At 40.7% G+C, this 548523-nt stretch overlaps 14 protein-coding genes and 1 long non-coding RNA gene across 37 annotated transcripts; 6 read left to right on the plus strand and 9 right to left on the minus strand.

The window, feature by feature from the left end:
* Positions 1–845: 845 nt before the first annotated feature.
* On the minus strand, positions 846–12070 carry LOC101167184 (paraspeckle component 1). 2 transcript variants are annotated; one of them, XM_004066570.3, is made up of 10 exons: positions 11554–12070; positions 10674–10823; positions 10438–10589; positions 10268–10363; positions 9985–10181; positions 9816–9900; positions 9650–9734; positions 7892–7949; positions 4901–5037; positions 2577–4648 (listed from the first exon to the last, which is right to left on the minus strand). In XM_004066570.3, the coding sequence occupies exons 1-10, from the start codon at positions 11938–11940 to the stop codon at positions 4475–4477; spliced, it is 1521 nt and encodes a 506-aa protein (XP_004066618.1). In that variant the 5' UTR covers positions 11941–12070; the 3' UTR covers positions 2577–4474. The 2 variants fall into 2 exon arrangements, with proteins under 2 accessions (XP_020566028.1, XP_004066618.1); XM_020710369.2 differs by lacking the exons at positions 2577–4648; positions 4901–5037; positions 7892–7949 and adding an exon at positions 846–1491.
* A 6511-nt stretch (positions 12071–18581) lies between these two features.
* lypd6 (LY6/PLAUR domain containing 6) lies at positions 18582–23947 on the plus strand. The gene is made up of 4 exons (XM_004066691.4): positions 18582–19311; positions 22066–22164; positions 22234–22364; positions 22543–23947. The coding sequence occupies exons 1-4, from the start codon at positions 19200–19202 to the stop codon at positions 22705–22707; spliced, it is 507 nt and encodes a 168-aa protein (XP_004066739.1). The 5' UTR covers positions 18582–19199; the 3' UTR covers positions 22708–23947.
* Positions 23948–25642: 1695 nt separating this feature from the next.
* On the minus strand, positions 25643–28910 carry mmadhc (methylmalonic aciduria and homocystinuria, cblD type). The gene is made up of 7 exons (XM_004066571.4): positions 28845–28910; positions 28319–28364; positions 27168–27309; positions 26725–27048; positions 26527–26648; positions 26368–26454; positions 25643–26274 (listed from the first exon to the last, which is right to left on the minus strand). The coding sequence occupies exons 2-7, from the start codon at positions 28328–28330 to the stop codon at positions 26056–26058; spliced, it is 906 nt and encodes a 301-aa protein (XP_004066619.1). The 5' UTR covers positions 28331–28364; positions 28845–28910; the 3' UTR covers positions 25643–26055.
* A 48085-nt stretch (positions 28911–76995) lies between these two features.
* rnd3 (Rho family GTPase 3) lies at positions 76996–88264 on the minus strand. Its single transcript, XM_023965423.1, has 5 exons — positions 87993–88264; positions 87822–87909; positions 80507–80616; positions 79108–79242; positions 76996–79032 (listed from the first exon to the last, which is right to left on the minus strand). Exons 1-5 carry the CDS (start codon positions 88140–88142, stop codon positions 78784–78786), a joined length of 732 nt encoding a protein of 243 aa, XP_023821191.1. The 5' UTR covers positions 88143–88264; the 3' UTR covers positions 76996–78783.
* A 29800-nt stretch (positions 88265–118064) lies between these two features.
* On the minus strand, positions 118065–124568 carry rbm43 (RNA binding motif protein 43). Its single transcript, XM_011484628.3, has 3 exons — positions 124101–124568; positions 122974–123068; positions 118065–122903 (listed from the first exon to the last, which is right to left on the minus strand). Exons 1-3 carry the CDS (start codon positions 124303–124305, stop codon positions 121899–121901), a joined length of 1305 nt encoding a protein of 434 aa, XP_011482930.1. The 5' UTR covers positions 124306–124568; the 3' UTR covers positions 118065–121898.
* Positions 124569–124702: 134 nt separating this feature from the next.
* LOC101156720 (R3H domain-containing protein 1) lies at positions 124703–167513 on the minus strand. 12 transcript variants are annotated; one of them, XR_002875142.1, is made up of 27 exons: positions 161128–161303; positions 157993–158134; positions 150960–151152; positions 148836–148853; positions 148379–148468; positions 144654–144762; positions 143074–143152; positions 141562–141621; positions 141286–141426; positions 141027–141135; positions 140755–140850; positions 140522–140547; positions 140377–140430; positions 139255–139487; positions 137495–137761; positions 137020–137162; positions 136621–136749; positions 135429–135749; positions 135207–135336; positions 133473–133630; positions 133244–133347; positions 130429–130532; positions 127634–127815; positions 127104–127213; positions 126080–126177; positions 125929–126000; positions 124703–125470 (listed from the first exon to the last, which is right to left on the minus strand). XR_002875142.1 is itself a non-coding variant. In XM_023965450.1 (27 exons), exons 3-27 carry the CDS (start codon positions 151110–151112, stop codon positions 125468–125470), a joined length of 2994 nt encoding a protein of 997 aa, XP_023821218.1. In that variant the 5' UTR covers positions 151113–151152; positions 157993–158134; positions 161128–161302; the 3' UTR covers positions 124703–125467. The 12 variants fall into 12 exon arrangements, 11 of the variants coding, with proteins under 11 accessions (XP_023821218.1, XP_023821205.1, XP_023821210.1 ...); XM_023965450.1 differs by having other exon boundaries at positions 127104–127218; positions 161128–161302; XM_023965437.1 differs by lacking the exons at positions 124703–125470; positions 161128–161303 and adding an exon at positions 167398–167513 and having other exon boundaries at positions 125477–126000; positions 127104–127218.
* Positions 166712–341931, plus strand: zranb3 (zinc finger RANBP2-type containing 3). Of its 3 annotated transcripts, none has more exons than XM_020708646.2 (22): positions 166712–167311; positions 170140–170312; positions 195817–195835; positions 196118–196296; positions 220817–221048; positions 227327–227412; positions 229421–229592; positions 238503–238631; positions 248182–248301; positions 257885–258004; positions 258260–258439; positions 258650–258823; positions 262554–262938; positions 277325–277543; positions 287005–287159; positions 298980–299084; positions 304257–304399; positions 324033–324173; positions 329808–329969; positions 330076–330268; positions 337336–337467; positions 338114–341931. In XM_020708646.2, exons 2-22 carry the CDS (start codon positions 170173–170175, stop codon positions 338210–338212), a joined length of 3285 nt encoding a protein of 1094 aa, XP_020564305.1. In that variant the 5' UTR covers positions 166712–167311; positions 170140–170172; the 3' UTR covers positions 338213–341931. The 3 variants fall into 3 exon arrangements, with proteins under 3 accessions (XP_020564305.1, XP_020564310.1, XP_020564302.1); XM_020708643.2 differs by lacking the exon at positions 166712–167311 and adding an exon at positions 167474–167734; XM_020708651.2 differs by lacking the exons at positions 166712–167311; positions 277325–277543 and adding an exon at positions 167471–167734.
* Positions 205576–218485, plus strand: LOC105355818. 5 transcript variants are annotated; one of them, XR_002291636.2, is made up of 11 exons: positions 205576–207896; positions 209239–209344; positions 209648–209749; positions 211232–213218; positions 213301–213372; positions 213444–213515; positions 214306–214365; positions 215223–215285; positions 215601–215654; positions 215951–216859; positions 217037–218485. XR_002291636.2 is itself a non-coding variant. In XM_011484647.2 (11 exons), the coding sequence occupies exons 1-11, from the start codon at positions 207886–207888 to the stop codon at positions 216169–216171; spliced, it is 2652 nt and encodes an 883-aa protein (XP_011482949.2). In that variant the 5' UTR covers positions 205576–207885; the 3' UTR covers positions 216172–218485. The 5 variants fall into 5 exon arrangements, 4 of the variants coding, with proteins under 4 accessions (XP_011482949.2, XP_023821248.1, XP_023821252.1 ...); XM_011484647.2 differs by having other exon boundaries at positions 211232–212768; positions 212865–213218; positions 215951–218485; XM_023965480.1 differs by having other exon boundaries at positions 215951–218485.
* Positions 341932–366229: 24298 nt separating the features above from the next.
* Positions 366230–375503, minus strand: LOC101157196 (cyclin-T2). 2 transcript variants are annotated; one of them, XM_023965499.1, is made up of 10 exons: positions 375255–375503; positions 374782–374863; positions 374548–374676; positions 372092–372152; positions 371935–371997; positions 371583–371628; positions 368886–369049; positions 367914–367984; positions 366910–367829; positions 366230–366876 (listed from the first exon to the last, which is right to left on the minus strand). In XM_023965499.1, the coding sequence occupies exons 1-9, from the start codon at positions 375410–375412 to the stop codon at positions 366915–366917; spliced, it is 1689 nt and encodes a 562-aa protein (XP_023821267.1). In that variant the 5' UTR covers positions 375413–375503; the 3' UTR covers positions 366230–366876; positions 366910–366914. The 2 variants fall into 2 exon arrangements, with proteins under 2 accessions (XP_023821267.1, XP_023821262.1); XM_023965494.1 differs by having other exon boundaries at positions 366230–367829; positions 375255–375502.
* Positions 375504–377959: 2456 nt separating this feature from the next.
* Positions 377960–412202, plus strand: tmem163 (transmembrane protein 163). Its single transcript, XM_004066573.4, has 8 exons — positions 377960–378306; positions 379361–379480; positions 392439–392482; positions 392576–392667; positions 397375–397471; positions 406615–406726; positions 406804–406945; positions 411025–412202. The coding sequence occupies exons 1-8, from the start codon at positions 378132–378134 to the stop codon at positions 411083–411085; spliced, it is 843 nt and encodes a 280-aa protein (XP_004066621.1). The 5' UTR covers positions 377960–378131; the 3' UTR covers positions 411086–412202.
* Positions 412203–414423: 2221 nt separating this feature from the next.
* On the minus strand, positions 414424–498409 carry mgat5 (mannosyl (alpha-1,6-)-glycoprotein beta-1,6-N-acetyl-glucosaminyltransferase). The gene is made up of 16 exons (XM_004066574.4): positions 498279–498409; positions 480190–480680; positions 473440–473604; positions 459034–459110; positions 454640–454729; positions 450968–451039; positions 447992–448153; positions 446946–447115; positions 445821–445955; positions 440396–440529; positions 435494–435627; positions 420644–420793; positions 416565–416828; positions 416421–416495; positions 415804–415961; positions 414424–415732 (listed from the first exon to the last, which is right to left on the minus strand). Exons 2-16 carry the CDS (start codon positions 480428–480430, stop codon positions 415534–415536), a joined length of 2226 nt encoding a protein of 741 aa, XP_004066622.1. The 5' UTR covers positions 480431–480680; positions 498279–498409; the 3' UTR covers positions 414424–415533.
* A 1057-nt stretch (positions 498410–499466) lies between these two features.
* Positions 499467–514582, minus strand: LOC101168438 (chloride intracellular channel protein 5). 2 transcript variants are annotated; one of them, XM_011484691.3, is made up of 6 exons: positions 513909–514582; positions 504124–504233; positions 502892–503017; positions 501946–502052; positions 501684–501862; positions 499467–501595 (listed from the first exon to the last, which is right to left on the minus strand). In XM_011484691.3, exons 1-6 carry the CDS (start codon positions 514485–514487, stop codon positions 501431–501433), a joined length of 1266 nt encoding a protein of 421 aa, XP_011482993.1. In that variant the 5' UTR covers positions 514488–514582; the 3' UTR covers positions 499467–501430. The 2 variants fall into 2 exon arrangements, with proteins under 2 accessions (XP_011482993.1, XP_004066623.1); XM_004066575.4 differs by lacking the exon at positions 513909–514582 and adding an exon at positions 506214–506415 and having other exon boundaries at positions 499538–501595.
* LOC110016364 lies at positions 506446–514088 on the plus strand. The gene is made up of 3 exons (XR_002291645.2): positions 506446–506638; positions 508484–508563; positions 513983–514088. It is a non-coding gene; the product is annotated as an uncharacterized LOC110016364 (long non-coding RNA).
* Positions 514583–515419: 837 nt separating the features above from the next.
* enpp4 (ectonucleotide pyrophosphatase/phosphodiesterase 4) lies at positions 515420–523860 on the plus strand. 3 transcript variants are annotated; one of them, XM_004066576.4, is made up of 9 exons: positions 515420–515694; positions 516746–516971; positions 517055–517348; positions 517435–517539; positions 518511–518709; positions 518824–518997; positions 519087–519356; positions 522057–522184; positions 523542–523748. In XM_004066576.4, the coding sequence occupies exons 1-8, from the start codon at positions 515504–515506 to the stop codon at positions 522158–522160; spliced, it is 1563 nt and encodes a 520-aa protein (XP_004066624.2). In that variant the 5' UTR covers positions 515420–515503; the 3' UTR covers positions 522161–522184; positions 523542–523748. The 3 variants fall into 3 exon arrangements, 2 of the variants coding, with proteins under 2 accessions (XP_004066624.2, XP_011483003.1); XR_910160.3 differs by having other exon boundaries at positions 515421–515694; positions 522057–522256; positions 523542–523860; XM_011484701.3 differs by having other exon boundaries at positions 515421–515694; positions 522057–523860.
* Positions 523861–526958: 3098 nt separating this feature from the next.
* Positions 526959–540503, minus strand: LOC101168926 (XK-related protein 6). Its single transcript, XM_004066577.4, has 4 exons — positions 539434–540503; positions 533950–534146; positions 532347–532764; positions 526959–531971 (listed from the first exon to the last, which is right to left on the minus strand). The coding sequence occupies exons 1-4, from the start codon at positions 540009–540011 to the stop codon at positions 531467–531469; spliced, it is 1698 nt and encodes a 565-aa protein (XP_004066625.1). The 5' UTR covers positions 540012–540503; the 3' UTR covers positions 526959–531466.
* Between the last annotated feature and the right edge of the window lie 8020 nt (positions 540504–548523).

Raw genomic sequence — 548523 nt, forward strand, 5'->3', positions numbered from 1 at the left:
ATTTAAGGTGAAGACGTTCTTCACTCTGAAGAAAACTACAAACACTCTAAGTGGGATTTGAACCCTCAACCTTGTGTCCATGAGTTCAAGTCATTTCCACTGAACTGCTTTGGAGCTGCAGCTCATCTCTGATTTAACAGGAAGATGATCTACACTCTGAAATAACTGTTTAATTCTACGATACCTTGTAGGATTTGAACTGTTATTTAGAGGTCAGACATTCCACCACAGAGCCGCCCTGTCTGCATCAGATCAGCAGACCATCGTTCTAATGAGGTGAAGATGTTCCACACACTAATTTATTTGGTAAAAAGCTTAACGGGATTTGAACCCTCACATTTGTCCTTCAGGGAGGGACGTGCTACCACTGAGCCACTCTGCCTGCATCACAGCAGCAGATCGACTCCTATTTCTAGAAAATGAGAGAAACAAAATCTAAACAGAAACTTTCAGTAGAAGATAGAAGTCTGTGATCCATCAGTGACATCAGCAGCTGAATGGAGGAATGAACGACTCCAGACTGAGAGGTTGTGGGTTCAAGTCCACATAATAACATGTCATTGTGCTTCCCTTAGAGGGAGGGGCTAAATGTGAGGAAGACATCTGGTATCATGGAGGCATTTCATCTGTTATGCAGACATAAGATCAACTCTTCTGAGGAAAATGTCATTGAAATCCTCCTTTAGTTCAGTTTTGAATGAGAGAAATTCCTCATTTTTATTTGTGTCTCATTGAAATCTGCAGTTTTGTAGAAACTTTAGAACCAAACTGGCTAAATGAGATTGAATGGATGCAGTCATGGAGCTGTGAGGAACACTACTGCTGTTCTGGGATGCTTGGTTGTGGGTTTCAATCCTTTCACTGACACTGTGTGCTTGAATTCCAAAAAGTGTGTCTGAGTTCACTCACTGTTTAGTGCCATAAAAGGGGAGGAGCTCCAATCTACTAGAGCCCTGGAAATTTCCCATAAGTCTCTGCCAAAAACCCTACTGCTCACTAGATTGGCAGATATAGACAACAACATTCTGCGTTCTCACTTCAACTACTGGGTGACATCATGATTTTGATCAGAACTGCTTTTAGTTTCTGATCCTCCAAGAATCCATCACTGTGAGTCTCAGCTGTGGAACGGCCTGGAAGAAAACCTTCTACCTTTAAGTCATTCTAGCTCTTCGTCTTCTGGCGCAGGTCGTGAAGGTGAGTCATAGCCGTGATGACGCCGTTTGAGCCGAGCAGAAACCAGAACTGTGTCCGGCCCTGGTTCTTCACACGACCTGAACCTCAGCCGGACGTCCATCAGCGAGGAGGAGGAGGGAGGCACCATGGTTGCCATGTTGGATCGAAGAGATTCCAGACCTGGAAAGGGGCCGACTGTAGGAGTAGCTGCTGGAAGGTCACCAGGCTCAGAAAGAGATCGCCTCTCGGTTTTCCCATAATGCCTCGCTCAGGTGCTCACCAGCTCATCTGCAGTTGGAGGTGAAGGTCAAACATCTGCAACATGAAACGCTCTTTACTTCTTACAAGAAGCAAACCACACCAGAGGTTTCTTCATTTAATCCAAATAATTCCATGAAAGCGCCAGATCACGCATAACGTTACACCAATGGCCAACAGATCAAAGAGTTGTGATATAATCTGTGACCAACAAAGCAAATGAAAGCTTTCTGCAGGTTAAAAAGGAGGAACGTAACTAACTGCAACGGTGAGAGAACACATAGAAGACAAAGTTCATCTTTGGATCAGTGAGACCTTCTTCAGACAAAACCAATGTCAGCCAAGATCTGAACTAGGCCCTTCCCACCCCCCAGGGTGCTCCAGGCCCACGACCGCACTAGACCTACACAGGTGTCCAGATGGCACGTCACCCCCTGGAAGTCCTGAGCTCCCACCCGACTGGGGAGGCAAACACAGGCGACGGTGAGCCTGAGGATCAGGCTCCAGTTGCTGAGCAACTAGGAAAAATACCCGGGTTGGTGCCCTGGTATGCCCAAAAAAAAGGGACCCTGCCAGCTCCTAGGGGGATCCAGTCCACCCAGCTCAGATGTTAAGGACTCCCTCACAAAGAGCTGCAAGGTCAGGGGTGCCTTTGCACCACCAATGGTGCCTTTGCAGGAGACAGGGAACAACATGGCCCTCCCCCTCTTGGAATGGGCCAATACAGACTCCTCCATTCTTTAACAGTGGAATCTGAACGATGGACAACTTGTTGTGTGGGAGGAGACAACATGCAATAAAACCAGCTGGGATTTGACCCAGGACCTTCTCCATTAGATGTTAAGCGTGCTAACCACTACACCACCGTGTCAGCTATATGAACAGGTCTAGAATCTGCCTTTGTGACTTTCAACATATCTGATTCTAACTAACAGACAATAAAGCCTTCAAGCTCAGAAAACTGGAATATTGCTGAAAAAGTCGATGTTGCAAACTTCTGGCAACCCTTCAACGGTCTCTGAGGGGACATCAGTGGATGATGTCATCACAGGGAAGACCGCCGTCTGCTGGTGTTCCTGCTGCACCTGATCATCCAGCAACACTTCCTGATGAGCCACAAAAATGCAGATATATTGGTCCCATTCAGTGTTAAAAACTGTATTTTATTTTGAAGGGCAGAAGTAATAGAGATCACAAAAGTAAAAGTACAGGTAAACGTGTAAAATATGTCATCTTTATGGTTCAGATGACTGAAGCTGGCCTTTTCTTTTTTAAGCTTTTCAAATAAAACCTTTTTTGAAATAAATATAACATTTCAACAAAGTGACAGAACTTTGTTTTTAAATACTTTCTCTAAATGTAACGATATTTTATTTTAAAAAATTATGACGATCTTGTTTTTTTAAATCATTAAGACCTTAAAAGCTTTTACTTCTTTCGCTGTGACTTGTAATAAAGAACTTAGAAAAATTCTTTATTATTCCACAATGGGCAGTAAATTCAGCAAACTACTCTATGACTATTTTAAAATTGTTCCAATGTGTCCAAATACAAGCCCATATCACTACCCCTCCACCACCATGCTTGGCAGTTTTCATTAACTGAAAATTGTAAAGCATTGTGGGTTAAAAGGTGTTTATGTCCCTCATAGGTTTGTTCATGAAGCGTTTCACAAACAAAACGTGGATATTAAAAAAAAAAAAAGTCAACAAAAACACAAACCCATAAAAGTCCTGGAGGTTATTAAATTAAATACAAGTTACTATTTGATAAAAATATAAACCAAATGATTGAATAGAAATTCACACAACCTCGCAGTATTTAGTGTCAAATATTTAAAATTCCAAACACAAATTTCACAGCTTATCACACAAACTAAAAGGAAAACAAATCTAATTGATTTTGAAAGGGTCTCAACCAGGAAGTGACCAGCTTCTATTTACTGATCAAACCAGAGATTAAAAATGCATTATAAATCAGAACAATAAAGGTAAAAAGACTATTTAAAAATGTTTAAGATGTTCCTGAGTGAATGAATGAATCTGATAAAAACAAAACTTTCAAAATGACATGTCTTTAAAAGATTTACGACAACAAAAAAAGGTTATTTAAATGAAAACAAAAGTTTAAAGCAAAATGAATCTAAAGAAAGTGGATTGTATTTTTGTTTTGTTTTTAGCATGCACAGTTCACACACGACCATATTTTATTAAAACCAAACTGTTCTTCCATACAAAAAAAGCGTGGGAGTGGCTTCCAACACATCAGTTTACACATTTACACATCAAACCCACCGGATCCGTCAAGCACGACTTCAAGAGCATGAAGTAAATGTTTCAAGTTCATGTTTTCCTAACTTGTAAAGCAAAGAAAAACGCTTCCAATGTTTGTTTTAATAGAAGAAGCTACAGAGACGTTCACTAAATATCTGTCACAACACACAGAGGAAAGGTCGGGTATGGAGGGGTCACAGTCAAACAAAGGACCAAAGAAGAGTTACACACGTTTTTATGTTTCAAGGGTTAGAGATGAGGTCAAATACTTAAAAAACTTTTTTTTTTTAAACTGCAGGTAGATCAGTTACCTGGAATGTCAGCTGCGCTTATGAGGACGAAGACTTTTCACACAGCTGCTTCAGCTTGTAGCTTCAGAAAATAGATGCGCTAAGAGCCGCTGCAGGTTTTCGTTTCACAGGTTTCTTGAAAGCTTAAGTAGTGTTTCCTGAATATTTGAACAGTTTCGTAACATCCTCCGTATTTCAGTTCTGACATTTTTTCAAAATAAGAGTCAGTTGAAAGAAAGAAAGAACAAAAAAACCATCACAAGCGGTAGTCCGTCCCTTTAAAGTCACATTTTTTTAGCAAAATTATAACAACCGTTTCTGTCAAACAGTCATTTTAAAAACAAACGCCACCTTCCGAAGACTCAAGGTCGCATTTTTGTTTCAGTAGATGCGACTTCTGGACTTGGTGGGTTGTTGTAGAGCAAAAGAAGGAGGGGCTTCTGGCGGAGTGGAGCAAAGTCCCAACGGCGGGAACCGTTAGTATCTGCGGCGTTTGCTGTTGGGGCCGTCAAAGAGACCTGCCGCGGGGCCGCCCCTCCCGAATCCAGTGGACGGTCCGACCTGAGAGCTCAGAGGCTGCTGGTGCTGCTTTGGAGACTCCACCTCCGGCCGGCCGGCGGCCGCTCCGCCCTGTGGGTACCGGTCACTCCTCTGAGGTTCGAGCGGGAGAGATGGTTTGTGGGTAAAGGATAAAAGGGGTTTTGGAAAGCAGCGGATCGTCGCAAGATCAAGAACATTTGGGTTCCGGTTTGGTTCCGGGTGTCGCCGTCCCAGAGCAAACGAGAAAGAGGTGAACCACCGAGACAAAGGGAGAGAAGGGAACAGGACCGTTAGTCACCGTCACCGCCAGCGACCTCCAACCATTTCCTGAAGAGCCCTTTCAAATCCTCCCAGATACATTACCATGGGTCCGTTCTCTGACATCAGCGGCGTCCCCATATTTGCCGTCCCCTCCGCGCCAACGGCGGCTCCCCTTCCACTCATGCCCATCATCGGACCCTGGTTACCAGCGGGCCCCGAGGAGGCGGGGTTATAGCCATCTACACGCAGGACAACGCAAGGTCACTCAGCAGCTAGACGCTGCGTTCACCACGTTCATTAAAGACCCACTGAGGATTTTTCTGACGATGGAGGACAAAGACTTCTGAGTTTTCCTTTATTCAAATCGTTGAGAATCAGGAGCAGAGGAAAAAATGCAGTTTGAAACGGATCATATTTCTGGAAGATACGCCGGGCGGGGCCACTTAGCCATCCGCACCGAGTTCTCGTTCAAGGGGAAGGGGGGGGAAGGCTAAAAAACCCCCAGCATAATTGTAATTAAAAGACCACCTTTGAAATAAATGGATGTACTTTACGTCATTCTCTGACAGATCAACAATGGATCCCAGTGAGAATTTGACAGGATCGGAAAATTCAAAGAAGAAACTGATGGACAGGTTTTATTTTTTAAATCTTCCTAAGAGGCTTTTAGAATTTTTTTTATATCTGGAGTAACAACTGTACAGTTAAGATAAAAAAAAAAAGGGCTTGAACCAAAATGTCTAAATAGATGAAATATTCTTCCATCTTTTAACATAAACTAAGAAAAGCAATAGTTATTACAGAGTGGAAAAAAGTGGATTTTAGCAGAATAAACATAAATAAGGCTCAGAAGTAGACAGAAATTTTATCTTTTGATTCATTTCCACCTTTTATACTCAACATTCATTCCAATATTTATATACATATAAATAAATAAATTTAAACAACAGATCTATGCATCCATGAAGGCTGCTTAATTTGTAAGAAAAGAAATCAAATGTATATACGACATTTGCTGTGAAATAGCTTTGTCCTAAAAATACCCAGATTTTAGTCAAGTTTCCTCTTCGTGTTATTTAAATGGCGTATATACTTATATTTAAAAATAAATACACTTAAGAAAAAATTAAGAAAGTAGCCTTAAGTTTAAATGGAAAGGAAAGAGGGGGAAGAAGATGGAGAAAAAGAAAAGATTGCACATCACCTTCAAGGAAACAAACGGGCTAAAGTTCTGGCCCGGCACATTCAAAGGCTCCACATCATGCAAAATCATTGGGATGAGCTTTTAAGTGTAAAATAATGTTCATTCCTCACAAAAAGAACCCCCAAATGGATATATTGATCCATTCATGAATGCTCTCTGAGCACCAGCCCCTCCCAATCCACAAAAACCAGCGGGTTGTCTTATTGTGACATCACAAAGTGAGGGACCGCCCCTTCCAGGAAGAGTCTGCGCTGCCAGCTCCGCCCCCAGGCTAACACACACGCCCACTTTCTCCATGGAGCTAGCGGTTCACCTAATCACTCATGTTTTTAAGCACATCCATCTTTGCAAAAGTTTGTTAGACACATGGATGACGTCATGAAATGGGCGGCACCCACACGGAGCGAAAGGCGGAGCCTCAGAGATCAAGTCATCTTACTTCTGGGTTGGAAAAGAACTCAGGGCAATAACTAATATTTACAACCAAAAAAAGGGTTTTTTATTGTACCAAAGTTAAAATATTATACGTAAGGGTTAATAGCCGTCGAGGTCTGCATTATCAGAAATCAACACACGCCGTGGAAGCCTGAACAGTCCTCTGCGTCGGACGGTTGCTTCTGCAAAGTGCGATAATTCTGATGATGCACACTTCGTAGGCCATGGTCACTTAAAAAAATAAATATTCAGCCAGTTTTTAAGTACTCTACTCTTGTAACTTTTTCGGTTTGGATCGCTTTTTTCGCAAAAGGCGGACTATTTGATGTAGCACGTTGTCATGTTACCGTTACATGACGCCCCTTAGCCGCTGCGGACCTGGAGTGCAGCGGCAAAGGAAAGCGATATATATATGCTGGTCGTCATGATGGGCTGAATAAAGCATCAGTTCAGAGAGAAAGTTCCCCTCTTACCGCTTGTTTTTGTCCAGATGATGAAGCTCAAGTAGCCGGCGCAGTGATACAGACATTTAAGCTATGTGACCGGAACTTCTTTTTTAAGGTGTGCGGTTATCACTGTGGTATAGCACTTATCCCAGCAGCCAATCAGAATCGAGAATTCACCCAGACCCTGGTATAAATGGATATGGTTTACTCTGAAAGGCTTAAGACTATCATGACATGCATAGAACAGAACAGCTATAACTCTAAACTGTAGCCACATCCATCAATCATGGAGCTGATTTACGACAAGGTCATGTCTTCCTGCTCTAACATTTAGTGAACTCCTACAGTCTGATCCAGATGCTTCCTTTAGAAAAGGGAGAAAACTCTTCCATGTTCAAAACTGTACGAGCAAAGTTTATTGAGAAAAAGAGAAGAAACCAAATGAAACCAAATCCTGGCATCTTCAGGGGACATTAGAAGGAAGCAGCTTTGCTGCCATCTTGTGGTGGGATTTGGTAATGCAGCGAAAATCACGGGATTTAAGATGCTCAAGAAATGACAGTTCAATCAGATTTTAGACGAGGGAAAAAAAACGATTTGAGGTCATTTAAAGGAAAACATTGAGGATCAAAGATGTAAAACAAATACAGTGAACTATACTACTAAATACACGTTTGTCAATAAGATGATGTGCAATCCTGGGTGATCGTTTTAATATCCAAAAGAGGTTTTTAAGCCCGAATGAGTTATGTATGACTTAGTCCCCGCCCCCCCACATCCATCAACTGACATGAATAAAAACCTGAAAAACAAAAACTGAAGTTGGACACCTTTCACTGATTAGGTTAAAAAGGAACAAAAAGTTTCATTTCAAAACGCCTATAAATTCGTCCTAAATATTTCCTGTTATTCTCTGTCTTCATTGATCGCTTTACACTACAAAAGACGTACCCCCCCCACACACACACACACACAAATAAAGATTTCCCTTTAGAATGACAGCCGTACCTCCTATATTAACAGCTCCACGAGGGCCCAGCTCCCCCACTCTCATTTCCTGTTCCCTCTGGAAGAAAAACAGCTTTTCACCGCTAAAGACAAACCAGCAGTCAGCTTTCATAGAACAGATTTTCATCAGGGAGGGGTTAATGATAAAACACAAGAGAACTGCGGTCAATGTGGGAAACCTGCAAACACACCAGGTTCTGCCGTTTCCTGCTTAAAAAAAAACCATAAAAAAATCCAGAGACTGTAGAAATGAGAGGAGATGTAGATGAGCAGCTTTGAACAAAATAATTAACAATAACTCTGAAATGTGTATATTTTGTTCATGAAAATGGACTAAATTTATGGGATTATTGAGACACAAGAACAAATGAATATAATTAAAAAAAATAACTGAACAAAAAGATAAACTATTGAGAATATTAACTAAAATATTAACGAACATAAATTGTAATTAAAATGAGACCAAATCCAATTTTAAAATGTTTTACAGACAGTTCACCTCACACACATTGCACAAAAGAATAAGAAACTAAATAAATAAATAAACTCAAATCTTTTAAATCCCAATAGAGCTTATAACTCTGACATCTATGATATGTCATTTCTGCTGACACAGTTTGAACATAATGTCCTTGAACGCATCAGCAACTCAAAAAAATAGACTTCCTGAACTGAATTAAAGTGAATTCAAAACCTGATTCCTTTTTAGTTTCAACTTAAATATATTCTTATTTTTGTTTTTTATTTTTCTGGGTAAAACCTTAAGTTGATGGGGTTTTTTTTTGTTGTTTTGACTTTTTTTTCCTTCAACAAATTACCTTTTCCGTTTTCTGTATCCTCCAATATTGGTTGTAAGGAAAAATCCACAAATTGGACATCAGCAAAAAGTCTGATATTTATTAAATTAAAAAAAAAAACATTTTAAAAACCAATTCTCCTGAAGGAAGAAGAAGCAGAGAAACCTCATTTGGTTTTGGTCGATACCAATAAATGTAGTCTGAATCTTGACAGCAACAGACACAAAACCGCTTTACAGACAGTTTGTGTGTTTTTGGTCGGAAGTGTGCGTGTGTGTGTGTTTGTGTGTGTGTGTGTGTGCGTGTGCGTGCGTGTGTGTGTTTGTGTGTGCTTCAAGCAGTTCTGAGGGTTTATATCACAGTACAGATCCAGAACTGTCCCTTTATTCAAGTTTGTTGTACTGGATGTTAATCTGTTCATGAACATGCAAATATACTTTTATTTTTTTAAATCAAAAGAAGAAGAAATCCATTTAACAACAAACAAATTTGTAATTTATTTTTATTTAAATAAAAAAGAACAGATTTGTTCGGTCATGGAGAAATGTAATATTTTTAGGAATCACAGCTGTTCAAAAGAGTCGTTCAGTTTAGAAAAGTGCAGCCAGAAAATGTTTCGTCTTCAGAACAATCATGGATTATTTAATCGTCTATGAAGCAATTAGGGTGTAATTAATTATCAATATATATTATAATTAAATTATAATTGAAAAAGAAGAACATTTATATTTCTTTGCACAATCAGAAGGTTAAGAAAATGTTTAATATTAATTCTTAAGTCTTTAGTCGTGATAATGAGAGCTGGATGTAAAGAACGACAGTTGAGCTTAAAGAAATGGAAAACCAAAACAGTAAAAAAAAGTTGATAAAATGAAGAAAATGTTGGCAGTTTTTCCTGATACAGAAAGCAGAGATCAAAGCCTTTTCTGGATAAACAGCTACAGTTTTCACTCATACTCACGTTTTCTATGTAGTTTGGCTTAAAGACGTCCTGCTCCCTGTGCTTCATCATCTCCTCCTCTCTCCTCCTCCTCTCCTCCTCATGCCTAAAGGAGGAAAAAGTTTCAGTGTAGACAACTTTGGATTGAAATCCCCGTCTGTACGCTCAGAAGCAGCAAAAGCCGAACCTCATCTCGATCTGTTTCCTTCTCTGCAGCTCCTGGTTCCGGAGCTCCTCCAGCCTCCTCAGCTCCTCCTGACGCCTCATCAGATCTGAAGTGGGAAACGACGGTTCAAATCAGGGTGAGGGTCTGCGCTGGTGACCGTTTCCTGATCGAAGTCGGACATGAGGCCTACCCTGTCGCATCAACATGAGCTGGTGTTCATGCCTGGCTGATTCCAGCTCCGCCTCCAGCTTCTCTTTGGCCTCCTTGATGTTTCTGTCCACCTGCTCCCTTTGCTGCTTCTCCATCTCGTCCAGAGCTTTCCAGCGGGACGAGTACTCAAACTCGAAGGTGCCGGGCTGGGCGAAGCGCGGCGGCTGCTCTCGCTCCCTGAAAGAGAAGCGTCAAAGTGTTCACTGCTTCTTTACTGCTTCTTTTACGCCTAAATGTGGGTAAAACGTAGCTGCCAGACTCACTTGTGGTACTTTGGAGTTTTCTGCAGTAGTTTTTCCGGCAGCCCGTCTTCATCATCCAAGTGCTCCAGAGGCTCGACGATGACGGGACACGGAGTTCTGCAAACAGAAGGACCGGGTGGGTGGGTCAGGAGACGTCGGGTTGAAAAGAAAAGCAGAATTTCTTTACGCACGTGGTCAGCAGCAGAGCTCCCTCGCTGCAGCGCTCCAGAGCCTTCCGAGCCACCACCTTGTTCCCAAATTCCACAATCCCTTTCCCGGTGGGACGACCGCGATCGTCCGTCACTACGATGGCTCGCTCGACTGGACCGAACTGGGAAAAGGCCTGCAGAGAGACGACATTTCTGTCAGCGCTGTACGGAGGGGTTATTTCATCGAGAATCCGTTTGGGGAAATCCCATCACTCCACCTGCTCCAGCAGTTCATTGGTCACCGTCGGCAGCAGATTGCGGACGGTGAGCGCCGCACCGTGAGTCGCGAAGCGGATCTTCAGCTGTCGATTATTTAAAACTGTGCCGTCCAACTCAGCTTTAGCGATCTCTGCTAGCGTGCGGGTTTCCTAGAAAACAAGTCACCTAGCATCAAGGGCCCGCAATCATTTGAGAAACAAAGGGCCACAATGTTTCCTGTTAGCACAAAAGAGTTAATTCATAAAAACACTGATGATTTCTGATTCAATTTAAATACATTTTAATCTATATAATCACATTTCTATTGTTTTTATTAAAAAAGAAAGTCATCACAAAATTAGATTTGCAATTTTCCTTAAAAGCTTATTAAAAAATGTATCAGTTTTCTTGTAAAAAGAAAAACAAATGTATAAAAAAAAAAACATTTGAATTTTATGATGTTGAATCAATCCTAAATAGCTTATTTTTTAATGTTCAATATGCACTTTTGTGCTAAAACGTGCGAAAATACGGATATATTAGCTACTCACCCCTTTGTGGAATCAATAAAGTTTTATTCTATTGAATTAGCATCACATTTTGACAGTACTTGTTTTTTTGTGGCAACTTTATGTCAAAGACAAAACATTTTCGTGCGTGTTAATATTAAAAATGGAAATATAGAGATATGACCATAAGGACTGCAGAAATTAGATGCAACTTTATGTCAAAACAAGCCTTAAAATGTGCCGAAAATTGTTTCGCTCTGTTCCACCGAAGTGCGCCTGCGCCTTAATGGTGCGTTCATGGACATCATTCTTTGCTAAAGCTGCTTATAGCAAAATAAACGTCATTTCGGTGTAAAATTAAGTTCTTTTTTCTACTTATAAGTCTGCGTACCAGACGGATGAAGCCAAAGCCTCGCTCTCTGTTGATGAACATCTCGCCAATGTTTCCATATTTTGCAAACATGTTTTTGAAGTCCTCTTCCGAAATATCCTGCGGCAGGCTGCCCACAAAGAGGCGCGAGCGCTGGGTGAAACTCTTCTCCCCCGGCTTCCTGAAGCTCGAGATGTCAAAAGTCATTTCTGAATGGCTTTTGCCGCTCCCCTCCGCATCCGCTGCTTCTGCCGGCTCTTCCGCGGGGGAGTGTTGAGGCGGCGGGGCTGGACTGTGTTTGCTTGCCGGCCTCTGCTGCTCCGCCACCGGGGAGTCTGTCCCGCGTCTCGCCGACTGCGGAGAATTCATGGCGAACACGCGCCCTTGTGACATGTTCCGGTTTGCCATGGTTCTCCGTTTAAAGAAGCGTAAATTCCACTTACTCCGCGGAAAATGCTGGAACAGCAACCGCTTAGACGCACCGCTTCTCTACCCCCTCTTCCGAAATTCAAAGATGGCGAGGAGTGCGCGCGCAGGTGCAGTCAGTTCTTCAATTAACAGCAGATTTGTAACGCAAAGCTGAGCTGCTGCCCCCTACAGGTGGCTAAAGGTACTTTAATACTTATTTCCTTGCAGAACACTGATGTTTATTTTTCTGGCGACTAGGCAGATAGATTACAAAGATTATGAAATACTACACATAAGCAATTTTAGTTTTACAGGGGTTTAATGTCTACGGCAGTTAAACAATTAATTAATTCACTTTATTTCAGACTCAGATAAATGAAGACAGACAGAACGTACAAAAAAAAGTTTAAAAAAAAAACAACTACAATATACAACCATTTAAACAGAGTATAATCTCCAGTGCTTCCTCAAGGCGGAGGTGTAGCGGCATGAGCTTCTTCAGGGATCAGTCAGAGACATTGTAAGTGTCTCTGACAATCAACACGCCCAAATATTATTCCTCAATTCTTCTGAAATATTTGTTTAACTATTATTTTATGATATTATCCTTAATTTACATCAAGTTTTTCGTGCACTGGTTTAAAAGTAAGGGTTTAAATTAACCTCTCACCTATGAAGAGTGTCAATTCCAAACACCTTTTAAAAAAATAAAAAAGTAAATTCCAGCAGCAATGCCTGAACAGTAGCTTCTGTAACCGGACAAGCCCCCGACTGAACGAAAGCAGTGTGCGTTCAAGCAACCACTTTCAATGAAAAGTCTATGTAAAACGCGCGTCCAAAACTCTTGCATTCACACGTAGCTTTGACAGGTTTCTGTACATGTTTTCGTACAAAAATGGGGTCCATTGAACGAGCATTGAAAGTTAAACCAGGCCAAACTCTCACCAACCAGGGACTCGAATTTGGTGGCGACGGATGGATGGCATCATTTTTTATTCACGGAAGTGCCAGCCGTTTGAGAACTGACCATGGAGGAGAAATTAACATCTGCGATTTGTGCTTAGAGGGGATTGTGTGACACCAAGTCTTTCGAATATCGGAATAGAGCTGTGAAAGAAAACGCCTGGAGCAAGATTAGCACAGGCGTTTAGCGCCTTCTTGAACGCGCCTCAAATGCCCGACTTTCCAGTTGCATTTGTCTCCCTCTTTTGCAGTCATTCCTCTGCAAAGTCACCTCATTGTGTGAAACAGTTTTCCAGGGGAAACCCCCTTTTCCCTGCCTCCAGATATAACGGCGCATCTTTGCACACATGCTGCTGACATTCCACCGTTTGACGGGGCCCTGGTGGGCCTCTGTCTGCTTCTCTGCCTCTCCAGCGAGAGATCACATGTCGAGTCGGGTCAGAGGGCCGCTGCCTGTCACTGATGGAGCCTCTTTCAGACATGCACTCTTTACCATTTATCTGATGGCGGCTGAACAAGAAGCCACCGTGTCTTTCATTAAAGGAATGTGATGGAGCTGGCGGGGAAGGAAGGATGCGTCTTCCCCCAATTTGTCCTGAGACATGATGTGAAGGTTTTTTTTTTTGTGCTTACATCCACCTGAGAAGCTGCTCTTATCATTTCCTGCTTTCTTTTTGTTTTTTACTGATTTCAACTCAAAGTATATGTTTTTTTTAAAATCTCTTCAAAGCAAAAGTTTTTTTAATATAATAATAATAAACTGTTTAACAAAAAAAACAAAAAAAAGTTTGTTTTAAAGAGTAAACAGTAAATTCAATCAAAGAAAATAAAAAGCTTGACCAAAACATAAACCACATAATTGCTTAAGCGAAATTTACTCAAATAAAAATGAAGTGTATGTAATTCAGGAGACATCACATAAAAATATAATGTTGATTAATTTAAAAGTTAAACCATGCTTTTCATTTTTATACATAATCCTTAATATTTATTATGTATTAGTCAATTATAAATAATAAATACAAGAGCTTTGTTTTCAACATTTTTTATTTTAAAGGAGATTCTTAACCTTTCACTTTGATTTACAGTTTATAGTGAGCTAATTTTATTTAAACAAACAAAAAAATCCATGAAATCGCCTAAGTGGACCCATGCAGATACAGGAACTGACCTGAAAAAATAAATAAAACCAGCAGTAAAAGTTTATAAGAAACTCCCAAAAAATTAGAGAAACATTCATGTAAATACCTTTAAAGTTTGAAAAGCATAAAAATTCACATAACCCTTGTGCTATCCTAGGTACTTTAAAATTGGGAGTTGGGTCATTTAGACCCACTAGACAGTGCGCTGAACCTTTTTTCTTCAATGATTTGTGATCCTCACTGGTGTCCATGGATTACATGAAATCTTTCCACCTTTATCCACCTTTGTCATGGTAGGAATAACATGTCAATGTAAGGGGGGGGTCATCTAAGATAGCACAAGGGTTAAAGGCAAATATTTAGGTGGTTCAAGGCACTCTGGTGGAGACTATAGGACATGAACAACCAGAGATCCACAAACGGCCTACGGTCATGCAAAAATAAATTACTTAAAGATGCAAAATAATGTGTTTTTTTCCAGTGTCGGGGTTTTAAAAGAGTTCATAGTTAAATCATACTTAGTTTTAGAGTTTTGTTTTGGAGTATTTGAAATGTAAATCTTTTCAAGGAGGAAAGGGGAGCAAAAGCAATTTCACAATAAAAGTACATAAAAAAAATAAAATAAACCTACATAATGACATCAGATATTTTAGTCTAACTAGATAAATAATAAAACATTAAAAAAGGGAATAGCTGCATTGTACCTTGTAAAAGTCATATTTATTTTATTATTATTTGTTTCTTTACTTAAAAGATCATTGATCTTAATACAATGTTTTCTAATGAAAGATATTATTTTTGTTCTAATGCTAATTTTAAAATCTCACATGTCATATTTATTCCTATATTCTTTTTTTATTTCTACTTAAAAAAATCATATTTTTTTAATATAAATGTAAAAAAAAAATGAGATTTTTATGCTTAAAGACAATGTTTAAATAAATAAAAATTCCTTTTCAAGAAAGGTTTGAATGGTAGAAAATTGACGGAGATGTGGATGACGCTCTGTGACGTCACAGTCGTGCCCCTCCCCCTCCCGCAGCTTTTTTTTTCATTCTCCTCCGCCTGGAGAGAAGTCTGCTGCAGCTTGACGGAGGACCTGGAGCAGGTACCTTCAAGCCTCTATTGTTGTCTTCTCAGGCAAGTTCGAGTGACTTCTCATCTTTGATGGTGAGTTTAACTGCTCTGCAATGAAAAACTGATTGTTTTGGTCTGGTTTTAGATAATATTATGGGCTGAAAAGAAGAAATATCTTTTTTTGATTATGTTCATCACCAAAATGCAAGGATCTATGCATACATGCCTGTTTTTTTTTAGAAAAATGATAACTGATCATGTGAAATATAGTATTTGTATTAAAATAGGCATTTTTACTTTTAGATTTGATGTAAAATTAGCAGTTAAACTTTAAAACATCACATAAATTGAGTGAAATATAAAATGACAAAAGTTTTTTTTCTTTTTGCGACACATTTTTATAGTTTTGGTTTAAAAAGTCTCATAGAATAACATATTGTTTTGTGCTCACACCCCTAAATTCAGTTTTTCACCAAAGCTGGACTGAAAAACTCCCAAAAACCTCAAGCGTTGGAGGCTAAAATCCAGTTCCATGGACTGGAGCCGCTTATCCGGAGCCAAACCGCGCAGGACGTGATGTTTCCACTGGTTTGCTGTGACCTTTTTAAGACATTTCACAAGGTTGCTGGGATGGCGAAGACTTTACGAGACACCCAGAGCTTCATAAAAGTCGCAGATTGACTCATGCAGGAGGAAAAGTTTGCTGGATTTTTTGGGGGGGGTTGTTGTTGTGCAGTTTTCTAAATCTCCTGTCCTGAGCGGAGAAAGTCGGAGGTGGGGGGGGGGCAAAAAGCAGCAGTTAAGCCCCTGCTGTTTGTGTCTGGTTAACCAAGTCAAGCTGCTTTACTTCAAAGGCAGTGGTGGTGGTCTGCGTTTTGATTTAACTCACTTTTGACACACATGACCACTGTGGAGCCGTTCATTTCAGCAATTTACTCATTTGTAGTTGATTCTGTGTCAGCTGTAGGGAGCCACTTTGGCCGTTTTGGCTGTAAACTGTGGCTGCAATACGTCCCTTTTTGGGGGTGATATTGAGCTGGGTGACTCGTCAAAGGAAATCTCACCGTCAAATCAGTTCAAAATTATTTCAGCAGCCCAACTGTAGGACTTCTGAGAGACTGAGAGAAAAACGAGTTTGCTGCACCAGTTTATGCAAATGTTTGACTCATTCAAGCAGGTTAAAGGCTCATAACATGACCTATCATCTAAGCAAGTTGGGAATATAAAAAAAAATAGTTAACTCAACATATTTGCATCCAAGAAATAATCAAACATGATTTACAAATAAAGTTTTTTTTTAACCTATAAATGTGTGTGTTTTTTTAAGCTGTTGTGTGCAGAACGCCCTTAAAAAAGACACAACACACCCAAAAACTAAGTTATGTCAACACTTCACCCCTTAAGTCAGGTAAATGATTCATAGGTTAGCATGAAGCGGCTGAAGAAACAGAAAGAGAACCCACTTAAATAAAAAAAAAATACAATAAGTGGACAGAAATGGCATGAAAACCGCTATCATCCATGAAGAAATTCTCAAAACTACTTAACATCACAAGAAAGGCTGGTTAATTTAAGGTCAAATCTGAACATTTTTTAGCAAACTTGATTTAAAAAAGCAGAATCTCTCCATCCTCAGCCCCCTCTGTTTGTATCAGCCATCTATTCTTCCAAATCCCTGCTCCTCTGAAGCCCATTTCTCTGTGGACAGAAACCGGGCATCCATCAGAAACCCAAGAGCTGGAGACCTCATCAACTTCTCCTTTGAGCGGTACAGCATATCATTATGAGCTCTACAGTAGCACCGTGCTCTGAGAGGTTCCATGGATGAATGGAGGCACTTGAACTGAGAGGAGGAGGGGGGGGGGGGGTCTGAAGCCTTTCTAATAATCTTCTAATGAATCCTCGCTTCCAGAGCTAAACTCCACACTTTTAGCAGATGCTGATGGCTAACCGAACTGTCTAACGCTAGGAATATGGGTTTAGGATCTGATACTTTTAACTTTTTCTTGATATCATTGAGTAGAAGCTCTTAATTGCTTTGTTGATTGTAAATCATTTCAATCAAGAAGAATTTTGTTGCATTTGAACATGTAATTGTTTTTTATATAATGATGTTAGCAAAGAAGTAAAGAAAGTAAGTGAAGATAAATTATTTAATTTTTTTTACTTTCAGCACAACTTTTAGTTTATTTAACCACTGAAGGTAATGCATCGCTGAAGTTTTGTCCAAGATTAAACACATAAAAGTGGCCTAGTACACTTTCACACTGCACTGTTTGGTCCACACCATGGTGTCTTCTTGAATGATTGTTAAACTGACCTGAACATCTAACGTGAGGGACTCAGTTGTCTTGCAAAAGAACTCGGGTGCGGTTTACCACAGTGTGAATGCAAACAGATTTAAGCGAATTAAAGAGGGAAATCACAAAAGGGCAAAAAAAAAAACTTTCAAGCTATTGTAAAGGCCTAATCACAGCTCAATCGCACCCTCGTACTAAAGGCCGTGTTACACAGCCACTACGTACATTTTGCACATATACAAATAACAATGGGTCATACGTGAATATACGTGGAAAAGGTGAGAAAAGTTGAGGTCTTTTGTGGGAAATTTTCAGATGTATCACAAATGAACCACGTTAAAAACCACAAAATAAGTAAGAATATACCACACAGAAAACACGTAAATCAACGGAGAACATGAACCGTGTGCGATTATCGTGCTGTCAATACACAATTCATTAGTTATTTGTGCGTCAATAATGTAATTTATGCGCGGTGCTTCATGCGTGAAAAGTCCATTAGAAATTCGTGGAACTGTCTTGGAAAGCCACATATCTGTGTATGCGTCACGGAAAAATCAATTACGTGAGATTTGCGTGAAAATTGCGTACTAACTACGTAAAATATGCATAAACTGCGTAATTTAGCAGCTCAAAACCTAATTCAAAGCTCGTCAGCCGATACCTTCGACGGAAATCTGCGCACATTGAACGCAAGACACACTTATGAATTATGCAAATCACGCATGTATCACGAAATACCAAAATTTCATACGTGGAAAATGCGCTAAATGTGGCTGTGTGACACGGTCTTAAAGTAGCGTGAAAGCCTAGTCGGCAAAAGTTTTTTTCTCATCTGTCATTCGGTATTTTAATGATATTTATAATCAGAACTTGGCTTTGAAGGGAAAAAGTCTGCGTTTTGCAGAAAGTTTATAACAACATTGCAAAAACTTTTAAAATCTCAAGACCAAAACTGGTCAAGTTTGGGTACTTTTGCGTAAGAATGTTTTGTTTTTAAATGTACAAAAATATTACATTTTTAAAAATCATATAGTAAGCAAACAAAACAATTTATTAATGTTGTAGAAAGAATATTGTTCCCCACTTTGGTCTTAAAATAGGTAATCTGCTTTTGACAGAGTGAACATGAGCTCATGTGTGCTCTAGTTGCGGCGCAGATCTCATGTGGGGTTTCGCTCCGTGGATCTGCTTTACTGGGGCACGCATAATGCAAAGAAAACAACCATTTACAAGCACGCAGGCTGCCACGTTCCCCCGGGCAAAAAGAGAGTAGTGCCAAAGACATCTGAAGACCGAGTGGATTTCCACAAGTCTCTAGAAAAAACAGGTCATCTGGTGTCTAATTCACTGAGTGATGTCTAAGACGATCATCACAAAAGCCATGTATTGACTCAAATCTTTGATTTCTATGCTATAGCTATTCAACTGTGTCCATGGCAGGACATTGGGGATGTTAGAATGTTACAGAATTTAGCTTCTTAGTAGCATCGAATCTCAGCTTGGAGCTTATCTTCAGGGGCTCCCTTGGCATTTTCTTAATGGAGCAGACTCACAGCATGGCATAATATAGATTATTTTCTTCTATTATTAGTCTCAGAAAGCCTCTTTTTTAATAATACATTCACTGCTGCCGTTTTATTGGATCATACGTTGCAAACTTGCAGATGACGAGTACTTTGAGGGTTTTGCTTCTTGACATTCTGCTGAAATTCTGACCTCTGGCTGCCTGCGTTTGGCAGGTCTGAAGGTGGATGAGCATATTTGGGGGCAAAGGATGAAGGCCTGGCCAACAGTGGCCGGGATCTTCCTGCTGGTCTGTGGACAGCTGAAAACCGTTCAGCCGCGGGACTTCTCCATGAAAGACATCATTCTGCTGCATCCTTCAAGTAGGTCCATCAATCAACTTTAGTTCACACCCATCATGTGATGCGCGTTCAAGACCGCCCACAGTGTTCACACTGGACTGTCGCTACCCGCTACTAGCGCCTGTCTGCCACCTATAGTTGGAAAATGTTTTGGTGGGAAATCTTTTGTCTTTCACATCTCTATTCTGATAAATGAAAGACTTATTTCTCCTCACGATTCATTTTCAAACGGTTGGCACTTCAGTGAATAAACAGGGACGCCACCCATACCTCACTACCAAATCCAAGTCACCGATTGGTCAAAGTTCAACTGGTTTGACTTTCAACGCGTGTTCAATGGCAGTCCGTTTTGTATGTGTCTTAAAAACTTGTGTAGCTATGCGTGTTTACTTTTCATTGAAAGTGGTCGCTTAAATGCGCGCTAAATTTGAATACTTACTGGTTTGTGTCATGCTTTGGTATGGACTGTGGAGGCCTAGTTTTATTTAAAGCCAAACATTTGGACAAATTCCCACTAGAAGTCTATGGGATTTTGGCTTCTTGCAGCCTGTTTGGAACCCGAAGAGGGAGGGATCACTAAGTCCAGTTTTCTTATATAGTCCTTTTTTTCCAGAGCTAATTTACGCTTTTTATTATTATTATTTTTTTCTAAACTGTTGTCATTGTGTCAAAATATCAAATAAAGAGAGGAATTCAAAATAACCCACTATCTAGTAACTAGAACAGTGTTTTTCAACCGTTTTTGAGCCACGGCACACTTTAACCTTGACAAAGACCCCGCGGCAAACCAGCATCCAAAAAAAAAAAAACTCAGTCTGTATTGATCGACAGCCCCCCCCCGCAATCTCACGTGCATTTTTGTGATAATTGTGGCAGAAAAAGCAGGAAGTTGCAGCTGTTTTTTCTAAAAGATGAAATAAAGGTTAAGTTAGAAAATTCAAAAACGGTTTGATATGCGTTTGTTGTGGTTTCAAGACGTTTAAGGACGACTACGCTAAGACGCTGTCCCTTTAACCCAATGCATCATGGGAGATGTAGTGTGAAAACTGCCGCAAAAGGGCAGAAAGACTAGCGTCTCTGAGCTTCAATGTTTTGTTCACTTGTTCCACGGTCTAATACTGGATTCTGTGGAAAGATACACCGCTAAAGACGAGCTTTGGCTGTTTTTTTTTTTTTTTTTAGAACGGAGAGACTTTTTGAGCTAAATTGGAACAAGGAAGTGAAGACTTTGACCACTTCTGATTGGTCAGACTGATGACATGTGATTAAGCCTTCAAGAATGATTGGCGGAGACAGTTAAAGGGGCGGGGCTTTGTCGCAAACAGCTTTAGCTGCAGCCAAATCGCAGTACTGTCATTCTTATCAAAATGTCTTTAATAGAATCAAATAAACACAAAGAAAAAATAATTTTATGATCTTTCATATTCCTAACTACTCAGTGTTCTCAGGGCCTGTTTGGATGAACAAAGAGCTGATTTCCTGGAGATGGGAAATGTTTTTAGATCAGTTAATGAGGGCAATTTCCCACGGCACACTTGACCATCTCCCACGGCACACTAGTGTGCCGCGGCACACTGGTTGAAAAACACTGAACTAGAAGGAGCTGCATTTCAAGAAGAAAATGCAGGAGTGAAGGCTACATTGCTGAATGAAAATGAAACTTAAAGGGTAATGATTGGCAAAAATAAATGATCAAAGTGGACGATAAATAAAGTGAAAACGGCACAATAACAAAAAAGAAGCCTATTTTTTTGGCTTACGTTCAATCCAGTTTGAAGGATTGAAGGTAACAGGGACCGACCTGCTCATATCAAAGCCCCACAGGTTCCATCCTGAACGGAATTTGGCTTCAAATAGTTTAAATAGCTTCAATCTAGACATACAAGAAAATTAAAAGATTATGGACCATGAAAAAAAAAACATATTTTTTATTTAAATCATATGAATTTTGAATGTCATTAGAGAGAATGTACAAAGAAATTGAGAAACTTTAAAATTAAATTGATTATTCTGCATTTATTGGTAGTTTTGTGGATATTTATCTTCCCATTGTTGCATAATCTATTTTATTAATACTACCAAATTGTTTTTCTTTGTTTCCCTCAACAGTTTGCACCATAATATTTTTTGTTAAACGCCCCCGACTAAGAGGGGGCCTTTAGATTCTGTGCTCCTGTACCTGACCGTGTACCTCGTCTCTTATACTGCTCCTACACCCGGCTGTGGATCTTGCCTCCGCCTCGTCTCGCGGCCCCAGCCGTCCCCCAACTCCATCTGGATGAAGCTCATCTGCTGGACTATTTAAACATGTAGTTGTAGAGTTACTGTAGATAAGCCAATTCTTCTCTAAGAGTTCTGGTACATAGCCTGTCCGCCCTTGGGGTGGATCCCTCCTTCATGGGGACACCCCTGAGGATTCTCCTTTTTTTCTGGAATAGATTTTTGGGGGTTTTTTTCTTACTGCCAAGGATGATCTAAAGGCAAGGATGCCCAGTTTAGTTTAGTCTGTTTATTTTAGCCATCACCTATTGATTTCTATGGCTTTATGTTCTTTATGATTCATGTTTATTACACAATTGCCGATTTGAAAATATTAAAAACTATACCTCTGAGGAGGTTTTTCCAGGGCCTGCTACACTTAAAGTCCTCAGGCCAAAAAGTACTTTGAGAAGAAAACAGCCGTATCAGGACAAAATGAGAGTTTTATTATCCCTAGAAGGGCTGCTTTTTGTTTTTTAAGGGTTCTGGGTCATTGTATCCGTCTGTCCCCCACAGCCACGCCCCACCCTGGTGGCTTCAAGTGCTTCACCTGTGAAGATGCACCAGACAACTACCAGTGCAACCGATGGGCTCCAGATGTTTTCTGTCCCAAAGGTAAACGATGACGCATGTTCCAAAGGGGGGCTTTTCTTCTTATCATCTTCATAAGAGTCTTCATTTTAGGCACAAAGTACTGCTACACGCTCCACATGATGGACGACAATGGAAGTAGTGTGTCTGTAACCAAGCGCTGTGCCACCTTGGAGAACTGTCAGCTCACCGGTTGTGTAAACGTCACCCGTACTGGTTACCAGGTAAACGTCAATCTTTCCTTTTTCTGTATTGTTACTAATTGGTTGGGTAGAAAAAACCTCAGGAGATCCAACAACCCCCTCAATTCCAAACCTAACAACCATCCGCTTGCTGGATCTGTCGTGTTCGTACGATTCCAACCTGGTATCACCAGTTCAATATTTTCCTTTCATCCGTTAGATGTGCACGTCCTGCTGCGAGGGGAATATCTGCAACATAATGGTGCCGAGAAATGACAGCAGCGCCATTTTCTCCTCCACCTCTCCGCTGGTCAGCTCAGGCAGAGGCCTTCATCCTGCAGGACTGATCTTCTTCATCATCGTCGCCTGGACCTGTCTCCACTAGACGTGCTTGACTGGATCTACAATTCAGCGTTCAGGGAAATAGACACATGGATGGACAAAGCCTTCAGTCTGCTTTCTTTGTGGAAAACCAGAAAACAAGATCAGAGGTTCAGAAATTTGCAGATGGAACTCCTTCATGTCTGCAGCACTTTGGAGTCTCTACCCAAAAGCTCTCAGTCACAGGGACACTCTACCACTTGGCCACCAAGTCAGTAATGTCCAGATAAAGACGTCTTGGAGTCCAAAACTTTGCCTTGCACGTGTATTCAGCCCTGTGTTTCCAATTTTTAGGAATCTTCAGCAGCACTTTCTCGGTTTCAGCAAAGAAAAAAAAAAGTTCTTTCACACTTTGCTCCAGTAGTTTGGGACATTTCATCTTAAATCTCCCTTTTAAAATGTGGTTTTCTCTTGTATCAACACCAAAAAGGCTGAAGGTGAGATATATATACCTGTAGAAATCTCCATTCCGACATGAAAAATGTTCGTTTCCTTAAGGAGAACAGCTACATTTAGAGTTTACCTTCGAATTAACCAGAGCAGCACTCGTGGGAGCGGGTCGCTGGGAGACACGCCCACATAAGGAGAGATCAAACCACTGGAAGTCCCTCCTAGAAACAGCATATGAAACCACTGAACTCATACTGAAAGATATGTTATGAACTCTCATTTGTCAAATTTCCATCCATCTTCAGAGCCTGGTGAACCCCTTTTGGAGTTACCGGAGCCTATCCCAGCCCCAAAGCGGGCTATACCCTGAACAGGTCACCAGGTTAAATTTAGGGTCACCAATTAACCTATGAAGCATTTTTCCTCACTGGAATGGAACCAGTGAGAGCGCTGTCAAATTTCACTCTAAAATCAAATTTGTCCCTTTTTTTTTTTTTACTGAAGTCAACATGGGTGGGGCTTTCCATTTTCACATTTACGATTTGTTTTTTGTACAATAAAAACTAGCAGGACTTGTGTTTTCTATGTTAAAAACCATAAGAAATTACTTTAAATTTTATTTTTTTGGTTACATGAATATTGTGCTTCAAATTCTGTTTGCTTAACAGAAAAATAAGACTTATTTCAGAATTTTTCTAAGATGTTCTCCTGTATGTTCTAAAACTACTGCTAATCAAATATAAATACGATGATGTTTCTACCCAAAACTCACTTGGATATGATCTGTAACCCTTGTGCTATCCTAGGCACTTTACCATTGGGAGTTGGGTCATCTAGACCCACTAGACAGTGCTCTGAACCTTTTTTCCACAATGATTTGTGATCTTCACTGGTGTCCATGGATTACATGAAATCTTTCCACCTTTGTCCACCTTTGTCATGGTAGGAGGAACACGTCAATGTAAGGGTGGGGTCATCTAAGATAGCACAAGGGTTAAAAAGTGTTAAAATTGGTAATAAAAGTGTTATTAATAATAACCTAAATGTACATAAATATGTTTGTATAAAGGTTTTCTAACAGTTGGTGAATCAGAGCCGATGGTGCTTTTGCTTATTTATTTTTACATTTTTATTTTAAGTTTATTGTAAAACTAGTTTTTTTTTATTTAATTAAAATGTACTATGGTAAATTGTGAAATAAAATGTGCTTATTTTTAGTTTTGAATGGGCTTTCATAGGGAAAGAAATGTAGATATTAAAACTACTTATTTTCTATTCTTTATATCAAATTTAACAGGTTTTACCACAATAATACCGCAAGCAGGAAATGATCTCAGAGGACAAAAGGGTTTAAGTTTGCTGGGTTTTTGTGTCGTTTAAGTACAGAAAGATTAATATTACTAAAAAAGAATGTGAAAACAAAAAAGGGGTTTCAAATGCTGGAAGTAGTAGATGTGTAAAAAGCATGACGGAGTTGTTAAAACCCCAAATCTTTGATTTTTATGCAAAATCACCAAATTGAAACTGAAGCTCAGTTTGTTGTACCTAAAAGCTGCAGTTGAATGATTCCACCAAAACCCACTTCATTTTGGAATACTTAATATTTTTGCTACTAAAGTTTTATTCATTAAGACGATGTGAATTTCTTTCCCCTGTTGCTCACATGTAATCTATGATAAAGTATGAGGACCAACATAAAAAAAGAAATTTAAACAAATATAGGTGAATAAAGTTTTACAAAAAAAAGGCAAAAGTTTACGAGAATAAAGTGGTCAAAATTATTAGAAAAAAATGTACAATAAAGTTGTCCAATGTGAGAAAAAGAGCACAAAAACTGAAGAAAGTCCAAATTTTACTAAATTAAAGTCATCAGAGATAAGAATGCAAATTATTATTAGAATAGAATTGTGCAATTATAAGAGAAAAAGTCCAAATTGTACTAAATTTAAGTTTTTAAATGATTAAAAAAGTCTACATTTTACAAAAATGAAAGTTGTAAACTTATTAGAAAAAGCTCAAACTTTTATGAGAATAAAATTTATAAAATTATGAGGTCAAATTATTTATTTGTAAAGTAGTCCTTAAAATTAGGAGGAAAAAGTCTTTTTTTTATGAGAATAGCACTATTGGGAGAATAGGTTTAATGCTTCAAAAGTTGTAATTTTACAAAGAAAAGTCCTTCTTTCTCATGTATAAAATCCTACAATCAGCTTTAAATGTTTTAAAAAGACAATCTTAACTGTTTAACATTGCAGACATTTCATAAAAATCGGACAGACATTAAACCGCTCAAGAATCTGTTGTCAAACAGACAAAAAAAAACTACCCGTCTTGTAAAATACAACTTTTTAAATAAACCATAAACTTGATCTTTTGTTTTCCCAAAGTCTTGACTTTTAATTATTTAACTGAGTGAATTTATTTTTCTTATATCTTATGATTTTATTCTCAGATTTATTTTGTCTTTAGTGGCCCTTATATTCCATTGCAGCAATCAATGTTTTGGGCAAACACTGACCCCTTCAGGAAGAATATGGTCACTGCAGCTTCATAAGAAATCGCTTTATTTGGACTGTGGTGATTATTTGGAAACAGTTTTTTTTATTCCTGACATCCAGTCAGTCCAGCAGGTTGAAGGGATTAAAAAGCAACAACATTGTGTTTGTTAAAGTGTGCACCCTGAAATTTATTTTGTGTTAAAACCACCTGCAGAAGGTCATGTGACGTCTTCGCCTTTCATAAACAAGTCTTTTTTTTTTCTGGAGCGTCGCCGGTGCTGAAATTCACACGAGTTGCTCCCAGAATGCAGTGCAGGAAAAATTACTCTCAAGTGGGGGTTGTGAGTCTTTCAGTTTTTCTGACACAAACAGACCAACCTTCCATACGGATCACGCTCCAAACGGTCAGATAAATTCTGCTCACATTTCCTGTAGTTTCATTTAATATATATAAAAATAAAAGCCTATTCCTCCTCGTCGAGAACGTTAGAAAGTCCTTGTAGTCTGGCGATAGCAGCACTGTTGGTGGGCGCGCTGGTGAAAACAGTCCCCACAAACAAAGGCGAGCCGTTCAGCACGTGGCGAATGACGGTGCACGAGCCCGACACCTCGATACGGAAGCCCAGGTGTCTCAGCTGCTCGTCGGGCCGCAGGGTGCTGGTGCTCGACGGGGACGCAAAGAACTGAGGGGGGAACGTGACGAGAAACAAGACAATCTGCCGTGAGAAGACATGTCACACCCGACCGGGAATGTGCCACTTCAAAGACAAACTCACAGCTGCTCCGGTCGTCGGGTTAATGAAATCTGCCCAGTAACCCGCCGTCCACAGAGCGAAGCACATCTCCTTAGCGCCGCTCACAAACTGCAGGTGGGGAACAGTCAGTCAGCAGCTGCTTTGACTTCTTCTCATCTCAGAGCAAACCAGCGGACTCACCTTATGAAGGACGTGCTCTTGGTCCAGATCCGGCGTCTCAGCGAATCGCCGGCTGTCCTTCTGCGCCACAGTCACCACGGTGATGGAGGCGGCAGGTGCCGATGGGAACAACTGCTCCAGTTCTGCGTTATGACATCATCACTGATGCTTCTGCCTTACACAGCTCTGAATGACAAAAACCCCTCCACACCCCCTTACCTTTTCTTAAAAGTTCAGGACAGGAATTAATGGAACAATCGGCGTCTGCTTGGTTGAAATACTGCTCTGCTTTGTGGACTCTGCCCGAAATCGGACCCAGTTTTCCCTGGAACTCATTGACAAACTGGGCGAGTATGAACTGCTGTCTCTCTGCGCTGCTAGGAGCCGTCAGAATGTCCGGAACCGTCTTGTGGACTGGAGTCTTGGGCCGGTTCCCCATGCCCTCCAGGTGGCAGTCAAACCCCACGTTACCAGGCAGCTGAAAGCGCTGGTCCTGAGGTCCGAACGGGCCCATGCTGTCATCTGGCCACACGGTCCTTGGACCTGGAGAGTCAAGAAAAGTGTAGGACATTTTCTGAAACTGCAGCTGTAAATCAGAATTGGTCATTTTAAAAGATTCAACAAAAACAAAAATGATCCATGAGTGGATAATTCTGTCACACCAGAGTCTGCAGGTGACACGGCGATGTACGGCTCGTCTGAGCTGGCAGCAGAGAAGGGTCTGACTGTGGCGGGCCTCAGGGCGGCCAGCGCCCGACGGCCAGCAGCCTGCGACAGGATGAACTTGCTCCGGCCGCAGAGCACCTACACACCCAAGAGCTCTGTTAGCAACAGCACACAATCACAACAAACGCACAAAGACTGATGGAGTAGAGAACATCTGTGTATTTGTGTCCTCTGTAAACAATCTAATTGTGGTTGTAAAAAGTTAACAGTAAAGGGTACATTGTTTTACTTTATTACATTTTTGTATCTGAGTATTTTTTTGTGCACTTCCAAGACTAATAAGAAAAAAAAAACATCTATGGTTAGTTAGAAAACCAAACAAATCAAAACAAGATATTCAGTAGTTCAAACTAATTCTGAAAAGAGACGGTTTTTGGATTAAAACTTTGTCCATGTTTTAAAATAATGAACAGGTTTTTAAAGCAAAATGAAATATATTAAATAATATAACGGCTAATTTAAAATCTGTGTGCAGGTTTTTCACCATTTCATGATCTTTTTATATAATTATGAGAGATTTATTGGTTGATTGTGTATTTGCATGAGGTCATATTTATTTATTGAATTAAATATATATTTATTTAATTATGAACAGTATAGGACTCCATAGAAAAGAGCATCTAGAGTTTAAATGCTGCTTTTTCTGTTGGCTCCATAATAAATAAATAAAACTCAACATAATAGTGCAAAATACCGGTAAAATGTGACAATATAAGCTAATTTTAGACAAATGTACAAAACAAGTTGACGTATGAAAGATACAAAAAAACAAAAACATAAAAAACATGCATAATATTTTAGCTTCGAGCTTGTTTTTCTTTTTTTTCCTCTAAAAATAACGTTACTGATTTATTTTCTATATTTTCAGCAGAAGCAAACAAAAACCAAGTTAAACGTTAACGTTAGCTTAACTTTTAAAATCTGAAAATACAAAGGGGATTTGTAACACACTTAGTAAACGTAAAGATAGTTCTTAATACAAGATAATGGTCAAAAAAATCATTTTATTTTTTTTATTTTTGACTTGTTGGATAATAAAAAAAAATGGTGACCGCTATTAGTTAACAGAAGGAAATGTTTCACTTACACTGCCGGACATGATGACTCGTCCTCTTCCTCTTTTTCTGAATAACCTGGTGGATAAATTCAACTATTTATATAAAAAAAGAACCCTAAAGAAAATGTTTAAACATACGAAAAAGCTCGATCGTGTATCGCGTGTGCTAATCAGAGCTAGCTAGCTGCGCTGGCGGATATGACGCAACAACAGGGTGTTCTATTTATAAAAACAAAGCAAATAAAGAAAGCCAAACCCATTTTTTTCTAAATATTATTCTCAAATAATGTAAAACATAAGCATAGCATATAAGTAATCAGACACATGTATGAAGCAGCTGGCATGAGCATTTGGTAACGTTAGCAGAGGTTAGCAAGCTAGCCTAGTCAGCTGATTTGACACTTTCTTTCGGAAGGTTATATATAAACTTCTCACATGTTTCATATAACTTCATAAAGAAAACCAAAAATGCGTAGTACAAACATAATTAACAGTTCTATGTTAATATACGTGTAAAAACGCGAAAAAGCAGTAAAAGAAAGGAACAAGATCTTACCCGTCAACTTGCACGTATTCCTGGGTAAAACAACAACGGAAAACGACAAGGGACAAACAAGAGGTCGTTTGCGAAACTGATTCTTTTCGATTCTTTGTTTGGTTTTTCTAATTTTTATATTTCCCATAGCTATTTTTTTCTCAATTTGACTATGAAATTATAAAATGTATTATTTTTACATTATATACCTATATCTATACACATATCTATCTATGTACACATCTGTCTGTCGGCACTTCCACAACAGATTATGTATTTTTCATACCCCATCAAAAGAAAAAATATATTTTATTAACTGCAGGTATCACAGAAATTACTAAAAGAAACTTTGATGCAACCCTTTCAAATTATTATATACATTTTTTTCAAAAATGTATAATACTATGAACGTCTACAACAACGATAATTTTATGACAATCATTCAAATCAGTTTATCTTAACCTCATAGAGTAAATAGTTTGATATAACAACCATAAATCAGGGGTTTATAAACCGTGACATCCTCAAATTGATGTGATAAATGAAAAATGTATAAATGACAAAAAAAAGATTAAACTTATTGCTCCACTTTTAACCACTAGATGGCAGTGATGTGTCGTCAAAGATTCCCACTTTCACTGTCTTACAGTTTGTCCTTAGGTTACCTTTGTAAAAGATAATAGTGTATGAGACTTGCTTTAGACAAATAACTGTGTAACAATGAAGGGGCTTATTTGATTGGTGGAGTAAAATATTATAAATAAGTCCCAAATTGAAAATAAAAAAGTGCCAGTAAGTACAAACTAAACTGTATTTAAATAAAAAAAGAAAACTACTTTTTCACTTAAGTTCAACAACTTTAGTGAAAGAGCTGTCCTGACATGAAAAATATTCTGGACTGTCAGCACAGACAAGGACGGACAGTACTTTTTAGCTGACACAGAGAGGCTGATTGACACTTTCTCTGAGCTGACAGGAAATGCAGTGGGAGTTTTTAGCCTGGGACCAGCAGGCTTCACTTACTGTGGGCAGCAGCAGCAGCAGCAGCAGCAGCACAGTGTGGGTGTGTTTGGCTGTCAGCATCTCCCAGAGGATCTTTTGCACAAGCACCCACCCTGGATGGAGGCCCTATAAGATGCACACACACACACACACACAGATGTGTTCCAGCAGCAGTAAGAAACGAAGAAATTAATTCTTCACCTCGGGCTCTCCACACAGGCAAAGACTGTAGAGGGAAAAGCTGACTCAACACCAGACAGATTGCCTATTTAACTATTATTTTATTCCATCGTCAATTGATCATCAATTAGCCTTTGGATTATTAAAAATAATCAAAAGTTTTCATGGCAAACATACAAGAGCAAATGAAATATTAAAACAGCTTTTTACTTCGCTTAAACCCCTGGAGACACATTTAGAGTGAAACATCCGACATTCAGTATGACAAAGTCTTCTTGTTTTTTTTTTTCCTGTGCTCAGCCGCTTCTGCTCATCGCTGCACGGTACAGATAAAAGGCGCCGCTGATGGCAGCTGACGCCTGCTCGGCCGCCTTTAATCACAGCCTTTTATGATCAAGCAGGTGTTCTCTTCAAAAGATTACAAATTATCATCAGGAAGAAAAAAAATGGGCTCCTTACACTTCTTTACATCAACATGTGGCGGGCTCAAACATCCTCCAAGATTCCACCAAAATGTTAATTTAGAGCAAACATTTTACACAAAAAATGAGATTTCAGATATGAAAAAATGAATTTGGAAAACCAAAGTTAGGTATGTAACTACGGTTCTATGAATCTTTTTTTTTTTTTTTTTCAAACTTTATTGAATATAAAAAAATCAATACAAAACAATGTTGAACAGTGAACAACAACGAAGGAACAAGCCAGGGGGTTTATACATTTTATGCATATATATTGAAACTAATACACAGATCTAATGTTTTGATGGCGTTCTTATTATCAGAGTTTCTTATTGTCTTAATGTATTGTTTGAACTCATTAATAAAGATTGAGAAATGAGGGGTATGATTCGTTACTTTTGATTTATGAATGTGCCATTTGCATAAAAACAACAAAATGTTAATGAGGTACAACTGTTCTTTTTTATGAGATGGACAGTGGGTGATGCCAAACATATATTTTCTAAGTACAGGCGGAAGTCAGGGTCAATGTGGGCAGAAATGAAATGAAAAACTTTAGACCAGAGAGTGGTGGAAAAGGGACATGACCAAAATAAATGTACAGCATCTTCAGGGTATTCTTGACAAAAAGAGCAAGTAACATCAATATATTCCTTGAACCTTTGTAGATATAGTTTGGTTGGATAGAATTTATGGATTAGTTTGAAACGGTTCTATGAATCCCGGATGACCGCTGGAGTTCCCGGTTCCTCAGGTTTCTCGAGTTCTCGCGAGAAGTGAGGGGATGAAATAGAGAGGAGCTTGTATTGATGATTTTTTAATCTTTAATCTTAATCTTAATGTATTTCTTAATCTTAATTTCTAGTGGTTTGTTAAGGAACTGCATCACATTTGGGATGGAAAGTTGAAAAAGATTCTGCTTTCTACATGTTTTGCCATTTTTATCCATTATAACTCAGCTTGCCATGTCCGACAAACATGGAGACATTCAGATCTCGACCTACTTAATAAATTCATTTTATTCCTGACATATAAACATAAACTTTTACTACACGGCGTGTCATTTCCTGCCTTGCTGACCTCAGTTCGTGGGCACTGATGCAAAATGCATGAGCTCCTCCTGAACCAAGTTCAGTTTTGTGTATACAGAGAGAGCGCATGAACTCAGCCACATCATTAGTGGCTCTACCTCAGGCGGGCACCTGGGAAATAACTGAAAAGTTCAGCTCTGTTGGGCGTTTTGGTATTATTTTTTTACAAATAAGCACCAGATGCTCAGGTGGGGAGTAAAGAAAAACTGTGGAGATGTTTTTTTATTTTAAAAAGTTTAGAGTTTAACCCTCATCTCTACTCTAATTTGAAGAAACTTAAAGACCATTTCTGATTTTAAAAGAATTGATGGCGGATTACATCAATAAAGAAAATGAAGCTCAAATAGCATTTCTGACTTTTTTTTTCTCCAAATCCTTGTGACGCAGGAGCAGATAGAAAACTCCCGTATTTGCCACAAATTCCCTGCTCTGCTCCATTCTGATCACTTGTGGACGTATAGATCCATGCGTCAAAACTATGCGGCTAGAAAACTCCAATATTTTTCGTAATTCTCTCCGATTAGTCCAATCCCTTGTTGTCCCTTTAGGCCAGAGATGTAGGACGAGTTGAAATTGACAGGAGCGGCGGCGCTAACGATGGTGGGACACGACAGATCATCATTACAGACGGTTATTTCACTTTTCGGGGACGTCTTTCCTGAAATCCTCTGCGTGCTGTCAGAGCTGCAGAGCTGTGCAATTAGGCCTCTTCCCAGTGTTGGGCCTCGGGGCGTCAGTAAGTAATGAGGCACCAAGTGATGTGTGCGAGTGTGCTGTTAGAGTGCACACAAAAAAACAAACTGCGCATGAAGGGGCCCCGAGTGTAAACCTGCAGTACAGATTTAGCTGATGCTGAAAACTGAGGAACTCTGAGGAGACACCGTTGAAATAAACTAATGTACAAAAAGCTTGAGTGGAAAGTTCCATTAAATTACATTTACAGGTGGAAATATTTTCACTTTTAGATCATTGTTGATTAGTTTGAGGGAACAATGGTTGCCCTGAATGTTACCCACAAAAAAAGTCAATAAGTGAAGCAGCTATTTAAAAATCAATAGCTTAAAAGTTCCTACTAGTGAGAAACTGATGTGAAAATGATAAAAAATAATATGGAAAAGACCTAAAAGTCTCCACAAATGAAAACCTTACAGAGGCCTGTAGGTCACTGAATGGCCACTAGAGGCAAAGCTCCAAAAGAGAGCATGCACCGTTTACATTTCAGTCATCCCTGAAAATAGCCCAACAAAGGATAAATGCGACCCTCAACCCAAGTTGCATTAAGTATTAAAAATTCACAGTGGAAACAGGATATCTGCATCAAAACACCCCTGACATGTTGCAGGGGTCCGAGAGGTTTGAGGGTCCGGAGCTCACAGGCAGACTATTCTGACGGGACGAGTCAGACAAAGAGTGGTACAGAACCCCCTTATCAGTCAGCAAGAGCAGAATTTGGAGTTTCTATTTCAAAACGGTGGCTTTTGTCTTTATTTTAGCGCCAATTGCACCTATGGGTGGATGTCCCTCAGGCGAAAACGCTAATTTAGGGAAATGCTGTATTCAAGTGCTGTCGGAACGATTGGAAAGATTTCAAATCTTCTAACACCACGTGAACAGGGGATGTGTTTTTGCCACTAGACTAGGGTCCATTTACACCTGAACTATACATGAAAAATAAAGCATAAATAAGGATTATCCAAATAATTGATTCCAGTTTGGCGGGCCACATCAGTTAGTTTGAAGGGGCCCCCCGGGCTAAAGTCTTTGCTATCTATTTTTTCCCTTATAGAAAACTCCAACTGTTTTTGCAGCTAACCAGAATCAATACAATGTCCTCCATGATGCATGGCAACAATAAAAGGACTTCCTCCAGCAGGGCAATAAAAGAAAAATCACTTTTTAGGACTTACAGTAGTGTGGGAAATATTTCAGGGTTCAAACAAGGTCTAGATTTTTCATGAGTAAAGTATTAATGATGTTTCATAAGGCAGCTGGAGGAAACTTTAAAGGTCAGCCAGGCGAAAGGGGAGAATAATTGATTAAGTTTATTTTCAGGCGCTTTAGCAACAACACTAGAATTCATTATTGCCGTCCCTCCCTGATCTTTTAAATAATCCAGGCTTCACCCTCACATCTGAGTCCTCTCCTCTGCCATTTAACTCGACCTATGCTAACTTCTGAACTGCTTTTTTTTTTGTTCGCCTTCACATTCAGACGACATCCGTGAAAGCACTTGTGAGTCAGCACTCGTCATTCTTCAGGGGCCAGAGGCAATAAGGGTGACATTTCCGAAGGCACGTTAAAGCCCCGCCACTGTCTCCCTGGATTATTGCAGAAGGATGTGCCGCGTCAACAGGAAAAGCTCTATAAAAATATCCAACTTCTGTCGGGTTTGATGCAGATCCTTAAAGTACCTGCTCGCGTTAAGCTGAATGTGTATGTTGTGCTCAGCAGACACACGGAACAGCCTGAACAGTGAATAAGTGATAATCCTCAGTTTGACAGGGCATCTCTAATAGTTTAACCTTTACGGTTGGCAAAAATGAAGTAACTTTAAGTAAAGTTTAAGAACTATTTAGGCTTTTATTCATGATAAAAACACACAGAAGCTGTATTTACAGTCTGGCACATTTCATTGACTGGGACAGCACAAAGAGACAAGGTAAGATAATTAATAAGAGATCAAAACCATGATGTAATTTCTTTTATAATTATTCCATGTATTTATTTTTTTATTTATAAATGTTGCAATTTGTCTTAACTTAAGGTTGCATTTTTTTAATTATTGGTAAATTTCAAGCTATGGAAGTCATGGCTTATAGAGTGACATCCTCCGGTGTCCATCTCCAAATACGCAGCAAATAGTTTTTAGCATAAGCTGACATCTGCACCGAATACGGACAAGCGACATGGCTGATTGTCACATAAAATCTGTTACTGCATTGTCATTGTTATTTTAAAAAAAAGTCCTTCTATGATAAATTTTTTAAATAAAAAATAAAAAAGTGGGAACTGGAGAATTTCAGTTGTTGCTTCCTGTAACCCTTGTGTTATCCTAGGTACTTTAACATTTGGCGTGGGATCATCTGGACCCACTAGACAGTGCACTAAACCTTTTTCCTTCAATGATTTGTGATCTTCACTGGTGTCCATGGATTACATGAAATCTTTTCACCTTTATCCACCTTTGTCATGGTAGGGAGAACACGTCAATGTAAGGGTGATGTCATCTAAGATAGCACAAGGGTTACACAGTAGAAAAAGGAAATAAAAAAAGAACAATCTCTATCTGGACCCCATAGGATAGCACAATGCATTTAGCTGTAATGTACCCTGTAATGCCTAATGACGTTTGTGACCCACATTAGTTCAGTGGCCATCCATAACTTTGCTTTAACAGAGTGTCATAGTGTTCTCCTCGCAAACACAGGAAATGATATCAGGTTTAGGTGTCGTATTTCCTAAAATATGTAAATGGTTGAATGCTTGTACGGCGCTTTCTTCCTTCCTCGAAGGCCCAAGGGGCACACACATTCACACGCTGGTGGCGGCTCCGCTGCCGAACACTAATGCCAACCTTCCACCAGCGGTAAGGTGGGGTTCAGTGTCTTGCCCAAGGACACTTTGACACTTTGACACATGGGCAGGCAAGGCGGGAATCAAACCTGCAATCTTCCGATTGGAGGTCAACCGCCCTACTGCTGCCCCACGGCCGCCCTAAGGTACTGACCCTAAAGGACAAAAAGCATGAAAAAGCAGAAAACCTGGCTAAATAATGTTGGTCGTTTGAACACCAGAGATAATAATAACAATGATAATATGGATGGATTGGATTTATCTGCGCTTTCTCTTGATGCTCAAAGCTCTTACAATGTGTCCATTATTCATTCACTCCTCATTCATACATGGCGATGGTAACAAGTCCTGTGTTGGAATACTAAGGTAACTCTGAAGTCTTTGCATTCATTTCCAAGTCATGTCCCGAGTCTTAGCTCTCCCTTTAAGTCAGATTTTGGGTCTTTGGCTGTCATTTCAAATCCAGAGTTTTAGCTGTCATTTTCAAGTCAAGTTTCAAGACCTGCCATTTAAGGTCAACTCTCGAGTTTTTAACTGTCAAATCTCGAGTCTGTACCTGTTTATTCAAGTTAAGTCTTGAGTCCCTACCTGCATTTTCAAGAAAAGTTTCGAGTCTTTAGCCGTTATTTGAAGTCAAGTCTCGAGTCCTGAACTGTCTATTTAAGTCAAGTCTCGAGTCTCTACCTGTCATTTTAAGTAAACTTTCGAGTTTTTAGCTGTCATTTGAAGTCAAGTCATGAGTCTTTAGCTGGATTTATAGATTCTATATATTCATTTTTCCCTTTAAACTAAGGTGAGAGAATAACACCACCACTTCATGTGGTATCTTCCCAAATAACCTTAGAATAATTATGGATAAATTATATCCTTAATTCATTCATATATCTTCAGAACTCGCTAAATTCCTTCAACTAAGCTTCTGTTGAGAGAAGGTGGGGTATTCGCTGAGCATGTGGCCAGTCTGTTGCAGGGCTACATCATTCATGTACAGTCTATGAAAACCCTAGTTTAATATCTTGGTGATGTGTAAAGAAATATGATGCAACTAACCAAGATTTAATTGGCCTCAGAAAGCAGGAAATGAAAAGTTGATTGATTTAAAAAAAGCTTGCAAACATTAACATATTTACATAAATTTACAAATCAGGGAACAAAGGGAAGTAACTGAAACTTAATGACTAGAAGTTGTCCTCCTCCAAGAAAAAAACAATTAAAAGTTAAGAAACTTGGGCTATTAAAAACACATCTATGGAAATGAAGCATTATCTGCTTGTGATCTGTGATCTCTGGTTGTGTATCCAGGCCATGGAAGAAGCCTCTAAACATCTACGACCTAGATGACACAAGATGGAGTTGTTGTGGAAAAGATTTCCGGTTCTGGAACGCTAGCGTTCACTGTGCCCTGATAACGTTTCAGCTTCCATTCACAATAAAAGAAGATCACAGAGCTTGGCAGACGTTGGCCGGGCAGCAAAAGATCCTGCGACCCTAACGTGGTCTGACATAGCCGGTAGAGTTTTTACATTGCCCAAAGGTAACGGATTAACTAATACCAACCATTACTGGAAAAACATAAAATAGGTCGGATAAAGCTGTTTCACTTTAAAGACAGCATTATCAATGGAAAGCAAAGCAGAATGAGCCCAAATGTGACGAATAATTTTCAATATAGAAGGATCTCAAAGGTCTTTCCACTCCAAATCTGTGATTCATGTGGAGCTTCCGCCATCCGGATAGTGTTGAAACAATTAAAAGGACGACTAACCCTCTGGGAAAAATGACCACAGTCGTTAGGCAGGGCGACAGCTAATATTAGCCGACATGTGGCGGTGTTCCGGTGACTTTCTCTTCAGCTTAAGGCAGATTTCATACTTGGATTATAGACACCAATACAATACCTGGCAATGCACTTTTGACTGGAAAACCTACTAAAAGATAGAAACTCCATGGACCAAATGTTTCTGAATAAAGGTTTGTTGCTTCAGATCAAATCAAATCTTATCTGCTCTCCTAATCAGAAGCAGTTTTCTTTCTTTTTATATAGCTGTAGTATTTTTAGCTAAGTCAGTTCTGCAACCTGGATTTTTATTAGTAAAAGCTTGGTCAAGGAAAGAACTTTTTTTAACAGTTTTAATAGTTAATCTAAAAAGAAAGAGGTATTAGCTCTGTAAAAGACATTATTTTCATTTTGTATTTCTTTCGATTTCAGAAAAACACACATTTTGATTACATAATGGAGCAGGTTCAACAAGAACTAAAGAATCCGGAAGGCTGCATGGATTTTTAGCTGAATTCTTACTGAATGGGTTTGTGTTGCTTGTGATGTCATATCTGCTCTCCCATCCTAAAAACCAGCAGCTGTCCGGTTAATTCAGGCAACTGCAGTAGTAGATATTGGGATGATGGGGTTAAAGGGTCGTGGAACATCATGGGTGCACAAAGGTTCTACAGACCTGTAGGTCCTGATGGGGTGCAAAATAAATCACTTTTAATCCAGTTTTAAAGATCCAATTGTCGGCCCCAGAGCAGCATTAATTAAATTGGACTGAACTTTAGTGTGTTGGCCTTTGGACGTGTTTTCGGAAAGGCGAGGTCACATGGTGGATGTTAAAGAAGTGACTGTTACGTTATTTGAGAGCTAAAATCTGCGTGACGTCAGGAGGACATTTTGGATGAGTTCTGCATTTTCTTACAGTTGTGCCAGTCAGATTTGTAGCAGCCCGGTGGGATAGCCGATTAAAGTCTCACTCCAATCATCTTTTGATCTATTTTCAAAGCGTTCACAATGTTTTTTAAATTTATGATTATGCCGCTTTTAGCTAAAAAAACAAAAAAATCTGTGTGGTTTTCTACGACGTAGTTTCTGCATTGCGGCAATGATTAAATAGAAATGAGCCTCTGAGCTGTGGGCTGAATTGTTGGCACAGAGTAAGCCTGTCCTCATTTCCCATCATCCCTTTGTTTACATGCTCTCCCGCTGGCTAACAGCCCCTCACAACACCAACCTAACATTAGTGATGCAACAAAAATGGCGAGCAACATTGGAGCTATCCCTCCATGCAGTTTGGCACCAAATACCAGCTCAGGTTAGGAAAACAAAGACGTTGATGGATCTATTTGTCTACAAGGAGATGCATCAGAATGGAAAAGAGCAGGGAGCTTGTGGCCTGCTAACCGTAGCTTCTACGTCACTGCTAAAGGCTGTTTTAAACAGCAGTTCCTGATTCACGATAAGTTATATAAAGAAATACTCAGATATGCTATTTTAATTTTTTTTGCATGTCGTCTATTGTGAGAAAAATGATACAAAACCACGTTTAAAACACCAAAAACACAATTTTCACCAGAGTGAGTCTTTAAAAGCATCAAAAGTACAGTTTGACTGATCACTAAACTGATGTTTTAAATTCAATTTTGAGTTATTTTGGTATTGCCAAAAGGGCGTGTACCTTTTTTTTTTTTACAGAAAGTTATGTTGTCATGGAAACCATGCTGTTTATTATAGAAAGAACAAAGAAAAATATAGATTGCCAGGTTCAAAACCATTCAGAGAGAGTTTGGGACTTTACAGGTCAAAAGTGGCAATAAGGTAAATGTAAACAGGTTGACTGATTGTAATTTGGGTTAATGGAATGTGTTGTTCTCCTCCTTCAGTTCTATTAAGCTCTTATGGTGGTTCAAGGTGGTGTCAAAAGGGTTTTTCCAAACTAAGCTTTATTTGGCTGCTTCACACAACAATAAACAGTCAATAAAAAAAGCAGTTTGAGAGGATTTCTTTTCCTAATTGGTAAAACAACAGCTGATGTGAACACTTCTGAAAAGTATTTGCACCCAATTCACAAAAAATAATTGTCCAAGTCTTTGCAAACTGAGTGAACAATACATTATTACGAATTTCTCATTAAAAACTCCTATTTAACCTACTTTGGGTTGAACAGTTCATGAATAATGCCTCCCAACATGTTAACATTTCCCTTTTTTTTTCCAACAACCTGCACACTATAAACCAGAATTTGGCCACATTTCACAAGGTTTGGTGATTTCCTGAAGCATCACTTCCACTCCGCTGACTGCCGAGTCCGTTCGGGCAGTGCGCCTGCCGACAGAGCTTCAATGTTCGCCAGGCGTGCCAGACAAGGTGAGAGTGCTGGCCTTTTTCATTCGGACAAGAGCGGTGATCCGACCATCTCTGACCTAATTTTGTGGGGTATCTCTCATCTGGTTGAATTACCGTCAGGAAGTCACAGTCCTGTTTCAAATCCCTGCAGCTGTTTGGAGGAAAGGTGGGGAAAGTCGTTATGGTGCGTTAGGTGATCCAGGTCACTGATGTGTGGTTTATCCTTCTTTTTTGTGCCGTAAGTGGGACACACAAAGGGAGAGCCACAAATAAAAAACACCAACTCAACGGAACTACGTTTGTCTTGGCTTTATAACCCAAAAAACCCAAAGTACTTTCTCAATATTATCCATGTTTTTCACAATGTAGCAAAGAGCTTTAAGAGAATTTGACTCAAGTCAAAACGTATGCGGCAGAAGCCAATTTGACATACAAATGACACTGAGTATTAACATTTACATCAGTTATTTCGAACCCAATGGGTAGGTACAATTATTTAGAGACTCTCCCAGTACGGTCAGTTTCACCATCTACTGTAGGACCTCTGCATGAATGACGAGGCGTTCAGCAGTACGTCTGTCTCCCTATGACCTAGTTTGACGACTTTCTGTCCCACACTGCTCGACGGTTAGAGAAAATAAAAAAATAAAACCAGAAGACGTATTTGTTCTCGATTTGATACAATTATGAAAAGACATCAAGAAGTTCGGGAGAAGCAAACAGCAACAGTGGGCTTTTCCACCATGTTGGTTTTGGACTTCACCAGCTAATAACATCATCAACATGTTGCCACCAAAGCCAAGTTCCTGATTGGTTAAGGCGACGCAACTATGGACTATGGACTAGGACATTCCCATAAAATTAGCACCCCTCCCTCCCCCAATTCCTCCCTCCACCCACCCAGTTCCCGCCTTTTTTAACCCTTATATCGAAACAGAACAAACACTTATGTACTGAAGCTTTAAAGAAACAGTCTGGCTCAGTATTGCTGTGCAGAAACGCTATCATGGGATCCATTTATGACCACGGGGGTCATCACCACACTACAGCCATTAGACCACAGAGCAGGACTCTAGCTGTTTCAGTGAGAGCGATGATTGCGTAAGCACTTTGCTGCTGTGCTTTGTGGCACGTGTGTATGGTTTCTTTTCTCTGCTAAAGAATCTGCTGGAATTAGGTTAACAGCGTCAACAGTTGAAGAGTAATGGTGGTTGAAAGAATATTGAGCTAAAGCTATGATGTAAAATTCCTTTTTGTTTTTCCATTTAGCAGAGGGAATTCCAATAAATCATTCAATCATGGATGTATGTTGAAAATAAATGAAATAAGGACACCAGATAAATGAAATGTGCAGGATTCGATTGACCACTTATTTCAAAGGTCACAATGATCCGTCTGAACCACTCAGTCAATCAGATTTAGCTAATCAGTTCATTTTTTAACAGGAAGGTAGCATTAAATCAAAAAACTAAAGCTGGACATTTATTTTCAGTGTTTACGAAGTAAATAATCCCAGGAAAACAGCGACTAAAGCATAAACTCTTGTTCTGAAAATGTCACATTGGAGGATATTTTAAGACTTAGACCCCCTTATTCCTTCTTTATCCCAAGAGACTAAAGTCACTGATGCATCAGGCGTGCTTCGAGGTTAAAAATTGGCTGTTTGCCTAATCAATGACCACCTTCTTCACGTTTGTCTGCCAATCAATGAGCCTACCTGCTTTAATCTTTCTGCTCCTCCATGCAAACATGTAAACCCTAAAACCCGTCCATCACAGTAGACCTTTTCAGATGGCAACAAATTTGCAACAGAGCCAAAAAACGAGGCAGAGAAGCAGGAATCCATTAAAGAGGAAGACTTGAGAAAGGTGTATGGTTGTAAAACCGTTCTTGCATTTAAGGCGAAGTGTCTGTGATGACTGGATCAAGTCACCGAAAATGTCACACATTTCCAAAGCCGAGTCCCTGATTGGTTGATGTGACGCATGCACATCAACCCAGCCAAAGTTGAAATATATGAACTCTGGACGCGCTGCTGCCGGACCGGTCTCTACATTAACTTACCATTGAAACTCAACGCCCCCTGACGTGGAAATCGGTATAGCACCTGTTTAGAGCCAATCAAACGGCTAATTACCATTTTTAAATGTAATAACTACTTATGACAGTTACCCTTTTTTCTAAAAAGACTTTATAGCTTTATAGAGTGTTTTTGAAATGATTAATGGATTTGCCAAATAGGAAATGAAAAACCACATTTATTAATATACTTAATGGACAAATTGTTACAAGAAAAGCAGAACGTTGTGTACTTTTAATGGTCAGCCTTACTAACGTACAAAACTTTGTCGTTGCATTCAATGTAATTTGGAGAATTTGTTAAAAATGCGAATGAAAAAAAAATAAATCAGCATTTTTGGGTTTAGACTGCATAAAAAGCACTTTCACTTTAAAGCAGCCATGTTCTCTGCTTAATCACCCGCGAAGACCTGTGTGTTTACGTTGCATCTTCTGCGTGTGCATGCTTGCATTTATCCATGAGCTCTGTCCACAGACATGCCTTCCACAGTCAACGGCCAATTTAAACTGACCTTAGGGGTTACAGAAAACCTGGGGCTTTTGTCTCTGTTTGACCTTGTGATGGATTGTCGACTTGTCCACGCGCTCCCGCCTGATGAAAGCTGGGATGAGCCCCAGTTCACCGGTAATCCCGACTGGGATCGGACGAGTGCAGAGAATGGGAAGGGTGTTTAGGGTGTTGCCGCTCCACCAACAGCTGAGATATGCATCAGTGTGTTTGGCCAATTATCTGTGACAACCTAAACCAGATCCAGACTGTCTCTTGTCTATTAAAACCTATTTTACCCCAAACATCCCAAAAGCTCACTCCATAGTTGGTTTTAAAGAAAATCGAAAATTCGTTTTTTTTTGTTTGTTCTTGAATTTTCATGTCTTATCTAGGTAAAAAGTCATAAATACGAAGAGTTAGAAGGGAATTTCATTGTACTATCGAAGTGATAAAAACCAAATTTTAACCAGATTAATTCAAATATTATCCAGCGACGATCCCTTTTTGCAAAACTGTGGGGAAAAATAGCCATGTTCTTGTTTTTTAAAGGACAAACTCAAACCACAGCAAATGACAGATAGTAATAAACCCCGCACCCTTTCAGTGCAGCCGTGGAGCCTCTTGACAGAGATGAAAAGCTTTTGACAGCACATTACAAAGCCTGTGGGCTCGGCGGTCGCACTGTAAGCTGGAGGAAGGTGAAGGACGCTCAACACAAAGACAGAAACAGAAACACCCATATTTCGGTGTAGCATCAACATAAAGGGGATTTTTCTGCTCTTAAACATCATCAATTTTAAATAGAAATGCTAGTTGGTAAAAAAAAATCTTTTGCGTTTTTGTGTGCCAACAAGGTTGTAAATCTAAAAAAAAAAAGATGAGAAGTGGGTTGTGTAAAATATAAAACCCTATATTGCACGTTAAGTACCAAAAATGTGGTCACACATTTTATTACTGTTGGCCAAAAATAGAAACCCTGTCATAATTGAGTTACGAGGTCTGTCCAAAACCAGATCAATAAAAATAAAAATATGGTTTTGCTACCTCAGCCAAAAATATAAAGGACCATTCAATCCAAGCCAGCTGGGTCGTTAAAAGACACACAAAAGGCTATAAATAATCAATGAAAAGCGGCTCAACAGCAACCATGTACAGGTCAAAAATCCATACCACAAGTGGCAGAGCTAGAACAACCTTCCATACCAGTCAGTGTAATAAGATTACCTGTCTCTGCTGTCAGAAAGCTGCATTAATGCTGCAGTTTTAGCAGACGGGGGGAGATGATGCATGACAGAAAATGCCACCGTTCCGTCAGGGGTAATGCTGTGGTACCAGGGCCCGGTGTAAAGACCGTTAACTGTCACGGAGGAAACGAAAGTTTTAGTTTGAAGGAGACTCACGGCTGTTATTTTTCAACCCAAATGCCAGAATTTAAACTCTACCGAATCATTGTGAAAAATCTAAGGTACAATTAAATGTATTTCATTGCATTTAAATTTATAATGTTTCTGTTGACTTCTTAATCTTTCCATTTCTCTTTGTTTTAAACCTTTTATTTCGGATATTTTTGTAGCTCTATTAACTACGGTGGCCCTGAAGTGCAAAGCATTCAACAAATCACTCGATACAAAAACATTTTTAAGATCACAACAACAATTAAAAAAAAATAATAATTTTTAAAAAGCAGCATTACATTTTAGAAAACAAAACAAAATTTCAGAAACCAAAACTTGAAAAACAAAAATGACAAAAAAAAAAACATTTCAGAAAACAAAATTAATTTCCAGGAAAAAAAGAAATATTAAAAAATGAAAACATTTCAGAAAAAAAAAAATCCAGAAAAAAAATGAAATATTAAAAAATGAAAAACATTTCAGAAAAAAAAATTTCCAGAAAAAAATGAAATATTAAAAAATGAAAAACATTTCAGAAAAAAAATGAAATATTAAAAAATGAAAAACATTTCAGAACACAGAATGAATTTCCAGAAAACAAAACGAAATCTTCAAAAATGAAAAACATTTCCAAACCGGAAGAGGCAGGTACTATGGGACAACGCTGATTGGATGATGATTTTTGTCAATCATTTGAACTGAAAAGTATTTTAAATGAAGCGATGACGGATTTTATCGTCCAAACAACAATGTACTATAATAATCCACGTATTTCCCATTTATATATCAAATAAAAAATGCAGCAAACTGTTAATGAACTTTAAAATTATTTTTTTAACATTTCGCCTGACACACGGTCACCCGGAAGTAGTTTGTAAGCACTTTTACTTTGAACGCTGTGCGCTAATGTCTACGGCTGCGAGGTTCACGCTGTCAATCATCTTTAGGTAAGAATCAATTCTGTGATCTTTTCTTTTGTCAGTCACATGTCTCTAAGGATGTTAATTTTAGGATGTTAAAGTGCTGCTTTGAAAAGATAATTTCTTTTTATCTTGCGCATGCGCAAAAAGAACCCGATGGAGACGAACCGTCTTCACATGATAGCCGTTCCCGTTTTCGGTGACAACATGAGAGAAAAAGCTCCGAGCCAGCCTGATTCTGTGATTTATACAGTAATTATATGGCATCAGTGTTGCTAAAAATCGACTTTAAGACTGAAATCAGTAAACAAGTTCTTATGGGAAATAATATTTAAGTGCATTGTATATTTTTGAACCATGCATATACACATATACTGAAACTTAAAAATGAACTTTAAAGTTTATAAAATACTTAATTGAATTAACATGTGATATTTCTGCAGGTGAAGTTTCTCAAAGCGAAGTTCCAGAAAGGTTTGTGCTGCAGAAGAACAGATGGCAGCTCTACATGGGAATACAAAAAGACTAAAGTCATTCATATCATTGTGCAGTGTACAGGCAAGTCACCATGATTTATGTGCAATGTAATCAATAAATATTATTTAACCTTAATATCTAATTTTTTTTTTAAATTGCAGGTCCTTTAAAAAAAACGTCTTTAACCTGCTGCATAAGCCTGATTAGTTGTAAATGATGCAGTGGGGAGTGAAAAACGAAGCACAATTCCTGGCTTTAGCGTCGGGCTGATGATCTGGAAATCACATCTATGAGGAACCGCATCAAACACTTGTACAACTCCAAACAACTTAATGTTCCTTTAAGCAAAACTCCAGTTTAAAATGTTCATATTAGACTTGCTTCATTTAGGAGTTTTTCCATGTTTACCATTTTAGGTTTTAAAGCTTTATTAACAAAGATGATGTTTGATTTTCAAAGCTGTTGTTTAGAAATGTATTTTTGTCAATGAAAAAACTAAATGCTGATGTGAGGATTGTAATAATGGATATGAAAATAAACAAATTTGTTTCATAGCAATGCAGTATATTTATTGAAAACTTAACATGAATACGTTATTCAGTAACAGAAACAAAGAAACTGTTGTTGATTTCCCTTTATGGGCTTCTTCATGCAGTCAATCAAATGTTGCGTTTACATTCAGCATTTACTCAGCCTACCTGTCAGTCACATTTATTAGAGGAAAAAATGCATCTGGGAAAAGTCTGTTTGTGCTTAACAACTATATCAAAAAGAGTCATGTCAGGGAAGTTTTGTCCACATTGCTGCTCAGCATCACATCCAGAGGAAGATGCACAGGTAAGGGACCCCAGTTCCTGCTCGTACATGCTTGCAGCTTCCTCTGCACTGGACTCCAGCTCCAGCTCTTGAAATCCCTGACAGAGATAAATTAATAAATTAAAAATCCCTGACAGAAAAACATCGGCTGTCGTTCATCTTTCATTCAGGAAAAAGTTGAGTTCATCAAAATGAGGAGAAAATGGGTTAAACCAGAAATTCATTAGGGAGGGGTCAAAACACCAAACTCAGAATAAAATACATTATTTCAGTCTTATAAAAAATACATTCTAAAACAATTTGGTATTCCTCCTCTGCCTGAAAGACTAAAACGTTTTTTTTAAAGATTTATTTTACACTACAGACTTTGCCACCTTTAGTTACACACCTGGACGTGTCTGATGATGTGCACATCCAGTCATTTACTGTCATGTTTCTGTGCACTGACACACTCTAAAGTCACAGATCTTAATAGTGTGAATAAGAAGCATTCATAACTGTTATTCTGAGACACAAACTGCTGCAGTTTACCTGACAGCTTTGCTGATTTATGCTGCTGGTACACCTGTCTGTGAATCCTGCCCACGTGACCCCCCTCTCCAGCTGATGAGGTAACCTGTCATTAACGTATGACTGAAGGATCTTGGATCTGTCTGTAAACACCCACCTAGAAATCACGTTTAACGCTACGTTTATTAGATCAAACAAATGTGCCTCCATACCTTATCTGTGGATGACGGGACTGCATTTCCTGATGATGTGCGCCGTCTTTAACACCCGTTTCTTCGCAGCTGCTGCTTCAGACAGAATCCTCTCACGACATTTCGAAACATTTGTAAACCTGGTTGGTGTTGATATTTCTGCGTGCGTTCTGTCATCACATCCACTAAATATTCAAAGATTAAAGTTTATGTTAACGTTTTACCGTCCCTTTCTTTGTTTACCTGCAGAACGGACGTCATCCACACAAACTACTTCCGGGTGACCGTTCTGCTTCAGACGAAATATTCAAAAAATAATTTAAACCTTCATTATCTGTTTGCTGCATTTTTGATTTAATATGTAAATGGGAAATACGGGAATTATCATGGTACATTGTTGTTTGGACGATAAAATCCGTCGTCGCTTCATTTAAAATACTTTTCAGTTCAAATGATTGACAAACATCATCATCCAATCAGCGTTGTCCCATAGTACCTGCTTCTTCCGGTTTGGAAATGTTTTTCATTTTTGAAGATTTCGTTTTGTTTTCTGGAAATTCATTCTGTGTTCTGAAATGTTTTTCATTTTTTAATATTTCATTTTTTTTCTGAAATGTTTTTCATTTTTTAATATTTCATTTTGTTTTTCTGAAATGTTTTCATTTTTTTTATTTCATTTTGTTTTCTGGAAATTAATTTTTTTTCTGAAATGTTTTCATTTTGTAATATTTCTTTTTTTTCTGGAAATTAATTTTGTTTTCTGAAATCTTTTTTTCTTTTTTTCTTTTTTCTTTTTTATGTTTTGGTTTCTGAAATTTTGTTTTGTTTTCTAAAATGTAATACGCTTTTTAAATTGTTGCTGTGATCTTAAAAATGTTTTTGTATCGAGTGATTTGTTGAATGGTTTGCACTTCAGGGCCACCGTAATTAACTGTAGATTTGGAAACATTAAGAAGCACTTTTGATAAATACGTATTACTTATTTCAGAACAGATTATATATATAAATTTAGATTAACAGGTCTCCAGATGAGAATGTAGGGTCATTTTGAGATAAAACCAAAAAAAAAAAAAATTTGACCACTAAACTGTGAAGCTAATAAAAATATTTTAAAGGAACATCTTTTAGACTGGTTGGTGCAAATGTTGTGATTCTTGTTCCAAGCTTTTTATTTTAAAGCTCTGTTCCGATAAATGAAAGACTTGATGCTTTATCATTTCGGCTGGACACAAAAAGCAATGATCAATTCCCTCTCCACAATCAGTTTTCAAATAGTTGACAACTTATGTTGTGACGATGAGTACAAGAGTTTTAAGCACGGAGGCCCCAAACGGGCATTTACAGGCGCTCACATTGACGTGGTCACTGAAACGCGCCTTTCTGAGGGCGGTGTGAACACAGCATAAAGCGTGTTGAGGTTTTATTAGGGTAGGAAATGTTCTATACACATTCGCCATTTATTTTTGCTCCATTTTATGTTGGCCTAATCTTCTGCTGCTAACATGTTGCATATTTTTAACACACCCTGAAAGGTTTTCATTCATTTTGATTTGATCTTTCTAACAATAACCCTCTCCAGAATAACAAGAAGCAGCCTTTTTTATTTTCTTCCTTCTATCTGTACCACTTTTAATTAACCTATTAGTCATTGTCCTACTGTTCCTTTCAATTTTTATTGCATTTGTATTTTGTAATGTATTTTTATTTCAGTTGTTTTAACCTTATTTTATTTTGCATTGATGCCCTTTGGCCCAGGTCTCCCTTGAAAAAGAGCTGTAGTCTCAATGGAATTTCCTGGTAAAATAAAATAAATAAGAATCATCTTTCTCATAAACTTCATGAGCTCAGAGTAAATTACATCGGCCGTCTGGAGAAGCAGGCATGTGTGGAATCCCTGTAATTATCTGCGAAACCTTGACCGATTGTTGCGAAAAAAAGCAGCGACTCACTCCAATCTTCTCCGCAAAGTCATTCTGAGCCAAACAAAGTCAGCCGCTTTGCTGAGGTGCTTTGCAGAAGCAGGAAGAAAATACCACTTTACCCTTCACCTCCAAACACACAGTGTCACCCCCTCATCGCTTATTCACACACATCAGCAGCGGAAGATGAGGGTCAGGGACACGCGGGACCAAAGGGAGACATTGTGGAGAGCCGCTGGCCCTTCGGAAACAAACCCGGCGCATGTGATGCACAAACAGCAATGAAAGAAAGCTATCAGAAGAAGCAGCTGGATTGGTTGTGACAAGGCACTGATGGGATAGAAAGCTGCCACCAATATAGAAAGCCCTGCCATCAGCACTTCTGTGCCTTCAGGTAATGGGCAAATAACACAAATTCATTTCCTGGCTGATGCACTTACAGTGACAGTGAGGCAGTGATTTCTGTGAGAGTGCTTTCCTTTGTTACCTCGCTGTGCAACATGGGTTTGTCCAACCAAAAAGGTAAAAAAGAAAAAGGAAAAAGCCAGCTGCACCACTCAAACACAGTAGATAAACTACTTCTTGTCTTTCGCCTCATACATTAACCATGCCACAGGAATGGGAGAAAAAAAGTATGTTTCTTTCTAAACAAAACCTCCGCGGCTCTAAATCAAATAGCTGGGATTCACTTTTTGCCTCGGCAGATGGAAGTGAAGCTCTTTTCCGATCTGCTTCAACCAGCCGAGCCTCACTCAATTACCCGGTGGCATTTTGTGACCTTGCGCAAGACAGTAATGACCTGGCCATGTTGCCGAGCGCTTCTCCCCCCCTTTTTTTTTTCTCTTCCTTCCTTTTTTAAAGGGTACGGCAAGCCTCCATCGTGGCAGGAGTTGATTGATGCCTCAGGGGGGTGACCTCATGTTAACCACGAGGATGACAGAAAATCCATTCTTAAATCTCCATTTCAACACCTCATCTGGGTCTGAAGACACTGCCGTTCGCCTCACAGAATTCAGTTTAGACTTTTCTAAAAACCACTCAGCAAAGTAAAATCCCTTCTGTTTCAAAGGTAAATGCCAGATTGCAAACTAAAATGGTGTTCAATACTTGCTTAAGGTCTGAAAATATACAACCCACTAATTGCTTCCGGTAACCACGCTTACTGCTGCGTTCACATGTGAGGCATGTTCAAGAATGCGCTAAAAGCTGGATGGGGATTCTTCTTTTTTGATTTCCTTTTTCTACTGTGTAACCCTTGTGCTATCTTAGATGACCCCACCCTTCCATTGACGTGTTCTCCCTACCATGACAAAGGTGGATAAAGGTGGAAAGATTTCATGTAATCCATGGACACCAGTGAAGATCACAAATCATTGAAGAAAAAAGATTCAGCGCACTGTCTAGTGGGTCTAGATGACCCAACTCCCAACGTTAAAGTGCCTAGGATAGCACAAGGGTTAATAGAGCATGTCCACCACCTACAGTTGGAACAGGCCTAGTGCAAAATACCAAAGCGGTAAAAATCTGGTAAATCTTGCTCCAGGCTTATTCTTTCACTGTTCTAATCCGATATTTGAATTCTGGCCAGGTAAAAAACTGCAATTATAAATTTCTCCTCCATGATCAATTTTACAGTTGGCACTTTCGTGGATTAAAAAGGGACGGCATCCATACGTCGCTGCCAAATCCCAGTCCCTGATTGGTAAAAGTTTGACCTGATTTAAATTTCAACACCCTTTCAATGGTTGTGTACGTGGAGCACGAAAATGGTCTTGAAATGTAGCGACGTGCAAGAGCTTAAAGGCGGAAGCCCGAGATGCACATTTACATAGACTTTTCATTAGGGCTACTTATTGCCAAACATTGCTTAAGACTGAAGCAACCAAGAAGGTACTCTTTCAAAAGATTTCGGTTGGGTGTTATTGTAAATATGATAATTCGGCGAATGATTCTAACATGGCTAACGTTGGAATGTCAAAGTTGTAGATTTACTGTTAATAAAGTCTGACTGACAGGCAGACGTTTCTCTGACTCTCGTCTCGCATCATGGGCCTCATAGTTTGGTGCATCTTATATACAGTGGTGGACAATATTGTTGGTACCCCTCAGTTAAAGAAAGGAAGTCCTTAATGCTCACTGAAATGACTTAAAATGTTCAAAAGTAACAATAAATTAGCATTTATTGAAAATTAAATAATCAAAATCAGCCATTACTTTTGAGTTGTTGATTAAAAGAATTATTAAAAAAATCAAAAACTAATGAAATAGGGCTGGACAAAAATGATGGTACCCATAAGTTAATATTTTGTTGCACAACCTTTTGAGGAAATCACTGCAATTAAACGGTTTCTGTATTTGTCAATGAGCCTTCTGCACCTGTCCTCAGGTATTTTGGCCCACTCCTCATGAGCAAACTGCTCCAGTTGTCTCAGGTTTGACGGGTGTCTTCTCAATGGCAAATGGCATGTTTCAGCTCCTTCCACAGATGTTCAATGGGATTCAGATCTGGGCTCATAGATGGCCACTTCAGAATAGTCCAATGCTTTTCTCTTAGCCATTCTTGGGGTTTTTTGGCTGTGCGTTTTGGATCGTTGTCCTGTTGGAAGACCCATGACCATTTTTGAGTCTACCAACTTAGAGCTGATGTGCCTTACCAAAAAGCTCCAGTTTTGTCTCATCTGTCCAAAGGACATTTTCCCAGAAGCTTTGTGGCTTGTCAACATGCATTTTTGCAAATTCCAGTTTGCCTTTGTATGATTTCCTTTCAACAGTGGTGTCCTCCTTGGTCGTCTCCCATGAAGTCCACTATGGTTCAAACAACGACGAATGGTCGACGAATGATCTGACACATATGTACCTTGATCTAGGAGTTGACCTTTAATGTCTTTGGAGGTTGTTCTGGGGTCTTTGGAAACAGTTCCAACTATCCGTCTCCTCAATTTGTCATCAATTTTCCTCTTCCAGCCACGTCCAGGGAGGTTGGCTACTGTCCCGTGGGTCTTAAACTTCTGAATAATATGTGCCACTGTCATCACAGGAACTTCAAGCTGCTTAGAGATGGTTTTATAACCTTTACCTTTACGATGTTTGTCCATGATTTTGTTTCTACTGTCCTGGGACAATTTTCACCTTTGCTTTCTGTTGTCCATGTTCAGTGTGGTACACACCTTTCACCAAACAGCAACGTGACTATTTGTCTCCCTTTAAATAGGCAGACTGATTGATTATGGGTTTGAAAACAGCTGTGATGTCAATTAAAGGACATACCTGGGTTCATCATGACCCCATAGGCAATTAGTTCTCAGTCTTTTATGGAGGTACCATCATTTTTGTCCAGCCCTATTTAATTAGTTTTTAAAATATTTCTGTTAATCAACAACTCAAAAGTAATGGCTGATTTTGATTTTTTTAATTTTCAATAAATTTTAATTTATTGTTACTTTTGAACGTTTCAAGTCATTTCAGTGAGCATTGTGGACTTACTTCTTTAACTGAGGGGTACCAACAAGTTTGTCCACCACTGTATAATATAAGTGTGGAAATAGAAGTTCGGCAATGGCACCTTGTAACTCAGTGCGCCCTATAGTGCGAGAAATGTTGTTACAGCTGCATTGTTGCAAAAACTGCTTGATTATTGGCATATCCAAAACAATCACTGATTTATTTTAATTTTATTGGATCCTACCTTTGCCTAGTTGGTTGACCCAACTGATCCCGTCCAATCCAAGTTTTTGTTTTAAGGTGGGCGGAGCAAACCTCATTGAATCCCACTTGAGTTTTCATTTTTTGGTCATCAGAATCCAGTGAGTGACGTATGGAGGATTGCTTAACGCTTGAATGTCAATTTCAACCACATGTAGCATGTCATTAAAGTCCGAATTGTCTAGATTGGACACTATGTGGATGTTAAAGGAAATGGGTGACTTTGTTGGCCCTTGTGTTTACTTGGTGACTTGACCTTAGCCAATTTATTTGTTGAACAAGCTTCAATCTAGAAGTCTGGGATTTAACTTGCTTCTGACCAGTCTTCTTGTTTTTATTGCTCTGAAGTACCATAAAAGCATGATGCTACTACCACCATGCATTTCAACTAAAAAAACTTTTTTAATGCTCTAAAAAAGGTGGTTAAAGTATAAACTACAGTGTGCTAAAAATGCAGAAAAAAAAGTCAACTGGAGGTCAAGTTATTAACGCGTTTCACTCACTAAAAAACAAAAACTAAATGATGTGTACAAAACTCAAATGATTACAGTTAGGTTCATAATTACTTGCCAAATGAGTTTTTCTCAGTCAGACCACATTAAGGACTGTCGGATGCTCCCTTCGTCACATTACTGCACTCCAAATAGCTGCAGGCAACGTTCAAGTCAAAGCTAATGCCTTTATTGGAGGTGACGGCGACAGTAGATTGTCATTAAGGCGCATGCATGTGGCAGATGCTTACAGTACCAAGCCGAGTGCTGATATGTTTAATGAAGTGCGCCGGATGGACTCCATAATTCAAATGTCAGGTGCTTTAGTGTCAATCTGAGATTAAATTGCTGGGATGCTGCTCGATCTGTAGCTGTCAGGTTGGCGGGGCTACACTGACACCCTGAGGTTTCTGCATCACTCTTTCAGAACACACAGGAAGCCCGTTTTCCTATCAAAATGTATTTAATGTGAACAAATGTCACAATCTGAACACTTTTAATTAATTTAAGAACGGAATCATGTAAAATTTAGAAGACAATGAGATTACATGGGGCTTAAATCCAATCAAAACTGATGACATTAATTTATAGACACATAAAGGCACTATCAACACTCTCCCGTCTGCAGAGCACTTTAGTAGGATATCGTTTTCAGCTTCCCGGTGGGGAAAATGCCACTGTTCATTTAATTTGGAGCTCCCCGCGACGCTCCCCTCACGGGGGCACAAACAAAAGAGGCTCGGAGAAGAGCGGAAACTCAGATTTCATTAAATCAGTGGGAAACCAGAGAGCAATCACCGCTCAAGGCGGTTCCCTTTTTCTCACCCAGAGACGCAGAAATGAAGGAAAATGTGGGATTGATGGCATTATTTTGAGCACGAGTGAGGGATAATGCAGGAAAAGTCTAGTTATTTAGAGCCATGCATCACACATATCTGTCACCTTCTGTGGGGTTATAATGAAAAATAATAGAATTGTTTCTAACTGATGTCAGAGAATAGAACATAAAAACAAAGCAATATGTTTGTAAAGGAAGCAATTCAACTTATGAGAGGTAAAAACTACACATTTATGTCCTCTGCTTCTTTGTAATCACCTTTTTACTGCAAACATAAACAGCCTCAAATTCCAAACTTGAAGGAGTTTGTTAAATCTTGTATTCTCACTAAGTGAAGGTTTATTTTGGTTTTGCAGCTTGCTCCGACTGTCACTGGATGTGACAGCAGGCTGTGGAGCCCCCTGTGCTCCGCTGTGACACTCTGTCCACTCGCATCAGCAGCACCCAGCCCGTACGCCGGCTTGTCACGGTTCCGCCTCTAACCACCTGCCCAAGAACGGAGGAGGGAAAAAAAAAGCCTGGCAACACCTGGTCGCATCAGAAAACATCAGCAGCTAAACAGCCGCCGTTTTATGTGTCACAGGACAATAAGAATTCCACTTTCTGGGTGCAGAAATCCCAAAGAATTCAAGATTTTCCTGGGTAATTGTGGCATTGCTCACACATTTGAAAGGGTAGGGGCTTTCCAATTTTTTTCTTAAGATGTAGGAGGCCACCCCTTTAAAAAAAGGTTTTAAAAAGACAACAAGCGAAAGGGTTAGGAATGATTTTAAAACTACTAAATCTATTGTTTTGCTTCACTGATTGCTTCCTAAAGGCATCTTAGAATAAAATAGGAACGCAGGTGGCCCATACAACATTTTGAGATCGTAGACCTTTAACTCTCTAACGCAATTAACAGATGGTTGTGTAGAAACTTTTACAAAATCATTGACAATCTGCTGATTCTGTCGCACAGAAAAGTGGCTTTGCGTCAATATGCAACACTTTATATATTATATATTATATTGGTGGTGGGTTACATATCAGTGAAAAGCCGGGTCAGAATCGGCTGATTCACGCTGATCACATAAATTGTCAAAGATTTGCGGTATCTTCTGTGTTAAATGGTTAAGGATCATATAGACTGAGTTGCAACGTGACTTCCTGTTTAAAGCACATTTAAAGACCCCTCCAATCATGTTTCGATCTATTTATCGCAAAACGTTCCTAGTGGTCTTTTATTTACCATCATGGCATTTTCGCCAAAATCATAAAACCTGTGTTGTTTAATAGGACGCAGTTCCTGCAGAGCGTCAGAAACTCCCCTCTGTGTTGCATGCATTTCCTACCGTTGTGCAACCCCGCCCCCTCTTTCCCATCCCGTTCCTGAGTGCCCTCTGTTTACATGCTTTTTTGCTAGCTTACAGCCCATCACCCCCAACCTAACGTTAGCAGTGCAACAAAAATGGCAAGCAATATTAGGGGTTGTCCAGCCGTTCGTCTTTGAGCTAGATACCAACTCAGACGAGGAAAATGAAAACGTACATGGTTGCATCAAAGTGGGGCGGATCGGGAAGCTTGTGGCCCGCCCAAAGTATTTTCCACGTCACAAATACGATCGTTTTCAAATCGCACTTTTTCCTCTGGTCCTGATTCACCGTAACTTGAATAAAACAATCCCCAGAAATGCAATTTTATGCTTAACTTTCTTTGTACATGTCATGTGTCATCAGAACAATAACACAAAAACATGTTAAAAATCCCCAAAACGCCAGTTTAATCTAATTAAGTCTTTACAGGTAAGTCAGCTATCAATTTAGATCGGGACTTAGTGACCCCTCTCCCCTCGAATTCCAAACAGGAAGTACCTGCAGACGCCTAAATCCATAGCCTTATATGGAAAAATAAACAGGTGTTTCGATCTATCAGTCAGAATAACCATTCTTGCTCTGATAGCTTTTTTTCTTAACATATTCTTGCTAATCCTTTCTTTTTTTTTTGTATTTTTTCTTTAGTGCAAGTTAGGCAAGATATTAGGCACCAGACCAATCATCTGCCCTAAAGCATCACATCCCGAGGTTAAAAACCTCTAACGATACACACCGTGCTTGCTATTTGGTCATGCCTGTCGGCATCATTTCGTGATGCTTGGTGAAATGCAGGTCAGAGAATCTTCTCTGTGACAACAGAGACAATTCATGGAACATAAGTCTCTAATTTGCTGGTTCCAAATGAAGGGAGAACCACAGCAACGAGACAAAGCAGATGAAAACCTCAGCATAGTAGCAGCGGAAAACAAGTTTTCAACAAAAAAAAATCATAAAAGAGCAATTTTAACTATTGATATGATATGATTTTAGGACGATATATTCATAGAAGCAATATATTTATCGAACACTTTCATGCTTGCGATTAAGTCACAATAAAAGCCATCAAAACATGTAAATCTGTAAGATGCTTAGGTCCTCCACAGAAAGCATTTGGCCAGTGACTCAGCTAATCTGCTGGCTCAGTTTCACCAGTGAACATCCTCCGAGTTCTGAGCTGCAGTCTCGTAAATTTCAAAAAATGAGGCCAACACTCCCTGACTTAATCCTGATTGTCTTCAGGGAAATGAGCCACCCTGACAACTCTGAAAGTGAGAGATATTCAGCTGAAGTTTGTGGATCCAATGTTCCCCGGGGGTAGAAAGAGCGGTTTGGCTTTTTGTTCTGCCTGGAACTACACAGAACGTGCAAATCAAGAAAGCACCTCGAAGAGCCTAAAGCGACTGACTGATTGCTTTCAACATGAAAAGACCACAGCTGAACACCGTTAGCAAATATTTTGAAAACGCTACATTAAAAAAAAAGTACATTTTGTGACATTCTGCCTTCTGTTTTCAACCGCCATCCAAACCCCGCCTGCTTATGTTCTCTCCTGTAACAGGTGTTCATTCACAGCTTTGACTGTGTCTGCCCAGATTCCCTAAACACAAATTAACTTTAGATTAATTGCAAACACAATACCGTTTTTGCATTATCACCAATCTCATTGTTGAGAATGAGCTTTCTAATCCTGCTGCAAGCTGTCCAATTCTGGTAGCTGCAATAAAAGATTCTCCGCAAATACATCTGGCGTTAAAAGGATTACAAAACAGCATCATTCTTTTTTGTAAAAGATTTGTCAATCCCAGAACATGCGTTGAGCCTTAGTCACATGCACTGGCTTCAGGGGGTTGATCTGTATGGGTGCTGCCGTTTTGGGGTTTTCCGGGCCTGTGGAGATTTGGAAAGAGAACATTTTAAATGGTGCACAGGTGAGACTTGCAGTTCCCTTGAGGATCGTATGGCCACCTCATGGGACAGCTGGATCGCAAAGGATTCGTACAGCAAATACAAGCTGAACGGCACTTATGACATATGGGTGACGCTGCTGTACAACCGCCTTACGCCACACTCTGGTCATTAGTAAGGTGGGGGTACTTGTGTGCATTAACTCGTACAATAAATGCCCGGGGGACGCCTGTAGGATGCCCACACAAATTACACATTGAGCGCCTAGATTTTCTTAAACAGTCAGGATGCATGCAAGGAGCGTTCTGGTGGCGTATGCAAGGACTCCCTTAACAGTCAACAGTTCAAATATCTACAAGTAAATTGGATCTCCGTTGTTACTCCAAAAGTTAGAAGTTAAAGTTTAGAAAATCCATTTACTTTTTCACCATTTTTGGAAAAACAATCCCAATACATTTTCATTATGAGGGAAAATATGCAACAGTGATGTTTCAGTTTAAGACAAAGATTACCTCACCACACATAACCCTACCAGGTTGTTCCGGAAGCTGCTAAGAAATCCTGAGCTCAATGTGCAGCACAGAATTCAAACAATTGTTCATTTGCATTTAAACTCCAATGAGGAAACATGGTTTTTATCTGCATCACAAAGGGAAGAGAAGATGTTCATTTTCTCCCTTACACCATCGCACACAAACTGGTAAGCATCAAGGGCATAGTATTCAATAACTGAGGGTAAAGTGTGTATAGTCGTGCAGCCATGCTACCAAAAGGACTGTCTGTGCAACTGTGCCTCTGCACGGGGAGAGGGAATGTCATGTTTACACAATCTGACAAGCAAATCTATAGCAAAGGGAACAAAGAAGGGCGCAGCCATTGAAGTCTGCAGCTTCTGAGTTGAAAAAGATAAGTTGTGTTTAAAACGCATCATGGATATGACATTTCTGGGTCTTCACCAGCATGGAAAAATCAATCAGAAAAGTCATATCACAACTACTCGCTGTCTTTTTTCCATCCTACTCTGGACCAGAGCTAGAAGAACTCCTCTGTGGAAACTAATCAATAAATTACAACAACGCAATTTTGTTGTTTTAATGACAATAAAATAAGAATGAATCTTGAATCTTGAATCTAAAACAGTAGTCATAAGAGTATCAACACTGGACTAAAACTCGATTATTAAAGGGTTAAACAACTATTTCTCTATTTTGTCAAGTTTAATTAATTCTTTTATTTTTATTTTTATAATAACATATTGCTTAATCCACGCAATCCCATGCAAATCCCCCAAACGCTGGCTCTCCTCGGAGCCAAAGCTGAAATTGAACAGGAAATACACAGATACAGCAATTTTGATGATAAAACTGATTGAAATGATTGGAATTATACATGTAAATTGTGTATATAGCACAGGTTAGACGACACATTTATTTTATTATTAGTATACATTTCATGACTGCCTCACCTGCCAGTGCCAGTGCGTCTCTGATATGCTCTGTACTAATGACAAAACTTTAATCTCTTTTTTATTTTTATTTCAGCTCTGTAAAGCACTTTAAACACAAACTTTTTCGTGATTACATCGAATGCGTAAAGAAAACCCAGAGCTGTAAACATTTTTTCTCAGTTTGCGTCAGATGAGGTCAAGACTTAAGTCAAATGTGAAGCCAGTGTGTTGAGACAAAGAAATGTTGTTTTAGACTATGTGGCTGGGGTGTGAAGAAGGCAGCTGGATGAAGACAACCATGTGAGATATTGTTATGGATTTTCTTTCATGTTAATAAGAACAGATGATACCATTTTTTATGCTGACCAAGATCCCTCGGCATTTCTAGATGGTGGTCTGAAACAGCATGCAGCATATTAAATCAATTTAATCAGTTTAGTCAGTTTTTTCATTTAGTCAGTTTATTTTGCGAGTGCTAAATCTATTGGACTGCACTGTTTGCACAAAGTAATGAAAGACAGAACAGACTTTTTATGACAAACAAAGGCTGTCCTTCTGATTATTGATGACATGAATTTAATTGAGCTTGAAAAGAGTGTTTGAGTGGAGCTAAATCTGGTATTTTACAATATATAGGAGGCCAGACGCAGAGGAAAAACTAAACTCAACAGTCTTTAAAAACTCGAACCCACATAATTTTGTTAATTCGCCCTTCAGAAAACATAGGACTGTAATATTTCTCTTTATACGCCTCTGTCCAGGTTTTCCAGGTGTAGCAACCAGAAGGACAACGGGACATCGGAAAATGAATGGGTCAAACTGACATCCAGATCAAAGCTAGCAGACAAAGATCTTTCTTTAGGGCAGCACCAAAGGATGACGAAAGAAAGAATTAAAAATGTATGTAATGACAAGGCGGTCACGTTCACAATTAAATCTTTGCTTTGCTCAGAACACTCCGGGTTTTTGGTTAGTCCGACTTCTGAGGCAATGTTTATATCTTGATGCACTCCTCTGGCACGTTGGCCGTATTGTACTTTGTTGCATTTTGCTTCTGTGCACTTCTGTGTACTTCTGTGCTCGTCATAGTTTGTCCATAACGAACACCATGTTCGAGCACAAGGGTGTCCATCAATACACCTGGCATCAGGACACCCTAGGCAGGAGGTCAATGATCGACTTTGTAGTTGTTTCAGGCGACCTTTGGCCCTGTGTTTTGGACACTCAGGTGAAAAGAGGGGCGGAGCTGTCCACCGATCACTACCTGGTGGTGAGTTGGATTCACTGGCGGGGAAGGAGGCCGGAAAGACTTGGAAGACCCAAACGTACTGTGAGGGTCTGCTGGGAACGTCTGGCTGAGCCCTCCGTCAGGGAAGTCTTTAACTCCCACATCCGGGAGAACTTCAAACAGGTACCGGGGGAGGTTGGGGACATTGAGTCCGAGTGGACCATGTTTCCCACCTCCATTGTCTCTGCTGCTGCTCGGAGCTGTGGTTGCAAGGTCTCTGGTGCCTGTCGCGGCGGTAACCCCCGAACCCGGTGGTGGAGACCGGAAGTAAGGGATGCCGTTAAGCTGAAGAAGGAGTCCTACCTGGCCTGGCTGGCCTGCGGGACTCCAGAGGCAGCTGACAGATACCGGCAGTCTAAGCGAGCTGCGGCCCGAACTGTTGCGGAGGCGAAAACTCGGTCCTGGGAGGAGTTCGGTGAGGCCATGGAGAAGGACTATCGGTTGGCCTCGAAGAAATTCTGGCAAACCATCCGGCGACTCAGGAGGGGAAAGCAGTTCTCCACAGGCACCGTTTTCAGTGCAGGTGGGGAGCTGTTGACTTCGACTGGGGACATTGTCGGGCGGTGGAAGGAGTACTTCGAGGATCTCCTCAATCCCACTGACACGCCTTCTTTTGAAGAGTGAGGACTTTGGGGTGGGGCTGTCTATTACCCGGGCTGAAGTCACTGAGGTAGTCAACGAGCTCCTCGGTGGCAAGGCCCCGGGGGTGGATGAAGTCCGCCCTGAGCACCTCAAGTCTCTGGATGCTGTGGGAGTGTCTTGGCTGACACGTCTCTGCAGCATCGCGTGGCGGTCGGGAACCGTACCACTGGACTGGCAGACAGGGGTGGTGGTTCCCCTCTTTAAGAAGGGAGACCGGAGGGTGTGTTCCAACCATAGGGGAATTACACTCCTCAGCCTCCCTGGGAAAGTCTATGCCAGGGTACTGGAGAGGAGAGTTGAACCTCGGATTCAGGAACAACAGTGCGGTTTCCGTCCTGGTCGTCGAACAGTGGACCAGCTCTACACCCTATCTAGGGTGCTGGAGGGATTGTGGGAGTTCGCTCATCCAGTCCATATGTGTTTTGTGGATTTGGAGAAGGCGTTCGACCGCGTCCCCCGTGGCATCCTGTGGGGGGTGCTCTGGGAGAATGGGGTCCGGGGAGCCTTAGTGAGGGCTGTCCGGTCTCTGTATGACCGGAGTAGGAGCTTGGTCCGCATAGCCGGCAGTAAGTCAGACCTGTTCCCGGTCCACGTTGGACTCCGGCAGGGCTGCCCTTTATCACCGGTTCTGTTCATAGTTTTTATGGACAGAATTTCTAGGCGCAGCCAGGGGCCGGAAGGGATCTGGTTTGGGGACCACAGGATTTCCTCTTTGCTTTTTGCAGATGATGTAGTCCTGTTGGCTTCATCAAACCGGAGCCTCCAGCGTGCATTAGGGCGGTTTGTGGCCGAGTGTGAAGCGGCTGGGATGAGGGTCAGCACCGCTAAATCTGAGGCCATGGTCCTTGACCGGAGAAAGGTAGTTTGCCATCTCTCGGTGGGTGGAGTGTCCTTGCCCCAGGTGGAGGAGTTTAAATACCTTGGGGTCTTGTTCACGAGTGAGGGAAGATCGGAGCGTGAGATTGACAGGCGGATCGGAGCGGCATCCGTAGTTATGCGGTCGCTCTATCGGTCCGTCGTGGTGAAGAGAGAGCTGAGCCGAAAAGCAAAGCTCTCAATTTACCGGTCGATCTTCGTTCCAATACTCACCTATGGTCATGAGCTATGGGTCATGATCGAAAGAACGAGGTCCCAAATACAAGCGGCTGAAATGAGCTTCCTCCGTAGGGTGGCTGGGCGCTCCCTTAGAGATAGGGTGAGAAGCTCGTCGGAGTAGAACCGCTTCTCCTCCACATCGAAAGGAGCCAGCTGAGGTGGCTCGGGCATCTAGTCCGGTTGCCCCCTGGACGCCTCCCTGGAGAGGTGTTCAGGGCATGTCCCACTGGGCGGAGGCCCCGGGGAAGACCCAGGACACGCTGGAGAGACTACGTCTCTCGGCTGGCCCGGGAACGTCTCGGGGTCCCCCCAGAGGAGCTGGAGGAAGTGGCTGGGGTGAGGGAAGTCTGGGCATCTCTGCTCAGTCTGCTGCCCCCGCGATCCGGTCCCGGATAAGCGGAGGAAGATGGATGGATGGATGGATGCATTTTGCTTAAAAATTCAGAAAAATACCTGTTAATTGAAAGGGTAAAATCGTAAAAAAACAAAACTGATAACTTAGGTCTTACACAATACGCATTTATTTGTTTACTATCTAGTCAATTTAACTTGTCAAACTTGAAATGAGACACAAACACGAAACAAGTTAAATTTTATAGAGACAAAATGATTTGTGATCCCTCTGGGAGCCGTCACCTTAACGTGGTGGAAGGGTTTGAGAGCTTGGCTGATTCCAGGTGCTGATTTGTCTGGGACTAATGAGCCTGCTAGGGTCTCCCTTGGCAGACAGACCCTAGGTGACGAGCCAAAACAAGAGCGGTTCATAACCCCTTCACGAAAGGAAATAACTGAGATCCAGTTAGGTTGCCCGGACTGCCATCAGCAGAGATCCACTCTGGAGCCGGGTCTGAGGTTCAGGATAACCTGGTGGACGGGAGTCACAAGCCCTGGTTGGGTCTAGCCAAAAATGGCAACGCGGGATCACTCCCTCAAGGGCTCACCACTTCCAGGAAAACTCAAAAGGGGTCAGTGTGGTTTGGGTGGCAGTCCCCGATCATGGAACTTGAGCTTGTGCGGGACTTTGAAAGTCTCACCTCCACACACAGGAGGTTGGACTCTGCCACTTTGGAGTTGCTTATGGTGAGAGGTGGCGGGCTTGTGTAGGCTTACTCGTGAGCCCTCAGGTCAGCTTCTAAATGTTGGAGTTCACCTTGGTGGACGAAAGGGGTCGTGTCCTCCGCCATCGCATGGTGGATACACTGGAGGAAATAAGTATTTGATCCCTTGCTGGTTTTGAAAGTTTGCCAAATAAATGTATCTTTGTTCTTCACTGCCTCTCCATTTGCAAAATGTCAACAGGACCTGCACCCTTGAGAACATGTCATTCAACTACAGAAAGCTTCCTGACACATGCTGGGCATGTAGATGGGAAGCCCTGAAGGCCCTCAATAAGGTGATGGAGACTGTGGTGTAGATCATCACTGATCCAACAGTCCAAGAGCCTCCAGACACTGCAGCTGGTGATGTAAGAAAGTACGGTACCTTAATGCCATAGATGTTACTGCACTTGCCTCTGATGCACTGCAGAACCAGGGTATTGACCTGTCCATGACACTGTTGTTGGTAGAGTGATGGATACTTTGTCCAATCTTAGAACAGATGAATAGTTTTCCAAACTGTTCCACAATGCCACAGATTAAGCAGAGACGTCTGGGATTAGTAGTTCTACTTTCCCCTCTGGACAGAGAAGGCAGAGGAAGGTTCCCAAAAAGTAAAAACACAGATCTGCTGCAGCCACAGAGAGCCACTCCTTCATTTCAGTATAGACCTTTCATTGGAAGTGGTCGCTTGAGCTGGACCGGTGTGACCATAGCAACAGATTTCTTTGTCTAACCCTTTTACTTAACAAAAGAGCTTGGATACTAAATAGAACAAATTTGTTTTTTTTAGAAGTTAATTTGGAGTTTTTAGTCACAGAAGAAAATGTGTTTAGAAATGAATTAATTTTAGTATGTGCCCAATAATGTCAAATACTGGCAGTAGATAAAAGCTTGAGTCACAAACATTTGAAATTTATGTTTATAGCTCTTTTTTTTTTAATTCAGAAATGTACCATGCGTCCACCGGCTGCTATTACATCCATAAATTCAAGATGGCGAAGCACCGTTTTCAGAGGAAGTTTGTTTTTTAGGATGTTTAAGTACCTCACACCCCCCAATAACCCACATTTCCCTTGTATCTCTACTTCTTCCTTTAGAACTCCGCCAGTGTCAGACCGAGCTGAAAGGAAAGACATATGGAGAGGAAGGGAAAATGTGTGTTTAGAGAGGAACACATCCTGAACGGGGATAAACTCATCCACAAAAAATGCAGTTTGAGCAACAACAACAAAAGAAAATCTCTTTTTTTTAATCCACAGGAACAGATTTAGTTTCTTTCCAGGCAAACCCTAAAAGGTCAGCAAAGAATGTGTCAAAGCAAATAATTGAATCAATATTTTACCCGTACAGTTTAAAGACGATTACTATGCATCAGAGGTTTTGGTCTCGTCATTGGATAAATGGCATACTTTATTTTCCCCCTGAACAACTATTGATCACATGCTTCGGCAGACATCATTTCATGCGGAATGTGGCCAGACAGCTGGATTTGATCCCAGGAAGTAGACGCCCTGATTCCTGTAACACCCATTTATTTCTCTTAATGGAGTCCCTCAGGTCTCTGTCGGGTCTTCTCTTAGAGGATAGCGCCGAACATTAAAGATAATCAATCAGTTATTAAACACTTAAGGTTTGTCTGTGATCCATTAAGGTAAAAGCAAGGTTTGATGCAGCCTGAGCATGAAATTAAATTGATTCTAGAGTTGGGAGTGGAGCAATAAGGCTTCAAGTGGAAAAGCTAATTGACCAGAATAAAAAAAAAAAATTTTTTTTCCTCTAGAAAGTCTTGCTTTAGCCAAAAATCGTTAAAATAAGTTTTTTTGCACCACTGGGTTTTGTCAATAAAACCAGTCTACTAAACTGATGACGGTTAGAAACGTTTAGAAGTGCAGACATGCAGAGGGAGGTGGATGACACAAGAAGAGGGTTGTCTGGTCCTATAGATCCACGTGGACTTGAGGGACATGCAGATGAACAGATGGTTGTGTTGGTCCATTAGCGTAGCTTTACAGTAGAAAAGCCATTAGCTACTCTAGAGTAACAGCTGTGGTGGAGTAAGGCTAAATGTTAAATATGTACAAGCTCATTATGTGTGTTTGTGTCTAAAATTGCAGCAAAATGTGTCCTTTGAAGAAACTGTGTCTGATTGCTTCAATACTTTGCTGCTGTTGCTTTTAAAAGTTGCTGCTAGCTAGAGGTCATGAAACCAGTCGCAGCCCCACCTATTGGTCTGTAGTGGTGCAGCTTGTAGAGCTCATCCATTACCTCAGTAGGAAGGAACCATTGTTTTTTAGTGAGGTTTGATTGATCTGTCAATGACTTGCATGATTGCAAAGTTTATTGCCGCTTCCCCGTAGTTTGTTTTCAAAAGAATGGTAAGTTCTAAAAAAAAAAAAAAAAAAAAAAAACACGGTTTAAATATTTGCACCCATTGAACCTCTGGTTGTCCAAACTGGACAGAGACCCAATTTGGTCCTTATTTAATTTTTCAATTTTAATTTCTTCATTTTAAACACAAATTAAACCCAACACAAGAGTTGAGAATAGACAGATATAACAAGGCAGTGTGCTTGAAAAGGACTGGGTAGAGAAATCCCCCTTTTTACAACACCTGATGTGGTGCAAATTTATATTTACAGTTTTTTTTATCCAAAACATTCATTATCTTGTTATTTTAGCTCTGCTGAAAATTTTATAAAAACAGATAATAATAATACAACGATTTCTGGCCACATTTTGACGGCGCCGGTTGACAGCAACCGCGGGTTTTCATCTGGCCCTGATCCATTATGATTTGATTAAAGAAGTACTAAGAAAGGCAGTTTTAATCCTCTACTCTTTTATATTTAACCTCCATCAGAACATGTTTAAAGCACCAAAAGCACAACTTTCATTGGAGTGAGTCTTTAAACCAACACAATTATTTACTGGCCTCATTAGGGACATTCTTTGGGGACTTTTTAAATGTCTTAAATCAAAGCGGCATATATAAAATTAATTTTAAATACTGGCAGCTGTAAATGGTCCGTAAAGATAACTGTTTAAAATATAATGAATTGATATGACTGGAACTGGAGAACTTGTCCAACCTTTTCAACACTGTAATAAGTACTCTATAAAAATGATTATATTTTAAAGCTACATAGATTATTCTATAAAAAATTATTTATAAATAAAGAAGCGGCTTGCTAATGTAATTAATATTGATGAGGAAAAGGGGGTGAGTTTATATAAATTTATTTTTTCTTCTCACTCCTTTTTTCTTTTTTTTATTTTATTTTATTTTATTGATTTATTTCAAGCATTGTAGTCAAAGCAATAAAGAATTTACACATATTTATCAAACTCATTACAGAAATGATGAAATGCATAGATTAAAAATACAGAAAATAAAACAAAAATGTCACTTAAATAACATTTGCTTAATTAAATACAGTGATAATTAACTGAGGTATAAGTAGAGTTTGATTTATTGCTTGAAAAGGAGTGGGAAGAAGCAAGCTTATATAATCCCACCCCTACTGAGTTCATTCATTTGATAGTTTTACAGTGTTTTAAATCCGTTTCTGATCAGATAGATTCTCTTGAAGTAACAAAATCCAGTGCCTAGAAATGATTTATGATCTTAAGAAAACATTCATTCATGATTTCAGTAAACAGTAACGGTACCGATATGTAATAATCACTGAATATCATTAGAACACATGATCACATTAAACTAATTATTATTGCTACACATTGCAGATCAAGTAAACAAAATCAATAACTTATTGATTGTAATTTAAACATTTCATTAATCATTATTACACATTACAATGTAACACTCATTGGTTGTAATTAAAAGAGCTTTGATTATTTCACCACAATCAAGTTCACACATGTATTTGGAATTATTCAAACACCTGTTGATCCTTAAATCCTCTTATCTTCATATCCTGAAATAAGAGTTTCTTTATACATTTTCTTGAATATTTGAATATTTGAACATTGTTTGAGCTCATTACTTAAACCGTTCCAAAGTTTAGTGCCGCACACCGACACACAGAAACTTTTCTTTGTGGTTCTTATCAATTTGATCTTGAAGTTCCTACATCCCCTCAGTCTGTAGCCTCCTTCATTTTCTAAGAACTGTTTTTGGATATTGAATGGTAACGATTTCCAACTGGCTCTGTATAAAAGTTGCGCAGTGTAAAATCCACGAGGTCATGCAGTTTTAAAAGTATTGATTGATAAAATAGATTGTTTCGAATATGTATAGTTGTATAATTGTTCATAACATATGTGTTCATTTTTTTTTTCTGTTAGTGTTTATAATAAAGTTATTTTTCTTTATTTTCTCTTTTTTTCAGATGTATGTTTTTTATATATATTGAAAATAAACTTGTTTCCATTCCATTCCATAAAAACCACAGAAACTGTAAAGAAAAAAAGAAAAAAGGCCATTTTTGTCAGCTAATCACTTCCAGCAGTCAATCCTTTGACATATATTTTAGATGATTGAATTTTCTCAGATCTGCTGATGTCCTCATCCCCAGAGCCTGCCAGAAAGGCCTGAATGAGTGTCGGTGGTTTCATTATCTGAAAACCATGAAAGAATTCAGTCCAGAATCCACACATAAATGCTTGAATTTAATCCATCTGGCCTGAGGGAGTGCTTTGTTTATCACCTGTTCTCGCTGAAAGATTTGCCCACAGGGTTCTGTATTAATCGAGTGCTGATTAAATGATGCAAGATGTTCCCTTTTCCCTTTGCTGAGCCGTGTCATAAATTTGCAGATGGTCGGGGCAAATCCCAAGAGTTTGCCTGGAAATGAGCAGAATGACAGCGGAGGTGCAATCCACCCTTCATTTAACTGCATTACAGTGCCGGGGCCCCACCTCCAGGGGACTTTGAATCATTTGTAACCTCGTTGAGTTCTGATTGCTGTTGGCTGTGGAGCTCTTCAGGGAGGACTAACCGGCAGATGTGCCGGGGGTTCTGGGTACTGGGATGTTTTTACACTGAGAGAAGCCTTCAATTTACTCCCAATTATTATCTCTAATGATTTTGGTTTGCCAGTTTCTGACGTTCAATCAACAATTTGCTAGGTTCGCATGTCCCATAATCTCCCATAATCCTTTGCAGTCAGAAGACCCAAAAAAACTGTTTTATGCATACGTGTCTGCTGTTGCCAAAAAAATCTGCCTTAAAAAGAAGACATCGCTCACCTTTGTGTTCAGTTATAAAGAAAAGCCTTGATATATTTTTGCCTCACTGGTGGCATCAACAGAGGATGGAGCACAAAGGAGTTGTACCCTTTTGTCTGTTTCACCTTGAACTAAGCGAGTACTGGTGGCAAATGGAGCTTAAAAGCTTCTGGGGAGGTTTTTAAGGTAGAAGATGAACTCGTCGCCCAGCAAGCTGCTGGGTCCTATCCAGTGCAACACGCAAAACTGTCTGAGGAGGGTTTCTAAGAACAAAAAAAAAGAAAAACCCTTCCATCTGTGATCCATCCTCAATCTGCAGCGTTGCTTGGAGATGACTGATAGGTGGAGAGTGCAGAGGCTGCACACTGCTGATAAGGGAGGTTTACACAACCTTGTGGACTCACCTCTAATCTCAGCGCCCAGTTTGATTCCAGAGGTTTATTTGTGTTGGTATCTTGGGCCACCAAACGTCGACTTCTTTCTCTTTGGAGTACGGATGCACAGATTTTATCGTGTCCGCTTTCAATAAAGGAGAGCAAAGACAAGAGATATTGAGCTTAACCTTTGAACCTTGAGACTGTAATAAATTAACAATCAAAGCCAAATAGTTGTGTTTATGTAGCCACAATTGTGACTTGATCAATGGGTCAATCAAAGGAAGTTATCAACTGACGTGAACATTCCTGTCCATAAGTCCTGGCAGTATAGCTCATCCCTCTTTTTAGTGTTTGTTTTGCTTCCTTTTTACAAAAGGTTGTGCAAATTACCTCTAAATAAAACTAGAAACTATTGAAAAAATAAAATATATAGGCTTATTCAAAACAAAGTCTGAAATACATATATCTTATTTTTCGCACTGTAGAGCGCACCGGAATGTAAAACACATTAAGGCAGACAAAAGAGTCAGAGATTAGTCCGTCAGTCAGTCACAATTTATTAACTGTGATGACAGAACATGCCTGTAACACGCTACATGTAAGATGCGTTGGCATATTCACAATACTTGTGACTTCCAGTGTTGCTTGTACCATATAAAAACCAAACTGATACAGCGGAAACGTTAAATGTGACTACACTAACTTTGTGACATAAAAAAACACACACACACAATCAGGCACCACAACACGTTAGCCGCATTACCGTATTCATATCTAGGGGGGAATCAGACTTGAAATATAGTTACATTTATTTTTCATTACATTTAGTTACATTTATAAGTTATATCTGGCCCTTTCGAGAACAACCACTAAGCTGATGTGTCTGTTTTGGTGGGTGAAACGAAGCCGGCTCTAGGTCGACGTCATGAAATGGGCGGCACCCACAAGGAGCGAAAGGCGGAGCCTCAGAGTCGTTAATAAACTGCCAAAACAACTAATATTTCATTTAAAATCTTCAAAGGCAACATATTATCATATCTACAGATATAGTTTACTCTAAGAGGCTCAAGAAAAGCATAAGATCTGATAAGTGTTGGTAATATTTCTCTAAATGTTTATGCTAATGACGGCAATTATGATGCATCTCCCCTGGATGGCACAACACCAGAAGAGTCTTCTTCTTTTTTTTTGTCCTCTGTGTGACGCTAAGCCTCCTGCCTCCTCGACAGAGACTATATGAGAATCTCTTCTGCTTGAATACATTACGGCGCATTACAACAGAAAAGAGCCACAGCAGGGATGTAATTGTGATTTAATAGCTTAAGACAGGAGATGGAGGCTTGATTAAGCAGCTAATCATGAACTTTTTTTTTTAATGCACAAATACTAGGTTTTAGTTCACCTTTGGTTGTTTACAAAACAACTGAATTTAGTATTTAAACAAAAAAACCGTGGGGTTAAAACGTTCATAAAATTTATAGCTCATCAAAGACAAAAGTTTTTATTTGTTTTTTTTTTAAAAAAGACAGTTTTTAAGGTAAATTGAGTTGTGGCTGAATAAAACAGACGCCCTGCAGGGATTCAGCTGAACACCAGGAGGGGTTGGCAACCGATCAGCTTCTTTGGCTCACTGTAGCATCAATGGCACAGTGGGGGGGGTGTGGGATGGGGGGGGGGGCATGCTAATCAAGGCAGGTGGGAGTCCTGCGAGCTTCTTCTTCAATAGCTGAAGTAAAAACACACGCAGCAGGTGGGGAGTCGCTCTCCGTTTCTTTAGAGCGTCACGCATGTAAATGATTTCGAGGAGCTCTGTGGCGTCTGTGATGCTGACTGTAGATCAGCTGTAACAGGCTCTGAGGCAGAGTCGACTGCAACCACATGGAATTAGCCCGAACCCGAGTGCCAGGGACAGGGACAAGAAAACAGAGGCAGCTGAGGGTAATAGTTAAGGGCAGGAAGGGGCAAATGGTAAAATATGGTCAGATTATATGCTCATTTGTCTTGTCAAAAAAGAAAAGAAAGGAATATGTAGGGGTTAGAGCAGTTACCTCTGAAGCAAACGGTTGTGGGGTTTGAGAGGGTTTTACATGTCTAGTAACAACAACTGGATGGCTCAGTTGTAGAAACCAGGGCTCACGCTATGCTTGTAGCCACAAGGAAGGCCCGAATCTTGGCCCCCCCCCGTGCCGGTCCCCAGCCCAGATAAAGTACGGGGTTGAGTCAGGCGTAAAAATCTCTGCCCAAACCCCCTGTGCGAATCAATGAAAGCTGCAGGGATGTGCCGAAAGGTGACCGAAACGTATTGACTAATGGTGTAATCACAAGCATGAAATTGTACCTTGAATTTGAACAGACTTGATTTCAAGCGTTACTTCATCTTGAACATGCGATGAGTTAGCATGTGTTGCTAACATTAGCAAAAACGACCAAAATCTCAAATAATTATTGGACTTTATACGTAAATGAATCAAGTCTAATTTGAATTAGATTTCTAACAGAACAGTGAATTCTTGAATTCTGGGGTGTCCAAACTTTTTGCAAAGGGAGCCAGATATGGTGTTTTAAAAACATACGAGATGAAATGAATTATTGAATGCTTTTTTTTAATGGGTTACTTTTCATTTCTGTACATAGAACATAAACAAACTTCAATACAAATTACTGTGAATTTCTGACTTTCTTAAAAATGCTGGGGGGGTCGCATATTATTGATTTTATGACAAGAGCTGGCATGCCGGTAGAGATGTAAACGCGGGCCACATTTGGCCTACGGGACAGACTTTGGACGTGCCTGCTTTCATTCATCAACTTTTTCACACTGACGATGTCACCAGTGGCGACTAATGACCCACACACTTTGACCTAATGTAAAGTGCAGTAGAAGACAGTTACAGTAGTCATAAGAATGCTAACGCTGCCTTGTAATAGGATTACAGTCCCACTCCGGTCATCCTTTGATCTATTTTTAAATTGTTCCCAGTGGTCTTTTAATTATGATGATGCCGTTTTTAGCCTAAATAAAAAAACTTGCATTGTTTTCAAGGACATAGTTTCTGCAGAGCGGCGTAGGGTGTAACAATGCGCTAAAATCTCAATTCGATTAGATTCAGAGTTTCATAGGGCTCGGTTCGATACGTTTCGGTTCGGTACTGCTGTTTAACAAATATGCCTGATATGAACTGCTATTTTATGAACTATTATTTTATTGTGTATGTTTTGCTGCCGGACTCCAGAATTTCTCCCTTGGGAGTTTAATAAAGTTTTTATCTATCTATCTAGATAGATATATAGATAGACCCTCAGAGCCGCCAGAGCGGGTTGATAATAGAACCAGCCTCTGTTCTTTTGGAGGAAAACTTTTTTAACCCGGCGAACTAAGCAACACATTCTGAACGCGCGCTCACACACACACTTGCGCTGCACGCTCTGCCCCCCCTCCTTCCTACAGGCGCGCGAGTGCAGAAACCATTGAGAGTCTCGGCGGAATACCGCAAGTAAAATTAGTACCACCTCGGCGCAAAGTTAATACATTTGGGGGGAAAAAATAAACAAACAAAAAAACAGAAACGGTACAAACGTGAACTGAACTGAAATGGCCATACCAAAGCAGTTCGGTCCAACTACATGTACAGTTACACCCCTACTAAGAAATGCAATTTTGTGCCTAATTTTCTTTAAATATGTCAGACATATGCCAAAAGAACATGGCAAGAACATCAAAACACCGTTTTCATTGGAGTGGCTCTTTATGGCCATGTTCAAATCAGGACGGGTTGGTCATCTAGCCACATTGTGCAAACAAAAGGCAAAATATTTCAGACTGTCATTCAGTTTTGTTTATCTCAACGCAAAGCCAACATTTATTTGCAGACAATATTGCTTGAAACAAGCTGTGACCAATGAGGAAAATGGAGATAAAGAAAATCGTCTTGTCCTGGCTTCACAGAACTTTAGTCAAATGTCAACCGAGTTGCCTCGTTGCCTTCCATCTTTATTTGTTCTAAGAACCTTACAAACCAAATGCAGGAGAACACTATAATATTTACCATAACAAGAAGGACAGAAATGAAGTCCTGGAAAAGTTAAGACTGCTGAAGTCATTGATTCCATGGAGCAAATAGAAGCCAAATTAAACCCAACAGATTGTTCAGAAATGTATGGCTCCAAAATGAGTCACATTTAGCTTCATATTTCAGCTGTATGATAGCCAGATGTCCAACATGACCATGAATTTGAACACATTTGTGTGGGACATTCAGACTTTAGGATAGACTTTATGCTTGAAAAATGACAGACAAACGAACTGATTGTTTATTGATCTCACAAAGATCCTTAGATATTACGTTTTTATTTGAGGCAGGCGCCCTGGACGCCCTAACATGCGTTGAATTAGTCAACATCCTGTAAAGCCCCCGCCCCTGCCAATTGAAAACGCCAAAGCAGGGAGCAGATGGCAAAAAACGTCGAGCTGCAGAAGGTCAGTGGTCTGCATGTCGCCCAGGGTAAAGATGGGACATATGGGAAACCAGATTGGGAAATAAAAAAGGGAGGACCGAACAGGAAAACGTTGTCAAAGTAAGAGCTTTGCATTTCAAGCTTTTTATTTTTATTTTTTTTAACGCCAAAGCCATGGAAACATTCGAATCCACCTCTCCTGCTGGCGAACAACACGAAACGGTGTTTTTCCCCACCAAAGAGTTCCACTGAGACGCATGAAAGGGGCTTTTTTTAAATTATTTTCCCTCTCTCCGTGGCTCCCACAGTCCCACTCCGAACACAAAACCCCCATGGAGAGAGGCACCAATCCAACAAGTTTGGCTGAAATGTGAGCTGATATCTTGATTGCAGGAACACTGGGGTGGGAAAGAGCTTTTCCACTGGTGTATGCAGTCCCTCACCTGCAGGAACAGTCGCTAAGCAGAAACAGAGCCACAGGGGAGCTTGTTTCAGGGAAAAAACAGAAAACTCCAATTTTGGGGTTGGTTCCTAAAGGATTTCACCACATTAAAAAAAAAAAAAATGTTTCCATTGTATTTGGCAAGAAAATGCGATGGGTGTTCATAAACAGCAGGAAGGACGGAATGACACAGCGAGAATAAAACAATGCAGAATTCTAAGGAGTATGGTGTCATTATTCGTCGGACATTTTTTAAATTATTTTATGTTTGAATTTATGATTTTTATCAAGTGTGCACAAAGCAGCAATTTTTAAGACATAATTAATCTTAAAAAAAGCATAAAAAGCTTTTAAATCAATGATATAAACCTTCAAATGATGCTGCAAAACTTTTAGGGATTTTTTAAAGTGTAATAGGCAGATAGATAACCGACATGTCAGATTTGGTGGAAAATAAACATAGTTTTTGTTAAACCACTTACAAAAAAGTAGTGAAATTTTGAAAAGTTGTTCCAAAAATTGCACTAAAAGTTATCAGAACTTGACAAAAGTGTCTTCTTCCAACACATTGAAAGCCATTTTCATCACAAATGCATTCAAAACTTGCTTTAGCGCCACTTCATTGATTGGATCTTTTCTACTTATCTTGTTACATTAACATCTCTAAACAATACTGGCAACTATGTACATACAAACACCACTTGCAACTATTGAGATTAACTTGTTCCAACGCTACAAAACATTTGTGTTTCATTCTACTTCACTAAATGTAGAATAAATGATTTCGTCTTGCAAAATAATACAACTGAAGTAAAGTAAAAGATAACATTGAAATATTTATAGATTAAAAGTATAATGGAGAAAAAAAAATCATGTTTTTTTCTCACAGTGAGACAGAAAACCAAAAGTTAGACACTTCCTTAACATAAAACAACATAAATTAGGGAAAAAGTCTAAATATTATTTAAAATTCTGTTAATATAAACTATTTTCCGTTTTTTTATGTCTTTACACCAAATATTAAAGAAACAGGCAATAAAAGTTGTAAAAAAAAGGTATTTGCAATTACATTTTTCCCTTACTTTAGTAAAAATGTAAATTAATATCTGTTTTTGTTGGTTTTTATAATACAGCAGATGCCTGTCAATTAGAATCCAACATTTTGACGATAAAAAAGCATTATTTGTTCGCCACCAATTGATAAATAAACAAACATTTAGAGCCTTTTAGGAAAACAAAAGTGCAAAAAAGGCTTGAAAAGGAAGAAATTCTAAGTGGCCTTTCCTCCTTGTGTCAGCATTTGGGATTAAGTCGCACCACTTCAGTCAGAACGAACTGAAAGCTGGTCATAAAGCCCAAGCTGTCTGAGCGTCTCAGATTCAGAACTGTTCCTCTCTTCATCCTCTTTTCTCAAGACCTTCTGCGTGAGCCCAGCGCCAGCTTTTTCAGTGAAAAAAGAAACAAGAAAAAAAAGCCCATTGTTTCACATTTAGCCAGTCTGTGTGTTACAGCTGTGTGTGACCGATTGTGTGAGGCAGGAGGACGGAGGAGGAAACAATGAGCCACCAGTTTAGACCTATTGATCTACACTGGCTTGTCTGTGTCCGTCCCATCTGGTCTTACAGGAAAATAGGGAAACAAGGGGGTGGCAGTGGGGTATCAGATTGAAATGCAGAGTGTGAGAACGCCCCGATCCCCCCCCCCCCCCAACAACTCCACATTCACCAGCATAAACAACAGAGTTCTGCTGCCTCCTCGTCTGAGCATATTTCTTAATCCGAATGGAGAAAGACTTTCCTTTGGTCCTCCTGTCAAAGCCTGTTAGCATCGATAAATGTCATGTCGCTTCTCCTGCTTTGCACTGAAAAGCAGGGGGGAAAAGGCTTAATATTAAAACTATCTATCAAAACTGTGCAAATAAGTGAAGGTTTAAGAGCTCTATGGACAAAGCAGTCAAAGGGAAAAAATCGAATCAAGCGTCAACATATCCTTGCAGGTTTACACGCCAAAGCACCCAGTTTGTCACCTGTCAGATTAGGGGTGCAGCAGGCAGGTGTAAACAGAAAAAAAGGACATTTAAGGTTGAAATATATCTTTCTGTGAAGCATTTTATGGCTTTGGGGGGATGAGCTGTCATAGTGCGATACTATACCGCTTCACAAGATAAATTATGAGTGGCGTGACGCCTCATTTCTCACACATAAATACTACAGTTGTGTTCCAGTCCTAAAAATGTCTCTACTAGCTATCCAGCTAGCAGTGACACACCATGCTAGCAGCTAAATGGCGCAAAACACTTGAAATTTAAAAAATGTGGCATGTTCTTGAGATGTGTCGTTGAATTTTTCATGACATTTTTTACAATTCGACAAGCTAACTTCTAATGTATGCTACATTTCACATTTTTCTTAACATATTGATTAAACTTCCCAGAACGATGTATCAAATTTACTCACATAGCAGCTTCATGAAGTAAAAAAAAAACCTTTAAGGAGGACTTCTTCTTGAGATTTAAACCTGTATTGGCTTCACAGCTTTATTTAAGGTAGCCCTAACATTTTCCCCAACAAGTGTTTAATATTAGCTCCTCCTTCTTTTGTATTTTTGGGACTTGGGTCTTACATTTACAAATATTGACTCAACAGGAAGATGAAAAAAATCAAGACTCGTATAATTTTTGTAAACCTAAACAAGACTTTTACGGTAGTTTTGTTTTTTCTTGTCTTTTTTTCTGGGACCATATACAAAAATGTGTTATTTTAAATAAAAGAAATGTTTTGTAGATAGTTGAGCTACAAGCTAATTTAATTTCCCAGCATGCCAACACAACGGGGGGAAAAAAGATCAATGTTTTAAAGAAACCTAAATGCAAAATAGTTTTTCTAAATATAGATATTTTTTTTAACCTTGGCAATTATATTGACAGAGTTTGAACACAGCTTGCAGAGGACCAAAAACATTCACCTATTTAATTTATTTTTTAATAAACGTATTAAAACGGTATAAAACGTATTCCCATTTTGTTGCTATAAGAAGAAATGTAATGTAAAAAAAGAAAAACGAATGCTACCATTGGGAGGGCTAAAAGGCTGACACCAGTTAAGTAGTGCTGTTAGAAGCTTATAGGATTGTTAAATTTAAAATTAAAAATGAATAGATAAATACATAAATAAATAAAGTATGTAATTCAGAAAGATTTACTTTAAAGTTAGTGTCAGAATTGATAACTTTGTTATGCTAGCTACAGCTACAAAAAAAACTCATAAGAGAATATATAATGCAACTAAACCATATCTATGGTAACTGATAAAATTGTAAACCTTTTGATTTTCATTGTTTTTAATATTGTTTCAAAAAACACAATAAAATAAAAATAAAAGTACCGGTAACAATCCTTTCAAAATAAAGGTTTCATTTTGAGCCAAAGCGAGGCGAATTTAAGTCCAGCATAACTGCTGCAATTTCAGAAACCAGCCTTGAGACAACAGTGGAAATAATATCCAAACTTAATGGATAAACTCATTTCACCTCCACAGACACGTTTGGCACGTCTGTACAAAATCAGACGTTATGCAGTTCACGCAGTCCTGCCAGGCTGCAGAAATACTGACTATATGCAAAGACTGTCAGCTAATGACAGAAAAGGTGAGGCCTTTCAGAGATTTGGTTGAGGTTGAGGTGTCAGCAGCTACAGAAAACTGTTGAAAAACATTTTCTTAATTTGCAAATAATAAAAAATGGATTTATGAAATTGTATTATTGTACATGAAGTAGGGACGGGGTTTACTCTGCAGCAACAGTCTCTTCTGCCGCTCTGCAGAAACTATGTGCGGACAGGTTTTTTGATTTTCCCCTAAAAATGACAATCCTAATTAAAAAACCATTGGGGACACTTTTATGATAGATGATAGATGGGTTACAAAACATATGTTCTATTTGGCAAATTTTAGACAGATTGAAAAAAAGCATCAAAAGATTTCATTGTTCAGCTAAAGAAGGAAAAGGAGAACTTTTTACAAACATCTTTTTTGACAAACACCCACAGGTTGAGCGTTCTGTCATCAGTTCCATTTGTTTTATAGACCCGACAGTCCTGTTTTCCTGCCGCTGACAGCCTAATACATCTCTGGGCTTATGCACGTGATGAAATCACCGGGTGATTTATTGGGTCGCCGGGCGAGGAAAGGCAGTTTCCATGCTCAGCAGCCCGGGGGAATTCTCCACGGCCTTCTCGCCTCTTTCTGCTTTTGGTGATACGGACTCTTCATCAGCAGACAAGTCTTTGCAGTCCTTTGTGTTGAATTCAGATCCTACAAAAATCTGATTTTCCCTGATATGTCAAGATAGTCGAGGACTCTTGTCCGTCTGAAATAAAGCAACAACTAAGTCAAGCAATTACTTCTTTATTCAAAGCTGTAATATGACTTTATATCATTTCCATGGTCAATGATTTAACCGAAAAAAAACTAGACTCCCCTCTTCAGTGAAAGAATGATTTAGGAATTACCTTGACATTTTGCCTTAAGTTTAGTTTTAATGGACCCTTAATTGAAAAATATATCTATAAAGTGTCATTAATCTACATTAACTAAGAAACACACACAGGCTCTAATCAAAGAAAGAGACAAAGATGTTTTCCTAATAATTTAATAGTCAGGTAAATTTTTTCAGTTTTTAGCCAAAACTCAGAAGATCCTAGTAGAATCAGAAGAAATCCAATTAGACAAAACATATTTCTTTTTACAACTCTTTCAGGTCCTCAAATGATGCATGTACTTCTACCTTTAGTCACATGTTTTCTCCCACTTTTGTTGAAGGATTATACCACAACAGCAAAGAATCCAGAGAAAAATCCGTTCCGAAAAACAGAAAAATCACAACACTAACTCTTCATTTCCTCTGCATTTATTCTAAAGGGAAAATATATAATTCAATAAATATTTTGGCAACACCATTGGCAAAGACAAATGCACAGACAGGGGGGGGGGGGACCACACATTTTGAAGAGGGGAATGGTGGCGCTGCAGAGTGAGGCAGCTGACCAAGCCAACGTTTGAATCTTATTTTGAAAAGTGCATCAATGAGTGATATTTGAACAGCTTAATTGCACCAAAACTCAAAGAAAAGAGTCTAGAAAAAGCCTTAAAAGAAAAATGGAAAAAAAAGGATTTACATTGAGAGAACAGTTCATTTTTTAGTATTCAAGGGGGAAACAACAAAAACAAAAAAGAAAAGACAATCACAGAAAACGGTCCATTTCATCCGTTTCAAATCCATGTGCATTGAATTAAACTTCACCGACTGAAATACAAACGTTGCTTGGAGATCTGCAGCTGGTGAGCTAAACTGTTGGTGCAAACGCCAAGAGTTTAAGCACAAATCCAGAAAATTTAGCGTCAAAGAGCCGATTCTGCCCTTCGAGGAACAGCCAAGCCGGCGGCACGGCAGTAATCCACCACAGTGCAGGGCGTCCCAGATTCTCCCAAATATTTTTTTTTTTTTCCATTTTTACTCAATGACCCATAAAGACGTCGAGTTGACAAACGTGCAAGCGGAAACGTCTCCTCAGAAAGGTTGGACTGGAAGCAGCCCTGGAGGTGTACAGAGGACGGGCGTCTGCACCACCACCACCACCACCACCACCACCACCCAACCGTCTACATCTGGACCAATCCACTTCCAGGGAAGCCATAGGCACAACAATGTTAAAATTCCAACACCAGTGAGCCCTTTGCTGTTAGTGCCAACATCAGCAGCATCGGTGGACAGATTTAAACTCATGTGTAGAAAAAGATCATTGGGGCACATTAAGGCCGTCCATGTTCATGGTAGGGGTAGGGGGGGGGGGGGGGGGCCCTCTTTGGAGTCAAAACTGTCCTCGGGTAGAAAGCCGACACAGAACGTCAGGGTTGGATCCATCAGGATGAAGCTAAAGTAAGACGAACACTTTCACATTTTACAGACACGACGGGGAACTCGTCATCCGGCAGACGTGGGAGCAGAAGGAGGCGCAGGGAGGCGTGCGCCCCCGGCGGTGGGAGGTTCAGTTCCAAACCACAGTGATAAGTTGTTGAAAACTCTCTCGGATCAGAAAGCCTATGAGCAGCCAAAGAGAAATCTCCCCCCGTCTCTGAATCCAGACGTGGAAGCTTCCGGCGATGACATCACTGCTCCTCATTTCCTGTTGGAGGAAAGCCTCGGCGGCATCCGCCTCCCGCTGACTGACAGCTTCCTTCCGGGTGTGAGGAGCGGGACGCGTCGATTGCAGTGAGGCAAGTTTCCCTGGTGCACAACTTCCAGGTACAAGAGTCAAAGCTTTTTAAACCCCCAACTTCAGACAAATAAGGGACGAATGGCATGCAGGCTCCGCCCCCTTGCTTCCTGCTTGCACCGACAACCATCCTCGCCTGTAAACTGAGTCACATGACTGAGCAGCTTTTGGCTTTGTCCTTCCGCAGATCCGAGGCGACGGCCGCCAGGTCGGGCCTGCCGGGCATGTGCGAAATGCGCTTGTTGGCGCGCGCCGTCTTGCTGCGCTTCACGTTCTTGTTGCTTTTGTTGATGCAGGCCAGCGTGGCCACATGGAAAATGTCCCTGACGCTGTTTTCCGACTGCTGGGCCGAACACTCGATGTACGGCGCCGAGATCTGCTTCGCCATGCTGGAACCCTGAGGACGAGGTCAACGCATGACATCACAAAAAGCTACCGGACGACTCGGAAACAGAAAGGGGAGGAGTTATACCTGGTCGTAAGAAACCGGTGTCTGTCGGTGGGTGGAGAGCTCCACCAGTGTGCTCAGGTCAGTCCGCAGGTCCGACTTGCAGCCGACGAGCAGCATCTTTGTGTTGGGACAAAACTCCTGGATTTCTCCTTTCCACTGTTGAAAACAACAAAAGTTTGAACTTCAGACTCACACAGATCCTCCTTTGATCGATTGCAAAGGGGGTGGTCCTTTAACTCCAATTAGGACGTTATTAAGACATAGTTTCATTAGAAATTTGCTTCCAAAGTGTGGGCGGGACCGTTTGTGTGGAGCCACCCCGCCCCCACTTCCCCTCCTGCTAGCTTATAGCTTAGAGCCAGATGTCACAAACGCGGCCAATTCCAAGCGGCATTTTGTCGTCTGCTCCCAATTCTCAACGATTTGAATAAAGAAATGGTCAAAAGTGTAATTTTGAGCTCTTTTCTTAAATGTGTCCTCCATGATGAGAAAATTCCACACAAAAAAAGGTTATTTTCATCGGAGCGGAGCTTTAACATCTCCAAGACGAAACACTAATCGGTGAAATCTAATGATCTCAGAATTTAAGTGGAATTCATTATTTAGGTCACCTGCCCTCTAAGTACCGGGGTTAAAGCCGGCCCTTCCTCTTTTGAACCCCAGGGGGGGGCAAATAATCGCCCCAGTTTCCTCCCGGACAACAATAAACGCTCTGTAATCAATGGCATTTCCTTGTGGGATCTAATCCGGAGCTAATGCTCCTCCGGGACGGATCCAGTTTGGCGGCACGTGAGGAGGATAGCCTGTGGGGTCAAACGCCAGCGGCTGAGATCTGCAGCTCGCCGCATTCGATTAAAGACAATCTTCAAACAAGGCTCCTCATTGCCGCTTTGCACGCGGATGACGCAGGTTTTCAAACCCCCCCATCTGATCACTGGGTGCAAACTAAGATGATGCCGTATCGAGTTTGAGCTGCAAACAGTTCCGTCCCTCCGCGTCCCTCCCAGTTTTCTGTTGAGGCGGCAAATCGTGATCAGAGCGAGACGTCTGCACAACATCAATCAGTTTGAATTGAAAACCCGTCAGATTCCTGGAAAAATCCTTTTGAATCTTTTCCAGAAGCACCTAAAGGGGTCAGAGGTCATGCAGGGTCAACCATGGGGGGGGGGGGGGGGGGGGGGGGGGGGGCAAATACTTCCTCCTGTCATGAGGACTGATCACAAGACATCTCCAGATGTCAAAGCAAACATCACAAAGTCGTTTCTGCTTTAGCCAAAACCTTTCAAACAGTATTCCCATCCTGGAAGTTCTGATAGGAATCCTGTAATCGGCCCCTTAGACACCATCCAAATCTGTGTTTGAAACTCCGTTCTATCGGAAAAAAACAAAAAAGAGGGGCAACGGGCGAACAGAAGCCAACCTTTTTCAAGACGCTGTCGAGCGTTTCTGGCCGGCTGATGTCAAAGCAGATGAGGACGGCGTCCGAGTCGGGGTAGGAGAGGGGCCGGACGTTGTCGTAGTACGGAGACCCTGAAACCAAAACAGTAAAAACAGGTCATCCTTTCAGGTTTATGCAGGAAAACAAAAACAAAAAATAAGGTTTTTTAACTTTAGAAACGAGAAAAACAGCAAACATGTTTGACTTATGATTGCAGTTTAGCCACCAAGCAAGAAAACCAGAACGTTAGAAGAAAAATGTGCTGACTGCAGCAGGAGAAGTTGTTAGGAGGAAGGAGGGGGTTAGATCCTCAAATTGAAAGCATGTGAGGGAGACGCCCACCTCTCCTCCACATTGCAACATCTCCGGAGAGGAAGGGAAGGGAAGGGAAGGAAAGGGGGGGGGGCGCTAGCGTCACCTCCAGGTGGATCAGATGACGATGGGGTGAAGCCAGATGCTGAAAAATGCGGGGAATTTTGGCGTCTAGAAGGTTCCTCAGGGAAAACCTTACTCTAAACACGGCTGCAGCGAGAAACCAGGAATGTAGGAAGTCTGGAAAAGTCGGCGAGTCTAAACTAAACAGTCTGGATGAGAGACGACAGTCGACGTTCTACAGCGACAGGAAGACGAGGCTGAAGCTTCCTTCATCTGTAACCAGCAGACATAACCTCCACGACTGGTCGGGAAAAGGAGGGTTTCCAATTCAAAGTCACAAGAAAAGATCCACAAAAAAGTCAAAACTGCTAAATGATAGGAGTTCATCATGTTGGAGATGCTGGAAACATTTTCCAGATTAACTGGTTCCTCCAGAGCCGGTTTGATTCAAAATTCCCATTATTCATCTGCCGCAGAACGCTAAAGGAGCTGCAGCTGTTTCTTCTTGTCCAACCTATCGATAATCTGTTTTTGATTCTTTCTGCTGTTTAAACAGCATCAGATTCGGCCGTGCAGCAGAAAGGATCTCTGCTTTACATCATAGGCCAGTTTTTCACTGAAAATAAGGAATTAATCCTATCCGGATGCATCATCAGGATTTTGAGGTCTAGTTTTGTACACCTATAGGTGAATGTGGTTTTATATTGTTTAACAAAGACGAGCTTTATTTCTGCTTAAACCTACAGTTTAAAAAAATATATTTGTCTCAAAAAGTTTGAACTTAAATGTCTACCCTGCCTCAAACTAATTAAGTTTGTAACAAAAACAAAAGCATCAATGTATAAACTCCCTTGCTCTATAAGAAATGTTAGCATTTGTACAGAAATAAAAAAAATAAAAAAAACATTTTCAAGCAAAAATGGCCACATTTTTATGGCATTTATTATTTTTTACGGTCAAACTTGTCTCAAAGTTAAAATCTCTTTTGAAAACCTTAATGTTTAACATCGCAAAGGGTTAGCATCAAGTTGTACATTTGTGCTGTTCAACATTTCGGCCCAATGGGGGCGCTGTTGAGCACAAAAGAGTTAACCCTACAACACCAGAGATAACACACACTGTTAATACACCGCAACTTTTTGACCGTCTGAGTGTTGCTGCTTTTCTCTGTGTCGGAATCAGCCGATTTACGTCGATTGGGTAAATCAAGCTCCGCCCCGATTTAGTGTTGCGCATCAGCTGCTTTACTCCACTTCAGAATGACGTTAATTGCGTTGTAGAGTTGTTATAGTTGAAGGAATGTCAACACAGTTTATTCCAACAGGGTTAAATAAAAGTTTTTGCTTTGACCCAGTAAAGTTGATGTCGTACAGGCATTAAAAAATAATAATCTTGATCTAGTCGAACTAAACTCGTTAGATTTGCGATGTTGCTTTTCTGGTGTAGCACCTTGGCACAACCTCCACTGTTATATAGACAATGAATAATAAAAATGTAGATTTTACGTTTGTATATTTGAAGCTTTTAATGTTTTCTTAGCTGAGAAAAATAGACACTTTTATGGTCGTAAGATTTGTTTTGGAATTTCGAGTTCCTCTACTTTTTTCCCCCCGTCGAAAAGCCAGTACATGAACCATCACTGACAATGCTGGAAATGCAGAATTCTAGTTACTATTGTGCCAATAAATCATACCCACAATGCCTTTCAAGTCTAGGTGCTCCTAAGTTTTTGCTGCTTGTTTCCACATCGAATTCGTGCAAAAACATGTTGCAACTGTAATTCCTGCAAACTCCCGTTGATTTATTTTGTGGAAGATCCAGTCTAAGCTTCAAAGCCCTGGCATGTCTGCACACACTGCACTCAGTTTACATGGAGCCGAGACACGGCAATCACATGTTTTAAGGTCGCAGAGACAAAGACAGGAAAAGATGCATCAGGGATTGCTGCAGAATGTTGGCTACGTTTATGGATTTCAAGGAATTTTTAACAAGGAGCAGTCATTTCTGGTACTGTTACGACATGACAGCAGAGACCGGGCTGAGGTCATCGTCCTGTCAAATGGCAAGATGGAAAGGAAATCCCAGAGATAACACACAGAAAGACCCGGTGACCCCCCCCCCCCCCCCATCTAATTAGCTCCTGTCATTGTTCTCGTAGGATCTCTAAATCTAGAAAGACAAACCCCCTTTTTTCCCCAAACTCCCACCTTCTCCCAGGAATAAATGGGCCTGCATTGTTCTACGTCCTGAAGGAACAACCGGACCAAACACGCTCCTGAAGAACCAGCAGCTGGCTTTCAGTGAGCCGAGATTCATTCACGACTTAATCCGAGATGATATTGCTGCAGCAATTCCCAGACGGGAAAAGTGTTCCTCAGCCCACGCAGAGATGAAATGAAGCGGCCGTCTGAAGGTATGGCAACAAGTGGGCGGGGTTTCAACGCACAGCCAGCACACTGCGTGGAAGCAGACACACGCACACACAGAGTCACGGAGAAGAACGAGTGCAAAGCATTCCTCTCAGACGAACTGCCAAGGACAAGAAGCAATTTTGTCTAGGATAAAACGGAGGCTGTTGCCATGGTTACGCCTGCAGCTGTAGAGAACTCCTTCATGTATTTTACTAAATTCAGGCAAAAATGTCTAAGCACGATGCCACTCTCCAAACGGATGGACGTGACGCGCCTGAACCAGCTAAAGGGCAGGTTGAACCGGAACAGCTGGAACATTCTAGTCATTTTGTGAGGTGCATCTCCAGACAGAGTCCCTGCAGTCTGCTTCCAAACGCAAATGCAACCTAAAAGAAAACTAGGTTCTGCAGTTCCCCATGTGACCACTAGAGGCCGGCTTTAAGAACGGAATGATTTACCCCAATTTCCCCATTTTAACCCTTGTGCTATCCTATGACCCCACCCTTACATTGACGTGTTCTCCCTACCATGACAAAGGTGGAAAGATGTCATGTAATCCATGGACACCAGTGAAGATCACAAATCATTGAAGAAAAAAGGTTCAGTCACTGTCTAGTGGGTCTAGATGACCCAACTCCCAACGTTAAAGTGCCTAGGATGGTAAATGGTAAATGGCGCATACTTATATAGCGCTTTCTACCTTCTTACGAAGGCCCAAAGCGCTTTACAGTCACAGGATAGCACAGGGGTTAAAAAAAAAGTCATAAATTAAACCAAAGTCAAAACTTGTATCTATACTGATGTTTTTTTTTAATTTCATTTGGCAAACTTCAGAAATCCCCCAGTAAAAACGAGGAAGTCAAGTTTCCACCAGCACTGCATTTTATGCAGAGTCATGGTACCATGTCTAATGCTACGTTCACATGGGGCTCGGTGTACAAGCGGACACTCCCAATCAAAAGTCTATGTAAATGCACGCATATGAGCGTTTCAGGCTTCTGTGTTCAAAACGCTTACGTTCACGCATCGCTATACAAGTTTTTTAAGTCAGTTTTCGGGCCATTGAAGCCGTTTAATCAGTTGAACTTTGACCAATCAGGGACTCTGATATGGTGGTGATGCAGCCTATAGATGGTGACCTTTCCAAAGCACGGAAATACCAACAGTTTGAGCATGGATCATGGAGGAAAATTTGATCCTTGTGGTTTGCACCCGGCCGCAAATGAGTCACTGAGTCTTTCATATATGGGATCTGAGCTGTGAAATAAAAAACGACTTCCATACTTTAAAAAGATTCATCCATTGAAATCGTCACTTTTTACAACTTTAAATGGTTCAAAAAAATGTCATAAAAAGGTCTCCAAGACTATACAAAGGCCAGCAAATCAACTTAGGGAAGATTAACCCCATTTCAGGTAAAATATTTGCGTATAAGTGAGTTCAGTGAGAACTTGTACACATAAGGTCCGTTTCTTGGTAGACAAGAATAGAAAAAAGGCTTCATTGCAAAGATCAGACGGTTTGTTTTCAGACGGGTTTTTGTGTCAGGTGTCACATCGACCCTAAACTTTCCACGACATCAGCGAGCAGGAAGTCTAATCTCACTGGATTCCCTTCAGTCGACGCATTTCATCCACCCCACTACCGGTCGACAAATTCCACCGTGATCCAATTTCCAGCCTTGGAAACGAGCTCGGCCTTCAGTGATCCGTGCTGCTCCTTTCACAGGCCGAGGATCAGGGTCCGCCGCGCACAATGGGGGTCTTTGTAAAGAAAGACGAAGGAACCTTAACTGAGGAATGCCAGACATGCGGCTCCAATTCGCTAAGACCCAGAAATGTGATCCAACGCAACAATGGTCGCCATAACAGACGTGGAGGAGCTCATCGGAGGGCACCAACAACTCAAACTGATCCAAAATAGCGGCAGCAGAAGGAGGAGTGCCCCTAAAGTGGATCATACCAACATGTCTATGGGTTCCATCGAAACCCTGAAATGACAAATGAAACTGTTTTAAGGTGCTTGACAGGACTAGCTTGTGAGTGTTCCCAGGAAAACTGTGTCGGATCGTTTCCAGAGGGCACGGCACCTTTGAGAAATCAATTCCTGTGGTTGCTGAGCTGCTGATGGGGTTTTATCGCAACATTTATGCTCTGAGGCTTTGGAAACTCTCCTAAAACGAGCAACAAGGAACTCCAATTACAGCCGAAGTACCGATTCACATCAGCATGTTTTCCAGGAAAATCCAAAAAAATAAATAAAAAAACTCTTTTAGCTCTCAGATTGCTCAAACAATAAGTTGCAAAACCCAAAAAGAAACCCTCACATCTGACTGTAGGAACATCTGCTTTGGATCAACATCCCTGCAGCGTCAAACACAGACCAGCATTCTGACAAAACCAGCATTTCAAACTCTGAAAGTCCAAACGCGTCGGCACGGTTACGACAGAGTCTATGGAAACAACAGTAAAGCATAAACAGGGAAGAGTTGTGCAACGAGTCAAACTATTATAGACATTTCAAAACTGGCAAACACTGACTCACATTTAGCCTCCCCTCAGAGCTGGATGATGCATTTAGGATCAGATTTAGCATAGATCTATAGAAACTTTGCTGCCTATTCCCTTTAAAACATAAAGACATACAGTTTAGAGAGGAAATTATTTGGCTACATCTCCTGTTTCCATGTCAACAAAAGAGTGGCAAGGCAAGAAGAATTAACCATTTATCAATTATCCCGTTTCCATGGCAACAAGAAACGCAAGCTTTTGTTTGTTTTTTTTTGCAAAAGTTTCTATTCACTTTCAAGATGCAGAAAACTTCTATTGAAAAAAGGTATGAGTGTAAATGAAGGAGGCATGAATAAGAGCCGCCTCATCATTCATTATGGAACCTATTTCCAAGGTCGCACAAAATGTAAAAGAACAATTTTACGGTTTAGGCATCTTAAACTGAAAGAAATAAGGAAGATACAATACGAGTCAGTGATTTCATCTTTTAGAAAATATATTTCTAAAAATTGCCAACTTGAGATACGACCACCAAGTCTTTCGAGATCAAAGAATTTGGCGTTAAAATCAAAGGAATAGCACCCTCAAGTGTGACATTTGCAAGTCAACATTTAAAGAAGTCCTATCGATAGGACTTTTTTGACGTTTCATTTAATATAGAGGTCTAGGCGTTAAAAAAAAAAAAAAAAAAAAAAAAAAAAACTCTAGTGGTTGCTTTGTGAAATACACCAATTTCGATTTAAACAGACTTCACTCCGGAAGTCAAACTGTGACGTTTTAAATAAAAAAATATTTTTACGTTAAAGTCAACAAAAGAGTGCCGAGTTGAACCAGAAGCGAACCTCATTTCAGAGTCTACACTGAGCAGCAAGACAAAATGAGCAACACTTGTCAAGTTTATCCGGCAATAACCACGTCAGGCTGTTCTTTACAGCTAGCGTCGACCGTTCCCGTTAACTAAAGGTCATAAATAATGAAGCTAATTTCAGCGTCTCGCATGCCAGCTGGAAGGACCTTCATCTGATGCATCTCCTGTGATCAACAGTAACGAGCCTGTTGGGCGTTTGCTAACTTTCCCTTCGGTCAGGAGGGGGCCTGAGGGTTGGTGCTCCTGTCCTGTTCAACCCCGGCGCCGTTGCTGCTGGTTGGGGCGTGCAAACATGAGTCAAAGTCCTCCTCGCCCTGCTATGACACCCCCTCCCCTCAGACAAATGGAGGGTCCAACAACTGGCAGGCGTTTACACTAAATGACGCAAATACCAAAACACACCACACCGCAACAAAGGATAGGTGCAGTTCCCGGCCTTGCTCAACCCTTCCCCCTCCCACAAGATTCGACACTGGAAACCAGCACCCATCAATCAAGGGGTGGTAGGGTTCTCTGTGCTTTGGGGGGGGGGGCCCTCGTGTGAAACTCATGAGCCGGTTCCCGTGTTCCAAGTTATTCCGACGCAATGTTTGGAATTCCAGACCAGGAACCCACAACAGCTGGCGGCCAACTTCTCCCCACCCATCCCTCTCTCCCACACGGTCACACCACATGCCTCTGCACACTTGCAGTGTGTGCCTCCATGGCGGCCAAACCTCTGTGATTCCAGACAAACACAGTGGAGATAAACACCTCTGGATCCCAGCAGTTTTAGGGGTGTTTTTTTTCTGGGGAAGGGGGGGTGCACAAACCTTAGATAAAAGGGCAAAAAGTGAACCAGTCAATGAAAAGTTGCACATTCTCAGAAAAGTGAGAAGAATTCCCCAAAATGAGTTGGAATACCAGCTGGGCCAAGTTTTTTGGTTTTGGTTCCTAGAGTCAGATCCGATGAATCATCCACTGAAATGTTTTTAATGCAAATAATCCAAAAATGGAGGTTTAAAAAAAAAAGAAAAATTGCATTTATTTTGTAAAACTCCCAGCATCCTCCACTAAAATGAGTCAGGGATTCATTTGATTATTGATAATTTAAAAAAAAAAAAACAATAAAGTTTGGTGTTTTAAATGTTTACCTGAAGTGTCCCACAAGCTGAGCTCGATCCTCTGGGTGTCGATCTCAAAACTGGCCGTGTAGTTTTCAAACACTGTGGGAACGTAACTCTGAAGGAAAAACACACAGAATTTGACGTTTTCCCCGTGATGCGTTCACGGGATCTTCGTGCCGTGAGTCTGCGGCGTCTCACCTCCGGGAAGCAGTCCTTGGCGAACACGTGAAGCAGCGCGGTCTTCCCGCACTGGCTGTCCCCCACCACCACTATCTTGCACTTCACACTCTGACTCGCATCCATGCTGGACTTCAGAGAGGACTTCTGGCCGGAGCGTCTCTCCTTCATTGAGTTACGATCACGGGAAATGGGTCCACAGCTGGGGGCCGTCTGTCAGCGGGGGAACTCCCTCCTCGCTGGCCTGGGAGACTGTCGGTGTCCGCGGGTATCTCCGTCTGTTCAGAGCCGGTAGAAACGCTTCGGTCTGGCTTTATACCGCCGCACGAGCCAATCAGAGAGGCGCTCTCCTGAACATGCCCCGCCCATCTGCGTCACTGCTGGGTTTGGAGCCCCCGTTGGAGGGAAAAACTCAAATTTGTAATGATATAAATATAAAATAAATAAAATGTGTGATTAAGACGAATGCTGACGTTTGGCTGAAGCTCTGACCAAAATATAGATATTCACTAAAACCAGGAGGTAACTTGTTTATGCCAAATAAGACATTGAATTAGCATTTTGCAAGTCGTGCAAACATAAAATAAATAAATAAAATAACCTACATAAAAGTACTGGCTGCTCTCGAACATTTGGCCAAATGCGAGACAAAGTTAATTTTGTTGATTTCCTTTGAGTATGGAAGAGGATAAGGAACATAATGGAAATAAAGTGGTGAGAAATTCTGAATTCTTTAAAAATGCTCAATTTAATTTCAGAATTCCAACCTAATCTTGGAATATTGATTTTAATCTTAAAATTCTGACTTAAAATTTAGCATTATAATTTTTTGTCTTTAAAATTCTAATTTAAAGACTTCAGGCTGCCATTGCCAACAAAGGGATTTCAACCAAATATTAGTAATGACCATTTTGTTTTCAGTTATTTCATTTGTCCAATTACTTACGAGCCCATGAAATGAAAGGATTGTGTTTAAAAAATGGCTTAGCTCCTGACTGTATATTACCCATGGTGCACTAAATAATTTTTTTATTTTATTAAATATGAGTCATTTTCCTGAGTTCTTTTCCAACCTGGAAGTAATAGACTCGATCTCTGAAGCACCGCCTCTCGCTCCGTGTGGGTTCCGCCCATTTCATGACATCATCCTACAACCGGCCTGGGCAGCCTGTCTGCATTTCGCCCGTAAACGTTTTGCAAATTAAATATTGAATTCTGAGGAAAAGAAGTCCAAATTTTGAGATTAAAGTCTGGACCTCAGAATTCTGTTTTTGTCCTGACTTTTTTTCCTAACAATTTTAACCCTAATCCTGAAATTCTGACTGTTTGTATTCCAAGATTAGAGTAGGAAACCTTGGAAACCAAATCAAAATTGTGAGAATTAAACTTAACAATCGGAGTCAACAATTCTAAGATTCTGACTTTAATTCTGTTTTTTTAAATTTAATTTCCAACTTTGATCTCCAAATTTGAAGAAAAAAAGTCAAAAATTTGAATCAAATCCCAGAACACAACATGTTTGAATTCTGAGATGAAAGCTATGATTCTTTAAAGGAAAAAAAAAATCTACTAATGCCTTTTTTTGTTCCCTATGGCTGTAATATTCTTTTGTATTTAAGCTTGGATTGAAAATATGGATTTCATGACAACAAAGTAAAAACAAATAAAAATAGTTTTGAAAAAGGCCAGGATGATAAAGTTGCAAAGGAAGTTTAAAACTTGATTTCTACCCTACCTACCGCATTAAAAAAGGGTTCTGTTGAAGAGTTAAAGCTGAAGCTACAGTTCTGATTTTTGAGATAATTTAGCATCAACTGTTCTTCTGTTGGTTTAAAAGTAGTTTTTTGATTTAAGGCCTAAAAAAAAAATCAAAATTAGACTTGAATAAGTCAAAAATGAACTTGATGAAAGCGACTTCTTGAGTTTCTCACGTGCGTCTGGATAAACCGTTTTCATTTGATCAGCTTAAGTTGTTCAATACTTTGTGTACAAACAGCAATTTCAGACCTGCATCACTAAATAACCCTCACTGTAAATGGTTCTTAAAGGCCGCAGCAGACGGAGAATTGAGCAGAAAAACAGTCGGACAGCATCCTCTCGCTCTACTTTCTGCCCTGCAGGAAAACAAAAGACCCACATGCAGTTTTCTTTTTGTTTCACTGCACAATCTATGAGCATGAACTTGGAGAACAATTAGAGCCAAAATAGGCAGACATCTCCAAATGGTGTTATTGGCAACCTATATGCACATCATCCCGAGTGTGAATAGAGACAGTTTTTCTTTTGTGAAATCCTTAAAATTTATTGGTATATTTGAGAAAACAACAGTTTTGGCCTCTATGACGTGATTAGACTTCAGGAGTTGCTGGCAGGCTTTTTTTTTTTTACAGTGAAACAGCTCCACCCTGCAGGCTGTGTAGTGGGAGTCCCGTCTGTTGTGAGGGAGCCTTGCCTTCAGGCCCTAATCCTGGGGAAAGGGAAGAGGGGCGGTGGGGGGATTTTACACTCTCACTCTGATACTTGGCTGGAATCTCTGTACCATATGCATTTGGCCTCATTCCAACTGATGGCATCACAGGGATCGTACCTGGTTTCGCGTGCAGAAGAGCGCCTCTCGGGCCGGAAAAGGGACTCCTACTTCTGTCCGTATGGGCACCAAGAAAGAGCTCACCAAAGCGCCCCGACAGAATCTCGCTCTCCATCCCAGCTTTGCTCAGCTTGTGCGACAGCGTGCTGCACAAAGTCCTGGCTGCTCTCAAACATTTGGTGGAAACCGAGACAACGACACACATACAAAGTGTAAATCTGTAGGGATGCAAGCAAAATATCCATCAATTTTCCAAACACGCTTACCGTATTTCACAAACTATTTGGCACACTGGACTATACACTCAAAAAAATATTCCGTAGATTTACCGAAAACCCTTGCGTCAAGCAGTTGCAGGCGACCACATTAAGTGATTGTTGTGAAGCGTGCTTGTATAGTATGAGCTAAGGAATCCCACAAGGATAAATATTCTAGTATTCTACTTAAGAGTGTAGCGTAATGTCTTGCCGAAATTGCTGAGTAATGCAAAATATTAAATGTATTAAGCAATATTTATGCCTGCATTTTTATAATATGTGAAAAATCAAAATAGCTTTGAAAAATCTCAAAATTCAAATTCAAATTCAAATTAATTTTATTTATAAAGCACCTTTTATGTCAAACAGACAGCTCAAAGTGCTTTCCATAAAAAACAAACAAGAATACAATAAAAACAAACCCCACATATGAAATAAAATCATTAAATAAGCCACTCATAATAAAACACACAAAAACAAGCACAAGTAAAAGAGAAATGACAGAGCTTAAGAAAAGATGCACTTTAGGAAAAGGAAAAACGGCCATAGTTTATTTTTTTTTGTGTAAGGCTCATCGTCAATAAATTGTCTATTTTCGAACGTATGCCGAATAGGCCCAACCAACCATAAAGCTACGTTCACGCCACCCTCGCCAACACGGCTTCAAGCAACCACTTTCAATGAAAAGTCTATAAAAGCAACTGTCTCTGACACACCTCCCTTCCTTCCTCTTCTTCTTTTCCGTCCAGTCCAACAAAAAACAAAAGGATACAAATGTAATCAATATCAATAAAGTTTAGCCTAAATTACAAAAGGGGTTTATTCAAATATGCACCTTGTGTGAAGATCCAGAACCCTCTATTGTAACAGTAAAATATGTCCAACACAAGAGGGTTTCAGCTCCTATCCGTCTGCTCAGCTGTTGGACAGAACAAGTTCAAAAAATAAAAATAAAATGCGCATTTCGGGCTTCCGCTTTCAACGCTCTCACGATCATGTGTGGCTACGCAAGTTTCTACAAGCATTTTAGGGCTCTGCGTACAAAACGTGCTGCCATTGAACGCGCTTTTGTTGAAGGTTGAACTTCGACCAATCAGGGACTCCGATTTTGAAGTCGTATACGGATGACGTTTCCTTTAATTCACGTCAGTGCCAGCCATTTGAAAATTGATCGTGGGGGAGGAAATAACAATTGAAGTTTGTGCCTGGACGGAATTCTATGAAGTCTTTCAGGAGTAGAGCTGTGAAAGAAAAATCCTGCAGCAAGATTTGCACCGCTTTGACATTTCACACCAAGTCTCTCCCAACTGTAGGAGGCGGACGTGCAATAGGAAATGGCAAAACAAGAAGAAGAAGAAGAATAAAAAGGAGCCCTTCCCTGCTTGTCTGGTGTGAACACCATGGGCTATTCGCGCATCACAGAATCCTGATAATCCATTTTACGGGAAAAAGCATGGACATCAAACGGCTCGTGGAACTGTAGTGCTGCAAACGCTGTATTCCCTGAACAGAAATGAGGGATCCACCTGTTTCTGCACTGCTGTCAGTTCCCTGCACAGTCGCTGCATTTACCCCACAGAAACAGACAATTGGAGGCAATTGTCTGTTTCTGCTCTGTTTTTTTGGGGCTCCTCGTGTCATTGTGAGGGGTTTCAGATGCTGAACCTCGATTGCGCTCTCTGTTCCTCCTGTATAAAACGACCCTTTGCTGTTTGTCACAGACAATAAGAGGAACTGCGTGGTGACAGTCTTTTATTTGTGTTTGCAGCAGCTAAAGTTGAAGAATCCGATGAATAAAATAGTGACAACCACATTTAAACTAAGCTTCCTTCCAGCATTTCCAGCAAACCTTAAATCAGCAGCAGTTATTTTGTTTCCACTGCTGTAAATCACATTCATTACTCATGATGAAAATACCTCGGAGACGTAAGACTGGACTTTCCTTTGATAAAACAACCTTTCAGTCGTGTCCAGGAGGTCTGGGTCAGCGAACGTCACTCTATTTCTGAAAGGTTCTCAATGCCGTAGGATTTGCCGTTTTAACGCAAACGTTCGCTTGGAAATGAAGACAAAGCAGATGGGAGGAAGGTGAGTCAGACATGACAGAAAGAACTCGTCAGGTGGTTCCTGCCAGTGTAGGTCGGTGGGTCCGAGTCCCTCAAGCTGCCCCAGAGTCATCTCTGTCTGCATCTATTCAGTCAGCGGAGCGCTGACATTTACCGCTGCAGTGAACGCAGCACCTTAAAAGGGGGATGGAAATACAAGTATGAATGAAGAGATGCACCCAACTATTTACTTGATGTCGATTAAAAATCAGGTTGCACCACGACCAAAGTTTGTTTTCTCAGTTCACTTCATTTGACAATTCCTCTAAATTGATATGGATCAACCAAAAACTGTATGTTTCTTCTGAAAAAACAATTTTATTTCAACTTATTTTCATTTTTACTCCACTTTAGACATGAGAATAAAGACCTATGTTTTCAGTTTTTCCTTCTTGGGTCTTCAGCAAGAGTTCTAGTTAGTTTTCATAAACTCTGAACCAAACTCAACACTGTGAATTTATCAGTATCAGGCAAATGCGGCCAGATTATAGAAAAAACAATAACAAATAAATGATGTAAAGTTTGAAAAAGAGTTTGCAACTTTGTCTTGTCATGTAAACTTGTGGGAAGATGTTGAGTAACTAGAAGGTACAATTACCCAATGGTACATACTGGGATCTCTCGTTTTTTGTTTTGTTTTTTAAATAAAAATGATAAAGATTTATACGCTTAAAAAATAACTTGTAATACGTGAAACCCTTCACTACGTACTTTTCTTTCTCGCTTAAACTCTCAAAGTTCCAACTTTTAGTGATGAGTGAGAGTGGTTACTAACTCGAATCAGTCAATGGCTCCAACATGCCGACGTTGGACGTCCGAACTGGCGACTGAATTGACTTCATTTCGTTGGAGCCAGAAGTTAGCCAGTGTTCTATGGGTGACGTCACACTGACTACCAGTTCTCGTATCCAGTCAGTGAATTTAACCAAAGATCTGCTGACGATCAAAGAGTTATGTAGATGTGGAAGCTGAATACAGTCTGTACAGGAGACACCTTACAGAGTAGATTGATTGGTGGTCTGCAGCCAATCAGGACATAGCACACAATGTGCTTTAAAATAAAAAAGAAAAGAAACCACAAAAGGTGAACCAGGAGACAGCGGATTCCTATATTTAGACAACTTTAAACTACCACTAATTTTCTAGTTAGTTCCTATAGGACTGCATAATGTTTTCCAGGTGATATAGTCCTCTCTCAAAAGCGCAATGTGAAACCACAACAAACCAGATTAAATTTTTCATCATTTCCCACCAAAAAATAAACCTAAAAAAGCAAACGTTTCTGTTATTATCCATTTCTGTTCATAGTGAGGTTTAGGAGTCCTGCTATGGAGCCTTGTTGTAGAGCTGAGAGCAGCAGGGGGGTCACAGCATGCAAGCGTTCCAGTTTGGGGTTCAGGAGATGCTATTTCACACTAGCTGAGCTGCAGCTGACCTTCCTGACACGTGTGTGTTGGTTTCTGTGTCATCATGTCCACATTTATTTCCCTGTGAAGAACAAACGCTAGAGGCCAAGGTCATCCTCCTTATCCGCAGAAGGTAATGTGAGTCCATCAAGGCAACATCATTAAAATACTAATTTATTATAATATAGACGGCCATTAACTGTTGGCACTTAGAGTGGTTAGAAGTGTCCAGATTTCCATCCCTGCCGGGCGCATTAACCTATGAATGACAGCAGCGCCTTGATTTGTCATGGAAGTGTAGAACATCCAGTTAAAATCATGGAACCTTTTAGGATAAGTTGGAAATGTAAGGGGTTAAGTTAAAAACAAAAGGCTTAAAATGAAAAATAAAGTTATATTGATTGTAAGGAATATGTGTCAAAATAAAATTCAATACGGGAATTCTTTGTAAGGTTTCTAACCTTCATAGTCATAGAAATGTGGTTTACTTCATGTTGTATTCTCATTTTGCTTACATTAGATCTATGCCGCAGTACGTTTTCACAACAGACTTGGTGTGATGAGGGTAAATCCAAGACGACTCTGTGTTTGTTCCCGATTCTGCAAGCTCTTTTTCATCATGTCAAGTCTTGGTTTCCAACAAAACCAAGACTTGACATGAAAAAAATCCAAAGGAAGGTTTTTAAATGTATTCACCTAATCAAACCAAATCTGTCACAGTGTCCTGATCTGAACATGTGAGATTTTTCCAGGATGAAGTGAGGTTTTCTCCACACAGGATGCTATACGTTAAAGCTTCTTTTTTGTTTTGATGTCCTAATTTCCAATAGCCACCTATTCCTAATGTCCAAAGAACTAAATGTCTTGTTTTCACTGAGCGGTCCGGTCCACTTTAGAATGGTCCAGGAAATTTAGGTGAGAATTTCCACTCAAAGTTCTAGTCAGCAAGCTTCATAGTCTGAGGCCTTATACAGAAAGAAAGTGAAAAATAACTCATTTCCTTTCAATTTTTCCTACACCACATGTTAACAATTTCTTTAAGGCAGGAAATCTTTTGAAACAAAAACAAAACATCCCTGCTTCACATCTCTGTATTCTAAATGTGATCTAGTACACGTCAACTGTGTCATGCCTGGTGTTTTCCAGCCATCAATTCATGTGGAAGTTCCTGCTTTGATCTTTCAAGGGATGTTGAAAGATTTTTTGTTTTTAGTTTAAATGTGAGTATTATTGCTGTGATGTCATGTTTACTTTTATCTGTTGGGAGACGCAGGTTTGGATGGTGAGGGATGTTTGCTGAGTGGTGCGATCATCAGAAGTCGTCATGAAGAAAGACGTTTCACCTTCTGTTCTCTATAAAGGCCTGTAAAAGTCCACTATGTCAACTGTAGTAGGCTGCTGGATGTGCGTTAAAAAGGGATATACCACAGGATAACTGCACGGTGAAAAAAGAATCATCATTTGGACAAAAACAAGGGGTAAGAGATGAACTTTCTCTCTGAACTGATGCTTTATTCAACCCATCGGGACGATCAGCATATATATATCGCTTCATATCGCCGGTTGTACGGCGCTATGAATCCAAATTGGGAAAAATCAAGTCCTTGATTCTTGTTTTTTTCCAATTTGGAACGAATTTTCAACAAAAAGCGGACTATTTGTTACGTGGTGTGGCACCACCGCTGCAGTCAAGATTCGGCGATATAAAGCGATGGATTGAATAAAGCATCAGTTGAGAGGGAAAGTTCACCTCCTACCGGTGTCACGGTTTCTGTTTCTTTGCCCTTGTGGTTTGTTTCCTTTTTGTTCTGTGATGTTTTGAGTTTCACTTCCTGTTTTATTTTGTAGGGTTTCCTGTTTCCTTGTTGTTTTGAGTTTTACCTTGCCCCATCAGTCCTGAGTGTTTCCACCTGTGTCTTGTTGCCTTGTATGTATTTAAGTCCTGTCTTTCCCTTCCTCCTGTGCTGGTCCATATTGTATTCTTCCCCGGTTTCGAGCTTAGTGCATTTTTAGAGTGTTTCGAGTTTCTAGCCTGCCGTATGCAGTGGTTTTGGTTTTGTCTTTAGTTTTGTTATTAAAACCCCGTTCTCCTGCAACCTCCTGCCTCCTCTCCGTCTCTGCGCTTGGGTACTTCCCTTACCCCCCCCCCCCCCCCCCCCCCCCCTTTACAACCGGTTGCTTTTGTCCAAATGATGAAGCTAAAGGTTGTTTTAAAGAAGCCAGTGCAGTGATACAAAACACTTAAGCTAGGTGACCGGAACGTCTTTTTTCACCGTGCGGTTATCCTGTGGTATATGTAAGGGTTAATGGCCGACGAAGTGTGCGTTATTACCTTTTAACGCACGTCGAGGAAGCCTGAACCGTCCGACGCGATAAAAAGTAATAACGCACACTTCGAAGGCCATTAACCAGCTTATACCATGGTCACTTGCAAACGCAATACATATTAACCAGTTTTTAGTCCTTTATTCTTGTTTTATTTCCGATTTGGATCGCTTTTCTCACAAAAAGCGGACTATTTGTTATGTGATGCGGTGCATCGCCGCTGCAGTCAAGATTCGGCGATGTATATATGCTGATCTTTCTGATGGGTTGAATAAAGCATCAGTTCAGAGAGAAAGTTCTCCTCTTACCGCTTGTTTTTGTCCAAATGATGAAGCAAAAGGTCGTTTTAAAGAAGCCAGCCCAGTGATACAATAATTTAAGCTAGGTGACCGAAACTTCTTTTTTCACCGTGTGGTTATCAGGTTTTGACGCACACCCAGCAGCCAATCAGAATCGAGTATTCACCTGGACCATGGTATAAAAATAAATAGCCAACACATGAAATCCGTGAGGTACAACTTTAGAGGTTTTAAGGCTGAAAAGCCTCACTGCACACTTTATACACGTTTCTCAAACAGACACGAACATTTTCACGCTTTTCTCTCCAGTTTAGACTATCAAAGTTCTGACCTTCATCAAAAAATGACTGAAAATGAAAATTAAAATTGTGATCAAAGATTCCGTTAAATGTGGCAAATTGAACGCATTCTTTACAGGAGACACAGCGCGGAGGGGATTGATTGACAAGCTCAACAACCAATCAGAATGCAGAACATAGTGCACTTAAGAAAAAAGAAAAATGTTTGCAAAACATCAAGACCGCATGAGGTGAAGCACAACCTAGCAGAGAAACGCTGTTCATACAGTGGGTTTGTATGAAAAGTTGTGGTCATTCCTAATGAGATAGGGGTCTTAGAAATGCAAATAGGAAATGAATGGATACATGGGGTTAACCCTGTTGACATTCCTTCGTAACGGAAGACGAAGCAGAGAAAACCTTTCCAGTCAGGAAGTGCCCACACAATCAACGTAAACCAGCGGATTCTTTTGTGGACAAGAGCGGCTTGGCGCTGATTTCCACAGAATCAGCTAATTCTCGTTGATTGCGTAAATGGTAGATGAGTCTGTGCTATTTAGATGTTGCTGACAACATTTTCAGTGTTCACGGGTTAAAGGTGCCCCCCCCCCCCCCCTTTTAGTTCATCGTGAAGCTGCAAAACTCCACAGAGGAATTGACATTTCACCAAATAGTCTACTAATACTCAAACATCCTGTAAAACTAAAGCTTCTCCATAAAGGTGAACCGGCTGAATAATGCATCTCTAATAAGCTCTTTTTACTAACACATGGAATCCTCCTTTAATAAACAATTAGCTAAATGCCCTCTGATGAAGGTGCGCTCTCTAAAGGAAGACAGGCTGCAGACTCGATGGCCAGCTCACACAGATGGATGCACACAGCGTGCATCGAGCCTGCCCAACGACCGCCGTCAGTCGTTTGGTCCGTTCAAGCATGGCAACACTCTGCTGCCGTGAGGCGGGGAGCGTGCTCAGTCTGCGTGTTCACGTTCCAAGCAGGAATCACTCCAGCGATGACCTGATTCTTCAGGGAAGCAGAAGCTGAGTGTGTACATGAAGGTGGGCCTTCAGGGTTAATGACACACGAAATTATGCTTTTATTAGCATAAACCGCACAATGGAAAATTATCACATCTCTGGGATACAAGACAGGACCAAATACGGATTGGGTTCTTATGAAGATTGAAGGAAAAATATGAAATTCCCATGTCGGGTTGTGATGTTATCATGATTTATAAATGTGCACAACTAGCTTATAGCAGCTAATCAAGATGAAAAATGAGAAATGAAACGTTACATGTTTATTATGGTATTAGAAAATAATAAAATTGTTGTTTTTCTCTTGCTCTAGCCAGAGTCAGACGTTCTTATTGGTCCTCCTGTGTGACTCCCAAGGCTTCCCCTGTCCTGTCCTGTCCTTTGCCTTTGATGACCCATGAGGGGAAGTGGAGGTCTATGTGTACACCCCAGCTTTCTTAGAGGGACGTCGAAGATGTTTTCTTATTGAAACGTTTGATAATCACAGTTTTGACAATTGGGCTCTGGGTGTTTCTGTTTTTTCTGGCCAGAGGCCGGTGGAGGTTTTGTGGTCGGTTAAGAAGTCAGAACTCAGAGAAAAAAAGCCTCAATGCCTTACGCGCCCAACAGGGCAGAACGCGTACAGACAATAGCTAACAGCCTGGAAGAAAGAACACTGCTCAGGTTCTTTGGGCATAAAATAAGTAAGACCGCTCAAGGACGCATAGCTGGTAGACAGAAAACAAGTCTCCTAGTGCCAAGAACTACTATCTAATCAGACACTCCCTAGCTGAGGCTACCAAAAAATCCCCCACTCAAGTGGAGGAAGATGCTGGTCTTGGTTTCCTCTGCCTTCTTCACTCTGGTTTTGCCTAAACCCCCCCTACCCCCGTACAGATGTGTTTTTCTCCTTTCCTTCCACATGTATTTCTTTCCCCTGCTATGCAATTTCTTGTTGCAATGACAATAAAGGGAATTCAGAGCCAAAAACCTGACTAAAGCAAATAATGTAGTCTTAAGAGCAGCCTTTTAGAGTTGGTGCTGACAGGAGCCTCTCGTGTTGGTTCATCCACATATCACTGAGCTGCCACAGTGGGCTGTTGGTGAAAAAACATTCTTAAAACAACAATTTGAACCAAAATCACATCAGCTTTATGCAATTTCATAAAATCTGCACAAACTTTTGGCAAAACCTGAGCTAAAACTTGGATGGCACCGGTATTTTTGAAACCCAAACAACACTTTGATTTGTCAGATTTTGGTTTTATGGCTCACCAACACCATATAAGGCTGTCTCGTGTTTCTAGGGACTTTTCCACTCTCACAAAGTCAACAGAGAAAACTTTGAGCTTCATAATGAAACTTTAAGACACTTTTGCTGCCAACAACAGCAACCAGACAAGAAACAAGCCTTAAAAGTGTCTGGAATGATCTTTGACTTTAAATGTTTTGGGTCATTTTCTTCAAAGACCTGGGGCCTCATTTATAAAACTTTGCGTAGGATTTGCGTCAGAAGTGGCGTACGGATGAAACATAGGACGCACAGATTCGGATTTATAAAACCGTGTGCATGCACATCCTACGCATCTTTCCCTTAATAAATAACAACCAATTCTAAATGCAGCGCAGCTTTTGCGGCTTCATGACACGCCCATAGTTGCTCATAAATAGTCTGTGAAACGCCCACAAATGAATATTCATTGATTGGGAAACCATGGCAAACACCGAGAGGAAATCAAAAAAACACTGGTGTCAAGCCAGCCCTCTCTCATCGAACGGCTGTCAAGTGAGCCCTCTCGTAAAAACAGTGTGCCGCTTCCTTGCGTGCATTACGGTAACAGCAAAAAGTACTATTTTTTAAAAGTAAAAACATAGTGTAAAAACCTTCATTACATTTATATGTATAAAAAGCACGCCCCCCCCATAAAATATATATCTATACATATATTTAAAAGTCTGAGTTATTTCAAAATAAAACGCAATTAAAATCATGACTTGAATAGTAGCTATAATATTCACATGTCTAAGAAAAAAACTGCTAGTTTTCAGAGAGTCATTTCACTTCTCACTGATAGAGTTCCACCTAGTGATGTCACATAATAAGTTTCAGACAGATCTGATGTGGAATTTCAAAATAAAACCCAATTGAAATCTGCTAAAAATGTGTTTTTGCCAAATGTTCAAATGTGTCTTAGAAAAAAACTGCTAGTTTTCAGGGAGTCATTTCCCTTCTCACTGATAGTGTCCCACCTGGTGATGTCATTAAATAAGTTTCAGAGGGACCGTTTCTGTTGTAATTTTCGTTTGATTTTATGTTTGTTTCACTGCTGATCGATCAAACGGGTGTTCGTGTTGGCTGTTAATTGTAAGACTTGCTTTGTGAAGTCTTCATGTTATTTCTGAGAGGCAGTATTGTCATTTTCACTTTCACGTGTTTCTTCCATCTGCCGACGGTGTCGCCGTTTCTCATTTCACCCGTTTTTGTGCGTATGCCTGGGTCAGAGCTTGCGTGAAGGACCGCACATTTTCCCGTCAAGTTTGCTTTTTATGAATATCAACTATTGCGTAGAGAGTGGCGTACGCCTTCTTTTGTGCGTACGCAACGTTTATAAATGAGGCCCCTGAAGTTGTTACACACTAGTTAAACCAGGGAATGCGTCCTTTACTGGAATATTTTCTGAATTAGCTGCAGGAGCAGCAAAAGTAGCGGATAGCCTTTGGTTTCCACCTTGACCTTTTCCATTTTGGACCCAAAACCAGTTCTTGAGAACCTTACACCCATCGGCTAGCATCCTGTCGTATCTTTTTGACCATTGCTGGTTTGGTTTTAACTGAAAATGTTTTGCTTAGAGGTAACTTGATGGCTAAAAACATTCACTTAAGCTATAGTTAATGTATTACTAAAACTAAAAGTTAGAACAAAAACACACTGAGACATATAGTTTAACCGTACAGTACGATCATAACATACATTCTTGTGATGTAAGTTGTCGTTTTTTTCCTTTAGCCTCTTTATTAATAAACTTAATGTAGGAAACTTCTTTTTTTCTTGATAAAATAGACTCATCTAGGTCTGACAGTCGCCTCATCTGGAACCCAAACCGCCCTCATCTCGTCCTGATTGTCGGAAACGTGCGGCTGCTGTGCGCGGATGTGGTTCTTTTCACACGCAGGACCCACCACAGCTCGTTTGATGAGCGCAGCGACGCGACCTGCGGATCTGTGTGATGTGCAGATGAGGACGAAGGCAGCGGGGAAACGGCGTTGTCAGGCCTTTGAGATGGCAGCGCTGCGGCGGGGGGGACTTCAATGACAACACGGAAATCTGCCGTCAGATCTCAGACCCACAAAGGAGAGATAATGCAATATGAATGTCAGCCAAAGGGTCTTCAATTTGAATAATTACCAACTGATTTCACTGGTTGACGTGATAGTAAAGCTCATATTTAGCGTCTGTTTCGACATTTATTCTGGAAATTACATTTACCTCTTAGCCAGTATGAAAAGGTGAACGTGTAGAAGACTATTTTCTATACCTGGGATGTCCTGTGAGGGAAGGAAATGGCATCTATAATTAAAAGATATTCTCTTCAATCCCCCCCAAAATATCATAAATTAGATTTAAGATTAAACTAAATCAGCTTAGCTCTATTAAGAAGAAAAAAAAAGGCCTTCATATCCCTTTTTTCTGGCTAAAAATAGCAAACAACCAGGGCATGGCTCTGGCCCACATATGAGTTTCAGCAGACCTACATGAAAGAGCTGAAAGTTTCTGCAGGGCATTTGCTCTGCAGAAACTGCAGCTCAGTGTTTACAACTGATAACTGACGTCGCATTATAACTCTTTGTGTTGCACTTCCTTTGTTTGACAGCCCAAATATTGACCTGGAGCTGCTGGCGGTTTATTTTTTTAGGCGTCGGAAACAAGTTCATCAAAACAAAATCGGCATAACGGCACAGTTTAGTCGTTATTAGAGTCGTGTCTTTGCTTTTCGCAGCCTGAAGCCAAAGAAGAGTTTCCCCTTCAAGCTCAAAGTCAAAATTCTGCTAATTTCTATTTATGTTACTGCATTCATTATGTCCTCATTCTTGTTGTTATGAATTAATTATCGTCCTCATTAATACGCTTGACTTTCAATAAAGCTGCAGAAATGTGTGTGGGGGGGTGTTTGGTGTGTTTAAAAATGTATAAAGTTTCTACATTTTTTGACCAGTTAACGGCTTATAAATGAATAATTGAAATGTATGTTTATTACTTTAAAAAAACTACTTTTGTCCCATTTTGTTCTTCTTTAATATGTCTTTTTGTGACAATATCGAAGTAAGCTGCCCACCGTAGGGGTGAGAATTCCTCACAAATCGTTGATTTATAGTTTAGTTCATTTGTGAATTAATTGAAACGAAAGATCATTTCTGCACATTCTTTTGGTCTGCTTTCACACTTCAGTAGATAAAAGCGTTTTAAAACATTAAAATCTTTAACATTTTCAGCTCCAAACTGAAGGGAAAGGCAAAACCAACTGGATATTTAAAACTAAGAACCGGACGTGTGCCTGAGATTGTAAATGATTTATTTATTTGTGATGACAAAAGAATACAAAAATACTTCTGTAGCTTATGTACAAGTGCATGTTTAGAAATAATATCTTTTAATTGTAACTAGTTACTTTTACTTTAGGGCAAATACGTTACTAATTAAGTTACTTTTTGATGAAGTAGAGAGTAACTATAGCTCATTACTTTTGTCAAAGTGGTTTTGAATTTTGCTTTGTTCGTTTTTTTGTTGCAGTTAAAACAGCTGAATATTAGATTTGCTGTAGCTGTAACTGTTGTAGCAAAAGTATCGTCAGCTACTCACAGTATATATGTTGCAATGATCAGTTCTTTTTTTTTCCTCTAAAAATATTTGTACCCCTGGATGACTTTGATAACTTCCTGTTTAGTTTCTGTACCAACTATTTTGGCAACTGCTAACATCTGTGCGAATTTTCCACACAATACATAAAAATTGAACAATGAGGAGGTAAACATGAGTGGAGGAATCTTTTTTTTTTTTTTTCTAGTTTAAAACAGGTTCACAATCATCAAAATGATTTGTGGGATGCATGAAATTGAACAACAAAACCAGGAGGACCAATCACAGCTGCAGTTAGCCTGAAGCTAGTAGATTAATGTGAGGGAACAGGGGCGGAGCTAGAACATTTTGAACTAAACGGATCAAAAACACGTTTTCCCCCTTTTTTTTTTTTTAGTGTTGTCAATATCAAAACAACAGTTCTTTTAGCTGACGTACTATTACTAATGATTAAAGAATCTTGATTTGTTAATCTTTGTCAATAATGATACTAATATTGACTCAAGAATTGGGGGCAGCAGCCCCCCGTCCCCCCCTTAGCTCCGCTCCTGAATGGAAAAGGAAGAAAAAGATTCCAGTTTCTTCTCGTCGTTCCTGTATGTTGAGATGTTTTGGGATATTATCACAAACTTACCTCCAGTTTTTACAAATCTGTAAAATCAAACAATAGAACAAAGAGCTGTAAAAAACATTGCTGAATTCTTCTATTTACTTTTTTTTTTAATGCCTAGTGTTGAATGACACTTATAAAAGTTTTTTTTGGGGTGGGTGCTGCACTTTGCAAATTAAATTACAAAATTAATATGACTCTAAATAGCAAAGAAAACACAGAGCAGACGACTTAATGCCATTAAAAGTATTTCACGGTCCCTAAAATTCCATAAATACTGTGGATGTTCCACAGTGTGTCCATGTGAAAGAAGGAGCAGACAGGAGCACGCTCTCCTGGTTCCTGCAGAGGGTGGACCTCCCCACCGTCACTTGGTTGCGAAATAACTCTGCAGTGAATTACGAGCTACATCTTCCTGTCACTGGTTCTGGCGTGGATCAAAGCGGTCGGGCTGACGTGCAAATTATGAGTGCGTCTGACTCCAAGCCGTAGAGGCAGGTTGTTTTACGGCCTGATATCAAAGGCCGGCAGCATTTTTAGTCGTTCATAACAGTCCACAGAAGACAAGCCCTTCCTGGAGATAATGAATGTTTTTGGCAAAAAAAGAAAATGTTTCTCTAAATTTGACGATGAAATGTTTGATCATAACTGTACTTCTTTCCTCTGTCTTTCTTTTGTGTTTGCCATTTGTGATTGCATCTTCCTTTTCTTCTACAGACGCTCTAGTGAGTCTACGTTGTTTCTCTGTTGCTTTGCTGCTTAGGTGATTCATTTCTTCCTTCCTCTTAAGCAGAGGATCCCCTGATTTATTTTATTTCCCTTCTTCCTTGTTCAGCTTGCGTCCACTGTTCCGGAGTCTTCCTATTTTTCTGTATTTTTCCTGAATTTGGTTCTGCTGGATTCAGAACCGTCCAGAGGAAATGTTGTTCCACAATTGCTCTTTCATCTACTCAGTGTGGGGATTTTATCACTCGGAAGAAATGTTATAAATTTCTGGCTGAAACTATTTCAGATGACTAAGTTGAACTGGATTGTAAAGATCTGGAGTTTACTTTGAAGTGGATCAAGGCAATCCTTAATATTTTAGTGACTACAATGTGTTGTTCTGAACAAGTAACTATTGTGGTATCCATCCATCCATCCATCCGTCTGTCCATCCATCCAGCAGCAGTCTAAGCAGAGATGCCCAGACTTCCCTCACCCCGGCCACTTCCTCCAGCTCCTCTGGGGAGAACCCCGAGGCGTTCCCTGGCCAGCCAAGAGACGTAGTCTCTCCAGCGTGTTCTGGGTCTTCCCCGCAGCCTCCATCCAGTGGAACATGCCCGAAACACCTTCGCAGGGAGGCGTCCAGGAGGCATTCGGACCAGATGCCCGAGGCACCTCAACTGGCTCCTCTCGATGTGGAGGAGAGGCGGCTCTACTCCGAGCTCTCTCAGTTCAACCGCTTGTATTTGGGACCACGTTCTTTCGGTTATGAACCATAGGTGAATAGTGGAACAAATATCGACCAGTAAATGGAGAGGTTTGCTTTCTGGCTCAGCTCTCTCTTCACCACAACGGAACAGTACAGTGACTACATAACGGCGGACGCTGCATCAATCCACATGTCAATCTCCGACCTTCCCTCATTCCCAACATATTTATACTCCCCCACCTGGGGCAGGAGCACTCCACCCACCAAGAGATGGCAAACTACCTTTCTCCGGTCAAGAACCATGGTCTCAGATTAAGCTGTGCTGACCCTCATCCCAGCCGCTTCACACTCTGCTGCAAACTGCCCCAATGCATGCTGGGGGTCCTGGCTCCATAAAGCCAACAGGACAACATCATCTGCAAAGAGGAGAGAGGAAATCCTGTGGAGTCCAACATGCACCGGGAACGAGTCCGACTTACTGCTGGCCATGAAAACCAAACTCCTGCTCCAATTATCCAGAGACCGGACAGTCCTAAGCAAGGGTCCCTTTTGGTAATTAAAGGAAAAGCAGCACTAGAGACAATTATCACCAAAACAGTTGATAAAGACAAATATATGAGAAAGGATTGCAAAAAAGCGAATGAAGAGCTGCATCATTCAAAAAATGCAACCTTAAATACTAGGAAATATTAAAAATGTGTTATTGAACCAAAAAATGTTAAAACCCTTTTTTTCTAAGTGCTTTTACTCATATTTATCTACAATAGGTGCCAAGCTAACCTTGTAAATTATCAATTTGGCTTGAATTTAATTGTGGCATTTGCAAAGAATTGTGGGATTGGATTATCTGGTGTTTCTTCACTTTTTTTATTCACTGATCCCGACTGTCTTTGTCAGCAGAGGTGTTTAGTTATTTCATTTAGTTATTTCATTTTGATTCAAAAAATGGGGAATGAGACAGATTTTTGTTTTTTTCCTTCCGGTCACGTCTCAAAACAGATTCATAGTCTGGAATATGAGATCAAAACTTCGTAGGCAAAAATCACTCTGAGTGGCATCATTTACTTGATGCTTAGGCCAAAAAAAAGCAGCAGATTTAAAGAAAGAAAGTTTCCATGGTCTTAATTTTTATTTGGGGTTGTTAAACATTTCTCTTTTAGGCTAAAACCTTTATTGGAGTTTTAGCGTGTAATAAAAGAAAAAACAAATGCACTAGACTGTCCAAGCATCCCCTCCTGGGAAGGTCGCCCGGTTGGAGGTGCGATTGTGTCAAAAGCTGTGCCTCCGATAACGCAGCGTTCAGATGAGCAGTTCCCCTCTGGGGGTTTCCTCACAGACTGTTGAAAGGTGTAGCGGGGGTCACTCTGGGGCATTTGGGATGGAGTCAGTGTGATTCTGAGGTTGGACGGAGGTGGGGGGGGGGTTCACACCAGGTTCTCTTTGATCTGCTGAAACGCCTCGAGGACGGAGCAGCCTTCTCTGAGGTGGTGGTGGTGAAGGGCGGAGCAGGTGGGGAGAAGGAGGCCATTAAATGGGGGGCTCCTCATGGGGGAATGCAGAGCATAGCGGCACACGCTTGAGACGGAAAAATAAAACACGTTGACTTCATCTGATAGTTCATCTGATAAGATCTCAGATTTAATGACAAAGATCTGGTCCGGTTGAGGAACAGTTCATCAGCTAATAAAGATTTCAAAAGCCCATGTTGTGTCATGGTGCCTCTGTCAGACTCCTCCCCCTCCCCTCTCTGCTTGGGTCCTGATGCGACACAGCTGCGACCACTTACCTCATCACCTGCCTGCCTACTGAAGGAGCTCCAGGATCAGCATTCTTCGCCAGTCCGTTGCCCCTGATGGTGGTCAACATGATCGTCACGTTCTTTGCGCTTGTTTCAAGCCTGTGCCTAAAATCTTGCTCTTACCTCTCTCCAGGAATTCATTCCCACGAGTGGTCGCCTGAGTCTGCAGCCTTTCCAGAACACAGCCTCGTCATTGCCTCCTGTCAAGCCACGAGCCTTCAGCCCTTCACGAGCCGCGGTCGCAACCACCAGTGACGTCACGAGCCGACGTAAACCCTGCATCTTTGTCGTGGGTCGTCCCGGAGTCTGCCGCTTCACTAACAACCCTCTAAACCAAGATCTGAATATTAAACCCTTTTCAAACCATTACAGAACTCACCTGCGTCTTCTTCTGGGTCTCCTGGGTCCGTTTAGTTCCGTTAGCCATGACATGTTGAGGGATTTTCTGAATATTTGTTTGTCGATGAAGAAACCCAGGAAAAAGCTCAAATAAAATCATAAGAGAGATAAAATCATGCAGAAAAGTGGATTAAATATAAAGAATTTATTAATTTGCAAAAGCATATTAAAGACCCACACAAATTGTGTTTTTAACGTGTTCTTCTGGCATTTTCCTGATGATGGAGGACATAAATAAAAAATTAAGCATAAAATGTAATTTCTGAGCAGTTCTTTATTCAAACTGTTGTGATTCGGGAGCAGATTGCAAAATTTTTTTTGGATAAAGATCCTATTTGTGATGTAGAACCTACAATCTGCAGGCCACAAGCTTCCAGCTCTGCTCCACAATGGAGAGGGGAAAGGGGGGCGGGGTTGCTCTGTGCTAACGGTACCGCCCACAACTCAAAAGTGAATTTCGAATGAACTATTGCTGCTCTGCAGAAACTATATACTAGAAAACAACAGCTTGTTTCTGTTCTGGGCTAATGATTAGAATGCGTTTTTAAGTTAACCCTTTTACAATTACACTCAATAAAAAAAACAATAATAAAAAAAATCTTTAGCGTTAGCGTTGACATTCTTAAGACTAGCACAACTTTCCAATCGTTGGAGCAATGATGTCATTTCACGGAGAAAAGCGCCTTAACACCATGATGCAACATTTAAACCATTGAGGATTTGTGGTATATCAAATAACTTGAGTTATTTAGCTGTCGCCGGCGACAGCTCTGGTGTTAAAGGGTTAAAGGTAAAGAAGGTTGATGTTCATCTGCACAAAACCACCTGAATCTAACAAAGGTTGAGCACTCGTTGTTGCAAAAAATAGAAATGTTTTAGCATTTGAAACCATTTTAAGCCATTTTTACATTTTAAACAACCAAAATGGGTTTTGAACCTGCAATCTGCAAGTTTCTGGATGAATTTAAACGCTGGTTATTAGTAGCTTATAAGTAACCTACGATAGGTTACTTCCTATAAAGTAATATCATATGTTGTAGATCTGTGTTGAGGCCTTTTCTACTTTAAGACTCTACTATAAATCTGTGTTTTTGTCCTGGCTGCACTGTGTGATCAAATATTGTTTTGCAGAGAGATTCGAGGCGTTCCCTGCTGTTGCTTTGAAACCCAAAAAACAGCTTCTAGCATAGTTTGTATTTGAATTAGCCAGCGACCCTCCAGCAATAGAGATGCAGGCCTTTTGAACTGATAATAAAGTCTCTGTCTTGACTCTGGAGGGGCGGGGTTTCCAAAAATAACAGCAGGTTTGGATCCATTCGATCATGATCCTTTTTTAATTGTCCGCCGTCTTTCCATCATTTGTGTCAAAGACCCTTTGCCTTCAAGTCTAGGCCTTCCTGGTTGATGGTTTGATTTCAAACACAGAACCCAATCAGTTTGAAAGCCGTCGTGCCTGAAGGGCTTCAGATCAGACGTCCAGCATTGATTTTTTGCTCTTTCGTCTGAGCAGAACAGAAGTCAGCGGCTTCTCTGAGTTTTTATGACACACAACAAACAGGAACTGCGTTTATTTTTCCACTTGTTTCTAAATTAAATTTCATCTAAGTTTATAATACAGCGTGCTTTGAACTGTTCTCTTCTGTTCCTCATTGGGGGGTTAATTTCATTAAAAATATATTTGAAAGAGCTTTGATTAAATTATGCTTTTAAATAAGTCTTTTATGACATAATTAACATTTTTAAGGTTTATGTTAAAAGTTTGAAGCAAGTTTAAACAAATTGGTGTAAATGATACTCAATGAAATGTCTTTTTTTTATTATTTATCATTTTTGCAAGACAAATACTAATAAAGAAGACTTGATCTGTAATAATTGGATATTTCTGTCATTTAGGCGATAACCTAAAGTGTTCTGAAGGACCTAAATCTGGAACTCGAACCTCCAACTTCTGCCACCATCTTCAGCCCCAGACCATTTGTCCTCCCCATCTTTCTACGGAGGCCCTGATGTGCGAATCACAACAAATCACTCAACGCAAAAAAATACTAAATATCACAACAACAATTTAAAAAATCAAAACAAAATTCTGAAAACCGTTATGGATAAAAAAAAACAATTTACAAAAACCTAAAGTCATTTTCAGAAATCAAAATGAAAACTATGAAAATATGAAAACTAATGAGGAAGGCACTATGAGACATCAATGATTGGATGATGACGTTGAAGTAAAATTTAGCCCAAAACTGTGGAAGAGTTTATTGAGCAATCACCAAACGTTTGCAGTGGGTGTGGCCAGAAATCCACACAATTAAATCAAATCAAATCAATCTTTGTTTATAAAAGCGCAAGCTCGAAGCGCCTTACATTTAAAAACAAACACAAACACAGGTATTACAATGAAAACCGCAACCCACTTTTTACCCTCGCCCTCAGTTAACATACAACCCATGACCCCACAAACAATGAATACTTCTAAAAGAAATATCAGAATATATCGCCATGCTGGTCAACAAACATCATCCAACTAATGAAAACTACCGTATCTAGTTTTTTAACATTTGATTTCTGAAAATGTACTTTTGTTTTCTAAAATGTTTCCATGCTTCATTCTTTTTTAGAATAGTGCTTTTTTTGGGGGGGGAGGGGGGGGGATTACATTTTGTTTTTGGAAAATGTAACTTTTTTAAATCATTTGTTTTGCTTTTCAATTTGTCTTCAGGATCGTTCATCTGTTTTTGCATCGAGTCATTTGATGTTTTGCACCTTGGGGGCCACCGTACCTTTGTCTGCTGCAGACGTCGGCCAGCAGCAGACCTTGGCAGAAAGTGGCGTGTCCAACAGCGGGGACGTCTTTTCATCGCCATATTCAGGTCTGCTTTTGGATTTGGCCAACGAGGGATGAGAAGCTTTTTTTTTTTTTCCTTCAGACGTTTTACTGAAACGCTTCAGGTCTTCTTTTTAGTGCTGCGACCCATTTCTGGCAGAGCACTTAAAGTGGTGAAAATGTCCCAAGAAAAGCCTCAAAGTCTCCATTTTCCTCAGCTTACCAGTGTCTCACATTGACAGTTTCAGCCCCTCCCTCATTAAAACAAAGAGTTTATTCATTTTATGTTCCACATAAAAGTCTTTTTTATTTTCACTGTCAAAACAAATGCAGTATGGGAGGAGAAGCTGATGACGACATCACGCAGCGCACATGTGACATAGTTGCAAAGGGGCGGCAGAGACTTGGTGGTCTGAGGGCGCAGCTGGGAGGGGGAAATGTCACTTAAGTCTCTGGTTTGGGGTCTGGCTCCACTTACAGGGCTCCCATAAACTCAATAATGTTGTGCAGATGGAGACGCTTCGGCCGTGAGCACATAATATAGCAGGCGCGGTATGCGGGGAATGCTTTTGATCTGGGCTTTATGCAGCGGAGGGACGCTTTGATGATTTCTGCTGACATTTCCAGGAGACTTTAAAGACTGGAGAGCGCCTAATCAAATCCGTGTGCTTTCTCCATGTTCCAGGTTAGGTAGCATGAATGCGGTCGGCCTCTCCTGACACTTTTTTTTATTGCCTGGAGCTGAGGAGACTACAGGTCTAGGTTCTTTCGATATAAATAAAGGAGGTTTGTTTTATTCTTTCCATTTTTTTTACAATATTTTAAACTGCCACATTCTGATCTGAGAGGCCTTTTTCTGATTCTGCTTCAACGTGTCCTGCAGGGATTCATAAAAAGGCCTCAAAGCCATTTGATGACCTCAACTTGCTTCCTTTTTTTAAATGAAATTATATTCATTTGGCTGGAAAATCGCTGAAATGTCACTCCACCTTTTGCCTCGTTTACCATTTTGCAATCTGCAGAAATGCAAATGTGAGCCCTTTCAGCTTCCTCAACACTTCCCCGCAGCCATCAGCTCTCGCTCTGCAGCCGCAGCGCGTCCTCCTTCCCTCATTTACAACTGTTGCATATGCAGAAAGTGAAGATTCATTTAGCAGTTTGGGAGGAGGGGAGCCATTAAGATGTTGCAATTTCATATTCCGGACGTCGCTGCACTGCAAAGTGGACCCTCAATCAAATGAGTTTCTGCATCAGCTCTTCTTCAGAATTGAAATGCGACGCATTCAAAAGCTGCTTGGGCATGTTGCAGTTCTGGAGAGGAGTTCCTTTTTGGTTTTGTTAGCTTTGGATCTCAATTGCTGCCATGTTTCATGAAAAAACAGCCAATGAAAGCAGCCTAACGTTTGCGTTGTCATAGAGGATTTGAAGCGATCCCTTTGTGAAAATAGTTTGTGCGAAAGAAATTGGAATTATCTGATATGTTCCTTCTTGAAACCCATTTTTTTAATAAAAGGCACAAAAAAAGGAGAAACTACCTCATTAGGATATCAAAAGTATATATCTGGAATAAAATATCCTCAAACATCTATGAAATGCTGTTCTGCTGCTCCTGATTGCTATTGATAAAATGATACATTTTTGAATCTTTAAGAGAAAAATGATTGGAGTTTATCCTTGAAAAATTCCAGAAACATTGTGGTCTTTAACCTACGGTACCTCGTTGTTTACGTTCTGAAGCCTTCTGAAGCAGAGAAAAGCAGCTTTTGACATAACATAGTTGAGATATTTGAACACTTGATGCGCGGCTAAAGACGCTGCACCCACGGCCGACACTCAAATTGCCTCAAAGGACCTCCAATCGCGTCTGTACATTGACATGACATTGAAACTGGACGCCCCTTACACTTGATACGTTGCCGGTGACACCTAAATAAGACACGCTCTCTGACCTACGGTAACTGTCATGCCATCAACGTGAATCAATTGATTTTGACGCAGAGAAATGCGGCTTTACACTGACACGTTATACTTTAATGTACTTTTCTACACGTCAGAAACAGCTGATTTATGTTCATTGGGTAAACACTTCACTACCGTCAAGTGTTGCATGTCAGTGCAAAGCTGCTTCTCTCAGCTTTCAGAATCCGTTGGAACTACTTTAATTGCGTGAACGGTTGAAGAGTTGTAGTTGTAGAAGGAATGTCAACTCTGGAGCTAAAGCTCCAGTATTAAAGGGTTAAAGAAGCAGGAATTTTAGTAAAGCTGCATCCACTTTTACCCGCAAATCTAAAACCAGAACCGCCCAATCTGGCAACCCTGTTGGCCGGGAGAATTTACATTAATGAATATGAAATTTGGCCAAAATGAGCAAGAGATTTAAAAGTAAACCAGAGTCCTTTTGTAGATTTTTTGAAATTAGACATCTTTGAAACAAGACATCTTTCCAGGATAAAACAAAACAAGAATCAATTTTATCATTAATGAAATCACACTTCTTCTGCTGAAACACTTTAACTTTAGGACAATACCAGAAGAGATGGATGACTGTTTCAGGAGAATTGCAGCCAAAACTACAGAGTGTATCAATGTTTAATCTATTTCTATTTTGAACAAACATTTTAGCTGGGTGAATTCTGTAAGCAATTTATAAATGGCTTGTAAAGATCACCCCATATTTGGTCACGCTTTAGATTGGGGGGGCTGCAAAAAATTCAATAAACTGTTAATATATTTATTAATCCCATACAAGCAATTTATAATTAGCTTGTGAATAGGATTAACGAATGCTAATAAATGTCTTTATAAGCAGCTTGTTAATGTCTTATAAGTAGTTTATTAAGGAATATGTTAATGTATTTATAAACAGTTTGTTTAAACTTGTGAGTTGTAAGACATTTACAAATGCTATGCTTAATGTACTTATAAGCAATTTACTAAAACATTACTAATGCTTGTTAATGTCTTATAAATAGTTTATTAAGGACTTTTATTATAAAGCGTTAACGCTTTAGTTATGTCACATTATGAGCGATGTTGAAGTAGAAAAAGAGAAAAAAGCATTTCGAAGGATTGATTTTTAATTTTATTTTTGAGTCAATTGATGCAGTTACATTGTGAAAAACAAAAAAGCATTTCTGTTATTCCATTTTAATTGTAAAATCAGATATTTCCATTTAAATTTTGCTACACATTTACCAGAGAACTTTTTGAAAATGAAATGTCAAATACTAATTCTTTATTATTTTAATTAAGTGACAGAATAAGCGGTGTTGAAGTAGAAAAAGAAAAACTATTTTGGCGGAATGACTTTTCCTTTTAATTTTGATTCAACAAACGCAGCTTCATTTTAAAAAAGGAAGGTTTTGACTTTTATTTTTAATTATGCTACCGAAACGCTTCCATACTTTACAGAGTTTGCATCCGTGATGTAAAAAAACCAACAATTTTAAACTTTTCCTTCACTTTTTGCCTCAACAAATGTTGACCAGACCATCCCCTTCACCAGGCAGAGGCGACATCCGATCGTTTGAAGTCAACAAGCTTTCTTTGAAACAAAACGTTCAATATTTGTATTGAAAGACACCTAATCTTTATGTGGGCAGATTTGAAAACAACCCAGTGTGACCTCCACACGTTTGTTTACATGTTTGTCAGCTCTTCCGTGATCAAACACTCGTCACCTTCAGCGGCTGAACGATTTCTAAACTACAAACATACTTGACATGTACAGCTGGCACCATCTCATGTTTTTCTCTCCTCCTTCCATACTCAAACCTCCATTCCACTGAGGAGGGAAGGAATGGAGGACTTTGGAGGTTTTACTTAAACAGGGAGTCCTTTTTTTTAAATGCAATCTTCTTCCTAGATATGTACATTTTTTTCATGATGAAAGAGGATTTCCTGGATTTTCATTCTAATCATGACAGACAGTTTTTTTATAAAATGAATACTCAGCAGCTTCTAACGTGGCGCCGTTTCAGTAATGATTTCACGCTGTGACCTTTCACAAAGTCACAGATTTTACCCTCACCCTCGAGTCCTGTCATGGTCACCAAAGTATGAGTTATGACAGACATAAAATTACTATTTCAGGGGTTTCTCTCACATCTGTACGCAGTTACATTAGGACGGTACAACAAAAGCCCATGAGAGCCCCTTAAAGTAGCCCCTTATGCAGTGGTACGGCCAAGCTAGTTGTTACTCTGCTTTACCCGATATGGTACACACTGACCGTAAAGAAAGATGGGTAACAGGTGTGGTTCCTGCTTTCAACTGAGCTGAGGAAGAAATATAAGCCAAATATGACCAAACCGGACACTGGCCTTTCCAAAATTGGCCCGTAGGCGAGGCAAACAAAGCAAATAAGGAGGATATTCTTGGGTCACAGAACTCTGGTCTTTTTTTTTAATCAATCAATTCAATGTTTGATCTGTAGAACACTTATAAAAGCAGAGGCAACCAAAGTGCTGAACATACAATCAAACACACTAAACAACATCATAGAATAAAGCAATAATAACAATAAAACAATAAAATCAACAAGCTGGCCCACTAGATCTACGCGCTGGAGTTAAAAGCCTGAGTAAAAAGATACGTTTTTAAAAGGGACTTAAATAAACTGGCAAACCTCACAGAAAGAAATCTTTCAGTGTTTGGGAGCTACAGCTGTAAAGGCTCTGTCTCCCCGAGTCACAAGACAAGTCCTGGGAACCACTGAAAGCATTTGATCTTCAGATCTCAGGACTCGACGTGGACGATAAAGATGGAAAAGTTCAGAAAGATACTGACGTGCAAGACCATTCAAACATTTAAAAACCAGTTTCTGTCTAGTTGTTGTCTTTTCCACCTGTTTTGTTCACAAAAATGCATTTGTTTTTAAGGGGCGTCTGACAGAACTTGGTAGTTCCACCTTAAATGTTTTCTTTTCTCAAATGAGTGTGAAATGGTAGCTCTAATTTTAAAGCGACTTTTATGTGGCGAGCTCAGAAACCTGCGGCGACGAGGTTCAACAGGCAATCACAAACCCTCCTCACACCCCGCTGGCTGCGAGCTTTTTAAGACGGTCAGAGAAGAGGCCGATAATTAAACAGACGCTTCCTGGATGGAAAGGGAGACGGAGCAGCTGGGGAGTTAAGATGTGAGGAAACAAGGCGCAGGAGATGCTGGAAGGACAATTTCGCCATAATGCAGTTGATGCCACAGAGTCAGGGCTTTTAAGTTTTAACTCTTCAGTGTCCGTCTGTGAGACCATCAGGGGGATAAGGCACAAGTATGCAGGGAGGAGCGGTACCAGTTGATCAACCGGAAACATGATTGCAGGGAACGTGACACGTGACAACACGCTTAGGCACCACATTGATATGTAGCAGCACCTGATGAGAGGTTTCTGTGCCTCTTCACTCTGTCACGTCTGGCAAATTTGGAAAAATTTCTTTAAGATGCTAGCAGGGGAATCATTAGCATAATGAAAAACAGACCCAAAAAAAACTGTTAGCGTGGTGAAAATACAGTGTTAGCACACTGTAGCACATCAATTTCCCCATTTGAAGGTTTTCAATATTAGCAAAAAACATGACTTAACAGAGAAATTTGACATTTTGTCTATGTCTTGGTGGCGCAGTGATTAGCGCTCTTGCCTCACAGGAAGAAGGCCCCCGGTTCAATTCCCGGCGTGGTGACCTGAACCAGAGCAGACCTTTCTGTGTGGAGTTTGCATGTTCTCCCCGTGCATGTGTGGGTTTTCTCCGGCTTCGTTGGTTCATCTGAATTGTGTGAATGTGGACACTGTGACAGATTGGGGACCTGTCCATGGTGCCCCCTGCTTTTGCCCACAAGTGGCTGGGATAGGCTCCAGCAGCCCTGTGACCCCGAAAGGGAATAAAACGGAAGAAGATGAGTGAAAGACTCAGATCGTTAAAAAGCTATTTAATTTTAATTTAAAGAGTACACTTACCTTATTGAACACCTTGCTAATTCTGACCCAAGAACACACAAATTCAGCGAAGGACCACAATGTGATCACATCAAAAGTAATAAGACTCAAAAGTCCTGTTTTCACTGAGCGGTCCGCTGTTTTGAGCATTTCCATTATAAAATAGACTCATTGAGCCAGACTGGACTGTGCCACTTTTGGCCCCTCATTGGTTGTAGGCCTATAGTAAAATGGAACGGACTGGTCAGGGCAGAGCTACTGCTGAAACCCGTCCCCAAATACATCTCTGACCTTTTTTATAGATTTGACACGTCAAACAGAAAATGCTACGGCTTTACGCATGGTGCTAATTTTGGCATTCGCCTACTATTTTTAGCTGTTTTGACCAGAATGATTGATTGTGGACACAAAATCAAGAACCATTCACTGCCGGATCTCAAGAAAAAAAAAACCCTAATGCTTTTAATTGACTCCTCAGAGTGGCGTCTTCTCTTTGAAGAAGAAGGAAGGGCTTCAGGATTTGTGTGGAGAATTTTTTAACGACCCGTTTTCTGAAATGAAAAGTGACAGCCACAATCAACCGCTCAGTAGGATTGATTCAAATAGGTAAATTCATTGGCCTCATGTTTTATTATGATAGATCAGAACTTGTGTTTTGGAGTTTGCCGTCTCGTTATTTCCCAACAGCTAGCGCACAATAAGGAAGGAAAACATTTTACTGGTTTGTTTCCTGTCATTTCTCTCTCTCTGTCTTTCCATTCTACAGAGCAGCACAACAATGGGGGCGTGGGGGGGTTATATCTTTCTCTTCCTCCTCCTTCTGGCAGGGTGATGATCTGTAAAGGGAATCATTAAGACTTAATTTGTGACTGTGACGTACACACACACACACATTGCCTGGAGAGGTCCATCCATCACCGGCAACCACATTCATCACTGAGGAGCGGCGGCGATGCAGAGACTTCCTGCCTCTGTGGATGACCTCTGACCTTCAGCATGCGGGGAATCACCACAATCTTGTGTCGTGGGGCGGCGGCGTCTACGGAGCGGTTAGGACGCAGCGGGGGGAACGGGATGGAATTGTTATTTGTGTTTTATTGCGGTCATTTATATCCCTTTATGACAGATTTGTCTTCACTTGTGGGACGTTTTTCTGCATTTTGTCGTTTCTCACCTTCAATTTGTTCTTCCTATTTTGACTTTTGGTCTTTTCTTTTCCATTTCCTCTAGTTTTAGCCTCCATGAATGTTCTTTTAAATCCTTTTTGGGGTTTAAATTGTTTCTTACTGCAGTTTTGCATTTATGGTTTAAACCTGGCAGTCATCCTCTCCATTCCTTCCTCTGCCAGGGCAGCAGGTTTTCAGACTCCTGTCCCTTTTTATCCTGCTTTTTTTCCATCTAGCTATTATTCTTCTAGTGCTATTAGCTGGTTTTCATGCTACGGCATCTTTTGAAATTGCAGTTTCCTTTAAGAAAACTAAAGAATTAGGTGTTTGTTGTCATCGCAAGCTTATTTAAAAGGAAAAATGTAGATTTTTGTACGTCTGTATTCCACGATTAGCTATAGCTAAAAAAAAAAAGTTCATTTTTATTTGAGCAATTAAAGTCAATTTTGGACAAATAGATCAATGAAATCACATACTAATATTAGTATGAATTATTGCTTTGTTTAACTGAAGTCCAGAGTACACCACCTTTTCGTCTGAGCTCATATCATGATGCTGCCAATTGTTTCTGCTTTAAATAAATGTCGCATTGGTGGGTGGGGTGAGTACCTTATAGATAATTATGTATATTTGAAGTTTTTTACACATACTTATGCAAACCTCTTGTGTATTTGAGACCAATCCACAACTTAAATGATTATTTCATCATCTTGTATATTCCTTTTTCCGTTTCAGGGCAAACAGAATAAAGAGGGAGGGTGGATGTTAATAGAGGGCAGGACCAAAGAAAGGGTCACAGATGGAAAAAAAGAAACAATTTGTTACAAAATTTGGATTTTTATTTTCATAAAATGACACATTTGTGTTAATGTAACTTATCAGGGTTTTATTTGAATAGTATTTTCATTTGATGTGATACTGTATTCATCAAACACAGTAAGAAACTGAACCAAATGACAGAAAAATATCAGTTTAATTAGAAGTCTGTGAGCTAAATGTGACTTTTTGTCATTCAAACGTGATGTTGATGTTACTCCTCTCAGATTAGAGTTTCGCACGACTTCCTGTCGTTTTGGGAACATGACACTCACTATTGTTGTTTTTTTTTTAAGTAAACAGTATTGTGCATGTAACCTCCATTCTATATTGTCATAAATATTACTAGTTGTTGTTAGATTAGATTATTAATCCCACGAATGGGAAATTTCCTTGTCACAGTAGCATGTAGTTTGGCACAAGTATGTACAGACAGTAATTAACAAATACACATTTTTGAAACAATATATACAAAAATAACAGTCTTCTGAAATAATAAACAGGGAAAGAGATGTGCAGGAATATAGTCATCTGTATATTTACATTTTTTGTACAGTGGAATACAAAACTAAAACTAAAATTATTTGCCTAGGCTGAGGTTGAACAGCCTGATGGCAGCTGGGATGAAGGACCTGCAGTAGCGTTCCTTTTTGCATCATGGGTGCAGCAGTCTGCCATTGAAGGAGCTGCTGAGGTCTGAAATAGTCTGATACAGTGGGTGAGAGGGGTTGTCCATGATTGATGTCAGCTTGGCTAACATCCTCTTCTCACCCACCTCCTCCATGGAGTCCAGGGAGCAGTCCAGGACAGAGCCGGCCCGTCTGACCAGCTTGTTCAGTCTCTTCCTGTCTCTCTCCGAGCTTCTGCTGCTCCAGCAGACTACTGCATAAAAGGATGGCTGAAGCTACCACAGAGTCATAGAAAGTTAATCTATTATAATTTATTACATCGTCATGTTGCTGGCTCAGAATTATGATGCACAACCTGAATCATGTTACTTTTACCCTGCAGAAATAGAATAAAAAACCTAAAGTGACTAAAGCATTATTTAACATTCAGGTTCAGGGGCACAGCGACAAAAACTGACAGGTAATGGTTTATTATTTGGTAGACATTGGAGACACGATAAAGAGCAAAAATAAAATGACAAACACTCTAAGCCTGTTGGAAATACAGTACGTGGAAAAATGTCTGAGAATGTAAACCATTAATTTTTCTTAACTGATTTAGTGAGCGACCTTGGGAGCATTTCGGCCAGTCAACTCAGGCAGGCTTTTGCTTAGGCCACTCCCCTAGGGCGAGTCAGTTAATCAAATCACCTGTGCAGCATCCTATTTAAGTCCAGGTGTGTAAGTTGTTCATCCTTCTTTACTGCAGCACTGCGTTCTTTGCCCCACCCTCCTCCCCGGCCTCCACCTGTGAGCTCCATTAGGGGTAGTTATTACCCAAAAGTTTATGGAAATTTGTCTCATGGAATTGCACAGTCTTATGCCAAACTAAAGGAATGTGAAATGCCAACTAAAAGAATGTGTAATGCCAATCAAAAAGGAATGAGAAATGGCAACTTAGAGGAATGTGAAATGCTAACTTAGAGGAATGTGAAATGCTAACTTACAGGGATGGGAAATGTTTACTTGGAGGAATGGAAAATGTTTACTTGGAGGAATGCGAAATGCTTACTTGGAGGAATGCGAAATGCTAACTTGGAGGAATGCGAAATGCTAACTTGGAGGAATGCGAAATGCTAACTTGGAGGAATGTGAAATGCTAACTTGGAGGAATGCAAAATGCTAACTTGGAGGAATGCAAAATGCTAACTTAGAGAAATGTGAAATGCTAACTTAGAGAAATGTGAAATGCTAACTTAGAGGAATGTGAAATGCTAACTTACAGGAATGGGAAATGTTTACTTGGAGGAATGGGAAATGTTTACTTGGAGGAATGCAAAATGCTTACTTGGAGGAATGCAAAATGCTTACTTGGAGGAATGCGAAATGCTTACTTGGAGGAATGCGAAATGCTAACTTGGAGGAATGCGAAATAATAACTTGGAGGAATGCAAAATGCTAACTTAGAGGAATATGAATGCTAACTTAGAGGAATGTGAATGCTAACTTAAAGGAATTTGAATGCTAACTTAAAGAAAAGTGAATGCTAACTTAGAGGAAAGTGAATGCTAACATAAAGGAATGTCAAAGAATGTGAAAGCAAAAAAGAATGTGAAAGCAAAACTAAAAGATGTGAAAATAAATATTATTACTACTGCATGAGTTGTCTGACTGAAATTATTTAACGTCAGGCACAGTGAGAGTTTTGGTGCTCACAGGAAGCTTGATTGGGGGAAGAACTTTCCTCAGTCTATAAAAATTACCAGAATAACTTTGGAAAAAATCAAGAGATAAAACAAACAGAAAAGCTTTGTGCTTCATAGAGGCACATTACAACAGGACAGGTATACATTTTGTTTAAAAAAAATGAAATTTTTGTAAAAAACAATACCCAACAGGAAACTAGGCTCAGTAATGGCAAACTAAAAAGTGATGTAGCATGAGCAGAAAATATTATTTATGTCATCTTTACTGTGTTAATGCCTTCAGGTCACTCAGCTTTAAATAACCACAATTTGTACGGAAATTGAACCTGTGTGGAGAACAGTCTAGACTGCACTCAAAGGATCTGGAATACACCAACAATCAGAAACTAAATGGCTTAATTAAATGATTTCTTTAACCTTCTGTGTAAAGACAATACTAAAAGTAAAACGTTCCTGTTATCATTTACTTTTTTAATGCGGTCCAACCAACAGAAAAGAGTTGGATCCACAGAAACTATAGCTCATATTAAAGCAATAAATTACACCATCATCTGCATATTGAGGTACATAATCATGTTCAATTTAAGTACCTTGTTCTCATTTAGTCTGTGAATGTTTTTTTCTGAAGTGCTCGTATGTTTCAGCCCCACCTGAGACTCAGATTTGATCCCTGGATTGGAAGTACCCTTGATGTTCAGGAGCGTTCCGTGTCCGGGTGACGCGGAGGCCATTTTTTTTCCCTGAAAGACTCGTCATTTTAGGTGACCTCTCATGAAAGCCACACATTCAAAACGCTAATTACGCCTGGTTCATGATGGGTGCACGTGAGTGTGATGGAGAGCCTGTCACAGAAAAAAAATATTCATGCTTTCTGCTCGTTGACCCTCTTTTATGCCCCCCCCTCCACCCAAATAATGGGGGAAGGTTAAGACGTATCAAAGGGACAGCCTGTGAGGGAGGAGGCGGACCTGTGATGAAGGGTCTCTCCTGCAGAATCCCACCGTCCTTCTGGATGCTTTTGTTGTGATCAAGAGCTTCCCCTAACAACGCCCATCGCTGCAGGTCTCCAACCTCCTCTGTTACGTTCCTATGGTAACGAGCGGGAGAGGTGGCGTGGGTTCATTGTGGCGCAGCTTGTTTTTTTTTTGTTTTTTTTAAACAAACGGAATCAATTAGTGGATCTGCTGAACGACATGATCTGAAAGGTAAATCCCTCAACCAGGCAGTATCGAACATCACTTCTGCAGATCTGATAACACAGTGTGAGGAGATATGGGGGTTGTAATGGGACATCAATCGCTCGTCTTCCAGTCCTCACCCTGTTTGCCAAACCCATCCTCCATAATTGCTTCACTTCAACGCCTCGCTCCTTAAGAAGAAAGGCTCTTACTGCCCCCTGCTGTTCAGTTTGGGTACTTCCTGTCAAAGAATTAGGTTTTAACAACAAAAAAAATCCCTGCTCACTTGAGGTGATCAGAAGAGTTGGTCCACCACAGGAACTGGTTCTAAAGAGGTTCTGATTAACTAAATATCCAGAAATGTCATTTGTATTTTGTCCTCCAAAAACAAACGGAACAGGAAGGATGGTGAAGCCGGGCCGATGACTTTAATAGAAGATTCCTCGAGCAGGTAAAGAACATTTTGGTACAGGAAGGCTGCGTCCTCGCAGAATTTAGTCAGTTGTCTCTTAGAGCGCAGCTGCGTTTGGTCCAGAGAGATTTCATAAACTCTCAGGTTGGCGTGCTCAGACGTTATGAGAGTCTGGAGGTCCTTGGCGGCGTCTTTCCTCGATGACTCCTTGTCCCTCAGACGTATCCGCACCAGGCCGTTTCCCTCCACGTGCTCCTCCCAGACGTCCAAACCCGTCAGGCATCTGTCCAAGTGCTCTTTATGGAAGTTTTTAATGTACTTGAATGTGTACTCATCCACCCAAATGTCGTCTACGTCATCTGAGCGCCGCCCTCCGGCGCCTTTCGGGTCCCTCATTGGCGAACGGCCCCTCTCAGATGGCACGGGGCTGCTTGGCACTTTGGAATGTCCTTTGGTCCCGGCTGAAGGAGCATTGGTGAGTTTCTTTGGTTTTACTGACATTTCTTGCTCAGCAAAAAAGGACGCCGTCCTCGTCATAGTTTCTGCTCCTACCACCTCCCTACGGCTGGAGGGTAATCCATCCGTTCTACAGTTTGTGGACATTTCAAGCCTCCTATGAGCAGTCAGCTGTTCCACCACCTCCCCCACTGCACCCAAAGTCTCATCAGGAACTTGTAGCTTTGAGGAAAAGTTTGGGATGTTAACGTTTGAGTTGATACTAGCGCTTTGGGCTAAGGGTTTAAGGCTGTTGGCCCTCGCGGTGAGGTCTTCTCTCAGAGCCCTGACCGCATAGAAAGGCCCCTCAATGCTGACCTTACTCTGCTGGGGCAAACGCTGGAATCGTATCGATCTGTAAGTAGACTTAAGACGCGCTATCAACGAAGCGGGATCGTCAAAAACGGAGAGATCCACCGTGGCGCTGTTGACGTACAGAAACACCTGCAACACACAAACACAGCTGTGACCGCTCGGCCTCTAGGGACGGCGGCGGCAGATGTTTTTAACTCACGTCTGTGCTGAAGGGAAACACGGTGAGGGTGTAGACAGCAGGAAACTCCTCATCCTCCATCACTTGCTGTTCCTTTTCCACCACCTTTGCTGCATCTGCCAAAAGTTGGCACAAGTTTTCCTCAGTCTCAAACAGACTCCCAGTGACAACGCACACACGCAGGAAGGAAAAAAAACAAACAAAAAACTCTACGGATAACATGAAGAAAACAATTCACACAGCTCAGTGTACAAGTGGTCACCATGACGACACAAAAAGAAACAAACTGTGACAGAACTGCCTAATAAAATACACTAGATACAGTCTAATTGCATTTTATTGCATCAATTCAACAGTTTGTAAACTGAACACAGTATTTAACATGAGAGAGGCTGCATATTTCCGATTAAAAAAACACCAAGAATGTTTTGGTATCGCCTCCTAGTGGTGGGCAGAGCTATTATTTAGTAGTAATTGTTTTAAAATTGAATTATAATATTGGGACTTTGCCATAGTTTTGACAGAATAAACTATAAAGACAATTAATAGTAGAGCAAGACATAGAAATATTGTTTAGTTTTGGTTTATGCACTTTTACTTTAACATTTTGGAGTGTAAGCCCATTGAGATGACAGTTGTTAATATTGTGCTATATAAATAAAATAGAATTAATGATTCAAATGTAGTTGTAGGGCAAAAATATGCAAGATGTGTGAAGGAAAACTAAATCATGAAAAAGTTATCGTTTCTTTACTTTTCAAAACTTCACCGTTTTGCACAATATTATCTGCACAATCAATGGTGCATTCAAATCTAATTTCTAGTTTTACAGACGAAATTATCATCACTGAGGTGGTTTCTTCTTGTTAATATAAAAATGTTTGATGAAATGACTGTTAATGTGATTTTTATCAGTTTTTCTAAAGATTTTTGCTACACTTAAAGTTTTAGCTAAAATGCTAATTTTCCTATTTGTGACGTCACAACGCCCTGCAAATCTGAACTGTTATTTCGGTTCCGGCTCTAGATATCGATGAGTTAATTTCGATGTTCTTAAGTTTAGACTATTATTTTCTTAAATATATTTGTAAAACATTCGTTTTTACGTACACCTACTTAGTTTTCGTGTTAGCCGCGTGCTAGCTTACCTTCAGCTCGATCAAAAGTGACGAACGCGACTCCGTCCATGTCGGTGGGGTAGGTCACCCCCTCCACGTCCCCCCCTGCACTCCGTCGGCGGCTCTGGAAGTGGATAGTCAGCTTGTCGGCCATTCTACTGGGGGGTAGCGGTGCTGGGACACCGGATACGACCACCGTCCGGCGGCCATCCAACCACTGCTGCGCCCCCGCCATGACCGTGGTCCTCGAGCACGTCAAACGCCTCAACTCCGAGGAACCGCGCTTTTTTTTTCTCTTCTCCGCACGTGCGCCGTTGCTACAAACATTCGCCAGAGGTTTCACTTTCTATTTAAGCTGCAGTAACTACCACTGTCCGCTAGATGTCTCTGTTTCACCAGTTGTCATTGATACTTATAGGTTTATGACAAAATCTCCACAAAATATTGTTTTTGCTTAAAACTAGTTTAATAGATTTTTTAAAGAAATAACTAGTTATTTTTAAACCTGAAAAAATGCTGTCAGTCTGTGTGCAAACATTTAATTTAAAGAAAAAACGAAAAAAAAAAAAGAGAACAATTCACAGTATCCAATCACCCCACCCACCAAACAAAAAAGAGGAAGTGACATTGCATTTTTCTTGTGCATATAAACATTTTAATTTAATATATAAAACAAAGTGGCCTGGCCGAGTGCAACAAACAGGTATGAGGGGGTTAATAAAAGAAAATCCAGACCCGGTCCGACACCAATCAAATCTTCACGTTGATCGTCATTTCAGTGCAAATGCAACATTCACTGTGTTCAATGGTGACTTAAATAATTCAGGTAGTATATCCATTATTCAGTGTTTCGTGGTGCAGCTGCAGGATGGTTTCACCCGACAGGAGAGGGCTGCTTTGGATGCATCCCGTCTACGTTTGCTTGGTGCCGTCACCGCAGTGAGACGCAACTGAACTCCAGAACACAAAAGGTAGATTGTTGAGGGGGGGGGCGGGGCCTTTCAAAGCTCTCTGCACAAACTTTTTGGCCGGTGAAAAAAAAAAAAAAAAGAAACTAAAACAAAACTAAAAGTAAACATTCATTTTCAAACGTCTGCTCCCTTGTGGACAGAGACAGATCAGAGACAGATCTTAGCAGCGATGAGCCGGCCCGGTTGCAGCGGCGCGGCTCTCCTTTGTGTCTGCTTCTGAAATGAAAGGCAGCCCGGGGCCTGCTGTGAGTGTTGCGTTGGGAGGGGAGCGCGGCGGGCCGAGGATCTCCGCTGATGGTCCGAGGGCTCCTTCCGATCGATTCGCCCCCCCTTTTGTGCAGCGCTGCCAGGGGCCGCCGGGAGTCAGAGCAGCTGACCCCCCCCCCCTCCTCTCCGGAGGAGGTGTCACTTCCAGGAAGTGACTGCTCACTGCAGACACACATCACAGCGTCAATACAACAGTCGTCACGGGTGAGAGGAGTCAGAGCTGCGCCATCGGGAGGCTGAGATAACACGCGGCTGTTGGCTTTGAAGCTTAAAAATCCTTACTTGGACTTAGTTCTCGCTATAATAAAAAGTGATTATCAAGGAGGAATTGTTGACACCTGAACATCGCAAAGACCTTTGAAGTAATCAGCAGGTTTCGGTGGAGAAAGCAGGTGTGAACACTGCCTGGTCTGGATTTTATTCTGATTACGTCCACAAACCCAAAGGAAGGAAAAAGAAAAAAAACGTGATTTCACTCCGTCTGCTAAATCTGCCAGCCGACAGCTGGATTTCCGGGTGATGAATCGCTTCGCTGGATGCCAGATTTCACTTTTGGGGTGGAACGGCGGTCAGCTAAGCTCCAGCCTCCCTCCGGCCTTCCCGTTACCCGCTCCACTCACACTGAGATCTGAAGACAAAGGCTTTCTGCTGGCCTTCCTCCCTTGACTGCTTCGCCAAACTCCCAGAGGGCCCTGCAGAGAGGGCGGCGTGCATTCAGGATGGGGTTTGGAGGGGGGGGGAGAGGAGTTCTGGAAAAGGTACCTCTCTCACCTGGTGTTTGGTCACCATGTGAGTGGCGTGGATCAGCGGTCCTCTGATGGAGGGCTTGTACTGAACTGGTTGGCCCAGTAGGGAGTAATGCGCCTCACCTGGAAACAGACATAATTAGCACGACATCCAGCAGAAATTGCACACGTGACCCGTCGACTGTATAGGAAAACTGGACCAAGTGATGTCACCGTAGAAAACTGTTTGCCCCAACTAAATTCTGTTGTCCTTTTTTCGCGATACAGACATATTGGAACTAGACGACGTCTTGGTTCAAGTCAGTCTGATGATACATTCACCACCAGGCATGTGACGCATTTTTATCCTTCCAGATGCTAGTGCGTGTTGGAAAAGGCTTGGTGTGAAACCTTGAGGCAGTCCAAATCTTGCAAATATTTCTCAGCTCTATTCGTATGAAAGACTTGGTGTCACAGAATTCCGTCCGGTTTCTCCTTCATGATCAATTTTCAAATGGTTGGCACTTCCGTAAAATTAAAAGCGGACGCCGTCCATTTGCTACTTCCCATCAGAACTTTGACCTGGTTTCACTTTTGACGTGCGTTTGACGGCCGCGTGTTTTGTTTCGTGAAGGCCGACAATGGTTGTAAAAGCTGGTGTAGCTATGCATGAACGTGAGAGATTTGAATGGAGGAGTCCATAACGCGCCTTCGTACGCATTTACAGAGACTTTTCATTGCAAGTGGTGAACGTAGTTTGAGCCGACGTTTCTGTGACAACCACTCTCATCAATCAGGAGTGAGCTTGTTGGAAGTACACACCACGCGAAATCTGTCCAAACTAGTGAATGTTTGATGTGAGGCATCTGATTAGCCAGCATAATTTGAATAATTTGCACTATAAATAAAATAGGAAAAAAAAATTAATTATAACATGTTAAAAAAGTAGCAGACAAGAATAGTTATTCTGACAAATAGAATTACTGGGTAGTTTTTTCTTCCGACTTCCTGTTTGGAAGTCAGTGTGACTCAGTCCACTTCTCATATACAGTCAATGGCGTGACTCTGACCTTGTCCAGTGTGGCAGAAAGTAGGGGGCAGCTGGTGGGACACCACCGGGAAGCCCTTGATGCTGAGCGGCGGGCACGGCGAAGGCGTGAGCGCGGGGGACGAGGGCAGGCTGCTCTACACACAACACGCCAATGGTGATGAGAGAGCAGGCGAGGAAGAACACAAACACTTTCATTCAGGAAAATAAAAAAAAACCCTAAAACACAGCGTCATTCTGCTGCTCCAGTCGCTGCTTTAATGTAGCCTTCCATCCACATTAGTCCCACTAATGTACCATCACGCCCTGATGCAGACGACCATTTTCTCCTCATTTTCAGGTTTCGGCGGCGCCGGCTTCATTTGCTGAGCCTATTTAGGCCGACATTTAACCCGCCTGGAAGGAGCTGGACTCGAGGCGGCGGTTGGAGCCAAAGTAAATTAGCTCCTAAATTGCTTTCTAGTGGACGTTTTTGGCGCCGCCTTCCTGACGGGCAAGCGCCGTTAATTAACATTTCGGAGGCGCTGGGAGGACGCCTGTCGGGGCTTGTACCTGTGCGTTGCCGTCTGCGGGCGGGGGCATCTCTGCGGGCCTGCGGCCGCGCGGCTGTTCGGGCCCTGGCTGCTTGTGACCGGCAGGCTTCCTCTGGCAGGGGGAGGGGGCTCGGTGCTGCTGGTAGGGGGGCCCCGTCATTTGCAGCATCACCATGCCGCCGGGCGCCGGGGGCAACAGGCCTGCGCGCGCAGACAAAACGGGTTGAAGTGTTTGTTGACATTTTGTAAACGCGGGGAGCTTATTTATTCAAATGAGCTCATCAGCTCATTACTGGCAGTTAAAGCTCCTCTTCAGCACTTTTGCTCGGCTACACACCTCATCAGCGGAAACACCCTTAGCTGCTGACTAAGTACCCTTTAAGTGGAGCGATTGTTAAACTTAACCATTTTCCTACAAAACGAAAAAACAAAAACAAAAATCCCCCCTGCAGTGCTTTAATTACCACATGAATGTCAGTCATCAGCTGAAACTATGGAATATATTTCCATGTATTGATCTGTTTGCTTTCAGTTCAAACAAAGACGAGCCACTGATGAATTGTGGGGGGGGGGACCCTAATTCCAATAAGGAGATAAGGATTAAAATGACAGATTATGAAAGTGTTTTTACCATCTTTTCTGATGATGGAGGGCATCCATAAAGACAATTTAGGTTAAAGTTTATTTATTTTTTGAAATCGTTGTGAATCAAGGGCAGATGGAAAGCTATGGTTTGAAGAAAGAGCTTATTTGGGGACGTAGAAAATATGAATGGTGAAGGGAAGGGGGGCGGGGTTGCTCCACACCAAATGTCCCACCTAAAGAACTCCTGCCAGACACTATGTCAGAGAAAACAACAAAGGTTTTTAAATTTTGGCTAAAAGTGGCATAACTATAATTAAAAGATCACTTTTAGAACCCTTTTATGATTGACCAAAAGATGATCAGAATTGGGCTATAAAAAAAATTATGATTTTATTGTAATCGTATGTAAAGGGCTGATACATCTGTGATCATGTGACCCTTTGATCTTTGTCAAGCTTGTGTGAATCCAGTTTTTCAGCTTGGTACTAATGACTACTTTGCCAAAATCAATCAAACAAACAAAAAGAAAAATTGATGCCATTTAAAAAAAGGGGGTGGGGCATTTTTGGGTCTAAAATTAGGAGCCACAACCCCCCCATCTCAGCCTCCGATCATTAAAACTGCACATTTCTAACCACGTCTGCTTCTTTTCAGTTGTTTTACATGAAAGTGAACGGGATCGATTCTGTAATAAACCCCTAGTGGCGATACAGTGAAGTTCCTTGGCTCCACTTTTTAGCTCCAAAGAGGAAGTGGAAGTGTTGTGTCTCAGCAGAAATCCATCATAGAGAATTTTACTTCAAACGTTTTATTATTTGTAATAAAGTTCCCAGCAGAGAAAGTGTTGTGATAAAAATGTGTCTCATGTGTGTGATGTAGGTGTTGTGTATGACATCATCTTCCTTCTGCAGTTTGACTTCTCACTTACTTCAACGGTGAAGATCAGAGACTGTCTGCTGGTATCTTGTTAGTATCTTGAAAGCGTTTTCTTCCTCATTTTTGGGGTTTATTTTATTTTGACAGTCCTTAGTCAACATGAGCTCCTGACACTTCTAGTTGTCAATCACATATGTTTGTTTGGTCATCACAGTGAATGATTTGGTTGCTTTTTTTTTTTACAAATTCGGATTTCTGGGCTTAAACCTGTTATTATGAGTGCAGTGCATCCACAATGTCACAGCCAGGAGGTTTGTTTAATTCCAATTAAACCAGAGTGAAAGTTTTTAGACAAACACAGAAAAAAAATCACTTTTGCGGTTTGAGTTCAGCAACAGAAAAATAAGTACATTTTCACTAAAACAATCTAAATGAACTTAAACACACATTTTGAGTTAAATGAGGTTCATTAGTCTGTTCCAGATTACTCAGGAGGGCTTGGATATTTAATCCAGATTAAAAATGAATTCATTAGTGTCCTGTTGTTTCTGATGCGGACGGTTCTTGTGAATAAAGGCCTGTTCACACCGGGACGAATTTCGCCGGCGATTTTCGCCGACGTTTAACGCCTCGTGACTAAACAAAGGGCACCAATGTGAGTGTGCACACCGAGGCGAAAAAACGCCAAGCGCCAAAGAAAAACAAACGCCTCGGGTTCGTTTTTTTTTTTTCGACGCGTCGCGTCGAAATCTATTCGACCAATGAGAACGGCGCTTTTGCACACGTGTCTGGAACTTCTGAAGTTACAGTAAAACACAACTTGGGGGCGCTCAAACACAAAACTGCCTTGCTGAGCACACATACCAGCGAAGAAGATAGACGCCAAGTAGCGTCTACATTGCCGCGAAGAAATAATGACGGACATTCTAAAATATCCCCGAACCAAGCACCAGTTGGAGCTACTGATGCTTGAAATATTCATGTTTTCTTTGTATTATTCGGACAAGCGCGTAAATACTTGCTCTCTTCTTCTGAGTGAAAAGCGACTTTAAGAATCGTAAAGTTGCGCAGCGCCACCTTGTGTACAAGAGTATTTCTGTTTACATTAAGCGCCATCTAATGTCAGGGAAGGAAATTGCATGTTCGCTCGGCTCATCGTCAGCGAAAATCGCCTGGGTGTGAACACAAAAAACGTGGCGAAAAACGCTGGCGAATAACGCCTGGCGAATATTCGTCCCGGAGTGTACGGGCCTTAAGGCTCAAACATCTTGTTAAGTCCTAAATTTGAATCTGTGAAAATAATCTGACAGGTGCATGATGGGAAAGGTCGACTGAAAGCAGCGCCGCTCGTACCTGCGTACTGCTGACCGGGATGCTGCTGGGAGATGCAAGGGGAGGAGGTCTGGGAAAACTGGAGCTGCTCCATCACCGGTCCAGGGAGGAAGCTGACAGTGGAGCTGCGAAGGAGGACAAAAGGAATGAAGACTCTGAAAACCTGCAGAGCTCAGGGTGCCCGGTTATCGTCCCGTTCCTCCTTCTGAGGGTTGATTTAATTAAGCAGAAAAAGCTGATAAATGAAAGTTTGGCTGGAACCCTGGAGGAACACGCGCAGACATAAGGCGCATCCGCAGGAGGTGCGAGATCTTAGCGCTGCAGCTGGGCATTAAATGTGAGGCTCTACTTGAAGTCCATCTGGACGGTTGGCGCCGAGCTCCGTGAGCACGCCCCCTGCAAGGACTGGGATCCAGCTGGTGAAGAAGCAGGCTGCAGGTGGACAGTTGGTCCTCGTGGGAGAAGCCGGAGCCGTTCGAAGCGCTGCCGCATAAATCATCCGCCCCGCTAAAGGCGCCGGCTATCACAGCTGGGACGGCGAGAACGTGACCTCTCCCCTCCCGTGTGTGCGTGCATTGTTCTGGAGGAGGCGCTCGCCGCTCGGGACCCTGTAGTCTGCAGTGTCGGCGCTGATTGTACAAATTAATGGCACGTTGTGCTCTCCGTGAACCAGTTCTATCAGTCAGCTATAATGAGCGGCGCTCCGGCACTTCAGCGCAGCAGCAGAGGAGCGCCGCTAAAGCCTCAGCCAGACGCTCAAGATTCCTGGTAATAGCTTCATTTTTTTTTAAACCAATTTTTGTTTCTTGGCTTTAAAAACGGAAGAAACGTCTCAAAAAAACCTGAAATTTAGTTAAGACTGTCCCAATCCAGAAATTGGAACCGATCACATACTTTCTGACACAATCAGACGTTGAATCCCGATCAGGGATCGGATATTTATTTTATTCTCCTTATTACGATCAGTGCTGTGTGTTTCATGAATACTCTTCTACAGGTCTGCCTATCATGAACGGGTGGTGACACTTCACTGCTGTTTGAGCAGGGAGCGCGCTAAAACATTTGGCAAAGTCAGCAAGATTTCCACGGATTGGGACATCCGGGATCAATAAGCCCTTTAATGAACACTTTGAACTGCCAGCAAGCGTCTCTATTCACGATTTTTAAATCGATCCACGATTTAAAAAGCAAAAGATTGTTTTTAAGCTTTTGTTTCCATTTTTAATGAGAATTAGACAAGAAGATGTGAGTGAGAGACGGCCGCCAAGGGACCGTCTAAAAAGTTCAAGCTCTGGGAAAGGATATTAAAAAATAAATTAATAAATTCATCAATATTGCCTTAAATGCTACTGAAAAGAATAAATGGTTCCATTGTCATGAGATAGTCATGAATACTAATCATTCCAGTTCCATGTCTCTAGTTTTTAGGGAGTTTTAATGAAGATAAGAGTTCTATTGTTAAAAAATTTTGAATAGTATCCTAAAGCTACAGTCACCAAACTTTCTCACATGACAAATTATCACCTATTTTTACTAACTGATAGGCTCACGTGTTCATCGTTTTCCCACTGACAAGCGCTCTACCAGTATTTGCTTCTGACAGAACGCAGAAGGAGCAGCGCCGGTCTTGGAAGAGTTGTTCAAAAGAGACAAAAAAGATGAAGATTTCAATGGATTCAGTGATTTGATAGACTAGACACTTAATTCCTCTAGGATTTCATGAAGTTAAAAATGGTTATGGAGGTGAAATGTGCATATATTCAGTTGTTGTTGTTGTTATCTATTCCATTATCTGGTCCAATATGTTGTTAAATAATTTTTTCCCAAAAGTGCGACTTATACTCCAGTGCGACATGTATATGATTTTTTTTGCCTTTATTACGCAGTTTTTGGCATCTGCGACTTATATTCTAGAGCGACTTATAGTCCAGAAACTGCGTTAACTGTTTTTCCCAGTTAATAGTTGCACTATTTTAGCTTGACTGTTGAAGCTACTTCAGAGTTAAATGACAAAAGAAGGTTAATAAAATAAAAATAGGGATCAAACTGGACCTCTATATCTGGCTTTAAAAAAAAAAAAAAGTTTTATTAAAGTATCCGATTGGGACTATCAGCAATGTATTAACAGACCGTAATCAGATGGGGGACCAAAAAAAAACCTGAAAGGGACCATCCCTAAATTTCATCATCCAACACCCCAATGGACAGAATAGTTTGCTTATAACAAAATAATTCGTCATAGCGTCTTATTTTGAAGGACACTGAGACACACAGGAAGAGATATAAGCATACATAAATATAACATTGCTAAAATGTTAACTGCCCTTTAGTATAGACCTTGATCTGGGCTGTACTTACATTTGCGCCATAACAGCAGTCAAAGAATGCGTCAAAGAATACAAAAAGGTTTTAGACAATTCTACCAAATGGTGACACACACACACACACAAACACACACACAAAAAAAAGGTTCTTTCATTTTCAAATTAAAAATTGTGCTGGCTCAATGATGAATTCAGCGACCGGCGTCTTGCTTGGCCCATAACTCCACAGGAGTCGGGCTCTGAATGCGATAATTACGAAGGAAACCGCCCGGATAATAGTCTCACTTTTTACACATATTGAACACTCGCCGCGTAAATTAAAAGGTCAAATTTGAATTTCTGCAAAGCAGCAAACATCGTTTCTGCTCCGGCAGACTGAAGACCACAACTCAGTCCCCCACCCCCACCCCAGAGAATTTTGCCTGACCGCCTCATTTTCCTGCTCACAGCCAGACCCATCAATTACAGTCGGCTCTGGAGGGGTTTGAGGGGAATATGTGGAGCAGTGGTACCTCATGGTGGTGTGCTGGTTTGGGGGCAGCAGGCTGTAGCAGGGCTGCATGCCGGCGACCGGGGTGGGCTGGCAGGACACGAAGATGGGCTGCTGGTACGACTGCTGAGGAACAGAAGCAAAGCGGCTGGTTTCAATAAAGCATCTAACATTTTGAATCCACGTTTGTTTGGTTTCGAGCTCTTAATTTGAACATTTGTTTTCTGAATGAAAAGAATGCTGTAAAACACCTGATAGGACTGCATTGGGGGGTACGGGACCATCATGCCTTGCACCTGGTTGGCCATATTGCTTTGCTGGTTGCCGGTGAGAGCGAGGCCGGGCGCCGCCTGCATGCCCAGTACGGTCTGGTAGCTGGAGGCGGGGTTTGGCATCAGGGCTTGTTGTGCTGAGGAGAGACGAGAGGAAAGGCCTGACATGAAGCGGGATGATGGCAGAACCGGGACGACAAATCAAGACTCTGCAGCCGATTGGGTTCGCGAGAAACCAGAAAGTCAATACATTTGATTTAGCTGGCAGCCGCTTCAACCTGCGGCGCGAGCAGCAATCCACGGGGAACAAAAAAAAAAAAACTCTTCAATGAGACATCTCATTCCAACAGTACTTATTAAAAACCCATTTAGAGAGGGCCGAGACAATTATACTAAAGACGAAGGAAAGACGCGCTCCAAATGGCGGCGCCGGCTCCCGACCGCAGGCGAGAGGCAAATCAGACACTTAAATGTCAAGGTGACAAAAAGAGACATTTGGAAATACTTTCCCTGGTGACACACACACACACACACACACACACACACACACAGACACACAAAGCTAGCAGCTGACAAAAGGAGAGGACGTCCTTTTGTGAAGGTGTCTTTACAGGCGGCTGCTCTGGGAGACAAAAGTACAAGGAGACAATGAAAGAGAGGAACCAGCAGGCTGCGCTATTTTTACCCTCCTTCAGCCAGCGTGTAACGATATCACACGCCATTCCACTCCGGCGGGCTGCGGGCGCGGACGCCCGTAAGGTGATGGAAGTGAGGGGCGGGAAAAGAGACCGGTTCACTGTGAGATTCGTAGCGGCCTCTCAGACAGCGTCCCGGCCCCGCGTCCCGCCCCTTGGACACTTTTTCGCATCAAAGCGTGAACCGATTCTTCCACTGGCGGGCTGGCTTTACCCACAGAGCCTCGGCGCCTTCTGGAGTTAGCACAAAGTCGCACTTTTTCCTCGCCGCTTCCTTCAGAAATAATGGCCGTTCTTCGCCTTTGTGGGTCAGCTTCATTTGTCCGCGTCAGATTCCCGGTCTCCCAGCGGGGGACGCCACATTTGCGGCTTCCAGATGACAGAACTGTGCCGCAGCCATTTCCAGAGACATATGGGCGGCGCCGTGAGCTCGGGCCACAACTGGAAGAAGCTCCGTGCAGTTAAGGAGCGGCGTGCGTGTGTGTGTAACAGCTAACAACCTCAGGTCGTGTCGTGGGAGAGGAAGAAAGGAAAGGGAAACTCAATAAACTGGTGGATGACTCCCAGGGAGACGTCTGAACCGGCACGAGAAACAAAAACACGGTGGAAAAAGAGGAACGTTTGTCCTCGAGTTGAGCCGCGGCGGCCGGCGCCCTTTTGTGAGAAACCAAAGGGAGTCGTCCGAGAGCTCAAAGAGGAAACGTTTTTCCAAATATGAACCATGACAAGACGGCGAGGCCGAGCGTTCCCCCCCGAACAACACGAAGCGGCGGAGACTCTGACTCATTAAAAGCCGCTTTGATTCGTCTGCGGCTGGTTCAAAGCTCCCTCAGATCGTTTGTAGTTTCCGTTCGGAGCGGAACGCGGCGGGAGGAAGGAGAGGAACCCGCTGCCGTTTGCTCTCCAAGCGTGCGACTTTGAACTGGATTTAGACCAATCAAAGGAGCCATTAGGAAGCCGGCGTCTGTGTGGCGCGTGTGGGCTGCTGCCCCTCCGTCCTGACACAAATCGACCGTACCTTGTTGCTGGGGCAGGTTCTGGCTCTGCGGGCAGTTGTAGGGCGGGGGGTTGGTGGGGGGCCGGTAGTGCTGCTGCTGATGGGAGCAGTGTGGATGGTGGCCCGAGGCGCAGTAACACGAGGAAATCTGCTGGAGAAAGCAAAGATTTGTGAAGGGGAACCATCAGGAAAACAAAAATCGGGACGCCATGTCCCAGCACGAGTGTGGGAGGGGTGGGTCACCTGCTGCACCGGCTGCTGGATGTAGGTGTGCTGTTGGAGCAGCGGCTGGTTGAGCGGCGCTGCGGAGAACACCGCCGAGTTGGAGCTGGGGTAGGCGTGGTTGGGGGCTTGCCCCGGGAGTTGGACGGGCACGCCCCCTGATGGGCCCGCCACCATGTAGCCGGTCATCTGCTGCGGCGCGGCCCCCTGCAGGACCATGGGCGACGGGTGGGAGCCGTACATGGGGGGATAGTGCCGGCCTTCTGGGGTAGAGGCGGCGCCGTCCCCGGGCGGCTGCTGCGCCAGAGTCATGTGACTGAACTGGGCACTGAGGACTTCAGGCTGAAGGAAAGACACGTGTGTGGCGTGAAACACGACAAACCTCAACAGCTGGAGCTTTCACTGGATGAAAACTATAACTTTAAAGGTTTGATATTAAGGTGTGGTAAGACAAACGCCATATAAACGCCTCCATTTGACCCCCCACAGAGAACCGCAATGATTTATCAATGACCTCAGCTTAAAATTTTTTGCTGCCATTCTAATGTTTTAACATGGAAACTACCGTTATTTTTAACTCCTATTCAACAAAAAAATCATGCTAAATCCTAATTATTTTCCTTCTCTGAGGCTAAAGGCCAATTTGGTCCAAACACAACAAGGTTTAAACAAACTGCGTCCGATCTGTGTCCACTCTCGAGTGAATTATTCATCCGTGTCAGCGGCGAACGCTGGTCCGGGGGTCGTCTCTGACACGTTGTTGGAAAACTTGTGCTTTCAGTCATGGATTATGCAGCGCTAACATCTGGTGATGAATTAAATATTAATGGAACTTTCCAGAAGCATAATTAGCCGCAGAGGCATGTCTTTCGCTCAAACCAGGTCAGAAATGAGGTTAAGCGGATGCGTGATCTACATATGAGCGCAGAGCCTCCTGCTGAACCTTTTGCTGCAGAAAACCGCCCGGTGATGGGGGCAAAGTGCCTAAAAAGGGTTCAAAGTAGCAGTTCATGACTTTACTGTGCCCAGTTTTCCTTCTTTTGGAGTTTAATTCATTCATAAATCCAGTTTTAACAGGGTAAATGCTAAAACACATCTATCAAAGTGGAGCTCAGACTGCGGAGGTTTTGGATAATTCAAACAAAAGTGATGGAAAATCCTTCAACTACATGATTTAGGTGGAAAGGAAAAACGGAGGAAAGGGGTTCTGTACCACTGTGTATTGTTGGGTAGAACAGACGGGCAGGAACTGAGAAGAGTGAAGAGGAGGAGGAGGAGGAAGAGGATAGGAAATCGTTGGGTGGAAGGTCTCCGAGGACGGCTGGAGAGCAGCGCCGATCGGCTGAGGAGTCAGGAAGATGTAGAAAAGGACAGCAGATGACAAACGGGAAAACGCCGGGAGCTCCGATTGTGAGCTGACGTGGATCGCCCTGAATTCAACCACTTCACTTTTTAACTCTTAAATTGGTCAAATTGTGGGGGGAGGGGCTTGGCGTCAGCAGCCAATCGTGGCAGCTCCAGTCTCAGAGGGTTAGGAAACACTAGCAGATGAATTGAGTCTCCATGACTTAGAGGTTAGTAGTGTGGAGTCTTGAGGTGTTGAGACACTCACCTGGGGGTAAAAGTGTTGCTGGGGCGCAGCAGGGAGTGGCTGCGGTGGGCTTTTCCCTTGCTGCTGGAGCCGGCCGGCGGCCGGGGCAACGCCGGCCGGGTTATAAACCACGGCGCTGCCGTCGGGGTGGACGAAGGGCTTGCCTGAGAAAATGAAAATCATAAATTCAAATGTCCGGTCCTGAAGGCGGAGGACACTCTGCTCTGAGGAGAGCTTCCACCCCAAAAGGAACAACCCTGGACCCTCTGCACGACGGCGTGCTGCGCTCACGATACAACATTTACAGATCCGGCCCATCTGCTGGCTGCATCTCGATCTGTTCGCTTCAGTCTGACGACTCATTTGATAGACAGACAGAGCGAAACCTCGCGCCAAAATGCAGCTCTGCCTCAAACGCATGAATATTCATGGAAACCACAAATAAAGACTTTTCGCTGCATTTTCGTGTCTTAAAACCTAAAGCTGCCTCACGCACCTGTGTGTGGATTGAGCAGAACGCTGCCAGGAGGAATCCCTGAGGCTTCGAGCGGGAACACGTAGTAGTTGGTTGTGTCGGCGGCTGTTGGGTGAGGCGGGAGGCTTTTGGTGGCGTCCAAATGTGCGGCGCCTCTGCTGTCAGCGGCGGGGTGGATCAAGGGAGTGCTGTGGACACCGGGCCTGGACGAGGCCGGCGCCGGGAGAGGCAGCTGGGGGCGGGACAGCGAGCTGGAAGAGGAGCCGACGCTGCTGCAGGACTCGGAACCTGAAGGAAAGGGCAGGAGGCCGAGCGTCAGCTGCAGCCTGACCTTCACAGGAGAACCTCTAGGAGTCTGACAGCAGCATCCTCGGGGTTACTAGGGCTCTTTCCACCCAGTTACATGTCTAAGTGGTCTTCTGTTCTGGCTTCTAGTGGTTTTATTAAACTCAGAACATGGAAAGAGCTAAAACATGATTTTGTCTGAATCCTCGAACCTCACATTAGTTTCCGAAGAAAATTAAAAAGAAATTTCCAGACTATTAAGGGGTCACCGCCCTGAAATCTTTGTAAAAAAACAAAAAAAAACATATTTTATCCCTTAAAGACAGACAAATCCCTTTTTTTCTTTTTTACATTTCTGATGATGACATTTTAAGGAAAACTAAATATTTATTTATTCAAGTCATGAATCAAGAGCAGACAAAAACAAAAAGTTGTTCAAAAAAGATCGTATTTATGATGTTGAGGCTACAATGGGCGGGCTCCAAACTACCTGCTCCGCTCCATTCTGACGGATCCATTTGTGGAGTCTTTGTTTTTCTCGTCGGCGCTTAATTCTGGCTAAAACTGGACGGCTGGATAGCTCCGATTTGGCTCGCCATTTTTGTCGCACCTCTAATGTTAGGTTGGGATTGTGAGGGGCTGTAAGCTAGCGGTAGAGCGTGTAAATGATCTAAATTCCTTCCCTACGCCTACATTTAACCGTCCAAACGGAGAGAGATGGAAAAATTGTGTCTTTGAATTCGGACGGCACCACCCCTTGATGAAATCATCAATATTTGCCGGTCATCTACGTTCATAGCATCGGCTTTAAACCTTTGTAAAGTTCTAAAGTACATGTAGCCTTCTGTGCTTCAGAGCACAGCCACATGAGCGGTACCGCACTTACACCTTAAGAAAAAAACGTTTTTGGACAGCACTGCCCCTTTGAATGCTCTTTCAAATGGAGGAGTAGGGATCAGATTTGACCAAAGACTTCACAGCAATGGGAAGAGGGGGCTGGGTCTCTCCGCGCCACAATTCAAGGGTTTTAACGAACTACAGCCGCTCTGCAGGAACTATGCCCTAGTAAACAACAGCTGTTTTTTGTTTATTTTGACTAAAAACGGCATAAATCATAGTTAAAGACTTAAAGACTTAACGACTGCGGCTTTGACAGAAGCAGCAGAAAGAAAGAAAGAAAGCAGAGCAGGTCAGAGCTCAGCTCTGCCGCAGCCTGCAGAATTTGGGATGTCAGCCACTCGGGTTGCAAATGTTTCATAGTGTGGAGTAAGCAGTTGAGCTAACTTCATCTCAGCTGCACTTTGCTGCACTTACACTTCTACATTATGCAGCAGTGCCTCACTGCTGGCTGTCATTGTTCTGCAGCTGGCAGCGTTCTGTTTATTTGCTCTGCTCTGTTACTTAGTGTTGACAGCAGACCTGCTGCAGGACAGTAAACGTGGTCTGAGAGCCTGTGATAATGGAGGTGCAGGAGGGGACGCTCTTCTTCTCCTTGCCTGTTTTGGATAGCCTCCCGGTGCTCTTGCTGCTGGCCGTGCTGTCCCCTCGGATCAGGCCGGGCGAGATGCCGCTGAAGCTGCTGGCTTTGGTGATGGCGGGCCGCGGGGCGAGCCGGTTGGAGCTGTCAGAGCTGTCGGTGCTACTCCACGGCCGCGGCTCGCCGGGGCGTGGCAGTGTGTCTGTCTCGGAGCTGCTCTGCCTGCTGGCACCGGACTGACCGGCGCGTAACCTGGTGACCAAAGAATTCCCACTGGTCATCTATGATGCAGAATGACCATTTGTATTCGTTTCCTTCAGTGATTTGCATCTCAGCTTTAACCCTTAAGCTCTCTACACTCCAGGCATGTGATGCAGATTTAAGAACACGCTAAGCGCATGTTTAGCCCATGGTGCTAGCTTCAACTTTCAACGAGAGTTCAACGTCTGTGCGTATTTTTACGTAGAGCCCAAAAAAGGTCCTAAAAATTCGACTAGCTATACGTGAACATGAGTCGGAAATGCACGCTTACGTAAACTTTTCATTGAAAGTAGCAGCTTAAGCGCGTGTTGCCGACGGCACCTAAATCGGAGACCCGTCTACGCAAGTCTACGTAATCGCGCGTAAATGATTCTGAGGTCAAAGCTCTCGCATTCGCGCGTCGCTAAGCAACTTTTCAAGTCCCTCTTCGGGCTCCATGTAAAAAAACACGCAGCCACTGAACGCGTGTCAGAAGTTAAACCAGTTGAACTTAGATCAAGCTCCGTACACTCCATGGGTAGCATCTTTTTTCAGACTCGGAAGTGCCAGCTTTTTGGAATCTCATCATGGAGGACGAATTAGTAATTGTGGTTTGGATCAAGATTTTGATGCCGCTTTGACGTTTTGCACCAAGCCACCTCCAGTCCAATCTGAACAGCGTATGCCAAAACCCTGTTCAAGAAATCCCGTTCAGCGCGTTCTTGAAGGCCGTTCGCATGCCTGGTGTGAACCAACATGAGGGTTAACTGGCTCTGAAACGTCATGTCTCTTTCTCAGACGGCAGAAATTTGTCCTCAGATCAGCATAGCTGCTCGAGAGCGATTGAGAAGGGATTCCGATTGGAGCGTTTTTACTACTGAAGCGACGGGGGCGGACCCACCTGAACATTTGGCGCCTCTGCTGGGAACTCAGGCAGGAGTTTTCATCCAGAGCGCTGAAGGGAGGATGGAGACGTTAAAAACTCCAGACTCATTTTTCCTTATTTGCAGAGGAAATTGAAAAAAACAACAAAAGGTTGCACTCACCCTCTGTCGATTATGAAGTGGTCTCCCTGTGGGTGAAAGGAGAAACGACGTCAACTTTCAAACAAAAACCCACATCTTGACTTTAAAGTCGCGTCAGATTTTTTGGAAACCGGCATCAGCGGCTCGTAGCAGGAAATCAACTGAATTTGCACATGAATAGACGTGACACAAAGATTTGTGAAACGCCCCCCCCCCCCCCCCCCTCCCCCGCCGCCCACACAAACAGCTCTCACATCATGTGCGAAAATCCTTTCTCGGGCTCTCTGGTACTCCTCCTCCCTCTCCTCCATCGATTTGCTCCTCTTGTCAGCTTTCAAGCGCATTCGAATCTGGCAAGGACACACGCAGACAGACAGGCTCGTCTTTAGCAGCTATGTCAGGGACGCCAGATTGTCCCACGCTCACAAACATGTCATAAATGAAAGAGACAGCTTGGTGAAGGGTGGGGTGGGTGGGTTTAACTAAAAGAAAAAAAAAGAAAAAAAGACAAATAAAAAAAACCCACCATGCTGTCGTCCCGATCAAAGCTGGAGTTGTCTCGTTTGAGAATGTAACGTTTCTGAAAATCGTCCACCCTGTCATCGCTGATGTGCTCGGAGAATTTCTGATCAGGTCTGTGGAGGAGGAGGAGGAGGAGATGGGGGGGGAAATCACAAAAGCTTCATTTACTGCAGAAGCTGACAGCAGCATATGTTAACCAGCCTCCTCATGGACGGATGGCAGCGCAGCATCCTCCTCCGCCGATGGGATGCCGGCCGACTCACATTCGAGTGTTGGTGGTTTTGTTGATCACCACCGATTTCCCGCTCGGGTCCACCTTGTGGTCCATGCCGAAGTACGCCGCCACGCGGTGCAGCAGCATTCTGTGGTAGGACGTCATGGGGGGGAACTTCCTCTTTTGGCTCCTGCAGAGACAACACCGTTTCTCCTTTTAGGCCAAACCTTTTCATTCGGTAAATGTTTTTTAAGCATCCAATGAAAGGCGTCCGACTTCAAACGACCCGCTTCAGTGTTTGTTGAGCGGAGGCTGAACGTCTTACTCGTTATTGCTGATGAAATCCAGGATGTCCTGTTCCAGCTTCAGTAGCATGATTCGATCCCTGAGGAGAGAAAAAAAAGACAAATCTGAGATCCGGGATTAGCAGAAGATCACGTTTGTTATTGGAACCGTCAAAATGAGCCGATCCAGATAATCTCAGAGCAAATGAATCCCAAAAACTTTAAAGGAGACAAGCGTCAACTCTTTTCTTTCAAATAAATTTTAATGGGGTGTTCCTGTCCTCAAACTGATTTAAACAGAAGTTAAATATGAAAGTTCTAAGAACCTTTTTACTTGTGTTTCACTTTTACCCAATGGCTGTAGAACATAGACAAAACTTGTGGTCGCAGATGTTTTTTATTTAGTTCTGATGCAAAAAGGCACAGACAGTTTGAACAACAAAAAAAAAAAACTGATCTGCACCTGTTTTGATGATCGTATGGAGGCGTGGCTTCTCTTCCACGGCTACACGGAGGAGTGACTTTAGCACATTGTAGCTAACATGTTAAGTCATGAAGTCCCATGACGTTCATTGGTTCAGGACATCACTGTACATGAGAATTGATTCTTAACTGATATAACAAGATAAAGGGAGCAACAGCCTGATTGATGCACCTTCAAGTTAGTTTTACTGTGAAGAAAGTACTTTTCCTCTATTTGAAAAGGAGCTTTTTAACAAAACGTTGTTTTGATATTTTCTGGCCCAAATCTTGTAAAATTGCAGTTAGGAGACACGACAGAAAAACAAATATATTAAAGAAACAAACCCCAATATGCAGGCACACATACATTGAACCCCTTTTAAAGTTCAACCACATAAATAAAAACATTTAAAAAAAATGTAACTTTTTTAAATTTTGTGTTGCAGTTTTACCCTTTTTATTTCCTTCTTTCGGTTACAGTATTTTTGGGCCATAAGATCCAGTGGATTTTAGGAGACATTAAGCAAAACACCCATTTACTTCTATTTGACTACACTACCCAGAATGCCTAGAGACGCCAAGAGTCAGGCAATTGGTCAGAGAGATTGATGGGAAGTTTTGTTGTTCTTCCTATTTAACCTGCAATAATCAGCTTTTGCAAAGAGAAGAAGTTTATTGACAATGACTCAACATAGTTCAGGTGTTAAACAATATTCTCGCTTTTTCAGTTCATTATGTTGAAGCACTGTATGTATCACTCCGCCAGGTAGCTGACTACAGTACCCATGATGCTCCAACAATCCATCAGGGCAGCTTTGTAGTTCATTTAAATCGTACTGAAACATCTGGACAGATTTTGAATTGCTGTGTACCACAGAAAACCAAGTTCCGGGTTAAAACAACCAAAATTCATACATAAAGTATATCCTCGATTTTTCAGAAAACCTTAGAATTTTAAGTGTGCCTTATAGTCCAAAAAATACGTCAAATAAACAGTCTAAAACTGGTTTTCAGGATGGTTTTAATGGAGCAGATTAACGGTTCTTGACGGACAACGAAAAGTCAACCGAAAGCGCGGTAGCTGAGCTCACCTGGGATTGCTTTTCAATGTGTTGACCAGGAATTCGTGGAGATCGATGCCAGTGGAATCGGTGTAGTCCTGACTGGAATCTGAACACAAAGAGACAACCGTCCTGACTCCTCACTTCACAGACACTTCATCCAAAACGTCCCCAAACAGAGGAACACAATTAGCGTTGACAACTTCATTTTTCTAAACGATTCTCTAAACATAAAAACATCCTTAGAAGGACGTTCCACACGGTTACCTCTTCAAATTAACAGTAAATGAGAAGTCAGAGGTGAACACGGTTGTGACGATTCAAGGAAAGAAAGAGGCGAAGACGAAAAGAGAAAAACGGGTGAAAAAAAAAGCAGCAGAAAGGACAGGAGCACCGGTGGGAGTCAGGGGAGGCTGCTCCCCCTCTGTGGGGGTCTGCCTTTTATAATTGGAGGCTGCCTCATCAGTGGTGTTGCTCCACAGAGGAAAGCAGACACCTTTGCAAGCCGGTGGGAATCTGTGTAATTGCTTCGCACCTTGAGCTTTTTCGCAATTAACTGAATCACACCAATTATCAACCCATAATGAGATATCATTGAAAAAAAAAAATGGAGAAGTACTTTTGGACAAAAGTGGAGGAGTCAGAAAGAAACGTCTGGAACCGCATGTCCTCGGTGTGTCCCTATGGGATGCAATCATTGGAGGCCTGTAATTTGCCCGGTGATAAGTATCATTAAAGCATCGGGCTTCGTCTCAGCTTCCGTGATGGCACCGCCAGTCCGTCAGGGTTGGGAAAAAAATAAACTCCCTTCCAGATCGGGAAGCAGAGAAATGTGGACCAACGAGGCCTGAGGCGCTTCTCACAGAAGGTGACACGTTGATGGAAAAGCTTCCACCGTCACCGCCGCCGCAGACACGGTCAAAAGTTTTTCTGACACCAAAACAACATCGGAGGAAACCTTTTGCAGAACAAACGCACCTCCTAATTGACGAAAAAGTCCAATCATAATTTGTGAAAAATCAAAATCTGACACCTCAGAAATAGACATTTAGCTGAACTAGAATGGATTTGACGGTAACGCTGCTTAAGGCACAATGCGATTTGACAAAAAAGAAAAAAATATATACATATCTTTCATCACAATCAGTTCCTATTGGGATTAAGCCAGAAAGGTCAAAGTGTCATTAAAACAATTAGAAAGATTGTTTTTACAATGTTCCATTCAATTGAACATTAAATTCCATTAAAAAAATGTATAAAACCAACTGAAAATATAAAAACCTGCTTTAAAGAAAAATATGATGAATATTTGTTTGTTTTTTTGCTAAACGTTCCCAAGTTTCTCTTAAAAGGCGAAAAGTTTTATTGGAATTTCACATTTTTGTGGATTTTTTTGACAAAAAAAGTCTTTATGAGGCACAAACACTAAATTTTCATGCTGATATAATTGACATTAAAACATTTTTAAGTTTTGCCTTAATGAAGGCAAAAAAATAAAACTTTTTTTTAAACTAAGAAAAAAAGCAAAAGGATTCCCCCCCCCCAATGAAAGGAAACTAAAATGGGTTTGACACCTAGGGGTCTCTGAGGGGTTTCCTTTCGTTTCTCACCTCTTGACAGCATTTTTCGCGGCGCTTTCTCAGGTTTGTGCACCTTGTCACAGCTGCTCTCCTCCTCAGCTTGGTCCTTTGCGCCTCGTTCTTCGTTTTCGAACGTTTTCTGTCAAGTGACAAAAAAAAAAAAAAAACCTAAAACTTGATCTATTCACGAAAACATCATTTTACAACTGTGTCCAAAATCTGAGATTCTGTTTGATGGACAAGATTTTAATTGAAAAGGCGGCTTCAATATGAAGCCTGTGACGGTGCTTCAGGTCTTGGGTTAATTAGACAGTGTCATGTGCAACAGAGGCCCCAGCCTGACACTTAATAAACCCTCCTGTTTTATCACCCGGAGCCGGGTCCCTGCCGGCGATAACGCGCCCAGAAATTCCAGATCACTATGACAATTAATCTTCCAGATTAGCTTGTTTTTATTAAACTATCTGAATAAAACATGAACCTCCGTCTAAAATTAAACATCACAGCACATTTCCTTCCATTATACAAAAACAAAACAGAACGGGTTGGGGGGGGTTACTGTAATCCCTCGCCAACTGTTGGGGAGTTTTTGAAATCGATAGTGTTGGAATCCGGCTGGAAGGACGCGTGATATCTATTTCAGACCGTTTTTAAGTGTGCACGCGGTTTTTCCTCGACTCTAAACTTTCAGATTCTGCTCTGCAGAGCTGAATCTGATTTGCAGAGGTCGGAAGGAAAAGCGGTGCCACCGCCGCCGCGCTGTAAGTGGATTAAACACAGGTCTGCGAACATCAGGGAGGCTGTGAGGGAGAGAAGATGCAACGGGGGTGAGAAGTGTGACCTGGCGGTAGAAGAGACGCTTGTAACCAAAAAGAAGGTCAAGAGTTTGATCCTTGTAACAGCTGTGGAGCAAGATAATGAAATGCCGCGTCTCCCCCGCGCTCCAAACGAGCAGAACGCATGTGAAAATGTAAAATGGAAATGAGGAAGCCACTAATTGCCTGAGCGGGAACCGGCGCAGTGGAAGTGACAGAGTGTTGCTGTGCGTCTTCGTCAAAGCAGCAAAGAAGAGGGAGAGCGTTTCTTCTCTTCCCTTTGGGCTGGAGCGCCGAGGTTCGCCGCTTAATGCCACCCTCGGCACGGAATAGCGCCGCGTTGATGTGCAGCTGTTGTGAGCCGCCTCATTTGTTTCCCGACATCCGTTTACCTCCAGATGAAAGGAGGAACAGCATGAAAAGGATGGTCGTGTGAATGCGTAATGAACGTGCTGTCAGTTGGAGACAAAAAAAAGGTGCGGCGAGTGCTTGGCGGCCCACCCCCGATTTGGAAGTGACAGCCAGGACACAATGAAGGGGCCAGATGCAGATTCTCAGGGAGCCTTTAGAGCCGAGACGGTACAGTCAAGAAGCCAACAATGGGACGTGTTCGTCTTCTGGTGCCTTACCGCGCCCCTCTAGGTGGGTTTGGCACTAAAGAAGTTTCCACTTGCGGGGGGAGGGGGTGCTGGGGTTATTTTCAATTAGAGCGCTCCGCGGCTCTGTGTAGCTGACGTGTGGAAATTGTAATTTCCTCGACATGATTGATGGCAGTAATACAGGCCGTCGTGTGTGTGCAGCCGACGCTGTGGGAATAACACCGCCCTGTGGTCATGGAGCTCAATGCTGACTGGCTGGAACAGATTCACCTGGGGTGGGTGGGTGGGTGTGTGTGTGTGTGCGTGCGAGTGCGTGTGTGTGTGGAAGCACGGCAGGAGTTGTGCAGATTGGTGTGTAATTGAGAACGTTAGTTTGGGGGGTGGGGGTGCCTGGAGGTATGGTGCAAAAGAAAGGTTGACTTAGCAAAGTAATGGCAGCTGGAGCTCTGTCGGTTTGGTTTTTGATGATTGGCGTTTCCAGGGCGCAGTCGGGTAGTTAATCAAAGCCGTCAGAGAAAAAGGTGTTTATAAAGCATCACAGGCTTATCTGCTACACCGTAATGGGATTAAATTATTAGTGCATTTAAGGTCAGTGCTTTTCAAATCACAATGAACAGGCTTTGGCTTTAAAAACAGAACACAAGTGTATCATCTGCGTAAATAGGTTCCACAAGGAAAATTAAATTATTTAACAAATTATTTCTAAAAAGCTTCAGATATGGGTCCAAATAAATTGCAACTTAAAAAGAAATAGGTTTGTAAGACAATCTAAGGTCAGTGCTTTAAAAAACAGAGCATGAGAGCATCATCTGCATAAAGGAGTTTTTAAACACATTAAAAAAATCTATAGAATTGGGTTCTAAAAGAATAAGTAAATATATTGAGTTTTAAATAAAGGGGTTGAAAGACAGTCCAAGGTCAGTGCTTTTAAAGAAAATGAACGGTCTTCAAAGATAAAAAATGAGTGCATCGTCTGCATAAATGAGTTCCAAAATAAAGAAAGAAGCATACAAAAGTATTTCAAAATATGTTCAGAAATGGGCTCAAACAATAAGTACATGAAATGTAACTAAGAATTGAAGAATACTTCAAAGTAAATAATTTGCTAAACAATGACTTTAAATCAGTTGAAAAAAAATCATGAATGTCTTCTAGATTTTGAAGCATTACGGCAGATAATAAAGACGTTAGCTTTGGAGCAATTGACAAATAGGCTAAAAAAGACAAATATCTGGAAATGTATGACATTATTGAAGCTATGATGGGTTTAAGGAGTTATATTTGCAACAATAAGAGTAGTTATGAAACAAATACTAAGGAAATAATATTTCTACCTCTAGCGAAGCGAAATTTGCACCAGCCTACATCATCTGGGAGTATAATAACTTGTGAGAGCATCAGTTAGTGTATTTGACCAAATACAGATGAGAGAAATGAACGGTACTTTTGAAAAGAAAGAAGTACTCAAAATTTAAAGCAAGAGAAATCGAAGGTTTGCAATAAACTCTTTGTTTAGTCGTTGATAAAAAAAAAAAAATTCTTGTAATTATAGGAGGAGAATATGTTTTGGATTTTTTGTATGATATTTAATAATGTGTTTCTCATTAAACAAGAACTCAATGTCAACACTACGTTTGGGAAATAACAGATAAAAACAAAACATATAAATAATCAAAAATAATAACAGATTTGTCAATTGCATATTTGAAGTACAGGACAAGATCGCTGCCAGAATCCTGAAAAACTTTAGCATCCATTAGTTATTATCCATTAACTATTATTTTTCAAAATCAAACTTTTTTGGTTATAAATACATGTCTCCCCTAACTTAGAACAAACTAAATAAAATGTCTAGTGATTTGTGGAATTACTACAATAAAAACTAAAGGAAAGCTCCTTTTAATCTTTAAAAAAAAAAAAAAAAAAAAAAAAAAAAATCAAGAATGCATTTAAAAGTATAGGAAATCTTGTATTTGATTAATCAAAACTCATTTAGTTGTTTTTTTTTAACAGTTAAACTTGCAATAAAAAGTCTGAATAAAGAAGATCTCTTAAGATTTTTGGCAGGTTTCTGTTTCTGCAGACTTGGCTTCTTATCAGAACCTCCATAGTAACCAGTTTAGTAGTGTTTGAGCACAGATTATGGGATGCCACGCTTGCATTAATGCAAAATTAGAGCTCAATAACAGAAGGAAGAACAGCCCAATTAAAGCCCCACCCCTTCTGATTATAATAACTTTCCGTGCACTGATTGTAATGTTCGGATGGAATTGGTTTCCACCAGCAGGTCTAGCACAACACAAGGTCAAAAAACACTCAGGCTGTGGGCGGGGAGCTTTACCTGCGGTGCTGCCGGAGGCTCGGGAATGGGGCAGGGCAAGGATTCTTCGCACACTGCCAAACTCCGCACGAGCTTTAGCCTGGTGCTGGACTAATGTGGGGGGGAGGATGCAGGTAGGTGGGCACAGTTAGAAACCATGCACACACACTCGGACAAAATGCTTCAACATCACAGCGACAAGCCGGAGTGAGACAGGAAAAGAAAAAGCAGCCGGGGAGCACGACCCATTCCTGCAGGCAAATGTTTCCCTTCTCGGCTGGCGCTTTCCAGCGACTGGGCCTTTTAAAAGTTTCAGACATTTCATAAAACTGACAAGTACAATTTCTAATGTTTTTGTCAATAAAATATCAGCGGCGGCGTGCACACCGACGCTGCTGCACCAAACTTCCCATCTCAGCTCCAGAAAAGAGACAAGTCTGAGCATCTGTGTGCAGCATGCAGGTCGAGCAAACCGTACCTTAGAGTGCTTCACCGGCTGGACAGGGGAGATGGGGTTGGGTGGGAAAGGTGGAGAAGCATTTTGAATCATTGTGCAAAAGCTTAAGTGACTCTGAATTCGCGAGAACAGAAATGAACTCCAAATGTCCAACAAAGCAAATCTGAAAGAACAGAACGTGTCACTTCCCTGGAGGAGGGACTCTTTTCTGCAGAGCTGCACAGGATTCTGCAGCGTCCTCCCACAAACAGGCTTCATAACAAACGGAAAGAAAGAAACAAGGTGGCACAGATTTGGATGGGGGGGGGGGGGGGGGGTGTTCTGCTTCCTTCTGATCCATTTAGCTGTCATGTGAAGCAGGCTCTTAAGGTGATGTTGCTGGAAGCCGGGAGAGGCTGATCAACCATCCGTGCGCTTTATGCACCAGTGCATGTGTGTGTGTGTATGTGTGTGTAAACAGAAGGTTTCTCAGCAGCAGTGGAGGGGGGGAAAGCAGGGCGGGGCACGGCCGGGCGGGGGGGGTTGGGGGGGGGGGGGGGGGGGGTTTATCTGGCAGCAGCCTGAATTGTACCGGTGCCCAGCTCTCTGCTTCCTGATTCCCGACATGAACCAACACACGTGTGCGCGCACACACACACACACACACACACACACAGCTTTGTCCTTCCTACCTGTCCTCTAAAATAAAAAAAATAATAAAATCAAAGTGAGCCTGCCCCCCACCCCCCACCTCTCCATTGCGGAGCTCCAGGCCAAATAACACCTATAAAAAATTGAAGAGGGCTTCTGTTTGCCTGCCTGTGACACGCTGCGCCCCGTTCTGTTTCAGGGTAATGTGGACGTAGAGGAGAGGGCGGGGGCGGCCAGGGACCGTGCGCGCACCGCTACACCGGCTAATTGAGCGGCGTGGGGGCCGGAGGGGAGCGAACAATGCCGGCAGGAGATAGAAGAAAAGGGGCGAAAGGAAAGGGCTGAAGTCAGCAGAAGTAGGGCGGCCAGCGGCCACATGTCCTGCTGCAGAGGACACCGCTCCACTCTGGAGGCAGATGGTGCCAAAGTCATTCCGACTTTCCTCTGCCGGAATGCTTTCCCGCATCCCAGCAGATTCCTCACCAACCACCCTCTGCCCCAAACGGACGCCAACAAATACGAATCAACTAGAATAGTGTCATAGAAAAGGGGAAATTAACCCAAAGGAGGTAGGTCCCCACTGTTGCTAGGTGGTTGCCAGGTAACACCTTACCCCTAATTTTTTTGGGGTAAAATTCCAAGATATCTGTCAGCCTTCACTGTTCAGACAGACAGACATGATATCAAAGGACTTTTCTTTGAATCATCCAAACCAATCGATCAATAGATTATCAATGTTTCCTTTTTCTAGTTTTATTTTGCCAACAGTCGGTTTTTTAGTGAATCTAGAGACCCGTAGGCTCTTATTTTAACTCTCTTCATGCAACGTTCCCCCCATGCTGGTGTCCCTCTGCTCGTCAGAGTAACTCAGATGAAGAAGTTGGTAGATAAGCCAGGATTTGAGCTCCGATTATCTGCCTGCCCTACTCGCCGGCGATCCCTGCCTCCAATCACAAGGCCAGATTGGCCTGAATGTTATTTTTAGTTCTTCACGTTTCCAAACTAAACTTCAACTCCTCCATTCAGCACCAGTTTTAGAGAAAATCTCCATTTTCTCACTAACGTTTTTTTTTTGTTGTTGATTGATCTGAACTGAATCCTCCACTTTATTGCCTCAAAATATGGAAATCTTTGCAGGGTTTTCATGGAGGGGGGGTTGAGCTGAAGCACCTGGGAGACTCCTCCTCAGTGTCACGGGTGACAGGAGATCCCCGAGGCGGTTGCTGTTTGACGTCTGCTGTCACCGAATTTTCATGGAAATGAGTGCAGAAAAGAGTCAAAATGTTTGCCGAGGCTGTCAGGCGTCTTCAGCTCCTTCTGGGTCCAGTCAGGTCATTAACCCACTTAGCCCCGAGGCACCCTGTAACCATGGCAACTGCGCCACTCGTGTAGGGAATCAAGTCTGAGCGGGTTAAAACACCGCTTGCAACTGACACTTCATGCTACTGGAGAGCACGGCTAGCTATTGTCTAAGTCTAAGTCTAGTATCTTGGTAACAGAAAACGGCTCTTTTACCTGCTTGTTGCTGCTGCCGTCGTGTTCGTCCCTGCAGCTTTGGCTCGGCTCTGACGCCTCAGAGTTGCTGGCGTTGTCTTTCGCAGATGTCAGCCTTTCAGCCGCCTCGGAAACCTTCATCGTTTCAGTATTTGCAATGTCGGACATTCTCATTGCAAAGTCTCAAAGGAAGACGACGGCAAACTAGAAGAACCTAAAAGACAAAAGGGCATCTTAAGAACAAAATGCAAAAAAATGCCCTAAATTTTACCCCATTAGAGTCAGTAATAACCCAAATAAAAGTATAGATTTGATCAGGTTGTAGCAGTTTTTTTAAAGCCTCTATCGGCACCAGTAGTGTAGGTTTCATGCGAGCTTGTTGAGAGGATTTGCATCATTAGCTCCTCTCCCAGCGAGCCGCACAGTGAAGTTCGGGTCAGAATAGCACAGTTTGGCCCATTAAGCCTTTGCTTTCCTTCTTGCCAAGAGTGTTGGCCAGATTGCAAAGCCGTGTTAGTGACATGACAGGAGAAACAGACCAGTGCACCAAGGTGGCTTCTCAATAAATCACTGTAGGGTTTAGCACTTTGAGTCCAAACACCAGGCACTTTGAAACCTTCAATATTTTTGGTTAAAAGCCCAACGGTAAAAATTCGAATCAGCCAGTCCGTGGGTTTAGATGTAGATTTAGTCCAACTTTACCAGTTTCCGTTGATCTGGGAATGCTTTCCACATGTTTAGAGCTGTTGAGAGGGATGTTTGACCAGTCTTCTACAAGATCTACAACCTAATACCTCATGGCGGAGCTGCTGTTGTGCCCAAAGGCTTCCACTTTATCTAATCACAGAGTGTTGTTGGTGTTTAAAGATATTAAGTTGAAGTATTGCTTTATTCAAATAGTGAATCAGAAGCAGATTTAAAAAATAAAATGCAATTTGACAAAGATTGTATATGTGATGTAGAAAATACAATCGGAGGGCAACAACCTCTCTTCTGGCGCATCCACTTGCAGACAAATGGATCCATGTTTGTCTTCATTTTCCTCGTCTGAGCTTGTTCAAAACTGTATGTCTGCATGGCTCCAATATTGATCGCCATTTCTGTTGCACCAATAATACTAGGTTGGGGGTTTGAGGAAGTGTAAGCTAGCAGTGAGCGTGTGAAAGAGGGCTTTCATCAATGTGAAGTGAGTCTCGCCCAACTCAGAAGCAAATTTTTTAATCAACTACTGTTGCTCTGCAGAGACTACATCCTAGAAAACAATTTTTTTTTTGTTCATTAACAGCAAAATAATAATCAAAAGAAGAATACATCAAAAGATGATCAGAGTGGGTCCTTAAGTGATTGAATGTATACACCTGTGTCCAAGAGACATTGAAACAGCAGAATAGCAGTGCATTTCTTTGTTGCAGGACTGCAAAAAACTATCCTTAAAATCTACCACCTGCGTGTTTTCCAGCTATTCCCGTCCCACTTGCTATTCATTACCTGGATCAGGTGTGTGTAGTCAATCAGAACCTGGAATCACCTGATCCAAGTCATCAGCAGCGAGTCGAGTATGGATTTCTGAAAGCCCTGACAAAAAAACTTAGGGATGCTTTTCCTCACAGCCTCCATTTCCAATTTGCCCTCAAAAGCTTTCTAGTCAGAAGCTGCTGCCACAACAATAAAAGACCCAGACTGTCTACAGGCGGCTCTAATTGTTTGGAAAATTTAGTCAAGCACAACTTGGCCAAGGAACAAGATGCAGAAACATCAGGTATTCCCTAAAGGAAGCTGGACTTGTAAGACGTTGGTGATCACAAGAGAATCCCTGCTACAAACATGCTCATTATAGGGGATTACACTAGAAATAATGTGCTCTATTGGTCGCTGAGATACACTTTTTAAGGAGACAGTTAAGATAATTTGGTTTCACTGGAATTATTTGGACTGAAATTACATTAAAAGTTTTTTTTTAATGTTTTTGCATTCTTTGAAGGGTCCCAAGAAAATTCCGAAATTAATAAAAAAAAAAAAAACACATTAAAAACAAATTATGTTCACTTGCATACAGATGTTTAGACCGGAATGAGCTCAGTTCTGCTAAGCGACGTCCTGGATGTGCCTGTGACTGTTAAACTGAAGGAAACAGGAAACTCATCTAAAAGCAGAAACGTGCTGCTTCATGGTCTTATCCCCCTTCCCCTCCTACTATCACCCTCCTTCCCCCCCTCTTTCTAACGTCCCTCTCTCTTCTTCCCCTCTTTCCTTTTCCGTCCGGTCCAACACCAAAGATCTTCAAACATGTTTGAAATTAATAAAGTTTGGCCTCAATTACAAAAGGGGTTTATTCAGACATACCTTTGGTTTGTCTGAAGATTAATAACCCCTCTTGTTAAAGTAAAATATGTCCAACACAAGAGGCCCTCAGCTCTCATCTGTTTGCCCAGCTGTTGGACAGGACAAGGTAAAAAAAATAAAAATAAAAAAAAAAAAAAATAAAAAAAAAAAAAAAAAAAAATAAAAGCAGAAACGTGCTTCTTTTACCGGAGAATGACTCGACAAAAACATTTCCCAAATTTTAAACGTCAAGTTATTGTATAAAAAAGGAGAATTTCAGAGAACATCAAAGATCAGCTGAGAAATGTGTCGTAACTTACAGTAAAAGAGGGCTGGGTTGATACAATCGATTAATTGATCTCAATAGATTAATTTTCTGATCTTCGGTCTTTCCTTTTCCAGGTGACCTAACGCAAAACAGCAGTAAAGCCAAAGTCTGTTAGCTCGATGCTAACGTATAATAGAATTTCCCATAGGACAGCTAATGCTAATGCTCGGGTGACCTAAACATCCGTTGCTGACTAAGTGAATAGCTTTATACACTCACAGACATGGAAACTTTTTTAACAAAGTAACCATTTGTGGTCTAAAGCATCGCTTTTTTGCTAAATCTTCAGGAATAAATTGTAATGCTATGGCGCCAGCGCCACCTAGTGGCTCAACTGAAACGCCCTCCATGAGAGGCAGAACATGATGATCTGCACATTTTTGTTGTAGCTTCTCCTTTTGAGAAATCATGTAACACTGTGCGGTTTTAATCTCATCGGTTTATTCCTTCACTAATAGATTTTACAGTATGTGACCTGTATCAGATTAATATGAATATCTTCAAAACACATGTAGGTTATTATTGTAATTCTTTACAAATATGTCTAAACGTGTAAACCATGTAAATTCAAAATCGAACCGAGTGGTTCGAAACAATAGAAAATAAAAATTTAGGAGTCAAATCGATCCAGGCTTTGCTGAATCGTATCAAATCAGATTATTGGCGATAATCTATTCAGCCCTACTGTAAAATACTTTATGAAGTAAAACAATAACCCGCAGAGAGCAGCCTGAATCGTTATCACAGCATAAACACACGTTACCAACATTATTATTAATGGCTTTTAGTCTGAATGGATTCTTCCAAAATTAGTGCCGCCCGTGTCTGACAACGCGGAGAACCTCTGATGACAAAAGTCGGTGCATTTAAAGCGGGACAAAGAGAAGAGGAGAAGACGCAGCCCCGCGGTAATCAGTCACCGCTTTTCCGCGGCTCTGCCTCGTAGCTTTGCAGCTGTTCGGCTCCAGACAAAAGGCCCGACTGGACAGAACGCAGCGGGGTGCAGCTCGCTTCTGTGAGAAAACAGGTTGGGACTGCAGCCTCTCTTCTGCTGCTAAAAGGGTTTCAAAATGGCTGGAGGGAAAACATTTGCTGTTTCTATCAACTGTCAGCCAAGACACGGAACAATAAGCACTTAAATTCCAACAGGAACTGTTGTTTTTTTTTTTTTTTTTTCTTCTGTGCTTAAATAACATTACCGCCTGTGATCATGGAGCAGAAGTTGCACCTATGGTCACGTCCGTGTAGTGCCACGACCTTCCTTTGCAGAAGTCATAGTGCGAGTTCCTCCCGGTGACTGACTGTTATTATGCAGCTCCACGAGCAGATGCAGCAAAAGGGAGGGCAGACATCTGCTACATGAAAGCCATGATTAATAGGTTAATTAGGAATCCTTAAATTTACTCTGCAAATCAGAACTGGATCCGCATGTGGCGGCGCTGATGGGACTGGCCGTCCAGTGCCTTGGCGTCGTTGGCCGACACCAATCGGCACCCTGTCCTCTTTGATCTTTGGCACATGTAGGTCCAAAGAGGTGGAGCAGCTCTCCACATCATCCTGCTAACCCAACACTGTGAGGCTACAGGGTTAGCTAAAACCTGACGTAGCACTTGCACGCTTGGACTCTGAATTTCAATGACCTGTCAGAGGTTTTGACAAAAGCAACACTGGTATATATATATATATTTTACAATCTGAAGGAAAACAGCTTAATACTCCAGAGTGCCGTGCTCGTCTCTGAATATTTAGTGTCTGTTGTTGACATTTTGATGAGTGAAGTCTCCCGAGTCGCTCAGCTGAAGATTTACAATATTAGACTGATATTTTCCAGAGCCGGGCTCTTGTGATGGATGGCTATTTTGTCTCTCACCAGATCATTCATCCTCCCAAACACATTTTTATCATGGGACATGAGTATTGCTCTAAAATGTGGCTCCAGGACTTTGATGTATTCGTACTTCCCCGTCTGGTCCCTTGCGGCTGAAGTAATTGCAGCTCGAGCCTGCTCAGAATCCGTGATGTTCTGACTGCATAAGATCATCATTTGGTCTTTGGTGTTGTGTTAAGAATCTGGTGAGTCGCGAGGTGGTTCCTTTTAAGTCTGACAGTGTGTATGTTTAAGACTTCTTTAACTTCAGAAAACCGTTCTGTGTTCAAGATTCTGCCAGAAAGGGACAGAGATGTAAAGAGACGATGTTCCTCATCACAAAGTTTGACAGTGTCTCATTAAAAAAAAAAATAGTCAGAGAAATACGGCTTAACCTTTTAACCCCTTCATGCCTGAACTTAATGTCCAATTATATATAAAAAATAAAAAAAAAATTCTGCTCAAGGTGCTGTTAAATTAAGTCAAGGCATGTTGGGAATTATGACATATGACGTAAAGGGGTTATTTTTGGAGACATAGATTTAAACACTCTTTAAACTACTGTATCTAAAACCATTTATGCAATTAACGGAATTGCAAAGAATTCTGGAGCTGACAAAAGCAGCTTTGCGCCAATATGCAACACTTTATTGTAATATAGGCGTTTCTCTCTGCATCACAATCAGATGGTTTACGTCATTGTGTAAACACTTTACTACTGCACAGTTCACATTTACTGCTACAACTAACACTTTACTACGGTAAAGTGTTGCATATTGGCTTTTTTCAGCTTCAGCATCCGTACGATTTGTATGTTAAAACATAAACAGTTGAAGACTAACGATAGTTCAAAAAAACGTCAGCTATGTTCACGCTGCCGTCGGTAAAGCAAGTTAAAGCATCCACTTTCAATGAAAAGTCTATGTAAACGCGTGAAAGCCGCATTTCGGGCTCCTGTGTTAAAAACTCTCGCGCTCACGGTCGCTACGCAAGTTTCTGTGTCCATTTTCGGGCTTTATGTACAAAGCATGGGCCCAACAAACACACGTTTAAAGTTAAACCAGACTGGACTTTGACCAATCTCAGAATTGGATTTGGTATTGACGAATGAATGACGTCCTTTTCAATGAATGGAAGTAACAGCCGTTTGATAATTGACCATGGAGGAGAAATGAATAATTGCAGTTTGTTCCCAGCTGGAATTATAGGACACCAATTACTTCATATATCGGAATGGAGCTGTGAAAGTAAAAGCCTGGAACAAATTCATGAGATTTGCATCGCTTCGACATTTCACACCAAGCCTCTTCCAACTGTAAGTGGTGGACATGCACTAGTAAATAGAAGAAAAAGAAGCCCCTCCCTGCTTGTCTAGTGTGAACAACATATCCCAACATGTGTCACAAGCCCAGTGTGTGTGTAGCATTAAAGGGTTATTGAAATAGAAGCTTCAGCTTTAAAACTTTATAAACAAAAAGGTTTTAAGAAAAGAAAATCTATATTCAGTTATAAAACAAAATGTGCACACATGACCAAATCTGCTCAACCACAAATAGTTGGCTTTCTGTTCTTCGGTGTGTGGAACTGACAGTGGGATAGTTCTGTGGACTCTTTTTGAATTTACACCTTTATCCGGTTTGGTTGACCGTAGAATTTCAACCAAACCAACTGGTAATGCATAAGTTCTAAAAGTTCCTCGCTTGGGGGAGTTTTTCCAAAAGTGAACACCATCAAGGAATTTAAAAAAAAAAAAAAAAAAAAGCAAGAAGATGAAAAAAAAATGGTCTGACAATTATATCTTCATTACCACCCTCAATTCCACCAAACGCCATGGTTCTAATTGGGACAGTTTTCAACCTTTTAGTGATTTACACTTCCTCAACTTTTGAGTGATATTAGTTTTGTCTCTCTTTGCTGAGCTTAAATTCTTATCAGAGTTCACAGACTCTGTACCACACATCAACCAGATCACAGGTGGGATTTCACACCTGAACCGAACATCCCAAAGTGAAAGTACACTTTTTTTTATTTTAAAAAGAGCAAGTTTTTCCAGTTGAGTAAAAATTAAAACACACATTTCATTTGTTTTTTGTATGGCTAGCCTAGTGTGAGACGAATATAGATATTGGTCAACATTTCTAATATATTTCTAGTATGATTGATCGGATCTGTGAAGAAAACTACAACAATAAACAGCATTTGCCATAATTCGTATTAACACGTTCAACAGAGGGTTTTCAAGTTGAAGTGACTGTACACTATTTAACATTTACAATAAAGTAACTCCTTGGTTGTTGTCATATGGCATTATCACGTTATTTAAGTCATCAAACATATTTTAATTGCATTGTTACACACTAAATTTGCATCATCTGGGGATCACAACAATAAAGGTTTTTGCCATAACAATGAAATAAACATTCTACACCAAAAAAATGCAGACTGTTATTTTTAAAAGTGGTCTTTAATTTGTTTAAATCTCAGTTTATGCGCATTTTCTAACTAAGAGTTCAGTCAGCGACTAACAGGAGACGTACTTGTTGCGTAGCCAGTGGTGGTTGTGGCCGGTGATGTCAGAGAGGCGGAGCCTGATGATGCCATCCAAAACGTTGCCCATGCCTGCTTCAGCTGCTCTGCACAGCCAGCGGGGCCCCTGAGACCCTCATGACCCCTGGCGACCTGCGATGGGGAGAGGCGGTGTGTTAGCGCTTGCTGTGCTGGGAGAGGGGACAGGTCAGAGGTCGGATGTGGCGCGTCGCCGAGTTCACGTGGACTGACAGGATGTCAGCGAGTCCAAAGTTTTTTTGACTTGGAGGTAGAGGGCGAGGATTCTGTGCGGAGAGTGTTTATTTCTGGGTCTGTGCGTGCCTTCACACCATAAATAATGGATGAGCCCTGAGACTGGGAGTGAGGCTGAGGCAGCAGGAGAAGGCGCCCCTGCCAGCCTGGTAAAAACCCAAGCATTAGGAATTCGCAGAGCGGCGAGGAAAGACTGCATTTTTCCGCTCAGAAACACTCCGCCACTTGGCGGCACACACATACCGTCGCCAGACATCCTCTGGCAAATTTCTAATAATCTAAACAACACACTAAATCCAGCATTTAGTGGTTAGAAAACTGCCCAAAAATGGGAGCAACTGTGAGTGAATTACCTAATATCTATCCTTCTGCTTTAATGTAAAAATAAACCTAGAAGGATTTAAACAATGACAAAAATGTAAATGAAGGAAAACATTGTGTGACTGGCGGCTTCATCTGAAATGTAATCAGCTGATGATGATGTAACAGACTGATAGGTGACTCAAAAGTGATTCAACGACCGATCTGCTCATCACATCACTTGTGTTTTTCAACAGGCAATTTCTATCAAGCCATTTTGCACGGATTCTTTTTTTTTTTCTAGCTCCTGTAATCTCCATCTTGATGTTTACCCAAAGAGCTTGGGGTTCTGCTCCTATAAAATACAGAAATATATTTCTTTTCAGCTTTAACCCATCGACTTTCACGATGGGAGGCTGGATGTCGTGTAAGGATGCACATCAGTGTTTTCATGTCTTCTCCATGTCTCTTAGATGGTACATGTAAGGAATCATCATGCTCCTTCTCCTATCTGACAGCAGGAATAAAATCCCAACCACAGGAGCTCCTGGCCAACATCTGAGAAGGCATTATGTGGAAGTTCACTGGAGGTGGAAGTGGCGCCCGCGGAGTCCGACCGCCGCTCTGATGAGGGAATGACAGAGCAGACGGTCTGCAGTGACTGTCCCCCAAACGCATCTCCTCACAAGCTCCAGCCCTGCAGGAGACGCACACGATCTAGTGCAGAGGGGAACTTATGATGGGGAGTGGTTCGTTGGAGGTGAAATGATCGCAGAGAGCGCCGTTGCATCCCTTATCTGTTCTGCTCATCAACGCTCAAAATGCATACATCCTTAATAAAGCAAAACGCTTCATGACACTTCATGACAGAATTCTCCACACATACATTCTTGACAGAAATGACCACTCAAATAAAAACCCACTAAAGCACCATCGACTGGACTCAAGCCATTAAACGGTTCTCCAGTTCAAACCAATGACAAACTACTCAATCACCGCGAAGCATGAAAGCGCCGGGGCGATGGCGGCGCGAGCGCACACCTGTCTTGCTCCCAGAGCCTGACCTTTCCCCTCCCACACCTTCGCTGTGCTCAGCTGGCCGTGGATCGGGGCTCTTGTCCGGGTTATAACCAGCTCAAATGGAGGTGAGGGACCCTCAGTCGCTTCGATCTGCCACTCTAGCCGCCGCTCGATTCTCGGCCGAGCGTGAAGTGTCAGGGCGGGGAGCGGGAAAAGAACAAGCTGTCACCTTTGCTCGTTTCCTGCGATCGCGTTGGGGGGGGGGACAGCCGCCATGGATGGAAGAGCAGCACCTTTCTGCGTGGAGTCAATGAACAAATAAAAGAACCATGCTGAAGCGCTTCTCAGAGGGTCAGGAAAAAGAAAAAACAGAAAACTTGCGCTGAGCGATGGAAGATCCTCCACTTAGAGGATCTAAATCTGGGACACATTTTCAAAGGAAACAACATGTTCTGTCACATGCACCTTTTGTGATTTCATTATAAAGCATTAGGAAACAAGCAGCCACATGTTTCTCAGCGTTAGCATCAATTTCAGACTCCCAAACAAAGCCACAGACACATTTGGAGGACGCTGGCTCCTGCAGACTGCATGACACGTGCCCTGATGGAAAAAACCAGTCGTCTATTCCAGTAAATGAAGTCACTAAGCTCCTTCACTGCGATGGTGCCCCTTTCAAAATTGATTTCAGGGGTTTTGCTTAACTAGGCAACTAATGTCCCCGTTTTTTAGAACCGTTTCTGCCATCGCAAAGCGAATAAGAGCCCCTGACTGGGGTGGGATCTAATTAGAGCAGAAGAACGATTAGGGTCTAGCTGATAAAATTACAGCGCTTTCATCCTCCGCTTGCCTCAATTTCAGAGCAACCGAGGTGGCGTCAGTATAAAGAAGTGCATGTAACAGCTCCGACTGATTTAGCAGAGAAAACAGGCATAAATGAGCCCCTAATTGCGCTGCTCGCTCTGCCTTGCGGGTTGCAGACGGCGGTGCAGCGCAGCAGAGGTACAGCCAGCCTTAATAAATTAAATCCACAGCAGATCATGTAGGTAATCCATTATCTATCCCACAAGAGAGCTTCAAGGGAATATCAATCTAGGCAATTAGAGCGGAAAATAATAAACACAGAAAGCAGAATAAACGCAAGGCGTTCTGATTGTCTAGAAACTACAGAGAAGAACACGTTTAAGTCCATTTGGAAGAATCACCTGCAGAACAAACGGGGGAGAACGTGGGGGAGAACAACAGACACAGAAGCCGCTTATTGGACGATCTTAGTTAATTACCCCGAGAAACTCGCCAGGAGATTTCAGAAGCCATTAACGCAGCCCGACGAGATTTGAGGTTTTCTTACTTTAAGGCAGCAAAGGTGACGGATAAAACGCACAAATAGGAAAACAAAAACAGAATTATTTATCATCCGTTATCAGCTTTTGAAAACAACAGCTATTAACAGCAACCAAAAATAGATTAAAGTTTCTGAACCAAACAAAAAAAAAACGAAAGGAAGAAACGATAAAAGGAACGGAAGATGGACGTCTGCTCACAGGACATACCTGTGCGCCTGGCGGCTCTGCCCCCCATCCCTTCTGCTGAGCCACTGTTTAGCGTCCATCGTACAGGAGGCACAATCTGCTGGAGAGCAGGCTGGAGTTCCAGCTCGCTCCTCGGCAGCTGCCTGCTGCCTCCTGTACTCGTGCTCGACTGAGTGCGAGTGGAAGTCGGCGAGAGGGGGAGTGTAAAGGGAGAGTGGGTGTCACAAAGAGAGATAGAGAGGGGTGGAGAGAGAGAGACGGCAGCGAACACGAGTCTACCTGCCACAGCCCATCAAGCCAGCCAAGCCTTGGAGACAGCGCCAAATCAACAGCTGCCCCCCGCGTGATGTCAGAGCCTCAACAGCCAGTCGCTGCAGTCCAGGCCGGCTGGCACTACAGAGCGCCGACTGAACCAAAGTCACTGGCTAAATGGGGCTCTTCATTAGCTACTCTGCTTTAGGATGGAGGTGGGGGCAGCCCGGTGATGGATTGAGGAAGAGGAGAAACGGGCGGGTGAAAGTGGCAAGGAAGAAACGGGCAGTGAGGAGGTGAAAAGAAAGCAGGAGGAGCGCAGCGACGTGTCTGTGGCCAGATAGGTACTCAGAGAGCAGGTGGAGAGTCGATGGGGATGCGGTGGCTGCTGTGCGGCTGAGCTGGTAACTGGGCCACCTTCCCGATGAAGCTGGCACCCCGCTTCCCACACAAACGGAAAGCGGCTCCTACGCCTCAGATTTCACCTTTCAGGCCAACAAAAAAGATGAAATACTGCAATCGTGTGTATTGTTTTGATCCACTCTCTGCATGAGTGTGTGACCAGCCAACACTTTTCCCACCTTGACCACATTTGCATTGCACCACTTGGTGGATTTAACAGGAAATCAATGCAGAAAGCCTCATCAATTTCTAATCTGAACTCCAAACTTCATTAAAAGGCAGAGGGTTGTGTAACTGTACCGACGCATCACCGCGGAAACAACCGACTTTCAAAATTTGCGACCGACGCACCGGCCGCAAACCGCTCCCGCGCCCAGCCCAAGTCTAGCCTGCCATAATGTGATTGTTTTCCTTTATTCAGCCATTCAGACTTTCGCAGCAAACACAGTGGGTGGAAAAGTTCCTGCTGTCACTTAGCAACCGATGCCAGGCTGCGACAAACCACCAGATCCAATCCTGCCTCATAATTGTTCCATTCGTTATGCCAGGTCTCTGTAGAAATTATTTTTGTGCTTTTCTTAATCTCATGAAAAGGTCACCGATTGAACAAACAATTTGTGGACAGGCGGATGAATTATTTAATGGCCAAATATTACAGGAACGAGAGACCCCCCCCCACACACACACCCCCACCGCCCGCCCGGACGCCGATGAATAATTTAGTCCACTGGGCCACATCTTTGGTGAAAGCTATTACACCACAACCTCAGTGTGTGATAATGTCATCAGCTGTAAGTACGACCTAACCTGCATAATGAACGGTCAAAAGAGCACAAGTTGCAACGAGCTGAAACGCTGCCGGGGTGAAAACGTATGGAGAGAAATTAGACTCAGTTAGATTTGTGCGTGCGTAATTCTTGATTTGTGCGTAAATTAGGATTTGTGTATGTATATTCTTGCTTTGTGCGTGCGTAAATTAGGACTTGTGCATAAATTTGGATTTGTGCGTGATTTGTTACTCACATAATACGTTTTGTGTATAAGTTAAAAAAAATATAAAATGAAAAAAATACAAAATGCAATTTACGTATGCACAAATTAATATTACAACAGCTTGAAACTACTTACACACACACACATCTTTAAAAAACACGCATGAATCCCTTGTTACACACACACGAAGCCAAAGTTACGCACGGATCTACCGTGAGACTGTTTTCACGTCTCACAAATTCGTCTGTGAGTGTTGCGTTTAAATACCAGTGGAATGCTCGGTCATTTGACTTTTCCTATTGGCCTTCCCTTCTAAACGTATCCAGACAATGACTCAATCAATACATGAAGACAGTAGATGTTAGTGTTGAACATAGAGGCTACTTACTTCGGGGCGCTGACCACCGAGATGGGCCGCCATTCTTCCCGTGACTCTCTCAGTCTGACTGCCTTTGATTTTTCCGGAAGAAAAAAAACAGTGCCCCCTACTGGTCGTTCATGTTACGCATTTTGTATCAATTCGGTGTCTCGGAGAATAATATACTTTTAATATATATATTAGCGTTTAAAAGTGAACGTCATATTCTCAGATAATAATTTTTATTTTCCTTTAAAGTTTTTTTAAGCCCTGCTACACCCACTGAAGGAAATACGTTTAGAAGGGAAGGCTGATAGGAAAATTCTAATGACCGAGCATTCCACTGGTATTTAAACGCAGCACTTACGGACGAATTTGTGAGACGTGAAAACAGTCTCACGGTAGATCCGTGCGTAACTTTGGCTTCGTGTGTGCGTAACAAGGGATTCATGCGTGTTTTTCAAAGATGTGTGTGTGTAAGTAGTTTCAAGCTGTTGTAATCTTAATTTGTGCATACGCAAATTGAATTTTGTATTTTTTTCATTTTATATTTTTTTAACTTTTACACAAAACGTATTATGTGAGTAAAAAATCACGCACAAATCCAAATTTATGCACAAATCCTAATTTACGCACGCACAAAGCAAGAATATGCATACACAAATCCTAATTTACGCACAAATCAAGAATTACGCACGCACAAATCCGACTGAGTCTAATTTCTCTCCATAAAAACGTGGGGGCAAGCAAATTATTAGGACCTATTTTGAGCCTTGAAAGGCTTCAAAAATAAAGTATAAAGCGCACAGCATGTTGCTCTTCAATAGCACTGCAGACATTAACCCATTAGACCCCCGATAAAGCATATGGACAATGCAGCGTGTATGCACAGAGGCCACTTAAGGCCTAAATGGGTTAACGCATAATCACCAGCTAGAGGGAGCAAAACCGAGATCCACTCTTCACCTGCCAGGCTCCACTAGCCTCGTAATGAAAATTATACAGTCATGATGCCCGGCCTCATTGGTGGCTCGTCGCAGGCTCTCCCCGCCATAAGTGTCAATTTCTGTAAAGTCAATGAGGCGATCCTTGTCTGAGCCAGTGCATCAGTGATAGTGGTTATGGCTCCCTTATTATACTGTTTGAGTTATTGGGTTGTTGATTTATGGCGTTTGACAAGGACAAATTTAGGCCAAGGCAGATTTTAGAGCCCACTTTAAAGACTGAGTTTGTTACTGACTTGGACGCAAACAAACAAAAAGATCTGATATTATTCATAAATATAATGATTAGATATTTGTTCAGGGAAAGAGCAGGTACCACTGCTTTATTAATGACTGCACTTTAAATTCCTGCATTAACTCTTATATCCTGCTTGCTCCAGCCTCTGCTGTGGTCCCTTAAAACTGCGCAACGAAACAAGCCATTTATTCCCACAGCCATGGCCGGCCCTCCCTATACGCGAATTACGCAGCCGCGTAGGGCCCCCGTCATCACCAGGGCCCCGAAGTGGCGAAAAAAATGAAATAAAGAAAGACCCAAATCTGGCAACCCATTTCATAGAATTTCCGTACCAACGTGCGCCCTGAATCTTGTGCAAAAGAAACTTGCCTGCACTTTTGTGATCCCCCCTTCAACACACCTGAACCAATCTGGCAACCCAAATAAGGGCGTCACGCCCCTCTTAGCAACGATTGGTCAACATCATTCCATCTGAACCATACACAGCGTGCATTGACGAGCGCATTTTGTTTCAATAAAGTTGCGAAAAAGAAAAAAAAACGAGCACATTTTATCACACTGATCAAAACGACAAGAGAACTTCATGCCAGAGAGACTTTATCCATCAGGAGCTGAAAAAAGATTAAGAACTTCAACATCAATCTTAAGGTAAGTTTGGAGGATGTTGGAGCCATATTATCCTGCCTTTCTGTGCAGATGCGCAATTTACGTAAATACTAATCGATCCGAGGTGAAGATTGCACATAAACGACCCCGTTTGTCGTCATTTCCAATGGAAAACTGGAAAATAATTCTGATATCCAAGTTTCCAAGATCATGAGGTCGGACATGACCTTCCAAAACGGCTAATAGCAAAGAAAAGTAAATAATGATGATGGTATGGTGGCTGAAAAATGTTTTAACTCATGTCATAATCGTATTGTTTAATTGTTTTGCTAACACATATAGTGCGTTCTGCATTTTCCGGTTTATGTCATTAAAAAACTGCTGTTTATTATAGCAGGTCAGGTAGTCTGACTTTTTCAACATTGAATGTGTCTTAAAATCTTGCATTGGCATAAAATATGGAGAACCAAAACTGCCAAATACAAATAGGAAATAAATGTTCTCATTTATAAATGATAAACAAAATAAATGTACTTATTTTAAAATCATGAACGTAAAATAATAGATAAAGACGTGTATAAATGCTTGTATTTCCATTTATACTCAAATTAGTGTTCACATTTATTATTTATAAATAGGTACATTAATTTCTCATTTGTATTTTGCAGTTTTGATTCTACATAATGATGATGTTTTGCACAGTTCCGTCTCAGCCGACAGTTTCTTCTGCTCTCATAACGTATTGGAGGAGGTGCAGCGTCCACATCCCAAGATGTTCTTGTCATCACTAAGGATGGACTCTCAGGTAATTTTATAGCATGTAAAGTAGCTTGAAAAACAGTGTCTGCATAACCCCTTATATTTATAAACAGCAGCTGAAGAGAATGGAGTCCCAAGTTCTTCATAATTAAATTAATAAATATCACCTCATGCAAATAATCAAACAATAAATCTCTCATAAATGTATAAAAAGATCATGAAATTGTGAAAAACTGGCTTTTTATTGGCTTTATCAGTGATTATTCTATAATAATATTTCTTGTTTTTTAGCTGCAGAAGAAACTTCTGTCACCACATCTACTGTTGAAAGGGAAACATTTGACTGTTTTACTTTTCACTGTTTTCTTTTGTTGAAGTTCTGTATCTTATGTTCCAGAGGCTCCAAGAGAGACTATGGAAGAGGAGCAGACTGGATCCAAAATTCCACCAACCTCCAGTCCAGTTGGTCCAGCTGAATCACCAACCACACTCTCTGATCCAGTAAGAATGGATTTGGTGCAGAGAGGTCCTTTTCAGACTGAGAAAGACTATGACTTTCCAAAATCCCCCTCATTGAGCTGTTGTGTTCTTTATGTTGGATTTTTTTATCGTTATTTGATTTTCTGTTAAGTTGCTGTTTTAAATAAGTTGGAGTTTTGTGAATGTCATTTGTTGAGTGCCTAATGTTACATTAAAAAATATATATCTATATGCCTTTGTCATTCATATTTATTTCTTTGCATTTAAAATTTGTTGTGCACCACTAAATGTGCATCCAACATGCAGGCAATATACTGTATTCAATTCTTCGGCAGCAACAATAATTCACAAATGTATTAATGGAGATATTTCATTTATATTACAACAACAGTTGCGCTTTGTTGGTGCTGCAGATCAGTTAGAGGGCCCACAAATAAAATTTCGCTTAGGGCCCCCAGAAGACCAGGGCCGGCCCTGCCCACAGCAGCTTGATTTTTTTAAATTTATTTTTTTATTTCATGTTCTCAGGATACTTGGGGCTTAAATAACCCCAACATTAAAAAAATCGTATACACAAACGTTTACTGAAGTGCTAAAAATGTGCTTTTAAGGCATGTTTTGTTCGCTATTCCATTGCGCCAATCTCCCTTTACAAACGTAGTAGTTTCACTTTGTCTTCGTTTCTTCGACTCTACAAACCCAAATTACAAATTATAACACATCGACACTCTAGTATATCAATTTATCTTAGATTCGGCTTATGAAAAATATGATTTGAACTGCAATTAAACACTAAAAAACGACACTTATTAGGCCGGTGGAGTTGCATACATTAGCATACTTTCCGCTGCAGCTCAAGACAGTCGAAGCAGGCCTAAATGTTAATTAATTAAGTCCTATTTATATGAAAAGGTTGTTTTTTTTTTCATCAAAACGCCGAATTAAGCTACGACTTTCAGAGTTTAAATGCGCTTTAGATGGAGGTTTGTATTTGAAAAGGCAACTTAATAAGTCGGAGAGCGAGGTTAGTCGGTCGGTGCTAAGCTAACGACTCTTACCTGGCTAACGACCTAAAGCGGCCGGCAAAGGGTGCCGTGACAGCCGCAAAGTCAGGTTTGTCTGCCGACCCAGTGGCTAAAACTGACCGGGTTTTTTTTTTTTCGTGACGGTTGTGCGGGGGTTTTCTGACGTGGGCTTACCGCTTTGTTATAGGTGAACAGCCGTTGATCTGGCGGAGGGTGAAGGAAGCAGCCGCTGTTTGCGGCGGAGTGAAGGAGAGACACAGCGGGGCTGCTCGTGCGTCAGCGCCTCACGCTCGGCACGCGGGCTGTTAAAAATATGTCACGTCTGGACGTAGATTTTTTTTTTGGCGGCTTCTGACGGTGTCGTCATTTGTTTCGCATCGTCCCAGAGCGAAATGAAAGTTATTTCGTTGGTACTTTAAGACATGTTAGTGCAAATGTAGCTAGAATTATAAAGGCTGAGGGAAAGCGACGGAAACTTGAAGTCCCAGGCAGCTTTTTGATGTTTCAGCGGGTAGGAACCTGTTCGTTTTTTACAAACATACCCTCTTCGTGTTAAAACATGGCCGTCATCATAACATTGGCCCTTTAGACTAAAACATTTTTAACAAATCAACCTTTTTGTTATAACTTTACTCATTTTAAGAGCATTTTAAGTTCAAGCATGTGTCTTCTTTAACATTGAACACCACATTTATGAACTTTAACCTCATAGTTTCCTCCTCTTAACTTCTAACTACTTACTAAGCCCTATGTATTTTTGTTTTTGCACTTATTTTCATTGTAGTTGTTAAAATGTAACAGTTTTTCTCCTAATTTTGGTCTCTGCTGCTTTCCGTCAGCCATACAACTTCTTTTGGATGACGTCACAACTTGTTCTGCGTTTAAATTTTTGCGGCATAATCTGATTTCTTTTCTCCAGTATCTCAATAATCTCAATCTTTTTTTTTTTTTTTTTTTTACATATCAATACATACATATTTAAGATTGTCTTTGGCCATGCTAGCAGATATTTAAACTAAGAAAAACTGGCTGGTTTTGCAAAGTATTGCCTAGAAGGTAGGTTTTAACACAGAAAACCTGGACTTTTAAATATTTTTTTAAATTGTATTTTTATGTCTTTGTTTTCAATCGTTTATTTGGCTTCATAATGGACACTAAGAACACTTATTTTTTAAATCTGATTTAAGTAATCATATTTAGAGAGCTTTTTACTTTACATTCAACTATTTTTAATCTACAGCAAGATTCCAAACTTTCTAAAAATGACTTTGTGCTTCTCATATAATCACTGGACATAGACAAATAACCCTGGCCTCAAACTAATTACACTGATTGATGACAGGATTGAGAAAAGATGGCCCTAATTTAAGTTCTCGCTTGATTTTGTGAGATTATACTTTAAGGATGTATTTTGTTTTCTTTCTTTAATCTTTCCCTCTTTTCTGTTTTACATTTTATTGTCATATACAGCTGTAGTTTTTACACCTTTTCAACTTTCATCTGCATATCTGTATAATTAAAGTATTTTTATGGAATAAGTTGATTCCGATTTATATTTTAGTTTATTGTTGGTGTGCACATATGTGCAAAAATATTTTTAAATATGTAAAATTCAGTAGTACAGTATTTCCACAGGTTGAAGATGATAAAGAAAATATTTAGATTTTTGTTTTGTTTGTGGTTCTGGAATTTTGACTCATTGCAGTAAAACTATCAACCCTACAAGGAAAAAGTAAAAATGCTTTTAATTTTTCTGATAGATCTGTGGTGTGCTTTTTATGAAGGATGGTGTCTTCAGTATGGATAACAGCTGATAGCAGTGTTTACATCCGACATTTCTCTGATGGAAGTTCAGACGCTCCAAGGCCGCTTCGGAGTCGCACGCCTGGTTCCACATTGAGTCTGACTTTTAGTTAATATTGCATGAGACATATTAATACCCTTAAAGACCCACTCTGATTAAAAAAACAATTGTGTTCTTGGTGTTTTTAACATGTTCTTGTGACATTTCTCTGACGATGAAGGACATATTTAATGAATATTAAGCTTTACATATTATTTCTGAGTATTTTTTAATTAAAATTGCTGTGAATCAGGAACAGACAATAAAACGATGTTTGAAAAAGCTTGTAGTTCTTATGTACAAACTTCAATTCACTCCCTTCTGATGCATCCATTGCAAATGTTTGTGACATTAGGTTGGGGGTGTGAGGGGCTGTTAGCGAGTGGGTAAGTGCGTAAACAGAGAGCTCATAGTTATGGTTGACGGGGAGAGGGAATGGGGCTGCTTCTTGGTGCCAACAGTCCACAACTCAGAGGGGAATTTTTAATATACTCCTGCTGCTCTGCAGTAACTATGTCCTAAAAAATGACACAGATTTTTGGCTAAAAACGGCATAATCATAAATAAAAACCATTTTGAAAATAGATGAAAGGATGATCGGAGTGGGACTTTAAGAAGCTGGAAAAACGGTCACTTGCTAATAAAAATGTTATTTTTAGTGCAGCAACATCAGTAAAACATGGAGGATGTTTATGTTTGAGTGCATATGAATACAGTTTGATACATTTAACAGGACATCTTTCAATAATACTTCTGAGGGCCAGCCCTCTTGCTGTTTTACATCTTTTCTTGTATGTGTTGGGTGTTTATGAGGTTTTATTTATTTTTATTATTTTTACTATCTTTGCTATTTTGTTGTGTTTGTAGCAGGAAAAGTGCATACAAAATAAAGTTGAACTAAATTAAAATTTTAAATGCTAGAATTTGGGTTTAAGGTGGACATTTTTCTTCCCCGTCTTAGAAATAAATGTCCCCCCCCCCCTGTTTTATTGTTAATTCTGTCTGTACCCAATTATGAGGATTACTTTGGGAACATTTATTAATGAAGTTTACCTTATTTTTCATTTTAAAAGTCCGATCCGCCCGAGGACCACTCACCGGTCGAGATGGCGGATGATGGCGGATCGAGCTCCTGCCGGGCTGGAAGATGGTCACAGCAACTGTCAGGACTTCCTAACAAGCTCCTGCAGCGTCTGATGCCCTTCCAAAGAGAGGGTGTGGAGTTCGCCTTGTCTCTGAACGGACGGTGAGCATCTCTGCAGCTCAGACACTCTTTGGAACGGGGTTTAGTTTGAAAACTGTTTGTTTTGTCCGTGAAGAGACTTTGTCAGGCTGCCAAACATAAAAAAGTATGTTTTGATGGCTATTTTTACACACCTTGTTACGAATATGTATTTTTTTTTTACATTTAAGAGCAGTTAAGGCGTCTTTCACAAACCCAATCATCTGCTCCCTAAGATTTTCAATCTTTTCAGATGTGTGCTTTAGCTGTTTCACTTAAAACACGATTTAGTCTTTTTAGAGCAAATCTGCAGTAAAGTACATTTAACACAGCACACAACAACACAATTTAAAGATTCTCAGTTCCTCTTTAGCTTAGCAGACATATGAACCGATAACCCCCAGCTGTATTTCACATTTGGATGGTATGAATTTAAATGACAATGACTTGTACCTCTTTGACACTTCTCTTCCCGCTTGAGCTAAATGTGAGCACAGGAAGAGCTTCATATTTGTTTGCAGTGTGGATATTTGTGCGTTTGGAATGAATTCTGTAGCCTGGTAACAGTCATGTATGCCGTACATATGTGTGGGAGGGAAGAAACGTGAGCAAAACATGCAAACCAAGACCGAGCAGCTCTGGCATGCATGCCGATGGAGGTCCAGACCTTAACCCTTTCTGAGACGTTCCATATTTTTACATGAAATCCGTATCAAATCAGGCTTTATTCATACAGCACTTGTCAAACAGCTCAAATGGTTAGCCATAGCAGGAAAAACTTGCCACAATGGCCATTTAAAGAAATGTAAAATAGGAAAACAGATAATTATTATGGGTTTTAAAAAATAAAAGCAAAAACTGACTGTTTAACCAAAAATAAAAGCCATGAGATGTTAAAATGAGATGAGTGTGGCCGGTTTTCATGGTTACTCCCACATTATTTAAGCGTTTTCGACATTTCTTATCAACAAAGGACAGTGGGGGTGACCTTATGGCTTATTTCTTTCACAACCAAAGACGAAGAGTTGCTCTGGAAGTCCCCTCTTCTTCACTCCGGATCAGGTTAAGGAGTTAAAGCTAACTGTGAAACCACAACAACCCAACAGTAAAGTTCCAGTCCATAAAGGCTTTGGTTCAGATCCTGGGCAGCATGTACTTTCTGGTTTGCTTTCTTTAAGTGCTTTGGTCCAACGGTTTCACCTTTACGTAATATAATCCCACTCTGATCATATTTTCAAATCGTTCCCAGTGGTTTTTAAATTATGATTATCACGTTTTTAGCCAAAACCAAAGAACCTGTGTTGTTTTCTTGGACATAGTTTCTGCAGAGCATCAGGAGTTCATCCTCTGAGTTGTGGGAGGGACTGTTTAGGCTCTCTCCTGCTAGCCTACAGCCCCTCACAACCCCAACCTACACTCTAACAAGATAAAAGTTGAACCAACTTCATTGAATCACTTCCAATGGTAACACGTAATTGAATTGAGTTTATTCAACTTTATTTTTTATGTTGATCTAACTTAAATTATTATTATTTTTTTTCCAATTTTGTTTATACAACTTAAATTGACACATTTTTCTGAAGTTTCAACCAATGGGACTTGTAATTCCTATATTAAAGACATGACTGACCCAGCAATGTCTCGCATTACAAGATAGTCTTTAATATTGGGACATACAGTGTTTTACCGCACAAGGGGGTTGGTCATCATCCTCTACCACACTCTAACTCATGGTGCAGAAAGAAATAAACATAATGGTTTAAATTACTAGTTAAAACGGAGTAAAACAGCTAGACAACAAAACACATGGACGAAAACTCACACTTAAACCCCAATCTGCCCAGACAGGCAAAGAAAATTGTATCCCACAATTCCTTGCGCTGCCTTATGTTATGACGTCATGACACATTCACACCAAAGTTTCACCAACTTAATTGAAAAAAGTTGATTGGAAGTGAAATAACTATGTCAGACAGCTAGGTGTTATTCTTAAGTTGAATGAACACAAAAAATGATTTATTTTCATCAAACTAAATAATTCGGTTAGAACAATGTAAAAAATTTTATCTTTCCAACTACAGCCCAAATACTCTTTTTAGAGTGTAACATTAGCGGTACAAAAAAATGGCGACCAAAATTGAAGCTGTCCGGCTGTTATGCTCGGCGTCAGATGCCAGCCTGGACCAAGACATACGTGGATCTATTTCTCTACAAGTGGATGAGCAGTGAGCTTGTATTCCGAAGATTGTAGCTTGTAAGTAACTACTACAACCTGAATGAAGAAATACTCAGAAATGCATTTTTGAAGTCCTTTACATATGAGCTCCATCATCAGAAAAATGCCATAAGAACAGGTTCAAAACGCCAAAAACGGGATGTCCATCATAGTGGGATTTTAATGGCACATTTAAAATTACACAGTTCTCCACAATTCAAAAGCAAGGAAAGTTTTACTATCAGCCATAGAATATAACAGACAGCGATCCATGACCTCCAAACAGAAGAACCTTTAGCCCACATCTCTATACATTTCATGACTCGTGGCCATTTATTTTTTTTTGCTGCACTGCCAGAGTTTCCCTTCAGGCAACAATAAAGTCTTATTGAACCGCATTGACAAGGTTAGAAGGAGACTGGACTGGTTCTATTAAAACAATCGCCAGTTTGTCAGGAATTTCTTTTTGCTGCGTTCAGCAAAAAAACGGCAGAACCAGACCCGAACCGGGCTCCTGTCCTTCGCCACTCGACTTCTCCAGAAGGTCAACGCAGTGGGGAATGCCGGTCTGCAGGGAGCTGGAGCGCTGCAGAGGGACCGTATTGATCCAAGAGCGCTTTCCCTGTTCCACCGGGTCAGAAGTCAATTGGTTCTCGCTGCAGCGTGGGGAAAGCCACCTCGCTCCATTTGCTGCTGAGCTCAGCCCCGGGATGACTTCTGTCTGGAATAAGCAGAAATGTTAATAGCAGGTTTACTTCCTGGACCAGAAGTTTTTTATGTAATTTGGAGCTTTCGTCTGTTGCAGCTTTATCTTTAAAAGCAGTTCCTCAAAGAGGCTGTTAAACACCACTTAGGCTGCACATAGTGCATCAGGTCTTGATGCCCAAATCGGATTTTCTGACTATATCCGTTTTTTTTTTGACGACCCGCTTACATCATATTGTAAAAGTGACCTGTATCCGAATTTTGCATTTACGCTACACAATGCTGAAACTATCAAAGTAGACGTTCCGAGGACTACGTACAGTAGCAGTATTACCGCCTTCCGCGGACCTCCTTCGGACTTTTGTGTGACTGCGGTTGTCATGGAGGCAACGCTGCGACGAAAGGAGGCGTTGCCTTTGGCGCTCCTGGATGATGGAGGAGAAATGATGCGCGGGAGAGGAAAAAGAAGGGCTGCTTGGCCTGCTTATGTGCTCTCTCTGAGTTTTGAATGAGGAAGTGTTTGCAGACTTTGTGCTGTACTAACAGTTTGATCCAAGCAAAGAAATAAACGGCTTCAAGCCTGTTCCAGAGCAACGTATTCCGCTTGATTAGTTACCGTTTGCGTCCTGACAGGGACCGGACTGCAAGTAACAGCGGTTTCCGACTACTGTCTGAAGCCTGAGGCTGAAAGGTAACACGCTGATGGGGCTCCAGCTGTCCTCGAACAGCAAAATCAGCGCACAAAAGCCCCTATAATAAGTCATGTGATCTCAGTAGGTGGTGTCCTGAGTTGACGTCACTGACGTACGACTCGCATTTACTGGGGAATATCCGATTTGTCTGCTTACATGGCACAGGCAAATGCACGTATCCCATTCGTATCCGATTTATTACCACATATGAATGAGGCCTGAATCCGATCTGAGAAAATCAGAATCCATGCGCTTTTTTCCTGTTACACGTTCACCGGTCATATTCGATCTGTGCCACATGAGAGGAAAAAATCGGAATTGGGTCACTTGAACCATGCAGTGTAAATGGGGTCTTAGTCATCCATTCGATTTAGATTTGCTTTATTGTCATTGTGCATAGTACAATGAGATTTAAGCATCGGCATCAGTGCAAATACAGCAGGAAGGGAAAGAAAAATAGTAAAAAACATTGTAATACGATAAAATTCAAACAAACAAACAGTATGTACAAGTGTGCAAATAAAAACTGTAAACTGTAATGAAGAGTGCCGAGACAATTGTGCAAAATTGCGTATGAAAACTGTGTCTAAACGTGTTAAAAGTGCAACAAATTTGTGGTTAATTTCCCCTTTAATAACTCAGAAATACAGTTTTGCTGATTGGCATGAAAGTGGTCTGAGTTTTTTGAAGGATCTCTATATTGATGGTTTGTTTTCGTCATTTGAAAGACAAATATAACTTGCCAAACTCTCACTTTTTTCATTTTTGCAAGCAATAGAATTTGTTGGACGCAACTCTCCAAATTACCCACAACTACCAGAAGAATCTGTCACCGATTCATTATTTTTGAAAGATCCCACGACTAGAGGCGGAATCTCATATTTGTACAATAAACTGAGCCCCCTCAATGGTCATAGCACCTTGCAGCACCTGAGGGAGGCCTGGCAGGAAGAGCTCGGAGTAAACATTTCAGAATAGCTATGGGACCAAGCTTTCGGCTCCACACACACAACCTCCATCTGTACCAGGCATGGCTTAAGCCTGTACACAGACTCCACTCAGGCTCAGGCTGAGGTCGGTTTTTCCTGACGTTGACCTTCTGTGTATATGTTGTGGACAGGCTCCAGCATCTCTGTCGCACATGTTTTGGGGTTGCTCTAAGCCAGGGGTCCCCAAATCCAGGCCTTGACGGGCCGGTGTCCTGCTGGTTTTACAGAAACCCTGCCTGATTTGCTGCTGAGTACCTGAATCAGGTGTGTTCAGCCAATAAGGAGCTTCAACGCCAGGTTGGTTAGAAAACGTGCAGGACACTGGCCCTTGAGCCCTGGATTTGGGGACCCATGCTCTAAGCCACATGTGTCAAACTCAAGGCCCGGGGGCCAAATGTGGCCCGCAAGAGCATAAAAGTTTTAATTTCTTATAATAAAAATAAAAATTGGTGTGAATCCCCAAACTTTTAAAAAGAAATCGGATCGTAGGGTAATTCAGTTCATAAGCTTAGTTTTACGCAGAATCATTCTTTTAAATTTGAAGCAAACACAGCCCCCCCACACACATCCAGTGAGTTTGCAAAAAACATTTACATTTTCTTTTCTTTTTTTTGTAATTTCCACAAATTGTTCTTTTAATCTGTTATTGTTGTTTGGTTTTTTTTTGAAAAAATGTTAAAAACTCAATAAAAAGAAGTTGGAAAAAACAGAATAAATAAAAGTAAATAATTCAGAAATGCTACGTTTTGGTGACAATTTTTCCAACTTCAGGTTGTTTCTGATTTTCTTCAAAGTACTTTGACACATCCAAATTGGGGTTCACCCTCCAGGTGGGTTGGTTACACTTAGTCACTTCAGCAGATGCTTTTATCCAAAGCAATTAACAAGGCAGGGAGATAACGAGCAAACAGGAAGTCAACACATTCTAGGTTAAGCAGTGTGAGAAAAATGTGAAGGATGTCAAGGGCTTTGTGGTTATGATTGGAGGCGAGGCTGCTGTGGGTGAAGAGTTCACTCCACCATTATTGGATCACAAAGATGGAAACATGCTCTTACAGAGGCTGTTTCATGCAAAGAAAACCACATTTTTGCCACAAAATGGGATTTTCTTTGCATTGGTGTGATGAAAAAACCTGACAGCTCTTCCTTTTTGACTTTTTTTTCCCCCTTTAATATATATATGTATATATGTTTTAGACTTCTAGCTCCTAAATTCAGACAGCAGGAAGAGCGCTTCTGCCAGTTTCTCCAACTTCTCTTCAAAATCAATGGCAGAGAGAGTCTCACTTACTTCTTTTAACGTTCAGCCATGCTCAACATTCTTTTTATGTCCGTTCAACAGGTAAGGGGAACCTTGATGCATTTTTCTTGCTGTGTAGCAGAACATTCCGGACGTAATGCTCATAGATTTACTCTTCAGATTCTTTTGTTTCCTTTCGGATAAACTATAAAGCCAAAACCCTTCAGAGCCGACCAAACCACCTGGAAACTAGGCGTTTTTGACTGCCAGGAGGAAGAGAAAGCACAAATAAATACAATGGTCCTCTGACCGTCGAGTATTAACGCTCGCCTTCACCTAGTCGTCCACCACATCTACCCGTCTCTGTGACTTGTGTTTACTTCGTGTTTGAGCTTTTTTTCAAATCTCTTGTTGATGCTCCAAGCACATCTGGTAATTGTTGAGGGTATTGCAAAGCTCACAGATGGCCTGTCATGTGTTAATCAAATGGCCACGCCCACAATCTTCACACAATAAAACTGAATTTAACCATAAAGTAAAGTAAAATTCCCCCATAAACACTAGCAGCTAATGTGTAAGAGGTTAATTTCTGTTTTGGTATTAGACAGATGAATGTCTTGATTACTTAGTTATAAGCAGTGGTTGTTCTGTGGAGTGCTTGGGCTCCACTTTTTCTCTTTTAGTTTAAAAATAGCCTCAAGTAAGTAGTGTTGCTGCTCTGTCTGCACCACAGTTCAGTTTATTTTATGCTCTTAAGCAAGAGCTAAGATCTAAGAAGACCCTAAGAGGAAACAAACTCTTGTGCAGATCAAATCAGCAAAGTGTGAACTCACACTTAAGCTGTTCATAGTGGAACCAATGAAGTCTTTAGGACGTATCTCTACTAAAAATTTGTTTAGGGGACTGCAAGCTTGGGCCCCTGAGCCTCATGTGGCTGGTTTTCCCCTGTGTTTGGACAGTGTTAGTTTTTTAGCACTGATTTATTTTCCAAACCACAATAAAATTAAGGATGCGTCTTATTTGTGTTTGCTGATTGCGTTTGCTGACCTAGCACCGATTTTCTGTAGTTTATGCCGCTCTAAAATCTGTCAAATTTTTAGTACGACTGGTAAACTGTGAAGTCGTACCGCTTGATGGATTTCTGGAGCATTTCGGGTACTGTAGTCAGATTGATTGGGAGCCAGTTTAGCTCGTGCTGGTTTACGGCGCCTTCCGTCCGTGAAACCCGGGTTCGACTCCGGGCCGCTCCCTGTTCCCTTCTCTACCTCTGCCGGTTCCAAGCCCGGTTTGAGAAGGTTGCGTCAGGAAGGGCATCCGGCGTAAAACATTGCCAAATTTACCATGCGACTCGTTCGCTGTGGCGACCCCTGATGGGAGAAGCCGAAAGTGGAAGAAGGAAGTCAGATTGATATGTGCTGTGCTTGAACATGATAAACTAAAAAAGTGAGAGTATTGTGTGTTTTTTTGTTGAGTTATTTTGAGTTAAGTTTGATTTATCTGTTGTGTTCTCTCTGCAAAAGCTGATTATTGCAGATCAAAGAGACAAACATGAAAAACAGCAGTTTGCTATTAAGATTTCCCATTAACTTTGTTGACCAATTGTTCGACTTTTGGCTCCTCAAGGAATTCTGGGTAGTCTAGTGTTTCACATTAAATGTTATTTTTGTTTAGCCTAATGTGCCCTATAACCCTTTGCAACTTATGGTTCAAAAAATGCAATATTTGAGCCTCTGTCACAAAAGTTAAAACCATTTCTGTTCAGAAAAAAAATCTGTTTCTTTTTATATTTATACATTTATAGTCTGTTTTTCCTTTTTTATTTATCATAACTGTAACAATGACATAAACACAAAGCAGTGTTGTGTTTTCTGAAGGACGATGTGAGGCTTTGTGGCTCTTCCAGGATTTTGGTCCCTGAGAAACGGGCCTGAACGGCTATTTTATTGCCGGTGGTTGAAGATCCCCGATCTAGTCCATCAACCACCATTTCCGTGGGAACGTCAGAGTTAGACTTAGAATAATAATGCTAAAGAAATATATACATTCTCCACTTATTTTCTCTTGTGTGTAAAGGGCTGTTCCTGGAAACAGTCCATCACTAAATGGGACCTTTTAAAACTGCAGTTCACACATCGGCAAGTCTATTATACTCATATAAGTGTAGGAAGAAAATTGGCTGACTTCTTAAAGCTTTTGCTCTTGAGGGATTCAGAAACATTTCTCTGGATGTCGGGTCAGCTGCAAACATAACCGGTGCCTCTTAATCTGTCTTTGCGGTTTAAATAATGTAATCTAATCGTATTTTTTAAATGTTCCATGTAAACTTCTTTAGTTTTGTTTCAACCATGCAGCAATAAAATCTGATAGTCTGGTGTTATTTTGTGGAAACAGCTAAACTCTGCCCAAGCAGACACTGTGATTCAACACAACCTTAGACTTACTGGAGTTTTGGGGAGAAACGCAACATCTCTAGAAAATGTAGGATATCCTTGTCTACAAAGGAGCTATAGAAATAAAATAAAAAACAGGCTGACAGCCGGAAGGTAAATGGCAGCCTGTCGTTATAAAACAACTCCCGAGACGCAGCGAACATCATAGACGGATGTTAGATATCTCTGGGCGTAGGAGCATCCGTGGGCGGATTTTTCCCCTTAAATCTTGCAGTGGTTGTGCTTTTCAACATGCAGAATACGAGGAGCACCAAGCTAAATCATCAAATGCTGTTGCAATTCAAATACTTATGGAGGCTGCTGTATCGGCTTGTGTGGGAGGGTGAGCGAATGTTATGGAGTTAAATGGGGAGTGATGTGGGAATGTTGTGGCGCAGTGCCACAATAAAACCCTGTGAATTGTGGTTGATTGAACTACTGAGAAAGTTGAACGGAAGTTTCTTCTGGGTGCACAGTATCAGGGGGTTGTCTAATCATTTGCAGATGAAAGAAATGAGTTTGTGTCCTGCATTACTATCACTTTTGTGGCTGACAGTTAGCATTTCCTCTAATGTAGATGTTCCACATAGGTTGACCTTATATTTTTGGAATTTTGTTTAGTAAAAAAATGAATATACTTGACTCTTAGGTTTAAAGAGAATTTCTCTTTTTGAGGAATTAGCAAATGATAATTTTATCCAATCACCGAATTGAATTACTTATGGGTTTAATCTGTTTCCTTGCATACCTTGCTTCATTTCATCGGTGTTCCCTTGGATAGTGCACTTCAATTGTCAGGTGTTTCCTTGGACAGTACACTTCAATTGTCAGGTGTTTCCTTGGACAGTCCACTTCAATTGCCAGGTGTTTCCTTGGACAGTCCACTTCAATTGCCAGGTGTTTCCTTGGACAGTCCACTTCAATTGCCAGGTGTTTCCTTGGACAGTCCACTTCAATTGCCAGGCTTTCCTTGGACAGTCCACTTCAATTGTCTGGTGTTTCCTTGGTTATGCCACTTCAATTGTCAGGTGTTTCCTTGGACAGTACACTTCAATTGTCAGGTGTTTCCTTGGACAGTCCACTTCAATTGTCAGGTGTTTCCTTGGACAGTACACTGCAATTGCCAGGTGTTTTCTTGGACAGTCCACTTCAATTGTCAGGTGTTTCCTTGGACAGTCCACTTCAATTGCCAGGTGTTTCCTTGGACAGTCCACTTCAATTGCCAGGTGTTTCCTTGGACAGTCCACTTCAATTGTCAGGTGTTTCCTTGGACAGTCCACTTCAATTGTCAGGTGTTTCCTTGGACAGTCCACTTCAATTGCCAGGTGTTTTCTTGGACAGTCCACTTCAATTGCCAGGTGTTTTCTTGGACAGTCCACTTCAATTGTCAGGTGTTTCCTTGGACAGTCCACTTCAATTGCCAGGTGTTTCCTTGGACAGTCCACTTCAATTGCCAGGTGTTTCCTTGGACAGTCCACTTCAATTGTCAGGTGCTTCCTTGGACAGTCCACTTCAATTGTCAGGTGTTTCCTTGGACAGTCCACTTCAATTGCCAGGTGTTTCCTTGGACAGTCCACTTCAATTGTCTGGTGTTTCCTTGGTTATGCCACTTCAATTGTCAGGTGTTTCCTTGGACAGTCCACTTCAATTGTCAGGTGTTTCCTTGGACAGTCCACTTCAATTGTCAGGTGCTTCCTTGGACAGTCCACTTCAATTGTCAGGTGTTTCCTTGGACAGTCCACTTCAATTGCCAGGTGTTTCCTTGGACAGTCCACTTCAATTGTCTGGTGTTTCCTTGGTTATGCCACTTCAATTGTCAGGTGTTTCCTTGGACAGTCCACATCAATTGCCAGGTGTTTCATTGGACAGCCCACTTTAATTGTCGGGTTTTTCCTTCGATTTCCTTGGGTAGTATACTTCAACTGGAGGTGCAACGGATTGCATAATTTAAGGTTTGGATCGTGTCACGGTTCGGATCATTTTTCGGATGACTTAAATGGGAAAAATCTACAATTATACATTTTTTGTAATGCTTCAAAATATAGATTCAATAAAGGATATATGAAGTAGAGCCCTGCGCGGGACTGTTTTATTCATCCCACTCCTGCCCGCGTCCGCCGAATTTCTGACCATTACCGCCCACCCCCGCAACGTATGCGTTACACTCCCGCCCGCACACGCAAAACTCTGAAAATTTATTCCCGCACAATAATAGAGATGCATTGATATAGTGTCTTCTCCCGTCCCGCAGGAAAAAAAAAACACGTACAGTATTTGTATTGATATTTTTTAAAGAGATTCATGAGGTTGTTTGTTTCATTTCCCAGTTTCTCAAAAACAATTGAGAAACTTCTCCAAACGTCAAACTTTCCTTGCTCGTAGCTTCTGTGCTGTAAATCAGCGGTCCCCAACCTTTATTGCGGCACGGACCAAATTAATGTCTGGCAAAATTCTCACGGAGTGGGATATTATTATATGCGACGGACACACACTGCAGCAACGCTGCCATAGAGTCAGAGACACGTGATAAGATGTACTCTGCGCTTTTAATTTGACACGTAAAACATTGTACATCGTACAGGTGTCATCATCCTCTCCCTTTCATGGTGTTAAAAAGAAGTAAACACAACAGGGAGAAATAACTAAGGGTGAAACAACATAACTGCCAGATGAAAGGACCCGTAGGCAAAAAGAAACACCCGTGCTCAACCCTATTTGAGCTGAGTTCTTCAGCCTGTGGAACTCCGACAGCAGACCAAACGTGCATGTGACAGACACTACAGTACAACAAAGTGATATGATATGACCTGCATGAAAACTGTGGTATTTTCTAAACATAACAAAAAACACGAATTATGACATGAGCAACGGCCTCTCTGCCCGCAACACTCTGGTCGCTAATCGCTATGATAACATTTAAACATGCCTTCAAAATAAGTGCATGGAAATCCAACTCACCACAATGCTGAATGGTTCGAGGGAATCTCCCGTTGGGATAAATCCGAATTTTAAGTACGACTCCTGATGCTGTCTATTAAATGTAGCTTTCTTTTTTTGGGAGGCGAATGCTCTTCGTCTGTCTCCTGGCTGGGCCTTTTCCACTTGGCAAAGAAACTTTCCAGACGTTTGTTTTTTATTAATTTTGCTAGTTCCTGCGTTTTATTTTAGCGGTATCCTATCACGTAACCGAGAAGAGCGAATTGGCCTGTATCAAGAGTAACATAGACAGATGTAACAGAGAATCGGGCAATTTTTCAAAATAAAACATCTTTAAGATTCCGAAATAAATAAAACTGAAGTAAAGCAAGTTATTTAATTTTTTCTGCGCGACCCGGAACCAAATAACCCACGGACCGGTACCGGTCCACGACCCAGGGGTTAGACCTCTGCTGTAAATACCTCGTTTGAGGTTCTTTTCAACATCATCTATTGACATCTTCTCCATCATGTCGCAAGGCAACCTCCCTAATCCCGCGGTGTTTGGTTTTAGCCGCCCGCTCCAGTGCGCAGCAAAATACAAGCCCGCGCCCGCGAGATTTGGGTTGGGTCTCAATCCCAATGCAGCCCTCTAGAATGAAGTACTTCAAAATAGGGGTGTGCGGAAAGATCGATTTGGTGATTTATTGCGATATTTGTATCTATTCAAAATGCTGCCAGGACGATATTTATTTAATTATTTATGAGGGTCCTTTAGCGTCTGACTCATTTTCCACTTAAACTTCTGTCCACTAGTTGGCAGCAGAGCACACTGAGCTTCTTTGAGCAGCTCTACACCACATAAAACAACAACAAGATCTCAGCGAGAAGCAGCTTGTTTGTTGTTATATGAGACATGCTCTACTTAGTTTTTACTTAGGATGGTACTGAACCAAGCCAGTATCGTATAAAAGATATGTGTCGTATCGTGGGACGCGTATTTGGCTAGGTATCGTATCGCCAGACTCTTGCTGACACACACACATACTTCAAAACGGTTTCAAAAAGGTTTTGTCAAAATCTGGAACATTTTTACAGACACTTAAAATTGTTCCAACGTCTTGCTTCCATTGGAGAATCATGCTAATACTGAATGCCATTCACAAGCAGAAACAGAAAATCTTTTCACGAATTGAGAAGAATTTTGTTTTCCCTCATTTTGCATAACAACAAAATTCAAAATAAATGTAGGATTTTTGGTGTTTAAAGGAGTTTTTTTCCCTTCAGTTTCTTGCGTTATTGTAGGTCGTGTTAAACAGTCTGCATCCAGATACAACTGAAATTTGCAGCATTGGTTGACAGTGGTTGGTTTTCCAGGACATTTTTGGGGGTTTGTATTTGTGGCCATGTTGTAGCTAAAATGTCATTGTTGTTGCTTATTTGGTGTGTTATCTTAAATTATTGATAGTGGAATTATCTTTTTTTCCGGTTGAAGCTTAAGTTAACTGCTGTGAAACGTTCCAGTGCATTCACTTGTGAGAACTTCAAGCTTCTTGATGTTTGTTAGGAGGAGGCTTTTGTGTTATATTTTGGCTTCAGATCCTACAGTCTGGTTTAGTACATATTACTTTATTACTATATCATATTATTACTTTTTCTATATTGTCAAACAATGGATGATTTGACACCTACAGAGGCTTGATTAAACATTTCTTGCCGTTGCAAGGTTGTTTCACAGCAATCGTTTTGTTTTTGGTAGAACAAGACAGAAGGTAAGTAGTACTTCAATTATGTGATTTGACCATTCCTGTTGTTTTCTAATCAATATGTTGGGTTCAGGGTCACAAATTTAAAATGTCATCTGCATTGTAAGAGACGCTTTACTCTAACAACAAAACAAAAAAAAGATGACATTGGTGTACCCCTGAAATTATAGGCCTTTTAAATTCTTTAGATACTGCTGTTGGAGCAGGTTAACAAGCTGAAGGAAGACTATGGCTGAAGCTCAGCTGACATGATCTGAAGCTGAAAAAGAGGACACAGCAGACAGGCTGAGAGACAAAGAGGTGAAATAGCAATATGTCTTAAAGAACAGTGATGATTCATTTTGAGAACCTGGACACGAGCTGGACTGGACAGTAGCGAGGAGCAAATTGAGCATGAAATGAGTTTGACAGTCTGGGGGAAAACCAGAATGATGAAGAGCAGTAATAGACCACATTCTCAGGGATGAAGGCAGCTATGGGCGAGCAGATCTTTAATGAACTTGCACAAAAGCTTCATGCAGTCTATAAATAGTTGTTTAACTACACTGGGCATACTATTGCATATCTGTGCAAAGATGTAGAATCTGCAATATATTATTTTGGAACTGTTTTGTAGGCAATTGTTAATAAAATGAGTATAATAGGAATAGACGTACAGTTTCCCTCGTTTATCTCAGGAGTTGCGTTCTTTCCAGTGTTTCCATGTGCCTGTCCCTAGTCTGGTCCAATGCAGAGGATTGCGTCAGGAAAGGTTTCCGCCATAAAATTGATGCCAAAATAATGTTTTGATCTCAGGATGATTTGTTGCAGCAACTCTTGAATGGAGTAGAAGAACGGAAAAAAACAAGTAACTTTTATCTGTTACATTTTAAACGGCTGTAAAGCCAATAGCCAAAACTGTATGAATTAGCAGCATTTGCTTTAGTCGCATTCAAATAATTTTGCAGGACTGCAAGGGGGAGGAGGGTCTATTTTAATTTTCGGGCTTGTTTTTAAGTTATTTTAAGTTATTCAGGTTATTTTATTTTTTTTTTTAAATCGTAAAGCACTTTGTTTTATGTTTTAATAGGAAAAGTGCTATATAAATAAAGTCTGTTTTGATTCGATTTGAACACAGTAAAACTCAAGCAAAGTTCTGTATAAACACGCTTACACGCGTGTTTCAGGCTTCCACATTCAAAACTATCGCTCATCTCATTACTATGCAACTTTTTAAGACCATTTTCGGGCTCTACTTCCCAAAACACGTGTCCATTGAAAACGCATTGAAAGTTAACTAAGTTGAACTTTGACCAATCAGGGATTCTCATTTGATATTGACGTATGGAGGGCTCCCTTTTTCATTCACGGAAATGCCGACTGTTTGTAAATTGATAATAATTACAGTTTGTGCTCAGCCGGAATTATATAACAGCAAGTTTTTCACATATTGGAATGAAGCTGGGATAGAAAAAGCCTGAAGCAAAATTCACAATATTTGCCCCGCTTTAACATTTCCCACCAAGCCTGCCCCAGGATTGGCTAGTGACAGTCCAGTGTGAACATCATAGCTGAAAGCTTTAGGTGTGTTCAAGAATACGCATTTGACACACTCAAATATGTGCATCACAATGCCTATGTGAATGTAGCATTGGGCACCAATTCTGCCCACAAATTTAGTACATTTTCCCCATTTGTGCATCTGACATATCAGATTTTCATTTTTGTCTCCAAACAGTCCCAATTAAGTTTCCCAAATCACCAACAACTTACTAACGTGCTTCACATTTGTCCCGTTTTCAGAAAAAAAACCTTAATTGAGAATAGTTTATAATGGGTTTGCTACACTCCTGAGGGGAATTAAGGAACAGTTTGAACATATTAGGAATACTAGCAAAATATTACCGAGAAACTCAAGGACTCTTGTAAGAATTGCAAACCTCTTATATAAATATTGTTTGCAGTGTTCTGCTGATTGTTGAAGCAGAGTGAGATGAGGCTGGTGAGACCATTCCGACTTACCGAGTAGCTTTTAAAAAAGCTATCAGAAATAAAGAGTGATAAAATCAAGTTCTGACTTTGATTCCTGGAAGTGGACTGAAACGCCAGGTTTCATTCAGCCCATCTTAATGTGTTTTAGCAGTAATATAAAAGAGGACAGTTTTTCCTTTTTTCTTTTTGAATATGAACACTTTCTCCTACATTTTTAAGGCTTCTCACTTTTCCTAGTGTAATGGATTTTTAATTATAGAAGGCTATTTGGTGTCTCATAATTATTTATCCAGAGCTTTAATAGGTAACTGGCACTTTTATACACCATCTATCTTGTACACCTATGAAATACATGTTTATAAAGAAGTTCTAAGGCTAGACATTATACATGAATGTTAAACAGAGGAATCATATTTTTGTTTAATTGTTTGAAGTAACAGTTTTTGTTGTTGTACATAATGTTTCTTGGTAAGTGGCATTCTGGTACATTTAAATCCTTTTTATGTACTGTAGAAGACATAGATCCCCTGCAGACACAGAGTGAAGCAAAAATACATTAATGAGGCCATTATGTTCCAGTTTAGTTACACCTACAGCTATATACAATTAATCAGAAAGTGCAGCTCTCCAACACTGCTTAGTGGAAGTTTATTTGTTAGAAATGAGCTTTGGTAATTCATTTGAAATCCTGCATGTGGCTGTCCCTAAAAACTTAACGCATGCAATGAAAAGCCAACATCAGCAAATATAAAAAAGTACAGCTTGCTTCACTGGGGAATCACTCTACAATTAAAAAAAAATACAAGTAAAGAAATAAATATAATTGTTGCTGCTTCGGATATTGTTACAATTTTTTTTATGGTTTCTCATTGTAGTGTTTAACAGATGAAAAATTATTCAATGATTGTTATTGTTTGAAGATTTCCACAAAAGATCCCATCAGGAAAACAGCAGACTTTAATAAAAATTGCATTTAATTTATATTTAAAGGTGTTTCCAGACTTACTCTGGATCCATCAAACAGCTGCAACAGGTTCTTATTTAGTGGTATTGCCTGAAACAAGCACTAACCAGAAAAAAGGAAACACCCTAAGCCCTCATTACAAACACAGGTTTTTGGGTTCATTCAGGCCCTTTTTAGGGTTGTAGAGAGGAGCAGCTGCCTCCTAGGGGAACGTGTGTGTGTCTTGCAGTTCCCTTGAGGCTTTTATGGCCATCTCAAGGGACGTCATTGAAAATGGAAGATATGCTTGTCAAGTGTATGCTGAAATAAATGTAAGGATAATAATGTAAGCTGCAGGCACTTATGACGTAGGGGTGATGCTATCGTAGGGTCCCTTTAAACCCCACTCTAGTCATTAGTAAGGTGCGAGTACTTGCCCCTTACTGACCACACGTGAATGCACTGGGTGTGTATGTCACACAGAAGTGCCTGTTGGTCGCCGTAGCATGTCCACACAAACTCCACTGTGATTGTCTAATGATCTGATTTCTAAGAGTCAGGCTGTAAGCAAGGAACTTGCAAGGACCACACACTTATCACGTGTACAGCACTCACAGGCCCCTTGTATGGTGCCCTCTATTTGGGGGAGGTTGAGAACATGGATAATCTGTGTGACACGCCTGCATCTTTCTTATCCTTGAATGTAGTGTGTTTGCTACAACCTTTCACTTGCAGCATGCCCGTAGATTAAAACGTTTTTGCTCTACAGACTCAAAAGCGGTCTGATATTTGGTACCCTGTATAGGTTTGCCCATCTTTTTGCCCGCAAACTGCTCATATCTAGCCGTAATGGGAAGCTGTGACTAAGTGTGTATTCTGACTGGACACATTTGGTTCTCTGAAAGAGTTTGTTTCCCCTGATAATCCAGAACAAATTTTCAGTCTAAATGGACCCTGGTCCAGGAACAGGAACCGCTTTCTGACCCATCTTTGTCGGTGGTCTTAATTCGTTTCCAATCGGACTGAGCTTTAGTTTGCTCTGAGTTATTGTTTTGATCTCTGATCAACACTTTTTGATGCCATTAGTTGAGATTTGAAACTGGAACTGACAACGTCTTTAAGACATGTTAACCATGAATACCGGGAAAATAGGGTTGCATTTATGCTCCAAAGTTCTTTCTTTCTAAAGCTTTTCTTGACTAGTTTTGAACTGAAAACCTTTTTCTACAGATCGAGAAAATCTGAAATTTAATTTCTTGTAAAAAAAAAAAAAAGTTCAAATGTTTTGTGGCAGCAAAAGCAAAATCATGCAACAAAGCTCTGCTGGATGCTCACTTGTCTGAGATTCTTGGTGTCTCTTCTTGGATTCAAGTTCATCAATTTGAGGCGTCAGGAAATTCTGAGTATTGAGTGAAGCCGTTCATAAGTAAGGCGCCTCCTGAGTGAAGATTTGTTTACCTTCTTCAAAAAGTCAAGGACTCCCACTTGTGGGTCTTTTTAGTCGGGCTTTCAGCCATGTTGCCACTGCATTGTGGGATTTGAAGTGTGTTAGCAAAGCACGCCGGCCTTCTCTAATTGTGATCAGATGATAACATAAATAAAATAACTATATCATAGGTCGTGTCTGACCTTGACTTTGTGCCATACAGAGTCTGTTTTTATTTTTAAAACTAAAAGGTACAATACAAACTACACAGCTAAAGATGGATGGGGTCATGTGACTCATTGGTTTTATTGGATTAATCGGAGGTGGCGCCATCTCTAAATAGTTGTGGTCTTAACAGGATGTGATGTCACTGAAAACGGGTAATAAGCAGGGTCAAAAGCTAGACGGTTGTGTGATCTTTGTTAGTTGTGTCATAAGGTCAGCTGTCAATCAAAAACCATGAACTCTTTCTTAAAATTTTTTATTTTGAGGTCCAGAATAAGAAAAAGAGACACGAAAGGGTTGAAAGATTAACACAGAACAATTAAGAACCAACAGGGAAAAATCATTTCATTTTTAAAATTGGAATTTGGGGTGAAGTGGAACTTCATGTACTGCAGCTGGTCCAAATTGGGTGTTAAATTTGAGGCATTGCTTCTTGGACCAAACATTTTTTTTGAGAAATAGACCTGTAACTAGACCATCCCCTACGATTGAAACCCAACCATGCATTTGACATCAAAGTTTTTACCCAAAGAAAATGTTTTTTTTTTTCCTGGCGCAATGAACCACTCAAGTCATGATATTCTAACAACATTAATAATTAAAAAATCATTCTTTTCCATGTAGCAAATGGACTGTATTCAGAAAGGTATTGGACTCATTGATCTTTGATATAGAATCTACATTTACCCTTTTTTTAAATCTAAAACTGTAAATTGCTAGTATTTGCTGATTAAATGTTCTTTGACTGTAATAATTAAGTAATGGCTAAGCTTTCTTTAATTTTTTTAAAATATATACATTTATATTTTTCATATGTGTCATTTGGGGACATAATTGCCAGCTAGCGATTGACCCTTTATTAATGCCAATTCTGCCTTTTTAAGAGTGCTGCTGGAAAATAAAAATAAAATAAACAAGTGTGGCATTTTTAAGGAAAATCACACTATGAAACAGTTAGCTGGACATTCAAGACAAATGACACCAAGAAAATCACATCATAATTTGTAAATATTAAATATTTTTATGCCTTTGGATTTCTCAATAAACAAATACATTTAAAGTTAGATGCTTCACACCTTTATTATTGCGAAAGGGACTATTTATGTAAAATGATAATCTCTGTCTGCTTCCTGTTTATTCAGTGAATGCGTTTAAAAACCTAATTAAAAAATGCAGTTGATACACAAAGGTGAAGCATCATCATAAATACCAAAAAGGAATAAATCACTTTAGCAAATAATGCTTTAAAGCTGCAAGGAAAACAGAAAGAAAACATGGCACTGAAGAGCAAAAAGAGGGAGGAAGTGCTGAGCAAGTACTAAAGTTGTTTTTTTTTTTGCATTGAACTAAAAGAAGCAAAAGTCGGATTTTCTCCAATTTAATTTCTAAGACGTTGAAGGTGTTTTCCACTGGTTTGTAGAAAATGAACAGCAGCCGTCTAAACTGATGAATGTTTCTGAAAGTCCAATGCATCTGGCGTGCCATGCTGGAGCCAGCCTTCAGCCCGCCTTTTGTCCAGCATCCCACGCCGAGCGCAGAGCATCACAGGTCTGGTCCTCAGGCAAAAGCCCTCAGCTTGGCTGGAGATTGAGGTTAGACACGGGTCCCTGTTACACATCACCATGCAGAGGTCAGAGCCATTAAATCAATGCAGGAAGCTTTAGGGAGAGGAGGGGGGCAGTGGAGCCCACTGCCTGACACCCCGGGACTCGTGTGCTTCAGAGATAACATTAAAAGATGCGGCAGTGGCGTGCGTGCCGTCGTCAGGCAACAGCACTGCAGCACGCTCGCAGTTTCAACCCGTCAAGACGACACTCGGGTTATTTAAAGTAGGATGATTAATGTGTTGAGAAATGGCAAGCACCTGCCCCAGCAGCACCGCCTCCTGGGGTTGTGCGTGGGCGTGTGCGTGGGCAGGTGTAGCGTGAGCTCACATATGTACTCTCACATGCGCTTGCGACGGTGCGTGCACTTTCTTTTCTTATAGCGTGTGGGTATTCTTGCATGTCTTTTGTGTACCCTCTTTTTTTTTTTTTTTTTTTTGACTCACATGGAAGTCCGATGTGTGCGTTTATGCAATGCGCTGACTGGGCTGGTGTGCTGGCAATTAGAAAAACCACCAGTGGCAAGGTGCACATTAATCATGTTCCTATGCTGAAATAGAGAAATGGGGCGGAGATGGGGGGTTGAGGAGGAGGAGGAGGAGGAAGAATAATGAGAGACTTTGTCTGAGGTATTCAGAGCATCTTTGTAGCACTGTGTGCTTTGACGGGATGTTGGAAGCCTTTATAAAGAAGTAAGGTCATAAAAGCAAGTCCAAGCCCACCGGACAGAGACTCAAAGGTGGATCTCTGCATGTTTCCCACAGGGACAACCTCAGCTGAGGACCATTTCATTCATTTCATTGTCCCCTGGTGTTCAGTGCTCAAGCAGCATTTAAATACCATACTTTTCACAAGATAGGGTGCAGCAGATTATAAGACGCACTGTTAATGAATGGTAATTTCATTCATTCATCTTCTTCCGTTTTTTCCCTTTCGGGGTCACGGGGCTGCCGGAGCCTATCCCCGCCACTTATGGGCGAAGGCAGGGGACACCCTGGACAGGTCGCCAGTCTGTCGCACATATCACACACCCATGCAGTCTCACATTCACACCTATGGACAATTTAGAGTAACCAATTAACCTATGAAGCATGTTTTTGGACGGTGGGAGGAAGCCGGAGTCCCCCGGAGAAAACCCACGCATGCACGGGGAGAACATGCAAACTCCACACAGAAAGGTCCCCCATTGTTGTTCTGTTTCAGGTTGTGTCATATATAAGGTGCGCTGAGTCAGCGATGTATCCGTCAGTCAGTCAGAATTCCAACAGCAAGTCCCCGATTGGTCAAAGTTCGACCTGGTTTAGCTGGAAACACACGTGCAATGGCGACGTGATTTGCACGTATAGCCTGAAAACGGCCATAAAAAGTTGCGTGGCCATAAACGTGAGAGTTATGAACGCGGAAATCCGAAAAGCGCGTTCACGTGTGTTTGCATAGACTTTTCATTGAAAGTGGCTGCTTGAGCGCACGTTGCCGAGGGCGGTGTCTACACATCTAAAAGCGCATAAAGTGAGACAGAAGAATCAAAGATATGTTGGTCAAACTTTATTAACTGCATTGATAGTAACTCTAGAAGTTGTTTGTGACTGTCCATACGTTAAGCACGTTAGAAACTTGTTCTTTTCTGCCCGGTCCAACAAAAAACTGTTGCATATATAATTAATAGAAATAAAGTTTAGTCTACATTACAAAAGGGGTTTATTCAAATATACATCTGGTGTGTCAGAAGACTCATAACCCCATTTTGTAAAAGTAATATATGTCCAACACAAGAGGCCTTCAGCTCTTATCTGTTTGCTCAGCTGTTGGACAAGTTAAAAAATTAAAAATAAAAATAAAAAACATTGGAATATTCACAATAACTGTTATTCAAAACCTTGTTTGCAATTCGTAAAAAAAACCAAAAGGACTGACATTAGATTATGACAGAGGGTTGTGTACCTCTCAAAATCGCTTTAACATCTGTAAACGCAATCAAAATGAGTCATATATAAGGTGGGCTTTTTGAAAAAAAAAATGCTTTAAGTGTGTCTCACTGTGCGGAAGATACTGTATATAAGTTACATAGTCAGCTCTGAATTGACTAGGTATAACCGTGTTTGTTGTCCGTATATATCTGTAAATCTGTTTTTGTTGTGATTTTTATAACAGATTCTGGGGGGAAAAAAATCTCTAAACATATGTTAAAAATCAGTTTCAAAACAATATCACAAAAATGATTGCAGTAGATAATTGTTTGATACATAGATTTATGCAGAAAGTGGGTAGATCTCGTCAGGCTTCAATAAAATATTAATGCTGTACTGCTGCAGGCCAAACAATGTTCCAAACACTGAGGAGAGAAGTCCTGTTGAAAATTTTAAATGCTCATTTTTTATCAGCAGTCCTTTAATTGATCAAAAAAACAGTTTTATCAGAGAACAGCACTTTGTGGATCAAAATTTAGAAAAGTTCAACTGGTTTTGAATCAGTAGCTTAACATTCCTGAAGGGTTTGTTCGTCCCAAACTCCCACCTTCCGCTTTTGAATTTGCCCAAATCAAGGACCACAAGTTCCACCAAAGACTACTGAAAGGCTGGTTTGAGAAGGGAGGAATTTGTACATTGTAAATTGAATTGGATGGAATTGCCTTTGTAATTACAACAAGTATGTGTACAACAAAATTGCTCTTTTTTTAAGCTCTTTTTTACATGAATAGAACAGGGGTGGCACTCTGCTTTCATCTGGGCAGAGGGTAGGTGAAGGAGAAAAAAAGACCCCACTAGGTAGGCCCGCACAATAAATCGCAAATTTATCGTTATCACAATATCAAGCTGTGCAATACGCATATAATTGCAATAAATGGTTATCTTAAATGTGCTAAAACAATCTTATGGCAGCTTGAAGTATTTAACGAATCAAAAAAATCCATTTATGCATTTGACCAATCGGATGGAACCATTTGATGTTAGACGTTCGCTTCCTATGTAGACGAGCGTCATTTGAAGTGAAACTTAAGTTATCTTGACTCTTATTTAAATCAAACTGTTGCAGTGAAATGCATGGTTGCAGTGATGTTTTTGGTTGTTTTGCTATATGTTCATGTATCGCAACTTATATCCTTATCACAATATTGATCACTAATATCGCAAATCTAGTTTTCCCTCATCGTGCAGCTCTACCATTAATACAGAAATGAAGAATGGGTAGACATTACATGGGATGGGGGGGTTACTTTTGTACCGTTTCCGCAACCAGTGTGAAGCAATGGATTGTTTTCTTTGCTTCAAAATTCGTTGGGGTTGCTTTATTTGTGTGAACACCTGAAAAGTTACAGTATTTCAAAGAGATCCAGTGTTAAATGGTTAAAGTCTTCTTTCTTTGAAACGTTTCACCACTCATCAGTCTGATGAAGCCACTTAAATGAGCTGTGTAACGCTTCAAAGAAATAAAACTCCAGATGCCATGAAACAAATTCAAGACAATGCCAACCGGATGAATGAGAGCCTTTATTGTTGGTGTCCACTGTCGATGCTAATAAAGAACTAAACTAACCGAGGCATCTGTGACACAAAAGCAAGCAACATTTAGGTCCAAAATTTTTACCCAGTTTGCTTTCCATGTCATTGTTTAGTAATCTTTTAGCCAATGTGCAATGCAATGATTTTACCTGAGCCTTGAAACATTAATTATATAACGGGTATTGCAGTGAGAAACTTACTACTACTGTACTATTGGGTTTCCTTACAACTACAAAAATTGTGTTTTGATGAAAAAAAAAATTGTGTGTTCACACTTACAGCATCTGAAAAACCTCAAAAACAAACCAGCAGAAGTAGGCTGCTGGATCTTTGGGTTCCATGAAGAACAATTGTTACTGAGGTGCCTGCTTTTTGATTTTACGTTTTACGGAGGACATGAAACATTGTACCTGAATGTATAGGTCTAACTAGATGAGCTTTTCCATTGTGTATGAAATTGCTCAAATTGGATTTGTGATAATAAATTCGCTTAATAGAAACATGACAATTTTGAAATAACTCGCACTTGTTGAAAAAAGTATTTGCTCATGGAGTAAGTGGGTTTTGAGGCGTATCGAAAGTGAGATATTTTGCAAAACTGCCATGGAAACACTTGTTGAAGTAAATGACCAACATCCAGAATGCAATGCGCCTGTAGATAGTACCTGGCTGCCTTGGACACTCTACAGCGCGCACAGTTCATCAAACGTTGAGCGTGTCATGTAGAATTGTTGGATCCACAGCTCCTCTGTAAAATCACCAACCACGATTTCTCTAAAATGGCTTCAACCATAGCCGCTTTTACGTGTAAGGATATCGCCGCTCCATGGCCTGAATAAGACTCCGACGTCTCCTATGATAGATGATGATGAGCGCTAGTGCCGTGGCAGAAACTTGAATGCATCTGCTGTAAATCAAGTATTGTTCACATTTGTTGCCATGTTTTTAAATGACTTATTGCGTAAGTTGGTTTGTGTTTATCTGCACAATGATGATTTAATGGCAACAGGGTAACTGCAAAATTGTGTTTTTTGGACATTTCTTGAACCTAGAATAGTTTTGTGCATATGTGTAATGGAAACTTAGCTATTGACATCATAGATGTTTATCTAACTTAAAAATGACATTTCCCAAAATGAAACGCAGTTGTTAGAGTTTTTTCTTTCACCAGGCAAAAGAATAAAACTTGTTCTGGTATACTGGGTCAAAGACTTAAGTATGAACCTGATAATTTAAGGTCTAATGTAAAGAAATCTGCAGGGAGTGGATTTTTTTTTCAATGACATCATTGCATCTTCCAGCAAGGTAATGACCCAAAACGAATGTTTAAAATGGTCCAAAGCCTTTTGAAGGACATCAAAACGAAAGTCCTACAAGTGACCTGCCTGAATCTCAAATCTGTTGAGAGACTCAAGGTTAATGTGTGTACTCTGATATCACAGTTCAAATACATTTGAATGAACGTTCATGGAAGAGTGGTCTAAGATCTGTCAAGAGACACGTACCAGATTAGGTAGGCACATAGACCACAGGCCATTTGAGAGTGTCCAGTGTTGGAGGGGAAAAAAAGGCAAATTTTAGCTTAGTAGGCATTTCTTGTTTCTCCTTTTGGATTGTAAGCTTTAAACCTTTTTAGTCCTTTCCAAGGAAGGTCCTCAGTTTTCTTGGATTTAAAAAAAAAAGGATAATAATTTTGACCTTAATTTATTCGTTCTTGATGCGCCAACCCACATTTTTTTTCCTGTTATTATTCCACTCCTTTTTTCAAGATGGTTTTCACTAATTTACAATTTTGCCCATTTATCTCATTACTATTAATGGTCTCTTAAACATATATACCGGGTAAATAACAGTTTTAAATTTTCTACAGCTAATTAGCAATCCATTTAACATTTAATTTTTAGCTACTTTCAGTTATTGTGCCCTCTTTTTACCCTCTTTAGTAATTAATTAGCCTTTAGTTTTGCCTTGTTCCTCATTACTCAGCTGCTTTTTGCTCTGGTTTAGCAAATTCATATAGTCAAAAATGAGATTGTACTATCTCTTTTTGAATTGGGACTTTATCCACTGTATAGAAGCAAAATTACAGAGCTTGTGACCTGACATGGGTAAAAAAAAGAATTCATTCACTCAAATAACAAATTATTTCACTCCCACGAAATAACAAATTATTTCGTGGGAGTGAAATAATTTGTTATTTCGTGGGAACGAATTACTTAGTTTTTACTCATCAGGTCATGGGCTCCGTACAAATATTTAGCTGCTGAGGATAAAAGTTTGAATAAAAATAAGTGTTTAATGTGTTTTTTCATACGTTGTTTTAGCCGTGTCATGACTGACGAGTAATAGCGGCATTGTTTGGTGTGTTTTGGAACACTGCAATAACCACATCTTTATCTGTTATATCTTTTTATCTAAAATTTAACAACAACATTTCCTAAAGTCTAAGTTATTCTTTTAGATTTAAAGATAAGGGATCCTGTATGTTGAACAATGTCGAATCTGGTATCATAACTTTGGCGTCACCTTTCACGCTCCACTTATTTTGAGGAAGTGGATGGAGCTCAGCTCATAAATATCACGGTCTCCAAAGATGAGATCTGCTGCATCAGACGGAGATATTCAGCATAAATATTGAAAGGCGTGAACAGCACTCACACTGAAGGGAAGTACTGGTGCAGAGCTAAATTACTCATGACAGATTTGCCGTTTGTCCAAGAGCTGGCGCGCAGAAACTGGGTGTGAGATGTGACAGAAGGGGTTCTTTGGACTAAATCCACTCCCGAAACCCTTATGCCCGAGAGTCTGTCTTTATCTGGAAGTCAACGAGCCCCTCTTTGGATAGGAACACCTGGCTGTTGGTTGCCTGAACCCATCTAATGTGTCTCTATTCTCTGTGTTTTACAGATGCATGATTGCTGATGAGGTAAACACACACTGCACTCACTCCTGAAATCTATTTCCCCTGCCAAAAAAAAAAAAAAAATCCATGAACCTGAGACTTCTCTGCATGCCTTCCAAATGAATTTGTCAGCTCTCCGCTGCACTCCCATGTGGCTAATCGCTTCTGACACTGGAATCATTCTGAGACCTTATTACTTTGGAGCCGCACATCAGCTCCGCCGTCATGTGTAATTTGCCACAGAGTCGCCGTGCAGTTGACTTGTTTTTCCTCCCCTTTGCCGTGTGCTGATATTGCTTGGCCCAGATGGGTCTCGGGAAGACGGTGCAGGCCATCGCGGTGGCATATGCCTACAGGCAGGAGTGGCCTCTGCTGGTGGTGGTGCCATCCTCCCTCAAATACCCCTGGATCGAGGAGCTGGAGAGGTGGATCCCGGAGCTGCAGCCTGGAGACATCAATTTGGTGGAGAACAAGAGCCAAACCACGTAGGTCATCACACCCACAACAGAAGCAGCTTTTTTTTTTATTTTCTGTTATCCATTTAGAGATTTCTCCCATCTTCCAACTGCATGATTCCATCTTTACCAAAAGATATTATCACATGGAGTTTAAAACACTTTACCAAGTATATGCTTCCTTTTATACTTTAATGTTGACAAACAGTTAAAAACTCCACTGAGCAGCCCATTAATGAAACCACAAAAGAACATATTGATGGTGACTCTCGGCCCCTCCTAAAATGTTATTATTAAACAATATTGGTCATTGATTTAATTAAATATAAATTCAGGTTTTTTTTAGAAGTTTTATTTAACCATCAAATAGTAAGAAAACCAATTATGCTCAAAGGTTTAACATGATTATTCCAAATATTAAAATCTAAATAAACTTGGGAAAATTACACATATTGGTATATGTATTGAAACATGCATAAAAAAATGAGAATCTCTTGGATTGATATTGACCTTATGTAGGCCTGCACAGTATACACAAATTTATCGTTATCGCGACATCAAGTTGTGCAATATGCATACCGCAAAAGACGGCGAAAATCTCAATAAATGGTTACCTTAAATGTGCTAAAACAAAGTCACGGCAGCTTGAAATATTGAACAAATGAAATAAATCCCTTTATGCGTTTAACCATTTCCATGTCTTTTTGTTTGTTTTTTAGAGTTATGACAACTTTTTTTTTCAGCTATTCCAATAAATTCAGACAGATTTTTTTCTAAATTTCAACTGATTCTAACTTTTGACTAAGCCAAAATTGTAGTTTTAATCCTAGAAGTCTTCGCTTTTTCTCAATATGAGAAAAATCTAAAAATTTCTGACTTTTGTTTTCAAATTCCAACTTTGTCCTCGATATTTTAGATAGACATCAAAGAAATCACTTCCTTTTCTTTACATAAGTAACAGCCAAAAACTGATTTTTAAGTAAAAAAGTTGAATGGAAATGAATTTCCATTGGCGTGTACTCATATATAAGCGGTCACTTTGAAGCTGCTCTCACACTGGCTGAGTTGACTCACATTGAAGCGACCACCTTCACTGAAAGGTCGATGTAAACACACATTAAACCAAATTTCGAGCTTCTGCATCCAGAACGCTTGCAGAACTGGCATTCATTGATCCCACGCTGGAAGTTCTACCTGTTAAACTTCTTTGCTGCTAAAACGTGACAACGCTCAAAGGTGACCAGTCAAGAACTTGGGTTTGGTAGTGACGTGTACCTTGGAAGTTCCAGCTGTTGTAAACATGAGCACGATGGCAAAAATTAAAAATTGTGCTTTTTCTGCCCACACGGAATTATATGACACTAAGGCTTTCATATATCGGAACAGAGCTGTGAAAGAAAAAGCCTGGAGCAAAATCTGCGGGACTTGCACTGCTTCAACATTATACATCAAGCCTCCTCCAACTGTAGTTGGTGGACAAGCGCTAGTAAACATTAACAATAAAAAAACAAAAGTAGAAAAAGTCCCCTCACTGCCGCTTCCTCTGTGTCCGGTCATGAAGCCGCGTACAGGGCATTCTTGCACGCACCATGCTTACATAGACTTTTCATTGAAAGGGGCCGCCAAACACTTAAACCGAAGACGACGCAGCGAGCGTCATAACCGGCCTTTTCGGTGTCTACAGGCAAAAAGCGGGCAAACCTGTATGGGGAATGCTTTAGGTTGTAGAACAATTGGTGAGGCCACAGAGCGAAAATGTGGATGTACTTTTTTTTGTGTGCGTGATTGCTGGTTGTGAAAGGTCATCAAAAACAATTACACAACATGTAAGAGCAAATAAGGGTGAAGTAGGGGAGACTCAGGCGTTTCATGCAGATTTTTTATTTATTCTACCCTTTTCAAAAATGTGTGCACTGCACAGGGGGCCTGTTCGTGATGTTTAGTTACGTGATGTTCCCTGCGAGCAGCCTGACTGTTGAAAATGAGGAATTAAACAATCAGCGCGTAGTTTGTGTGGGAATCCATCGTGTACTTGCGTATCACGTGCACACTACGTCCCACAGTCAGTAAGAGGCCAATACTCACACCTTACTAATGACTAGAATATGGGGTACCATGCAACAGCATCACCCGCACGTCTGAATGGCTGGAACTTTTACTAGCCTTACAAATACTTTACAGTACACTTAACTACACGTATGACAGTGGGACGTTTCATTTTCAGCGATGCCTGGTGAGGTGGCTTTACGAGCCACACCTGTGCCCCATTTTATAAAGTGGCCACGCCTCTCTTTGAACCCCATGGGCCCGGACAACCCAAAAACCCTCAGCACCCCCATGAGGGTGCATGCTATCAGTGCACACAGTGGGGGAAAAAAGTATTTAGTCAACTACCAGTTGTGCAAGTTCTCCCACTTAAAAAGATGAGATAGGCTTGGATGACATCATAGGTATACCTCAACTATGAGGCGTAATATAAGAAAAAAATCCTGAAAATCACTTTGTCTGATTTTTATTTATTTGCAAATTATAGTGGAAAACAAGTATTTGGGTCATCCGCAAACATGTATGATTTCTGGCTCTCACAGTCCTGTAACTTCTTCTGTGAGAGGATCCTCTGTCCTCCACTCCTTATGTGTATTAATAGCACCTGTTTGAACTGGTTATCTCTATAAAAGACACCTGTCCACAACCTCAAACAGACACACTCCAAACTCCACTATGGCCAAGACCAAAGAGCTGTCTAAGGACACCAGAAACCAAATTGTTGACCTGCACCAGACTGGGAAGACTGAATCTGCAATAGATAAGCAGCTTGGTGAGAAGAAATCAACTGTGGGAGCAATTATTAGGGAATGGAAGACATACAAGACCACTGATAATCCCACTCTATCTCGCAAGATCTCACCCTGTGGGGTCAAAATGATCACAAGAACGGTAAGCAAAAATCCCAGAACCACACGGGGGGACCTAGTGAATGACCTGCACAGAGCTGGGACCAAAGGAACCAAGGCAACCATCATTAACTACACCACCAGGGACTCAAACCCTTCCCAATGCCAGACGTGTCACCCTGCTAAACCCAGTACATATGCAAGCCCGTCTACAGTTAGCTAGAGAGCATTTGGATGATCCAGAAGAGGGCTGGGAGAATGTCCTATGTTCAGATGAAACCAAAGTAGAACTTTATGGTAGGACCTCTACTCGTCATGTTTGGTGGAGAAAGAATGCTGAGGTGCATCCAAATAACACCATGCCTACTGTAAAGCACGGGGGTGGAAACATCATGCTTTGGGGCTTTTTTCAGTAAAGGAACCAGAACAACTGATCTGTGTAAAGAACAGAATGAATGGGGGCTTTTATCGTCAGATTTTGGGTGAAAACCTTCCATCAGCAGGGGCATTAAAGATAAAACATGTCTTTCAGCCTCACAACGATCCCAAACACATTGCCCGGGAAACGAAGGAGTGGCTTCATTAGAAGCATTTCAAGGTCCTGGAGTGGCCTAGCCAGTCTCCAGATCTAAACCCCATAGAAAATGTTTGGAGGGTTGCCCAGTGACAACCCTAAAACATCACTGCTCTAGAGGAGATCTGCATGGAGGAATGGACCAAAATACCAGCAACAGTTTGTGAAAACATTGTGAAGACTTACAGAAAATATTTGACTGCTGTCATTTTCAACAACGGATATATAGCAAAGTACTGACTTGAACTTTGTTATTAAAAAAATACTTATTTTCCACCATAGTTTACAAATACATTCTTTAAAAATCAGATTTTCGGGATTTCTTTTCTCATTTTGTCTCTTACAGTTGAGGTACACCTATGATGAAAATTTCAGGCCTCTCTTTCTTTTTAAGTGGGACAACTTGCACAATTTGTGGCTGACGAAATACTTATTTGTCCCATTGTACATGAGAAGATAGTAGCCTCAGTAACTCTGTTGCTCAAGTGTAGCGCCAACATATACTTAAATAGTGAATCAACACTGATACCCTAATTTGATGTTACACAACAGCCCAAAATGTTTTGATTGATTATTTGTATAATTAGTGCCAGATAGATGTATTCCCAGACGTCCACTTCAGCTGGTCCACACATGTTCCAGACATCTCATTGCAAAAGTGAAAGGTTGCCACCGTCCCATCAAGCCCAAGTGGACGTTTTCGCTGATTAACGAGCCGCCGCCTGGCAGCACGCGATACGGCCCGCTCCTGTTTGTGCAGGCAGCAATAATTTGCCCTTAAAGAGATGTAATGAAAACGTGAAAGTGCTCGATGCGGCGCCGAGGAAGGCGGGGGTCGACACATTAATCTGAAAGCGCCCCCTCTGTGTCAGCAGCCAGCAGGGCGAACGTTTGACGGGACTGACAGACGAATCATGTCAAAGCGACGTGTGAGATATTGAACAAGAAAGGACATTTTTCAGGAAAAGAACGTCCTTGAGAGATGCGTCTCATTTCCGCTCTTGTTTGTCATTTGGGATTGAAGTGGATTTTTTTTCTTTTTTTTTTGTGCATCATGGAGTAAAACAGCCATTATCTCAACTTTCCTTTAGTTGGGCTCTTTTTTTTCTTTTTCTTTTTTTGAGTGATGCAAACTTCTATATTTGTGACTTGAAGAAAGGGGGGGGGGGCTCCCCACCTCACATCACAGAGGAGGTGCAAAGAGGTTGTGAACGCCTTGGGGGGAAACGTGTCCTTGAACTGGATGTGTTAATGACTGAATGCAGAGGCAAGAAAAAAAATTATGCAGCTCTCCATCCCAGTATTTTCGTCTTGCTTGTGCTTTTCTGGAACATGAATGACACCTGATTTCAGCGTTTCTCCTCAGAAGTGTGTGTGTGTGTGTGTGTGTGTGTGTGTGTGTGTGTGTGTGTGTGTGTGTGTGTGTGTGTGTGTGTGTGTGTGTGTGTGTGTGTGTGTGTGTGTGTGTGTGTGTGTGTGTGTGTGTGTGTGTGTGTGTGTGTGTGTGCGTTTGTATTTCTACCCTTGTGGGATCCGGGACCTGAAATTTCACCCACCTCGTGGGTACCAATTTTTTCCGTGGGGACCGAAGCTCGGTCCCCACAGGCACAAGCATTGGAATCAATAGAAAAAAGCCTCCTGATATGCCTAGTGCTGTTTTTTTTGCAAAGTAAAATCGGTCCCCTGGAGATGACTTTTCATGACAAGGTGTGTTTCACCATGACACCCTAGTGGTCAGAGAGGGTATAGCAGTGTGTGAAGTTGGACTAATGGGGACAATTTCCTGACAAAGTGTGTACTTTTTTAATATCATATTTTATGATTACAAATGTTGAAATTACTTTTGGACAGTGACAATATTTGTATTGTAAAAAAGATATACTTAGTTGAAACAAATTATGTCATTTTTAAAGCCAGGATAACCAGGCAATTTCTACTCAAATGTCAAAGGTAAAAAAGTGAGGCTTGAGGCCTAGTCCTGAAACAACACCTTTTGGGGTCTTGTGAGGGGAAATGTGATCGTAGGAGCATCACACTTTGTACAGTAGCTAAGGACAAGGTTTTAACCAATACTGGTAAGTTTGGTAGTTCTCACTCTAAGCAGATCTGAGAAATTAAAGAAAACACCTCATCAGGAAAATCTAGGATGAGCTTATTGTAAACGTTTGCGTGTCCCTTGGTGGCCCAGTTTATGCAAGAGACTCAAAACTCTGGATGGTGCATTAGGGTAACAGCCTGATGTAATGCAAGAAGTTTCAGCTCCCCAGGTCAAAGCATTGTTCTGGTAGCCCCCTGTACGCTTGTTTCGGCCTACTCCAATTCAAGTGTGAAATCAAGATTAAAAATGCTTCCCTTTGGCCAACAAAGCCCATCTTTGACTATGTTGTATCATTCATCCCCCTGATGCAAAATAACTTTGTTGTTTGTTGCTAGCATGATGCTAAAGCTAACTATCTAACCAGTCAATCAAGCAATCTAAAATTTGGTGAACTTATTAAGCACCCCATGAGGGGCTCTCATGTGAATTTTCTCCTGTTTTTAAACAATATTGGCCCAAGGGGGCAGCTCCACATACATGAAAAACAGAAGTTCCAGGGTTCACAGTTTCAAAAATATATGTCTGATTGTGGCAAAACAGACGTCTCCCAGTTTGCGAACCACTGTACAACATGTTAAAAATGTGGGTGCACAGAAACCCCTAGATATTTTTCATCCCCAAACTCCTTGGAAGAAAAATCAGGAAGACGTACACAGTTACCCCATTCTGAAAGAAAACAGCAATTCTCAAAATGTTTTTTGATGGATTTTTTCCCCCACAGGCCCATTTGAACCAGTGACCAAAGCCTGGGTTCAAAATTTGAATTTAACTTAAACACTAAAGGTGTTTCTTTCCCTTAACAGAAGGCATTTTGTTAATATCCATCCAAAAAGGGTTTTTTGTGTAGGTACAGAACACCATCCCTCCTAATGCATTAGCATTAGCATAATGCTTATGCTAACGACACACTGCCAGAGCTCCACAACAATATCAGCTCGCTCCAGCATAAGCACCCGGAGGCATTTTACGTGGTTGCAGGAGACTTAAACCATGTAAACCTGACAGACACTTTGTTCAAGTTCCACCAGCATGGGAAATAACACTCTGGACTGTGTCGACATCAACAAAAAAGATGCACACAGAGCTGTCCCCGTCCTCATTTGGGCTTCTCCGATCACATCGCAATCGTGCTGGTTCCTGCTTACTGCCCTTTCCCCAGATGCCAGGCACCAACACAGAGGACCATCACAGTGTAGCCCAATGAGACTGCCCCAGCTAACCAAGACACAGACTGGCAGGTCTTCAGAAGGCAGCTTTGCACTAGGTGGAGGAGCACCTGGAGGATTATACATCAGGTGTCCTCAGGTACATCAGGAAGTGCATGGAGAACTTCACCAGCACGATGACTGTAACGTACTATCCCAACCAGAAACCCTGGCTTAACGCAGAAGTGCAGTCTCTACTGAAAAACAGGAATGCTGCTTTCCAGTCTGGTGACAAGGTAGCACTCAGAGTAGTGAGAAGGGATCTGCACGCTGGGGTGAACAGGGCCAAGCATACCCTCAGAGGATCCAGCAACATTTTACGTCCAATAATCCCCGTAGTATGTGGAAGGGCATTAAGTGCATCACAGACTACAACACCAGAGTTGTTCCGAAGACCCCTTTCTACAAGACGCACTTACAAGACGCACTCAACCTTTTGTACTGCTGCTTTGAGCTTTGAGGACTCCAACCCTGAAGAGTGGAGAGCCTTCCAGTGTGACACCCGCAGAAGTGAGGAAGACCATCCAGAGGATCAATCTTCACAAAGCTTCTGGACCTGACAACATCACTGGACGGGTCCTGACAGACACCAGCTCACAGAGGTGCTAACAGACATTTTCAACACCCCCCTGAAGCAGGCAGTGTTCCCTACCTGCCTGAAGACCGTAACGATCATCCCAAACTCCAAAACATCCTCAGTGACAGGTCTGACGGACTATTGGCCAGTGATCCTAGCTCCAATAGTCATAAAATGTTTTGAAAACTGTTCATGACCCACATCACAGAATCCATTGGTGTTACCAAGGACCTGCACCAATATGCATACAGGTCAAACCGATTCACACAAGATGTCATCCCCTCTGTGGTCCACACAACACTCACCCACCTAGAGAATAAGAACTCGTGTGTTTGCCTGCCCTTTGTGGAGTTCACATCAGCCTTCAACATAATCATCCCAAATACCCTCATCCATAAACTGCACACATAGGACTGTGCTTCACTCTTTGCAACTGGGTCTTGGACTTCCTGAAAGACCATAGTCTGTGAAGATCTGTGACCCCCCCCCCCCCCCCCCCCCCCGATCACCCTCAGCACGGGCCTCCCACAGGGCTGTGTGCTAAGCCCCGTCCTGTTCACCTTGCTCACGCATGACTTCACAGCAAGTCACTCCAGCAGTCTGATTGTGAAGTTTGTAGATAATACATCTATACTTGGACGAATCACCAACAACGATGAGTCCAACTACAGGGAGGACGTGGAGCATTAGGAGGGCTGGTGCAGAGACAACAACCTCTGCATCAATGTGAAGAAGACCAAGGAGATGATCGTGGACTTCAGGAAGGACAGACATCCCCCTCCTCCTCCTCTTTACATCGGTGGGGCTGAGGTGGAAGTGGTTTTTAGCCTCAGGTATTTGGGTGTGCACATCTCCAACGACCTCACCTGGAGCACCAACCCATCCTGCCTGGTGAAGAAGGCACATCAGCGCCTCTATTTCCTGATTAGGCTCAAGCGTGCTGTGATTAGAATCTCAGTCCTGTCCACCAATATGTGCATAGTGGAGAGTGTCCTGAGCTCCTCCATCACTGTGTGGCACGGCAACTGTTCTGTGGCAGAGAGAAAAGCTCTGTAACGGCTGGCTAAAGCTGTGCAGAGGACTGTGGTTTCACCTGCAGTCCACCACTGAGATCTACAAATCTGGATGCAGGAAACGAGCCTCCTGCATCCTGAAAGACCCCAGTCAGCCCTTGCACCCTCTGTTCTCCCTGCCCTTCTCAGGCAGGTAGTGACAGAGCATCAAGAGCAGGACCACAAGACTGAGGAACAGTTTCTTCCCAAAAGCAGTGAGACTGGTGGAGATTCGTCGATATTTGTATCGATTTTAAATGCTGTCAGGCTGATAATTATTTAATTATTTATGAACGTCCTGCAGCGTCTAACTCTTGTTTTCCATGTAACCCTTGTGCTATCCTAGGCACTTTAACATTGGGAGTTGGGTCATCTAGACCCACTACACAGTGCTTTGAACCTTTTTTCTTCAATGATTTGTGATCTTCACTGGTGTCCATGGATTACATGAAATCTTTCCACCTTTATCCACCTTTGTCATGGTAGGGAGAAGAGGTCAATGTAAGGGTGGGGTCATCTTAGATAGCACAAGGGTTAAACCTCCGACCGCTAGTTGGCACCTAGCCTCTTTGGGCAGCTGTGATGGTGTGGCTCTACACCCCACCAAACAATGAAAAGATCTCAGTGAGAAGCAACTTGTTTTTATGAGACATGCACCACGTTGACCACAGTCAACGTCACCCCCTAAGACGATGACATCACGGCCAGCGATCCCGTCAAAAAAATTAATGGGCCGAAAATCGTGTATTTCACACACAAAAAGATTAGTCTGAAACTGACGTCGAAATGTTCGTCTTCCCGAGGCCACCAAATCATTAAAGGGTTGCTATGGAGATAAAATCAACAGAAAAGCCGCCATTTTGAAAAATGTGGATTTTTTTAATCATGTGATGACATATAGCTCTCACCAATGGAGCAATGTCTTTTTCTGAGTCAGTTGATGATACTGATCCCTAAGCTAGCACTTTTAGCCACATTAGCATAACTGGCATTGTTAGCTTAATTAACATTTTGAGCAATGTTTTTTTCAGACAGAGGTGATGGTGCTGATCGCTATGCTTGCACTTTTTGCCACATTAGCGTAGCTAGCTTAGTTAGCATAATTAGCATTTTGAGCAATGTGTTTTTCTTAGAGAATTGATGATGGTGATCGCAATGCTAGCACTTTTAGCCATATTGGCATAGCTAGTATAGTTAGCATAATTAGCATATGCAGCTTTGACTAGCCTTGATCAAAGGTGGGTGGTGAGGGCGGTGAGGCTGGGGAGGGCGGTAAGAGCGGCGGTTGTGCTTAGAGTTGGGCTTGGAAGGCAGATTGCGTCTGCTTTACAACGCTATACAACGCTGGTTGCGGCTTTAATTTTTACTTAGGATGGGCACCAAACCCATCCTACCATTGCAACAACACATCATCAGTAGGGTGGATTGGGGACCACAGGATTTCCTCTCTGCTCTGTGCACATGATGTTGTCCTGTTGGCTTCATCGAGCCATGACCTACAGCATGCATTGGGGTGGTTTGTGGCCGAGTGTGAAGCGGCTGGGATGAGGGTCAGCACCGCCAAACCTAAAGCCATAGATCTCGACCGGAGAAAGGTAGTTTGCCATCTCTCGGTGGGTGGAGTGTCGCTGCCCCAGGTGGAGGAGTTTAAACATCTTGGGGTCTTGTTTACGAGTGAGGGAAGATCGGAGTGTAAGATTGATTGGCAGATCAGAGCAGCGTCCGTAGTTATGTGGTCGCTGTATCAGTCTGAAGAGAGAGTTAAGCCAAAGAGCAAAGCTCTTAATTTACTCGTCGATCTTCATTCCAATACTCACTTATGGTCATGAGCTCTGGGTCATGACCCAAAGAACCAGGGCCTGAATACAAGTGGCTGAAATGAGCTTCCTCCGTGGGGTGGCTGAGCGCTCACTTAGAGATGGGGTGAGAAGCTTGGTCACCTGCGGAGAGCTCGGAGTATAACCGCTTCTCCTCCACATTGAAGGAAGCCAGTTGAGGTGGCTCATGCGTGTAGTCCGAATGCTTCCTGGACGCCTCCCTGGGGAGGTGTTCCGGACATGAATCACTGGGCGGAGGCTCCTGCCCTCGTGACCCGATCCCGGATAAGCGGAGGAGGATGGATGGATGGATTGATTGATGGATGGATACATACCGAACCGAAACTCTGTGCCATGTTGCTGCCAGTATCAAATAAAAACACAAACTGGGGATAAGAACGGGTGGAGCAGAGCCTCGGACCAGCAAATGCACGGAGCATCATCCAAAATGCTGTTGGCAAAGCCGGTCAAAGTGCAGACTGTCACGTAAATAAAGGATCTTAGGCACATTAAAGCACTCTCCTTCATCCTGTCATGCTGCCTCATCATCACACTTTTTTTGTTTTCTGGAAAGAATTTATGTTTTTATTTTCCTTTATTTTTGAAGCACCGTTCAGGCTCCTGAACCGTTTAAAAGTAACAAACTAAATTAAGCAACGTTGAAAATAAACAGCATTTATTTCCTCAATCAGCCTTTTAGGGCCTTATTGGTTTAGCAACATCCATTCCATTTTTATTCTTACCATTTTTATTCTTTCTTAAAGAAGAATATTTTGTTTTGGAAATCAAACAATGTTGACTGTGCCCTTTATATATTTTAAGTTACCAAAATAAAAGCACTATGAATTTGCTTGGGTAAGAGCAACTTATATATTATATACAGTTGCAGGGCTTAACATTATGCTAATCAAATAAATTGAATTTTACACTTTTATTCTAATGAAAGATGTATTACTCTTGTTTATCTGCTTATTTAATATAACAATATCCTATTTTCTATTTGCGATTATGTAGGATTTGCTGTGTAAATTAGGGTTCTTAATTACTCTTTCATTTTACCCCCCACCTTAGTAGCTGGCATAACACATGAATTCTTCCCTGTGAGATTATTTAAGTTTGATTTATGCATTTATTTATAAACAAAACAAACTTTTTAATGATCACACAAGTGAATATAGGTGCTGTAGTACAGCTGAGGCACCCATATATTAAATAGTTGCCAGTTCCTGACTTTTCGGGTTCCCACCGTGACTATCCCCCTCCCCCACCAAGACTGAGAGAAGGGGGAGCAGAGCAAAGCCACACCCGTTCAGCTCCTCAGGTGCATGATCGTCTCCCTCTCAGCTCAGGCAGCAGTGCAGACAGCTAACCGACTGGAGTTTCACAACGGGAACGATTTTTCATGGAATCTAGGTAAGTCCCAGCAAAACTTTTTAAAAACAGACACTAAATGACTTTGAGACATATTTAGTCGGTCTAGGCATGCTTTTCTCTGGTGAAAAATGCTCGAGAGCCGAGCACATGGCGATGCTAGCTAGCTCGGTCCTTTGAAGCTAACGCAGCATGTGCTTGTGGGGAAGCTAGCTTTACAAATGATTTAAGGGAGGCTGTTACAGATCCTAAAGACGTTTTAAATTTAATTTATTGAAGTGTGGCCTTAAATGTGTTATTTTTATCTTAAATCCTGGGACTTGACCCCCCCCCCCCTTCCTTCGCGCTGCGGCAAATTTGCTGTTGCCGTTTTTCTGTGCAAAAGTGTGTTGATAATCTTGATGCTCCTACAAAAGCATCTGTAGTCACGTCTGCATGTCTGGGATCATTACATCGTTTAGATATTCTTCGTACCGGGATCAAAGCTGCCGCTGCCGGAGCTCCGTCTGAGTCACGTGACCCAGTCTCACTGTCCCGCATTAACCCGAGAGGGTAAAACTAGAATGGTTAGAGGATCTCATTTTTTTTCCTATTGATGAAATAATAAAATATCAAAGTTTAGGAGGCCCGACGGAAATGTTATGCTTCATCAGTTTGACATTTTCTTACATTAATGTTTGTATGTATGCCTGCTTAGATTAAACATGATGTTCATTGTCTTTGTAAATATGATTTATATATTTTAAAATGATCTTAAAAAGGTCTTAAAGTTTTAAATTTAACATTTTAAAATCTGTTACCATCTTGGCAGTGTTTATGTATTTTTTTTCATTTAAATATGCTTACCAATTTGATTTACTTAGTTTTTGTTTGTTTGTTTTAAAACCAGGATCAGCTCAGTATTTTGTGGTCTTGTTCTTTAGAGCTGAACAAAAAAATGTATAAAACAATGGTGCCCTGTTGTACGGTGGTCAAGTGATTTTGAAAAGTATTTCTGGTTCCAACATTTAGTAATATTGTGATCATGTCTTTTGTTTAAAACTCAGACCCTGCTTACATGTTTTTATACTTTTGCTTCATGGTTGGTTCACAGTGCAGTAGTAAATAATTGAGCAGATTCGGTAATGAGCATGTGTCTAAATACTTTAAATTAAAGGGTTAATTTAAAGTATTTAGACACATGCTCATTATTCAGGAAGGTCCAAAGCTAACGTTCAGTTTGTGAACCTCATCTGCAAAGACCCACTGCTGTGTCATGATTAGGATAATGGTGTATCGTAAACTGTGTTTATATAATAGTTTATTAGGAAGGACATTTTTTTAAGCTGAGTCTGTCTTTCATCTGAGTGTTTAATCAAAAAAACTTTCTGTGTTTGATTCGTAGCAGAACCTGCAGGTTTAAAAAGCGTCTGAAGATGCTTAGGGAGCATCACAAAAGGTGCCAGAAGAGGTACACAGAGGGCCTGAAGACCAAACATCTACCTGTGCAGGTAAAGTTTTTTTTCCACTGTTTTCAGTATAATAAATAAATGGTATTCTACTATTTATTGGGATCAAGTAACTTATATATTGTAGATTTTTTCTTTGTAACAAGATGATTCAAAAAAAGTCACATTGCAAAATAATTTATCCTCTCCTTTTTAATAATGTAATATCTATTAGTTTTAATTAATCAGTTAAATATGTTAAAATGTAGATATGTAATTTATTGAAAAGTTAAATCCAACATGTGATTAAACTTGTGTTGAACAAGTGTATCTTTTAATTTTAAAAAGTACAAATAATGTTTGAAGGAATTGGAACCAGACACCAACACCATTGCCTGTGTCCAAAGAGAAGAGTCAGATGCAGATGAGCCAGAGGTTCCTCCCCTGACAAGAACAGACAGTGTATTTGTAAGTATTTATCATGGAATCCAGCCAATATCAAACACTTTTGTCAATTTTTTATCAATAGGGCTCAGAATCTTTAGCATCAAACTTCACTTTAGACCAGGGGTGGGCAAAATTATTATTTAATTATTTAATTCTCACTCCTCGCATCTGCTCCTGGACCAGGAGCAGATGCGAGGAGTATTAAATAATATGAAATGTGGATGAAAACACTTTTCAAACAAAATTATATTTTAAAACATTTTAGAGTTTTTAAGTGAAATATTTTGTTTTCACTTAAGAGCCAATTACACCAACAGCTTAATGTATGTAGTGAAAAATTAGAGAAATGTTGCATTCATGTGGTGTTTGAATGATCGTAAGAATGAAAAACACCAACTCTTCCAACACCACATGGATGATAGAGCTGAGCCCCCAAACTTTTTCTTGTAAGGGCCACAATAAGTCTTTTTCTTTAAAACTTTAAACTTCTTTTATCTTTCTTTTATTGTGAAGCCCTATAATAAAGTTTTATTAATTCACGATCATTTTCATACAACAAATAACACTATTTATGAAATAAAAAATAACCAAATTACTCTCTCTGCGATTTTCAAAGACAAAAAGTCAGGAAACGATGTCATGATACATTAAAAAGAAAAAAACAATAAATAGTGGACCCCCCCCTCTTCATCTCGCTGAGACTTTGAGGCCTGCAGCTCCTGACACGTCTCACAGTTTGAGCATGTGTGGTGTGTCCTGCACGTCTGTTTCTCATCCAGTAATAAAGAAAAAAGAAAATTGCTATGTCTTCTGCTGCAGCTACGCATATGTCTGTTACCTCTTCACCAGTACAGAGTCCCTCATTTATTGCAGCAAGAGTTTCATTCTAAAAATAACCCGTCACCTGTGAAATCCATGGAGTTTGATTATTTACAGACGTTTTTTTTTATGACAGTAAAACGCCTCACTGACTAATTCTCAAACCTTCATAGAAATTTGGTCCAGGCAGGGTCTTAGAATGAAAACAAAGATTTCTGTAGATCTGAAGAGCTCCGCCTTTCTGTACAGGGAGACACGGAGGAGATTGATTGACAAGGTCTCCAGCCAATCAGGACACAGAACAGGGTGTGCTGTTTAAAAAACGCAGCATAATCGCTCTGAAAGAATGAGCTAAAAAGGGAAAGATGAACTGTTACCTAGAAAGGAAAAACTGTCTTCTGTTCTGTCTGACAGAGATTTTAGAGGGTTTCAAGTTGAAGTACAGACTGCAGAAGGGGGGAAAAAATGTCACGTTCTTGATAATATGGGCAGATAAAAAATAAATAAACATGTGTCTCTGATTTTGTTCAGAGGGCCGGACCAAACATGGAGGCGGGCCGGATTCAGCCCGCGGGAAATAGTTTGCCCACCCCTGCTTTAGACTGAACTCTTAACTTTTATAAAATATTATTTATGAAGTAGTGTATACCAATTTAAAATGAAAAACTTGTTTCTTTTCTCCAGCTCACTAAAGACTACTGTACCAAGCATGCCATCGTTCAAGATTTGTCAGACGTCCCCTCAAGCTGCATAGAAACAACAGGTGATGACGATGAGTACCTCCCACCAAAGATGCAGCACAGTAGTTCTGACGAATCAATAGATTTTCCAACAAAAATTCCATCTAAAAGGAGGCGGGGGAAAGCTCAGAAGTCATACAAAAGGCAAAAGCAGAGTCGTACCCCTTCTGATGACTCTAACCACTCAGAACATGAGGAGCCATCCTTGAACTCGGAAAAGGTTTCTGTATTGAAACTGAAAAAAAAAGGAAATGGTGGTAGAGTCTATAATAAACGACATTATTGTCTTTATTGTCCTGTTAGCTGCTATAAAATGGCAAGACATTTGGTCAGAAAGCACAGCTCCGAGATTGATGTGGCAAAAGCCATAAGTTTTCCTCTAAAATCCAAGCAAAGGAAATTGCATTTGGATCTCATAAGAAACAAGGGGAACCGGGCTCACAATAATGAAGTTCTTAAATCAGGGACAGGAACACTGATTCCAGGTCAGCAGTCGTCTAACCCTGGAAAACCAAGTGACTACATGCACTGCATAAACTGCGAGGCTTTGCTAAAAAGAAAGTGTTTATGGAGGCATATGTCACGATGCAGACTTTCAAAAAAATGCAGTGGACAGAAGCCTGGGAGAAGCCGAATTCAATCGATCTGTGCATTTGCTCAACCTGCCCCAGAGGGTGTGAGCGTTAAAGTTTGGGAGCTGATTAATGCAATGCACCAGGATGAGGTCTCTCAAGTGATAAAGGGGGAAAGAACCATCATAAGGCTGGGAGAGCTTTTATTTTCAAAACACGGACATGACAAGAACAAACACGAATATATACGACAAAAAATGAGAGAAATTGGAAGACTGGTTCTTATTTCTAGAAAAGAGGGAAAACTGCAGGGACTTGAGGATTTCTTCAAGCCGTCAAATTTCAACATAGTTGTTGAGATGGTGAAGAAAGTGTCAGGCTTCAACGAAGACACTAATGCATACAAAACTCCGTCTCTGGCTCTCAAGCTGGGCCACAGCCTGAAGAAGATTTCTGACATTCTAGAATGTGAGACACAAATGTCAGAGTCAATTGATGAGGAGTTTCTGGAGAACATCAAAAGGACTCGAACTTTGTTTGAAAAAAAATGGGATGTGTGCATTTCATCCCGTGCTCTTCAGACTTTAACTGAAGCCAAATGGAATACTCCTCATCTGCTGCCATTCACAGACGACGTCAAGAAAATGCACATCTACATAGATGAATGCAGGAAAGCATCCCAAAATAACATAAAAGACAATCCAAATAAAAAGACCTGGACAAGACTTGCTAATGTCACTTTATGTGAAGTTATTCTCTTTAACCGCAGACGAGAAGGAGAAGTGTCCAAAATGCCTTTGAGTGCATTTACTCTTAGAGACACCGCTGGTGTTCCATCTGACCTGGCGACCAGTCTTACAGAGTTGGAGCAGAAACTCTGTAAACATTTCCAACGCATTGAAATTCGAGGTAAAAGAAACAGAAAGGTTCCAATCTTACTTACACCTGAGATGCTAACGTCAATGGAAACATTGGTTTCTCTTCGCCGCACATGCGGGGTGCCAGACGAGAATCCCTATTTTTTTGCAAGACCTGAAGCGGATACACATCTTAGAGGGTCGGACGCAATAAGAGAAGTTGCCCAGGCGTGTGGAGCAAAGCACCCTGAAACGTTGTCATCGACAAAACTGAGGAAGCAGGTGGCCACGCTATCAACAGTTTTGAACCTAAAGGATAATGAGATGGACACACTGGCAGACTTTCTGGGACATGACATACGAGTACACAGACAATACTACAGATTACCGGAAGGAACGATGCAGTTGGCCAAAGTCAGCAAAGTTCTAGTTGCCATGGAACAAGGCCGACTCTCACAGTTCAAGGGGATGAACATGGATCAAATTCAGATAGATCCAAATGGTAAAGAACATACACTCAAGCACAAAATGTTGTGATTAACAGTATATGTTGACTTTTATTTTTGCTTATTTATGCGTTTTAGAGAAAGTGTCCGAATGTGCAGTCAGTGACGTCTCAGAGACGGAGGGCGATTCATCTTGGTGTTCAGCTGGAGGTGGGTCAACCCCATAATTTTTTTCCTTGTTTCACTTCTAATATTGACAAATAAATGTTCCATTTCAACAGGATCCTCGAGATCCAAGAGGAGCCAGCTGTCAGCTGATGAGGACTCTGATTTAGACGGCCTTCTAAACTCAGGTATTATACATATTAATTACAGGCCTTTTATTTTTATAAAAAAAGAGGGCTCAAGGGTTCCTAAATGTCATATGTCTGTGTGTGTATATATAACAACTTACTCAGTATTTTCAGTCTGAAATTCTGTGTTTATATACTAATTATAAAAAAAAAACGACACAATAAAAGTAAGCAAATATACGTAAGGATGTAGTTTTGTGTGTAGTAATATTTTTATAGTAATGCATAATTATAATAGATGAGGCAGTTTATTATAAAAAGAACAGTGACAAAGGCGTTTCATGCTATGCTGTAAACCGTACTCTGGGGGAGTATGACATTTCCAAAGCACGGCTGGGCGAATGGCGGGCCCTGGCTCGTCTACAGAACCTAAGAGGCGCGTTTGTCCGGAGGACACCGGTGCCTAAGGGGGCTTCGAATCCGTGAGCGGGAACTGCAGGCCCACTGAAGGCCCAGCAGCAGGATGGCTAGGTTAAACAGGGGACATCTTGCTCACGCTTCCTATCAAGGAGGTACACGGGCAGGCCCAGGCCTTAGCAAAAACTCCCATGGGCCAGAATGGCCCCCTGCCAGGGACCCGGCTTGCAGCCTTAGCCTGCAGAGGCTTTTGGCTGGCAGACAGATAGTGAGGATAGTTATTTACTGACAGATTCTTTTTTAAATTTTTGTATTTTTATTTTTTGTTTTTTTTCTGATGGCCTGCAATCTACCCTGCTCATTACGTTGTGATCAATATAATGAACACTCAATTTTAAATTGTTGAACACTTGTTCTATTCTGTTCTTTACAGGGACATCAACATCTTCAACCAAACATCAAATGGAGTCAAGGAGTGAAGACAGTGAATCTGGTATTTCCCCCCATCTAAATTAAATATTTTTATACAAGCGTTCCCAGTTGAGTTTTAATCATGAAATTGACGATTTTAGCCAAAATCACTAAACCTATTTTGCTTTAAAGACAAAAACTAAACCTGAGTGAGAGTAGTGTGATGTCGCACACAGGGGAGCGTCATCTTGCCCTGATAGCTAAAATCTGGCTCAAAACTGTCTGGCCAGATTGATCCAATATAGCTTCTCATTATTTTTGCCCCACTAATGTTAGCGTGAGGCTATAAGCTCTTGCTTGCACATACGGCTATCTGTGACAGGGACGGGAAGGAAGCCAGGTTGTTTTGCACTAACAGGCCCACCCATGAACCAGGATTGTATTTCTAACGAACCACCGCCTCTGGTCTTAAAATATGTCTTACAAAAGCAACACAGCTTTTAAATCTTGGCTAAAAACTTCACAATCATAATTAGATCACTTTTAACAATTTTTACAAAAGAGTCCAGATAAGACGTTTCACCTCTTATCCAAAAGGCTTTGTCAATTCTGACAAAATGCTAACCCCACTACTATGAAAGAAAAAAATGTACAGTCAGGACCATTAATATTTCGACAGAGAGACAGAGAAACGGAATAGAAAATGAATAAATGAATGTGGTAATGTACAGAAACAAGATTAGAATGTGTCTCTGTCCAAATATTTATGGTCCTGACTGTAGTTGAAGCTGGACTTTAAGAGCTGCTTCACAGCGCTTCCATGGCTGTTCTGTATCTGCCATTAGGGCATGGGTCTTTAATATTGACATTTTTCCAATTCAGGGAAGACAAAAGTGCATGATTGTCATTTTAAAATAACCATATTGGTACAATGAACAGGACTCAGAAGACTGAAGAACGGACACGGTAGTGAAAAGTCTAAAAAGCGACCCTTACAAACAGGTATGCTTCCTACATGTTACACTTTAAAAGTTTCTTAAAAATGGCACAAACTATGTTCTAACAACCACTTTTTAAGGGATGTGGGAGGGGGTTGTTTGTTTTTTATTACATTTCTTGCTTCATTGCATATGTAGTTCAAAGATAAAATTTTACTAATAATTGTCATCAAAACTGTCTAAATCAGACTTTGAAACATCTCACTGTTAACATTGAAAGACTTGAGCTTCATGAAATCATCTTATGTCAGCTTTCAATGAAAATGTGAGGTTGTGTGGTTCATTGTTGAGTTTTTAATCAGAATATTTTCAAAAACAGAGCCCATGGTTTCTACACAGCAGAGAGACTCAGGCATCGATACTGCTGAGACGGGTAACTTTGCACAATACATAATCATTTCTAACCACACCAGCAACGTGGCTCTGATACTTTATTTCCTTCTTTCAACACAAGATAAGAAAATCCATTTGTGGGGGCTTCCTTTTCTAATGAACATCTGACATTTAGTTAATACTGTTACAGGTAGTCAGTCGTTTTGCTGAGATTTTGATATATACATAGCAGCATCTCCTTAGTTTTTGTAAATAAGAAATGCTCATTACTTTGAATCAGGTCTAATCACGTCTTGTATGTTAGCGACCTATAACATTTTTTCCTCTTTTTCTAAGGAGCTTCAAAAAGAAGGACCTGGTCTTCAGTGGAGTGCCGAGCAGTGGAAAAGATTTTAGGAACCTACATTGAAGGTGGGAGGGTTCCAGGAAAAAAGGAATGTCTTTCCTGCATAGAAGCTTCGCCGAGGGAGCTGGAAGGACGAACATGGCAGGCAGTCAAGTTTTTTGTTAAGAACAAAATCACAGCACTGAGGCGGGAGAGTTCAAAAAGACGTTAATTTTGTTAGTTAGAATGATTATGTAACTCAACCTTATTTTGTTTTCTTTTCTTTAAACCAGTGCTGGTAAATTTAAGTTCCAAATTTAAGCTTCAGATACATTAACTCATTTATCTTAAAGTGACCTTTTTTTCGGAAGTACTTAATTTTCAGATGAAACGTGTATAGGTCAAAGGTGACCTTTTAATTTCTGAAGCACTTATTTTGTATTTGAAAAATTTGTATAGGTCAAAGGTGACCTTTAATTTATAAAACACTTCATTTTTATTTAAAACACGTAGGTCAAAAGTGACCTTTTAATTTCTGAAGCACTTTATTTTTTATGTAAAACACGTGTATAGGTCAAAGGTGACCTTTTAATTTCTGAAGCACTTCATTTTTATTTAAAACGCGTGTATAGGTCAGAGGTGACCTTTTTTTCTGAAGCTCTTTATTTGTATTTGAAACATTTGTATGGGTGAAAGGTGACGTTTAATTTCTGAAGCACTTCATTTTTATTTAAAACGCGTGTATAGGTCAGAGGTGACCTTTTTTTCTGAAGCTCTTTATTTGTATTTGAAACATTTGTATGGGTGAAAGGTGACCTTTAATTTCTGAAGCACTTAATTTTTATTTAAAACACGTGTATAGATGAAAGGTGAGGTTTAATTTCTGAAGCACTTATTTTGTATTTGAAACATTTGTATAGGTAAAAGGTGACCTTTAATTTATAAAACACTTCATTTTTATTTAAAACACGTACGTAGGTCAAAAGTGACCTTTTAATTTTTGAAGCACTTTATTTTTTATGTAAAACACGTGTATAGGTCAAAAGTGACCTTTTAATTTCTAAAGCACTTATTTTGTATTTGAAACATTTGTATAGGTCAAAGGTGACCTTTAATTTATAAAACACTTCATTTTTATGTAAAACACGTGTATAAGTCAGAGGTGACCTTTTTTTCTGAAGCTCTTTATTTGTATTTGAAACATTTGTATAGGTCAAAGGATACCTTTAATTTCTGAAGCACTTTATTTTTTATGTAAAACACGTGTATAGGTCAAAAGTGACCTTTTAATTTCTGAAGCACTTATTTTGTATTTCAAACATTTGTATAGGTCAAAGGTGACCTTTAATTTATAAAACACTTCATTTTTATGTAAAACACGTGTATAAGTCAGAGGTGACCTTTTTTTCTGAAGCTCTTTATTTGTATTTGAAACATTTGTATAGGTCAAAGGATACCTTTAATTTCTGAAGCACTTTATTTTTTATGTAAAACACGTGTATAGGTCAAAAGTGACCTTTTAATTTCTGAAGCACTTATTTTGTATTTCAAACATTTGTATAGGTCAAAGGTGACCTTTAATTTATAAAACACTTCATTTTTATTTAAAACACATGTATAGGTCAGAGGTGACCTTTAATTTCTGAAGCACTTAATTTTTATTTAAAACACGTGTGTAGGTCAAAAGTGACTTTTTTTCTGAAGCTCTTTATTTTTTATGTTAAACACATGTATAGGTCAAAAGTAACCTTTTAATATCTGAGGCACTTAATTTTTATTTAAAACACGTGTATAGGTGAAAGGTGACGTTTAATTTCTGAAGCACTTATTTTGTATTTGAAACATTTGTATAGGTCAAAGGTGACCTTTAATTTATAAAATACTTCATTTTTATTTAAAACACGTGTATAGTTGAAAGGTGACCTTTTTTTCTGAAGGTCTTTATTTGTATTTGAAACATTTGTCTAGGTCAAAGGTGACCTTTAATGTCTGAAGCACTTAATTTTTATTTAAAACACGTGTATAGGTCAAAGGTGACTTTTTTTTTCCTGAAGCACTTGATTTAATTTTGTAATTTTTTGACAGGTCAAATGTCATTGTTTTTTATAAAGCACTTAATTTAAGTTTAATAGGTCTTTTTTTCTGCTTAAATCTGGGCTTTCGGTGTGGAACTCCAGGTCTTTCGGGTTGACGTCCTTTTGGTTTTTCAGATCCTTTTGCTCCATCACATTCTGATCCGCTGCTCCGGTGATTCCAGCCAGTTAAAAGCAGGAAAGGGAAAATGTGGGGGAGCCCCAATTTTTGTTTTCCACCATCTCCTGCTTCTGATTGACTGAACTCACCTGGCCCAGTAGATCAACATGAAGTAAAAGAAGAAAATCTGTAAAAGAAGCAGGATGTCATCCCTCCAAACCTGGAGTTCAAGAGCCCTGCAGTAAGTGTGTGATAGAATAATTGAGCTCTCAAGGACACTTTATTTTGTCCTACAGCAGTTTATTTTTAATTTTGTAGATTGCTAACTATAAATAAATTGCCCTTGTCTCTTATTTGCTGTTCGCAGTTTCCTTCATAACATACATTTTGTGACAATGAACGATGCCTTGCATGTTTGGTAAATGACTTTATTAGTCAGGAAGTGTAAAATGAGTACTACACTCACAATTGCCTTAGTTACAGAGCTGTTAACCAAAGTTAGAATAACTGCAGTTGTATGGGTGGTCCCCATGGGAAACCAAAATTCAGGTTAATTTTTCATGTTAGTGTTTTCAGTATTTGAAGTGATAACACTCCTTGAAAAAAAATTGCATTATTTTAGCAGTTAAAACCATGTCAGAAAACCTTGTAGAAAAGGTGGATCCCACCAGGAGGGTCCTAGTCAGGGGACCTCACGGGGTAAGAAATACAGGTAGGTGTGTGTGTGTGTGTGTGTGTGTGTGTGAGGGAATTAAGCCTGAGAGATGCTGAGAAGTGTTTTGATTTCTCCCAGATCCTGAAAGTCGCCGGTGTGTTTGTTTGTTTATCTGTAACCTGCGTGTTTGTGTTACGGCGGCACACAGCCGCGCTGAAAAACAGGGAAATTGGGAGGCAGCCAAGGAATTCTTTTGAAGGTGCGAGGAAAAAACGAGCATGAAAACTTGTTTTTTATTACTTGTAAAAAAAAAAATGCTTGGCTTGCTCTGCTGTCAGACCTCAGTCATAGGTCAAGTAAACACAGGTTAGGTGGCATTTTTTTGCATTGTGTCATTAATTTGCATAACTAACCCAAAAATATTCAAATTTAAAGTTATTTTTGCCCAAATAATCTGCATTTGGTCTGACATAGTATTAGTAACTTTAAATAGATGTTAGCAACTGGATTGTGGCAACTATGTTAAAAGAAAAAAAATAAATTATGTCTCACTCCGATTAACCTTTGATCTTTTTTCAAAGCGTTCCCAGTGTTTTTCTAATTAAGATAATGATTTTTTTTTAGCCTAAATAAAAAAACTGTCGACATATTTTCTGCAGAGCTACAGTAATAGTTTTCCTACTTCCCATTGCTGAGAGCTCTCTGTTTACACGCCCTGTCCTGCTAGCTTACAGCCCTTCACACCCCTAACCTAACATCACCTGTGCAATAAGTTTTTTTTGTTTTTTTTTCTGAGCACCAGCCCTCCCAATCCACGAAAACGATTGGGTTCCACATTGTTATGTAGATGAGTGAGGAACAGCCCCTTCCAGGAAGAGTTTGTGCTGCCAGCCCCGCCCACAGGCTAACAGACACACCCACTTTCTCAGCAGAGCTAGCGGTGTTAGGCAAAAACCCTTTCCTTTCAAATGCACAACATCTTTGCAAAAGTTCTGATGTTGTTTGTTTTCACGTATGCCGCCGAGGCCGCATCTAGGTTGACGTCATTAAATGAGCGGCACCCACACAGAGCGAAAGGGGGGGCCTCACATATCGTGTCATCTTACTTCCGGGTGGTAAAATGAACTGCAAAAATAACTCATATTTCATTAAAAATTGTTCTTTTTTGTGACGAAGGTGCTATATTACAATAAGTTTGAGTTATCCAAACGTATAGTTTTGAGCCAGATGCCCACTGGATCTATTTGTCTACAAGTGGATGCATCAGAATGGAGCGGAGCAGAGAGCTTGTAACTCGCCCAGCGTATTTTCGACGTCATAAATATGATCTTTTTCAAAGGGCATGTTTTCATCTACTCCTGATTCACAACAATTTGAATAAAGAAATACTCAGACATGCAATTTTGTGCTTATGATTCTTAATATATGTCCTCCATCATCAAAAGAAATCAAAAAGAATGTGTTAAAAATAACAAAAATTCATTTTGATAGGAGCGGGTCTTTGGGTAAAACATAAAAAGGGTGGGTTATATTAATTCACTTCCTTCCACTCCCTTCCAAGCAATTAATCAAACTTTTCTTTTGTCAATCATTATATTTAATGGAGTCAATGTGTCATGTGTGTGAATATGTATAAGTGAAAATATGGCTATAAATGACAGGAAGCAATAATATTATAAATAGTGTCACTTTGTTATATTTTTCAATTCATTTTATGAATAAATATCGTATTTTGAACATTCGTTTGCAATAAACCAATTAATGAATTTCACATCACTTTATTTAAAACTGTTTTAGTCAAATACAACCGTAAATGGACTAATATTGCAGATACCAAAGGAAAATATTGGAAAAGATTTCATTTTTATGGTGATTACTGGTTCACAAAGTTAAAAATGGTTATAAAACTTAGGAAATGTTGTGTAAACACTACTGGTCTGATCTAACAGGAAGACGGACCAAATTTTACATGTGGTGGATTGACAAGATTCTCTGTTTTTTTTTTTTGTTGTTTTTTTTTTTTTCTCAGGGGGATCTGCAGCTCAAAGGTGACGGTACTGGGTTACGGCCTGCTCACCACAGACGCGCGCCCCCTAGTGGAGGCTCTTACCAGACAGCGCTTCTCTGTGGTGGTGGTGGACGAGTCGCATTACCTCAAATCCCGGAACGCTGCTCGAACAAAAATCCTGGTACCTCTAATTCAGAGTGCGAACCGAGCTATTCTGTTGACCGGAACTCCAGCCCTGGGCCGACCCGAAGAGGTATTATATCCGACAATCTTTGACTGCAAAAAAAGTTGAAATCATACACAATGTTGCCTTCCCTACAGACTTTTTCCCCCCAATTTCTTCTGTCACATTTTTGTGGTTTTTTTTTCTTTTCCTTTTTCCGACTTCTACTGGACGTATTTATATATGCAGCTTGAAAATACAATACAGCAACATTAAAATATCTTTTCAAATCATTCCAAGATGCGTCGGTCTAAAAAATGTCAGTCCAATGAAAAAAAAATACACCTGTCAGAGTTTTAAGAAAGTCTTTAAAACTTTAGAAACTTGAAGAACTTTTGCTTGAGACAACTTAAAAAAAAATAACAAGAAGTTCTGGCTCCTTGGAGACAAAAGAAAATGAAAAAAAATATGACAATTGGCTCAAGATTTCCTCACTGTACTGTTAAAGGATCTGCATTCATTATAATGCACAGGTTTAGGAAGAGGACATTAGCGAGTAGATATCCGAAGAAGGTGTTCCAGTCTGCAGAACAGGTAGAGATCTCCATGGTAACTTGCTCCAGAGCCGAGCGCGCTCAGATCCAACATCCAAAAAGCCAATTAACTCTCCCCGGCGTCAGTCATCCCCAGGAATTCAGCGGTTTTATTTCAATAACCTTTGTAGGAAGAAAAAAAAAAACTTAATTTGCACAACCCTTATATGAACACACACTGTCTGCAATAAATGAGACAAGTAATATAGAAGCGCACGGCGGCGGGAGATCCATTGAATTTAGAAACAATAAGAAGGAGGTTTCACAGGACAACCACGTTAGCAGCTGAGCCATTCCTCCTATAATGATTTATTACAGCATTGTTCTATATTTTATAATGCACAGTCAGCTAAAGATTACTGCCATGTCCCCTCACTATTGAAAGATGCTACAGAAAGGCACAAAAACCCTGTTAACCATTTACTTCATTACTTTAACATTAGTAAAATACTTTTCCTTTTTTGATTGTACAAAAGTTAAATTTATTTTGGCATTTCAGGTCATAAATATTTGTCTTGAACCAACAAACGTATGTTTTCACAGTAAATATTTGCCATTTTTCAATGAATCTGACTAGAAATGCACAAAAATTATCTTTGCAAAATTAAAATAATAGCAGAACATTGCCCCTACACACATCAGTGCAGGTCATTTAAATATTTAAATATATTTAACAAAAGCATCAAAGCCACAACTTTTCATTTTTGTAACAACCTGATCACCTCTACGCAAAGATGTGCGTCACTGCATGAGGCGTATGCTGGTCACACACTGTAAAACATTACCTTTCAACATAAAAATATGAATTAAAGGGCGGCCTTTGAATTTAAAGCCAAAATAACAAACGTGATTTGTTGTGTTAACAAAACCTTTTGCTGTATTAAATAGAAATATCTTGTTGAAACAAAGTACTGGTGTTTTATCCTGATAGAGGTTTGAAAGTCACGTAAGCTTCTTTTGGTTTTGTTATAACTTAAACTCATTTAAAAACTTAAATTGTGTTGAGCAAGGGGTTTCAATCAAATTAAGTTTCACATAAACCTAAAGAAGACTATAAAAGAATAAAAAATTAGAAATACAATAGATGAACACTAAGATTCCTCCATCCATTTTCTGAACCCTAAGCTGGGTGAAGGCAGGGTTCACCTCGGACAGGTTACAAGTTTGTTGCAGGGCCGCGCAATCACACACACGCAATCCTAGGGGCAATTTAGAATAATCAGTCGACTTTTGAAGTGTGGGATGCAACACAAGTGGAATGAACATACGAACTCCAGACAGGATGGTGTGGATTTGGGATTTTAACCAGAGCCTTATCAAAGTAAGTTGAGAGTGCTAGCCGCTGCGCCACCGTCCAGCCCACGGAGTCTGAACTTCATCGAGGCTTCATGATGCCTCTTCTTTGTCTGAGCAAAAAGGGAACATTTTCCCACTTACCGCCATCTAATGGCGGCTAATTAGAAGGGCCATAAGAAGATTGTTAAAAGATTTTAAATCAACTGAACGTAAAAGCTCATATTAACCCTTTTGCTATCTTAGATGACCCCACCCTTACATGGGTGTTCTTTCTACCACGACAAAGGTGGATAAAGGTGGAAAGATTTCATGTAATCCATGGACACCAGTGAAGATCACAAATCATTGAAGAAAAAAGGTTCAGCGCACTGTCTAGTGGGTCTAGATGACCCAACTCCCAACGTTAAAGTGCTGAGGATAGCACCTTGGTTACGAAGTTTTGTTTAGTTGAGACATAGTTGGCTTAAAAATTTAAATCACAATTAAGATTTGAATTACATTACATTAAAACAACAAAAATATGAAAATGCGATTTACAGACTGACCGGTTTTCAGAGTCCCCAGGAAGAAAGCGTCTATTCTTATGCAATTTTCCAAATATGTACGGCCATTACTGAACTTTTTCCTCGGCCGCACGGACCCAGAGGGAAGGGTTAAGGTTAGGATTGCGGGTTACGGTTATGGTTAAACACCAAATGGTTCCGGAGCACGGGTGTTTTGTGCAGCTCGCCTCTCCTCCAGAGGATGGATGAAATGTGGAGAAGCCGTTTCACACGGCCAGGAGCGTGACAGCTCACTGGACTCTGACTTTAAGTATATGTGAGGGTAATGCAGCAGTGTGCATCTTGGCTGCACGTATTACGTGTGGCCAACATGAATTTCCATCCCTTTTTTTTTGTGCTGGCCGTAATTACATGTGAATAGCATCAGCCTAAAACAAAACAGCACGTCTCATAGGTGCCTTTGGCTGTGGCCAGTCTAAGGCACACCTGTGCAATAATCATGTTGTCTAATCAGCATCTTGATACGTCACACCTGTGAGGTGGGTTGGATTATCTCAGCTAAGGAGGCATGCTCACTATCACAGATTTAGGCTCTGTCTGAATTCTTTTCACTACTCACTATATAGTGCACTCCATAGTAGTGCCGTTCGAATCTACAATTCCAAAACCAGTGCCCTAGAAATTTCCCAGAACTCTCTGCAAAAGACTGTTTTCTTTCCGTTTCTTTGTTTTGTTTTGTTGCTCTGTGAACTAAGTTCTTGTAATTTAATTTACTTACGACACTTTTATGTTTTAACTTTGTGATATCGACTACCCCCTACTCGAAACCCCTTAACCCCCCATCTCTGACATCCCACTCTGTTTCTTTCTCTCCTCTTTCGTTTCATTTTTTTGCGTCCGGTCCAACAAGGAATGCCTACAAATATAATTTTCATAAATAAAGCTTAGCCTCAAATACAAAAGGGGTTTATACAAATATACACTCAGTCTGTCTGAAGATCCATAAACCCCAATTGTAACAATAAAATCTGTCCAATACAAGAGGCATTCAGCTCTGATCTGCTTGCTAAGCTGTTCGACAGGACAAGTTAAAAAAAAAGAAACAAAAAGTCTCTGCATAAAACCAGTGTGCATCGGTGCTCACTAGACCGGCGAATATAGACCACAATGCATTGTGTCGTAACAATTTTTGCAGAAAAAAATTGATTTAAATGTGTTTTTTTGATAAACCATCAATGTTTTTATCTTCAGAAGACAATGGACTCATAAATAATCGTCAGAAAACGCTCATATCAATGAGATTTTAACTTCGTGAAATCGATGACATCATATCCGCCGTTAAAAAAAGAAAAAGAAAATTATTGAGCATGGTGTCGGAATTGCTTATAGAATTCAGGGCACTACATAGTGCCACACTATATACTTTTTTTTAGTAGTTAGGGGTTAGGGTGGGAATTCGGACAAAGCCTGAGACAGATTCGTGAATATTTGAGAGAAACTGTTATTGACAGATGGGAGCAAAAACAAAAGTGTTACCTTTATATTTTTGTTCTGTCTATGGACATATATTTGAGTGTGTAAAGAATGGCATCCTGTCTCGGTGAGTACCTGAGGAATGGTGGGTTATTTTTTATTTTTTTAGATTTTGCTGTCGGTGCAGGTTGCAGCGGAATCTGAAAGGATCGAAGGTTTCATCGTCTGCAGCATAAACCCAATAAGCTCTGTCTCTGCCTCATTGCCAGCCTCATGCTGCCATCATCACTCACCGGGGCTTTAACACCGAGCTTGCTCAACCTTCAGTGTGCACTCTGTTTCTTTTCACTTACAAAAGCACCAGTGGGAGGGGCCAAAACCCAAACGTGCTGTTCAACAGATGCTACATTTTTCTTTTGACGCTTTTCTTTTTACTCAAAAAAAACAAGGTCACCAGAAAGTGGTGTTGGACTTGAACCTGAGTGTTTCTTGACTTGCAAAAATGGTTTTCATTGGATAAATATCTGCAAAATCATGCGATTAAAAAAGAAAAAAGAAGTCCCTTTTAATTATGCATCATTTTAATAATAATAATGATAGTAATAATTTTAATTCTCAGTCTCTGTGGTAATGGACTTGCAAATCAATTTGTTTCTCCCATTTTATTGGGGGCAGAGTTTGACCCGGTTAATTGCTGATGACACAAATTGCTACACAGTACTACAACACAGGACAAATAAACTAGGCGAAGGACAGCGGGACCTTGAATAAACTGTAAACATGATGGCAGACTAATCAAAAGCTCCTGCAAGGTTTTTGATTTTTTAAGGGCCAGAGAGACAAACAAACGATTTTTGCAGTTGTTTCGTGCAGCTTTCACAACTAAGAAGGTGAGAGTTTTGGGAATCGAGACAATATGCAGTCACATTTTCACTTGTCCAACCCAAAGTACGGGCCAGGCAGATCAGTTGAGTGTTCTGAGAGTCCTGTCATAAATGTGGCACACACAACAGTCCTTAAACAAGCTCACATAAACAGATGATGATCAGTGTTATTGTTGAAATAATGAATACCGCAGTTGTTTTTCTTCCATAATCAGGAGATTATTTGAATATTCAGGAAGCGTAATACAATAAGAACTCGAGGATTAGCTAATCTTTGCATTAAATTAGCTTTTTGACGTTTTTAACACCATCTTTTTTTAAGGATGTTTTCAGAAAATTAATAGTGTAATACTATGTAGTAAAATAACACTCAGAAAATGATTTTCTCATAATTTCTACTAGATAAAAAATGCTATTTATAAGATACCAGACTATGTGGTCTTTCTATTTAATGTACTAAAATGTGACCTCCCCTGATTATGCTGCACCAAAACTTCCTTTTTGAACATCCCCATAAGCCTTGGTCGCATGCACTCCTGTGGGGGTTGGCCCGTAGTGGTGCTGTGTGTTTTTTGGGCCGTCCTGGACCATGGAAGGTCACACTTCCCTTGAGGCCCCTATGGCAACCTCAAGGGACATCGTGAAAATGGATCTTAACATTGTTGTGTGTGTGTGGTAAGTGTATTGTCAAGCATTTGTAAGGTTAATGTAAGTTACACAAAGTGATGCTGTCGAACGGTGCCCTTATACCACACTTGTTAATGAGGTGCGTGTGCTGGCTCCATTATGACCGCATGCACAGAGTGTGCACGTGATACTTAAGTGTCAGGAGGACACTTGCAGGATGCCCGCACAAAAAAGAAAAAGAAAAATCCATACAACACGCCTGCGCTTTACTTACGTCACACTTACCTACCCTTGCTTGTTGTATAAGTGTTCACTATGACCTCCCGCCTGCATGCACAAACATTTTCACCCTACGGGCTAGCCGAGTGGTCTATGGCCTTGATATTTTGTGCGGGACGTCTTCGTGCCCTGTACAGGTTTGCTCATTATTTTCCCCGCAGACAACCTGTATCTACCTGTAAGGGCAGTTGTGTCTAAGGCCTAAGACGGTGACACGTGTCATTTCATCCAAATTATGTCAATAATGTCTTACCACAGGGGTGTCTATCTAACTCATAATCACAGAGGGCCACATCAGCATAGTTAGTGGCTGTCCTCAAAGGGGCCAGATATAACTTAGACATCTAACTAAATGTAATGAAAAGTAAACGTAATTACTCCTTAACGTTAAATAACTCATTTATTTATTTATTATAACGTTTTAAAGTGACAATTACAGTTGCATAGAAAACATTTGCTTGTTACTCTACCATAAATCCTTTTACATTTGATTCTGTCAGGTTTGGTTATATTGGCAGTGTTTTAAGTCCTAATGTATAGTTGTCCAATCCGATATTTCAAGTCCAATTCCCCCTAGATATGGATAACAATTTTTAATTTTTATTTTAAGAAATTAAAAACTTTTATGCTCTCGCCGGCCACATAAAATGCCATGGAGGGCCACATTTGGCCCGCAGGCCTTGAGTTTGACACGTGTGTCTTGTTTCCTACAGCTTTTTATGCAGATCGACGCCCTCTATCCCAGGAGGTTTGGGACCTGGACAGACTATGCCAAGAAATACTGCAATGCCCATTACAGGTGACCTTTTCTAACAGTTTTCCAACTATGAGGTTTATGTGTCGTGTTTTTCTAATCCTCCATCTATTTCAAATGTAACCCATAGGAAATTTGATTTGATTTACAGTCAGTGGCACAGAACCCTCATATGGAGAGTAAAATAAAATATTGTACTTTTACAAGATCAAATAGTAAAAAAGAAGTAATTCAATAAAATCATTTTTAGACTTCGGTTCTTGCCGTATTAGTTGTTTACCACCGATATTCGTCTTAATGCTAGGATAAGCTAATAATGTTTAGGTTAATTTTGGTTAAAGTGGCCTACTAGCATCCCGCTGGCCTGCAGATGTCCCCCAGTTTTGTTTTTTGTTGTCAGCATGGCGGCTGCAGAACCTTGTGTCAAGGTTATTTCTGCAAACACAAGACAGTATTAACAAAGAGAACAGACGCCAAGAGTCAGGTACGATTTCTCACGAGGAGAGCTGGAAACAGACAACCCTTCTGCTCCAAACCGCTCTTCCTAAGGTTGTCTGTTCCAGCCTCGCACTTTTATTCAGTTCTCCCTAGTTCCATGGTGAGTTATTTATCTATACGTCACAAGGTGGTTGTCAATAATTTTCTGCTGTAATCACAGGAAGTTCTGTCTTTCATCATCAAATTATCACACATTCCAGACACTTCTTTCATTGATGCTGAAGTGATCACTTTTCTGAAATGGCACATGGAAAGATTCTAACACAAACAACTTTAATTATGTAAGAAAAACAGAATATACAAACTATCTTAAAAATACCTTGTTACATTTGGAAAAAAAAAAACGAAGCACATACCCTGATCGTGGCCTCAACCCTAACTTTTGGCTAGTATAGATGCTAATGTTCACAATTTTCCTAGATGCGAACATGATTATCAGGACTGTAATGCACAAGTACTTTATTACCTTTTTTATGTGCAAAAAACTCATAACAATAGGAGAAATGTAGTACTTTTTCTTGCAGAGGTTTTTGGGGGGAAAAAAGTTTGTCAATAGTGTGATTATTAATACTCCTTATTCATGGGCCCTGTCCTTGTCAAAGTGGCCTATTTCTGTCGATCTAACCTACGATTTAATTGTGTCTGTTGGGATGGAGGTGGGGGGGGGGGTCTGTACCTGAGATCGGAGTGGCTCTGAGTTTGTTGTGAGAGCCAGACCACAACCTAAGCCAGGCGTGAAGTGCCAGCTGGCTGCCACTTGCCAGTGACTCTCAGTTACATGTGAGAACAAACACATCAAATGCATTGTTTTGGATGTCTATCAAAGTTGGCAGCGCAGTCAGGGACGAGATTGGCTCCATAAGTGGTAGCACTTTGAATATGATAGCTCTTATCGTGGCTGGGGAATGCCGTTCAGAGCTGCAAACAGACACCAAAAGAGACCGTCCACGGAGAGAAAACACCAGACAGTTCCATCTGAGCACAGACTTCCCCACAGCCTCTTTTTATTAAAGTGGAGTTTTGGAAACAGCAACAGCTGACAAGAAAGGAACATTCTAAAAAGAGGGTTTGTTTTGTTCAAAGTTTAGAATTTAAAAGAAGTTGTTGTTCAAACTTAAGTGTGAAACAACAGATTTCTGGCGATGCCATGAGAAGTTATTTCACACTTTTGGCCAATATGGCAGATGACCAGCCTTTGTAAAGAGGGCCAGTTCTATTCTAACAATCCATTTGGCTGACAAATTGCTAAAGTTGCTGCTTAGTTTTTGGATGTATTTGCTATCTTGGCCCTTGGACAGAATAGTTTTCTTCTCAGCATCATACCTCGAAGCTAGACGCAGATTTCTAACCTGCTCCAACATTTCTGCTGCTGTAACGCTCTGAATACAAAAAAACTGATGGGAAGTAAAGATGTTTCAACCGATCCTTCAGGGCATTTCGACAAGTAAATATGTGGATTTTCATCTGGAGGCTCGGTTGTGTGTATGTGCGGGAAAAATTGATAAACAAACCGACGCGTCAGCAGGCTCAGCTGCCTTTATTTATTTCATTGCAGGTACTTTGGGCCTCGCAGGCAGTGGGACTGCCGCGGGGCGTCCAACCTGGAGGAGCTGCACCGGCGGCTGAGTCAGATTATGATCAGGCGGCTCAAAGCTGACGTCCTCACTCAGCTGCCCCCTAAAATCCGCCAGCGCATCCCTTTTGACCTGCCGAAGGAGGCAGCAAAGGTAAATGTGACAAACAAGCTGTTTTTTTCACTGTAGCTGTAGACAATGGGTTTTCAGTTCTTCTTACTATTTATAAGCTCTCCCTTGCTTTTATGCCCATAAAAAATATCCTTAAAAAAAACACCAAGCTTAACACCAAACTTATGCTTAATCAGAGCTCTAGCTCAAGGGTTGAGGGTCTTTGAATTATCGTAAGTCTTTGACAATTTACGCAATTAACGTAATTCAAAGAGATTCTGAGGCTGAGATAAGCAGCTTTGCACTGATGTGCAACACTTTACAGTAGAGAAGTGTTTAGGGAATGAACGTAACCCATGCTGATGCAGAGAAAAGCAGCCTTGTGGTGATATGCAACCCTTTGCTAAAAGTGTGTGCGTCACAGTCCGTTGGAATGAAATTATGAAAAGATTCAAAGACTTACGGTAGTTCAAAGACTGTTTGTCATTTGCCATCACCAACGGCAGCTCACCGATTAAAGACCCGCTCCAATGAATATTGTGTTTTTGGTGTTATTTACCCGTTCTTGTAGCTTTTTTTCTGATAACGAAGGACAGATCTTAAGAAAACTAAGCCTAAAATGCATCTCTGTGACTATTTATTTATTCAAATCATTGTAAATTAGGAATTGATGAAAAAATCAATGGAGAAAGAGCTTGTGACTTTTGAAAATAGGGAAGGCCAAAAGTTCCCTGTTCTGAGCACAGAGCAATGCGGAGGAGCAGGGAGGCGGGGTTGCTACGTACCAGCGTGTCCCCCCCCCACACACACACACACACAACTTAGAGGCGAATATCTAATGAGTCTGCAGAAACTGCCCTAGAAAACAACCCAGGTTTTGTGAATTTTGGCTAAAAACAGCAAAATCATCATTAAAAGACCACTGAGAACGATGATCGGTGTGGGACTTTAAAGGATGAAACTTTTTTTTTTAATGTGTTTCATGATGCAACAAAATAAACTGTGATTTCTTTTTTTTTTTTTACCACATATAATGGGTTCCAAAAAGGTTTGCTTTACCAAAAAGAGAAAAATGTTGTTCAAATAACTAATAAATTAAGTAATTCTACTTGAATAAAGGCAATTGTTAAGTTTTTATGCTACATAGTTTAGCAGTTTCCTGAATCTTTAATGAAATTATCATTATTTTATTTTATTTTTTTCCACTAAAAAGCAGTTTAATCAAATAGTTCCTGTTGGCTTATTCTTTTTATATTGTCTGGCATTTAGACCACAGTTTTTGTTTATTTCACTATAGTTGACCTCGGAACACCTATGGCCTTAAAAGTGACTTTTCACTTAATTGATTAAACTCAAAAATTACAAAGTTGTAATCTGGAAAATAATTATTTGTGTCAATTTTACTGTCTTGATAAAACTTTTGTATCATTAAAGTAGTCAATGGATCAAAAACCTGCCTCAATAAATAAACTTTTGCTACAATAATAACAATAATCAATAAGATTTGGCAACATTTGAGAGATTTCTGTCATTTCGGTCCTGAACCAGTTTGATTCTGAAAAGGTTTTTCTTTTCTTTTTTTTAGGCATCTAAATTTTCTAACACCTGGTAGAAACACTGCTGGCAGCTTTTGCTTCTTTCTAATCCATCCAACTGTTGGCACTGTTCTGCCTTCAAAGTGCTGTTGAGCTTTTTCCTTCACATTTCTGTTTCTTTGGACTCAAAAAACAACAAAAAAAGAACACTTGCCAACGGAAAAGAAAAACACTTCAGATGTTTCAGAAGTCAAAAAGGTCAGGGAAGATGCTCTGTGCTCTTTCTAGTCCAATATCAGGGAGAAAAGAAAGAGATCTTTAGAAGTTTCATAAATCTTTGGAGCTTTCCAGATTTATTTTTGGGGAATTCCAGACTTCCTTTTGTAGACCTACTTCCTACGTCTCAGGGTCAGGTCAGATTAGAAAAAACTAATAAACACTCCAATATTTGGGTAAACCTTTGTTGTTGGCCATTTGACTAGTTATTATTTAATAGCTTTAATATTTACCATGGACCATTTTTTTGGAATTATTGGGTCGTTCAATACAGAATGTACCATTGTCGTGTGGATGGTAAGTGTTCTGTGAAGTGTTGGTAAGTTGCACGCAGTTCTAATGTATGGATGCTGCCTGTGAGGAAGCACCAAGCGTATTTAACTCCCAATTAAAGTGCCAAATAAGCACTGATCATGTGAACAGCGCTTACGATCTCCTTGCAACGTCCGCAGGATCTGTGTGTGTTTTTGGCTCAATGTGTGATCTACAGCCTTATTTTGTGCCGTACACCTGCAGGTTTGCTCGTTTTTTGCCCCCAGTATGTAACTGTAAGGGTAACCATGCAAGTGATCCAGATTGATCTTGTTTGGTTGCTTCAGAGATTAAATGAGTTTCCCAACTTTGACAACTTGTTTGATCCAACCGGTTTCACCCGGCTAAGAAGTATTGGATCATAGGGTGACAACCTTGAAACCTCAGCCTGGCCAGCACTCAACTTACCCATAAGAATTCATTGAGTGTGGATTCCATTGTTACATACTCTAAAACAGTAGATGATGATATTGTTTTTGTTAGTTTACAAACCTCCAAGAAACAAAAGGATGTTGGAGTTGCTGTCAAGTAGATCAAATACACAAAATCATATTCTCATTTCCTCTACAGCCCATCTTGTAGAGCGGTATTTCCAACCTATAATCCTGTGTTCATCCCTGCCCTGCATGATCTAGTTTTTACCTGTGTGACCCAAAGGACCAGAGAAAGAAGGAAAAGGGGCAGGAGTGGTAATTAGAACCAGGGTTGGGAAACATTGTCAAATAACAGAATGCTATTTGCAGCAATATTTATGCTATGGTTTTACACCATGACAGTCTGAGTAGTTGTCATATCCAATCAATCAATTAATTTTTTAATCCAAGTGATTGCAGCCATTCTTGGTCATTAAGATCATATTCAGTCCAGAACCTTCAATAAAACTAGATAGTCTTTATTAGATTACAATATTGGCCTTTATATATACCAGCAGACTACATTTTTCGATGTAACCCCAACACTGACCAAGCAAAGGACAATGTGATAGGAAAATACTTTCTTCAATTAAAAGAATAGGAAGAAACCTTTGTAAAGCCACACTCAAAGAGGCGACCATCTGGCACCATTGTTGGTGTCTGCTTAACGTTTTCTCCTGACCTTTCACTGGTCCACCTGCAAATAATCTCAGACACTGTACATATTAGCTGTAGGTGAATATAGGATTATGAGGAGGTGTGTCAAAACAATGAGACATCGGTAGCCGTACAAATGTAAATGTATGGGTGATATTGCCCACACCCAATTGCTACTCCCGTCGGTCTCCTTCTTCGGATGGTTGGATCTTTGGCTTTTATTCCCAGTGGAATCCACCAACACGATACACACTCACCCACGAGAGGCTTTTGTTGAATTTTCTATCATCTCAGCAGATGTGAAAAAAACAGCCGAGGCACTTTTTTTTATTCTTTTAGCATTAATTACAAACCCCGGCTTCCTGAATGACACAACAACGAGGGTGTTCCTCCGAAAAAATGATGATCACTGGGTTTTTTTGCCCCGTCCCTCTAAATGTTAAAAGACGTTTTAATTGGGAGTTAAACACGCTTGGTGTTTCCTCACAGCGGCACCAATTAGTTCAGGAAAAGTTCATGTCATGTCTTGCAGTTGGCTGAAACAGCAGCTTCCATTTGTCTTTGCTCAAAAACGCCTGCAGCTGATGCACTTTACAGGTTCTCCTTTTATTGCGGTCGCGGTTTGAAAGCATGAGGTGTTCATGAGAGGAATAGATGGGCAATACATTCTCACTGTTTAAATAGGCGTATTGTAAGCGATGGGAAGGGGGTGTGTAAGGGGGGGGGGGGGGGGGCACTCACCCGCATCCATAGTTATTGTGCTTCCCACTGGCAGGAAAACAGGACAAAAATAGAGCTTTAGAGGCTGGATGGACAGCAGATTCAGCTACACACACCATCCTTTGAAACATATTTTAGGTAACTGACAATATATACTGAAGACCAGGACCACTCACCACCAGTTTATTCCTCCTATCTCATTTTACTCCCTAATGACGGCTTTTATCTTCCACCGCCAGACACTTTTTATGCCCCTCCTGCCCTTTACGTTTCCAGCCCTGGCTTTTTGTTGCTCGGCTGAATATCATCGGGAACGAAGAGCTCGGCCAATCAAGCTTTTCGATGATTAAGAACGCGTGTGAGTGCTGCGATGTACAGTTTTGTTTCGTTTTTTAATTAGAAGAAAAGAAGATTTGACAGACAGCCTCATCGCAGTAACTCTGTTTATGCCGGTGCCGCTTAGCAAAACATCTAAAGTAAAACATGAAGGAAACTCCGCTTTGTGCTCCTGCAGGACGATACTATTTATTCATTCAACCGCCCTTGACTTTGACGAGGTGTGAAGCCACTGAAATGCAAATTTTTTTTCACTAAATGCTTCGAAGCTTTCATGTTCTGCCAAAAATCTTTTCATTCTACCTTTTTCGTCAACACAGAATGCAGTCGGTGGTAAAAGAAGCCGCTGGTAATAACAAGGCTTCTGGTTTTTCCTCGCCATTTCTCTGCTTTTCTCTTCCCCTTTTGGCCCTCCTCCCTCCTTTCATGTATGTGCTTAATCAGGCATGGCCCACCTTCCGTCAGCCCGCCATATGGTTCACAGTTTTGCATCCGTTTCTATGCAGCACTTGAAGAAAGTGTGGGATTCTAACACAATTTGTGCTGTCAGGTGTTGCAGGATCAAACTGAGGGGGTGTTCAACTGCAAAATGATCTCCAGTGACAAAGATGATAGCAGGGTTCAGAGCTCCTGTAAAGGCCTTCGCGTGACATATTACTGTGATGGTTTACACAAGATGAGCACAATTATATCAGGCGCTACATATACACTCCCTGCCCCCCTTTTTGCTGTTGCTATTCAGACACTATGGATTTTGATGTGGAGACATGGCAAGAACAGTTTGCTTTACGTGGAACAAATCACAAAAATAAAAATGGAAAAAAAGAAAATTAGGTAACTTCAAAGGCTTTAAGCTCTTGATCAATTGATATTTTCCCAATTGATCATCAACAAATTACTGATTATTTTCTAGCAGTGCCACCATCTCCTATTGACATTCCAATGTCCAATGAATGTCGAGTTTGAAGATATGTTGTGGTAATTAAACGCAGAATTCCTTTCACTCTTTGAAGACCCACTCCAATAAAAATTGTGCTTTTGATGTTCCTGTGGCCTTTTTCTCATGATGGAGGATATTTAAATTTGTTTAGTCTCGTATAAGCAAAGTGGGTGCTGATCTTGACATTGCAGCGGTACATTTAATACAAATCAATCTGTATGTGCCCCTCCACAGTGTTCAGCCCTTTGAAAAATGATCTGTTGATAGTTTAAATAAAGGTTTACGTCAGACACAGCGGCACCAATGATGAGGTCACTGACACGCACATTAGCTAGATATACAATAATAAAATGGAATGCCAAAACTCAGTGTTTCTGTATGTAGTGAATTTTTTTTACCCCACAGGGACTCTTCCTGAACTCAAAAACTAGCTGCAAACTTTTTCTGCCCAATTGAAAACTTTTGGCGACTTTGACAGGAAGCTTGCTTATTTTCTCACCGGTGCTCGCCTCCAGCTCATGTATTGCAGAGGCCATGGCATTTGTATGGTGGTTCAATCATTACCGTCTTTATGCAAGAAAATGTCCCAGTTATAGTTTTATCGGAGTGTTCACCGCTCTGTCTCAAAGTTCTAAATCCATATTAATTTTTCCTTTCACTGCAAGTGCACCATGCTGTTGCAGCGTTCAAGCCAATTGCAGTTTTACTTTAGGATCCAAAGTTTGGCTTAATATGGCCAGAAACCCCAATTGCAGAGGATCAGGATCCATCTGGTTCATCATCATCTACCAGATTTTAAATTGTTAAATCAAAATTAATTCAATAAAATGGATTAAGAGAGAAAATCCAGAAATCTACCACAAAAAAGGATCATAAATAAATCATAATGGAGAAAAACAAAAAATTGAATTGTGTGATTCTTTTTGTCCTTCTGAAAGGTTTCACTTCCAATATTATGCTGCGTTCACAGTGGATGTGATTCACTTCCTAAATTTACCTGATGTGCCTCCCTTTAGGCGCCCTTTGCTGCTGGACGCTGGTCTAAAAATGTGTTCCTAGACTTGATGCTTCAGAGACGTGTGGGAGAAGCTACCGTCACAGGTTTTTCACCACATAGAAGCATTGAACATTTATAGAATAGGCTTTGTGACATGTTACATGCACAACAAAATTTCAAAAAGTGTCATTTCAGTCGTGTATTAAGAAAAAAGTAAATAACATAACGCAAAGTTATAGTCAATTAAAGCCAAATTTAAACGCAACACAGAAAAATAGGAAACAAAAACATACCCTCATACTAGTCCACTTATTCCACAGCTAGTCCATTTATTTCACATCTAGTTCACTTATTGCACAACTAGTCCATTTATTTCACATTTAGTTCACTTATTGCACAACTAGTCCATTTATTTCACATCTAGTTCACTTATTGCACAACTAGTCCATTTATTTCACATCTAATCCACTTATTGCACAGCTAGTCCACTTATTGCACATTTAGTTCACTTATTGCACAACCAGTCCATTTATTTCACATCTAGTTCACTTGTTGCACAACTAGTCCATTTATTTCACATCTAGTTCACTTATTGCACAACTAGTCCATTTATTTCACATCTAGTTCACTTATTGCACAACTAGTCCATTTATTTCACATCTAATCCACTTATTGCACAGCTAGTCCACTTATTGCACATTTAGTTCACTTATTGCACAACCAGTCCATTTATTTCACATCTAGTTCACTTGTTGCACAACTAGTCCATTTATTTCACATCTAGTTCACTTATTGCACAACTAGTCCATTTATTTCACATCTAATCCACTTATTGCACAGCTAGTCCACTTATTGCACATTTAGTTCACTTATTGCACAACCAGTCCATTTATTTCACATCTAGTTCACTTGTTGCACAACTAGTCCACTTGTTGCACAACTAGTCCACTTATTGCACAGCTAGTCCACTTGTTGCACAATTAGTCCACTTATTGCACAGCTAGTCCACTTATTGCACATTTAGTCCATTTCAGCAACCTTTTATTGTGTGTGCATTTCGGTTTGTTGAGTGTGGTGATCTCATTTACAATGCACGGGTGACACAGATGGCGTCAAAAGATCAAGTAATTTACTTTGATGAGCTCTACAAAAGTGTCGGTAATCACGTCTCAATGTCTGGGTTCATGATATCATTCAAATACTCTCCAAGTATAGTGAGCTTCACTACATGCTGCAGGAGCTTCGTCTGAAAGACGAACACTTTCAGCGTTACTCCTGTCTCTCTGTGACCTAGTTTGATGATTTGCTGTCCACTGATAATCTGAGGAGAAATAGAAGAAACAAATTAAAGCATCTTTTTATTGTTTTCTCAAGTGCAGGAGGAGACTACTCAGCTTCTGTGTTGGTTTTGGACTCCGCCTGTTGATCGCAACATGAATGTGCCACAGGCCAAAGCTAGTTGACACACTACATCACACAATGCCACGACATCCTAAATGTGCTGCTGCCAGACTGCCACACCTGCCCCTTAAATTGCACTGGAGATTAGTTAGGTGGGTGTAGAACTGTCGGGTTCACTTCCCTGGGTATGAAAATTAGCTAATATCCAGTGTGGGTCCTTAAAACCCTACTCCCTATGCCTTGAAATACACGGGGTTGCGTCAGGAAGGGCATCCAGCATAAAAACTTGCTGCCAGACCACCTGTGCGAATCAGTGAAAGCTGATTCTGTGGCGACTCCTAATGCGATAAGCTGAAAGGCGAAAAAAAACAAAAACTGAATACGTTTGTACATTGACTTAACATTGAAACTTGGAGCCCCTGTTGCGCGATTCTTGTTTGGTGTGAACGCTGCTTAAATCTTCGTCCGGCAGCCTTAATTTAATCTAAAACCACACTATGTTGAACATTATTCCACTTGGAAGGAAACACGAAACTTTTAAAAACAAATGTAGTTTTATTGTGAAAAACTTCTGATTAAAAGAATATTAGATTCTGTCTGTACATACTTCCATTTATAGTTCTCAGAAAATAAAATTGCAAATTTTGAATTGCACAAAAAATTTCTACTGGCCTTGCATAAATATCATATCTAGAAGGAATGCATTAAAACTAATTTGTCTGAGATTTTCAATATGCTAAATAATCTTTGCCAGTAGTGATGTAGATAAAATCACTAGGTTTGGGATTGTCTTGTAACTAAAAAAAAGATGGCAAAAGGAGACCGAACTCTGCTTTTATCGTTGGTTTCCTTTGAGCTCAGCTGTTGCAGAACAGAGCAAAACTGAAACTCGCTGTCTCCCTGCTTTTTTTGTTTATGGGCAAAGCCTCGACTTTGCTGCTGTCCGGCGTCCGCCATCCCCACTGCGATCTCGCACCCGCCTTAAATACTTCTCGCCAATCACCTTGAGAGCACGCAAGGTGCCTTTGATTTATTGTACCGACCGAGCAGCTTCTCCATCTTCGACCCCGGCTTGTCACTAGGCGGCTATAATTGGGACTCGCTCATGACCCACCTAGCACAGCAGCTCAGTGGAAAGGGGGGAGCATCCTTGGGAATACTCCATCTCTTCAATTTTTGTACATATTTATTTATTTTCTTTTTCTAGTCTCTTTCCTCAGTTCAAATCCAAGAAGAAAAAAAAGTAGGACACCCAGCAGCTCCATTAATTGTTTTGCCCTTTACATCTCAATAACACAAGATGAGAGAAGGGGCGGATGAAGAACAAACGCATCACCGTCTCCCTCCCTCCCCTTCTGCTTGCAGGAAGCGGCGGCCAGCTTTGCCGAGTGGGAGAGGCTGATGAAGGGCCTGGGATCGGGGGTCGCAGACAACCCCTTCACAGAGGTCATGAGCCTGGTGACTCAGATGTACAAGCAAACCGCCATCGCCAAGGTAATGGGACACCAGGTGGAGTTATGTCTTCCTTTCCCCCAAGGTGTATCATTATACAGTAAAGTACAGCTTTGAAAGATGAGGCAGGAGTTCAAGTATGAGTCTTTCATGTGTTTGCAGGTAAATACCACTGATTATACATGGTTGAGCAGATTTATACTCAATATACTGAGTTGTGTTCAGCCCCGGATGAAACACTTCTAGAAAAGATCAAAGACTTCCTGTTTACTGATCTGTTCAATCAAATCCTACTGTATTTAAATCTATAATCCATACAATTGACATCAATCAACAAAGTTTACATTTCCTTCTGATTTTTGCAGAGGGAAAATTTTCAGGATTTCTATTAATTTTAACGATTTTAGATTTTTTTTGTTCTTTTTTTAAGCCACTTAGCACAGACTTAACATTCAAACCATTCAGAGACATAAAATGCATCAAATCCAGTTACTGAGATTTGTCCTTAGTGGTAACTCGAATGCCAATTTTCCTTCTGTAAACTGTGTTTTTAATTGACGTTTTTATAAAGGAAAAAGGAATAGTCTTTCAGCTCTTTAACACCAGAGTTTTAGCTCCAGTGCTCTTTGAATAACTCTAATTCTTCAACTCTTCAACATATTCTGAGGTGTAGAAAGGTATCTTTGCGCTGATATATGCAACACTTTACATTAGTGATGTGTTTATGCAAATGTCATTCCAAATGCTCAAAAAACTGAACAATGTTGGTCAAAACTGCCCTTACAGTCGGATGCGGGCAAAAAATGGGCAGTCTTGTATGGATCATGCAGGTGGCCTTCACGAATTTTTATGGTTACATCCCTACTGAGCGAAAAATGTTTACGCACATTTTTTGTATGGCCATGCAGCAGGCGATTGATCATAGTAAACACTTAAAATACTTACTGTATACAACGCGCAAGCGTAAGTAACTAGAAGTAGGTAAGACAGAGGCGTGTCATAGGGATTTTTCCTTTTTTCCCCCAACTTTCCCGAACCTTGCACAGGGAGCGCATTAGTGCTGTGATGTGTGCTCCTTAAATGAAAGCTGCCTGTTACAAATTAGGACATTAGATAGTCGGAATGTAGTTTGTCTTGGTATTCTACAGGCGTCCTACGGGCCCTGATGTATCACATGCTTACCCCATACATGCGGCATTCGGGCAAGGTCAGTAAGGGGTCGGTAGTCGCACCGTATGTTATAAGTCCATGCAGCCTTGAGAATACTTCACCATACACCTACTACATGCACAACAATGTATTTTCATGACATCTCTTGAGGTTGCCATTCAAGACACACGTGCGCTCCCCTTAAGATGCAACCACTCCTTTCTACGACCCTCCACCAGCCCAGACCACCCAAAAACCCACAGCAACTACACAGGTCCAACCCCTGTATGGGTGCATTTGACAAAGACATCAAGGCTTAACTAGTCAAATAAACATTTTTGCAAGAGGAAAACCAAAGATGGTTTGTGTACATTTTTAAACACCTCACTAGATTTAAAAACGTTAGAAATAAAGTAACTGTAATAAAAAAAAGGTACAGCTGCATAAATAATTCTCTATATATAATAATTCTGAAAAAATCTATAATGGATAATATAGTGCTTTTAAGCTAAAGGCAATATGCTTAACACGCTGAAGAAAGTGTAGGGAAGACAAAAGTGCTTTAATGATGCTGAACATGGAAAAAAATTTGAAAAAAAATCTGATGCCTTATGAGTTAAAACATTTTTGTGGACGACTATGGCTACGTTCACACTGCAGGGCTTAATGCTCAATTCTGATTTTTTGAAAAAATCCGATTTTTTTTTTTTTTTTTTGCAAGGCCGTTCACATTTCCAATTAAATGCAAATTTTTGTGATCTCCTGTGTGACTGTAAAATGACCCAGAAGTGACCCGCATGCGCAGAGGGAGCAAAAGTGAACGACGTCACTCGTTGTTTGCGGAAGTAGCTAACGTTAACAATGGATGTCAACAACAGTGTTATCAACAGCGGAGCTCTTTTTGCAATATTACATTTATTTTCACACCAGCACAATTAAAATCTTCTCATTTTAAGAAAGCATTGGAGCCAGGATCATCTGTACCCACTGTTGTGGAATGGGGATGTGTATGTGTTGGGGCTGCACGTGCGCGAGAGAGGAGAGAGCACGTGCAGCGAGGTAGGGAATGTGGGGGGGGCAGTGGGGGCGCATTTATGTTGTGTGTTAAGAAGGAAAGAGAGCTAATAAAAGAAGGCTTCCCCCAGAATAAATGCTATGGACTTTTTATTAACCCGCTCTGGAGAATCTGAGGGTCAGAACAGGGAGGTGAACCCTGGAGGAAGATCCGCCTTCGGCCCTGGAGAAGGTCTCCCCCGCGCTTCTGACCACGGTCGGAAAGGGAAAAAAAAAAGGTGATCACGGGAAAGGTTTAACACCACGCTCGGCCATTTCGCTGGATATTTTTTTCAAAAACCGCCCAGGTTTGGCCTGAATAGAGCTGTCACCCCAAATATGAATCAAATCGGTGACCACGCTTCCCTTCCACTGACTGGTCTCAGCAGCATCATCTGCCATGGTTGATGTTTATGTTCTCGTTCCCGCCTACTTCAACGCAAAATTATGACTTTTGTAGCGTATCGATGACGTACGGGTTGGATTCATGTGGCCTGGCCGGTCAGACGGCGGTCGCATTTGAAAAGATCGGATACGTACCGGATTCAGGGCCACCTACCCAAGTAGCCTGGGTCGCATTTGAAAAGATCGGATCACTGTCGTTCAGACTGTCGTGAAAATATCAGATACAGGTCGCATAGGAGCAAAAAAAATCGGAATTGGGTCGTTTCAGCCTGCAGTGTGAACGTAGCCTATGTCCAGCTAAAAATGTGCTGTGCTAAAAATGGCGCCAGATAATAATGACAGATATGCCAATAAAAGGGTGGAGCATCAACACTATAGCAACAGATCTTAGATTTCTATGATAGAACTGCTAGTTTTGAAGAAATGAACTAAACTGAATCTAAAAGTTTTTCATTTAGATTTTTTTCTGTCTTGATAATCCCAGGTATATTTGCAGCTGGATAAAGAAAATAAAAATAAAAAACTGGTTTTAACTATCAATTCTTTATAATCATTCCTTCATCTTGTGTGAAATTATTCTGAGAAGATATTTTAACATTTTATATTTTTGTTTAGTTTAGGGTTCATTGTTTTTGATATTGTAATTTCAATCAAGGCTATTTCATTTTTATTGCCTTGAATCTTCTTTTTATCTTTTCAGCATTAATACCTATTATCTCAGAGAGTTTCATCTTATCAGCACTCTTTCTTTTCTTTCCATAGACTTTCAAGCGGCCGCCTTTTTTTTCCTTGTTAACTAAAGAAAGATGTAAAACTATTAAAGACTCTTCAAAATAATACAATTAAAAGTCTAATCTTATAATTGCAGTATAAAGGAACAGACAGAACAATGGTAATTCCAATGATTCCCATTACATTTAATTAGTTTTCAACATAAACGAATGCTTTTGAGTAAGAAAAAGAACAATGAGAGCGTTGGATTGTTGCTCAAAGGCAGTCTTACATTGTCAGGGAATCTAACCAAGTCTGCTTCCACCTTAAAAGTTTGGATTCAACAGTCGTAAAAATCCCGATTTGTTTCTATTTGAGTGTAACTTTGACCCAAAATCTGTTGACTTTATATAAAATGCTAATTTAAAGATTTAGTTTCAATGATGGATGAACATTAGGAAAATGGTTATTTCAGGTTTTTAAAGAACAGAGGCAACATTTCGACTTTCCCCTCCATGAATACATCACCATGTCTCAGTGGAAGTGCCCACTGTTCACAGATTCAACAGACATGCATTAAACATTACCTCTTTGCTTCCCTCTCATCTATTTAACCATAAGAATACTTTATATCTTAACCACTACAGTTGACACAAGGCCGTCATTTCTGGTCCGTGTTTTAACTATTTCAGTTGAAATGAAATGTAAATAAAGCCAGATTGCAAAATAAAGGTACCAGCTGGATGTTGGTTTTTCAAAATAAGACAAACATGAGACAGAGAATTAGATCTGAAAGCCGTTTTCTAGTTTCTTTGTTCTACTATTATAACTCTACGCAAATAAATGAATGTTTTCATTCTTTTTGCTTTTAGTAAAGTGGTAAAATAAATAAACATAAGAACTCTTTTTGCTATCTTTTTATGAGCTCAGACTTCGTCTTTGCTCGGCTATTTCAAATAAGGGGTTCTTCTGATATAAAGACACGTTTTGTCACGTTTAAAGAATTATTTAGTCGTGCAAAGCAGTGACTCAAAGCTGCTAATTTCAAAACTAAATACAAGACCAGAGGGACTCTCTTTAATTTCTAGAGATTCATTCAGACGTAAATGTAGATGCTAAGTCAGCAGAATGGAATTTAACAACAAAAATAAAAGGTGCTGTGGGAAATTAGGAGACTAATCCACCATCCCCCACACAACAAGTTTAGTCAATTTTACAAACTTTATATTGGTTTTTGTTAAGGTTTTTTTTTCTTTTTAAATAAAAAAAGAGAAGTGACACAACCCAGCAGCTTGTTTGATCCCATTTGCTGTTTCTTCCCATCTTTCCTGGCCCATGATAGGTTGACAGACCTGTCATTCTTCACATTTGAGCCACAAAAAGCTAGCAAGTTTGGAGGGACACGAACAATTGAAGGTCCAATGAAATGTGTGAATGTAAAAGTTTGTCCAAAACTTTCAGAGCTCATCTAATAAACCACTTTTTCATGAATCTACTTTTTCACAGTTGCTCATCACAACTAATTTTATTAATTCATTGAATATTTTGACATAAACCACTATAAAGGTCTATTTTGATCTATTTAGTCTATTTTCATACAAAAGGTTTACTGGATAATAGGGATCATTACATAAATAAAACACTACCCAGAATTCCTAGATGGCTGAAGAGGCAGACGATTGGTCAGAGGAGTTGATGGAAAGTTTTTCCAACAAACTGCAAAAAGTAACACTCTCACTTTTCCCGTTCATTATGTCAAAGCGCAGGATCACTCTGCTAGGCTCCTGACTACCCATAATGCTCCAACACGCCACCTTGTGGTGCAGCTTTTTAGTTTACCAAAGTTGTGCTAAAATATTTTGGCAGATTTTTGAGCGCAGTGCACTGCAAAAAATGTAAGGCCAGTAAACACAATCAAAATTCCCAAATAAGGTGCACCAGAATTTTAAGACGCACCATCAATATTTCATACATTCATTCAATGGTTGATTGGTTTCGTTTGCCACAGCAGTCAAACTCAGTTGTTACCATGACAATGTGTCGCAGCACTTTAAGTATTTAGCATGAAGGACTAAAAATTGATATTTATTTCTTTCGTAAGTGACCTTTATCAGATGATAACAGACTTTGCGGAGGACAGTTCAATCTTCCACGGCGTGCTGGCATTATCTCTTACCCAGAATATGTGTCACCAGTTAACTCTTACCTTCACACTAAGCAACACTTCATGGCACTTTTCGAGTGGTGTGTTTTCCCCCCACAAATTTGTCTTTTTGTTGTGTAACAAAAAGGGGGTTTAATAGCATCATATCCAGGAAAAATGGCAACAGCTATGAAGCTGAAAAATTGGCGTCAAGTTATTGCAAAACAAGTCAATGATTGTATGAGCACTATAATTCTGCACTCTGCTATTCAGTTCATTTCAGTTATCTGACAAGGACAGTAAAGTAAACACAGGGTTAAGACACTCAGTTTTAGATTGTAGAGTTCTAACTAGTCTACATCTACAGTCTCTAAAATGGGGAAGAAAAAGTAACAAAAGCCAGTATATTAAAATGTTAAAAAAAAAATTCATGTACATGCACCCGGCAAAAAAATCATTAAAAACAATTATACATTTATACAGTGAAAGTCAATTTTATAGACTGTTCTTTTTTTCCTGTTGTTCTGTGGAAGTCTTAATGGTTTGACAAGGTCTTCAGGGCAAAAGGAAGCTTGTTGGCCTTTTTTATTGTTTAGGAAGAGAAGGCCGATCATTCTGGAGCAGGTTGACATCAGAGAATATGTCCTCACCACAATTACAGAAGTGCTGCTGGTATTAGATGTGGACATGAGTTTACATCTCTCACTTTTCACACACTATTTACAAACCCTTGGTTTCTATAGAAACAAAAGCAGATCACCTCTCAGGGACATTCAAAGCCATTTAACGAGCTCGGGAATTGCCTAAAATTGCAAAGTCTTGGTAAATTTTTATGTCTCAGGAAATGTCGAGCTGACGGCACGGCATCATTTTGAGACTGCTTTCGCCAGACGCTGACTGGGATCTCGCGGGAAAGCGTTGCCACAGCAACAGGGCCTAATGGTCACCAACGAAAGCACTTAGACAAAGTAGGGAGTTAAAACTGAGGCATTATTTAGTTGCGTCCAGCCTGCCATGATTACACCTCACATCAAAGTTACACGCTGCACTAAAATAGCATCTCTGTGATGTTGTTGCCATGGAAACTTGGGTTGCTGTCTCTCTCCCTCTCAGTTTGAAGAGGTGGTTTATTTAATGAGAGAAATAAGTAGTGTGGGAAGGTGGCTGCAGGCATACAGTACGAAAAAAGCGCCGGGGTCAGAGCCGCTAGAATCCGTACATTTACATTTCCAGTCCGTGAGCGATCCATCCCCCCTCCCCCCTCTAATCCTGACTCTCAGAGAACAGGCGGTTTCTGTCTTTCTTGTGTTTATAAATGAGCAAACAGTTCCTCCAATTAAAGCACCCCCACCACCACCACCACCACCATCATCTTGGTTGTTCGAAGGCGGCCGTTCCTCTCAATTAGTCAAACGCCTTCAGCCATGAGGAGCGCGGCCCCGGGGTTAACAGAGACCGGAGATAACCTCGGAACGCAATCATTGACATGCTGCTCGCTCAACCTGCCTCCGTGATTGGATCTCTTTTGCAATCGGTGTTGTTTGCTGATTGGATTTCTGCTCGGTGTAGCCCAACACCGGACCTCCTTTCATTACAAACTCCCCCCACCCGCCGCCCTCCCTCATGCACCTTAGCGCTGATATCGCCCGGCCAGTCTCATTTCCTGTCCAATCGGTTTTTACAGTTTCTCTACTTCAGAAAAAAAGCTGCTTGCTTTCTTCTTTTTTAGATCATGGAGATGGTGGTGGTGGGGGGGGGTTATAGATTCACACATCTATGTCACTCTGAGGAGCGTGGCGGGCCCTGCCTGCCTGCTCACTCGACGGGCCTCCTGACGACAGAGCTGCCAAAAGCCTTTGGGGTATTTTTGTTGCTTTACCCACCAAGCATCTGCTCCCAATTACCCAGAGAGGACAGCTCTGATGCTGGACTTTAAAGGGAGATAACAGGGCGCTTCAGACAGCCGAGAAGTTTGTGCACTAATTAAACTCAGCGGAAGGAAGCCGGCGAAGCCAAGCCGTCAGTAATGAGGACCTCTCAGATCAGAACAGGGTCAGCGGGCCTGCAGGATAGATTCATTATCAGGCGCAGCGGCTAATTATCAGCAAGGCAAAGCAGAGGTTCTCCCACCAGAGCAGGTGTGATGGCTGCAGAGGTTGTCAGGTCGTTGTGGGGTGTGGTGGATATTAGCGGTTGGATTCACACCACATAGAATGGACTGTCTCCAAAAGGGCCTCGTAAGAGTTGCATTTCTCTGCAAGCAGACCTCAGCGTTTCCCTCGAGTTGGGGGCTATTCTCGGCTGCTTTGTGTCCTGGGGCGCCGAAATGAGCCCAATCTCCATCCTCAATGACACGCTCATGCAGCACTTCCACTCTGAAGAGGGGCAACAGCAACCACACACGGCGAAACGACAGATATCCACAGGGTAAACTTAACTCACAAGCTGCAAGGCTGCCTTGCTTTTTAAAAACCTTTTCTCTGTCAATCAGGGTCAAAGTCTCAGCAGAGCAAGCAGGAGGCTGTTGAATATGGGCTCTGCTGTTTTTAAGGCATTGTTACCACTCCACTTTATAAATAAAACAAGAACAATGGAGAAAAAGGCCAGGCGTGGATGAAAAAGAACAGAAGGAGACCAAATAACTCCAGTATGAAAGCACAGAGAGACTTACTGCATTTATTTAGGGAACTTGGAAAAGAGACTGAAATAGTCCAAACAGTTTAGAATAACCTTTCCTTAGTTGGATTAGTCTATAGTTGGAATTTGGTTAGACAGTAGTCGCTTGTTTATCGAACATGAACATTTTCACACGTTTCTCTCATATTTAATCTAAGGTTCCAACCATCAAACAAAAAGAAGTCCAGTATTATTGAATGAAAACAAAGATCTGCCAGCAATGGTAGATTTATGTAAGTTTTGGTAAGATCCTACACATTCTGTACTGGAGACTCGGCACAGAGAAGATTGATTGACAGTGCTCTACAACCAATCAGCACGCAGAAACAGTGCGCTGTAAAAAGTAAAGAGCGCAAAAAATCTGCGAAACAGCAAGACCCCAAAAGGTAAAGCGCATGATAGAAATTAAAACAGAAAATTTATTTTTTCCCCCCCGTCTATCCACACAAACTTGACATTTTTGCCACTGGTCTATAAATAACTCTTTTCTTGCAAAGACAATTTAGATATTCAATAAAAGTCTTTACACACTTTAAAGCAGTACGTAAATCCAAAATTTAAGAATTTATTGTTGTTTTTTAAGAATTTAAAGGTGTTTCTTGAAAAGCCTGAACAGTCTGAAAATGGAAGAACTTCAATCTGAATCAGCTCAAGTTCTTAGTCATGAAATTCCACCACCATTTTTGATAGCCTTTTTATTGTTAGACGCTAATTTCAAAGCAATGTGGATATTTTTACAACTTAAAATTTTTATAACATTAATAAAGTGTTTTATTTTATTTTATGGGGCATTACTACAATTATTTTCTTGTACTTGTGTTTTTTGCTAATGGAAAAAAGGGGAATAATATAAAAAATAAAAACCTATATGAATTTCTTTCAATTTTTATTGTTCAAAAGTATTGGTAGTTTGAATACATTTTTGTGATTATACCCCATATTTGTATTTTCGTGATTAAAAATGCTACACAACAATCTAAAAGTCAATAGCCGGAGCTCTTTACTTTTTTTCAAAACTTTCATTGTTTTTCTGCTATCTTTTTTAACATTATATCTTAAACAATGAGCAAAAAGCTCCTAAAATGTTCTGAAACGCCTCATTCTGGTGGTTGAGGGTTTCAGAGATTGACCTTTTTTGTTTGTGCTGTCACCAAATCAAATGAGCCCTCCCACCAGTCATATGGGTAAGTTGTGAGTTATTGATTTGCTTTCGCTATCTGTGAGCTGACAAATGCGCCCCGGTCATTGTGTGTGCTGTCTCTTTTCAAAGTCTTGATCCCTGGCATTCAATAGTGATCGATCACCCAGGAAGAATGTTGCGGTGATTAATTGACTTCTTCAGCGATCTTGCCGCTCTCTCTGTATGTGGCCGACCAGTGAAGTGATGGATTCAGTGGCTGTCTGTCATCTGCCCCCCACCCCCACCCCACCCCTCTGTGTTTTGTGTGTGGCCAGGCGGGAGCTGTGAAGGACTACATTAAGATGATGTTGGAGGCGGAGCAGCTGAAGTTCCTGGTGTTCGGGCACCACCTTACCATGCTGCAGGCCTGCACCGAAGCTGCCATCGAGGCCAAGGTAACTGTGGGGAAATCAGCAAGAAAGAGAGCCGTAACAGCACCGTGGTTCGGAAAATACCAAATACCCCGCCTTTTGATGCCGCCAACCAATATCAAGTGTCACCGGTCAACTAAAACCAGAAATCCAGGTTCTCCAAACCTGGGGAAAACAGGCAGAATGGTAGATCTGTAGGAACAGGTATGAGCAGCTCTGCTCTACAAGCTGTTCTTCTTGCTCATATCCTTCCAAACTCATCTTCTCGCTCCTACCGAAGGAGCAAACCGTGTTCCACCCATGTCGCCTCCCTCCAACCATTTTTCTCCTCTTCTAATCCCAGCACTTCTAATGGATGCTAAGGCACGACCCACCTCCTCAGCCATAGCTGTTTAAACACAATACCGGCTTGATTGCATCGACACACCTACAGCTTTGTTTGGACGTCTCACTGTCAGACGAGTAATGACAAAGTGAAAAAGCACAGAGCGTTCCTCTTTGGGAATAATTGGAAAATGGAGTTTTCACCTCCATGTGTTGGGCCTATCATAAAGGAGGGCTCCCATATGGAAATGCAGGTAACGTGTGAGAGTTTACCCAAGTCAAGAGGTGGTAAAACGAATAATTTATGACAAAGATTAGTTTCAAACGTCTCCCTTTGTTGTGTAAAATGTTGTTGCAGATGTGGACTGACGTTCTCACAGCTACTTAACAGTTTAGTACAGTTGTGACTAGGCCTGAACAATAAATCACAAATTTATCGTTATCGCGATATCCAGCTTGTGTAAAACACATATCGCAAAAGTCGGCAAAAATTGCAATAAATGGTCACCTTAAATGTGCTAAAACAATCTTATGGCAGCTTGAAGTATTTAACGAATCAAATAAATCCATTTATGCATTTGACCAATCAGATGGAACCCTTTGATGTTAGATGCTCACCTCCCATGTCGAAGAGGGTCATTTGGAGTATAATATAAGATCTGTTGACTCTTATTTAAACTGTTGCATTGAAATGGAAATTATGTATTTACATGTTTTGCTATTTGTTCATGTTTTTATAAGTTTATATGGTCATCGCAATGTTGATCATTAATATCGCAAATCGTTAGTTTTCCTTACATAGTGATATAATGAGATATTTGTAGAAATCAGTGAGATCCTAGTTGACGTGTAGATTTGGTGCTTCACTCTTGGACTTCTCATGTTTTGTTGCGTCTTAACTCTATTATCCTTTAACACCGGAGCTACAGCTTTGAAATTCTTTCGACTGCCATAACACTTCAACCGTTTAAGCAAATGACGTCGTTCTAACTAGGGGTGTAAGAAAAAATCGATTCGGCAATATATCGCAATACGTCATCTGGCAATACTTGTATCTATTCAAAATGCTGCCATATCGATATTTATTTAATTATTTCTGAGCGTCCTTCAGCGTCTGACTCTTGTCGTCCACTTCACCCTCCGACCGCTAGTTGACAGCAGAGCACACGGAGCCTCTTTGAGCAGCTCTACTCTGCACATGACAACAGGAAGACTGCAGGCAGCTTGTTCTGTTGTTATGAGACATGAACTATTTAGTTTTTACTTGGAATGGATACCAGACAGAAACTCTGAGCCATGTTGCTGCCAGTAAGATATGAAAACGTGGATTGCTGTGCTTTTTAGCGGCTCAGATAAATAAGATAGACAATGAAGCACGGCAGCAGCTAATAGGCTAATGCGCTTAGCATCTGCTAACAAGCTAGCAAAGCGGGCTAAAGTTCTGCAGAACCTCAAAGCAATGGATTCTAGTTTAGGGACCTGATGGATCAGAGGGATGTGTACAATGCTCTGAAAAAGGCTGACATTTTGGTGATCAGCGTTACCAGTTTACTTCCGTGTGTGAGAAGCGTGGCTGCAAAGGTGCAACAGAGCAGATATGTAAACAAAGCACCTTTTTTGTCACATGAAAGCAACTTTCCTTCGTTCTGTCATGCTGTCTCATCATCACACTTTATTGTTTCTGGAAAGAATCAGTGTGTGTCCCCCACCCTTTATATTTAAAGCACCATTCAGGCTCCTGAACTGTTTAAAAGCACCAGAAAAGCTACATTAATGCTGAAAATAAACAGCATTTTATTTCCCCATTAGAAACTTATTGGTTAAGGCTTATTCATTCTTTGTTTTTTCTTACTCTTAAAAATTTATATATTTTTTAAATCAGACAATGTTGACTGTTCCCTTTCTATATTTTAACTTACCAAAATAAAAGCACTATGAATTTGCTTTGGTAAACGCAACTTATATATGAGATACAATTGCTGTGCTTAACATTGTGATCATTAAACCGAATTTGACCATTTTATTACAGTGGAAGACATTAAAATTCAGGTTGAGTTTTTTTCAAAGTCATATTTAAAAAAAACAGAAAGAAAACATGTTTCGGTAAAATATCGGGATACATATCGTATCGCAGGGCGCGTATCGGGATAGGTATCGTATCGCCAGACTCTTGCCAATACACACCCCTAGTTCCAACGGATTCTGAAACAGAGAAAAAGCAGCTTTGGGACTATCAACACTTTATGTTTGTAATGGCTGATATAAAGAGCTTCTTTTCTCCGCATCACATTCAGTTGATTGTTGTTGATCACATAAATGATCAAAGAGTTACGGTTTGTCAAAGAGCTTGTGTCATTAAAGCTTTCGCCGGCGACATCTCTGACGTTACAGGGTGAAAACTGAAGCTGTCGGATGATGAGAACATCGCTTAAGGGTGATGTTGACTCCAAAGACTCCATATTTGTGTTAGGTTTTAAAAAAAGTATGGATTATATAAAGATAATTTTTTGGAGGATTTATTTAAATGTTTCTTCTGGCTGCTGTACTGAATTTAAACATCATACAGCTGATTTTACAATTTCTGTGCTTTGTGTTTGCTTCAGTTCCTCATTTTAAATTCTGTCGGATTGTGATGAAAGCTTTAATAGAAAGTTTCCCTCTGGTTTTGCAGAAGGCTCCACAGAGACCTTTAAAATGACAAAGGACTTTTATTCTGACACCACCAATCACTTTGCAGCAAGACCTGCTTTTTGTGACCGATATTACGTCGCCCACTTTTCAATTCCAGTTAGCATTTTAAAAAAGTCTCACTCCAGAGACTTTTGTTGCTTTTTAGAGGTAACCTAGAAATAGTGAATTCATGCTTCACTTCTCCTTCCTGGCTCAGCAAAGGTAATTGGTCCCATGTTTTGGGTTTATTCTTTCATCCATCGTCCCGCTGTGTTTTTAAGTCAAATCCCAGTCGCAGCATTGATTAACTTTGACAGAGTAATGATGTCTGCGCTCACAAGTTTTGCTTGTACTTTACAGCAGATGTTAGGTGTCATAAATTATTGGTGTCTTTCACTCCTGAGACAAATTTAGGTTTACGATCAGCTCTGATATTTAAATATAAAGAAAAATAAACCTCATCTGAAAAGGACCCCTGACTTCTTCAAGAAAACTCTTTTTCCCTCACTCAGAAAGTAAACTTTACACACCCTGTTTCTCTTTTTTTTTTTTTTTTCTCTAACTCATTACAAGAAAATTAATTCTGTTAGCTTGATGCCAGACCTGTGAAACACTTCAAGTGTGTGTTTGTGCGCGTTGCAGTGGTGGAGAAGTTGTCATGTGAATGCAACGTGACGGCCCAACGTGTGATAACACATCTTTCTCGGAGACACTCGCTTTTTCGATGCGCTCACCAATTAACAGAGATAAGCTATAAAAGGAACGACAGGCAACGCGTGGAGATGACAAGTTACTCTGCTACAATCCCAGCTTTATCAATGTTTCCAGGCCTGTGTCTCACCTGGTGTTAATTTGGCTGAAAGGATTTTTTAATGAGATTTTCCAAGGTTTAAACAAATAATCAAGAGATAAACTTTTCTATTAGAGTGTCTGGTTGATTTGTGATTATTTTTTTTAGCGCAGTTTGGCTTCCCCACAACGCCGTGAAACATATTTATTTTTTCAAACTTTTATGTTTTTTTCTGGAAAAGTCAGACGAGCGTCTGTGTTGTCTCTCAGCAAGCTTCTCCTTCTACTTTCATGCAGCTACAGTGGATGTGGGAGCGGCACAGTGTGAACACGGTTGTCCTACTGACGGCCACTGTGCTGCTCCGCAGGACTGATGGACACGGATCAAAAGAGTGCGGTCGCTGCTGTGCATTAGCGGCTCGGCGAATGTCACGTTGATGTTTGGTTTTAATGAACACCCAACCACCACTGTCTTTGTTTGCTTTCCCATTGTTGCGAAATCCTTTATCGGTCGTTAGAGTGCCCAATTCCTGTTTTCAACAGGGTGGAGACTCAGATATATCAAAAACAGGGCATACAAGCTAATGAAATGCTTTTAAAAGCGGGAGAATAACCCCTCTTTTGTAATATGACGCTTTATTGTAATCCATGGAAGATGTAGCCATCAAGCTACCAAATATTATCCACTCGTTTGCCTAACCCCTTTAAAAAAAATGGAATAAATGAGTTTTAGGTTATAATACATCAGACCTTCATTCACAGTCAGCATTCACCTAAATTCAAAAGGGTTTGAAATGGGTCTGGGGTCCCTGTTCTGCTTCTGTTTGTAACTAGTTACTTCAGCTTGTTATTTGTGGAACACACCTGATCCAGGTAGATGGGCTTGGGGATATTTGGTAAACGGGCAGAACTGTTACGGCGAGGAATGAGGGAAGCACCCAGGCGCAGAGAGGAGGAGGAGGCAGAAGGGTCCAGGAACAGGAGTTTTATTAACAAAGGAGTCCAAAAAATTAAAGTAAACTACTGCAGCTGGCAGGCAAACTCCAAACTCGAAATACTAGACACACTGGAAACAGGGGAACATTAAGACAGACAGGACTTAAATACATAAAGAACAATTGGGACACATGTGGAAACAATGAGGGCAGATGGGGACCAAAAGTAAAACTCGAAAACACGACACAACACAGGAACCTTTCAAAACCTTTCAGACAGCTCCGCTCCAAAACTGCCCGGTACCAGAAATCATTCATACCCAATGCAATAACCCTGTACAACAACTCACTATTCAAAAGATAACCTTTACACATTTTTTTTTCTCTTCTTCTCTATTTTGCACATTTCTTTTGCACATCCCTTTACCTGCACTGTTTTGTAAATAGCTTTTTAAATTATACCACATTTTCCTTGTTCTTGTTTTTTATTTTTATTTTATAATATTCGTAGTCTTTTTTTCCCCTGTCAGTTGTTATGGTAACGAACAAATTTCCCTCGTGTGGGATCAATAAAGTATTTCTGATTCTGAAATAAAACAGGAAATGAACTCAAAACCAGACAGAACAAAAAGAGAACCCAAACACTAAAGCAACGAAACTAAAACCATAACAAAAACAGTGGCCCACGAGGCCTGGACACTGCTAGTAAGAAAGGGACAGACAGAGTCTGACCTTGCCGTCCTGCCACGGCGCCCGCAGTCCCGACTGAGGGATCTGAGCCCACTCAGGCAGCAGTGTTGTCCTGAAGCATGCCCTTCTAGAGTGCTGCCCACAGAGCCCACTTTAGAAATGTCATGCTCCCCCCATTTCCCGGTTTCCAACAGACCCTGAACCGCAATCGTCACTGCTTTCTGTTTTTATAAGAAAACATCAGTTCTAATTACTAGAACAATAGTTATGATACACGCAACAAAGCTTTCTCCTCAAAAAGATTTGTGTACTCTTACTGTGTAGTTTTTGAGTTATCAGTACTTAAACATAGTAATGTTGACTGAATATATATATTAGAACTTTTCAACTTTGAAGTTGAATAAAGTTTTGTGCATATTTCCAGGCATTGTATAGTATATCCTTGTACTACACATTTGTCACAGTCACCTCTCAGAGAGTTGTGTACTTTTACTGTGTAGTTTTTGAATCATTACTGCATAAAGAAAAATAGTTTGCCTTCTCTTGGTGGGTGGAGTGTCCCTGGCCCAGTTTGAGGAGTTTAAATATCTTGGGGTCTTAGGGAGCCGGTTTAGCTCGTGCTGGTTTGCGGCGCCTTCCGTCCGTGAAACCAGGGTTCGAATCCGGGCTGCTCCCTGTTCCCTTCTCTACTTCTGTGCCGGTCCCAAGCCCGGTTGCTTTGAGAGGGTTGCGTCAGGAAGGGCATCCGGCGTAAAACATTGCCAAGTTTACCATGCGACTTGTTCACTGTGGCGACCCCTGATGGGAAAAAGCCGAAGGAGAAAGAAGAAATATCTTAGGGTCTTGTTCACGAGTGAGGGAAGACCGGAGCGTAAGATTGACAGGCAGTTCAGAGCAGCGTCCGTAGTTATGCTGGTCCTTTGTGGTGAAGAGAGAGCTGAGCCAGAAAGCAAAGCTCTCAATTTACCGGTTGATCTTCGTTCCAAGACCCAGGACACACTGGAGAGACTACGTCTCTCGGCTGGCCTGTGAAAGTCTCTGGGTCCCCCCAGAGGAGCTAGAGGAAGTGTCCGGGGTTAGGGAAGTCTTTGCTTAGACTGCTGCCCCCGTGACCCGGTCCCGAATAAGCGGAGGAAGATGGATGGACTACATAAAGATATCAATTTATACGTAAATTACTGTAAAAGTTGTCAACTTAGAAGTTGAATTGGGTTATGGTGCATAAATATCTAACTCTATATAAATATATATATATTTGTAGAATATTTAAATGGAAAACTTGTTAAAGCTTATTAAAACACCCTGTTTTTTTTTTATTTATTTAACCTTTATTTACCCAGGAATGTCCCATTGAGATTTAGAATCTCTTTTTCAAGGCAGTCCTGGCTAGGGAGAAACAATAAATTACATTTACAATAAAAAAAAGGTCAACATTAAAAACATAAAATAAATAAAAATGAGAGCTTCTGTAAAACAGGGACAGCTAAAAATGACTTTAACCCAGATAATTAGAAAAGTAAAAAGGGAACATAGAACTGCAGAACACCAGTGGTGGAAATTCACGCTAACCATCCACCACAACATCCCTCAAACAAAACAAATGAACGTGTACAATAAAGCTACCACAAAAAAAAAAAAAAAACAATTCTAAAGGGTTATTTTGAGTGATTAATTTTCTTAGAAAACAAGTTTTATTTCCTAACAATATGTTAACTGATTGAAGAACTTGGAATTTACACCATTCATAAAATAGACACTAAAAGAACTAGTGTATGTCATTATTCTGTGGAAGAAAGACTTCATTTCCAGGATGAGAGAGGAAGCTGAAGAGTTTTGCGCTGGTTAATGCTGTAATGCTTAAGAAAGTAATAGTTGAACTAAATTCCATTTCAACCTCTCTTTTAATAAGCATTTATGGCTTTTGTTAGGAACGTTATGAAATGCTCTTTTTAGACTGGAATGTTCACAGCGTCCTTGTAGACAGCTTCAGTAAAACTCACTTTGAAGATGGGCAATTTAAGATGTTTCACTTTTTAATGACTTTTTACCAACTAGATGATTTTATAATTACCCATATTTTTCAAACTTCCAGTCAGGTTTTAAGTTGTATAGTTAAGAGGCGGCACTGGTCAAAGTCGTAAATTACTTTAGGTGAATTACAGACAGGAAAAAGCTGTCTGCCTTAGTTTTGGTTGACCACAATTGCAGCCCTTAACACTTAGTAGCTCCAATATTTTTACCCAAACTACATGACATAGTTGGTCTTTCTGGCACTGTTTTTGGCTGGAATAAATCCTATCTTACGCATAGAAATGTTTTTTTCTTTATCTTCAGATGAGTAAAGTCGTAAAATGACGTGGTGTACCACAAGGCTCCATTTAAGGTCCCACTCTTTTTAATTAGCATACGCTTTCACTGAATCATGACATCGAGAGACAAGACATGAAGTTGTTCTGCTTCTGATGTAGTTTTATATACATATTTATGATCGTCTCTCCTTATGAGATAGAGCCTGTGGAAGTCCTCAATGGAATCTGGGATACTGGTACGGATTAGCAAGATTAAAGTATGGATGTCCCAGAACTTGTTGCACATAAACCAGGACAAGAAGTGAAAATTTAATTGTTAGTTCTCAAACATTTCACAATAACATTTTTTGACTCAGCAATGCACTTCAGATTGTATTTGGACACGAATCTTAGTTTTTCTACCACATGTTCAGTACATCACCAAAATGGCTTTAATTGTCTTAGAAACATTGCCAGAGTCAGACAAACTTCAATTGGTTCCAAACTCAGCTACTTGTCTTTTAAGATGCACCAGAAGGAGAGCTCACATCCCTCTGGTTTTAAGGTCCTCAGCCGGCTGTCAGCTCCAGCCCTTTCTATCTTTTAGATAGAAGCTGAATTTCACCGAAATGCTGCTAACTTCTAAAAACCATCTTGAGAGCTTCTGCTGCGATTTTAAACACAAGATAATCGTTTTCTTATACCTGTAAGCTAATGTAGAAGGCGCTTTTATAGATTTTAGTAATTCTACTGAGTACTATTTTTAAACCTTAACATTTTTATGTAGGATTTTTAAACATTAAATTCTATTCAATGCATTTATTTGTTTCATTGAAGGAACTGACTTCATCTTTTTATTACAATAGGTATTTATTTATGAATTGTAGTCTGTATTCTTAACTTATTTTCTTGCATTTTTATGTATTTATTTTTATCTCTAGTGTTTTTTTAACTTCTTTGATTTCGTTAAGGAACAGATGTCAGTGTTCTTATTAATTCTAATTCCTTACATTTGCCTGAGGGGGGGAAGGGTGGAGCTGTGGTTGTGTTGTGATCTTTGGGCTGCTTGGGTCGGGCCCTCTTGGTCCTGGCCCCGTCCTTGGCCCGCGCCTCGGTATCCGGTGCCCAACGACCCCGATGGCTGCCGCCCGGTACGGTGAAGCACGCCTGTCCTCTGGCCTGGAGGCCCTGACATTGGGATCGCCCATGCCCATCGGTGCGGGATGGGACCCATAGGGGGGCCTCTTCCGCACCTGGCTGTGGGTGGGCCCCGTCTGTCCTGGTTTGGCTGGTCAGGCAAGGACATAGTATTATATGTACAAGTATTATAGGACATAGTTTTTGCAGAGCCGCCCGCATTAGTTCAGTAGAAATTTCCCTTTAAGCTGTGGACGCAACCGTTGGTGTGGAGCAACCCCCCCATCCCATTACCCATAACTTGGAGTTCTCTGTTTACATGCTTTCCTTTTACCTTACAGCCCCTCAAATTCACAGCCTATCATAACCGGTGCAACAAAATTGCTGAGCCAGATTCCAGCTCGGATGTTAAAAACAAAGACGTACATGGATCTAGTTGTCTACAAGTGTTGTCTAGTTGTCTACAAGTGTGTACTATCAGCGGAGCAGGGAGCTTGTGGCCCACCCAGTGTAGATTCTACATCACAAACACTATTTTTTCTTCTGCTCATGATTTACAACAGTTTGAATAAATAATAATACTCAGAAATGTAATTTTTAGGTTAGATTTCTGTGTACATATAGGTCTTCCAGCATCAGAAAAATGCTACAAGAACGTGTAAAAAAATACCAAAAACACAATTTTCCTGGGAGTGGGTTTTTAATAGCTGATATTTTGGGCCTTTCTTTTATTAAACTGATTATCTTTTTCTGCTTTTTGTCTTAATTTGACAGGCTGGTTACATTCGAATCGATGGCAGTGTACCAGCATCTGAGCGAAACCAGTTGGTCCACAAGTTCCAGAATGACCCAGAAATCCGCGTTGCCATTCTGAGCATCCAAGCTGCTGGTCAGGTGCTGCATGAAGTCACGTGAATTCAAAAACTGTCATCTGAAAGTAAAAAGAAAAAATGAGAATAAAAATGTACACGTTCTGAAATGCTTTTAATTCCAAAAAACATAATGTTTCAGTTTTATTTTCTGAGTGATAAACGGCTGCAGAAATGTGATCTAGTCAGTACAGTCTCCAAATGACGTGTTCTCCTGGGCTGAAATGTTTTGCTGCAGAGTACGAGTTTTGTTTTTGATGCTAATGTGTGTCCTCTCCAGGGTTTGACCTTCACCGCCGCCAGCCATGTGGTGTTTGCCGAACTGTACTGGAACCCCGGTCACATCAAGCAGGCGGAGGATCGCGCCCACCGCATCGGGCAGACGTCCTCCGTCAACGTGCACTACCTGATCGCCAAGGGCACCTTTGACACCGTCATGTGGTCCATGCTCAACAGGAAGGTACGGCAGGTGACATTGAGGCACACTGGCGCTGGTGATTTATGCAAAGAAGACTCACCTTTGATTCGTGTCCAACCTGCTGTGATTGATACATCAGTGAGGCTACAAAACCAGAAATGTTAGAATTGAGATCTGAATAATCTGTTGAGTCCGTTTTGCTAAGGAACTTGTGAACTTGTGTGTTCAAATGAAGTGTCCTTTGACCTCCAGGAAACTGTGACTGGCAGCACTCTAAATGGGAGGAAGGAATACCTGAAGGCCGACGAGGGGGACAAGGACAAGTGGGAATTCCTCAACTTTGCTGACTTATGGAAGCCAACAGAGATGGTGCTGCCACTGGAGGGAAACTCGGGAAAAGCCAACGATGATATTTTCTTCAGTCATGTGAGTTATAGCTGTTGGTTGTGATCAGTTTGGCTTCAAAAATGTGTCAAACAGTTGATGGCACTGTGGTTTTTGCTACATGTTGGAGGAGCAACATGTTGTTTTAAGCAGCACAATAGTCCACAGAAGCCGCGGTTACATGTGCAAAATATCTTAAACGGATCAATTGTCGGATTAAAATTCAACCGTGTACATTGGATCAGAAAAACTTTTTACGATTAGAACAAAGTTCAAATGAACACACTTTCGGTCGGAATAAATCATTTGGGCATGCGCAGTAGTGTTGAAAATACCGGAAGAGGAAATGATTCCCGTTGTAAACAAACCTAGCTGCCATATACATTCATGCAGCAGCTCGGTAATATACGAGATGATCTTCTAAACGTGCTTTTATTACTGTTATGAATATTATGAAGCGCCTGTTCGCTCATCATTTTATTTTTAATCCGTGTGGTCAGTACTTCTTTTTTGTGGAAGAACGGAGCTGGAAGAAGTCAGGGCTAACATGCGCTAACAACATTAGCCTTGTTTAAAGAACACAAAATCCATGCAGGAAATGCCTCAATCTGCATCCTGGCTGCACGTAAATATGTGGGAATAACTTCAGCCTGTATTTTGTCGGGACACGACTGGAAACACAAATCCACGTGATTGTTTGAACGGTTTCTAAGAACTGAGCGGCATTTCTGCTTTGAAAAGCTCACACGCCCCAAAGCCGCTGTATGAGCTGAAAGTCCGAGCTCTGCTCGGACACACGGTTATCCTGAGTCCGGCAGCCGCTGACCCAGAGCGGCGGGACGGATCGAGTCCGAAGTCTCCCACACATAAGACAACAACAAAACGCACACGTAAAAAGCGTCCTCCCTTCCCCTTAAACACACTTTAATAAATCCGGCTGCTCTGCGCAGAGACACAGTTCGCTCGGTCCACCGGCACCCGAGCCCGGACCACGCTGGGTCCAGACGTCACGGGGCACGAAGCGTCCTCCCCCCCATCCCCCTCGTGAGGGGTGTAAGAGAGGGGAGAGTGGAAGAGCCAGCGGGGTGAGGGCGGGGCGAGGGCGGGGCGAGGGCGGGGCAAAGGTGGGGCGGCGCTTCACACCGGGCCTCTGCGGAGCAGCCGGTCGGTCCTGTTTGAGCTCCAAAGCTTTCTCTGGAGCAAAACACCGTCTATGCATGATGTAAAACCAGAGCAGTAGTGACACATGATCAGAATGAACCGTTTACATGAACAACGATCGGATCAACAATCAGCATAACCCACCTATCTCGATTGGAAAGAAAATTTGATCCAAACGAGTCTGATCAGGGCAGAGTATTCCGACCGGCGTTTACATGACGCATTTTTCTTCCGGTCAGGCGTTCTTTCCGATTATTTTTGTCCATGTAAACGCAGCCACGCCTCCACCATCACCAAGTATGAATGAAGAGTGAATGAATAATGCACACAGTGGAAACGATTTGAGCGTCTGGAAAAGCACAGATAAATCCAATGCATTATTATTATTATTATTACGGTAAAAGAAATATGTTTTCTATTTAGGCTACTTATTTGGTCATTTCTATCAACAGATTATGACATCACAGAAGTTTGAGCCTCTAATGCTCATGTGTCAAACTCAAGGCCCGGGGGCCATATGTGGCCCTCCATGTCATTTTATTTGGCCTGCGAGAGCATAAAAGTTTTTAATTTTTTAAAATAAAAATAAAAAGTTGTGTGTATTTATTCATATCTAAGGGGAATCAGACTTGAAATATCAGATTGGGCAACTATACATTAGGACTTAAACTCTGTCAATATAACCTAACCTGACAGAAATGTAAAATTTAAATGTAAAAGGATTTATGCCAGAGGAACAAGCAAACATATGTTTTCTATGTAACTGTAATTGTCACTTTAAAAAGTTATAATAAATAAATAAATAAATGAGTTATTTAACATTCAGGAGTAGTGACATATATTTTCCATTACATTTAGTTACATGTATAAGTTATATCTGGCCCCTTTTAGGACATATGCTGATGTGGCCCTCAGTGAAAATGAGTTTGACACCCCTGCTCTAATAGCTGTCTGTGGTTGTCTGGGCTCTGCAAAGCTTGATGACGAGCTAAATCAGGTGTTTTTTAAGCAGCAATCCTAAAACAGATGAGACACAGAACATTGACGGTTGTTGGAACATACCCAATAAGGCGGGGATTGGGCCAGGAATTTGAGGGTCAAATTCAGCATTTTTGAAATCCTAACAAATCACCTAATAATGCAAAATAATATACACTGAAACCAAGCTCTAATGCTACGTTCACACTGGAAATCTGACGCCTAAAATCGTTTGGCATTCAAGCAGTCATAGGTTCACCTGTTATATAGATATAAACCATGCATTGTGTTCTAACGCAATGCATTGTGGTCTATATCTGCCTATTAAAATGTGGGTTTACGGGAGTTTGAATACAATTTATTGAAGGCGATCACTCAAACGCCAGTTATTTTGTTCGTAGCCTAACCTTGGAGATAAAATGATAGGAAAATGAAGTTCAGATTTTCCATTTGGTATTTTCCCACTGAAGTCTGCTCCATTCTGTTTCTAGTGAGCCAACTAAAGGAAACAAACATGTTCCGACTTTATTAGAAACATATCTCTTTACTTTTATAGATCCTGCAACCTTTGAATATTTATTTATTTTTAATTATTTTGTTTATTTTCTTAATATAGATTTTTTTATTCTTTTGAGTGTAAGTAAAAATTAAGTTCAGATGTTTCAAATCTACTCTTTATCTACTGATTGCGCAAAAAGTTTGGTGTATCATGTTCTCAGTGGAATTATCTTGCCTTATTTTTTCATTATTGTCTTTAAACATGAAAGGTTTTGGAAGTAAAAATGTTGCAACTTTATTGGTAACATTTCCTCATTTCTCCCCCCTTTGCGGGCCTTCTGCTTTCAAAATTGTAGTTATTTTTTATTTCTTTTGTGCAAATCTGCTTGATATAGATTGTAAAAATTGTTAGTCTAAAAAACCATCTTGTGAACAAAAGAGAAAACATTTTTATTTTGCTGTTTTATCATTTTGGTGCAATGAAAAAGAGGAGCATATGGTAAAGTACGATGGCACAGATTTCACCATAAACTGTTTTTTTGTCTCGTAAAAAATATAAATGATTTCAGTTTCAATTTAAGGAAGTTTAAATTGATATAAAATTGGGAAATTACTTTTTCCTGCTACTTTTCAAAAGAAAATTGCCTTTGATTTCTCATTCCGAACAAAAGATTCTGACTGTTTTGTTGAGTGGAGGTTGATGGGTTGTGCCCGCGGGGGTAAAACTGCAGCAGTCTTTATTTTTAGAAGAATTTGTGGGTGCGTCATCAGATCTGTGATTGTTTGCAGGAATCTGGAAGATTTCTGTGGTGCTGTAAATGGTTTCAAGCTGATTAAAAATGCGTACATCATTTTTGAAAGTTAGCTGCTGACCCTTTTGAGGTTTTACTGTGTTCACATGAAGGTTTCAGTCAGAAGATTTTTTATGGTTTCTTGTGTTGTTGGTCGGTTTTGTTGTGTTTTTTTTTTCTTCCCAGAGTTGCCAGGAAACATCCTCCTCAGAAAACATTGCTATATCTGCTGGCAGAGTGGAGTGGCTGGGTTGTAAAGTGACAACAAATGGAAATGTTTTTTTTTTGTCATGGGTGCTCTTCCTCTTGACAGCTGGACCAACGAATTCTCTGTTTTTTCGCAGTTTGAGAAAGAGAAGCAGCATGACATTCGTTCCTTCTTCTCCCCGAGCGCCAACAAGGATAAGAAGAGGAGGAGAAGGGAGGACGGAGAGGCGTCTTCCATCCCCTCAGAGGTGAACTGTGACGACGAGGACAGCAACTCTTTACCCCTCGACCAAGACTTTTCCCCACAGTTGAAAAGACTGCGAACGCCTCGACCCAGAGCGAGTCCTCTGTCGCGGGCGGGATTAAGGAGTCCTGCGGTCTCAATGGTGGCCCCTCGGAAGCCGTCAGAAACTGACGTGGTGTCGACGTGGAACTGTGGGGCCTGCACCTACTCGAACAGCGGCCTGCTGCCTTATTGCGAGATGTGCGAGTTCCCACGCTCAGCCTCGGCCCCCAAAACAGGTAAAACGGCTCGTCCTCCTCTGTAATTTGTCCTTTCTGGATTCCTGTTTTTGGATTAAATTACCTCTTTATTTTATTTTTTTTTAAAAAGAGGCAGTAATTGACAAAAACAAAATGTAAGGCTATATATGTCCAAATTATCTCACTACTCTATCTCCTAAATTGACATTTGGGGCGGGAATATCACACTACTTCTATTTTCAAATGGCAAATGTGACGTCAACCTTTTGCCGAAGTTAAAGTCTGAACATTTTACAGAGATTATTTATCATTAAACTGTATTCTGGGGATGAAACTTAAAGGATTCTAAAAAAAATACATTTACATATATTTATTTCAAATGTTAAATAGTTCAAACACAATACATGGTGGTCTCTAGCCACCAATCTAGTGAACGTTGATGCTCACTGGAGACTTCTGGGAAATATCCAGGGCACTGGATTTTGAATTTGTAGATTAAGACACGAGGACTAAATGACGAATGCCCCATGTAGTGCACTCTAAATAATGAGTGGACACAACCTTAGTGTCAAATTATTAAGACGGTTTTGATGGTAAAAGACTTTTTCCATCCTCCCTTTCCATCCTCAATGGTCAAAAAGTATTTTTTATGTGGACGTTACGCCCACTAATAATCACAAATACTCACAAACTACAGTATTTCTCCGTTGCATAAAAAAAAGAAAATATAAAAAATAAAAAATGATAATAAAACAATGGCCTATGAGTTTTGTTTTTAAAACAATGTTTGGGGATCTAATACAGCTCCTTGTAGAACATCAAAATCATTTTTTACACAGAATAAAGGTTATTTGAAATATAAGATTTAATTTCCAAATGTTTAAAATACTCTAATTTTAAAGTAAAGACATAACAGTAAATGCAGAAAGCGCTGTTTGCCCTTTTTAAGAACAAATTTGAAATCTAAAACCTTTAAATACCGGAGCTTTCCCCGGGGTTAGGAAACAACATATTCTTTGAAATATTGTAAGTCTCCCACCGTTCACTCAATTAATGTAATTCCAACTTATTCTGATGAGGAAGCATCTTTGTGTCAATATGCCTAAATATTGGCGCAAGCTGTTATTTCTTGATTCAGAATCTATTGGAACTATGTTAGTCTTGTTTCCAGTTATGGTAATTCAAAAACGTCAGCTCCACTGTTGTATTTGTTTGCACGCCCTTATGAAACAGTTGTTTTTTAAATTATTTTTTGTACAATCTCCCTTTTAGTACCGCTTACTACAGTACTCCATCAGTACTTTGGTAAAGTACTGGTAAAATGCTTTGTTTGTGTAACAATATAACTACCTCTCCTATCCTACAGTGCTTTTTATTTTCCAAATAACATTTTGTGATCAGGTGTGTTTATAAAATTTCCTTTTAAGATCCATGAATATTTTCCTTATTGCAGGTTGGATTTAATCAAAAGAAAGTCCAGCCCCCATCCGAGACTCACTTGAAATGAAGAACCTGAAGCTCTAAATCCATCCGTTGCTTCATTTTCCCTTCCTGTCAATATCAATCGCAGACGTCTGTTGACAATACTTTTCAACGGCGTTACAGAACCCAGCAGATGAAGATAGGGAAAGAATGAGGCAGGCCTCGCCAGAGTCTGAAATAGATCCGCTGGGAGAATATTGTCCCTCTCTCTCCCTGCAGATGACAAGGACACAGTATAATTCTCACCTGTCAAGCTGGGAGAGCGCGAGCAGGCGCCTGCTGTTGCTGCAAACGTCTCCTGGAAAGTTGGGAAAAGTTGAGCTGGCTCCAGGTGATATCTCTGACAGCCTATGATTGTATCTCGCAAAAGAGTAGGGGAGGGAAGTCGTAATGACCCGGCAGACTGCAGGTCCACCTTAAATGTCTGAGATGCATCAAATCTGTTGAGAGATGACTGGGGAGGAGGAAAAAAAATCCCTCAGCTCGGCTGTTGTTCAAAACATAATTTCTACCAATATTAATGCAGGTCAGGACACAAACTGCAACCAGGATTTTTTCACCCGACTGAAACGAGAGGTGAAAATCAGCCATTTAATTCCAAAAAACAAGCTGCAAAAGGAAGAAAGAGTTATTGTAATTATGTCTCAGTTATGATTGCCTCAGAAACAGATCAACTGTTGAGGCTAAATGTACAAAAATCTTTCTCTAATAATTAGGTCAAGGCTGATTCTTCTGTGTTTCATGTTGAGATTAAACCTGCTTACAGCAATTCAAACATCAAAAATACAAGTCTTTTTTGTTTAAACGAGAGAAAAGAAAAGATCATTTTGCTTGTTTAGTTCATTAAAATTCACATAATGGCTATTTGGTAAAACAAAAATAAATAATTAATTCTAATATTATTGGAATAAAGTAGTTTTTTTAATAACTGATAATGATCCGAACAATTTTGTTCAGTGATTAAAACAAATACAGACTTTTGCAGCTGCTTTTATTTTGATTATAATTTCCAAATAAATGTAACGAAAAGTGCCCCGAAAACTTCCGTCATGAAGCTTGTTTGTTCAAAGACAAAAACGATCAGATGCAGTTCCCTTGGCAACCACCGGAGGTTGTTTGTTTCGCTCGTTGGCTTAAATTCACAAAACAGAAAAGTAAAAATACTTACAGCTTTGATTAAAAATAATGGTCATGTGTGGTTTCATCAGAAAATGTTTTTTATCAGAAATTGGCCTCTGAGTTGTGGGTGGGGCCGTCGGTGCGGAGTAAGCCCGCCCCCACTTCCCATCATCCCTTTAACACTCTGTCCTGCTGGCTCAGAGCCCGTCACACCCATTGACTGTATATTATAACTGGACAAATCATGTGTGACGTCACCCATAGAAAATGCCTTGCTTCTGGTTCCGACCAAATGAAGTCAATTCAGTCGCCATTTTTCATCGCCATGTTGGAACCTGACGTCTTCAGTAAGCTGGGATTGGTCCGTCTTCACTTCTATAGCAACCACTCTCTCCAATAAGGAGCTAGTCTTTTAGAAGGCCACACCCTTTCCACTAAAAGCTGGCTCGGGAGAATCTGTCAATCAAACTCTTCGAACTTTCGACCCAAGTCCACCTACTTTTATTGAGGCATCTGATTGTTTCAGTTAAAACGTAAAAAAAATTTAAGTATTAGCAGGAACATGTTAATAAGAGGTAGTAGAGCGGGGATAGATATTCGGACGAATATAATGACTAAGTAATAGTTGTTGATTTCTCTGTAAACGTCTATGGGTGCAGTGTAAGGGGGGTCGAACTCTGATCGGATGATTGCAGCTTTGATTCCCGCCTTGCACGCCCATGTGTCGAAGTGTCCTTGGGCAAGACACTGAACCCCACCTTGCCTCTGGTTGAAGGTTGGTGCCAAAGTTCGGCAGCGGAGCCGCCATCAGTGTGTGAATGTGTGTGTGACTGGGTCTGTGACTGTAAAGCCCTTTGGTAAAAACCGCTCTACAAGTATACACCATTTACCATTCACTACTATAGTGAGTTTACACTACTCACTTTTTCAAATGGCATTTTTTCGTCTTTTCCCAAATTATTTTATTAAAAAATACACAGAAACGCAATTTTAATCAAAAATATTCCTTTACATGTGTCCTCCACCATAAGAAAAATGCTACAAGAACAGGTTAAAAACACCGTTTTTTTTATTGGAATGGGTCTTTCAAGTGATGCTGTCGATGCCTTGTAAAGGCATTTAAGAAAAATACTAGTTCTTTCTTCTTTTGCTTGCAGCTAACAGACTATAATAAGAAATGGTCTTTTACATAACAAAACTGAATCTTAAAAAAGTAAAACAATTTTTTCTAAAAAAAAGTTGTATTTTCTGTCTTAAAAGAAAAATAATCTGTTGTTTTCATTAAAAAACATTTATTAGTGAATAGAATTTGTTTCTCCAAATTATATATCATGGTTAGATTATTTTTCTTACCTCATTGGCAAACCTTTTGCTTTTTTTCATATATTAAGAATTTTTTTACTTCTATTTGCAGATGAAGTCGTAATTCTCTATTAAAAGTGTTCTTTGTAATATCAGAGTAACACTTGAATTATCTTGAATTGCAGCTTTTGCAGTTAGTTTACAAAACTATTGATTTGTTTCATTTATTATTTCAACTACAACGACCAGAAAATCCCCCAAATCCACTTTTAAGAGTCTCCACTCTTAACCGTATACATTTATAGTAGTATAGTATTTTGCAAAAGTTTGTTATTTGTTGTGTAAACGCGTCGCGTGGCCACTTCCAGAGATATCATGGAATCCACAAGGCAATTATAAAAACGACTCCAGGGCTTTCTTGACATTTTTGTAACAATGGAGCATTGATTAAAAAAATAACAGCAGAGAAAGAAGTGATATCGAGGCTTATTACAACACAAACGTCTGACCCGCCATTCTTCTGCTTCACTCACATTTTATCATCTGGCAGTTTTTTTTTTTTTATTATAAGAGCCAGTGTCTAACAAAGGCGTGTTAAATAATATTAACAAAGAAATCTAAGAGAAAAAATAAAATAGCATTTATCGTTTGTCACAGTGATGTTTTTAAGCAGTCAACCAAACACGACTAATTATCTAAATGCCAGATGTCTCAGACATTTACATGCTTACTGCTGAATTAGCTTTGTTTAGATTTAAAATGATTGCTCATAATGCAGCGGTTTTCTCTTTCTGTCCTTCATTAATGACGGAGCTTACATATACAGCAAATAGTACATGTGCTAAAGGTTTGTTTACAGCTGCGTCCGCTGAATGTGAAGCTAATGCACTTCAAATGCGCTCAATACTAACGGCCTGTATTTCAGCTTTAGCTCAGCTCAAAAACACACACCCACACACTTTAGGAAGTAAAAAAAAAAATCTGAATTCACACGCACCACTGTGTTTCATGTTCAGCTGCAGCAGATGCTTGATGACTGCTCAGCAATCACACTCTGTTCTTCGTCGCCTCTCTGCATTCACAGCAGCAGCCCATGTCAGCTCGCGAGACAGAAAATTTAACAACCTGCTAAATTTGTAAATGACAGACTGTGCTGAGAAATAAAAACTGTATTTATAGAGATATCTCTCGGCTTGCCACCGCTATCTTCAGCTCGTGGGAATGTAAGGAAGTAGTCAGGTGGAGCCTAATTGTGTGACATGAAAAGTGGTGTCCCTTCAAGGGCAACGAGTTTTCAGAGTGACGAGATCGAAGTAAGGGAAGAATCCCCCCCCAGTGCTTTTTAAAGAAGAGCACATGCATGGAAATACGTATTCATCTGTTTTCAGGATAAAATAGTTTATTAGCACCCTTAAATGCTTTAACAATAAACAAATAATTGACTTTTAATTTAAGGATAAATGCATTTTAATACAAAATCCTCCAGCGTCGTTATATAAATGCTAAACTACACGCTAACTGAAGGAATCTTGAAAAAAAGCACTGTATAGAAAAATAAACGACATCTTTTTCACAGCAGAATAAATGCCATTGTCGCATATACCCTTCTCGTTTAGATGAACGCTGTCTGAAAATGGGCAAACCTGTACGGGGCTCGCACCAAATGGCAAGGTTGTAGGCCATTCTGTGAGCCCGTAGAGCAAAAGTGTGCAGTTTCTCTATGGGCAAGCTGCGAAGTCGTAGCGAACACATATACAACACACACGGGTAAGTAATGGTAAAGTCGCTATGACGCAAACGTGTCTTAACAAATTTTCATTTTTATAACCCCCCCAAAAAATCCTGTGCCACGGGAAAGTTCTGTTCATTTAGTAATTGCCTGCTCCTTGTATACCCATGCTGGTTTGCCCGTAGGGACCCTGTATCTAGCCGTAAGGGCTGTTTGGACTAAGGCTTAATAGTGTCGGTGTGTGTATCTTACATTACCTTTTTGTATACTTCACATGACACTTACAACACGCATGACAATTGTATGTGTCATTTTCAATTAACCTCAAGTGAATTGCAAGACACATCTGCAGTCCCCTTAAAATGTTCCTTGAACCGGCCCCTCCTCTCCACAAACCTCCACAGACCCAGGCAACCCAAAAACCTGCAGGACGCATACAGGTCACCCACTACATGGGCGCATGTGACTCTACCTTAAATGCTTTGCAGGAGTCCCACAAGGCTCTTTTCTGGGACACCTAATTTACCTGTCTCAAAATTTTCACAGCTCAGTGTATGTTGATGATGGTGTGACCTATTTACCAATTAAGGCATCACTTATTTACTAGGGGTGTAACAATTCATTTGAACAACAATTCGATTCATATCATAATTTGTGGCTGACTATAGGATTCAGCCACAAATTAGAGATTGAATCATTTTGAACAATCCGATTCGATCCGATTCACTAATCTAAAATCGACACAGGACATTTTTAGCAAAAAATTCAACCAATGACTGAAAGATAAATTCATGTGTACTGAAGTACAGGTGAAGTTATTCATATTCCTTATATTTCTTGTAAGGTAATCACGTGTAAATAAAACATGTGTACAAACAGGTAGAGAGAATTAATGGGAAATCCATTCTCATTTTAGTTTAATAAAGCTCAGCTCATTGTTGTTCTTCCACATCAAAATAATACATACGTAACATTCTACCACATGGTCACGTCTTTGCAAAATTCAAAGTGTTTCCACACATTAGACTACAGTGATGGCTTTGGTCATTTCTTGCTGCTATCACATGTGTGTTGGGGTTAGTGTTGTGATGGAACTTGATCGTTTTTACAATCTAGTAAAGTAAACCTACAGTGCCTCAATCCAATTGTATTGTTTTCAATACTGGTTATAGATTGTTTCATTTCATTTTGAAGCATTTTTTTATTGGTATAAGTCGATTAGATTCAATTCAATTAACAACTTGCCTCACACAAATCAACCTGGTTGAACAAATTGATTCATCAATTAATCAATTACTCGTTACACCCCTATTGTTTACACAATAATACATACATGTATAATAATAAAATTATAGATACATAATAATGGGAGCCAGTTTAGCTCGTGCTGGTTTGCGGCGCCTTCCGTCCGTGGAACCAGGGTTCGAATCCGGGCTGCTCCCTATTCCCCTCTCTGCTTCTGTGCCGGTCCCAAGCCCGGATGAATTGAGAGGGTTGTGTCAGGAAGGGCATCCGGCGTAAAACATTGCCAAGTTAACCATGCGACTCCTCCTCGAAAGAGAGGTTGTTTCGCTGTGGCGACCCCTGATGGGAAAAGCCGAAGGAGGAAGATAGATACATAACAATAATAGATAAATGCATGCATTGGAAGCATTGTAACCATAGTGGCACTACCACAAGAGCTGTCAACTTGTGTTTGACTCATAAATGAAAAGCAAAATAAATTTGACTAAGTTTGCCCAAAGGTGAAATATTTAAAGTTAGACATTAAATATTGACTCATTCCGCATTATGTTGCATCTGTAAAACTTGTGATCTCATGAGTCTCAGCACACTGTTGTGTTCTTTCTTTCAACACGTAAACAAAACATGAAGGGGCTTTTAGTACATTTGTAACTCCTATGAGCCCAGCTGACACACATTTAAAGCAGTTCCACTTTAGCAGTTATACTCAGAATGTGTTTTGACCTTATCAACCCAATAAAATGGTAAGCAGTGCACCATTTTTCTCTCTTTTTGTTACGTCAACCTTAACAGTAAAGCACAGTAATAACTGTTGAAAAATAAGGCTTTGGCTTTAAAATGTGTTTTAGTAGAACTTGTTTCCTAAATTCCGCCCATTTGCTTTGAATCATACTACCAATGTGTATTTTTCTCCAGCAAACCCACTTTTTTTTCCCCCTCCAATTTTCACGTCAGAGTAAAATGAGTGTTGTGTGAAGGACTTTCTTCTGGTCTGTCACAGTGATGCAGAGCCTTCCCAACTTCTTTTACCTTTTTGCCTGGTTCCTGTTGCCCGACATTTTACCTTTGGGTTTGAGCTCAAATGCATTCATAAGCATGTCTCCTTTTTACGCCCATATTTGGATGACGTTAAAACCCTTGATGTCACATTTTACTGGTTTGCAAGATTGGATATTACTCCGGTACCAAAACCAAAGAACCTGTACCTTGAAATGTTTTACTTCTCCTAATTACAGCTGTTTCTACTTTTTCTATTTCTTTTTATGTATATTCTATGTCAACATAGTTTAAAATCCTAAGTCTTTTTATTTTTTAAACTGCCAAGATTACGGTGTAGCAGAAATGGTGACATGTTAACCTGGAGTTGACCTGCATGGATGCAGTTTCTCTGCTGTCTTACCGCTTTTGGATCAGCATGTTGACTTCTAGAAAATATAGCCAATCTTAAGGAAAACAAACAAGAAATAACAGCATAAAAGTTCCTCCATTACTGTTTTCTTTTATATTACTGAAAGTGTATTTAAAAGTGCCAATTTCTGTATTAATTTAATGGGAACCTTTGTTGGATTCTTTGGCCACATTAGAAAGATGCTCCATGATTACATTTTCTGACACAAGTATATGAATTTTCATGTCTAGATCATGTTAAGTCTTAATTCAAAGGTCCAAATTGATTTTTTTTTTTGACAAGTCCCAATTCATACAGTAAATTCAAAACATCCTTTTAACATCATCTCCTGGGAAAAAAAAATAATTGTGCATTTCCTCAACAAAAAGGTAAAGAAAAAAAGAAAACAAATGGGTAAGAAAATTTTTCAAGTCTACCTGTCTTTTTATGTCTTATAAAAAAAACATTGTAGTTTGTGGATGTTGCTCTTTAAAATGCCATAGTTTCTTGTCATTGTCACATTTGACATTTTCAGTCTTTGCATCCCCAGTTCTCAGGCTGCAAATCAAACATAAAGGCCCTGGGTGGATTGGTGTTGGCTGGCTTAAAGTAAAGTGTTTTGTCTTTGGGGTTAGGTTATATATTTATGTCATCGGTATTGAGGGAGAATTTCTGTCTCTCTTGTCCTTTTATCGTATATTTAATCTCTGTCAGTCTTGTCTATTCCATCAAACAGGATTAATTTAAAAACCAAAGTGTTCAAGGTCAGGTGCAGTTTACCAATGAACCACAAGGGTTGGTAACACAAACGAGTCAGTCCTCTTGTTAATAATGTTGTTGTTTGAAAGCTCAGTTAGCTAAGTCAAGCAGTTTCTTGCTTGTTTGGTCTAGAAACCACATTAATGTGATTAGTTTTGTCGAAAAAGGCAAGATTAAAATTTGTTTTTTCTGGAGCCAGATCAGTTTACAAGACGACCACTAGGCTGATTTTATACAAGCAAGTCACTTCAGTCTAAGAATGGGCTGATATCCAACTGAGGTGAACACCCCTCTTTTTAGTATTTCACAAAAAAAGTTAAAACCTTTTTCCAACTGAGGGACCACAGTGAACAAGAGGAAAAGACCACAAAAAAACAAAATTAAATACAAGATCCATCCATCCATCATTCCATCCATCTATCCATCCATGTAGCCCTCCATCCAACTATACATTTAACCCTTCATCTAACTGTACAATAAACCATTTAAACTTCCATCCATCCATTTAACCATCTATCCATCTAATCATCCTACCATCAATTTTTCCATTTAACCATGGATCTAACTAAACATCCATCCATCCATTCAACTAATCAGCCATCCATCTATCTAACAATAAATCTATCCAACTATCCATCAATCTAACCATCCATCCCTCCATTTATGCATCTATCAATTCTGCTATCAATCTATTTCACCATCTATCCATCCAACCATGCATCAATCCATTTATCTATCTGTAAATTCACCTAACCATTCATCCAACCAACCAAACATCTAACCATCCATCCCTCCATTCATCCATCTATCAATTCTGCTATTAATCTATTTTCCCATCTATCCATCCAACCATGCATCAATCCATTTATCCATCAATTTATCTGTCTGTAAATTCACCTAACCATTCGTCCAACCATCCATCCATCCATCTATCCATCCATCCATCCATCCATCCATCCATCCATCCATCCATCCATCCATCCATCCATCCATCCATCCATCCATCCAAAAGGACAATCGGTCAATGCATCTAAACATCCATCACCATTAAACCAATAGGGTTGGTTACATAAACCAGTCAGTCCTCATCTAAATATTTTTGTTGTTTTGTGGCTCATTAAGGTAAAATAAACAGTTTCTAGTTTCGCTTAGTTACCACATTAATATGGTTAAGTAATGACTTTAACTTCCAAAAAGATTGTAAAGTGATCTTCATAAACACATGATAAATATACTGGACAAACATTGATGATAATGCCATGTGACCACTTGTGTGCTTTTTTTATCCAATGGAGAAAACAGAGTAGTTCGATCTTATTACCTGGTAATTGTGATTTCCCAGACTGTATTCATCAAATGAGGAAAATTTTGGAACTACTTTCCAAGCCAATCACAGCATCTCACTTTGAAGAGCACCGATCAGTTTATACTGGGATTAATAACTGCTGGACTGAGATTGATTGATCCCCTGTGAAACTGGAACGCAGTCCAGGTCCAGGTGTTAAACAATAACATCACATGTTAACTATGTACAGATTGAATCACCGTAGGGCTATATTGTAATTACTGCAGGCCTGTTTTTAATCAAACTGTCATGGGTTATTACTGCGCTTCCTTCGGCTGAAAGAGTTTGGCATCCGAGTCAGGTTGGTCCAAACTGTGCCTGTTGTTAACTCAGCCCGACAGCATTAGTGCAAGTGGTGAGTCTGTGGAGTTTCTGTGTTTGCTGCTTTCTTTTTTGGGGGGTGAAAGCGTGGGTGCGCTTCCGTCTTTCAACTCTTTTACAGGCAATTTATCTTACAGCACCTACTGTGAGAGATGGATGGAGGAAGAGGGTAATTTGCTTATCTCTTGGCTCTTTTCTTCACTCAGTGAGCTCTGATTTTTTTCATATTGACTTTTAACAGAAGTCAAGTTCAGGAGATTAGTAGTGCAAAGAAGATGAGAAACACCAGCTTTCATTTTTATGTCTTTGCCACATTAATGCAGATGTTTGACCACCTACAAAATCCTTTATTGTTTCAAGATCCTTGTTAAATCTCAAACCTAAGTTGTTGTTGTTTTTTCAGTTTGCTCGTGTTGGTTTGAGTTGTTTCCTCCCTCTTATCAAACCAGATGTAGTGAAGTCCTGATGGTTGGGACAACAGTGGGTTGCCTTCCAAAGTCCAGGCTTGTCCCTGCAGGATTTTTTTCCCGTTAACATCTTCCTCGGCAGGGACCACTTAACACAAATTGAGCTGTCTCACTTTGGCCTTGCTTTGCTTGTTAGCTAAGGGGGCCAGCAGCGGACCAGGAGCCCGGAGACTCGCGTGACATTTGAGGAAGCCGACTCGAGCTGGCCTTTTAAAGAAACAAGCCACAGAAAGGCGGGGTCGCTAATTAGCCCTCTGCGTCGTTGAGTTTCACAACTTCCTGTCTTGTTAGATTTGCTCCTCAGTTTTGACAAATAATGTGAAAAGATGCGACTCTGATGAAACCAGGAATGAACTTAGAGGAAGCCGTGGCCTTTGTTTTTAGATTCTTTGAAAAAAATACCACATCTATGCAAACAAGAAAAGATGATTTTAAACTATTATAAAAGGATTGATGAATATAACAGCAGTCAAGACAAATGGATTCTAGTTTCAGCAGGTGTTAGCATTTGGAAAATAAAACCACAAATAATGTTTGTAAAGCTTTTAAAAATACAAATTTTCTGCACAAAGGACACAAAAAATAAAAGGCATTGACAATTCAAAGTATCTCCTTATTCCCTACATAGTTGCTCATCGTCAATTTGGTAATCATCAATTTACTGATTTTCAACCTTTTAGAAAACAGAATCATTTTTATAATTGGCCCTAAATAAAAACAATTTTAGTCCCAGATAAAGGCTGGATTGAAAACTCATTTCACTAACGCCAAATCCGTTTACAAGGCAAGTACTAGGCAAATGTCAAACAATGAAGTCACTTTAGAACAGAAGCAAAACACCAACTAATAGATATCTAAAAAATATTGAAACTACTTTTGAACTGAGGGATCACAGTAAAAAAGAGATAAAGCCCCCAAAACAGAAATACAAGATCCATCCAATCCAGCACTCCATCTATACATTATACATCTATAACTATACATTAATCTATTTAACCATTCAACCATCAATCTTTCCATCCAACCATGCAACAGACCAAATACCCATCCATTCAACTATCCAATCATCTATCCAGCCATCTATCCATCTAACAATAAAATCCCTCCAGGAATCTTTCTAACCATCTATTTGTCAATTCATCCATCCAGCCATCTATCAATTCTGCTGTCAATCTATTCAATATTCAACCGTCCATTTATCTAACCATTCATCCATCCAACCATACCATCAATCCATTTTTCCATCTCTATCTGTAAATGTCTTTAAACATCCATCCAACCAACCATCTATCCACCCAAACAACTGTCTATTCATCCAATCATCTAACCATCCATTTATCCATTGAACCATCCGTCACTTAATCTAAATATTCACCTAACCATATATCACTCCATTTTTCTATCTACCAATTCATTTTACTATCGTCAAATGAATCTAACCATCCGACCCCACCCGCCATGCTTATAGTGTTTAGACCAATGGGTAAATTTGGGCTTCACTCAATTAAATTAAATTTTATTTGTATAGCCCAAATTCACAACATGGGCTTCTTATCAGTAATTGAAAAAGTTGAACATAAAATCAAAAGGATCATGAATGCATAGAATTCAATAGGAAAATATTAAATAGAACTAACAAACTGACTAAACTAAACTGGCATCCCTGCCCTTAGACCCCCCTTCGCAGTAAGGAAAAACTCTTTAAAAAAAAAAAAAAACGGATTCCGGAAAAAACGAAGAAACCTCAGGGCTGTACAGATGAAGGAGGTATCCTCCCCCAGGATGGACAGGCGATTTACCAGAACTCTTAGAGAAGAATTAACTTATCTAACTCTACAACTACATATTTAAAGTCCAGCAGACGACCTTCATCCAGATGGAGTTGGGGGGACGGCGGGGGGCGCTAGTCGAGCCGGAGACGGGATCCACAACCAGGTGTAGGAGCAGTAGTAGAGGCAAGCCAGAAACGAGGTACTCGATCAGGTACAGGTGCACGGATGAGCCAACTGGAATCTGGAAGCACTCCCACTACCCTCCTAGGGAGTGGGAAAGGGGGAGAGTACATGAATCGCACTGCACTAAACAGAGGGTAGTGTAAATGATGAATAATAATAAAGAATAGAGGAGAGAAGGAAGGTAGAAGTAGATGAGAAAAGAGGACAAAACCCCAGTGCACCATAGCTACCACAGCTTCAAAATTACTAGGAGCCTACTTACAACTAGTTGTTATTGTTATTAAGTTTAATTTAAACACATTAACATTAAGTAAAATAATCTCTGAATACTAGCTATTCTGACGATAATCCTGTCCAAAGAGGAATGTTTTAAGTCTCACTTTGAATGTAGAATCTGTGTCGGCCTCTCTTACATGGGCTGGGAGCTTATTCCATAAAACAGGGGCTTTGCGGCTAAATTCTCTACCTCCAACTGTAGTTTTACACCCATAAAATTGTACAGAAAAAGCATGATTGTGTTGCTGGATCATGTGTTAAATCATCCTCCTTTTGGCTTCTTTGTTTTTTCAACACAAAAGCACATTTTTGAGGTAGGATTTCTCTAATGTCTGGATTTAAAAGGGGGGTGTTTACTTCAGCCTCCCCATAGAGAGTGGTGCATAAATAAAGAATCTCAGAAACAATTGCACAGTGGGCCTGCAAACAAGTCCCCTCCCTTCAAGGCGCTGTACGCTGATGCTTCAGAGTCCACCGTTGGCTTTCGGCCATTATGAGCTGTGGGAATACCGTCGGCTGCTCACTGCCGGGTCCTGCTGCAATCCCAGGCAATTATTCTGCTAAAGTTCCACTACATGTGATGTTGGTGAGCAATTACCACAACAAAAGGACACAATGATCCTTTTCATCAGGTTAATATCGGAGGGTTGGCAGATGTTCGTCATGCTCATCAGAGCCAATGTGCTGCATAGGAAGCATCTTTTGGCCTAACAGTCCACTGGAGGTTTATAGCTGTGGTTTGCAGCACGTTCTATTCTTGCTGTATTTATATCACAGTCTTCTTAAGAGGAGAACTGAAAAGGTTCCTGCCTGTCTCTTCCTTCTGCACGTCCTTTGAACTTGTCAGAGAAAGACATATGATTCCCCCTGTAATAACATCACTAATGAGCCGTATTGAGTTTTACTCTCATGTCAGCAGTCATTTTCTCACACTCTCTGGATGATGGATATCTCGCCGGGGAATTAAATTCTTCAAAGTCTGATTGCATCGTGCCACTCAGCCCGAAGAGTCACCCCCCTCCATCTCTGCCTCCCCAGATCCGCCACCACCCGCAGCGACCGATCCAGGCCCGGACCGCCCGCCCGGCTCCGGCCAGGAGCGGCAGGGGAAAGTCAAACAGGAGGAGGAGGGATCTCCTAAAGACAAACAGAAAGTAGGAGAAGCGGAGGAAGAGGACGAACAGAGGCTCAAAGGCAAACATTCATCCGGAGAGAGAGTTGACGGCAGTGGGGACCTCCCCCCTGACCACACACACGGTAATCCCACCTGCAATCTCTGCCTTTTCATATCTAGGGAAATTGGCTGCTGCTGCACTGTCACCTGCCCATATAATGCTGTTTAATATCATCATTTCATCCAATAAGGGACTATATCTCCTCCATATGGGGCTTAGCATTATTATTTTTATTTTCTTAGTATCTTGAAGTAATTGCCTTTTTCTTCACTTTGCATTGGAAGACTTAGGGGGATATTGAGCCCCCACCCCACCCTCCACCCTCCTGCCCAATATCTGCTGACCCGCTTTGAGGTTTCTATCATTGTCCAGCCGCCTCTGATTAGCTTCTTTTTTGATTTCATTTGGCCCCGTTGGATAAGACACACAAGTTTGCAGCTGCTCATCCTTGAAGTGCGACCCGCTTTGTCTGTCCACGCCAGCTTCAAACCCGCGACTCTCCGATGGGGGGGGGGAAGAAACAAATTCCCAATTACACAGCGGGTAATATTGCAAATTAAGACCTCTGCGTTTGAGTACCGCTGTCTCACAGGGATAGCAATAAATTGCACTAATTACAAAGAACTAATTACTGCATCTGCAATATGAAGACCTTAAAAAAATATGCCAGGCTTGCAGAGTCTAAGAAAAGACCTGGTTGTTGCCCTGGATAGCCTGCCGATGTCAGGGGTCCAGCGATGAAGGACCATGCTGGGCTTCGTTTAGGTCCGAAAAGGAAACTATTGAGCCGAATAACGATGTGGCTTGCGCCCCCTTATGGCCCACGCTTGAAATGCACCAAGTCCCCCCTCCCCGCCCTCACCCTCCTACTTCTAGACAAAAAGCACAAAAGGTGTTTGAAAAAACTCACTTTTTTTGAAAAAGAAACGCCACTATTCTTTCGGACTCAAGGGGAGAGATAAAAGCTTCACTGTCGATCAGAAATGGCAGCACTAAAGAGGCGCTGCAGGATGTTAGCTAAGCCCCCCCCCACTTGCCCTTTAGACTTGCTCTTGTCCGCTAATATCTATCTATAGTCCTGTGTTAAAAGAAAAAGAAAAAAAATTTCTACATTTATCAAGGAGCATCTTCATTGACACAAACGACTGTTGCAACAGATGGTGAGGTTCCCACAGAGCTCTGATCTCATTAAGGCACTGACTCAGATGAACTGGATTCTCCTCCTCAGTTTTCAGGAAACCATCTATAATTTGTTCCTTAAGCCTTTAACACCAGAGATGTTGCTGTTGACGCCTTTACAACACACGCCCTTTGAACTACCGTGCCTCCGATCATTTCCCCAATCAACAGGAATCAGCGGATTCTGATGCAGAGATAAGCAGCTTTTCATATCAGCTTTGCAACGGTAAACTAATGTAAAGTGTTGCACAATGGCGCAAAGCCGCTTTTATCTGCGACAAAATCAGCTGGAATTACGTGAATTTGCGTTAACAGCGGATTAGTTCGTGTAAGCAAAAGAATGTCCTGAAAGTAAGGTAAGTTAAATGTAAATGGAAGAAAAATGATCATATTAAACTGGAAAAATATCAAAGCACCAACAATAATAAATGGAAAAATAAACTAAAACATGCTTATGTAATGGAAAAACTGACTGTTTCCCTTCATATAGAGTAGATGTGTTTAACGAGAAATGCAGTGGCATAAAGAATATCAAAACTATACATTTTGTCCAGATGATGAAGCTAAAGGTTGTCTTAAAGAAGCCGGCACAGTGATACAAAAGATTTAAGATACGTGACCAGAACTTCTTTTTGGGCCGTGCGGTTAACACTGTGCGTTATCACTTTTTATCGCACGCCCAGCAGCCAATCAGAATCGAGTATTCACCCGGACCATGGTATAAAAGGTGATAATGGACAGTGATAATGTATACCTTAAAAAAAAAGTTCCAATTTGTTGTATCCAAGATGTTTCCTCTGCCAGAATTTGTTTTTCCTGTCTCTGGCATTGTTAATTTGTTTCTAGCACTCATATTTTGCCCCAAAAAGCGTGAAAAGAAGGTGGACGTTTATGATATACTTTATTCTGCTTCTTCCGGGAGTTTATTGTTATATTTGCATTTTTTTCCACATATTCTACATAAAACGACTGCTTTTTTTGTAAGAAAAATCGACTTTTGTTACGAAACACGATTTATGAAAGTGACTTTGTTATGTAAGTATTTAACAACAGACAGTTAATAAATAGTTGTTGCTTTTACTGCAAATTTTTGGGGGGCATAGATTCCGGCAGGCTGGATCATCTGCCTGACAGAATCTGTGCCCCCTGTCGTTGATTTACATCAAATATGTGGGGAAAACTGTGTCAAAAATGACAATAACCTCCCTCAAGACCCAGAATAAAGTATATGGTAAAAATCCACCTTTTTTTTAACGCTTTCTGTGGCAAAACATGAGGACGACGAAACAAATCAACCGTAACTTTCCGTAGCATTTCAATCAAATTGACTTTTTTTTTTCTTCTCGTTGCCTTAAAAATCTGTAGCCCAAAACCATAGAGAAATGTTTCCAGGCCAGAAGGTTTCAGTTGTTTGGGTTGGGGGTGGGACATAAATATAAAAAATATAGTTGCCCACTTACCCTTATGGATGATCATTTATCTTCTAGCCAACTCTGATCCACCAGAGGACTGGAAGCCTCATATCTCTCTTCTGAAGTCAACAGATCTTGTTTTGCTGAACTCTCTCATCCACCAACCCCCAAACATTCACAGTTTTGGGGTTACAGCCCCAAATACCCTTTACCTCAGAGAGAACTTTTTCTTTCATCCTTCAGACCTTTTACAGCTGTTTTAGCATCAACATTTAGCATAGACTGAAAAAATGTTCATCCGGTTTCAGAATTTTTCTTTATGCAGTGCTTTGTGTCCTAAAACATGTAAAGTGTTACAGTTGTTTAATATTTTATATTTGTCGCACAATTTTCTTTTAAATTTGACCTGATTTTTTTCAAATCAAAATAAAAAAAAGTTGAAATGCTGCTTTTTTTGTTATTATTTTTTAAATCAATTTATATATCTGTTATTTGTTTCTATAGATTTTTTTTAATTGGATGACACAAAGATTCTAGTAAGAGATACTTTCAAGTTCCTTATTTTAAGTCAAAGTCGAGTCCAAAGTCTTTTCATTTTATTTCAACTCAAGTCTTATAACATATTGTAAAAAATAATATTTCAGTGTCACAAATTCCTAGGTGGCCAGTTTAGCTCGTGCTGGTTTGCGGCGCCTTCCGTCCGTGAAACAAGGGTTCGAATCCGGGCTGCTCCCTATTCCCTTCTCTGCTGCTGTGCCGGTCCCTAGCCCGGTTGGATTGAGAGGGTTGTGTCAGGAAGGGCATCTGGCGTAAAACTTTGCCAAGTTAACCATGCGACTCATCCTCGAGGGGGGGTTGTTTCGCTGTGGCGACCCCTGATGGGAGAAGCTGAAAGTGAAAGAAGATTTTCACAAATTTCTATTGAATTAACTTGTAGAGATAATAAGACGGGTAGTTTAGTCTGTCTACTTTTGCTAATCAAAAACATTGAAAAGTGAGCTTTTGTTTTTGTTCTTTAGCAAAAAAATAAGAATAAACAAGTCTCAAGTCCAAAGTCTGCTTGTCCTTAAGCAGTAAGTTAATGCATGACAGATTCAACCAGTTTAGTTTGAAATAATAGAACACAATAATTAGGGTGAAATATGAACTTAGCTAATTTAAATATATGAATATTTGACTTTCTTCTTACAGTAGAACAGTGATTTAAAAACATGCCTTAGTTTGTGGACTATAGGGCACACTTCAAAATCAACAGTGCGTCTTAAGTATTCTGGTTGTGCTTACTATCCTGGAACTGATTTTTGGAGGTATGCAGTGCTAGATTCTGAGTAGTGTAGACATATCACATCACAAGACTTTTACCTAATATTCTTTTTTTATCTGATGCGGCTTTAGGTCTAGAAAAAAAGATATTGTTTTTAGCTAAAATACTGCAATGTTGTCCCTAGCAGTGAAATGACATTGAATCATATCCTCCTACTATGTGATTGACAGTGGGTATTGAGTTTAAATACTTTTTTTTTAATAACATGGTCTTCGAAACTGAGGCCAAACAACTTCTGTTTCCTCTTTGTGTCTGTCCATTGCATGCTTTCCCAGACATCTTGTGATTGTTTTTTTCCAAGAGGATTTTCTGAACTCTTGTTATCTTTCATGTTTTTTAAAAACAGGAATGGCTTTTTCTTTGCATGCAATTATCCATCCATCCATTTTCCAAACCTCCCCAATTCCTTCAAGGTCAGGGGTTGCTGGAGCCTATCCTAGCTACTGTTGGGCGAAGGTTAGATACACCCTGAATGGTTTACTGCCAAATGAATTAATAAGAATACAGAATAAGTCTAGATTCAGACTGTCGTCAAGCAGACTTTTATGTTCCGGCCAACAGCTTGTAAAGTAAGCCATGTGACTAAAGATGTGTTCAGTCATTGGCCAGGAATTACAAGTTCGGGGCAAAGCATTGAGAGAAAAAATAAAGAAAGCCCTGCGCTTTGCAGCCCTTTCCTATTTCACCAACCAGTTTTGAACGTCTATATCAGCGTAACACTGTTACTGAAGAGTTGGCGATCGGTACGCTGATAAGTGTTTATGACATATAGATTTGTTGGGAAAACAGCGAGACGCAAATTGCATCACGTTAAAAGTTCTTTTAATGAGCCTGCATTCATCCAACCACATTTTAATGAGTTGTTGGGTCTCGTCATCTCTCCACTGTACTGTTTACATCTCTTAATGGCCGGCTACAGTGGCTGTCTTGGTTCAGGTGTTCTGTTCCAAGCACGGACCCTATCCAGACTGAGGAAACTCAGAGCGAACCGAAGCTCAGCCTGATTAGAGATGAACCGAGACTACCGCGATAGATGGGTCCACGAGTGGTTCCTGGTCATGGACCAGAGGCTAATTGGGTCTGTTCAGACAGAAAATTTGTGCCAGATTATCTAGGGACACAAACTCTGGTTCCCTGTAGGAAAACCAAATGTGTCCGGTCTGAATTAAAATTGAAGTAAAGGAAATAAATTAAAAATATTTTGGACAGGTTTTAAATTTCTCAGATCTGCTTCCTTGAGATTATTGCTGATGCATTTCCGTCTATGTCATGGGGCAGTTATGCCTACCGGCTGGTGATTCATTCAGTTTCCAAAATAGAAGGGATTAGGTGGTAATTTGTATTAAATGTAACATCAGTAATAATGCTTTTCATTGGATTATTTCTAAGAAACATTGACCTAGCCTTACCTTATGGCTAATGTGGAAGAGCACCTGCTGGGATGACTTTGTGTCATAAAATAAAAAAAGTCTACTCGGTCAGTTATCGCTTGGTCAAGTTGTTGGTTTGGTGCTTTTGCCAGTCAGTCCTCACCAGCGTGGGTCTAATACCAGTCACAGTGGTTGTCCAATAAAAGTGACCTATGGGGTCAGGAGCGGTGCCTAATGATTTTTCTCTACCTGCCTGTTGTTTCCAGAAGGCAAACTGCAGCGCGGTCGGCCGCCCCCGCCTCTTGATTGCTCTGAGATTACTTTCCACGCAGCACCGACAGGCAATCACTCCTCCTCCACCTCTCCGTCTTCCTCCTTCCTCACTGTCTGTCGCTCCATCTATCTGCATGGTGTGATCGTTTTCGCCCGTTTGCGTCGTTTTTTTTAGTTCCAGCGCCGCAGCTCCATATGTCCTTGCAGTTGAAGAGAGAATCATTTTCTCTTTTCCATATCTGTTTTTTTTCTTTTCTTTTCTCGACGCTGCAGATGAGATGACTCAGTCCAATTAGGCATTGTTTTCTCCTCCTTGCAGTAAAATAACAGATAAATCCCTTGGGGTGTTTTGAAGCCACTGTTCATACTGTGTAAGTGACAGTCTAATAAGACGGCTTTGTAAGATGAATTGCCCCCATCGTATAAATGGCCCATTTAATGCAGCTGGCGCATTCCGCTAGTGTGAACAGAGGAAGGGGGGCAGGAAAAAAAAAATGCTTACGGCAAATATAGGGTGCGCATTGCAGAGCTGTTAGGTTTCATTACAGATGTGGAAGGACAGAAGGATAAATGGGATTTGGCAAGATGTCCTAAAAACATTTTTATCCCAGGTTTCTAGCTCTGCGAACCGCCCCCTCCATCTTCCTCTTTGGGTATTTTCAGACACAAAGTGGCTAAAGTCAGGCCTAGATCGGAACACGGCGTGCCCGCTTTGGTGAAATTGCACCCACAACGGCGGAAAATATGACGGAGACGGATGCCGACTTTGCACAGGACGGGTCAAGGAGAGGAGACTGGTCGTTAGGATAATATCATCTGAAAGCAAACCAAAAAAAAATTTAAGTTGTCGTAAATTTCGTAAAAACTTTATTAGTACCGCACTCAAACAAAACAACAAAGGAAGCGACAATCAGTTTGTTTGTGACAGATACATCATTATAGAAGTAGTGTTGCACAGCTGTGACAGTTTTTATGATTTGGCACAACCTCGATGACAATTTAAATGACTTCAAAGCTTTTTTTCTTTTTTTTTTCCTCATTTTTATGCTCCAGTGATTTGAAGGAAAAAGTAAGGGAGGCAAAGTCTTTGTAGCACTTATCTTTCAGTTAACCCTCTTAGTCTTTCAGTGTACAAGCTGATGCTGTCTAATAACCACCTGAGATCGGCGGCAGATACTTATTCAGTGGCTGTTGTCACACACATCAGCCTGTGTTGGTATTTTTCCCCATTAGCGGGCGGGTTGACTGCGCACACACATGCACAGCCCGCCACGGCAGACAACTGGCCATGCAAAGTGATTTAAGACGAGTATTATCAGAGTGTTATAGGTCATTGTCTAAATGAAGCGTGGTCGAACGGCGGCGGTCTCATTTCCACTGCCTGACCTTTTCTTGGTAGATGCTGGCAGGATGGGCGAGCTACACAGCTGACATTAATGACCTGCTCTCTTTCTTGTCTTCCTGTGTTTCTCTCCATCCCAGTCTGTCATTTTATCACTCATTTTTCCTCCTCTCTATCTCTCTCTTTTCATCTATTTTTTGCTCAACGAATCCTTGAGTGGACTTGAGAAAAATGAATTGGACAGTGTCTTTTTTGCAGCGGCAAAGCAATTTGCTTTGATAAAACGCTCCTTTTGCCTTAGCTACTAAGATTTTTGTTTAAAAATGTAAAAAAAAAAAAAAAAAAAAAGGCATAGAGATAAAAAAAGAGTTCATTCATTTTAAGGTAAGGTTTAATAATTAACCTCTCCTTTAATATCTTTTTCTAGATGCTAACAAATCTGTTAACCCTTTAATACCTGATGAACCGACGACAACACGCTTTTTGAAGTGTCTTAACTCTTTGACCGTTTACGCACATAAGCTTTGGTTGTGTCCAAATTCTTTCCCCACTATATAATTTATTCGCCATTTTGTAGTGCTGTCCGAATCTACAATTCCAAAATCCAGTGCCCTAAAAATTTCCCAGAAGTCTCTGCGAAGAACCACTGTGCATCGATGCTCACTAGATCAGCGAATATAGACCACAATGCATTGCGTCGGGACAATTTTTGCCAAAAAAATTTATTTAAATGTATTTTTTATTTGAACCATCAATGTTTTCATCTTCAGAAGACAGAAGATTCATAAATAATCGTTGCATTTGATGTATTGGTAATGCTGGTTTGAAGGGTTGTGGGGGCTGTAAGCTAGTGGGAGACCATGTAAACAAAAGGGATGATGGGAAATGAAGAGAGGCTTACTCTGCACTGACAGTCCCGCCCACAACTTAGAGGTGAATTTCTAAAGATCTACTTCCACTCTGCAAAAAATTTTCTAATAGATTTTTGATTTGATTTTTGGCTAAAATTGGCATAACGATCAAATAAAAGACCACTGGGAACACTTCTAGAATAGATCAAAGGATGATCGGAGTGTGACTTAAACAAAATAGGCCAAGAAAAATATTGCAATTAAATACATTTTAATTAAGCACTTTAATAAATCTTAAGCTTGTATGATACAAATGTATATTAGCTTTATTTTACTCTAAATATATTGAAATTGAATCTCACTATTTTACCTGTCCAATAAAAATGTTTTTAAATTAAAATGGTATAGATAATTCAGCTTTAATGCATTTCAATTAAAGTTTTTTGTATTTTGCTTTTTTTTATTATGAGGCTAACCCTTTAGTTTTTTTCTTGTAAATATAAATTGGATAAAGTTATATTGACTTACTGGTTTGTACTAGCTTTTTTATGTTGGTTTTTGCCCATTGAACGTTGCTTTTTTGTGTGAATAAATCCATGTGCAACCCAAGTTGTTTACAACTCCTTTATAATATGTTCAACAAAATATATATGAGTTTTGGGTTGTTTTCTTTCATATAACTAAGGTAGTACAGGTTCTAACAATAAACTAACAAATATGAGGTCTAGGTAACACAAAAAAGTCTAAAAGAACACACACTTTTTTAGAATTAAACTTTTTTTTTGTAGTTGTAGAAGGAAAACCCTCTATGCAATATTTAACTCAAAATATTTTTTTACAGAATAAATAAACTAAAGTGTCAAAATAGAAGAGAACTTTAAAACTGCTGACAGATGAGGCCTTTGATTGGAAATAGGAAAGACTAGTTTGCCACACTGTTGAGGGGAAATATTGTGTGTAGCGTCATTTGACGAATGTAGTTTAGATCACAAAAGTTCGTGAGCAATTGTAACTAAAATATTGGTCAAAATAAATTAGAATTTAGTGATATTGTAATTACTCAGAACAAATAAATAGTAAACATTAATTGAATTGAGGAATAAACATGTCCTGCCCTTTTATACAATCATAAACTGCAAGTGCTTTGGGATGTGGGAGGGTCGAACAGCAGCACCCACTGCTTTTTGAAATAAAAAATAAAAACATGACCACAATATGTGCTGCACATCACAGTTGCTAAAAGTCTTTGGGAATAGAAAATGTTTCTAAAAATATTACTGGTGCTTGAAAATGAAAGGTGCATTAGGAATAGCTTGCTAATAGTTCTTCAGGAAAATCAGCAAGTAAGCAGCACTACTATAATTGTAAAAGACGATGGTAAAATCTGTGATAGCGTCTTAGATCGTCAACATTAGTGATGCTTTTTTTGTAATGAAAACCAAATGGCGAAGCAGTGCTTAGACCTATAGACTTTGGTTTGTCACGTCCACTGATGTTGACTTTACTTCGTATGAAAAAAAAATTAGCTGAGTGGAATCTTCCATTCCATCTTTTTTTTCTCAAATGCAATAAAAATATGGTAGTGTCTCCAAATATCTTCAAGCAAATGTAACATTTTCTCAATAATCTGGTCGGTGTAATAAATATCAAAAGCTGCGAGAGTTGAATGTTTCTGCTATTCATTGAATTACTAAAGAGCAAACAGAGCAGAGAGGATGCAGGGAAATTCAATAATGAGCCAATAATATATGCTCAGTGAGATATTAGTCAGTCTCTTCTTCTCTCCCTGCAGACTGCAGAGCCGTGGCGTGTTTGTTTTCTGCTTCTGATGCTAATGGCGATGATGAGGGCAGGGGTGGAGATGACGCCAGCACCACCCAACCCGTCTACCCAGGACTTCGGTTCTGCGCCAGCCAGTACACAGACCGAATATATCTATACTCTAAGGTACCGACTCTCGTCTGTTTGTTTGATTTTGCATATTGAGTTTTAGCTCATAAAGGGGCTGGAGATGATTCACAGAATCATTTTCCCTGACATTTGTTTTCTGCATAGGTTGTGCATGGAAAGTGTGATCATTGTGTGCTTGCCGCCTACAGTTCACACTGAAAGTTTTCAGATTCTCCAAGACTAGAAAGCCTTTCACTCGATTAGCCTTTTTTCTTTTTAAAAGAAAACAATCTCCCTACAAGTTTACAAGTTCCCACATCAAATCTACAAGCTGGTCCATTTGGACACATTTTGACCTTGATACAGAGCCCATGGAGCTGCAGCGAGCGAGCCCGCTAAGTCAGCCCGCCATCCAGGCTGACCGTACCTGGGCAGGTGGAGCTCGCTATGCCGACCCGCCGGCATTCGACTGCCCTGCAGATGGTGAGCCGCCGTTGGTGTCGTTGTAGTTGGCAGGATCACTCCAGCTCCATAGGCTTAGGATGTTTTTCTTCTTTTCATCAATAATAAAAAGATCCTCCAGTATTTTTATTTTTCCCCTCCAAATGCTCAAAATGGGCCACAGACAGACAGACGTAATGTTTATAATGGCCTTCAGGCACAGCTCCGGCACCGGGAGAGACTCTGAAAAAACTCTCAACACTTGTTTGTCCTTTGGACAGCATGCCAACGCTGTTGGGAAAAAAAGAAACAACAATGTCTCCATCTACTGAGGATGTTTTAACATCAAGCAGCCGATTGAAAGCACAAATCACTCATCGCATCTGATTTGGCCGTAAACATCTCATGTTGCTTCATCTCCGAAGACAAAGTAAAAATCTCCAGAATAATAAATCAGGTCAGAAAAAGACCTGAAAGAACTTAAATTTCTCTGTCTGTAGTCCTCAAAGAAAGACGCCTTCATCACAGAGGGGTCAACCGCTCTAATCTAACATAACAGCATAGAGAAAATAAAAACCCTTAAGGGAGAATTCACTTTTCACTTTTTTTTATTCATTTTTACCTGAGATGGATTTAGCCTCTTTAGTAAAGGATAAATTATTCTGTTAAGCATTTTGTGTCTAGTTCAAATGTTTATTTAAATAAAATCTTTGCACTTACTCTTTTTTTTATTTATTAATTTGCTTTTTTGGTTTTAAGCTGCTTCTTGAAAAATTCTTGCAGTTAATGTACATCAGGACTCCTCATTACCATAAATAGACAAATGTGAAACTCTTAAATAAAAACAACCATTTTTGACAGAAAACCCCACAAAAAACGAATAAATGCATTTATTAATTTTCGCTTGTATTAGTTTTAAAGTATTTATTCTTTATCATAAATTTCTCTTTTTTTTGTAATCACATAGAAACTATGGGACTACAACAGCCCCTCCCACATCCCAAAGGTTAGCCTGAGTAGTTAGACTCCCAAACTTCCTTGGTGCATATTTGGAAACCTTCAAAATGAATCCATATTTCTTTCCCATGTTATTATTTATCATTTCAATTAAGAATAAGGAGGTTACCGTTGAAGTCAATAAAATCCTTGTTTTTTTTATCTAAACAATGAAGGAAACACACAGCTCCTGGATGAATTTTCTCATTTGAATGTTGTTTATGTTTAGCAAAAGTGCTGTGACATAAATAGGCTCAAAGTTTTTCACATCCCCAAAGAATGCACCTGCTACACATTAATTAACACAAAACCTTTGTCAGATACTTTAATGATATCACACTTGGAAAAGCTGTTTACACCTCTTCATTCTCTCCTTCCCATCCTTCCTCGACTGCCACAGCTGTTGTTTTTTAGCTTCCTATTAATATAATTCGTCTGATTTTTGGATTACAGTTTGTTGCTATTCTCCTATTGAATCGGATGTAAAAACAATCCATTTATTGCATCTTCAAGGTTGCATGAGTAACTTTAGACCCGGTTTTATCCCTGGACTCTCATGTCGGGTCACTCGTTCGCTCTTGTTTTTATCATCTAAAAAACATTGCAAAATTGAGTCCAGTCGTGTCCCGTTCTGAGATGGAGATGCTCATTCACAGTTTTATATCCTCCCGTCTCGACTATTGCAACTCCATCTTCACATGTTTAAGTAAAAAATCTCTAGAACGGCTCCAGATTGTCCAAAACGCTGCTGCTAGGCTTTTAACCAAGTCATCCAAGTTTTCACACATCACCCCGTTGTTAATGCAGCTGCACTGGCTCCCCATCCACTACAGAGTGCATTTTAAAATCCTGGTCTTAACATACAGAGCTCTTAATGACCAAGCACCAGTCTACATAAAAGACCTGGTGCAGCCATACACTCCCAGCAGGTCACTGAGGTCATGTGACCAGGGTCTGCTGGCTGTTAAGAGAACCCGTTTAAAGACTAAAGGAGACAGAGCCTTTGCCACGGTGGCCCCATCCCTCTGGAACTCTCTTCCTCTCAGCCTCAGATCTGTGGACTCAGTGTTTTCTTTTAAAAAGCAGCTAAAAACATATCTTTTTAAAATAGCTTTTTCTTAATTTCTTTTTAACATGTGTTTTTACTGTGTTTTATTGTTGTTTTATCGTGTTGTACTGTGAAGCACTTTGTGATTTTTATCTGGAAAGGTGCTATACAAATAAAGTTTATTATTATTATATTATTATTATGAGTGGTCAAACCAGAGGAACTGGAAGGACTCCAGTTAGGTTGAGCTTTTTTTGTTGCACTAGCGTAAAAGGATAAATTGATGACTTTGTAAAAACGGTCACCGTGTTGCACCATGGGTGGATTTTGCAAATTAGATAGATGTGTGAAACACTGAAGTCTATTACAGCTCAAATGTCCAATTTAATTGAATCAATTTCCCTTTTGCATGATCATGATTCTGTTCTGCTCTATTTGACTTCACATGGAGAGAAATATAAGAAAATTATGCAGGATATGGTAGACTCTTATTTCTTCAAAGAAAACTTGGCTAAATCAGTGGATTGCCTCTTCGATAGTACTGGTACCTTTGCCGTTGACTGTTAATCTCCATCCCCACCTCCCTTAGCAACACGCTCAAGGCCACTTCCAATGAAAAGTCTTTACCACGTATATGCGGGTTTCGAGCTTCCACATTCAATCTCTCACGTTCACAAGTTCCTACCCAAGTTTCTATGATCATTTCGGCCTCTACAAACACAACAGGCGGCCGTTGAGCACTGGAAGTTGCAACCAGGTTGAATTTTGATCAAACGGGAACTCGGATTTGGTAGTTGACGACCCTTTTAATTCAAAGAAGTGAAATCAAGATTTGCGGTTTGTGCCCGACCGGAATTCGATGACACAAAGTCACTCATATATCGGAATTAAGCTGTGAAAGAAAAAGCTTGGAGCAAAATTCACGAGATTTGCACCACGCTGACATTTTCACTCTTATAACTGTAGGTGGCGACATGCACTAGTAAACTTTAGAAAGGGAAAAAAGAAGCCCCTCCCCGCTTGTTTAGTGTGAAGACCATGGGTTAAACGTACGTCACATGCCTGGGGTATTTGTATCTTTCTGTGCACGAGAAAGGAAGCAGCAGGGGCTTAGATGTTTGTCAAATCGGCAATAAATGCATCTTTTGGAACCTCCTGATCTGTCTGTGCTTCAGGAATCAAGCTTTTATTGTGGAGATGTTTCCTGTGAGTTCAGAGACTGGAAACACATTTCTTTTCGGATTCTGACACCCCTTACATTCAGAAAACCCTACAAAGCATAAGGAAAACGTGTCATTAAAATAACAGTTCAATCTGCATAAAGTCTTTGCTGGATCAAACTTTCCAAACCATGTTGAACCTGGACCAGAGTCCTCTGCGAGTGTCATTAGACGCACAACCGTTCAGACCCTTGCAGCATTTGCGCGATTGCTTGGCTCACCTCAATCACCTCAGTATTTAAACCGCTCATTGTGTGGCAAAGAGAGGTCGTGAGTGTCATCTCCTCCCAGGCGGGGCACGCAGCCTGGATTACCATATTCATTGAAGAAGGGGGGAGCGGGGGGGGAAGAGTCATTCCTGAAATAATTTGAAGATTTTTCTTTGTGGTAAAAACTTTCAAATGTACAGTTTTTCAGCGCCACAAATGAGCAGTTAGCTGCTGGAGTGGGGCTTTGAAGTGCTGGAAGGCATTCACCCATAATGGCAATTATGTCCAGAGCTGAGGTTTCCCATTCTGTGAGTAAAAATGTTCTATTAGCTTCGTTCATAATGGAACCTTCGAGTGCTGCCTACGTTCATCAGATTAACCCAAAGCGGGGCTTAACCCCAGTGCGGCTCTGGTGGTTCTCCTGAACCATTCTTGACTCTACAGACATGAACACGGACCTCAGTATTGATCGCGTTGTGAGACTTGACACCCTTTTGTTTCATTCATGAGGGATAAAATTCTTTCCCCTCTAAAGCATCTATGAGACAAGATGGTTTTACATCGCAGCGGGAAAAGTCCTCAAGCGAGTCACAGATGGAATATTTCCCTGACGGCAATAGACAAGTGTCATGTACGAGTGGCTGAGGCGATAAGCCATGGAGATAAATGTCCCCCGTTGTCGTTTAAATGATAAACTGGAGGAATTCTGCCTGGGAAGCTGTCACATTGGGATAATCCTATACCAGGCGTAAAATTCACTCAGGGGGCCACTCGTGACTCTATCAGATGGATATTTGTCACTGGGGCTTAAATGAGAAATATTGAGCGTATTAGGAATTTTATGTCCATTTTCTGCACATCAAAGTGTTGTTTTATTCAAGGAATCACCGTCTCTGCTCTTCAGAGAGCGGGTGCTTTGTCTCCTGTCAACCTGGCGGTTTTCTGAGCTAAGCAGACTTTCCTGCATTTTGTCACATGTGACAGTCTCACAATTTGGTCCAGATATAAAGCATGTGGATTTTTGACAGCGCAGAGATGCATACTGCCTCAATTGGACAGACAAATGAGTCACCTCAGTCTCTGTAAGCATAAATTAGCTGACATCATTCTGACTGATAATACTGTAAACACAGTAGGTATGAAATATTTTATTTGCAGCACAGCTTGGTGGTTTGATATTGATGCAACTCGAAGCTAAAACCTGACGAGACAGTGGCTTTGAAAGGCGAGAAAACGTTTTTGGAGACAAATACATATAATATTTATAAAACTGCTTTAACTAAACGACTGAAAAACTTTCAACTGTATGGTTTGCTGAAAAAAATCTTTACGCATAGACTGCAAAGGCTGCCAAACATCTCCAACCTACCTGAAAAAAGCATACATACTGCAGCTTTACTGTGGTAGAGTTGCTTTTTTAAATGGGGCAGCTGTGGCACTTGACCTGATTAGAGGTTTGGTTCCCGCTCTACCTGCACATGTTCTTGGGCAAGACACTTCCCACACTAGCCTGGCTAGCACCGGTATATGTTAGCATCACTGTATAAATATGTAAATGGTTGAATAGAACTATGACTTTAAAGCGTTTTTGGGGCTTATGGAAGGTAGAAAAGCATTACAAAACATAAAAAAAGGGTATTTACTATATTTGCCTGACTATAGAGCTCAATAAAACAAAACATTACAAACCATAGCATTCCATGAGGCTCTTCAATTCACAAATTAAATCACAGATTTATCATTATCGTGATATCAAGTTGGGCAAAATGCATACCGCAAAAGTCTGCGAAAATTGCAATAAATGGTTACCTTAAATGTGCTCATCAAATTATGCTTTTGACAAATTGGACGGAGCCCTTTTATTTTAGATAGTTCACCTCCTATGTGGACGAGGAACATTTGGAGTATAATTTAAGTTATGTCTACTCTTATTTAAATTAAACTGTTGGTTGCCGTAGTGATCCCAATGATAACTATGGAGCTCATTAGTGATTAAAGTGTGAAATGGAAATGATGTTTTTAGTTGTTTTGCTATTTGTTCATGTATCGCAAGTTATATCATCATTGCCCCCCCGGCGCCGAGAGGCATAGGCGAACTCTGCGTCTGGGCCCCCAGGCCACAGGACAGGCGTGCTTAGCCGTACCAGGCGGCAGCCGTGGGGGCCACCGGGCACCGGACACCGAGACGCGGGCCAAGGACGAAGCCAGGGCCCCGAGAACCCATGAGCCGCCCACCACCCAGCCGGAGCCCAGTCTCTGCAACCCAGCCCTGGCACCCGACCCAAACAACCCAGAGATCACTGCGCAACCACAGCTACCCCCCCCCCCCCCCCCCCCTACTCTACCCTCTACAACCCTCCTCACCTGCCATATTATCCTACCCCTCCACCCATACCCCACCAATGCCCTCCCCACTCTGCGGTGGGGAGGGAGAGCCCCAGAGAATATTAGTATTTTTTAAAGGGCCTAAACTATGCTATTGTTCAGCCTGTATAGTAAACAACAACCATCCATATCATAATATAGTACCTTTGGCACGCAAAGAACACATTTTTTATTAAAGGGCCCATACCATGCAAAATCATTTTTTTGGGGTTGTTGGTGTATTGCAATGTTCATTCCTCATGAAAAGAAACTCCAAAGCTGTATTTTAAACCATGCATTTCTGAGGATTCCCCTAAAAACCTGCTCTCTAAGCACCAGCCCCATTCAGCCTGAGCACATTCTTATTCGCTGACGTAGATAAGTGAGGAACAGCCCCTTCCAAGAAAGGTCTGTGCTGCCAGCTCTGCCCCACTAGGCTAACACACACACACACTTTCTCCGTAGAGCTAGCAGAGGTCGACAAAAACGCTTTCTTTTTTTTTTTTGCACAATATGCACATTCCTTCATGCAAAAGTTTGGATGTTATTTGTTTTCGTGGGCGAGACGCAGAGACGCTGTCGAGGCCGGTTCTAGGTTGACGTCATGAAATTGGCTGCCACCACACGAAGCGAAAGGCGGTGCCTCAGAGATCGAGTTGCTTTACTTCCGGGTAGGAAGATGACTTACATTTTATCACAAAGTTGTTCTTTAGTGTGCCAAGGTAATATATAATCATATACATGGATATTGTTTACCATAAAGGCTTAAAAATAGCTTAAAAAAGGCCCTTAAAGTATTCGTTATTTTCCTGAGCTTTTTTCCATACCATGGACACTCCCAGCGTACAGTAAACTGACCGGCAGTGGGTTCAGTGGTTGAGCAGGTCGTCCAATGATCAAGGGTTGGCAGTTCGATCCTTGCTACCCCCAGTCAACCGTTGTTGTGTCCTTGGGTGAGACACTTCACCCTCCATGCCTCCAGTGTGGCTCTGCTGGTGTGTAAATGTGCATGAATGTCCCGGTGATGGTCAGTAGGCACGAACTGGCAGCCAAGCCTCTGTCATAAATGAATAATGAATAATGGACGTATTGTAAGCGCTTTGAGCGTCTGGAAAAGCGCAGATATATCCAATCCATTAAAAAAGTAACAAATGAAAAAAGTAGCATCTGCTTAATTCACTTGGTTTAGTCTAAAATGACTTCAGACCAGCAAAAGGTTGTGATTTGAGCAACTGTTCACACGGTTGTGATGTTTTACAATTGCCAGATGAGGTGTTCCCACTGTTAAGATCTTCTTTTCTTGCAATAATGGTGTTGTTGTTTGACATTGTTCTATATTTTGTAGAAAAGGTTGATGGACACCTGCACTAAAAATCCCCAACAGCCCCATCTTCTTAACCTGTTTAGTTTACAAACTTTAACATGTAAAATGTGATTCATTTAAATGTTGTGGAATATCTATGGCCATTTTTGGGAAAGATGTACCTCCATGTAGCTCATTACACCGTGATAATTAACATTTGCCGTGCAGTATTGAACCGGTAAATAATTCCACTACACTGTTTACCATCACGCATTAGTACAAGAGTGCTGTGTTCCACTGAGGCTGTAAGCAGTTCCTTAATTAGTGTAGGTGTCATGTTGGGTGAGGAAAAATTCACAGTTACCTCATCATGACCTTAAAGAGCCCATCATCTCGCCGGCGGTGCTAAGTCACCTACATGTCTGGATATAAAGCACCTGCTTTGGGCTAGAGGGCAGAAAACCAAGTGTCAAACGAGGAGACATACATGTTGTGTAGATACTTTCAAAATCGTCGTGAAATGTCCACGCAATTTATAAACAAAAGAATTTAACCTTTACTATTAAATCGATTTATTTGTTTTTTCCTGAGCTTGTTAGCAGAGTGGCTACTGGCTTTTTCTCTGTGGCATCTCATAGAGCTCTAATCCCGCCTTGTGCTTCTACAGCACAACCAGCCACAACTGGCTCCTGTGATATTTATTTATATACCATAATCCAAATAAACAGGAGGGCCTCCGAGCATTGAGGGTACAGCACTGTATCTCCAAATCCACGGGTCGGCCGTTTGCACGTATTAACCTTTTGGCTTTAGGCTTTCTTCTGTGCCCCACCTGTTCTCTTCGTACACAACCTCCAAACCTGATGTTCAAGATAAAATCCAAAATGTGATATTTGCAATGGTCAGCCCGGTAAAAGTCCCTGTTTGGCACAATGTGTGCTTGATTGAAGTTAATGCCAAGGATAAGTGGCTTCTCAGACCTTCTGATTTACTGTAGTTGGTGTTAATGAAGCTATAATAACTGGAAAAAGGATTGTCGTTGTGGTTATATTTTTATGACTACGCTTTTACCTCCAACAATTACAGTTATGGTTACCTATAATTAAAGGAAGGTACAGTCTAGTGGCTGGATGCAAGTTTCTCTCCATGTTCCTCATTACTGTTGCTTAAGCGTGCTCAGTGTCACAAAAGAAGTACCATCTCATGCGTATTTAGAGGAAAAAAACAAGACAAATCACTAATGAGCTCCTTAGTTACCATTGGGATTACCATGGCAACCAATAAAGAAAAAACAGTGCGGCCAGATTAGAGAACTTGAATGTAATTGGATTCAAGTTCTGCAAATGAGTAATTAGAAATTTGATTGCTTGGCTGAAGATATCTAAAATTTTTGTGCAAACTAAAAGTTCACAATAAAACTAATTGCCTGTGAACTCTGCCACCCTGGATATTGAGTTTCTAATTACAGAGTAAAGTTCTCAACCCTGCAGTTGCAAGAACAAATCAGCACCTGTTGTTGTCGGATTTTACATGATAGACACCCTCATCTGAGGGTTCAAGTTTTTTTTTTTCTTTTACCATCGACATTACATCACTTTTGCACTTGCTTGACATGGAAAAACCAAACAGTGAAAATCCAGCCTTCATTTGAAGTTGATATGTTACATTTTTAATGTTTAAAATTACAGCAAAGTGCATAACGGGGCTATAAATTCATCCAGACTTTATGTCAGACTCCTCATAAAATTTATTCTATTTTTTGAACTAGACTAGCCTCCCAGCCTGCGTCCTGACATGGAAAAAATAAAATATATCTTGTTCCCACGAAATAATATTCCGTTACCACAAAATACTTTTTCGTTCCCTCGAAATAAATAATTCGTGCGAACGAAATAATTATTCACGTCATAAGTCCTTCATAAACATGGATATGCTCTCCGTCCTGCCGCAAAAGCTGCTTTCAGCGGTAACTTCCGTGTCTCTGAGACCCACATTCGTTAAAGAAAGGAAAAAGAAAAACAGAAAGGAAAAAGAAAGGAAACAGAAAAACAAGAATGATCCATTTATAATTGTCATAATAAATATAAGAAAAATATCATAAAATTTAGATACCTAGGCTTGCTGCTTCGCCATACGATTCACCGGACTTAGCTCCGCCGCAGAGCTTTTTTACTTGTCATGCCGTCATTCGGGCAGCTGGCTGGCCGGTAGACAGACACCCAGCGGATATTGTAGTTTAGGGTCAGGACACGGGCTCCGTAGTTTGTACACTTAAATTCACCTGCATTTGTGTTGAAATAAGTACAACTCCTTTATTCCGATACAAAAACCCCAAACAGAAAAATTCTTGTGTTTTATACTACATTCACATCTGGCATGTGACGTGGTTTCTTGAACACAGGTTTAGCCCATGAGCGAGCAGGGAGGGCCGTCTTTTTCTTTTTCTACTGTTTGCTAGCCACCCAAACGTCACTATCAAATCCAAGTCTCTGATTGGTCAAAGTCAGACCTCTGTTAACTTTCAGTGCATCTTCAACAGCCGAGCCTTTTATATGTAGAGCCCGATACAGTCCTAGAAAAGGATGTAGCTTTGCTTGAGTGCAAAAGCCCAAAACGCACGTGTACATTCAGTTTTCATTGAAAGTGGTTGCTTGAACACGCGTTGCCAAGAGCGGTATGAATGTAGGACTATAGGATGCGTAGTCCCACGCACTAGCTTGTTTCTGCTAACTTTCTTTCTCACGCATTGACTGTAAATGTAATTAACGCTCTCTTGTGTCTAATAGCAATTGCTCCATTGTTTTTGTTTTTACTGTCTGTCCTCTCAGACAGCAGATGGTAACACTTACTGAGTATGTTTTTTCCCCCAATTTATCGTTTTTGAAGGGAGTTTTCTTCTCCGCAGTCAACCAATTATGTGCTCAGTGTGGAGGATTACACTCAACACTCTTCTCTTAAATCTGTTGGTCACTTATGAAGGAAAAGTAAAAATAATTTAGGCCTGTTAGAATGATCTGATCGAAATAATTTATGTACTTTCTAGTTCAATTAACATGTTGTTAATTGGTGCATTTATAAATAGACTAAATGAAATTAACAAAACGACAGTTGTCTTAACAGATGCTTGTTTTAATTTTAAAGTGATTTTTCTGCCACTTTAAGGTTTTCATATTGTTTAAATCTGAACCGTGTTCTTTTTTTCAATAAGGTAATAAAACCAAATGTTTGAAGTAAGTTATACAACATGTTCTTATGTTGTCAGTCACTTAGAGTGACAATCTACAAATAAACAAGTGTTTATGTCTTTTATGTGGTCGCTGATAAACCAAATGGCAAAATATAGTGGTTTTCCAGGAGAGACTGGTTAAAACAAAAGCAAAGAATCTAGTTAAAAGATTAGTTTGGGTTTTACTTTTTTTATTGCACAACTCTTCATGTTTTCTCTAAAAATTAAAAGCATATTTTTAAATTGGTTGCATTTTTCATGTTATTGTGCTACAAACCTTTTTAAAGACTGAGAAAGAAAAATCTACTTACTGACAAAAAAATGTGTCTGCAAAATGCGATTTAGAGCTGAACTTTATTACAAAATATTTTCTCTATATAAAATTACATTTAACTGTAGTTTGTGTCCAGGTTTTTCTGTGTCCGAACACAAGTTGTGTTCTAATTGACCAAAGAACTATAGATATTTACGAAAAGGGGATTTGCCCTCATTACAAGTTTATATCCTTTTCTACATGAAGCATAGCTGGATTAATAGGAAGGTGGACCACATGGCAAATATATCTGACTATATCAGACTATATCTGACTTCTGACTACCAGCAATGCTAATTTGACCTCTGTAGAGGACATCTCTAAACCTAAATATCTCCCAACCACTGCATTCTATTGAATGAACTCCTTTTGGTATCTCCAGAGGACATTTGGGGCTTTTACGTGATACCAAATTTGAAGGGTTGGGCTCTGGGGAATTTTTATTTTTATTTTAATGGTTTGGCCCAAGAAATTTAGAGGAAAGCTATTTTGACTTGAGAGTTTTTTTCACTGGTAATCAGGAGGATATTTAATTCCACAATTTGCTGTTTTTGTACATCTTTTATATGCAGGGATTGATATATTACCAATTGAGTGAGTGTATTCTTTCATCTTGCAACACTGCAAAAAGTCCAGTTTAATTTTCGTGAGTGGAGTTGCTGTTATCTGGGCTTGAGATGTTGGTGATTAATATTAGCCACGGCTCCTTGGTGATCACTTTGCTTCAGGCTGCCCTCTCCGTCTCCTCATCTTTTAGGACGCAGTGCCGCTGAACCTGAGCTTCATCCCTCTGGACATCAAACTAACCAACTGGGACGACCTGCCGGAGGCCTTCAGCCAACACCAGGAAAATCGAATCCAGGTCTGCCCTTCCCGCCAGGCGGAGTGTGTGTGCATGTTTGTGTGTGTGTGGTGTTGTTGTTCTTCGATATTTGTGAATGTGCGGGGCTGTTCGTGTGGTTTACAAATGCAGATCATTATTTTGTCATCTGTGAGGAACTTTAGATGGAAGTCTGGGTAAAGTCGGCTCTCAGATTGAAAGTTGTTCCGGTATTTATTTATTTTTTTGCTTTTGACTGATGAGAAAGACAAGAAATTTAACACCCAAGCGCTTCCAAAACGTTTAAGTGCGTTTGAGATTCCTCCTCGACTCAAGAGTGCCGTGGAAAGTTGGCTTCCCGTGGGCTGATTCCAGGATTGCCTTAATTTCAGACTAAGATAATTTAGTTTCATATCGCAGTCAGTGGAGATATCTCCTCAAAGGAAATGTGAAGATGAGGCAAAAGGCAGTTTGGGGGTTATTAAACCTACCAGATATGCGAGTGTCGGGGCCATGTGAAAGTAATGACACCATCATGGGCAGGAAGAGCGGCAAGGTGGGTATTACGAACCTGACAGATGGGTGCAGGGTGGACGCCCACTTACCTCCACTAAGGGGGTGAAGAGCGAGGAAGAGTCGATGATGGTGGGAAGCGGGTGGCGCCTCAGGGAGGGGGGAGGGGGGTGTACGCAGCCAAGGAGACGAGCAAAAGAGAACGTGCCGTTTTTATGAGGGTCGTTAAAGGAGACGGATCATCTCCTCAAACGACCTCAACGTATTAAATCCTGCAATCTGCCGCGGCGTTATCAGAGATCCTGACAGACGCCCCACCTGTCGGGTTGTTTATGTTGTTTTGTAAAACCCAAGCGTGAGCTGCATCACATCCCCTGACCCATCATTTATGCCCCGCCCTCCCCCATGTGTCCATCGCAATCAATACAGAGCAAAGCAGTATAATGCCAACTGGAGAGGGGAGGCAGCCCTGCGAGCTCTTCCTACCCCCACTGCAGCGAGACAAGCAAACCAACAAAGTTTTGGGTTGTGTGACGATAGATCACCAAGTGTCAAATCGAAAACATAAAACCTCATTTCTGAGGCAGACTCATTTAGTTTCTGCACATTTTAGAAAGAACAGATCTTTTGAAAATCACATAAAGATAAAAATGATTTGTGTTTGGAAAGAAAACACTTCCAATTCCGTGTTGGTAATTTAGAAAAAGATACGCCACTGTTTTCCATATTGGTTCTTTTCAACTTTTACCAAATATTTACCTCAAGCGGTGAATTCTGAAAGATTTCCCTAATTTTTTCTTTTTTTCTTAATGGTTGGGTCTGCATTTCCACTAAAGCTGACTAAAGTACTCATGCTCAAAACCATAATTGAGAAGGACAAACTATGTGGTCATGTGACTAAGCGACTTACTGTATATCAGTCTGACTTGATGAGATCTGATTTTCATCTCGTTGACTAAAAATTCTTTATAAAAATTAGTTGTGATGAACTCCTGTTTTTGGGGATGCATCCTGTAAAACTGTTTAAGAGCTGATAAATCAACAGATAGCTCCAGAACAAAGCCACACCCCCAAATATTTAAACTAAAATTAAAGTCGTGAAATTTCATCCCCATTATTGATGTTTCTCAGACAACAGAAGGGAAAAATTGTTGAAGTATTTTCCTTGGAAGAGGTTTGAATTGATTCATAAAAAGAATCCTAGTGATAAGTGGATGAACTGGACTAAGTAAATCCCCCCCCCCCCACCTCGCAATCCAAACAGGAAGTGCCCACAGGTTGCAAGAAGCCAAAATTCCCTTTGACTTCTATTGAGAAATAAACCACTATTGCTCAGTCATTCAGTTTTCCCATGTTTTAACATGTTCTTGCTAATTCTACTTTTTTTCATGATACTTTTTCTTAATTGCAAGTCATTCAAGGTACCAACCAATAAGAGGCCTCGATACAAGTATGTTGGCCATCATGTCGACGGTTTATTGACAGATTTCATGAAGCCCACTTTCAAGGGATAAGGGCGTGGACTCACTCCTGAGCTCACTCTGGTTAGAGTGGTTGCTATGGAAACAATGACCCAGACCAATCATACCTTACTGGCGATTTCTGGCTCCAACATGGCGGCTTCTGTATCGTGTAAAATGTCAACTGAATCGACTTTATTTGGTTGTAAGCCATTTTCTGTGGGTGATGTTTTCTTATACAGTCAGTGGTCACATCTGCTCCTAGTGTTGCGGTTGTATTGCCTGACCGGATGCAGCACATCCATTTAACCACTAAACAAATGGGACTCTATTCCTGTAAAAACAAATCTGTTAAATTTACATGAGTGTCTGCTTTAAAACGTTCCCCTTTGTAGCTAAATTTTAGATTTATAATTGTAAAGTAGGTTTGATAACATTTTATAAACCTACCAACTATATCCTTAATATGCAAAATTGCACACAAAAAGGGGTGTGGCCTATTAACCTTGGGTCTGGTAATAAATTTGGTCTAGGCACGAGGATTAAAATTTATAAGGCATTTACTTCTTCTCACACCCTTTGGGATATTTATTTTTCATTTTTTTAGTCTTTTCCTGTTTTTCCTTTTTGTCTGAAATAAAGTGTTATCATATGATACGTCATTACATCATATTAGGTACGTTCAAACATCTGTCAGGCTTGTTTGCTCCACCGTTTTCTCTCATTTAAAAAAAAAAAAAGCAGCAATAGTTGATGTCACAATCTGGCAACAACCAACACTACAATTTTTTTTAATGAATCCAACTCTTTAATGGCCACTGCTTGTTAAAAATGGGGAAAAAATGCTTTTATGAGTTGACTATTCAGCCCTGCTGATGATTTTCTGCTGTGTTTTTGTGTCGACTCCCTTCTAAATAGCAGAAAAAGACCATCAACGACTGAGATTTTACCTAATTGGTCTAACAAGATAAATGCAATTTCTAATCACATAAAGTTGTAAAAATGTAATAGACTTTTTCAATCAAAATGCATCCCTCTTTGAAGATGGACTGAAAGGCTAAAATACTTTAATACATTTTCTTTTTACAAGTCGCATCTTTTCACTGTTATTAACGACAGAATAAAAGACAAAAATGGTTAGTGTGCGATAAAAATGACTTTTACAAATGCAATGCACAGTGAAAATGCTCAATATAGTGTTCAAGCAATCCATTTTCTATTTCAGGTTGTCAAAAAACGCCTGTTTATAATCTTTGGGTTCTCTGTGCTCCTGTCAAGAAGAAAATCCTGAATGTAAAGAGCGTCCTCTCTGATCCAAAAGCACATGAAATCCAGCCGCTCTGCTGTCTTCTGAGTCCTGATCTGAATACAAAGCATCGTTTGCTTGCAGCCTTTTAACGCCAATGACACCTTATTACTGCGGTCTGCAGCAAATCTTTAGCAAAACATTTAGTAAGAAATGTGTGTCTGTGTGTGGGTGTGTGTGTGTGTGTGTGTGTGTGTGTAGTTTGCCTTTTACTTTTTTATATTTCTGCATTTACAAAATTCCTGCGGCAAAAAAGACACATTATACAGGAAAAATTGTCGTTTAGCCCACTAAAAGTGTAGTAAAAAGCCGAATTTTTTGGGGTTTTCCTCTTGAACAATATTTTATTCTGTGGTTATGAATTGAAGTTATTATTAATATTAATATTAAACTTTAATTATTCTATAATAGTTTCCTTAAACAGGAAAAATGTGTTACGTTTGAAGAGATCCTGTTTACCTCGAGTGTCAGAAACTTCAAGAAATCCAGAAAATTTTTATTTTTGTGATTATGAATTTGTTTATAATTAATCTTTGTGTAAAAAATATTAATTATTGATCAGTTGATTTTTTTTTTCCAATAAAGATGTTTTTTTTAAAGATTTTTAAGTATTTTGAAGACCGACTCCAGTCCTCTTCTGATCTATTTTCAAAGTGTTCCCAGTGGTCTTTTAATTATGCTTATGCAGGTTGTAGCCAAAATCAATGCAACTGTGTCGTTTTCTAGGACAAAAAAAAAAATTAAAATTAAAAAAAATCCCGCGGCACACCAGCATCCAAAAATTAAAAAAAAAGGAGAAACTCATAGTCTGTATTGATCTACAGCCCCTCCACAATCTCACATGCATTTTTGAGATAATTGTTACAGAAAAAGCTGGAGACTGCAGCTGTTTTTTTCTAAAAGATGCAATAAAAGTTAAGTTAGAAGATTTAAAAACAGTTTGTGTGTTCGTTAGTTTCAAGACGTTTAACAACAGATCTCCTTTTGCGCTGTCACTCTCACAACCCAATGCATCATGGGAAATGTAGTGCATAAAACGGCCGGAGATCGGTTTTCAGAGCTTCATTGTTTTGTTCACTTGTTCCACGGTCTGATACCGGATTCTGTGGAAAGCTACACCGCTAAAGACGAGCTTTAGCTGGTATTTCTGTTAGAACTGAGCGACTTTACGAGCTAAATCGGGACAAGGAAGTGAAGACTTTAAGCACTTCTGATTGGTCAGACCGATGACATGTGATTAACCCCCCCAACACGGGACTTTTCCAAAATACAGCCGAAGGTGCAGCTGAATCGCGGTACGTCATTCTTATCAAAATGTCTTTAATAAAATAAAATAAACGCAAAGAAAAGGTATTTTACGATCTTTCATATTCCTAACTCCTCAGTGTTTTATCAGGGCCTGTTTGGATGAACAGAGAGCTGAAATCCTGGAGATGGGAAATGTTTTTAGATCAGTTAATGAGGGCAATTTCCCACGGCAGACTTGGCCATCTCCCACGGCAAACTAGTGTGCCGCGGCACACTGGTTGAAAAACACTGTTCTAGGACATAGATTCTGCAGGGCAGCAGAAAGTTAGAAAGCCTAAAAAAACAACCCCAAAAAAATCTCATAGTAGCCATCTTCACGTGACAGTGAAAATAAATGCTCCTTTAAAGAACTATATGGGGTTAAATGGACAATAAGACCCCGGTGCAACCTGCTTTATTGCCTGTGGATTTTCTTTGAATGCCGCTCTGTTGTGTTCATCTATGCGAGGCTGTCTCCTCTTCAATGAGCTATTTTCAGCTTCAAAGTTTAAGAAACACAGTCATCTGACGTCCACATTTTCAATTTACAAAAAAGATGGAGGCCCCGGTGGCTGCATTTTTGAATTGAAATTGAACATCACATCAGGTTTTGTTTCCACCACCACCCCCTCTCCTTCTCTTCTGCAGGTGTTGAAGGTTGTTCAGGAGTGGAGTGGCCTTCCAGCGATGAAGCAGAAGCTGCTTCGACGCAGTGGCCTCCTCTTCCACAGCCCCAGCCTGGGCCTGCAGGAGCTGACCGCCGCGCAGCGGCCCCACTCCAGCACCAAGAGGTCAGACGCGCCTAAACGTTTGTGCTTCCAAGATGAGATGGAATATCAACCAAAAAGAGCATTTTGAGTTGGTTTAAGGCATATAAAGCCCCCCAGAAAATTCAGCTGTATTTCCTGTTAATAGTTTGGTCTCCTATTCTCATCTGGGTTCGTGTCTAGAACCAAATGAAGCCACTTGGCTCTTCAAACTGAAAAAAAATATCCTTTATAATCTGGAGTTGAACCCCGTCTCTCATGTAATCCTCGTGTTCTCAGCTCAACAGTTCAGAGAAACTGTGTTTAGCTTGTTTTCCCCCTGAAGACGATGTCTTAATGCCCTCCGTCAGTATTTATGAAGACTGACACCACGCTAAGCGTTAGTGAATTCTCGTTGCACAGGATTTATAAGCACTAATTGGTATTTATGAACTCTTCCACAAACGTCCTCTTATATTTATCGGCACCGCCTGGTGATGATAAAACACCCAAAAGTGTTTATAGTCGCTGCTTCAAAAGGGAATTTTCAGATGGTGCTTTATGAAGAGAATTAGGCAGTTTTCACTTATGCGCACAGGAGATTCACTTTTTTTAATATAATTTCTTTTCAATATGGTGGAATAGAGGCAGGTTGATCTCCAAGAGTGGCTGTCTGTTTTTTAAAAGAAGACACATTCTGTCCAATAACTCCTTGTGTTAGTACATTAGTTTAAATGGCCTATATCATCTTCTCTTAAGCGTTTCAGAGTAAACTATATTTATATATGTGACAATATCTAACCTTTGGCACACTAAAGAACTTTTTTTTAATGAAATATGAGTTTTTTTCCCACCTCGAAGTTGGACGTTTCGATCTCTGAAGCCTTTCCGCCTTGCCGCCCGATTCATGACGTCAACCTAAAGCCAGTCTCGTCAGCGTGTCTTTGGTTCGCCCACGAAGACAAGCGACATCCGAACTTTTGCAAAGATGGATGTGCATATTGTGCATATCAAATGAAAGCGTTTTTGTTGATCACCGCTAGCTCCGTGGAGAAAGTGTGTGTTGGCCTGGGGGGCGGAGCTGGCAGCGCAGACTCTTCCAGGAAGGGGTGGAACCTCACATTCATTCGCATCAATGTGAGAACTCAACGGTTTTCGTGGATTGGGATGGGCTGGTGCTCAGGGAGGGGGGTTTTACTCAGAGTCTGACGCGGGACCACAATCACACAGCCATACACACTCGCATTCACACTTAGGGACTATTTAGAGTAACCAATGAACCTATGAGGCATGTTTTTGGATGGTCAATGTAATGAGTCCAAATATACAACATACATAAACAAACATTCTGCTTAGTATAAATTTGTGGCTACATTTAATACCTATGATTATTTAATTGTAGGTACAATTTTAGGACCCTCATCGTTAGACTTTATGTATGTATTGAAATTGATTTTGTCTCTTGTATGTCCTACTTTTTTTTATTTGAGTACCCTCCTATAGGTAAAACCCCCTAGTTATAGCCGTTATTTTGGGTCATGGCAAAAAGCTGATAGCTTGAACTGTTGACATACATCAAAGATGCTTTAACTGGTGATTCACCATTTGCATTCTTAACAAGTTTTACAACAAGGGGATTCTTTATTCAGTAGCATTTAGAGAATAATACAAAAATATTAATTCAATTGTATTTTCTATGTCATTATGGTTTTGAACTTTAATTGTTTGATGTTATAAACGAGAATTTTAGGCCAAACCAGCTGAAAATATAAGACTATCCAAAATATTTCAGATAGTAATTGCTCTGAATTGCACCAGGGTTCAGTTGCAACAAACTGAGAGCAGCTTTTTGTATTATTTGTTTAGCTTGTACCGCTATTTGTGTAGACTATTAAGGAAACTAAACTGATGACCAGAAAGAAAAAAACAGCTTACTCCCATCCAGCACTGAAACCACTCTAAACAGCAACACCACTTTATGTCTTAGACCAGCGGTCCCCAACCCCCGGACTGCGGACCTGTACCGGTCCGTGGGTCATTTAGTACCGGGCCGCACAGAAAAAATGAAATAACTTACATGACTTCCGTTTTATTTATTTCGGAATCTGAAAGGTGTTTTATTTAGAAAAATTGCCCGATTCTCTGTTACATCTGTCTATGTTACTCTTGACGCAGGCCAATTAGCTCGTCTCGGTCACGTGATAGGATATCGCTAAAATAAAACCCAGGAACTAGCAAAATAAAATAAAAACAAACGTCTTTGGAAAGTTTCTTTGCCAAGTGGAAAAGGCCCAGCCAGGAGACAGAGGAGGACCCTTCCACTTCCAAAAACAAGAAAGCTACATTTAATAGGCAGCATCCGGAGTTCTACTTAAAATACGGATTTATCCCAACAGGAGAGTCCCTCAAACCATTCAGTATTGTGGTGAGTTGGATTTTCCATGCACTTATTTTGAAGGCATGTTTAAATGTTATAATAATAGCGACCAGTGTTGCGGGCAGAGAGGACGTTGCTCATGTCATAATTTGTGTTTATTGTTATGTTTAGAAAAATACCACAGTTTTCATGCAAGTCATATTATTTTGTTGTACTGTAGTGTTGGTCACGTGCGGGTTGAGCACGGGGTTTTTTTTTGCGTTACGGGTCCTTTCATCTGGCAGTTATGTTGTTTCACCCTTAGTTATTTCTTCCTGTTGTGTTTACTTCTTTTTAGCACCATGAGTTTTGGAATGGGAGAGGATGATGACACCTGTGCGATGTACAATGTTTAGCGTGTCAAAATAAAAGTGCATCGTACGTCTTATCACGTGTCTCTGCCTTTATAGCGTGTGAACGCCACATATAACATACCGGTCTGTGAGAATTTTGCCAGACGTCAAACCGATCCGTGGTGCAATAAAGGTTGGGGACCGCTGTCTTAGACCATGTGTGCCCATTACCAGGCCTTGAGGAATGCCATACTGCTTTTTTTTTTTTAAAGCCTGCTGTCTTTACAGCTTTTATTTGCTATACAAATCTGATCAAAGAAACAAGTAGCTGATAGAGTTGGAAAAATTGGAAAACAAGTCAGACACCACGTCTTATGGACTGGATTAAACTTTAAAAAACAGTTACCCCTCGCTTATATTATAATATTCTGGAGGTCAACCGTTTTAATGCATGTACTCCTTGGATCCTGCAGCCTCATTTACTGCAGTCTAAAACCTTATATCCAACTTTTCAGAAGAAAATGGTTTGTTCTTTTTGTTTGTTACCATGTTGTGTTCCAGCTAAAGGTCAGCTATGGTCAGCAGATCTTTAATCAGTAGCGAGGGAACAAAAATAAGCCTGCCTCATGAAAAAATCAGTGAGATATCATTTAACGAGGCGCTTCCTGTCTTTCGGTTGTTCTGCATTATGATTCGGTGGAAACCGCCAGATGAATTAGTTTCCAGCATTTTGCCAGAAACGAAGTTTTTCGAGACAAAAAGAACGATTTGTAAATGCTAACTGCTCCAGGCATCACAGAGACTGAATGCTATCTGTGTGTGCACGCTCGCGTGGGCATATCAAAGGGAGTTAGCCGAATAGAGGACAGGATGAGCGCTGTGTACATTTGTGTTTTCTGACAAACAAGCATTGTTGCTGGCACACTAATTACAGCTGGCTTGGAGAGAGGCAGGCAGAGTTTGCCAATTACAGGGTAGGGTGGCGCGTGTGAAGGTTTGCATGAGGAAGAGTGTCTCGCAGCTGGGGAACACGTTTGGGTGCATGGACCTAATCAAGGTGTGAGTAGGAGGCAACTGGCTCGACTTGATTTGATACCTGTTTGATTTATCCTATAATCAGAACCAATCAGGCTCCATCCTCTGCTCAGTCAGGGGATTGCCGCTCACGTTCCTCGCTTTGAGACTCTCACTTTTCAAACACTTCAATTTTAATGCGTTTTGCCAACCTTTCAACTGCGCCGGGCGCCACTGTCATGAGCCACTTGGGATTAACAACGCCCGTAGAACTGTTAGGAGGACTTAAATCCAGTTAGCGTCCTGCCTACTGTAAGCAGCTCTCTGGTGGAATTAACTCAACTTTTGCTGTATTGTATTTCATAATTACTGAATAAGCTCAACTGATTATGTGCATCACATTCTGAAGAACTTGTTTGAGTGTTTGGAGCCACAGAAATATTCTTGTTTACATGTTTATGGGGTTATTTAACCACTAGTTAACCACTAAAGGCACAAGGAACCTTTTATATTAAAAAACTTTTATCCCATCTGAGAAAATAACCAATATTTAATATTATATACACTGTATGTCTACCAACCCATACAAAACTCAAGGTTCAGGCCAGGAGTGTCCAATTCCAGGCCACGAGGGCCAGTGTCCTACATGTTTTCCAACCAACCTGTAATTGAAGCTCCTTATTGGCTAAACATACCTGATTCAGGTACTCAACAGCAGATAAGGCAAGATTTCTGGAAAACCAGCTTTGGACATCCCAGGGGTAGGCGGTGCAAAGACCGACCAGCACATAACTAGAAGGTTTAAGATGCTAGCCAGGAAAGCAAATGCACAGGAAACCCCAAAGTCAAAATGGAAAACGCCTCCAGAAGTGGTAGAAAAAGAGAGAACAAAGATCCATTGGGACAGGATGGTAACGTAGAACCAACCAGACATTGTAGTGGTGGATAAAGAATAGAGGGAGGCCATAGTGATGGATGTGCCAGTACCAAGAAATGGCTGCAACAGGAAGAAGGAACACAAGAAACTGGAGAAATAACAGGGAGTCAGAGAAGAACTGGAGAAAGCTTGGAAGGTGAAGGTGACAGTGGTGCCCTGAGACATACATACACTGATGGTGACTTCCTTTAAAATTGCAAGTTAGACACTGGTCTATAGTGATTATAAACCATAGGGTCTTGTGTTTTTTTTTCTTTGATACTGGTTTTACCACAGTTGTTTCAAAGGCAGCAGGGAAAAATCTATCTGAAGAGAATAGCTCATGATATTTAGATTTTCACTCTCGAAGGATCTAAAAAAATAATTTTGAAAGGGATTGTGGGAATTGGATCTATAAATCGTTGGATTAATTTAGGAGAAAACTCAAACAAGTGTTGGAGCTTTAACCAGGTCAAAACTCTCCAGTGCTTCCTTGGATAAAATCCAACCATCATTTCAACAGTTCGAACCTTCAATCAGAAGTATCGGAATCGTGACACTAACAAGAACATATAGCGTGAACTACCTTTATGGTACTAGTCATGACAATAATAAAGGAAATACAAGTTAACATTAACATTTAATGTCTTTTTTACAATTGCGTAAACCTGTACGGGGCGTGCAGGTACCCCACACGACAAAGCAAGGACGTAAACCGTTTGGTGAGCCCGTAGAGTGTAAATATTTATGCACAGCTTTTTTGTGACGGGCTGTACCAAACACTTTCACAACATGTTAGGGTAAAGTAAGAGTGAGAGGAAGGAGTGTTGTGTGAACCGGTCGCTCCCCCTATTTGACCCACCACGTTCTCGGACAATCCAAAAACCCAACAGCACCCAAATGGGTTGACCCCCCCCCCCCCTACAGATGTATTGACAGTTATGACATAAAAGAGCGCGCTACAGTAATTTAATACTGTTTGATAGTGTAAAAATGTGTGTTTTCTACACTTATCAAATTAAGATTTTAATTTTGAAAGGTTTCTTTGCAAATAAGACAAGTCTCCCAAACCTTTACATGACTCTTTGTTGATCTTAAAATTCCTTTTTCTTTATATTTTTCCTTAGGAGATAAACAGCAATAAATAGATTTTTACTAAAGACATAAGAACAGAAAATAGCTCAACAGGTTTGCAAGTCCTGAAGTCATCTGGCTTCTTTTGGTGACAACTGTTTAGCCTCCTTAAACACATGTTTTTTACACAGGGCACTATCACTGCCTAATATCCTAGCTTACCAGAACCTGGAGCATTACATCTTTATTGCAGTCGCCAGAATGATCTCTTGGGTCTAAATGGATAATAAAAGAGACGTAATCTAAAATGAGATACTAAAGGTTGAGCCATCTCCTGGGGTTTTAGATGGAGATGTTCCCCAAAAAATGGATTTATTCAGACAAAATCAATCTTAGGCTGAGCTTGAGCATCTTAAGGACGAAAGTTGTTTAAAACAATCATAAGTTGAACATAAAAAAAATAAATTTTGTGACTGTAAACTTGAGAAGATACAGCTTTTAATTTAAAGCTGCAAGCTGAGTAAAAAAACCCAAACAGAAGACTCCCAAACTTATGTTTTCTGGGAAAGTAAGGAAGTTTACTTGATCTTTTTGTAACTTTCTCTACTAACCTTAAAAAAGCAAAGGTATGCAAAAATATAATCATGCATGACGGTGCATTTCCTCATACCTGTATACCTTTCCTACAAACATTGCACCTCAGCTCAGACCGATGTGTCTCCTACTGGCAATTACTGAGCAAAAAGCGTATAAAAATGCGGAATGCATTTAAATGAAGTCTAAAAAACAGAGACATCATGAACATCAAACAGAAGAGGTGTTTTCAGAGAGTTATGAATAATGTGATTTTGTATGCTGTTGAGGTAAAACAATTTACACAGCTGAGACGAACAAAGACTGACCTGTTCTCAAAGTCGACGCTAAACCAAGACATCAGTGAGTGCTGCACGCCTCTGATGTCTGCTTCAGCAGGGAGAGATCCAGCAAAAATGAGGAGCAAATGACTTCATCATCTGAGTATTACACTCTGTAACTTCCTGCCAGCACATGCTGGATGACTTTGCTGGCCCAAAAATCAGGTCTTGATTGTCCTTTGGTTTTGCAAGAGTAGCATAAGGGAAAAAAATGTCTGCAAATATGCCACCTGTTGGAAGCAGAAACACAAAAAGGGGCGTATGACTCAATGGCTGTCCAATGCATTTTTAAAAAGTAAGATAAAAATGTGGAAAAAATTCAGGTCATCTCTATGATGCAGCCATCCAAACATTCACAGTTGGCAAAATTTTATTTTTGTCTGTCCATCAACAAGACAATATATGTGTATAAACACATTTAATATGCATGAACTGTGTAATTCTCAAATACACTACCCGGGTAACGAAGGAGTTGCTTTGTAAAAATCATTTCAAGGTCCTGGCGGGGTCTGGCCAGTCTCCCGATCTAAATCCCACAGGAAATCTTTGGAGGGAGTTGAAAGTCTATGTTGCCCAGCGACAGCCCAAAACCGTTGCTGCTCTAGAGGAGATCTGCATGGAGGAATGGACCAAAATACCAGGAATAGTTTGTGAAAACCTTATGAAGACCTCCAGAAAATGTTTGACTGGTGTCATTGCCAAGAAAGGGTATATAACAAACTATTGAATTGAACTATTGTTATCGACTAAATACTTATTTTCCACCATGATTTACCGAAAAATTATTTTAAAATCAGACAGTTATTTTCTGAATTTTGTTCTCATTTTGTCTCTCGTAGTTGAGGTATACCTATGATGAAGATTACAGTCCTCTTATCTTTAAAACTGATTTAAGTGGGAACTTGCACAATTGGTGGCTGACCAAATACTTTTTTGCCCCGCTGTATGAATTATGTATGTCACGCATTTATCACTAAAGACCGAAATGTTATACGTGGGAAATGCACAAAATGTATGTAATGGCTGTGTGACACTGGCTTTTGGTCTGAGTTATGTGACCCTTTGTGGGTGTTTTTTTTTTCTTCATGCGTGCACAGATGTAAAATTTAGAAGTAAATCAAAAAAGCGGTAGATGCATGTTGCAAAATATCTTTTCCGGATAAAAATAGCTTGCTTTAATCTGGGAAACACGTTCATCTGTTGAGCTGTCGGCCTTTTGGCTGCCTATCTGATGCTCTCTGGTTGGTGGTCATGAATTTCAAAGTTTCCTCCAGTACATTTGCCACATATGCTGCAGAAAAAAAGGGCTCTTGCTGCACTAACACGGCGACTGCAGAAGAGCAGCAATCAAATCAGCTTCATTTCAGAACAGCGACTCGTTGGATTGATTTCACTCAGCTGAACACGGATTAGCTTCAGTTTCGAACAGGTGGAGCCCAGTTACTACGTCAGCTACCCAGCAGATGCTCTAAATGATACGGCTCCAACTGCTGCTTCTTTTCAGACCTGCTGAAGTTCAAATGTAGCTTTACAGGGAAAACATCGTCAGACCTCTTTTTTTTCAAATGCATTCTGTCACAGAATTTGACGTAAACAGAGGTTAAAAACAAAGTCTCTTTTCGTTTGCATTTGCCTACACAGAACGGACACTAAATATTTTTGGTTATATATATATATCATTTTTCTTTCAGTTGCCTTCCCCCTTGTCCTGCTTATGCTGAAACTGGATCAAACAGCAGACATGTTAGTCTACAGATGTCCTTTCCTTATTACCGTCCTGGCTGCTTAAAAAGTGCAAATAGCCTTCATATGCACACTCCCAGAGGCACAGTTGGACACCAGAATAGTGGAAGGTATCTCTTTTCATCCGTTCTCTGTGGCGAGACTGTTTGAAGCAGAGGAAGCTCTTGTGTTTGATGAAGACTTACCTTCTTCCTCATCTCCCCACTAATTCCAGAAGAGCATCTTTGATGTTGCTCTCCTTCACCTTCTGCTTCCTTCCGTCCATCTTTCCTCTATTTTTCCTTCTGGCCAGATGGAGGGAGCGAATGTAGCTGCTAAGCCTGCAGGAGCTTTACTCTACTCTACTTTACATCGCAGGGTGTTTCTGTCTTATTAGAACAGTAAAAATGAACTACAGATCATCTTTCCTGTTGACTGAGATGCCCTGAATGAAGTAGTGCTAAAACCCATCTGCACTTTCTTCATTCATTGATTTCTGTTTGAAAGGTGGCTGGTCCTCTGTTAGTCTGCTGGCTGTAAAGTTTCAGCAAAGTCAGTTCAACAATCGACAAAAGTGTCAGAGCAAACGGCTAGAAAATACATTAATAATTGATCTGCACGGCAATTAGCAAACAGCTTAATCACAGGACCCAAACGCAGCTCCCTATCTCACAGTCCATTTCTTTTTGCTCCTAACCTCTCACATTCCTTTATGTTTCATTATCTCACGTTGTGTGACAGCAGTAGCAGTAGTGGGCTGATGGAAACTGTAAGGTCTTCACTGCTGGCCTAAACTTATTCAGCTGTCACATTTGAATGTTTTATCAAAAGAGTTGTTGAGCCCGGAAGTCCGAATCTGTGAATATCTTTCAAACTTTACCGAACTGATATTTTTCTTATTTTCATAGCGACAATGTTAATAAAAAAGGTCCCCTAATTTTTTATTTTCCCCTCTCGGGCTAATGTGCGACAGTTAGCCTTCAAAGTGGGTCACATAGAGACAAAAACACGCGGAAGTGGCTGTCCCTCAGCATAATCTCAGACAGAGCAGGCGAGAAGCTGCCGTTACCGGGAGAATCTTTGAACGATCTTATGAACCCTGAATATAGACGTGATTACCGATGTTTTAGCCCAGTGGAAATTTCAAAATAAAAGCACTTCTGTTGCAGATACACTTGAGTTTTGAGTTATTGTTTTGTGAGTTAAGATAGATAGACAGACAGACACAGACCGACACAGACACAGACAGACAGACAGACACTTTATTAATCCCAAGGCAAAATAAGGTTCCAGTACAACTCGAACAGGAGCGTGTTGTGTTTGAGTTTTTGTGTTGTGTTGTGGGTTAAAGTGTTGTGTTGTGAATTAGTGTTGTGTTGCGAAATCTGAAGTGTTGTGTTGTGAGTTATTGTATTTCGTTGTGAGTTATTGTGTTATGTTGTGAGTTATTGTCTTGTGTTGTAAGTTATTGTGTTGTGTTTTGAATTAAAGTGTTGTGTCGTGAGTTATTGTGTTGTGTTGTGCTGTGCGTTATTATTTTATGTTGTTAGTCATGGTGTTGTTTTGTGAGATGTGTTGTGAGTTAGTGTTGTGTTTTTAATTAAAGTGTTGTGTTGTGAGTTATTGTGTTGTGTTGAAAGTTATTGTGTTTTGTTTTGAAATCAAGTGTTCTGTTGTGAGTTATTGTGTTGTGTTTTGGATTAAGGTGTTCTGTTGTGAGTTGTTGTGTTGTATTTTAAGTTATTGTGTTGTGTTTTAAATTAAACTGTTGTGTTGTGAGTTAAAGTGTTGTTAGTTAAAGTGATGTGAGTCATTGTGTTGTTTTGTGAGTTTGTGTTATGTTGCGAAATCAGAAGTGTTGTGTTGTGACCCTTCTAGGCCACCGTAGTAAACAGTTTATAATCCACATTGAGGACAGAGATGGGTCTAAATGAACTACAGTTAAATGGGTCTTTTCCTTCTTTTGGAATCACTGATATATTGACTTATATTGACACTAAATCATCTTCAAATGGACACGTCATGCTGCTTCAACTAAACCTGCTCCAGACCAGGTTATGTTCAGAGCATGAGTTGCCAGGGGAACTAAGCATACCCTGAAACATACCTCTGTTTTTGGAACCGAAAGCGGTGGTTGTACACTTCTTTAGTTTCAAACTGACCATGGAAGCTAGCATAACCTCCTTTCTGGAAAACCTACCCGGCAAGACCCTCAGCAAAACCACGCAGCACCAGAAGTCACTTTAATGCTAAGAAATAATCTTAATTTATTAGCAACACCATAAAAATGTTGTTAAAAAGAATCCACATATTTATTGTACTTTAAAAGTGTTGAAATTGCATAAAATGCACACATTCACTTTAATTTTTAGTTTTAAGCATATTGTAGCGCAGCTTACCCCAACCCCCGGGCCGCAGACCGGTACCAGTCCGTGGGTCATTTGGTACCGGGATGCACAGAAAGAATAAACATAACATTATGGCTCTCTCGGCCAAAAAGTTTCCCGACCCCTGATTTACATCAACAAACTGGTACCTATCGGATAAATAGGATTTAAACCACTCTGGTCCCGCTAGATCCTCTGGTCCCGATGTCATGCTCTAACCTTTGGAGTAAAATACTGTGGTCGATGGTGTCAAAGGCTGCACTGAGGTTTAATAGGAGCAGGATAGAAAGTAGTCCCTTTTGTGAGGCCAGTAATAAGTCATTAGAGACTAACTACTGCAGTTTCCGTACTGTGGTGAGGTCTAAACCCCGACTGAGAATCTTCTAAGTGGCTATTGTCCTGTAGGTGGCGGTAAAGCTGCTTAACTACAACTCTTTCTAGGATTTTTTTAAATAAAGGGGAGGTTTGATATTGGTCTATAGTTGATCAAGTTTCTAGGAAATAAACTGGGCTTTTTCAGAAGAGGTTTAACAACTGCATATTTAAAAGACTGTGGCACATAACCTGTTTCCAGAGAGGTATTTATTATCGTTAGTATGGATTCATTAATTATGGGGAATGTTTCTTTAAAAGGCCTAGTGGGAATTGGGTCTAAGAGACAAGTTGAGGATTTGGAGTTTGTAATAACTGATGTTATTTCCGCTTGATCCACAGCAGTGAAGCAGTCTAATGTTACAGAGGTTTTTCTATGGATGCCTCCACTTCTACCACTTCAGCCTGCTCTGAGCTGATAGTAGGAATAACTTGATTCAACTTGTGTCTAATATTTGAGATTTTACTATCGGAAAATGTAAGAAAATCATCAGAGCTGAGAGAAACAGGAACACGTGGTTCTACTGAGCTCTGACTGCGAGTTAATCTAGCAATTGTACTAAAAAGATATTTTGGATTATTTCCATTTTCTAATATTAAGGTTGAATAGTACTGGGTTCTAGCTCTACGCAGAGCTTTTTTTTTATCATTTAAGAGGCTATGTTTCCAGATATTCAGAGACTGCTCTGAACCGGAGCGGCGCCATTCTCTTTCCAAGTTGCTTATTTAAGAGAACGTGTTTCAGCATTAAACCATGGTGCTACTCTTGTGTTGTGTTTTGAATTAAAGTGTTGTGTTGTCAGTTATTGTGTTGTGTTGTAAGTTATTGTGTTTTGAACTATTGTGTTGTGTTGTGAGTTAAAGTGTTGTTGTGAGTTATTGTTTTGTTTTGAGTTATTGTGTTGTGTTGTAAGTTATTGTGTTGTGAACTATTGTGTTGTGAGTTAAAGTGTTGTTGTGCGTTACCGTTTTGTGTTGTAAGTTATTATGCTGTGGTGTGAGTTAGTGTTGTGGTGTGAGTTAGTGTTGTGTTGTGAGTTAGTGTTGTGTTGTGAGTTATTATGTTGTCTTGTGAGTTAAAGTGTTGTGTTGTGAGTCATTGTGTTGTTTTGTGAGTTATTGTGTTGTTTTGTGAGTTAAAGTGTTGTGTTGTGAAATCTGAAGTGTTGTGTTGTGACCCTTCTAGGCCACCATAGTAAACAGTTTATGATCCACATTGAGGACAGAGATGGATCTAAATGAACTACAGTTAAATGGGTCTTTTCCTTCTTTTGTAATCACTGATATATCGACTCTTTTCCACGAGGTGGTATTTTGTCCTCTTAATGCTTTCTCTAAAATTTGTGTTAGAAAAGGTCATAATTCCATTTTGAATCTTTGTACCATTCTTAAGGAAAACCGTCTGGCCTTTGTTTGCCTTTAGATCTGAAATGGTTCTCCTTTGGTTATTTCAGGAGTAAGTAACTCATTTTGTTCCTCTGTTATAGCTGTTACATTAATCTTTTTATTTTTAATTCTGGATTTGGTGGGGATGTTTTAAGTTTGGTTGTGTGATTTTCAAAACCACTACAGAAAAGAAAATATGCTTATCAAGCTGTGGTGTGGATTTATTAACAGACTGGATGAAGGTTTAAAGCAAACCAAAAGTTTACATGCATTCAAAAAAACCTTCAATATGTCACTGATGGAACTGTTCAAGGAAAGAAATGATCAATAAATACAAAAACGTCACTTCTGCATAGGGGCTACACAGAATGTAATGTGAATGTAAAACAAGTACAAAACTATAAATAGAAATACGCAGATCATCATGTGTTGTTAAAAAAGGGGTGGGATCAAAAAAGATTTCTCTTCAACCCGCTCCTTTTCAAGCACACGGTCTGGTTTTATCTATATTATTTTTTATTTATTTTTCTTCTTTTTTTATATTTTCCTTTATCCGTCTATTTTAAACTTGTGTTTATTTTCGTTTGTGTTTGAATTGAATAGAAATTGAATTGAATTGAAATACGCAAGGGGCGTATCCATAGTGAGACATCACACTCATGCAACTCAGAGAACTGTAGATTGTGCAAGTAATCTAAAGTTTTGGGGCAGGGTGGTGTGTTCCTATATGTTAATGGTTACTGGTTAAAATGTCTGTGTTTAACCCTCAAACACAATATGAGGGTTAAAAGTTTTTTTCTCCATCAAAGCATCTTATGCGTCTAATGAAGGGGATAACCAGAGCTCCTGGAGAAAACCCAAATCAAAGGGGGGTTCGAGAACGCTGTGTACATTTTTTAAATCTATTGGGTCAGTGTTATTTTTTCTACATTGACGCTTTTATGTACTTCATGGAGTGGAAAACCAGAGCTAAAACTAAAGTAAGGTGGGCCTTACTGTAACCCTAACCCAAATCCTACTTCTAAACCCCAAATATAACCCATACCCCAAGTCCTACTTCTAATATAAACTCCACCCCAAATGCTACTATTAAGCCCCAAACAAACCCCTACCCCAAATCCTATTTTTAAGCCCCAAAATAATTCCAATTACAATCCCTAATGTAATCTATATCCCTTTAAAAAACAAAATTCTAAAATAAACTAGTTAAGCTAACAAAAAAAAAGTCCTACAAATGTGGCTTCCTAATCACTCATTGTTTTTTGGATTTTTCATAAAAGAAAAGGATGCCGTTAAAATTAATGTCGTATTCATAGCTGTTCTTGCTGACCCTTATATTCTCGTCATTGGCTTTAATGGCTAGACCATCTTTGAAAACATAGGTGTAAAAATGATCAGTGAAGGAGGAAACTACTTCGTGGCAAATGACAGAAGCAAGACTATATTTTTCTTCTCTGTCTTTGACAGGAACATAGATCTGTCTATTTGGTCTCAAAGGGCTTCTTGTTTCATTTGTTTCATGCCTTGGCACATACAAGGTAAGTATGTCAGCATCATCAAAACTTATGTCACGTTCCATATCTTTGAAGCAAACGTAACACTTTTGGTTGAGACAGATTTCATTGATGTAGCTGTTAAGAAGGGAGACAAGGCAACTGCTTTGACCAGGAGCTTGTGGAAGGTAAAACATGTGACCCACGTTGTTATTGTCAACTGAAGTGTATGTGCAGGAAGGACACTTGTAGTTGGATCTTATTTGAATATTTGATTGTACTCCACAGTCATCCAGCCAGAGCAGAAAAGGATTCATGAAATCAACAATGTCATTTTGAGCTTCAATTTTTAACGATGGGATTTCTTTACCAATCCGTTTTAAAACTGCTTTCAATTGAGATGGAGCAAAATGTGCTCCTGGGTGGTGGACAGCAGTCAAAAAAACGTCTGCGCTAGCTGGTATCTGTGATATGGCTACCAAAGCTTCTCTGTCCAACGGTTTAATTTTCTTTGTCACAGTTTTTATTTTTGAGACCGCTTGGAGGGAGGAGTTAAACCAACAGTTGTTAAAGCAGTTGGAAAATTTGCAGAAGCCTTTGGTTCTTGTATGTCTCTTAAATGCATGGGAACGATGTTTCCTGGGTAGGTCAGCTGTCGCGCTTTTTACCACTTGAAACTTCTTTTCTGGTCCTTCTCCAGCATTAGTTCGTGTCCTTGTCCAAAACTCATCTTCCATGTAATTCAATGAACTACAATCTGAACTTTCTGTACTTGTCCAGGACTGTGTAGTATTCCAAGCTGCCTGATCCTCGTCCATGTAATTCAATGAACTACAATCTGAACTTTCTGTACTTGTCCAGGACTGTGGAATAGTCCAAACTGCCTGATCATTTTCCATGTGATTCAATGAATTGAAATCTGGCCTTGGTGTACTTGTCAAAAGCTGTGGACTATTGCAAGCTGCCTGAGCGTCTTCCGTGTTATTTAACAAATTAGAATCTGTAGTTACATTGGTTGTCATGTTTATCATTTCAATTTCTGGCTCCATAACATTATCTGAAACTACAGTTCCTGATTCTGTTAACGTTTCTGGAGGGTTGAGTTCTTCTTCGTCATTAGGCAAGTTGGAATCCAAAATTTCTTCAGGTGTCTCTCTTGTCTCGATGATATTAGACTCCATCTCATTGTCCTCAAGAACATCCGGGTCATTAGTAATATTTCTATCAGGTGTTGGGTCTTCCGTGATAGTTAAATTACAAACTGCAGTTTCCTCAGATGTATCATTAATGTTTGGGGGTTCAGACTCCTCCCTGAGCTGTTGGACAGGTCTGGTGTTCCTCTTCCTCCTTGCACGCCTTCTTTTTCTGGCGGGTTTGGTGTCTTCCACTTCAGATTCTGAAGTTACCCCCAAAGTTACCCCAGACTCTTCCAAATTTGATGCTAAAGTTGTCACGTCCCTTTCGGGGGTTTCAGAGTCCACACAAACCTCCTTTATAGATCTAATTTTTCTTCTCTTTGCACGCTTTCTTTTTCTGGCAGGTTTGGTGTCTTCCACTTTAGATTCTGTCTGAACCATCCCAGTCACCTCAGATGTCACGTTTGTGTTTGGGGTAACAGACTCTTCCAAAATCAATGTGAAAGTTGTCATGTACATCTCTGGGGTAACAGACTCTTCCAAGTTTGATGTTAAAGTTGTCACGTCCGTTTCTGGGGTTTTAGATTCCGCCCAAACCTCCTTTACAGGTCTAATGTTCCTTCTCTTTTCAAGCCTTCTTTTATTGGCAGATTTGGTTTCTTTCTTTTCTTCTGGATTACAATCTGCAGTGACTGTAATCGCTTCTGCCAGAGTGGTCATGGACGGACTGTGATCTGTGGTTACCTTGGACTTGTTGTTTTTAGACTTGATCTTAAACAGTTGGAAGAGCCTAGTTTTTAGATTTTTCTTGCTATGGGCCGGACTGTCGTCTGTTGTTGCAGTGGGCACCACAGTTGAGGCTGTCTGTTCAGGACCATTTTTTTTCCTTTTCTTGGTCTTAACACAGCTGAAAAGATTGAAAAATCCTTGGCAACTCATTCTCGCTGCTTAATCTTTAGAAAGTCTTCTCAGCTGAAAGGGAGTTTCGATCCAAGATTAGTCTCTTTCCTGGAGACATCTGGTATATATATGTCTTTTCTGCATTGTGCGTTATGACATCACTGATCTCATAATTATGCGTTATGACATCACTGATCTCATAATTATGCGTTATGACATCACTAATGTCATAGTTATGTGTTATGACATCACTAATGTTATGTAAAGTGATGAGCAATTATATCATGACAGCTCTGATGACATCATTGATCCGATGACGTCATCGATGACATCATTGATCCGATGACATCATTGCTTGTCATTGAATGTGATGCCATCTATATTGAACGTTTTAAGGTTTAAATTGGCAACAGAGGTGTAGGGGCCTGATTCTTTGCTTTATATTTCCTTTTTTTTTCTTTTTTTTTACAACTTTTTCTGTCTTTAACTTGCAATAGAGAGAATAAACTTGAACCTAGATGTACAAAACCAGCACATCTTGTAGCCCTAAGGGTTGGGATTCTTAAAGGGTTTAATGATTTTGAAGGGTGAAATTGTTTTTAACATAAAAATGTTAAAATAAATATAAATAATGTTTTAACGGAGTAAAACTTGCCACTGAGCCATTGGTTTGTACGTGATTTTCATTTCAGCAGAGGAGGAGATTCGTCTTTACACTTCTGATCAATTCACATAAAGACTTTAAACTTGAACAAACAGGGTTTTAATTGCTGGATTCTTTTACCTCTGAGCTTTATAAGTTAAAAGAGTTACTATGATTGGACTTGTGGTTAAAAAACAGTGTCCAGTTGTTTGAAGCAAAGTGGGGGAATCTGTGTCCACAGTCTCAGTGTCTTATTAATGAGCAGCAGCTGCAGATTCTGCCTCACAGACGCACTGGAGTCACCTTTCCCATTCATTCTTCAACTTTCAGTATTATGCACACATACATCTTTCTTCATCATAACAGATTTATAACTACCACAAGCTTTTTGGATATATTTTTGCATTATATCAAACATTTTGATTACATGATGGGCCAATTTAAATGCAGCTATCTTGCACACAACGTTTCGCTTATTCAAACTTTTTGGTTTTATTGCTTAGAATTACCTGTAGTTTAGCATCATTTAGTTTCTTTTTGGTAAAGTTATCAAGTATCTTGGAGGTTTCAGCATCTTAATTGGTCCTTTCTAGTTCTTTTCACGCTTTTGCCAACTTTATTTGCAAACATCCTCAACATTTTGCTTAAGGATCTTTCAAACCCGTCAGTTATTTAGGTGTCAAGCAAACTGCGTCAGCATTTTATCCAAACACCACCAGCAATTTCTTACACATTTATTTTACATGTTTTTGATGCTGGTTTTGCAGAGTGTGAACATGGACATAAGAACTTGTGTAGCATGGTGACTTGTGTAGCATGGCGACTTGCGTAGCATAGCGTGAAAGCAGGGGGTTTTCAATGGTTGCTCAAACGCCCTTTTCAGAGCCCGGTGTGAACGTAGCATTATTCACAGGCATCAAGACAGAGAGTTGAACCATATGGATGCTCTGGGGTTTTGGGTTGTCTGGCCCGTAAAGGGAAGAGAGGCAGTGGTAGTGAGGATCCTCCCACTTCTTGGGGGGTATCAGGGGCAGGTGTGCCCTGTAGTTAGTTTGTGACTCGTATATACCTGAAAATGGAACTTAGAAAGAATACAAAAATCTAATTTAAGTTACACGCACTTATGACGTTTGGTTGAAGCTGACATTTGGGAAGTTTCTGTAGTCATGATTTTAAAAGGGTAAACTGATTTTTTTGGACAATAAATGGCTTCATCTATTCACCAACTATGAGTGTAAGACCAGATATTGTATCATCATATATATTCTCTGAAATTATATTTTTTTCCAGGGTATGTAAACTTATGAGCACAACCGTATTTGATAGATGATGATGACTGATATAAACGTTTGAGCCTCTGAACTTGTTGGCGGGGACAGTTTAACCAGTGGAATTGGCCAAAGTTGCAGGTCAAATCTGCTGTTTAAGGTAAACTATGGGAGAATTGGTTGAATCTGCGGGAAATGGTGAAATTGCATACTGATACTTTCATCTGAGTCGAACGTAAGTCTGAGTAACCTCCTGTATCTTTGATCTGCAATGTTATCCAGCCGTTATTATTCTATGTGTAACGACTTTCTTTCAGCGATGAACTCATGGTAGAGTACTTCTCTTTCGGCCCCCGACCTCTTGAGCTTTGCAGCTTCGCCAGCAATAAAAACTTCTTCAACTTCTCCTTCTAATAGATATATAAGGGAAACCCATTTTTTCACTCCTCGTAAGACCTGTTACACCATCACATGTTAACATCAACTTGATTGCATTAAATACAATCTTTCTAATAAATCTAGTGTGCAACGTAACAAGTGATGTACTTGCTCTTAGTAGTTTGAGTACTGATTGGTAGTGGTTGTAAGCTTAATCAAGGGTGCATTCATTCTGGCAAAAATTTTGGATAGAGCTTCATTAATACCTTTAACACACCAAATTTGACATTGATCGAGAGAAAACCCTAGGACAAGTAGTGTTGCATCATGGTTGCGTTGTACTTTTTGGATGTATTTTCGCATTATGTCAAACATTTTTCTCTTGATTACATGATAGGCCAATTTAAATGCAGCTACCTTGCACACAACGTTTTGCTTTGCATCTGCGGTTCCCAGCCCTCCTTGGGCTTGGACCCCTAACAAGTGGAAGAGAATTGCAATGTGAAAAAGCCATACATGAATGTTCTTTTAAGTAATAAAGAAGTGGGTTCCAGTAGTTAACTAGTAATGAAAAATTGTTGTGTTTAGTTAGTTTAGCCATTTTTTAAGGGATTTAAAGTGCTTTCTAGTAGACTTCCAGTAAATACACACAGCAGGTACAGTATTCTAGGGAAAAAACAAGAGGATTGTGTCCTTGGGGTTTTTCTTAGTGAAGCTGTACAAATGGCAAATCCTGCTTTTGCAGTGGAGAGGAGGAGAAGGATAATTGCTCTGTAGAGACGGTTGGAGTGCTACATCATCCCTCTGTGGAAACCCGTCATGTTTCCTGGGGACAACAGGTGATTGGCCATTTCTCTCTCAAGACCTCTTGAATTTTCCCCACCAGAACAAATATCTCTACTGCTGTTTCCCTGTCGCCGCTGAATTCCTGGGGTCGTTTTAATCCTGGCCAGATTGGCGCAAACCGTCCCAATTTTCTGGCTCTCGCTGCTAGTGTCTGTATCGCGATCGCCATAAAATGCAGCGGCGGAGCAGATGGATTAAATGAAATGATTGACAACCCCTGGGAAGGAATCAGACTGCAGGAGCAGCAATAAAAATGGGCTACAGCTGAAAACAGAAAATAAGCATTGTGACAGAACTTCAAATAAAGAATCAAAAGAGGGATTGGTGCCAAGAAGAAAAGGCCTCCTGCTGGGGTGTCCCAGGATTAAGAGGTCTAGAATGACTCATTTTCCTGATTTGCTACAACGACTACAAATTGCCTATGATATGTACCTGGTGTCATTGCTCCCCAGAGAAGGTTTAACAGCAAATAACTCCACCATCTACCCCTCCTTCACAAATGCTTTCTCCTGCTTCTCAGGTACCTCAGCAGGGATGAGGTTGCTCTGGCCTCCCTGAGCAAAGCCCAGCAGGAAGGAGGCAGCGTCCGGCTGGTCACCAAGGAGAACTTCTTCACTAAGAGGAAGTCTGCGTGTTGGCGAGCAGCAGCCGCTGCAGAGAGGTTGGTTAAAAGGGAGAACCGTGGGTGGGTGCTGAGGGCGGGAAAGGTCATGCCGCCTGCAAGCTTTTAAAGCCTCAAATAGCATCCTTCGTTGTGAAAGCTCTCCACAACTCACACACACAAAAAAAAGAAAAAACCAGCAGCTGCTGAAAGGTGTCTGCTTATCTAACATACACTTCTGATCGCTTCTGTTCAGTTTGGTATGAAAGCACCAAATCACGGCTGAGGCGCTACACTAAAGAGCAAGAATCATCAAACCGACAAAAACTCATTTTTATTTTACCAATTAATCCAAATTCATTTTCATTCATCCATTTCAAGATTTGTCAAGTCCAAACAATCAACAGTCTGAAATGTCTCTTAATTCAAGCCCATCCAAGCGAATTTTCCTATCCAGTCTTGCTTGTGGCTCGAGATGAGGCGTTCAAGGTCTGTGCTTGATGGTGGTTCGCCTCACTCATCCTATGGTTGGCAGTTTGCAGACTATTTTTACTTCCTCTCCCTCAGCTGTCTCCATGGAGATCTGTATGTGTGCCTGGTGGCTGAGGCAAAAGGGCCCGCTGACTGTGTTAGTACAGTAAATATAGACCATAATACAATCTACCCGTTTAGATGCAACAGCCAATTCACCCCCGAGAGGCTTTATTGCCATGGAAACCTAAACACACACACACACACAAACTCAACAACCGCTGTTACACGCAGCACAAAGAGAGTGTAAAGTGCCTGGAGGGTAGTTTTCGGGATTTGTGCTTTTGCTCAACCCGTACCGGTTGGCAGATTTAACATGCCTGTGAAAATATGATGAAATATCAAGCTGCTCTAGTAATGTATCATTTCCTGCAGTTGACTGCAACAACAACAAAAAAGGAAAATCCATTTTTCGGTCAACTTTACAACAATTATTTTGTTGTTACAACAAACCTACCTTTAAGTTTTTTAGTTACTTGGTCATTTTAGATCTTTAGTCTTTACCTCCTCTTCCGTTTAAAGTCCCACCTTAATGAAAATCGGGTTTTTAACATCTTGTGGAATTTTTCTTATGATAGAGGACATGTATAAAGAAAATTAATCTAAAAATTGCATTTCTGTCTTTATTCAACTTGTTATAAATCAGGATAATACTGTTATAAAAAGACTACACTTGTGACGTAGAAAATATGCTGGGCGGGTCATAAGCTCCGCCTCCTTCCGATGCATCACTTGTAGACAAATAGATCCACCTGCAGACAAATAGATCCACTTGTAGACAAATAGATCCATGCACGTCTTTGTTTTCCTCGTCTGAGCTGGATTCTGGCTCTAAACTGGAAAGCTCCAAAATTGTTTGCCATTTTTGGTGCACTATTAGTCTTGGGCGTGGGGTTTGAGTGGTTGTAAGCTAGCGGGAGAGAGTGTAAACAGGAAGTTCTCAGCAACATTGAGGAAAGAGGAAACTATGTCCTAAACTGTCCAATGTCGTAATTAAAAGACCTCTGGGAACGCTTTTGAAATACCTCAAAAAGATAGTCAGAGTGGGATTATAACACATTTTTTTATTAGGAAAATTATTTGACTAATAAAAATAAGCCTAACTTTTAACGAAATATTTTCGAACACAGAATTTTAGCCTTTTAATGTCATGTTTTAAAAACCCTGCAACATAAACACACCAGATGACATAAATAGAGATAATTCCCTTTAGGACGGCTGCTTACGTAACTCGAAACGTTTTACTCTGTGTTGTAGAGTGGAAGCGCAGGAACACAAAGAGTGGAGAAACGAAGACCACAAAAAAACTGAGGCCCATCTTTTTTTTAAATGGGGAACATTTCTGAGAAACAGAATTCAGTCATTATTAGGTAAAGCTTATGGAAAGCTTTTCTTAAATTGCACTTGGATCATCTTTTGATCTGTTGTAGAAGTGTTGCCTGTGGTCTTTTAATTATGATTTTGCTGTTTTTAGCCAAAATAAAAATTTAAAAAAAGTTATTTTCTAGGACATTTTTCTGCAGAGAGGCAGTAGAAATTCACCTGAGTTGTGGGTGGGACTGTTGGTGTGGAGTAAGCCTGCTCTGATTGACCATCATCCCTTTGTCAACACGCTCACCTTACACCCCCAACCCAGCATTACCAGTGCAACAAAAATAGGGAGCAACATTGGAGCTATGCAGCCGTACAGCTCAGACGAGGAAAACAAAGACGTTCATGAATTTAGTCGCCTACAAGTGGATGCATCAGAAAGGGGCGGAGCAGGGAGATTGAGCCCAGACAATGGTAGTTTCTACATAACGACTGCAAGCTTTTTCCAACCCCATGTTTTCATCTGCTCCTGATTCAAAACCCTTTGAATAAATAAATACTTTTTGTGTGTCCCCCATCATCAGAAAAATGCTACAAAAAATGTGAAAAACACCAAAAATACCATTTCAAATAGGGTAAATCTTTAACACATTAATGAAAAACATTGTTAGATGCATAGTTTGGATTTTGTTGAATACTTTGAAAAAAGAGCATTATTACTACAAATAGTTTCCACATTAGTAATGATTTACGCCTAAAAATGTGGTTAAAATATAGTAGTAAAAACGCTAAATTAAAGCCTTTTTTAAAACAAAAAATACAAGGAATTACAAAATTGGTTAAAAATAATCAAAATAATTCACGATTTGCTAATGTATTTTAGGATTATTAAAAACCAAAAAAAGGCATTAAAAAAGTTTAAGGCTTTAGCATGATTTTACTCTCTGTCTGCAAAGAACATTATATAAAACACAACCGGTGTTTGGATGAGGCAAAACCTGCACTCTGGCGGTCGACAGCTGGCCTCCGCGGCGCCGTGTCTTTGCTTTCTGCTGGTATGAAGCATCATAGACGAGCCGGGGTGGTAAACACGAGCATGCTGTGCGCTGTTTGCAGACGGCGAGTCACAGGATTTCTGGGGTTTCCAGCATGGAGTATTTTCGAGGGGTGCAGACATGACGACGTGCTTGTTTTTCCTTTTTCACGCTCTCGGTTAAACTGAGCTAAATGTAAATTAGAGCTACAAAGTTGCACTCCTGAAGAAAAGTTTTGCTTTAATAGTGTTTATTTCTAATATAAATTTATTCAAATAGATGTATTTTTGGGCACACCAATAAATATTCTATTTTCTGCTCTTTTTCATCCTCCTGACTGTGCTGGTGGACGGTTTGTCCCTTGGTACTTCCAATTTTTGGTATCTCCTCAACTTTGAAGCAGTAACGTTTCTTTTTTTTTTAGACGTTTTCTTTGCTATTTCAATGATTGCATTTCCCTCTGTAGTGCTGTCACCGGCCCCTTTGTTCCTCTCCCTGTCTGTCTGAATTGTAAACCAAGGCAAAAAGGAATTTGCTCCATCTGTCCCCTCCGACGGGGCTCTCACACCCTGCTGGGATAACGTGGCGAATGCCCAGATCGGCCGTCCTCTGCCAGAAGGACGAGAATGCACAAACACACACTCCCAAATATTCTGGAAATAAATCAATATCAGGAAAAGAAGCAGAATGGGAAGTTATTTCAGGCTCTGAACTGCACAATGCGTCTGCTGCCTCTGCTTCTGCAGTGGCACACAGATTCCGTTTTATTAGATCAGCAATTATATTGTGTTGTTTGCATTCTCACCGATGCAGAAAGGAAGAAACTCACTTGGTTTTGTGCGGACGGAGTTTAAAGTCTGATGCCCTATAAATGGGTCAGGGTTTTAGGGTTTTGTTGGGACTCAAATTCAGTCTGAAGCATTATCTGTGGATCAAAAAGGGCACAAATGATATGTGTGGCTTTCCTTATGTTGTAAAAACAGGATTTTACCGAGGTTTTAACAGAAAATGTTTCTGCAAGTACATGCTGGACTCAAATCTAATGTCAATGTGGTACAAATCTCAACAAATGTTTTTTTTTTCACAGCTCTATCCTGATACTTAAAAAGACTTGGTGTTATGTAGCGGCAAGCCTGTCCGGCCACAAATTGCTACTATTGATTTCTACCTCCGTGATCAATTTCAAAATAGTAGGCACTTCTGTGAATTAAAAAGGACGCCATCCATACGCCACTACCAAACAGTCGTAGAAACTTGCATAGCTACACGTGAAAGTGAGAGTTTTGGTTAGATTTTCTTAACGTGCATTGCAGAGGGTGGTGTGAAGGTAGCTTTAAAGTTAGTGTTTTTTTAAAAGACTTTCCCCAAAGAAAAATGTGTTTTTTAAAAGTTTCTACAACATTTTTCTAATAATGAGGCACACATATTAAAAAAATTAAGCTTGAAATTGGATTGCTGAGTATTTCTTTATTTAAATTTTTGTGAATCAGGAGCAGGTGAAAAAAATGAGTACCGGTATTTATTTACACAAACATAATCTTGGAAAAGGTTGTATTTGCTCCATTGCGATGCTTCCACTTATGGACGACTAGATCCATGTACGTCTTTGTTTTCCTCTTCTGAGCTGCTATATGGATCAAAACTGGCCGGCTGGATAGCTCCGATATCGCTGGCCATTCTTGTCGCACTGCTTAGGTTAGGTTGGGGGTGTGAGTGACTGTAGGCTAGCAGGAGAGTGTGTAAACAGAGAGCTCTCGGCAACAGTGGGGGGAATGGGTGTAGGGTTGCTCTGCCTCAACGTTCCAACCCACAACTCAGAGGCGAATTTCTAATGAACCTCTGCCGCTCTGCAGAAACTATCTCCTAGAAAACAACCAAGTTTTTTTTTGTTTTTGTTAAAAATAATCATATTTAAAAGACAACTGGGCACGCTTTTACAATGAAAATTAAGAGATGATCGGAGTGGGTTTTAAGTGTAAAACGTTTGCCAATGAACGTTAACATCATTTGATGGTAACACAGAAGAATTGGAAGTGGTGTCCAATATCGGAGAAGAAATGTTTTTTTAAATTGTAGAAATTGAATGTTTTTGAATGATTTTTTGTTCAAACTGCTGCTTTAAAAGGACCCTGTAGGTTGATATAAATATGAATATTTAACCCAATGACCAGAGAATTGTGTTGATTTAAAACAAAAAGAAGAGGTTTTCACAAAGGATGATAGTTTAACTGGTGACAAGTTTTTATTTAAAAGGAATGATGATATGAATGATGATTTAAACATATGCCATCAGGAGGCCTAGCTATGTTGTGGGATTGAAGCTAGCCTCAGTGGAGGGGGGGGCCAAACGACGGACAATGTCCAGACGTCGGGCAATCATGGACAATGTGACACCCCCTCTGCATGAGGCCTTCAGTACGAGGAAAAGCAGCTTCAGCAGCAGACTTTCATCCCAACGCTGCGCCACAGACAAACTTAGAAGTCTTTTGTCCCACAAGCCATCAGACTGCACAACACACTCTTAGCACCAGAGAGCTTTTACTAATTTTTTTTATTGGATCTGAGACTGAAATGTTCTGAGAAAGTTTATTTTAGGTCATTGTTCTTATTTGCTTTTTATCCTTTTATCTATTTATTGTGTTTTTTACTTGTTTTAGGAATGATTGTATTTTATAGGTGTGGGCAGCTGGCCACTTGAAATTATCTACGAGATTAATAAAGTATCCATCCATCCATCCGTCCCTCCCTCCCTCTAGAGGGTTAGGAAGCAGCTGTTTATTTCATCTTCGATTCACACTCAGTTTTTCTTTCTTTTCAGTTCGAATGACGAGCAGCCCAGTGCGGCGACGGACCGGCCGCCGCCAACAGAGGCCGGATACCTCCAGGCCACAGACAGTTGTGGCGTTCCTCTGTGTCTGTCATGCCAGCAGGCCTGCCTCACCACTGGGGGGCCCTGGGACACTCGCTTTTGTAGCAACAAGTAAAAAAAGACACACTGGTTGAGGAGTTTAGCTCAAATAAAACAAAAATTCAACTGTTTAGGTTTGTGAATCTTCTCCTGCTTTCATAAATCCTTTCATCCATAGCTGTGAGAAGGAGTTCCTGTTGCGCTCGAGCCAAACGTACATGCGGTCCCAGGTCCTGGAGGCGGAGAAAGGAGTTTGTCAACATTGCGGCCTCCACGCCCACGATCTGTTCCTGAAGATCCGTGACGCTCCTCCCTCCCAGAGAAAGGAGATGCTGGAAAACACCTGGCTGGCCCAGCTGCCTCTCAAACAGGTGAACCACACTGTTATAACATCGTAGTCATTCTATTCTCAAACCTGTATCAGAGATTCTACCTGACTCTCCACACAGACAAGCTTGTTTATATTTGTAAAAAATGAAGACACAGAAAATCAAAGTCAATTTCAGTCACATTCTGACCCAACTGAAGTGTTTGGCTACTTATGTCAAAATTGAAATGCATCTTTTTGTGCTGTCAAATCAACAACAAAACTATCATTTACTTTTCGCTGCCAATTATAACCGCTTTAATAAATAAATTACCACTAAATGCAGTTTTGTTATGTTTATATCCAATAAGTACTAGTACATCACTTGCTGTGATGTAGATGAAAAGAAAACATAGTTTAGTTTATGTCTATATCACCAGCGACACATCTAAATAACACACGATCTTTGACCCACCTTAGTTCTCTGAATTGACACAATAATTGTAAATTAGTTGATTATAACTGAGAGAATCAAAGCTCCGGTGTTAAAGTTCTAACCTGCTATTGTTTGGCACTGCTGGTTTCCACGTAGGAAAAATAAACTGCATCCACTGCTGTTTTATACCTTCACCAAAAACCCAAACTTTTTCAGCGTCTTCATAGCTTATAATGTTACTTCTGCCAAGCAGCACGACCGAACTCTTTAACACTGGTGCTTTAGCTCACGTTCTTTGATTTGACTAACGTAAAGTGTTGCTTATCGGCGCGAAGCCGTTCGATTCCCGTTGATAAACGATTGAAGAGTTACTGTAGGTCAAAGAGTGTGCGTTATTAGGATTTTGACCCTTAAACCTTGTCCTATGTGAACATATAGCAGCAAATATTTAGTTAAAAATTAGCAAAAATGTTACTCTGTAAGGTTTAAATCATAACATTGACACCTTTTTGAGGTGAGAAAAGATCCATTTAGACCACACATGGTTTACATTTAGTAAACTCCCATTATGAAGGTTTATTTTCACCCACATAAGTTTAAATATCAAAGACCATAAAAAAACACGACATTTCCATCGAGTGTATTGAAGTTCTTGCTTTATCCGTGAACTTTAGTGACATTACCTCATCTGTAACAAACACAGAAAACTTTTGAAGCTTCCTGTTTTCAAGTGAACTAAATTTTATAGAATTAAGTTTAGTAAAATTTTAATACGCAATTTAGCAAACATTTAAGGTGCTACATGGAGAAATAAATATACCTTTTAGATGTTCATTGTACATAAATAAATGTATGTAAATAAATCCCTTCCATCCCACACACACACACACACACACACATTCACAGATAAGCACACACTGTTGATCTGCACTCCATGGGGCCAGCTCCCAGTAAATAGATTGCTGGGCCCATTGATCTTTTTCTTCCTGGTGCCAGGCCTCGACCAGTAAGCCTGTTTGATTTGGTTGGCTGTTATCCTGCAAAGCTAGCCCCCCCCACACCACACACACACACAGAGCGTTCTCCCAGTGCCGTCGGCTGCAGCTTCACCGGCGATCGATGCGCTGAGCTTCAGAGGAAACAAACTGAGCCACATGATAAGATGCTGCAGTGAGAAGCTCTGAGATTCTGGACTCGCTCTTTGGTCCAGACTGGGAGTTCTGGTGTGTGTGTTCCCAGGTGTGGGTATACCAGTCTTTTTGTGTGGAACCACACACATTACAGTACCTCTGAGTGTCTTCTGTGTGCGTTCAAGCCTTTAGGTGTCTGTGATCTTGAGTGTGAGGACCGGGGTCAGGCGCAGAAAGGTGCACGGCTTTGGCACGAAAGCTGACTGACTGACTGAAGTGCGTGTGTGTGAACTCTGCCCCCAAGCGGTCCCGTTCCTTCAATCCGCTGGGATCGATTCCCGCTCGAAGTCTCAACATCGAGACAGAATTCCTCAAAGCAGAAAAATAGATTTTTAGACCTAAACCCTTCTCTTCCTTCTCTTCTCGTTTCCTTTGTCATCTCAATGTATTCTGCATCTATTTAACCCCTTAAATTTAAGTATTTTCTAACTTTGATTTTACAGAGGCTAGGTCATTACCCTTTTAAATATGATTTTATTTTTAAAAAATTTAAAGAGCTTTAGCTCATCGTAGCTTTATTGCAGGTTTTTATTACATTTATGTCCAACAAGTAGAAATTAATTATTAGAAATCAAATTTTTAGTTTGACCTGTTATTGTCATTCACTGCTGATTTCCATCTTTCCATGCAGAAAAAATAAACTGCATCCACTGCTTTTTCCAACCTTCGCTAAAAAAACACACTTATTTAGTATTTTATAGCTGACATTGTTACTTCTACTAAGCACCGCAGCTTAACTCTTTAACACCGAAGCTTTTGCTCCTGTGTTGGCATTCTTTCAATTACTGTAACTCTTCGCAATTAATGTAATTCCAACAGAGTCGAAGTTGCTAAAAAGTATCTTTGCGCTGCCGTGCAGCAGGTAGTGAAGTGTTAACGGAAACCAGCTGATTCTGGCGTTGAGAAAAGCAACTTTGCGCCGATATTCAATACTTTACTCTCTGCGTCTGAATGCGTCAGAATTACCGTTATTTTTTGGACTATTAAGTCGCTCCAGAGTATAAGTCGCAGATGCCAGAAAATGCATAACAAAGTAGAAAAAATCTAATATAAGTTGCTCTTTTGGGAGAAATGTATTCAACAAAATACAGGAACAAGAACAGAAATTCAATTTTCATAGGCAAATTATAATTACGGAATGGACAAAAAAAATAGACTCTACAATACTGTTACACAATACCTGCATTTCCATTGCCTATGAAATTGCACAAATTGGTTTTGCGATAATAAATTTGCCCACTGGAAACATGGAAACTTAATAATTAAAAAAAAAACTTCAATTAAAAAAAAAAGTTTGTGCGCTTGGAGAAGGTTTTTGAGGCTTATCAAAGCTGACATATTTAGCAAAACTGCAAACCCTTTTTTTGAATAGGATGAGTCAGATAGCGATAGCAATGTGCTTCTTGGTAGGAACCGGCCTTTGGCACTGGACACCGGGCGCCACAGGAGGTCCCACAGCATCACGCAGCTCATCAGAAGTTGAGCGTGTCATGTGGAATTGTCAACAGCTCCTTTGTAAAATCAACCAACCGCGATTTCCCAGAATCGCTTCATCCATAGCCGCTCCCACGTGTAAGGAGCTCGCCGCTCCATGGCCTGGATAAGACGTCACCTTTCAAAGAGGACGATGAGTGTCAGTGGCGTGGCAGAAATTTGAATGTATCTGCTGCAAATCTTTGTTTACATCCATCATTCATTAATCCAGATGATAACTATTCTCCGCGATTATCCTCTTCAGCGTATCAGGATATGTCTTCCCGCCTCTGAGTCAGCTGATGCCTTGGTTGGTAGCGAATCAGGAGCCGGTGGAACTATCTGTTGCTCGCTGGGAAATATTCTGTTAAATATTCTTTCGCAGCCGGTGGGGAAGCCGACGGGTTGGCGTGCTCTTCATCTCAGCTCCCCTCCTCAGACATTCCCGCAGCACCACCTTTGGATGCAAAAGTCTCATACAAGCGTATTGAATTGTCTGAGCTTTTGTGATGAACCGAAAGCGTCACGTGACTGTTGCTTTAGGAACCATTGCACCAAGCCCGGCGCATGACTGAATGGCGCCTCTTCTTATACACCTACAGTGCGGTTGCTGCAGTTTACTTATACTCCGAAAAATATGGTAATTGAATAAACCTCTGAAAAGTCATAGTACTTCAAAGGGCATGTATTATTTGCTGTTGCCCACAACAGCTCTATAAAGTCTTTAAACCCCTAAAAAGGAATACGTTTTATGCAGTACTCTACCCATAATGATCCTAGTTCTTTCTAACAAAATGCATTTCTTACTTCATGCTCGATTTCTTGTGATTGGTTTTCTTGTTAGAATTTAAATCTAGCATCTCCTCAGTGTAGAGAAGCAAGTTTGGTTGGGGAAGAATTTGTAAAACCTAAAGAAACGGATTCGATTTAGAAACGAGTTGATTAAAAAAATAAAGCATTTGTCACATCATCTATGGCGTTTTCTGCAGCTCTCGCCTATACGTTTTTTAAATAAAACACTGCCGTTTCAAATGTTAACCTTTAAACAATGTTTATTTACGTAAATGAAGACATTTAGCCCAAAAACTGTCATCAAGATAGGCCTCAGCCTCCCTCATTTTTTTTCTTAACACAACTTCTCAACGTATGAACTTCATTTTTAGCTCGACAGGAAAACTAAACCAGCTGTCAGTCTTGTCAGGGACAGAAATGCAGCTGTTCTTCGTCTGCTTAAAGGCCTGATGGCTGTGAGGTTTATGTCACTGGAAGAAGACCCGTTCGGCCCGAAGATCTCCACGATCTGTCAAACTGTCAGCCGGGTGTTTAGAGTCGCTAAAAGTTTCTTCAGCTGCACAAGTGTTGACATTTTTGACACAATAAAAAAAATATATAACATTTTAACTTTACTTTAAGCCATTTTACATTTAATTTACATGATGCGGTTCAATTTACCAATTCAAATGTCTCCTTTACTCAAACTAATTGGATCTTAAACTTGTAGATTTAACAACAGCTTCCTCACTTGAGATTTTTGAACTCTCAGACAGGAAATGATCTGTTTGCTAAGCTTGTAGCAGTACTAATACAGTTCTATTATTCATTTTAAAGTATCTTTAAGGAGTAAAGAAGGAAAAGCAGTACTAACGGTTCAAAAAAATCACATGTTGACTCCCGATTTGCAATTCTTGACCTTTATCTTCCTCTTCTTTCAAGTACTTCAACTCAGTGGAAGGTTTTGGCGTAACTTAAGAGATCAGCCTGCAAGAACTGGCACTGATGTCATGAGAAACTAGCACATCTCTAAAGTTAGATCGATTTTGCTGAACTTGAGATTATATCATCTTTACTAAATGATGTGGAAACAACTCTGGCTAACTCAGTTTGAAGTGTAACTAAGTGTGAAAAGCCCCGTCCCAAAGGAAGCCACAAAAAGTTGAGTAATTTGGTGATGTATGTCTTTATATTCCCTTTGGTATTTTTAGCCTCATTTCTGCATTCTCCATCAGGCACACTTGCAAACGCTCGCTTAAGAAGTTTCCCTACAGCTGCCCGTTATGTAGGTCATTTCAGTGATTTATCTATCTTGAAGCTCAGAGAGGCGACAGAGGGGTCAGAGGTCATCGTCACTGATTTAGTGCCTTGTAATCTTATGTAAATCTCAGCACTTTAAGACTCAATAAGAAGCTGTTTTTCCTCAACTTTCATCACCCTGGATTTTACAGCGTCTTTCTGAATCTCCCTTTCCTGCGATGCCAAGATTTTTAGTAGTCTCCGCACTCGCCGGCAATGATGTCAGAAGGATTCCAACACGCAGCTGCTATAGTTTTCTTTAAAGAAATGTAACCTAAAGGCTAAAGCAGGCTGAAATTCTTGGCTTAAAACAAACATAACAAGACATAATTGTGACATCCTTTGTAATACGATTGATTGAAAACTTTGCCCCTGCAGTACACTCCAAAAAAAGTTTGCATGCACCCAGTACCCAATGTAAATACATTTTGGGCTTAGTGAATGACACCCCCCACCCCACTGAGAGAAACCGTCAAAAAAACTGAATGGGGCCAAAACCTATAAAAATTTTCAAAGTCTCATTCATTTGAAAATGTTGCAGATTTTTTGCAAATTCTGACAATATTAAGAAAGCTTTTGTTTGAGCAATCTCCATGAAATTTTACGTTCAAGCCACCAGGTTAAGTCTACAACTACAACCAATGTTTTGTTGACATTTGACCCCAGGAAGAGGTCGCCAACTCGAATTTTTCGACAACCTTTAGGCCTACATACTAATTTAAACTCCTCTTAGGAACTTTAATTTGTTGCGTCCAAACTCCTTGAGCATCATTGCTCAAGCAATTTTGGAGTTAGAAGTTGTAGATTTTGAATAGTGTTCGCATGGCGAGCTGGTAAAAGTGGCTTTCCCATGTTGCTTGCACATTTTTTACCTGAATAATGTGAAAATGAAACACATGAGTCCTCAGCTCAAGAATGTGGGCGTGGTTAACAAAAAAGTCCTCAGTTGCCAAGGAAATCTAAAGATTTACTTTTGCCAACTCTTCTAAAAGTTACATTGACCTGTTTGTCAACCCCAGGTGACCGAAAAATCAAACGGTTGCTAGGTGGATGGAGATAAAACCAAAAGAAAAGCCACCATTTTGAAAAAAAAAGCGTGTTTTACTCATCAAGCTGTCACGTGCAGCTCTGACCAAGGTCACAGAGGGGAAGAGTGAGGGGCGGCTACTCGTCCAGCAGACGGGGGTCACATAGAATACTGCTCACGACTGTAATTTTAACTGTATCTGTACACTTTGTCAAAAAGTTTTTTTCTTTTTTTCTTTTTAAAGTTTATCAATGTGTTTTGATTGTTGCGGTTAAAAATAACATTTACCACTCAGAATTTAGTTTTTGCACTGTTTCAGGTTTATCCCTGTGTAATAGAATGATAAAATATCAGTTTTAAAGGGTTGTCACACAAAAAATGGACATCAAGCATTGCCAAAAAAACAGTGTAAAGGTTAAGTATTACGGCAAACTGGGAAGTGTCAAGGAGTCTGTGCCCTCACCAGGGAAGTCTCACATGTCCCAGGAATGGGTGGACCAAAGATCAAGTTTCTAGTATCATTTTATTATTTTTAGAAATTTTTTATTCTTAAGTTTCAGTAATCTCTGAGCATGTTTTTAAGAACTTCCTATGTTTTTCTTTTTCATTTTGTTACACGCACCACAGTTGAAATTAAAAGAAACCCCTCTAATTTATCATGTGTTATGTTTTGATCTATTTTTTATGACAAGTACTTTTTGTTGGGTATATTATATCGGGGGAAAAATAACCAGGCAAAAGTGATGGTGTAACTTTTTATAGGTTCTAGGGTTAAAGAGAGAAGTGATTTGAATATTACATGTATTATCAGTTAAATAACCACCCATAGATGAAAAATTTTAAGAAGCAGTGCAGTATTTGTAATAGCCAATCGTAGTAGCAGAAAGGAAGATTTAACGATTGCCCACATGCTCTTCTTTGACTCTTGTCTTCAGCTGAATGAGATGATCCGGGCTCCGGTGGAGGGGGATTTCTGGCAGGTTGACCACATCCGGCCAGTGTACAGCGGAGGAGGACAGTGCTCCCTGGATAACCTGCAGACGCTCTGCACGGTCTGCCACAAATCTGTACGTGCGCTCTCCCTGCACCTGCAGCTGTCGATGTTCAGAGCCAGAGGCCTCGAGGGGCAAAAGCAATTTGTTTCACGTTTAAGGTGCACGGTAGATGGACCTCTTCTTTATCCCCGTGCAAAAAGAAAGTCCCATCGGTCACGTTGAGGATCATACACGGTGGCAGTAATGCGATACACGATCAAACACATTGATCAAAAGTCATGTCAGCCCCCTCAAAGCTATACATTCCCTTTAATAACATGGCAAGATGCAGCTGTATGACACATTGATGAATAGCGTTTGTTGCGTTTCGTTTTTGGGAGCATTTGTCCTTCTTGAGCTCCCAGACTCAATATTTCATGATTACAGAAGATGCAGTTCTCACAAAATAAAAGAAATAAAGCTTTCAATGTGGCAAAAAATGGGCTTTTCTTCCACACCACCCAGTGTTTCAGTCGGAGTGGGTGTTAGTTTGGAAGCAATCCTTCCCATATAAACGAGCATAAACTGGATGTGGAGCACTGGGCCCACTGATAAGGAGATCCCCTCGCTGTCTGTGCTGCTGCTCAGACGCTTTAATCTAGATGTGCTTCATAATTTGATCTGAGCTGCAAATGCAGATTCACCTTCCTAAACCGGTTTTCGTATTTTGTCTCCGCAGCGGACGGCGCAGCAGGCCAGAGAACGTAGCCAGATGAGGAAGAGTGCTGCTGCTTCCAAGGTTGCGTCAGACATCACCCAATTCTTCTTCAAGAAATGAGAAGATGAAGGTCTTTTGTAGTGTAGGTACAGATTAGGGCTTCTTCGTATCATGAAAACATGTAAGATGTAATATGTTCCAATACTGGGATGACAAAATAGTCATGACATTTTTTAAAGAAATAGCTGTTTTGAGAGGAAAGAAGGTCCATCCAACTTATGATATTTACATATTGTTTATCTCCCCGTTTTGCCTATTTTAACAAAGATAGCCTCTGCTGATGTAATTGGCCATCCTGGTTATGTTTTTTTAGCCAGGTTACCACCTATGTCGGTCAAGTCTGTCTGTGTTTTTATCAAGTTAGCCTTGGCTACTCAAGTTAATTTATACCAGGCAAGTTAGCCTATGCTAGCCTTGTTAGCCTGTGTTCATCAACTTAATCTTTGCCGGTCACATTAGTTTATACGAGTTAAATTTGCCTACGCTATGCAACGTTGACCTGAACTGGTCGAGTTAGCCTGTGTTCACCAAGTTAGCTTTTCCTGGTCACGTTAGCCTATACAAGTCAAGTTTGCCTATGATTGCCAAGTTAGCCTGAACTGGTCGAGGTAGCCTGAATTTGTTATTGTTCATCAAGTTAGCCTTTGGTGGTCATGTTAGCTTAAAAAGTTCATCTATACAATCCACATTAGGCTACATTGGTCAAGTTAGCCTGATCTAGTGGAGTTAACTTGTGTTTATCAAGTTAATCTGTGCTGATCGCAATTGCCTATACAAGTCAGGCTTGCCTATGCTAGGCACATTATCCTAAACTCGTTGGGTTAACCTTGAACTAGTTAAATTACCCTGTGTTTATCAAGTTAGCCTTTTGCTGGTCACGTTACCCTATACCAGCACATTTTGCCTATGCAAGCCACATTAGCCTTTACCAGTCGAGTTAGACTTTGCTAGTCAAGTAATTATGCCACTTTACAAGGGTTGGCATCCACCAAGGTTGACTTTTAAACAGTCGATTTCTCAACAAAACACATTTTTTGTTTCATGTAGCAGCAAAATAGTTGCCCTCAGATAAACCAGCCTTTTATAATGGGCTAAAACATGGTAAATATATTATTAACGGCAATAGTTAGTCATTAAGTAGCTGACCTATATTAACAAAAATTTACCTTTTTTTTTCTCTTTCTGTTTTGATATTGAAATGGCGAGGATTTTGTGATCAACACCCAGAAATAATGTCACTGTCAGACCATAATTCTGCCTACTTCTATACACATATATACAAATTTTTCAACAATATTAGATTAAGTATTTGTTTTGTTCCCATGTTTTCTAACTTGGGCAACCCTAGCGGTTTCATTGTTTTAGGGGAAACTTCTAAACCAAATTGTAGATGCGATTAGGGTTTAGTGTCCAGCCACTGGCGTCCAGATTCCTTCCTGTCTTTCATTCGCTCACGTCACGCTAGTCCTCATTACGGCAAAAAAGTGCAGCTGAGGAGGTTTACCTCAAAGAAAATGTAAATGCAGCCAACTCCCTGTCGTCCCCGAACCGTCACCAACGAGGTGGGTTTGATTTATGACGACCCCCTTTCCTCGCCTCCGGGCTGAAGTGGAGCAGGTTGCTCGGAGAGACGTGGCTTTTTAAAGGTTTTGCAAACTTGGTAAAAAAGAAGCAGGTAAGATGAATGAAGGGGGTGTGAAGATAAAACCAGGTGTCCTCATTGGTGTTTTCAACATGTGGCGCCTTATACGTCTTCCTTTTTTTTTTTGATGGATGCTTGAGAACTCCCTGGTGAAATAAAATGTTCCGTCCCATTGAGCTCTTTTGCTTCTTAAACCACAGTTTGGAATGTAAATACACTGAGATGTTGCTGCTCTCACAGTAGTGCTTCATTTCATTGCCTCAAGTCAGGAACATCATTGTCCACGTGTCTGCGTCCTCTCCAGCTGTGCCTGATGATCTGAGCAGAATGTACCGGCTATGTTTAGAGAGATGGAGAGCCGGGTTACTATGGAAACAAGACTTTGGGTTCAGCCATGTCGGGGATATTGAATGTGTTTCTTTTTGTGTGTGTGCGTGAGGTTACACAATGAGCCAGACATCAGAAGGTCCAATCAATACCGGCAGGCTCCTGTGAAAACGAGGCCTTCGCATTCCTCCACAGCGCAATTCCGCTTCCCCGTTAGGCTCCATCATCGACGCCCCTGTGTCACAATTTGTCCGCCTGTCAGCCGTGTCAAACCCCTAACTCAGCAAATCCCCGCCATTGCCGGGAAAGTTTGAGCTTTTCCCTGACAGCTCCAACTTCCCACAGCCTATCAGCGCGGAGAGGAAGAAGCCACAGCGTCAAACTCTGCGTGAATGCGTAGGTGTGTGTGTATTTCCCCTACGGCTGCTCCAGGTCTCCACTTAATAAGACCGTCGTTCCTCTCCTGTCCAAACCGACAAGCTTTGAGAGTAATGAACATCTCCCATGCAGGCCTCCGACAACAGCAGGTTTCAGTGTCAGTCCCTGTCAGCAGTCAATGACTCTGATCTGCTGCTTTATTGCACCCAAAAGGTATGCAGTAGACGAGAAAATCTAGCTGACTTTGTGTTAGTCATAAATAATCGGTGCGTTTGGATGGGAAGTCATAATGATCCGGTCTGTGGGGCCGTTTGCTTGGGAAAACAGCCCAAAGGACAAACACCACCCCCTGCAGGTGTAATAAAACGGACTCAAACAAATGCCGGACGGCCACCAGGGGTTTGCGTGTTTGCCGTCTGACACGCATATCCCTCCCCGACTTCTCCTCTAAAGCTATCACCGGAACAAATCCAAACTCCTCCGTCAGGAGACTTCAACACCTTTTGCTCCAGAGAACAGAAACACCTTCTTTTTTTTTAACAGGTTTCATAGCAACAGCACGCGCCGCGCATGTCTGACAGCTAAAATTAACCGCGCAAATTTTCAGCGGAAATAAGCACACGCAATTAAATAAAATCACAGGAAACTGACAGGGAGAAGAAAGTGGATAAAATGAAAGTGGAATGCGAAGAAAATGGAGCTAACGCCTTAGAATGTGCAAAGCAGTGCTTGAAATATGAAATTTAGCTCATTAAAACACTGATTTAAATGGTGGAAATCTCCATCATGCTGAGTTTTCATTGAAATGAATCAAATAAACAAAACACACGTGAGAACACCCCCCCCCATTGTTGGGTCTTAAAATGAGGCAAATACAAGCTCAGATTAACAACAATGCGCATTACATCTTGCCAATATTTGCTGAACTAAAACTAAGCCGGCCTGCTTAGCACCCCCATAATGTTCCTGCAGGAATGAAAAACATGCAGGTGGTGGTAATCCCGTGCAGTTGATTGATCTCCATCAGATGGGAGCTCTGCTGTGAACGTTCTGTCAGCTCGGGGCTGTGGGACGTTCTGGTGCCACAAAGAGAAAAGGCGTCTGCAGCAATCTGTAAGAATAAGCTGGAGGTGTCTGTTGAGCTGGGAACGTTGTGAGACGACTCCAACAATGTGGGATCCATCGTTCTTTGGTGATGAGGATCATTCCGAGAGGAAAACATTCAGGGGGTCTGACAGTCTTCGCAGGAGTGGACCCGTTGACTGTATATGAGAACTGGACTGAGTGACCCCTGCCCCCACCCTCACGTTTCCAACAGGAAGTACCCGCTGTAAATCCCACAGAATTTTATAGAGCAGGCATGTCCAAAGTCCGGCCTGTGGGCCAAATGCGATCCTGTCATGAAATAAAAACTGTGCGGTGCAATAAAGTTCATAGTGTCTGTAGTTATTAACTGACTTCTTGGTTCTTCTGTTTTCACACACGGGTTGTGTTTGGACGGACGTCTTGCGTCTTTGTCAGAGTCGTCATCAGATGCTTGTGTGACGAATATAAAAGCAGTTGATTGTGACTTGAGGCGGAGTCACCTGTCAAACTTTGACACTCCTCCCGTTGATGTCCGTTTGCTGCTGGAGGCATGGGAGAGCAGGAAGGCCCCCTCATCCCGGTTCATGGAAGTGTGGGCTCGCTTTCGGATCTCCACCACCTCCATGATCCGATCTGCGGTGTCTGTTGTCTAAAGTGCGGAGGACTTTGGCCTTTTCCCACTCCATGACCTGGTTTTCTTGCTTGCAGTCGTCTGTTACTGCTGATTTGACATTTTCTTGAGATACCTGTTGTTGTCGTGCAGCAAACTGACATCAAAGGGTGGAGTCGCCGGTCATAGTTTGTTTTATATACGTCACACGCAACCATCTGATGACGACTCTGACGAAAACTGAGGACATCCATCAAAACGTGAGGTATGTGTTAAACACAGGGGCGCAACTACCCAATTTTAAAGGGGAATGCAGCCACATTATTAAACCCCCACCCTCCCACACATACAGACATAAATGCACATTATATAACACCCCATCCACCCCTCCTAAAGCTATCTAAAGACCTGCACAACACTGTTATTGTTTAATGTATAAATCTCATTACTTCTTGTCTGATCATACATATGGAAATGGCCCAGCATTATATCCATCAAATATAAGATTACTGTACTACTTACGACAAGCATGATGTCACTGAAGTGAAAACCTCGCCAATACAAGCGTTTTATGAAGCCACTGTGTTCTGATGATCAAAATGTTGATGGTTTATTTAAAAAATTAATTTAAACATGTTATTTTGCTAAATTGTTTAAACACAATGCATTGTGGTCTGTATTTGCCAATCTAGTGAGTCTCCATGCACACTGGTTTTTTGCAAAGACTTCTGGGTAATTTGTAGGGCACTTGATTTTGGAATTGTAGATTCAGACAGCACTACAAAATAGAGAATGTACTAAATAGTTCACGATGTAGTGAGTAGGCTGAGGATTTGGACATAGCCTAATATGCCCTAAATTTGGCGCAATTTTCATTTTGAATATGAAAGAAATTGTGTTTTTCCACCTTCATTAAGGCCCAAAGCGCCTTAAGTCCCATTCACTCATGCACAAGGTGCTAGCCAGATCTCCCTGTACAATGTGGGGTTCAGTGTCTTGCACAAGGACACTTCAATACAACAATCCTTTGACTTTCAGATCAGAGATCATCCACTCTACCTCTTCACCACAGCTCTACTACAATTCATAGCAACCTCAGAAATTGAAAAAAAAAAGAAAAGGCTTTGATCCAGACCCCCATTTGCCACCAGCCTCTAGTGGTTGTTTGAGGAACTGCAGCATTTGGTCGTCCCTGATTGGCTTCAAATACTGAGTTGAAAGGTGGCAGCTTGGACTTCTTCAGAACTAAAGCAAACTGTGAAGTGGTGCTTTGGGGAAAATTGAGTTTTCTTTTTAAACTGAAGCATCATCACCAGATGGCCGGCAAAAAGAAAAAATAAAGGGCTTAACCTTAATTGTTTAGCTGTGGACAAAGCCTCCCGTAAGCAACTGTACAACTTAGCACCTCACTACAGAACTCTGCCTAATTAACTTTAAAAATTCACAGTGGTGGGAAGACATTAAAGCCTCCATGGACTTGAGTCCCTCACTCCTGTGCTTGCTTTTCGTCTTCTTCTTGTATCGTTTTCAAACAAACATTTTTATTTGAACAGCTCAAGTGCATTCTGCTTCTCTGTACATTTCAAAAAGCCCTTAAATATAGGCTGTTTGCTCCGCAAACGCTTCATTTTTCCATGAAGTCGTCTCTCAACTGTCTCTACGAAAAAAAGCAAAAGATAAACTGTCACATTTTTTAACAAGAAGTCGAACAGAAACCAAATTTGACCTTAAATAAATGGTCTCAGCCTGGTGTTTGCTCTCCGGTGCTTTGAATGTGTGTTAAAGGTGAGGACGCTCCAAGAACAGAGAAGGAAAAAGAGCAGTAGTTTTCCTCTGCGTCGCTTCTCATGTAGGTCAGGAACCCTCTGGGGCCTGTAACGTGACTTCTGCGGCTCTGCAGTAAATTGAAAATTAGATTAATATTTCTGTTGCTTGGTTCCATGAGAACTACCTCCATTACAGGGTTTACTTTGGTGCTAAAAGCGCTCGTTGCGAGTTTTAATCTGGCATTTCCTCAGAGGTGAGATGTCTCGCAGCACAGAAAAGCCCCAAAATCTGCTGTTTTATCGAGGGGCGACTTTACGGCGTAGTGTTACAAATCATTCATAATTCAATCTTGATTTGCATTCAGACATTCAGGTGTTATATTTGGCCGCATTCCATCGGTATTCCATTTCAACCTTGCCTGCCCCCATAATCTACTTTGGCCTTTTCAGCTGAAGGAAATGCTTCTACAAACCCAATCTAGTGTGACAGGTGTGATGGAGAAGGGCCAATAAAAGCCTGCGCGCCGCACCGCGTGCGGCCAACGGCTCTCCAATCCGTGGCCGGGATCCCGCTGCGGTTTGATTCCTGGCTGCCACGCTCTCCGCTGTGATCCCTCTGTGTCTGTGACCCTCCCTGCCCTTCAGCGAGGGGACGGGCACGAGGAAAGGCCTCCTCGGTGAAAGGGAAGCAGATACTACCTCGTCTGAAAGAGCAAACGAAGCTTTGTAAGCAACGAGAAGGCTCGTACCTTTCCCCGTGCGGCCTAATAGCACTCCAGAGTGCTCGCTTGGGAAGCAACTCTTGGCTTTAAACAGCCCCAGCCGATGAGAGGCTTTTGTCTTCATTGTCATATTATCTCTTGGGATGGTGATGAGATGATTAATCATTGCTCACTGCAAAGTCGCGCTTTCGGGAGGCTTGCGGGGCTCGTCGGAGCGCGACGCCCTGGGTGGAGGAAAACAGCATTATGTCCCAGGTAATTGGTGGAGGACCATCGCTCAGAAGCAATTTAATTAATCTCATTAAAACAGCCTCTGTGGCTGCGCAGAGGTGTTTCTCGAGGACCGCTGCGACAAAAGGCATTTTCCAAAATGGGCTTATCCATCCTGATGAGTGTCATATACACAGATGATCTCCTGCGAGGGGCTGCAGCTGTAGACAGCAACAGAAAAATCGATACAACAATTGCATGAAAACCTCTGCTGGTTATTTTCAAATGTCATTCGTCCTGGTAGAGGGACGCGCGGCTGTAAAAGGATGCTTTCTCATTGCTCAGCTGGAGATGGCTTTTGTCAAAGTCCAAATTCTATTTATACAAGATGGCTCCCCGGTTGCCTCCCGAGATGCATGGCATGCCGCGGATTAAGACCAAAAAACACAATCAATTCCCCCAGCAGGAGGTGAGGGGAAACGGATAAGATTCTGCGCATAATTCATACAGTCCCCCAATCTGGCATGGATTAATGTTTGTCTTTGGCGGCGGCGTGCTCTGATTTGTGTGTTCGGCGCTCGTTTGGGGTTAAATTGACGCTTCATGTGGCCCATTACAATCCGGCTTTGTTTTGGGGAAAACGGCCTGGACCCGATCGCATTGTTTCGCAAAGCCAGTTAAAGCAATTAGATGTAATCCCATCTATATTTCATCGCGTCTTTGATGTCTGTAAACGCCTCCCCCCCCCCCCCCCCCCAAAAAAAAAAAACTGTTGAATTCTTCATGAAACGGGACCATTGCGATAAACAATAAAGGGCTGTGAAGATAAGGAAAGGAAACATCATGGCCGCACGAAGCAAACAGTTTTAACTTTTAAGATGCTACCTGCAATCACCGAGGAGTCTGAGGAAGAAAGCCGCAGTGGGCTGCAGAATTGCCGCTTCCTGCTTTCATGTGTGCCGCGTTGAGGTGACTGAGGTTAAAAATGGAAAGCTGAACAAAACGCCCTCCAACAAGTTCCCCTTTCATGAGCCTTAAAAGACATCTTTTCATCTCCCATTTCATTTGGCGCCCATTGATCAGCCATCCTCTCACAGATTGCTTCCAGACATCTATTCAGCTGCGCCGACGCTGCTCAGCATGCCTCTGTTTCAGAGGTCTTAATGGCAAGGTCTGGCTGTTGTGCTGGAATTAAAAAAACCTGAATTGCAATCACTTAAGTTACAGGGTACTCACGGGGAATCATCTTTGTTGACATTTCAGAGCACAGCCATGCAGGCAGGTCTTCAAATTTGAGGGCTTATCTTACCTTATGCCATTTTTTTATTTTTATTTTATTTTGGCACATGAGCCAGAAAAAGGTCGTGTCAGTCTTGTGACAAGAGTGACAGGTCCGGGGCATCATTACTGGGACGTGGAAGGTCTGCGTAAGCACCTTTGGTCACCTCAGGAGAAAAGATCCCCCGTCGTGCCGCCGCTGGCCTAATGAGCGCAGTCAGGCCCGCGTCTAATGAGGAGAGGGCGATCGTCTCCCACCAGCCCTCTGCTCTGTCGGTACAACATCCCATAATACCTTGAACATGTCGCATGAGCAGCTGAACAGCGGTGGATGTCTTGTCACACATCACTGCAGCCCTGCAGACCCGAGGACAGGAACCTGCCATCAGGCACGAGCCGAGCTGGAATCATTGGGAGCAGGTTTATATTTATCTGCACTTCCACACAGATCGTGTCAGCCCTGCCATCAGGGAGTAAATGCAAGCTTTATGTTGGTGGACGGGATGCTCATGTTCAATTATAAGGTCTCTGTGTGCGTTTGCATGTAAAAAAAAAAAAAAAGATATCCCCATCTCATTTTAACCCAATTTGAGTTAACCCTTAACCCTTGTGTTATCCTAGGCACTTTAACGTTGGGAGTTGGGTCATCTAGACCCACTACACAGTGCCCTGAACCATTTTTCTTCAATAATTTATGATCTTCACTGGTGTCCATGGATTACATAAAATCTTTCCGCCTTTGTCATGGTACGGAGAACACGTCAATGCAAGGGTGGGGTCATCTAAGATAGCACAAGTGTTAAACATCTGATCTTCAGCAGCAGTCCTGACGTCCGTTGAATAACGCTTCAACCGTTTATGGATCAAATTCCGATGGGATCTGAAGTAAACCATGCAACGCATCATAGTTGTCAAGTTTTTACACAATCAATGTAACCCCATATTTGTTATCCTGATCTAGATTCCATCGACGCAAAGCCATTTTTCTCTGTGTCGTAATCCGTTGGAATTGCGTCAATTGCGTAAACGGTGAAAGAGTCGGGACGTATCGTGGTTCAAAGAGCATGTGTTGTTTTGCGGTCACTAGGGACAACTCTAGCGTTAACCCCTTTGTTCCCACTTTGGAGCAATTGTTGACGTCCTTGAACCCTCGTAACTCTTCAACTGTTCACGCGATCAACTTATTCTGAAGCAGAGAAAAGTGGCCGGTCATATTGGATTTGCACTGTTACGCAACACATTATGAATGTAAAGTGCTGCATATCACAAAGCACAGAACTGCTTTTCTCCTCTTCAGAATCTGCTGGAATAACATTGATTACGTAAACAGTCACTGTAGCTAAAAGGATGTAGCTAAGTCTCCACTGTTAAAGGGTTAAAAAAACGTAATCTTTTATAACCATGTCTACAATAACCTTGAAAGAAGGACCTTGCATTTCAGGTCAATAACATCAAACAACCCATAAAACTCAAGCCCCAATGAAAAAGGTAGGAAAATGTCTTCACCTAATCAATTTGTGAGACCAATTATCCAATTATCATGGAAGCCAGATAATTTTTTGTTTTTTAACATGTGCTTTTTGTCCTTTTTGGTCAAAACTCCTTATGATCAAACAAACAGCTCTGATACAAAATAAAAAATGTCATATCGGCAAATTTGTTTAGATGTTGATTTTTTTTTCCCTTACAAGCATAACTCTACATTTTAAATGAATCTTAAAGAAAATTCCGACCCTTTTAATGCCATGAAGGTCACAAGACAAAAACCTCCTGTCAGCATTACGGACTTTTTTCTTGTTTCTCGTAAAAATGTCTTTTTTTTTTCAGATGGGAGGTTTTATATGACATTTCCAGGCTGTTTGGCCTTCTCTCAAAAGTGCAGTGTGTGAACAGATCAAGCCAAATGACGGTGTGAGATTTTTTTGCACAACTGAACCAAGACAACCAGTCTATCCTGGTACTTTTCAGTCTCTCAACAGTAGAAAAACTTTGATTTCTTCTGCGACATGGAATTGTTTCCGTTTAAAAAAGGCTTTTGAAGGACCCACATTCAAATAGGTTTTGACTATTTCATTCCAGAACTGTCATTTTTTTAAATTGATTTTAAACATGTTGATCCAGATTAGTAGCAGAAGTATAGTTTATTGTTCAACCCAGGTTCTGTACGAGCACTTTTCACATGGTTTCATCAAAGTCGAGACAAGTTATTCTCAGGATTTGATGAGTTGGATCTTCAGAATTCATTCTAAGCATTTTAACATATAAAAACTTTTTTTTTTTACAGTAATGGGATATACTCTAGTAGGTGTGGGCCTATGAACTGTATATTTATAGTGTCATTACTGCAAACAAACCATCATCCTCCCGCTGCTGTGCTCTATAATGGGAGGGAAAAGTTCATATTTCCCTCCCATTCATATTTACAAAAACATTGTGTTGTTTTTGTGTATACCTCTTCGTGGATACCTCTTTTCATGTGTCTTTTTTTAAATTAACCTTTCATTTAAAAAAAAAAAAGCTGTATTTGTCTAACTTAACTGCCTACTAGTTATCCTGTCCTAAAGATTGTTTTAGTGCATTTGAAAAGCCTAGAATGTTTTTAGTAGAACTAGTGACACTTTTTGAAGTGAGCACTTCGACTTGGTCTTTACCTGAGCCAACCTAAGCAGGCCCCGGTTGGCTTTAGTTAGCATGCAGCAAAACAGGCTTAACATCTTCCTTGATTAGCTTGACTTATTTTTTCGCATTATAAGGCACACCATAAAGCCTGTTTTTTGTTTTTTCAAAAAAATGAACGCCCGCCTTATAATCCAGAGCGCCTTATATATGGATTAATTCTGTTTACTGATGTTGAAGATATTTTGATAGGTACACAGCGCTCTGTCAAAATGTTTGGTTGGGTGTTCTTATGAATATGCTAACGTGGTTAAGGTGTAGCGGTGTCGGTGGCGTTTTTTTTTTATTACTGACAAGGTTGGGAGTTACAGGTGAATACTCCAATGTGTTACAAACTAGTTCTAGAGTTAGTGTGAACGCCGTAACTTAAGTAAGGGTTAATGGCCGACGAAGCGTGCGGTTACTACTTTTTAATGCACGCCGTGGAAGCCTGAACCGGTTGCTTCCGCGAAGTGCGTTAAAAAGTAGTAACCGCACACTTCGAAGGCCATTAACCCGCTTATACCATGGTCATTTACAAAAAAAAATATTTTTCAATCAGTTTTAGTACTTTATTCTTGTTTTTTGTTCAGTTTAGATCACTTTTTCACAAAAAGCGGACTATTTTTTATGTGTTGCTGCGCGTTGTCATGACTACAAGTTCAGGTGCGGAGCCTGCACTGTAGCGGAAAAATGTAGGATCATATGGTGATCGTCATGATAAAATAATCAAAGCGTCATTGTGCACCTTACCGCTAGTTATTGTCCAGATGATGAAGCAAAGCGTGTTAAAGAAACAAATACACAAGTAGCTTCCAAGATTTTATTATAAGAAATCTCTAACAATAAAGCTGAACATTAGCTGTCAACAACAACAACAAAAACGGTTTTATTAATTAATAAGTTATTTTACATCGAGCCTGTTAACTTTGAACCGAACAAAAAAGTCGGCTTTAGGAAGACAGAATTATTTATTTAAAATTAAATTCAACATTGCCATTAATCGTAAAATTTGACAGAGATACTGGCATGTCCATCATATTGCTGTTCGAAGGACCGATATTTAGTTTTTGTGGACCCTGACCACTGCTTGTGGCGACGTTGCGGGACGACAAAATGTTGCTCCATTCTCTCCTCTCCTGGAGTGACGGAGCCCAGTAAGCCTGCAGGCTGCTTTCACAGCGGTGCCCCGTCACAGACATGATCTGGCGTGATTCCAGACCGGCGTCTGAGAGTCGACCCACAGCCGTGCTCCGCAGGCTGTGGTTTGTGTAAATCTGCGACAGACCCACCTTAAAAAAAACAATCATAAACATGCAGGCGATTTACAAAAGAGGAAGAGAGGTTTGACAAAACAGGGCTATGTAGATGCACAGACCTCTTCACTAATTATTTTTAGCATTGCTCCCAGGTAGTTGACACCCATCGGTTCCCTGGAGTACCAAACCTCAGCTGCTGCAGTGACGAAGCGCTTCGGATGCAGATAAAAAGATTTTGCATCTGGGGGACATTTAGAGATGTATTTCTTGAAACTTTGTATTGGGCACAGAGGATCCCCGGGTCTTGCAAACATAAAACCTCTTAGGTTTTGCTTGTGTGGGTCGTTTGGAGTTTTGTGGTTTTTAGTGTCCGGATTATGTGATAGGCTGAGGTATTCCGCGCCTGCCTCGTCTCTGTGGATGCTGAAAGATGCCATGGTCAGCTCACGGCACCCCTCCCTCCCACGTCGAGCCAAACACAGCTGGATGTCAAACCACACCTTTCTGACGAGGCCGAGGGGCGTGTCGGGAGACAGCTCAGATGAGCATCTGATTTTCTCCAGGTCCGACTCAGGAATACGAGGATGGTGGGAGCTGGTGTCTTTCCCACTCTTTCTGTAGCGCTTCATTATTGCCTTAAAAACCGCATTGCTGCTCTTGAACACGGTGTCGCTGATGATGTTGACGTCTCTTAGGTGGCGATTGATGCCGGCTCTCAAGCTCCTCAGACTGGCAACACTGTACTCTCCTCCTTCCTTAGTGGACTGAACAGACGCATAAAAAAGCCGCAGACTCTCATTGAGAGTGGTGGCAGTGTAGTTTTCAAAGTTAATATCCATGTTTTTTTGAGCCAGGAATTCTCGAAATATATTAACTGCCCATTTCGTGATTTTCTTTGTGTTTACCTCATCCTTGTCATCTTCCAAAAAGTTCAATTCTTCCGGTGACACTTCCTTGTGTCTCCTCTCCCTCTTTTGATGTTCTTGTCTCTCTTTCTCTGTGGCTGCATCCCAGTCATCAAAATTATCAAATTCAACGAACAAGTTAAAAGAAACAACGAAATCACTCATGTCTTTTGCTGTGTTGTTGTAAACTGTGAAATAACGTCTTTTAACGTATGTTTTAAGTTTATTCTAGCGCAGTGATATGTGACCGGAACTTCTTTTTTCACCGTGCGGTTATCAGGTTTAAACGCATACCCAGCAGCCAATCAGAATCGAGTATTCACCCGTACCATGGCATAAGCCTGACTAAATGACCACACGACTGCGTGTGGTGCGTTTAAGAACGTGGTTTCGTGAACTCACATTCAGCCGGTGGTGGTCTCACCAGACACGCATGGAGGGGGCTTTTTATTCTTTTGTTTGTTTACCTTTTACCAGCACCTGTCCGCCACCTACAGTGGAATGAAGCTCTATGTGAAAAACTTGTGTTCCGGACCCATAAGCCGCTAAATTCTGTCCATCGGAAGTGGATGCTTGAACAGGAGCCAGTGTGAATGCAGCTCGACTCTTTTTGCCTCGCTTGATGCACCTTAATGCACGAACGAGGGTCAAACTCAGGCCCGCGGGTCAAATTTGCCCCGCTGTATAATTATAATTGGCCCCCGAGATCATCTCAAATGTCCCTAGAGCTGGACATGCTGGACTGCTAATACTACAAATCCCACAATGCTTTGCTAGCATGTTGGCGCACAATCAAAATTGGCAAGCCCTCCTTTTATCTGTTGACCGTCACTGACAGCCACGCTCCAGTCACATCGGACAATTCATTTCACCCTCCACAAAAGTGGCCAAACGCAAGATGGACAACAGGAGCTTTGAAGGCAGGCAGGAGGCAGATTATCTGTTCACAAATATAAAGGACAGACCTGTTTGTCTTGTGTGCGGAGCTGACGTGGCTGTGACGAAAGGATATAACACCAGAAGACACTAGATGAAAAGGTTGAAACATTACATATCAGTTGGAGTTAATTTTTCAATACATATTGAGTTTACTTCACTGCTTAATTTTGGCTCACTGTGAATCTGAGTTTGACACCCCTGGTCTAAGGGCAGGGATGCCATGTTTAGTTTATCAATCACCTATTGAATTCTATGACTTTATGTTCTTTATGATTCATGATTATTATACAGTTACCGGCTTTAAGCCCATTTAGATGACTATTGTTGTAAATATTGGGCTATATAAATAAATTGAATTGAACCTTATATAATGCCTTATATATGGCATTAAGCTCAAAAATAGATTGTTGCACTTTGAATCCGGTGCGCCTTATAATGCAGAAAATACGGTATTTGTTTTCGGTTAGCTTACACCATCTGCCTGGTGTGGCCACACTAATTGACTGTGACGCGTTTTGGCCACTGCATCTGCCCAACCGCACTGTCTGTGTGGGGTATTTACATTCAGCAGGCCATGTGACGCCTGAAGGATTTGAGACGGAGCTCTTTGTGGGCTTTTGTTTTTCTCTGAACTCCTCGTTGTTTGACCTTTTGGTACATTTACCAGGTTTCAAAGGTTGTTTTCTTGTCTTCAGTGCTTGTGAAAGCAGATAATATTGTTTTAACACCTGAAATGAAAAGTCATTTTATAGAAGTCTGCTCTCTGATGAGTCAAGGATGCAGAAAGTCTAAGTGTTAAGTATTTCCTTAAAAATAACCGTATAAATATAGAAGAAAAAAGCTAATATTTACAGACAAAGTGCAAACTTTTGCACTTTTCTGTTAATAAATCACTCATCTTTGTTGTTTCTTTTTCCTGCCTGGCAAGAAATAGCTGGATGGAATCGTTTAAGGTGGTATTTTGTTCTAAAAAAAATACCTTGGAATGGCTTCTGAGTGCTCGCTTCTTGGCTGTTCACTCAGCCTGTGATGTTCTTTTTGAAGTCTGGTTGGTGGATGCTGGAAGGAAACTGGCTTTTTTTTGTTTTTTGCACCTGTTGGTTTAAAACTATCATTCCCAAGGAACATTTTTAAAGTATTTCACCCACAGTTTTGTGGCTTTATCGTTCATTTTTGCTGTAAAAAACGTTTCTAATGTTCACACACATGAAGAATCTGGGTTTCTCTGTGTTCGTTAACACACTTTCTTTGGACTCTGCTGCCATTCAGCAGCCTTTGAAGGATTTCCAGATCTGGGACGACCGCCACAAGATGGTTAACACCTTGTAGCCGCAATTGTGTTAGAAAAAGAAGTAGAAAAAAGGAAAGTTGACTCACAAAGTTTGGGAAAGTTCAACCTCAGTCTTGGGGTTATTTTCAGAGCTGGAGCACATTTTTGAGCCTTTCTTACCTAGCAACTGAGTTCAGTGTAGTCAGCAGGAAGACATTCCCTTTTTTTTAATTTCTTTAGCAGTCACTTGATGCAACTTCTGTTGGCGTTTTAAGTGGAAGTCGTTGGAAGTCAGTTTTTTTATACGACTTCAAATCCTTTCCATATTAGCGAGCTAATTGTTTTAGCTTCCCGTGCAAAAAAAAAAGAAGACAAAAAAAGAATGAAAAGGCCAAACGGTCTGTCATCACCAGTTCAAAACGCATTTAAATCAAACTCCATCCTCATGCAAAACCAATTACACCTGTGTCAAAAAATCCCCTTGAAACGTATTGATGTGTACGCCTGCATTTAGCTGCTTGAGTGGGCTGTTTTTGGACACTCAACCGTGGACATCTTCACACCCACACTGCTTTTTTATTTCTGTATCCCGTAATGCCAGTTACAGTGTGAGTAGGCTGGTGCAGAAAAGAGGTGGTGGTGGTAGTAGTGGTGGGGGGAGGGATTGGTCATATCAGTGTTCACCACCAGCCCACACAATTTATGCTCTGTGATGATATAAATCTTATTTAATTATGTGGGAGCTGGCAGCTTTCCAGCGTGGAAGAAGAGGAGCGAGGTGTTACCTGCAGAAACGGGAGTTTCCCGCCTGACCATCGGCTCCAGAGGGGTTTATACGCCATCGCCGGCCGAATCTCCCTCTTCATCGGCCGTATTAGTGACTGTATTAGCGGCAGCTCAGTGTGCAGCAGATAAATAACAGCGAATCTGGTGTTTGCTGTCTGGCGCCAGCTGATGGCGGATGATCCATTCGTCATCCAACAGATTGTGGCGGTGAGGACTTCACTCTGACCCGATTTCTGTTCTGTAAGAGAGAAAACTTCTGCAGGAGACATGGCGGCAAAAAAGAAAAGAAAAGAAAAATAGAAAAAAGAAAGTTTGGATCAAAGCCTGTCCTTGTTTGGAGGCAAAGTCGTCCTTACTGTTACAAATGACCACCATCGAAATCCTGAAGCCCAGTAATAAGAATTTAATTCAGATTATTATAGACGTGGTAAATTACACACATTTATTTATATTTACCTCTATTGGCATGTGATATGTTTTTCTATTTCTCTTGTTTTGTTCTTTTATGGATCTTTTAGCAGCTTTTAATGAATGTTTTCAAAGCATTCTATGCTGTTGTTGTTGTTTCTGTGTCTTGTTTAAAGCCTGTAAAATATATAGATTTATGAGTTGAGGTTAAATTTACATTTTTGCTTGAATCTTTTTTTCTTTAATACACCTTTGCATTGTTTGCCTTTGATTTAAGGTCAATTAAAATCATGTATTAACAAGTTTTTTTCACCTAAAGTAAAGTTTTAATAAGACCAGAATGAGGTCATCGCTCCATTCTTTTGTAATTTATGACTGCAGGAAAGATGGATGTTCAAATTCAAATTCAACTTTATTTATACAGCGCTTTTCATGCTACAGAGCATCTCAAAGTGTTTCCCAGAGAAAGAAAAAAACTAAAAATAAGATAAAAAAAATATATAGTAGTTAAAAATAACAAACAAAGTAAACATAATACAAATAAAAAGAAAAATAAATGAATTAATAAAACACACAAAAACCCAACACATACAAATTTCACCATTAATATAAAAAAAATAGTAAAAACTATGTAAAAGCTTTACTAAAAAGATGTTTTTTTTTAAAGTTATGCAAGATAATTGCTCCCTAAATCAAGGGGTCTTCTCCTCCCGGGCCACAGACTGGTACTGGTCTGTGGGTCACATGGTACGGGGCCCCACAGAAAAAAAAAAAAAAAAACACTTTCCTGATTTATTTATGATCAGATCCCGAAAAAATGAAAGATTCATAGACTTTGACAAATCAAAATTAATAGACAAACCAGAAGTTTTAGTCGAAATATGTAATTTTTTGCGACAGTTGTTCGCGTGGTGGCACACTACAGGGTGAGCAACTCTAATGTTACAAAGTTTCTGCTAATAAAGATGCAAACACACTAATTATTACTGTGAGTAAATGTAGAAAATACCAGTTCAGAGGGTTGTACCAATTTATGTTGTTTTTTTGTTTTTTTTATCTGCCACACCTTAAAAGCCTGATGAGTCTAAAGCTGGCGTTCAGTTTTTAGGCTCTACTTAAACAGTTAAAGAATGAAAATCGTGTTTTTGGTTTTATTACTATGTTCTTTTTCTGATTATGGAAGACACTTGAAAAGAAAATGAAGAGTAAAATTGCTTTTTTGAGTATAGATGTTCACATTAGGGCTGGGTATCACCACTAAATTCCAGATTCGATTCATTTCACTCGAGCCTGGATAGATATGATTCTTTCGATCCATACGATTAAATTTTGAATTTACCCAGTTTACACATTTAGACATATTTGTATAGAAATACATGAATAATCTATGTATGTTTGTACCATTAATGGTTACTTTTTAAAAAAGTTTCCTCAAAAGAGTGTGAGTCTATAAAGCTGTTCACTTAGTCAGCAATGGATGTTTAGGTCGACCGAGCGTTAGCATTAGCCGTCCTATGGGAAATTCCATTATACGTTAGCATTTAGCTAGCTGACCTTGGGTGCACTGATGTTTTGTGTTAAGTCACCGGATAAGGAAAGTCATAAAAGATCAATCTATACTGAGCTTGGATCGATGAATCAATTTTATATACCCTGCCCTAGTTCAAACCATTTATGAATCAGGACTAGATGAAAAAATGCCATTTGGAAAAAGCTATTAGCAGTGATGTAGGTGCTACAGTCGGCGGGCCACAAGCTCCCTCTCTGTTCTTAGATGACAGGAGTGGCACCCCGGTGTGGTCTTCTGCTGCTGTAGCCCATCTGACCAAAGGTTGGACGTGTTGTTCAGAGATGCTCCTCTGCAGACCTCGGTTGGAACCAACGGTTCTTTGAGTTCCTGTGGTCTTTCTATCAGCTGGAACCAGTGTGGCCATTCTCCTCTTACCTCTGGCATCAACACAGAACTGCTGCTCACTGGATATTTTCTCTTCTTTGGACCATTCTCTGTAAACCCTGGAGATGGTTGTGGGTGGAAATCCCAGTCGATCAGCAGTTTCTGCAATACTGATCAAAGTCACTTCGATCACGTTCCTTCCTCATTCTGATGCTGGGCTTAAACTGCAGCAGATCGTCTGGACCAAGTCTACGTCTGAATTCCCACCCGAACGCCTATATAGCTCACTATATAGTGCGTTCGCCATTTTGTACTGCTGTCCAAATCTACAATTCCAAAATCCAGTGCCCTGGAAATTTCCCAGAAGTCTCTGCGAAAAATTAGTGTGCATCGATGCTCACTAGATCGATGAATATAGACCACAATGCATTGCGTCGGAACATTTTTTACCAAAAATATGTATTTAAATGTATTTTTTTTTATTAAACCATCAACCATTTTTATCTTCAGAAGGTGAACTCAAAATAATCGTCGCAAAACGCTAATTTTAATTAGATTTTAACTTCATGAAATCGATAACGTCGTGTCTGCCGTTAAAAAAAAAAAAAAGTTGTGAGCGTGGAGTCCGAATTGCTTTTAAATTCAGGGCTCTACATAATGCCGCACTATATCGTCTTTTAGTCGTTAGGGGTTAGGGTGGGAATTCAGACACAACCTACGTACATCTAAATGCATTGAGTTGCTGCCATTTGATTGGCTGATTAGGAATTTGGGTTGACGAGCAATTGGACAGATGTGTCTAATGAAGTAGTTTGGAAAAGTCTCTCAGCCGCCATTAAAAATGTTTGGATTTTTGGGGACTTGTTTACAACAAGACAAACAAATAAATAAGTAATATAAGTATCACATTTATAAACCTTGTGCTATCCTAGGCAGTTTAACATTGGGGGTGGGTCATCTAGACCCACTAGACAGTGCTCTGAACCTTTTTTCTTAAATGATTTGTGATCTTCACTGGTGTCCATGGATTACATGAAATCTTTCCACCTTTGTCATGGTAGGGAGAACACGTCAATGTAAGGGTGGGGTCATCTAAGATAGCACAAGGGTTACAGATAGAGCAAAGAGTACTGCCTAGTAATTAGTCTCTTTTAGGATATTGTGTGTAATAAGTCCAGACCAGCAAATATACTTCATAAGGTGTTTATAGAGTCACATGTGCGTCCTTTAAGCTTGACTTCTGAAATGACAGATTGTTCTTTAGTGAAATAATTGAGCAGCTGGTTTAAAGCAAAAATAAGACGGTAATAAGGGGGCATGAATGCGCACAGGAGGAATTATCCTGCAGCAGGTGCATCTTCTGGATATTTCTCACCAACACATGGAGGATTAGCGATGTTACACCCACAAATGCACACATGAGTCACCGCCTTTTACACATGCTTTCTTTTCTTATTAAGGAGATTATTGATGGAAAATTGTGGATGTTTCAGCAGCATTTTTTTTTTGTTTGTTTCTTTTGCTGTTGTGTTTACTCAGCATTACAAGCTGGCAGGCAAAGAAAGAAATGCCCGTCTGGCATGGCGCATAAAAAAAACCTCTAAACAATATTTGAGCATCACACTTAAAGCGTTAACCACTATCAGATCCTACAACGAAAGTCACTGCTTTTACCAGTGCTTCTCCGCTTTCAAATATAAATAAGGCCCTGACAGCGCTCCCCACTGCGTCGACATGCTGCTGCAAACAGATTTCTATGCTGTGTCGACCCAAATCTGGCTCTGGAATGCCTCAACTCCCACCTTTCCAATTCAGTTCTCTCAATAAGCAACTCATCCTCCTCCTCATTCTCCCACTCAGCCTCATAATCCATAATGTTTGGGGTTTTTTTCTCAGTTCCTGACTGGTAGTCAGTCGACAGCGAGCTGCATCTTCCACAGAAACCCGACCATCCAAAACGCTGTTGTTGGGTTTTTTTTAAGTAGCAGGAAGTTTTCGGATGTCTGCTAAGTTCGACCACACATCCATGTGTCCTGTCAGAACAACAGTTCAGGAAGTTACTACTGTCTTTTTGGTTTCATCTTATCTTTCCTGTTTTTTTTTTCTAGCGTGACAGAAACATCAAAGCTCTTCTGAATTTAATTTTTTTTCACACAAAACCCAGTTGGCCTCAATGAATCACTGCTTTTTTAGGTTATCACTCATGAGTCGTTACCATGGAAACCAGTTCGTTTAAGGTGAGCTACCTCTGTTCCACCGGGTGAAAAACTAAACTTGGTAACTTGGTGATTACTTACAAAATAGTATATAGATCGTCTTGTGGCACAGCTGTTGTTTTTGGAGCCAAGCTTTTTGTGATCAGACGCTCTTTTAGTACGTTAAGGACCTATTGTAATGAAAATGGTGTTTTTTGGGTGTCGTTAATACGTTCTTGTAGCATTTTGCCTGATGAAGGACATATATGTGTGTGTGTCTGTTAATGTGTGTGTGTACAAAAATGAAGCTTAAAATTGCATTTCTGAGTATTTCTTTATCTAAATCGTTGTGAATCAGGAGCAGATGAAAAATCGCCGTTTTTATTGCACCGCTAATGTTGGGTTGGGGTTGTGAGGGGCTGTAAGCTAGCGGGAGAGCTCTCAGCAATGGTGAAGGGTAAGAGGGGGCGGGGTTTCTCCAGACCCACAGTCCCACCCACGACTCGGAGGCAAATTTGTAATGAACTCCTGCTGCTCTGCAGACGATGTCTTAGCTTCTCTGGGCTCTTTGATCTTGTCTTTTAGCCGAATAATATTTATCATTGTAATATCTTTTTTTTTTCTGCAATTGATACATCCTTTGAAATGTAAGTAAATGTTCTAAAAGGTTTTTCAAGCATCCTCCAGCTAAATTAAGCTACATGCTAGTTTTACATTTAGCCTTCGGAAACTGCAACAGCATTGAAACTGAAAAAACTCAATTAAAACTTATTTGACATTTGCCTTCATATTTTAACTATAGTTGTGTGTCAAAACAAGAAAATAGGTATAATGGTTTTACTCTCATTGTAAGCCATTCTTTAAGGCTGCAGAGTAATTATTGGGTTGCACTAAGTACCTGCACCTCTTACCTACCCTTCCTTTACTCTGTTGGACCTTTGACTCTGGAGCTTCGACTCCAATGTTGACGTCCTCTGGACTACTGCAACTCTTCAACCGTTTACGCGATGTACGTAATTCTAACGAATTGCAACACTCACCGCAGGTGAGAAAAGCATCCGATGATGTCAAAATTGGGTTTATTGCCTAAACTTTTGGCAAATAACCCAAATGGACCCTTTAGGCCCGAAAGGGTCGAAGAGTTACAGTAGTACAAAGAGATTATGTTATTTACCCTGTTTTTTTTTATTACTGTAATGCATCTGGGAGTTAATGGTACTGAAGCCAAAAAAAAAAGAAACACAACAAAGAAGATAAAATCATATTTAAGTCGCACTTTTCGGAGACATTTATTTAACAAAATACGGGACCAAGAACGCTTGTTTCATCATGAAAGGCAAATCTTAATAAGGGGATAGATAAAAATAACTAATGCTAGAATTAATGCACTCTTAATAAATTTCTATTAGAGATACTAGACAAAAAATGTGGCCACAAAATCCCCCGGTATTCTATAGAACCCATTTCAGGTTCTGAGCTGCCGCTTCTGTCTTTGTGGCTCCACTCAGACTCAGAGCTGCCAAAGAGTTAGGAACAGCTGGGAGAGAAGCTGCTGTCTCACAGTGAAGCAACGTGTACCTGTGAGTTCTGGTCTAACTAGTGGCCGTCCACTGATTTAACAAAGTTTTAATATGGTTCATATTTCAGAAAAACGCTCTAAATTAGTCAAGGAGTCACTTTCACTTGTGACGTCTTGATGGAACATCAATTCAACACAGAGCAGATTGTGCAGCGACAGGAAGTTGGTAAAAGAAGTCCAAAATAAAACACAGAAAATATTTTTGAAAATAATACCATAAACATGAGTCATGTTGATTATGTCTGCAGCACATTGTACAATACATAAGCAGCCTCCAGTGTTTTATTGCTTTGATGTCTTCCAAATCTATGATAAAGTGAACAAACTCATGTTAACAATAGTTTGTTTACATTAAAAAAGCATGATTGTATGACTTTCATCTGCACAAGTATCATAACTGAGTAGTTATCTATTAGTGGTTTATTTTGAAATTTTACTTAATTTCTGTATTGTTTATAAGACGCAAAATAAATGTTTTTGCTGCCCTTTTCCTGGCCCTCTAAGATCCTGTCCACGTCCCTGAGCCTCATGAAACATAGGAGGAAGTGTCCAGAAGGCTGTTTCAGCGTACAGATTAACAATTATTCTGATAACCATAGGCTACAGAGCATGTTAACAAGTCAACTAAACTGGTTGTGTCACTTTAAATCCCTAAATCCATTGAATTCTTCGTCCGACGCTTCTTCTTCTGCGTTGCTGTTGGTAGCAAATACTGATGCACACCCATACAGAGCCCTCTAGTGGTTCTTAGTGGGAAAATAATGATCACATGAGCCTGTTTTTATTTATATAAGTCACACCTGAGTATCAGTCCAACCCTGAACTGTGCAAAAAAAACAAAAAAAAACTTGTACTCCAAAAAATACGGAAGGGGTTACCGGCGACATCTATGGAGGTAAACGGTTAGCATTTTTTTTGATCCGCACCAGAGTCCAAGAACGTGGAATATTCCTGCTACCCCCCCAGGGTGAACGGTAGCAGGGCATTGATGACAAAGGCAATAGTGGAGTATAAACTGAACCATTAGGAGGGAAATAATTATTAGGGGAAGTCTTGCCTTGGTGCTGTGATTGCAGGGTCATTATGCTCTCCCTAATGAAACAAACCAGCGGAGAGCCTCCATCTCGGCTGTAGCCGTTATCATCACCCTTCAGAGAATATAAAAAGGAAAACACTTCAGCGGTGGGCTAATTAAAACCAGAGAGGTCTGGATGAGGAGGCCAAACAACCCACACAGGTGGCGGGCCGTGCCGCGCTGCGCCGGTTGCTGTGTGCGTTTGCGCGCGAGGCGCTGTTGCGCGTCATGTTTGTGCCTTGGTGTGGGTGTTTTGAGGAAGCAATTCATGTCCTTTTATTAATATGGCTTGTGTGGGTGCAGTGTTTGAGGCAGCAGTCTCCCTTTGTGTGTGTGTGTGTGTTGTGATTGTTAAGAGAGGGCTCCCCCATTCATTTTAATGGGTCCAGCCCTCCGCCGCTGTCAGGAAGGGACCCGGCTTTCATCTGACAGGACCCCGCTCAAATAGGCCATCGGTGCTCCATAATTAGTTCAAATGTCGAAGCGGGTGAATTATTGATGATTTGGGACGAGTGGTTTGGGGCGGGGGGGGGGGTACATTTCACATCAACTGTGTTTCTTTTTAAAGGACAGCTGGTGCGGCGAGGGTTCCCACCGCAGACATGAATCTCTGGTGTGGGGGCCACCAGAGGATGCTCTTTCAGCGAGGCGCAGAGATAAACGGGGGCAGTAAAGGGGATAATGACCAAGTTAAAGTGTGGAATCATGTCTCGTTCGCGGGGGAACAGGTGGCAACGATCTATTAGCTTTTTTTTATGCTACCTGGTGAGAAGTCGCAACGCCGGTTAGACACAAAAAGTGAACTGCCCCAGGAAGACGGTCTAATTCCGGCTCCTGTCAATCACCGGGCATAATGGTGCTATAGCGTGCGGTAATAGCAGCTCAGGCCCAGTCATTTCCAGCCCCCTCCAGCTCTACCTCAGGTACTTAGAAGGGTTTCCATCGGCTCCTGATTTTTCAAGAGAGACCTCTCAGACAGAAATGACAATGGACTTTCAATGGCTTATAATTACGCCACTTTCCAGCGCCATTTCCCGGCCATCGTTTGCATTAGGACTCACATGGGCGTGAGTGCGGCACACGCTGCCATCCGCAAAAAAAAAAAAAACACCCAAAAAAAAGACCCCTTTGATGGACTTCACAGCCGAAATGACCCGAGTGCCGCCACACGTCCTGGACCACCCACCGAACTCTCGCCCCGCCGCCCAGCTATCTGCTAATTGGATGGATGTGGTCCAGAGCTGAAGCTGCTGCGACTGAGGATCGGTAATGAAGAGGCACCTCAGATTCATGAGAGCCCGCATCCTTTCCTTCTTTCCAAGGTTATTCCACACAGTCTGAAAAGAAAAGGAAAAACTGAAAATGATGCTACTGATCTGTTTGAGCGGGAGTCCAAGGACAGGATCGGTGTCATACTGCCATCTAGTGGACTTTTTGGGTTAAAACGTTTTGGTTTATAAAATACTTTTTGGAAGTTTTCAGAAAAATGTAAATAGAAAAGAACAAAAAGAGCCATCTTTGGAGTAATAAAACTTAGTCTAATTACCCTCTTGGACGATGATTTCTTTTTCAGATTGCTTATTATTCTGGGATTTGTTGCTCTTCTCGCCGCAGTAGGCGTTCAGCTCATTCGGTTGGAGAGGCTGCCTAAAATAAAATCATCACCCTCCTACCCGGCATGCGAGCAGGTCCAGATGGTTGAGTTTTCACTGACGTCCTCCCGCTGAATTTCCCTGTTGCCCCCCCCCCCCCCCCCCCCGGTCTAAAATTAGAAGGTAATACTTGCTGCGACTGCTCGTGGAGATACTTAATTATCGAGAACTCGTGTTCCAGCCTTCCAGTGAACCACGGAGGAGAAAGCTGAACCTCAGAACCAAAAAAAAAAAAAACTAAAAAAAGGGAGTTCTCATCACTATATTGACATTACAAAGTAAAATCCATTCAGTCGCCCCAAAACGCCATGAGGTTCTGAAGGCAAACTATAAAAAAAATGCAGATATTTAGAGGTGGATTCCTCTGTTGCATCTTCAGAAGTAGGAAGGATGAAATAAACATCCGCCTGATTCTGCGGTTCTTTTCATTTCTCACTTCTGTATGCGCGTTCAAAGTCTGAATAGAATCCCTCTAATGAAAAACTGTGTTTTTTGTGGCGTTTTTCTGACGATGGCGGACATTTATTAGGAAATGAAGCTCAATACCTAATTTCTGAGAATTTCTCTATCTGGATCGTTGTGAATCAGGAGCAGACAGAAAAAATAAACGACGTTTGACAAAGATCGAACACGCTGGTGATGCTTCCACCTGTACGTCTTTGTTTTTCCTCGTCCGAGCTGGCATCTGGGTCTAAACTGTACGATAGCATAGCTCCAGAACTGTTCGCCTATTTTGTTAATGTTTGTTAATGTTAATGTAAAGTAGTGGGAGAGAGTGTAAACAGATGGATGACGGGAAGTGGGGGATTCTACACCAACGGTTTAATGAGACAGATTTGAGGTAATCGGTATGATTTGATGTCCTAAAATTGAGATTTTAAGATCCATATGTTAAAAAAAATAAACCACATTGAAATTAATTTTCTTGTTCTATTTTCAGGTTTGTTTGTAGAAGAAAATGAATAAATGTCTGAACTTCAAAACCACGTCAGACGATGCTCCATCTAATCAAGCTAATGTACATCAAAGAGGTGATTCCATAGCAACACGTTTTTTCGTACACGGTGATCCAGTTGGAGATGCTAATCTGCCGAGATTTCCTTCATCCAATGGAGGACGAGACGAGGAAAGTGGCTCTTTTCTTTTTAAAAAACCCTGCAATAGAAATAAAGGAAGAGGCGCAAAGAAGAACCCGTCAAAAGTTCACAAGCGTTCAAAGTAAGCAGCAGGTTTGAATAGAAGAAGACACACAATCTGCTGAAAGATGACAATTATTCCACAATTCTCAGTTAAAATCTGTTTTAATTATTAAGCCAAATGGTGGGAAGAGTGGCGGCAAATGCGAGCTTAAATTTTCTGCTTTTAGACCAGTTCTAAAACGAAGCTAACTCGGATACTCGAGTCATTTGACTACTGAAACACCCGAAGAACCTTTCTGGTGTTCTTATAGATGACATAAAGAAGGTGGAGGGGTTAAAGTCAGCAGTCCAGAGGCATGGAGGGTGTGGAGAAGAAGTGAAGAAGCGAGTGGAGGCAGGTTGTAAATGGGTAGAGAAAAATGTGTGATAGGAGATAGAAGTTGTTGGGCCTAAAGACGGTGAATCTGAGGAGAAGACGGGGAGCAGAGCTGAAGATGCTGAGATTCTCTTTGGGACTGACCAGGATGGAACGGAGGGAGAGGTTTTGGAGATGAAGTCAAGAGAGGCCAGACAAAGACGGTGGATGTTTTGGTAGAAGGATGCCGAGTCCAGAGCTGCCAGGCTAAAGGGCGAGAGGACGACCAAAGAGGAGATTTATGTGGCGACCCCTGAAGGGGAAAGCCGAAAGGAAAATGAAGAAGTTTTCAAAACAGTTCAGGTGGTGCATTTTAGAAAACCTAATTTCATTCAATTTTGGAGAGTTAACTTTTTAGGGCTGACATAAAAAAAACACACACACACACACACAAAATTCCTGTAAAGTCTTGCATATTAGCCAAAAAAATATAGAATTTCAAAATAAAGTTCCACTTATGGGAGAACAGTTCTCCATAGCTGTATATATGTGATGCAATGGAATTATTTTGAATAAAAGTGACAATCTTTGGCAACACAACTACCGGTATTTTCCAAAAAAGTCTTTTTAACGTCCTCAAAGTTTTGTAATGTTTCCGATGACAGAGACTCAAATGGATTCGCTTTGTTCATCATTTCGCTATCATTACCTGTGAACTATTTTGCGTACATGCCTTCAAAATGTAAAAATTCTTACCGTAGATTAGAAATAAGAGCCTTTTTTTTAATTCTTCAAACCACATTTTGACAGCTCAGTTTGCTATATCAGCACATTTTTGGCGACGTGGGTGGAGTCAACGAACGCGGTCAGGCTTCTTTCAGGCCAACCGCCCGTTTTCAGAGCCTTTTTATCCCTTGTGCTATCCTAGGCACTTTACCATTGGGAGTTGGGTCATCTAGACCCACTAGACAGTGCGCTGAACCTTTTTTCTTCAATGATTTGTGATCTTCACTGGTTTCCATGGATTACATGAAATCTTTCCACCTTTATCCACCTTTGTCATGGTAGGGAGAACACGTCAGTGTGAGGGTGGGGTCATCTAAGATAGAACAAGGGTTATGGTGGTCGGTCATTACGGCTGACCCAGTTCAGGTCCACTTTTGCTGTTCTGACATCAGGGGTTCATGGTTTAGCGTCTCCCAGAATGAAGGAAATGCTCTTGCATATGTCAACAGTGTTGAACCAGTGTGTTAGGATGGATTTAAGACCTAATTTTATTAAATTACACCAGGCTTAGTTTAAGAAAATAAATAAAATAAAAAATAAAAGGAAGAGGATTTAAAGGAATTTTTTGATTTTTGTAAAACACAAATCGTATCTTGAACCAAATCGTAGGGGAATCGCAAATCCTAACAGGTACTGATAATAAAAAACAGAGCTAAGTTAATCTTTAAAGACCCTTTGGAGTTCTGCTTGGGAAAGTTCTGTTTGTTTTCTTTAATGCTCTGCGTTCGGATCGGTTTGTGCGGAGAGGACAGATGGAGCGGGCTGTTCTGTCGACAGATCCCAGAACGCCTCGTGATCCAGCCGTCTCCCTGAGCCAGAGAAGCAGAACAATAAAGCCCTGTTCTCGTCTTAAAGTGGAAACAAGGAAAGCTGCTGGAACATCGCAGGAGCAGATTTCCATGATGCAGGCGTAGAAAAAGAAAAGACGGTGCAGATGGTTCCTTCCAGAGTCCTTGTTTTACAAAAAAAAAAACATTTAGAAGTGTTCTGGGAACGTTTGAGTTCTGAATTTGCTTACTCTTTCAATATTGAAGCTCTGAAATGTCAATTTTGCTCAATTAAAAAGTTATTTCCTTTTTTTTTGAGGGTGTTTCAACCAGTCAGACGTTTCATCATAGCACTTTCCCCATCATTTCAAAATAAAAGAGCAGCGTCGGCGTCTTGCAATCAGAAAGAAAATGACTTTAACATCTTTTATTTGGGCTCCGATTACATAAATGTTCATAACACAGCCTGCTTTGGATCTCATAATACAATAAAGTTTAGACTGATCACTGATGCAATAAACAACAGCTTGAATCCGAACTACAGCCCTATGTACACACAAGGAGAGTTTTTTCGGTCTGTTTTTAAGAACATGAATCATACTGAAAAGCGAGTGACTACTTTCAATCACGTTTCTGTCACAGCAGATGCAGCAGCTTGGTTTTCGAGTCTACACGTCACAGTCGTCCCTGCGGTGCTTTTATTCTGAAGGAACAACCCAGTTAAATAGCAGTTCGGCTCGTCTTTGCCGGCACGTGAAGGTGATGCATCTCCACGGATACAGGTAGAAGACTTTTAATCCTAAAAGTTCAAGACCTGAGAGGTTTTTATTTTGTTTGTTTTAGTGGAACAAAAACTTTGAACTTCAAAGGAATAATGAGAATAATGAAATGTTTGCAATCACCAGTTTTCTCTTTCGTGACTTAAACATGCAGACAATCGTTTTCTGTTCAAAGTCGCGGTTTAGATTAATGTTATTTTATTTTAAAACTCGATGTTCGTCGACGCAGATAACTTAAAACAAATAAAATTCTTTAAAATTCTAGAAAAGTCGTCCTAAACGGCGGCGGCGGCTCCGCGGCTACAAGTTCATTCCTTGGGCACTTAGTAGAGAGTCCAGCATGTCAAAAGTGTTTTTGTAGTCGGTGTGCTGGCCGTTGGATATGATCATGCCGTTCGTCCCGTCGTGGTGCTCCATCATCCTCTGGCCGCCCTCAGAGGACGAGGAGTAGTGGGAGGAGCCTCCTTTGGAGGAGCGGCTGCTCTTGGACGAGTGGTGGTGGTGGCCGTCGGCGTGCGGCCTCTTGCGGGACGAGCCGGAAGGGTCGCCGTGGTGGCCGCCCACGGCTCGGGCGGATCCGTTTTCCAGGGCAGCCCTGCCCCCCGCCGTGAGCGAGTACGAGTGTTTGGAGTGGCGGTGGCCTTTGTGCTTGTCTTTGCTCGCCTCCGAGCCGCCGTGGCGCTCCGACGAGACTTTGATTCGCATCTTCAGCTCCTCGCTGGTGGAGGAGCCGCCGTCGGCGTAGGAGGCGGCCGCCCGGGGCTTCTTGGAGCCGGGCTTGTCCCTCCTGCCGTCGTGCTTCTTGTGGTGGTGGTGGGGGGTCGGGGGAATGTACATGTCCGTGCTCGGCTCCTCTTTCACGCCGTTCTGCAGCTCCGCCGCCTGTTTCTCTCTGTACCTTTCCAGAGTCAACACTTTCTGAGAGCGGGAAAAGGCGGCCGCCGCCGCCAGCTGCTGGTGGTCGCCGCCGCCAGCAGCTTTAGGTTTGTGCTTGACCAGCGTGAAGTCTGAGTGGGGGGGCTGGGAGAACTGGTCGCTGAGATTCTGGTACAGGCTGTAGGGCGCCGGGATGCTGTTCAGGCCCGCCATGGCGTCGGGGTCTGAGCTGGAGGAGAAGAAGGAGTTGCTGCCAGGGAGGCCCTCTAAGGACGCCCCCTGGTAGGTGGGCTCCACGGCGGCGCCCTCCGTCTTTGGTTTCTTAGCAGCTTGGATCGCCTGCAGAGCAAAAGCGCAGAGAGACCTGAGCGGGCGGGTCCATCCACACGGCGCCGCGGCGGCGGGAAAAGCCCCATCGCTTACCCTCCAGTTCCGTATCCTCTTCAGTTTGCTGGGCGTCCTCTCCAGGATCTGCAGGAACTCATGGGTGAGTTCTGAAAACCACACAGAGGTTTCTGAGTTTGAAGCCATCAGTTTTGACGATCCATTACAAAACATCCGGGCGAACCTTTCTTATGTTTTCTGCTCCGTTATACAAACAAATTTGATTTTCCGTCTCACGGCTTAAGTGTTTCTATGAGGAGCATCACAGACCAAACTCAGCTTTTTATTTTATTAATTTTATTATACTTTATTTAAATTTTTCTCGGCATTTGACCCAAGTGGTGGTGAGGTGCAGCTGAATCGGGAGGCAGTAGCGCAAAGGGTGATGTTAATTGCCCCCAGTACCATTTCTTTATTCCCCTCCGGGAATCGAACCCTGGATACCAACCGAGCTACCCAGCAACCATGTTAAAACGACTTGCAGAATCTTTGACGGACAAATACTTTTTCTCCTCAATGTATGTAAAGACTAAACAATGAATTGGTTTGAACGAATCCAACCTTAAGTAAAATGCATTAATTGAAAGGATGCTGTGGCTTAAATTGGCCACTAGATGTCACTGTTGATTCTGGGTTGGATTTGTTTACTAGGAAAAAACCGTTATGGAAGGTATTTGGTTTATTTGTTTTTCTTCTGCACACCTTTTGGGGAAAATGATGACAAAATATCTATTATTAAGTGAAATTATTTATTTTATACATTTAAGCAGCAATTTGAAAATAAGAATTGTTAATAAAGTCCAAAAAAGCACAGCGTATCTATCTTTTTTTTTTCTTCAGCTCACACTTTAGTTCTGTTTTGCTTAATTAAAGCTAACTTTATTTAGACACCTGTTAAAAAATAAAAATAAAAAAGACGTCTGTAGGAACATGACGAATCAACGAATTTGAGAAAGAATCAGATCAATTTGTCCAAATCAAACCAACTTCCCAAAGACAGAGGACTCTCACCATCGAGCAGCTGCAGCGTCACGGTTCGGTCCACATATTCCCACCAGTGTTTCCCGTCTGTGGACACGGGGATCTCCCAGTTGGACCATTTACAGGCCAGGTGGATGCAGACGCATGCCACCACCGTGGGCCTGTACTCCAGGCAGAAGGTGGTAAGGTGCAAACTGCAGGGACAGACAGGAAGCAGGAAAACTCCAAGGGTTAAAACACAAACGCCCAACCGGCCTCTACAACAAAAAAAAACACACTTCCTAACATGAAACCACAAGCTCACCTCCTAAAGCCAGAATGTGTCTAGTCACACAAACACTTTGTTATGGAGAAAGGTTTTTCATTTGAAAGAGAATATTTGATCAATTATTGAACAAATATTGTCCTTTTGATGATTAAAAAGAACTAAAGCCCTTTTTTTTTTTAAATGTTTCCATTAAAAATGTTCTTCAACTTTGCTGAAGTTATGTGTGAACTTAAAGAAACAGCGAGTCGTCCTTCAACACAAGCACACAGCAGAAAGAGCACATTTCTATTTCCTGTGATCACTGAACTTTTACAAAATAAGAGTCAAGTCCCACAAAAAGCTGACCCTGTTGGACTTTGGGCGCCTGCACACCAAAACAGAACTCTGTAAACATTGTCGCTGTCCTAACCAATCAGAGCCTCTTTTCTGGTTCAAAGCACCAGTTTGAGGTGAGAGTTCTTGCTCTGTTTTTCCACTCATCAGTTCAATTTCTTGGACTTGATGTTTGCGATTGGAATTCTCTACTCCGACGTGAGCAGACAGTTAACGGTTTTCAGGTCCACTGCAGAAACTCGGCTGGGAGCTTTCCTTGTTTCAATTTTTGGCTTTTATCGTCAATTTGGTGTACAGAAGCTCCCAAAGTCCTCTGTGCTTCATTTTCCCTGAATCCCAAACTACACTGCAAACCTGCCAGTTATGAATATTATGGGATGGTGACACTAAAAGACAAAAACGGTTTTTTAAACATGCATGAACTGACAACATTGAAATGCAATATTTATGTCCTCTGAAGGCAAAGAACACTTCCACCCCCATACTGTAGGTGGCAGTATGCATTTTTCTTAACCAAACGATGTTGAAGATAAAATCTTTAGAGGTTAACAGACGTTTAGTTTTTTTTTTTACTGGTTTACGAAGTAGATTTATGCCTTGCGGGGTGTTTAAGTTACAAAATTGGGCAGCACGCCGATGTTAGCATCCCAGCTTAACCCGAGTACTATAAGTTTGACCGTTGACCGAAGCAAATTCTGACGCAGAGAACAGCAGCCTTGTGCTGAAATGCAACACTTCTTAAGAGTCAAGTACTTACGTAAGCAACGTAAGTGAGCTGATTCGGACGCCGAGAAAAAACGGCTAATGCAAGAGATCGTAAAGTGACGGACAGCGGTGCGAACAAGTCATGAAAAACGACTTCTCTGTGCGCTAGAGTCAGCTAATCCACAATAAACGATTGAAGATTTGCAGCCAAAGAGTGTGTTGTTTAGGGGGTCGCCGGCGACACAATCAACATAATTGATTCTGTCGCAGAATCTTGCGCTGATGTGCAACATTTTTGTTGGTCGATTGTTTCTTTCCTAAAAGCAATTCGGACACCATGCTCACTACGTTTTTTTTAAGGCAAGTGTGATATCATTGATGACATGACATAAATAAGCATTTTGAAGATAAAAATGTTGATGGTTTCTTAAAAATATACATTTTCTTGGCAAAAATTGGTTACCCGCAATGCATTGTGGTCTATATTTGCCAATCTAGTGAGCATGGATGCACAATAAAGACTTCTGGGAAATTTTTAGGGCACTGGATTTTGGAATTGTAGACTTGGAGAGCACGACAAAATGAACAGAATAATTCAGACACAACCTGAATTTTCAAACTCTTCAACCTTTTACTAAAATGAACTTAAGTAAGCTGTGTCAGTATCAGCTGGTTTATACGGATAGTGGCAACACTTTGCTCCAGTAGAGTGATTGTGCGTCAGCGCAACGCTGCCCGTCTTAGCTTCTAGAGTCCGTTGGACTTACATTAACTGCGTCAACCATTGAAGAGTCACGGTAGTTTAAGAAAACATGAAGACTGGAGCTAAAGCGTTGATGTTGAAGGGTTTGGCAAAATCGTACGATCGTCCAAAGCAACGCGATGGCGGCAGCCCAAGGAACATGCCTGTACTTTCATACCGTATCGGGGTCAAACGTACTCGGAGACGGTACGGATCACCCAACTTGAGCAGATCTCAACTTTTTATTATCGCGTTAAAACTTTGTTTGCAGTGTAGCTTGGAGTCTGAAAGCTCCTCTGAGGGCAAAAGGTCAACAAAAAAAGGAAAAGAAAAATGAAAGAACTGTGAACTATACTTACCAAGAACCTCTATAAGTTTAAGAATCTTTAGCCGCAATCTATATTCAGGCTACCGTTTCAGAGTTTTTCTGTGTTTTGTTTTTTAGACACTCCGTACCAAAAAAACCCGGAGAGGTGAACAGCACCACTACATTCAACCCCTATGTGCCAAGAGGGAGCCCTTGTACAATACACCGCACAGCAGCCCGGCCGGTACTTCCCCAAACCGGGGTTCCCGGAGACCAGGCGCCAACAGGGCGTTGGACACAGGAAGGGGGACCCTGCAGGACAGGAAGCCATAGTGTGCCATTACAGTGCAATAATGGGAACAGGAAAATAACCTGTTGGTAGCCATGAAATAGGAAGTCTGAGCCAAATCTCTGCTTGCTGCAAAAGAAGAAGAAGAAGGATTTCAGTTAGATGGCTTTGGACAGTCGTTATAGCAACATCAGAGAAAGTGTAACCCTTTAACGCCACAAACACACGCTCTTCCAACCGCCGCAACGATTTACCCGTTTACCCAATTACCATTATTCTGAATGCTCAGCTGCTTTTCTCCGAGTCGTTTTGAGTTACGGTAGTTGCGCAAACGGTTGATGAAGCACAGCAGACGGACGAACGCCGGAGCTGAAGCTCTGGCGTTAAAGGGTTAACAGAAACACGTGAAACGATAAAAATGAAGGAGAGAAATACCTCGCACTAGCTGGGAACATCTCACAACATCTGTGTGAGGATGATCAACTGTTATTTCAAAACCTGCAGAGGTGGAGATGGGGGGGGAAAAAACTTTTGAGCGCACAAAATTTAAAAAACCAAAAAAGCCCGGGGTGGTCTCATCAGCACAACTCACCTAGCGTTTGCAGCACGATTGACTCCAGAACTACCAGCTCGTGCGCCTGCAGCTGGAACGCCTGAAAGAGCCCGAGAAACAGAGAACGGAGTCAGGAGTTGTCGTCTGACTCCTCGTCCCGCCACATGCGGGAGGAAGGAGGACGACCTAAAACCGCCAGGCTGATAAAACTACCGGAGAGTAGAAGCGGTCGACTGTAAAGACGCAACTTTTGACGACAAAAGATGAGATGATCCTACAATAAAAGAAAATGATTTTCTCACATTTCAAGTTAAAAAATCGATTCAATGAATCTGACTTTGATTCAAAGCGTTGAAGAGAATCTGCTTTAAATTTTCAAAATAAAAGCTCTTTCCAGGTAAACTGGTGATCTTCAGAGTTCAGGCGGTTAAATGGAGCTAGTCTCCGCACCAACAAACGTTTTCCAGACAACAGAAACCAACATGGCTGTGGATCAACGCACAATAACAACAAACACACTTTCTGCTTTTAATCACCAAAGGCTTTTAGGGCTAAAAAAAAAAGCTTTGCTGCGAAAGTGAGCAAAATGTCATTTTAAACAATTCTGAAGGATATAATGAATTACTAATATTTGGAACACAACTAACAATAGTTGATGAAATAAAAGCCTTATTTGTATAGAAATTGGAGAATTTGTTCAATTTTTTCCCTTTTGGGGAGAAAATAAATAAAGATTTGCACAAAAATTAGCCTACAGATCAAGAGGGTAAAAGGCGATAAGAGTCACAATAAAAGTGTGACACAACAATAAAATCAGCATGTTGATCATCAAGAGATTTAAAATGTATAATGACACTGACTGAGACTCTACGCTGTCATTTTTGTGCTTTGCCACAAATCAAATGCAAGAAAACAGCCTAAACACAAAAAGAAATTCCCATCCTCTTTTGATCAATGTTAAAAGTTGTTATACCATGGTCCCGGTTGAATACTCGATTCTGATTGGCTGCTGGGTGTGCGTTAAAACCTGATAACCGCACGGTGAAAAAAGAGGTTCCGGTCAGCTAGCTTAAATGTTTTGTATCACTTCTTTTAAATGACCTTTAGCTTCACCATCTGGACAAAAACAAGCGGTAAGAGGTGAACTTTCTCTCTGAACCCATCGGGACGATCAGCGTATATACATCGCCGAATCTTGACTGCAGGGGTGGTGCCGCGCGACGCAGACTATTTACAAATAGTCCACTTTTTGTGAGAAAAGCGATCCAAATCGGAAAAAAAACAAAAATAAAGGACTAAAAACTGGTTAATATGTATTGCTTTTGTAAGTGACCATGGTATAAGTGGGTTAATGGCCTTCAAAGTGTGCATTATCACTTTTTAGGGCATCCGCTTCGCGTCGGACGGTTCAGGCTTCCACGGCGTGCGTTAAAAAGTAATAACGCACACTTCATCGGCCATTAACCCTTACTTAATTGCGATTAAAAGCTGTTCTCTAAGACAGCATTTTCGTTCACGTTCACACCGCTCTTGGCAACTCCCGTTCAAGAAGCCACTTCCCATGAAAGGTTTATGTAAATGCACATAAAAGCACATATCAGGCTACTGAGTTCAAAACTCACGCGTAGCTACGCAAGATTTTACGACCGTTTTCAGGCTCTGCGTACAAAACGCGTGGTTACTAACTGTGCATTGCCAGTTCAACCAGGTAGAACTTCGACCAATCAAAAATGCTGTACCCTTTTTTTTTTTTTTTTTTAACGGAAGGGCCAACCTGTTGAAAATTTATCATGGCGAAGAAATTAATAATTCCATATTTATCGTACATATATCGGAATAGAGCTGGGAAAGGAAAGCCTGGAGCAAAGATTCACCAAATTTGGACCAAGCCTCTTCCAACTGTAGGTGGCGGATATGCACTAGAAAGTAGAAGAAGAAGAAGAAGAAGAAGAAGAAGAAGAAGAAGAAGAAGAAGAAGAAGAAGAAGAAGAAGAAGAAGAAGAAGAAGAAGAAGAAGAAGAAGAAGAAGAAGAAGAAGAAGAAGAAGAAGAAGAAGAAGAAGAAGAAGAAGAAGAAGAAGAAGAAGAAGAAGAAGAAGAAGAAGAAGAAGAAGAAGAAGAAGAAGAAGAAGAAGAAGAAGAAGAAGAAGAAGAAGAAGAAGAAGAAGAAGAAGAAGACCCTCCCTGGTCGTCCAGGGTTCACATACCCGTATGGTGCAACGGAAATGGTGAGCAATAACAGTGTCGAGCCAAATCCAGCTCGGATTGTGGTTTTGTAGTTTCTACGTCACGCATACGATCTTTTTCACAATTTAAATAAAGAAAAACTCAGGAAGGCTTCATTTTCCTAATATATAGCCACAAGAACATGTGGAAGACCGCACTTCCATCAGAGTGGGTCTCTATGCTCCCCACCTGAGGGTCAGAGGTCACTCTCGACAGTTGTGGTACCCCCCAGATCTGCCAACAGAGGAGCCAGACGGAAGCTTAACTCACACTGCTTTTGGTGTCTAAGGCCGGCTCCTGCGGGTTAATGAAGGCATGGGCCATTTTAATGACGTGCTCCAGCTTCCTGGGCTGCTCTTCCACCTTAGCTGCCAGGAACAGCGTGGTCTGAGAGATGATCTGTGATCCAGGGAGGAAGCGGGTTCACACCAGGACTTCACATTAAAACCCCCACAAACAAACACACACACACACACACACACACACAAGACCCCCAATACTTACATTCCTGTGGAACTTGGTGAAGGAGTGGATCATATAAAACCTATGCATGTAAACTATGGCGGTGTTGATTATTAGCTGGGAGCTGAATGCGCAGTTGAGGAAAATACGTAGACAAACCCATTACGGAAGAGCAGATTGAAGGAAACATGTTGCAAAAAATGATATTGTAATAAATGACGTTTAGGTGCGTAAGGTTTTTTTTTTCCTCCCCTGTTTTGGCGTCGTAGTCAGGAGCTAACAATAGAAAGAGGCCAGACAATGGCTTTACCGACTAGCATTTAGCAAAAGCGAGCGAACATCCACCAAAACAGCTTAAAGTTTAAATAATTACTTTAAGACGAATTGTGGATGACGTCGAATGACGTAATAGTAACATAAAAGCTGAAATCTAATTGGAAGCATGCTGGGAAATCGAGCTTAAAGTGAGCTAGCAGCGCTAGCCGAGCTGTTTACCGGCTAACCAACAAGGATACACGTTGAGCCTCTGGCCGATGTCCTGGATCAGGTTGGCGGCCTGCTGCCGGTAGGACAGTTCCCGGTCGGCCTCGATTCCGCAGCGGCGGGACGGCGTGTTTTCCAGCTGCTCCCGGGTGAAGAGCCATTTCGTAGAGGGTCCCCGGTGCACCGCCATTACGCTCCCGCAGCCGAGCCCGACGGTGCTAGCATCGGGAGGGAGGGAGCGAGGCGGCGGAAACACGCAACGACGGCGAAAAAACCGGTAATGGTGTTTTTTGACAGCGCCCCTAGTGGCCACTTTGTGTAATGCTTTTTTGGGGGGGAGGGTTCCACAAGAGTTTGCGCCAATAAAAGTGAATAATTTATAAATATTTAATTTATTATGATATTTACTTTATTTTTTATCAGTACTTAAACAAATATATAAATATATTTAAGATATAATATTCTCTTAATTTGTGTCTTTCTTGACATTTATACATTACAATACATTTTTTATTAATTATTGTTTTTATTATTAATATTTAATAAATGTTATTAATTATGAAAAATAAAAGGGTCTCTTATTATTTAAATGCTGCCAGATTTTCAAACAATTTTTATGTTTCATTAGGATGATGCTTCCTAAACTTTTACTTTTGTCTTTCTAAATTAGCATAAAATGATTTCAAAATAAAATCCTAGCTGTAAAAAATATTTTAAAGTGTACACAGCATAAGTTAAAAGATATATGAACTACACAATGTCCCACTTGTGACTTTAGAGCTTTCTGGAATAAATGTTACTCTACATTTCTTGTTAATCTCATTTTCTGGAGGATTTGGGTCACAAAGCACTAAATATAATATACAAAAGTGGGATCATAGTATTTTCAATTGAAATCAATTTGGTTTTGACTAATTTGATGCATTTTAATAGATTATCAACACAAATAAAAAAATATGCTCTGTATATGAAATGATATTGTTTATTTTAATAAATAGAAATTTAAGAAAATAGACATAAATAATCAAACCAGGTTAGTTATACAGCCACAATTAAATAGGACAAAAAATACAAGTAAAAAATGCATTTTTTGAACAAGATGATCTTGGATTACACATTTAACATTTTCTTACTAGAATAATAATAATAATAATAATTGATACTTTGTTTATCCCACAATGGGAAAATTCTTCTCCGCATTTGACCCATCCCCTGGGGGAGCAGTGAGCTGCAGCCTAACCGCACCCGGGGGGCAGTAGAGTTAAGGGTTTTGCCTAAGGGCCCTTACTGGGTGATGTTAATGCTCGCCATTGATATGGTAATTGACCCAGTAATTGAAGCGTTTTAGCACTAAATTGACAGAAAACCTGCCCCCCCCCCCCTTCTTAAAAATTAAAATGCATTTTTTGGGATTAGCACTATTTTGACAATTTGCTGTTGTTTTTCTCTACTGGTTGTCCCAAATGTTTTGTGTCAGGAGCCTCATTTCTTTATTTGTTTGCTACAACATATGCATTGTGGCAAAGTATCTCAATCATTATGGGATACTTTTGATTATTATTATGTAGCAGGTGTGTGCCCCATTAGGCTAACAATGTTTATGGAATGTGTCTTTTTCTTTCCTCTCATTTCTGATGCTTTGTTTATTGGTTTTCCTCAACGTTTTGATTCATTTAAATGTGAGTGGTGCAGTACTGAAATGATCCTCTAGATGGCAGCAAGTGACAAAAATGAAGGGTCAGCAGCACCAACTCTATTTTCATGTGATTTGTAGGATTATTATTTATTGTTTGTGATTGCAAAAAGTATTGACATAAATAAGAGGCAGAAAATCTTTATTCCCCTTTTTAGTGACGATGTAAATTTACCATATTTTTCCCAGTACCTTTTTTGAATAATTTCTGCTGGTTCCTTTTTTTTCTAGGAATCCTCAAATGTTCGTAATTAGAGTGCAGGTGTGACTGTAACAGGACGGCTCGGCTTTTTCTGTTATTTGTTACCTGACTCTGCGCACCAAATCATTGAAGCGCACAATCTTTCACTGTCTGTAAACGCGATAGAGGCGCCCCTTCCGGTCAACGCTTTCAAAATAAATTGCTAATTCAACTTTGACAGGACAGATTTGACGTCTGTCAGCGTCGGCGAAAGTCCCCAAAATGTTTTTAAAGATGAATGAAAGTTAGACGCATTAAGAAACAAAGAAATAGCCACGTTTGAACTCTTATTAGATCACTTCTTCTAAAATGGGCATCAGGGTATAGAATGGCTTTTAGTGCAACACAAATAAAATATTCCATTCTATATAAAAACAGTGATATATTTTTTCTAAATAACAAAAAAAAATAATACAAAAAATGTAAAAGTATTAAGTATATAGGTATTAATATTTGATAACTTTACCTGCGACAGTGACTATTAAAAGTCATTGCTTTCTATTAAATATTTAGTTATAGATACAATTTTATACATTTATTTATATATTTGTGTGTCTAAGATGTGTGTCTAAAGCTTTTGTAGAAAAAGCTATTGTAGAATTATGTTTTTAAAACAGCTTTGGATTTGCCCCCTTTTTAATTATTAGTCTTATTATATCAGTTTAATTAAATTGTTATCCAGCATAACAGGATTGTTCTTTAAATACCAAACACAAATGACCTACTTTTCGTTTCAAATGACTTTTTTAAACACATGCAAGAAAGAGCTTACAACTTTTTTTTTTTTTTTTTTTCAAAACAAAGAACTGTGCCTTTATTTTTGAAATCCAAACCCTCAAATTTCCGGTTGCGGCTCGTGCACAGTATGTGATTTGGCGCAGCTGGGATCCCAACTCCACGAGGACTCCCCCCCTCCCCCCTCCCTCTGTGTCTGAGCGGCTCCTCTCAGGCAGGTGAGACATTTTTAGAGACAACATGACCGAACCGCCGCCGAACCGAACCGCCGCCGCCGTGGAGCCCGCGCTGGTGAACGGCCAGAGCGAGCCGACGCAGCCCCAAGAGGAGCAGCGGAAAGCCGAAGCGGAGGGTCCCGGAGAGGGCTTCAAGATGGACCAGGAGATGAAGATCACGGACAGCATAGAGGACCGAGGTGGGTGGTGTCTGCTACCATTGGGACTCACGCGCCACCCAAAAACCGTCCCGAGTTATTATTGCAAAAGCAGACTTTTAATTTATACAATGTTTTTCTACTTGAGCAGAAAATTATTTAAGAAATTCTAATTTATTTTCTACAAAGGCAGACTTTTATTTTATTAATCCTGATTGATAATTTCTACAAAGGGGGACTTTTATTTTATAAAACCAGATTGATAATTTCTACAAAAGCAGAATTATTTTATTTTTTAAATCTAGAAGTTTGGATTAGTTAAAAAAAAGTTTTCATATTATTATGATATTATAAAAAATTTCTAATTAGCTGAAAAAGCTACAAACTAGTCTTGCACAATATACTGCAAATTTATCGTTATCGCAATATCAAGCAGTGCAATATCCATATTGCAAAAGTCAGCAAAAATCGCATTAAATAGTAACCTTTAATGTGCTAAAACAATCTTATGTCAGCATTTAACTAATCAAATAAATCCATTTATGCATTTGACCAATCGGATGGACCAGTTCACGTTGTTGACCAATCAGAAGAGCCCTTTATGTTAGATGTTTGCCTCCTACACCAACAAGGGTCATTTGGAGTATAAATTTTAAACTGTTGCAATGAAATGGTAATGATGTTTTTGGTTGTTTTGCTATTTGTTTATATACCGCAAATTATATCGTTATCGCAATATTGATCACTAATATCGCATATGGCAAGTTTTGCTCATTTCGTGTAGCCCTACTACAAACATCGAAAATCGAAAGAAAAAAAAGGCACTTTGTAATAGCATAGTCATTAAAGTAAAACAATGTATGTGTAGATAAACCATCAAATGTTTTAACTGAAATTTCTTTTTTTTTGCAAAACCCAAAGATGAAGTTGTGTTTCTGTGTGAAATGAACCTTTTTTTTTTGTGGTGAAAATTCCCAAACGTAGACATATTTTTGTCAAATGTTGTGTATTTGTGTTTTGTTGACGTTGTAATAACAAAAGTAACTAAACGTGAGTGGAACTCTGGGCGTCACTTTGCCCTGCGTATCGCCTGCAGGTCTTCTGGAGAGCAGCATGCGCCTAAAGCCTCACGAAGCCCAGAGCTTCCGCAAGAAAGCCCTGTGGGTGTCGTGGGCGTCCATAGTGGCCACCATCATCCTGGCCGTGGCTGCTTTCAGTGAGTAGAATGGGAAATCGCAGACGTTCTTCAGCTGAAGGACAGGTTTGCTTATGAGGGTCACGCCCTGCAGGTCTGTCATCACGCAGCAGCTCGTAAAAATAAAACTCTTCCCATGTTTGTTCTACACTTTCATTGCCCTTCAAAATAAACCGGGGAACTCTTTATAGTTTTAGAACGTGAAGGTATCTGCAAAATCCCAGTTGGAATTGGATCCGTAGATCAGGAAAGACGTCCCTTAGGAGCAGACCACAGATGTCCATTATCTCATCAGCGTGAGCTCACATGACCAAGGATGTGAGCTCGGGACTTCTGACTCACGGTGGCCGCTGACCTGGTGTGTGGGGGGTGGGAAGGGGGTCAGTCACTCTCTGCTCTCGCGTCTGCAACATTCCTGATGGGGAAAAAGATTCAATTTTCCGGTCATGTGACCAGAACGTATCGCAGACTCTGCTGTAAGACTAGACACCCTCCAGGTCTGGAGGGCTTTGGACTGACCTTGGATGGTGGGAAAGTAGCGCTATCGCTTTGCACCTCTTACCTGAGTCGGGTTGGTTGAACTAGTCTAAAAGTAAAGGAGTCGTTTGTTGTTTTATGGCTTAAAAAACGACTAGATAGAAAAAACATGATCGGCAATTAGAAGAAGAGTCTTTTCTACGAACATGGAATCAATCCCAGGATCATGGCAGACCCTTCACCGTATTTAAGAACTAGACTGAGTAACTCGTCCGACTCCCCTAATTAGTTTGCGTTTTCTTTGTAGTTGAAGTTTTTCAAGTGATAATCTGACCAATCAGATGCCCCAAGAAAAGTAAGTGGTCTCGCATAAAACATTTTAAATGTTTGATTGACATGTTTCGTGTAGCCTGCTTTGAAGTGGTAGGGGTGTGGCCTTCCAACAAGCTCACTCCTGATTGGCGGGAGTGGTTCCCATAAAAACATCGACTCAGCCCAACTCGGACCAATCGCTGCTTACTGACGTCTGGGTTCAACATGGTGGCGTCTGTATAGTGAAAAAACGGCTCCTGAATAGACTTCATCTGCCGGAGCCATTCTCTGTGGATGCCGTCAAACTCATTCAGCCAGTTCTCATATACAGTCAATGCGTCGGACACTCCTCAAGCTGGTCGTTACATGTTGAAGAAACTGATATTTTGACAGATTAGCAGTGAGACCCTAAATCAGACCATAGAGGGCTAAAAATTGTATTCGGACTGGACACATTTGGTCCACTTAAATTAACCAGAGTTCGTTTCCTCTAATAATCCGGAACCAATTTTCAGTCTGAATACACCCAAGCACACCCTGGCCCAGGACCTGGAACCACTTTCTGACCCATCTTTCCAGGTGGTCTCGGTTTGTTTCCAATCGGACTGAGCTTCGGTTCCCGATGAATTTCCCCAGTCTAAATAGTTTCCATGCTTGGAGCTGAACACCTAAGCCAAAACGGCCACTGAAGCCGGGCATTATGGGATGTAAACAGAGTGAGAAACACCTTTTAACGTGACACACATTGCTTCTCACTGTTTTCCTCAACAATCTACATGTCGTAGACACTTACCAGTAGCTGCGTTTACATGGACAAAAGTAATCGGAAAGAATGCCTGATCGGAAGAAAAATGCGTCATGTAAACACGCCGTTCAGAATACTCTGCCCCGATCAGACTCGTTCGGATCAAAATTTCTTTCCGATCGAGATAGGTGGGTTATGCCGATTGTTGATCCGATCGTTGTTCATCTAAACGGTTCATTCCGATCGTGCGTCACTACTGCTCTGGTTTAACGTCATGCATAGACGGTGTTTTGCTCCAGAGAAAGCTTTGAAGCTCAAACAGGACCGACTGGCTGCTCTGCGTACGCCCAGAGCAAAGCGCCGCTCCGCTCTCGCCCCTCTGGCTTTTCGCCTCTCCCGTCTCTTACACCCCTCACGAGGGGGGTGGGGAGGAGGAGCGCCTCGTGCCCTGTGATGAGATTGCGGCGTTTCCCGCATGGATTTTATGTTCATCAAACAAGGCTAATGTTGTTAGCGCGTTAGCCATTCCTAGCCTTGGCTTCTTCCAGCTCCGTTCTTCCACAAAAAAGAAGCACTGACCACACGGATTAAAAATAAAATGATGAGCGAACAGGCAATTCATAATATTCGTAACAGTAATAAAAGTACGTATATTACCGAGCTGCTGCATGAATGTATATGGCAGCTAGGTTTGTTTATAACCGGACTCATTTCCTCTTCCGGTATTTCAACACTACTGCTCATGCCCAAACGATTTATTCCGACCGAAAGTGTGACCATGTGAACGTTCGTTCTAATCGTAAAAAGTTTTTCTGATCCCATGTACACGGTGAATTTTAATCCGACCATTGATCCGATCAAGATATTTTGCGCATGTAACCGCGGCTAATATACTTGCTAATCCTAATTTTTTAAATAAAATTTCTTGATGTAGTGCAAGTTCTAGGAATTGTGTCAACACAATAAAACATCTACAGGAGTCATGTGACCCAATCGTTAGTAGGCAGTGACATTGTAAGGTGGAGGAATAACAATGTATATTAGACCTTTTTAGGGAACCTTTACAACAAAGCACATGGATGGGATTCAATCATTAAAAAATACATTGAATTTCCATTGAAGATCCTTGATGGTCGAAGGTATAATTTAACAGAAATGTTATTTTGTGTTAAAAATCTGCCTTCACTGATCTAGAATATATGTTTTTCCTGTTGTGTCTGTTGCTCTCTACTCCATTTACCTGCTTTTCTCCTCTGAACGTTTTTAGTAAGCAGTAAACTCATGAGACGATTGTCTATTCCGGCCTCGTCTCACCTGAACACAAAGCGCCGCGATGCATTTAGATCAGCTGGAAAAACCAGAGAAGGCAGGATCTATAGACCGCCACCCGCTTCATTATCTAGACACAGAAAACACAGTGGTCATGTGACTCTCTAGCTAGTATTGGACTAATTTGATGCTAAGTTCTTAGCTTTATCATTGATGCCCCTCTTTTGCCTCGAAAAAGACACAATTGATCCTCAGTCTTGTAGAAAATTGGCAAAAAACGGTGAAACTGTAGCATAACGCTAAAATAAAAAGGTGACATAGGTGAAACTTCACACCAGAGTTAAGCGTAAGGATGAAAATTTTGCAATTTATTGCAAAATCTTACACTAATTTACATAGAAATGATTTGAGAGCAAGCAAGCAAAACAGGAATGTTGCAGTTCCTCAAATGACCACTAGGGGTGGGTTTCAGTCATTGACTGTATATAGAGAACTAGACTGAGTGTGATGTCACCCATGGAAAATGCCTTGCTTCCGGTTCCAACCAAATGAAGTCAATTTAGTCACCATTTTACCGTTATTTATACCATGGTCTGTTTGAATACTTGATTCTGATTGGTTGCTGGGTGTGGATTAAAACCTGATAACCGCACGGTGAAAAAAGAAGTTTCGGTCACCTAGCTTAAATGTTTTGTATCACTGCGCCGGCTTCTTGAAAACAACCTTTTGCTTCATCATTTGGACAAAAACAAGCGGTACCAAACAAAAAGCAATCCAAATCTGAAAAAAAACAAGAATTAAGAACTAAAACCTGGTTAATATGTATTGGTTTTGTAACTGACCATGGCATAAGCGGGTTAATGGCCTTTTGAAGTATAAGTTATTACTTTTTAACGCATTTCGCGGAAGCAAATGCACGCTTCCACGGTGTGCGTTAAAAAGTAATAAACGCACACTTCGTCGGCCATTAACCCTTACATGTCCGTCGCCAGAATGTCCTCAGTAGGCCGTGATTGGTCTGTCAGTCTACATTTCCATGGTAACCACTCTCTACAATCAGCCACACACCTTCCACCGAAAGCTGATTCTGGAGATTGTGTCAAACGCTTCAAACGTTCGACGTCAGGACACTTTGAGGCATCTGATTGGTCAGTTTACACCTTGAATAACTTTTATTTATTTTTTAATATTGTGAAAAAATGTGGATTAGCAAGAACATGTTAAAAAGAGATAGTAGAGCAAGAATGATTGTTCTGACAAACAGACTGAGTAATAGCTGTTTATTTCTCTATAGCAGCCTATGGGGTTTTGGCTTTTTGGGATCAGCGGGTACTTCCTGTTTGGAACGAGGAATGAGAGGGGAGGAGTCACTCAGACCATTTCTTAATATACAGTCAGCGGTTTCAGTCAGATTTTACACCCGAAATAGAGGTTTGGTGGGAAAAGCTTTTTGGAAATTTGTGCCTTGACCTTTCATTTGTGACTAACTGTGGTAGTGTCATTAAAGACAGCTGTTCAGTTAAACAGTTAAATAGATTGGCAGATTTTAGCTTTACCAGGGCCACTCTGTTACTAGTTTTGGAACAGTGAATTGGGCGGGATAAAGTCCAGTTAAAGTGCAATAACACCTGTTTAGTGTCCTACAGAAAGGATCCATCCATATTAAATGCTAAGTTTTCATTTTTACTCTTTTTGCCTCTACAGTTTTAACATTTTGTTCATTTTCAGACTTCCTTTTCTTTTATTTCCACTTTTTCTTCTTTAGTAAGCTAATTCTTTTTTCAGACTGTTCTCTTTTTCTCACACCAAAACACCTTTGATCTGAAAATCTGTGTCGACTCCACTCCATAAAGTGATAACTCTGCACAGCCCTTTATTTCAGGCTAAAACCATCCCGTCTGGATAACAGCTCTAAGCTTACAAAGGGAGAGATGAAAGCAGCAGCAGCAGAAGTGGTGGGAGGTCCTCAGAGCTGACATGTTGAATACCATTATGATGGACTTCATTAGTATTCAGTGTTTTCCTGTCGGAGCGCTGCAGGCCGTCAAAAACTCACCTCTGCTGCTGCTGTGTCGGCTTGAAATGAGACGAAAGTCCACAGAAGAAAGGAAAACAGTTGCTGCAACTTCAGTAATCTGTTGACGTGAAGACGGGTGCAGCTTTACAGCACAAGACCTCCTAAACCCTTATCCTGACGTCAAAAGGGACGCAGCAAAAAGATTAAAGATCTGGTTTTAAAGCGGTGACTTTGCTCGAGGAGCCGACCCATTTTCTGTTTGACGCGCCAAAACCACAACAAGGACTTCAGCAGTTCCTGTAACTCGTCTATGAACACGAAATAAGTTAAAATTCTGTTAGCGGTCACACACCTAGATGTGTCAAATGTGTTCTCTGCATTGACCCGTCCCCTGGGGGAACAGTAGGCGGCAGACAGTGGCGCGCTCGGGAACCATTTGGTAGTTTAACCCCCCCCCAAAAAAAATCCAATCCCTTATTGCTGAGTGTCAAGCTGGGAGGCATTGGGTCCCGTTTTCAGAGTCTTTGGTATTACTCTTAGATTTGAATTCATGACCTCTCAGGGCGGAGACTCTACTACAAGGCCACTGAGCTGGTCGGTATAAAAACACATTAAACACCTCAGATCTTCTGTGCTCTCGCCCAGCAGGTGAGCATATCTAATGTAGTGTCTCAGATTACCCCCATATGATCCAAACATCACGTAACCATGACAACCCACAGGCCTTAAAGTTGAACTTAAAGCATTCAATTCCAAATGAACAAGACAAACAATGATCACTCCATCACCAAATACGGCTATGTCCGAACACCCACACAAACTACTAAAAAACTATATAGTGCGGCACTCTGTAGTGTCTTGAATATTAAAAGCAATTCGGACACCATGCTCACTACTTTTGACGTCATTGATTTCACAAAGTTAAAATCTAATTAATATGCGCGCTTGGGGAAGATTATTTATGAGTCCCCTGTCTTCTGAAGATAAAAACGTTAATGGTTTATCAAAAAAATAAATAAAAAATGTTAAGACGCAATGCATTGTGGTCTATATTCGCTGATCTAGTGACCATCGATGCACACTGGTTTTTCGCAGAGGCTTCAGGGAAATTTTCTCGGGAACTCGATTTTGGAATTGTAGATTTGGACAGCGTTACAAAATGGCAAACGCACTATATAGTGCCCTATGTAATGCACTATATATTGAGTAGGGAAGGAATTCGGACACAACCTAAAAGACTAGTTCACAGATACGGGAGCGCGCGTTGAATTGTGGGAAATGGCAATGGTGAGGACTTCATAAACGTGTGGAAGTCAACAATAACAGAAGCAAAGGGGCTCGTTTCGGGGCCATTGTTGTGTTTTAAACGTTACAATAGGCGCCAACGTCTTGTAGAATCTATAGAGATGGATTGCAGTATCCATCTAGGAACCTCTTTGGCAACATTTGTAATGGAGTAGCATTAAAATACAGAAGCCGCGGTTACATGTGCAACATTTCTTGATCGGATCAATGGTCGGATTAAAATCCAACTGTGTACATGGGATCAAAAAAACATTTTCGGATTAGAACGAACGTTCACATGGGTCACACTTTCGGTCAGAATAAATCATTTGGGCATGTGCAGTAGTGTTGAAAATACCGGAAGAGGAAATGAGTCCCGTTGTAAACAAACCTAGCTGCCATATACATTCATGCAGCAGCTCAGTAATATACCAGATGATCTTCTAAACGTGCTTTTATTACTGTTATGAATATTGTCGAGTTATTTCTTTTCATTTTCAATGCTGCCCAACTCGAATGGCTCAGGAGACAACGGAGGACGCTGGACAACTCCACTCATTTTAACTTCTTTTTATTTTCAACAAAGAATGGATGAGAGCTTGATAACCTTGAAATAAAACAGAAAATAATAAAACAGATATCAGAAATGTTTGTCAGAAATGTGCTGTTATTTCAAACTTTTGCAAATATTGTACCATTTAACCATTTCACTTGTTGAATAATATTCCCACAAATATCAGACTAGAAATGAAATTGAAATAAACATACCAATGGCGTCACCGAAGTCATCCAAGCATTGAAATGTTTGTTTCTCAGCTTACCATGACTGCCAGACAAAAACCACCATCTCCACCTCAAATCTACTTTCTCTCTGTTCCTTTCCACTTCTTTTTATCCGTGCGCTTGTTCTCCCCCTCTATATCTGTTGCTTTACTTTTAAGTTAGTAAATAGGACCAGATGGCAGTCGTCCTCCGTTGTCTCCTGAGCCATTCGAGTTGGGCACCATTGAAAATGAAAAGAAATAACTCGACAAATATTATGAAGCGTCTGTTCGCTCATCATTTTATTTTTAATCCGTGTGGTCAGTGCTTTTTTTTGTGGAAGAACGGAACTGGAAGAAGGGTTAGGAGTGGCTAACACGCGCTAACAACATTAGCCTTTGATGAACATGAAATCCATGCGGGAAATGCCGCAATCTGCATCTTGGCTGCACGTAAATGTGTGGGAATAACATCAGCCTTTATTTAGTCGGGACAGGACTGGAAACACAAATCCACATGATTGTTTGAACAGTTTCTCAGGTTTCTGCTTTAAAAAGCTCAAACACCGCCCCAAAGCCGCTGTGGGAGCTGGACGTCCGAGCTCTGCTCGATGACACAGTTCTCCTGAGTCCGGCAGCCGCTAACCAAGAGCGGCGGGACGGATCACAGTCTGAAGCCTCCCACACATAACACAACAACCCTAAATGCCCCTATAAGTCCGGCTGCTCTGCTCAGAGACACAGTTCGCCCAGTCCACCGGCACCCGAGCCCGGACCACGCAGGGTCCAGACGTCACAGGGCACGAAGCGCTCCTCCCCCGCACCCCCCTCGTGAGCGGTGTAAGAGAGGGGAGAGGCGAAGAGCCAGCGGGGCGAGGGCGGAGCGAACTGCCTGTCCTGTATGAGCTCCAAAGCTTTCTGTGGAGCAAAACATCGTCTATATATGACGATAAACCAGAGCAGTAGTGACACACGATCAGAATGAACCGTTTACATGAACAAGGATCGGATCAACAATAGGCATAACCCACCTATCTCGATCGGAAAGAAATTTTGATCCGAACGAGTCTGATCGAGGCAAACTATTCCGAATGGCATGATTACACGACGCATTTTTCTTCTGATCAGGCGTTCTTTCCGATTACTTTTGTCCATGTAAACGCAGCTAATGACTTGGTAAAGAACAAACTGTTCAGTGACATTGTTAGGGAGCAATACTGACTTGTACCATCGCTCAAGTTCTAATTACTTTGAAGTATAAAGTATCTAATAGTCTTCTACTCCGTATCAGAAACATATGTCGGTGATCCTGGTGGGCGGCTAAAGCTTCAGACCATTTGAATCAATAACCCGGCTGTCTTTTAGATCTGTGAAAGGATTTGGGAATTGTTTTCTGGCAATGCAGAGAAGTTTATGATCTGTTCAAAAGAAGAATATTCTATGCCTTTAATGAATAAAGTAAACGTCAAAGATAGGCCAAATGCCCAATTTAGCCTTCAACTAGTAGTACAGATAAGAGATTGGCCGTTATAATTTTTTCAGGCCGATACTGATAACCGATATTTCACTTGCAACTGTGGCCGATAGCTGATATTTGCCGATACGAATTTTTAAGTGTCTGGAATAACAACGTTTACATTTCCTTGACCTTTTTAACATACTGCGAGGGATCTCAAAGGAACATTTATCACTTTAAAACTTTGAAAATATATCTAAAAACATTTATACCATTTGACTTTTGGACACAACGGCAAACCATTGCCAGCGATCTGTTAGAAACAACATGTATCGCTATCAAAATAACATTTACCTGGGGCCTGTTTCAGAAAGGAGGTTCAACCAACTCTGAGGTTGAACTTGAACTCTGAGTTGGTCAATCGGGAGATTAACAACTCTGAGTTTTCTGTTTCAGAGTTGCTGATCCGAGTTAGATCAATCAACTCTGAGTGGACTGATTCGAAGGTGAGCGTGCGCACCGCGTCTATAAGAAGCCATTATCAATGGAGCGCAGATATCACGAGTCACCATGGCAACCGTGAAAAAAAGAGGTCTGCGTATTTTTCGCCAGCTGAACTTGACGTGCTGCTGCAGAGTTACAGTGAATATGAGCAGATATTATCGAAGAAAAGCAACACCGCTGCATCTGCAAAACAGAGACAGTTAGCGTGGGAGAACATAGCTGCTCAAATTAATGCCTAAGTTTGCATTTAAATCATTGTTATAAAATATTGACTATAATAACTTTTTAAATAGCGTAAGTTTAAGGAGTGAAATAAAAAATGGCGATATTAAGGTGTTCTTTTGAAGTGTTATTCCTGGTGTAAATGCATGAAATGCTGCATAGTGTACAGAACCAATCTGGGGGGGGAAATGCATTTAACGTCGGTAATGTTTAGAGGACTTTTTTGTTAACCTTCCCCTCTTGCAAACGTTGGTCAGTTTAATATTAATACATGCAATTGTGTTTTTAAAAGTGAACCTTTGTCTACTGTTGAACCTTTCGCTGCGCGAAGACTTCTCCTTTCTTTTCTCTCGTCTTTCCGACCGTGGTCAAAAGCGCAGGGGAGATTTCCTTCAGGGCCGAAGGGAATTCTCCTTCGGGGTTCACTTCCCGTTGGAAACCCTCAACCGCCAGAGCGGATTAAGAATGACTCCAAAACAGTTATTCTGGGAATGACACCTTCTCTTTATTTAACTCAGTGCTCCGTCCTCCGAACACACAATATATTCCACGCACACACCTCCCCTCCTTGCTCACCCCCCCCCCCCCCCTCTGCACCTGCAATCGCCCCACCCCTTGTCTCTCGTGGATCGCACCCCGCTCAGCACACACACGCTGCAACACTACCCTTGTATTGATCAAGTGGTATAGGTTTATAGGGGATTAAGAAAGTAAGCAGTGCTAGAAAATTGTGTTTCCAAAAAGTAATTGTTACATTAATCTAATTCAATATCCCTGATTTCATTTTCACGTAGATGCAATCCTGCAGGAATTAAAAGAACATGGCAGCAGCTAAAAATGAAAAAGAAAAAATCGAGTCTTCTCAAAATCCTCGTACGAGGTAAATATAATTTTCTACGAATTAATGCAGCCTCCTCGTCTATTGGGTCCTCCAAAAAAGGACAAGCCATTCTTGTCACTTAGACCGTCTCTGTGTGACGGACATGTGGGCAATGAAGGTTAAAGCGAAAAATACCGCTTCGTCTTTAAAAAGGGGAGGGGACCGGCAGAAACTTTGAGTTTGGAGAATAAAACCTGCTCCCGACCAGGTTAGGTTCACAGCATAAGTAACCATGGATACGGACTCCGAGTAGAAGTTAGCTCTCTTTCAGAAACGGGTTTGACTTACTCTGCTTTCTCTGGTTTAACAAACCTCCCATTCTGAAACGGAAAACCCAGGGTTTCCCTGATTTCAGGGTTAATGCACTCAGAGTTTACACTTAACCTCCTTTCTGAAACAGGCCCCTGTAAACAGCCAAGTACTGGTTATGACTGTAAACATTAGCTTCCCAGAGCCAGGGAATTATTAGGAAAAAAATAAAGTGTATCTGAAAGCAGTCTAAAAAATATTGGTAGATTTTTTTTTTTTAATGTCGGGACGATACAGATAAACTGAAATTGTCTAAATATTGGCGGATACCGATACCGCCACCAATCTATTGCCCATTTCTAGTATAGATCTCTAATGTATTGTAGTATTGTAGCATATAGGCCTAATATTGAAACACACAACTGTCATTTAGTAAAAATCACGACTTAGCATAAAAAACTCTCAGGTTCTGTCAGACATGGCAAATTCTCTACATCCATACCTCGGTTTTTCTTTGTCTTCCTTGGTTGGGATGGGAGGGATTTGCCTCCCGTCTGTTGCATAGAAGCGCCATTTATCTGTTAACTGACCTACAAGTGTGGAGACCAGCTGAGTGGCCTCGTGGAAGAGTGTCCGGCCTTGGACTTGAAGGTCGTGAATTCAAATCCACAAGTCACACCAAAGACTCTAAAAATGGGACCCAAAGCCTCGCTGCTTGACAGGAATTTGGGAGGGTTAAATCTCCAAATGGTTCTGTGTCTGCAGCTCACTGCTCCCCCCCAGGAGATGAGTCAAATGCGGAGAGCGAACGTCACACATCTAAGTGTGTGCCTGCTAACGGGACTTTTAACTCTGACAAACCGTGTTTCTGCAGCTAGACCTGTAATTTTGCTTTTGAAAATGCAGCACAGTGGCAAAGTTTTAGCTTAGAGGTCGCCATGTTTGTCTTCATATGAGGCCTCCACCTTTGAATCAGCACATTTTAAAAGAGAAATAGCATAAGCATAAATATTTTAAGCCATTTTTAAAAATATGTACAAAGCAGTTAGCTTTAAAGTCCCTCTCTGATCATCTTTCGATTTTCTTTTAGTTAGGATTATGTTTTTAGCCAAAAAAAAAACCTGTGTTGTTTTCTAAATTTTATAATTCCTTGGATTATCCTTAAATTCTAACAATCCATTTTCGCAACTCCAGCCTTCTTTTTCTTCATTTTCTTAACATTTATACAGACATAGACTCTGAGGGTTTATTCTTTAATTATTTATTGTTCCTATGTGTGATTGTTCCTATGTGTGAATACATGTCACATGTTAATCCAAACATGGAGAGCATAACCTTTGATCTCAAGGATTAAACTCTGATATAAATCAGCATTTTAATGCTTTAAATTTAACGTCCATGAATCTGTAGACGTCCTGTAGAAACACCGAGCTCCATCAGAGATGAATAAAAGCAACTCGGATGCTGGATATTCTGTTTTGCTTCTCTTGTCGGATGCCACTTAGAGTGAGGAAGAGGAGGAGGAGGAGGGAGAGCTCTGCACACTCATGTGTTTGTCTGTATGTGAGCTCCTCCCTGCTGACATCCATCCTGCCTCTTTGGGAGCCAATTATCCACTCCTGGCTTCAGCTTCCTGACACACAGATTCAGAATTTCTTGTTTCTCCTCCTAATGAAGGAGTGAGGAGGAGAGGGGGCGAGGAAGGAGAGGATGAAGGGCAGGAGATGTGTCTGGCGGAATAACTTTACACTCAGATCTGTGCAGAACAGAGATCCGCCTGTTTCTCTTTGCTCCACCAGCTTGTTGACGTTCTCCACCTGTGTATTTAAAGGGGCTTGCTTTACCTCTTTATGAGATTATTCAACTTTCTGTACAAAAGAAACATTTTAAAAAGGCAGAAATCTTTTTTGGTTATTAAAATATTTTAACTTCTCATTTTACCAATGAAAGTTTGACTTTTTTATTGGAATTCCTAACCAAATAAAACTGGTTTTGGAGGGGAAAATAAATACTTAAAACAAAACTTTAATTTAACCCCTTCATGCCATGTGACGGTCATTTCCAACGTACCATTAGGTCCAGGACTCCATTTACCTTGTAGAAAAGCACACGAAACTGTGTACATACACATATATACACACGTGTGTATATATGTGTATGTATATATTGGGATGAGGGATCAAAGTGAGAGCTGTTGTGTGTGTTTGTGTCGGTGTTTGTGTCGGTTATATTTTAACGTTTCTACTTTACTAACTCCAAAGTGGTATTTTAAGCTGTTCACATATTTCTGAGTATTCCTCTAAAAACCTGCGCTCTGAGCAGCAGCCCAGGTCATATATTATCAAGGTCAACTCTGAAAGGCCCTAAGAATAGCACAATAACTTGGGTCAAAATGTGTATTTTCTTTTGTTAGTTCTTCACTCTACCTTACCTTCTTTTCTTATAAATCTAACAGGAGAAGGAATCTCCCCGAAAATGAGACGTGGCGTCTGAAGAAACGAATCCTCTCATTGATTAAGAAATCAATCAATAATGAAGGGAGGAACGCTGGTTCCTTTAGGAGTAAGGGAAGATGAGAAAGTGGAAGTGCTGAGACCCCCTGCTGAGCATTTTCTCTGCCTGCCCCCCCCCCCAGAGAAGCTAAAAATAACAGAAGGGGGGGTTCTGTATTTGTCTCTTGTTTTCTGGTTTAAAGTGTGACTTTTCCTCATCAGGTAAAAAGCTGGAAACCATTTCAGATGATCCGTTACTGCAATCTTTTCTAAAATCCAATGTGTGAATAAGAAGTGTCGTCTCTTTGCAGCCGTCTCCATCATGCGCCACAGCGCCTCCGCCTTTGGATTTGCTGTAAGTCTCATGTGATGTGGAACTAAAAACATGGCTGTTCCTCTGATCCCCCGCGCCGCCCCCGTCTGAAGAGTCTGTGTTCTCGCTCTGCAGTTTGATGCTGTGCTGGACGTGCTCTCCTCCGTCATCGTGTTGTGGCGCTACAGCAACGCGGCCGCCGTCCACTCGGCCCACCGCGAGTACATGTGAGTGCGCCTTTCACCTTTACTGTCATAAAAAAAGAAAGGCTCACACAAACACAACCAGTGAAGATGAGCAGCAGGTCATGAAGAAACGGCCCTCTCATCTGAACTTTGGCTTGGCTTTACTGAAAGCCACCCTGCTCAGACCAGCATGATACAATAAAAAAAACACTTTTCAAAATGGCGGCTTTTCTGTTGGTTTTATCGCCATAGCAACCATTAGTTTTTTTGGTCGCCTGGAGGTGTTTAAGAGGTCTCTGTACGTTTTAGAAGAATCCGCAAAAGTAAATTTTTGGATTTCCCTAGCAACTAAACACATTGGTAGATTTTGTAGTAGTTTTCTGAGCCCCACAAGATATTTCCGCCCCATACATTTTTATTTTGATGGTATCGGCAGCTATCATTTCAACATTTGGGGGTTGTCCACAACACTCAAAATTCATTTTCATCGGGCTCCAGGTGTGTGGAAAATGTTTTTGAGTTTGTGGGGGGGGTGAAATTTTCACTCAAAGGATAGATAGATAGATAGATTTCTCAGGTTTAACAGTGTAAACATTATGAACAAACAGAATAACATCTGCAACCTGCACGACAAAGTAAAATTAAATTAAACAAAATAAATAGATAAGTAAAAAGTACACACAAAAACAACCATTATAAGAACAAAAAACAACGGAAAACAACAACAACTGCGACAATAAGTAAATAAATGATTGAATGAAAAACACCCGTTGCTCCAGTGTGTGAATGCAGTGAGACGGAAGAATTGCAAAAACAATCTGGGTCAGAATAAATGAAATGAATACATTTTTTTTAAAGTGACCACATTTGACCCAATGGGTTAGGGTTAATGACCGACGAAGTGTGCGTTATTACTTTTTAACGCACGCCGTGGAAGCCTGAACCATCTGACGCGAAGCGGAGGACGGTTGCTTCCAAGAAGTGCGTTAAAAAGTGATAATGCACACTTCAAAGGCCATTAACCTGCTTATACCATGGTCACTTACAAAAGTACGGAGCCCTTGTCTTGACATTAAGATATAAAAATATATCTTGTTCCCACAGATTATTATCTCGTTCGCACGAAATACTATTCCGTTCCCACAAGATACTATTGCGTTCCCTCAAAATACTATCGAAATGATTCGAAATGATTAACTCGTGCGAACGCAATAATTATGTCGTTCGAACGCAATAATTAATCCGTTCGAACGCAATAATTATTCACGTCATAAGTCATACACGCGGATATGCTCTCTGTTGTACGCCGGCAAAACTAAGCCGCTTTCAGCGGTAACTTCCGTGTCTCTGTGACCCATATTCGTTCAAAAAAGGAACATGAAAAACAAAAATGATCACTTTATTACCGTCTCAATGAATATAAGAAAAATATCAAAAGATTTATGACAACTAGGCTGCTTTGTCATACGATAGCTCCTGCTAGGCTACCACTAGCTCCGCCGCAGAGCTCTTTGATGTATGCCGGCATTTGGGCAACTGGCTGGTCGGTTGTCAGACAGCTGATATGGTAGTTTAGGGTCGAATAGGAATAATAATATTCAGGACTTGTATTTTATTAACTTTAGCAGTCAGTTGCTTTACATTCGAAGGCTATAAGGATACATGCTAACTGACTAGCCGATCATTTATCCTATTATTAATTTACGTCATAGATTTACAGCAGATATCTTCACATTTCTGTCTGTGTGTGTCTCATTACATTGCATTGAAGACACGGAGGATGTTTAGAGAACAGGTTTATTTATCTTAAAAAGCACAGAAGCATCCATCGTATTCACGTTCATTCACATGATGATGATCTGGTACGCCCTCCGGTCATCTTGCTGCAAAAGCCGCTTCCTGCCGCTACTTCCGTGTCTCTGTGAGCATTCAATAGGGGTAAAAATAAAAGTAAGAATGGTCGATCTGTTATTGTCTCGATGAAAATCTGAAAAATATCATACTAAGCTGGCTGCTCCGCCTAAAGCACTTACCTTTAGCTTGTAGCATAATAACAATAGCAGTACGTCACGTTTCCCAGCATGCTTAGCGGCCAATCATTGGCCAATCACCGTGTCCCTGTGACCAAGGTCTAACAACAAGACCAATGATCCAGATGACCAGATCATCATCATGTGAATGAACGTGAATACGATGGATGCTTCTGTGCTTTTTAAGATAAATAAATCTGTTCTCTAAACATTCTCCGTGTCTTCAATGCAATGTAATGAGACACACACAGACAGAAATGTGAAGGTATCTGCTGTAAATCTATGACGTAAATTAATAACAGGATATGATCAGCTAGTCGGTTAGCGTGTAGCCTTATAGCCTTCGAATGTAAAGCAACTGACTGCTAAAGTTAATAAAATACAAGTCCTGAATATTATTATTCCTATTCGACCCTAAACTACAATATCAGCTGTCTGTCTGTCAACCGACCAGCCAGTTGCCCAAATGCCGGCATACATCAAAGAGCTCTGCGGCGGAACTAGTAGCAGCCTAGCAGGAGCTATCGTAGACAAAGTAGCCTAGTTGTCATAAATCTTTTGATATTTTTCTTATATTCATTGAGACGGTAATAAAGTGATCATTTTTGTTTTTAATGTTCCTTTTTTGAACGAATATGGGTCACAGAGACACGGAAGTTAGCGCTGAAAGCGGCTTAGTTTTGCCGGCGTACAGAGAGCATATCCGCGTGTATGACTTATGACGTGAATAATTATTGCGTTCGAACGGATTAATTATTGCGTTCGCACGAGTTAATCAGTTCGAAGGAACGGAATAGTATTTTGAGGGAACGCAATAGTATCTTGTGGGAACGGAATAGTATTTCGTGCGAACGAGATATTAATCTGTGGGAACAAGATATATTTTTATATCTTAATGTCAGGACACGGGCTCCGTACAAAAGCAATACATATTAACCAGTTTTTATTCCTTAATTCGTGTTTTTTTCCGATTTGGATAGCTTTTCTCACAAAAATCGGACTATACATCACGTGATGCTGCGCATCGTGCCGCACCACTGCTGCAGTCAAGATTCGGCGATTTATATGCTGATCTTTCCGATGGGTTGAATAAAGCATCAGTTCAGAGAGAAAGTTCACCTCTTACCGCTTGTTTTTGTCCAAATGATGAAGCAAAGGGTCGTTTTAAAGAAGCCAGCGCAGTGATACAAAACATTTAAGCTAGCTGACCGAACTTCTTTTTTCACCGTGCGGTTATCAGGTTTTAATGCATACCCAGCAGCCAATCAGAATCGAGTATTCAACCGGACCATGGTATAAGCCTGACTAAATGACCACACGACTGCGTGTGGTGCGTTTAAGAACGTGGTTTCGTGAACTCACATTCAGGCGGTGGTGGTCTCACCAGACACGCATGGAGGGGGCTTTTTATTCTTTTGTTTGTTTACCTTTTACCAGCACCTGTCCGCCACCTACAGGGGAATGAAGCTCTATGTGAAAAACTTGTGTTCCGGACGCATAAGCCCCGAAATAATAATAACAATAATTAAAGCTAGGTGACCGGAACGTCTTTTTTCACCGTGCGGTTATCAGGTTTTAATGCACTCCCAGCAGCCAATCAGAATCGAGTATTCCCCCTGACCATGGTACAACCAGGGTTAAAGTTGAAGGTGTAAAACTCGGCTTAGTGGAGCAGAAACTCCTCCACCCCAGGAGGAGCCGGAGAAGGTGGTCTGGACACCGGAGAATGTCACCTGGACAGATTCCCAGTGTGGAGTTCTGGGGAAAAAACAGATTTCCTCTCAGAGAAACTGAAGGAGAAGCTCTGGGAGTCCTTTCTGTGATCGTTGCCCCAGCAACCTGAGTCCAGAAGAAGCAGAAGAGAACGAATGAGTGGAACTGAATCTCCCTGAACTTTTTAAACATAGGTGAACGTTAGTCGTGACGCATGATCTAATTGAAGACTGAGTTTATTTAAGCAGATGTTTTAGAATCGGCAGTAGAAAAACTCCCTGAAACTAAATCAAATGTTTGCTTTAGGTTGTTGACATGCAAACGTGTTGTTGCAGCAGCTAACCGGCGGTTCTCACTAAAGACCGCAGACGGGTTCCTATCAGTGCTCCTTGACAGCGTGAACCCTCAGGTTTTTCTGCAGCGGCGCTCAGCTGCCGCTGCCGCCGCCAGATCCACAGCTATTCGTCAGGATTTTTCAACCTGTCTGCCTTTTTGATAAAGAAGATGTGGTTGGAAGGGTAATACCCGAGAGATGGCTGGTTGCCACGGTAACATGCCTGAGGTGTCTGAGCCGGACAGGCTTTTGTTTCCAAATGAAAATGTGCTCAACGGCGTTTGGCGTTTATGGAATAGAGCAGAGGCTGGATTTTCTAATCTTCCTGTGGAGTTCTGCTGAGAAGAAAAGCTCCCGTGTGTTTATGTGTGTGTGTGTCCTGCTGAGGACTTCCCAGAGGGATGCTGGGGGTTGCCTTGGTTACCTCATCCAGTCGCGGAGAGCCGGCTTCACTCCGTTAACCATGCATGACCGGGGCATATGCTCTGACAGGCATTGTGTCCCTCCGCACTCTAATTGGATGAAAAATGTCAGACGGATAAACATACGAAGCATCTTTGAGAAACATTCATTAAATGTTCTGCAAACGCAGAAAAAATGTCGTTTTTTTCCCCGAAGTCCTTCGACTTTAAAGGTCCAGATCCGATTGTCTTCCACCTTTTTTTCCCTCAGAGCTTGCGTCATCCTGGGAGTGGTTTTCATCCTGTCTTCCCTGTGCATCCTGGGAAAAGCCATCCATGACCTGGCCACCAAACTACTGCCGGAAGTGGTGAGAGTTGATCAACTAAACCCAAAGGGTTTGTGGTGTAGAAGGTTTTTTTTACTCCACAATAAAAGCACCCTCCTTCTATTCAGTTTACGTGAAAACAGTAAACAACTGCAGGTTCTCTGATTGAATATTTTTATAGACTTAATCACAGCAGACAGTTATTATTTTGAATCTTCTCACACATTCTCTGAAAAAGAAAAATGACAGAGTTTCTCTGTTCTCTATGTATAAAAAAATTGGTCATTTGTGAAAAAAAAGGAAAAAGAGACAAAAGTTGTGGTCTTATGTGAGATTTTCATAGATCTATCACAAATGAACCACGGATAAGCCACGCAAAGAACACGTAAACCAACGTAGGACATGAACCGTGCGTGATTAAGATGCAATTAATTGCTGATTTGTGCGTCAATTACATGATTTTAACATGTGTGCGTTGAATGTGCGATATGAAAGTTATACATTGGTGGTTCATGCGTGAAAAGTCTTTTAAACATACGTGGGACAGTCGTGGAAAGCCAGAAATTTGCGAATGAATCTCACAAAAATCACGCACAATTGCATAAGATTTACGTAATAATTGCGTATGAACTATGGAAAATACGTGTAACCTGCGTAATATTCAACTGACTAATTTTCAAAATGTAATTTTCGCAAAGACCTGTCGGCCGAAACCCTCGACGGAAATCCAAGTATATCACAAAATTCCATACGTGAAAATGCACAAAATGTACGTAGTGGCTATTTGACACGGCCCCTTATCTCCTTTAGCAAAAGACATAACATGCCATCATTTCAGGAAGGAGTGAGGAAACTCTAATCCCACAATCCTTTGCTGGATCAAAGACGTACTTTGATGAAGTCCCATGTAGTTTTTAGGCATGAATTTAGCAGCTTTTGTAGTTTACATGTTGGTAAAATGTTTACAAAATAACTGAACCCAAAGAAGTGATCTCTGTCTTCAGCTTTTATTTTGATCAGTTTCTGATAAAACTGTTAAAAATGAAACTGTAAGCACAGATTTCATGCTGTTGGCATTAGGGGTGTGTGTTGGCAGGAGTCTGGAGATACGATACATATCCCGATATTGTACCGGAACACTTTTTCTGTCTTTTTTTTTTTTAAAGTATGACTTAGAAAAAAACTTTCCTTGTCATAAAATCTATAAAATTCAGTTTATTTAATGTTAACAATGTTTAGCACTGCAAATGTATCTCATGTATAAGTGGCAAAAAATTCATAGTGTTTTTATTTTGGTAACTTCTTTAAAGGGAACAGTCAACATTGTGTGATTTCCACAACAAAATATTTGTCAGTATAAGAAAAAAAATTGAATTAAAGTGCAATAAACAACAAGGTTCTAAAAGTATGATTGAGGAAATAAAGTGCTGTTTATTTTCAATATTAATGTAGCTTCTTCAGTACTTTCAAACAGTTTAGGAGCCTGAATGTTGCTTCAAAAAAAGGGGGGGAAAAACATTAATTCTTTCCAGAATCAAAGTATAATTATGAGGCAGCATGACAGGATGAAGGAGATGCTTTAATGTGGCTAAGATGCTTTATTTACATGACAGTCTGCACCGTAGCACTGCAGCTACGCTTTCTCACACGCTGAAGTGAACACGGATTTCACCGCAGAACTTTGGTCCGCTTTGCTGACAGCATTTTGGCCGATGCTGAGTGCATTAGCTGCTTCAGTGCTTCAGTCGTTTTCATCTGAGCCGCTAAAAAGTACCGCAATTCGCGTTTTTATGTGTTACTGGCAGCAACATGGCACATAGTTTCAGTTCGATACCATCCTAAGTAAAAACTAAGTAGAGCATGTCTCACAACAACAAACAAGCTGCTTCTCGTTGACATCTTGTTGTCGTTTATGTGGTGTAGAGATGCTCAAAGAGGCTCAGTGTGCTCTGCTGCCAACTAGTGGTCGGAGGTGTAAGTGGAAAACAAGAGTCAGACGCTAAAGGACGCTAAAAATAGTTAAATAAATATCGTCGTGGCAGCATCTTGACTAGATCCCCAAAGGAAATATTGTGATATATTGCCAAAACGATGGTTTCCAGCACCATTCCCAATGATGTTTAGTGAAAAACAAAAAGGTAATGGTAGGAGTTATTGTTGAGATTTGAAACACATCCCAGGGCTGCTTGGTCTGAGTCAGATAGTTGTTTACTTTGGAACTTGTTAAAGCTCGTCTGAGCTCTGGAAGACTGGCTTTACTTGCAAGTGAAGTGTGGTGCAGTTCACTACAGTGTAAAAGCAGACAGGACTAAAATGTTGACACGTCAAGCCCAATTCAAATCCAAAGATGTACAAATCACTTGAGATGGAATGTTTTTTCCTGGCCAGCGATTGCGTTGTGAAATGTTTCGTAAAATAAGAAGCTGGTTTCACCGCCTGAAAACTTTTGTCTCAAGGCTGCAGAGTGAAAAGGAACCATGTGGAGCTGGAACATGTTTCTGCATTGCTCTAATGGTGCATGTAGTGCTCATCATTCTTGTTGCAACGCTAATGTTAGCTTGGGGTTATGAGGGGCTGTAAGCTAGCGGGGGAGAGTGTAAAACAAAGGGCTCGTGGTAAATGAGTGCAGGTGTACTTCCATGGCAACGGTCCCGCCCACAAATCAGAGGGGAATTTCTAACTCACTACTGCCGCTCTGCGGAAACTATGTTCCAGTAAACGACCTGAATTTTGGCTACAAAATGCATAATTTTGATTAATAGACTGGGAACACTTTGAAAATAGATCAGTAAGGGTTATTGGCCCACGAAGTATGCATTACACCGCCGTGGAAGCCTGAGGACGGTTGCTTCCATGAAGTGGGTTAAAATGTGATAATGCATACCTCAAAGACCATTAACTCGCTTATTCCATGGTCACTGACAAAAGAAAATAAATATTAACCAGTTTTAGTCCTTAATTCTTGTTTTTTTCCGATTTGGATCACTTATTTCAAGAAAAGCGGACTATTTGTAGGTATTTGTACGTGGTGTGGTGCGTTGTCACGGTAACGTGGCAAGGTGCAGTCAAGATTTGGCGATATAAAGCGATATCTCTATAAATGCTGCTCGTCCTGATGGCTTGAATAAAGCATCAGTTCAGAGAGAAAGTTCACCTCTTACCGCTTTTTTTTGTCCAAATGATGAAGCTAAAAGTTGTCTTAAAGAAGCCGGCGCGGTGATACAGAAGATTTAGGATAGGTGACCGGAACTTCTTTTTGGGGGGTGCGGTTATCACTTTTTAATGCACATCCAGCAGCCAATCCGCATAGAGTATTCACCTTGACCATTGTATAAATAAGAATTAAATGTATATACATATGTGGATTGATGAATAAACAGAATTTAGTCTAGACTCAGTTATTTAATTATAAAAACGCACAAATGCAATACAATAAAAGTTGCAGTGTCAAAATAAAGAAAAAAAAACAATTAATAAAAGGCAGAAATAAAAAAATTACAAAAGTATGAAAAGCGCAGTATATAATGGAGCTAAAAGGACAAAAAGATAAAGAAGCCAACATTCACTTAAAATGTAGAAATATCAAATACTATTAAAAAAACAAGCATTTCACATTTCTGAGAAACTTTTTCTGCATTTCTGATTTAGGACAACAGAAAAATGTTAAATCAAATCAAACTTTACTTGTAGAGCACTTTTTACTGCGCCAGCTACTCAAAGTGCTATGCATAAAAACATAATCACTCATAATCAGACAAATATTTTGTTTAGAACCTGCATAATGCTGGACCCCCCCACCCCCCCCCCACACACACACACATACACACATCCATACATACACACCATGATAACAAGAATGACAAACTGATGAAATGTAGGAACCTGGCTTTGTACGGAAGTAGGTTAACAATGTTTTGGGGACAAGACCCCCACTCAAGTCTACAGAATAAACTACCACAGGACCCCCCCCCCAGACAAAGAGCCAGATCCAGGAGAGATCTGACACCATTCACTGAAAAGGGTCAGTCACTGATGTGGAGGATTCCTCTGAGGAAAACACTGGAGCTACAACAAAAATGTAAAAGGAATCAAATAAAAATGAAAATAAATGTAAAAAAAAATGAATAAATAAGTACATAAATAAACCATAAGAGATGTATAAAATGAATAAATAGATTAAAAAAAAACAATCAATAAATCAATACATACACATATATCAAATTGGTAAAAAGAGAACATAAAAATATTAAATAAGTTCCTAAATGTCAACTAAAAGCGAGATCAAAATGGTAAAAAGGCTCTCTGGGAGGCTGTTCAACAGGAGAGGTCCATTAAACTGAATGAGGCCTCGCCGTATGTTTTGGTTCTGACTTTTGAAGAAACCAAAAGGCCGGTATCAGAGGACCTCAGGGTCTGCGAGGGCTCATACTGTGAAATCATATCGGATAAATATGAAGGCCCGAGACCATAAAAACATGTATAAACCAATAAAATAACTTTAAAATCAATTCTGAAACGCACGGGTAGCCAATGCAGCGATTTTAAAATGGGTGTAATATGTTCCCGCCCCCTGGTCCTCGTCAGCATGCGTGCGGCTGAATTTTGCAGTAGTTGAAGATTCGACATCCTTCTTCTGGGAAGACAAGAGAGCAGGGCATTACAAATCTATATTTTTTTATTTCAATTTGACACCAAATCACCAAAGTCATTAAATTCACTCTCATTACCCAGAATTACTAGAGTATTTTTAGACCCACACACAGATTTAAGCTCCAACCAGTCCGTTCAATTGTCATCCATCCAAAAAAAAAAAACCTCTGAGCGCGCTCACTGCAACAGCTGCTTCACCGGCAGCTGCATGGTTGAACATCTCTGTTGATGTCAAAGCCAGACGTTGAGGCCTAATCAGATTTTTCCGAGGAATTTGGATTTATTTTCAGTCCAGTTTGTCCAACTTTCTGCCAAGGCTTTTGGAATTAGAGGAAGCCGTCTGGTCTTTGGATCTAATAAACGTCCTTTACAGACTCCAGAAGAGAGGAGATCTGCCCGGCCGCCCCCGTCTGGCCCTTTTCTGGTGGATCTTATTGGGAGCTGATGTCAGTCCTGATGCTGGTGAACATGTGAGAAGATTGGACATTTAATGGACTTTAAATGAAGTTTTTCAAGCGTTTGCACCCAGTGATGAACAATCATTGACTGTATATGAAACTGGATTGAGTGAGTGTGACATCACTCATGGAGAAAGGGCTGACTACCGGCCTCAACCAAAGGAAGTCAATTCAGACAACAATTTGTCTTGATACAGAGGTCGACTTGTTGGAACCAGTCATCGTCAGTAAGCAGTGGTTGGTCAGAACCGGTGTGATTCATCGTTTCTGTGGCAACCCCTCTCACCAATCAGGAGTGACCTTGTTGGAAATCCACACCCCTACCACTTGAAATCTGTTGTTAACACATTTACTACAGAAAAAATTACCCGGGGAAAACAAAATTAGTATCAAAAGCATTTTTGAGAAAGTACTTTGTGGATTTGGAGAAGGCGTTCGACCGCGTCCCCCGTGGAGATTTCTGGGAGTATGGGGTCCTTACTGAGGACTGTCTGGTGTCTGTAGTACCGGAGCAGGAGCTTGGTTTGCATAGCCAGTATGTTCCCGGTACACGTTGGACTCCCCTTTATCATCAGTTCTGCTCATAAGCTCGGTCACCCGGAGAGAGCTCGGAGTAGAGCCGCTGCTCCTCCACATCATCGAGAGGAGCCAGTTGAGGTGGCTGGGGCACCTGGTCCGGATGCCTCCTGGACGCCTCCCTGGGGAGACGTTTCGGGCATGTCCCGCTGGGGGGAGGCCCCGGGTAAGACCCAGTTCATGCTTGAGAGACTACGTCTCTTGAGTGGCCTGGGAGCGTCTTATTTGTCTATAGAAGTCAATGGCATGTTGGCCTCTTGGAGCCAGCGGGTACTTCCTGTTTGGAATGTAGGGGGGAGGGGCCCCACTCAGTCCAGTTCATATACAGTCAACGTGCATTATGGGAATTGCTGCTGTGAAGCCGGGAAAACAGACAGATCCAACAACAGCAGAGGATACAAAGACGTCTCAGAGGCGGAGTTAAAGCTGAATTCATGAACAAGAAGAATCAAAAGCTGCTTGGATCTACAAACGGCATCATTTCCCGTCAGATACATGAGTTCCTGGAGGTGTTTGTGATCATCTGGAAGGAAGTCTGAACTCCAAACAGAATCTTCACAGGAGCTGTTGTGCTCGTTCTGATTTCCTTCCATTTCTCCCCGTTGAGTGTGTGAGAATGAGGTGTCGTTTCCACTACAGCATGAAGAATCTCACAACTCTGAGGTGTGAAGATTCACTTCTCTGAAATAACTTTGTCGCCCTAAAGCGAAGCAGTTTCTGTTCCCGCAGGAAACGGACCAAAAGACGCAAAACACCAAGGAAGTTATGGCAGGAAGACCATCGGGGTTTAGACCCCCTTTGGTACAATTTTATTGCACATCCTGCTGTAAACACTGTGTGCAGCGCAGAGCGGTGTCGTCTCCCCCCCCCCCCCCCCCCCCACACACACACTCCCCCACATGGAGTGAGGTAAGCAGCTGCTTGAATATGCAGCTTTGATGAGGCGGGAGGTGTTTGCTGTGACACCCCAATGCTCCTCTGTGCCCAATTAATGTCAGCTTCCAGAAGAAAAGCCGTCTGCAGCCACCATGCGGGGGGGGGGGGGGGGGGGGGCATTGTTCTGAGTGACCTCAGGACGTGAGGCGCTCCCACTTCCTCTGGGCTTCTAAATATTTGGTCATCAAGACATGAAATATGACAGATTTCAGGTAAAAGATGGAGTGAAGCTCAAGAGAAACGGCTGTAGCGCCGTCACTTAAACGTTTGTTTGGAACCTAAATGTCAAAGTCTGCATTTATGTTTTCGTCTTGTTGTGAGAGCCGCCTCTAATGCTCCAGTCCAAAGGGGTTTGAACCTTTTTCACATGACGGTTTCTCTCCTAAACGGAGGTCCAGGTATTGGCGTAGTTTAGCTGACAGCCACCAATACGGCAAATATGAAAAGTTATTTTTTCTCATTTCACTCTCACAAAATGAGTTAAATGATAACAACCTAAAACAGTTACTGTCTAATTCTTTATGAACAGATCAAATCAAATCAAACTTTATTTATAAAATAGCGCTTCTCATGCATGTAGTGCAGCTCGAAGCGCTTTAACTTTTAAAACAGAAAACACACAATATTACAGTAAAACCCCAACCCACCCTTTACCCTTTCCCACTCCCCTCCCCTTAAAACAAATGACCGATGGCCCCCACCTACAAAGAATAATGACTATGTAACTTTAAATAAATAAATAACCAAACAACAAGTATGGCTTGGCTCTGCTGTGAGGAAACAGTATTTGGGGATCCTTTCATACCAGGAGCCAGCCCGGCCATGGGAGCATCGCCACAGCGCCCACCCAGACTGGGACAACACTGGGGTCCACTTCACAGCTGTGAAGCTGCAAAGTTAGACTCCAGCTGCCACAGCAAGGGCGACGACCGTGGCAACAACCACCGACCAAGCCGGCAAGCCCTGGAGGAAAAGATGCCCACATGAAACACTGGGGCTAAAATCATGATAAGATACTAAAATTAAAGACAGAAGATGTATATAAAAAAAAATTTGAGAATAAGATGCATAAAATGAAAATAAATACATAAAATAGTATATACTAAAACTAATAGAATATATTAGCAGTTAAAATCAACAAAAAAATGATGATAAATGTGATGATGATGAATGTGTGCAGCTCCAAATGTAAAAAAGAAGGAACTCCAACACAAATCCCTGTGAAACACCAAATCTGATCACTTTTGATCTACTCTCATTTGCAAAGAGGCCGTTTAAACGACCAAAGACGTTTTTAGACGCTGTCTTTTAGCGGCCACACAAGTGATTCGTCCGCTCTCATTCTGCAGAGTCGGTTTTTCCTCAGCTCCTCTTTGATGTCTGGGCTCTCCAGGGCAGCTTTTCATGGCTCCAAGGCCGTGATGTAATATTAATGCAGCCGCAGGGGCGGCCGGCGCTCTGCAGCTCCCGCTCGCCTTTCATCCACTCTCTGGGCTGCAGCCGCTCAGAGCCATCAGCTGGTGTGACTCAAGTGTTTCAGAGGGAAGCCATCGTCAAGGTTACAGAGAAAATAAAGATTGTTTTTCAGAGGGTTGGTCTAAAGAGACGAAAGGGAGGTGTATCAGTTGATGGGGTGGGGGGGGTCTTACAGCTCCTGTGGGACCCCACAGTGTTGGTAACAATAATGTAAAACCTCTAAAGGTCCAGCCAGCACACTCGAGCTATTATGACTTTTATTTTGTAGGATCCAGAGGAAAACAAAGAACCAACAGAAAATATGAACAGGTTTTTATCAAATTGAGTTTATAAGCTGCAAAAATTCAGCGAACCTCATGTCACATGATCTGTAGGTTTTTCCAAATGCTTGATTTAAAGCTTTTTTGAGGATTTAGGCAGAAAATTGTGTTAAATTAAAAAAAACAACAACAACAACCTTGCTGCTCTGTTAATGTCCAGATAAATAAACTGCATCCACTGCTGCCTTTATATAAAAACTCTTACGACACAAAAATAAATGTTTAAAAATGCTTGTTTAGTCCATGGTGTTCACATCGGACAGGAAAGGAGGGGCTTCTTCTTCTTTTTCTACTGTTTACTAGCGCATGTAAACGCATACAGTTGGAGGAGGCGTGACGTGAAATGTTGAAGTGGTGCAAGTGTCACTCCAGGCTTTTCCTTTCTCAGCTCTGTTCCCATATATGAAAGACTTGGCGTCATACAATTCCGGTCCGGCACAACTGGCGAATATTTCCAAATGGTTTGCACTTCCGTGAATTTAGAGGGAAACCTTCCACTCGTCACATGCAAACTTGTAAGACCTGTGTGTGTACTTGGAGCCCCAAAACGCATGTTCATACGCGCATTTACATGGACGTTTCATCAAATGTGTTGTCGAGAGCGGCATGAACTTTTCGATTGAGAAATACTCCAGTGACTATCAGAAGTTGCTTCTTTGTGGACCTGCGTGGTCTGACCTTCAGACCAAATAGGATTATGGGTAGACAATGTACTATAACCACGCAGGGGTTGGATGGGAGAGAACACTGGACCTGTTCTGTCTTCCAGGATGACTTCCTGTTCAGCGTGTCCATCGTGAGCGGCCTGGTGTGCGTCATCCTGGCGGTGATCAAGTTCATGCTGGGCAAAGTCCTCACCAGCCGAGTCCTGGTCACAGACGGTGGGTCGCCGTCCTCCGTGTGTCCGTCCGCAGGACAAAACTCTGCTGCATTGTTTGTTTTTTCTTCCTCCCCTCAGGATTTAACTCTCTGGTGGGCGGGGTCATGGGCTTCTCCATCCTCATCAGCGCCGAGGTGTTCAAGCATGAGCCCAAGGTGTGGTACCTGGATGGAACAATAGGAGTCCTCATGGGCCTCATTATCCTCGCCTACGGAGTCAAGTAAGTGGTAACGGCAGTTTTCCATGCAGATGATCGCAGTCACTTCACCGAAAAGATATGTTTGAAGAGATGAAAATGGTGTTTTGGGTGTTTTTATTGTGTTGTTGTAGCATTTTATGATGAGGGGAGACACATACAAAGAAAATGCAGCTCATAATTACATTTCTGAGTATATCTTTATGTAAATAATGTAATGCTGTGACTCCTGCCGCTCTGCAGAAACCATCCTGGAAAACAGCACATTGGTTCTTTGATTATGGATTAAAAAATAATAATTAAAAGACCACTAGGAACACTTTTTAAATGGCTCAAAAGCTGATGGAAATGAGAATTTATTGGAAAAAACCTGACATTTTCTTTTATCTTATTCAAAAATTGATTAACAACAAAGGGTGGAGTTACCCTCCTAACTCTGCTTTATATCATCTAAAACAGTGTTTTTCAACCAGTGTAGTGTGCCGTGGGAAATTGCCCTCATTAACTGATCTAAAAACATTAACCATCTCCAGGAAATCAGCTCTGTGTTCATCTAAACAGGCCCTGATAAAACACTGAGTAGTGAGGAATGTGAAAGCACATAAAATACTTTTTTCTTTGTGTTTATTTGATTCTATTAAAGACATTTTGATAAGAATGACAGTACCACGATTTAGCTGCAGCTATAACTGTTTTAGGAAAAGTCCCGCCCCTTTAACTGTCTCCACCAATCATTCTTGGAGGCTTAATCACATGTCATCAGTCTGACCAATCAGAAGTGGTTAAAGTCTTCACTTCCTTGTTCTGATTCTGCTCATAAAGTCTCACAGTTCTAATAAAAATAACATCTAAAGCTTGTCTTTAGCGGTGTAGCTTTCCACAGAATCTGGTGTCAGACCGTGGAACAAGTGAACAAAACAATCAAGCTCAGAGACGCCAGCTTGTCTGCATTCGGCGGCTGGTTGCACTACATCTCCCTTGATGCATTGGGTTAAAGTGACAGAGTCTTAGCGCACAATGAGTCATCCTTGTTAAACGTCTTGAAACAACAACGAACACACATCAAACAGTTTTTAAATCTTTTAACTTAACTTTTATTACATTTTTTAGAAAAAACAGCTGCAACTTCCAGCTTTTTCTGACACAATTATCACAAAAATGCATTTGAGATTGTGGAGGGGCTGTAGATCAATAGAGACTATGAGTTTCCCCCTTTTTTTTGACAAGGTCAAAGTGTGTCGTGGCTCAAAAAAGGTTGAAAAACACTGGTCTAGATGATGTCTGATTATCTGCCGAGCACAAAGGTAAAATTTTATGAAATAATTTTTTTCTTACAGCTTTTTGTAGAATCATAAAAAATTCAGACAGAAGAACTGCTGAGTCATTCAAGAATTTTGGATCCTGATGTCAAGAAAAGGCTTATATTTTGGATACTTCATTGCCATGTTGATTTCTAAAAGTTATTTTTTACAAAATATTTGAAGTAATTCATCTTTGTCATGTGCTTTATTGATATTTCAACATTCTTAATTCTGCCTGATAAAAGCTAGGAACCGGATATTGAGAAATCATGCAATAAAATGGTTACGGTAGAACAGGGGTGGGATTATAAAGGTTCGCTTCCTTCCACTCCCTTACAAGCAATATTTATTAATATGACTAATTATCCAAAGTTTGATTAGTTAGTTAGTTGAATGTATTGTTTTTGTGTATTATTCCTATTTGATTGCTTGAAATAAACCATTTCAAATCAAATCAAAAATCAAAGGGCAGAATAAATGACCGTCTGGTAACCGTAAAGGTTTAGATTAAAAAGGTAGAAAAACAGGAGACGTCAACAGTTTTCTGTTGTCGTTTTTATCCGTCCTTTAACCACTAAAAGCCTGACTGTGGAGGAAGACCTCACAGCTAATTAGGTTAACTAGTTACAGTCACATGAGCAGCAACTAGTCAGAGTGAGGCGGGGAAAGCAGATGAAATGTTTCAGTACAAACATGAAGAACCAGTTCAAACTACACCAGAGCAGTGAAGATGTGGATCTGCCACTCAAAGGATTCAAAGAAGTCAACAGATGTGGAGAAACTTTGCTCCAAAAAAGCTTTGAACTTGAACCGGTACTAAAAGTATTCTGCCTGCAATAACTGTCAGGGTCCTGCGACTAATGATGACATCACACTACGGTAACACCGCTAGGACAAACTTCATATCTACGTGGCGTTGCGCTAGGGCTATTGCTCTATATTTTCATTTCACGTTTCATTTTGTAACCTAAAGTTCTTTTCCCTCATAACTACTAATGCCATTTTGAATTTTAAGGAGTGTCTGACATAATTGTTTGTTACACCGAATGAGTAATAGGGAGACACATTGGCAATCTTCTTCTTTCTTCTTTCTCTTTCGGCTTTTCCCATCAGGGGTCGCCACAGCGAATCATCCTTTTCCACCTCACTCTATCATGAACATCTTCTACCCTAACATTAGCCAACTTCATGTCCTCTGTTAAGACATCCATATATCTCCTCTTTGGCCGTCCTCTTGCCCTCCTGCCAGGCAGCTCCATCTCCAACATCCTTCTACCAATATATCCACTATCCCTCCTCTGAACATGTCCAAACCATCTCAGTCTGGCTTCTCTGACTTTGTCGCTAACACAGGCAACATGAGCCGTCCCTCTGATGTACTCGTTCCTTATCCTGTCTAACCTGGTCACTCCTAAGGAGAACCTCAACATCTTCATCTCTGCTACCTCCATCTCAGCCTCTTGTCTCTGTCTCACTGCTACCGTCTCTAACCCATAGAGCAGAGCTGGTCTCACCACTGTCTTGTACACCTTTCCTTTGAGTCTTGCTGACACTCTTCTGTCACACAACACTCCTGACACTTTCCTCCACCCGCTCCAACCTGCCTGCACTCGCCTCTTCACCTCTTTTCCACACTCCCCATCACACTGAACTGAATCTAGCCACAGGGGTTGCAAGCCAGTTGCCTCTGTGCCGGTCCCAAGCCCGGATAAATAGAGAGGGTTGCGTCAGGAAGGGCATCCGGCGTAAAAATTGCCAAAATAACCATGCGAATCATCCACAACACTTTTGGCAATATAAAGCTTTTTTTTTTTCCAACGTGAGTAAATGAATGACTGTGTGAGAAACAGTATTTATTTATGGTGTGCAGTCTGGTTTAATTGGCCCAAATGTCAGTTTCTAACAGTTATGATTGCAGAGTTTATATTTTTTCCTTTTTCAAAACACATTGAAAGCATTAGTATGCTAATTACAAACACACCTTATTTTTTTTGTTCACTTTTTATGTATTATTCAAGTTATTGAAACAAACAACCAAAAAAAAACAAAGAATTAGCACTAAAACAAAAGCTAAATGTCTTGAATCCAATTTTCTGCTCGTCTCCACAGCTGATAGTGAGAAACTCCCACTATATATGTGATATATAGTGGGAAATGTACAAGTCATCCATGTTACTCACGAAAAACGGTATTAGCGTGCAAATTTGGGGACCAATCACTGTCTTAAACATCATCAGACCAACGTACAGCCAATCACATAGTGAGACGTCATCATTAGTTTCTGGACCCGAACAGTTATTGCAGGCCGAATACTTTCTGTTCCTACACCGGTTTGAAGATTTTCCTTCTGAAAGAGGGGGTCACTCAGTCCAAATCTCATGCAAAGTCGACGGCTCCCACACCATCACGCTGCCACCGCCGTGTTTAACTGTTATCACGTGCTGCTCTTTTGTCTCTTGTTGGACATTCGTGAGTCTTTGGAGATTATCTGTTGAGTAACAAAAAAACTGAAACAGCAGAAGTTTAAAAAAAATGTTTTACTTTTTTAAACTCAAGGAAACGTTGACAGTAGGCCAGAGTGCTGCAGGAGTTTGATGCTGCTGAAGCTGTAGAGGCCCAAAACTCCTGAGGCTCCTCCTCCAAAACCCTCAGAGTTGATTCTGACGGAGATCCACTAAGATGACGCGGCGTTCACGCTCGTTTAGATAGAACTTCAATAGAAGCCGTTGGATTTTCAAAGGACTAAAACGTTTCAGTCTCTTCTGCTGCTCCACTGAAGTTTGACTCGTTTTTCTGCCGCAGGCTGCTGCTGGACATGATCCCCAGAGTCCGGCAGACCAGGAACTACGAGCGCTTTGAGTGACGGGATCGGACAAAGAGGAGGAGGAAGGGGTTTGGGAGGAGGGCTGACGGGACTCACGAGGCTCCGCCCCTCCCAGCGTCCGTGTTTCCAGTTGTGTACGTTTACCCGCATCAGCCTCCACGTTTGGAGGAACCTCAGCGGCGCTGCCGTGGAGACGCAGTGGAGGCTGATTTACGCCGCCTGTCACAGCACAGCAGGTCATCTTCCCACGACTCCTGAGGCTCAGCTGGGGCCGTGCGGCGCGGGCGGACGCATCCGTGAATTATTGATGGCTTTTATCTTTTTATGACTTCAGGGAGGATTTATCAATAGAAGACCGTTTAGCAGAAAGGAGGAGCTGCTAAAAATGATTGTCCCAAACTCCCGTGTGACAGCAAAAATGAGCCCAGACCTCCATCTAGTGGCTGGAGGGGTCACTGCACCTTCTGAGTTCTCCTTCAGACCCAAAGGATGACGTTTTTGTGCGTTTGGTGTATGTTTGTCTGATGCTGAAGAACTGCTTCCTTCTGAGTCAATATTTACCCTCTGACTCAGTATTTGGGTGTTCTGGCTCCTCCCACCAGCTGCTGTTTGTTTTGGGACGACTAAAATCAACTTCACCTCCAGCTGTTGACTTTAATCGGCGTGTTTTTAATTGAACTTCCTCCTTACCAAAAAAATTTGATAAAAAGTAGGAAAGTGCGACCTTTGGTTAAAGTCGAAAAGATCTCATACTGTCAAGCACGGGGGTGGAGGTGTCATGGTATGTGCTTTTCTTTGTGGCATTAAAGTGTCATTGTTAACTGAAAAAGACTGTAAATACTTGTATGAAGCTTTTTAATGTAAATGTAAGCTTAAAAACGGCCTAAAGTTGGTAGTTTTGATTGGTTTGGGCTACACGCAGAGTCTAGAATTTGGTTGGGTGACCAATGAGCCAATCAGGAGAGGAACATTTTAAGCTACGTTCACATCGCCCTCGGCACGCACGTTTCAAGCGGCCACTTCCATTGAAATGTGTAAGTCAGTGTTAGCGTACAGTGGGCCACAAAAAGTATTCAGCCACCAATTGTGCAAGTTCTCCCACTCCCAAAAAGATAAGAGGACTGAACTTGTCTTCATAGGTAGACCTCAAATATGAGACAAAATGAGAAAAGAAATCCAGAAAATCAGATTTTTGAAGAATGTCTTTGTAAACGATGGTGGAAATAAGTATTTGGTCAAAAGGAAAGGTTCTGAAATGCTTCTAATGAAGCCACTCCTTCGTTTCCCGGGCGATGTGTTTGGGATCGTTGTGAGGCTGAAAGACCCGGCCATGTTTTATCTTTAATGCCCCTGCTGATGGAAGGTTTTCACCCAAAATCTGACGATAAAAGCCCCCATTCATTCTGTCCTTTACACAGATCAGTTGTTCTGGTTCCTTTGCTGAAAAAAGCCCCAAAGCATGATGCTTCCACCCCCGTGCTTTACAGTAGGCATGGTGTTATTTGGATGCACCTCAGCATTCTTTCTCCACCAAACATGACGAGTAGAGTTCCTACCATAAAGTTCTACTTTGGTTTCATCTGAACATAGGACATTCTCCCAGCCCTCTTCTGGATCATCCAAATGCTCTCTAGCTAACTGTAGACGGGCTTGCATATGTACTGGGTTTAGCAGGGTGACACGTCTGGCATTGGGAAGGGTTTGAGTCCCTGGTGGTGTAGTTAATGATGGTTGCCTTGGTTCCTTTGGTCCCAGCTCTGTGCAGGTCATTCACTAGGTCCCCCCGTGTGGTTCTGGGATTTTTGCTCACCGTTCTTGTGATCATTTTGACCCCACAGGGTGAGATCTTGGGAGATTATCAGTGGTCTTGTATGTCTTTCATTTCCTAATAATTGCTCCCACAGTTGATTTCTTCTCACCAAGCTGCTTATCTATTGCAGATTCAGTCTTCCCAGCCTGGTGCAGGTCAACAATTTGGTTTCTGGTGTCCTTAGACAGCTCTTTGGTCTTGGCCATAGTGGAGTTGGAGTGTGTCTGTTTGAGGTTGTGGACAGGTGTCTTTTATAGAGATAACCAGTTCAAACAGGTGCTATTAATACACATAAGGAGTGGAGGACAGAAGAAGTTACAGGACTGTGAGAGCCAGAAATCTTACATGTTTGCAGATGACCAAATACTTGTTTTCCACCATGACTTACCATTAAATTCATAAAGATCAGACAGATGGAGCTTTGATCAATCAGGGACTCCGATTTGGTATTTACCTATGAATGGCGTCTATTCTTTTAATTCACGGAACTGCCAATCCTCTGACTTATAAAAACAAACAGGAAATCCTTTCAAAGTAAAATGCTGAACACTGCCAGCTGGTGAATAAATGATGCCGACTTGACGTTCAGAAACTTTAAACTCGGGGTGTTCAAACTTTCTGCAGGGAATCGGGGGGGGGGGGGGGGGGGGGGGGGAGGCTATACTATTGTCATCAAATCTTAATCATTTTGAAAAGTGAAGTTTTTAATCTGTGGAGCCAATGTTTTAATTTCTAAAAAAGGTCTTCTGGTGGTTATCTGGTGAACCGATCTGGTTCCAGTACTGAAAACGTTTCCTTTAGTTGTTTTAATGATCAAAGCGTTGATGGATTTAGTCCTACTACAAAAGAAATCCTCACATCGTTGAGAAAAATAAATTAACAATTGTTTTTTTTTCTTTTTTTAAAATGTTGAAATTTCAAAATAAAATAAAGAAAAAATAGATGCTTTTTCTTAACTTAACTGAACAAATACATAAAAGCTAGAAGTTCAATTCAAATTTGAACACTTTCAGCGTCATAAAATGAGTTCTATTGTTATTTACTTTTTTTTAAAAATTGGTTTTCTAAAAGTTTTGATGAAAACGGGCAGAAATGCCAAAATAAATCAGTTTTTAATCCAATTATCTCCGTTTTTATTATTTTCATGCTTTTGTTGTGGTAACTGTAGTTAAATTATCAGAAGAAGTTTGGATTATTAGAGGAAATTCATGTAATATTATTTTCCACACTAAAACACTTAATTTTTGCGGTTGATTGACTTTGTGGCCATCTTGTTCTGACAAATGAGTTGAAGCACAGCGCCCCCTGCTGATGAGAAACAAGTTTAGCCGAAGAACTGCACCATGTCTTTTTTAGAAGTATTGGATGGATCAGATTCCTCTAGTTGTAACAAACGAGCTGTTTCTACTTCATCTGGTCTTATTTTTAATTTTGATGAAGCTGCTTTGTTTCCTCAACTTTAATGGTTAAAAATATAATCATTTGTGTTGCGTTGCTGTAAATCGTCCACTTCTCTGCGACTGGTTTGTGTTGCTATGGTGCTGAAGGAACCACAGCCAGCCGTCCGTCACAGAAAAAAGATTTATTCAAAAATAAAGTCGTGTCCCTCTGACTCCCGGAGGACGGCCACTACAAACTTCCCCGCCCTGCTGCCCATTCCCAAAACGAAGGGATTCTTCCCGCCGGGTCGGGAATCGAACACAGGACCTCGCGCCTGCAAAGGAAAAAGGGGGTTCTGCAAAAGACAAAACATCTTCTGCGTCTTACAGTAGACATTCGGCGCCGAGGCGGGACATGGACGCTTGGTTCTGTACAGCCTTCCACGGAAAATCAAAGCAAATAAGTAACGCGTGTGTGGGGGGGAGGAGGGGCGCTGCAGTAATCTGATTACTCTGCTGTTTTTAGGCCGGCTGTGAAAGAAAAGAAAAAGAAAAAGGCACGACCTGCAGGTGCAAACGAGGAATTTCTCATTCAAAGCTCCTCCCCCTTTTGCTCATTTGTGTGACGAGGAAAAAAAAAAATCATCTTAAATTAAATAAAACCACCCAAAAAAACAAAAAATAACACCCCTCCCTATAAATAAATGCATTCCCAGCAAAAAAAACCACAGCGATAAAGATCTTTATATAAAATAAATACAAAAAGAACCCATATGAACAAATATATTAGTGCATTCTTTCCATGAACTCCTCTGTTTGTTTTCCGGTGAACAATTCCTTCATGGAAAAACGTTTTCATCACAGGAAAAAGATTTACAGCTGATTATTTTTATCTCTCTTCAATTTAAGGACAAACGTCTTCATCGCCCCCCCCCCCCCCCCCCCCCAACCAGGGGGGGAAAAAAAAACAAAAAGAGCCCCCACCTTTCCATATGAATGACAGAACAGATATGTTTGATAGTTACAGTGTGTCTGTGTTGAGGGGGGGGTGAGTCCAGTGCAGACCTACCTAACAGTTCCAGAATAGAAGGGTTTGAGGGGGGAGGGGGGGGCATGGGGTTTTTACAGTCTATCACTTCCCCGCTTCCCCCTTTTTTTTTTATGTCCATTCAAGTAATTTCACGAGGCCTCCTGGACTCCCCCTGCTGGTGACGGAGGTGCAGCTGCAGGAGAGCCTCTCCAGACGGAATAAATACCGGGAGCGGTCCGGAGCTCCGCCCCCCCTCCGCTCATCGCTGCTATAGGCAGTCCTTGCAGAGCGCCACCTGGCCCTTCATGTAGTCGCGGCAGGGGCAGACGCGGCGCAGGCTCTGGTGGGCGCCGGCGCAGCTGAACAGCAGCAGGTCCGACTGCAGGACGCAGTGCTTGCGGGACTCGCTGTAGGCGGGGACCACCGTGTCGGCGCTGGACTCCACCGTCTGGCAGGCCACGCCCCACCTGGCGGGGAGACACAAAGGCGTCAGACCGCTCCGACGGGGCCACGGCGGAGCAGCGGGAGTGCGGCTCACCTGTCCAGGTCCTTGTCCTTGTTCAGGTGCTGGAAGAAGGACGGCTCGCAGATGAGCTGCTGCTCCTGACACACCTGCTTACACGACTGGCCCGGCTCCGCCAGCTTCACCTGGAGGGCGCTGAGGGGCGGCCACATGACCTGACCGTGACAGAAGTCCTGCAACACAGAGCCGCCGTCAAAGTGGCTGTGGTCCCGCGTTCACACAGAGCACGTGACGCGCGTTCAACAACCTGCCGAACTGACCGCCTCGGTTCCGATAAACCAGATAATCCCGCCCGGAAATTAGTAAATTCTCCTTCGTGATCCACTTTCAAATGGTTGGCACATCCGTGTCTTAAGAAGGACGCTACCCATCCGTCGCTACCAAATCAGAGTCTCTCATAGGTCAAAGTTCAACTGGGTTTGACTGAGTTTGCGTTTTTTTTTTCGTACTTACGGACTTAAAAATGCACTTAGTGACGAGCTTTGAACGCGGAAACTTGCGTTTACATCGACTTGTCATTGAAAGCGGTCGCTTGTACCCACATTACTGAGCCTGGCGTGAACGCCGTTTCCATCACGAAAACCTGGGATTAAAAGAAAAAGCCCCCAAAATATGAGCGTGTCCGTCAGTACCTGCTTCTCGATGAAGGCGTTGACCCTCTGCAGCATCCCCTCACAGGTGAACTCGTACGGCAGGTAGGGCTCAATCTGCCGGGAAACAGCGTTTAGTGGTGGAGAACGCCTGCGGCTATGCAGAAAGCTCCTCCCCCTGCTCACCTTCTGGCTCAGGATGGAGCGCAGGGCCCGCTCCACCTCGGCGGGGTTGTCGATGTCCACCGTCCAGACGTGCGGCTGGCCGATGTAGACCTCGGCGTACGGGTGCTGGGAGGTCAGCTCTCTCAGCGTGGGTTTGCCTTTGAAGAAGTCCGTGTTCTTGCTGCTCTTCGGAGGGTTGAATTTGGGGTTGAGGAATGCGCAGCCGTTGGCGATGGCCTCCAAGGGGGCGGGGCCTTCGTAAGGGAAGGACAGGCCTACAAACAACTGCAGAGAACGACAAAAAAACATTTAAGTTAAGGTTCTTTAAAAAAAAATAACTTCAAGTTGAAAAAAACTGCCATTTCTGCTGAGTCATGATGAAGATCAGAGCGGTCTTCCTCGCAGTTTAGGTGATGAAGCTGGTATCAGGCTGGACAGCTTCAATACTGCTCTCCATTTTTTATGTAGCACCACTAATGTTAGGCCGGGGTTATAAGGGGTTGTAGGCCAGCGGCATGTTAATGGATGGATGATAGGAAAGGGGGGCGGGCTTACTCGGCGCCAACAGTCCCGCCTACAACTCTAATGAACTCCAGCTGCTCTGAAGAAAACATGATTTTGATTTAGGCTAAAAATGGCATCATCATGATAAAAACCACTGTCTAATAATGTCAAAGTAAAGGGGGCGGAGTCACTTTAAACGCCGTTTCCGACAAACAACAGAGTTTCAATGTCATTTGTTGTATTTTGTCGTAGGACCTGAAGAAAACGTCAAATCTAAAATGTATAAATAAACGTTTACTTTGGTTAAACAGAAACGTGAGACAGAAAACAAACAGATGAATTCATTAAAAAATAACGTGTTGAACTGGAAACAAATGAGTAAAAGATCAGGTTAATTTCAAAATAAAATCATTGTTGAATGTCTTTCATTTCAGCTCAGAATCTCCTAGAGTCTGAGGTTAGCATGGTCTTGTTGACGTTAGCGACGCTTATAAAATGGAATAAACATCTCTGAGTTATTGTCAATCAAAATACAACTGTTGTTTCTTGTTGTCAGGAGAAAATGATTCAGTCATTTCCAGCTGACCCCAACGTTTCCTTGAAGCAGGACAAATCTTTGCAGCCGCACACTAACACAATGACCACACTGTGTGTGGTCATTGTGTTAGTGTGTGTGTGTGTGTACAAATACACCCCGTCTTCTCTAAACAATGCAGCGTTTCAGCGTCTCACATGACTAATCATGAACTCCCAGGAGATGCAGTGAGAAGAGTCTACCAGCAGGTGGCAGCAGAGCCCCTTTCCCTCCTGTGTGTGTGTTTGTGTGTGTGTGTTTGTGTGTGTGTGCAGGAGTTTGTGTGTCCTCCAGCTGAGGGGCTGCTATTTATAGTGAGGGAGGAAGGAGGATGAGGAGAGTCCTTCCAGGCTGAAGGACTCAGAAGAGCAGCGCTAACGTGATCGATGAGATCAGCTTCTCGTCCTGGACAGGACGCTTCACCAAAGCCTCCATCCACCCGTGATCCACGTTCAGGATTTGAACTCTTTTAAGGGAAAAAAAAACAAAAACACTTCCGCTGAGGCAGCAACTGGTGATGTGAGGTCGTCACAGGTGTGAAGGTCACCTGTCAATCAAACTTTAGCTTCAAGGTTCCACTGATGGAGATGAAAGGAACCAGAGCTGCTGCTATGGAGACGGTAGAGCAAGTAGGTGCTGGTTCAAATCCCAGAAAACCACAGATGGAGGAAAAATGGTGATTGACAAAGCGCTGACTGATGTACAGAATAGTGCGATGGAAGTGACTTGATCTCCAAAGCAGAGAAGCGTTGGTTCAATTCCCCCTCTCTGGTTTTTGTTGTCGTTATTTTTGCCGCTCCTGGACCGTCTTCAGCTCAAAGGAACGAAGAACCGCAGTTCTGCTGTAGACAGATTAGCACAGTGGGAGTGTTTCTGTCTTTGGAGCAGGAGAGCGCAGGTTCAAGTCCCAGTCAGGGACATCAAGGTGTTCAGTCACCTCACAATTCAAGCTGCGGCTAGGAGGAGTCAGGACGCCAGGAAAGGGGGCTTCATCTTTGCCCCCACCCACCCCGAGGAAGGAGGACCAGGAGAAGAGGATCCCAGGAAGACAATGTGCATTCAGATAGATTCAGAATGCAGCTTGGATGTGTGGAGGGTCTGAGCACAGAGACGCAGGGAGGTGAGGGACAGAGATGTGACTGTGTTGTCGAGTTAATAGGTAAGTAAAACTTTTATTTCTAGACTATTAAAGAAGAATAGAGTTGAAAGATTCATGAAAGTATAGCACCATAATACTTGTACTTTTTAGTAGCTGATAGTAGTTCTGATCTAGTTGCTAGCTTCTAGGATGAAAAAAATCCAACCCACCCCCCCCAAAATACTAAACCAACATAATTAGTACACAGTCTAAGTTGGTTTAGCCTCGGTATCAGTCTAGTCTTCTAGGTACCTGTCTCACTACCTGTCACCTGTCTCTGGTATCAACCTTCATCTATCTTATAGCACGGTACAGCCGTTGATCTCCTTGATCGTCCCCCTCAGGGTCAACCAGACTAAAGATGAAGCTGCCCACTTTCCCAGCATCCCTGACTCTTCCTCACCACAAGCACTAGCGGGACTTGAACCCACGCTCTCCTACTTTAGAGGACAGAGACACTCCCACTGCGCTAATGTGTCTACACCAGAAATGTGTTTCTTTGTTGCTTTGAGCCGAAGACGGCCCAACGTGTTTGAAAAATCAACAATCAGGTCTAAAGACACAGACGATGACATCACTTCCTAACTGGGAATCGAACCAGCACTGTCCTGCTTGAAGCACAGAGACACTGCCACCACACTACTCCACCTGCATCAGAGCAGGGATGTTCTGGTCCATGGAGGATCTCACGCCAAGTCAGCCTTTATAGTGTCGGTTTGTTAACCAGTTGGGAATTTAAATGTTAACGTTCAAGTTATGTCACTTCCTGTTTGCTGGTTTTAGTCCTGCACTGCACAGGAAGTGTGACTGTGGTTGGTTCAGCTGCTGCAGCTTTAGTTCATGCTCACTTTTAATGAACGTTGAGTCAAAATGATAAATAGCTCAACGGATCCAACCGGTCCACCGTCATGCGTTTGGTTAGGGGTTCAAACCCCAGACCTTAGCATGAGAACTACAGCATTTGTTTCAAAGTCTTAATTTATTTTTCAGCCTTAAAGGTGATCATGAAGCTACATTTCCTTTTACTTCTCTGTCGGTTCATTTGCCTGACGGTCATTTCCTGCCTCTAACATCCACGTCTCAGATACTTTGGTGGGCTTTGACAGGTTGCATGGTGGGTGGGGTTTAGGGGCGGAGTCTGCTGATCCATGCATGTTCCCAGGACGCAGTGAAAATTGAGATTTATAAACCAATCGTATTAGACACAAAACAGTTTTTTGTCGTTACCGATAAATGTTGGAAACTTTGACTTTTAGATAAATGTTTAAGGAGATTTGGTCTTTTATTTTTATTTTATTTTACTCGCTTCATGTCAGAAGACTTGTTGGACCAAACGTGGGACTTTCTCTTGGAAGAATTGGATGTGACGCCCCGTCAGAGCGAGGACGAGCGCCCGCCTTGATCCCCCGCCTCGCTTTATTTAAGGAAACTGTGTCAGACACCAGTTTTTTCATCTGGTTGTTGAACCTCAAGACGCCAATTATCCGCGGCGGCGTTGTGTTTGCAGGCAGATGACAAACGAACTCTGGAAAGAAAGGTTTGGGTGGCCACACCCCTCCACGTTATTCGTGCTCCATGATGAAGTGCTCAGTATTTAGGCTTAAAAATAGCGCAGAACCTGCTCCAGAACCTGATCTGGTTTCAAACAACGGAGTAATCAAAGCTTCCTGCTCTGCAGAGGAGGAAGAAAAAGCCTGAACAGAAACTGGTGAAACTGGTGTCGGCTGCTTTGTGAGGATCACTGGCACTAGGAAACGTTGCGGTCACATCTCTCTTTGTGGATGTGGACTCAGAAGTTCAGGTTCTGTCCGATCTTTTCCCATCCGTCCACCTTCAGGCATACATTTCTGGCAGAAAAGGGGCTTCGTTTCCCTGCATTTTCACCTTGGTTTCCCGCAGCAGGAACTGCAGGTCCCGGCCGCTCAGGATGCCGTGGTTCTTCACGTAGCTGGGCAGGTGCACGTTGCTGGTGCCGTGCACGGTGCCGTGAACCTCCATGTAGCTGTGGATGATGTCCAGGTACTTCTTTTTGTCCTGGAACAAGCAGAGAGGAAACGCCCTTTAGATTTTCACAGTAAAAGTCATAAAAAAGGCCTGAAACTGGAGCATCAAAGGCAGTTCCTGAGCTCCACCTGATCCTCTGAGGTCAGAAAGACATCAAAGCTGCAGCCTTTGTGTTTCTATGATCTTTGACAAACAAGGAGCTCAGAGAAAAACAGAATCCATTCCTGGAGGTATTGTTTCATAAAGATCAGTACAAATCTGAATGTTACTGTTTCTAAAGCTTTTTTCTTCACTGGATTTTATCTACAGCTTTGATCCCATTTACTACATGTGTTGGTAGAAAACATAAATGTCTGTGTTTGCATGAAAAATAAACAAAAACGGTCAAACGTACAGCGTTTTGTTATGGATCACTCAAGAAATGGGAACTTAGAGTCAAATATACGATAATCTACAGTATATCTTCTGAACTAAACGCTGGGTCTAACAGGTTCTCTTTACTTTAGACGCCGGACTCCTTTAAGAATTTAAAACCCTTATGTGACATTTAGCTCCAACAACAGTGTCCAGAAAGCAGGAAATCTTATTTAATTATTAAAAGTGATTACTGTTACTCAGTTTTTTTTTACAGAACAGTAGGAAATACATTTGTTTATTTAATCTGTTCTGATTTTCCTACAACGCCGACATTTGCATTCAGGCCTGGAATTTTCTTGCAGTTCTTTTGCATTTTTCTCTGCCTCGTTTTTTTTTTTTTTAAATTAGGTTCTTAAGCTTGATAGATATTTCCATAATTCTGCACTGAACAGCTTTTAACAAAACAAACATCTCATTCTGGTTACTTGTAGTGCTTTCAAGCGACAGGCAGCCTTTTTTTTCTTTTCTTTGGAATTTGTGTGACAACGAAGCAATTTCAAGCCTCTTGTTGTCATGGCAACAAATATCCAATTAAAACTCGAAAAGTTGGAATTTTTATTTCCTTTCAAGCTGATTCTTTTTTCTTTGTGGCTATTTCCCACAAAAATTAACAACAACAAAAAAAACCAGAATTTCTTTGTATCTTTATTAAAAAGTAGGTTATGGAATGACACGGTTTTGCGCCCCCTTTGAATTGGCGCCCCGGACAGCCGCCCATACTGCCCGTGCCAGCAGGTTAAACCAGGAGGAGCTTTGACCAATCAGGGACTAGGATTTGGTAGTGCTATTTGAAATCCCAATTTTTTGAAAATTGAACATAGAGGAGAAATGAATATTTGAGGTTTTTGCCCGGCTGGAATTCTATGGCACCAAGTCTTTCATCTATTGGAATAGAGCTTTCAAAGAAAAAGCCTGGAGCAGAGATTTACACTGCTTTGAAATTTCTCACCAAGCCTCTTCCAACTGTGAGTGCATGTGTTGGTAACAGGCAGCATCAGTCCAGTGTAAACGCCATTTGCCGAAAGCGCGTTCAAGCGGACCGTTAAACTCCTTCCTGAAATCACAGTTTCGGTCTATGAAGCTGAAACTCATGGTTTTTGTCGGTTCGGATGGATTTCAAGTGCGTTCCTGTGAGCTCAGAAAAGACCAAAATCCAGATCACAGATCCTTTAATCCTTACAGAAAAGAAAACACAACCAGAACCTGCAGCCTTGCGAGACACGAACAGTTTGGGGGGAGTTTAGCTGGACTCTCAGAAGCTGCAGAACTGCTTTCAGCGACTCTCAGCTCCCTTTGGGGCTTGAATTTCAGGTAGCCGCTCGACTGCGTCCCTGGAGGCCTGGCTATCAGATGCCTCCATCCAGGCAGCTGTAACTAAAGCAGCGCCGTGTGTGTGGCTGTGTGTTCAGCGATGCTCTGATTAGACGCTGCAATCGCAGCCTGTAAATCTTATCATTCAGGAGAGCTAAGGTGTGATTGTGCGTGCTTCCCTGAGCACGTGCTTGCTTCTAGAAACAAACGCCTTCAAACTGAAGAGTCCCTGTAACTTGAGAAAAGACATAAAATACTTTTTTTCACCTTTTTCTCTTAAGTCTGTTTGACCCATCGCTCTCCTTATTTATCTCATTTATTTTAAATTTACCTGCAGCCTTTTGTCTTTAAATTGTGCAACTTTCTTCTCACAACCCGCTAAAGTGAAGCGGCAGTTCCGGCACCAACAGCACGTCATGTGACAACTGGAACGCAAACCCGAACGGCGCCATTTAAGAGCTAAGCAACGTCAATGTGCGATTACTGATTTTAATCGACATTTTTAAGGACGACGATCAGAATCGAGACGAAGTTGACACCTAGCAGCTTCTTCAAATAGTAAAGAGGAGGGTTCTTGTAGGATTTTTCTGACGATGGGGAACATATATATAAAAAATGAAACTTAAAAATCTAAATCGTTGTGAATCAGAAGAAAAAATCCTGCCGCTCTGCAGAAACTATGTCCTAGAAAACAACAGGAGAATCCTAATTTTTAGCAACATAATTGTAGACATGCAGAATTTTAGAACGTTTGGTGGAAAAATGAAAGGTTACTGGTTTTTACAGTGTCGGGCATCGATGCACATTTGCAAATGTCAACATTTTTATTTAGACTTTTGTGTTTCCTGTTTGATTTCTTTATTATTCAAGCACCTGTGTGGTTCAGTGTCAGCTCTTGGCCTCTTTTTTTTTTTTGGTCTCACTTCCTGCTTCAGTAGAACATTCTGCTGCTTCTCGTTCTTTGAGACGTTTCATAAATTGCATCACCCAGTTTTCACTCCTTTTGTCAGCTCGTCTCCTTCATAACGGCTTCGCGCCCGTTAAAACTCCGATCCCTTTGACGCTATTTTGTTCAGATGAATAAATGACACCTTTTTGGCAGAAAGCCAATCCAAACTGAAGCAACGTTTCCCTCTGACGAAATGATTTAAGCGCATTTCATATCCAAACTGTTCAGTCATTTGTCTGCAGACGTCTGAGGAGCAGCAGTGCTTCCTTTTCTGTGCCTGCTGCTAGGCATTGATGAAGAAATTCAGTGGTAATTAGATTTAAACATGCCTTGGCTGTGGGGAGGGGAAATCTACAGGAAGTCATTGAGTGTGTACTTTCTGTGAAATGGGAACACAGAGGGGGACGGCTGCGACCCTTCGGGTCCGCGCAGAGCTTGGCGCTCCGCTGCCAGATGCTTTTTGAACAGCACGGCTGCTGGATTCGCCCACGGAAACAAAGACGTCTGTGTTTGCAGAGGAAAACCCGGAAACCGGAGCGCAGGAGAACAACATCCCGGCTCGGATTTCCTGGGATTCTTAGAAGGCTCGCAGCTCGTTCTGCGGAGCGCTCGCGCTAGAACAAAGACGAAGCAGATCGATGGAGGCGGCCTGGTACAGGAGCTCCTGCCGGGGGAGTTATAAAACTCCTGCTGGAGCTGGCGAGGATGGCTGAAGCGGGAGGAGGAAGAGGAGAGGTTTATGACCTTGTAAATCAGAGAGAATTTGTAAACTCTGGCTCAGAGAGGAAGCAGAGGAGGCGACGGCGGCGGCCTCTCCGTCAGCGGGGGAGAGGAGTGGGCGCCGAGAGCGAGAACACATTTTAAATAACAAATCCCCCTCAAACAATATTACAACTAGAGCTGCACGATAAAAGGGAAACTCGCAATTTGGGATATTAGTGATCAATATTGCGACACATGAACAAATAGCTAAACAACCAAAAACATCATTTCCATTTCACTGCAACACTTTAGAGTCAATATAACTGGAATTATTTACACTCCAAATGACCCTCGTCTACACAGGAGGCGGTTTCAAACATAAAAGGGCTCCATCTGATTGGTCAATGATATAAAGGGATTTATTTTGTTCGTTAAATACTTTAAGCTGCCATAAGGTTGTTTTTAGCACATTTAACCCTTGTGCTATCCTAGGCACTTTAACATTGGGGTCATCTAGACCCACTAGACAGTGCTCTGAACCTTTTTTTCTTCAATGATTTGTGATCTTCACTGGTGTCCATGGATTACATGAAATCTTTCCACCTTTGTCATGGTAGGGAGAACACGTCAATGTAAGGGGGGGGGGTCATCTAAGATAGCACAAGGGGTTGAAGTAACCATTTATTGCAATTTTCACAGACTTATGCCATAGACTTATTGCACAGCTTGATATTGGGATACGATTTATTGTGCCGGCCTCATTACAAATAATTTCTGGCAAATGAAAAAAAATGCAATGATCCACTTTTTCCTCAATTTTCACTAAACATCTAGAGATTTTGTGAAAAGGAGAATTTAATGTAAAAATTCCACAAAATAGTAAAAAAAAAAAAAAGTAAAAAACATTTTTTTACTTTTTTTCGTTCAAATGGTTTTTTACAACATATTTTTCAAAAGTTTAGAGAGTTTTAACATTTTTTTCTTTGACAAAACTCTGAAGTAATTATATTTTATTACAATTTTAGGTACAGATAATGTAGCATAATTATTTTTTTTGTAAATGTTGTAAAAAGGAGAATTTAATTTAAAAAATTCTACAAAATAGTAAAAAAAAATAAACATTTCTTTTTTATACATTTTTTACTTATTTTTCGTTCAAATGGTTCCATTTTTACAAAATATTTTTCAAAAGTTTAGAGAATTTCTACATTTTTTTCTTTTATAAAACTCAGGAGAAATTATATTTTAGTACAATTTTAGGTACAAGTAAAGTAGCATGAATATTTTCTTTAGAGTGTGAACTAACTCACATTTTCCTTCCAATGTGATGTACATTTAAATTCATTTTAAAGGCCTGATTGCTTACATCTTTTTTTATTCTTTTCTATCTAAACTTTTTTTTTTTGATTTAATGTAACCAGAAACATTTTTTTTTAAACTTAAGACTAAAGATGGAATTTGATTTGGGAAAACCTTTAAAGTAAAGTAGATATATAATTTTTTTTTTCATCACAGATTTGCTCCAGTGATTTGAAAAAATGTCTCCGCCTTGGCCTTTTTTTGTTTGTTTGTCACACTTATGCAAAATTAATTGTAAATACTAAACAAAATCACAAGTTTTCTAAGAGATATCACTTCAACGGGACGTCCCAAAAAAGACATTTTCATAAAAAAGAAGTTTACTTCAAGAGTCCTGATGAGCTCAGTGTTTTTTTTCATCCACAAACAGAAAATTAATTATTTCAAAATAGCAATTTGTGTTTAATTGTGTTTGTCTAACATTTACGTTTGTTTAACCCAGGGGTCGGGAACCTTTTTGGCCAAGAGAGCCATAAACGCCACATATTCTGAAATGTAATTTCGAAAGAGCCATACAATAATGTAGTGTCCCTTTCCCACACTGAGGCACGGAGACTTAACCTCTTTTAAAGTTCTTTATTCTGGTTACTGCAGACCGCAACAAACGCCGTTCAATTCATTCAGCAACTCCTGAATCTCTCCCGCCGAGACGAGAGAGCTTCTCCCAACTTTATATTCCCCCCCCTCCCACTCCAGCCCTCCCATTTTCCTTATTCGGCCCATAGCTGAACCCCATTGGTCCAAACTACCTAACAACAGGCTCAGCGACAGAACTGGGGGCCAATCAGATCTCTGCTTGATCGACGCGTTCCATGAACTCCAGAACTTTTAAGGCGGCCCAACACCCATCCAACTCAGTCCGCGACAATTTGTTTAAAACTAAATATACAAGTGAATGTGTGCATTTGATTTAATTTCAACATTTTTAAAGTACAATAAGTCTGAGGATTCTTTTTAATAACATTGTTATTCTGTTGCTACTAAATGATGAGTATTTCTCGTGGTATTTTTGCTGATATGTCTAGTCTGGTTGATACGTGGTGAGTTTCTGCTTCATGCAGGCGTTGAGACTTTAAACGTGATCGTAGGTCTGAATGTTCTGTAGATGTGAGACAGACTGATCACATGCAGACGTGGAGCCAAACACACACTCACACGCTGCAGTGAGTGACGGGCAGCGGGTTTTACGTTTTTACAATCCCTGCGCGATTCACCTGCTGCCTGTCCCCACAACACCTCAGCCCCACCCCCCTGCTTTCTCCCTCACACATCCCGTCCCCGCATCTGCGCGCTCTTTCTCAGAGACGGGAGCGCGCAGTTTTAGGCACGTCAATTCACAGGTTTCCAGCTGGTACAAACTCTGTGAAATAATAGATAATAGTAACTGATAGCGCTGGCGCTGATTTCTCTCTCCAAGCACCGCTACTACTCCGCGCCTCTGGCATCGCATTGCGCCCGAGAAGGACTGGTCTAATGAAAAAAAAAAAAAAAAGTATAATTAAAGATTTGTCTGCGAGCCACATGTGACCATCAAAAGAGCCATATATGGCTCGCGAGCCATAGGTTCCCGACCCCTGGTTTAACCCATTGATGCAAACCACTTAAAATGACCTAAATGTAGCACCAACGTAAAAAGCAAAAACATCCACGAAAATGGAAATATATGCAAGAGGTTAAAGGTGCAACAAAAGTGCAAATGAATAAGATATCCAGGCGGGGCAAAAGCATTGCAGCTTTAAAAAAAAAAAGTCCCCAAAAACAAACTTAAAGTTCTTTTTCTTTAGCTAAATATTGACTTTTAAAGATAAGATCAAACGAGCAGCGCCTCTGCAGATCTTCACAGCAGCTCAAAGGCCGCTGCTAGCGGTTATCATCTGAAACCACGCGATGCAGAAGCAGAAACTCCGATAAGTGGGTTAAACTTTAATCAGGAGGAGACTAATGATAACATTAGAGCTCCGTTTCTGCTAAGCGGAGAGTTGAGTTTCATAAAAACCAGCCTTTTTCCTCCGTTGACAAACCAAATGAGAGGCTCTCAGAGGTTCCTACTCGACTCCTGCAGCCTTCAGGGCAGATCCGTTTGTGGAGAGGAGGCACGGTGACTGCCCGGTAAAAGTCCCGGTTGTCGCTCGGCAGCTGTCTGGGAAGCCCTCAGAGGACTGCGGGGGGGGGGGGGGGGGGGGTAAATCTGCCTCCAGAGGTGCTTGGAGTGAAGTCAGGAAACGTTGTTCCACTCCAGCGCCCTGCCAGGCCCACTCAGACGGAACCGACTGAAATCTATTGAGTTTGAGGTTCTGCCAGAGCGACTTTCTGACAGATCGAGCAAAAAAATATAGATATATATATGAAAGAGGTGGGTTTTTCTGTGCTTTTCAAATTTCTCCGACTCACCTATTCTTCAGGTGCGCCTTTAATAAAAATGGAGAAATAATTCGGGTCCTGCTGTTCGCCTGCAGGTATTGGGCTCGTGTCAGAGCCGGGGAGGGGAGGGGAGGGGGCTGCATTCCTGCTGTCCTGCAGTGATGGAAACACCTGTATCCATCACATGCTTCACTGAGCGCAATTATAGACTTCCACATGGAGGCGAACGGTGCAGGGGAGCATCTCAACACCATTTCCATACATCTAAACTCCTGCTCGGTGGTGCGTGCAGCACAGTCTATATTATTTACACGCTGTTTTTCTGAGTGTGCACGTTAGCATCTGCATGAGTCGTTAGCATCACGCCGTCCTCATGAATATGGATTCATCAGCCTCCGTTTCTATGGTGTCTGATGGTTAAAAGCGCACGGCGTTTCCTCGTATTTATTTTTTTGCTCAGTAAAACCGGGACTCCCTTTGACTGATAACACACCTGGGTTAATTTATCACTTCGATTAAGTCGCCGCTGACGTTTAAATTGTTTTCGGTGGTTGATTTTCAACCTCATTATCATCTAAATGTTCAAAGTGCAGATTTATCTTATGGCCCTTTAAGTCAGTCGAGGCCTTTCTGGTTGAAAAGTAACGCTACAGGATGACTGAGCCCCCTCAAAGGAGACCCATCAGGGTTTCCATGTTTTTAAATCAAGAAATTGTACGTTAATATTTACAGTAAAGTTAGTCTAAAGGTCAAAAGTCATGTTTCAAAATGTGACTTTACCAGAAAAATATTCAAATTTGATAAACCAAGTATTGACAAGAGCCTGGCACAGCAGCCAATAGGCTGTTGGTTTTCACTTAGTGAAATTCATAAGTGTGTGTAAAGGATTGTAATCCTAACTAATAAGGATACAAACGTTAAGCTTGCTCTGGTCGACTAACAGTACAGCAGGTCTTTGCCCGCACCTGTCAGTCCCTTTAACTCCGGTGCAGTCGTTTGGAAGGCGTGTGTTCTGTCACCCTGGCCTAACTCTAAGACGTTGTGGTGGTGACAGTCAGCGGAAGCGTCGTGGTTCTGCAATGCACTTGAAGCTCACTTGCACAGATCCAGCCTTTACAACACCCAGCCAGAGTGATGGAGTTCCCCTAACCCAGAACAATCTTCTAAAAGTAAAACCTAGACCTCTGTAATTTGCAAACTCAAAACAGCAAATTATTTATTTGAAAAAAAGGATGAATTTGTGTTAACCCTCTACAGTATCAAAAGAATTATTACTCTCCACTTTGGATGTTCAAAATTAAACAGATTTAGATATAAAACACCAGGTGAAATATTTGACAGTCCGATAACAAGAAACTGAGCAGAGATAAGAAATAACAAAAAATAGATCCAATCTAAAATGGAAAATAAAAAACATGACCAGATAGAAATGAATAACCCAAAACAGTAGGTCCTTTGGCTTCCTCTGATCAACTAACTCCAGACGTTGACAACAGTTTTCTTCCAGACTGGGCTCGAAAAAGTCCGTTAAACGGTTGTAACGGTTAGCTCTGGACGGTTCTTTTCAGCGGGGGGAATCAGACTGGTTGCTAATCCCGAATGGTGTTCAGAAAACAGTGGTGCCAGCCTCCTGAACTTCAGCTGCTCCAGGTTATTTTGTTCAAAAAGTAAAAACTGAAACTGCCCATCCGACAAGTTTCTCTCTTTTTTTATTTTATTTATTTATTTTTTAACTTGTCCTGTCCAACAGCTGGGCAGGCAGATGAGAGCTGAGGGCCTCTTGTGTTGGACATATTTTACTTTAACAACAGGGGTTATTAATCTTCAGACAAACCAAAGGTATGTCTGAATAAACCCCTTTTGTAATTGAGGCCAAACTTTATTAATTTCAATCATGTCTGAAAATCTTTGGTGTTGGACCGGACGGAAAAGGAAAGAAGGGAAGAAGAGAGAGGGATGTTAGAGAGAGAGGGGGGGGGTGATAGTGGGAGGGGGGGGATAAGACCATGAAGCAGCATAGAGCAGACAGGTTTACTGGTTGTTTATCATTACGGTAAGGTTCAATTGTAGTACAAAAAGGGCGGGGCCTGTCCACACACACACTGAAATGTTATCAACACACCTGCTAGCTGCAAAAATGTCCACATGTCAACATGCACACAAAACAGATAGTGTTCACACATGCACACTTATGCCTTAAAACCAACTAGTGTGAAATATTTCATTCAAACTATTAGTGCAAAGTTTCTCTCTTTTTTTGTTTTTCTCTTTTCTGTTTTCAACGTCTCCTTCCGCCTTGGTCCCGCGTCTGACGTCATTTCCGGCCCGCTCGTCACTGTCTGTCACCGTTACATATGTCCTCAGTGGTTGGTTTGTTCACATACCGCAAGTAATATCATCATTGCAATATTGATCACTAATATCGCATATTGCGATTTTTTTCTCACATCGTGCAGCCCTAATGGCGACTGAATCCGCTTCATTTCGCTGGAGCCGGAGGTAGGTGGGCGACGGCACACCCGGCTCCATCCATCTCTAGATACAAAGCTGCTGGGAATTATGTCAAACAATTGAAGAGTTACAGTAGTTCAAATAAAGCTAAAGGTCCAGTGCTAAAGATTTATACAGCTGTTACTATTACCATTCCTGCCAACCAGTTTTCTGTAAATATGCTTGCAAAGTTCACCAGTTGGGAATAGTTTCATCTGCACTTTCTTTTCAAACAAACCCAATGTCTAAAGTACTGAAGTGATTCCTGTCAGGGAAGTATCTGTGGACACAGACAACCGTGGACCACTTCTCTTTACAGTAAGCCAAACGTACATTAGTGTAAAGGTAAACCAGATTAGCATTAGATTAGCCTAACACAATACCACTGTATTGTAGAAACATCTGGCTGAGAGGCAGCTCTGAAATCACCATTAAAACCACAAAATCAGATCAGTCTGAATAAAAAGTTTAATGTTCGACTCCTCTCAACTGAATCGTTAATAAAAAAAAATGAAGCAGCGTTCATGAGCCTGCTGGGGCAGCAGAGTTGGTGCTCCGCACGAGCCGGCCTTTTATGAGTGTGTGGTTTGTCTCAAGCGCTCTGATCCGATGCCAGACTCTCGCAGCGTTCCCTGTCTGGCCTTCCGCCTCATTCTCACCTTCATCTGTGCTGCTTCTTGGCTTCAAAACCTTTTCCCCCCTCAGAAACAGACATTCTGGGTAAAAGCCGCCATCACTCACTCCTGAGGACATTTAATGCGAATGTAGTAAAACAATCGGAGCAGCTCAATGAAAAATGAAATTGCTTTGTGTTATTTTGTCATGAAGCTTCTGCCATCAATCACTGATGGTTTGGTCATTGAGTGCTGACGTTCTGCGATCCTCACGCACAGAACCGGCAGACCACTAAGACGGCTGCTCGTTTCTATTGTGTGATTTTTCTTTTTTTCCAACATGATAAGGGAGAGAAAATACGGCGGGTCGTATTCTGCTGCCTCTCTCTCTCTGCATCCCTGCTCTTGCACATTGGGTTGTCATGGCAGCGGTTCTCTTGGAGGTGGTCTGGACATTTGCATTCAAATCCCCCGTGGCAAACCCCGCCCCTCCGATTGGTTTCCTGGACGTTTAACCCTGCAGGTCTGAGTAGCGAGAAGTGATTCCTGTACTGATAAAGCAGATGTGGGCTGCAGAAGTTACCACAGATTCAAGAAGGGGTTCAGAGTCCTGCATGACACCAGACTCCAACAATCAGATGAGCTTTGAAGAACACCACCCCCAAAACCCCCCATGATCAAATATTTGACATTTAAATTCAGTTATTTACAAGAATCAAATAATCATAAAGTTTTGGGGGTTTCCTATTTTTAAATATTGTTTTCCAAAATAAATGATATATTTCTTTATTAAATTTATTTTTTACATTTTTATATATCATTATAAGTCTAAAATATACTTGGTTTGACATTTTTATGTAGTTTACATTTTTAATATATCTCTTCCAAGTGTGAAATATATTTTATTTAAATTTCAATCTTTTTTTGTTTAGTAATTTTTCAAGTTTCAAACACATTTTTGCACTTTACAATTTTTGTCTTTTTTTATATTTCAAGTTTAAAATATGTCTGTTTTTTATTTTCAGATAATTCTTTTAATTCTCAATGTTCCTTTTCAAGTTTAATTTTTTCAAATGTGATTATGTTCATTTTTGTTCACATTTAAAATATGTTTTTTATATTTTTATTAGTATATTTCTTTTGAGTATGAATGTTTTTTTTAAAACATTTTTTAATTTTTAATATTTCTTTTAAGTTAAAAAATAGTTTTTTATTTTTCATTATATTTTTTAAATTGTAAGTTCAAAATTTGTACTTTTTATTTAAAAAAAAGTTATATTATTTTTATTTTAGTTGCTCTCTTTTTAAAATTTACAATTTCCTTTTTTGTTTACTTTAAGTTGATCCTGATTTAACACCGTAGATTTTAGCGTTTTATATTATAACTATGGAAAGTCCTTCCTCTCCTGGCATCTGATGAATATGATGATATTTCTCTGAGGGGTGGATGAGGGTTCGGGCTGTTCCAAGCACCTGTGGGATGGAGGCGAGCGCTCCACATCTGCATGCAGACCATGCAGGTGAAACATCCTCCGACAGGCTGCAGTCGCTCTGCTCCTGACCGTGTTTTTCTTCCTCTCACCGCCCAGATGTTTCTCTTCTACGGTAAAACTTTCCGAACGCTCAGACCACAAACAAATGTCGTATCGATCTCAGGGGACGATGGTTTGAATCGGAAATGCCTGGCGGGCAGGATATGCAACAGCTTCTGCATCCTGTTTTAGGCTGACAGGGATCTGTGAGCTCACAGGCAACCAAACGTCGTTTCAAAGCAAAACCTCGGAGGAAAAGCTCGGCTTCAAAACTCCGGGAGGAACCTGAGTGATCCAGTCAACCGGTTATCAGTCGGCCTTAAAATGGCCTTTCAATTAAAAGCAAAAAGGTAATGAATACGATTAGGATCCTGATTAGCTGCTAATGCACCGTGCTGTGAGCCGATGGTCTCGTCGTCTGTCTCATTTACAGCTTTACTGAAATCCACAGAACTTGAAGAAGGCAGCAGAAGAACAATCTTCTGGTTTAGAAAAGCAGCAAAAATCTGAGAGTTTTAGCGTCACAACTCATTGTAGACGCCTGGGTATAAATGCGGGTGAATAAAAACTGTTTCCAACTGCATATTTCAAATAAGGAGGACAGAAAAACCTGAAAAGCTAAAATAAAGGAGATTATCATTATTACGATTAAACTGTCTTTCTTTACATTTCCAGGAAAAACTTCAAGCAGGCCTAGTTTTAGAGCTTAACATGGGAAACGAGGTGAAAAGAGGTCAAACCCAAAGGTGTCGTGATCAGAGGCCAAAACTACTGCCATTAGAGCCAATGAGGTCCACTTTAATACTGTAAAAAGGCAGACATACTCAGTGCCAAAGTTGTATTTTTAAAATCAATTATCCTAGGGAATGCCACCAAATAAACAAACGACTACATCTCCATTTATTTTATGGATTTGTTCCAACCATTTCCTCCCAGCTGTTTCTGCCAGAACACATTTTCTGCTGATCAGAGCTCGTCTGAACACCATCAAGTATATATTCTCCTCAGGTTAGTGTCTTTTTTTTCTTGTAACAAGACTTTTAAAATAAATAAAAATGTAAAGTGCTGCCATTTATCTGTAAAAAAAAAGGAGAAAAATGTATTTGATTTGAAGGTAATATGGAAAAAGAAAATATATGTTTAAAATTTAGTCGTGATCATTTCTACTCCTAATGATTAAAAACATATTTTAATTGAAGTAAGTGTATTTATCTAATGGATTGCATGGAAGTATTTTCTCTAAAGTGAGCACGTATTGAATCATGAAGAGTGAAAAATGGTTCAACGTCGCCTGGACGGCTCATTAAAATTCATCATTTCATCTTCTCCGGACCAGAGAGGATCTTACTGATGCAAGACACTCAATGTTTGCTGATTGTTTTTATTTATTGTTTTTATTTATTTTATTTTTATTTATTTAAGATATTAAATCAGAATAGTCCGATCCGTGACAAAACTGTCACGGACCGGACTTACACATGTAGTCGGATAATTATTACAACAATACGACGATGAAGGAGGAACCCTGAGCTTTTACACCTGTACATCGCACAGGTCTGATCATCCTCACCCCTTCCCTCACTCATGGTGCCATAAAGCAGTACTGTCTATTAAATGTAGATTTCTATTTTTTGGGAGTGGAAGGCTCCTCTTCTGTCTCCTGGCTGGGAGTTTTCCCCTTGGCAAATAAATGTTCCAAAGACGTTTGTTTTTTACTCTTTTGGGGACCGCTGCACTAAACGATCGAATCCAGGCAAATCAGACATTTTCAGCGTAAACCACAGTTTGGGGTATAGAACTTGCCATAACACAGACACTGTGACCAAATGTTGGTCCTACTTACCAGTTTTTGTATGAAATGAGTGAAAAAGAGTTGAAAAAGCAAAAAAGCGAGACTTTAAGTTTGTTTTGTTGATGCGTTCTCCATCACTACGGTTAAAACAGAACTACGACTGTTGTTAAAATCGTCATTTCGGCAGGAAATAGGTTTGTAGGCTTTCATTGTGTCGCTTCTCCTACCGTCTCTAAAACATTAAACCTGGTCAACTAAAACTCTGTCATAGCAACACTGTGCTGAGCTCACACTGACAATAACTAAACAGCTGGAAAACATTTGAATAAAATGTAAATGCGGGAGTTTTGTGATAATAAACTGAAACAAGATAGAAATAGACACGTTTCTGCAGAGCGAGATCATCAGAGCTCCAGCTTTTATCCGAGCCCTCACGTAAGACGGCAGTTTGACACGGGGACAACCGTCTGCTGCGTCAAACACGCCCAGAAACGGTTGGATCCCGCCGCCAGGTCAGAATCACACATCAGCCAGGCAATGCTCGGACATCCGAGTCATTTTTATCCGGAAAGCATTAATCCTTTAGTCTCTGTGCTGCAGTGTGAGCATGAATGTGAATATATTAAGACTCCACGGAGTTGCACAAGAGCTACATTTAAGATTCCTGAACATATATTTAAAAAGTTGGGAGCTCTGCAGAGGCACAAATCTTCTCTAGAGTCTCAAAGGGTCAGAAGGGATGTTTGCACATGTTTAAAGATTCATTCCGATGAAGGTTTTGGTGTTTTTCTGAGGATGGAGGAAATATATATATATATGAAGAAAATGAAGTTTTTTTTTTTTTTTTATCCAAATCGGTGTGAATCAGGAGCAGATGAAGAAAAGCCATTTGGAAAAGATCAAACCAGGAGGAAAATGGGGCGGGGCACCAACAGTTCCACCCACGACTCAGAGGTAAATTTCTAAAACTCCTGTCGTTCTGCAGAAACCATGTCCTAAAAAACATTATTTTTTTAATTTAAGCTAAAAAAAGCAAAAACACAGTTAAACAACAGCTAGGAACACTTTCACAATAGATCTAAAGATGACCTGAGTGGGACTTTAGAAAGAGCGCTTGTTTTCTATACATTTCTAAAAGACTCCAGTTTGACTTCCAGAGCCACAAAACGAAAAATGAAAAAAAAAAAAAAAGGACTACAGTACCTTCCAGAAGTTGTCAACCTTCCCGTAGACGAGGGATTGGTTTTGCCGCTTGATGTCGTCGATGTGTCTGATGTCGCTGGCGTTTAGGTGCTGCTCCACCACAAAACCGATGAAGCTGTTGTCTGGTGTGTGAGCTGCAAGACCAGCAAAAACAACTGAGATGAGAATTTTCTTTAAAAAATACTTTAAAAATACTTAAGTATTACTAAAGTACACTTAAGTAATACTGAACTCTTTATTTTTTAACATGAGTTATGTTTAAAGCATTTTCCACTTAGTATGTTGAGTTACTTTGTGTGTGTTTGTTGCAGAAGTTAGCTTGAACAAGTTTGAAAGCAAACAGAAAAAAAAACAAAAATCAAGATTATTTCATGTAAATCAATAATTTTCTCCCCTAAAAGTTTAAGTTACGCAACTTTGTTTTAAATAAGCTATTTTATTGTTTTTCTCCCTTAACATTTTGTAATCACATTTTTGAACCATGACACTATATTTGCTTTATAATGGAAAAAGTTACTTTATCTAAATAAAAAAAAAAAAAATCAATAACAAAAAGTCATGTTTGATAATTAGTTCTATTATTTTTTTCTGATTTAAAAAAAAAGTTAGTTTTACTAAATAAATGATCCTTTTGTCCTATAAAACAAGTTACATTAGATTTTCGGTGTTTTTTTAACACAATTAGTATTTTTTTTTTAAACTTTATGATAATTACATTTCCTTTAAAGCATAAATCATTTTCATTAATTTCACGTTTCATTAATTAATTAAAAAACATTATTTTTTTATTTTAAAAGCACAAATTAAATGATATCAAAATAAAGAAATTGTTACACAATGTTCTCTTTTTTAAACTTTAGTTACATTTTGTAACTTAAAGTTAATAGTAATTGTCTAACATATGTCTACTTTGTTTCTGTTCAGCAAAACGAACAACTTTTAATAAAAACTAAAGAGGAACCAAACAGGAGCCTCGAGGAAATAATCTAACAGTTTTTGACTACAATAAGTGGATTAGTTTGTTTGTATTTGGAATTCATAATTTAAAATGAATCTTAAAAGTGGTTCAAAAGTAATCCATTACTTTTCGAGAGTATTCGCTAACACTTCACAGCAGCTCATGTATTTTCAGTCGAAAAGTCTGCTTTGACTCTCACAAATACATTTTTTTACTGCGAATAAAACAGAAAACTCAAGCGGACGAAGAGTGCAACATGTCGTCGCTTCTATTCCTGCGTATCCGGGGGGATCTCCGGTTACTACGGAAACCACAGGACGAGCGTGTCAAGTGTGGAGACTGAAGCTGGCAGCGCTTCACCTCTCTGCCATCTGTCTTGTAAAACCGAAGCGCAGACGGGGCAGATCTGTTCACAAGTGAACGGCTAGATTCTGTCGTTCGACAGGCGGAGCTGCCGTCAGATCTCCATCTGCAGCGGGGAGGTGGAGCGGTCGGAGTCTGTGGTCAGAGCTCGGCTTTAACCAGAGCTTTGTTGCTTCTGGGGTCACTCAGAGGAGGTGAAATGTGGCTCTGTGTGGCAACGAAAGGGACTTAGCTTAATGATTGTTCAGCAGATATCCAGACGTTTATGTATTTTGTATTGCCTAAATATTTCAGCCTCGACAGATGTGTGCTAGCATATACGTTGAACAGAAAAGGGGGTTTGATGGAACGTGTCCAATAAAATCTGTCGCTCCATGTCGTCACACGCCGCTCTGCTGCAAAGTTAAGACAGCTTTTATTAAAAGCAGCTCCTCACTTCCAGGAAACCAGAATCTCTGGAAACATGTCAGGTTTTCTCCTCTTTTTAGTGAATGGTTGGAGATATTTTTCCAAATACTTTTACTGTTTTAATAAAAGCAGCTCCACTTTCCACTGTGTGTTTCTGTGTAAAGGAATGTGAAAGTGTCAGAGAAAATTCACCTTATTTCCACGCAAAACACTTTTTTTTTTGGAAAGAAACGGGGAAGGAGATCAGTTTGATTTTAGTGGACCTAAAAAACAACTCGTGTTGCCTAATCAGTGAGGGAAAAACATCCCAGTTATGGGCAGGACACACCTGAAACAATCTCAGAAGATAACATAGCTCTGCCGTGACTCGCCCACAAAACCCTCCCCGCTGAAAAATGCTTTGCTGATAAAGATGTGATGAACCTGAAATCCTTCAATGGAAATGCCGTTTGTTTTCTTTCTAAGAAACCAAACAAAAGAAAACAATTTTCCTTTTACTTATAAAATGAAGGAAAATAAAAACAAGCCACCAAAGCTCTGAAATGAAGCTTGGGAAACGGACAGATGCTGCAGATGTGACAGAAGTGGGTGCAAACAGAAGCGGCTGTTAATTACTGCTCAGCTTCTCTTGCTGTTTTGGAAGACCTGCCACTCAAAACATCCCTCAGCTTCATCGCTGTTAGCGAGCAGACGGAAACAGTTTGGTCCAAAGAAGATGAACATCTGTCTCACAAGGAATTTCTTAAGGACATTTTAGATTATTGTTCATTTTTTTAACATCTTAATGACAAAACTATGAAAAAATATGAATAAAAAACTTTCCAGAAAACAAGGTTGTTTTTTTTCCCGGGAGAGAACTTCAAAAGAAAAGTCTCACAGCACAGGTAACTGTGATGGTTTTTCTGGCTGTGGGGGCAGAACCAGACTGACCGGCAGCTCTCCGGGTCAACAAGGCGGGTCTTCAGAAAGCAAACACTCTGCAGTGAAGTTCCACCGCTGCTTATGCTTACTCATCATTAAACATGCGGGAGCATGCGGCCTGAAACGCTGTTTATTCTGTCAATAATTAAAATAAACAATGTTAAACCAAATGTTCTGAGCGTGAGAATGTGATGAACTTTCCCAGCCCAGGTGACCGAACCAGAGCAGCTTCACACCTGGTGGAGGGAAGAAGAAAACAAACGAAAAAAAGGTGTTGCCACGGTGATTAAAGAATGTCAGCGGGTTTATAACCAGAACCGACCCAAAGAGCAGCTTCACAATGCACTTCCTGCTGACAAAACTAAACAATTAAGGGGATTAACATTTCCGGAACACATCTTCTAGTGAAATAATCACCAATTCACTCTCATCTGGACACGTTTCTATTAGAAAAGGATAAATAAACGAAAAAGAGTCTTCACTTGAGGCATGCTTTTTGTTGTAAAGACATGTCCACTTTATGGTTTTTAATGAGACAATTCGATTTTTTGCACAGTTAATTGGGGAAAAAAATTATTTTTATGATCAATTTAATTTTAAATATTTACCAAGCTACTTGATAAAGCTGAATGCATCACTAAACCTCAACCATTGATTATTTATTGTATGCTATTGATTTTATGATTCACGTCATCTTCAATAATCTAAGAAATTCACCCGCAAAATAATTTAAAAATGGAACTTGCTTTAAAAGAAGACATTCATAAGAATTTTATAAGTTTAATACTTGTGTTTGTGTGACTTTGCCTAAAAGAACAAAACATTTGTCATTTATATCTGGAGGACAGTTTTGTAACCATCACCAAAGCCCCAAATACATATTAAATATAAAAGGAAAATTTCAGTTTGTTCATTAAAAACATAATATTTAACTGACATTTTTCATATGCACGATCATTTTTGCATCAAAGGGAATCTGTAGTTATTTTTTGTGTTTTTTATTAAATAAAAAAAACTATTTGACTGGCAGGTTTGGTATTTTAGGACGGAGCGGTTCTGAAGTTCTGAGTTACCTTGATTTCTGATTCAGTGCCGTTCAATTAAATATCTCTTTTTTTTTCATCGTAAAATCTCTCTTTTTGGATTTGGAAAAATATTTTTTCACATATATGTGAAAAATAGGAAAAACATTTGTTAACAAAAATGAAGAAATACTACAAAAAAAACAACAACCTGTATTTAGAATAAAATAAAAGATTTGATGTATTGATATTACATTTTCTAGGTGAAGATGAATTCATTTACAGGTTTTTTTTCCCCCACAGGGGGAAAAGTTTGAGTGCATTCTGTATTCTGGACCAATCTTCAGAGAACTTCAACCTTCAGTCGCTCAAACACACAGAACAAAAAGAGAAGAAAAAAAAGCTCCCTGCAATCTGGACTGAAATAGATGAATGAGGTCAATTTGGCCGCGTCTTGTCTTATTGACCTGAGGCCACACACTTCCAACTCCCACAACAAATGATTTATGGAGCGCAGCCTAATCCTAACAAATGCACCCATACAGTTTCTGAATAAATTACGTTTGTGGCACTTGATTTGACCTCAGCTTCGTCTCCATCTCAGTTGGCTGTGAAAACAGGGTTTTTCCTCTGAAATGGCAGTGGGCTTAACACAACGCCGTCTGGACTGCTCTTCCTCTGACGGGCCGGGTTCAAAGGTTGCTTCGAGCATCCCCGAAGACGGAAAAACACTTGGAGGTGACGCCCCTCTGTGGTTTGGTAGCACCCGGCCGAGCCGCTGTGCACTTGTTCCCCCTGAGATATCATCTAACCCAGCGACTCTCTGCTTGATTTTAGGCGAAGGCCGCCGCGTTTTTCTGAAGGAGGTACCCTCGCCGGCGCACAAAGCTCCTATTCAGCCTCACCTCCCAAACACCAAATGCAGGGATAACATTTCACTTTCTCTTAGACACACTGAAAAGGTCACTACCCCAGGGGGCTGGCTCTCTTTCCCCCTTAAAAACAAACAAAACTAACACACTCTTCTTTCTGCGCTTCCATCAGGAATCTTCCCAGCATGTGTCCACACAGCGATGAAGCGGCAGCCACAACAGAGCCTGACCTCCAGCTCACTAATCTGCTTGATGATGTTGCATTAGTGGGACTGAGCTGGATTTTACAGGGATCTTTCCTGCTTTTAAAATCATTTTCAGGTGGGGTGGGGCGAGGTGAATCGTCACACAGACTTACGGAACATGGTGTTAAACTGCTGCGGGTTGAGGTTCCACTTTCCCCACGGCGTCTTGTGACCCTTAGACTGGGCATAGTGGGCGTGGTTAAACTCAGGCTCCGTGCCAAAGGAGTCCAGGACCCGTAGCATGCACCTGCGGGGTCAAGGACAGGGCGTGGTTCAAAAAGATATACATGTTTTTTTTTAGTTAGTTACAAACAACTGTTGACATAAAACATCATTGCTACTTTGAAAAAAAAAAGTGTTAACGGACAGTTTTCAGCAACTCAGAGTGTGTTCAGGTGGCATCGCCCCCAAACTGAGCCTGTCATGGTACTTCATGTTTTCCAAACCTCAATCCCTGAAATTCTCTGAACAACAGTAACTCCTCTATGCAATTTAAACACATTCTGAAGCTCAGCAAAACACCAAAGCCGTAATACTCCACGTCAGAATCAGTCCGTTTACGTTGACTTCACTAATATCAGCGCATTTCAGCGCAAAGCAGCTTTTCTTTGCTTCGAAAATCGTTGGAATTAAGGTCATTGCGTCTTGGAGTTAAGGTAATTCAAGCTAAAGCCATGGTGTCCTGGTCTTTGATATTTAAGACACGCCCCGTGCGTGTAAAAGCAATGCAAATGTAGGTGTTACATATATCAGTATCACTCAGGTCTACTGGTTTGCTTTCACACTGCGCTTATGAGAGAGGAGCACCAGTCATGTACTTAGACTGTACTTCCACTTCTAGGGTTGACTCACACCAGAGTGATGGTTTAAATACTCTGGTTCTTTTTGTTGTTGTTTTTTCAAGTTAACCTAAACTGTGGTGCGAACCTGAATTTCACACCCGAGTATTTTTAGATGTGAGGCTCTTGGTTCAGCTTCACGTTGAATCAAGGTGTGAAAATGACAGGAAATGTTCAAAGAGAAGCAAAGAAAAACTCTTCACAACACAAAACTGAAGAAGAGGCTCTCACACACAAAAAAAGGTGTCCAATTTCTGACACAGTACAGTCCAAGTGGTGTAAGGAGGATTAAAGAAAGATTCTAATTCAAGTCTTCTTCTTGTTCCTTCCTGGTCAGGAAATATTGTCCCCAAACATTGTTGACCCATTTGGGCCGAGTCCACGGGTCAGCCCTAATGTAAGAGCGGCCTTAGAAGAGCAGCTTGATGCGCCCACTATTATGTAGAGAAGTGAGTTTCAGTACATATTCACTGCTTTGGGTTTCCCACCTGCTTGAGCAAAGTCCACAAGACTATCTGTGGGAAAGCAGCATCAGAGGAGCTGTGGCTTAATTCTTTTTTCTATCATGTAAGGTGAAAACCGTTTAACCGTTGAGGTGGTTCGTGCTGAGAAATCAAAGGAAGAGTGAAGCTGCTAGTGGTGCTGTATGCCCCGCTGGTTCTACCTGCCAACCGCCCCCTTTTTTTTGACACATCCCGACTGGCTAAGCGGCTTCTACATATCGGTCGCCCTCCTCTTCTTTTGCCACACTAGTCAGACCTGCACGAGAAAAATTCATCGGAAGCACTTTTATCACCATAGCAACCATTTTATTTTTTTGTAGCCTGGGGCTGACAAACAGGTCTATGTAACTTTTAGAAGAATCAGCAAGAGTAAATCTTTGGATTTCCATGGCAACGGATGTTTTTTCCAAACCACTCCCGACATTCCTAATCTGTGCGTATTGTATGTCGTATTGTTTCATTCAGCTTGATCCAGGGATTGATGTATTACATTTTTACAACACTACAAAAAAAAAAAAAAAATTCAAGCAACAGGGAAATGCAACTTTTGCACACTAATGCCGTTCAACATCTACAAACTTAACATTTTTTGTCCAGAAGTTACTAACGAGAAGTTATGAGGCAACAGCCTGAAATCCCTAGTAGCTTAAATTTACTAGTATTTAAAAGTTTCCATTATTTAGAAGGTAATAAAAGTTTTGGAAAACTCAAAGGGTCAACGAAACTTTGCTTGATTTTCCCATATTTCATAAAAATGTGAAAATTGCCAAATTTCAGACATTGCCACAACATGGCTGTCAAGTTATAGGTTCTGTGGCCATCTAATTATAATTTCAAAACATTCTTTGGATATTGCTGACACGTGTTTTAGCCTCATAACAAATTTCTGCCCTATTCCTATTTCTGACGGTTTCGCCCGCCCGTGATGGCATTGTGGGGTTTTTTTTCTTGGAGGGGCAAAATTTCCTTTTCATTAGGTACTGGGTGCGTGCAAGTCTCCTCAACTTCTTGAGTATGTGACGGGGGCGAAAATTTTGCTTAAACACAGAATAAGAAAGAAGAATTGCAAAAACAGTAGGGTAACTTGCAGCCGAGCACTGCTGCGAGCCAGAATAATAATGAAAAGGGTTTCCATCTATGCACAAAAAGGCGTTCACGTCCAATGACACACGTAGCTTCAATTAGCTTCAAACGCAGTGATTCAATAACAAGAACAAGCCTCCAAAGTCAGATAGTTGGGTGAGCGAGCATCAGGCCCAACTCAAAGGTCATCGTGTGGGATTAATGATCCACAACCAGAAGAGCGACTCGTAAACTGGTCGCTGACCTTTAACTCCCTCCTCTGCATTCTTTAAGCCACTTGCTGCACTGACCGGCCAGACCACTGAATCGCTCATGTTTGGTGAGTGTCTCCGACAACAGAGACAGACCCGTGGGGGGAAATAACAGAAGTCCAGATACAGGCAGCGCGTCAAACACAGATTTCACCAGGATGAAAACTTTGCGCCGACTCATTTCCTGCTGAGAAAAACAACCGTCATCTGCAGAAATCCTCTCGACAGATGGACCTCTGCAGCTGCAGTACGGCTGCTCCAAGGCCTCTGAGCTCTGGGAGTCGTAACGAGCCAACAAGTGCGCCGACACTTGATGCCTTTCTCAATCCGAGAGGGAAAGCCGCCTTTCAAAGTGGGAGCAGCATTTCTCTATAATTGAATCCACCTGAAGTGCTCCCAAATGAGCAATGCACGATGACGCTTATCGAGCATAACAGGCTTCTTTACCTCCACAACCGGCTCCTCTGAGAAAATAAAACATGAGTCATTAACAGATAAACCAGAAATGGTTCACGCTCTACAAACGCATTCACATACATTTAGCTCACTCTGGAAACGGTGTACAATGCTTCATCTCTGCAATTACACCCATAAAGGGGTTTAGTGTTCTACCAAGGTCGAAGTCTTTCTCAGCCTCTTTATCTTTTGGGTTTGTTAAGGTTTTTCGTTGGAAGTTGGCTAATTTTCCCCTAATTTTCAACCCAGCCTTTGAACCTAAAAAGAACTATAACTGATTTGTATTTTTTCTGGGGTGAGGCATTCACCTTCTGGTTTCCAGTTGTTGAACAAGACGTTATTCATTTGTTTGGTGTAAACATGTCACTGATTCGTCTCCGGAGTTGGCTCCCTCTTTTAGGTTTGCCTTCTTGATGGTTTTTGCAGTGAAACTGAAGCTGACATGGGCGAAATGACTTGGAAATCTTATAATTATTAAACTAGTCATAACTTTTTTTGACGCATTAGAAGAAACAAGACGGCTTTTGAGGAAGCAATAAGACTAAAATTGATGAGTGAAGTTTTACCCGAATGGTAAAAAAGGAGAGCTGTGACAGCAACCACCTGAAAATGATTAGGTCTGTCCTTCATGACATCAGGAAGGTCAAACCTAAACTATTAACCACTCAACTCTTCACGCAGACACTTCCTGTTGTGGCTCCATCATTCCATTAATCAAAAATAGCTACTAATCTACAGAGTAAAGACTCTACAGATGATCATAAAGCTGCGGCAAGACTCATCTTTAAACTGACGAAGATAGACGGATGTCGCACCTTTGTTCAGATCATTGACATCATTGTGTGAGAACTAATGTGACGTCACCCACAGAAAATGGCTTACTTTCAACTCAAACCAAATGAAATCAATTTAGTTGCAATTTATTCACGATACAGACGTCGCCGTGTTGGAGACAATGACTGAACAAGAGAACTGGACCAAGCAAGTGTGACATCATCCGTAGAAAAATTGTTTACTTCTGGCTCCAACAAACCAACATCAATTCAGTCGCCTTTTTTTCCCGCTCTACATGTTGGAGCCAAGCGTCGTCAGTAGCGGATGATTGGTCGGAGTCAACGTTTCTACGGAAACCACGCTCATCAATCAGGAGTGAGTTTCTTGGAAGTCTACACCCCTACCACGTCAAAGTGGGTAACACAAAATCTGTCAAACGTTTCAAAAAGTCAATGTGAGACCACATACTTTTATTAAAGATCAAGACTTTAAAATATCACTAAATGACCATATTCAAATAACAGTTTAAAAAAAAATCTAGGCTGGCTTTGTGTTTTGCAAAGCCTTTTGGATGTTAATGCCTATCTTGTTGGGACAACGACCTCATTGTCTCACTCACATATGATTCAACCAAATGTTATTTTTAGAATGTGTTGTCAAGGGCACACCTTTTCCCATAATACAGGAAGGACAAGAACAAGGAAGTTTATACTGTTATCTGAGCCGACAAGTTGGCCGTCATTTTCTTTGACCAAAAATAACAACTTTCTGTTTTTATACCAACGTGTACTAAGCTGAAATCTCAGTAGGAATTCACAGGTTGTGGACCATTTTGACTCTGAATACTAACATAAAATAAGACTGAAGCTCTAGGCAACAAGAGTAATCCAGTATTCCAATGGTATTCCAGTGTCTGGAGGAACATGAATAGCAAAGAACAGTTTTGACATACAGCCAGAAGTCTGTGGTATTATTAACACACCATAACAAACGGGTTTGACTTGAATGTGAATCAGAGGGGGAAAAAAATGCTCAGAACAAAGAATCTAGACTCTGACATGCAAACGATTGGGGTCAGCTTGTAAATACCTCGCCAGGAGCAAAGATTTGAGGTCACAAAAAACAATAAATGTGACTGCCTTAACTGTAAGTGTCTTCACAGAGAGTAATGTAAACGGGAAGTAGGGACCTGATTAGATTAAACTTTGTGAGGGAAGAGAAATGTCTTTGAGTGCTTTCAAAGAGCACAAAAAGCTTGTGGCTTGAAGAAAACAGACATAAATGCTTCATAAAAGCAGAAGAGACCATCTGAAAGAAGGGGCAGCAAATGCTATTGAAGGTGTGTCCTTGCAGACTACCAGAAACTGGTGACGAGCAGGAAGAGCCGCTCAGACTTATTGTTCCTTGCTTTTCCTTTGAGCCAGAGCTGAGGCCAAACTGTTCCAGACAAACTGGATCTGCCTAATCCACGGTCCTCAAAGGGGAAACGTGAGAGCGGACAATGATCCCCCAAGGGTCTTGTGTGAAACTGTGTTACCGTATGAGCGGAGAATAGACTCTTTGTTGCGACAAGCGCCAAGCAAACATCAAACAAGCAACCCCGGGTAACAGCAGGTACAAAAATATACGTACTGGTAGTGGACCCAGGAAGGTCCCAAAGTCTTCTTGAACTGGGTGAGGCCCACAATGTCGATGTAGATTAGCTCCACCACTCTATCCCCTTGAGTGGGGCAGCTGGATTTGTTCCCCATAACTTTACGCATAATCCTGTGGAGAAAACATAAGACTTCTTAAAGGTACATTCATATAAAGACCATCTCAAATCTAGTAGTGATGATAGCTACATTTATGCCACTATGGTAAAATGACCTTTAGGAAACTTAAATCTAACAGAATTCATTTTAAACTCGATACAAAATATGAATAAACTACATAAAACATTATACATTAAGCATATTTTTAAAGAACAGATTCTAAAAAGAGACCGTTGGTTAAATGTCAAGCCAGAAATTTTTTTTTGTATTTGTTTCTAAATAAAGATCTAATCTAACTATGATTTTTAGTGCCAGTATTCTCCATGTAGGAGTTCCACAAGGCTCAATTTAAGGACTTCTCTCAGTCTTTATCTTTTCTCTTTATTCCGTTCTTTAAAGGGATGGCTCTAATATTGATACAGGAAAAATAATTAAAGGTTTTTGTTTCTGAATCTAGATAAGAAGCTCTAGAAAAGTGAGATAAGGCTGTAAGCTTGAGAGGTTTTTATCTACATGGAGTTCCACAAGGCTGAATTTCAGGTCTTCTCTGTCTTCCACTGTCCTCTGCATTCCATTCCTTGAAAGCAAAGCATTTCTATTCCCTGTCAGGTCTGATGATAGCCAGATATTTGTGTTCCTAAAATTGAAACCTTGTATCCTTCTTTATGTCTCAGATACGCCAAGGTCTGAACGTCACAAAGTTGTTAAAGTATTAAAAAACACAACAGCAGTTGTCGTATTTCAAACCCTAATGTGGTTGATTTAAGTTGAGCTACACATGAGAAGACAACAATCCCAAAAGTTTCAGACTGGTTAGTGGCTTAGACATATTTTAACCAATTAGCTAAGGTGTAGATCTTTATTGCACTGCACCATTGAAGTATTTTACATTTAATTGAGATCCAAAAAGGATATATTTCACTGTTTCTGTGGGCAGGAAAAGCATTTTGTGAATTCACTTATTTTCTGAGGAATATGGTCCAAAAACATTATCGTTACTGACTCTTTGAGCTCAGCCAGCGATGCGGAGATGCGAACGTCGTGACCCAGCAGGTACAGCGTGGTGATGAGGTCGCTCCACTGCACCAGCTCTCCCAACGGACCTCCGCTGAAAGCGTTCTCTGCAATCTTGAAGCCAGACTCTTTGGTGAGCAGACCCAAGTGAACCAGGATCTGACGGAGGATAAACGCAGACATGTCAGACCCTCACGTCAAAGAACCTAGAGCTCAAAAACTTCTTTTCCTGTAACAATTTTCCACCTGAAAAGATTTTCCCAGCAGAATGTGAAAAAAAGTAGGCTTCTTCCTGTAAAATCAGCTCTACTTTACCTCTGCAGGTTGTCAGGTGAACAGCTCTCACGCAGAGAAAAAGTCAAGTAAAATATGAAGAACTCCCAGAGTGGTTTCAACTGCTGAGGGGAACAGGTTGTTCCACAGCAGGGGGAAGCAGTAATGGAGGGCTTTGTTTGAAGTGGCTACTGTACAATTGACTTTTTTTTTTTTTTTTTTAACTCAGCCAGCCTTTGTTGCAGAAATGTCTCATTAACTTTTAATATAAGCTGATTCATATTTTAAATAGATTACCTGATGAAATCAGGAGGAAGCTCAGAAACTTTCAAGAAATTTGATTTCAGAAACGAAAAGTTTAGGGGTACGATCTATAACAGAGGAAGCACAAAATGAAAAAAAGTTTCCGAAAACCCTTATTGGTGGTTAAAAAAAATAAAAAATTGCAGCAGCGCCGGAGAATACGGCGAATTGTTCACAAGTGGATGCTACATAATTCAGGGCTGGCGGCAGAAACCAGCTCACGACACAATGGAATATCCATGTCTGTCTATTCCCACCATCAGATGGGTAAGAAGTACATAGATGTGTGTTTGTGTGTTGGAATTTAGAAGTCCAGTATAATTTGAACCCGACTGCTAAAGGGCTCGTGGGAGATCTGTGGAATCCACTGCTCCCTCCAGCTGCTCGCTCAGACTTGCTGCTTGTTTAGAAATATCAAAAACATCCTCAAGTAAGAACTGTCTCTCTTCTTCAGCTCACCTTCTTTCGCCGCCGTTTAGCCAGGTTCTGCTTGGAAGCCAGAGAGCGGATGGCGCTCACCCACGGCTCGGCCATGCGTTTGATCCTCAGCATCATCCAGCGGAACTCCTCCCGCTGCGACATGGAGCGGTAGAGGCTCTCAAAGCTGGTCCGGATCTCCGCCTAGAGACAGATTCAGCAGATCTCGCCATCACGTTTCATCAGTTAGTGCTGGGTGATACGACCAAAGTTCACATCCCAATGAATGCAACGTAGCAATTTGGTATTGTAAATTCAATTAGTGAGTAGTTTATATACAATGGAAATGGTAGTAGAAACTTGATATTTTTATATTTACAACGTTCTTCCAAGCAAGACAAGTGTTGGCCAGTTTAGCATAAGCCGTTAAAAAGCCGTTTAACTTGTAGCCATCTTTGTAACAGTGACAGAATGTGACTGGACTATTTGATGAGCGATTATGCCGTCATTCAACACTGCTTTTGTTGGAAACAGGAGCTGCCATACTCTACCAATCCCTGTTGTTGGGTCCATATGGGTCAGATGTCCTAACGACATCAATTTGGGTTTTATTGGTTTGCTTAGGATTTATTTGGGACTAAAAAACCTTTTTTACCGTTCTCCGTTGTGTGTGTTGCCATGTCAGGCACATTTTGACATAAGGCAGTGTTGTAAACGACAATGCTTCATATAAAACGGTATACATTTCCTTTCATCCGGAGGATATGCATCGTCATACCACCCAGCCCTAATGCCAGTACATTTAATTAAAGAGATTTGCTTCCATAGACCATTAGTGAAGAAAGAACCACTACTTAAGTAAAGAAAAAAAAGTTCTTAGAATCCATTTGAGGTCAACTGTTGTGCATTTGCTAATCTGTACATCTTCTGCTGAGTCTTGCTCTGTTTTACATTGAGCTGTTTGGTCCACATAGGTGGAGGGGTCTGCTTTCGTCTCTAAGACAATGAGAACAACGGAAATAAACTACCGTTTCCCCACCGGATAATTGCAGGCTTGTTTTCCTTTTAAATGAATCCTAATGTGGTTTATTCCAAAAGTGAACCATAGAAAAAGTAGGTGACGTAAGCAGCAGTAATTTTGAACAAAACATACAAATTTAAAAAATATACTAAAAATACCCTTTGCTGGGGTTTTTTTTGGAATCATGAATCATCAGAAGCAAGTTCAACTAAAGTTGTGGAAATATTCAGAAGAAATGAGCATGTGGCCCCAAATGAAGTCATCCTCTTTTGCATAACTTCATCTAAAAACATGACATCAGATACAGTCAGGACCATAAATGTTTGGACAGAGACACATTTTTTCTAATTTAGTTTATGTCCATTACCACGGTGAATTTTAAATAAAACAAGTCAGATGCCATTGAAGTGCAGACTTTCAGCTTTTATTCCATGGGTTGAACAAAAAGTTTGCATAAAAATGTAAAAGAATTAAAGCATTTTTGAACAAAGGGGGTTTTCAACCAAATATTAGTAACGACCATTTTGTTTTCAGTTATTTCAATGGTCCAACTACTTACGAGCCCATGAAATGAAGGGATTGTGTTTAAAAAATGCTTTAGTTTTTTACATTTTTATGCAATCTTTTTGTTCAACCCATGGAATAAAAGCTGAAAGTCTGCACTTCAATGGCATCTGAGTCGTTTAATTTAAAATTCACTGTGGTAATGAACAGAAAGTAAATTAGAAAGAATGTGTCTCTGTCCAAATATTTATGGTCCTGACTCTATATAATGAGCACACCAATCCACTTTTTCTTAATACATTAATTTAAGATTACAGGAATTAGTAGATTTTAAAACTGCCCAAATCATGTATAAAACATTAATAAATTCTCTGCCAACCAAAATTCAAATTATATTTCAAAACAGAAATGCTGTAAAAAAATATAGCTTGAGAGGAACCAACAAATTATATCAGGCGTTATTTCAGACTTGTATTTCATTTCATGTAAATGTTGATTTGAAATCTAGAAATCTAGATATCTTTACATCTGCAGGTTCTGTAAGTTAAAGGGGTGTGAGAGGGGCCAAGTTACCAACTGCAGTACATAATGGTTCTATGATGACATCAAAAAAAAATTCATTGAAACTTTATTTATAAAAAAAAAAACAACGAAAAGTCTAGAGTACAGAGGCTGGTTAGAAGGAAACCAAGAGCGAGATTTCTAAACAGTTTTTAAACAGTTTAACATTTTTTCTAATTTTCTGTGAAAAAGAAATGTTTATAAAGAGTTGAATCTGTTGTAATAATGGACAAAGTGTAAAAGAAGACGATGCAGGAGTCGCACCTTTTCAAGGAGGGGCTTCAATAAAAGCTGAGAAAAATAAAGGAGACATGTGACAGAGAAGCCACATAAATGCCTAGAATAAATGAGATCTAAATAAGTACTAGAGGCTTTCTAAGTCAATGTCAGTTGGAAGGCTGAGCCTGAACACAATTTAGGAAGACTTTGAGTTGTAGGACTTTTGAGGCGAGATATAGTTTATGATACAAAGACAATGAGAGGACAGAACCCCGTCATTACCAGCTGCTTGGGCGGCTGAGACAAGCTTTATGGAGGACATGAGGTCAGGAAAAAGTACTTCAATCTCCACAACAGAGGGCTCAGTGCTTTCGAGATATCCCCCCTCCCCCCAAAAAAAGATATATGAAAAGTGCCGGGTATTGATTCATCAGCAGCAGAGGGGAAGGTTTTTCACGCCGCTCTGACTCTGGACGACGCAGAGAAAAAGCTCCCACAGAGATCTGCTGCATTGGCAGGGAGAGGGAGAAACCATTATTCCAGATTTTGCCCGAAACTCCCGTCATTCCAGCTCTGCTGTGGGAGGATGTATTTTTGCTTCAAAAGAACCCCCCCCCTCCACAAAAAAAAAACAAAAACAAAACACTCAATAATGGCTGCTGAGTCTCCCCTGCAAAGCTTACACAGCCTCTGGTCACTGATGCGTTTCTCACCTGCCCTCTTTGGTCAGCTTCATCGGCCAGGATTTTGGTCCTCCAAAGGAGCCGAGGACACCAGTTCTCCACCTAAAAAAACAAACAAAACAAAACTATAAACTTCAGAGCACAAACATTGAAATATTTAAATTTGACTTAGTTTTAAAATGCAAGTCAGTGGTTCTTTTGTCGGTCTCAGAGTATAAAACTGCAGCTGCTGGAGTCTCTGCATGACCACAAAGTAACAGAACGCCGCTTCTGATGTCTGCAGAAAACGCAGAATAACCGCTGGACTGTTTGAGAACCCTCTAGTTTGCATAACCTCACTGTTGAACAACAAAACTGTAAAAGGACGTGAACTGCCTCAGGGTAGGGGAAATCATCCACTCTGTGCTAATGGCATTTGAAGTTCTTCCTCAAAGAGCCCTCTTCTTAACACTTGACACCTCAGAGCAGAAGGCTTTGCTGTGAAATCAAGAGGTTAGAACCGTTGAGGTGTGGCCTCCATCGTGGCTTCCCTTATCTTCCTCAATATGACTAACATGGAGTTCAACTCATTGGTTTTGCATGAGGAGCTTCACTATCGCAAATATATTCAAATGGAAACCAACGCAAACGGAACACCAATGCATATCGTCATGGCAACAAAATAATCAAACGTCCAGAGCTCTCCCTTTTCTCTTCTCTTCTCCGTGAACAGAGAGGAGGTTTCTCAGCCTAATGGGTTACCTTGCTTTGCTTCCTAGCCAACGCTTTCAGCTCAGATAAAATATTTACAGCAGGTTTCCGACCTTTTTCCATTCCTGCACAATAAAAATCTTACTTTTACTGAAAATATTTGCTTTTAATGAAACAAAAAAAAAGAAAGAACTCCAGCAGGAAAACAGCAGATGTTGAAATAAGAAAAGTGTCAATCTAGCAAAACATAGTGGCTTATTGTTTTCCTAAAAAGGTCAACGTTTGTAAATCTGTTTAACATACAGACTAATTAATAGACTCAAGTTTTGCGTTAGCATCATCACAATCATTTGTTTATGTATTCATTTACTTATGTCCCCCAAACTTCTCCTGTCCAGCAGCTGAGCAAACAAGAACTGAAGGGCTCTTGTGTTGGACAGATTTTACTATCCCAATAGGTGGCTAAGATTCTTTGGACACATGAGGGGTATATTTGTACAGACTCCTTTTCTATTTGAGGCAATACTTCAAGTTTGGAAACTACTGGATTCTCTTCATCGCATCCGAATCATTCTAGATGCATGTCAAGTTGCTCAGTCCCATGCCAAAAACACATCTACTTTTTTTTAAAGCAGCTGCATATTTGGAATACTTCAAAATAAAAAAAACACATGCATTTAACAGAGAAAAACCAGGAGTCTTCACTATAAATATGGATTTATTGAGACAGTTGTTTCCACACACCATAATATTAATGCATAATATTCAGCAACCGGTCGTGTAATGTTACGAGGATGCTGCTAATAAAGTTGCTCAAGTGGTGCATTCACATCTCTGATTATATTTAGAAAATCACAGTTTTAGTGAAGCTTTTCTTTATGCATTGCACCTTAAAAGTCAGACCAGGTTGAATTTGGCGACTGATTTTTTTAGTTTCCACTTGGACAATTATGGGTTAAGAGAAAACATTTTAAGGGTTTCCACACTAAATCTAGTGTACAAATAGAGTTTAAAGCAGATGCAGTTACTTTACAGAGGATGAAGAGAAACATGACCCTCAAAAGTTAAGAGAAACTGGAAGCTTAAAAGAAAGAAAAAAATCAGACGTTTGTACATGGCGGAGCAAGAAAATATTGTCTGATATTAAACAAGCCTGTGGCCTGAAAAAGGTTGGAGAAGATTGGTTTAACTAATTCTGGCTCAGAGAAACGCGTCTCCCCCTCCTCTTCTGCAGTCCAATATTGTTGCTTTTGTCTGAAATGACTGGACTTTGGATGGGTTTTCATCCAAGGCACGTGAACGTTGGGAGTGGGGTCATTTGGACCCCACAAGACAGTACGGTGAACTTTTTTTTAAATGGTTTTTGATCTTTACTGGTGTCCAGGGCAGACATGAAATCCTGTCCGCCTTTGTCATGGGAGGGATAACACGTCAATGTAAGGGTGGGGTCATCTGGACCCCACAAGATGGCACAAATCAAGAGAACTTCTATCTTCTCACATCAAGTCAGGCTCAGAAAAAAAATCTATCAAATCATCTAAATCATAATTTGGTGTTTTTTGTTTCAAAAGTGAATCTAATCAACATGAACTGGACCGCTACCAAGAACTGATACTTGGGTTAGGATGGATTAGAACAGCGGTCCCCAACCCCCGGTCATTTGTTACCGGGCCGCACAGAAAGAATAAAAAACTTACGTCACTTCCGTTTTATTTATTTCGGAATCTGAAAGATGTTTTACTTTGAAAAATTGCCCCATTCTCTGTTACATCTGTCTATGTCACTGTTGATGCAGGCCAAGGCGCTCTTCTCGGTCACGTGATAGGTTACTGCTAAAATAAAACCCAGGAGCTAGTAAAATGAGTAAAAAACAAATGTCTTTGGAATGTTTCTTTGCCAAGGGGAAAACGCCCAGAAAGGCGACAGAAAAGGAGCCTTCGACTTCCAAAAAAATAAATCTATATTTAATATACAGTACTGCTTTATGGCACCATGAGTGTGGAAAGGGGAGTGGATGATGACACCTGTGCGGTGTATAATGTTATGCGTGTCAAAATAAAAGCACAGAGTTCATCTTGTCACGTCTCTGTTCTTCATTCATCGTAGTTTTGCTACAATAATCATTCGCTTACTTTTATAAGACCGGTCCGTGACAGTTTTGTGTAACGTCACACCAGTCCGTGGCGTTGAAAATGTTGGGGACCACTGGATTAGAAAATCATTTAAAAATAAAAATAAAATTTAAAATGAATATTTAATGATTAAGAGATGCCAAATTCGTTGAAAAGTATGTGAAATATTTGACAATAATTTAAAAAGTGATGCTTAAATATTTAAGAACCTTGTGTACAGAAAGTAACATTTAAAAAAGGAGTTAAATGTGAGCAATTTGCTTAAACACTTCCATATCCATGTCCTCCAGTCAACTGCCTAATTTGGCTTTCATCTGAAATGATCTTTATTTTCTATTTTCCAGCGCTCAGGCGGGAGGGCTGAAAGCATCCTTGAAGGAACATGAGTGCTTACATGCCTCATTAATAATAACTGGTTCCCTCTTTTCTCCTTGTTCCTGGCAAATGTAGAAACTGAGGACGGCTAGAAAAGTCACTTCATATCTTCGCTTGTAGCAAAAAAAAAAAAAAAAGAAAAGACCCACATCTGCTCAAGAAGCCTTTCTTGTCGACTCATCACACTCCCGTCTGCTCTGAAGCACTTTAATTTGCATTTTTAAAGAAATGAAATCCCATTCACTTTTTTCCGCTTTGCTCTTACTTTCACAGTTTCCTTTTTATGTTCTTACAGGTTTTCTTGTCATCATACAGGAAGTTGCTCCTCTTCCTCAGAGGTATTATAGTCTTTTCATTTTTTCCCATTTTACAACAACTTATGCGTTGAATTGTTGCTGTATTCTCCTAAATATTGTTTAGTTATATCATATCAGCACACAGCACATTGATTTTGATTTATTTGAGTTTAAAAAAACAGAAGCCTGAAAGCAGTCAGTGAACTCACCTCGCTGAGGTAAATGAAGAAGGAGCAGGTGGACCCGTCCACGCCGTAGTTGGAATAGCAGGCATCTGAACGCCACATCTCCTTCATCCACTGAGGAAGAGGAGGGAGAGGAAACATGCTTACCCATACTGCTCACGTTTTTTCTTTAAAATCAACTTAATAAAAAAAAGGTACAAAAATTCTTGATATACACTTCCATCAGCAGAGGGGCAGTTTGTACGGACTGATCTATTCTCTGGGGGGGGTTCTGCCATTTTGTAAATATTCCATAAACTATTATGGTTTGTTGTTGTTGTTGACGGTTACAGAGTTCAAAAAGGGTTGAATTAGCTTCACAAAAAGAAAATCTTTGAATCATCGGAACATATTGTCCATTTTCACGAACAGTCATTGATTTGAACCACTCCTGCTTCTACACTATTGATTCTCAAGAATACAGACTTGCGTGGCCCAACACTGACTGGGCTTTATAAAAACCAAACACAGGGCAGCAAAGCTTGAGTGATTTAGATCAAGTGTGACAGAATTGGTTCAAACTGATGAGTTACTCACCTGATCCAATGAAAAAAACACACAAGAGTCTATTAACCTGAGCCAGATTAACCCTTTTAACACCGGAGCTTTAGCTCTAGTGTTAATGCTCTTTGAGTTATCATAACTCGTCGGCTGTTTACACAGTTAATGTAATTTAACGGATTCTGCAGCTTAGCACTGATGTGCAACACTTTACAGTGGTTTAGTGTTTACACAATTAACGTAAACCAGCTGATTCTCCCAAATAGAAAAGCAAATTTGTGCAGGTATGCAACACTTTGCATTCGTAGAGGGTAGCCACGTTTCTCTGTGTAAACAGTAAAAGACTTACAGTAGCTTGAAAGGCGTGTGTTTTTTTTCTTTTTATCTCACCGGCAATATCGCTGGTGTTAAAGGGTTAGGCCACTGATGTGCGACAATATAAGCTATTCAACAGGAAGTCAGGTTCTGACATCTATCAATCAATCAATCTATCGGTGAGAGGCATTTGTAGTATCAACTGAGCATCTTGCTTTGCAATGCATTATGGGATAACTGTTCCCCAGGGTTTATGTGTTTATCTGCATCGCTTAAAGTTGGGGCAGTGTGAGAGTGTGATTTTTAAAATGTTGTGCTTTTTTATGTTGTTTATTTTTTGTATACAAGTCTGTGTATAACATTATGTACAAAAAGTGCAATATAAATAAAGATTGGTTCAAACTGTGACTATAAATCAGGGGTTGACATAGCCCAGAAATTTGCACTGGCCCACAGGGCCAGTAGTTTTTGAAACTTACTGGCCCTGCCTGAAAGTTACTGGCCCGACACCGCGCATAGCGGGCCCCGCCGCTCCGCAGGTGCTTGCAACTTTAGGGGGGTCCGAGGGCATGCCCCCCCGGAAACTTTTAATATGGTGCAATTTGGTGCATTCTGGTGACATCACTTATTTCTACACTTTTCAATGACTGAAAATAGACCATATCAAACTTAAATCTGCTCTAGTCTGTTTCAGATGTTTTGAAGAGAGCACTGCAGTGTAGTAGGTAACACTAGTTCAGAAGTTTTCATGGTGCTTCTAACGGCAAATATCGCAATAAATCATAAACCTTAAATGTGTTAAAACAATCTAATGGCAGCTTGAACCATTTAACGAATCAAATAAATCCCTTAATGCATTTGACCAATCGGATGGACGCCTTCACATTGTTGACCAATCAGATGGAGCCCTATTATGTTAGATGTTTGTAACCTATGTCAACGTGGGTCATTTGGAGTATAATTTTTAAACTGGGAATGGTTATTTGGTTATTTTGCTGTTTGTTTATATACCACAAATTATATCGTTATCGCAATTTTAATCTCTGATATGGCATATTGCGAGTTTTCCTCATATTGTGCAGGTCTAACTGAGATCATTCAGCTAACTAGAAATACTTACTGCTTACAGTGTTGTAAAGAAAAACAAAATTAAGTAGTTTAACATTCTACTGCATTTGAGTCTGAGATTCAGGTATTTGGAGTTGCCTTTGATTCTTTGACATTCAACTTAAAGCTTAGTGCATACAGTTTCATCTTCAATGCATTCATTAAATATCTTGCTGTCCATAGTACTAATTCCACCCATTACTCCATCTAACATATTCCTATCTATTCCTGCCATGTCTTCCACATCTCTGACATGCTTCAGTCTCTCTTCAGTGACGGTGTCGGATTTATAATCAAATGTTGTAATAACCCACTGGCTTGTGCCTTCGTTGTTGCTGTTTAACATTGTTTTGTATTGAATTGTTACATTCAATAAAGTTTGAAAAAAAAAAAGTAGTGAGCGCGTGCCGCGTGGTGCTCGGCAGTGAAAGCCGCGCGCGCTCAGGCGGGAGAGAAGGAGAAGTGATCAAAGGTTTCCCATAGAAACCCTTGAAGTCTGAACACAGGACTAGCAGAAAAACTAAATTATGAAGACGAGGTAAATCTACACGTTTTCGCAAAATTTACTTTATTGAAAAAGGTGAAGAATATATAAACCGTTAGATATTTTAGTGGCCCGAGCGGACAAGTGAAAAGTAAAGTCTTGTGGTCCGCACTGCTCGAAAAACAGGACCGGGCCAGCGGACAAATGGCTATGTCGAGCCCTGTAAATTAATTTAAGGTTGGTAAAGGGGTACCGGGGAGTGTTTCAGGAGTTCCATTTCATTTTTTATTGACGATTACTCTGAAAAATAAATGTCTTTTTTACAAAATGATTAAGGGAGCTGGTTTCATTTGATTGGCAGCTGGGTGGACCAATGGGTGGTTTACTCCTTTTTATACCATGGTCTGGGGGAATACTCGATTCTGATTGGCTGCTGGGTGTGCATTAAAACCTGATAACTGCACGGTGAAAAAAGAAGTTCCAGTCACCAAGCTTAAATGTTTCGTAACACTGCATAGCGCCGCATCACGTAACAAATAGTCCACTAATTGTGAGAAAAGCGATCCAAATCAGAAAAAAAAACAAGAATTAAAGACTAAGAACTCTTTAATATGTATTGCTTTTGTAAGTGACCATGGTATTCCATGGCTTTGCGTCGCACGGTGTGCGTTAAAAAGTAATAACGCACACTTCGTCGGCCATTAACCCTTACTTGAAAGTTAAGGTGGACGGAGTAAATTTCAGTCAGTTTGTCCGTCCAATTTCTGGCTTCATTTTCAATGTTAAAAAATAGTATGCATGTCTCTGACATGAAGCAATGAGTTGAAAACTATTTCACATTGTTCAGAATGTTAAGGCGGAAGAGAGAGTAGTTTGATTATAAAATGACATCCAATTAATCCATTTAATTTACACCTCACATGGGTAAATAAGGAAATGTCTTCTAAAACACACGAATGTCCGTCCGTACTGAATGTTGTAAAATAAACAAAAAGAAGAAAGACATCAAAGGCATTGTTTCAGTTTTGTTTCCTCTACTTTGCTTTAAGTCAGAGGCTTGAGAGCATCACGCCGTCTTACAATAACCGGAGGGAGCAGCACTACGAGCTCGCAGACATGAAAGGAAGACTGGGGGAAGATGTCTCGGCAGTGAACGCACCACGACTGTATTGGTCTATTGAACGAAAATGATGGATTTGTCAGATGTTTAACTGCATAAGTTTGCTTTTTTTCATGTTTGAACTGCATAGATCGACCGTCTGCATCTGGTGGAGCAGCCCCACAAAAACACAGTCCAACATGTGTTTCGCTGCTTAAGGATTAACAGGTTATATGTGACTGAAAGTTTAGCTTCATGTCTGTAAAGTGGTTTATGTCTATAAAAGTTAAAGTTTATTAGCCTTTATGGAAGTCCTACAAAAGTTTAAAAAATGAACTGAACTTGTAGAAATCCTCTTGGGTTCATTTAAACTCCTGCAGACTCAATTGGACAATAAATTGGATTTAATTGGACACTTTTTCAGTGCGTATAATCCTAACATAGATCTTCTGTTTTTCATAAAGCTTTATTAGGGTATACACAAACATTGATAGACCGAAACTAAGAAGCTAAAATGCTCGTAAAAGAATTTTCTCTTTGTCAAATGTTCATAATAAAATGTTATTTCTCAAAACAAAACCTTGTTTTATGTGTTTTTGGAGGAGCTGCATTCGAAAACAGCCTTTTTTAATTTTTTACTAAACTCATTTTGCATATTTAAATGGAGTAAGTGTAATCAAGGGCAAACTTTGTTGCTCTGAGTTTTTAAGTCTCTTTCAAATTTAGGCATTAAAATCCCTAAAATAAAATAAAATAAAACAGAATGAAGTTCTGATGCTTTTTCCTGCTCATTTCCTGTTGTTGGCTGGATTTCCAACAACTGAGTCAGGAGAAAGACAAACAGGCTTAAAATACAAAAAAAAAAAACTTCACCTTGAGCTTGCTCTCGCAGTGCGGGAAACCGTCCAAAGGAGGCAGCTCACACCTCTCCTGGGCGCCGGTGAGGAGGTCTGCGAGAACACAGAGAAACAACAGAGACGATCGATGAGACTGAGGCGGTGTGCAAACCTTTCAGGAACTTTTTGTATCATTACTGCAGAACAATGAAGGTGCGCTCATTAAAAATGCACGATCCAAGAGAGAAATAAAGTTTGTGAAAGAGAACAGAAGTCAGAAGTTTCTCATTTCATATGGGCGTTGACCAGTGACTCTAATATATTGTAGCTGACAGCTACCGCCATTTTTTTTAACACATTGCTGTGTTTAGCGTAGACCTATGCTTGAAAGCCGCAGATCTCAATTAAAACACTCTCTTATTTTAGCAGAACTGGGAGTTTTTGCTAACTTTCAAAAATGTTTCCATCAAAAAAATTCAGCAGCATCTCTTTTAGACTGAAGTTTTGGGTAAAAAAAACAAACCAAATAAAAAGCAGTTGACATTTTGTCACTACTTTAACACCCAAGCTGTCACCAGTGCTGGCTAAATAACACATTCTATGAACTACTGCAACACTTTAACCATTTACTGAGTTGATGTAGTTCCAACGGATTCTGACACCGCTAGCTGGTTTATGTTGATTAAGTAAACACTTCACTGCTGTTGCTATTTACGCACAAAGCGGATTTCTCAGCTTCAAAATTACGTTATGTTAATTGCGTGCAAGCTCCTGTGTTAAAGGGTTAACAAAAAACACTCTGCGAACGGGATTTTGTTAATATTTAATATAAAAAAACAAATTTGTAGCAGTAAAAGTCCCAACTATTCAGTTAAATGACTTTGTGTTGTTTTTCTTGATTTAAAAAAAAAATCTAAAAATGAACCCATTCCAATTTAAAACTTTAGACTCTAAATTAACTGAGGAATTTCTCTGTCCTTATTTGCACTCAGCTGTGCAGTTCAGGTCTCTGTTGTTTATCTTGGTTAGCATTTCCTCTATGTGGTGAAAACTCATAAAATGAGGCAACAATCAAACAGCAAAAAAATAAAACATTGCATATTTCATGCTGTTTCTTTTTAAATTGGTGCCGTTTTACCACTGTAAATCTAACCCAGGGGTGGGCAAACTAAAGCCCCGTTTGGTCCGGCCCCCTGAACAATATTAGAAATTTCTTTTATTTTTTTCCAATCTGGCTGCACACTAGGGCTGCACGATATGAAGAAAACTCGCGATATGCGATATCAGTGATTAATATTGCGATAACGATATAATTTGCGGTATATAAACAATTAGCAAAACAACCAAAAACATTATTCCCATTCCATTACAACAGCTTAAAAATTATACTACAAATGACCCTTGTTGACATAGGAGGCGAACATGCAACATAATAGGGCGCCATCCGATTAGTTAACAACGCGAAGGGGTCCATCTGATTGGTCAAATGCAGAAAGGGATTCTTCCAATCCATTAAACACTTCAAGCTGCCATTAGATTGTTTGGCCACATCTAAGGTAACCATTTATTGCAAATTTGCTGTCTTTTGCGATATGCATATTGCACAGCTTGAAATTGCAATAACGATAAATTTGCGGTATATTGTGCAGGCCTACTGCACACGATTGAGACCCACGTAGAATGTGACATTGCTTTTCACCTTTCTACAGTCTGTGCCCTGATCTAAAACCCTCCAACACTCCCAAAAAAATTCTCCAAAAAATAATCAACTAAAACCACAAAAAGTAGGCTAAGCTTGAAGTTAACTGAAAATAACACACTAGACATTCCTCTGACCTGATACCAAACAGACCGTTTACCATTACTGTAATGACGGACAAAATCAACTTAAAGGCTGCTTTATCACATTTGAAATCTCCACCCGTCGCCCGGCTTCCGTTATGCCCATTACTTTGTGGTAACGCATGGCGGGCAGCCAGGCCGGATCACCTTTAGTTGTGACGCAACACTGAAAACCACAAAGAGTGTGCCACCAGTTTAGCCCACAATGACGCACGCAGGTCTAGAAGCAGATGAAACGTCTCTTTTGACCCGTTTTTACTTAATGCCATAAAACAAAAAACAAAAAATCATGCATTTGGAGTCGGGAGGGAGCGGCTTTGAACTCGTCCCTTTTGCTCCCATCATTGCAAACGGATTAACGTTGGGCTTTCATGCCAGCGCTCTTCTGATTCTATAATCTTTTCTGATATCACTATTCATCGACGTCATGGTTACCAACCTTTAAACCAACTTACTGCTTTACAGTGAGGCTATGAGGGAAGCAACAAGTGGAGAAGAAAACAGGAGGAAGGTGGAGGAGATTGTGGAGGTGTTGCTATGAAGTAATTAGCCGCTCCGGCTTCTGTGGGTGGAGGGAGGAGAGGCTCCCTCCTCATGCTTCAGTTTGTTTGGACAGAAATGCTGCAGAGCTGAACATGGTTGAACTTCTCTTTTGCAGTTCCCCTTTTCAGTGTTGTTCTCTCATGTTAGATCGAGTTGTACTCTAAAGCTTACTGACACAATTTGGCTTGAGTTAAAGAGATAAAAATATGGTGCCATGCTGCAAAAAAGAACACAAGGCAAAGCCTCAACAGTAATACAGAAAGCAACCGCTCTCCTCTCATTGATTCAGTCATTTTCAGGTGAAAGAAAATGGGCCTTTTTTTTTTCTATAACCCATGGCTACTTCTAAATTTTCACTCATAGCTTGACTACAATAATCCAGCTTAACCTCTTAATGACCTGGTGTCCACATGTGTGGACTTCACAGGCCAGTGTTTACTAGTGGAAGCAGTTCAAATACTTGCTAATAAAACTGTTAGGCTTCAGGCATATATGGACTGCTAAGGTGTGTGACAAAGTTGATCTTTGCAGCTGTGTCAACTGAAACAGAGTTTCCACATCCTTGACTTTTGGTCAACAATAAAGAAAACAATAACTGGGACCAGGTTTAACTTGGTCCCCAATCGATCGATAATATTAATAAAGCTGTCAACAAGTAATACATCCAATCAAACATGCTAAAGGGTGTTTTACCTGTAAGGGGTACAATTCCTCGAGTAAATAAGACTTTAAAATAAGACTGACTGAGCGGAGAGAGGATGCAGAGGGGGTTTCCAAGGGCAGCAATAGTTGAGGAAACAGTTTTTTAGGGAAAATGGAGAAACTGAATATTTTTTCTTGACGACGAAGAAGGATGAAGACTTCTTTGAGCTTTGAAAGCTTGGTAGTTGTTGAGTAAATGATTGGTGTTTCATCCTTCAAACATCCCCTGATAAGTCTGCCAACCCACCAAATGAGCAGCTAAGAAGCTGTCAAGAGCCACCAGGCAAATCTGAGATTTAATCAAGCAGAAGCTTCTGCTGAAGAAGAGCTAAATCTAAATCCCTTCCTAATCGGAGCGAACTATTTAACCCCCCCCCAAAAAAAAAAAAAAATCACACCCGCGAGGTCCAGCTCAGATTTGTTTCCTCGAAGTAACGGCCTGATTTCCCGACAAATCCTGGGCTGTTGAGTTGTAAAGCTGGGGTCATGACTCAAGCCGTTTCTTCTAACAAGGAAATGTTGCATCTTAAGACGGTGACACAGTTATGTGCACTGGACAAAGCAGCAAAGAGAGAAGCAAACAGACCTTTTTCAAATACTGTTCTTACAATACCAGAAGGGGTTTAAAAGAGCAAACAAAAGTCAAGGCACAGCCTTCTTCAATAAACGCAGCTCATAAGAGCAGGGGTTGTGTTAAAATGATGAAGGAAAAGACGACTGATGTGCAGGAAAAGTGGCACGGAGATGCAATATTTCAAGGGTAAAAACATGTTTGTCTACTGTCACGGCTACAAAACCCAATGCTGGTCATTGGATAGTCCTGAAATAGCACTATCTGAAAGAGTATATGAGATACTACTTACTTTCACCTCTCAAACCCCATGAGGTAATATGACATTTGACAATTGAATAGAGGACGTCTGGTATACGTCAGTATCTTGTTCCCCTTTTACCATCCGTCCCACTCTCTTTGGTTTCATTCTCAGGCTCTAAAACCTCTCAGGGAAAGGCCAAGCGTCAATGCTGTCATTTTTATTTTCAGTGGAGCCAAAGTAAGTGGCTTTATATTCTAAGACCATTTATACCAGATACCTAAAGAAGGATGTGATGTGTGGTGCATTCAGTCTTTTAAAAGCAAAGCCAGACAGTAGAAATCAATTTAACGGTGGAAAAAAATGAGCTTTTGTTCCAAACATCTTTCAATCAATACGCTTAGACTCTTTATTTGATGCACAAGATGTGAGAATCTCGAATGGTAATAAAAAATTTAAGCACAAATGAGCAGTTGCAGAAGCATTTCTTGTATGATAAAAGGTGAAGATAGAATCAAGTTGATGTTAGGCTTCCTGTGGTTAAACTCTGTTCAAATACTGGATTTCCAGATGAACAGCAGATGAAAACATTCTATTAGAGTATGGCTTAGTCTCAACCGCCCTTATGGGCCCGACTGCAGGCAAAAAATGGGCAAACCTGTATAGGTGGCCCGCACCAAATATCAAGTTCATAGACTGCCCTTTGAGCCCGTGGAACAAACATGTTCATGCACATTTTTTTCTATGGGTAAGCTGCTAGCAACAGGTCATAATAAACACTTCTACAACACACAAGGGTATAGTTAGGGTGAAGTAGGTGAGATGTAGGCGTGTCATACAGATTTGTCCTTTTTTGGACTCCCCATCCACCTCTTTTGGACTGTTCGAGTGGGCCATAAGTGCGGTTCACGTCAAACATGCGTGTCGCTTGCGCGCCCAGTACAGGTTCAATGACAACTCAGAGCTAGCTGTAAGGGAAGTTGTGACTGAGAGTGGTGCGGAGGTAGAGCGGTCAACTACTGATCGGAAGGTCTAAGGTTCGGTTTCCGCCCTGCCCACCCATCTGTCGAAGTGTTCTTTGGCAAGACACTGAACCCCATGTTGCACCAGGTGGTTATCGGTTGGTGCCAGAGATGGGCAGCTGAGCCACCATCGGTGTGTGAATGTGTGTGTGACTCTGGGACAGTGAAGCACTTTGGGCCTTCTAAGAAGGTAGTAAGGAGCTATTTAAGCACACGCAATTTAACATTTTTGTTTTACAAATGGCTAGAATGTGGCACAAGGGTACCATACAACAGCATCACGTCATGCGAACGTCATAAGTCTGTGCATCTTACATTAACCTTACAAATACTTCACATCACACTTTTCGGATTCCATTTTTAACGACCCTCAAGGGAACTGCAAGACACACTTGCAGGCCTTGAACCAACCGCTCCTCCCTACGACCCTCCAACCCAACAGCCCGCCACATCTGTACAAGTCAACCCCCATCTGGGGGCATGTGACTACAGCTTTAATAAGACTTTTAAGTTGTTTTTCATTATTTGCAGTAAAAAAAAGTTGAATGATACATTGGGTTCGTTAAAGCTGCTTTAAGGGACAACAGACCAGGAGAGTCCTGTAGACCCAAACGGAACAGAATTCTCAAAAAAAAAAAAAAAAAGTTAATATAGTTTGGATTTCACACTGCACTTTTGAGACTGCACCAAGCAGCTTTGACAGTATCATGTTATGTCAGCTGCTTGTTTGATGATTGCGGAGGGCCCTTTAAAAATAAATCGATCTTACATTGTTGCAACAATGTCGAGTCACGATTAAAAAAAGTAAATAAATTAAGCACAGCTTTATTTGTCTGTAGCCCAACCCACTACCAGTAAGTAGAAAGCAGCATAATCTTATCGTGAAGGGATTCCTCAACCAACTGCCATGTGTTTGGAGCTAGTCTAGATAGAATTGAAACTGTCAGGTCCACACAGCTGTTCTACAGAAAAGTCCTTGAGGCAAAAAATAAAAAAACGTGTTCTAAAAATTCCCCAATCTCACATCTACATATCAGCTTCCTCCTGCTTCCTGTGAGCCGTTTGCCTATAATCAACCCGTCCCTTCTTTCATTTGAGCAATCGGATAGGCCTGCTGTTCCCTCCTGAGTTTTCCAGGAGGACGATGCAGATTCTACAGCAAAAGAGGTGGGAGAACAGAGCACCGCCAGAAACCCCTGATTAGCTTTCATCATTGCACAGCTATGATCATGTTCCCTGGTGGTTTCAAATAATGGTGGAAAGCTGCTGCTTCAGACTTCAGACTTCTAGAAGGCTTAAGACCAACCTCAATAAATTGAAGTGTTTTTATGTATGCATTTGAATGTAATTTAAATTTGCAATTTTTCTTTAACTACAATGTATTTATTTTTTGTATTCATTGCAGTTCCCATTTATTTAACTTTTATTTGTCAAGGAAATGCTTTATGAATATAGTTGGATTTTATTTTGCCAGACTTCGTTAAACCAAAAAACGTATTTAAAATAAAACACGTGAACAAAAGTGTGAAGCCAGCACTTCTGTTTGTAGAAACACATTTCCTCTGCACAGATCACGAGCTGTAGCTTGACGGCAGACGCTGCAGTAAGCTGACGGTTTCAATACCATCACATAAGAAAAATATCTAAATGTGGAAACGGTGTGCTTTAAAGCTGGAGTCGCACTAGAAGAAAAAAAAAACAAAAATGTTATTTTCCAAAGCACGTGCTAAATCCACAATGTGTTTTTGATATTCAATCATCGCTGGAGCCCCAACGAAAACTTTCAACACTAAAGCGATTCGAGACAAAGACACTCAGTCTGCACACATGTTGGACTCAGTTGTGTCTTCCATTCTACTTCTGCCTCCTTCATTAAGTCCAACCTTTGTTTTTGTTCCTCGAAACTGCTCAAGTGGAAATATTTTACATGTACTCCCACAAGTTAGGGGTTGGTTTTCCTAGAAGTACAAAATCTAATCTGGCTATTTGAGGAACAGGAAATTAAAGCAGTCATCTGCATTTGCTTAATTTTAACTGAATAAACCAAAACAAATATTAAGGGGGATTTCAATATGAAAAACAGTTTCTAGTTTGAATTCCGAGTAGTTTTAGTAACTCCTCTTTTTTTTGTGGGTGAATACTTAGTAGAGAATATGATCTACCATTGCAAGATGGCTGGAGTTCATCTCTACTGAGCCTGAAAATCAGAAGAAGCTTGTTGAGGTAGTGCTCTGCCCAAGAGGTTATGGGTTATGATTGTGTTCAACCAGGAGGAGGACCAACTTTTTGAGGTACACAGATTACACTACACTGTATGCAATTGACATAAAACAACTGCTTCTGATGCAGAGAAAAGCAGTTGTGCGTAACGGTGCAGAGCTCCTTTTCCCCGCTTTAGAATCCGTTGGAATGTTGATTACGTTAACAGTTGAAGACTTATGGTAGTTCAAAGAAGAGCGCGAGTTTTAAAGTGAAGGAATTTAATTACAGATATTCGAAATGCAAACTTGACAAATAGGTTGGTTAAAACCAATTTTGGGCTCTTTTAGACCTAAGGAGTAGCCACTCAAGAACTAAAGAGGTCTGATCCACACAAGAATTTGAATCCACAGATTGTTCGCTTCACTTGGCAGGTGAAAAAGCTCACACAAATTTTGCTGAAAACCTAATAAGTAAACCTCGGTCTGCTTGAGACCACAGTCTCTGTTCACTAGCAAAGGAACTTTGGTGTGATTCACTTCAGTCAATGTGCTCCACAAAATGAGACAAAGAGCAGAACCAAACCAAAGGTAGGACATCACTGTAGCGTTGCATGAAAAATATGGAAAATTATTGTTTATTTAAGTCATCGTTTCACTTTCACACTGCACTTTTGAGAGTGAATCAAACGTCTTGCAGTAAAACATGCTTCTGTTTTCGATGAGTTCACCGTTGTGTTAAGCACAGCAAATATAAATATCTATAAAAGACATTGTTGACAACCCATTGATATGCATGGTTCTGTATAAAACAGCAGAACTGGATTCCATGTTACGTATTAAAGACATTCAAATGCTTCTTGATTATTGGAAAACTGCTTTGCCAACATTTTTGTGGTCTTGTGAATCTTTTCCAAATTCTATTTTTATGAAGTGCTACCATGTGAAAACAGGAAGGACACGATAAGATTCTAGCCGACAGACTCCAGCAGCACTCAATAAGATAGACAGTGTCCTCTTTTTTTTTTTTTGCTTGTTTACCGGACTGAATCTGGGGTAGCACATATGGGAGAGATCTCCAGGGTCCTGTATGTAACACACCCCAGTGTACACGTTTTGCTGCCATGGACGCGCTCGTAGCTGCAGCAAATAAACCCATCTGCGTCCGTCACTGCAATAGGAGGTGGAGCCATTCAGTGTGGAGACATCGAAGTGGGTTTTAGCAAATTTTAACCCACATTGTGACAATTATTAGCTTGCATTGATTGCCACAAAGAAAACAGAGTGTTTCATGTTATAATGACAACATTAACTATAAATGCAGTGTTATTTCAGCTCTTTCTGCTGGTTAATAAGAGTAAGGGTTTTCTGTAAATGAAGTAGGTGGGATCTCAGCACCTTCATGCTTAAAGAGGCTGTGGTGTCCTTTGTTCCAATTGATCTGTACTGAGAGTAAAGGGGCCTCGCAGAACGTAATGGCGACAGCTTTGAGCTGAGGTTTCTGTTTGACAATAGGAGCTGGAATAGAAACACTTAAGCTACAATAAATTAGGGGGAAAAAAATACAAACTGCACATACTTTAAATGTTACAACTGCCTTAAAACATTTAATGATTACAAGTGTGTTTGGAAAAAATGGTTCTGCAGACTTTGTTGAATTGAACCAAAAAAAAAAGCGCAGCGCTAACATCCAACACTTTACTAACCTAAAGCTGATCTTCTCTGCATCAGAATCTGTTGGAATTACATAAATTACACAAATGGTTGAAGAGCTACAGCACATAATTTATTTTCCTGTCTGGTGTTGAAGGGTTAGTTCGTCATACTGGATCATCAACAATACAGCGCTGTTACAAAAGCTGCATGTTTGTTGGTGGCGCAAACCAAAACAAATCGTTATCAAATGTACAAAGAAGAAACCTGTTTAAATAATAATAATCGAATGGATATGTCTGCGCTTTTCCAGACATTAAAAGCGCTTTCAATGCGTATCAAATATTAATTTAATCCTCATTCATACTTGGTGATGGTAACCTACTGACCAAGGCGTGGCTGCCAGTACAGCCCCTTTGACAATCCTGGGACATTCACACACATTCAAACACTTGTGGAGCCACTCTGGAGGCATGGAGGGTGAAGTGTCTTGCCTAAAGACACAACAACAGTTGGCTGGTGGGAGTGGGGATCAAACAGCTGATCCTTTGATTATTGGCCGACTAGGGCTGCACGATATGAGGAAAACTGGTGATATTCGATATTAGTGATTAATATTGCGATAACGATAACATTTGCGGTAAAATAACCAAAACATCATACCTTTTTCATTGCAACAGTTTCAAAATTACACTCCAAATGACCCTCGTCGACATAGGAGGCAAACATCTAACATAAAGGGCTCCATCTGATTGGTCAACAACGTGAAGGGGTCCATCTAATTGGTGTAATGCATAAATGGATTTATTTGATTTGTTGAATACTTCAAGCTGCCATAAGATTGTTTTAGCACATTTAAGTTAACCATTTATTGCAATTTTCGGTGTCTTTTGCGGTATGCATATTGCACTGCTTGATATCGCGATAACGATAAATTTGCGGTATATAGTGCTGGCCTTTGGTACAGTCAGGGGAAACACGCCCGTCCTTGTATGGACTATAATTTTTTATGACAAATTATAGTCCATGTTCAAGCAAGAGACTTTTTTTGAACTTTTCCTTGACTTCAATTACTAAAGATTGGTGCTTTGAGCTTTCTTTTTTTTCACTTCAAATCTTTTCCTCTTTGGGTTTTTCAGGAATTATTGTGAACCACACCAGGATTCAAAACCCAAACTTAGATGGACCATTCAACTTTTTTGTTTGTATCAAAGTTCGGATTAATTTTCACACCGCTTTGAACGAAGCGCCGATCCAAAGAAACAAACTCTGGTGTGGAACGCACAAGACTTCCTGTTGAAAGTCGAGATAACAGAAGATAAGACAAACTGGATCCAGTTCCTTTTGCAAAGTTAGAAAGTATTTTAGTGCTAGCTTTAGTCTTGGTCGCCATTGGTTACAGCTAAAACAAACTGAGGTGAGTTCAGGGCAGAAAGAGAACAGAGTTCACAGAAAAAGAAGGAAGCATTTCACACCCTCACTGATGACAAACAAAACAAGCAGGCCACATTTTTGTGAGATAACTACTCACAGGACAAAGACAGCGACCCACATGTACACAGAAGCTGCAGATACAAGAGTGAATTGGCAAAAGCTTTAGATACACGTCAGCATAAAACGCAGTGGGAAGCTCAGACACGATTATGTAACTCTTGATAAACTGGTCCATGAACTGCTGGTTGTTTGAGAGGCGACCTTTCAAACAGTTTAGTTTGACCTCCAGTTCAACTTGTGTCCCTTTTCCCACCGAGCGGGTCAAAGCCTGAGCGCCATTCCTGACCCAGGCGGCACCCATAATTCTTAGAATATGGGGCCGCTTACTGGTTTAACAACCAACCAACACCTGCCAACATCTGGGTTGGAGTACAGTGAGAAAGTATTTGCGCAGCTCCAGGAGCTAACAGCCTTTTTTAATGAGGATCCAGCTCCCACACTCCTCGGTACCTCCCACGTTTCTGGTCTTTAAAATTGTTGACGAAATGTCTTTACCTCTTTACTGGTGTTTTTTTTTGTTGTTGTTTGTCTGTTGTTTAATTAGCAGAACATAAAAAAAGGCACAGAAGACAGAAGCAGATGTAAAACCTATGAAAAGTCTATAACATTTTAGCCTACCACTGTTTTTCCTGAACCATGCCAGAACACAAAGACACTATTAGAATCAAATTCCTCTCAACTGAGCTGCCTGAAGTCCTTTCAGTAAAGGTCATCCGTTTCTAAAACAAGGATCTTTTTAGACATATGGAGAAACTGCTGATGGATTACCACACTGGAGGCATCCATTTTACCACAGAAAAGGTGGGCCTACATTTCAATTAGTTAACTTGCTTCATTGGAGATACTAGTGAATGATGGAGCAACTCTACAGTCAAATGAAAGCCTATTCGGTGTTAGAAAAAAATAGAATGAGATCAAACTGGTTTTGTCTCGTGTGGTTAGTATGGGTGCGTGTTGTTTATTTTGACGAGAACTTTGAAAACAAGTTTCCGGAAATTTCTCAGATTTGATCTCTATTAAGTATTGTAAAGTTATTGAAGCAAACATTTGTTTGCTATAAATCTTTATGCCAAAATCTGAATTTTCTTGCGTCTGTGCACCTTCAAAATGCTTTTAATTACATCATCTAGTTTACCAAGTTAATAATAATCAAATAAACTTTGTAAATTAGTTTGAGGTAGCTAAAATGCTAAATGCTTAACCGTTTTTACAAATGTAGTTTGAGTTGCTATTTTTTTTTTGCAGTAATTGTAAAACAATGTTTTAAATAAATGTCATTTTACTAATAATTTAATTCTGTTTCATGGTTTTGAGACTTGACCCAGAACACTTTGAATCAGAGGATATTATTTCCTAATAAGGCCAGTTTATTATCAAAGCCGTTGGAAAAGTATAAACAAAACTGAAAACGGGTGCAGAATTTGAAAAAAATTAACACGGCTAAAAACATGGAAGAATATTGTGTTGGTTTTGGGATATGCACATTTAATGTAGCAAAAAGATTCAAACACTTAATCAAACCTCTAAAGATTTACATGGTTTTTCCATTCATTTACTTAAAAAAAACTCATTTTAAGACTCCAACATAACTTCAAATAACAGAAAATCTTATTGAAATCAATTTTTTTTAATCACAACAGGTGTAGTTTTGACAGAGCGGCAGCTATACTGTTTTTATTTCCCCCAACAAAGTTACAAAAGTCAATCCGATGGATATGTTTGGAGCTGAAAGGACAAATATAATTTTTTCGTTAATTTAAGGTTTAAAATTGTCGCATTTGGACCACCAAGAACCCGAAAAAGCAAAGTGCCTGAGATTTGTTCCAACTTTTGATTCTGCTACATTTAGATTAAACTTCTTGTAAATCAGGCCAAAAACATGTTGGGGAGCTCAGCTCTCGGCCTGCAACAGACAGAAGAAGGCTGAAAAGGATCGGCGTGGAAACCGTGAAGTCCCAGTTCTGCAGCTCAGCTCCATCTTGATAGCAGCTCCATAAAGGACGGGCGTGTTTCCCCTGACTGTACCGATTCTTATCTGTGTAATTGGTTTCCAGTCAGGGAGGAGCTGGGCTGCAGAAAGGTGGCGGCACTGCCAGCTGCCCGCTCCAAGACAGGAGACGCGCTCCAAAAGACAGCGTGGAGTGCTCGGGCCTTCAGATGGCTGCCAAAAGAGGCGGCAGCCCGAGCTGCATTCAGGACCCCAACCTCTTTGAGAGTACAGCTCCAGGACTCAGCACGAGATTTATACAAGATTATTAACTCGCTTCTGTTCACAAAATGCCAACTGTCCATAACAGTAAATACTTGGAATGATTAAAAGCCACCAATAGACCAGAATAAAGAAAAGGGAAGGATGACCAACACATATAGGTACACCAATAGAGAAATCAGCCTATGATAGGAGAGAGAAAATATTGTACGTCCCTTTTTTACACTCATAATCTAAAAAAAAAATCCCAAAAGAGCTTTCACTGCTATGCTTTTTACTCCCCAGCTAACCATCACCACTTCCTGTTTCCTTCAAACAAAGTGAGAGAGGCGACATGAATCTCTGTGACAATAACAGTTGTTTTCATGTGACATTTACAGTAAAATGTCTGGTATTTTGCAATTTCTCACCTTAATCCTCACCTCAAACAGAATAAATCCATCTCTTCTTAAGAAAAAAGTACAGTTTTGCCTGTTTATTAAATAAAAATACACATTAAACATTTTTTTTTAATGGGAATAATTCTTAAGGAGAAAGCAGGCAGAAAAATAAAAGAGGACTTTCTGGGTCATGCAGAAGGCCTTTCTGAACGCCGTCCAAACACGCCGATTCCACAGGGCTACCGCAGTGACCGCAAATTTGTACCAGTGGTTCTGAACCGCCATCTGCAGAGCATGCCAACAAACAGCCACAACTGCATTTCTTTGTGTCAGCCAACGGCCGTGTTCTGAATATCAAGTAAATAAGAACAACAGTATCACGCTTTTACATTGCTAATCTGCTTAGTTTCTCCCCAGTAGTACGGCACAGAAAAGCTGCTGCTGCTGCTAAAGGACTCGCTTTCAGATGATTCGATGCAGTCATGTGCAACGTTTGGTCTGCGTCTTTAATTTCAAAATGGTTGTAAAAGGTTTAGCGCTGACAACACAACTTTCAGCTTTTTTATTTTCAGTTGATATTCTACAGATTTGATGCGGTCCTTCAGGGTTGTCATAGTAACGATTGATGACTATCATACTGTGGTTGAAATCAGGTTATTTCGTCTCAATTGCCTCTTGGAAAGTTGTTCCAGAAGCTGTTCAGCTCTCTGTTGTGTTTCTGAAGTGGTTTTAACTCCGTCTTGATAAGTCACTTTTTTAAACTGTCAATATTCTTCCTTGTTGGTTTTGTGGTTTTTTAATAAACAAGAAAACTCTACAAAATAGGGTCTGAACTCCTGCTCTGGATTATTTTATCAGCAGATGCAATTTACCCTCCTAAATACTAAAGGAGTTAGTATGTACCTATATGTTTTTGTAAATAAAGGTAATTTTTCTTCTCAGATAAACCTAGAAGACATTTGATCACCTACTATTTTTGGTCAACAAAGAATAAAAGATTGGAAACCAAAGTTAAAGTACAAATCCCAACGTAACTTGGGTTTGAATGCACTTAAGATTGTTGTGCTTTTCAAGAAGGACAAATTCCAATCTTGACGTCCTCTACATGTATTAATGCATTAACTGTTTAACCTGACTGTTAAACACCCAGAAATACACAACTTTTCAAACTTGCCGCAGAAAATACCAGAGATGTTGCCAGCGACTGTAAAATAAGACGAGATCAAAATAGGGTCTCCCTCCTTGACCATTCAACGCAATTAACGCAATTCTAGAAGAGTCTGACAGAGGAAAGCAGTTTTGCGTTCATATGCAGACATTTACTCCTGTAGCAAATGGTTGCATAATGGTGCAAAACTGCTTTTCTCCGCTTCGGAATCAGGTGAAATTAACGCTAATGGCGTTGAAAAGTCACGGTAGTTCAAAATACAGGAGCTAAAATTCTGGGAAAAAATATAAAAAAAGGGGTTCAAGTCTAGTTCCAAAAAAAAAAAGTACCTCTTTTTTGAGACATGAAGCCATTTCTGTTTAATGGTGTACAACAACAAAGCATGACCATAAACACAGCGAGTAGAATTGTGCGCCTTACCAGCCACATTGACCTTTTCTGCGTTGGAGGATCCCGGAGTGGCCGTGCTTGTGCCGTTGGTCAGGTTGCCCCCTGTGCCGTTGAAAATGTTGTCCACCTTGGACTCCAGTCTGCCCAGCCTCAGCATGATATTATCCAGCAGCACAGCCAGGGTCTTCTTCAAATCTGCAAGCAGGCAATAACAGCTGTCCTTATTTCTATCCCAATCACATAAAAAGGTCAGTTTAGGTCACTGAAAGTGACGTGTTAAACGCAGAACGTTTACCCCCTAGTTTAGTGGGTTTGCACATCTCTTTGCAGGCCTGATGTGTTAAATCCACGACTGCGAGAGTCTAAACCCAAAGGAAAATTAAGAAAAACATGACTGAGTCTGTATAGGATCAGCACTGGTAGGTCTGGTAACACTAGTCAAAACTTGATCCATGTCTGATCAAACATGCATGGAAGCAAGGCTCTTCTGCACATATAAAGGACAAAAAGTATCTCTGTTCATGGGTATGTGAAGAACAGCTGATGGATGAAGAAAAATCTTCATACTAGGGGTATATATTGTGAAAAGCTCACAGTGTCGGCGCTACGATGGCATTCTTTGGCCTTTTTCCCTGTGGTATTTGTCAAAATGTTTTTACCTGCAGCAGCTGCTGCCATGACATTCAAACAGAAATGCTAAACTCCTTAATGCTGCATGGCTAATGACAGAAAATGGGAGCTAATGTGTTGGTTTTGGCTGCTAAGAGCTATGTGATACCCTAAAAATACTTAAAAAGAAAAATACAACAGACTAAAAATTCATCCACAGATTTAATCTCTTACCGTTGGACAGCAATTACTCCTAGTCTATTGTCATTCGGCAAACCAGTGAAGGTGGAAAATGTGTTAATCTCTTTTATGCACAACTGGAATCTGAGATGATGGTGAAAGAGCGGTGCTGCTTTAGTTTTTTTTTTTTTTTTATCATTTTCTATTATGACAGTAAAAAATTAAGCTAAGTACTGATTGGTTGGGTTTTTGGCCCTTAAACACCGGAGCTTTAGCTCCAGTGTTAAGCTGTTTATATAAATACTGTGCAAACTACGGAGGTTAATAAATAAGTTTGGGGCAGAACTAACGTTTATTTTCTGTTTCTTCTATCCCTATTTTTCAGTTGCACATTTGTGTCTGCCACATGTTCTTGTAGTAATGTTTTTTAAGTGATCATGTTCTTTGCACTAGTTTGTCGTTCATTAATGTGAGTTGTAAAGCTGTTTTATCTTCTTCTCGCATGATACTAGTGTGTGTTCTAGAAGTTCAATTCACAAGTTTAAACACAAGTTTAGCTTGTAAGTAGTTTGAATCAAATGAATAAATAAAAAATCTCTGGACTTTGATTTACTTCCAGGATCCAAGCTCGATTTTCCAATTTGAAGACACCATGATAGTAAGCTTGTAGCGCTCAGTAGTTAGAGTCTTAAGCAATGTTCACATCGCCCCCTACAACACGCGTTCAAGCAACCACTTCCACTGAAAAATCTATGTAAACGGGGTAAATGCACATTTTTGGGCTTTTGCATTTAAAACTCCCACATTTACGCGTAGCTACTCAGTTTTCTACGATAATTTTTTTTGAGCTCTTCTTTCAATACGCGCGGCAACTGGACACGCTTTGAAATGAAACCAGGTTAATCTTTGACCAATCAGGTACTTGGATTTGGTAATGACGTATAGATGCCGTAGCTTTTAACTCACGGAAGTAAACATTGCTTGAAAATTGAACATTGAGCAGAAATTAATAATCGTGGTCTTTGCTCGGCCAGAATTCTATGACCCCAAGTCTTTTGGATATCCTGCGAGAGATAAAGCCTGGAGCAAGTTTCGTAAAATTTGTTCATTTCGCACCAAGCCTCTTCCAACTGTAGGTGGCAGACATGCGCTAGCAAACAGTAGAGAAAGAAGAAGAAGAAGAATTCCCTCCCTGCTAGTCCAATGTGAACACTATGGGCTAAATGCCCGTTCAAAAAACCAATTTTTAGCATTACATGTCTGGTGTGTCCGTAGCTTAAAATTATTTATTGCAAAATTACTGCAAAAAGCAAGCGGACCAAAAGGCCAGCAACTAGTGAAATCAAGAAGATAAAAAAAAAAACACTTGGCTAATTATATGACATGACATTCATTAAGATCCAGCAGAAACAGCTACCCGAGCTTAATGCATTAGTTTCAGTTAGCTACACACACAAAAAAGCGTTTTCAGGTTTTAATCCTGAAAGATTGTTTTTGACAGACATTTAACTAAAATAATAACAAAAAAGGTCTGTATTTGAAAATCTGTGATAAAAGTAATAAACCCTAATATGCAGAAACATTTACCAAAAACTCTACAAACTAAATAAATAAAAAAGCATCAAAATCAATTAATTTAAAGCCCAAACTGTCTGATCTGATTCATTTACTACAGCAAATCTAAACCACATTTCTGTTCTGCTGAATTATTCTACTAATGTGGAATAAAAGCAGAAAAGCTGCTTTCTAAAATAATCAGTAGACCGGTCTGCATTAATTTAGGCATTAACTGCAGCCCTACATGCGTGATTAGAGGAACAGCTCTACGTGACAGTCAGGTTCCTACGATAAGACATGGTTCGATATCATGGAAGTGGTTTGGTTCATTCAAGTTCCTCAAACCACAGTATCAAAATAACTAGCACGACTGTGGCAACCACAATTTTTTCATTGCTTGGAGCAAAAGCACAAGGATTTGGCTGTAAGAGGAAGTAGGAGCTGTAATAATCCTAAGGCCAAAAGCTAACAAATACTTTAAATGTGTAAAATAAAAACCACATCCACAGTACCATAACCTAATAAATAAAGATCTCCACAAATAATGCATCAAGACTCAGCGGCCAAACATTTTTGCCTCTAGAAATTCAGTCAAACTGAACCACAGCCAATCTGTACCTACTTATTTGTGATTAAATCATGCACTTTTATTTCTGCATTGATGATATTAATTCAAAAAGAAGAGCTTTTATGAAGAAAATATCTTGAATACACAAAAACAAAGATCCTTCCAGCAGGAAGAGATTTAATTACACTGTTCATGGTGTTTCTGCCAAACACTAAACTGATTTGATTTTAATTTACGAGCAAACACTGTCGGTTAATTATTTCCATCCAGAACCACTTTTGTTTACCAATTAGAGAATCTAGTGTTTAATATAGAACTTTTATCAATAAAACGTCACATTTTTAGATAGAACATTTTTTAAATAAAATGTTTTGACTGAAAAAAATACAAGAATTTGTCTTAAAATCCAATTGTTTCCTATTTCTACATGAACAATTTGATTATAGATTTGTTTTTTAATGTTCTGAATCCATTTTGGAATTATATCCTCATTCTGATGCCAAAGTGTTTAATTAGTGAAGCCGATTTTTATATGTGGATGAATGTTTTTTTATTTTTGAGTAGTCATATGGACAATAAAAGCAATGTTCCTTCTTTGCTTCCAATGCGGTTCTCCTGATTTTCTTGTGTCATGGTTGCTGTGCTGTTGCATTATCTTTATTCATTTATTTATTTTGTGTTTTTGTGATGCTTAGTTCCTGTTACTTGCTGCAGAACCCCAGTACAGATTGTGCAAAAAGAGTTCTTAAGAAAATAGGTTAGGTTGAACTTTTTGTGGGGAGTCTTCGTGCGCTAATGGAGCGGGACACTAAATCCACTACTACTAAAACAGAAAATAGGTTTTGCTGTAGGATCTAACAGAAAGGAACTCCACATGAAAACAGTTTCAGGGTATTTTTCCCACGTCTCCCATGACAGCAGCTTCTGCATCTTTCAATATAATAAAGCAGAAACACACGCGCCCTTCCGACCCGTGAGAGGACAAAGAGGATTAGATCAGCAGTATATGTAAGCTCATGGTACACCACTCTTAATTCTGATATCTGCAGCGAAGAGCACGAAGCCCACAATGGGAGCTGACCTGCGCGTTGGCCCGGCGTGGACTTAGAGGGGCCGAACCAGTCTGGTTTCAGTAAAAAAGACTTTTGGGACAAAGCAAAGAGGTCCCTAGGATCACTAACCAGGATCGAGATTCGTTTGCATGCAGCTCAATGCAAAACTGTAACAAACACAGAGACGTCGCTAGTGCTGTTTTTTTTTTCCTTTGCATCCTCCCGTATCTCATTTAGGTTTCCCAGAGAGCTGCTTTAATCTTTAAAAGCTTTAATGCATCATGTTGTTTCCCTGGGAATTAGAAAACAATCAATTCCAATCTCAGGTTCCCACAGAAGCCTCTCATAGGGTTGCACGGCCGGGGTATTGCCACACAAATACTTCATCGATCTGGTTTCTGGACCTTACAGTATTTCATTGTGCTGCAGCTATATTTACATTCAATCTTCCAGAGCGTCTCTTTCCATCGTGTGAGTTCAGGAAGAACCATTAAACCCAGTTAAAGATGTAAATAGTGGGACATAAATGTTACTTTTATGCCACAAGATTTCCATGTTTTATCCTTCACCATAAGAAGGATCTGGATCTGGATAACAGATCTTTACCCTTGTTAAAAAAGCTAGCTAGTTATCCTAAATTGTTCAGTTTGACTTTAAGATTGAAGCTCTTTTTTAAGATTAAAGTAACTAGCCAATTTAAGCGTGTGAGCACTGGGTGGCTTGTTGTCATGTAAATGGTCCGAATTCTTCATGTCAGCTTTGCACCGATATGTACGACGGAGTTTTAGGGCCACGGTGAGGAAAAAAAATTCTGTCCACCGTGGCGAGATTAAAGTCGTCATGTCGACTTTAATCTCGTCATGACGAGAAAAAAAGAAAGAAAAAAAAACGACGAGAAAAAAAAAAAAATCGACACAAAGTTTCGAGAAAAACTCGTCTTGTCGAGATAAAAGTCTAAATAAAGTTTCGACATTAAGGTCGCAATGTTGCGCGAGAGAAAAAAAACTCGTAAATTTACGAGATTATTGTGGAAGTGAGCATGCAGAGCAGCAGGTGAACGCCGTGCAGCAGCAGAGCAGACCGACTCAACTTTGTTGAACAGGTAATCTGAATGTTCATTGATAACGTTCCAAATGTCTGGAGGCTCATTTGTTTGATTTACGATTCATTAAAGTTTTATTTATTGATGGTTGGTTTGCAGGATCTCTGCAGCCCGATGAAGCCATCGGGTGTCCTTGCAGCTGTTTGCTTGAATCCTTTCTTCCTCCACCAAAGACAAGATCTCTATGTTTGTGTGATTCTTCCGTCTGAGGAGGAGAAGCACTTTTTGCCTTTTTCAACGTTGTAATGCTAATGTAACAGACTATTTTCATTCATCTTTGTTTTTTAATTGATCAAACGGGTCGCTTCATCTGCAGCAGTGCGCGTATGTAACACTGTTTACTTCCGCATTGGTGTTAGGATGACAGATTCATGACGTAATGTGACAGATGAACTTCAGGGTTTGTGAATGAAAAGGAGAATAAAGGCTGCAGCGGTCCTCTACACCCAAACGTGTCTCCGCGCTCCTTATTTTACACATGAAAGTCCGCTTTACTGACGCCGAACCCCGGAAAGACTGCTACACGGGAAATAATCTGATTTTGAGTCATCAAAAGGCTCAGAATCTCTTTGTTTTAAACCTATAATCCGGAAATAAAGCTTCACAAAAGGCTCCACATATTTCATCTTCAAACTAGGCTCCGATAAACAGACAACTTCGGTGTTTTCTCCTTGTTAATCTATGAATTTTTTCCCGTAAATTTACGAATTTTTATCTCCCAAAAAATTACTTTTTTTTGGGTGGCCATAAAACTCTGTCGTAAACTCTTAAATACAAAGCCACTAGCTCACTAACATTAGCCATAACACTGAATACTCCTGAAAGACTCAGCTTCACTTCTCTCGCGCAACATTGCGATTTTAATCTCGAAACTTTATTTCGACTTTTATCTCGACACGACAAGTTTTTTCTCGAAACTTTGTGTCGAGTTTTTTCTCGTCATTTTTTTGTCGAGTTTTTTCTCGTCATGACGAGATTAAAGTCGACATGACGACTTTAATCTCGTCATGTTGGCCTGAATTTTTTTTCCTCACCGTGGCCCTAAAACTCCGTCGTAGATATGCAACACATTCTTAAAGTTAAGAGTTGCATAATGAAGCAAAGCTGCTTTATTGTGGATCGTAAAAGGGGAGGAAAGCTGAAATTGCGTTACTTGTGCAAGCAGCTGTTTAAGGGGTATTAAGGGGTTAAAAAAAAAAGTTAGCAAAAACCAGTCAAGTCAACAAACGACCACAAAGTGGTGCGTAATGTGGCTCGATTTCACCACAAAAAGAAACAGCTTCTGTTCCTGCATTTTATTTCCATTACAACTGATAGGTCTGTTTTAGTTAAGCAAGGGGCGTGGCTTTATTTGATTGAAAGGTGACGGTCAAGCTTAGCCTTCTCTGATAGCTAGTTTGTTTTACAGTTTGCTTATTTCAAAAACCAAACTAGATTAAAATGTTGTAGCTTGTGAGTAAGTGGAGTCAGATCGAACAAATTCAGGGTGATGAGAAGCAATGGTAAAACTACAAAACAATGAAGCAGGTCTACAGGGTGTTGTATAAAATCTACGATGCAAAAGACACATGCAAAGGCTGATTTACAACCTTCATAGTAATAAAGTTGTAGGTCTCAAACTGTCTGCCGAACGCTGCTGTTCTCGTCGGAAAATAATCAGAAAGTCTACAAGTTAACATTCGAGCTGCATAAAAAGGCAGTGGAAGACTCACCATAGGCCGTCATGGTCCCAACGTATGGACCATCCATGACGCTTTGGTTCTCCTCTGCCAGCGCTTTGATGTAGCGCTTGCTGAGGTCCAGAATCTGCTGCCGCAGCACGGCGCTGCTCTCGTGGCTGGCCCGCTGCTGGATGGTGAAGTGCAGCAGCATCATGCCCCAGATGAACCCGAAGCTGACTAGGAATAAGCCCAGCTTCTGTGACGACAGCTTCCACAGGAAGACCGACGCCATGCTGAGCGTCCAGGGAGCGGGACGGATTGATGTGACTGATTTAACCAAGGGGAGCGGAGGAAGAGGAGGTGGGGAGGAGGACTGGGGGAGGATCAGGACAGCAGGGGAGGCATGGCTCCGTAGTCGTCCTAGCTGCTTTGGTTGTCGGGCGCTGGCGTACAGCTCATTTGCCTCACCGGCTGGACTTCCTCCTGTAGCTCATTCTGGTCACTCAGTGGCATCTCAGAGGGCCGATCCCGCCTGCTGCATCCTGGAAGGAGGAATTAGAGCTTAGCTGAGCACAGATAATGAGGGAGTTCCCTCAGGCAGAGCCGCATGCACTGAACATGATTACAACAAAAGCACAGATAAATGAGTCAGCGCCCGAAATGTTTCAGCGCCCAACTCGATAACCCGCAGATCCAAATTACAGCTCATGCTATTCAAATATAATCTAATAGAAAATAGGATTTCACTGCTATTGAGGGGACACTGCTCAGGAAAGCAATGAAAAAACTAACATAGCAGCTCCATGGCTGAGAGCCACACAGAACCGAACCGCTAGAACAACCTCAGCGTTCTTCTGCTTTGATATTTCAGGAAAACATCCAGCAAACGACCTTCTGGATGAAACGAGACAGTTATTCCAGCAAGACTGAATGATGAATGCGCCCACAGTGTTTTCCAGACGCTCCGGGAAAGCAAACGCCAATTTATTCTCGTTGAAGATCAAAATTTCAGGAGGTAAAATGAAATTGATGAGGCGTATTAGTCAAGCTTCACTGCGGTTATCCAGAATAAGCAATCCTTTTTTTTAAGTATCCAATAAATCTCTTGTTTTATCCAAGCAAAAAGACAAAAATGAAAGGAGTCGGCTGTGGAAGCCAAAACAGTGAAATGTTGTTGTTTATGAATAAAATATCATTTATTTGCACATAAAACAACAAACCTTTGGTAGACGACGAACTGCAAAAACACCAAAATCAAATCAACATTGAAAATCTGTGTTTAAACAAACTGTAATGAAATGTAGGCAAGATAAGAAGAGTGTAAAAGCAAATCATATTGAAATAAAAGCTAAAGTAGAAATAAACGCCAACACATCTCATCGACTTAGAGTGGAAATCATTATCTTAAATCACCATCAACTCTTTTTTTAACTAGATAAAACCCAGAGAGATTTATTGCCATCTTTTAATTCATGATAAATGTGGCTTTAAGCAAGTTTAACGGGCTGAACTTGTCGTCAAATATATCCACCAGAGCTGCTAAAAGCTCAGTGTGACAACACCAGTAGACGTTCAAAACAGGTTCATGATGGAAACATTAGTCTTTGTTTACCATACGTCGTTTGTTATTTGCTAGACAGCGTTGCAGTGAGTAAGATCAGCAATCCCTGGCTTCTAAGAAAACAATCAGCTAACGCAGCAGAAAAAACTAAAGCATTTGTGGAAGCGTTTGACCCGAGTGTTTACATGTTTATGGAATCCTGGCAGCAGATATATGAGCCCTGAAGGCAGCGTGGAGCACAGTTCCTTCAGCTTTACTCTAACCTGGATTCTCTCTGGTGTCAAAAGCAGCATAGGATTAAAGACCCAAATGGGTTTTTAACATTTTCCTGTGGCATTTTTCTTATGTTGGAGGATATATATTAAGAAAAAAATCCAATTTCTGAGTATTTTTTATTCAAATCGTCGTGAATTAGGAGCAACTGTTGGAAAAAAGGGCTTTTTTGTGACGTAAAATACTAAATCCTGGGCGGGCCCTGCTCCGCTCCGATGCATCCACTTGTAGACTAGTAGATTCATGCACGTCTTCGTTTTCCTCGTCTAAGCTGGGGAAGGTACCATAACCATTCGGCCAGGAACAGCCGTTCGGGGACGACTGGTGCTGACGTCACATTATGTGATTGGCTGTCCGTTGGTCCGATGACATATCTGATAGTGATTGGTCTGAACACATTACAATACTACCATAGAAGAAGATATTATGCGGTCCGTTGTAAACAAACTGAGATCCGACATGGAGCGAAATTATCTTCTAAACGAGCTTTTATTATTGTTATGATTATTATTAAGTGCATTTGTATTTGAACGGACTGCTGCCCGAACCCTTTTCCGGACCACATATTATAAAAAAGCACCTTCCCTCCCTGCAAACATGAAGCCATGAGACTCAAGCTGCTCTGATCAGAGACACGGTTCGCTTGTGTGGAGCAACCGGTTCATTCTAACTGCTACAGACCTTTTTACAAAGTGGGTTGTGGCAAAAGATCTCTTTAAAAACCACAAAGAATAATGTCAGACACAACTTATGAGGGAAAAGAACTTTATGTTACAAAAGGAAACGTGAAATGAAATGACAAACGCTATGTAGTTTGTCCAAATAGGGCTACCGTAGTGTGACGTTATCCTCAGTCCAAAGGACCCCGAACGGTTATTGCAGGCCGAATGGTTATGGTACTTACACTGGCATATAGCTCAAAACTGTACTGTTGTTATTCTGACAAATAGAATGAATGAAAAGGAGTTGTTTATTTCTCAATTCATTTTTACTACTTTCATTGCCCCAGTAATTATAGGTTGGGGGTGTGAGGTAAGCTAGTGTGAGACAGTGACAGAGTGCTCTCAGCAACGGGGAGGGGGGTGGCTCTTTGCCGACACTCCCACCCACAACTCAGGCAAATTTCTAGTGAATTACTACCACTCTGTAGAAACTATGTCCTAGATTTCTACTAGAAATGGCATTATCATCACAAAAAGACCCCTGGGACCACATTGAAAATAGATGAAAATGTGATGGGACTTAAATTAAAAGTGCAAATGCTTTAGCAGGAAACAGAAGCATAAAACCCCAGTTTCTACCCAAACATGTTGAATGTTGACTGAAGAGACAAATTTAACCAGGTCGGGTTTGTGTTGTGAGCCAGTGTTTTAACAGAAACATTCTGTTAACAAACCAATTGCAAATAATCCCATATTCAGTCTGGAAACCTGGAGCATTCGACTGCAGTATGAGGCACTCATGCTCGCTTTTGTTTCTGCTGCTTGAGCTCAACAGTGCAAGTAACAAAGGCTGGCTTTGAGAAGCGCAAAAACAAAAAAAAAGTACTCATGAGACAGAGTGGGGCAGCCCCGCAGCACCTCTGAAGCTGTTAAATAGCTCAACAAGTCTTAACTGACAACCTCTGGGCAATCCATGCAAAGCTTATTAAACGTCTGCAGCTGCAGGCATAAAGTGATCACAACCAGCAAAAGAAGAAGAAGAAAAAAGAAATCGCGCCACCGCGCCAAAAGGAAAGGATCTTCTCTCATCTGCATTCAGCGGATGTGGCTGTAAATGAGGGTAAGTGTGGGGAGGGGACATCTTGGTTTGCAGCTTTTGCTCTTCACAAACTGGCTCTAACCAGGTCAGTCCGCAGCTCATTGATGTATACCTTATAAGTGCAAAACCACATACACACAAAAAAAAACAGTGAGAGACATCGAAAGATAACGCCACACTAACACCTCTCTTCATCTTGCATCCGTCAGATTCATAAATAGGTCAGGGGCGACTGCAAGCAGCTTCCAACTGGAGACTGGAGCTGCTTTTATACACATCATGGCTGCTCAAATAAAGGCATGCGTTCAGCCTGTGTGGACCAAAGAGCTCCTTCCACTCTTTATCGCTGTGTGCGCACGATACGATGTGAAAAAAAAAAAAAGAGCCACCAGAGAGCTCTGGTCTGAACCCACACCCCAATACGACTGCTAGGAGGATTTAACAACCTTTGTTTGGTTTATTCCCTAAAAGTAACTAAGGTAAAGACAGAAAAGGATGAAACTGAATGACATTAATAAAGAAAATCATCGTGATTGGCTCTTACAAGAGACTGAGAAAGCAGAAAATCGTGAATGAATGCGAGAAAAACGGGTGAACGGTGAGCGACTTCTTCTATGATAGAAAACTCTAAACGTAATTCGCCAATAGAAAATCAGACATACACAAAGCAAGACATGAAAACCACCAAATTGTGACCAGTGGTAGGTAATGAAAAGTACAGTATAAACTGGTAGAGATGGCCATACCCACCATGGGCTTTCTAACTCTTTATAATATCCCAATCTTTGCACAAAAAAGAAAAAAGCTATAAGCACTAAGCTTCATCTATCGGCCTACCCTCAAGCACTCCCAGATGGAAATGCCTAATGAAAATGTCACAGGGATTATGGGTGAACGATGACACTGCATCTCTGTCAGAAATATAATAATATTGGGCTTAAAGATCCTTCTACCACAGTCCTGATCCAGAAGCTTTCACCTTTGTTCTGCCATAAATTGAGAGTGTTGAGGGCGGGCCAGATGGCCGACCCTGTCCGTCCGTCCATTCCTTCCACATCTGTGACTACAGCTGAAAATAACCTCCTTTCAAAACATAGCTTAGGGGATACAAGCTCAAGGAGGTGCGAAGTCATTCCAACGACTTACTCCAGGTTTAAAAAAAGGAGAGCCAAACCCCCCCCCCCAAGAGCCGGAAAAATACAAGCCCTGCTCTAGCATCAATTATGGATCGGCTTTCAAACTGCTATCCATTTGTCCGCAAATATAAATAGATGAGCGACTGCTAATGGCCAGGTGACTGCAGAGCTCTGGGGTGGTGACAAGCAACAGCCAGGAATTTGAAAGTTAAAGCCACTTACTTTTGCATGATGCACACTGAGAGCATTGTTCTCTGCTCTCAGCAGGAAAGGCTTTTAAACCAGGACTTATCAAAGCTCGGAAGAGGAACCTCCATCCAACTGTTGACCCTCCAGCATTTCTCCTGGATTTGGCTCATTTTACAGTCCATTCTGAGGCTTTTAGATGTTAACAAATCTCCTGCTTTTGTGACTAGGTTTAAGCTCCAAGATTAGTTTCCTTAAAAAGAGCTTTCTTTTTTAAAGTCATATTTGTCGATATACAAGATTGCAAATTTTGAGCCAGAGACGGTTTGATGTCAAAAATGAAAAAAAAACAGCTATAGACTTCTTGCTTTTATGCTATTTAAAAAAATGCTCTCTACATTAGCGACACCCACTTTACATATATGACCAAGAGCTGGTGTAAGAAAAATACACATAAAAATATGTAATATCCACTTCCTGTATATGAGAACTGGACCAGGTGAGTGTGACGTCAGCCATAGGAAATGACTTACTGTCGATCAAAATGAAGTAAATTCAGTCGCCATTTTTTGTAATGCGCCATGTTGGAGCCAGAAATCATCGAAAGGCTGTGATTGGTCTAACTCGGGCTGAGTCATCATTTCTATGGCAACCACTCTCAGGAGTGAACTTATTGAAGTCCACATCCCTACACGCAATCGGTCAAATGTTGCAAAAGTTTGACGTTAGACCAAATACTTTTATTGAGGTGTCTGATTGACCAGTTTATAACTTGCAATTATAAAAAAAAAAAAATCATAAAAAACCATTGGGATTAGAAAAGAACATGTTAAAAAAAGTAGCAGAGCAATAATGGTTATCCTGACAGATGGAATGAAAAAATAATAGATTATTTTGCAATAAAAGTCTATAGAAGGTTTCTTGGAGCCAGTGGATACAAGGGGCACACGAAGCTTCTTCTCACATGGCCTTTTGTGTAAGAACTAACTTCTTGCAGAGTACGATTCACGTTCAAAAGCACATAGGATTTTCCCTTATGCACTCTTATTAACCTTATAAGAATGTTTTACATCATAAAGATACAAATCCATGGGCTGCACGGTGGCGCAGTGGTTAGCGCTCTTGCCTCACAGCAAGAAGGCCCCTGGTTCAAGTCCCGGCTGGGGGACATGAAAAATACATCAATTGATACAATACATCAACACCTTTCTGTGTGGAGTTTGCATGTTCTCCCCGTGCAGGGCTCCAGACTGCGAGCAATTGGTCGCATTTTGCGACCAAAATTTGAGAGTGTGCGACTGAATTTTACATCCAGTCACACATGCGCGACCAGTAAATTTGCTTCCCCCACCCTTCGTATTTTTTATACATTAAACGTGGAAGGGGCACGTCAATGATCAATGAAATAATCAATGAGACGCAAGCGCACACGGACGCAGGCAGACACACACACTCGCGCACATACTCATGAAACGCGAGCACGTACACTCTCGCATGATGCCTGTGTGCGAGGCGGCCACTGCGTGTGAGAAGAATAGGGACAGCCACTGACTGGCTAAAATGCGTGTAGGGGGAGGGGCCTAGAGATAATCGAGTGCGCGTAAACATCTGTGGGAAGGAAACGGAGAGACAAATATCAAAACCTGATATGTGCGTCTGAGCTATGAGCAAGCGAACTATTGATTCGTTCTTCCCACCTGCGGCTAGTGTACCAGTGCCAGAGTGTACAGCAGGGGTCTCAAACTCGCGGCCCGCAGGCTATTTGCGGCCCCCAAGATGATATTTTGCGGTCCCCGCCTTAATATGAAGGTTTAATGTTACTGCAGCCCGCCAGTTTTAATGAATGACACTTTTTCATTGTCGTGCGCGAAGCTGACCAACCAATCACAGTGGGGTAAATGACTCTTGGGGGCGGGACAATGACAGGGCTTGAAAGCAGGAAACCTGACAGCTCCCTCCCCGGACCACATTAAGAAGTTCCTTACTTTCCTTTAGAACGTATTTATTCGCTCGTAATTTTCTAAATACATGCAGTCCGTGCTGAACTTTTCTCTGGGCCGCACAGAACCGGAGGAAGGTTTAGGTTTTGGTTACGGTTACGGCGGCGCATAAAACGGTCCTGCGCAGTTGTTACGGCAGCACACCGCTCCCGCGGGAGTCGGGTCAGCTGAGGAGAATAAATGTCCCACACCTACATGAGAGACAGCTAACGGGGCTTGAACTTTAAACACGTGCGAGCAAAAACAACATTAGTTTTAGACACACTGAAAATACGTGGGGAAAATGCAACGATCGACGTGTTTGAGATGAACCAGCACCTCGCCTGGATCGTTGGGGAGACCGGGGGGGGGGGGGGGGGCTGTGAGATGAAAGCGAATCTGCAGCAAGACTGAAGGAGGACAGGAAATTGGAGTTGTCCTTAACATTCAATTTAGTTTTAATATTCTTCTCCCCCTTAGTATGATCTGTGTTATTATATATTTTATGATTATTTTAATGTTTTGTGATGTATGTAGCCTTTTTTTAATGAATTGGTATTTTAAATTATTTTAATTAATCACTCCACTACAAAAACCATCAGGACACATGTCCCATAATGCATTGTTTTGTAGTCTGTAGAGCAGCTTTCAGTCAGTTCAGTTTCCAGCTGTGTCCGGGTAGGTTTGCCCCTTGCTCCCACCCCTTTCTCGATTGACAGTTGATGTTGGAGCAAAAACAAAAATATATGTCACACACCAGGTGATCTGCGCAGCGTTGAGTTCACCTGGGTGATCTCAAACACGCTTATTGTGCATCTTGGCTGCACCTATTTGGTGTCACAAAGATAAATTTGTACTGTCATGACAGCGATGCTTTTGTTTTGTTGCATCTTCAAAAGTGCAGAATAAAATGTGACACTGAATTTGAAACAGCACATTGTAATTTCTGCATCTATTATTAAAGTATTTATTAGTAATACAGTGGAAATTAGTAGATTTGGTTAGAATGTTGATTTACGGTATGCGCCCCTAAATTTTCTGGTTGCGCCCCTAAAATTTTCAGTTAGGGGCCACTGTGCTCCTAGTGAAAAAAGTTAGTCTTGAGCCCTGCCGTGTATGCGTGGGTTTTCTCCGGGATATCCGGCTTCCTCCCACTGTCCAAAAACATGCTTCATAGGTTAATTGGCAACTCTAAATTGTCCATAGGTGTGAGTGTGAGAGTGCATGGGTGTGTGATTGTGGACGATCTACCCTGCGACAGACTGGCGACCTGTCCAGGGCATCCCCTGCCTACGCCCAAGTAGCCGGGATAGGTTCCGGCAGCCCCGTGACCCCGAAAAGGACAAAGCGGTACAGAAAATGAATGAATGAATGAAGATACAAATCCTTTTTTTTATTTTTTAGTAAGACACATTTATGTAAAACTAATTAAACAGGCAGAACATGTTATTTATAATGCTATATTTTTCAGTTCTTTTTAATTTCACATACTAAGCCTAAATTTTCTTCAGGTAAAGTCTTCAACAAAATCCTGAAGATGAGATAGATGAATAATCAGATCAACTCTCTCAGCTAAAACAGAAACCTTCAACACCACCATCATGTTAAGAACTAATCTCATGAGTCCAGGAGTTTATGGTTAAGTATTATCTAAGTTCTTCATCTTGTCCACATCCACCTCATCCAGACAAACACTGTCCTAGTTTACCGGTTGTTGCGCCAAAAGAGATGCGATTCTGATGATATAGTCCTGCTGCCATGGAGACCGCAGTGACTCTGCATCTTAATGGGCTTCTTCACATAAGCCCCACTTCTTAATTATTCATTAGGCCCTCCAGAGAAGCAGGCCATGCTGCAGCTTCGCCACCTCGCTGGTGTGAATCCAGCGTGTAACCGGATACGAGCAGGTGCAGCGCAGATGGAGAGGAGCTCTACCTGGAGCTGTGTTTATCTTAAGTGGGGAGATCAGACTTCTGCTCTTTTGATTTTAAGCCACAAAGAGCTCTTTAGGGAAGATCGCTTCAGGATAAAACTCATAAAAATGTGCATTAATTTTGGTTGTTTGTTTTTTTTAACTCCAACTCCTGCTGTTATTCATAAACAGGCATATCAGTGATTCAGTTTTAAAATATTCTCAAATTTTGGGTTGATGAAGTGTTACTAAAGAAAACAAAGATTAAGTTCTTGACTTCGTATCACTCTTGTTAACTGAGGAGATAAATTAAAGGAGATGTCACTAAAGTGAGCAGGAAGCTTTGTCACCAGAGGAAGGAAAGCTCTTGTTGGCAACAAAATAAGCCCAAGCTGATTTCCATACGATGGAAATACACACGACACAAAACAACACAGTAAATGTGACACAGACTATCAAATTATAAACCAAAGTTTATAATTATAAATCAAAAATATTTTAGGAAATCACCAGAAAGTCGAGAGAAAATGATCTAATTAAATGATAATAATGCAGATCACAGAGTGGCTTAATAAAGAATAATTTCAGACTTCTGGGCTACATATAGGGCGGAGATTAAAAACTGAATGATCATTATTATTTATTATTCACTTAATTTTATTATCATCTGTGTGCTCAAATGTGCTCCCGAAACTTTGTGTGTGTGTGGGGGGCAATTTACTGCACGGACAATGCCCCTGTCCACAGCAGAGAGCTCAGGGTATAAACACTAATAAAGCCTTTATGGTTTTCTGTTAAGAATACATGGAAAAACATCATAACCAATGTGTTCATATAAACAAAATGGTAATGCTTTATAATAGGAGTCCTTAATAATCTAGATGCAAGTCATTAACAAGAACTTTTAATGTGATTATAAGCCTTTATAGGACATTTATAAACGCAGCTTGTAGCATTTGGAGATGTCTTACTAATGCCTTAAAAAGTTAAAAAAGTTAAAGCCGAAACTAGGTCAATCGCATTTCTTGATTTATTTGTTTTTAATCAATAAGGTGCTAAATTACTAATAGATAGCTACACCGTAGGTAAAATATAATTTGATTTATTTTTGGTTTAATCTTAATTATAATGTATAAAATGGCATTATTGATTTGTTTTCTCTACTGCATATTTAATATCCTGCTTTTCTTAAGCCTTTTAAAGTAAACTACAGTACAGACCAAAAGTTTGGACACACCTTCCCATTCATTTGAATGGGAAGGTGTGTCCAAACTTTTGGTCTGTACTGTATATCCATATACATATAATAATATATTAACTTTGGCTCACTAAAGAACAATTTTTTTGATTAAATAAGTTATTTTCACAGCTCATTTTGCTACTTTGAAGTGAGACGACTCGACCTTTGAGGCCTTTTGCTCCTTGTCGGTGCCGCCCATTTCATGACCTTTCATGACAACCTGAAGTCGGCCTCGACAGTGTGTCTATGTTTTCAAAAAAAACAGACACTAGAATTGCTTCAAAAATGGATGTGCATACTGTACGTAAAAAAATAAAAGCGTTTTGACGATTTTTCACCGCTAGCTCCGTGGATAAAGTGGGCGTGTGTGTTAGCCTGGGGGCAATGCTGGCAATACAGACTTCCAGGAAGGGGCTGTTCCTCACTTTGTGAAGTCCATGTTTATAAGCGATCTTTTGAATACTTGAGCATCAGTCATCTTCCACTTGATATTTATGGCTGCATGTAAAATCTGAGCCAGCGTTGTGGTACTTTTGGTAATTTTTCTCAAGAGGATCCCAATTGCCAAGTGTGATGAATATTTTTGACTGTTTAACTCTGCCTTCATGTAAACGTTTAACTTAATAGCGATTCAGAGGAAAGTTATCTGAATAATGAATAGGCTCTGAGCAGCAGCCGACTCGTGTTGATCCACAAATCTGATTCATAATGGAAGGCTCTTTAGCAAGAGTCATATGAATTAATATTATATTGATGATCAATAACCTGTGCATGAAAGAGAACGGAATCCAATCAAATCTTAAGTTGCGTTCAGACCACTCTCCGCAACGCATGTTAAAGTGACCGCTTCCAATAAAGCGTTCACTCATAGCTGCACAATCATTTTCACGCTCTACGTACAAAAAGCAAGGCCATTAATCATACATTGAAAGTCAAACCAAATTGAACTTTGACCGATCAGGAACTCTGATTTGACAGTGACGTATGGATGGCGTCTTTGACATCCAAAAAACAGTCTCAGGAACTGGACAGCACCGGGCCGTGACATGATACATGCCTACTGGCTAGAGAAACTCACAGAACTCCATGAACACCTGGCAGCACAAATGAACCAGCTGCTAAGAGATGGGAATCACCCCGAGTGGCTAACGGAGGGCGAACGATCCTGATCCAGACGGATCCCTCAAAGGGTGCACTACCATCAAAGTACCGGCCAATAACCAGTCACTCCATAATATGGAAGCTCATGTCAGGCACATGGTAAATGGCGTATATTTATATAGCGACTTTTCTACCTACAAGGCCCAAAGCGCTTTACAGTCACAGACCCATTCACCCAGTCACACACACATTCACACACTGGTGGATGGATCAATACATGAGCAAACCCACAGAAGGTGCATTGGTAGATTCAAGAAGAGCCAAACACCAACTCCTGGTCGCTCAAGACTGCAGTTTACCACACACTAACCTGTGCACAGCCTGGATTGATTACAAAAAGCCTATGACTCAATGCAACAGACATGGATCACTGAATGCTTGGAGTTTTTCAACATCAATGGTACTCTAAGAGCCTTCATAGGAAATTCAATGAAGCTGTGGAAAACCACCCTTGAAGCCAATGGGAAGCCACTTGCACAAGTGTCCATCAAATGTGAAATATACCAAGGTGATGCTCTGTCCCCACTGCTGCTCTGCATAGGTTTGAACCCCCTGAGTCAAATAATCAATTAGACTGGCTATGGATACCGACTCAGAAATGGGGCCACCATCAGTCACCTCCTCTACATGGATGACATCAAGCTATATGCTAAGAGTGAGCGTGACATTGACTCCCTGATCCACACCACCAAAATCTACAGCACTGACATTGGGATGTCAGGAACCAGCCCTGAGCACCAGAGTAATAGAGGTTCAGATCTGCCACACCAGACAAGACCCAAAGTGTAGGCTGTGCAAAGAGGCACCTGAAACAATCGTGCACATAACTGCAGGGTGTAAGATGTTGGCAGGGAAAGCATACATGGAGCGCCACAACTAAGTGGCTGGAATAATACACAGGAACCCGTTTACAGAATATGAACTGGAAACCCCAAATTCAAAATGGGAAACACCTCCAAAAGTGGTAGAGAATGAGAGGGAAAAGATCCTGTGGGCAGATACAGACTGACAGGATGGTAATGGCAAACCAACCAATATATACCTTTCATATATCAGAATAGAGCTGTGAAAGAAAAACGCCTGGAGTAAGATTGACCAGATTTGCACCACTTCCATAAAAATGGGAAAAATGTATAACCTGGAGCTTTTATAAACATAAAAATGACTACTCTGCTTACTTTTTGGTCTTTATTTCCAAAACCAAAACAGCAGTGTCTCATGAAGCCAAAACCCTGCCATGTTCCCTTGTCTTCATTACAAAGTGCACAGATTCTCGACATGTTTAACCTGTTACAACATGACAAGCCATGCGAGCGGAAACCAGAGCACACGAAACCCAAGCGCTGCAGGGATGGCAGCAGGACCCTGATAGGATGAAGCAATTTAACTCTGTGTAAAATCCTTCAAATACAAACTTACCCTGAGATAAGAAACACGAACAGACAAGGTGACCTTTAGAACAGGGTGTTTTTAATAGATGAGATAACGGAGATACTGGAGACAAATAAGCACATAAACTGTACACTAAGCATGGTGGTGAAAGGATGATGAGTTTGGTTTTGCGTAGTAATAAAATTGGCAGTGCTTCGGGGTTTGATACTCAATTTTTTGGCTCAACTTTCCTTAAAAGGTTGCCATGACGTCAACCCTCAGTCAATTCCACCAGAATTACCCCAGAGGGATAAATGAGGCAACAACGCAGACAGTGCCACGCAAACATAGACAAGCTTAACAGAGATTGAGATTAAGGTGAGCGAAAACATTTTCACATAAAGCTGCTCAAACAAAGTCAAAGGAGTTCCAACAGATGAGGCTCCTTCACTGAATGTATATGGGAACTGGACCATTAACCCTTGTGCTATCCTATGACCCCACCCTCACATTACCCTACCACGACAAAGGTGGATAAAGGTGGAAAGATTTCATGTAATCCATGGATACCAGTGAAGATCACAAATCATTGAAGAAAAAAGGTTCAGCGCACTGTCTAGTGGGTCTAGATGACCCAACTCCCAATGTTAAAGTGCCTAGGATAACACAAGGGTTACGGAGCGAATTCAACCATCTCCGCACCTCTCCAGCATCTTCGCTCTTGTCCCGATTAAAACAATCCGTCTCGTTGGTTCTTTTTGGTCAATCATTTATCGTGTTTGCCCATTATGTACATTGTCATTTAGAGGGTTAGATGATAACCCAGCATACGGGACAATCAACGGACTGTGTTGCTCTCAGGTGCAAGGTGTGTGCATAATTAAACCGTGCTGGACGCTTGTGCACCCAATCAAGCCACACACAAAAAAAACGACACGCCCACCACTCACTGTGTCTATCAATAGACAAAAGTTATACATCCAAAACTTAACACAACACAGTTCTTAAATAAATGTATACCATGGTCCGGGTGAATACCTGATTCTGATTGGCTGTAGATTTAAAAGGTAATAAATGCACACCTAAAAAAGAAGTTCCGGTCACGTAGCTTTAATGTTCTGTATCACTGCGCCGGCTTCTTTAAAAAAAACTTTTCTTCATCATCTTAACAAAAACAGGCGGTAAGAGGTGAACTTTCTCTCTGAACTGATGCTTTATTTAACGCATAGTGATGACCAGCAGAGATATCGCTTTGCCGCTGCAGTCGAGTTTGGTGCCGGCTCAGCCAGATGAGTGCGACAACACGAAGCACCACGTAACAAATAGTCCGCTTTTTTGTGAAAGAAGCTATCTAAACTGAAAAAACAAGAAGAATAAAGTACTAAAAACTGATTGAATTTTTATTTATTTTGTAATTGACCATGGTATGAGATGGATAATGGCAACGTAAAGCAACAAATAAATCCTAATAGTAACATTCATCAAAAATATATCTCACTGGCACCTTCAGATCAAGTGAGTGTGACCTCACCCACAGATAAAGGTTTACCATACTTCCTTCCGACTCCAACCACTCTCAAAGTCAATTCAGTCACCTTTTTTGTTTTATTTCGATACAGACGCTGCCATGTTGTAGCCAGTAAGCAGGGATTGGTCCAAATCGGTTAGAGTTTCTATGGCAACCATTCTCGTCAATAAGGAGTCAGACTATTGCAGCACCCCAACCTCTTGAAAGTTCGAGAGTTCAAGACCACATATTTTTTTGATTGGTCAGTTTATATCTTAAAAACTTTCACATCAGGAAAAAAATAAAAAAAAATTAGGATTAGCAAAAATATGTTTTTAAAAAAATGTAAGCAGAGCAAGAATAGTGATTTTGACAAATAGAATGACTGACTAATAAACGTTTATTTCTCTATAGAAGTCTAAGGGATTTTGACTTCTTGGAACCAGAGGTTCCTCTTGTTTGGGACGCGAGGGAGGAGGGGCCACTCAGTCCAGTTCTCATTTACAGTCAATGGACACTTCTTATATGAGGGTCAGGGGGAGCTTATATAACAGGATACGCCGACATAACAAAGTGATACCAGCATGTCTGTTCTGTTGGGCCGTCCATAAACTGCATTTTAAATCCCTAAAACCTCAGCACTTTACGATTAAATCCCAACACTTTGCCTAAAAGCGTTCTAATCCTTCATTTGCTTCTTTTTTTTCTTTTTCCAGGAGATACAAATCCTTTAAAACCTTTTTGAAGACTTTAAGAGCAGAAAAATTAAACAAAATGCAGCCAAACACCAGAGGTCCTGCATGCAGGTGTGACCTGACTCATCTTTTTATAACCTTCTCGATAACAAGGATACCGACTCTGCTATTGAATTATTAATCACTAAAGCAATATGAGATTTTGCAACACAAAAAGTCTGGTAGGCAACTCAACAGCAGCTTAATTACCTGTGAAACAGGGAGCTCTGTAAAATCTCACATTTGGCCACACTTAAAGGATTGAGCTGTCTACCGTTTTGGTTACCGGGGAAGCAAATCTCTCCGTTCTGGATTGAGGACTTCATTTGTCTGGATGATGTGAGAACCGTTAGGGTGCTTTCATGCTGAGCTGTTTGGTCCGCATTGGAGTTCCAATTCCGTTGATAATCAAAAGACTTACGTCACATAATAAGCACAAAGACTAAAAGACTTTTCTTCTTGCGTCTTTTTTCGTCACACTCTCCAGATCGATAGACGTTACCGTGAAACATGTACAGGTTTTGCTGCAGTTTGGGGTTCACTAACAAAAGTATGTAAAACCAGACAACCAAAATAAAGAGTGAGATGTTTCCCCGGTCGTTTAAACTATGCAAACTGTACGCTTCCAGTAGATGGTCTAAAGCAGAGAAATGTATCAAAACCAGGTAATTTACCTAAATTACCTATAACAAATTTGAACACAGCTAATAAAAAAAACATTTAAAAATTAGCTTGTGGGCAGCCAGAGCTGACTAACTCTGGTTCTTAGAATCCAAAACCCCACCTCTTCTCCCACCCTGCTTGCTGCTGATTGGCTAACTATGGTGATTACACATTCTAATTGGCAGGACCCACCTGATTTAGGAAATCCTCAGAGAGAGCAAGAAAACAGCAAAACATTTTTCTGTATTATTTTTGGTGGTAGCCAGTCTTTACCCTTCCTTTCATTTGCAGATGCAGCTAGGACCTCTCCAAAAAGAGCAATGTGAAAGCAACTCAAAAAGTAATGCTCATTGTATTCCTCATCCAATCCGACAGGCTATCAGTCTGAAAAGGTAGCTAGCACAAAATAAACAAATATTTGCATAAAGGTAAAAACCAGTCGTGGGCAACACTAGCTCTTTGAACTACTGTAACTATTTGACCATTTATACAAGTAAAGCCCCACTCCAATAAAAATAGTCTTGTTGGTGTTTTTTTAAACACGTTCTTGTTGTGAATCAGGAGCAGACGAAAAAATGTGGTGTATTTTACGTAGCAAATAAGCTGGGTGGACCACAAGCTTTCTACTACAACTAGATCCAGGTATGACTTCGTTTTCCAAGTTGGCTCAAAACTCTACGACTGGATGGCTCAGATATTGCTCACGGTTTTTGTTGCACCTGTGATGTTAGGTTGCAGGATGTAAGGGGCTGTAAGCTAGCGGGAAAGCATGTAAACAGAGTTCTCAGCAATGGGGAGGGAAGGGGTGTTCAACACCATGTGTCCCCGCCCACAACTCTGAGGCAAATTTCTAATGGACTACTGCTGCTCTACAGAATCTCTGTGAACAGCACAGGTGTTATTTGGATTTTGGCTAAAATTGGCAAAATCATGATCAAAAGAACCACTGGAGACACTTTGAAAATCGATCCATAGATGATCGGAGTGGGACTTTAGTGTAATTGCAACCGATTCTGAAGCGGAAAAAAAGCAGCTTTGCGCAAAACTGGTTTTTCTGTGCGTCAAAATGAGCTTTTTTTACGTCAACTGTGCAAAGACTCTACTACTATAAAGTGCTGCATATCAGCAAAAAGCTGCTTTTCTCAACTTCAGAATCCGTTGGAATTACATTAATTGTGTAAACGCTTGAAGAGTTACAATAATTCAAAGAGCATCAGTACTAAAGCTAAGGCAGTGATAAAGATATTTCTAGCTTAAACCAACTATAACTACTTTGTTTTAGGATTGTTCCATTGATCCATTTTTTTTCTTTATTTTTAAAAACACAAACATGGTTCGTCTCTTCCGAAACATGGCTGATTCATATTCTCTTGGGAGCTCGAAGGTTTTGGAAACAGGTACCTTTGTGGGTTCGTCTGTAAACGTGTGCGCTTGCACTGTCAGAGCAGAAGCCCTTTAATCACGGAGAAAGCCGCCCCGTTTCATTTTTCCTGCATCCGCCTGATCCCTCCATTTTCATTCCCCGCCTGCCTCAGAGGCCACCGATGCAGACCCCCACCCCCTGTCTCCCTCATCGGCTAGGTCCACCGACGATTCCTCGCCAGTGAAGCATGCATCTGAGGCAAAGCTCCTTTTCCTCAGGATTTATAATCCCAAAGACTCCAGGAAAAGAAGAAGAAAAAAAAGCATCTGAAAGAGCTCTTTATAAAGCTGAGGGCAGTTGCAGTGGATGCTCAGTCACAGCTCAGGGTTTCCTGCTGCAGGACCACTATTAGAGGAGATTTGCATGAGATAGAGAAAACTTAACATCATTAGAGGCATGGTAACGAGCTCTTCAAGGACACACACGGTGTCATTTGGATAATGCATGATAATGACCATTAAATCATTTTATAACCCGATTACAGGCTTCACGATGCTAAAAAAAAACACCCAACACATAGAAATGTGCTGAATTAAACTGATGACACTTCCTTTAGAATCCTGCTTTATAACATCTTACAAATGATGCCCTCCAAGGATTCAGCTCCAACTAAATACTCCCCCAGAAAATAGACCCCAGCACCACCTCCAGGGGAGAAATTAACAGCCTCGGTAACATCATCTGTGGGACCTGAGTGGGGAAAAACACGCCTGGTTTCTCTGCTTCCCCGCCTGGTTTCTGACCCAGCTGTCAGGGAGGAAAAAGCTCTCGGGGAGACGCGGAAGAATACAGAAAAACATCGTTAACTAATAACACCCCCTTAAAAAACTGATTCTCGTATAATTATGAAAAGCGGATGAACACCAGAACCGGTCCGGACCCGTTCGTAAGCTAGCCAACGAGGTCGAGTAAAATAACAAAAAGACCCCCACCCCTGCTCGCTGCGGCGTCCTGATAAAACTGACCGTGAATAAAAAAAATAATAGGAGCTAGCATTAGCTTCGAGGCTACATAACCCAACAGGTTCGCGGTCCTAACGAACCCCACCGCTAGCCCACCACGGCACGAGCGCCCCGTCTCGCGCGGTTCGGGCTCTCCTAGCCAGCAGCTCCGCACATTTCCCAAGAAGAACATCACACCGCAAGCGACAAGCCGTTCACCCCCTCCGCCCCGCCCGCCAAACGGGCAGAGCGGCGGAGCGAACTCCGCTGCGGCAGGTCCGGCGACACTTACCTGCGGAGGAGCCACCGTCGGTTGTCCGCGGGGAGGTGTTCCAGGAAAGACTGAGGTGGAAACGCCGCGAACAGCCGCGACTGAGGGCGCGAGCGCAGACTATACAAGCACGAGCCCCAGCGCTCGCTCTGCCCACACCATGACCGCTTAGGGACCGTCTGCGTGTTCCACATCTGCAAAAAACGTACAAAAAGTAATTCCTAAATTCCAATACAGGGTCATTTAATATTGTTAATTGTAATAAATAACAGAAGCTTTTAATTTAGTATAACACATTAAAACATATTTTTATTTTTTTCAAGAATTGTTTTTTTTCTCACAAAGTTTGTACAAAATAGTTGTCAGAAGATCCCTAAACTATTTTCCTTTATTTCTTTTGAAATTAATGACAAATTTACTTTATTTTTCCTTTTTTTTCTCCCGTTGTATGCATGTAAAACATGTGTCTATTCCACTGCAAAGCTTTCATAGCATAAAGCATAAGTAATCATGGGAGCATTTAGTCTAAATAAGCATTTGCTAATTTCTTTATTTTATATTTTTGCTAATTTTTGCATTTTTTAGGAAATCGTGACAATTGTTTTCATTAGCTTCATTTTTATGGCCACTGTTCTAAGAGACAAACGGAAATTTCCCCTCAGTGCTGCTGCAATTCATGACAAACTAAAGTTGTGTGTTTTCTGCCATCTAGTGGCTGTTAGGAGTCACTACAATAATAGAACCCACGTTTGCTCATGTGTGTTAGTGGCTGTTAAACTATTTACATACAGTTTAAAATACATTTTTTAAATCTTTCTTTAACTCTTAAATGAGTGAAGCCAGGATCTACTTTGAATAGATCTATGCAATGATCTCAAGACAGTAAAAAAAGCTTTATCCTTTCCATAAAAAAAGCACTTTATTTGCTTTCTTTTTGGGTGATCACATCTACAGAATGTTTTGTACACATTTATTTAATGAAATTAGTGATAAAAACTCACAAGTCACTAACACTTTTGGGGTCAAGATCTTTAAATGTGGGTAAATTTCAAGTTTATGAAGCAACAAGGCAGCTCAACATCACCCAAACTCTTATTCTGTATTTCAAAAAGACAAAACCTTTTTAATCAAACCACATTAGTTTTTTTTTTGTTTATTTAAATAAGTTTACTGATTTTAGGACAGTAGTTGGGTTGGCCCCCTTATGGCTTTCAATGTTTTATTTATGTATACAATTTGAAAGAAACACAAAGGATAAAGATGCTCATCCAGCCATAAAATCTTATTGAAACGACAGATTCGTAATTTATTCTTGTAGGTTTTGCATGATAACACACACAAACACACAAATCATGCATCGACAATACAATTTCCAACACAAAAAAACCTAAAGCTGTTAAATATCAGACTCTGAGAAAAAAAAAAGTGTTTTATTTGAATCCATACATGGACAAGAGTATGCACAACAGATTCATGGTTCTAATCAAAGTATGACTGTGGTTGTTCATGATTTACAGACTGATTAGATTTCTGTCCCACAGTAACATTTTTTTATGTTTGAGCGCACACAATTTACTGTACAAAGATAAAAGTGGTGGGCAGAAGGCTTCATTCCCTTTAAGGCACTCACGAGAAGCAAGACACGCAACAGAGAGCTGCGACGTACTCTCTACTTTGTTTCTTATTGCTTCTTTAGCAGATGGATGTGTACAGTTTTGGACAACAAAACTGACATTTTGAGTAAAGGACTAACAGTGATTCATGACTTTGAAAAGACAATTTAAAGCTTTCCAGTGTTTCAAATTGAATCACTGTAGAATTAACCAATGCCCTGTTTCAAAGAAAGGCAAACATGTCACCGCTTTGGCTTTAAATTTCCCTCTAAAATACCCTCCTAGTGACTCCTGCACATAAAACAAGCTTCATGCACATCAATTGTTCACCCGTTTGAAAGAAAAGTGAGCGTCAACGACGGAACATTTAGCATCCACTCAAAAATCATTTTCTATGAACGAGCCAATGTGGCAAAAATCGTATTTCCTCCTAAATAGAATCATTTAACTACATAAAGTTGTTTTAATTATTGGTCTAGTCAGAGTTGGTGCTTGAAGTTAGATTTATTACATCCAGCAAACCCCAAAATTTTGAAGTCATATTTGTACCCTGACAAGGCTAGCTATCCGAAACAACAGCTAGCTAAAACAGCACTAGTAAAATTCCGGCGACACACACACACGCTCTCTGATCTACCATAATTCTACGACCGTTTACGCAGTGAACGTATTATTTCCGAATGGAATTGACGCGGAGAAAAAAAAACACATTTGCACCAATGTGCAACATTCGACATAAAGTTTACTAACTTTACGTAAAGTTTACTAACTTTACGTAAAGTTTACTAGCTTTACGTAAAGTTTACTAACTTTGCGTAAAGTTAACTAACTTTACGTAAAGTTTACTAGCTTTACGTAAAGTTTACTAACTGTACGTCAGTGAATGTGAATTTCTCTCTGCGTCATTTGCTTATGGCATCAACACTTCACCGCTGTAGAGGGTCGCATATCTCGGCAAAGCTGCTTTCCTCAGCTTGACAGTTGTGATAATTGCGTAAACAGTTAAAGAGTGATAGTAAAGGTTAACAAAGCAAACTAGCAAATGAACGTGAGCGTGTTTCCACTAAAACCTCTGTCAAGATCTTTAGAAACTAGTTTTTAATTTCCTGTTACAAATGATTCAACTGTTTTCCCAACAAAACGTTTTGTTTGATATATGAGTGCTTTGTTATAAAGTCATCCCACTCGATTAGGTTGCTATCAACTAGACGTCTCATTGTTAAAGCGTCAGAAGTGTTCGCTTAATTTTTCTGTTTTTTTTGTTTTATTTTTTTGTTAAAAAAATGGTACCTTTCAAACAGCTGAGGCCTTTTGGATTAAACAAAGTTTGTTTTCTTTTCCTAAAAATAACATTTTTTTCAAAAAGCTATAAATCAACTGCAGCAACAAGGACGATTAAAAAAACAGAAAAAACTGTCTGTTTTCTCCTTCTTCACCACACTTTAGCATCTTTAGATCATTAGAAATACGACAAACGTCAAACATAACATTCTTTGACTTCATTCAAAATGTAAAACAATAAACAAAAAGGTACTGCAGTGCTTGCTTCTGTGGCGTTCATTACTTTCCTAGCCTCTTGGCTACATCTCTGTAGGCTAGCTCAATTTCTTCATCAGCAGGACAGGTGTTGATGAACTCATCTCGCTCGTAGGCGTTGCCAAGGTAACGCCAAACCCCTTTGAGATCAGATGGGATTTCGTAATTTCTGTATTTCTTTGCCACCACCTTTCAAAAAGAGAAAAAAGGATATATTTATAGATAAAATAAAGTTGGGATTTCAAATGAACCAGATGTAAACAGCAAAGCTCGTTACCTTGAGGACATGAAGTTTGGGAAGAAGGTTGCAGTCGGCGAGTGTCAGCTCGTCTCCGTCCAGGTATTTGCGGGTGGAGGGTTCCTCGTGGTGCCGCCCCTTCTGAACTTCCTCGGGAACCGGACTCATCAAGTACTCGTCTAGCTTCATCAGAGCTTTGTTCAGAGCCTGCTCCAGAGCTGGAAAGGAACCAAGGCCTTTCAGGTCAAACGTTCTGGTCATAATCTAGGCCGTAATGAGTCAGAGGTGGCCTTTTTCTCACCTCGGTTTTTATCGGGTCTGGTGTTTTTGACGTATGCTGAAAACTTGGCAAAAATGTCGATCCCTGCTGTGTTGGAGTCACGGTTCTTCGGGGCAAGTTTGGGATACCTGGAGGACAGAAGATAAACAATAATAATGGATTAGATTTATCTGCGCTTTTCCAGACGCTCAGAGCGCTTACAATGTGTCCATAATTAGCAGTATTGCAGTCAATGACGCCAACAGACTGAACAAGCTGATCAGGAAAGAGGGTTCTGTCATTGGCAGCAAACAGGAAACATTTGAAGCAGTGATGGAGAGGAGGTCACTGAACAGACTCCTTTCAATCATGGACAACCCAGAGCATCCTCTCCACCCTGTTCTGGACAAACAGCGGAGCTCCTTCTCTAGGAGGCTCAGACAACTCCGCTCCAAAACTGCCCGGTACCAGAAATCCTTCATATCCAATGCAATAACCCTGTTCAATAACTCACAATGCCAAAGATAACCTTTGCACATTTTTATTATCTATTTATTTATTTTCTATTTTGCACATTTCTTTTGCACATCTTTTTACCTGCACTGTTCTGTAAATAGCTTTTTAAATTATACTACCTTGTCGTTTGCATTTATGCTACATTTTCTTTGTTCTTGTTTTTTTACATTATTCTTAGTCTTTTTTTCCTCTCTGCTGTCAGTTGCTATGGTGACAAACAAATTTCCCACGTGTGGGATCAATAAAGTATTTCTGATTCTGATTATTCATTCCCTCCTGGTTCATACTTGGTGATGGTAGGGGCGTGGCTGCCAGTTTGCGCCTAGGGCCCCTCTGACCATCACCAGGACATTCATGCACATTCACACACCAGCGGGGATCGAACCGCCAACCTGCTCAACCGCCTGAACCAGTGGCGCCCAATAGCAGCAGCATTTCACGGTGCTTGCATATAAAGGTGTGCTAGCCTTACTTTGGCGGAGCAAGCATCTGCTCCAGGTATTCCTCTATTTTGTTAACGTCAGTAAGAACCTCCTCCTTGAAGGTCAGGAATGGCGGGTTTGTCCCCGGGGCCAAGTTGTGGAGATCAGCAGGTTTCCTGATGAGAAAAGAACTTCGTATGAATACCAGCTTTATTATCAGTTTTGGTGAACAAAGAAATCGTCGCCAAGACTTGATGCTATTTGTTTTGTTTGTTGACCAATCAGGACACAAACATGTGACAAATAGGGTGGATATGAGGGTAACTGGGCAGTTAGCAGAGCTGGCTGTTACAGCAGTCGCCAAATAAAAGGCTTGTTGGACGGCTGTGGCCATGATATTGTTGTTGTTGTTTTTTTTGTACTTTTGGTGTGTTTTCCGTCTCTGTTCTGTTTTCTGCTGCAGTGGGAGGTTCTCTTTTTTATTTTCTTGCCCTCCTAAAAAGGGTTCAGTAAATATAACAGAAAAATGTGCGTATGAATTCATAGTAAAATTGTTGTGAAGAGTATTTGAGTTCACTGCAACACATTTTGTACGTACTAATCCAACAGGAGCCTTTGTGTCAATTGAACTACGAGCTTAAATTAGTTTAAATAATCGCAATTTATGTATAGAATTTAATTCAATTTTATTGGAAACAAAGATGGGTGATATAGTTCTTTGTTGACCCCGCAATGATACCCCTAGTGGGGGCAAGTCATTACCCAAAAATAGCTTGTTGAGAAGATAAGACGGAGAACTGAGTGTAGTTTTAGGCATCTGTTTGCATTAAGTTTTGAACTAATGCCATAATAACGATTCAGAGTTGAAATGAAAGAACCCCTAATGAAGTGACCTCTTTAACCCTAGTGCTATCTTAGATGACCCCACCCATACATTGACGTGTTCTCCCTACCATGACAAAGGTGGATAAAGGTGGAAAGATTTCATGTAATCCATGGACACCAGTGAGGTTCACAAATCATTGAAGATAAAAGGTTTAGCGCACTGTCTAGTGGGTCTAGATGACCCCACTCCCAATGGTAAAGTGCCTAGGATAGCACAAGGTTTAAAATTGAGGCTCTGGTGACAAACTTGCATATACATTTATGGTAGCTAATAGCTCGTAAGGCTAATAAAGAATGGAATGACCTAAGAATTCTTCAGTGAAAATGTACGTGTGTATCTAAGCAGTACAGTCTGATGGAGGTGAAACTGAAACAGTGGATGATTTCAAATACAGACCTCTTCAGGTCCACAGTGGTGACGTTGAAGACCACCCCTTTTAGCCAGAGAATCATGAAGAGGCGTTGAGAAAAGGGGCAGTTTCCGATGGCCTCTCCATCACTCCCAGCCTGCAAACGCACAAACACAATCAGACACTGAACAGTTTTGTCCTGTGTAGAAATCTACACACTGCCTCAACAAAGACACATCTGATACACACAGTCCATAATGGATGCTTTACCAGCTCAGCAATCATCAATCCAGATTATAAAACAACGATTAGAACTGTTTGTTTTGGTCTTTTTTAGTGGGGGTGTGTGTGTCATGTGATCAAGCAAGCTGTAACTGGACACTGTAATGAGAAACAGAGTCAACATGAATAATCCACGGTGCTTCCATTAGCCGCCTCACTGCCCATTTCAACCTGGAAATCTAACACACTCTACTCAACTAAAGCAATTCTTCCATGATATACAGAGCTTTTGAAATCAACCTAAACGTTTTATAACCTTAGGTTTTGGTTTTTCAGTCCAAATTGGTAGTGAGGTTCTGTATATTTTTCAGGTTTAAAAATAAATCAAAAATGACCACTTATTCTGCTGTTTGTTCAATGCAGTGTCATACAAATGCTAATTCTGCAAGCTATATTACATAAATGTTTTTTTACTTTGATATAGGAATTTGAATTACTACAATATTTGTGAATATTTACCAATATTTAGGGGAAAAAAGACATTTCTATATGTACAGATGCAAAAAAAAGGCCAAATTCTTTTTAGACTTTGTAGATTTTTGTCTTTTCACTATCTGATGAAACAAATAGAGTTTTCTTTTAGGTAATTATTGTTCTCTCATTACTTAACAAAAGCCTACATTAGCTAATTGGCAGAAACATCAATTTGTGATTCACAAACAAGTTGAATCTCTTGGAATATGAGTTCAAACATGTTTTATGAGAAATTGACAGTTTTTTATTACTTAATTACTTATTGAATTCCTTTAAAAAAGTACCGTAAACACTTTTGTTTAGCCTGTCACTTTAGCTAAACTAATTAGCTCAATTGCAATAAAAACACATTGAAGAATTTTAAAGCACTGCTTGGCAGAAATATATCACGTATAAACATTTAAAACTACGAACAAACAGTTACAAAAAGAAAAACATTAAAAAAGGAAAAAGATTATTCAACTGAGCAAAAACATAACAAAAAAGTGGAGATAAGTTCCCAATTTTGCTTTTAACCCTTTAGCCAATGTTATTTAACCATTTTATAAACAAAATAATTAAACCACTTCATAAAAATACTTGTTGGGAAATGAAATGCTGTTAATTGTATGGTAATTTAAGATATTTGTAACCTGAGAAAAACCCATTTTTAGCTAAAAGGCCTTTTGGACGCATTAAATACACTGTCAGTAAAATTTTATCGGAATCATTCAACAATAAAATGTTTTTTTAATTGGCAACAAAAATCAAAACAATTATATTTGTGGAGTGAAACTGTTAAAAAAAAGGTATGAAAGCCACTCACTACAAAGAGCATAACTATTGTAAAATAATGGAGTGGTAATTAAATTATTCATTTCCTATAAAGGTAGTTTTTTTTTAAATAAATTGCTTAAATTAAATCATGCCAAAGATGATGCCAGTTAAGCTGAACAAAAATCATATATTCACACTTTTTCTTAAAATCCCCCCTCAGGGTATTTCAGACCATTTGCCCCTTAGAGCACACGTAGGCATGATTGTGCTGTATTGTCTCATTAGACTATTTAAAGCTGCTGCTTCCAGCACTGAGAGATGTCCAGTAATAATTCAGCAGGGGGAGAGAAACAGACAGATTGTCCGTGCACGTGGGTGTCAGGTTAACACATGGAAAATCGTCTACCAACAACAACAGCGTGGCATGCACACGCTTAAAGGGGCTGCTCCAACACTGACAGCTGTTTTCCAACTTGTTCCTCAACTTTTTCTTGGCAAATTTCATTTCATTTCACAGAAAACAAAACGTTTGGAGTGAAATATGAAGCCGTAGGTTAAGTTTGTGATTTAAAGGTGGGATGGGAGCGGATTGAACACAAAGGCACAAAGAGCTTGATAACCCCACCTTGACAAATAGCTCAATGTCTGGGTCCCTGTCCTCCTCGCCAACGGTATCCGTCATGGTCAGCAAAAAACCCGGTTTGCTTGTGCGTCTCTCCCCCCACAGATGTGGTGTTGGTTGGGTTTGTGAGGCAGTTGGTGCTGCAGGTCCGTTCGGTGAGGCAGCCTCTGTCCCACAGCAGCTCTGCCCGTGTCAGCTGAGGACTAATGCCAGGCAGTGTGACAAGAAGAGCTGGGTGGTGGGGGGTGAGGTTCAATTTGAACCCAAGGCCTCAGCGCTGGTCCATGACTAGGCTGACCAAAAATAACCCCTGCTCACGGGGCAGGGCTGGGGTGTCAGTGAAAGAACTTCAACCGCAGAGAGGGAAAGTTTGTGGTCTCAAACTTCCCTTCTCCATGAACAACAGACACATTTCCTGAACCACGCAGGTAGATTTGAAATTTTAAAGATATTTCTGAGTTATTGTCAATATTTTATAGTTGTATTTTGTGCTAACACAGAAATATCCTCATTTGTTGTATTTTTCCCTTTTATTTTGTGTTTGAAAGAGGGAAAAAAGTACCAATGGCTTTATTATTATTTTTTAAAAAGAAACAGAAATAATATGTTTTCTAATGTCATTCTGTTCCCCTTTCACTGTTACACAAAAAGGTGTGTGTATTGTTTTAATTTTTTGTAACTGTTTTGTGGTAAGTAAATAAATAAAGAAATATGTTTTACTCTGGTTATTAAACATTCAGACAAAATTTAGACTACAAAAAACTGATGAATTTCAATAATATTTGACAAACTTTGGCCAAATCTACAACACTAATTTAAAATAAATTTCAAGAAAAAAACACAAGGAGTTTGAATTTTTTAAATTAATGAAAAATAAATATAAATGTGTAAATGGTCAAATTTCCCAATGTTATGTTTGAAATTAGGGTAGTTAAAAACTGTCGACTGCAGGTCTAGAAACAGCTGGAACAGGGGCAACATGTGTCTTAAAAAGGCAAAAAGAAAAATTCAAAGCAATTAATTTGGACAAATGTTATTAACTAAATAAATGAGGTCTGCAACATGGTTAGATGTACAGTAGAAGAAATCCACTGTAGATGTCTGCAGAACACCTTTGACAACTCTATTTTATGTCTACCAATAGTGTTCTGAAAGATACCTGCATATAGAGGTCTACTGTAGACATCTACAGTAGATGTCTACAGTGGATGTAGTCATCTATTGTAGATGTCTACAGTGGATGTCTACATCTACAGTGGATGTCTACATCTACAGTAGATGTATACAGTAGATGTAGTCATCTATTGTAGATGTCTACAGTGGATGTCTACATCTACAGTGGATGTCTACATCTACAGTAGATGTATACAGTAGATGTAGTCATCTATTGTAGATGTCTACAGTGGATGTCTACATCTACAGTGGATGTCTACATCTACAGTAGATGTATACAGTAGATGTAGTCATCTATTGTAGATGTCTACAGTGGATGTCTACATCTACAGTGGATGTCTACATCTACAGTAGATGTATACAGTAGATGTAGTCATCTATTGTAGATGTCTACAGTGGATGTCTACATCTACAGTGGATGTCTACATCTACAGTAGATGTATACAGTAGATGTAGTCATCTATTGTAGATGTCTACAGTGGATGTCTACATCTACAGTGGATGTCTACATCTACAGTAGATGTATACAGTAGATGTAGTCATCTATTGTAGATGTCTACAGTGGATGTTTACATCTACAGTAGATGTCTAAAGTAAATGTAGACATCCACAGTAGACATCTATTATAGATGTCTACAGTGGATGTCTACATCTACAGTGGATGTCTACATCTACAGTAGATGTCTACAGTAGATGTAGTCATACATTGTAGATGTCTACAGTGGATGTCTTCATCTACAGTAGATGTCTACAGTAGATGTAGTCATACATTGTAGATGTCTACAGTGGATGTCTACATCTACAGTAGATGACTGCAGTAGATGGTTAAATCTACAGTAGATGTAGCCATCTACTGTAGATAAACTGTATATTAGCTATCTAATAGACAATCAAGACATCCTGTGCCTAATGGGAAATTCTAAAGGGCCTTTATCATACAAAATCAACTTCAATGTTAATTTTTCACAAAAAACAACCTCAGAGTGGTATTTTGATCCTTTCATGCATTTCTAAGCATTCCTCTAAAAATCTGCACTCTGAGCACCAACCCCCTCCAATCCAAGAAAAAAACTGTGTTCTCACATTGTGATGTATGAAAGGTCCCTCATCGGAAAAGTCTGCGCTGCCAGCACCGCCCTCAGGCTAACACCCACTTCTTCCGTGGAGCTAGCGGTGATCGGTAAGAACACTTATTTTATTTGCACAATATGCACATCCATCTTTGCAAAAGTTCGGATGTTGTTCGTTTATGTGGGCGAAATGCAGACAAGCGCTGAAATGGACTCCAGTTTAACGTCATGAAATGGGCAATACCCACAAGGAGTGAAAGGCAGTGACCTCAGAGATCGAGTTGTGGAGTCGGGTTGGAGCCGAGAAAATAATTCATCTTTCTTGAAAATGTCATTCTTTAGTGGTAATATATAAATAAAAAGGTAATATATGATGATATATATAGATATAGTTTACTCTGAAAGGCTCAAGAAAAGCACGGTATAGGTAATTTAAAGGATTTGTTAATGTCAGAAGATTTAAAGAAGTAGAAGGAATCTCTGTATGTAAGGGGACCAAAGATACCCGCTGGATGTCCGTTGAATTCATCAAAAATGTGACACTTAGACATTCTTAAAAATACATCCAGAAACTTCTGTGGGTTAACACAATCCTACCAATTAATCATATAATTTTAAAGTTGTTTCTTTAATTGCACTAATCTTCCAATACTAATCCTTAAGTTGGTGGAGTTTCACAAGGTCTTGAAAAACACAAAAGTGAAGGAAATTCAGATAAAAATAAAAGATTTCTCGTATAAATTGGCCACAAGAAAGCATTGTGTTTTTGTTGAAGAGAAACGATGCATGACTTTTAGTCCCATGTGAATGTGTGAGTAAATGGGTAAATATGTTGCTAAAAAGCATTATATGTGATGACAATTTGTTTACCATTTAGAATCTAGCAGAAAAGCATAGTAGTGGGAGTGTCCTGACATGGGATAGGGTCTTTAGAGGTAATAGAACTTTATATTTATCAAAAATTTGCTCCTTTTCATTCATCTTCTTCTTCTGCCGTTTTATCCCTTTTGGGGTCACGGGGCTATCCCGGCCACTTGAGGGTGAAGGCAGGCGACACCCTGAACAGTTTGCCAGTCTGTCACAGGGCTACAATCACACTCACACTCACAATTCAGAGTTGCCATTTGACCTATGAAGCAGGTTTTTGGACAGTGAGAGGAAGCCAGAGAGAGTCCACGAAAGCACGAACATGCAAACTCCACACAGAAAGGTCCCCCATCTGTGTTCTGCTTCAGGTCCCCCAGCCGGGACGTGAACCCGGGACCTTCTTGCTGTGAGGCAGGAGCGCTAACCACTGCACGCATTTTATGCGATATTTGTATTTTAGTTAAATTTTAGAAAATAAAAAACTCATTATTATTTATTGAGCAGGAGGAAGAGTACAGCTAAAGTTTAGTGATAAAACTGTGAAAAGAGTGGAAAAACACAGAAAGTGGAAATTCTAACATGGGGATTCAGCCTGAATAGCATTCTTGGTACAATAAGAAAGTAAAATGTATATATACATCATATATGTAAAAACTTGGAGCATTACGTTTCTTTTCACCATTTGATAAAAATTTCTAAGTTCTAAGTCTACATTCAGGCTTTTTCGTCCTTAATATATTCGTGTAAATTGCCACAAGGAATTGAAAAACTATTTTTAAACAATTCCACCACCTAGTGGTCTTTCTTCATATCACTAATGAATAAACAGCACAAAGTGACACATCATTCAGATCCTGATGCAAATGTATTAACTAATATAACATTTTCATTTGTGTTAGGATACATTTAAAACTAAATTTCTAAAAAAAAAAAATTCAAACCATATATTTAAAATATAATATATATAAATGTCTAGATCAAGTTTATATAATTTTTGAAAAAACCTTTCGTGTGTCCATCAAGCAGAAACCTTTTTGACATTATTTTTCAGTATTCGTCAATATTTTATTATTGTAGTAGATTTACCATTTGTAAATAGTATAAATATCAGAGAGTGGGGGACTGAACACAGGCCTGTTTAGAATGACTTAATCTATTATATAATAAATAATCATTATTTTGTTGTTTTCCCATTTAAAAATATTATTTGAAAATTTCAATTGTGTCATTAAATTAAAAAAACAACCCAAGTCAGAATAAAATAAAAATAAATGTATCTGCATATGCTAAAACAAAAAATTTAAGCTTAAGTGCCAAAAAAGTCATTTATGACATTTGACAAATGAAATGTCATAAATAATGTGTAGATATTGAAGCATGTATTGAAGTATAGTTTAATGTCTCGCGCAACATTTGCAGTAATAAAACAAAAAAAATCAGATTATTTAAAATGTCCTTTCAAGATGTTCTGAGGGCCTGCAAAGTCCTTCCCTTCAGCTTCATGACTGTCTAAAGTCAATATGTGTGAAGCAAATAAAACCATAAAGAAGATTGGAGTGGAAACCAGGTCGAAACTGAAGATAGGTTTAAAAAAAATGGCTCATCAGCCTCAGTTTCCAAAGTTCATCTGGCATAAAAAGTGAAAAAAAAGGACAGAAGTTTCAACAGTTTGATGACTACAGAATATTCTCTTCCTCACCAAGATAAATACAAAATATTCATTAAAATAGTTGGGGTTTTATTATTAAAAGCTTTTTCTATACATTAATATTCTTTTTTCATTCAACACAAGGATTCACTAATTTAACAAAAGCTTTTATTTGTCTTAGGAGTTCTGATTGAATTATTTATTGAGCTTTCACAGTGGGAAACATTACATGTAATATTTAAAATGAGCTGTTTTTGATATACTGTTATCAAAAAGAATAAAAAGCTTGTGTAAGTTTAAATTAAGTCCTGGCTCTGACCATTTCCCTTTTGTATGCCTACATTAGAAAAAAACGGCTTTACAAAAAAAGCATTTTATTAAATAACATAATGGCAGTTCTAAGCCAACATGAATATATTTTAATACCCCACTACACCAGTGAATGGGAATATGATTTTTTTACCGTTTATCTTTTTATAGAATGAATCTTTACAAAAAGTAAAGATTGTTCGAAATGCTACATCAGCAAAAAGTTATTTTTGGAGCTTCAATTGGTCTAATAATAGGCGTCTTAAGTGACATTAATTAGTAAGTGTCGAGATAAAAGCCACCTGTAAACCTTTGACTTCCAGATTGAAGCACATTTGAAAATAAGAAACAATCACTGGATCTTAGTGCAGTTCATCAAGCATCCACTGGGGGGCTGACTGAACGCTTCGCTTCAAAATTAGAGTACGGATTTAAAACAAAACTGTTACTACCTTACCTAAATGCCCTTTATATTTATCATAATTGATGTCAGGTAGTCCTGCACGATATGAGGAAAACTCAAATTTGCAATTTTAGTGATCAATATTGTGATGACAATATAACTTGCGATACATAAACAAATAGGAAAACAACTAATTACATTCTTTCCATTTCACTCTAACAGTTTAATTTAATTACGAGTCAACATTACTTAAATTACACTCCAAACGCTCCTCGTCGACATAGGAGGCGGTCATCAAACATCAAAGGGCTCCATCCGATTGGTCAATGACTTACAAGAGTACATCCGATTGGTCAAATGCATAAAGGGATTTATCTGATTTGTTAAAAACTTCGAGCTGCCATAAGATTGTTTTTAGCACATTTAAGGTTACCATTTGTCGCAACCTTTGCAGACTTTTGCGATATGCGTATTGCACAGCTTGATATAGAGATAATGATAAATTTGTGATTTATTGTGCAGGCCTACTGTCAGGTGATATTTTTTTTGTACCTCACTATTATGTTTATGGGTTATTGATTCAATATCGTTTAAATACTAAATACTTCTTTTGTTTTAAATTATTAGGTTAGACTTCAATGGACGCCAATAAACCTCCTAGACGTGCTGACAGCTAAAAAGAAAAAAAAATCTCTCACTGGTCCCATAATTTAGCCAAGAGTCACATGTCTTGAACCATTTTACACTTAAAAAAATGTTTGCAACGATTTGTTTTTATGTGCAGATTTAGGTCAATTTATAATGTTGTAGAAAGGACTTCCATTAAGTTTCACCTGCGAGACACATTTGTTGTAAAGCACTATGGGCCTTCGAGGAAGTTAGAAAAAACTACATAAGTATACGCCATTTACCATTTCAAGGAAAAGTTTGGTCAAAATGACATTTGTTGTGTACCTCAACATCTTAGAGTGTTTCAGCCATTAATCACAATATACCCTAATCTGAGGTAGGCCCACCAAAGGTTGATCAAGCCTTAGTTGGGTCATTTTTTTCCATGTGATGTCACTTTTCCTAAGCCACAGCCAATGGCTTGTCCTCTCAGCGGTGCTGGTTTAAGCTAGAATTCTTGTGTAACGCTGTCGCTTTTGTTAACTATTGAAATAGTTGTGGACTTGTTGGCTTCTCTTTGCCTGAAAGTGTCTCTTCCACAAACGACAGACTTTGATCTCTCACTTTAGGACCCTACTCACTTATATGGCAGTAATATACGTGTGTGTAGTGGAAAGTATAAAATTTATGGCGCTTGTACTGTCCACCGCAGCTGAACTTTAGAGTGGAAGTTGCAGATTATGTAACAGATTCACACTTCGTGATAGTAACCTTTTAACGGTTAGATGGATAACCGAGTGCTGAAAAGAAAAAAAAATCGGAACAGGAAAATCCAGAGATCGCTCATAAAGCCACTTCCTGTTGCAAAGCAGTGCGCTAAAACGTCCATCTCTGTATGGGTGAAGGCCCACAATTGCATTTCATTCTCCATACTAACACAACAGGTGAGTTTTGCATTGCTGTTGCACGCACACCACACCCAGCTTTTGTTGTGCTGAGAACTTCCGCTTGAAACTCTCCCACGCCTTCATCTGTTACGTAACACTCAAGCGAATCCACACTTTTACAACTTTAACCAATTGGCTTGACTTAAACTAGAAAGGCTAAATTACTACTTTAAATTTGGTTGGTGGACTGTGTATCTTTGTAGCTATCTACCCTCCTTTCTAGTCTGCTATCTGAATTGGTAAATAGGTACAAGTTCAGCTAGCTAGCTGGCTCCCAATCTGGTTTGATAACTAAACTGTAGTTTAGTTATGTAACGATTTAGTTTGGTAGTTACATGGATAAAAAAAACTGTAGAAGTTGTTTTAGCTAAATTGATGTAAGATCTACCAATGTAGCTAGCAAGCTAACTAGAAAAATAGTTAGCTAGTACTCACAAAAGTATTCAGAACAATCTTGTTAGCTCAGCTTTTGCTATATTTAGAAGCACTGTATAATTTCCTGGCACTACAAACACACATGTTCACAAGCATAAACTCCTAAAAACCACAACGTTGCGGTGGGACAGTCTGCTAAAAATTCAGTGTAAACTTATCAACTTTGTCACATTTCTTGGTTCAAACCCGATACATTTTTATTTTTGGCTTTATGCTGCTAGAATGCTTGCTTCATACCTTGACGTAAAGTGTGACCTTCAAATCATCTCCTTGACGTTCTGGCTCCTCTTTTTCGGACGCTGACGATGAAGATGAGGAAGAAGATGAGGATCGACGTGAGGAGTGCTCCCCATCCACCTCTGGAAACCCACTGTCCCAGTTCAACTCCTTGGAGTTCCCTTCGACTGCCCCCTTTTCTTCTTCAGTGTCTTTTGTGCTCTCTTTGTCGCTGCTGTCGCTGCTGTCACTGCTGTCGCTGTCCTCGCTTTCTTCTTTCTTTTTGTCTTCCTTCTCATCTTCGTCGCTCTGTTTTTTGGCCTCTATCTCCTCCTTGCTGCTTTTCTCCAACGCCTCATTCTCGTCGCTGTCTGAGGAGGATGAGGAAGAGGATGAAGATGAGGATGAGGATGAGCTGCCCCGTCGCTCCTCTGCCAAAAGAGCGGGTGCTGGCAAGGCAGGGGGCTCAGGTATCTCTGTGCCGTTTGATCCGGAGTTCTCGTAAATATTTGAGATTTCCTCATACTCCGATTCATGCGGCATCTCGTACGGGTTGTCATTCTGGTAGGGGTTCTGTGGGGTTTCATACACGTGATCCATCGTCAGTGAAGAAGGCGAGAGGACTGGATCCGGCTTCACAGCAGAGCGACTGAAATGTCAAGAGCGGCTCCCTTATCAAGAAGCAACACAGGACTTTGTACAGGGATGGGTGATCGCAAGGAAAACACTGATCTTCAGCGCATTTTATGGCTGTGGATGAGTGAAGGGCCACATCTTCATAAAGTCACTTATCATCAAAACCCCTGACCCAAAGGAGATCACTCCAGCTTCAGTCATGGTTCCTCCCAGTTGAATGTCAAACATCATCATGATGCTTTTCGTCAGGGCCGAGAAGAACAGATGCAACCATGGAGTCCGCTGGTGGCTAAAAGTCCTAAAAATGTGTAACTTTTTTGTTTAAATAAAGTTTCAGATGTGCGTAGTACTCAAGGAAATATTAAAAAAAAAAGATCAAAATAAACGTGAAATACACAAAAAATAAATCATACATTTAAAAAAAAAAGTAATTTTATTATCTCAATTTAAGCTAAAACCCAAGCAGAAAATTCAAAATAAAATGTTTATCTATAAATAAAATAAAACCTTAAAAAATCATATCTTTGATTATAAAAACTGTCCGACAATGTGGTGCCAAAAAATTACATTTTTTAGGGGAAAAAAAATCATATATCGTTGAAGCAGAATTATAGTAAAAGTATAATTTAAATGAATATTTGAAGTCATAAAATATTGTATTATTTTTGCTAATAAATAGTTTTTTAAAGTAAGTAAATAAAGATTACCTAATTACAAATAAGGATCTAGTTTCGTCCCATCTGAAGTCCGTTTGATTGGCTGTTTGACCTGTCAGTTAAATCCGAGTAAAGATTCCACACTTAACATTGAAAACTAAGTTTCAATGTCAAAATAAAAGCATTTTCTTTTAAACTTTATCATAAAACGAGATTATACGACGGTATAGACTAAATTTTAATCGTTGAGACATATAAAACTCGACTTAAAGGAAAAACGTGTATAAATTCCGAAAAACAAATACGCAATTTATTTGACTTAATATGTGCGCGCCACGTATTTTGAAATTCGATACCGGAAGTGGCCAAAGCGATTCAGTTTATGTTGACGTCTTTTTATTTCAAAATGCGTGGATTCAGTGCTGGTGGATCGATGAGGTCGTTGTCGTAGTAGTCGGGAAAGTTAATGTCACCGGCGTCGTGAGGGTGATGCCCACCTGTGCGCCCCCCAACAGGTAACGCCGCCATCATCACAGCTAGCTTAACAGCAAAAAGACCGAGCAAAGTAACCGATGCTATTGTTCGGGCTAACTACTAAGAAACATGACTTTACTCTCAAAATTGTCAATCAAATTGCTCGGTTAAAATTCAACAAACAATTGTTTGACATCAGTTGATCAGCTATAGTCTCTTTTGGTTAGTTTGATTATCTTTCCTTTTGTTATCTTACCAGGATGACTTCCTGGTTTGGTTTTTCAAAATGTATGGAAATTTCAATGAAAATGCGACTACAATTTTTTGTTTTTTATAATTGTGTATCAAAAAGAGAGTGGGATTTCTTTTTAAAGTGTTTTTGCTGATACTGAAGCGAGAAATGATGGTTCTTTTTATTTAAAAAACAGAACGAAGTGATGAAAATAAAGTGTAAATTGTCTGTTTTCAGATGGTTTTACGGAAGTCTTAGTTTTTCACAGTTTTATAAACAAATGATAGAAACTTCAAAAAATATATATTTTTGTAGTCGCTAAAATACAAAATATCTTTTTTTATTTATTTGCTAAATGAGTGAAGAAATTATATTTAAAAAATCTGATTTTTAAAAAATGTGGATAACCTAAAAGACCTGATGTAACCTAGAGTTGCTACTAAACATAACGTTCTTGGGTGCATTGTAAGAGAAAAGTAGCAGAACTGGTTTATTCCCCCCCCCCCCCAAATGCCAATGCAACTTATCAGAATTTGAATTATGCCTCATTCAGCCTCTAACTAAACAGGTTCTAGTTGTTTCATATAAACAGTGGTTTCAGAGAAAGCCGTTTTTCTAGGTAATATCATGAGAGACCATCTGATGGTTTGTTATGAGCTGCTTGGTATTTCCTTAATGTGGTTTTGAACGGAAACTTTCACACCCTCTGATAAAAAACGAACTAAAAAGAGCAAAGGGAAGATTTGCATAAAAAATGGTTTGGGTTTTGTTGACTGATTTTTATTTATTTTTTGACATTTTCATCATTTCTGTTCAGAAACGACACCTGATCTAGTATTTCGTCTTTGCCGTGCTTTCAGGATGTTGCTTGAAATACTTGTGGGCTTCCTGTGCGGCGTTTCCGCCACAGAAAAAGACATGGTTCCCCCTCTGCCGCTGTTGCTGGTGTCCTTTGACGGCTTCCGAGCTGACTACTTGAACCGGTTCCCCATGCAGAACCTCAAACTCCTATACAGTGAGGGCGTCTTGGTGGAGGAGCTCACGAACGTCTTCATCACCAAGACTTTTCCCAACCACTACAGCTTAGTGAGTTTTGTTTATGCTGTCAATGTTTATATGAAGAAATCCTTCTTGTATTATTTGAAAACACCCTGATTGGTTCTTGGTAGGTTACAGGGCTGTTCGCAGAGTCCCACGGCATTTTGGCCTCCAATATGTTCGACCCCATCAGCCACAAGCACTTTAACATCAAGAATGACACCGACCCGGCGTGGTGGAGCGAGGCGGAGCCCCTTTGGCTCACCGCTCTCGACTCCGGCTACAAGACGGCGGCTGTTATGTGGCCCGGCTCTGATGTGCTGATCGGCAACCGCACGGCCACACACTTCTTCCCATACAACTCTGATATAACCTTCCAGGAACGATTGGGGAACGTGACAAGCTGGATGTTGGGAAACGGAACGGTAGGTCTGCAGCATTTATTCGTTTCTCCACCTTCAAGGAGAAATGCTTAGTTGCTGTTTGGCGTCATGCAATGTTTGTTCGCCAGGAGCCAGGAGTGATGTTTACAGCTCTTTACTGGGAGGAACCGGACCGATCGGGTCACTTTTTTGGGCCTGACAACACCACGGCAATGGCTAAAGTGTTGAAGGAGGTAGGATCATTCACTAAATGTATAGTCGTTACAACAATATAGTCAGTAGCACAAATTTAAACGCATTTCATATGTTAAAAGTAAAGTGCTTAGCCGTTTAACTTTTTGTGGTTGTTGCAACCAAAGGTTTTCAACTACTGACACCTCAATGGTATTGTTTCAAAGTTGACAACTCAAGAAAAAGATAAAGCTTTGTAGCACACAACAGCATTGAAAATAACAAATCTGATTATCTGAAGAGGTCTGCCATTCTTCCCATTTAAAAGATAGCATAAAAACTGCAGCAGGAGTTTCATGGTATGGGTTTCCGTTCACATCAGGTTAGTCTCACCAAGTCTCAAGCAAAAGTTTGACCAAAATGACGCAAATGGCAACAATACAACCAGTACACCACTTTTCCACACTATAAAAGGCGCACAATTTTTTTTTTTCAGTAGTGCGAAAAACACGGTACGTAAAAAATGTGGAGGTCCTGTCTCCGTCCAAAACCATTAAGGTAGCCTCAAGTTATATTACAGGGTTTGAAGCTTGATTATTGGTTTTAAATAGTTTATCTTAAAGAAAAGAAAGTGTGTGTGTGTATATAAGTCATTACAGACTAGACCAGCACATATGATGTGGAGTTCCCTAAGGTCTTGAGTCCCCTATTTCTTTATTTTTTAAATATCATTAGCATGAGACTGTAGTCTTGTACCAATGGAATGTACCATCAATTGCTTTGATCTACCCAATTTGACATCAGTTGGTGGTGGATGTATGCTAAAAATGGAGCTGGTGCAAGGTTCTCGGGATACATTTGTGTTTGGTCGCTCCACATTGAGAGTTTCTCCCCAAAAGACTTTGTATAGAAGCTGAAGATGTTACGGCTACAACAAAGGACCAATTTAATCTGAAAATGTATTATTTTCATCCAACGTTTATAAAATGTTCAAGTCTTTCCTGGGAAATGACGCAGAGCTTTCCTTCACCAGGTTGACGATAACATCGGCCTGCTGGTGTCAGAGCTGAAGCGAACCGGCCTCTGGGGACACGTGAACCTCATAATAACCAGCGACCACGGCATGGCTCAATGCTCCAACGACCGCCTCATCCGTTTGGACGACTGCCTCCACCCCGACAACTACACACTGGTGGACCTCACACCTGTGGCAGCCCTCATTCCAAATGGAGGTATCTGTGCTCTGCCTTCTTCTGTTTGGTGGCATAACTGTTAACAAAAAACTATGTGAAATTTCCATTGTAGTGTTTTTGTTGCTTTAAAAAGGTTGTCTGTTTGCATTGGAGATCCAGAGGCTGTGTTCGATCTACTGAAGAAGTGCCACCCCCACATGACTGCATACTTGAAAAAGGCCATTCCTGATAGGCTACACTACCGGAACAATGAGCGCATCCAACCGCTTCTACTGATTGCAGATGAGGGTTGGACCATAGTGCAGCGCGGGAACAAGCTGCCGCGAAGTAAGTCTTTAATACAACTTAACTCTACGTATCGAAGAGTTCTCGAGGAACCAGCACAGAACCCCTCTCCTGATCTTTTTCTTTCTCAGTGGGTGATCATGGCTACGACAACTCCCTACACAGCATGCACCCCTTTCTGGCAGCAGTGGGGCCGAGTTTCCATAAGGGTGTCCAGATGAAAAGTTTACAGAGCGTGGACGTTTACCCGCTAATGTGCAGCCTGTTGTCTGTGCCCCCGGGACCAAACAACGGCTCGCTAAACCATTCCCGGTGCCTGCTGGCCCATGAGAGCTGCTGGACTCTCTCCCAAGCGATTGTCCTGGTGGTGGGCGTCCTGCTGGTACTCACTCTGATCACTGGTAGGTTCAAACAGTTTAGAGTTCCTCTTTTCTCAAAAGGCTTTAAAGATGGAGCCAAGTTTCTTAGGTGGCGTTTGACCACAATCCTTAAAAGTCTGATTTTACTTTTATGCCTGACATTTTATGGTTCTGTTAGATTGAAGATTTGTCTAAAAAGTGTCCTTCCTAAAATCCAAGTGGCTTCCAATGGAAACTAAATGCTTTAAGATGAAGGTACTTTTTTTTTTAGCTAACGTGTTACTTTGCCACACATTCCGAATACTTAATTCAGGCATTTTCCTGTCTAAAAAAAGTTTAGGATAAAAAAAATACATCAATAAGGTTGTAGCTGGAAACCCTAACATTAAAACTGCTCCTGGAAATTATCTACAAGTTTATTTTGGAGCAGTATAATTAAAGTTAAAGTCCCATTATCTGTCACTCACCTCTATGTGTTAAATGTGTTCTCCACATTTGACCTGTCCTCTGGGGGGGTGGTGAGCTGCAGACACAGCCGACCGCGGCTCTGTCTAAACCCCAATCCAACCCCTTTAATGCTGAGACACCTCAAACAAGAATGATTGTTTTTGTTTATGAGCCATTCAGTTTGGGTCGTTATGCCCAGGCGCCCGGTGCTGGCGACAGTTGGAGCGGATGAAAAGAAGTCCGTTAAAAGCCTTTTTACAGCTTTTAGCTCCAGTGTTTACATTCTTTTGTCTACCGTAGCTTTTCGACCGTCACCGCATTTAACGTAATTCCTGCGGATTCTGAAGCAGAGATTCTACAATGGAATGATCCTAAACAAAATCTAGTGCAGGGGGTCGGCAACCCATGGCTCCGGAGCCACATGTGGCTCTTTCATCCATCTGTTGTGGCTCCCTGTGACTTTGGAAAATAATGAATATTTTATAATAATTAAATTTTATTTTAGTTTGTTCATTTTTCATGGCATTTCAAAGGCGCTGATGGCTCCGGACGAAGCGCGAGCCACGTAAAAAACAGCTTCGTAATGAGCTCGTATTTATCGGGCGAGACCTGCAGAGCTGATAGCAGGAGGAGACACGCGGGGCGGCTTCAATAAACACTCCGATCTTCTGCCGGGAACTTGACGTGCCGTGGGGCAGAGACCAACTCGCTGATGACAGAGTTCGCGCCAGTGTTGCCAGATAGAGTCACAGTTTTACAGCCGAAAAGTCATCTGAAAATCGCCAGACCCAGCCAAAAACCGCCCAACACAGCTTTTGTTGATGTTTTTTGTCGTACTGGACTGATAAAATAAAAGATTTTTCTAAATAAAAGATAGTTCAGACTAATAATAAAATGTGTACAATATTGAATATTTCTTCAGCGGGCCGCCTTCTTTCATTCATTTGCTTAACCCGCTCTATCCCCGCTATAACCTGCGTCCAGCTCTGTCATCCTTGTGCTGCGCTGGAGCGCCCCGACTATCGTATTTTGCGCTCTCTGTGTAGGACACACTGAGGAGCGCGGGGGAAACAAATCTCACCTGCAGAGGATGTGAACAGGTGAACAGGTAGAGAGGAAAAGCAGGTAAAGAGGCGGAGGAGGGGCTTTGGCTTCAGACTCTGTCAGAGAGATGCAAACACGGGCGTCAGATTGAGACGCAGCTTTCCCTGCAGGAGTTGATGTCTCTGGGATGATTTTATGAACTCACACATGGAAACATGATTACCAAGTAGAACTCTTCAAAATAATAAACCTGATCTCTCCACATTCTCCGTGTCTACCATGCATTGATAAACACATCGCTCCATGCAGCGATCAGACCAGAACCAGTAGCTCCTCCCACACGCGGCCGCGGTATCATCCTTTAAAGAACATAATGTGCATTTGCAGCGACGTATGCTTCAGACGATGTCCGATTGGCCAATCTACATGTCAATCAAGTCCCGTACTTCTCAGTGAGGATTTTGGTGGATTTTAAAGAAGTACTTTTTTTTTTTTTTTTTTTAATCTTTTCTGGCCCGCGATCTACACTCATGTTATTGAAAATCGACGTAATGAGCACCTTTGAATAATATATACATGCATAATATATATAATGATATAAAAACGGGTTGTGGCTCCGGGTGCTTTCTTTTTTATTAAGGGCGGTCCCAAATGGCTCTTTGAGTAAAAAAGGTTGCCGACCCCTGATCTTGTGGAAAAAGAGAGTCTGTAGATATTTAACAAAGGATGGAAGGTCAACAAAACTACTCATTTAAGAGTAAATTGCAGGGTGTTTTTCATAAAATGCCACTGAAGTTCAGGTCCTGCGACAAAATTACAGCACTGAGATAAATGAATTCAGGTTCAGATGATCCTTTGGGGGGGGTGGGGGGTGTATATTACCTCAAATCGTGATCCATAATGGAGTTAATCTTAACACTCAGGAATAGTTTCTGCGCTAAAGTTTCTTCGTATGGCTTTTACTGTTGGATTCTTTTATGTCCCTTTCACAAGTTTTCCTAAATCATCACCTGTATGTTATATGGTCAGAATTTGGTAGTTTACCAAAATAAAACAAGGGTCAGAATCAGATAGTAAATACAACTAAAATAACTTCAGGTATGCATTGTTTTTGTGTTTTTCCTCTGTGTGCCCTGGTACCAAGGGATCCACAGTGGCTAGAGACCCCTGCCTGTCTATGTTTCAACATCTACAAAAACTGGTTGTGTGTAACAATATGTACCCACTAATGATACACCTCTCTCCTCACAGCTCTGTTCCCTCTGATGAGCTCCGACCTCTCCTCGCTCCAGCGGCGGTTTCAGAGGCTGCACTCGTGCAACAACGATGATGACGACGACTCTTTGTTGGAGTAAACCTTGTGTTGCCCACAGCGATGGGTAATTCACGCACCTTGCAGCCTTCTTTGTTGACTGGATCGTGCACGGAAACGCTGCAGGTCCAAGCCTCAGGTCTGCTTCCTTTCTACAACAAAAACAGGTGTTATCCTGGAAGATGCTATTTTTGTTGATGTTACCACTGAAAGGGTTGTTTTTTTGGGTTTCTTTTTGACTGGTGTTGCTTTTTGTGGAATCTTTCTTTTGTGTCAGTAGAGGGAGCCAACAGCCTATTGAAGTCCTGCACATCCTGATAGCTTTTGGATTCTCATCAATGTATTTCTGCAGCTGTGCAGCTACAGGATTTATTTTTCTAATGGCTAGAGGGACTCAACCAAAACCCGAAATCTGAGTTTTTAGCAATATTTGTTGGTTAAATAAAAAAAAAAATCAAGTTATCAGGCTTCACAGGTGTTGATTTAGACATGAACTTCCTGCCGTTGAGGCTGTGTTTGTACCCCAATGCTTACAGAGATTACCGGTACCTCGACTGTGATGAATGTTTTTACTTTGATTTTACCAAATCTTAGTGGATGCCTAAGATAACTTCAAAAAGGAAATTTTATACTAAATATTGACACTTTTTAAGCACTTTTCTGCATTTGTTTGATATCAGTGTTCAGATTGTGGATCCAGAACGTCAGTTTTTTACATTTTCTCATAATCAGGTAAATACGTGGGGTTTAAGACGTCATCAGTGAACTTACTACTTTGATTGTCTGTTTCTTTCAAATGTGTCTAAGGCGTTTTCCTCCTAACCTGCTGGTTTAAAAAAAAAAATCCCTTTGGTGCGTCTCACTTACCTCCTAAAAATGGATAAGACGTTCCGTCCAACGGTAACCTGCTGGTCTTTAAGTCCCGGACGTCTTTGAGCTGCTAAATAATCCAAAATGAAATTGGTTTTTTTCACAAGCAAACATAAAAATACATCAAAGACAGGTTTTATTTTCACATAAAAGTAATTCCTTGTTGGTTTTTAATCTGGTCATTGGAAATGTTGACAGCATTATCAGTAGTTGTTGGATATTACCAAAAGTCTTGGATCGTACTTTTGTAGGCATTTTTAAAGCCTTAAAGGTCTTTTCTTCTCTTCATTTTTTAATGTTTTGCTTCTTTTTTGTGCTAAAAAGAAGTAAATTCTCCTGAATACAACTTAAAGGTCATGGATTTCCAAAAAAAACGTGAATCCCATTTAGTTGTAGTGTGAAGAACAAGAAGCTTCTTTGGCTTTTTCTCCAAAGTTTGATCAAGTTTTTATCGACTATAGAGTAAACTTTTGAATCACCCACCATATTGGCTCGACCCAGATCGCTGTTGACATTTACTTTACAAACATTTTCTGTTCTCTTTTCCTCTCTAGCGCCTGTGAGGTGTGAAAATGTCCAGGCTTTCCTAAATCCAGCTTTCTCACCATCATTACCGGTCACTACAAGCACCTTTGGTTTGGTCCAGACTGAAGAAGTCAGTCACTATGTGAAGACTATGCTTTATGTTGATTCTGATGCAAAACTGTCCTCATGTCTTTGTACTTAAATTAAAGCAGCTTTATTTATGTTTTGTCCTTAAAGTTGCTGTTTTTTTCTCTTTAGAATGTGTCAGGACCATGCAAACACATTTTCGGGGCTGATTTCATGTCTTTACTAAAATGTTTGAAAACTGTGAATAAAAGTAAATTTCTGCTCCTAGTTTTTTTTTGGTTTTCTAGAAAAAGTGGTGAAAATGAAGAGCGACACACATTTGGAAAAATTACATCATTTTCCTTTATGATTTACTTTTTTTTTCCATCATAGCAGTCACAACATTACAACGTAATAAAATGATAAATATATAAAATCAAACAGACAGAATACATTTCTGTATCGTGTTCAACTGTACATGTTTTCATTGAAATGTTAAAACTTCTATTTCTTTGCAGTCTGTTATATTGTAAATCTTTGTATTTTCACAGATAAATAGATTTTTTTCTTTCTTTTTTTTGGTGTAATTTTCAGGAAGTATTGTAAGAAAAATAACACATTTTCTAATGATGACAAACAGCCATCAAAAATACGCAACTTTTCCCGGAAACGCCAAACTAAACCTAGACACGACGATCGGACTAACTGGAGATGCACAACACGACCTCTCTTATGTCTGCTCTCTGATTGGTCAGTTATTTGGTGTAAAGTACAGAAACCCACGTGCCCAACATCCCGCAGGAAAACAAAGGATAAAAAAATTCCTGAATGCATAGAGCTGCTCAATATTCAGAAAACAATCATCTACAAACTTACTGCTTTATATTTGTTCATAAAGGAATTATCTATGCAGAATCTGCTAGTGTAAGCATTTTTACAATGTCATCCTTATGTCATCCTTGTTAAAATAACTTGTACGGAAGCAACAAGATGGGAACATTTTAAAACACTAGTCATTTTATTTCATAAAATTCCTCCCAAATATATGTCAAATGTTCTACTTTTGCAGAATTTTTAATGGGGATTTATTGATGAGACATAATAAAAAATCTACTTAAAAATGTGTACAATTAGGACGTTTACAGTCCTTTTTAACAAATAAAACAAAGGTTACGGTAAAACATTGGTGCGTAGAGCCAAATTACATTAAAAACCCTTTTCCCCATTTTGTTTAATGCACTTCCATACATTAAAAAGTCAAGTTTGGAATTTACTCTGCTGTTGACCACAAATCCCAAAAGTAGCTAATTAAAGAGCTTTAAAAACGCCTAAAAATATCTTCTTTTTTTTGGTAAAATGTCTCGAAAACTATTTTGAATTAATCTTGGTTTAGTTTGTGAGGACAGGAATGGGAATTAGAAATTTCAGCTGCACCAATGTAAATTTGTCCCAGTTTTTGCTTTTTTAAATTTTTTAAATTTGATTCTAAGTCACTGCAATACTAATACCAATTCAGTGTGACAGCAGTAATAAACTTTACCTGATGAGCTTAATTTGTCTTTATTAGTTTAAGAACTGCATCAAAGGGGTTTGCATAAACTAAACACTAAAACACAAAAGAAAGGAGGGTCTGAAATAACTTCTAGCTCTTCGAACTACGGCAACCTTTCGAACGTTTACACAAGTAATGCCATTTCAACAGATTCCGAAGCGTCAGAATCTGGTATTTTACATTAATTTTGCAGAGTTACTGCACTACTACTGCTGTAAAGTGTTGCACATCAGCAAAAAGCTGCTTTTCTCAGCTTCAGGGTCTGTTGGATTTATGTAAATTGCGTAAACAGTTGAAGAGTTACGGTAATTCAAAGGACGACAAACCGGAGCTAAAGCTCTGGTGTTAAAGGGTTCAAATAGTCACAAGCTGCAGTCCCCGAATGAGCGCTAGCTTAGCATACGCATCAGATATTTTACACTTTTGGTTTTTCCCCCGCATGTTTTAAAAAGCGCATTTAAAAAAAAGTAGATGCTTAAATTGTTCCATTTATTATATTTTTCAACTGTAGGCGACTTCTTTCACTTTTATTTTTCATTATCCTAATCAGGTTTAGGTTGTCTGTATCGCCCTCTATTGGCCAAACCTTGTAAAGACCAATCTGGTTTGAGATACAGTTAATTAAAAAAATGTTCATCTTGAATAATGGCAATGGCGCGTTTCTGATCTATTGTGCAGCCCTGTTTTGTTTTTTAAAGAGATAAAAAATAAAGTTAAGTTGTCTGGCCAATCTCAAACTTCCCCTTAGCTATAAAGTCTAATATTAGTCCGCTAACACTTAGGACGACACGACGGCACAGATTCCTACAAAACCACAGTTTTCAGTGGAGCTGTATTTTCTTCTCTTGTCATTACATTCGCGCTATTTATAAAGAACGTTACCAACATGTCAAAGAGTCATCAAACCCGTGGAACAATGACAAGAAAATAAAAGATACTATTGCACATCAACTTTGCTAAAACTAATAGGCCCCTCCCCCTCCCCAAGCAGAAGTATAAAAGACTCAGACAAAACAAAAAGTACATCCTACCGGTAAAGGTTTAGCTTTTGACCCTTCCCTGTGCTTTTAGTGTCCAAACCTGAGTCCAAACAGCTAATCCTCTCCCCCTAACGTTAGTGATTGACTCCGCAAATTTATTTTGAAAAGAAAGAATTTCTTATGGACTCCGGTCTGGTAGAAATTGGTCTGAGATCAGAAACAACAAATGCCTCAAGCTCTGCAAGACCGCGATGAGTGCCAACACTTCCCTGGCTTTAAACCAAGCGTACAAAGCGCTAGTAACACAACACCTTTCATTCACGCACACAAACCCACCCCAGCGGCCTTGTCTACTTCGTAGACCCCGACAGTGGAATATTTTTCTATATCTCAAGAAACAAAGACTTTGATAATAAGATGCACATTCCTATATCGGGAGACTGAATTCGTCCTCGACAAAATACATGTCAGATCGTTTCCATCCTCCTGACAAATAAATCTATATGGTAACAGATAAATTAGATCAGTAAATCCAGAATAAAATAGATGCAAAGGTTTCACTTTTTTTTCTGGACTTAAAACATCACATTTGAAACCCACTCAAGGAAGTAACACGAGAACAAACAGCAGTCATTTTTCCTCATGTTTTCTAAGCACAGAGCCATCCTTCTTTTTGAACTACCTTGCATAGCTGTGGAAGTGTAGCCATACAATACAGACAGAGCCTCCAGTTGATTTGATCTCGAGTGCATTCCGGCTAAGGCTCTGGTTTCCTGGTTGGAGAAGAAGCTCGTCATTTGCAGTCAGTAAATTCAACTGCAAACCCGACCTTTTGTTTTTTTTTTTTAACTGCTTGGCAACAAAATAAACTCAATGATGGTACCTGAACTTTGAACCCCAACACAACATATGAATACTTCTATACACACGAAAAAAAACCAAATATTTGGTTGAGTCTGACCTGATTTGACTGTTTTAAACCTGATCTGATGTTAGTTGGAGTTCTGAATGCAAAGGAGGGCCGTTGTTTGGAGCAAAATATGGATAAAAGCTTTAAAGCTCAAAAGATCTCCCCCTAAATAACCCAGAACACAACTCTGCAGAACCCATTCATGTGTGCACCCCTACGTGTGCAACATTCATGCAAAGCAATTTGACACCAACACAAATGGCACATATTGGGGTTTTTGTTCCTGATCCGTGCTGCATGTGCAGCGCATGTCCGGATCCGGGAGAACAAGAAAGCAGCACCACCCTCCTCATGACTCGAGGGACATCTGCTGAGATGAGAAGGCATTGTTATGTCCTCAGGTGAGAGAAAGAAAGTGGTGCACTTTTTCTCACATTCTCTACAACCATTCAAATTACAGTATTTGTTCGTCCATTTGAATGTGAAACAATATATTTGGCTAATTTTTTCCTAACTACACATTAAAAAACACATCCTGTTCCACTCAGTAGCACCATGTGAATATTGTTCCCAAATTATAAAGGGGTTAAGGGCTTATTGGACGTGATGTGAGTGTGAGGTAACGCCCCAGACTGTTACAACTCTTCGTGTGTGTCGCCTTATGCATCTCCCTGCTGGAAAAACCTGTGTGTGTTTGTGTGTGTGTGTACATTAAGCACACCTCCCTGCGTCGGAAACTTGCATAGCTTCTGCAGGACAGGAAGAGCGGTCGTCCCTTTTGGACGGAGCCTTTGGCACAGCCTCGGTTGTCAACTGAAGGCAAGTGCTCAAGTTGCACCACTGGATTCAAAGAGACAACCTGCCCTTATTGCACCATTAGTACAAGTGTGTTTTTATGTTTGCACCATATAAAGTGGGGTTAGCAGCCAATTGACTCTGTGGCTTTAGAGCGTTGCACCATGTAATCAGCTGCTTGGGTTGTATTTTCTCAACAGCTAAATCAATCTGCCGGATTGCAGCTAATAAATTGTTTGCTTTGCTGCTTGGCTAGCACCAGGAAATAAAAGCTTAAGCCTCTTGTCTTTGAGCTTAGGAGGATACTTAGACATTTTTAGATGTTTTGTCCTTCTAGCAAAAATTGTATTAGCAGTTATTCTGAGAAGACCTAAATTAATCTGTCAAACTGCCTTTTTTTAAGTCAAAAGCTGGTTTAACTCTGATCTTCAATTTCTTTTATTCATTGCAAGTTTGTATTATTTAAATGTCCAGAAGCCAAACGTTCAGATAATCTACCATTTAACTGTAAATATGGCCAATTTGTCATTGAATTGTGCAATGTTGCATTCATTTCACTAGTAAAACTATTATTTCTTAGTTTTCTTCAATATTATTACCAGAGTTTGTGAGAGTTTAGATAAAATTCTCCCTAATTTTGGCTTTGTTTCAGCAGAATTTTTCAGTTTTAGCTACTTTACTGGAGTCTAAATACTGCTTTTTATGTCATTAGGGCCTCAACCCTCATTTATCTCAACTGTCTTTCATTTATTCTGTCTTTATCTTAAAGTTTTTATGAGGTAACCACAGAGTAAGCCGAATAAGAGCAGACATAAATAAAGAGAATAGGACTTTATCTGCTGTTGTGGTTTCACTGTTGCGCTTGTGAGTTGATCTGGAAGCTGTAATGTTGCTTCATATCATTTGTAGGAGGGAAAGACAAAAAGGAATAGAGGAAGAAAGAATTTTGAAGTTTAACTTTCAAAATAAAACTCCAGCTGCTAATTCTACTTAATGTTACCCACAAGTAAGCTGTTGACCTTATCAGTAAGTGTTTTGAGTTGTGGGTGGAACTTGCAAAAATGCTTATGTAGTCTTACCAATTATGGTCACAAGGTTTGGGCCAATCCAGCATCTCTTCTTTCTGAATTGGCACGAGGTGTAAAATCCTCATTTATGTTGATCACACTTGATCAAAATGCTCAAAAAATGTCAAAGTATCCTCTGTGCTTACCTCATCATGATCTTCTGTGTTGCTCTTGGTGATTGTGGTTAGAAAATCAACATAAAGAAGCTTGTATGTGTTTGTGCGCGTATTCCCTAACTGTGCCAAATGCGATGACTCATGGTTGAGTTTCACCTGCTCATTTACCGACATACCTGGAGTAAAGGTGTGAAAAGCAGGACACCTTTATCCGACAACTACATCATATATATATATATATAGAGAGAGAGAGACAGGGAGAGGGAGAGAAAGAGAAGAGAGAGATACGTATATGTTGTGATACGTTTTTCGTTGTGCCCGGAGCAGCAAGGTAGCGATTGACAGGCCAGTGACTGATGTATTGGCTGGTTTGTTGTTGCCTGCCAATGCAACAGCTTGATTTGGAGGGATAAACAAACTGAAAATAAATAAATAATGAGCCACACATCACAGCTTCACTGTGGGTGGCTTTTGGAGGAGAGAACACAAGTCATCTGGACGGTTGTAATGAATAAATTCCACAAATGTTTCATAGTTGCTGGCAGCAGTCTGACAGTGTTGGACCAACATGACCAAAAGATCACATTAAGACATTATATGATTAAGATACAGGTCAACATGTTTGATTTTTTTCTTTTAAATCCTTAAACATCTTCATTTGGATTGGGAATTACTTACATGGCAGCCCATTTACCTCCTCTGTTAGCATTACAGGAAAAAATGGAGAACTGATAGACCGATGGCACACAGAACACACAAATCAGCATGTTCTGAGGGGTTTCTGAAGGGGTTTAGAAGCAACAGAAATTGTATCACTTGTTCAGTTAAGTTTGAACCGATAAGTGTCATCTGAGCGCGTCAAATACCGCAGTTAAGACTTATGAGTGGCTTAAACCAATAACCTCACAAATAGTTTATCCTGTAGCTTGAATATTAATTTTAAATTATAATTGTGTATTTATCTTGCTTGCATTTCTTTAGCAAAAATAATTCTACTAGCATTTAAAAGGCTTATTTTTTATGAAATACAGAGTTGTGTCAGGAAGGGCATCCAGCGTAAAAACTCTACCAAACCACCTGTGCGGTTTAGTGAAAGCTGATTCGACGAACGGTAAGCAACAACAACATTATACCCTTTGAGCTAATGTTGCTAGCTTCTAGCTAACATTTTGGAAAACTTTAATTTTATTCATGTTTTTGCTTTAAGGAATAAACACCAAGTTCTATTAACCTATGAAAATATTGTTTATGGACAATATAGAAACTTTTGTTTCTTTCTATTTTATTTTCGAAAAAGCTTCAAAAACTAGTAACTTGGAAAATCAAGATAAACTAGGATTAAACAACAACAAATCCTATCATCTTATCAATTTAACTTACTTTGCTGTTTTTTATTGTTTTTGTTAACTAGCTACCTTTACACTTTAGCTAGCACCTGGATGCAATTTTTTCTTTGCAATTTTGTTAATAAAAATGTGTGGCCTTTTTCCAGTTTAAGTTATTCAATATAATCCTTCTGATGGACTTATCCAAAAAAATTGTTTGGAATCAAAGGTTGGCATAATATGGAAGGAACGTTTTTTGCCCATTAGCTGCTAGCTAGGTATCCATTTTAACTGTGTAAAAACCTTGGACCAAATTATAAGAATATATAGATAATTTTGAAAGATTTGGCAAATAAAAAAAAATGTTATAGTTATTAGAAATATTATATAAAATCATTTTTTAATTTAGCGCCAATTCACAACAAATTCAGTCTCAAGCACTACACACTTTAACATCCAATTCAGTCCAGAATATTCCAATAATGCTGGATTTTCTTAATTCTATCTTAATGGATTTATAAGTGACTACATAAGGGTTTTATATTAACTTTAACTCGATCTCCATCTTTCCTGTCATGCTTTCCCACTCTGCAGCTAACCCTTTCCAGCTAACTCTTCAAAATGGTCCCTCGTAGTGTTTTCTTCACTAAAACTAACAGAAACACAAAGTGAAGCACCCGTTCTGTACATGTATTATATATACATACTAATTTCTGACTATTTTAATAGGTTTTACAATCCACTATTGGTAAAAGTGACTCCTTGTGTCACGTTGCTGTATTCCTCTCAGACTTGTAAACAATGGCAACATAAAGGGTGTGATCCAGTGTGGATGTACATTTGTGTTGCTCCTCATTTTTTTATTTCTTTTTTTCTTTGCGACATAGAGAGCTTGTGCTAGATTTCAAAGGAGATCAGCAGAAAGGTGGAGCAAAGAAAAGGACAGATAGAAAGGCAGTAAAAGTTGCTCGCTAAGCTGTGGGGGGTAGAAATGTGCGCATGGTTGTGTGTGTGCTTACGCAAAGACGAGACAAGTCGTTTGTGCTCACATCAAGTCGGACGTTTGACCATAAATCTTCAAGAACATTCACATATCGTATTTTTTATGGTGCTTATGTGCTAAAGTATACATGTGTGTTGGTGTCAAAGTGAGGACTCGTACTGCAACAGTTCGTACAGCAAAGGTCCGTCACGGTATCGGATGCCCACGGCGCCTGGCGTTATGTACTGCAGGATGTTTATAGTCCTACGCAGGCGCCTGTCCACGTAGTGAGCGTCCCACGCCGGGTAGCGCTTCCTGGGCATGTCGATTTTTATAAGCGGACCCTCTGGTTTGGAGGTGGTGGGAGTAGACCTCACCTGGAAGACGGGAAGACACGTCTCAGCCACATCTTCATCCGTCTGTGACTTGACCATGTGGGCTGGGGTGGGCGGGGCAGTGGGTGGGGCAGATGGGGGCAGGGGGAGCCCCCAAAGCAGCTGGGCACAGCAGGAGGAGGCTGGACTCGGCTGGAGGTGGGCAGTGGCGGGATGCAGGAAACCGTAGTACAGGAGCATGATCAAGACGCCACCGATAAACGTGAAGTAGACACCGCACAGAGCTGGAACCGCGTAGGAGTCGGTCAGAACTGGATCCCTGTAGGCATACCTGCAGGGTGTCAGACACAAGGGCGTTAACTGAACTCATTAAACAAGCACTTTAATAAAAACCATAAACCTAAATTCCTTAAATTAATCTTTGAATAAAGAAATCCAATCAAGACAGACTCTTTCAATTCTTTCAACAGTTGGTAGACGTAGGATGTAACACATATTAATGCCTTACATCCTCCAATTTGGTCATTCTATCATTAGTGTTGGGCTAACATGCATCCAAATGGACCAGATGAAGAAAACAGCCAAAACTTTTGTTAATTAATTAGTCCCTAAAGTTCTATTAAGTAGCACAACTTTGGACCTGGCCACCTTTGTTGGTTTAGCAGGTAAAACAAATTAAAATGGATCCAATTCATAGTGAACTCACCACAGCCCTGTGAGAATGGTGTTCTCTGCCAACACTATGATGTAGTACACTACCATCCTGTAACGCGTCCGTCCCTCCTTTACATTAAACCAGCAGAAGATGTAGACAATGCCAACCACCATGTTGAAGAGCACCTCCTCCCACTTGGACATGCAGAAGTCTGTGCCTCCATGAACCACCCAGAAAGCCATGGCGCACCAGTGGAGCACCACGAAGATCCCGAAGTAAATGTGGAAAAGAGAGGCGAAGAGAGCCAGTGAGAGGACCCGGGATGAGATGGTTAGAAGGCGCCAGAAGAGGTGCAGGAGCGCGCCGCGATAGCTCATACTGCGCTGGTCATCTCGAGAGTCCCGCAGCAGTTTGTGGTAGGAGGCCAGAACCCAAGCAAGGGACAGGAGGGAGGCCAGCGAAGATATGCCTACGGATTTAAGGAAAGACCAGGGTTTTGTAACCCACAACAGTACATGTCTGGGTTGATCGTGCATATCTACGTCAGCTGTGACTCATGGTACGTTCACACCATCTTCTGCAACACGCACTCAAGCGACCACTTCTAATGGAAAGTCTATATAACGCACATAAATACGCAGTTTTTATTTTGAGTCATATGCCTTAAAAAACATTGAAAATTGTTCCGGTACAGTCTTGGGATGTAGCGTGATACATATCATATCGTGAAACACGTATTGTGATATGTATGGCATCGCCAGGCTCTTGCCACTACACACCCAGTGCCAATAGTTTGAAATTAAATCATTAAGGAAAAATGAATAATTGCGTTGGTGCCCGGACAGAATTCTATGACACCAAGTCTTACGTATTTTGGAATAGAGCTGTGAAAGAAACAGCACCAATTTGGCATTTCAAGCCATCCTCTCCCAACCGTGAGTACATGTGCTGGCATTCAGTAGCGACGATCCAGTGTCAACATGGTATCCTAAAGGCACGTACACACGTTCAGCGCATTCTTGAATGCACATTATATGTGCGGTGTGTATGTAGCATAAGACATGGATGAAATTCTGTGGTAGTGAAAAAGGAAACTTTTTGTAGCTCTGCTCATTTTTTGGTTCTGTTGACAATTTGCCTAAAAGACTCAATTTTTGGTTAACTTTTATTCACCCACCAGGAGGTAAAACGTTTGACTGTTTTTAAATAAAGTATAATAACCTCCCCAAGATTAAAAAAAAAAGCTCTTCATTTTTCATATTCTCTACAAAATCCTTTTTTGTAGCTCATAAAACACCAACTACATTAGCACTACATGTTTATGACTCATTGAGGGGGTTTTGAGTAATACTGTGAGCCGTAAAACAAGCTGGCGTGTGGCACGATACAAACATTTGGTAATCACTCATAGTGGTATGAGTCTCACAGATGAGGTTATTTTTAATGCCCCAGCTGCCTTGGTGGCTGGCTGGATGATGCATTTCTTGGATGGAGGAGGAAGAAGCTTCAATCTTTGAATACTTGAAGAAACTTCTCAATGCAGGAAACAAAACAACTGAAGCATCAGAGAACAATGGACAAAGTAATTGGCCGCTTGACAGCGAAGGCGGAAGAAGCTTTTTGGGTCTATCAGAAAACACGGAGCTCCACCTACACTGAAGGGTCTCGGCTCGGTTTTCCTGGATCATGATGCAGAGCTGCAGCACCAGCTGAGGTGCAGACTCCAGGAACGCCTCCAACAGACGCAGCATGTTGACGTCCGCGTACTCGAACATCATGGCCCAGTACCACCGCCGCTGGTGCTCCTTCTGCCGACGGGACATCAGGCCCAGATACAGTGTCCTGATGTATCTGCAGGGGGTTCAGAAATAAGAGCAGAGAGTTTTCTTTAACTCAAATGAACACTGACTTAACAGCATGGATCAATGACATCCAATCTGGAACTTGTCATTGGGATATTTTGGTTGTGACTTGGCTGAATGGATTACAATTGAATTATGTAACTTCTACAAATCTGTAGTGACAACTCTATTTTCTGACAATCTGCTGAACAAAACAATTGACTAATCGGGGAACGTATTCAACAGATGGCTCAACAATGAGTAAACAAAGACTGTGAGCCAAATATAGTAGAGTATGGTGGATGAGCCTGCCACTAATGCTTATTTCGTTTTTGGTTTTTTTTAAGACTAGATGCAGTTATTTTAGCAGGAACTATGTCTGCTTTTTTGGGACATGATAGTGTTTTCATCAAAATCTTAAATTTAGACAAAACCTTCCTATTAATTTTTCTCTCACCTAAATCTGGAACAGTTACTATAGGTTTAGTATATTTATGTGCAAATGTTTGGTTCAAAGTTTTTTTTACTATCTTTATTAAATCTGTATTTCTGTGCCTCTTGTTTATTATGTTTTAAATATATATAACAATATGATCAAATTAAAAAAGATATTTAAAAATGAACCCAAACGTGATTAAGTGGTGTGATTGTAATGATCATGCTTTCTGACTGAACTTTTAATGCTAACATGGGATTGGCGTGTCTTCAGTCTTGCACAGTTGCTATGATTTTATTTGGCCATTAGGTGTCACTACTTTGTCTTAAACTGATTAAAAACGTCTTTTTGGGGAGAATTACTGACTAACAAAACTTTAACATCAAAATGGAAACAAAAGTTACTGGAGCCAGACATAGACCTTCAAGGGATCACTAGATGGGGTTGTTATTCAAGTGGGTCAATTTGTAACTGCAAGGCAATGAATGGCCAAAACGTTTTAACAAAATAAAACATTAAGTCTGATTTCAAATCCTTTTCGCACTGCTGTGCTTACACTTTTTATGCTATTGTGGAAGACGTTCTAGCATCTGTAAAAAATAGATGGGACTACTGCGGTCATGCTCCAATCTATACTAGCATTAGCACAAGTGATATTTAATAGTTACCTCAACTAAAATATCAGAAAAATGCATTTGTTTTTATAGGTTCTATGTTAAAAAATTATATAAACAAACAGGATGAATGATCTTTGACATACAAAATAGAAGTTTGAACAATAACATTAAGGCCTGAAGTTGGATTGCCAATTAACTAATACTTTTCTTCAACATGTTTTTTTTTTTAAAGAAGGAGAAAAAAGAGGATTGAGCAAGACGAGGTAAAAGCAGGGCTTTTTATTTTTTGTTGAACTTTTAAAGATGGAAGTCAATTGGAGATTGCTCTCATCTGAAACCAAACCCTAGTGGTCATTTGATGAACGGCAACACTTGTTACTGCCTGGTTGGATGCAGTTTTGGAAAATGATCCCACAATTAACAATAAAAATAACTGCGGATTGAATCGCACATTTAGCTAACAACTTTGGGATAACTACTTGCTATTAACCTGCATTAACCATAAAAAATGAAATAAACTACTGCCTTGTTGAATCTTAGCAACTGTTTTAAGAAGGAAAAATCCAGACTAATTGCTGGCCTCCATTTCATATATGGATTCCTGGATGAGGGAAACTGCAGTGCATGCGTGTAAGGCGTGAGCAGCGGTTTTAATTAAGCTATTTTTAATGAGCATTGAGAAGGCTTGTATCCACGAGTGCAAAGACATTCAGGCTTTTGCGCACTGGCCTTTTTCTTCATGCACACAGTCCTGCATTATGCACAGTGTGATTATTATGGCCGGCCATGTTGAAACACGTGTGCTTGTTACACACGACATAAATTTTGCAGCATCCATAGGAAAATGCTCACTTAAGAAGTTTCAAAGCCGAAGTGATGGAGGATTATGCTCCTGAGAGGGAAATGCACTGAAACAGTGCCTGTCCTTGACTCAAGAGCTAAGAAGGATGAAGACATGTTTGGCCTTTCAAAAATCTGAAACACGAATCTGACAGCAGCTCAAAGTCACACGACGTTCCGATCCAAACCCAGCTCCTCACCACCCTCCCTCCACCGTTCTCCTTTCCCTCTTGCTTTCAACTACTTTCCCCTCCCCCCTTACTCTCATTGTACACTGGATATACACCCCCCCAACCCACCAAATAGACGCTCATATCCTCCCCCTCTCCACTGTTTTACCATGTCTAAGCGATCTGTCTCAATCAGGCCATACCATTTCTCCAGCTGCACCACCTTCCCCAGCTGTACCACTTTCTCAGCGTGGAAGAGTCCATTCTAAACTCTAAAGGGGAGTTAAGGTGCGTGCGGGGAGTTGGACTTCACAACCCAGGCAGAGGACCGGAAACTGTTCAGTTCCGTCCAACCAGAGATGACTACAGAAGAAAGGACTTTGTGTCTCTCACTTGTTTTCCCCAACCAGGGCTTTTAGCACTACAATTAGCACCTAGCCCTTCCAACCATGTGCTGGTATGTGTGTGTGTCATGCTGGTAGGGGGGCATAGACAGTAAGTAGGAAAGCAAGAGTGTTGCCAGAAGCGCAGATGCTTTTCTCTTTGTACTCTCCATGCACGCTGACACTCGCAGGAAGAGCCGTGACACCGTTTTTCCAACGGTCACACACGCTGACGTGTCAACACGCACACACTTTGACCGTAAGGACCAGACTGTGCCCACACAACTACACACTACTCATGCACACCTCCATTAAACAGTCTATGCAAGCGTGTACATGTGCGCCATTCGGGGTTTCAGCGCTCAAACTTTTCGCCTCGCTATGCAATTTAGTACAACCGTTTTCAGACTGTTCGTACAAAACGCAAGGCTAGGTTGAACTTTGATCAATCGTGAACTCTGATTTGGATGGCATCCTTTTTAATTCACAGAAGTGCCAACCATTTAAAAATTGATCATGGAGGAGAAATTAATAATTGTAGTTTGTGCCCGGACAGAATTCTATGACACCAAGTCTTTCATATATCAGAATGGAACTGTGTAAGACAACGCCAGGAGACAGATTTGCCAGATTTGGAGTGCATTCAACATTTTGCACCAAGCCTCTTCCAACTGTAGGTGGCCGGCATGCACTAATGTACATGTGCAATGTGCAAGAAAAAGAAGCCCCTCCCTTCTTGTCAAGTGTCAACACCATGGGCTAAACCCACGTTCAAGAATGTGTTTCACATGTCTGGTGTAAACGTAGCATGAGTCCGTAGTTTACGATTCTACGTTGAGTCAACACAAGATCCATTTAAGGGTCATCAAATCTACTGTACCATGTTCAAACCTTGATGTGCTCAATCTTGATGTACTTGAAACTTTCATCTATTTTTGCGATTAATCTTCTCTCTTTACCATCTCAGACTGACCTCTTTAGCCTGTAAACGTTTCAAATGGAACATTTACGTCTATGCTAGAACAGTAACTACAAACTAGAGTCACGTAGTCATCTCTTAAGATGTGTGCTAGATTATAACTGTCCATCCCTCATGACTCCCTGCTTGGCTAAACTCACATCAATGGTCTGGTCCTGATGCTTGACTGGTTTGAACCCCCCAAAAAAAATTTTGGGCCCTTTTAACTCCTGTTTACCATTCACCAATACATAAAGAAGGCTTGGGTGCCAAGATATAGGCATCCTAATTTGAATTTCCTTTACATAAATCAATGTTTAAAAATAATGGGCACTATTGATATAGATTTTGACAATTTTTATGTCTTTCCTACAGATGGCAACACGTATGAACAAAAATCTACATTTAAGTGAACAGTCGTTTTTTCTTCAATGCAAAACACAATATAACAGTTTGGCAGTCCTGTGCCATTTGACTTAAATTTTGTTCAAAGTAATAGTGCTAAAATACATGACGATAACTAGAAAATAACATCTTAACCTTTTTACATTTATTTACTCTAATTGATTTTTCTTTGTTCATGTTGCAATCCAGTGGTTTAAGCCTTTTGTTTGACAATTTAAACCCGGTAATTCTATCATCTACCTATGGATTAATGATCTACATTTGAGTTTCTTGTTGTATATTTGTATTGATAAAAAAATTCAAATAGTACACATCGTTTTTCTAACCCCAACTTCAAGCTAGCATCAGACAAGAAACCTCTTCAGCTGGAGAAACATTGCTATTCATTTAAAAGTTGCCCAAAGACACCAGTAATAGAAGACAAAGTATCTGGATTATTTGGTGGTTGTTTTGATGAAGGGTTGCTATGAGGTTTGAAAAACTGCTGAAAATAACAACAATGACGCATAACTACGCAAGTTTCTACAACCATTTTTCGTATGTACAAAACATGCGGCCATTGAACGCACGTTGAATGTTAAACCAGGTCAAATTTTGACGTTTAATCCACAGTAGTGCCAACCTTTGTAAATTGATCATGGAGGAGAAATTAATAATTGAGGTTTGTGCCCAGCTGGAATTATAGGACATCAAGTCTTTTGAATATTGAAATGGGGCTGGGAAAGAAAAAGCCTGGAGCATGATTTAGGAGATTAGCACCGCTTTGACATGTCACACCAAGCCTTCTCCAACTGTAGGTGGGCACATGCGCTAGTTAACAGTAGAAAAAGAATAATCCCCTCCCTGCTTGTCCAGTGTGAACACCAATGGGCTACATGCACATTCAAGAACGCAAGTTTATTAGCACATTCTACGTCACATGCCCAATGTGTCCATAGCTACAAAAAGACAACGTAGGTTAAAAATAGTTAAAACTTTTCTTTGATTTGCATAACTTGTTTCACCTGCTAAAGTTAACCTCTATTTAAAGCTCTGCTCTAAATCAAACCAGAACCTAAACAGGTTATTCTGAGGGTCCAAATAAGAACATGTTATACAGTGGCCGGTGCGCTGTCTATGGTGCTGAAATGTATTCACCACATAAAAATACTATAATTTATGAGTTTTTTATATAAGATTAACTTTTTAAAGTTAAGCGTCCACCTGTTACAAGTGGAGTAGACCATAGCATGAGCTACTGTTTTCTTCTGAATATAGTATTTTCAGACTGCAGTGAGTTATTAAGTTTTCATGAGATGGCACAAAATCCACTAAAGCTGCAGCTCTTCGCTGAGTTCATCAGTGAATGTGGATCAATGAATGTCTGCTGCCATTCCCACAGAGTTACTCACACTGGAGGTCCTGTCCGGTCAGGAAGACCCCTAACGAACCTGACTTGGGGGGGGGGGGGGGGGGGGTTGTGTGCGTGGCAGCTTTGTGTTCCCTCACCTCCACACCTGCCCCAGCTGGAGGATGTGAATGGTGGCCTGCCACAGCCAGATGGAGGCCAGTTGCAGTCGGTCCTTCCCGGGATACAGGCACCCCAGAGTCACCGTGCCCCGCTTAGTCAGCCCCTCCACATCCCCGAGCCCCCCGCCGGTGTAGTCCTGCACGAACCAGCGGAAACTCAGAATCTGCACCAGCACCGACGGAACCAACACGAAAAAGAGGGTCAGGCCGAACCAGAGGTAGTCCTGCCTCTGGTAGTAGTCCACTGCCAGGCACAGGTCTGTGCCAATGTCCCAGAAGAAGACGAGGAGGGCGAGGATGATCCAGAGGCAGTCCAGCCACAGCTGCTCGCGGGGAGGGCAGTGGGTCTCCCGGACTCCGATCCCTCCGACTGGCTGGCCCCCACCGAGCAGGGAGCCGAGGCAGGCTGAGCGGCAGCCCCAGTAGCAGGCGGAGGTGCGGCAGCACTGGCAGATGTGGATGGCGGCGGAGTCCAGCGGCTCCTCCGCGTCGACATCATACAGCTGGGCGAACCCGCCGCACCCCGCAGCTTTTCCGCCGTCCGACTGCGCGGCCATGTTTCCCTTCCCGCTCCTGCCCTCCCGTGAAAAACACGACAACCGCACCGTTTTGCTTGCTCGCGGGACGCGGACACCACGTCACTACCTAGATACCTGCCGACCCTTTCCCTCACGCGCCGCGCCGACTGCTGTGTCTCTTTCCCGCCCAGGGCGCGAGGAGCCATCAGAGCCGGCGGCCGCGCCACCGCGGCTTCCCTTTTGCCTCGCGCGCCCGAGACACCGCCCCCGGGCCAGCAGCGGAACCGGTTTTTTCTGCTAGTCCAGCGTCCAGACCTGCGCGCGCGGTCATCTGCACGAGCAAGGGGGGCTATGACGTCATACAGCTCTTGCTGTGATAGGAATTGAGAGAGCGGAGAGACAAACTGAGGGATTCAGTGGAAATGTAAATGACAGAGAAAGAGTGTTGGTTCACGAGCTGAAGAAGAAACATGGATATTAAAGTATGAGGGAAAAATGTATACAGTTTATGAGATATAAAAACCGAGTGTATACAGACAGCGTGTGAGTGTTAAAGTGTTAGAAAAATGAGAACAAGAGTCTCAGAAAAGATTGAGTAAATGAGTGTGAGAGCATGATTAGGACATGTTAAAAACTAGAATGTCAAAGCGATTTTTTTTATTAATCACTTACTGTAATACAGACAGTGAAACTCGTGTTTTATATTGAATGTCTACACTTAGCTGGAAAAGTATTTATTACTTTTTTTTCATTAGGACAATTTTAGTCTTTTGATTACAACAAACTAAAATGTAGTCTTACTCCAATTATCTTTTGATCATTATCAAATTGTTCCCAGTGGTCTTGTAATTACTATTATGGTGTTTTATTGGCAAAATCAAAGGACTTAAGAAGTTCTTAAAAAATTCACCTCTAAATTTTGGGAGGGACTTTTGGCAAGGAGTAAGCCCTTCCTCATTTCCCATCATCCATTTGTTTACACTTTTGCTCACTAGCTTACAGTCTCTTACAACCCCAACATACAACATTAGTGGTGTAACAAGAATAGCGAGCAATTTTGAAGCTATGCAGACGCTTTTGAGCCAGATGCCAGCTCCGACGAAGGGAAATGAAAACGTACAAGGATCTAACCGTCTAACCGAGGACGGGAGCTCTGCGCGCCCGCAGCCCACCTTTTATGCAACACGCAAAACAGATGGACATTTTGACAGTGACTTGTGCCTTCCGAAACCGCTTTAACTTCAGTAACCACAACCAGAATTAATCCATACATAAGGCGCTCCAGATTATAAGGCGCATTGTTGTTTTAAAAGAAATTTGCCTTATTGTGCTGAAAATACGGTACTTAAGAATTTCCTGGAAGATGATTGCATTGAAGGTACCAACAGCAGCAGATAACACGGCACTTCCAACCATCTATAGAAACTTCACTCTGGACTAAAAGCAACTTGGATGGATTTTGTGCATCTACACTCTTCGTTCAGACTGCAAACCTTCATTTTAATATGAAAAGTAAATTTACTTTAATTTGCAAAGTGGACTTTGGACCAATGAGCAATACTACAGTTCATTTTCCTTAGTAAGACACCTCTAACAAGAGAAGTGCAACATTTGTAGACTGTGCCTGAATTGTAATGTTAATGTTACAGCCAAATTCTTGAACAGATTTTGTTTAACAATCCCGACAATTTTGATTACTGAAGGAACTTTTCCAACCACGCTTTCTCCTTCCACTCAATTTTCTATTACTATGCTTGGAAACAGCACTCTGTCAACAACCAGCTTGTTTATAGATTACCTTTTGGAACTCCCTCCATGTGAAGGGTATCGATGACTATCTTCAGAACATCTGACAAGTAAGTAGTTGCTCACAGCCCTCTCTTCTTGTCTGTTCACTTTCTCTGACACTACGCCCCCTACTGGATAAAAACTTCACAGATTCTTTAAATTAATTAAGTAGCAATAAAGAAACGACATGCCACAATAACCACCATCCTTTTTTCCTCCTTTCCCTTTCCCATCACTCTATAATCCCCTCTAGTTGGCTCACCAAAGCCTCATGCTTGTGCCAGCCTAATCATCCACAACACACGCTGTGTGTTAATCTTGTTTGGAAAGACGGAATAGAATTGGTTGGGAAGGAGGAATGTGGAAAAACTGGAATGACAGCTTAGATCGAGGAAGATTGGATATGGGAAAGAGTGGAAGGAATGAGTGGAAGATTCCTGAAGGGAAGGAAATGCTTGCAGGAGTGAGATGAGAAAGAGAAAAGGGCGGGACTTGCAATTCAGTAAGAAACATGTTTCTTTAATAAGGAACCAGAAGGAAGTGTGGGAATTAGGGATCTCCCCTGGTTCCTCAGCTGCCCTCATTTAACCGCATTCCCCCATCACTTTCTCCTTTTCCACGCAAGCTTGTCCACTTTCCCTCCCCTCGTCCACCGGAGATCAGCCTCTGTTGTCATGACAACCAACTGAGAGACTCAAGGACACGGGAGAGTTAGTAGATGGTCAAAGAGTTTCCTGCACGCCACAGTGGCATCAGCACACAAACTTCTGTCTGTTTTCCTAGAAAAACCGACTTCAGCCATTGTAATAAGTTTTTCTTTCAAACAAGCATTAGTAAACAAAATAAAACATAAATTAAAAATAAAACGGATGGAGATAAATTGGAATAACAAAAATTGCAAGGAGGGTTAAATTGCAGGGCTGGTTTATTTCTTGTTGTTCAGGAGGGGGGGAAAAATCACTGTAATTGGAGCTGTGATGACAATGTAATTAGTACGATAGAATCACAACCAAAAAGGTTTTACTTGAGAAGAATTCAGAGATGCAGAGGTCTGGATCCACACTAACAATGCAGAAAATACTGGAATGATCCAGCATTTGGAGATCTTCCAGCAGAACACAATGTTTGGGAGGAGAAATGAAGACATCAGCCTAAAGGCTGTAGATGGAGACTGACAGTGGTTCAAAACAGCACAAACCCTTAATAAAAGTTAGGAAAGTATCTAAAAATTGTAAGAGCAACATAACAGAACATCTATCTAAAATAATATTGCACCAGTTGAAATACATATAAGTCTTCCAATTAACGTTTTTTGGTCAGAGAAGAAATCACTATGTTTTGTATAATTTCGCATAGGAACGACTTACATGTGATTTTTTTTCAAATAAATAACAACCACTAGAGGGCGCTCTAGGTGTATATATCAATATTTGCTACTGACAGCAATACAGAGGAAGAAGTGCGGCTGAGTCTAAAGTCTGACTTGAATTGTTCCAAAGTGACACAAATGAGGAAATATTCAATGGATTTATAGATTAGAAGAGTTCAGTTGGCTTGTTAGTTGTTGTGTTTTTTATGGTTATTTAAATAATTGTTCAATAATTGTCTCATAAAGCTAAATAAGCATCAATGCGTTACGGTAGTAAAACATGCATAACCAGTCTATTGTTAACTATTCTGTTGTGATTTGATCCCATATTTTGTTAAATAAATTTCCCCTAAAAGAGCAACTTATCCTTCAGAGCGACCTAAAGTCCAAAAATATATACTTGAATAAAATTCAAAATTGTTAAAATAAAATGCTCATGGACTGACTGAACCAGTCTTTAGTTTGTGGAGTAAGACAGACAAAAAATGAAAATAAATTACAACATTTGGTGTCATCATAAAAATTATTATTCATAATACAACACAAGTTCTTCCCAATTTTCAGAATGATTAAAATTTGACACCTTTCCTTTTGTTTTTGGGGACATTTTTTTTGTTACACATCACACCTGAAACCTTCCTTCTTCACATTTTTCCCAGATTATCTTTTGCTCTGGACTGTTCTTCACTTAATTGTTCTACTTGAGTTCCTCTCATTCGCACAAAGAAACTCCGTCTTGTTCCGCCTCCAACTCTGCAGATCTAACTAAAACTTACAGCATCATCTGCAAACATCCAGACATTCCTGTCTAACCTCATCTGTTAGTCTCAATCACCTCAGCAAACAAGAAGATGGTCTTTGGTTCAGTTCCACCTCCACCTTGAATTGCTGTCACCCCAACAGAACATCTTACCACTGTCTGAAAGATCTCACACATGTCCTGAAAAACTCCAACGTTCTTCTCTGCCAATCCAGACATCCTCATACAAACCAAAGCTTCTCTTTGTATCCTATCATAGACTTTTCTAGATCTATAACGACACAATGGAGAATCTTGTCTGTCATTTTCCAGAAGTATACTCAGGGCAAGCACTGCATTTACAGTTCTCAATCATTTAGTTGCTGAGAAATGCTCTCGCCTGGCCTCATTCAAGCTTCCACTGCTCTTTCCCATAACTTTGTTGCGTGACTCATCAGATTGTTCATCTGTACTTTCCAAAACTCTGCTCGTCTCTTTTGTTCTTAAAAAATGGGCACGAGAACACTTCTCCTCCATCCCTCAGGCATCGCCTCACTCTTCATGATCTAGTTAAGCAGACAAGATGTCTGATTGTATTTTTTTTTTTTCAAAAGACAACAGCTAAATAAAAGAGCATAAATCTGAAGAAAATCCTTTTTTTCCTATGTACTTCACACAAAAATAATTCCTTTCCAGCTTCAGGGATTTGGTGGCCTTACATGATTCTCATCCCTGAGCCAACACCCTCCATCCGGAACAACTCATCCCCGTGTCACTGAGCTATCTCTTCCAGCAGTGTATCACTGCTGCAGATGCTCTGACTTATCATCAGCTCAGGCTCACATAATTACAGACATTTTAAAGGCTACTTTCATAATTATGTTGCAGAATATGCTAAAAAAATTTACATATTGATGAAGTAATGAACCATTTTTCTCGTAGTATAAATTTAATTCGTAGCGAAGCAGCATTTCAATTTTTAACGCTGGTTTTTTTATTTTAGAGCCCCGAATGTCCTTCTGAAAGGCCAGCCTGGTTGCTGCAAGAAAATAAAGACCTTTTAGGAACGTAATAAACATGATGTGTGTTTGTGTAAGGGAACACAATGAAGCTGCGAAAATATGCTTTTAAAAAGTGGAAGTTTACATAGTAAAAATTAGTTTGTGTCGTTAAGATAGGACGGGGGGAAGAGGGGGGGGGGGGGTCATTTACTGAAAGATTCAGAAAATTACAGTGGAGCTGAAAATAACTAGATGCAAATCATTTTCCTTTCAGAGCCCTGAATGAGCAATCTGCTCTTCCAGGGTTTTATAACTGATAATGAGAGGAGCCATTTAAGTGTCGAGGCAGGAAAACGAACAAGAGTCTATCTGCTAGAGATCCTCCGACTGCATAATGTATAAATTCCGATGTTGTTTTGGACCGGATAGTTGGCTGTGTCAATGAGGACAGCAGCTTGACTTTGTGGTAGATGAAACAAAGACAATCCTCTAAAATGAGCTTGAAACACCCAAATGTTGAATTTAGTAATGTTGGAGTATAACTGCATTGGTGACAATGTCCTAAAGACCCACTTCGATCATCTGTCGTATTATTTTAAAAGTAATTCCAGTGGTCTTTTAATAATGAAGATGGCGCTTTTGGTCAAAGAAAAGCTGTGTTGTTTTCTAGGACATCATTTCTGCAGAGTGGCAGGAGTTCATTAGAAATTCACCTGAGTTGTGGGCGCAACCGTTGGTGTGGAGCGACCTCGCCACCCTTCCTCAGAGTTTAGAGCGGGGAGCTTGTGGCCTGCCTTTCCCAAATAAGCTCCTTTTCTAACTACATTTATTCTTCTGCACTTGATTCACATCAATATGAATAAAGAAATACTCAGAAATACAATTTTAAGCTTAATTGTCTTTAAATATGTCCTACATTACAAGAAAAGGCCACAAGAACATGTTAGAAACACCAAAAACACAGAATTCATCAGAGTGGGTCTTTAAGGTTTTAGGCACCGACGGATGCTGTGAGATTGTTTCCATTTTTAACCATGTAATTATAGAAACCTGTATCAGAAGGGTCAATCTGTCAACTCCACTCAATAAAAGCATTTAAAATGATTTAAACTGGTATGGGAAATGTCCAACACACACTCATCAAAAAAATCTATAACTGCGATGGGCAGCCAGCTGACTAATCAGGTTTATCAGCTGTGTAGCCTTTAGAAAATCACCCAACAGGGAGGTTAAATGCATAAAACTAGTTAAAGAAGTTTAACATTAGACTCTACAGAAATGGAAGAATGTAATTTAATAAATCCAGATGTGCCCTAATCTAGAGTGATGAGTGCATCAGTTGGAGCACAAGTAATGCATCTCTTAAGCCTGAAGTTGACAATAGCAGTCTGTAAGGGGAGAACTGGGATCTGGTCAGGTTCAGCAACATTACAAATTTTTCCATCCATCAATCCATTCATCGATTTTCTTCTGCTCATCTGGGACCGGCATGCGGTAGCAGTAGTTTAAGTACTGTAAGGATGCCAAGAAATTCCTTTTTCTGGCCCCTTCCTTCAACTCCACTAGGATAATCCTGAGGGGTTCCCAGGCCAGTGTATCCTGGGTCTCCCCAAAGGTCTCGCCCAGTTTGACATACCTGGAACACCTTCCCAGGGAGGCGTCCTAAAGGCATCCAGACTCTAGACATGGAGGAGCAATAGGGTTGTGCCAATGGACGATACCATTGTCCTCCATCGTGATGTCAGTCAGCCATCACGATGGAGAGACACCATTGGGATGCCACGCCCCCGCCACGCTCCGAGTCGACACCATAAACCGCGGTTACATGAGCAAAATATCTTGATCAGATCAATGGTCAGAATAGAATTCAACCGTACATGGGCCCAGAAAAACGTTTTCTGATTATGGCAAACGTTCACATGGGGTCACACTTCATTTTGCCTTTAACGTCAAAGTGGATGCTAACAACTGGATGCTAACCTTTGCCACGTCCGGCTTGGATGGATAACTACACCAAATTAAAACAACACTGCCTAGTCATTTTTTAAATTATGATAGTTAACATAAATCCACAGTGTCTGCAACTTTTGTATTAACTTTTGTATACATATTATCAATGTATGGTAAACAGTCAAGGGTCAGTCGCCGCTTATTAGGCGAAGCAGCTTCTGGTCCATGGGAACAAATGTCTCAATAAACATCTTTCTAGTTAGTTTTGTCTGTGAATAGTAGCTTTATATTTCTATGACGTTAAAGGCACTTCTTCGTTAATAAAAATGTCCAAACACATTTGTTTGTTTGTTTTTTATTAGCTTTTTAGCCTTAAACATTTAACTTAGCGGTCTGAGGAGCTGCTTTAAGTCACATGATGCATCAAGTCTGAAGAAGCCGGCAGTTTTCCAAAATAAAACTTCATTCAGAATCAGAAAATAAACAAATCGCCAAAAATCTAAATGAGTGTAGGCATTTCTTTTCTGTGTGCGGCCAGGTGATTGGGAACCACTGCTTCATGGGACAACACAAGCCTAAATAATTTGAAATACCAACCCAAACATGTTGGATGACCACAATTTTTTTAATCAAATCTTTGTCTTGTTGTCTCACCTCAAAATTAAGCCCCTACCCTCCACTCGCATAAATTAAGGCCAACCAGGAATTTTTGAATTTCCTCTGATCCCCACTAGAGTCAGGTTGAAAAAAAGGAGCAATCATCTAATTCAGTGTTTTTCAACCTTTTTTGAGCCACGGCACACTTTAACCTTGAAAAAAAACCCGCGGCACACCAGCATCCAAAAAAATAGATAAAAAAAAAAAAAAAGCTCAGTCTGTATTGATCTACAGCCGCTCCGCAATCTCACATGCATTTTTGTGATAATTGTTGCAGAAAACCCTGGAAGCTGCAGCTGTTTTTTCTAAAAGATTTATTAAAAATTAAGTCAAAAGATTCAAAAACTGTTTGATGTGTGTTCGTTGTTTTAAGACATTGAGAGGAGAGACTCATTGTGCGCTAAGACAGTCACTTTACTGCATCATGGGAGATGTAGTGCCCGTAATCCGCCGACCGCAGAAAGACCAGCGTCTTTGAGCTTCATGGTTTTGTCCACTTGTTCCAGTCTGATACCAGATTCTGTGGAAAGCTACACCGCTAAAGACGTGCTTTAGCTGGTATTTTTGTTAGAACAGAGACTTTTTTGCGCTAAATCGAAACAAGGAAGTGAATACTCAAACCACTTCTGATTGGTCAGACTGATGACATGTGATTAAGCCTTCAAGAATGATTGGTGGAGACAGTTAAAGGGGCAGGACTTTTCCTTACACACTTATAGCTGCAGCTAAATCGCGCTATCCCGTTATTCTTATCAAAATATCTTTAAAAGAATCATATAAACACAAAAAAAAATATTTAATGATATTTCATATTCTTAACTTCTCAGTGTTTTATCAGGGCCTGTTTGGATGAACAAAGAGCTGATTTCCTGGAGATGGTAATTGCTTTTAGATCAGTTAATGAGGGCAATTTCTCACGGCACACTTGACCATCTCCCACGGCACACTAGTGTGCCGCGGCACACTGGTTGAAAAACACTGATCTAATTGACCACAATGTTAAAAAAAACATTTGATGTTACACTTTAAAATTAACATCTGTCTAGC

This window comes from Oryzias latipes, chromosome 2 (assembly GCF_002234675.1).
Source record: "Oryzias latipes chromosome 2, ASM223467v1".
NCBI lineage: Eukaryota > Metazoa > Chordata > Actinopteri > Beloniformes > Adrianichthyidae > Oryzias > Oryzias latipes.

Coding starts and splice junctions, on each gene's coding strand:
- LOC101168438 (XM_011484691.3), bottom strand. CDS start 514,487: ATGGATCACGTGTATGAAACCCCACAGAACCCCTACCAGAATGACAAC. Junction 503,018..504,123: donor ACCACTGTGGACCTGAAGAG/GTCTGTATTTGA, acceptor TTTTCTCATCAG/GAAACCTGCTGATCTCCACA. Junction 501,863..501,945: donor CAGACCCGATAAAAACCGAG/GTGAGAAAAAGG, acceptor GTTCCTTTCCAG/CTCTGGAGCAGGCTCTGAAC.
- mgat5 (XM_004066574.4), bottom strand. CDS start 480,430: ATGGCGTCGGTCTTCCTGTGGAAGCTGTCGTCACAGAAGCTGGGCTTA. Junction 447,116..447,991: donor CTAAACGGCGGCGAAAGAAG/GTGAGCTGAAGA, acceptor ATCCTCCGTCAG/ATCCTGGTTCACTTGGGTCT. Junction 435,628..440,395: donor GCAGTTTAACACCATGTTCC/GTAAGTCTGTGT, acceptor CTGGTCTTGCAG/CTCACACACCAGACAACAGC.
- mmadhc (XM_004066571.4), bottom strand. Junction 26,455..26,526: donor AAGAGCACGTCCTTCATAAG/GTGAGTCCGCTG, acceptor CCCCACCTGCAG/TTTGTGAGCGGCGCTAAGGA. Junction 26,275..26,367: donor ACCCGACGACCGGAGCAGCT/GTGAGTTTGTCT, acceptor TTCCCCCCTCAG/TTCTTTGCGTCCCCGTCGAG.
- LOC101167184 (XM_004066570.3), bottom strand. CDS start 11,940: ATGGCAAACCGGAACATGTCACAAGGGCGCGTGTTCGCCATGAATTCT. Junction 10,590..10,673: donor CCAATGAACTGCTGGAGCAG/GTGGAGTGATGG, acceptor GTCTCTCTGCAG/GCCTTTTCCCAGTTCGGTCC. Junction 5,038..7,891: donor TGGAGCTGTTAATATAGGAG/GTACGGCTGTCA, acceptor TCCTGCGTGTAG/ATGGCTATAACCCCGCCTCC.
- rnd3 (XM_023965423.1), bottom strand. CDS start 88,142: ATGAAGGAGAGACGCTCCGGCCAGAAGTCCTCTCTGAAGTCCAGCATG. Junction 80,617..87,821: donor CAGCTTGTGGGACACTTCAG/GTAAACATTTAA, acceptor TTTTGGTTTCAG/GGTCTCCGTACTACGACAAC. Junction 79,033..79,107: donor CACCGGTTTCTTACGACCAG/GTATAACTCCTC, acceptor CCTCGTCCTCAG/GGTTCCAGCATGGCGAAGCA.
- rbm43 (XM_011484628.3), bottom strand. CDS start 124,305: ATGGCGGGGGCGCAGCAGTGGTTGGATGGCCGCCGGACGGTGGTCGTA. Junction 123,069..124,100: donor CACTTTTGATCGAGCTGAAG/GTAAGCTAGCAC, acceptor AACTTTTGGCAG/ATGCAGCAAAGGTGGTGGAA. Junction 122,904..122,973: donor TGTTTCCCTTCAGCACAGAC/GTGAGTTAAAAA, acceptor TGTGTGTTGCAG/GTGTTTCTGTACGTCAACAG.
- tmem163 (XM_004066573.4), top strand. CDS start 378,132: ATGACCGAACCGCCGCCGAACCGAACCGCCGCCGCCGTGGAGCCCGCG. Junction 378,307..379,360: donor GGACAGCATAGAGGACCGAG/GTGGGTGGTGTC, acceptor TATCGCCTGCAG/GTCTTCTGGAGAGCAGCATG. Junction 392,668..397,374: donor TCGGCCCACCGCGAGTACAT/GTGAGTGCGCCT, acceptor TTTTTCCCTCAG/AGCTTGCGTCATCCTGGGAG.
- LOC101156720 (XM_023965437.1), bottom strand. CDS start 151,112: ATGAGAATGTCCGACATTGCAAATACTGAAACGATGAAGGTTTCCGAG. Junction 141,427..141,561: donor GATTTCATCAGCAATAACGA/GTAAGACGTTCA, acceptor TTGTCTCTGCAG/GAGCCAAAAGAGGAAGTTCC. Junction 133,348..133,472: donor CCCCAATGCAGTCCTATCAG/GTGTTTTACAGC, acceptor TCTGTTCCTCAG/CAGTCGTACCAGCAGCCCAT.
- lypd6 (XM_004066691.4), top strand. CDS start 19,200: ATGAAGGCCTGGCCAACAGTGGCCGGGATCTTCCTGCTGGTCTGTGGA. Junction 19,312..22,065: donor CATTCTGCTGCATCCTTCAA/GTAGGTCCATCA, acceptor TGTCCCCCACAG/CCACGCCCCACCCTGGTGGC. Junction 22,365..22,542: donor TCACCCGTACTGGTTACCAG/GTAAACGTCAAT, acceptor TTCATCCGTTAG/ATGTGCACGTCCTGCTGCGA.
- LOC101168926 (XM_004066577.4), bottom strand. CDS start 540,011: ATGGCCGCGCAGTCGGACGGCGGAAAAGCTGCGGGGTGCGGCGGGTTC. Junction 534,147..539,433: donor CAGCTGGGGCAGGTGTGGAG/GTGAGGGAACAC, acceptor AACCCCCTGCAG/ATACATCAGGACACTGTATC. Junction 531,972..532,346: donor ACCATTCTCACAGGGCTGTG/GTGAGTTCACTA, acceptor GACACCCTGCAG/GTATGCCTACAGGGATCCAG.
- LOC101157196 (XM_023965499.1), bottom strand. CDS start 375,412: ATGGCGGTGCACCGGGGACCCTCTACGAAATGGCTCTTCACCCGGGAG. Junction 374,864..375,254: donor ATCGGCCAGAGGCTCAACGT/GTATCCTTGTTG, acceptor CTGCGCATTCAG/CTCCCAGCTAATAATCAACA. Junction 369,050..371,582: donor TATTTCATGGCTACCAACAG/GTTATTTTCCTG, acceptor CTGTCCCTGCAG/TTTGCACCTTACCACCTTCT.
- enpp4 (XM_004066576.4), top strand. CDS start 515,504: ATGTGCGCGCCACGTATTTTGAAATTCGATACCGGAAGTGGCCAAAGC. Junction 515,695..516,745: donor ACCTGTGCGCCCCCCAACAG/GTAACGCCGCCA, acceptor CCGTGCTTTCAG/GATGTTGCTTGAAATACTTG. Junction 518,710..518,823: donor AGCCCTCATTCCAAATGGAG/GTATCTGTGCTC, acceptor TTTGCATTGGAG/ATCCAGAGGCTGTGTTCGAT.
- zranb3 (XM_020708643.2), top strand. Junction 229,593..238,502: donor TGCCGAAGGAGGCAGCAAAG/GTAAATGTGACA, acceptor TTCTGCTTGCAG/GAAGCGGCGGCCAGCTTTGC. Junction 287,160..298,979: donor GAATATATCTATACTCTAAG/GTACCGACTCTC, acceptor CTCATCTTTTAG/GACGCAGTGCCGCTGAACCT.
- LOC105355818 (XM_023965480.1), top strand. Junction 209,345..209,647: donor CCAAACATCTACCTGTGCAG/GTAAAGTTTTTT, acceptor TAATGTTTGAAG/GAATTGGAACCAGACACCAA. Junction 214,366..215,222: donor GAGTGAAGACAGTGAATCTG/GTATTTCCCCCC, acceptor TACAATGAACAG/GACTCAGAAGACTGAAGAAC.